This window comes from Rattus rattus, chromosome 4, assembly GCF_011064425.1.
Source record: "Rattus rattus isolate New Zealand chromosome 4, Rrattus_CSIRO_v1, whole genome shotgun sequence".
Lineage (NCBI taxonomy): Eukaryota > Metazoa > Chordata > Mammalia > Rodentia > Muridae > Rattus > Rattus rattus.
In genome coordinates this window covers 139,969,845-140,546,560 of record NC_046157.1, presented here as the reverse complement: position 1 = coordinate 140,546,560, position 576,716 = coordinate 139,969,845, and the positions used below count along the sequence as shown (strand labels likewise).

Sequence of the window (576,716 nt, the reverse complement as noted above, 5' to 3'; positions counted from 1 at the left end):
AGCATGAATTAAATCATAAATCCTAGTAATTTGTGTTTGTAAGACGAATAACATTTAGGCAATTTCAGGCAGCATGCTAGGACCTTGCTATATACTGTCATGTTTCTCTTTATAGTCATCCAACAGTATAAGTATTCACCATTTCATCATTGAAAAATCTGAAATTCAGAAGAATTAATTTCTTCAAGTCACCTAGATAATAAAAAAAATGAATTGAACTACAACCATGTCTGGAAGATTCACCTCATTTCCTATATTGTTCAGCCTCCTGGAAGTCTCTTCATTTCCTGAATATTGCACTTAATTTGCATTGACCCTCCACATTACAGAAAGAGCATGCAGTGGCTGATTGAGTGTTCTACTCTTATTGATTTTGAGAATTATTTTTTAGTATTTTAGACTATCTAAAACCATGATGTTACCATTTGAGTCATGATAGAATCCAGAAAAAGGGCTAATATTTTGTGGACAAAATTAAATGATAGGACAAGTAATTTAAATCTATTGTTCTTCATAAGGAAACCAAACAATATTCAGCTATTAGAAACAATGACTTCATGAAATTTATAGACAAATGGATGGAACTAGAAAATATCATCCTGAATGAGGTAACCCAATCACAGAAGAACACACATGATGTACACTCACTGATAAGTGGATATTAGCCCAAAAGTTTGGATTACCCAACATACAATCCACAGACCACATGAAACTCAAGAAGAAAGTATCACCAAAGTGCGGAAGCTTCAGACCAAGTGTGGAGCAAAAACTGAAGGAAAGGCCATCCAGACACTGCCACATATGGGGATCCATCGCACATGCAGTCACCAAACCCAGTCACTATTGGAGATGCCTAGAGGTGCATGCTGACAGGAGCCTGGTAGAGCTGTCTCCTGAGAGGCACTGCCAGAGCCTAACAAATACAGAGACAGAAGCTCACAGCCAACCATTGGACTGATAACAGGGTCCCCTGTGGAGTAGTTAGAGAAAGGACTGAGGTAGCTGAGGGGATTTGCAACCCCACAGGAAGAACAATATCAACAAACAGACCCCCCAGAGATGCCAGGGACTAAATCACCAACCACAGAGTACACATGGATGGACCCATGACTCCAGTCGCATATGCAGTAGAGGATGGGCCTTGTGGGGCATCAATGGGAGAAGAAGCCCTTTAGTGAAGATTAAATGCCCCAGTGTAGGGAAATGCCAGGGCCAGGAAGCAGAAGGGAGTGGGTGGGTGGGTGAGGGCGTGCCCTCATGGAGGCAGAGGTGGGGGATGGCATAGGAGGGGTTTTCCCAAGAGGAAACCAGGAAAAGGCAGAACACTTGATATATAAATAACAAAATTATCCAAAAAGGAAAAAAAAGAAAAAAAAAAGAAAACCAAAGAAAAAGAAAATAGATTAAGAGGGAAGTTGTTAGATTAAGAGGATAGTTGCTTTTTTGTTGTTGTTTTTATTTATTTTTATTTTTTACTTCTAAGCTTGCCCTGAATGTTCTTAGACTGTGGGCTTATTTTGTTTATATTCTATGCCCCAAAACATGTGTTCTTCCATTCTCAAAATGTTTCCTACATTATATAAGAGCATGACTTTTGAAACCACCAATTGAGGACAACTTGTTTTACCCTGTGGGCTGCTTATTGCATGAAGTGCTCCAGTAAATAAAACACAGACCTGCCATTCATGAACTTGAAACTTTTACAAAATAAGTCATGAGATAATTAAACATCTATTTGCCACACTTACATTTCCCAAGCATTAAGGCCAATCAGTCAAAAGCTGAAGAAGATTTCTCTTTCGGTTGGCTATTATGAGTTATATATTCATAATAGTTTTAAATGTTTTCTTAATGCTATTAACTAAATTCTGAACTTTGAGTAACACAATTTATAATATGTAGGTGATTAGCTTAACTTAGGTTTTTCTGAGAATCTACCTATCTTTAGTGGTGCATTTAAAATGGCTTCATTGTTCAGGACAAGCAATGTTGAACATTGAACTTTTGGATGTTCTTATGAAGCCAATCCCCATGTCCTAACATAAGGGTCTTAACTGAGAAAAGACCTCACTGGATAATGCTTAAAATAAAAAGGTTAGTTGATTTTATATGTGGAATAAAAAATAATAAGGGATAATAAGATGTGATCTGAATGCTCATATGGTCTGAAGCCTTTTCATGTTCTATGAGCTCTTCATTATCAGCATTTTCTTGAACACCACAATTGGTATTTGCTAGAAAAAAAAGACCTTTGATAGGTATTGGTTCAGTGAATTCTTAGGATAGCTTTAAAAATATCAGGCTGAGCCTGATGTAATGAGATTGAATATGTCAAACAAATTTCTAAGTCTTACAGTTCATAGCTGAATGGACATGGATTCATTGGCTCTACTGTCTGGATTCTGCCCTCTAAATGCCAGCATATGCCTCAGTTCAGATTTAAAAATATGAAACTGTTCCTGTGTTTTACTATTCTTTGGGCATGTTGTCTCAAGTCTTTAATCCAAGCACTCACATCGGGGAAGCGGAAAAGTGTGATTTCGAGGCCAGCCAGATATATGTAGAGTTCCAGGATAACCAGAAATACATAAAGAGGCCAGTCTCTTAGAATTAATAATTAATTAATTCTATTATAACTGTTCAAGGCATTTTCAGCTGTTCTCAGAATTTAAGATCATAAAATATGATCCATCTCTACAAAAGTCTATTTGGATTGGCCACTTGATTTCATTGGATAATTATTTTAATAACAAGTTTGATGAATTTCTCAGTAGTGAGTTAAGCGATGATTTTAGCGTACCTTATAAAAGTAAGTTTAGCCTGCCCTTTGGTGAGCTCACAAGACAGTTGAGTTTTGACCACTCCCATGGCTCCTAACTCTTTCACATCAGTGATACTTTTTTGTTTTTTGACCAAGTTGTTTATTGCTCGCTCTGCCCATGTATCATTTCAAAACAAGTCTTGAGAAAAAGTACAGCTTTCCTGATATATTTTTCTTCCTCATTGCCTCTACTTACCCAACCAAGCTTTGGCATTATGGTATATTAGTTTTCTAATTGTTCTGGTTTTGCTCTGAAAAATATAGCAGATCTGTATTTAAAATTTAAAAAGAAACAAACAAACAAACAAACAAAAGAGACAACAGAGTCCACAATTCTAGCGACTGATGGAGCTTCAGTACACATTCATGAAAATTTCCTTCCAGTCTTCATGTGCCAAAAATTTCCAAGGGACTAACTTGCTATTAGGATACAGGTCTTTAAAACAGAAGATAAATCGTCAAGCTTCACTTCTGACTCCAGACGAAGAGGGACCAGTAAGGGCCTCAGTGGGTTTGCACTGGGAAAACCCATATAATGTCATTCTCCAAGCAACCATAGAAGAGCTGTTTACAGACTAACATCATGATGGAGAGACATCCTTGGACAGATGGGGGAAGGGCAGCTAGCCCTGGTGAGGTCACTGATAGATAAGGTCAGGACTTTCTAGGAGGGAAGAAGCAAAGAGCTGACCCAGCTGGAGGAAAGGAAAGTCTAGCCCTGGCAGAGGTAACTGGGCTTTCCCTAGAAATCTGGGCTCCAAAAAGTTACTTGGTAGTCTGGTGTCCCCAAGGGGCTATGGAAGGTACAAGATAAGCCATTCACCATGTGGCTAATACTGATTATTTCTGACCCTTTGACTTGAGGCCTTTTGTTTGATTCTGATTAATAATAAATAACATTTCTTGAGTAGGAGTTCATCACCCACTTATCAGTTTTCTGAGGTTATCTCATTTAGTCCTTACACAATCAGTTACTGTTAGAATCTCTGTCTTACAGATAAGGATTTGAAGGCCATGAGAAGTCAGTGGCTTTCACGAGGCCATGTGGTTACCCATGAATAGAATTTCTAGTCCAGGGAGCATCTTATTCCAGTTTCTGTTTAGTGCTGTGAATGAGTGGTTCGCTGGGAGCTTATGATAGCAATCTAACCTCTTAAGAAAGGACAGTATTGGCAGAGGTCAGGGTGGGGAGGTGGGGGGATTGTTCTGGGGATACTCAGATGATCATAATGTTCTTTCTCTGACCTGCAAGGCTGCTCTCAGTAAATCTCCTAACTTTGAAGAATTCTGGGTGTTTTTGGGTCAGTATTATTTTTTTATTTAAGCTGGAACTGGATTTCAATTTTATTCAAATAGAACACAAAAATACTTAGTTACAACTTCTCAGTTGTCACTAATGCAGCAGGAATTACAGTTTGACATGAAGAATGCTATTCCTTTGAGAAGCACAAGGTTTTAAGTTAATTCCCATTAGCAGCTTAATTTTACATCAAATCTCAAGGGCATGTACACTGCCATGATTTCAGAAATGGGCGGGATGTTTGCATTTTGCTTCCTAAGAGGCTTTATTAAGACACACTGCATTTGCCAACCCGTTCATCTAAAGTTTATAATTTAGGGGATTTTAGTATACTCTCAGATATGTGTAACCATTATGATAGCCAAATGTAGAAATTTCCATCCCTTAACATAATAAAAAACCCTTCACAGGACCCTTAACAGCCCAGTACACTACTAACCTTCTATTCTCTCCACAACAGTGCCTCCTCAGAGCCACTAATATACTTTCCTTTGCTATAGATTTTCTTCTTCTGTACATTCATAGGTATGGACTAGAAATGCCGTCTTTCAGTTACTGTTGTGTTTAAGGCTCAACCAAGTCATATCAGGTATTCAACTGGTTTTTCATAGGTTATTTTTTCCAAGAATATTCAGCCTTAAAGCCCAGAGTTTGGTCACCCTGTCAATCCTTGAAAATAACATTGGATGGCATTGGCATTTCAAAGGCCTTTTATGGCTTGGAGTTTTACCCAGAGTTGTAGACTACTTGCAAAGCTCCAAGAACAAGTTGTACAGATACATGTCCTTGTCCTCGTCAGCACCTTTTCATCCAGTGAAAATGACTTGGTTTGCTTTTGTGTCACCACAGTGAATTCTGTCCTTGCAATCTCACAAAGTAATTTTATTGAAAAGGAAAGTTATCAACAACTTTGAATTCAAATAAAAAGAAAGACACAAAGCAAATAGGAAAGGACATGGTGGGTATATTTATGGAAGATTTATAATTTTAGAATCCCTGAAATGTAGGATGATGTCATCATGAGGTGTAGGCAGGTACAAGATAGAACGAGGCCTGTCATTGGATGAGAAGGAAGGATGGGCGGGAGAAAAGTTTGAGAGAGAGGAGACGGGAGCAAGAGGGAGAAGCCACAAGAAAGAACACCCAACCCAATAACCTCTGATCCAATTAATAAGATATATTTGCCCTCCTAAATGTACAAAGCCCTGTACACATTCATCCCTTAAGAATATTCATAACAACCTATAAATGTGCAGAGAGGAATCTTAACATCAGCCTCCATGCTTTCTCTGTGGCTTCTCCCTCGCTCTCCAGTCTCCTCCTCTCTCTCAAACTCTCCTCCCACCCGTCTTTCCTTCTCATCCAATGACAGGCCTCGTTCTATCTTGTACCTGCCTACACCTGCGTGATGACATCATCCTACACATCAGTTCACTTCTGCAATACTAAGGATAAATAGCATTCATTATATGAACTGCTTTTGAGGTCTTATGCTTATATCAAATCAAATATAATTATTTGATTAAAAGTGATATGAAAGTTAATATAATTTAAAATGTTTTTATTCTGTTTTTATTCTCATTTTTCTGTTTATAAGTAAAGAGATTAACTATTGTCAAGTCATTACTTCATCCATTGCAGTTTTGTGAATAATTATACCAATATTTGATCATAGGCTGATAAATCCAGAATGAATTTTATGTTAAAAAGTTCAAAGAATTAGCTTCTTCAGAAACACTTTGGAATGAGATAAAAATTGCAAAATAGAATAAATTGGCACTTTTAACTTGAACATTTCAAGTCTATGCATTGTACTTGAGCAATATCTCATCAAAGTGATTTAATAACAGCTCGTTAAATTGTCTTATTGTAGCAATAAATGAGTCTCTTGCAGATTTATTATTTATTATTATTATTAGTTTCAGAAATTCTCATATATAACCTTATAGTGACTACCATGAGCTGAGCCACAAAGTGTTTGGACTCTCATGTATTTTGGTTCAGGTAGTAACCATAGAATTATCTAAATGATTCTATGATTCCTCTTCTAACCGTACTGTTTCGTTGTTCGCTTGCTTGCTTGATGTTTGCATTACATCATTTTAATTTCGTTGGTCTGTTCTTTAACAGCTGTGAAATTATATTTTGTATCTGTCCAAATAATTGCATTCTCGGGTAAATATTTTTATAAGTAAACTGTATGATAAAACACAAAGACATTTTAGACTATCATTTTTGGTTCTAGGTTAGCTTCTTTTTAATATGAATAAAATTTAAACTGTTACAGTAACTTTTCCTATAAATCCAATGTTAATCCTGATGGCCATTTTGAATATGTTGAGACACTCTCAGGAGATTCAGAATGCACACCTCTGGGTGTATCTTTGAGGATGTTTCCATAGAAGATTAACTATGAAGGAAAAGTGTGCCCTGAATAGGGTTACCATTCTGTAGGCCAGGATACCAGATAGAACACAAGGAGGGGAAGGAGAACGCTCACTAATGTAGACCTTCTGTTTCTGTTTCACGGCGATATGAGTTGATCTTCTCTGCCCCACACCATCCCCATTATGGATGCTGAGAGCCATGAGTGAAAATAATTATTTTCCCCTTTAAATGTGTTTTGTTCAAGTGTTTTGTCACAGCAACAAAACATAGACACATTCATGAGAAGTTGACGCGCTAAGTTGGCAGAAGGAACGTGTGTGTCATCAGGTAGGGAGAGTGTGGAGTGAACCTTTTATTTCAGCCTGGCTTTGGAAGTGGCCCATGTTCTCTGTACAATGTCAAGGAGCTTTCGGGAATCTCTTGTGCTTCCTCTCCCTTTCCCTCCTTTTAGTTCCCATCTCTCATTCCCACCTCCAGTTACTCACTTCCCTTTCTACTTTCCTAACCAGATAATCAGTAAAGTAGCTGATATCCACAGCAAATATATTTTTAAGTCTTTTACCAAATACTTTATTTGGTTTAGAACTATCGTGTGGCAGCTCTAAATATCAATTTGATCAATGGCATGAGCCTAAGGTAGATCTGGAGGAACATAGAGATTACACATTATCGTCTTCAGAAATTCCTAGCTATATTAGATGTTCTGATGCATTAATCAGAACTGTGCTGGCTATTAGAATTCAGCAAAGGAATTACAAAGGAGTGAATGTCCATACCCTCAATGACCCTCAGCGATTTGTTGCTTATCCTCACATCAATAGCAGAAACACTACTCAATAGGCTGCTTACTTTGGATTTTGATTTCCCATTCCTTTGTGAATAGAAACAATATTCATGTCTTTAGTGTAAGCCCACAATGACTACAAAATCATCGGGTCAAATGAATACAAAATTTAAATGAAACTTTGTTTTAATTCAAAATGCCATCAACTACTGTTATTTGCTTTACTTATTAGAAGAGTAATAAAGTCCATCATTAACATCTGTCAGAGAAGGATGAGGTGGAAACTTGTGATATCACGATCCCACGTGCCCGGGAGTACACCTTCGGTTTTGTAACAGGTAGCACAGCACCTCCACACCACTTCGTCACAACTTCACATTTATCCGGAGCCATGCAGGGGAACAGATAACAGGTGTTCTTCTGCTCTGACACACTAGTTTCTTAGATTGGATTGGGTTTGATTTCAACTTTCTAGACATTAAATTCATCACTTTTGTTTTGTTGACTAGGACTTGAAGAACTTGCTGGAATCTTGATGATGCAAACCAGCAAAGCTGCTGAAGTTATGATGGGGGTTTACTCAAAAACCCCTTGAACTTTCATATGGGTCCCTACACACGTCATGAATGTTAGCATAACCTACAACTTTCTCCATCTCTCCTCTAGACATTATTTTTAACTTGTTTCTCACTTACCTAATCATATAATAAGTTATATGAATCACTTGTATTCAACAGTATTCAAAAGTATTTAACAGAGGCAACATCCAGGCAAAATCACAAAAGTCACTGTACTCTTCAACTAAGAAAATGGCCATTACCAGACTGATCCGCATTTATGATAAATATGTTCTTCCATTGATGCTCAGTGAGTCAGTCCAGGTTGCGTCTGTTTAGCTGGGGCCCTGGTGAGCTGATGTTTACCTTAGTGACCTGAGACTATCCCTTATACAATATGTTTAGCAAGGCACCAAGTATCAAACAGTGATGGCATTATTATAATTTAAAACTTATCCATAATTCTGTAAAGAGCTGAAGAGAGAGGAAACCAGATTCATATTGATCAGCAATAGTTGCTTGATAAGACATGCTGAAGGCTGGATCTCAGGCAGATGAAGGAAATAGTGAACAATGAATGCAAGATTATCATTGATGGCATCTTTGTCATGAATTGGGTTCATTAGAATTACTCTGTGGCTTTTATTCAGACCATTAACAGTACTTGACCTAATTGTAAATCAGACCATAAATACTAATGAGATGGTTGCTATTATTTCTCCTAAGTTTTTTTTTTGATATTTTATTGCACTACACAATGATGTATGCACAAATATAATTACATTGGTAGTGTTTTTGCTCGTACAGCCCATGGACATGAGACTAAACTCGTGTACACACAGAAGGCATACACAGTGCATGCATGTGTATGTGTAGTTAGTAGCTATGATTCATGATCCAGAATACCATACAAATTCTGTCTTATGAAGATTGAGTAAGAAATATTATTCATTAACATTTCAGGATGTATAGTCCTCCTGTAGAAAAACTAGACTTTTTTTTTTTAAATCAAGCATAATTAACTTGGTTTTGAGTTTCCCCAGGTATAAATTGATTCAGGTTACATTTATAAACCTGTATGCATTTCTTTCAGTGAATCATTATTATTTAAACCTGAATGTATTTTAGTTTTTAGATTTAAGACTTGATGTGGGATATGAAGAAAAGGTGGTAAAGTTTCACCCATTTCATTTTAATTCAAGTTATTATATGGACATTTTAAACGCAGACTTGCTGGAATTTAACAATTAGGATAGGGAGAAAAGTGGTGGGGTGTCTGTGCTTAATAAATATTTATGAAGTTTTAATTATTCAATATTACTATTAATTGATATTAATCTGTGGGAAGGGTATCCATGTTTGCCTACATGTACTTATTTTTAAACTACAGCTCTGTATGGAAACTAGTTTTGTTCCTTATGTGTTTCACAGATCTAAGATACAACTGTCTATCAAAATCCAGTCTATTAGTCCTGAAGCCAGGATTCCCATTCTAGCTTCTACAATTCCATAACCCGGGTATTTTTACATTATCTTAATATAATTCAGTTTATTTTTTCTTTCCTTTCACTTAAAAAAATGAATTTAGAAATCATAATACAGAGTACGGTGATTTTGACCAGTTTTGCAAAAGAACCTCTTGATACTTTAGCCCAGTGGTTCTCAATCTGTGGGTCGTGATCCCTTTGGGAGGGTCAAACTACCCTTTCACATGGGGTCTTCCCAGACCATAGGAAAACACAGATGTTTACATTATTGTTCAAAACAGTAGCAAAATTGTAGTTATGAAGTAGCAACAAAAATAAATTTATGGTTGAGAAGTCACCATGCCATGAGGAACTATACTAAAGGGTCACAGCATTAGGAAGGTTGAAAACCACTCCTATATCCAAATACACTAGAATAAAATCATAACATATGTCAGCTATGAATATGGCAAAAATTTAATAAAAATAAAGAATGTAAAATTCTTATCCTCCATTAATAAACTAGGAAAACTTTATGTCTATTTAATAATAGATACAAATGTATTACCTATATTGGCCTTATAAATTATTGTAGAGTTTGCAACTGCTCTATGAACTCAATCAATGCTAATATTAAACTAGCATGGCAGTTAAATATTCAACAATATTTGGCAACTCTTTTTGTATTTTAGAGTCATTCTGATTTCTTTAGGTGTCATACATGTTTGTTAAATATTTTAAGGACACGTAGGATGACAATCTGTTACCTTCTCTTGATCTCTGGACAGAAAACATTGAAAATTGATTTTGAATTGCAAGATCATATGAGAAAATTGAAATTTTGATTTTGAATTACAAGATCATATGAGATCAAGTTTTATTTTGTGGTTGGTAAAATGGCGCAGAGGATAAAATCTCTTATTATACAAAGTATGATGACCTGAATGGGAATCTAGAACTCATATAAAACATGCAGCATGGGGCTGGAGAGGTAGCTCAGCGGTTAAGAGCACTGACTGCTATTCCAAAGGTCCTGAGTTCGAATCCCAGCAACCACATAGTGGCTCACAACCATCTGTCATGGGATCCGATACCCTCTTCTGGTGTGTCTGAAGACAGCTACAGTGTACTCACATATAATAAATAAATAAATAAATAAAAGCATGGGGTTGGGGATTTAGCTCAGTGGTAGAGCGCTTGCCTAGCGAGCGCAAGGCCCTGGGTTCGGTCCCCAGCACCAAAAAAAAGAAAAAAAAAAAAAAAAAAAAAGCATGCAGCATGCTTCTGCAATCCCAGCATCCTATCCCGAGATAGGAAGCAGAGAGGAGAAACTCTCAGAGATCTCTCCCGTGGGAGGCAGACACAAGACAAACCCATCTTCAATAAGGTATGTGGGAACTACACCTCCATATGTGGGCTGAAGCATACACACATGCATATGCACACACATACACACACACACACACACACACCTCACCCACCTGATACACAAACACCCATACACAACTGCACACATTTCAAAGCAAAAATTATAGTTGCTTTGAAATTATGTAATAATTATACAAGGACTCTCTCCTTAAGAACTTTTAAATACTGTGACATATCCTACTATAGTATTATCCTATTATATATCTTAACAAAACAAACCACATCAGATTTTTATTTTTTGCTTCCTTTCTGTGCCTTCATATTTCTTCCTTTTTCAGTCTTTCCTCTAGCAATAATCACTACAGATCTGAGGCCAAGTCTCTAACACATGGCATCTAAGGGTGCTCGAGATGCAGATCATATCACTCTCAGTCAGTGTCTAGATTGCATAGGCTTTGTTAATCACATATATCCTGAGCATTTCACTGCCCATTCAACTGTCAGAACACAAACAAGGAGAAGGGAAGTAGATGAGATGGGATCCAAATTATTTTTGACACACTTGAAAGAAAAACACTATGGATAAATTTTAGGGAATTTTAGCCATAGGCTGATGGTAAAAGTTTTCCTTTCTGGGTGGGTGGGTGGGAAGCTGGCAGTCCTTGGGTTATTTTACACATTTAAATTAGGTTATTTATGCTCTACCAATTACTGAAGGTGGTTGTGAGCTTCCTATAATGTGCAGAATCTTAATTTACACTTTACCATCTGCCTGTGTCTTAAGGTTTTAAGAGATTTTGCTTCATAGTATCCTTATGTAAATGCAGTGCGTCTTTGGAAAGACATCCCCTGTGTGAAACGCAGCCAATGTGCACCGTATGGTCTCTAACTTAGACACAAGTCCTAGAAAAATTCAAGAGAGGGGAAATTATTATTCTTAAATGATTCTTTGTTTTATTTTCATAGTACAAAGCTTTGGATACATGTTAATCAGTTGACCAGAATTAAAAAAGAAAAACAACTCTGGAAAGAATGCAGTTGGAGGCACTGGATATTTCCACGCCATGTATCGGCTTAGCCTGAGTGCTTGCTTGAAATATGAATTAATCATGGCCACCAGATACAGTGTATGACTTGGAAGTCAAGTTCAGGCTTACTGTTGGCTATAGAAAACTACTGTAACATTTTGCTATTATTAGAATGCACCTCACCTCACTCAGGATAATTTTTTCTAGTTTCATCCATTTGCCTGCAAATTTCATGATATCATTTTTTAACAGTGGAGTAAAAATATTCCATTATGTAAATGAACCACATTTTCTGTATCTATTCTTCCACTGAGGGTCATCTAGGTTGTTTCTACTTTCTGGCGGTTATGAGTAAATCTGCAATGGATATGGTTGAGCAGGTGTCCTTGTGGTGGGATGGAGCGCCTGTTGAGTATATACCCAGGAGTGGTATAGCTGCTTCTTGTGGTAGATCCATTCCTAACTTTCTGATGAACTGCCATATTGCTTTCCAAGGTAGCTGTACACATTTGCCTTCCTTCCAGCAACAGAGAAGTGTTTGCCCTTCCTCCCCATCCTCGCCAGCATGAGCTGTCATTTGTGTTATTGATCTTAGCCAATCTCACACATGTAAGATGGACTCTTAAAGGAGTTTTCATTTTTATTTCCCTAATGGTTAAAGAGGTTGAACATTTCTTTTTTTTAACTTTATTTAATCTTTTTTTTTATTTACACTCCAAATTTTATCCCCATCCTGGTCCACCCTTTGATCGGTCCACATGCCATACTTCCACCCCCACCCATCTGCATGAGGATGTCCCCGCCCCCTCGCTCCACCCCCAACCCCCACACCACCAGACCCCTCCACTCCTTGGGTCCTCCAGTCTCTTAAGGGTTAGGTGCATCTTCTCTGCTGAACCCAGACCCAGCAGTCCTCTGCTGAATATGTACATATCAGCTAGGCCTCATATCAGCTGGTGCATTGCTGCCTGGTTGGTGATCCGGTGTCTGAGAGATCTCGGGTCCAGGTTAGTTGAAACAGCTGGTCCTCCTACAGGATCACTCTCCTCCTCAGCTTCTTCCAGCTTTTCCCTAATTCAACCACATAGGTCAGCAGCTTCTGTCCATTGGTTGGGTATAAATACCCTCTTTCGGAGGGCAGTCATGATAGGTCCCTTTTTGTGAGCACTCCATAGCCTCAGTAGTAGTGTCAGACCTTGGGGCCTCCCTGTGAGCTGGATCCCACTTTGGGCCTGTTGTGGGACCTCTTTTTCCTCAGGCTTTTCTCCGTTTTTGTCCCTGCAGTTCTTCTAGACAGGAACAAGTGTTTCTCAGTCATTTGCATTTCCTTTATTGAGAAGTCTCTTTAAGTCTGTACCCCAAATTTAAATTTGACTATTTAGTATTCTGATATCTAATTTCTTGAGTTCTTTATACATAGTAGATATTAGACCTCTGTTGGATGTGGAGTTGGTAAAACCATCATTCTGTCAGCTGCCTCTTTCTCCACTTGACTGTGTCCTTTGCCTTACTGAAGCTTCTCAATTTCATGAGGTCTCATTTATTAATTGTTGATCTTAGTGGCTGCGTTATCAGTGTTCTGATCAGGAAGTTGTTCCCTGTGCAGTGCATTCAAGGATGTTCCCCACTTTCTCTCCTATCAGTTTCTCCATGCCTGGTTTCATGTTGAGGTCTTTGATTCTGTTGGACTTGAGTTTTGTACAGGATGATAGGTACGGATCTGTTTGCATTCTTCTACATTCCAACATCCCATTTATTTAAAAAGATGAATTTTTCCAGTGTGTACTTCTGGCTTCTTTATCAAAACTCAGATGTCCATAGGTGTGCGGATTAATGTCTATGTCTTCAATTCAATTCCATTGATCAACATGCCTGTTTTTATCCCAATACTATGCAGGATTTGGTATGTGCATTTTTTAATTCTACACAAAAAATCAAATGATTATATTGTTACATGTTGTCTATGTTTTTCACAGATAGAAATAAAATTTTACTTCATGGAGTCAAATAAAGTGGATTCTCACTGACTAGCCCCTACTACCCATGTGGTTTCATCCACCTCATTTAGAACCATATCAAAAATGCCTATTAAAAAGAATGTTTGGCTGGTGAGGTGGGTCAGTGGGTCAGGGTCCTTTTTGCATGGCTACTTTGTAGGTTTTCTACATGAAGGTAGAAGGAAAGTGCTGACTCCCAAAAGTACCCTTGTGGTAAATCTTCCTAAGGCATCTCTACTAGGAAACAAGTTGTTCAGATTTGGTAGGGAAACAGGGAGTCCCATAAACCTTGCACTTATTATTTTAGTTTAGAAAACTCATATTCAAGGGTGATCAAGATGCCAGGTGGTCTTCCTAGGTGAGCATAGCATGGGTTCACTGTCCTTGCCCTGGTATTCAGAGGATGCCTCTCCTCTCTATTTTTTCCTAAGTCATTTTTTGTGAATCATTTTTTCTAACATAAAGCAAGTTTTTCAAATTATCTGCAATCTATCAGTTAACAAAGCCATCAGTCATTCAATGTTGCTATTACAGACCTTGTGTATCTATCTTTTATCTTTTATTTCCATGTTTTTAAAATCATGGCTCTTTTGTACAAATTGTGTTCTTGTGTTCTATGCTTCCTGGTGGCAAGATGGCTGCTGTAGCTTTGAATAGTACACTGTACTCCAGGACAGAAAAAAATGAGAAAGAGTAGCATACACTTTCCTCTCCTGTATTTCATTAACCTCGAGGTCCATTATTTACCTACTCTTCAACCAACCACTCCTAATGGAAACAGTAACAGAGATGGTAGACGGTGTTTTCCTAGAGCTTAGACTATGCGCTATCTCTTTCTTGCATTCTTCCCATTTCTGCTTGACCATTGAAAAAAGAAGCCCCTTTGCACTGGGTTAGTTCTGCATAACATTTCAAACATAGCAATCGATTAAAAAATATTATAATCTTAGGCCCTGCTGACTTGCACCATGCCAAATTGAACCCCTCCATTAATCAATCAACTGTTCATTGAAATCCTCTATAAAACCTATCGTTTTTCCTGGAAACCAATCTTAACTACATGGATGGTTAAAATGTGTGAATTATTGATACCTTCTGTTCCTTCAACCTTTGAAGAGAGCAATGCAGATTTAAATGTGTCAGAACACTTCTTGGAGCATATTGTTTCCTTCCTCCACTTCTCCTATCAATATTGCTGTCTGTTACCTTCGTGGTAACTCTTGCAGCTTGGATGCTCCTTCTAGTTATGATGGGACTATGAGGAATAGGGCAGCTGAGAGCTGTTTTACAAGAAGATTCGGCAGTCGCTTTGTAGTAATGGATACTGGAGTCTGAGAGCACATCCGTTCCAGTTTCTCCCTTGTTAAACATTGTAAAAGCAGCAGCTCCGGTTTGCTTAGTTTCGCATTATGGTCCTCTGGGAAGTGCGGTTTGTGCATCCTTTCAACGGATACTGAGCAAGGTTCAGCCGATCGTAAATGTCCATGCTGGCTGTTGGCTTCGCACACCTAAAGCAACTGGATGCACGTTAATAACAAAAGGTTACTTTCTGTTGGTTCAAAGATCAATTATTACTGATTCATTATAACACAAAGCCTCAACCGATTCGGGTTGTAGACCATCCCAGAATCTTTCAAAGGAAGAAGGAAGCAAACATTTTGCTAACCCCATTTTGTCAATTCTTGTGGCAGCTAAGTAAATTGGTTGTGGATTAGTACTTCAGCTGGTTTTACATTAGAAATATGATGTAGTCACTGTCTAGATAAGATATTTTGTAAAATTTTAAATTTGAAAATAGTCTCCTGGTTTATCATTTCAGACCATCAAGAGTACTTAAAATGCTGAACGGAAAGCCAGGGAGGTTTCTCAGTTGGTAGAGTGTCTGTTTCGCATGCAGGACCAGAGCTTATCCCCAGCGCCCATGGAAAGGCCGGGGCTGGTAGCAGGCACCTGTTAATTCCAGGCCCAGAAGGACATATAGACAATGGGATCCCTGAAACCCACTGGCTGCCAGTCTAACCCACTGGTGAGATCCAGGTTTAATAGGAGACTTTGTCTCAAAAAATAACGTGGAAAGATCAAGGAAGATGCCTGATGTCAACCTCTGGTGTGTTGTACTGCACACATGTACACACATGTACACATGCACACACATGCACAAACACATGTATACACCTTACTAATAGTACAGAATTTATCGAAACTATTCATAATGTGTTTTTTTTTATGAAAGACATGTTCAGGAAGTAACTATGCTCATGATTGAGGAAAACAAATGTACCTAACTTTATGAAGTAATAGTTACTCTAAAATTTAGTTTCACATATCCTGAGTGTTGTGTTTCATGTGTGTTATTTGGTCACATTAGACAACTTATTATAATCCTTAAAGAAATCAAAAGTTTATTCCTTCCCCCTCTCCAAAAAAGTAATTGGCTTCTCTAATTCCTAAGGCTATTATTGTTTTCTAGGGACTTAAAATAATACTTGTGAAATATTTGCTCCTCACGTGAACTAATTTCCTGGGTCATAATTATTCACACAACAGCCAGAATTAACCAGGTGTATCTAGATCCACAGTAAAGACTGTGAGTCTACTTTTCAAAAATAAAGAAGATCAGACACTGTCTTGGACTTGAACTGCAACAGCTGTGTAGTCAGAAGACATGGAACTAGCATTGGACTTGCCATGGATTAAGTCTTATTGAAAATACTTTCTGCTCATCCTAGTTTATATAGTGTATCTTCCCTCCATTTAATATAATTCGGATATCAAAAGTTTTACAGCTTACTTCTTCCAAACCAAATGCTAAGTTGTGTCTCCAACCTGCTTTGGGGTTTGTAGGAAACTGTAGGAAATGTTTCCAGTCACATTGAAGGGGCCATAATTTCTTATAGTCTTCTTCCTATTGTAGTCATTTCATCTTTCTTTTTATCTTACATCTGCTAACTTTTATTTTTAACTGAGATATAAAATATAAGAATTGTACATATTTGAGGGTACTATGTGATATTTTGATATTTGGATATACTATATAAACATCCAATAAAATCTACTGAGTAGAGAAATCGTGTTGGTACTTTCAAACCCTCAAGCTCCAAAGAGAAAAAGGACAAATTGATGGCATTTCTTCTCCCTCAATCTTTATTCTCATCGAATGTATTTATCAGCTTCTGCTATCAATTTCCATTTCATGGCTTCTAAAGGTAGCAAGGAAATACATCGTCTTTTCATAACAAAGCTTTTTGCTGCATTATGTACCCTGGAAAGCTCATTTCATTTCTTTGGCAAGGTAGGATTCATAACTACTTAAAGGCGATTTTGCTTAAACAATTTTCTTTGCACAGAAACTTCCAAAGCCCTGAAACATACTTGTAATTCCAAATTCAGGAGACTAAAGCAAGAAGATTTTGAGTTCGAGACCAACCTGGGCAATATATGAGATACTGCCTAGAATGCTGGATTATAGATGGTTGACAGATAGGAATTATTTTTGATAACTTAATTCTATGCAGAAATAATGTGTGTAGACTATATAATATCTGTTCTGTGGAGTTTTTAATGTTCTGGATTCTACTTAAATCACCATTACACATTAGGAATTTTCAGTCTAAGAAACCATCTATGTTTTTAACAAGTTTTGATGCACACAAAGGCTGGGCGGTTTTTTGTTTGTTTGTTTGGTTGGTTGGTTTTGGGGTTTGGGTTTGTTTTTTTTTTTTTTTTTTTTTTTTTGAGGATATAAATCATCTAGGGTTTCTAGGGAAACCAAATAATGGTGCTGTAAACTAAGCAAGAGGAGTGCCTGCTGAGAGTTCATGGGCATGCTGGGTTTTTTTTGAAACATCATATTATGTTTTCTTCATAATGAAGAGGAAGGAGAAATTTATTAAGTAGGGGCTTCTTACCTCCCTTAAAGCTCTACCAGTAGCAAACACCACAGCCCCATTTTAGAACTAAGATTCATAGCCAAGCATCACTCAGGAGCCACACTGCTAGTATAATTGAATGTTTTAATGTGAGTAAATAAATTTGTTGATATAATGAGTTATAGCTGCTTTGAAGCCTACAAGGCAGAAAGTTTATGCCCCAAAAGAAGTTTTGTGTGAGTGCTTTTTCAAGCAAAGATTCTAATATTTTATCCACCGTGAATTTGGGACAGGGACTTTTATAAGTAAAAATACCTGTAATAAAACAGGATTCAATCACAGCAACACCTAGTCTTCTTTACCACGGACTTGTTAAGCTCTCACTTGTTATGTACAAAAATGACTGCTGGGCTATTTGGAATTTTGTTGAAAATGACTTCCTGCAATCATGCACAGACTTCTATTTTAAACATTAAGGTGTAGAGCCTGACTTAGCATAGTGCCAGGAGCATAGCATATTTAACCAGTGCTGGAATTTGGCTTTAATACTGAGGTCTAGAGTCAGGAAAGCAATGTGCTGTCTCTAAGCCTTCTTATACTTGCGTGTCCCTGTTGTCATTTCCTATACAATTTCTTCTTTTAAGTTTTGTTACATGTGTGACAACAAAGACATATTTAAAAATTAAGTTAGTATGGAGAGAATTTAAGAACCCAGAAAATGTTGAGAATAGCCAGCATTTGAATTTTCACAGAATATCCTTTGTAGGCAGTGCATTCACGTCAATGTATCAATGACTGCTTTGAATGTTGTTGCTATGGATAAAACCACCATTTAATATTAATGGCAAACTTAATAAATAGCAATATTGTTGAGCAGTGCTAGAGTTCAAGAGGGGATTTCATGGCTATTTTTCTTGGCTGCTCTTAGTTCATGGCTGTCTCTATCACAATCCCTAATCTACAGTTTATCCCTTGGTGAGGCAAAGGAGAACATTACCACTGCCTGAGGATGAACATTAAATGGAAAGAGAGGGGTCTCATAGTACACATAGGTTCTCAGTGATCTGTCTCACAGAGGAAGTATGGTAAAAATAAGCAAACCAGCCCTGGTCTGTAGCGCTAGCCAGTCTTGGTACATAAAACCTCCTGCGTGGCCAAGTGCCAGCTTCTCATCGATCATACAGTTGGGAAGCCATGCATGCATTTGGTCTTGGAAGGGGATAAGAAACACTCCAAGAATAGAGATCACCCAGCAGGAATCGGGAATGTGCCCAAATCCTGAGCTTCTGAGTTCCTCTTTCCCAATGGAAACTGCAAAGAACGAAGACATTGCCAGAAATGTGTAGTCTTCTTCACATAATAAATTATATATACAATTTACTTCAATGGACAGCTGAACAGTTATAGTCAAATAGCCCTTGCTTTCAGGTTTTAAGTTTTTTTCTGTATGTTACCTCATTTACAGATGCATACCCCCCATATACTCCTTCTTGTTCCCTTTCTAATTCATGGCCTATTTTTATTACTTATTCTCACATATGCATATATGTAGATATATACTTCTAAATATATCCTCACCACTCTGTATAATGTTACCTGTGTATGTCTTTTCAGGGCTGATCATTTGGTATTGGATAACCAGTTGGTGTGCTCTTCCTTAGAAAAGACTATTTCTCCATTCTTTAGTTGCTTTTAGTTCTTTCTGTAGGGTTGAAGACTCTTTGGTGCCCCACTCCAGCTCTAAACCCTGTTCCCGTTAGCATGTCTGTTGTTGCTGTTGTCCTTGATCTGCTCAGTTGTATTGATGAGAATTTATGAGTTTATATGCTGACATTCATTGGGGGGGGGCAAAACCTCATAGGAAACTCTCTTATCTTCTCCCTTAACAAAGAAACTTTTCTTTGCAACAGAAGGAGACCATTCTGTTGCAAAGAAACAACCCATTAAGATACTATCAGTGTTTGTAAGGAAATAACTAGAAAATGGCAGGTAGGGAAGGGAGTTCTAAGTTCCTGTAACAATCATAGTTCTCTTGCTTTTTGTGATCTTATGTCAGTTTTTGCTTGTCTGTTTTACATGTTTCTATATTGCTCCTAGAATTCAACCATGCAGCTTCATTTTGTAAAATCAATGTGCTAGACATGGATTTCCTTCACTTTTTTAAGAGTCCATGTGTGTGAGCCAGGGATTCACCCCATAAAGGTCAAGGCATTTGACACTTAATAATGCAAAACTGACAACCAAACTTTGATCTCCAGAACTCACAAAAAGGTGGAAGAACCGAACAGAATATATACAGTTGTCTTCTGAATTTGCATGTTTGCCAACAACACACACCACTTACACAATAACAAGAGAGAAAAATAATTGTGAGTGCAAGTATCCTTTGAAAACCAGGGTACTAGCAAACATTTTCTGAGTTTATTTGTTCATGTTTTGGCATATACAGAAGGTATATGAGGTTAACATGAGGTTGCAGTCTTCATAGTCCTCCCATGAGGCTCAAGTAAAAATATTGCTTGAGCCCAGCAGCTGATAGACAGGCTACAACACACAGGAAGAACCAGTTCCTAAGCAAGGAACTCTCTTAGGTTGAATCTTCTCAGTACAGAGTGGGAAATGTTCTAATGAGGGCAGAAAACCAGGTATTTTGCTTTATAGAAAACATTGAGAGGATGAAAATACTCAAATGGAATTCTTCATGGATCTTTGTGGTTGGGCTAGAGGTACGGTTAATTAATGCTAAGAACACATAGGCCCACAAAGAAAGTATTAAGTAATGAAGAAGTATTAAAAATTACATTTTTAATAAAATGGAATCAAAATTAAAAACTTAATTTCTTAATAAGCTGACTTCTTTAATTATCCACTCAGTTACTTGTTGAGTTTAGAAAAAAATTCAAGGCCCAGTGCTTTAAAAAAAAATGCCATCTGACAATTAGTCTGTGGTATGATTTGAACACACTGTGAGGAAGTAGGCCCCTGCGGGCCCGCCAGGAAATGCAAGTAATACCAATCCTCTACTTCTCAAGTTGGGAAATCCCAGTCTTCCACTCCCGTCTTTCACAGAAGGATTAATTATGAAACACGGCCTTGTTCTCCACTTCTGTGGGGTGTGGCTAGCATGGCACCTGTCATTGTGTTAATGACTGTATTCCAATTGTCCTATTCAGGGTGACAGCTCTGGGCAAGGCAGGCTTCCCACGTAATAGTGTTGGGAGAACACCTTCAGCTATGTTTTGAAGATTTGTGCTTCTACTACTTACTAGTTTTCTTGTGTTAGGTATTCATTTCTCTGAGTTTTAACTTCATCATCTGTGAATATCAATTTCATAAATATTAGGCAAACCTTGTAAAGTGCTTAGCATGGTGTCTAGTACACAGTAGTGCTCCTACTCTCCCCGCTACTGCTTAGAAAGACAGACAGAAATCCAAGTTGGTGCCAAATTCCATTTGATGTACTTCAGCTCGTTTTTGTGAACACATACATGCACATGTGCACTTATACACAGACATCATGGCCTGGTTTACTTGTATTTCAGAATCAGAATTATACAACATTTGGATCAATAAAGGAGTGGTCAGAAACTTCTATTGAGGTCCCACAGGTAAAGAAATAGATATCTTTTAACTCTTCTAGTTTAAAGGGATGGGGAGATGGTTTAGTGGTTAGAAGCACTGACTGCTCTTCCAGAGGTTCTGAGTTAAATTCCCAGCAACCACATGGTGGCTCACAACCATGTGTAATGGGCTCCAATGCCCCCTTCTGGTGTGTCTAACTCTTCTACTTTAATAAACTGTTCTTTTGAACTACTAAAGATAATTTAACACTATTAAGGGGTAACATAAAATAATGATTGGGAAATCTAAGGTTCCCCTGTTTCATGGTAATTAAAAAGACATTTTTTTACAGAATCCACTTAGATTCATGTGAATTTTTGAATTCTATGGCTTCTGATTCTATCTGTGAGCTCAGACAATAGATTGTTGGCGGCATCTGGTTGGCTCATAATGACAACATTCTGGCTGCATGATGAAGACCAAAACCTTCAGAGCTGCATGTGAGTCCCATGACAAATGATGCTTGTCTTGCCTGTCTGGTAGGAGGAGCAGATTGATGACTTGTTTTCACAGGCAGAAAGGAACTGCAGGGAAATTATTCTTCCCTTTGTGGTGAAGCCTTTGCTTTCCTGCTTGGTTTATGGAGCGTAAGCTCACCATGATGGGGTCTCTGTGAGCACTCCCATCCAAGCAGAGCTACCATCCTACCCGCCTTCTGAGAAGTCTGAGAGGCTCACCTAAGCCCTCTGAGTAGGATACATGTGCCAAAAATCCACCCGCCATTTTGAAATGAGTTTGGATCCCCAAAAGGTACTAGGGACAGAATGTACCATGTTGTCTTAGGATCAGGACCTTTTATTAAGTAGCCAGATGTAGAATAATGTAGAGATGCTAGCTGAAAACATGACAGATGGCACAAGGCTAGACAGAATGTGGACACAGGGAGGAGCTCACATGTGGCCTCATGTGTTTTCATAGCTCATGTGAGAAACTCACTGAGGAGCTTAAAACATTGAGCTTGAAAGAATTCCCTTGGGATTCTAGTGGATTGTAACACAGTCTCGTGCATACCAATCGTATTCTCTACTGCCACTCCACAACTCTAATCTTGCATTCCTAACATTTTTATACACACTTATTGTTTGCTCTTTAGTATCTGAACATTTTTGCTCATAGTTTATGATACAGAATAGTTGATAAAATAATGTCATGATGTTCATGTGATTCCTATATTCACTTATTTTAACCTAGCAATGTGTCATGTTAGTGTTGTCCTTCTCTTACATCTACATTCAAGAACACAACCCTTCTCTCTCTCTCTCTCTCTCTCTCTCTCTCTCTCTCTCTCTCTCTCTCTCTCTCTCTCTCACACACACACACACACACACACACCTCTCATGTGCACATGCTCTCATTTTATTTGGAACCATTTGCAAGCAGACAGTCAACAGGCATCATGACACTTCAACTTTAAACTGTCTTTATCTTTAAAGGCTATGATCATCACATTACTACATCATTTTCAGAACTATAAATTAATATTTATTCAAAAATAACATCCTATTAAAGAACCCATATGTTTAATTTTCTTCATTTTCCTATAATTCATTGCTTTTTTAAAAGTGATCCAAAAATTAAATTAAACCTGCTATGTTTCTGAAGTGTCCTTTGATTTATCAGAGAGCCTCTAACTTTTCAAGCAATACACTGATAGTCGCAGAACTTCCAAGTGTCTTAGATCATGTCATATACTAAGGAACTTCTTGTTCATTCCGAAATTTTAAGCTCAAGGACCTCTAAGCTGCTAATTGTTTAAAGTATCTTCCCAATGCTACCTCATATGAGTTCACTAGTATACTGTGGAATGCAATGGGCACTTACATTTTGGTTCTCTACTTTGAACGTTCTTTCAATCCTTTAACAAGTGATATTTTGGAACAAAGACTTATATTATGGCTTAAAAAATATGAAATGATTAGGTGCCATGCCACTAGGACATTGTCCTGGGTTTTCAGAGAAACCTTCAGCTTACTTGGAGCAGGACTAGCACCCACATAAGCCTCTCTCTCAGTCATGAAAATAAGTAGCAGACACAGGACAGATATGACAGGGAAGGGGAGCAATAAATGGGTTTTCTCAGGGACAATGTGAATCCTTGTCTCATAGCTGCATAAGAGAAAAGAGAACCGACAAACACTTATGGAGCGAATTCTGACCTTCCCCTAGGTGCCCCAAGTTGGAAAGAAAAACCTTTTATGTTGTGGTCAGAATGGAACCCCTTTAAAGACAAAACTTATATCTGATGAATGATGAATATCAAATGTTTTACCTCTGAATTTTCCCCTTTTTTCATTAATTTTGTAGGATCCTTAAAAATATGTGATTTTGAGAATTTAATATTGTTTTAATTCCGTACGATCTTTCTCGTTATGGGTACAGTCCTTTTTCACAGTGAGGGTGCTCATGTCATTACATCTTTGAAGTATCTCTCTCTCTCTCTCTCTCTCTCTCTCTCGCGCTCTCTCTCTCTCTCTCTCTCTCTCTCTCTGTGTGTGTGTGTGTGTGTGTGTGTGTGTGTGCAAGGTCTTTTTCTATTATGCTTCCTGTAATTTAACAGCAAATAAAACCCTACCTCCTGTCTACAATTTCATTTCTAATTCAAACTATAAATATCACTTGTTTCAACTTCCAGGCTCTCCTGAATGTGCTGCATAATTTTCTACTCTCTAATTAAAACTCCCTTTTAATATTCCCTCTGTAACCACAGGTAATGGAGAATTGGACAAGAAAGAAAAGAGCAAACAAGTGCTGCTTAGCATTTCATTAATTTCAGGGAAGCAAAGTAAAGCAGTACAAATGTCTAGGAATCAAAAGATCTTTTAAGTATGCCAGGAACTTGTCTGTCTGTCTGTCTGTCTGTCTGTCTGTCTTTCTTTATCTTTCTCTCCTTCCTTCCTTCCTTCCTTCCTTCCTTCCTTCCTTCCTTTCTTTATTTCCCCAATAATGATGGCAAAAGTTGGGTGAGAATAGAACAGGGAGGATACACACACAGAACCAATGGGTTTAAAGGGCCCATTTTCATATGAAGCCAGGCTAGAAATGAAAAGGATTAAAGAGCTTGTGGTTGTGCAACCTGTATATGTTTGGCCTTTACTTTTCTATTTTCTTTTGGTGTCACATTCAGACCAGAGAGAAGGTATCAAATGCCTCTTGTGTGCTCCAGCATGCTAGGGTGAGCAGGGAAGGTGATTGAATTTGGTAGTGTGCTTTTTCAGGAATTTCTTATTTTCTAATATAGTGCAGAAAGGCTGCTTCCAAAATAATTCAGTAAGCACAGAAAATGTCTAGGCTCACAGAAATACTCAGATCATATGGTTCGGGTCAAGAAGCTGTTAATTTACTCATGGTTTGCTCTAGGAAAAATAATCTAATTTGCATATCAATTCACTCACCTCAAAATATGGAGATCATAATTCAACCTTCCTTATATGATCATATTAATAATTTATCTAATATAGTTTATATATTACTAAGCATTCAGCAAGCTCTTTTATTATGCTAAATAGAAATGTTAAAAATTCCTTATCGATGTTTAAAAAATTTAGAGCACATCAGCCAACTTCAATAAGTACATCAAAGACCCTGTCTTTAAACTGTATTTTCTAACTCTATTTTGTTACTTTATTTAAATCCTTTCTTTTATAGGCATAATGTATTTATTAAATGACTTTCATGTCTCTGTTACCCACTTCACCAAGTCAACATAAGGCACACAGAAGTAGAAGTGGCTAGCCTTGCTTCTGAGGGTTGGAGGCACAGGAAATACAATGGGAATACAGTATAGCACTGATAGAAAATACAGTTCTCTCTTCAAAGGCTACCCAAGATATTAATTCTAGCACCATGGATGGATGAGTGACCATGCCCATGTACCCAGTTTCAGGGTTCTCAAATACTATATTATAGTGTGGGAGTGGTTACATGATATTTCTGTTACAGAATTACAGTATTTCTAAAAATTTTTACATGGTGACCCATAGGTAGGTGGTTACAGTAAGTGGGGAATACTCTGCTATAGATTTTAGATGTTGTCTGATCACATTGTTAGCTTTTGGATTGGTGGGAACTAATGTTTTATTAAGAACACACTTTTAGATTTTGATAGTCACATGATGTTAGGTTAGATGCAGATGTGTGTAATGGATGGCTTCGGAAGGGTTAAAAATAGTCCTAAACAAATTAGCATCATCTACAACGTTTAACTCTTCATACTCTTGATGCTCAGTTATTTGGCCTTGTAGAATCATTAACATGAGTGTAACTGCCCCTCCTTTTCTGTTTCCTCCCTTCTTATTTTTTTCCTTCTGAGAAATTCTATTGACAGTAGTACTTGTCTTCAAGTGGTTCATTCTGGTTGCAAGGGCCATTATTTAGATAAAGAAACGTCATATGTCAAGAGGCAGTGGCTATACGAACCTGAGAAAATCAAGGAAGTCCTTGACTTTAGTTATGGCAGATGAGCCAATGTTCTGCAAATGAAAAAAACTGAAATGGATTTTTTCAAAGTAGAAATTATTCCCAGAACCATCAAATAACTCAACTTAGTAACTGAACTGTTTCCAGAGATAATGCTTTACCTCTAAAGCAAAGCATGAGCATGCACATGATCCTGGATATTGTAGTTTGGAGTTGAGCATATGGCCCAAGGCTCCAATCAACATGTATTTACTTATCCTCAGCATTTGTAATTTAAAATGATGGAACATCATTTGCCTTTTTCATCTGAAACATTGGAGTCACAAAGGGACCCCCAACTGCATGTATCTGCCTTGAGCTTAGGAGAACAGAAGCTGGAGTGATTCTAGATCATGTTGGTTACCAGAACACTGAAGAATTTTTTACTTGACTCCTACATATCCCTAACCATAGAACAGATTAAATATTTTGAGAGGAGATTTTTATCATTTAATAAAACAGTAAATAATAAATGGTAATTGTTCACAACCCTAGAAAATTAAGTCCAAGTACTTAACAAATTGTTTTAGACATTAAATTGGTCCATAGCTGCCAGGTTAATCATATTATGCATATTACTGGTAAGAGCTCATCTATCCTCAGAACTTTCAACATAAAGACTGGTATCCCAGTCAGTAGTCTCTGCAAGGTCTTTAACCATTTCTTGCTATGGGAATCGTGTAGATTACATGTAGAATATCTGAGGGAGTATAGTAGTGGAATGTAGTTATAGAAGCACATGAGCTGACTTCATCTTAATTCATCAGTAATTCCATCTACCTGTCTCCCAATTTCCTCATCTATTACATAAATGTAACAGTAGTGACCAGATCACAAAGTTGTTTCAAGTTAATTAATTTTTAGTGGCTCCAAATTGCCCTGTGGCTAGTTCCTATAAAGCTCTTTGTAAAGCTTCACACTATTCTTCATGGAGACCCATTTGCAATCCACTCTCTTTGGGAATTAAAGGTTGCCATTGCTACTGTTTCTCCATCTCACCCCCCCACCCCCCACCCCCGCAAATAATTCTCGAGCTCTTAGCGAAGTCCTCAGATCTCCCTAAGAGGAAATTAAGCACAGTGCTGGGATTTCCCTCACTGGGGTTATCTCTCACTTGATCAAACCCAATCTACATCAACATCCATCTGGATATCTCCCCATGGGCACCAAGGCTGTGCTTCTTGCAAATCCCCCATGGAAGGTTGTGTTCCTCCACTTTGATAAAACTCTGACGGATCAAGTCGTGTTGCACATTCATCTTTATAATTTTGCATAAATAAGTTTCTGTGACTACTGTTCATAGTATTAGGCTGAAAACACTGCGTGATAAAACTGGCAGGAGTGGATAGAGAGAGTAGAGATTCTATGAACTATAGTCATAGGTTCTCTTAAAAGCATATGTCATAAATAGAGCTCTGGAGTCTTGGTACTCTGACCTTTCTCCACTGTCACCGTGAAATGAAGGTCAGGCTTATCATCACATTTCCCTTGTTTGGTCTGCCTCTCCTAGAGTTTATCTATTATAACTGATTGAAGTTAATACTGAAAAGGTAGTGAGGAAAGAACAATGCGTAGAGAAATAAGTAGAACCTCAAAAAACGCTGTGACCCTTAAGAATAAATCTCTGATTTTAAAAGAACCTTCAACTGAGGAATATATTAACAGAATTCACTACCTCTTCATAGAAATTCATATTCACATAAATTATGATGCCAAGGCATAGGATTTGAAATCCCTGATAGTTTCCCATAAGAGGCAGACATCTTTACATTTGTTTGAAGAAAGACCTTACCCTGTTTATTTTGTTTATCAACTGTAGTCCATGAACTCATGGCACCAGAATCGCCTGATGGTTAAAAAGTACACCAGACAGGTGAGCCTCTTCTGGACTCCTCCATGAAATCCCACAGAGCTGAGGCCCAGACTCTGGTTTTAGTGCATCTCTGTTGAGTCAGATAAAACGATGCTATGAACCCTGTCTACAGCTCCACACTGTCCCCTTTAGGTGGGGCTGGGGATGCATGCCCAGGCCTTACTTTACAGCCTGCTGTTGTTCTGAACTGTGGGTGCAAAGGCTTGAGTGTGGTACAGTCCACATATTTTTGCCCTATGGTCATAGACACATGAAAATCTGTTTTGCTTTTTTTTTCTTTTAAAGTCCTTTTTATCTCTGATCACAGCTTCCTTCGTCCTCCCCCAACAGACAGGACCTCGTTGTGCATGTCATTGTGTTTATACCTTCCTGCCTGCTCCCTGCTTCTAAGCTTGTAACAGTTGCCAGTCTCCAGGACTCCTTCAATCCTCTTTGAGTTGTCAGCGCTGCTTGCTGTGGGTCCTTCAGTTGTCTCCAGCTCCTGCCAATGTAGTCACCATAATCTGCTTGAGGCAGACTCGCCACTTGCTGTTTCACTGTGAAGGCCTTGTGCATGCTCTCACCTTGTAATCTCTTAATAAATCTGGGCTTTGAAGACATGCTCACTGATGGCGTTTTCAAGCTTGCTGGGAAACAAGTATTCAAGGAAACCACAATTCGGTGAGAAATGACCTTAAATTATGTTATGGAGCGAATTGTATCTGGGTTTCCTTCAATCATGTTACTCAAGCCATGGTTTAGGAGTCTTTAAAAGTATTCTTATGTACTTTTGATCCAAATGTTGATTTTCTTTTATTCACATTGGGCATGCAATTATACTGCCTTTCTCTCTGGAGCCACTAGAATTTTGCAAATTAACCTAAGTTACTAAGAAAGTACAATAGACAGTAACAAATCTGCCTTTACTAATACAAAACTTGTACCTCTTGCTAGAAGTCATTATGTCACAATGAAATATCCACTCAATTCATAGCTCACTGTGATGGATTCTGAAGTATTGGTTTCAGGGGCTCAAGAATAAAATACTGTGCTTGAACCAACTCTTATCTAGTACAGACATCAGGAAAGAAAATCACTTTAACTGAGTGTGTGAGTCTCTGTGTTTTTCATCCTACCTGTGATAGAAACTTATTCACTTGACTTCCAAGCCATAGGGATACGAAGGGTGACATTCTCTCTTTCCACGATAATCCTCATGGTAGGACTAAGTTAATTTACGCTGTTGAAGAGAGAACGAAAACCATTAGCATATCATCAATATATGTGCATCCAAAGTAGAGGGCCCACCATCCACATAAAATATCCTGTCAAGACTCGCTGAATCTAGCAAATTCCGGACGAATGATGGGGGCAGGTGTTTGGCAAATATTGATGCTATACAAGATTTATAATGCTGTGTCGAAGGAAGCGCACAACTTCCTTTGGACGGTGTCTGTTTAAAGGACCCAGCTGGGCATCCAGAAGTGCCAGCCACTGAATATGACCTCTCAGGTGGCTCAGGCTGCTTCACCTGTCAGCCTGCTGAACTGGTTTATAAACGAAGCTCTGTGTGCTGGCCGAGCATCTGCCCGTCCAGTTCTTCCCTACAGACCTCATTTGCTCGCTCTTTATTTTCTGGTCTGAGGACTTTAACTCTACTAACAGTGACACTCAGAGTAGGATGCAGTACTTCCAGGCTCTTTGAACATCTTACACACACACACACACACACACACACACACACACACCACACACACACCACTTAATTTTTTCTGTTATTTCCCTTTTATTCTCCTTAACCCCCCTTTTAACTGAATATCATGCAAATTTCTCAATATTTTCATTTTTGCCTTGTTTGTACATTTCAGTTTTAATTTTCTTTTAAAAATATAAATTATTCTTTGACAATTTCATATATACATGTAATCTATCTCTCTATTTTATTTCCTGTATATGCATTTCATCTGTATACACATACACACACATGCACACATACACACATATATATATATATACATATATATATAAAACATGTACGATGTGTGCAGTTGTACATGAACATGTATATGTGTGTACATGTATGTATGTATAGGCCTAAACTTGATGTCTGGTGTCTTCCTTGATTTCCATCCTAATTACACAGACAGACTCTCACTGAACCCAGAGGCTGCTTGTACCAGCTGGTCTAAGTAGCCAGCTTGCCCAGTGATCCCGATTTTTGCTCCTGAGTGCTGAGATTACAGGTGAACACTGTGCCTGCCAGGCTTTCACTTGTGTTCCAAGAATCCATCTCCATTCCTTACTCTAGAGCAGCAAGTGTTGAATCGACAGAGCTCTCTCTGAAGCCTATCCATGCATTTCTCTCTCTCTCCAAAAAAAAAAAAAATTGGCATGAATCAGTATCGGACTGTATGTTTGTATACTATGTGTGTGCTGGGTGCCCATGGAAGACAGAGGAAGAGGGAATTGGATGCCCTGGGACTAGAGTTGTAGATAGAGCCATCATGTGGGTCCTGGAACTCAAACTCATCCTATGGAAATGCAGCCAGTGCTCTGAACCACTGAGTCATACATCCAGCCCTGTATGGCTGTATTAGCCTTGGCCTAATCAACAAATCATGCAATTATTGAATACAAGACAAGAAGATTATAAATGGCTTTTGTACTTTAAAAAGCCTGACCATTGAAGCATGGTGAGCTTTCTTATATGTATTCACGGGTTTTTGGTACTTTAGTAGGAAGTACCTTTAGCCTGGACGTGTGATCCCTTCCCCCCTTTCTCTTGATTTCTTTAGTTTCTATCTTGAAAAATTATAAATTCAATACTAAAGAACAATGGCTATGATTATACATTTTTGCACACTTCTCATATTTTTCCCCATGTCAACATCCCCAATTTAATTATTGCACACTAATTTTAAAAGCATCTCTCCGATATTATAGAAAGAGAATATGAAATCTCAATTAGTATGAAACTATAGCCGTGTGCTGGCTAGTCCTAGATAAGCTTCATACAAGCTAAAGTCACCTAGAAGGAATGAGCACTGTTGAGAAAGCCTCCATCAGATTGGCTTGTGGGCAAGTTTGTGGTCTATTTGATTGATTGATGATGAAAGAGGTAGGGCCTCGCCCACTCTGGGTGGGGCCACCCTCAGACTGGTGATCCTGGATATTAGAAGACAGACAGATGAGCAAGCCATGAAGAACAAACCAGGAAGCCGCAACAATATTTCTCTGTGGCAGTGGTTCTCAGCCTGTGTCAAAATCCCTTTGGCAAACCTCTATCTACAAAACTATTTACATTATGATTCATAACAGTGGCAAAATTACAGTTGTGAAGTAGCAACAAAAATAATTTTATGGGTGAGGGTCACCACAATCTGAGGAATTATATTATACGGTCTCAGCATTAGGAAGATTGAGAACCACTGCTATATGCCCTCTGCGTAAGTTCCTGCACCCTGAGTTCCTTTGATGATAATGGACTAGAAGCTTCAAGATGAAATAAATGTTTTCCTCCCCGAGTTGATTTTGGTCATGATGTTTTACCACAGCATTAGAAACATTAACTAAGACAACCTATAACTTACTCTCATGCATTTAAAAAATTATTCATTAAATAAATATATGTTATTAGAAACCATGCTATATGTGCTATGATACTTATTAACTCTCAACGAATACAGTGTGGTGTGTGCAGATTTTTTTCTTTTGTGTGATGCTAGGGCTTGGGTCACACCAATGAAAGACAACCCCATGATCAATAAATACACTTGGAATCCAGACATGTTATCAACTTCCAGAATGTTTTCAGAATAGTCTGTTTACTTTGAAGTCAAAGAATGCCTCCTTCAGATGGAATGGTGACCTCACAGGGAATGCTACCTCTCCAGTTGTGTGTGCTCAGTGTCGGTGTGGCAAGGAGTCAGAAGACTAAAGAATTTTCCTCAAAGCTTAGAAAGCAGTAAGCAACAAAAGTCCTCTAGTGGTTTTCAAAAAGAAATAAGGAATTTAGGTCTAATGTCATGTACTATTTAATTTTGCACTGTGCGGCTTTGGAACAGTTGAGTATGGACAATCATTCACATTTCTGTTGGATTGCAATGACTCATGGGTGGAGACATTTGATAAAAAGGAAGGTTCATTTCCTATATCCCTCAAGATCATCCAAGAAATTCATGAGATGTGAAGAAGACTGTACTTGACTCACTACTAAATGAAAATTTAGTTGGTTAAAATTTTTCTACATTAATTTTTCTCCAGGACTTGTTCATTTTTCTTGCAAAGATGATTTTTCTATGGCATGGCTGTAACTCTGGGGGTAAAGAAACTAGGCTACCCTATTTTGTAAGTTACTGAGCAATTGAGGAAGATTTAGTAGTTGAAATTAAAGATTCACAAGCAGATAAGAAAAAGCAAAAATAAGCAGTGTAATTAAAAATGAACAAACAAACAAAAATCCCTGAAACATAATAAGTGTATTAAAGTGGTCATCAATGCACCAAGGATGAAAGCCCAATACACATATTTTAAAGTTATTTAAGACCGAATGAAAGGAACACACCACAAGTGTTTGGTTCATTACTCCTGAAACTGTTTGAGCTGAGAGTGAAAGATTTTCGGAGAAGAAACTCATATTTCTGAATTTTAATATTCAACCCGATTAATGCAACTTAAATAATACTTATGTAATGAACATTTATTATGTATTTTTGGTTACCACATTTAGTCCTATGTACTTGAGATATTAGTGAATAAAGCAGGCAGGCTTCTGTCTTCATGAAGTTTACAAGTAGATTGAGGCAGACAGAAATAATAAACAGCAAGTAAATAGTATGTTATAGGAGAATTTGGTAGGTATTATTCAAAGTAGGACAAAGGACACTGGAAACTATAGATATATATATATATATATATATATATATATATATATATATATTTGTGTCTGTAGTCTTTATACACACACACACACAAACACACACACACACACATTGTGGAGAAAGGCATATCTGAGGAAATATTAGGAAGATGATAAGAGAATGGAGGTATTTCCACAAAAGTCTGTTACCCCAGTTTTAAATGCAAATGCTTTTATCTGATACAGAATATGTATTTTGTAAAGTGACATTGATAGGATGCTTTCTGATTCTGCTCTTAACACTGCCCATGGTATTGGATGGTACTTAAGGATGCACTACAATGGGGACAGCAACTGTCTTTGGATATTAGTTTTATTACTGTTGTCTATACTTATTAGGTACAGATAACTTTGAGCAAGATGTTTAAAAACAAGTAGGCTACAAACTACCAGACAGCAAAACTTCTTAAAACAACATGATGTTTATTTCAATATATATCAAGCATAGACCTTATGTTGTCTATAAGTTTGCTGTTGTAACCTCTGAAAATGGTTTTCTATTCCCTTGGTCCAGAATGCCTTACAAAATCATGCAAATCAAGAGGTTCAAATTGCCAAGTTCACTCTCAGGACATCCTGAAATGCCACAGGCCATCAAGGGTATGCTTATCAGAAAAATCACTCAGTACTAGAAAGATGTCACTTCAAAGATCAAACGAGTCATTTCTGGATATGAATGTAGATTGGTGTACCCAGGTTGAACATTAGGGTTCAGGCTTGGGGTTGAGGGTCCAAAAACAATACTAAATCTTTGGTGTTTATGTTTAAAAATGCTGAGAGTGCTGATCACGGGGGTTTGGACATGCATTCTCTAGTCACTGAGTAACCAAATGAACAAAGCACCTAAAATTGAACTTCCAGAGCTCATGGTTGGATCAACCTACATGTGTGATCCCTCCCCTTGTCGTATGTGATCTAAAGTATTTTCAAAGTATTTTTGTCCTAACATAACCTTCATTAACTATATAATAATTTCTTAATTTAAAATTTCAAACATAGTATATTTTAATACCAACAGAAGACAATCCTGCTCTTTCTGGTCATTTAAGAGCTTGTGGCCTCTTGCTAAGTGCTTTGCAGAATTCAAAGGGAATAGGAGAAAATCTATATTTTAAATAAGCGTAAATTATACAGTAGAAATCAAAATACTGACTTTATGGAAATGTAAGTAAAATATGCTATTCACATAGAATGCTTAGTATAAACAATAGGGAGAGCAATATGGACCACAAAGATGACTTTTCTTGTCTTTGAATTAATTCATCTGTTAATGTTATTTTCACATTGACCAATTAAAAATCTTTTCCGTATATAAGAATTGTATAGACATCATTCTCATTACAGCCTCACTGCTCCACTCCTCCTCCTCCCTTGTTTTATACCACTCCCGTTCAAACTCATGACCTTTTCTTCTTTAATTGTTATTGTATTAGGAGGGAGAGAGGAAGGGAGGCAGGGAGGGGGAGAGAGAGAGAGAGAGAGAATGAGAATTGACTAATAATTGATAAGTTGATAAGTTTAGGACTAGCTACTTGGGATTGGGCAACCAACCAGGGGATCATCCTTAGAGAAAAATGATGCTCCCTCTCTCAGCCATCATTAGTTGTCTGTAGCCCTTTATCTAGGGCCTCAGGAAATTTACCCCAGCCATACTGGCATGCCAACTGGTACCATTACTAGACACATCTTGTTGAGGAAACCATACTTTTAAGACCTCGTGCATTCAGCTGCTTTGTCCTATCCAGAAGGAGGAGATCATATAACACTATAACTCAGCAGGTCATCTGGCAATGACAGTCTTTCCAGCCTCTTCTGGAATGTTCCGCGAGCCTTGGGTAGAGCGTTGCAGGGTAGATTACCAGTTATGACTGAGCACCCCACAGACATTTATTCTCTATGTTCTGATCAGCCCTGGATCTGTATGATGCTGCATTCCAATGGGACAGGAAACTCCTTTGAGAATTCCTGAGAACTACACTAATCTATGGGTGTGAGGACAAGGATTTATAATGCGTTTAGAAATCAGATTCATTTAAGGAAATAGCAGGAATAGACTCTCCTCAAGGGTCTATGACTCTCCTGCCACGGGTAGTTGGCTCGAGCTACACAGTACCAGGCGTTAATTTCTTCCTATTAAGCAGCCCTTAAGTCTAATTAGACAGCTGTTGGTTAGCCCCAAAATAAAAATGTTGTTGTTATTGCACCATTGGGAATATCTTGCCAGGCCAGTCACTTTGTGATTCATAGGCTGTGGAAAATCACCCCTAAAATCTCTAGTGAAAAAGATTTTGATTGACACCTCTCCATCCTTACAGACACACACACACACACACACACACACACACATGTTGGCATGAACACGTGTACACACACACACATACACACAATACACCTGGACTCTCAGTTTTTCACCTTCATTGTTTTAGATAACCCCAGAGAGTGATATTCTCATATCTATGAGAAAGCTGGGGACTCTGGCTCAATTTGATATTCCACTTTCATAGTTGTAAAAACACCAATGCCAATAATGTCAGAGGTCCCAGACCCCGGTGGTTAGGCTGGTTAAACAAGATAGATCTGTGAAAGGCAGTTGATCCATCTGATTATCAGACTGCCAAGAGAAGAAATGCTGTTGATACAATCACCCAAGGAAACCAGGCTGATGCCTCTATGTGGAAATTTGGATGCAGGCCTCAGGACTCAGCCTTCTCCTCTATGAAACAAAGGGTGTCCAGGGTGAGGCTGGGCGATTTCTGAGGATGCAGATATGGATTAGATCAATCCCATAGAAATGAAAATTTTTTGAATATTTATGAAAGCAAAATTAGCTCATGATCAAAAATGGGGAGAAACATGGCAGAAGGAAATGAAAATCCATCTTAATTGAACCGAAAGCACAACATAAATCTGTCAAGAGACAGAGTTTTCTAGAAGGAGAAGCAGGAACTGTATTCTTTTGTCTCCAGATTTTCTCCAATGTACTCTTGTTCTCTCTTCCTGGCATCTCCCCCTCCCTCCAGCCCCCACCCCCTTACTTTTAGTTTCCGGTTACCATGGTGATACTTCCTCTCAGCAACCTTCTTTGCAGCTGGCCCTTTTGATACGCAGAGAATTTACTCCATTTATTGGTTCAGGGTTCTGACAATGCTTTACCAATTCATTTACTACCATTTTCCCCAGGATGATACAGGTGAAGAATTATTCTACAGTTAAGTCCCCTACATAAAGTGCCCTGGATGACAGGGATATTCAATTGTTAATTTCAGTTGCTAACGTGAAGCAGAGACAGATTGTGCCAAACACTGAATTCCCTGTAATGGCCTTCACCTCAGGGACTGCAAAGTCCCAGCCCTCACACTGGTTGCCACCTCCTTTTGTATGGAACCAGAATAAAATGATTGCACACAGATATCACATGGCTAGCTTAAAGAGAAACAGTGCCAAGCGTGTATTTATCATATTTACAAAGCCTTTGAATTTTCCGTAGGAAAATACATACTAGTATATGCATTTCTTTAATAAATACCTTATTTGGGACATAAATAACAATATATGAGAGTTTTAAAATATTGTTTTCATCTATCAATGACAAAACCTCAAGGAATATTTAATACCCTTCATATAGATAATAAAAATTCCAATTAATGATCTTTTACTTATCCAGTTTTTTATAGCTTAATTTGCCTGTAATCCTATATTCTTAAAATGGGTCTCTCTAAGCCTGTCCCGCCCCCCCGTGTGTGTGTGTGTGTGTGTGTGTGTGTGTGTGTGTGTGTGTGTGTGTGTAACACAAAGGAGACCAGATGATGACATTCATAGGCTTATAGACTCGAGTCCTGGGGACACATTTGGATGGAGGCAATTAAAATGCCTGTCAGGCATTTGGTACCAGAAGTCCCCGTGGCAAACCGCTAAATCCTAAGCCAGAGGCAGCATCCTTTTGTCAGTGAATGATGGCGGAGCTGAGGGGCTTGTCATCATTCTCGAAAATTCTAAGCCTAGTGAGCTCTCTCTCCCTCTCCTACTTGCCTTATTTTCCTTTCAGCCACTGCGGGGACTTTTTCTAATTTGCAGCTTCCCTTTCCCCGGCACACACAGACAGGAGCTGGTGGCTTTCAGACTGCGTCTGTCTGGAGCTAGAGACACAGAGCAGAGGGAGTGTTCTTGAAGGAGGGTTCTGCAGCAGCTCTTCCAGACCCGATTCAACGGGCATTGCTGCATATCTACCGGTAATGCTTTCGGGCTTTTATAATTTATTTTATTTTTAATCCACTTCTTCAAAGGATCTGCTTTATGTGGCCGGGGATTACTGTGTTTTAAATACGTTATTGAGCTTAAAATCCAAGCGCTGCATTTGTTGTGCATCAGACTCCGAGGCGTAAATTTATTATCCGGATATAAAGGATGAATGGACTCATTGGTGAGTTATGATTTTTGATATTTATCTGACAAACCTATACGTATATATGCGTTTTCTTTTGTTTCTCTAGATTCTTCAGCGGGGCTCTAACAGAGGGAGCGCTGATTGGGAAGCATTCAGTCAGAAAATTAAAAGGTACTGCATGATTTATTTGGATGTTTAAATGAAGGGAAATTGAGAAAGAACTGGAATGCTTTTATTTAGGTTTTTCCCTCCTGGCTGGTCTTTTATCCCAGAGTGGATCGTCTGATCTTTGTCTATAAGATGTAGGAGTTCTTATGCAGATTTCACCAGCAGACAAGGCTATTTTGCATAGAAAGTAGCTATAAAATATATGCCTTTTGTGTATGTTGCAAAGTATTAAGAAATATCAGCATACCTAGCTCATCTGTAATGTTTGGACTTTTGTCATTGTGACAGTTAACAAAATGTCTGAAATATGTGTATCACAAAGAAAATATTTTTTGAACTTAAGAGAGATATAATAAAAATTGTTTTATCTGAAGGTTTCATATCGGTCCATGCTTCTTAAAAATATTGTAAGTAAAAGGTTCACCCTTTGTAGATGGGAAGAGCTTTGGAAACCGAAGCCCAGGGATGACTCAGTGTTGTTAAATTTGGTGAATAAAATATTGTCATTTCTTTACAATATCTTTAGTATACAGCAGGAAATATATTTAAAGTCAGAGATGGTTAATTCTTAAAAGAGCCTAGCATCATATGCTTTATTCAGAATTAACAGCATAAAAAAAATCCTCTCTTTTGCTATGAAAGCAGTTGAATCTATTGATCCGGGCCTCATGCCTTACATGAAAAATAATAATTTTAAAACTTAGCATCAGGATGTATATTGATTGGAAAGGACAGTGGTGATTACTGCCTGCTCTTTAATTCTTTGACATTATCTCTGACTTTAACATATATTCTTTCCCACGAATCCTATATAGCAGTCATTTACCTAAAAAAGAAAGAAAGAAAATGGAAGACATTTTCTGCCTTCCCGAGACACGACAAATGCCACCCTTTAAACCTTTACGTGGCATCTCTATAGAATTCTCCTTCAAGACTGTCAGTTCAAAATATTTCATACCAAAGGTTTAGCTTTCCAAAAACTATACTAAAAAAAAAAATGGCCGAGACAACCACCATAAGGACGAAAGATCCTAACTGTGTGAGGGTACACTATGAGTCGGAGTATTTACAGCAGCAGTTAAGGGAGACTAGTGCACTGTCCTTGGTTAATTTTCTCTGCAATGTGTATTGACGAGTAAATTTATTCATTCCACAAGCCCTGCTGAAGAGCTGTCTTCTGTGGGTAGTTCCAGTACAAGAAGGGATGCATGAACCTGTCCGCAGGCTTCCAGAGCGTAGGCTGAACCATGCATGATTTTGAACGGGAGAAGGAATTTTTTTTAAATAAATTAGAGTGCTCTCCGAAGAGATGCCATGTTATTTCAGGTATGGCATATGTTCTAGAGGACTAGTCTTAAAGACAAGTGAAATGATTACGCATTTTCCTTGTCTCAGAGATTCTTCAGGAGAATTATGTATGTGAGCCTCAAAAAAGACTCATCCCCACCCCCACCCCCTCGCATGCTGTAAAACTATAGATTATTCTTTTTAGAGGCTTCGCTTAGAGTAAATGAAAATACTTTGTTATGTTTGATGCAAATTGTCTATTTCTTATTTTTTTTATCTAACCAAGTCCCTGCAGAGCACATACACACACACACACACACACACACACACACACACACACACACACACCGCATGGTATGATTCCTAGCTCTCAGATGTACTCGGAATCTTGTCATATTTATTTTGAGCTTAGGAGATCTGTGCTAATTTAAAAAGATGAAATTATCACTGTCCTATCCAACAAGAAGGCTGCAGTGCACTGCCAACATGAACTGCTCAGCTCCATCGCAATTGTCTAGGCATTGAAGAGGTTACGTATGACCACCAAGAGGCCTGAATCGCCTCCTTCCCCATGGCCATTTTGAAAACATCTATGGTGTATGCCGATGGACTTTCTGTAGAACAAACCTGTTTGTTAAAATAGCTGTTAGTGAGTCAAATCCAAACAGGTTTGACTGCAAGCGATGTAAGGCCGGTCCAGTGCATGGCATGACTAATCAATATTGTCTGAACAGTTGTTAGCTCTTTTCCTACATTTTCTTTCAGTCATATTTTAGCACACAAAATAGTGGCTGAACTACAACAGTTTCTGTTAATATGCATATAATTACTTAATTTGTAAATGAATAAAATTTGGATGTGTGTGTCCTGTTAATAATTATTGTTTTTAGCGATGGTGTTTGAGTCCAGAACTTTTTTGAGCTACATCTCCAGTCCCTAGCTAGAATTATTAGATAAATTATTTTGGTAGAAAAGCAGAGCTATGTGTGAAAATTTCTTAAGATTATATGGAAAATTATTTTTCTGGATATTAGTTAAAGGGGAAATGTTTTTCAGTTTCACCAGAAGGAGAGGAAAAGGCAAACTGCAGCCAGGCTTTGCTTATGAGCACCTCCCACACAGTATTCCAGACTCCTCTCTGCTGACTACACTTGGGTCTCCTGCCAAGCTTCTGCGGTAGCAGAGGGCCAGAGGATTTGATCTCTTGATTTCTCTGTAAGGGCCACACTAGGGATGATATCATATGAGCAAGAGAACACTGAAAACTAGATTACATAAGCAGGGGTGGTGGCTCTAATGAAATCCAAGATTTCAGGTGGCTGAGGCAGGAGGATTGCCAGTTCCAGGTCATAGTGTGTCTAGGACAATAGAACCTGATTTGATAAGCAAAAATAAAACAGGGTTAGGGGACAGGGATTTTGATTCCCCATTGCTAAGGACTCTGTAAAGAAACTTTTAAAATCATAATAGTTGTGGCGAGTGCAGTTTATTGCTGGTTCTTGCGTGTGCTGATTAAAACTATAACTTGTTACTGGCAACTGTCTCCCTGACACCATCTTAAGCTCTTAACACTTGATGTCTGGTTTAACTGTCGCTGCAATCCTCAGACATAGATATAGTCTCCATTTTACAGATGACTGAACTGAGGCTCCGACAGTATAATTTCTGATTCTGGCCTGAAGCCCTCATAGACATTCATAAAGATTAATCATTTCCGGAAGATTTTTTTGTGTGCAGTTATTTTCTTAATACTTTGCTTAATATATAATACAAGGCTACAGTATTATCAAAGCTATACTTTGCAGATTCTCATTTCCATGTATTAGAAGTATGTGTCCGAATCATTGCATCATTCAAGTTCTCATATATTAAATATATATAATACTCATGTTTTCATCTATTTTACATAATATATTTAATTAGAAATGCTTACTTCAAAGAAAGCTGGCAGATCAACACAGAGGTTTTTAAGCATTTTCTTATCGTTATCATGGAGTTTTGTATGATCTGTATACGAACATTTGAGAATTCAACGGTGAAATACCACAACCCCTATCATATTTTGTAAAGGCTGATGTTTGAAGTCGTCACAAAAGTCTCACTAGCTGACATAATGTATACTATTGTGTCATGGATGTTGGGAAAATATCCAAACTCAAGGACAAGTGACCCCTAAAAATCACCAGAGAACTAACAGATACATGGTTTGTATTTAAGATCCTCTCCTTGTGAAAAAGCAGCTCCTGTAGAATAGTCCCTAAGGTCAGCGGGTGCAGGAGAGCAGGACAGAGAAGCACGTCAATCCTCTTGTCCCATTCCAAAGGTGTCATTTCCTCAGGGGCTTCATTGTATGGAGTATATGGAGGATGAGGCATTAGGGGTGGAACCCAGGAAGGATGGAAGTAGACAAGGAGGAGTCTGCATTGGCAGGGCTTCAAGAAAAGCAAACATTAAAATAAGTAGTGAAGAGAATGGCCAAGCCTGGGAAGCAGAGAAGGACCTCAGAAGTTCTAGAACGTAGGTCAGATCAAGGAGACTCTTGGAAACAAAGAGGGGAAGGGTGTTGGATACTATGATGCTGTACCATATGAGATTATTATTCCCCCTTTTGAACTGCGAAATAAAAATGTCATATAGACGGACTTGACAGAGTGGAAGATACTTTTAAAGAACATGTTGACTTTTTACTTCCTGCTTTGTCTTTGTGTGGTTTCATTCTTATTCCTTTGGATGATAGTTTTTTAAACAGAGGATAACTGCCCAAACTATTTTCAGGTTCCTTATCTTGCAGCTCAGTTTAAGACTGTTGAAATGAGCGTGTTGTACAAAGCATCATTGTCGGTGCTGCCATACAGATAAAAAGGGGTCCAAAGAACATTGGTTGTAGCTATGGAAAAAGATCATGGACGTGAGAGATGCTTCTGAGCCCCAGATTGCATTCAGATACATCAGCGGGATGACTGTTGGGAGAAGTAAAAGACAGACAGGTGACTCAAAGATGCCTTCAAAGTTCAAATTTGATAAAGAACTGATGTAGAGAAATGTGTCTGAGTTCTCTTTCTGCTGAACCTTGCATTTACAGAAGACACAGAGCTAAGGGAGTAGGTCTAAAAGCTAATAAATGCTAAGGGAGTGGAAGAGGGTGTGTTAAAAGATGAAGATGAGTGGGTGGGGCATGGGGGGTTAACCTGAGGGTGCTCTGGGGTAGGAGAGTGCAAGATGGAGAGAGAAAGGTCTGGAGGCTGTGGGTGATGTTACCAAGGAAGCAGTGAGAGCAGAAACAGAGAGGAGAGGATGAGCGGCACCCTCACTGCAGATGCAGACTAAGACAGGAATTGATGATGGGGAAGGAATAATTAGAAGACAAACAAAAGTAACAAAGAAGTGTAGAGTGAATGTGTTAGAAAACAAAATTAATACTTGCATCCCTGAGAATAATTTGGGAATAAAATTTTCAATCTACATCTTATAAATCTACATTTTATATCAGAAAAGGAATGATGCTCTCCTATAATCTTAAAATGTATAGATTGTGGTGAATCCTTGATAAACATTTTATTCCCCTTTCTTTCATTTTATTGCATTTAAATTTATGGAATTGGAACCAGGGGGTGGATAATTGAATTTTGTCTTTTCTCCATTTATCATTATCTTAAGAACTTTATATTTTCCTCACTTGAATAATTTTCTGACACACAGACATTGATTACCTTTATTAACCAATCTTTCCACAATCATCATGACGCTGCAGCAGAATCACCCCTACAGCTCAAGTGACTTCCAAATGATGTTACCAAAAACCAAAGTCACATTCCATAATCCTAAATCCTTGACCAGGTATTATATGGAGGTTTCAAAATGTGCCTCTAGTTTGTCCCATGAAACAGTGTATGAGCCTCTGTTAATACCAGCAAGTTTGTGGTAGACACTTTCGTTGTAACACTGCTGTTGATCAATTAGACTCACTTTATGGGTGAAGGGACAGAAACCCTGAGGTACATATTCTAGTTCTGAATCTAAGTATGTTGCAAGCCAGTCAAATTATGTGATAGACACAGGAACTTATAAACAATATGAAAATATGCTTAATGAGCTAAGGACTCAGAGGAAAGCAAGATAAAATCAGAGGGAGGCAAGGAAGCCGTATTAGAACTCAGTGGGCTTTGGTGCTTGTTAACATGAGACTGTTCAAGAAAAGGGTTAGGCAGATCGAGAGGAATAGCTGCATGTACAAGTAGAAAAAGAATATAGAAAAAGGTGCTAATAATATGGGAATCATGACAGAAACAAGTAGTTGGGGCTGGGTAGGAAGACATTGCAGATTAGAGTAAAATAAAGTGGGGTGTTTCTTGTCATAAAGAAATAATGTCAAGACTTGGAAATAATGTCTAGACTTTCTTCTAACCTGGAAGGCAAATTCACCCACTCAGACAATTAATATTTTTTGCACTCTAGACTCCATGTTCTTTTCCTGGACTATTCAGTTTCCTTCTAGGGGAAGAAATAGCCAGTGGGCTAACTAGTAAAACTCAAATATTGCTGCCATGGCTACTTTGGAGAGCACGGGTTCTATGAGGGAAAGAAGAGATGCTAAGAGAACAGCCTCTGAAACTGGAAAAGCAGAAGTGAAGAGAAGGGGAGGGTCTGAGGTTCTGTATTTGGACAAGAATCAAGTTACAAGGTTGCTATAACTGCATTCTTATTTATGAGACGTTAGAAGGCAAATACTCATCTCCTCAAGAACAGAAATTATCAGAGCCACGGCCACAAACCAGTCCAGTGTGAGCCCTTGCTTTTGTGTAATAAGACTCCATACTCCTCAGCCTCTCTGAGGTAAGGAGAATTGCCCGCCATCACTCTTGAGCTTTTGTCATTATGGCCCATTGTTTTGTGAACAATCCATTAAACCAGCCATAATATGCTGGTAGCATTTCATTCTTCCTGCCCGTGGTCTCTGCTTATTACAACATAATGAATTCTTGTGGTTCACGTTTGGGAATGCCATTCTATATAACCCTGGGCCAGTCTCTGAGCTGCAGTTCTCTATTCCTGGATTCCTAATTTATCTGAATTTCTTCTCTGCTCAACTTCTCAACCTGTGGCACGTGACCCCTTTGGGGATTGAAGAACTCTTTCACAGTACTTTGCATATCAGATATCCTGCATGTGATATTTCATTTACATTATCAAAATTACAGTATGAAATAGCAACAAAATAATTTTATGGTTCGGGGTGGGAGTTACAGGATCAGGAAGGTCACTGGCCTTGCAGGTCAGCCCAGTGTCTCCTTAGCCAGTTCCATTATCATCCTTCTCATGGCAAAACGTCCAGAGTCTGCATCCTATCTTTTTCCACCCACATCATTTTGTTTGTTTGTTTGTTTGTTTGTTTATTTATTTATTTATTTATTTATTTATTTATTTATTTATTTGCTTTGCATCAGGGTTACTGCCCCCTTCCTTGGATTCCCCCCCATAGCCAGTCCCTCTTTACCCTTCCCCTTCTCGTCTGAGAGGGTGAAGCACCCTACTGCAGGTATCTCACATCCCTGCCACATCAAGTCTCTACAGGCTACGCGTATCCTCTCACAAGGCAGCCCTGCCAGGGAAACACATTCCACAGACAAGCAACAGCTTTAGGGACAGCTCCCTCTCCAGTTGCTGGGGGAACACATGAATCTGAGCTGCACATGTGCTGAATGTACTACCCACATCTTAACGCAAGCTTCGGTGGGTCTTATAAGGGCCACATAGAACTCTTAAGATTAGTTTCTGGTATGTGGAACAGTCAGAGGGTGGAACAGGAGGGGCTATAAAATTATTAAATAAAAATTTTAAAAAATTAAAAAAATAGTTTCTAATTTAAGGAAAGAGCCCCTCACTAGTACTCCATAAAATAATTTCTCAACAGTGGAGCGTTTCGTGGGTTGAATAGTACTCCTTTGAATAGTTCTTTCGGTTGTTATAGGAAGATGGCTAAGTATTTATGGCTATGGGACTAGAGACATAAGGCTCAGTAGGTCAAAGTACCCAGTGCTCTTGAAGATGACCCACTTTTGTTCAAGCCCCACATAGCAACTCACAATCACCTGTAACTCCAGTTCCAGGTAATCAGCTCCTTCCTCTGGGCTCCCTAATAGTCTGTACACAGGATGCATGAAAACTTATTCAGGCAAGACCCATGCACATAAACTATGCAAATCTTTTTAAAGACACCTCTGATGCTCTGGCAGAAGGAACCTTAGCTTCCTTCTTGCTGGGTTACAATGGAGTTTTCCCTTTAAGCATCAGGAATCCAGGAACAGTGATTTCATTGAGTCCTTTCACACAATATAAAAAATCTTTAACATATCTAAACTAAACAAGCCATCTAATAAATAAGACTTGTTCACATAAAAAGGAAGCACAGTGTAAGTGTGTCTGCTGAACGTCAGTAGCACTTTTCCTTATTAGTAATTGACATTTTTTTCACAGACTTAATTTTATTTCTAACCATGCCTTCACTAGGTTTCTAGACTTAGCACTTCTCTTTGGCAATTTGCTAAATGCTTAAGCAGCCTGATTGGAACAAATAATACCCTAGAATCTTGAGTTTAAAAATTACAGTGAAATAGCAAGTTAAATTCAAATGAAGAGAAGTCAACAAATTGATCACATTTTTTTCCCAAGAGTTCTCAGGAAAGATACTTGAAAAAAGATGGAGTCTTAGGCACCTTTGTACCTGTTCTGTCCACACAAAATGCTCTTGGACATTAGCCAAGGGGAAGCAGAGAGAATGAGGGGAGTGTGTGTGTGTGTGTGTGTGTGTGTGTGTGTGTGTTGTGTATGTGTGAGTGTGTGTGTGGACTGTGTGTGTGGTTGTGTGTGTGTGTGTGTGTGTGTGTGTGTGTGGTTGTATATTTGTGTATCCCAGTTAGTCTTTCTATATGGACAGTAGTGGTGGCCTTTGAAGCTAAAACTGGAATTGTTTTTCAGGATTTGAATTGAAAGGCCTTTGTCAGTCTTAAATGATTAAACATTTTAAAGTGGCAGGGTATCACCTCTGATCTCTCTCTCTCTCTCTCTCTCTCTCTCTCTCTCTCTCTCTCTCTCTCTCTCACACACACACACACACACACACACACACACACACACACATGTACACTCACAGGTATATCCTCAAGTATGAATCAATTGTCTTTCCTCATGGATTCTGTTTGAGTCTGATTCATATGGTTTGAATTAACCTTTTTAAAAATTCCCTCTCAGTGTTAATGACCCTGGATTATGACCACTAAAGAAGACGGATGTACATTGATCTCCATCTGGCATTAGTTAAAACAAAACTAGTCCATTTAACACATTATAACCAATATATTTTTATAACATGTAGGAGCTGAAGAAATAGTGGTTTGCGGTTTTTTCTTTTCTTTTCTTTTCTTTCTTTTTTTTTTTTTGAAAAGATCTTGTTCTTGTTCCGTATCCAAGATGAACAATATATATATATATATATATATATATATTCTTATTTTATGCAAGTTTTAGAAATCTCTAGCTAATCAGAAGCACTTGTGACTCAACACAGGAAAAAAAGATACAATCTGTAGACATTAATGCTTCTTCCCACACTGTGTCTAAGTGCTTCGGGTTAGCATACACTTTAGTGTACTTAGAGGTGAATTTGAGATATTGCAGACTCGGAAAAATGAAAGCTTAATTAGGCTACCTAGTCTCAAAGAGTGGGTGTAGAAATCGCTCTAATAATTGACAAGATTATGTTGGTAGTTAAGAAATATGGGAAGTAATAATAAAAATGTGAAGAAAAAAAGCGTTCAGGAAGAACTCGTGATCCCATCCAAGTCACTGAACTGTTCAGAATGTTGTACTTTTCATTTCCAAGACAGTGGATGGTCCAAAAGAGAAGAACAATAAATGCTACATGATGATCAATAATACATATGAATTGTATGTTTATATGTACAATTCTGCTCTCTATGGTATACTCATGAAACACCAGCTTATACATTGTTGGAGCAATGTATTAGGATTTCAAGGAGAAAAAAGAAATAACCCTCTGAACCATATTTTAAGTAGTGCACAATGTTTTCTGATGTGCAGTATCCCGTGGCTTACAGCAATCTGTGGAGGTAGAGAGGTGGACTGTCCTGTCCTGCTGATAGACCTATTGTAGATGAGGAACTCATAGTTCGATGCGTCCAACATACGCTTGTATACTCTACTAGGAAATGAATCCCTGGGGGTGTGTATATTTGCTTGGAACCAAATGCTGAATTTTTCATTACTTGGACACCCAAACTCTGCTCTGTGTGTGTGTAGGGGGCATAAATATATTGACTTGACTGTAAAATAAAGTAAAAAATCTCTACACTAAATGCATTACCATCTCACCCCCAAAGTCCCTGCTTTAGTAAAAGTTCACACATCCAGATGACATAACAGTAGATATTCAATCTGAAACTTTCACAGGAACCAGAGGAAACCAGTTGGAGCTGAGGAAGCAAAGGAGAAATGTATTTGGATATCAGGGAAACGTGCTCACCGTGCATATGTAGTCCTATAGAATAATTTTTAAAACACAAAAACAAAAATTGTTTTAGAACACAGACCGTGGAGTTGAGGAGACCTGGCCTGCATCCCCATTAATCCTGTCACTCACCGGCTGTCTTTAGGAGTGTTGTTGGACCTCACAGACCTCACTGTGCTCACCGGTTCTCCTACCTGAGGCATCTACTGTGGTACTTAAGTCCATCAAAGTGAAGAAGATCTTAGGAAGAGCTAGTATCACTCAATTTCAGGAAGCATTACTACAAGCAAATTTAAACAATAAAAATAAGAATAGTATGGTGGAAGTATAGAAGTTGAAGAATTATTGAGTAGAAATTAAATGCAAAAAGAAAAATTATGAGTCATAGCAGCCTTTAAGGCGTCATACTGAAGGTATTTGTGGATGAGAAAAATAAATGCTTTCCCTAAATTATTAAAACATGATTATCTCTAATGATAATCAATCAATAAATAAATAAATTTATTGACAGCTGAGCAAACATGACAGACAGTGTAAAATACATCAGCGGGACTCCAGGGACATGTGTGTTTATGAGTTTGTGTGTGACCCCTGTTTTTTCTCAGTTTGCAGTGGATCGTGTGACATAAGATAATTGACCTTCAGGACCTATGCAAAGGAACATAAATAGAATATGTTTATCACTTTAAAATAGGTATTTTAAAGGTACAATTTTTATTTGAATGTGAGAATATGTCTGCCTGCCAAGGGCAAAAGTGGGTGTCAGATCCTCTGGAGTGGGAGTTTGAGAAGATTGTGAGCTCCTCAACTTGGGTACTGAGAACCAATCTTGGGTCCTGCCACCAAAGAGCTCTTAATTCTTGAGCCATTTCTTTCCAGCAGCTTGTAGCCACTCCTAAAAGAAAAGGGAATGAGACTATAAGCATCTGTGCTTCAAGCATTAGAGATCCACTTCACTACTGGTAAGCCCTGTTAACAACCTGTGCACCCAACATTTCAAAGTATATCTGGACAGTGTGCTAATCTAAAGCAAACTCCTTCAATTTCCTCTTGTTCCAAGAGGCTGGTACACTTGGTTTAGTCCTTACCCTATGGTTAACATAGTTCTGATTATTTTCACTCAGGATACCTGCTCTTTTATTCCTTTACTGTAACAAGAGGGCCACTCTTGGGTGGGTTTCCAGAACACGCAGCCATTGAAAATAGAAGTTCCAGCCTTCTTGGAAAGGATGTGTAGCTATATGACTAATTTCTGAAGTTAGATGTGGAATTTACAGCAGCTACTTAAAAAGATGGAGTACGGCATTCGTCACTCTTTTGTCATGCCTGCTAGTGGGGATACAGATTTAGTAGCTGGAGCGTCAACACACAGTTTCAATTAGAGATAATCTTGTAAGCAAAAGTCAGTTTTAGTTACTGTTCATTAGAGTTTTCCCATCATTTACAGCCTAACTTCTTCATATTTAATAGCTTTGAACCTTCTATTTGCTTTTGAAGACTTTCACGCATTATTACTACTTACCTGAATAGCTTTCATCTTAAAAGTATTATTATTAGTTGACCATGGTAAGCATTTCCCTAAAATTTCATCCTTTGTAAGGCAGAAGCAGGAGGCTGTTAGGCACCAGGTCTGACAGAACTGTATCAAGAGACACCATCTCAAAACAAAATACATCGAATGAAACAAAAATTAAGTCTGATTTCTAAACTGTACAAATTCAGTCATTCACTATGTCTTATCACTTCTAAATTTCAAGCATGCTTCAAATTCATCTGCTTCTTTCTTCCCACAAGGATGGGGCCAGAAACCTTTCTATACATCCCTCAAACTTACTCTAAGATCAAAAATCTGCACACGGCTGCAGGCCATCTATGATCAGCCTCTGCTGATGACAGATCCATTAGAGTTTATAACCCTGGAGATGGTCCACTTTTCTTTCATTCATGTGTTTTTTCCTCACCTTCCCTACTCCAGGCCTTCTCCTTTATGCAACTCTAACCCTACTCACTGGCCAGATTTCAGATTCTATGACTTGGCTTTTTCAAATCTTTTCTATCATGTTTGCACCTTGGAGCACTCTCACATCTGAACCTGTCTCCCGTTATCAGATTAACATGTGTCTTCTCCATGAGCATGGGACCTTCATGATAGTTCATCTTGCTCCTCACTAGATTCCCCAACTAGATTCCAGAGCGTGGCTCGGAAAACCTTGATGACTTACAAGACTTACTAACTTACTAATATCTTCTTTCTTCTCCTCAAAGTCACCTTTAACATCTCAACCAAAGTTCTACTTCTCACAATCCAACCTTTTTTTCATTCTATCACAGCCCTGTATATGCCCTTGCCTTCTAATTAGACACCTCTTCCTGTGACCCGCTGAGAGCCTTATATATGTGTTGACAGTATCGTAGGTGATCGTTACGGATAGGTCCTAGAAAGTACCAACTCTTAGAAAAGAGTTCTGTTGTAGTCATTCCACACATTTAAAAATCTGTTTACTGTAATCACCTTTATCTTGCCAAAATAGGTATCTCTGGAAGCTGAAGTAAAGAAACTACCCTTTTTATAAGCAGAATACAGGCCAAAAATAACAGGCTTGAACAAGTGCAGTGAAGTACCCTTGAATTCAGATCCAGAGAAAACCGCTTATGAGCTGGGAGATGCTGGGAACCTATCAGGCCTCCACTGTGGGAAAGAGGAATAGTATTGCCAACCATAATAAAATATCGAGAGAGTACATACAGATAATAATCCCATCAATTATGATTATTATATTCCAAGTTTGTATTTTAGGCAATGCATAGATTATTGTTGTGTTGTTGTTGTTGTTTGTGCTGTTTGTAAGCTGAATGGTAAAGTTCCAACATTTCGTTGAACAAAGTTCAGACCTGTGTTAGGGACTTTGAAGCACTGAGACTTTTCTAGTTGTTCTCCTTTCTGCCCACTCCACCCAAGAAAAAAAATGACAGATGGAAAGCACCAAGAGGCAAGATGGGGTTATATATGGTCCAAGGTCATCAGCACGGCCTGGGAACTGCATTCATGCTAAATTGCACCACCTGAGGCCACTTGAGTATCAGTCAGATAGATCACTGAATGGAGTGTTAAGAGTTCAGCTGTCCCCATGAGGCTTATCTGTAGGGGAGATTCTGCTGAGCCGCCTCTGCTCTTTCACAGTCCAGATGACCAGCTGCTCTCAATCCTCCCAGCGGGCTTAACAGGATCTGTCTTTGCTACAGAATGCTTCCAACCATCTTCTGCAAGAATGTGCTTCAGGTAGCTTTTCTCCTGCTAGAACCAGTTATTCCCAACACTCCACATTATCCACTGCCTCAAAGAAAGACAATGACTGAGGAACTCTTTGCCTGATCTTTGTCTCTTGTCTCATAAATTCTTTATCATTCCATGTTGTAGAATAAAATGTGGCAGATTTCCTTGTGATGCCAGGACACCTAGGGTGAGCACAGAGCCAGGAGCCAGGACTCTGAGTGACCATGAATGTAGCAGCCAGACTTTGTTTCACATGGGATACTTACTTCACAGTTTCAGTATGGTGTTGTCTTAGTTAGGATACCATTGTGAAAGACACCATGAGCAAGGCAAGTGTTATAAAGGACAACATTTAATAGGGGCTGGCTTACAGGTTCAGAGATTCAGTACGTTATCATCAAGGCAGAAGGCATGGCAGCATCCAAGCAGGCATGGCACTGGAGGAGCTGAGAGCTCTACATCTTGGCATAAGGGCAAATAGAAGACTAACTCCCAGGCATCTAGGAGAAGGGTCTTAAAGCCCACCACTGCTGTGACAGACTTCCTCCAACAAGTCCACAGCTACTCCAATAAGGTCACACCTCCTAAGAGTGCTATTCTCTGGGCCAACTTTATTCAAACCACCACAGATGTCATCTCATCACTGGAAATCAGGCTTGTGATTATGTAGCTTTGTCTACTGATTAGAGTTGCCCTTTCATCACAGGCTTAGATTCTTATGTAGTGTTTGATGTGTAGGCGTATCGAATTACATACATCTCTATCTATTATGTATTCATGTAAGCAAATGTAGAACTAAGCATGATTTATTAAAAAGGTAATAGTTCACCTTCGTTCAGGATTAGTTCTGCCAATGACAGTTGTAGGCTCTCCACACAGAACTTCAATAATAGTTACCTTATAGGTTCATGAGAAATTAAAGCTTATGAAAGTTGTCAGACTTATAAACATAGGCAGTAAATGTAACTAGTATAATCATTCTTATTTTCTAGCAAACACTAGCCATAGTTATAGGTGGTTCATTAGTTTTCCAATACCTCTCCTTTTCCATCATAAAAATGCAGGGTTTCACATCTTTGAACATTTTGTAAAGTGTTTCATTGTTTTCTACATCTTACAAGGGAAAGAACTCTCCAAACACATTTTATACTGTGAGCCTATGAATTTTGTACAGGCCAAGTTGGAGCCTCATGAAAGACTGTACTGAACAGTGAGCGCCTCTTTCTTTAGAAGGTCTAATCTCTTTGATATTTACTGGGTCATGGTTTTTACTGTAAATGACTTCATATCAAGTAGTATTTGACAAGCTTGAGACATCTGTCTGCAAGTCATCAACCTCCTTAGCAGGATTCCTGGTGCCCTCACCAGGAATCACTTATGAACCTAGCACCTATTTCTAGATAGCAGGGCAAGCTAGAAATTCATCTCATGAGTCATTAAATTCATGAAATTAACCATGTTGACCCAAACAGACAGCATTTCACATTGATGCAAACCACATTGGAAGTTATTTCAGTTTTGCCATAGTCAGATTATACTATGGTTCTTTGGAGACCCCTAGATCTCCTTGACCCTTTCAGGTTTGAAGAGAGCTGGCTTATGTTCTTCTCTGAGCTCCTTAAGAGATCTGCATGCTGTTTCCATGTATGCTTTTGTTAGAAGAAAGCATTAGTCACCAATGTTAGTAACAAGTTACATATTTATTTCTGTATCCATATTATTTTTGCTGACTCTTCCAAGCGATGGGATTCTGAGCCTGTAAGCTTCCATGAGATAGCCAAGGGAACAAGGTTTGCCTCAAGAAAAGCTTCTGAAATCAGATGCAATATTTAATCAGCAGATGTGGTGTCACAATTGACATGAAGAACTCTGTACCTTGCACACATAGAGTGTGAGTGAAAAGCAGACATGTACCAGCATTCTTCAGATCTGTTCTTAAAAACCAATGATAACTTTAGCCTCAACTTCTCTTTACAGACTTTACTCAATTTTTAATTGAGAGTTGGTAAGAAAAGTAAATAATTCTGCCTTGTTTGGCCCACCAAAAAATGGAACATAGAGCATGGTCCATCTTCTTTTAGGAGATGTGTTTTAGATGGGTATTGTTTGTGCATTTTGCACACAAAATGTGTGAAAAGAAGTCCTGATGCTGAGAAGAATTCATACAAACCAATAACAACCTCCACTCTGAAGTACTGTCAGTTACAGGAGTTTGGCCTGTACTCCTGGAGAGAAAAATAGCTGGTTTAGTCAGACTGACTGTGCAAACAAGACGTGGGGCCAGGATTTGGCTTATTGAAAACTAACGTACAATGTAGGTTCTAAAATGAGTAGATGTCAGTAGGTCAAGGGCACCAATCGTTGCTAAACAGAGCTTTCCTACATGCAACATGCCTTCCCATAGTCACCATGTCATTTGATGTCCATACTTGAGGAAGATGGAACTCAATGCAAAGAATCAGTAGAATGTGCATACACATAGAACAGTGTTCTTTGTATCTTTTTTAAGGAGGAAGGGGGAAGCAAGTATCGAGTAAACACAGAAATCGGTATTTTCAAAGCTTACTGCATGGTTAAGCAACTCTTGTTTTTTTAATGAGTGTTTCATCTGCATGCATGTCTGCACTGTGTGTGTGCCTGCTGCTTGCAAGGTCAGAAAAGAGCAGTAGGTCCCCTGGTATTAGGATAGTCAGGAGCTACAAGAACAACCAATACGCTAAACCACTGAGCCATCTCTCTAAACCCACCCTCGAAGCAAATGTTAACATCCTAAAAGGAGTTTCATCAAATCTCTCATTCCTGCGTGCATATCTGTATCTTGTTCAACCACATAAGAGAATTCATGGCTTTGCATCTGCTTGATAGAGTCTCCGTGTTTGGACATGATACAACAAGACTCTTACGACTCTCTCAGTGTTGGTAAGAAAATGCACAACTGTTCTTAGCAGTCTTAGAGTTCATCTGAGAGCCAATGGCCATATGTGCAAACAGAAAGGAAGAGATTAGGAAAAGTTCACGTAATGCCAAGATAAAACCACAGATGGCCTGTTTTGGGTGGAGAGATGATTGTGCAATTTTAGTAACAGAGTGTAATAAATTCCTGTTAGATAAGCATTCTGGCTTATGGAACGGCAGGTTCTCATGGTCTTCTGGGTGTTTTGTTTTGCCTCCTTTGATGCCTTTACGAACAAGCTAGAGTCTGCCCAGCAGGACGGAGCAGTATCAATGAGAGAACTATAGATCACAGAAAAGAGGAACAGACACTTGCCCTTTTAGAAATCATACGTAGGCTGGTGAGCTGGCTCATCAGGTAAAAGTGCCTGTTGCCAATCCTGATACTTGAATTTGAGCTCCGGGACCAACATGATTGAAGAAGAGAATGGCTGTTGTCTTCTGGTGTCCACGTGTGTGTGGTCACAGGCTCCACACCCCCAAATTTAATTAAATTTTTGTTTTAAAAATCATACTTAGTGTTTCAAGAAGAGACTATAGTATTTGCCCATTCTGTACCCTTGAAACAAAAATACTGTGTAAATCCTTATCTTAATCTGCATTAATCTCCATAAGCTGATTTAGTAGTTTGGCTCTTGAGGTAACTAATGACAGTGCTATAGGAGTTCCATGAACTGTCTACAACATCAGAAATACAGGCAAAAAGAATGTTCCTGCTCTTCAGAAAACGATTAGCATCTTTTGGAATATGAATACCAGTAGGTAAGATATAATTTAAACTCAGAAAAGGGAGATCCTTTTGCATGTGATGTTCTTGCATTCTTATGGAAGGTTTTGTAAGATTTTACCAGTTGTGGTAGTCTGTATAGTGGAGAGTCATTAGAAATTTTCCGTCCTAGGCACACAGGCAGGCCTAGCATTCTGCACACAGCCTCCTGTCTGTGGAGAGTCCACTGTGAGGCGCTTTTATTACTTACACTAAAATAACAAATAATTATCTCGCTATAAAAGAAATACTGATAATTATAGTTTGCCAGGCATGTTGTAGAAACAGACAGGAAAGACAAAGTGTTAGTGTTGGCAAACCCCAGAACAGAATGCTTCTGCAGACTGGAATGAACTCCCATGGCTAATGGCCTTTCCATACAAATGCTACAAATTCCAGGAGCTGTTGAAAGACTTGATGGTTATGGTATGATCAGGGGATAAAGATTGTAAAGCCTCATTGAAAATTCCCACTGTATATAGTTCATGTGGCAGTTATATGGTTGGAGAACGGGAGGATGGAGGGAGGGAGGAAGGAAGGAAGGAAAGAATGAAACGACAAAAGAAAGAAATTTATGTTAACACTGTAGTCCTGTCCCTGTGCATACAAATCTTGTAAGAAATTAGCATCTATCCTTTTTAACTTGGGTACATGAAAGAAGTAGAAAACAAACTATACAAATCCTTTCCTCTGCTTGGTGACATCATTTTGAGTGTAAAAATAATAATAATGACATTTCATGGTTCAGATCATGTCTCTGAGTCATTCGAGTTTGCATCTGTGAACGTCCCTTCCTTTGTGGAGCTGAGTAACTGCATAATTAAGTTGTAGTTTAAAGCAACAATAATTGCAAAATGTCAAAAACTAACCCAAGTGTCATGTGCTAAAGGTCTGGTATTTGTATTTTAAAGATCCTCCACCATAAATTAATAGCACATGTGTTATGAAATTTACAATTTGATGATGTACTCCTACTAATCTCTAGCAGGAAGTATGTTTTAAGTTTAAATATAATTTGAAGTTGTTGTGTTTTAATGATGAGTAATAGCATATACCAGTTTGTACATGGTAATAACCAGTGCATCTTCATTGCACAATACACATGTCAAAAGTACATTCCTATATAAATGACATTCTACTTTCAAATAGGCTGAGGAACCATATAATCATTTATCATTTTCAAAGTTTTAATGTTCTGAATATTTAATTTTTGTTATAGAACCTTGAGATATATAATTAAATGCAAAGCAAACTAACTGTTCCATTGAGCACAGACCAAGATGATCAAAGAGCTATTTTTTTTAATAAAAGAAAATGATTCCACCGGGCATGATGAAACCTATAAATCCAGCACTTGGAAAAAGTGATAGGACTGTCGTGTTTGAGGCAAGACTAGGCTATGAAATAATTAAAGGACAGCATGAGATGTATAATGAGACCATGACTCAAGAACTGTCAAGGGCTAGACAAGTTTCTCCCTGGTAAGGTGCTTATCTAGCATGCACAAGGTCCTAGACTTCATTTATTTCAAACACACACACACACACAGAGAGAGAGACAGAGAGAGAGAGAGAGAGAGAGAGAGAGAGAGAGAGAGAGAGAGAGAACGACATAGGCAGACAGAGAGACAGAGATAGACCTACAGATAGACACACACATACACACATGGAAGATTTATCAATATATCTATAACAGACTTAGAAATATATATATATATAAGTGAACCTGTCCCTCTTAACTTAGCAACACACAGCTACCTCTGCTTGATGCTAGATCCTGAGTCTGGTACACTGTTATCTCTGAATCTCTCCTTTTAAGGCACCACATGAAAAAGGTGACTGCTTACACCTATTAGTTCCCATTCCCAGCTACTATCTTTTTATTCTTTTTCTTATTCACTCTCTCCTAGCATATGTACTTCAATTTTTCACCTGTCAAACTCTTTTTACAGTTGAATAGATGTTTCATTTCCCACCTGTGTTAGTCATCTCTCCACCACTATGACAAATACTTGAGATAAACAACTTTTAAAAATAGAAGTGCATTTGGGCTTACAGTATGAAAGGTTCCTGCTCACGTCAACACAGCATGTTGGTACCATGGAATAGGCTATCAGGAGAGCCAAGGTCCCAGTAGCATCTTAAATGCATTCCTATGATGGCTAGTACCTATTCTTAATCTGTCTTCACCACAGCAAAGATTCCTTCCTAATCCTGTCGTCCATCCATGACTTTAAGATCCTAAGTGGATAAAGAAGCATCAAATGTCTGACACAAAGATTAATTACCAAGCACATGCATTAGAGGATACTACTAGCCACATGTTTTCCCCAGAAATGTCTTCTTGATTAAAGTCTATGAAGATAAATTAAATTCTTTGTTACGTTTTTATGAGACTGTCCTCCTCTTAGTATTTAAACTCAATCTTCTCTAAGACTATTATGCCATATATACTATGATTCTTGTTCCAGATATATTTGATATGGTCATCTATTTCAATTCAAAATTAGTCTTTCGGGGGTTGGGGATTTAGCTCAGTGGTAGAGCGCTTGCCTAGGAAGCGCAAGGCCCTGGGTTCGGTCCCCAGCTCCGAAAAAAAGAACCAAAAAAAAAAAAAAAAAAAACAAAATTAGTCTTTGAAGATTTATCTCATTATAATACTATACTATTTTCCTTCTACTGTTCACCAGTATTTTCTTTTCTATTACTAAGGCTCCACTATCCAAATTGCATTGTGTTTTTGCAAAGCTTACCTTAAATGCTATACTCTTCATAAAACCTAATATTGGGCATAAATTCCCCTTTGATTCAGCAAAGTGCTGAACTCTATTTTCCTTATGTACTCTCACTGTATGTTTTGTGCTATAGATGTTACTCCAGACATGATTACATAAGCTTCTTGGAATCGGGGCAACTATTGTATGCATTTGTGGCAGGATCTAGCTGAACAGGGTATAATTCAGTGTTTGCTACATAGTAACCAGTAACCAATGAAGAAATTTTAAATTCATATTCTGAAAATCTTGTTCCATTATCAGAATATTTCCCCATAGCTCAGACATATTTGTTCTTTAAATAGCTCCCATGCCCCGAAGCAAATTATAATCTATTCATTTAAGTTTTCAAGTGGATATTAAGATCATAAATTAATACTGTCCACTGGAATGTTGTTTTGTTCTGTAGAAACAACTATAGAATTTTTTAAGTTTTTTACTTCATTTTTATTTTGTGATGTGCTATTAGTATTTTACCTGAATGTATGTGTCTGTACCATAAATGTCATCCTTGTGATGCCAGGAGATCCTGACAAACTGAAGTCACACATGGTTGTGACCTGCCAAGCGTGTGCTGGGAATTAGGCTCAGGTCATCTGGAAGAGGTGACAGTGCATTTTACCATTCAGCCATCTCTCCAACCCCAACTGCATTGAAATTTAATACACATCTAAATATTCACTTCTTGTTAGTATTCAGTTCATTGGCCTTTCAGTAGATTCAGTTGCACAACTATCTTCCCTTTCTAATTTTATAACATTTTTTCAGCCCCCAAAGAAACTCATAACCACTAACAGTCACTCAATTCTTCCCTACTGCTCTCCTAGAAAATGTCCAAGGGTCTATCTCTGTGGTTCATTTTTTTCTTTCAGACATTTCATAAACACTAAACTTTTTTTTCTTTTTGGGGAAAAACTCAGTTCAATGTTTTAGGGCTCATCCATGTCATGGCTATTAGTACTTTGTTTTTCATAAAAACTAAATAATAGTTCACTGAATGGCTATACCATGCCCTGTTAATCCATACACCAGTTGATATTTGGGCTGATGAATCATTTAAATTTTTTACAAATGCTAAAGATCTCCGTGCTTATTTAGTCTAACGGCCTCAGTTTTATGCCTGTGAGACTAAGCTCAAAGAGGTATGTTTAGACTTTTACTTAGTCAGTTGTTGGGACTTTTATTTTAGATGTTAGGAAGATGCCATATGATGCTTGCACACATATATTCTTCTGTTTGTTCTTCTGTACATTTACAAATACTAAATGGGGCTCCAAGTCCTAGTGAACTAGTTGTATAGAGGTAATTAGGATCATTATCTCCATGGAACAATCACATAAATTACCACAGGCTTAGAATCATGACAAGGGTGATAAAGCAGAGATTCAAACCTTGTCAGAATGGATACATCAAAATTAAGTAGGCAGCCGAAGTAGAAAAGAATGTACAACACCAAGGAGCTGGGCATGCAAAGGCCCTTTGGCTATAGGAATAGAACCTATCAGGATGACAGGTGGAAGGCTAAAGGGAGAGCAGGAGGTAGAAGGGGCATGGTGTGTGATGGGCTCGGAGAGATAGCAAAGCTAGATGAGGGGAGATGTACAAGGAATGAGTATTAGTCTTCCCCTAAGAATATTGGGCACTAAAAGCAAAATGAAAGTGCATATCCCCTCACAAACTTGCTTAATAGTGCTTGCTGTTGTACCCAACCTCACAGTAGAAATTGCAGCTTCTGACATTCTAATTTGGAGGCTGGAAAGAGGGACGAGGCATACTTACCGCCACTCCTGAAAGCCTGAATTTGATCCCTGGGATATACATAGTGAAAGATGAGGAATCCGTTCTAACAAATTGTCCTCTGATTTCCACACATATGCTGTGGCATGAACACTCTAACACATATGCATACACACACACACATACACACACACACACACACACACACACACACACACACTTCATTTTATCTGTTTACTGGAGTCCTTGTTATCTAAAATAGAGCCTTTTGTAACTTGGACACAATAAAACCACTGCATATTATAATTTTCCAACTCGATTTTGAAAAGAACTGCTCCTTCCAGCCCTCCTACAGAATAAGCAATCAAAGCTGCTTGAAAAGTAATAAATAGATCCATAAAGGTCACATTTTCCATTGTACAATGGCCATGTTTTAGACCTGTGAAATCTAAAGGGTATGGGCACATTTTTTTTCTAAATTGCAATTGGATAATACCCAATTCTTTAGCCCAAGTGATTTAGTGTGAAGTCCATTGCTCCCAGGCAGTATATGACTGGGACCCAGACCCTCGTGGACACGAAATTGAAGCTTTCATTAAATTATGTCAAAAACCATCACAAACAAAGAAATTTAAAACAGCATTTTTAGAGAAAAAAAGCTTCATGTGTTACTAGGCAAACAATATTCATGATTTAACAAAAATGCTTATTGATCTTTAAATAATGTAAACCTTTAAACTAACAATAGTTTTTTTAAAAAAAGTAATCCTTTATGTAACAACCATCACTATGCTACCATCTTGATGACAATATCTTCTTTTGAAAGAGATTTAGTGTCAGTCAAAATGATCAAGATTATCCAAAGCTTTATGGAGTTATTTTTCAAAGTATGTTCTATGGATCATAAATATGTTTAGGACAATACTGAATACTAATGAAAGATGAAGATTCCTGGACTTGTTCACACTTCTTCAATTAGCCTGATATTTTTTACAATGATTCTAAATGCTTATCATGCCTACCATATATGAAGGTTTTATACAAGAATAGTAAATCCAGAAGTCTTGTTTCAATATTTGATCAATCAGACTTCACACAACTCATTGGGTGCGATACTTTTACTCGTTCATTGAGATAATCATTGAAGATATGGATAGATAGATGGGAGGAAGCTGATGAGTAGGAAGATAATCAAGCCTTGTGTGAAGCCGTTTACCAGTTTACCTCTGTGTGGTCTTTTAAGTCACTGGAAGATAATTATTAAATATCCACTATTTCTTGGTACAGAAATAGTAAGACAAGGAAATTATGTAGGGGTCTAGGAGGCTGCAGATATTTGTGTACACTCTGCCATATAAACTCTTGCAACTGCCATGTGAGTTCCCCACAGCCTGAAGTATTCAGAAAGGTGGTGGAATTTTATCTGAGCCTGGAACAGCTGCCTTAAGTACCACTGAAACCCATGGTCACCAGCAAAGTTATAGTCCTAATATGAGGAAGTATATCCTGAGTCTCTTGTGAAATAACTGTCTGACACTTCTAAAAGAAGCTTCCAGAGGTAACATGCTATAGGCAAGAATGGCGTGAATGTGAGAAAATTGCTCCAAGATTCTATACTTTAAGAATAAGATATGAAGGAAAACCAAATATTACAGTATGTAAGGTAACCTCGGAACGTACTAACTCACATCACAAGAGAAAACAAGCAAAACAGAAACAACAAATTTTGGAATTGAAAAAGTAGATGTTTAGTTGCTTTAAAAGATGAGCTTTTACATGGTGATTGCCAAGTGGTGGTGGCTCTGTGATAGGTTCATGTCATGGATTGAGTTTCATTTTATGGAAGACTCCATTGGATGGTCATTTTATTAGCCTGTATTAATTATTATCTAATAATGTTCACTGTGGCGTTATCATGCAAGTGTGTTTTGGTGTTATTCATCCCTCACTATTCTCTCTTATTCTATGACATCATAATCGAGTCTTAATGGTGTTCAGAGTGTGACAGAAGTATAAATTTTGTAGTTATTGCATTAGCTGTTATTTCAAAATAGATTTGAATTTGCCAGAAAGATCAACGTCTTTAATGGTTTTAAGGTATCTTACTACAAAATACACTTTAAAATATCTTTATTGATTATTTCTTTGAGGGGAAAAGACTTTTAATCCAAATTACTTAATTTGCACATTTTTCTATGAAATTAAGAACCCCCAAAAATTGGCCTATTGAGACATAGTTTACCAATTGCCATATAATTGCATAAATACAATTCCAATTGATAAATACTCTGCTATTCAACAGGCAGCTATTGCAAGTAATTGGATGCATAAAATGAAAGACTAATTTATATTAATGCTAAATTTTTAGAAATCTTTATAAGATGTTATGGCCAGAACATAATGGGACATGAATGATAAATGTATGTTTTTAGACCTGGATCCTTTGAAGCATAGAAATGTCAAAACAAGTTTCAAAAGAAATAATATTTATAATAATTTATAACAATTTATAACAGACGTGACATATAAGAACGGGCATCCTTTAGGTGACTCATAAGACTGTGCGTGCCAGGTTTAGTTTTTGCCTTGAAGTTACAGTAGGATCCAATGGTTCTTGGGCTCTCTGTGTCTATTTTTAGTGAACTCAAAGAGTCCCATGTTACCAACTGAAGTTAATGAGTTCCCTCATTTGAGATTGCAGATATGAGGGAAACACAGATCTTACCTGTTGCCACAGGAGGAAGAAATCAAGACAGGTGAAAATAAGAGAGGTAGGGAGAAGGAGAATCAAGAAGGATTGAAGAGAGGCCTTTATGTATGGGGGGTGTGTGTGTGTGTCTGTCTGTCTGTCTGTCTGTCTGTGTGAGTACTATTGATCTTCATTATGAAAAGATCACTGAAAGAACAAGTCTCTGGGTATATCTGGTGGCTTATCTAGATTAGGTTAACAGAAGTGGGAATAACAATGCTTTGAGTCAGTTGTGGTTACCATAGGTCTCCATAGAAATGAGAAGAGTACTATAAGAGTACTTTAAAAGCTCATGGCAAGCATTCAGTTAAAGCTAACCAGATAGAGCCCCCCATATAGAAGAACAATGCCTGAGCCAAGGGATGTCACCAATAACTTCTGTCCTCTCTTTACCCTGTCTTTAGCTTCAGGAGTTTACCTTGACTTTCAGTCAAGACATAGAGCCAAAATATAAAATGTACATGAAATGACAACAACAAAATCATCAATAAACTTAAAGCTATAACCTTCAGAAGTTCTACTACATTCTCCCCTAAGGCAGACCACTCTACTGATGGTGAAATGGTGCAGGTTATGAATTGCATGACCCACCCCCCCATTGAGTGAAGAAGACTTCTGACATTCAAGGCCTCCAGCTAAGATAGAAGTCAAGAATGGTTGTTGGAGACCAGACGGGCCACTCCCATTCAACATGGAACTTTACAAACTAAAACGTAAGCTATTCAGGGCCATGGTTTTTTAAAGATTTGTTTGGTTTTGCCTAACCATTGTCTTAAAAGAGGCTCACAAAAGAAAAAAACATTCAAAGAGGGTAGGTGAAAACCCTTCTACCAATTAGAGTCGTATACTTACAAATACCAAAGGTAGCTGGTATGGTCCCCGGGGTAGCCAAGCAAGGAGTCATCAGAACTAGCTGAGCAGCTTGAGGACAACAGCCATTAGAGCAGCTGGAATCTTTATTGTCCCGTTGGCTCCCTGGCTGTTACTTTTTAGCTGAGACGTTAATCTTATTTTCATAATTTTTATAGACACATGTGCCTCGATTATAGACATTAAGTGGCCACTAGGAGCTTTAGATTAAAGCCTTGTGAACGCAGGCTGCCTGGGTAGGCAGGGTTGCCTGCACTCCCTGTGGTCCCTGTGTCTCCCTTTCCTCTGTCCCGCCTGTGTTAATTTCTATGTTCCTCCTTGCTGCTTTCCCACTGCCCTTCATCGCGGTGACATCTATTTACTTAACGCTAAGCCAATTAAACAAAGCACAATAATAGAACACCCCAGTGAAAAGAGCACAAAGGAGGGGAACTGAAAAGCTAGGAGCAGAATAATGAAAGAGTGAAAAACAGCCGAGAAGAGCTCCCCAGCTGACAATCTACCTCCTACTTTGCTTGCTATTTACGGGGAGGCAAAGTCTTTCTTTTTTATTTGTCTCTAACATCTCTATGCCAAGTTTCCACCCCTCATCCCTACCCCAACCTTTTTGGGAGGGGAAGAATCTTAATACATCCGTGTGCATCTTAATATTTCTAAGGTTACCGCTGTGAGCATTATTGTATGATACATATGGGAATATGTTTGTAGAATTTCCAGAACACTTGGGAGTCTGAGGTGTCTCATGACTGGGCTTTATGTTGATTGATTGTCTTAGTCAGTAAGTAATATTTCCACTCAAGAGGCCCGCATTTTTTCTAATGAGTATCACAGGCCATTTCTGTAGTAATAAAAATGTTGGCAGCCACTGTTAAAATAACTTGGGATGGCAAGTAGATATTTCAAATCAGAATTACAGAAGGAGCGGGTGCCAACTTCATCCCCACTGTTTTAATGAGTTGTCACGTACTGCCTCTTGAACAGGAAGTAGTCTGAGCTCAGCCTAAACTGTAAACTCTTCCTCCAGAGTGCAGTGACTTGGTGATACCCTCTCCTCATAGAGCTCTGACTTCTTTGGGACTAAAATGGATTTATCAGAATTTCAATTTTCTGGTTGGATAGCATAATCCCTTTAGTATGAGACATAGTCTCCCCCTTCCTCCTTCTCTTGTTTAATGTGTGCCTTTCTAAATAGTATGCAAGTCAACGATGTGGTATTCAGAACAAGAACACCGTGAAGCAGCTGGTCAGCTGAATTCTGCTTTCCTTACACAGCAGCTGGAACTTGATTGTTCATAGTGATCTCCAAATTGTCTGATGCTCTTGTCGCCCTGGTCTAGACAAATGCCTGCTTTATCAAATCCCCTTATGCTGCTGGAGATAGACAGATGGCTCCCAGCAGGTAAACTCTGGCGTATCAGTAAATGAAATGATTCCTTTCCTTGGCAAAAACCCTTCTCAAAGACATTGTCTCTTAAAGATCTAATGAAGGTATTGGGATGCTAAGCAAAACTAGAGCTTTGTTGAGGCTCATACCGCACAGACAGACCTGAAGGGAGGAGTTCTACTCTAGATAATGCCTGTCTTTTTAACAGAGAGCAGAGCAGTGCTAAATAGTAGTGACATCACACATGAAGACTGATGCAGATCCTTTACAATGTTCAACAACTTTTCAAAATCTTCTCTGACCACAAGTGTTTGTTTCACTTTTGCAAGAACTCTATAAAAAGTCTCATAATTAACTATGACAACATTGGAGAATCACACATTTAGAAGGTGTCGCATTTATAAAAAGATAAAGAGAGAGGGGTTATGGTTTCATGGATGTGTGGTAAGGTGTGGGGGAAGGGGTGCCTCGGCAGGCCCATGCTGAGACATCCCTTCCCCCTGAGTGACCAGCCACAAGAGGTATAGTATAGAATAAAGTTTATTTAGGGAATGGGAAGGAAGTTGAGAGGATAATAGAGGCAGAGAAAGGCAGAGAGAAAAAGAGAGAGCAGAGAAGTAGAGACCGGCCATGAGCACTGGGAGAGAAAGGGGGGTAAGGAATGGGGAGAGAGGGGGAAGGAAATGAAGAGATGGGAGCAAGAAATCAAGAGCAAAAGAGTGAGGAGGGGGCAAGCAGCCCCTTTTATAGTGAGTCAGCCATACCTGGCTGTGTTGCCCTGTAACTGTGGAGCAGAGCTTAGACAAAATGCTAACAGAAGGCCTACCCTGAATTAGGATGCACAGTCACTAAGTGATCAGCCGAAGTTTCAACACAGTTTGAAGTCTTTTAATTTCAAAGACTGAACTTAATTAATTTCTACTCAGATACATCAAGAAAATTAAACTACTGTCATTCATATTCACTAGATCTTTAGTTATGTACTTATAAATAAGAGAATTAAGCCAATGTGAGAATATCCTGTTGCTTATAACACAGGAGTACACTTACTCAACATTAACTATCACCAAGCACATTTTATGTTTTATACATTTCAATTGTTCATCCACTGAACAATTAGTTATTAAATAATCATTTTGTACCACCTAGGTCATACAAAGTAAGAAAACAGTGGTGCCTGCCTTCTACAGTGTAGATATTATAGGGAATGGAGTAGGGTGTTCATTAAACAAATAAATCTTATACATTTATGGCGATGATGTACTATGGTGCTTAGATTTTCCAGGTTCTCATGAGTGACGGTCACAGACAGGGTGACTGACCCTGTAGAAAGGTATTTTAATCATGGGTCTGAAGTTGAGAATTAGGGCTTAGTTTTCATGAAGACTATCCTACCGGCGTGTCTACCTTCACATTGATTGCTACAGAGGAACTAATACTGGAAATTTTGGGGGGTTCATTTTATATATTATTTTGTTTTTAATTTTTGAAGTTATAATATACTAACATTATTTCCCCCTCTCCCTTCCACCCTGCAAATCCTCCCATGTACACTCTGCCTTGTTCTCCTTCAAACTCCTGGCCTTTTTTTTTCTTCAATTTTACAAATGTGTGTGTATGCTCCATAATCTTAAATGTAGAAAGCAACCTGTCCATTCTGCTTGTTACTTGCATGTATGGTTTGAGAGGTGACCATTACATATGGATATGCAATTGGTGTGTTCTTCCCTAGAGAAGACTATTTTTTTTCAATCTCAGCATTCCTTCAGTGGCTATAGCTCTTTCTATAGGGTAAACTCAGAAGAAGATAAATATGTAAAGAGGTAGGATGGTAAAGGTATTTGAAACAGTCATAAGCACTGCTGGAGAGATGACTCAGCAGTTAAGAGCACTGCCTATTCTTCTAGAGGTCTTGAGTTCAATTGGCAGCAATGACATGGTGTCTCACAACCCTCTATAATGGAATCTAATATTTTCTTCTAGCATGCAAATGTACAGGCAGATAGAGCTATCATACATATTAAGTAAGAATAAATATATTTAAAAAAAAGAAAAACTCATAAGGAATTATACTATTGACTATCTTAAAATATCTGTATCATATTATGAATATACATACATAATTTAATGAAGTTTCCCATCTGAGCTGATAGTGCATAATGGTCCCCTTAAGAGCCATAGACATAACAAAATCCCCAACACCAAGCATGAAAAGCACTCATTTGTGTTGTTGATAGAATTCTGTAAGAAACTCCCAAAATACCATAAGCTGTTTCTATTGTCTCCAGAGGTTAAAGGTAAGCCCCTATTGCTGAAGATACCATGTACTTTGGACACAGGTCCCAGTAAACATGAGCTCAGCTAGTGTAACACTTGAGAGTAGTAGGTCCTTTCATAGTAAGCTTAATTCACGAGTTAAGATGCAAAATGTCTACAGTCACATAAAACTTCCCCAGGTATAGTGTTATTCAGATATCTGTCTTGGTAATTCAAAGAATGAAATTCGTGGGCTACAAAAGATGAGTTTTAGAAATAGATATTTTATTTTATTTTTTAATTTTTTATTTACATTTACATTCTAGACTTTATTCCCCTCCTGGTCCATGCTCCAACTGTTTTACATCTCATACCTCCTCCCGGTCTCCCAGCCACCATCTCCATGAGGATGTCCCCACCCGCTACCCCACCAGATGTCTAAACTTCCTGGGGCCTCCAATATGTTGAGGGTTAGGTACATCTTCTCTGACTGAAACCAGACCTGGGAATTCTCTGCCTCATCTCAGCTGGTGTATACTGCCTGGTTGGTGATCCAGTGTCTGAGAGATCTCAGGGGTTCAGATTAATTGAGACTGCTGGTCTCACTTATGAATATTGATGCAAAAATACTCAATAAAATTCTTGCAAAGCAACTCAAAGAATGCATCAAAACCATTATTCACCACGATCAAGTAGGCTTCATCCCAGGGATGCAAGGGTGGTTCAATATATGAAAATTCATCAATGTAATCCACCATATAAACAAACTCAAAGAAAGAATCACATGATCATCTCCTTAGATTCAGAAAAAGCATTTGACAAAATATAACACCCCTTATGTTAAAAGTATTAGAGAGGGGTTGGGGATTTGGCTCAGTGGTGCAGCGCTTGCCTAGGAGGCATAAGGCCCTGGGTTCAGTCCCCAGCTCCGAAAAAAAAGAAAAGAAAAAAAAAAGTATTAGAGAGACCAGGAATTAAAGGCCTATACCTACACATAATAAAAGCAATTTACTTTAAACCAACAGCCAATATCAAATTAAAATGGAGAGATACTTGAAGCAATCCCACTAAAATCAGGGACAAGACAAGGATGTCCACTCTCCCCATATCTTTTCAATATAATACTCAAAGTGCTAGCTAGAACAAAAAGACAACAAAAAGAGATCAAGGGATACAAATTGGCAAAGAAGAATTAAAGGTATCACTATTTGCAGATGATATGGTAGTAGTCATAAGCGACCCCAAAAATTCTACCAGAGAACTTCTCCAGCTGATAAACAACTTCAGCAAAGTGCCTGGATATAAAATTAACTCAAATAAATCAGTAGCCTTCATGTACTCAAAGGATAAACAGGCTGAGAAAGAAATTAGGGAAACAACTCCCTTCACAATAGCCACAGATAATATAAAGTATCTTGGAGTAACTCTAACCAAACAAGTCAAAGATCTGTATGATAAGAACTTCAAGTCTCTCAAGAAAGAAATCGAAGATCTCAGAAAATGGAGAGATTTCACATGCTTATGGATTGGCAGAATTAACATAATAAAAATGAACATCCTACCAAAGGCAATCTACAGATTCAATGCAATCCCCATCAAAACTTCAAAACGACTCTTCAAAGACATGATAAGAGCAATTCTCAGTTTCATCTGGAAAGGCAAAAAACCCAGAATAGCAAAACAATAAAAGAATGGCTGGGGGAATCACCATCCCTGACCTCAAGCTATATTACAGAGCAATAGTGATTAAAAACTGTATGGTATTGGTACAGAGACAGACAGGTTGGTCAGTGGAATAGAAATAAAGACTCAGAAATGAAACCACACACTTGATCTTTGACAGAGAAGCCAAAAATATACAATGGAAAAAAGAAAGCACCTTCAATAAATGGTGCTGGTGTAACTGGCTGTCTGTATGTAGAAAAGTGAAAATGGACCCATATTTGTCACCATGCATAAAGCTAACGTTCAAGTGGGGCAAGGACTTCAACATAAAACCAGATACACTTAATCTAATAGAAGAGAAAGTGGGAAAGAACCTTGAACTCATTGGCACAGGGGGAAATTTCCTAAGCAGAACTCTAATGGCCCACTCTCTAAGATCAAGATAAATGGGACCCATGAAACTGGAAACCTTCTGTAACACAAAGGACATAATCAATAAGACGAATTGGCAATGTACAGATTGGGAAAACAATCTTCACTAACCTCATATTGGATAGAGGGCTAATATCCAGAAATAAGTATTTTATAATACCAGTCAGGCGAAAAAAAATAGTAGAGCTCTCATATAGCAGAAATTCTCTGGGAGTAGTATATCATTGAGGGTCACTGTTTTATACTTAATAAGGCCTTACTGGATTGGAGGAATCAATGGTGAACTGGTCAATCCATTTCCCTCTCATAGAGAATCCAGGTACTTTTCAGTTTCAGTCACGTCCTCAAGTATGGTTCCCAGGAAAATGGTGCTTATTTAGGGGTAAGAGATTAGGAGTAACAAGAAACTCTTTCTGGCATCCCTGGGCTCTATCCAGGGCAAAATCAAACATGTTTTGCCTTAAATACTTCTGACAGTTGGGGACAATTGCAACTATGAAGATACTGAAAGAAACCAATAATGTATACAACTTTCAGTCAAGGAAAAAAGAAAGGATTCATTCTTAGGGTTTTCTGCCCTAAACTACATAGCCAAATAATATCCTCTGTTCTCATTAAAAGAAGGTTAGTATAAGGACAAAGGTGGTGGTCATAAGTCCTCTTGCAAGTTTCATGACTTCACTAGCAATCTAGTTGACTAGGTTTCCAGTACCAGGCATGATTTCCCTCTTATTGAGTGGGTATTTGAGTCCAATTAGAGAGCTTTTGGTTACTGCCAAGTCATGCATGCCACTACTGCATTCTTAGCTTTTTATGCCGTGTTGTCCATTATTTTGGTTTATAGGTGTACTGGCTAGTTTTGTGTGACAACTTGACATAAGCTGGAGTTATCACAGAAAAAGGAGCCTCAGTCGTGGAAATGCCTTCATGAGATCTAGCTGTAAGGCGTTTTCTCAATTAGTGATCAAGGGGGGAGGACCCAGCCCATTGTGGGTGGTGCCATTCCTGGACTGGTGATCTTAGGTTCTATAAGAAAGCAAGCTGAGCAAGCCAGGGGAAGCAAGCCAGTAAGTAACATCCCTCCATGGCCTCTCCATCAGCTCCTGCTTCCTGACCTGCTTGAATTCCAGTCCTAACTTCCTTTGGTAATAAAACAGCAACATGAAAGTGTGAGCTGAGTAAACCCTTTCTTCCCCAACTTGCTTCTTGGTTATGATGCTTGTGTAGGAATAGAAACCCTGACTAAGACAATAGGTAAAATAGCTAGATAGGGCTATTGGTTGCTTTGTTCCTTTGGAAATTGGCATGACACTACTGGTACCATGAAAGCTAGTCCTCAGGGAGAAAGCAGTCAGGTAAGTTCCAACTCAGGGATCTCTGGGCCTGGCATCTGAAGTACATGGTATATTCAACAATAGGAACTGAACTTCTACTTCCATAGAAATTGTGGTACATCTACACACTGGAGTACTACTCAGCTACCAAAAACAATGACTTCATGAAATTCTTAGGCAAATGGGTGGAACTAGAAAATATCATCTTGAGTGAGGTAACCCAATCCTGAAAGAACACACTACGGTATATACTCATTAATAAGTGGACATTAGGAAAAAAGCTTGGAATATCCATGATACAACTCACAAACCATATGAAACTCAAAAAGAAGCAAGACCAAAGTGTGGGTGCCTCAGTCCCACTTGGAAGGGGGAACAAAACAATTATGGGAGGTTTAGGGTAGAAGGGACTTGGGACAAAGAGAGGAGGGGAAAAGGAAAAGGGGCAGGATTAGGTATGGGAAGAGATTGGCCAGATGTCCAGAGGGTCAGGAAATTGAACAGAGGTGTATAGCAATGGAGAATGGGGAACTGATAGTAGCCACCAGAAAGTCCCAGATGTCAGAAAAGCAAGAGGCTCCCAGGTACCAACTGGGATGACATTAGCTGAAATACCCAACAAAGGGTTAAGAGAACCTGAAGAGACCATATCCAGAGGTTAGGCATTGCCCCCATTTGAGGGATGGGGCCACCCACCCTTCACAGAATTTTAACCCAGAATTGCTCCTGTCTAAAGGAAATACAGGGACAAAGAGTAGAGCAGAGACTAAAGGAAAGGCCATCCAGAGACTGTCTGCCCTCTGTCCCATATGCAGAGACTGTCCCATATACAGCCATCAAACATAGACACTTTCTAATAACAAGAAGTGCTTGTTGATAGGGGCCTGATATGGATCTCTCCTGAGAGGCTCTGCCATAGCCTTACCAATTCAGATATGGATGCTTGCAGCCAACCATCGGTCTGAGCACACGGACCCCAATGGAGGAGTTAGGGGAAAACTGAAGGAGCTGAAGGGGTTTGCAACCCCATAGGAAGAACAACATCAACCAACCAGAGCCCCCCAGAGTTGCCAGGTACTGAACCACCAACCAAAGAATACCCATGGCTCCAGTTGCATATGTAGCAAAGGATGGCCACATCAGTGAGAGGTCCTGTGAAGGCTCAATGTCCCATCATAGAGCAATGATAGGGTGATGAGGTGGGAGTGGGTGGGTGGGTAGGGGAACACTCTCATGAAGGCAGGGGAAGGGAGGTGGAATGGGGGTAGAGATTTCTGTTGGGAAACTGGGAAGGGGGATAACATTTGAAATGTAAATAAATTTTAAAAATCTATTAAAAATAAAGTAGCTAATAAAGGTGAAAAAGGAAATGTAAATAAGCAAAATAACCAATAAAAATAAATAAAATCCTGACCAACAACTCAAAAGAGAGCTTCTTATGTTTGGTGTTGGAAGTTCTGTTAGATAACTTTGGGCTCTAAGAGAGATTGTTGAAATCCCAAATGAGAAAATTTTTATACTATACTTGTATATTTATATAGAGACTTGTGTATGTTTTAGACAAGTAGTTAATAATATGATTCCTTATGACATTTTCAGGCATCTTTACTACTATTTTATGCTCCTCTCCCTTTCTTATATATTCATCCCCCGTTGCTCCCTAATTATAGCTTTTACAATAGACAGAGTCCATTGCAGAAAACTACCACCAATCAAAATGCAAAGGTTCAGTACCTAGTCCTAATGGCTACATCTATAAAAGAGCCCAGCACCTAAAGTTAAGGAAACCCTGTGGAAGAGTAGGCAGAAAGGTTCTAAGAGCAAGAGGAACAGGGAGTTCTGTGTAATGTCTCCTAGAAATGTCAGATGCTTTACCCATAAAATCTTAACAACATGACTACCTAAACATGAGCTAAACAAGAACGCATCAATAAACATGCTAAAGTGGATGAGGGGAAGACTGTGAGGCTTCAACCCTACGTAAAGAACAACAGGTAACAAAGACTGCTGAAACCAGGAGTGACACATCATCAGAGACAAACTGATGAGATGCCCGCATTATTTAAAGTGTATTGTGTGCTCATATGGCTTAATATGGTGTCCCTGGATATGGATTCATTTTCAACTCAATTAACCTGAAACATAATGCACATATTTCACAGACACAAGTGGCCACTACTAGACTTTCTCAGGGAAGATCAAACAAAACGTGTATCTAATAATGAATGGTTAGCCCTGAAAACATACATTCAAGTAACATAGAAATTGATCAGGGTATATGGGAATGTGTGTGTAGTATATGCATGTAACAACAAGTAATGTAAAAGAGAGAGCAGGGAGCAGTATGTGAAAAGGTGTGAAAGGAAGAGAGAAAAGGGGAAAATAATGCAATTTAATGAAAATAAAAGAAACACTAGAAAAAGAAGTCTTGACTACCAAATACACAAAGGCAGTTGGGCTTTTATAGGTAACAACATGAAAGTGACTCAAGTATCTTAGAAAATCCACCAAGACTGAGAGATTCTTGCTAAGTTTTCTTCATGGTATTAAGTAACCATCAAAAGTGGGACACAAAGAGTTTGATGCAGCATATAGGGTTATCAGCTATTTGCATGTGGTGGATTCTCTCTAAAGTGATTTCTCCTGGGCTTATAAGGACAGAGCTAACAACAAGGACTGGTTCAGAAGTGTTTAAAGAAACTGAAAGTTTAGTCAATATACTTCTGCATTCTCATGGATGAAAAGAATGAGCTCAGAAGCCTTGGTCTCTGTTGTCTGGTTGAAAATTCCACCCCATGACCTCAGATAGCTTTAATTACCTCCCTCAAGAGTTTTGTATGCAGTTCGTGTTGGAGGAGGTTAGGATCTCAGTATATGAATACTGAGCTGGGGAATCTGATTCAGTCCAAGGTAAAGTAATGCATTGTCAGAGACAAATTGATGAAATGTTAGCATTATTATCCATTGTGTGGTCATGTGGTGTAGTATTTTGATCCTGTACATGTATCATTTTAATTCAATTTCTATGAAAATTAATCCATATATTTCTAATATTAGTGTTCTCTAAGAATGAAATTAAATGGAAAAGACAAATATAAGAGTGGGGGTTTCAGTGAACTAGACTGTCGGGGAGGGCGGCAATGGGGGGAGGTGGGGAGGGGAACACCCATAAGGAAGGGGGGAGGAAGGATGTTTGCCGAAACCGGGAAAGGGAATAACACTAAAATGTACATAAGAAATACTCAAGTTAATAAAAAAAAAAAAAAGAGTGGGGGTTTCTTTCAGTTTCAAAGAGCTTTAGTTAACAATACAACATGTTGTATTCCAGGAGAGGCATAAAAAATGATACTCACCCCAGATAGATAACCAAAGACTTGCAAAGTCAACTTGGTGAACCAGAAGTATGGGCAACAGGTTGCTTTATAGGCACATGAACACCTCCAAAGCAGGTTCATCATCAAGATCCCATCCTACTATTGGTAATGGGTAATGCTCCAAGAAAAAACTGGAACCCTAGATTTATCTGCATGACTTGCAGGAAGCTCAAGTGGCCAAAAGGATCTTCTCCTTAGCTGTCTTTACTGCTTGTAAAACACTGGAGTGGGAGGGCTTGTATGTCTTTAAGTTTCATTGTCTTCCTGAAACCTTTGAGTTATTTCCTCAGGTGTTCAGGTTTTTGCTTGTATGTTTGTTTGTTTGTTTGTGATGTGTATATGTTTGTTGGAGAGGAGAGATGATATGTGAGTGCAGTGCTTAGAAGACCAGAAAATGGCACCCAATATCATGAAGCCACAGATGTAGGTGGTGGTTAGTCGCACTACTTGGGTGCTAGAAAATGAACTCAAGCCCCATTCAAGAGTACTCTTAACTATTGAACCATCTCTCCAGTCCTATTTGTGAGTCTCATTGGGCTTCCATTTAGAACATACCGAGCCTTAGAGCATGCTCTGAAGAACTAAAGGCTTTGATTTGGAGGACATTGACAAATAACAGCTATTACACATCAAAAATAAGAGTAATAGGAGTTTTTATAGTGGAGCCATAATGAATAGATATATTCTGTTCATCCTGGAGAATATTCAATTGAGAAATGAGCCTCAATTGGAGAGATGGGCAAACCTAGAAGAAAGGAAGAGGAAGAAAGAGAAAAGTAAGAGGAGGGAGACAGAAAGGGGAGTGAGAAAATGAATAGAGGAGACAAGAAGAGACAATGAGGAACCGTACTGAAAAAGAAGACAGACAGAGGTTTGCAGAAAGAGCAATGGGTAGATCTACAAAAGACCTAGTCCAGGAGGCGTTGAGCTTGACAGTAGATATTTGAAATAAAGTTGAAAGAACAAGATGTAATTTCTATATAGAAATCTATGAAACTGCGCCTAAAGACCTAGGTTTTGTCCTTTTGAAAGAGGAGCAGCAGCGAAATCATCAGACAAGATCCTGACCAGGTAAGTTTTATGGCTTATGTGTTAATCTGCTCCACTGCTTTAAGACTCTTCTCAGTTTCTTTTTATAATACAATATGCTGTCAACTTTTATTAATTATTTCTATACTTTATAAAAGGTTAAGGTATTGTCTATTCCCAAAAGAATAAAGGTGGCAACTATTGTTGAGGATGTGGAGAAAAAAGTCTTTGACACTATTGGTATGGATGCAAATTAGTGCAGCCATTATGGGAAACAGTATAGAGGATCCTCAAGAATAGAACTGTCCTATGATCCTACTCTAACATTACCAGATGTCTGTCAAAGGGCTTTCCTCACTGACATGTAGAATATAGGACTGTTCACACTAACCAAAATATAGAATCCACTATGCTCGTCATCTGATGAATAAAGAAGCTGAAATACACAGGCATAATGGAATTATTTCCATGCATAGAGAAAAATGAAATTCCATTATTTGTGATGACATGGATAAACCAAAGCAATGTTATGTTAAAGGAAATAATCCAGGCACATATGGATGGATATATGATGGTCTTACCTATGTAAAATCTAAAACTTGATCTCATGAAAGTATTGTAGTGATTTGTGGTTACAAGGGGCTGGGGAATGACAGGAAGTTACTGAGACATTAAAAAACAGACCACGAAATGTTAGTTAGGTAGAAAAGTTTGAGGATTTATTAAGAAACATGGTAGCATTAGTTAACAATAATGCATTGTATGCCCCCCAAAAAGAAACCTAAGAGTAGATTAGTGTTCTCACCAAAAAAATGGCAACATGAGTAATGTATGAATATGTGTGTATGTGAATGTGTGATTAGATTAGTCACTTAATTTATATAACAGCACATATTCCAATCATTTATTTTATATAATATAATAACTACACATAATTTTATCTTTAAAATAGACAAGTAAAATAAAATATCTGATACCCATATGAAAATTAGAAACAAATGAACAAATAGCTTTCTGTAAAGTAAGGAAGCATTATATTTCTTCAGATAAATTCTTATCCTAATAGAGTTAATACATTTTAATATCTTCAAAAAATTCTTATCCTAGGCAGAAAATTGCAATGAAGTACATAAATCAAGTAGAATGCTGACACGTGTGCCTCATTTCTGCTCAGGGTACTAAAAATCACAGTATCAATTCACATTTTATTATACACACACCCACAGTCAGAGTCCAAATATGTTAGCAATTTAGGAAATATGGAAGTTTTAAGTTTACTGGGAATTGAGATGTTCTATTCACAGAGCAGCCATTTATCCTCAACTGCTGACATATAAGCAAAGCCCCATTCATCCTACTTATGTGTGAGAAGATGTAGTTTATGTCTTTTCCTCACTGAAACACTATAGAACCAGTGTTGCACTCTCCAAATACTGCCTTGCCTATCTTGTGGACTTCCAAAAGCCTGTATGACACAAGGAGAAAGGTAGCCAGAGAGTGTGGTCTGTGCTTTAAAGAAAAGGGACTGGAAGAGTCCTATATTCATCAGAATTTATGCGAACTGAATATAAACCTCAATTCTTAGAGAGTTAAGATGGGCTTTTCTCACTAATCCAATCCTTGATACTTTACCTTGTACAATGTTATATTGATAAACTTTGGAGAAGCATAAATCACTTCTCCTAAGATAGCTGAACCCAGCTTTTAACAGTAGCCAGGAATGTCCAGTTTGAGAATAAGACCACACCATGCTTATTAGCCACTGTATCTAGAGTCTGTACTCAGAGGAAGACCATGTGTTTTGTGAACAAGGATTTTGCTAATAGTTCTTATTTCTTTCAAGTATATATTTGGCATAGCTTTCATTCCATGCAAACGTAATGTTTGAAAACAGCTTTCACAATAGTCCTAAGAGAGGTGTTTCTCAATCGTTGATAACGTTTTGGTTCAGCATGCTTTCTTGTATTTCCAGATGTCTAGGTAATAAGTGATTCTAAACATATTAGGAAATAGAAATGGTTTAGTAGGTCTTTGGACTACATAACAATGTTGACAGCTGCTTATCTATTTAAAAACTTCTTGAAATAGGAGAGGTTTTCCCTAGTAGACCAGCAGTCCAGTCCTCAATAGCTGAAAACCTTACACTTTTGACTAGTGCATTGAGTTACATGAACTGTTCAAAACCACATAGAGCAGACTGATAAATGGGTGGAAAACAGATCCCTTATTCAGCTGACCGAGCACCTAATGCTAGTTTTTGCCATTACGATAAGTTTTCAGCAACCCCACTCTGTACCCCAGCAACTTCAACCATCTCTGTTTTGATTGTCTGAAAAAGTCTATCACAACAGAGAATTAATCAACTAAGTGATACTTAGTATAGAAGGTGTTTCAAGGGCAAATGAAGGGTAAAACCTAACTTAAGATGGAAGATTTTATCAAGAGACACATCCTTGAGAAACAGCTCACTGTGGCGCTACCTCTTTATGATATTCTAATTTCTCATTCTAACTTCAATGTTATACTTGGCATATAAATCAAGCATAAGCCTATCAAATTAATTTAGGGAATTGAAGAAATGGTCAAGCTGGCACATTTTGTCCCACAAGCTTGAGGACCCAAGTTCAATCCCAAGCACCCATGTTTTTAAAAAATGGTGTATTCGTCACTTTTTTAACGTGATAAATGACTTAAAAGCGAACACGGTTTGTTTTGTCTTATGGAAGGTTTGAACCCATCACGCCATTATGACAGGAAAGGCATAGCAACAGGCAAAGAAGGACTAACTGAAGAAAGAATCTAGCTGAGTCAATGAGCTAGTTTCATGCTCAGGCCCAGTATCAGGAGCCAGAAGTTGAAGGACCACATTCTCATCCATATACAGGAAGGAGGGCAGGGGGAGAGAGGGAAGGAAGGAGGGAAACAGAGAGAGAGAGATTAGACTGTAAACTCTCATTGCCTACTCCAGAGGCTTCCTTCACCAAGACTTTACCTCCTAATGCATCCCAGACAGCATTATCATCTGGGATATTGTGGGGTACATCTCATCCAGACCATGTCACAAAGCTCAAGTGTGATTACAAGAGGCTCCTTGGAGCTTGCCAATGAGTCTAGCTGAATCCATGACCACCAGGTTCAGTGAGAGACCCTGTCCTAAAAATTACCCTTCAGATCAATTAAGAAAGACACTTGGACCACTAGCCACTATGTACTTGTGTACAAGGACAGACACATATGCACCCTTCTACATATGAGTGCACTCACAGGAAATTCACTTATATTAATGCCGACCAGGTGTTTACTTAGATTCCTTCTTAAATGTTGAACCCACTTTGACCTTTAATGCCAAGTAAAGCATGCACCCTCTTCTCCACCTTGGGCAGACTAGCTCTTAAGTAGAATTGTTTGCCTGTTGACTGTCAGGGCTTGTCAGCCATGATCCTCAACGATATTCCCATCCAATCCCTCACAGCTCCAGGAAAGTGGCAGAAGCAAATGCAATAGAAGTAATGGAGCAAAAGAGAGGCAGAGCTGCAGCAGAATGGATCTCAGTCTGTTCAAGAAACTGAGAATCCTGAACGATAAATGTGCTTAGTGTTTCCAGTAAATTGAAATCTGCCATGAATGAAATTATACTTCTGGGAAGAGACGTAAGCCTTTGTGCTTGAGATAGTCCTTTACCAGAGATGGAGACCCAAACCCACTCCCCTGTGTCTGTTAAGAGCTGGTTCACAGATAAAATGTTTAGCCACTCTCTATGTGTATTCGTGGAATGGCACTTAATCTATCACAGCCTATTTTATCATCTCTAAAGCAGGAATATAACAGTCAAAGGGAGATGTTGGGGAATAAATTAATTCTATGTTTGAAATGCTCCAAACACTGGCAAAAGGCAGTCAGTGTCTGCTAATACTGTTTTATGTTCCTCCTGTTGAATGTATCTGGTGTTAAAACTGACAAACAAGCATCGAAGACAAAAGCTGTGTCAATTTAACCATTTACCAATGGAGTCAAAGTGAACACTTAGATCTGTACAAGACTAGCTGAAAATTGACCATTCAATTTAATGTCCCTTTTAGAACAGTTCATAAGTTGCTTTTTTAAAACTAAATCCCACATAGCATTTACATGCCTCATAGAAAATAAAATCTAAAAAATGCCTTTTCTTTTGTATAATAAAACCCCACCAGAAGTAGAATTTACGGGGATACAGAGTATTATTTTCATGACTGGGGGCACTGAGTTTCTGAATAATCACTTCACTCTTTGTTCAGTAATTCCTCATTTCCTTTGGGATGAAGTTGGCTCTTTATAAGTTTAGGATTGAAATTTTATTTTCATGTGTGATTATCGAGTTCAGTTTTGGAAGGATTAAGAGGATAGTCTTTAGCGAAGCCAATATTGTTCACATTGTGACTATGCCCTTTCCTGTTGTCTGTTGCAACAACACCACTGCTCAAAAAGTAAACACACACCTGCTTAGTTCTGCCATTGCAGGATGAAAGCAGCCCTTGTCCTCCTGGGAATGAGTGCAAATGGCTGGGGACCAACAACACTGCACTTGGAGAAAGAGATGGTAGTAGGGTGCAGTGTCCTGTGAACTGCAACTTGCTGAATTTTGCTCTAGAGGATTCTTTTCATCTCCTTGCTAACAAGGGTAGAAGACAGACACATACACACATGCAACACACACACACACACACACACACACACACTCACACACACACGATATGTATTTAAACACACACATGCATGCACTGTTTTTGGAAAATAATAGCACTTTCAGAGATCGATGGAAGATACTGAATTTAAAGAGAATGACAATGATATTTTGTTTTTAACACTCATTTGTTAAATACTAGAAGGTTCTTTTATCTGAAAAAGATCATGAGCTCTGCTCTACCATTTTTGTTTTTGTTCTAAAACCAACCTAGAAGCTGGGAATAGTGGTGTGCTTCTTATCCCTGGACTCTAGAGGCAGAGACAGTCAGATCTCTGGGAGTTCCAGGCCAGCTCCTACATAGTGAGTTCTGGAAAAAGCAGGAAGCCAGGGTTATATAGATAGACCCTGTCTCAAATAAACAGACAAATAAGAAAACAAAAACTAAGAAAACAAGCAAAGGGAAAAACCATTCTAATCATTTATTTGTAATCTAACTTTTAAGCGGTCTTAAATTATTACATATACTATGCTACATAAATTTCTCCTCCCAGTGATTCTGTCATGGATGGACAATAGATAATAGATAGATAGATAGATAGATAGATGTATAAGAATGTTTGCTAAAATTTTTGCACACAACTTTTATCTCCAAGTTAATCCAGATACCTTTCAAAAGGAACAAAATTTTAGTAGTCATTCTTGCTATATTAATTACTGAACTATTATAGAAGGAAAAATTTTGTCATGTTTCTTTTCAGCGGTAGGACTTGCTTTATCACTATTTAGATGCTAGCCCTTCTCAGTTTAATTACCCACCAATAGACATACTTATCTTATATTGTGAGTGTTCAGAAGCCAAAGGAGCTAATAATGAAGAAACATTCAACACGATCAATATTTGTTGCTTTGACTCACTCTTGTCGCCTCCTGCATTTATGTGAATTTCCTCTTTAACGGTTCACAAAGGGACAGGGTAGATGTTTCAGTGGTAGAACACCTGTCTAACAAGCCTAAAGCCTCCCATTTGTTCTCTGGTACCACAATCAAAACAGAACATTCCAGAACAGACAAAGGAAGAACCAGTTCATGCTTATCTTCTGCTCGAATTTCCCTCTGGACTCTAAAGCTACACAGAGGCGATCTATTGGGGTCTCATGGCTTTTAATGACAGCATGTCTTCCTCGGTCTGGCATAGGGTATGTTCTACTGGAATGAACACATGCCCGTCCTGGGGGAAAGTCATAAATACACACAGCTTTACAAACCCAATGTGAAAGAGCTGGACTGGATGGATTTGCACACTGTACATTTTTGTAGTCTTGCCCACGGCGAGGGTGGCTGCACCTGGACACTTGTGAGATAGAAAAGAAGCCTGAAGCCGGCCAGTAATGCTGTTCATCTCCGGGAACCACTTTAGCGGAGAGTTTTCCATATGACCCTCGGTGGCATTTTTTTTTCCAGCAGAAGCCAGAGTGACTTTCAGGCTTTGGAATGTCAAAATAAATTTAGGACTCTATGGAGAAGATTTAATTAGTTATTTAAAAAAAAAATCCCTCTCCATCCTGTGCTTCATAAAATCAGTGCAGACTGGGCTAGAGGCCCAGTCTTTTTTAAAGCTCGCTGCATATAATTAACAATTATGAATATATTCTTTGGGGAAATTACACAATCTTCTACTATTTATTAGCTGAGAACAAGTCGTAATTGTACTCTTCCTTGGATATTACCCTTAAGAAACATTGTTAATGTGACATAAAAAGATATGAAAAGCATTCATAGTTTGTACATTCACTGCTCAGTGTCACATGCTTAAGATAGTGCCCAGCAGGTCACAAATGAATATTAGGAAATCAATCTTGCAGTTTCATAATTACCCAAATTCAAAAGAGAAAACTTGTAAGTTGTTTCTCATTGATATTATTAGTGTGCGTGGGTCAGAAATTAGCTCATGAATTTTCTTTTTATTTTAACAGAAAGAAGCCAGAACATACCACCAGCCCTTTGAGTATACAACATAACAAACGTCATTACTTTACAACTTCCTTGATTAGGTAAGGCCCCATTCTCTCTACCATAAAAAGTGACCCATCCTACGAAAAACACTTCACTTCTTTGCTAACCATAGTTCTTTGAATTTCTAATTAAGGGCCAATTTATGTTTTAAGGAAGGAATACCATTTTGATTTTCATAGCTAATAGACTGGGAAATATAAAATACCACGTAAGAGTTTTTGAACTGGCGAAATGAAAATATCTTGCTTTGAAATAAGGATTGAACCAAGCCCCTCTCGTCAGCTATGGCTAACTGTCACTGTATTTTCTCTGCTCCTATCACGTGCTAGGCATATGCCTGCATGAGTTTATGTAAATTAATTAATTTCCTTCCTTTCATCAGCTCTGTGGGCTAGGTAATAGATGATTTTACACAGGGGCCTGAGACAAAGGGACAAGAGGCAGAGCACACCAAAACTCTGCACGTGGGAGAAAGAGCCCAGTGGTGATTCAGGGATGGTTACCTGAGGAGGAAATGCCCAAGAAACAGATTCCCCTGCGTTTTACATAGATTCCCTCTGGGTTTACATAAGAAGGTGACATTTACTGCGGAAAGCACAGGTAATGTAAAGCAGGTGCAATTTTATTGTATATGTTCACCTGTCACATATCCAGTAATTGCATAAATAAATGCATGAACACTCTAGGCCAGTTTACAAACAGAAACTATGTTTTCCTTTTCTTTGCACTTTTTCACAGAGAAACATTAAAGGCACAATAAAATTACACAGAGATTACCAGGGAGTGATCACTCATTCCAGAAAATGCGTTTGAGTTTCAGTTTAACTCGGTCTTATTAAAGGTGTTGTACTATCTATAGCTGGCCACAACAATGTTTACTTTATTGCTTCCGTTAACTCATTAGTTTAGTTTTGAGTGAAAATTTTTATAATGATTTCATTGCAAAAGACTAACAACATGCAAATACCAAAGCACTGCACATCGATTAAACAGCTACTCACATGCAGCTATCTTAAGGGCTTTTTTTTTTTTTAGTAAACCATGACAGGAGAAAAAGCTCTCTGCTTTCTTCTCACGTCCCTGCTTTCTTCCGAGCGAGGGTTGGAATTATAAGGGTACATAGTGTCCTCTGTGTGTTCTACCACGTGTCAAACAAACACAGCATAGTTGCATTGATATTCCCAGTGTGCAGAGCTGGCGTCACTCTGCAGATGTGGCATTATAAGTCACCTTCACTCGGTTGTATTTAGATGCAGGCATACATGGAGGTCCGTTTGGCTCACAGTCCAGCTGTTACCATGGTTACTGCTTTACATATTAATCTCTGGTGCTTATTATTACATCTAAATATCTTACAGCACTTCAAAGATTCAGTGCTAACATAGCTTTAGCATGTCTTATGAAACGTGTGTGGAATTCGTGTATAAGGGAGCTCATGCTCTCTGTGGACGATGCCATGCCAAGCCCTTTTATGCTTTCTTTTTCCAGCTGGAAACACATCTTTTAATTGGCATATAAGGATTTTTTTTTTGCTACTCTACTGGGACCCATGATTTTCACAGTTCCACCAGGATATAATAATCGGCATAGTTTTATTTCTCCATAGGTGAAATTCTGACTATTCCTAAAGATTATATAAATGCTACAAATGAAATTTGAAATACTTAAAAGAAAAATACATTTTGGGAGGTCCGTATTATTTGCTTACATTTCCTTAAAAAATAATTACAGAAGGGGTTTTAATAAAAATTCTTTGTTTATTATTTTCTAACACTACACTTAATTCTAGTATTTGCTCATGTGGACATAGTTGTTTATCCCACAGCATTTTTGGGAATTTTTGTGTATATTGGAGGCTTTTGTTAAAAAAAATCAAGAGGAGATATTATTTATGAAAAATGATATCTTGGGAAACATGAGGGTTGATCCAGTGCTTCTGCAAAAGTAACTGTGCAGGCGTTTTTAGTTAGGTATGGTATTTAATAGCACATGATCACCTTTGACACCACTAATTCCTCCAAATGAAGGATTATACAGAACGGAGTAATCACAGTGAAAATGTCATAAATATCATCCTTTGACATTATTCACTAAAGGTGCTAAGTACTATATTGTGTCGACTTTGAAATGAAGTATTTCCAACATAACACATGCAATCTCAAATGCAAAGGTAGATCTTTGTCTCTGAAGTTTATTCTGTGATTCCTATGAGGTCAACAACTCCTTTCACACAAAGCTCACTGGATATTACGGTGCACTGTTAATCACGCTGAAAATCAGCTTTGCTAGCTTCAACCACCTGTTACAGACATATGGCTTGACCTCCTTAAGCCCCATAGAGGAGCATTATGGTACTTACCAATTGACCAAATAGTAGATGGCAGACACTTGTCATCATTTGCACCGCACCACATCATCTCAACATTGTTTCCTCCCTCTGATGGCAGAAACTAATCATGTTCTGACCTTTGTCACCAGCACCTAGGCCACCACCTCTCAGGTAAGCTCTCATTGGCTGGAGGGAAGACTGGGTATACAAGGGTTCCTGGGGAACATGGCAGACAGATGCTTTGTGCACAGAATACCCACAATGCACATCAGCAGTGGTTGGTGCCTCTTCAAGGCTTCGTTTATTTGTCTTAGCAGAACCTATGGCTTTTTCGGTGCTTAAGAACTTTCCTGGTTTCAACCCATAATTTTTCTGATTTTATAGTATTTTGTAAAAAAAAAAACAAAACTTTGTGGCTTCTTTTATCATCTCAGAGCTTAATTTATGATACAAAAAGTTCCAAAACAACATAGAAAAGTTAGGAACAAGCTAGACATATGGATAGAATGAGAATATTTGAAGTATAAAAAAATATGTATTGTTCTTGACGTCTTTTACCTAAGTAAATATTGTAATCCGACACAATTCAACATAACTTAGATTGCACATTCATCAGAACATTTATATCTTTTTTATTTATAGCTGGAGGGAGTTTATCTTTTAAGAACTGTTTTGCGAAAGTGGATGAGGTTTTTAGTTTAACAATATCCCGAGGAGCTGCACTTGATGACTATTTATACTGTTGGGAACACTTGGCAACAGAAAGGTAAACAGAATGGCCACAATGCGCCAACCAAGCGCTAACCAAAAGAGGATGGCCATCTGGTCTTCCTCCATCCTCTCTGAAAATGAGCGCCTCGGCCTGCACTGATCACCGCCTCATGAAGATTGTCTGTGCATTCTACACAGACAATTTACGAGATGCATTATGCACTCTAAAAATAACTTTGATTGGTACCTTTAGGATGTCTGATGGAGATTTGACAAAAACCTATTCTACTCTGTGCCAGGAGTTGTTAATCAACCTGGTGCCCAGGTCTTTTGGCTCTTATTGATCAAGAGCTAAGCCTGGGTGAAGTATTTAAAGAAGGATCGGTACTTAGTTATCTGGGGACAGGGAAAAGGAGATTTGCCCACATCCTCTGGCAAGAGTTAAAATAACTCTGACAGTCCTCCTACTTAACAGGCTGAGTCACTAGAACATTCTTCTGCTTCCTCAGCAGTCCTCAGCAGATTGTTTGGGCTGGAGTTCTGGAGGCAGAGGTGGGAACCACCTGCTATAAAAGACTGCTGTGATTAAGGATTGTCTTTTAACAGTTTGGCCAAACAGAAACAGGAAAAGAAAACATTTGGTACTGACAAGCACCTATTTGAATGTTTGGATACAAGAATAAGGGTCCAGGATAGCTGAGAAGGTTCAGTTGAGTGTAAGTGGGGGCCATCATACTTAGCAACTTGAAGTCCACTTCCAGGGCAGAAGCAGAAAATCAACTCCTGTAAGTTGCCCACTGACTTTCACGCACGCGATGAGGTACCTGAGTGCACACACACACAAATAAGTGAATGAACAGACAAATAAGTAAAACAATGGTAACCCAGTCATGCTTATTATCCAGCTAATTGGCACTGAGGATAAATCATTTAAAGAGGCAAGCTAGTTGCTGCTTTAACAAGCTAGTCCAGCTGGATATCTGTACTCAGAAGACACTTGCTGTCCAATTGTCTCAACCAATGTATATCTTGGGTTGTAATAAATTGGAATGCACTTTTGCTTAAACAGAAAGGTTCTTGTAGGCTCCTGATCAGGCTTTTAGTAGAATGCTTTGGTTTACCAAAGGGAAGCATGAAGAAATTTATTTTCACTCATCCTTCAGGTCTCAGGTCTAGGCCACTACCTGGCAGGGTCACACGGCAATACTGTCATTACATGGGAGAGTGGACATATGTATGTATCATCTGGTCTCTCTTCTACCTCTCATTAAATGACTAGTAAGTTTGTTAACATGGCCTCTGCCTATATAACCTTATCTAATTCTAACTATACCCACTGTTAAGACCTTGGAGTTTTTGTTGTTAGTTCCTTCTCTTAAAACCTCACAATGGGATAAAAATCTCAAAATATGAACTCCTGAGAAATGCAATCTATATCTAACCTATAGAATTCTTCATAATCCAAGGACAGATAAGGAAATGGACATCGTGTGAGTCTAAAGGTAATAGCTGCTGAATATAAACGATGGCCACAGTTCTCTCTGGGCCCTACAGCTTCACCTCTCTGTACAAGCTTTGACTACACATGGTTGTCAGTAAAGATAGGCTTTTCTTACTGCTTTTCACCCAGGTATGGGTCACCAGTTTGCTTCTCTTTCAGAGCCAGATTTATGCCATACTTCCTTATCAATTTTTAGACACCTCAACTTTAACGAAATAAGCTATGACCACTAAAATAGATTAGACAATATATACATGGTTGTCAGAATGCTAAACCTGTAGGTGGTGGAAAGAGGAGAGCTCACTGCAAAAAGACATGATGGTGCCCTAACACCTCCAAAGCAACTAAATACCTGGAAGAAATCTATTGGCTCTCTTCCCCTTAGCTCCTATGATATCCCCTTGTTTACATTGACAACTGGAATGCCCATTACTGTATTGAATGTCCCATACCCAATAGATGTTCCAAAGCTGTGCAAGGACTTGCAGGGTCCTGTGACGGTTTTGTCTGCCCTCTGCTTGCTACTTGGAAGAGAAGGTAGGGATTAAAGGGAGTACACACCAAGAAACCGAGTGAAAAGAGAGATGAAAAACCCAGAGATACCGGCAAATAGGCAAGTACCTTGAGGGAGTGTTTCCCAAGCTCTTAATATCTCATCTTCAACCCCACTCATTACTGCAAAGACAAAAGCCCCTGAGGATGTCCTCACTTAGCCCTCGTGATGAAGGATGGACTAGAGAGACTTAGCAGGAGGGCAGGAGGTGTGCACATATTTATAGCTGTGTGTATGTTCTCACACACACACACACACACACACACACACACACACACACATTTCAAAACACATAGTCGCGAAAAAGCCATGTTGCTATAAAACTTAGTACCCATGTGGCTGAGATTACAGTATATTCACCTCAAAGTCCCGTGGTAATTCAAACTAATTGTAATCTGGGACAGTATGTCTTCTGAGAAACTTTGCAGCCCACCCTTCAGCTATTGTCCCAGAGTTCTGGCTATATCCTCAGACACTTCATTGCTGTCCTCTGTAGCTGTGTGATCAGTTTGTATCCTTTTTGCAACCCAGGCTTCTAATGGTGGACACAGAACACAACAGAAAACCATCGCGCCTGTCATCCCAGTGCTTGGGAGGAGTTGGGATTGTCAGTTGCTCAATGCTGACCCGGCTGCCTTGTGTCAAAATCAAAACGAAGCATCCCCCTTCTCGCTGCTCACTGGAGCAATGTTTCAGTCCTCATTGTCTGACTTTAAGGCAGGGCACATAGTCTCAATGAAATGTACAAACTTTTCCAACCAGCCAACTTTTCACTAGAAAGGAAAAAATGTGCAGTTGTAGTCAACCAGGACCCAGACCCCTGGTTTTGCTTCATTGTCATCTGTAATCAATGGCTGGGAAGGCAGAGACCAAGAAGCAAAAGGCGAGTGGACCACATTTCTCAGTCATCTCAGCAAAAGAAAAGAGGGTGTGCGGGGGTGGGGGGCGCATACTGCCTACAGCTCAGAAGAAAGGAGAAAGTGGTTCTGTAAACTGCCGAGGTGCTAGTAGAAATTTGTGACTCATTACCTTTGTATACATGGGTCAAATAGCTTAAGTTGTGGCAAAAGCAGATGTCTGTCACACCATAGAAATATAATTATGAATCATAATTCCTACATCATGTTAAAGTAGTAAATGTAGTAGGCAATTTTATCTATCAAAGTTAATGCTTACAACAGTGCATGGATGTTTCTTTTAAAAATGGCCTTTATAAAAATAGTAATTTCAAAATCTATATTGCTCTTCATCCTCACCAAAAGAAGTCACGACAGGAACTCAAACAGCAGGATCCTGGAGGCAGGAGCTGATGCAGAAGCCATGGAGGAGTGCTGCTTGCTGGCTTGCTCCTCATGGCTTGCTCAGCCTGGTTTTCTATAAAACCCAGGACCATTAGCGAGGTCCCACCCACAATGCATTAGGCCCTCCCCTGTCAGCCTCTAAGAAAATTCCCTACAGCTGGATCTTACAGAGACATTCTCTCAACTGTGCTTCTTTCCCTCTTTTCAGATAACTATCTTGTGTCAAGTCGACATAAAACGATCCAGCACAGTCTTATTTCAGTGTTGTATAAAAGTAATTCTGTGACCTCAGTAGTGTATAAAATCGGCTTCTTTGCTAATTAATTCTTTCACAAAGTGTTACTTTCCTGCGACTGGAGAATGCTGGGGGTCATGATTAACTGCTACGGCTTCACACTCAGGGTGTCATCACTGGTTATTTCTTGACAAGTAATTTTTTTTCCCCTTTGAGAGTTGATGGCACTTTTACCACATACACCGAGGCACTAGAGAGCATCTAAAATAAACCCCAAGAGAGCTGGTGATTTGCTAAGTAGATGAGGGAAGACAAACTGTGAGAAGTTTGAGAGGCAATGAGTAAAAACCCCGTGGTTTGAAGGTGGAGGCAGATGCTTTCTGGGTGTGTCTGTCAAATCTTCCGAAATGATGTATCTAGCCGTGATAATTTCCTGTAATCGTTTCTACTCCCTTTGCTCCCACCTGCACTGATGCTTAATGAATGTCAAGGATTCCAGTTGTGCTCAGTAAAAATTACTCCAGAAGGCAGTTTGATTCGGAGGCAGTTGTAACCTCTGTAAGGGAAACTGAGAATTCACTGAATCAAATACTTCAGTGAGCGGGTGCCAGAGCCTGAGTCATTTCAGCTCACTGAGAGCAGAGCGTGAGGCCAGACCCAGTAGTAATCAACCCTGAATGAAGAGTGAAGGGCAAACCAGTACAAAGGAGCTTCTCACTGGCACAGCGCTGTAGCTCTCTGACTCCTGGCTACCAGAGAGCAGTGTTTAGGTAAGTCTCGATGGGTCGCTCCTTAGAGATATGTATTTACAATTGCCATGAGACTCAATTGGGAAATAAGAAGTTTCAAGGAATCTTTGTTGACAAACCAAGAGGAGTTTTCAAGTTCCAGTGTCAGATTCACACATGCCTATATAAAATGTCATGCACACATATAAAATGGATTGTTTGTGTTCAAAAAAATTCCTCTTAGAACAAAGCATAAAGACAAGCACATTTTTCAAGGAAAATAGCAAACTCGCATATATTTATTTAAATAATAGTCTTATGGTAGAACAGACTAACTATTTTATAACATAGAATATTTGTGAAAGTCTGGGGATAATGCACTAACTTATACACAGGTTCAAGATTCAATCCCTAGCCCTGCAAACAAAAGCAAAATAAAAACATTAGCTGAAATATTTATGCATAGAAAAAATGTGTTTACCTTTATTCTCTCCACTATAGTTTTCGATTATGGGAAGTCTATTCTTCAGCTAATGAGCCAGGCATCGACCGACCACCACTTTCTCCTAAGCTTCCTTAGCAGTCTGTCATCAGAATTCCCACCATGTCTCATGGGCTCACTAACTGCAGGGGGCCCCAACCTGAACTCTTAGTTCTCAACCATCACCGCCTTCGCTTCTTCATAGTAGCCATGTGATCGTTTAAGGATTATCACTACCCTGTAAGAAGTTCCCACTACATTTTAAAATAAATACAAATCCTTCACCAAATTGTCTATGAAAACAGTTCTTACAGCACTCTATCTTTGTCTAAGCAAAATGCACCAAGCACATTCTCACCCTATGGCATCTATGCCCAGAATACGCTCAGGTCCTTCATGAGCAGTTTTACCCAATAACGTTCTCCCTTGCTAAACAGAGCATCCTTACTGTCTTCGCATAGATAGCAAATCCATACAGCTTCTCCTCTGAGTTCACCACCCCAACAGATCCTTGCAAAAGAAGATTGTTTAGGCAGCTGGAGAGAAGGGTTGTCACACAAGCATGGGGACTTGAATTCATATATACAGCACCCATGAAAAAGCAGGCCTTTTCTGTCCAAGGTTTCTGTCACAAATCATATCGCTTAACCATCCTTACCTGTCAACTTCCTCTCCCCACTTCCTCTTGTCGTGAAAAACCTGACATTCTTCTACTTTTTCATAGCTAGGCAACTGATAAAATGTTAACATTGGTTGAGTTTAATAAAAAGTAAATTGAACATTTTGAGTCTGTTAAAAAATAACATATTTCTTTTTGTTCTTGTTACTTTCTAGAAAGTAAAGTATAAAGTATTTGTTACTTTCTAGAAGGGTATATTATTTTAATTTTACATATCTTTATTCTGTTTTGATGTGTTTATTGTCATGTTAGGTACTGATTCCAGGGCATTAAGCTTGAGTAGGCAATTACTCTACAATAGAACAACATCATAAACCCATCAGATGTGGTTCTAATAAATATTGTCACATCTGTGCCTACAATTAAATTGGATGTTACATATAAGATATGAATAGTTTGTGCAAAAAAACTAATTGCACTGTGTTTTTTTTTTACTTGAAAATATTTCATCTCACACCTTGAACTAATTATATACATTTCAGGCCTTTGGGGATTTAAGAATTTTTGGTCACATTCTGTCGCTTCAGAAGTTTGGCAGAATGCAAGTAGCCAGCCATAAAAATTGACCTTGTTTTTAGAATTCACTCCAGGGTACAAAGACATGTCTGTTGAAAGAGAGAAGTCAAGCTGTATGTGAAGGTTGACCCATTTGGATCTAACTTGAGTTGTGGGGGAATTCCAAATGATTGGGATTTTATATGCTTCCTTTCAGACCAGACTCACTGATGTAGTAAACAGGGCAAATTTCAACTTAGTTCTGAGTACCTGTGAGTCACACAGCCAGCAGCGAGCACGCCACAGCACATAGTCTGCCCCAAATCCACAACCAATGAGAAAGAAAAAAACTTGCTGTTTATATAGCTCAAACTTTACTTTTACATGGCTTGTACTTTACCTTTTTTGAAGACAGTATCTGATATAACTAGCTGGGTTTAAGTCCCCATCAATGTCACAGTTTTGTATCTACTTAAATGTATATAATTTTAGATAGTGTGTGTTTACGGTCATTTGTTTGGTAAAAGTGACTGGGAAGATTGCTATTTTTTTGGCCCCTATTCCTTCTCCAATACTGTATTTATTGTGATTGAATTCTTCAAACTTGTTTGTCTTCCTCAATTAACAGTGAACTGTTTATGGAAAGAGTCGATATCTGTTTTATTTTATTTTTATTGGCTATTTTATTTATTTACACTTCAAATGTTATCCACCTTCAAAAAAATTCTATCCTACCTCATTCCTCTGCTCTATGAGGGTGCCCACCAACCCAGCCCCTCCTACCTCAACAATGGGAAACAAGCCTTCCCAGGACCAAGGCCCTCTCCTCCCATTGATGCCAGACAATGCCATCCTCTGATACATATGCAACTGGAGCCATGAGTCCCCATAATTGTACTCTTTGGTTGGTGGTTTAGACCCTGGGAGCTCCAGGGGTTCTGGTTGGTTGATATTGTTGTTCTTCCTATGGGGATGCAAACCCCTTCATCTCCTTCAGTCCTTTCTCTAACTCTAACCTCCATTGGGGTCCCCATGCTCAGTCTGATGGTTAGCTGCAAGCATCCTCATCTGCATCAATAAGGTTCTAGCAGAGCCTCTCAGGAGACATCCATATCAGGCTCCTGTCAGCAAGTACTTCTTGACATCAGCAATAGTGACTGGGTTTGGTGGCTGCATATGTGATGGATCCCCAGGTGGGGCAGTCTCTGGGGCAATCTCTCGGTGGCCTTTCCTTTGGTCTCTGCTCCACTCGTCCCAATTTACTTTTAAACATTCTTGTCTCCATGAAGGTTTAATCTGCTCTCATACCTGAAAATTAAGTGATGTTCAAAATAACCTCATCAGACTTACACTGAACAACAATTTTTTAAAACTCCATTGCTCATTAAAAGCAAGATATTCTATAGTATATTTCAGTGAAGCAGAGATCTTCACAACATTGAACATGGCTTAAAATATTAATAAGGAAATACCATTCAATATATTATGAAAGATGGTATTTTATTCTCTTCTCATGAAAGCATCTCAATAATTTATGTAGTTAGATAATAAATAAAAATTAAGACATTGGTTATAAGGCAATTTTGTAACATACCTATTTGTTTATGTTAAATAGATATGTTAATTTGGAACATACCCTTTTCACAGATTATCCTAATTTAAGATTAGCCTTTTCTAATTAATACATCATTACTTTATTTCCTCATAAAGAATCCAACCCATTTCGATACCAATCAGACTGTCATAATTCATGCCTACCAGCCCTTTTCCCAAAGCAACAGTCCTAAGAGCATCTTCATGCTTAGTTATGTCTTCTTCTGGTTCCCATTTCACTGGGCTATTATTGGACCAGTCCCTCTAAATAATAAGGCTGAATAAGCCACACCCTTCTTCATTTTTCACAGATGCTGGAGGCCTTCTGGACTGTAGGGAACAATCTGTGCCTTGCATCTGTCCCATATTTAGTCATCAGCAGACAGGTGTGCTTGAACTTCCTTTGTGCTGGTGGACCAGGTACTATACATACAGAGATGAATTAAACACAGCCTTCCTTTCTGCAACTCACAGCCTTGTGAGGGAGACAGATGGGATAGTGAAGATCTTCTAACCTAGAGTGAAGAATAGTGTAAAGAGAGTGTTGGGAAGGTACCCATTGGACCATTGGAGTGTCTCTACATTCATTTTTCCTATCTTAAGTTTTCAAAAGTAAAGCAAATTTGGAGGGGGGGAGAGTGGGCATCCTAGTTCTCCTTTAAGTTTCCTGAGCTTTCTTCTGCTAAGTCCTATTCATGCTCTACATGCATATGCTGCCTCTCATGAGAGGTACTGTCAAAAATGTTGTCTATGTACCCCTAATCCCCGTCACCCACCTCCCTGACAACATATACCAAACTATATATTTTTGTTGGTTATTTTGTGACCTCCTATAACAATATCCTTTCAAATATGTTTCCAATTCCCAGACACACTAAGTCCTTTCCTTTTATGTTTTAAAGAATAAATTAATTGTTGGATGAATTAGAGTTGTGATCTTAGGCATCTTAGCATCGTACAGTCTACCCTCCCAGTGTACTAAACAGGAACTGATTTTGTAATGTTTATCACAGAATGGCATTCAGCATTTGCTTAATCACATGTATTTTCAAAGACTACATGAATTTCCAAACATGCACACAAACATATGCTATGACTGGTGGTGGTCTACATCTGGTCACATCTACTGAACATGGAATAGGATTGTCATCTTAACATGTTAGCATTTGGTAGTAGCAACATTCGGAGATAGCCAGTGCCTTCCCCTCATGTGGAGCTCAGATTTATAAAGCAAAAGGCTCCTTATCCCACGGTGATGTAACACTTATGGCCTATAAACATCCCTTGGAGTATCTGTAATTCTACACAATTTTCATCAGATGTGTACCCAGAGGAGATTTGATTTCACAGTATTTTGTTAGGTGATACTCAACAAAATCTGAAAGTCCTTGGATCACAACTGAGGCTGGGTATCTTTAGAACAGAATCATCCATTTCCAAAATCCAATTTATAATTTACTTCCTAAGCTTTGTTTCCTAGTTGTTAGATTTATGCTAATTTAAAAACATTAACTAGGTTATGATGATTGATCTTCAACATTATCAGTAATGACATAGAGATTAAATTTTATCTGTCCATTGCTTCAGTAGTTCACCATAGAGTTATGAAACTAACCTTCAGGTTTGATGCCATGTGTAAACTGACATATGTAGCAAGTAATAGAACCATGATTCTATCTCAGTTTTCAGTTGGGGACCTTTTACTTAACTCCCTGCTTCTCTATCATCTAAGTCCAAATCCTTAATTAGATACCATTAGTAGAGCTAGAGTTCTAGAGTATATCATTTAATAAGTACTTATTTCTAATAGGTACTTGATCTTTTGTGTGTATGGCCAAGATGTAGTGCACAGTTGTGGACTACATGTTGCATACCAAAGTCACATTACATCAGTCCTTTTTCAGTTTGGAGTGATAGGTCACATTGCATGGTGAGGCAGCATTTAGTGAGCATTTCCAGCCTGCCTGGGATTATGACTCACTTGTATCATACAGGTTTAACAATAACTTCACACTGGGAGGTTTTGTAGTCTGTGCCCATCATCATCAGAGTTAATGTCTCCTGCGCCCACTAACTTTCTTTATACTAATTTCTAATTAGCAGGGTGTGTGAAGAGGAGTGAGTCACCTGGTAAGATTGTGGGGTGTTCTACACTCAGCCCGAGAACAGCGGGAAGGACCCGAAACAAACACGGGCTTTTCAGCTTTGCTTTTTCATGCCGTTATGAAAATTACCTTCGATTCTACATGGAGGACAGAGGGTAGCAATTTGGAGTTTTTACACCGTTTATTACCAAACCCTTACGCTTAGAAACACACTCAGCATCCGCAAAGAAACATGATACTCTCAGTGATTAAACCAAGCATCTGTTGTGTGGTTCTGGGATGACTGATAGATAACTGATAAGAGTACAAAACATGGTTGAGCCTCCATGAAAAGAGAAGCAATATTCATTTGCTTAATTATGTTATGAAACTGGCTGTTTGATTCTTTTGTTCCTCTCTAGATAAGTAGCAGCACACAATTATATACCCTCTCTTTTAATTGAGCTTCATGCTTCATGATGATAGGGTGGAAGGTCTCAAAGGAAACGCCCTACAACTACCTGTGCCAAGGACACCATAGAAATCGAGACCTGCCTGTCTGACACACAATAAAATTTTCCTTTAGACTTGCCAAGCTGTTCCTTTTGCCAGTTTTTGACAGTATTTAATGATGCCTGCTAATAACTATAATTGGTGACTAAATGTTTTACGATCTATCCAAAGACAAATTAAATCCAGAGATTTAATCCAAAGACAAACAGTGAAGTTTGTGACTGTGTGGTATTCCTCGGAGAGAAGTTCTACTTCACTTCATCACTTTCAGCCTGCACATCTGAATTATCTAGGTACGGTCACAATTGTCCTCCACACATTACATCTAGAACCACCTCGCATTTGTCTCCAAAGCCATTGGAAAGAAAGCTAAGCGAGTATTCGTTAATAAACCATTAGTGAATGCTAAGAATTAGGCAAAATAAACACTCTAAGAGCAATTTGAATATTCCATAATCTGACCATCATTTTACAACATGAAATTGTTGCCTTATAAGAAAGGGACAATTTAAAAAAAAATTCCTTCAAAATATTTCTGCCTCTTTCAAGTAGAATTATATGCAAGGTAAAAATAAAATCACCTTTTTCCCTGTAAAGTAGAATAAAAGTGTTCTCTCTTGTGATTGGACTCTGTCAACTCATCGAAAAAGTCCTGGGCAAAAAATATAAAAGACACAATATAGTCACGTGACCTCCCAATATGCATGGCTTCGCCCTTTACTTCAGTCACTCTGAAGTGATGTTTCTAGTCTGTTTTTCTTGCCCCTTACTGCTCTTTCCTGAAGTAACTAACCTGTCTGAAAACAGTAGTCTTCAACCTTTATCAGTTACCAGTTAAAAGAATAATTTGCAAGCCCCACCCAAGAAACGCTGATTTAGTGTATGTATTTTAGAAGTAGCGTATTGAAAAGCAGTGTGTTGAGGATGCATTGGAATGGTTGATAACCTAAGAGCATTTCATTTTGATAATTTGAAGAGACCTTTTTGAGATGAAATACTTGGGGAGCATCTGACCTCTCTGCACTCTGTTATATCTACTTTGTCTTTCTTCTGTCTGTTCATTTGTTCCACTACACGTTTCTTATTTAGATAGAGTTAGGACTTGAGTTGTATCTCCTTCACCATCCTCCATGGCTCCAAAATGAAGTTCAAACTCACTCTTATCTCTTGAGCTGATGGGGGCCAAATATCCATCTCTGATGGAACCTTTCTTCTTGTGTCTGCCTCATGGTAGGCAGTTGATGGCTAACTCACTCAACACCCAACTAATATTTGAAACACACTCTGTGATCATTTGTAGGCTTTTATTGTAATGTATTGTATTTTACTGTAATGTATTGGTTCTGTGAATCTTACTTTAACTAACCTCTTTCATACTTGAAAAGGAGGGTAGGAGAAAACTTCAAATTCTTAAGTAGAAAGGTAGAAAAATGAGAAATAGCCTCCTTTTCCATAAAAATGTGTTGTGATTTGATTTTCTTGGAAAAAAATGAAGTCATTGGTAACCCAGAAAGATGTCAGAATTGTTTGGAGGTTTCTTTCTGTCACCTCTGCTTTCTTGTTTCTCTTCCTTAAAGAATAGAGGCGATTTGACAGCTGTATCCTGCTTTCTCATTTCTACATGCCCAGAGGGCCTGTGCACTAAGGAACTACTTCTTCATACACTTAAAAATATCTCCATTCCTTTTTCTAAAGAGCAGATAATACAGGACTCATCAAAGCATACACACAGTCTTTTTCATGTGTAGCACTCAGGCATTCTGATGATAGATGGAAGGATAGAAAGATGATCTGTAGTTCAAACCAGCTGATATGCACTGTATGTTCTACTGCATACATCTGACTTTATAAAGAATAAAGAAAACTAATGAAAGCCTGACAACCTGCCGTCACTAACATAAATCATTAGGCATTTGCCACTTTAAAGTTATCACTTGCCCATCAGCAATATTTGTGTGGAAACGATTAAAAGAATATTCCAAGAAAGATGAACAAAATATATCTTAAAATTAAAAATCACCTAGAAAGCATATTTTCCTGCTAAAGAATACTCACATATAATCTCTCTGAACAATCTAAAATATTACATTTTTATACATTCTTTTTCAGAGGAAGAGACTAATTGATTCTGTTTTGTTTCTAATACACTTTGTGCATATGACTAGAAGCTTAACATGCATCTTTCTCAAAAAAAATTCACCTTGAAGCAAAATATTAGAAGGTAATGTGACAATAATTATTTCCATATGATATAGCTCCTAGTTGATTTCAGAGAATATTTGATAAAGGTTACCAATCAGTCATAATAAAGAACGAATAGCAACAACTTAGAACTTGGAATGCTAGAGGAAACATTGAACTCCTGAGGAGGGCATGTGGGAAGGTTCAGATTTTCTGGTAGATTACAAACTATCAGAAATAAGCAAAATGTAAGATATTTAATTTCCAAACTTCAATACAAGTTATCTCACTGTGGAGATCCTTCCCACCTGAGTCAATCGTGTAACAAAACCCAATATCTAAACAGTAGTTTCTTATCTTTGGAGACAGACTTTTGGACTGCCTGTGGTCAGTTCTAATTTTTTCCTTGCAAACACAAAAACATGAACTCTTTTACACAACGAGACTGATATTCAAGACAACTCCTCAAGTTTCAGAAGAGGGTATTATAACTTTAAGCCTAAGAAATGGAAATATGTATTTAAATATAAGATAATATTGATATGGTAGAAATCCGTTAAGTGGAAGAAGGACTGGTAATGAGCAAACCTAACCATAAGCTACGAAATTACTCTCCAAGGGCATATATTAATTCATGAGTCAGATTTTTAAAGAGTCTAAGCAACTGAACATTGGAATACCAATGCCTTCAAGTCATGACTTAGATTCGTCTATAGTATTTATGTTTGCCATTGAGTTCTTTCCTTGCTACCCTAATTTGCTTTCTCTTGCTGTGATAAAGCACCGAGCAAAAGCAACTTGTGGTGGAAAGGCATTATTTCACCTTACAGCTTGTAGTCCTTCATCAAGGAGAGCAAAAGCAGGACTTAAAGGCAGGGGAGGCAGAAAACATGGAGGAGTCCTGCTCACTGGCTTCATTCACCTTTGTCGCTCTGCTCTCTTTCTCACACAGTGCAGGTCCACCTACCCTAAGGGTGGCACTGTTTACCATGAGCTTGACACTCCTCCTTCAATTCCCAATCAAGAAGATGTCCCACAGACATACGCACAGGACAGCTTTACAAAGACAGTTTCTCAACTAATGTCCCATCTCTGCGAGTCTGTCAAGTTGGCAGTCAAGATTTGCCATCGCAAGTTCACCCTTGTCAACATACCACAAAAATACAAATGTGACCCCAAAACTTTCATTAGAAATTTACATAAAATGATTCACCCTATGAGTGGTATTTTAATAATCAGTTGGGGTTATAAGTGGGCATGGTCTAATAGTGTCTCCTTTGACGTAAGAAGCTTTTCCCTCAAAGCAGCAACACCCATTTCCATTCATACTTCCTGCCTTAGTAGCGTCAGCACAGTGATGACTGATGCTTAATAGATGGTTAGGCTACATACACCTCAGAGGAACCTGCAGTTTGTCCTGTAGTCAGGAAACACTTTGTAGGCAAGGTCTTTGATTTACTTGTGACTACAGGATTAAGAGAAATCAGTGTGCTTAGGAAGCCCTACCTCCAAAATTAATTTTAATTCATTTTTTTAAATCTAAAAATTGAAATCATTAAACACTCAGGAACTTATTTCGTAAATGTTTGACCCCTTAAGAATAAATGATAGCAATCTTTAAGGTAGATGATCACTAATACGCACAACTGTTGGCTTAGTTATTGTTCTGTTAAAGATCAGAGGTTTTGTTCACTGAGAAATTTGTTCTGGTGTTCTGGGAATGAGGGATAAGCCGTAGTCAAATTTATCTGTGAGTTGTGAAATTTCATGCTGTTGTATTTCCTGTGACCATCAAAACTCCCAGAGCTACTGGAACTATCATTAAGTGGTTTTGTTTGTTCGTTTGGGGGGATTTTTAAAAGCAAAAGTGTGTACTGCTTCTACAAAAGACCCAAGTTTGGATCTCAACATCTATACTGTGTAGCTCACAACTACATTTAATTCTACTTCCCAAGGATCTGATGCTGTCTTCTAGACTATATGGCCACTGCATTTAGGTGTGCACACCCGTACAAAGACAAATGCATGTAAACCAGTGGTTCTAAACCTGTGCATCGTGACCCTTTAGGGACCACATACAAGATAGTCTACATATCAGATATTTGCATCACAATTTTTAACAATAACAAAATCACACTTATGAAATAGCAACAAAATAATGTTATGGTTTGGGTCAGCACAACATGAGGAATTATATTAATGGGTCACAGCATTAGGAAGGTTGAGAACCACTGATATGCACAGATCAGTGTTCGTTTGTTTCTACATTAAACTTTGTTTCTATGTCTTCTAAAGGATGAATAACTTTTTAAAAGATAAATAAAAATTTAACTCTCAGAGTTGAACATACACCACAAGCTTACTATTTCTCAGATCCTCTTAGATATACTAATATATATGATATCAGGAAACAGCTCCTGGCCAGTTGTGAAACTTTGTATGATTACATTATCCTGCAAGCACCCAGCAACAGAGGAAAGAAATCTGAGAAGGCTCACACTTGTGTGGTCTAGCACTTACCCCAGTTATCTGAGCACTTTATCTATGATTTAATTGTATGATTGACTTGAATAGTACATTTTAGGAGGTCAAAGTCATAGATGAAACTAGAGATGAACATTAAATGTAGTGTAGGGTGTTGGCTAGAACCCTGAAGCAGACAAACAAAAAATAGTATTGGGTGATTGTGTTGATCAGGGTTCTCTAGCATCACAGAACTTATGGAATGTCTCTATATATTAAAGGAATTTATTGTAATGTCTTATGGCTTGTAGTCCAACTAACCCAATAATAGGCAGCTACAAATGGGAAGTCCAAGAATAGTAGTTGCTCAGTCCCACAAGGCTAGTTGTTTAAGCTGGTCTTCTGCAGAAGTAGGTTCTAACAGATGTGCTGGCAACTAAGTGCAGGCAGTCAAAGAACCGTGAATCTTCCTACTTCCAGTACCCTTATGTAGGCCTCCAACAGAAGGTGTGGCCCAGATTAAAGATGTGTAACACCCACCATGTCTGAATCTAAAACTCAACTTGTCCCAGGCTGACCTTGAACTCAGAGATCTGCTTGCCCCAGTATCCTGGGATTGAAATTGTGTACTACCTTGCCTGGGCCTAAGCCATTCATGACCACCATGCCTCAAGATCTCCATGTCAAGATCCAGGTCAGAAACCTTTGACTTTCAGCCTCAAGATCTGGATCACAGGTGTGCCATCCATTCCTGGATTGTAGTTAATTCCAGAAGTAATCCTGTTGACAATTAGGAATAGCCATCACAATAACCTATACTATAGGTTCTAGCTAATAATTTATTAATGTTGTTTTATGGACTATAATAAGTGTTTATTCATGAAAGATGTTCAGAATTAGAAAAATTATAAGCCGAGCAGGTATCTGCTCAATACTTTACAGATCTAAAAGTATCATAAAATATAAAATATAAATCCTATTTGGTTTTCAAAAAGATATATTGGCAAAGCCCAGACTTCTTTATGGAAGGAGTTTTATCTGTATTGACAGTTTACTCTGCACATATACCAAATATATATATATATATATATATATATATATATATATAGAGAGAGAGAGAGAGAGAGAGAGAGAGAGAGAGAGTTCCACAGTAGAGTATGGAAATGTTGACCAGGAATAGTAAAAGAAATTGAGCCACACACAGAATACGATGCTCTGGAAGGCAAGTCTGTATTCAGAGGTGGCTCCTTGAACCTAACGTGAAGATACTGTGACAATTTAAAAGACACAGTGTTTGATTCTTATGTCAGGTACTTTGCGATTTGGCCGGTGCACAGTGCAGAATGGGATGGGGGTGAGCATTGCTGGATCACATTTATAAAATGCACCTACTTAGTTTCTTATATGTACATGGAGGCAGGGGGATTTATAGCTGGGGGGTCTGTCCTTACCGTCAGGTTCCAGTGTCAGACCTTTGCCATGCCCCTCAGGTGCTCCTTCAGTCCTTTGTCATAGCACAGGGCAGCTTTGTACGTCCCTCAGGTACTTGTCCAAGTATCCGAGCTCCTGTCGTTGCACCAGGAATTGCAACAAAACTAGCTTAAGTGGTTACACGTAATGACGAGCGGTACATTCAGTGCTGGCATGATTATAACCACAACAAAGCTAACTGCTAATGTTTCCTTTCCATTATTTCCTTTGATTTTGTAATCGGTCAAACAAGGAATTGTCGGAGAAAGCCTCTGGTACATGAAGTTCTTTGCCGTGGTAGGTGATGTAGAGACACTCGTGGTTTATTTATAAGTCCCTCAATGTTTTCAAAGCTAAGCTCTTTGTACGCTAAGTATGATTTTGTGGAAGACGAACAGAGTGCTTTTGGAAACAAATTTTGGAGGCACTTTGATGTTGTAATTAGCTAAGATGAATGGGCTTGTCTCACTCTCTTTGAGAGGAGGGGCAAAAGCACAGGAAACAAAGAAAGGCATTGAAATTCAGAAGCAGGGCCTGTGAGATACCTCAGCAAGTGCAAGTGCTTGTTACCCAGTGGTGCCAGCTTGACAATATGAGTTCAGTTCCCAAAACCCTCAAAAGGTGGAATGAGAGGACCAAACTCCATAAAGTTGTCCTCTGACATCCACATGTACAACCTGACACATGCAAGTGACTGCATATGAACAATAAGTAAATATAAAGTCAGAAACAATCAAGTGATTCTTGTAAACCTGCTTCCATGAATGACATTTTCACTTGTATGTGGGATCTCTAAACACCTGGTGGAAAGAAATAGATTCTCCCTAATCTTGCTTTGGTTTGCTTGGACGTCTTTGCAAGTGATTTTGGTTTCCATTAGAGACAGTCATTACGTATGTTGTCATCTGTTCTGTGGGGACAATAAGCCATCGATAAGACTACATCACTGGCAACCGTACTCCAAACTGAGGGGTGAATCACCCTGCCAGTTACCTCTCTAAATTTAGTAGCATCCGCATGTAAGAGAAGGTCACTCAGTATCTGCCATTCACATAAGGTTTAAAAAAATGCCTCCTGCCCAGCGAACCGTCCCTTGCTCTAACTCAGAGCTCCCGCACTAATGTCCATGACATCACATCTTCAGCTCTTGCTTCAGTAGTACGATGATGCCATTAAGCAGGGTACAGTTCCAACACCACATTTTGACTTTTTCCCTGCAAAATTTGTATTTATAGAAGGATGTCAGAGCCCCTTAAAATATAGGTAGGGTTAAAAATGTTTCTTGGAAAATTTGGTAAATAACTATCATCCATTGCATCAAAATACTTAGCATCCAATTGGCTTGATTTGCTTGCTTTTGAGACGGAAATGCTGACCATGTTCTCCTCTAGGCTCCCTTGAACTTGTTTTTAAAGGGTACTTGAATGATGTCTAAGAATATGGTATTTCCTCCAGCTCTTCCTCTTCCTACCCTCTTCTAACTTGGTTTTCCCACAGCAAATCATTCATTAGCTATCACTGAATATTCAAACTGTATGTCAAACATATTGGTTAAGACTTGTCCTAAAATATAATTGTTTTTAAAGAGAATATGTAATTTTATGGAACATTCCTGAAATGTTCTTAAAACAAACAAAAGCAATGTAAATATAAAAACTATTGTTTCAACAACATCTGTTAGATTTTTTTTTTTGTTTTGTCGGTTTTTAATTCTTTTGGTTTTTGTTTTTAAGAACAGTTATCAATACAGCAAGCCACTGACTGGGCCTCAAATTGTCTCCTCCTTGCTACTAATGCTCTCAGGTTTCCCCAAAGTGATAACTAATATGTATACATTCTGTCTGCAGGAGACAGTACAGAGATCTGAAGGATGGCTGACGAGAGGAAAGATGAAGGAAAGGCACCACACTGGACATCAGCCTCACTCACAGAGGCAGCTGCACACCCCCACTCGCCAGAGATGAAGGACCAGGGTAGCTCAGGGGAAGGGCTGAGCCGCAGCGCCAATGGATTTCCATACAGAGAGGAGGAGGAAGGCGCCTTTGGGGAGCACGGGTCACAGGGCACCTATTCAGATACCAAAGAGAACGGGATCAACGGAGAGCTGACCTCAGCTGACAGAGAAACAGCAGGTAACTGAGGGCCTCGAGGACATCTTTGTGCTTTGTAGTTGTGTTACTCTGACAGTGAATTCATCTACAGCAGCTGGGCCTTTCACTCTGTAAGGACTGGAGTCCCCGTCAGGAGAAATAGGCACCCTAGTACCGCAAGCACCAAACACTGTGGCAGTTAGCTTGACTCCCCCCAACTTGGTTGCAGACTTGGTCTCCCCCAACCCCCACTTCAGTTTTCACCACCCTAATCTTTATAGGCAAAACACTCAGTGTATGTCTATTTTGCTATTAACTGTCAGTATTTTAACCTACTACGGGAAAAAAATCTCAATGTTTTCTTCTTACGAGTGACATTGGGCCTGACTAAGTTCAACAGACTTCATAGCCTTCCGAGAAAACAGGGGAGAAGGAAAGAGAAGATAGGGGAGATGAACATGCATGTTCAAATATGGGGACACTTTCACAAGCCTCAGATTTCCAAAGCACAATACACAGAGGCTAAAAGAAAAATATAATACAGCTAATTCCATTTATTCTATATTTATGGATAATCTGCCTGCATATATGTTTGTATACCACATGCAGGCAGCACCTGCAGTAGCCAGAAGAGAACATTGGCTTCCCTGAGACTAGAGTTACACATGGTTGTGAGCCACCATTTGGTTCTGGGTATAAAACCTGAGTTTTCTGGAAGAGTGACCAGTGCTCTAAACTACTGAGCAACCTCTTCATCCCCAGTATCACTAACTATTAAGTGCTTGTTTTAAAAATATTAACATTGATACCACCCTAAATGACCCCATAAATATAGAGCTTTAATGACCTAGAAAAACGTTATTTTACAATATAGCATTCTTTTTCCTTTTTTCTGTAATTCAGAACTTCATGTATTTGAACTTACAGATCATAGCTTATTTTGTCAAAAGACTGGACATACTACAAGTAGTAAAATAAAGCACTGCCCCCTTCAAAGGCATCCCTTACCTACGTGAAGGTGGGTTTCTGTACCCCAACAATTAGACAGTGATGCTTATTCGCTATACACTCTGGTCAAAACACCTCATGTGTAAGGGGTGGGGCTATAGTTAATGTTATTCTTACATAGAATGCATGAGGTTCCTAGTACAAATTATAAGTGTGTGTAGGTGTGTATATGTGTGTGTGTATATGTGTGTGTGTGTGTATTGGTATATGTTTATGGGTGTATAAATATGCATGTATATACATATATATGTCTGATTTTTTAATAAGGAAGTAGTAGAGACATTTTAAATGACAGGAAAAAAGTATAAAATATATACTATAAATTTCTAATATATAGTTTAAATTTTGCCACCACATTAGTAGGTGGTATTTTAGTAGTATTGTTCTACATAGTAAGTGTTACATTAGCTTCCATACAAAATCTGGTGCCCATACTCTATAGCTCAGAGGTTCTCATGGCATATGATCTCTATGGAAATTAATTTGAATACAATTCACAGGATGTCAAGTGTGAAATGAGAAAAATGAAAAGGCAGAGTTGAAAGGGGCTTGCTTTTAACTTAGGACAAATCTTCCCGAATGTGTCCTGGAGTGCCAAACAAATTCACAGGAATATAGAAAGAGAATAAATGTTCAATGTAGTGCCGTACCTCAGTCTCTGTTAAACACTACACAAGCCATCAGCTTGTGGTAGTTCTGTGTGTTTCAACATTAGCACACACTGTATCCCTCTTAAAGATTCTCCACCATGCTGAGTCTTCTGCAGTTGCTCTGATGCAAAACCAGGGCCCTGCAGAATTTCCTGAGAATCAGAAAAAAGAGGTTGGCAGTAACTTGACTAACCCAGGAAATTAAGAAACTGTAGTGTTCCAAGAGGACATACATTTTATAAAAAATCATGATTAAAAGTGAAATAAAAATATGCTTCCTTCCATGGTTCCGGTGAGGGTTATACAAATACAACAAAATGTATAAAGGCAGTGCTACGAGGCATAGTATCTCTTAGTTACCATCGTGGGTTGCAGTGGTGGCAACACTCTTGAACAAGGACCATTTTGTCTCTAACTGAATACAATGTAACTTGCTGAGGGTGGGAATTTGCACTGACAGGTCTTTGATAGGTTTGAGGCATAAAGGATGAGGACAAGCTACCGCACCAGGGTTAGGGGGAAGGAAAGGGATAATGGCACAGACCAAGAATCTTTCCCATCCTGTGGACCCTGGTTTTACAGTTGCAGTGTTCAGTAAACATGTCCAATGATTGAACAAATAAACAAATGCAAAGACAGTCATTTTCAAATTAATTTGAAAACTCTAATCTCTTGATTTTGGAGGTCTTGCTTGCTGCTTTTTTTTTTTTTTTTTTTTTTTTTTTTTTTTTTTTTGAGGAAGGTATCACTCTGTAGCCCAGACTGGCCTTGAACCCACTGAATAGCCCAGATTTTCCTTAAAGTCAAGGTTATCCTCTAGCCTCAGCTTCCCTCATCTTGGAATGACAGTTATGAGCCACCATGCCTGTCTAGTTTTGTCTCCTGGATACTCAACACATGACTCTTATTGACTACCGTGGAGCAATACAACCTCTTTACATAGCATGCTTGTTCAAGCTACGGACAGCTTGTTTCATTTAATAGTCTATTTGTTTGGTGGTCTTAAAGAAGTATCTAACAGCAGCAGAAAGATCTACTTGTCAGGTCAATGTGTCCTTGCCAGCTTCCTTGAGAAAATGATATAAATTAAATCGAACTCACAGGTATTTCTTTCAAGTGGTAGCATCAGGAACATCCAGTGTTTTTTGTGGAAGCATCTCAACATGTGTTAAATTAGCCTTTCTTATGTTACCTTGGAAAAATGATTTCTAAGCATTCATATGTACGCTCACAGTGACAGAGGTGGTACATCCTCATCTGTGGGTTGCCATAGTGATGTTTTCAATCCAAACTATGGTGTGATTTTTTTAAACTAACTTCCTTCTAAAAATAACAGGCCAGTTATTGAATACCTAAGAAATGCCAGTGTAGAAAGCTCTCGGAAGAGCAAAATGTAAAACTGGCTTCCTTTTACTTATGAAGAATGCTCCAATGATGAGTTACTATGCAGTTAGCTTCTCTTAAAGCAAGTTTAGTAAAATGATAGCAGTTGTCATTGATGATTTATAGATAATGTATGTTGCAAGTCATCACCTGTATAAGCAAATCCTCTTAAATCTCAAATATGGCATTTTTTAAACGCTATGCTTTGAAGATGATGACCCAATCAGAATTAGCATTGTATTTGGAGGTGACCATTTCAAGGCCCAAGAAGCTCATTCTTTGTTTGTTTGTTTATATATACAGCAGCAGTATATCTCACTTCTTCCATAAAGCATAATTCTCAAAAACAAATTGTTCACATAGAGCAATCCTCAGCAGGGAGGAGGTCCACAGCTGTGCTTGTGGTGGCCTCAAAATTCTTAGTTGACTAAAAAATATTTCTTTGCTTTCTTCTTGGCTGGGTTGTCTCTTCCTTCCCAGAAGTTGGTTCCCTGAGCTTGTTTGTAATCACTGCAGTAAACAGCTTTACATGGACAAAGATGGAGCCTTCACATCTTCCCAGCCTGATCTCTCTCTCTCTCCCATCAGTGTGCTCCGCAGTTGGCAATGTCACTGGTTGTCATTTCATCTGACTTCCCGTTGTCTGTGGCTTTGGATCTTACTATTGCTGAGTACAATTATGAAATCATTTTATTATAATGTTTGCTAATTGTAAAAGCCAAATCTGTAAAGCGTGTCTTCACTCTGCATCCCTCACGTATTCTGAGCACCAGTATCTCTCTAGAGACAGAAAAGTCTCTGATTCCTCTTTGTTCCTCAAGGGATGCTTGCAAAACTGGAGTCTCTTCTCCTTATCTGTTCATCCATTGCCAAAAACAACTGTTAATTAAACAAATTTGAAAGAAATTGTGTTTGGACAGAATAATAGTGTTTTCCTGCTAGTCATTGTTTCTTAATGCAGTATATCAATTATTAACATAGAATTTGTGTACTATATCCATAATATAAGCAGTGTAGAGATGATTTAAGACATATGTGTGGATTGCAGAGGCCTTATGCAAACATTATAAGATTTTAAATAAGGACTCGAACTTCAGATTTTGATATCATAGGAATCCTAAAGCCATTCCTCCTCCTCCCTCAACCCTCAACTACAAGGACACAGAAGAACAACTGAAACCCATGCCACTTGGTTTCCTTCTGAATTGTCTTTTCTCCAAGAAGAGACAACATTTTTGTATATATTTTATCATTTATTGACTTTCTAAGCAGGCTGCCGACAGGCAAGGTTTCCAAGATTCCTTTAGATTAGAGGTTTTTTTGTTTTGTTTTTGTTGGTTTGTTGCCTGATAGAATTAATCTTATCAGTATCCCCTTTTGTCCATCCAGAAGATGGGTGGACCCTCCTCGGGTTTAGTTGTCACCCAAGACCATGTGCTACAGGGTCCAAGCTTCTTATTTTTGTAGAAGAGAGTCCCTCTGCAGCTGCCATCCATAGCAGGCAAAGTGCACATTTCTGTCGCAGAATTTATATTCACACTCCTGGAGCATGGCATAAAATCATAGCGTGATTCTCAGCTTCCTCCTAAGTGGAGATTGAAGGGAGGCCGAGAAGAAAAAGATATTTATAGATATCAAAGTATGCAAGTTTTTAAGAGCAGGCCTGAGTGACTTCAGCTGTCCTCGGGCATGGGGTTTGAACACTAATAGGAGAAAACAAGTGCCCAGATAAAGTGGCTCTTTTTTGCATATCTCTTGGGGTAAATATAAAAATGGAAGGACATTTCTTTACCTGCCTCCCAGCCATTCTCCACAATCCCTTTTTTTCCTGGCATGTCTATATTTCCAGCTGTCTTTTCCAGGTCTACCTCCTACCCAGAAAATGATATAGCCTTCTCTACATTTTAACACCCCTCTAACTCAAGCAGCCCCATAACAGACAGACCCAGACCCATAAAATTATTGTTGCAGAGACTACATGTGGAAGCTGGAAAACACATATTAGGGGCAGAGGTTGGCATCATTCTTATGCAAACAGCAAGGAGCTCTAGCTTCTTCCTGTTCCCCCTTTCCAACCTTGGAGAACTGAAACCTGATTCTTGCTACCCTCTCGTTCTACCTTCAATTCTAAATTGAGATCCCCCTTTAAAATACAACCTACTGAATATATACATTAATGTACACAGAGCAAAATAGCGCAGTGCCATTTCTTCAGCAAAATGACTAAAGCTATCCGCATAGGCCCCTGAGGCAAATAAACAAGCGGGCCTAACAATACAAGAGGTTGCAGATTTTCGGTCTTCTTGTTGCCATGCCAACCACTCATTGCTCTGGCTGCCATTTCCCTGAGCTCCGCAGAGAGAGGCGTGTGCAGAGCAGTTACTTAGCATTCAAGGGTGGATCTGCAGGAAAAACACACACACACAGGCTTGCTGCAAAGCGTCCGGCCTGGCAACACCGGTGGATGAGACCAGAAAATGGGAATCTTTTCAATGCTTTCCTCATGAAGGTTAGGCATTTGGGCTAAAAAGGGAGGAGAGAGATGTGGATCTTTTTTAATTAAGGCAGTTCCACGAGGTTTGTATCTGTTATGCTTGCTTTGTCCTGCATGGTCTCTAGCGGATGTAGCGGGTGTTGGGTGCGCACTTCTGACCTACTGTGTGGCTTGTTGTGTTGATCCTACTGGGTCTGAGCCTATCAGGGCCAGCTTCTGTGGACAGCGTCTTATAGATTGATGGCTTTGGCTCCTCGGGAGGAATGGGATTGTATATACCAGGTAACCCAAGCTAGAGCTGTCTATGCTTTACACAATGGAGGAAGAGATAAACACAGAGTAAAGTTTTTCATTTAAATGCAGTCATGTGATGGTTTGTCGACCTTTTTTGCTTCTCAGTCAAAGTCACAGCAGGATGACATTGCCTTAAACCAGTAATTCCAAATCAAAATATTGGAAAAATTGGTTTCTCGAGACTGTTCTGGTTAAACTCAATGACTCAACATATTGTAGGATTGCTTTGGAATTTTAAATGCCTACAAACTTTTGAGATGAGGTGAGCAAAGTTCTGTCTGAGGATATAAGGTGATACTTTAAAATCTGATTTATTTACACACAGTTAGTTCTGTCGTGTTCGTGAATGCCTCTCACCTAATGGGACCATCTCATTTGTCTTGGATTCTATTAGATAATGGAGCCACATCAAGAATGTTATTTTTAAAAGTATTTCATCAGTCCTGTTGGCTGATTGACACTTAAAAAACTATTCTACTGGATTTGAGTTATTGCCAAGACTATTGTGCTAAAAACAATTTGTGCCAATTTGATGTGTGTGCATAATTAAATGTAGACATAATTTAATTATATTTTATAATTTTCAAACTTTCCCCTATTCTATATTTCTTAATATAGAATATTAATATTAATATTTCTGTGATTTCTTTCATTGCTTTCCAATTTCTGAGGGTTCAAAAAAATCTCCGTTTAGAAAAAAATTCTTACCAGTTTATAAAATCTTTTTTATTTAAAATGAATGTCAGAAAATAATCAGCAATAGAAGTGACTGTTTTGAAATTCATTTTAGTCTTTGGCAAACCTTTGATTTGATAAATATTATTAAGGGCCTTTTGATGTTCTATTTCTACGTATTCTTTCCTTACAAGACATAAAAAAGAAGAAAGGGAGGAGAGAAAGAGAGAAGGGAAAAAGAGAGAGGTAGGGGGAGAAAGAGAAATGTGGTTATAATTTTAACAATAATTTTCAGGTACCTTCAGACTATATGTGTGATCAAGCAATAATGTATCATTTAACTTGTATAGTAATATATGTTTAATTAGCCATGCATCTATAAGTATATAGAGAGTATTTGACAATATTGCTAGTTTATATCGGAAAAGTATTTGTCACTGAATGGCAAGTACTGGGGCTTTGAGTGTGCTTTTGTTGCGTTCCTGAGTATCCGGGGACTACTTCGCAGTCAACACCCGCCCCCCTTCTACAAGCTACTGAGATACACTGATTTTCTGCTGAGGTGTGGGGAGCCTTCCTCCCTTCCTCCCTGTACCTTCATGCTTCATTTCTCCTGAGCATGTTACATAGAGCATTTGCACCTGCTCTTGGGGGAATATGGAAATTCATATCAAGAACAGATGAATAGAAAAGCTGGTGCTGCTTTACAAACCCTGGTGCTTTCAGCCGTATCTGACCAGACGTTGTGAATCCTGGGGGACAAAACTGAACCACATGCTGCCAGCTCACCATGCGGCAACTCTCAGCAAACGAGTTACGCCATTCAGCTACACTCATAAAAAATACAGTTCTTACCTAGTTAAGCTGCTGAACTGAGAGAGAGCGGGGGAAGGGGCATATGCATTGGGTTCTCCTTCAGATTTTAACAGCTCTAGAAATGCTAGGTGTTTGCCATAATACAAATATGAAAGTCAAGTGTCTGCTTTTAAAATTTGTTGCAAGAAGAACAAAATTTCACAAAGCATTATACTGGGATAAGGAGGAAGGATGAAAATGGCAGGACAATGCAGTTCTAGTACAGCAGCCTGAACATTAGGCTTGAGTCTAAACTGAACGTACAGATCAGGGCTGTACAGGCAAACGAAGACCTCCTTCCCTTATGGAGTCCTCCAACCTGAGTCTTCTGACTGGACTAAAAACATTGTTTTCCTATCACTGTTACATTGTATCCAGCCAAACTGTGATGGTTTTGTTCTATTTATTATAAGACACAGTGCTGGGAAACCTTTGGGAAGGGTCTTGGAAGTCTGTCTACCAGCAAGGGCAGAGAGCTGCTCTGATCCCATTCTCGGCTAACACTTTCCTAAACATGCAGGGACTATGCTTATACATTGCTAAGAGCATCCATCTACTGAGGTTACTTATTAACTAGTTATTATTCCAAGACCATAAATGTCTTCCTTGAACCTGTGCTTTGTTTTTTATCTCTTCCTTTGACATATCTTACTCTATCTCCTGGTATAGATACTATTAAATATTTTAATTAATGCAGAAAGAGCTTGAGAATCCATATATAAAGCTAAAAGGGGAAATCATGTAGACGACTTAGTGCTACAAAAAAGACCGCAGTGTGAGCGATGCATTTGTAAGACTGAACTGGAAAGATACACTGGGAATGTGAGAATAAACTGAGACGTGAGAGGAAGCTGGATGCATTGTAAAGATGGGAGAGCTGTTGGTTGCCGTAGAAGTAATTGAAAGGGATCTCTATAGTGCGCTGGTGAGGAAAGAAAGTGTTACCAGGCTTGACTTTCTCTAATGAGGATTGGAGGACTGGGAATGACAAGAATATGTAACACATCTAATCAGATAGCTCATGAATTAGAAATAATATTTAAAGTTATGATCAATAACTTTTGACAAACGTGAGCATCTAACAGATAAGAATCTTGCAGATGCTGACCAATTCTGTTTCATCCTTTCAAAATAAAACTCAATATAACATTGGCCTGGATTGAGGAAATGGTCCTCAAAATAGCTTGAGATTGGAACACAGACCTGTTTGTAGGATTGTTGTTGTTGTTGTTGTTGTTGTTATTGTCATTGGTGGTGGTGGTGGTGGTTGGTTGGTTGGTTTGGTTTGGTTTTTTGGGTTTTATTTGGTTTTTGTGGGTTTGGTTTGGTTTGGTTTGGTTTGGTTTGGTTTGGTTTGGTTTGGTCCAATCCTGTGGCTGTAAGATAAGGATTGATTTGCTGTTCTAAACCAGGAACACAGAAAGTCTCAATCCTGATAAATGGACAACCAGGGCTTTGACGCACACTGTTTGTTCTCTGTCATGGATTTAATTGTACTGTTCAAGGAGTATATCAACGCTGGTTTGAAAAGATATTAGCCTAATTTTGAAACTCACCCGAGCAAGCTATGATTGAACAAACAAACCATTTTTCATGTTTCATCTCTGAGTCGAAGAAATGACTTCCATATGGGAAGCATAGTAAACAATATTTCTATATTAAAATAGAAAACCTAGTATAGAAAACAAATTTTCTCTTGTAGACTGGACTGAGCAGTAAGCCTAGGACCTTGTTCATGCTAAGCAAGCACTCTACTGTGAGCCTTATACCTGGCCTAAGGAAAAAAATTCAATGGATGGTCTTACTTTGCTTTGCTGTTTAAGGGGAGAAGGGCATCCTGAGATCCATCCTTTTCTTTTCTTTCTGGATAATAATGTAAGCTGTATATACTATTTCCTTTATAGGCACCACAGAAGGTCAAATAATTAATTGAATATGGTTTTCCCTTGAAATATGTTGCATTTGAGTTCCCAAACTTGCCACCTTCCTTGAAAGATTGGCTATTGACTATTTTCAGCTTGAAAAGCAAAGATTTGAGACTACAACACTGGAAAGACTGAAATAGAGGTTGGAATGTTAGCTCACTGTAGTCTCACTGCCTGGATGAGTGAGACCTTGTGCTTAATCCCCAGTAGTGAAAAAAATCAAACCCCCAAGACTGTGGTTGCTGTTCGTGGTGTTCTTATGAAGTACAATATACATGCTAATATGTCAAAACTGGTTCTTCCTTTCTTTCTCCCCACCCCTCTTTAACTTATCATGAGGGCTATAGATACCAAATGAGCTATAAAAATTGAACTTTTCCACAGAAATATGAACAAAGCACTATGCTAACACAGGATCACAAATATTGGTCCTCAGACCATTTCCTACCTAATTCTTATAAGTCCTTATTTCAAAAAGAAACAAGTGACTGAATATGGAATCCAAAATGTAGCCACTATGAGAATTATATTTTAAGTGGGTAAGTTCATTAGTTGGGATAGCAGTCATTCCCTACCTCCATGCCATTACCTGCCTGCCTGTTGTTCTCTGTCATGGATTTAATTGTACTGTTAAAGGAGTATATCAATGCTGGTTTGAAAAGATATTAGTCTAATATTCAGGAAATATTCAGTGCTTAAAATTCTCAGTGGACCTCATTTAACTTGTACATCTGATCCAAGTACATTGGGAACTTGACTGTTGTTGGTATCAGAAGTCTCCTTTCTTGTTGCTACTTGTAAATTCGCATTTTATAGTCACTATCAGTTCACAAACTTGAATTTAGTATATTTTAGTGAGAAAATATATCTTCCACTGTATATTATGTTGAGAAAATATTGAATATTTCTTAACTGAGAGAAGATGTGCTGAGCCTTCTGGGCCTTCAATAACAATGCCTTCAGCTCTGCTGTGTGACAGAGAGAAAGCAGAAATTCTTTATAAGCACAAGACCTCACTTGTCACCAGATCTGAACAAAAATAAATAAACCAGTTGTGACAAAGTAGTTTACAAAGAATATTTTATTATAACTTTGACATAGTCTTAATTATGATATTGAGATGTCTCTTCCATTATGGTCTTTTCAGATAAGACACTAATTAGTGTAGTTTGGTATTAAAAACTTCTCTTTTTATGAGTTTGTTGAAACAAGTGATTTTACCCCTTTGCTCGATGTTACATCTCCCAATTATATAACAAACAGAAGCAGGGGAGAAGCAGAGCTTCTTAAACTTCTTGCAAGTTTTTTCCCTTATGTTTTCTTCTTACTCTTGAGGGATGAGAAGGAATGGGAGGTCCCCATAGATGTTGGGGATCAGTAGTTCTTCAGTGCAAATGGAATGGAAACAAGTCAGAAACCAGGCAGTCTTAGATAAATTCTTAGAAACAGGAACCAGTTAATTATCATTGAAATGGTTTCCATAAAATATCTGAGTTTCCATATCCTCAGGAAGTCCCATAAATCTCTTCTACAGGATTCTGATCCCCATACTAAATCAAGGTCTGTCTGTGATTCTTGAGTACAACATAAACTACAGTATCATCTTCCTACACAACTACTGTAAGCAAAATTCAGAAGTAATTAACATAAGCCTTCGATCACCTTTCTCACCTCTGTCTCCTTAGATTCTTCAGGGTGTCAGTGGGCACAGGCGCTTACATATGGTCTTCCCCCTCTTCCCCCTTGCCAAGCCCACTGCCTTTCCTACAGCATGCCTATCCTGATGACATCCTGTCTCATAGTCACTCTACTACTCCATCAAAGCACGGGCTCCAATCTCTTTCTGCCGGGTTCCTGTTCAAGGGATAAGTATAGTAATAGAGATAGAAATAAGTAACTGTTAATAGAGATTGAGAAAAGTAAGCAACATTGAAGCAACGTCATCACCGTGAAATTTTATTTTTGTATGGATATATTTTATGTGTAATTTCTAAGTTTATACAAGTATTTTTGGATTACTATTGTTTATTTCTAACATATCTTACATAATGAGCCATTATGGCTCACAATTAAAGGGATACGTTCCTCAGTCCAGAGCAAAGCTTAGTCATTACTTTAGAATATTTTTGACATGTAGAATTTTTAGAAATCTAGCAAAGGCTTTATTTTCATAATTATATCAAGCTCCAGTGGCAATAGTAGATTTTATGTTTCTTTTCCTACTTAAAACTGTACTCTTGGAAAATCATTCCACTTTCCTAACCATTAGTCATAACAGAATTCATTTAACAATCTTAAGTTATGCTTGTTTGGAAGGTTCCAGTGGAGAGATCCACTTTACGTTGTGATGTGGCTGAACTTTGAACCATATTATTAATTATAAAAGGATTGCTTGCGTGTATACTTCTTCTCTCATATTTAATCCCTAACAGAGAAAACGCTACAAGTTTTCAAAAGCCTGCAAAACACAGTACCAGTTTTAATAAGAATAACGTAGAACATTTAAATCCCTTATTTGGCATTACAAATCAATCCCTCAGTGGCTAAATGATTATATTTAATTTGTTGGGATTAAAGCTATTTGAAATTTTTAGGAAATAAATTCTTTATTAATTTTATATTTATCCAGTTAATTTAGATCAGAGAAATATTGTACTTGACTTAATTATCAAATGTCTAATATATGTTGCTACAAGTAGCAACACAAGTATATGTAAGTATGGTAATATAGAAATCAGCCCTCCAAGCTTAAAGCTAGAACATTTAAGTATAAAACTAGATTGGGATCATATTCACTTAATTATGAGTCGTTTGCTTGAATACTATTCCTTCTATTTCCATCTGGGTTACTAAATTTAGAAGTAAAATTTCCCAGTGTGTGCTGTTTCTATCCATGCTTGTCAAGTTACTTTTTGGCTCAATACTTTAGCATCCTTTGGATGAAGTAACTGGTCACTGGTATTTATCTTAGTTTGCCACAGTTTTCTCCTTAACCACTTTTGAAAGCCAGGCCAAGCCAGTCAAGTCTCTAAGGGCTTTGCTTGAGTATGTGATGGTGGAATCTAGGAAGATTATAGGTTTGAACACATAGGTTGAGGTTGAGAGAGCCTGGGACACGGAGCAACGGTTCACCAGTTACGAGTGCAATGTGTGCTGTTCTCACAGAGGACCTGAATCCAGCTCCCAGCACCTAATCAGATGACTCACAACTGACTCATTCCTGCTACAGGACATCCAATGCCTCTGGCCGCTGTGAACCCCTGCTATGATTTGCACATACCCACACACAGAAATATACACCTACATGTAATTTTCTCATACACATAATTCTACTTTTTAAAGAGAAGGGAACCTCTCCCTAGAATCATAATTCCTACTTGTTTAGACATGAATATCAAACAGGAGTGTCCACAGGAGAACTAATCAAAAATCTGTGGCCACTGAGGGAAAATTAGAAAGTAGAAAAACAAAATGTGCCCTTCAGTAAGATTACCCTATGTGTAAACAATTCAAAAACAGTGGGGCTCAGGGGTGCCATGTCTCATCTTTGTATGTTCCAGTAGTAGCCAAGCATCCTTACAGATGCTAAGTAAATTCCCTTAGAAAACAAACAAAAACAAAAACCCCCGAACTTCATACAACTGTGATTTCTTTTCTTGAATGTCTTTATAAGTTGACTTTACTTACAATGCATTTGCCCCTTAAATAATGTGGGAGCCTTGTTTCAGTCAGCATATCTTTAGAAGAAACGGCGGGGAGAAAGGGCTGCTGAGCAAAGATGTGTAGCTGTTGAGACGCTGTGCATTAGTAGAAGTCTGAATGCTTCTCTGCCAGCCTCCTTAATGAATGCAAAGATTCCAGGGAAACAAACAAACAAAATCCTCCAACAGTCTGCTCCCTAAATGCTTTCCTCACCAGCTAATTCAAGGAAATACTTTCAGAAGAGCCATTTACTCTCCAAATTAAGCAAGAAGAAGCAAGGAATTTTCCTTCCCCTCCCCCCTTCTTGATGAATTTATGGAGGCTGTTTGTTTAGCAGAGCCCTTCGAACTACACAGTGCTTTCCTTGTTGACTAGATTCCAGCAGCAGCAGCAGCAATTAACATTGGTTTCCTAGGCAACCATCTCATACCCAACTGAGAAAAACCTTCTTGACAGGAGCATTCTGTCTTAAATTGTTTTGTTTTCCCTTTCCACCGAGTTTTCGGTAGACTTATTTGTCATTTCTTTTAACACACCATTATCATACCCACGATGCTTCAAAGCAGAAACATTTAGTGGTTTTTATATCCATATGGTTGAATTTACTGTCGATGCATCTTGGTTCACTTTTAACAAGCTGCAAGAAATCGACCAAAAAAAATCTGTGTCCAGGCATAAGCTGAATTGCTTGAATTTTGTGCTCGCAGTCTAACTGGTGAACCGTTGCATGTTCGAGAAGGCCCAGCTGGTCCTGATTCAAATCCACAGGCTGCACATTCAATAACAATTATTGGGTCAACCAACAATGTTACATCTTCACTTAAGAATCAGCGTAGAATTTTCCAAGCTACTGAGATTGTCAACTCTATCAATTTTATTAATTAACTGGGCTTTAATATATTAATATCATGGCGACCTATGCATAAAGATGTGCTAAGCACAGATCCTGGGCCTGCCTTTAAATTTTAGCCATGATGAAGACTGGGAACAAAAAGGCCCTAAGAATGATGTAGTGTGAACGATCTGCGGGAGGAAACAAAGGGCTGGGAATGCTGAGCTGTGCAGTAGAACACGGGTGCAGGGTTAATTTACATACATTTCATAAGTGGCAAAAGCCTGATATATTGTCTAGTAGTCAGAGCTGGGCATTCAAGCAAGGAGGTATTTCAAATGTTTAACTAAGTGGTAAGATATTAATTACTTACCTCTATGTTCCTTGGACTATACCTTATTTGGATGTATTCCTTGGACTACCTAATAATCAACAATGTTACAACTTTATGAAAAGCTATAGGATAAATTATATTCAGGGAACTTACTCTTAGTTTGTAATCAGATCTACTCACTGGGTTCGTTCATTCATTTATTCTTTCTTTCTCTCTTTCTTCCTTCCATTCCTTTTTACAAATTTTTCTTACAAACTTTTCTTAACTATGTCCTGACAGTACAGCCAAGTCACTTTCATTATACATGGAAATTCTCTCATTGTCATATTGACATTAATGATAAAATAAAGATTATCACAAGGTTAACATTCAAGCACTAATCAAATACTGGTAACTTCTTAATAACTTACCCTGAAGGACAGTTGTCCCATAAATAGATAAAATTATGATAGATGGGTTGTCAAGTTAGTGGATAAGTACGCAGATAGATAGACGAATGGATAAATGAATAGAAGCATATATGTGTGTGTGATGTATGTGTATATGGTGTGTGTGTGTGTGTGTGTGTGTGTGTGTGTAGGATGAAGGAAAATATCATTCATAATTAAATGTATGAAAATAATATGCATATACATAAGACAAAATCATGATCTTTATAATTTTTTGTTTTTATTCTGATGTTATGATTGTCATGCTTCATCTTTTGTGTTTCTTTGCTCCATTTATTCTTAATCTCCCCTGAACTTACCCAAACCCTCAGTGAGTTTGCTCCTGTCCCAGGAGCCAGGCAATGGCGATGCAGAGTCTGCCCAGGAGAGCTCTTGATTGCATTTCCTCTGGGAAAAGCCATCTCTTACTCTGTAGGGAAAACTACAGTCACTGTCTTGTTGATAAATTCCTTTGCTTCTTTGAAGGAAGATGTAAATTTGCTGGACCAAATGAAACTCCCAGAACTGCTGTTCAAGGTCATATATTACCAAATACACTATAAAGTTTTAAATAGAAGGTATATTATTTTCTATTTGAAAATTATTGCTATTAATATTCCAAACAACTCATTTGGTTGTTCAGTTAAACCAGTATAAAATTACTTCTTCCAATATTATCATATTATTATTTTAAAAGCATATATTTTAATCAAAAATGGGTGCTGGGAATTGAACCCAAGATCTTAAGCAAGTACCACTCTATCTTTAGCTCCTGGTAAATTCTTTTTTTTTTTAAGTCATTTGTGCTTTTTCTGAATTGTTCCTCTAATAATTTATTTTTAATTTCCTTTGCGTCCCAATCACAGCCCCCCCTCCTCCCAGTCTACCCTTACAGATCCCTATCTCATTGTTGTTTCCTTCCCTTCTGCTCAGATAAGGGGGAGCCTCCCTTGGGTACCATGCCACCCTGGGACATCTGGTCCCGAGACTAGGAATATCCTCTCCCACTGAGGCCCATATGGGAAAAGGCCCAATCAGGTATTCCCATATGGGAAGGGTATCCAATGGCAGGAAACAGAGACCAAGACAGCCCTCATTTTACTTGTTCGGGGTCCCACATGAGAACCAACTCCTGACACTATTCATAATGCTCTTTTATGCTTGCAGACAGGAACCTAGCATAACTGTCCCCTGATAAATTCCTTAAAAAGTAAACGTTTGTTAAAGCTTTCTAAGAAGATGTTAAAATTATTTTCTGACAATTAGGATTAAACATATACAAAAAAATCAAATCCTCTCTTTCTTATGTTCAATTGTGAACCAAAATTACATTCCCAAATTAGTTTTCTCTCCACCAAAAATAATGAAATTAAAATTTCCTATGATTTCTTTTCCAAAATAAACTGAAACCAAATTACTGCTCGCCAATGAAACATGATTCTGAGGATATAGCGTGCTTTGGGTAGGGAGAATGTGACTACCCTGGAGGAGGCATGCCTTGAGTTCTCACCTCACTCACTGTCTCTTCTTAGACTGTTTTAAAACCCCTTTATACTAAAATGGCCACAGTATTATTTCTTGGCTATTTTCTATGAATACATTCTTTATGCATTAAGTTCCACTGTTATAAACAAAGTAATTCTTGGTTGATACCAACATGTAGTCCTACACAAAAGACTGAAACACTGTTGCATTGCTCAGCTGTAATTTTATCACATAAGTTAATGGTACTTGTGCTCTTTTATTATTTTCCCAAATAAAGAGAGCTTTAATTAGTATTTTAAAAATTTTAGACTAGGAAAGTTAATTAACACTCAAGTACTTGGAATTCTAAATTAATGATACTTTTGTAAAAATGTCAAATTCTTCCAAAGTACATGAAGTAATTATGCATCTGTAAAGTTGGTGACTATAATGTATGGATTACCTCTAATTTATGTATATAATATAAACAAAAACTTTTGTGTTCATTTTCTGCTCTTTCACTAAATAAGTAAATAAATTGTGTTAAGTATCCATCCAGTCTAGCAAATAACTCAGTAACAAAGGCTTCAAGAATTGTGTGCCTAGCAAAAGAAATCACCCAGGACTGTGGTTATTTTCCATGTAGGTAAGTGACATATTTTAGCACAGTGCCCTGTGAGCTATGCTAAATGCCACAGGAGGACATTAAGTTGTACATTAGTGCTAACAGACCCATGAATGATCCAGAAGACAGGGTTCCATGCTGTTCCAATGTCTACTGTGTCTGTTCTACCTCTAGTTTTATTCCCAATTTCCTGTAAAACATTGGGATCTGACAAGAAACGTTCCCAACTGATGAGTTTTAAACAGTAGATTTTCTTTGGATAATTAGTGTGTCTGTGAATTCTATAATCCTAAAATTACTTTTTACTACTGTTGAGCAGTTCTTGAAGCTACCTGATTGGACTCCTGGTCATCATATGTTCTTTCATTGCTGTTTGTTTGCAGAGGAAGTGTCTGCAAGGATAGTTCAAGTAGTCACAGCTGAAGCTGTAGCAGTCCTGAAAGGTGAACAAGAGAAGGAGGCCCAACACAAGGACCAGCCTGCAGCTCTGCCTTTAGGTAAATGAGAAGAGCCTAACACAGGGCAAGCATTTGCTGCCCCTTCTCACACATAAAGTATACATGAAGAGATATATTCTACTTTGTTCACACTTTATCTATGTGGTATTTACCTGTCACCTCTACTAGAAGCAAGAGGACAAGTTGAGCCCTCAGTAGTTTCACTGGGATGTTTTGGTAGGTTTTAGGGTGAAACACCTGGTGTTAGATGTGATGACCCTCCCTTTATTTATTAAATAGGGATTTTATGACTCCGTTCACATAAAGAAAGTGAACTGAAACTTCAGTTACAAATGACAGTCTCTCCTCATGGGTTCATGAACACAAATCCAGTAGCTAGAGCTTTGATAGAGTCATCAGTGGTGTGAATCGCATACGCGAGACTGACCTTGTGGTTTGAGAATTGACCACCATAGCTCATCTAAGGGCACTTCAAATAGCCTTGCCATTTCCCATAGTCAAAAATGCCCTTCAATGCCACGGTGGTGTGTAACACATAATCACTGAGAAGGTTACTCAGCCAAAGTTTGCTGCCATGCACAGACAGATAGTTTGATCTAGAACTTAAATATAGATATATAAGTGGATACATAAATAGATAGATACATACATGATAGATAGGTCATAGATGCAATCATAAATTACATATTCATAGATAATTGTTTGAAAGATGCATAGCTAAGTGGTAGACACAGATACATGGATGACTAGATAAACTGATACATAGATACATATACAAATTACAGATAGAGAATGTATAGATCATAGATAGGTGAAGTAGATAAACAGACATCTATATGTCTACAAGAAAATAAATAGAAGAAGACTTTCTAGGATAAAGTGTATTTATTTCATAAATACATATGCCTAGCATGTCAAATCCTAAAAATGTTTTCCAATTTTATAGTTCAATGTATCCTTAACATTTGTTTTCCTGATTAAGAGTTCTTGAAATGTCTACTAAAAATAAACAATAAGAATATCTTTTCTTTCCTCGATTAAGAGCTTAGAATATGTGTCAGTATGCGTCAGTCTGGGTGTCTTGATTATCAAGGACTTTCTCGTGAGTAGAAATGGGGAAAAAAATCCTAACTTAAAACATTAACCTTTAATCTAGCATTCACTCCTGTTCTATTACTCTGCAATAAAGCTCAAGTTTTAAAATTTAAGTCTTAACAATATGAGGAACAAATCCCAAAAAGTCAAGGAGCTAAACACTGTTGTCACAAAGCCACCTCTATTAAATTAACCACTGTATTGTAAAACGTCACATAATCTATAAAATCGATTCAGCTACTGGCATTAATTGAGATTTTTTTCCTTTGATGTCCCTTCCCTGCATAGGTAGATCATGAGGAAGGTAAGTGTCAGGAGGACATCAGAGGTGGTTCAGATCCTTTCCCACCATACTAATTCACTAGGACACCAAAGCCAAAAGGTGGTCCAACTCCCACTGTCTGGGTAGAGCTTGTCTGATGACCACCATAATCTATACCACCCTCATTTTTCATTTCTGAACATAAAAGAGAAAGGAGATTTCAACTTAAACTTGGGGTAAATGTAATTAAAAATGGTTGAAAGATATTATACTGATGAATGATCAATATAATATCTTTTTTTAGACCTAGCGGAACGTTCAAAGATTGTTGCTAATTGGACAATTCTAACTAAACCAATATGCTTCCCTAGATGTATTTTAGTGTGATATCGCATTGCTAAATGAAACACGTTATTAATTTTACAACCACAACTTGTGACAGAATTTGTTTTCATGTGTGTCTAACTCATTTTTATAGAGAAAATGGCTTTTAAAACACAGAATGTTTATCTTCTAAGTTGTTAACATGTAAATCAGGTAAAGAGTTTCACGGGAGCCTGTTTATGGAATGGAGAACCACTGGACAGACAGAATTAATTGTTCTATCTTGTTTCTCCATTTTTGACCTGTAGCAGCTGAAGAAACAGTTAATCTGCCACCTTCCCCACCACCATCGCCAGCATCAGAACAAACAGCTGCACTGGAAGAAGGTAAGGTCTTGTTTGGCCTTGCAGGGTTGAGTCTTTCAAAAAGCGTAAATAATAAACTCCAGTCCACAGCCCGGGATGCTGATGCCAGGTAATAATGTCGACCACAGCTGGTAGTGCTTCAGATAATCAAGAAGAAAATGAGCACATGTCTGAACACAGAATCATTTCTCTGCATTAAAAAAAAATAGGAATATGGTGAATAGGAACATAGACTGTGTGAAGAAAACTTTGTGTTCAAGTTGCTAGAACAACTATAAGCAGTTAACTTATTGTGGATGTGTTGGGCAGACGTGATACAATCCCCTTATGACTGAAAAGAAATAGCAAACATAACTGCTGTGACAGCGGGAGTCAGTACTTTCTTAGGAAGTATCAGAAGCTATGTATTCCACTCACTGTTACATTACTGAGAACTTCCCCAAGCCCTGCCCCACAGGAAACTCTCAACACATATTAATGATTACAGCACAAAGCTTTATGAATGAACGGATATGGAGAGCAGGGAACCAGAAGCCAGCCCAGCCGTGAGCGTGGCCGCTTCCCCACTGAGACCTGCTACCCTCCATGAATACATTCATGCACTGCCAGCATCTTAGCTCTCATTGACAATCAAAGGGATGCTCTGGAGAACATTCATTCAGAATTTGAGATGAAAGGCGCTAGAGTACACTGCTGCGGTCTTTTCCTGAGACTTGGAGTGCACATGGAGGCTAAGTAAGAGGAACACTGGTGGCTTACTCTCAGTTTTCAGATACCAAGACTGTTTCGTTTCCATTTTCCCTCCATTTACTCTTTTGTTGTTGTCACTTCATACCATCAGCATGTAAACGATGCATAATATTGATCACTAAATATTTATCATTTTTTAATTTGTAATCTGATTCTCTTCAGTATTCCCTAAATACAGGAAACTAAATTTCTCAGCTACATATTGTTAACTCCGAGATGAGTTTTTTTTCTAGGCACAGATTTATAAAAACTGCCTTTTCTCTTTAACGAGCCTTTTTTAAATTGCGACTACCCTCCTCCTGACTTGATATTTGAAATAACATTAAACAAGCAAAATCATTATATGAGAAGAAAAAGGATTTGGCAAGTGTAAAATTAGTGTTTAACACCTATTAGTTATCTCCTTAAATGTGATTTATAATCTCACTCATACATCTGAAAGATTCTGTTTGGACTTGTGTCTGTCTGGTCATCTGGGCCATATTTACTGAACACCTACAGTGAGTGTCCCAGAAAGTTTTGAACTCTGAGCAAATACTTGAGACCAAAGCCTACATAATCCTTGCTTTCAAAGGGATAACTGCTCAGAGAACAGGAATGCAGTAAATAGGATTACAAATATTTCAACTGGATTATCTCCAGGAACAATAAGGACAGTAGCCTCTAGAAAGAAAAGCAAGGGAATCCTTCTTTTACGGTATGGCTAGTTCCAAAATAAGAGAAAACACTGTTAGCTCCCAGATGAGAAAGGTAGCACAGAGGAGGCAAGATATGCAATTGGATGCTGACGAAAAGATGCCATGTACCAGGACAGGAGACCATGACTAACATGAAGAAAGAAAGGGAAAAACAATTAAGTAAATGGAGAGAGGATGGTAACCAGTTTGGGCCAAGGGCCTAGATTTTATTCTAGATGCAGTAAGAAGCTGTGTGTGACAACTGTATACCTCTCAGGTCATTCACAATGTTTCTGAGCTCCTACTTAGAGTGGCTATTATTCTGAGCCTATTAGAGTGGCTGAGAATCCTTTACTGTAGGAAGAATTATTGACCCCTCTTGCTCGATGGGAGTTGTAGCAGTAAAGGAAGTAGATTCTTCCCACCCAACTGGGGATCCACCTATAATGTTCTCCTTCCAAAAACACAATGAAGAAGACATGGACTCACTTTCATCAATTGTCAGCTTTCCAGGATGTAAAGAATTGCCTCCCCCAAATTGTCCCTCTACAATCAGGGAAGACACTAGCTCCCTTCTCATCACAAACAGTTCAGAATTACTTTCCACCATCTTTTGTATTTTCCATTTATTTTTTCAAAAGAGACATTAAAGTACATAAAGATCTAATGATAGCTCGTCATTTTTGATGATGATGATATATATATATATATAAATATATATATATAATGTGTGAAAGATGTGATCACAGTGAAGTTTTGTTGATCCTTTTTCTCAAACCACAAAAAAAATTAATGGTCAACCAGTAACATATTTTTTTTAAAAAAAAATGGTTTAAAAACAAGCTAGTGACAAGCCACAAGAAAAGAAGAAACTGATTTCTTAATCAAGTTTTCAACAAGTTTTTAAAGACTCAGCCTGATGTGCTACTCATGGCAGGTGTGCTAGGAGAGGAAACAGGTGGACCTCACTGCTTGTCTATGATATTATTTTCCTTCCTGAACAAAGACTGTCACAGAAGCTTTGAAGACACAAGGACAGCCACAGTCTGACCCTGCATAGAAATAGAGGAGAATGTTTACATTCAAGTTGAATAAATGGGTGGCACATACTCCCTTCTTAAATATCAGATATTTTTTAAAACAAATTCCCTTCCCAAAGGAAAAGCTTACACTGAAAATAATTTGACATTCATCACTTTACAAACGTCCATTTATTGTAATTAATGTAATATTAGTATTCCCAGAACATGTGCCTATTGGGGGAAGAAAAGAGAGTTTATTGAAAGAAGAATTTGACAAAAATCTCACATAGGAAGAAGACCAGGGTGCTACTATGCAGGGCTCTATTAGTTAGAATATCTTCTCACTAACTGTTCCCCTTCCTTGATCTGGCCATAACAATTGTCATTTGACCTGAGATGTTACATGGTGGAAGCCTGTACAAATACAAGAATATACTCTAAACCAGGGGTCCTTTTGCCTTGTCAGGTTGGATCCAGAATTCTGGGTGTTATTTTCCATGGATACAGCAATATAATCATTGCTATCTGAAGATAGTTTCTCTCCATGTCACTTAGAGATGGGAGTTACCATTAGAAAATTGAGGAATCATTTGTCAAAGCTTGAAAAATGGAGAAAGGTTCAGAGATGGCGGAAAGCATTATACATGGGAGTCAGCTGCCCACTGCTTGACTGTGGGGCACCAATAATCATTAGTCCTTGATACCCCATGAAACATAGTTTCCCATAAATGTGACTGAGAATTAATTCCAAAATGGTCTGATCAACCACAGCTGAGTTTGGAATGACAAGTCGTATTTTTGCCCAATATAAAATTTTAAATATGTTAATAAAACCTTTAAATAAAAGCAAACTAGAGTGAAATTATTCCTCAGTTAAAACGGCTAAACTTCATTTCTGAAGTCTGTAGTTATGTAAAAGAGCAGTATTAAAAAGGCCAGGACTCACAAGGTCACCCTGTCCTTTTATATGTCACATTGTTAACAAGTAGATTATTTTACATGAAAACAGTTTCCAAAAGCATGTTTTCTTAAAGGACAAATACACTTGACTGTTACCCTAAGCCATGAAAGTAGCTGATACAGTGAGTACAAATTTCCTCTAAGTTTCTCAACTCCAAGTTAATATATCAAGTTAAGGTAAAGAAGAGAATTTGAAACTGAGTATATGGAAGACACAGTGCAAACATGTGTGTAGTTACATGTAGGGTCAGTATGATTGTTCATCTGGTAAACAGTACCTGCTCCCCAGCCTGACAACCTAAGTCTAACCCCTAGGACGCACACCATGGAAGGTGAGAACCAAGTTGTCCTCTGACCTCCATATGGATACCATAGTGTGCACCCCACTTATGTAACCTAGAGATATAAAGATATACATGTTTTGTCAGGGATATCATTTTTTTCATCTTTTGTTGGATATTTTCTTTATTTACATTTCAAATGTTATCCCCCTTCCTGGTTTCCCCTCCGGAAATACCATATCCCATCCCCCACCCCCGCCTCCATGAGGGTGCTCCCTCACCCACCCACCCAATCCCTCCCGGCTCCCCACCCTGGCATTTCCTTATACTGGGGCATTGAGCCTTCACAGGACCAAGGGCCCCTCCCATTGATGCCCGACAAGGCCATCCTCTGCTACATTTGTGGCTGGAGACATGGGTCACTCCATGTGTAAGGGATATCATTTTTTTGCATCTGGATAAATTACTTAGCTAGAATTTATATCTATTTATGAATCTGTGTCTTCCAACTAATTCCCTGAAGCTGTCTCCTTAGGCTTGTTGCTAGAGGACTGTGAAGGTCCATTGTCTACAGATAGGAGGTCTATTAGAAGCTACTGTTCTCATGTCAATTTTTATAAAACGTCTCTCAACTACATACTCTATTCCTTATCCATGCATTCATTTATTTGTTTTTCATTATTTAGCCATCCCTAATGGTATCCAAAAGCATCTGCCATATTGCAGTTCCTCTCTCTAACAAATGAGATTCCAGTGTCTTTTGTCCTCCTGCTTAGAGACTCGTAAACTATTCATACTTAGCCATTTCCCACCCCACCCTCAACTCCCCCCATCCAAACCCCTGCACACCACTTCCTGACTTAGCTCTGGAGTTTGCTCCCAAGCTCTGAGCAGAAACTTGGAGTTCTTAGAGCACACACAGTCCTAGGAGAGGTGTGGACTTGGCCAAGTGTCCCTTTTGAGACTGCCTTAATCTGAAGATAGAGACTAAGGGGAAATGGTCTTTGCACTGGAGCCAAAAAAGCCCGTAAAACCCCACAGATGTTTCTGCCATTCTAGGATCAGAATAAGTGTTCATAAAAGAAAACTGTTGCTTCTTTTGAGTTATTACAGACTTCTGAGCTGTTTTTATGCCTTGGCACTTAAAATGGGACAATGATGACCACAGAAGCCAAATGTTCCAGTAAAGTTGAAACATCCTCGAGGAACCATCGCCTCCTCACTACCTGCCCTCAGTTCTCAATGTTGGTGTTTGTGTTGTAGTCTTCTTTGCTTCCCAGAAAGCAAACGGCGAAAAGCAGGGAAATGCATATCCCCCTTTTACTTAATTGATGGCCCATGACATTGGTTGAGCAGCTTAGACATTTTATAAGTAATTTTCATTCATAAAAAAACAGGGTAGAGGGAGGTGTCCCACTGGGAAACACGTGACTAACAGGGACACATCACAAGCCCAGAACTACCATCTAGTCTCTGATGCACATCAGACCCTGAAAAACTATCTGCTCAGCTGCTACTAAGAATAGCAGGCATCATTTTGGGGTTCTCTCCCATGGTATACTAAATACCATGGCTGAGAAGTTTCTGAGCCTCCAGCTAGAAACAACTTCCCTGGAACTATCAATAACTTGTTGGCTGATTAATAACTGACATGCTGAGGAATTAGAAGCATTCTGTCTATAGAGTATTATGATGATATACTCATGTTTTCAAACCTATTTCCAGTTGCCTTTGCATTTGCAGAGTTTTGCAACACAGTGCCATAAAACCGCATGTTTAAAGTTGAAAGTTTACACAGAGAGATACTATAGGTTTTGTTTCTGTTGTTGAAGGTGACAAACTTTAACTTAGGTCTAGAGATAAGTAATGGTAATTAGTGACTACACTAGGAACCTGGACTGAGAGACAGCATCTATATCAAAAGCTAAATGGGGTTAATTCAAAACATTCCTAACTCTCGTTGACCCATAGGAAAGTACAAGTGCTCCTAGAGAGAATAATCTACAATGTGACCTTAAAGAAATGTATTACTTTCTGGTTGAAATCATTAACTGAAACTTAGAATAACAAAATTGCTAAGTATTTGTACATGAGTAGATAATCAAAGTTTCACTCAGAAGCCCTTTTCCCAATAATTGATCAGACCATGATATGCTGACAATGTTTCTCTTTCTTAATTTCTATTGTATTGGTGCATGACTTAGAATTCACCTTCAGGAAGGAGGTTCTTTCCAAGACTGCATTTGTTTTTTTGACACTTTGTTTCTGTTCCAATATTTCCTTGGTTATTCTGAATTACTAGAGGGGAATGTGCAGATATTTCAATTTCTCAGCAGGGCTCTGGTGTTTTTTTTATTGTCTTAGATCAATGGCAAAATTTCCTAAGTGGTAGTTTAAATTAAGTACCCAGCAAAGGATGCACCATTCACTACCTTCCATCATCCATCAGCCTGGTCCGCCTCAGCCCCTTCCATCCACCTGTGCTGCTTTGGTGACCCTCTGTGTCCTGTAGGTGTCTGTCTCGTCTGTCTGATCTCACGTCTGTCTTGTCCAGTTCTCCCTGCAGTTTCTTCCTGTGTATCTGTTTGTAGATGAAGGGGCTGAGGATCAAGTGGGTCCTCTACACAGGTTCCCCAGCCATGAACCTGCCACCAGCGGGGAGAGGCGTAGGCTTCTAGCCCCTTCCATCTCCGTGTCTGTGCCCGATGATGAGCCTTACGGTTCCGATGAGGAGTACTATGAGCATCCGTTGTTCAGCTCAGAGTGGACTAGTGTGCCCCCCAGTGTCACAGCACAGAGCGCACAGGCCCACTTAGGCCAGGAGAAAGGTGAACAGGAGCATGGTGCCCTTTTGCTCCTCCTCGCCAGCCTGCAGCTCTGTCCACATACATCACCATGTTCGGTGTGCTTTTGTGTGGGGGTGGGGGTGGGGCATAAGCCTGTTTTGTCCACATGAAAGTGAAGTCCCTATATAAAGAGTCACCCACCGAAATGCCTCAAAATTGATATAAAACACATTTGTAACATGAAACAAACAAGCATTTCCTTTTCTTTTTTTCATTATTGTTCCTATGAGAGGGAAGGGAGGAGAAAAGGGAACAAGAAATAAAAAAAAATCAATTAAACAAGGATGCCTCTTTGTTCCTTTCAAATGCATTATTAGGTAAGAACATTATTACCTAAACTGAAGAAAATGACCTTAATATTATTTGATTCCCCCACCTTGGATATAGATTATTACTAGGGCCAGCATTAAATGAAAGTCACTGTTTTACTTCTATATTCATACACTTGATCTTTAAAACAATAAAGGATAAAGAACCTACTTAGAGCAGAAAAATGCTATGGGTTATGTCTACCCATCAATAAGTCAGAACCTGTGGAGGCTTCCAAGATATCTGTATCTCAACTCACCTCAGCAGAGCTGGAGGGATGAAGGATTTGACCCAGAGCCTTTGTTCCATAAAGCTGTGCTACCTGTGTATAATTGGCTATCCTGAAAGTGATATTAAGTGATGGTGAGCCTCTATTTGTTCAATTCCAACATGACACACACACACACACACACACACACACACACACACACACACAAATGAAAGTACAACTAAAAAATTTTTGGCTTAGACAGAAATGTTTTCAGGTGAAGCCAGTGACTTGTTAGGTACAGAAGAGCTCCTTTTCATGTAGGACAATGGACAATGTGTGGTGATAGAACATGGGACAGGCAATTCCAAGGCAACAAGGAATCCACTTGCAGCTCACCAGCCACATGCATGAGGACAGCGAACTCCAACAGCTCTGACACCCTAAGAAATGTACCCAGCATTACATGAAACTAAGACCTTTCAACAGTGTGACCTGTAAGGAAAAAAATGCTCTGGGAAGTTTCTAATTAACAGATAGGTAAATAGGACACAAACAGACCTAATTCCAAATTTAAAATGTTAAGGCCTAAAATATTACATGGATTTGAAAACTTGTAAATTAACTTGGCTATATTTCATTAGTAAGCTGGTCTTGGTGCAGTTAGATATGCTTAAAGTTCTTCTAACTAGAATCAAAATATGTGCACCATAAACGAATTCCTAAATAATAAGGAATTGGAATTTTTAAAATGTCTCTTACAAATTTAAATTACAGACACATAAATATCTGCATGGTAAATGCATGGATAGATGAGGTAGTTCTCCCATCTTTCAAAGTGTTAGTATTTCTTAAAAAAGAAAATTTCTTCCCTGTCCATCTGTACTGTTTCCCACAGGGCCTTTTGCACAACATCCAATTGTTTTAGGGAAGTACCATAAGAACCTTCCCACTCCTAAAACAGCTTCCTTTCATTTATTAAAGGGCAAAGTGGATTTACTTATTTTTATGAACATTTGAATTGTATATGAGAAGCAAATGGATAAAATAATTCATGGCCTTCAGAAGCTTGCTGTTTGCATTTAAAGGCTGACTTTTTTGTGTGTTATTTATATTTTCTGGGGGATATTTTTGGCACTCTGGATGCCTCTCAGTCATCTTTCCTTAGTAGCTTTATTTTGAATTGCATAGTAAGATTGTATTGCTGATATGGACACTTTCTCTTAGTAACTGTACACGAACTATTACTAAGTAGTATGAAAACAATGTTTATGAGGACACTTTCTCTTAGTAACTGTACACGAACTATTACTAAGTAGTATGGAAACAATTGTATATGAAGGAAAATATTTTTGTAAATGATAGTTTTGAAGTTAAAAGTTATTTTTACTTCCAATAGTTATTTTCCTGAGTCTCACATAATTCAATGGAGGCAACATAAGTTGATTTTTATAGCCCTTCCTTAGAAATATTATATCCAGAGTACGCTGATGTACTCTGTAATAAATGTAAAGCAATTGAGTAGGTATCACTTTGAGGCTAAGCCTGTTTTATACCTAAAATTGTTTCGCAAAGATTATACATTTTTAAACAAAGCAGTCGGGAATTCTTCTGTAGGGACTTCCTCCATTGGAGAAAATGGCCCCTGTCTAACCAATCAGAAGGCTTTTCTCAGCACAGCAGTACATCTTTCTTCTCACCATCATCTATTGGAGCAAACCACCATCTCTAATAACCAGTAACCCATGACCATTGCTCATGATACTACCATTCTCACTAAGGATAATCGAACCACAAAACCCTTTCAGCTCTCGAGTTTTAAAATGTGGAGTACAGCCTTTTAATCAGAGTTTTTAAAGGCCTTTCTATCAGCATATTATGCATCATAGTTTCCCAGCAAGTACATAATGTGTCTGTCGTTCGGTTATTAATTTGCTCATCCAGATGGGAAAGGAAAATATGCCTAATGCGGCGGAGAGTTTATACAAATGGAGCTGAAAGTGTTCCATGAATAATATTTCTGTCCTTTTGTGTGCTGTTCTGTGGTCATGACGTCAACATCTTTTTCATTCCCAAGAAGAAGAAACTCTGGAGGGTGCGATGGCTGAGGAAATGGAGCCTGCTGCCCTTCCTGGGAGAGAGTGTGGGGCTGCTAAATCCTCAGACAACCCTCAGGGCCTCAGTGAGGGCCGAGTGGAATCTAGCGCAGAGGCGCAGATAGTTCCAGAAGACAGTGCCCTGGCAGGGGCTCCTGATGAGAAAAGTGTTAAAGAGGTCACGGAGGTGGCTCCAGAAGTAGAAATCCCTTCCTCTGCCAAGGAAGGTGTGTGTCTGTCAGGATTTGCATGTGTGCTGCAAATGCTGCGCTGCCGTGGATCTCACTAAGCGAATGCCTTTCCAACGCTGGTCCTCCCGCTGGGTCTTCTCATGATCATAAGACCACCATTTCAGGCTTCAAGAGCAGAGAGTGTTGCTTGCACAGTGCTGTGAGAGCTTGGTTGTCCCCTGCTGCTGCTGGTTGTCCTTTGCCATGATACAATACGCTTTGCTGCAGGCTGATGATGCTGTGTGAACTCTTCTTGGTTTATCCCCTCCCTCCTCATCGCCAGTGTTTGCCAGTCACATTGCTAATACATGTATTATTTTGTTTTTACGTTTTGGGACAGCAATCCATATGCTTTTCTTTTCAAACCCTAGAGCTGGATTTTCGCGCAAACGGGCTTAAATGATAGGATCGCTTTTGTTTGCAGCCACAGAGTGCTTTGTTTTTATGCTTCAACAAATGCTGGTTTGGTTTCCTTCAGAGACCCTGTTGGTGCACCTCTTGTCATTGTCTCTCCAGGGCAGCCAACCCTTTTATCATGCCTGTATCGCTTAAGTTTTCATTCATCTAGCCTTCATTACAAGTTTACAATATTTTGTTGCTCTCATTACAACAGGACACACAAGTCTATCAGATCATAATAAGCCCATCTCCAAGAGAGTCACTGTCAAATGTCTCCTAGCTCTAGTGACCTCAGGAAATGATTTAAAATATAACTGGGATGCCAGAATCTCTTGGATTGGCATATCAATAAAATCAAGAGCATGCCATTTATTTGATGTAAAGATTATCTGGGCCAGTACTAGCCAATATGTTACTACCTAGCTATGTCCAGGGAATGAAATCAGGACCCTGGGGAGAAGGATTTTATAATAGCTGACTATTGAAAAATGTCTTTCTCTTGTGCCTTCCCATTGTAATCTAGAAGCCATGCTGGGATTAAAATTTTAGATTAAGTATAAACTGGCTCATCAATTCTTAGATCATGTATATAAAATCAGCATCAAATGTTTACTTTAATCTCTGCTATTTTCTATAATATTTATGGCCGTAACTTTTAGTTTTTCCATATGGATCCTTCTAATTTTTCATCACATACCTAAAACTGCAAATATTTGTATCATTATGCATTTATTGGCATTTACCCTACGGCCTTCCAGTGTATTTTCAAGTGAGAAAATTTACACTATTCAGTAAATACCTTTCATATACATATTCTAGTGTCCTATTTGTCTAGTTCCTTGATGTGGATTAATTTCAACTTTTATTAATGGAATGAAGATGATTCTTCATTTTCCAGGTAATTATGCACTATATACTGTTTAGAAGAGACCAAATAAGCAAAAAGAATAAGTACCCTGAGGCAAACTCTTTCTATAATTCATTTAGAACAAGACTTCCCTCAGTGCTAGGACATAGAGATTCCAGTCCTGACATTTCCATGCTCATTTCTCAGTGGGCAGCATGCTTGCATGGTCCATAGCTTCCCTCTTCCCCTCCCATTCATTTCCTATCTGTAAATATGATTTTAAGCTAAGTGCCTGAAAGCTGTTGCCTATTATCTGATTTGAAAATCAACTCGATTACTTCAGATTTACTTACAGCCTCGAAGATGGAATTCCCTGAGCAGCAGAAATTGCCTTCCTCATTCGCTGAGCCTTTAGACAAGGAGGAAAAGGAGTTTAAGATGCAAAGTAAGCCTGGTGAAGACTTTGAACACGCTGCCTTAGTTCCTCAGCCGGACACAAGTAAAACTCTCCAGGATAAAAAGGATCCCCAAGACATGGAAGGAGAAAAGTCGCCTGCCAGTCCATTTGCGCAGACTTTTGGTACCAACCTTGAAGACGTAAAACAGATCACAGAACCAAGCATAACAGTACCTAGCATTGGCCTCTCTGCAGAGCCCCTAGCTCCAAAAGATCAGAAAGACTGGTTCATCGAAATGCCCGTGGAATCAAAGAAGGATGAATGGGGTTTAGCTGCCCCAATATCTCCTGGCCCCTTGACACCCATGAGGGAAAAAGATGTGCTGGAGGATATCCCAAGATGGGAAGGAAAGCAGTTTGACTCTCCCATGCCTAGCCCCTTCCACGGTGGAAGTTTCACTCTTCCCTTAGATACTGTGAAAGATGAGAGAGTCACAGAAGGGTCACAACCCTTTGCCCCTGTCTTCTTCCAATCAGATGACAAAATGTCTCTGCAGGACACCAGTGGTTCAGCTACTTCCAAAGAGAGTTCTAAAGACGAGGAGCCACAGAAAGATAAAGCAGACAAAGTGGCAGATGTTCCTGTCGCAGAAGCTACCACTGCACTGGGAGATGTTCATAGTCCAGCTGTGGAAGGCTTTGTCGGGGAGAACATTTCAGGAGAAGAAAAGGGTACCACAGATCAAGAGAAAAAAGAGACTTCGACACCCAGTGTACAGGAACCTACACTCACTGAAACTGAACCACAGACAAAGCTTGAAGAGACATCAAAGGTTTCCATCGAAGAAACGGCGGCAAAAGAAGAGGAATCCTTGAAATTAAAAGATGATAAAGCAGGTGTAATCCAGACTTCCACCGAGCATTCTTTCTCCAAGGAAGACCAGAAAGGTGAGGAACAGACAATCGAAGCATTAAAACAAGACTCCTTCCCTATAAGTCTAGAACAGGCAGTTACAGATGCAGCCATGGCCACCAAGACCTTGGAAAAGGTTACGTCTGAGCCAGAGCCAGTAAGCGAAAAGAGAGAAATCCAGGGACTTTTTGAAGAGGATATAGCTGACAAGAGTAAACTTGAAGGCGCTGGGTCTGCAACAATAGCCGAGGTTGAGATGCCATTTTATGAAGATAAATCAGGGATGTCCAAGTACTTTGAAACATCTGCATTGAGAGAAGATGTGACCAGAAGCACTGGGTTGGGCAGTGATTACTACGAGCTGAGTGACTCAAGAGGAAATGCCCAGGAATCTCTTGATACTGTATCTCCCAAGAACCAACAAGATGAAAAGGAACTTCTGGCAAAAGCTTCCCAGCCTAGTCCTCCAGCACAGGAAGCAGGGTACAGCACTCTTGCCCAGAGTTATACATCTGATCATCCATCTGAGTTACCTGAAGAACCAAGTTCTCCTCAAGAAAGAATGTTCACTATTGACCCCAAAGTTTATGGGGAGAAAAGGGACCTTCATAGTAAGAACAAAGACGATCTGACACTTAGTCGAAGCTTGGGGCTGGGCGGAAGGTCTGCAATAGAACAGAGAAGCATGTCCATTAACTTGCCTATGTCTTGCCTTGATTCCATTGCCCTTGGGTTTAACTTTGGCCGGGGCCATGATCTTTCCCCTCTGGCTTCTGATATTCTAACCAACACTAGCGGAAGCATGGATGAAGGAGATGATTACCTGCCCCCCACCACACCTGCAGTGGAGAAGATTCCTTGCTTTCCAATAGAGAGCAAAGAGGAAGAAGATAAGACAGAGCAAGCAAAAGTGACTGGAGGGCAAACTACCCAAGTTGAAACATCCTCCGAGTCACCCTTCCCAGCCAAAGAATATTACAAAAATGGCACTGTCATGGCCCCTGACCTGCCTGAGATGCTAGATCTAGCAGGAACCAGGTCCAGATTAGCTTCTGTGAGTGCAGATGCTGAGGTTGCCAGGAGGAAATCAGTCCCATCAGAGGCTGTGGTTGCAGAGAGCAGTACTGGTTTGCCACCTGTTGCTGATGACAGCCAACCCGTAAAACCAGACAGTCAACTTGAAGACATGGGGTACTGTGTGTTCAACAAGTACACAGTCCCTCTCCCATCACCAGTTCAAGACAGTGAGAATTTGTCAGGAGAGAGTGGTTCGTTTTATGAAGGAACCGATGACAAAGTCCGTAGAGATTTGGCCACTGACCTTTCACTAATTGAGGTAAAACTTGCAGCTGCTGGAAGAGTCAAAGATGAATTCACTGCTGAGAAAGAGGCATCTCCACCCTCTTCTGCTGACAAATCAGGACTGAGTAGGGAGTTTGACCAAGACAGGAAAGCTAACGACAAGCTGGATACTGTCCTAGAAAAGAGCGAAGAGCATGTTGATTCAAAAGAACATGCCAAGGAGTCAGAAGAGGTTGGGGATAAAGTAGAGCTCTTCGGATTAGGTGTAACCTATGAGCAAACCTCCGCCAAAGAACTGATAACAACTAAAGAAACATCACCTGAGAGAGCAGAGAAAGGTCTCAGTTCCGTGCCAGAGGTAGCTGAGGTAGAAACAACCACAAAAGCTGACCAAGGTCTAGATGTTGCTGCCAAGAAAGATGATCAGAGTCAGTTAGATATAAAAGTCAGTGGCTTTGGACAGACGGCTTCTGGGATGAGTGTAGATGCTGGGAAAGCCATAGAGCTTAAGTTCGAGGTTGATCAGCAGCTGACTCTCTCATCCGAAGCACCTCAGGAAACAGATTCATTCATGGGTATTGAGTCCAGCCACGTGAAGGATGGTGCCAAAGTCAGTGAAACAGAAGTCAAAGAGAAGGTGGCAAAGCCTGACTTGGTGCATCAGGAGGCTGTGGACAAAGAAGAGTCCTATGAGTCTAGTGGTGAGCATGAAAGCCTCACCATGGAGTCCCTGAAGCCTGATGATGGCAAGAAAGAAACATCTCCAGAGACATCACTGATACAAGATGAAGTTGCCCTCAAACTGTCTGTAGAAATCCCTTGCCCACCTCCAGTTTCCGAAGCTGATTCATCCACTGATGAGAAGGCGGAGGTCCAGATGGAATTTATTCAGCTGCCAAAGGAAGAGAGCACAGAGACTCCGGATATACCTGCCATACCTTCTGATGTCACCCAGCCAGAGCCTGAAGCAGTTGTGTCCGAACCAGCAGAGGTTCGAGGTGAGGAAATAGAGATCGAAGCTGAGGGAGAATATGACAAACTGCTCTTCCGCTCAGACACCCTCCAGATCACCGACCTGCTTGTTCCAGGAGGTAGGGAGGAGTTTGTGGAGACCTGCCCAGGGGAGCACAAAGGTGTGGTTGAGTCCGTGGTAACCATCGAGGATGATTTCATCACTGTAGTACAAACCACGACTGATGAGGGAGAGTTGGGATCCCACAGTGTGCGCTTTGCAGCTCCAGTTCAGCCTGAGGAAGAAAGGAGACCATACCCTCATGATGAAGAGCTTGAAGTACTGATGGCAGCAGAAGCCCAGGCCGAGCCCAAGGATGGCTCTCCAGATGCTCCAGCTACCCCTGAGAAAGAAGAGGTTCCATTCTCAGAATATAAAACAGAAACCTACGACGATTACAAAGATGAGACCACCATTGATGACTCCATTATGGATGCCGACAGCCTGTGGGTGGACACTCAAGGTGTGCTTCTTTTTCAATCTTCTCCCAAATAAGACCCAGTAGCCTAGTGGGAAGTTTGGTTTTTACTTTAAACATTTAAAAATATATATATATATAAGTCACTGTTTACTTTACATTGTGTTAAGTATGTGAAGGGTTTTGTACATCTCTCACTAATGTTCTCACTCTTCTTGTTGCCATGGTTTGCTTTGATTCGCAGATGATGATAGAAGCATCTTGACAGAGCAGTTAGAAACTATTCCTAAAGAGGAGAGAGCTGAGAAGGAAGCCCGGAGACCGTCTCTCGAGAAACATAGAAAAGAAAAACCTTTTAAAACTGGGAGAGGCAGAATTTCCACTCCTGAAAGAAAAGTAGCTAAAAAGGAACCTAGCACGGTCTCCAGGGATGAAGTGAGAAGGAAAAAAGGTTCATTTAACAATCACTTCTTTTAAAATGTGTGGGTTTTTTTATTTAAATTAATTTGTTATTGCTCTTTTGACAAAGCAACTTGCCTAACTGGTTACTTATAAAAGTCTTGTTCAGTTTTTGTTCCAAGTGTTTATTTTCTTTCCTGATGGTATGCTTTTTTTGTGTGTTTTCTTATTCATAGCAGTTTATAAGAAGGCTGAACTTGCTAAAAAATCAGAAGTTCAGGCCCACTCTCCTTCCAGGAAACTCATTTTAAAACCTGCTATCAAATACACTAGACCAACTCATCTCTCCTGTGTTAAGCGGAAAACCACAGGTGACTGTTCAATTCTGCAATGTGGCTGGCAAACATAGATGTGTATTTTGTTTTAAGTCTCATTACTGTAGAAGCTTCTTCATTTTGTTTTACTTCCAAATCTCAGCAATCATGAACAGTTTCGCTATTAAGTGTCTTGTATCATTATTTTTTTTTCCTCCCTGCAGAAGAGGTCATGGTCATCTGTTTCTTTGTCATGCTCAGACATAGCAGTGATTGTATCTTGGCATTGTGCTCTATTGTCACGTTCTGGGGATCCCTCTTTTCATTCTGTGTGTTTGGTTAGACGGTGGCGATGAATTTAACCGTGGTATGCATTTTCATTATTTTGCTTATTTATCTCCTCCATGCTTAAATCCATGTATATCTGTCCTATTTTCTCTATTTTTACTGCCAAATCTGTTACTGGTGTTGACTTTACTGAGACAATGTATACTGACTTAGACTTTGGAAATGAGAAGCCCTTTGGAGTAAGACTAATTTTCAAGATTATTTTTCTTTAGATGGAAAAGAAGAAGAAAGAAAGTGATGTGTGTCCTATCAGATTTTATTCGCCATGTTCAAAGTGAACACCTTTTCAATCTCCCGTGTTTCATCTTTGAGATTTTTCTTAAAGATGTTCATTCAAACTGTCAAATGTTCTAATCTAATTCAATGTGCAGAATTCTCAACTGAAGATTCACTCTTTTAAGAATGAGTTAAATAAGCCATAAACGTGAGGCAAGTGATCTGTAGGTTGATCTCCAGTGTGGGTCCAGCCTGGACTATACTGAGAGACCTGGGCAACATATGAGGGGGGAAGAGACATTTCTGTTTGGCCTTCTGCTTATTTCTGTCTCTCCCAAATATACACACCCATAGGCTTAGGAATCTAGGAGAAGAAAAGAATAAAGCATGGGAGAAATCATCAGGAAATGAGCTTTAGCAATGGCTTTATTTTTTATAAACACTCCTCTTACAGAGGACCTGAAATTGGTTCCCAGTACCCACATGTCAGTCCACAACATCTATAACTCTAATTCCAAAGGATTCAACCCCATCTTCTGGCCTCTGTGTGCACAGTACATATCTTGTACACTTATATTCAGACAAAACACCCATACACATAAAATAAAAATAAATCATAATAAAATCTATATAGCTCTCTACAATGCAATTTTATTTTGAAATTTCACTGTAGAGTACTAGGGTATTTACTTTGTGTACCAAATTATGCTATGATAATCTTAATTTTAAATGTTTTAGTATCTATGTGGATATTCTTATAGTCTACAAAATATCAGAAAGACATCTGCTTCTTTTAATTATTCATTGCAAATGGCTTCATACAAAGTTTTGGGTCACTTTAAAGATTAGCAGTGATATTAACCTTACTGAGAAAAAAAATCAAGAGTAATTAATCTTCTAGAACAACTACCAAAAGTCGCTACTTTTTTCGTTTGTTTGGATTTTATATTTAGGGCTTGGGTTTTAGGGTGCTTTTTGAAACAAAGTATTTGTACATAGCCTAGGTCAGCCTTGAATTCATGATCCTCCTGCCTTAGCCTCCCCAATGTTTGGATTGCAAGCATACAATAGCATGCTTGGCCAAAATTTCAAGTAGTGTGTGTTTGTGACCTACATATAGGAACCATATGGCATTCTTTATGCAAGAACAATACCCTAGCCAAGATCTGAATTTGGAAGATTCTTCTATAAGCAAACCTTGAGAAAGATTCAGGGCACAGAGCACTTCCAAGTTAGAAGTCAGGAGTTAGCATACGACTCCAAATGTTGTATCTTGATTAGCTAAGTAGGTCATGTTTTCAGGAATTCTACTTTACTCAGACAAATGCTTTGAGAACTGTATTCTCTTGGCTTCAACATTGAGAAATATGTGTTCTACCTGAGAAGATAAAGATGCTGTCAGAGTTGTGCAGTGTCAGAGGTAATAGAAAATAGTTCGTAAATCATTCATGTGACATGCTCGCATGTCATTGGCACTCACTCTACCAGACTGAAAGCCAGCCCCCCTCCTTACATTCACTCTTTAAAGGATTTTTAAAATTTCAGACTGACTGGAGTCTCCCCTTATTCTAGTCAAGTACCAAGAGAAGCCAGCAGGAAAGCCATACAAAAAGCAGATGCCATTGAATTAAAGCAAACTACACATGTGCATTGCAGGAACTTTAGCTATGTCATAGAAGGAGTTCAGGCTTCATTTTCACTGCTATGCTAGGATCTGAGAAGTCCTTCTAGCCAGCCCTGATACAATAGACGCACTGTGGGCAGCCATTGTCTTGATATAACAACTCACATAGTATAGGACCTTTTTATCAGAACTATTCAGAGGGCTTAGAAGGATTTTTTCCCATGAACATTTTTCTACCATAAATAAATAAATAAATAAATAAATAAATAAATAAATAAATAAATAAATAAATAAATGTAAACATACAAGCTAGAGTATTTTACTTCTGAGGGCATCAGTCAAATACACTGCTATTTTTAAACACAAAGGATTATCAATTCAGGTAAGTCATCCACACAAAATGTAGGGTGGGATGGAATTTTATATTGAGAGCGGAAGCAAACAACAGCATCGCGAGAAACAGCAGTAACAGATGCAGTAACTGTGTCATACAGGAAGTGCATGCGTACAACACATTTCGTACTTACTGAACTTGAAGTCTCTCATTCCTTGTCCCTGAGAAGCTGTTCTCGTTCCCTTCTTATGGTACGGTTTGACTTCAGACACGAATGTCAATCATAATGCAAAGTGAAGACGTGCAGAGGCAAAGGGTTTGCTGGTCATGGCAGCCTGGGAGGTAAAATGCAGAAGGATCTGTCTGTAGGTTAGCCAGAGACTTCCAGAAGAGGAGGGTTGAGATTTCTGTATCATTCCAACCCCAAAAACAATCAGACTCCTTTCCTTTACCTAGGCAGCATTTGCTTTGATGTTCTGTGACTTTTGATCAAAAGACTCTATGTGTATATGGTAGATACTCAGAAGTACCTTGGTGACCCGCAGGAAAATAAGTGTGCACTGTGCTCCCCTGCACTTCCGCAGACAAAGTCTGTGTTAATTTGCAGAGACTAGAGTTGGAGCCACTTAAGGTATTATTGTTACCCAAGTTCCTTTGACGACTGAATTTGAGCCTCCAAAGCAAGAGAGTTATACTTTGCATTAGTCTCGTGACAGGGAAGAACACCCAAATATCAGAAAATGCGTTTATGTGAGTTTGGGGCACTAAGTTGTGGTTTTCTTTTCCTTTCAACAGCAACAAGTGGTGAATCAGCTCAGGCTCCCAGTGCATTTAAACAGGCGAAGGACAAAGTCACTGTGAGTAAAGTTCACTCTTCTCCTTTACTCTACTTCTTGTATTCGTGCAATGTCTTACAAAGTTTAGGGATTATGTAAGCAATTGTATTTATTTTTAAATGTCCACTTTGAACTGTTTGTAGCATCCAAGCCAAAACTGACATCATCTAGAATGATGGGCGATGGTAGTTAGGGAGGACACAGCTAGATTTGCTCACTGTTACCAAGATAAGATACAGAAAACTGCTCAGCGAGTTGGCAAAAAATGGGGAGGAAAAACCACTTACATTTTTTTATAGAACATACTCTAGCTTTTATAATTAATATACCAGTTTACATTTTCATTATAAGTCTAAAGGAAGCTATGTAGGTGAGCGAGAAGTAATATTAACTAGAATTCATTTTGCTAGAGATGGCTACAGTTACCATTTTGATTTTTTTTAATATTTGGTATGCCTTTATGAAAGATCATTTTGACATTCTGAAGCATAGTACTAATGAAACTCATACTGTTGGGGAGATACAGACATGAAAATTTACATTGATCCTGAAGTGTCCTGAGAAATGAAGGCAATGAGTTGTGGTCACAGTGACACCTCTTTGCACACAAGAAGCAGCACTGTCGACCTAGGTCTTAGAGCAGCTCTGAGACTCCATTATGGTCCATCCAAGATGCGTGCTGGAGCCGATTAAGGCTATGCAGCCTTCCAGTGCAACCTTTTTCTATTCTCTCATTTTTTATTGGATATTTTCTTTATCTACATTTCAAATATTATCCATCTTCCTCGTTTCCTCTCCGGAAACCTCTGCTTCTATGAGGGCGCTACCCCACCCACCCACTCCCCCACTCCCCACAACCCCCCCACCCACCCACCCCCCTCCCCACCCTGGCTTTTCCCTACACTGGCGTATTCAGCCTTCACGGGACCAAGGGCCTCTCCTCCCGCTGATGCTTGACAAGGCCATCCTCTGCTACATATGAGGCTGGAACCATGGATCCCTCCATGTGTGTTCTTTGGTTGGTGGTTTAGTCCCTGGGAGCTCTGGGGTGTCTGGTTAGTTGATGTTGTTCTTCCGATGAGGTTGCAAAACCCTTCAGCTACCTCAGTCCTTTTTCTAACTCCTCCATTGGGGATCCCATTCTCAGTCCAATGGCTGGATGTGAGCATCTACCTCTGTATTTGTCAGGCTCTAGCAGAGCATCTTAGGAGACAGCTATATCAGGCTCCTGTCAGCATGCACCTCTTAGCATCCCCAATAGTGACTGGGTTTGATGACTGCATGCGTGATAGATCCTCATGTGTGGCAGTCTCTGGATGGCCTTTCCTTCAATCTCTGCTCCACACTTTGTCTCCATATTTCCTCCTATTGTTCTCCCTCCTAAGAAGGACTGAAGCATCCACACTAATCTTTCTTCTTCTTGAGCTTCATGTGGTCTGTAGAACACTCTTCCATTGTTGGTGGGATTGCAAGTTGGAACAACCACACTGGAAATAAGTCTGTCGCTCAGAAAATTGGACATTGAACTACCTGAGGACCCAGCTATACCACTCCTGGGCATACACCCAAAACATGCTCCAACATATAAAAAGGACACATGCTCCACTATGTTCATAGCAGCCTTATTTATAATAGCCAGAAGCTGGAAAGAACCCAGATGTCCCTCAACGGAGGAATAGATACAGAAAATGTGGTACATCTACACAACGGAGCACTACTCAGCTATTAAAAACAATGACTTCATAAAATCATTGGAAATGGATGGAACTAGAAGGTATCATCCTGAGTGAGGTACCCAATCACAAAAAAAAGCACACATGGTATGCACTCACTGACAAGTGGATATTAGCCCATATTAGCCAATGGTATCTCGGAATACCATTTTGATTTTTTAAGTCTTTATTTTTCTCCCTCCTTATAGGTTTAGTAAGAAAAAAAAGAAAATACTGTGTATACATTTTTCATTTAATAGAGAGGATTCTTAATGACCGTTTTAATAACATGACATTCCATTAGGTGATAGTGATATTTGGACCTCTACTGTCTATTTCTCACTTTTTTTAAAAAGAAAAGAAAAACTATTATTTTATTATATCTGAATCCTGAATATTTTTCTCCATGTCATCTTTTATTCTTGTATCTTAATTTTCTAAAACTTTCTGCATAATAATTTGAGAAAATTAAACAGAGTAATTTTCCCTCTTTATAGGTTTAGTAACAACAAAAGAAAACACTATATGTTGATTTTTAATTTAATAGCAATCATTATTAATAACCATTTTAATAACAACATGACATTCCACTACATTTTAAAAAGACAAAAGCCAACATGAAGTATTTTTGCTGTTTTATTATTGGAAGAAAAGCAATTAAGGTCTACTAATGAAATCCTAAATTTACAATGAACAATTTGAATGATTTCAATAAGTAGCTTATGGGACAATTTTGGTAACTCTACAACCCTATATTTTATTTTAAATCATAGTTCTTAGCTTAGCCAATATGGTAACACTTTATGGTTTTACTTTCCTATTAATATAGGCAATGTTTTGTTTCCAGTATTCACCAAATTTTTTATAATCATCTCAAACTGAGGGTCTTTGATAAGGAGGAAAAAGTCAGTGCTTACATGAGTACTTATAAATTAGACAGACGTGTTAATAAATAGTAAGCAATATTGCCTTAGTAAATATGGAACTGCATTTTGAGTATTCTGTGATAGTTATATTTGGATCTCTACTATTTATGACTAGTTTTTGAAAAAAAATAGTATTTCATCATGTCTCAGTCCTGAGTATTTTTAGGTATGTGATCTTTTATTCCTGTATCTTAGTTTTCTAAAACTTCCCATATCATAATGTGGTTGAGAAAGTTAAACATAGTAACTTTACAAAACAGTATTGTACCTAGATACAGGCGTCATTCAGTATTCACTAAATAGGATTAATTATTAGTCGATATTATTTTTAAGATATAAGAAATTTCAATCACAGATACAGAAAATGAGTCTGAAAATGTCCTCTTTAGGAAAAGTTTCAAGTGGACACACTTAACCTGAACAGATGCTATCTATATACGATGTTGGAAATTAGACTAGTGCTTGCCCTTCCAGATCTACCTCATGTTTCTGGAGAAAGGTTACTCTCCTGTGTCTACTTTGGATTTATCGTTTGTTTCCACCTCCTAACACCTAATGCACTTTGTTAAAATTTCCCAAAGCCTTCATTCCTTCTCGTTCGATTTACTGCTAGTTCCTCAGTCTACCTCAGAGTTTTCAGTTGCTATTCATTGTTAAGCTCACCAATCCCTTCCTTTACTTCATGTAGGTTTTCAGTGATAGTATACGTCTCGTTCTCAGTTGGAGGCAGCTTAGTTATTTCATTCTTCTTTCCTGGTTGCATTATTGAAATTCATTCTTTTATGGTGAAATAATGACTTGTGCTCACTCAATTACACTTCCCACTCAAGTTTCTGGTCCCATAGAGGAGGGAGGAAAATGAACATTTGGGCAAGCTTATCTCTCCACAGAAGGGTCTGTACAGTTACAGCTTATAATGAAAACCTCAGTTTTATCCTCTATTGTATAACAGGCAAATCAAGTTAATTATTTGAATTGATCTCTTTTGCTTTGCTCTCCCTGTCTCTGTGTTTCTAACAGTGTCTCCCATGTGACATGTGGCATGCACTATAACCTCTATCAGAATATCATGAATCCAACGCACCTTTTCTTGTATGCAATCTCCCCAGGGTTTATCTTACCTGTAAATTAAATCCTGGGAACCTTTTATTGGTAATCTCTTTAGTGCTGATCTTGCCCTCTTAGAATTCCTAAAATCATATGACTGTTGTGTATCCATAAGAATCATATTAAGTCAATACAACACAATATAATATAATACAATACAACACAACACAACACATCACAATACAATACAATAGTTTGGTCAGTTATGCTCTGCTCCTAAAACAATATCATATAACAATCCTTATTATATATCTGATTAAGTCAATGCAGATAATCTAAAAATATATTTTCTTAATCTTTAAAGTAATATTTTTCATGACTGGGCCTTAAGTATACATTGTTCCAAGATTTAAAAACATGGTCAAGATGTGGATGGTGTGACCATCATAAAGGCTACACTTATTAGAAGAGCAGTTCCTATAGGCAACACTTTCTAACTGCAGCATGGTCTGGATTACTACAAATTGTGTGAAGACCTCATACATAAAATCCATAAAGAATATTATCTATTCTTTTTAAAGAAGAGCTGTATATACAACCTTGAGGCAATCCAGAATTTACTGTTTGCCATCATTTGTTTACCCAAGTCATAGAAAGATTTGCTTGTTACAATTATATTAGTCCCAGCTCTACACAAACTTTTAGACCCATTTTTTAAATTGTCAACACATCCTTGAAATGTAGAATTCATGATGGTAGAGACTCTCATTTTAATCCCTGAGATGAGTGATTTTACTCACAAAACTATATATTAGCAGTTTGTAATTGGTTTGAGCGTTATGCCAGTGGTCAGTCACCTCCCAGAAAAGGAACCTCTCATACAGCTATTTCTTCTGACTTTACAAAGCCACAAATAAATAAATAACTTGCTTCCAAAGTGAATTCACTGAAAATAATATACATTATGAATGTATATCTGTGTGCATAAGATGTGTAGTGGGAGTTGCTTTTACAAACTTTATATAGCTGACTCCTCAGAATAGCCATCTGTTTGGAGAGACAGGAATACCTTGAAATGTTTCTATTTTCTGAACAACTATTCAGAAACATAGGCTACCTTGTCTTTTCAGGGATTGCCATGCCTCTTTTGATAGTCCAGACTTCAGAACCAAAATCTAGAATGGTCTTCAGCCAAGAAAGATTTTGATAGCAATGTGCTTCTTCCTAAAAAAAAATAAAGATAATAATTATAATAATAATAATAAGGATAATAATAGTCTTAAATATCACTGTTTTACATTGTTTCCACTTTGAGTCCTATCATTCATCTCTTTAAGTCAAGTTTCTGAATTACTGACTCCTGTACCGTATAATGTGACCATGTACCACACTTTGGTCTTAGAATTTCACAAACCCAGTTTGTCTATGTCTAACCAATACTGTTTGTTCCCCCATTCTTCTCTCTACCCATCCTTCCACTGACTCATTGCTATTCAACAATTGCTTACTGTGTGCATACTGTGGGTGGAGTATAAACAGCTGAGACATTTGAAAGGAAAGAAGTAAACAATATGGCCGCCTTACTAGATTAGACACGTAACAGGACAGATGCTTAGCACTGATCTGGCATTTACACGTAGCTGACATTTTTTTTAATTATTCTTGACTGAAAATCACCTGAAAAAATGCTATTCAGTGAGCATCCCCTTTCTCACAGATTCATGTCACAGGTTATATTCTGATGTCTTCATACATTTAGTAATTTTTCTTTTACTTTACAGCTTCATGGACTGTGTACTTGTTTCTGTTTTCTTTCATGGCTAGAGCTTTACTTTTGCTAAAGATTCATCCTCCACATACAGTACAAATCCCCCCACGATACAGCCCAGCCTACCCTAGCATGACTAAAGAGGCTGCATGTTCTGACAGTTTTTTAATACACCACACCTCACACACCATTTGCCTTACTCAGAATTAGGAAACAAGATGAGAAGAAGGGTAACAAATGGTGCAGAAAGGAAGAAAATCAGGGAGAATGTTATATGCCATGACTGAGAAAAATCTACGAGAGGAAAGATATAAAATTTTGAAGTCTATGATTGCCTTAACAATAAACTATATTAATAACAAATGCAACTAAAAAACTTGGATGGATGGTCTCCATATTAAAAGGAAATGCAAAGGATCTAGATCCTGTTCATTGTTAATTTTCTGTTTATTTATTTTATGAAATATTAACTAAAGTCCAACAAAACAAAATGTGTTGCATTGTGGCATGTACCATATACAACATATGCAATGGATAATGTATAGTCTAATAATAGCAAGTCATATTCTGTATGACACTAGGACACCCCATCAGTCACATCAGGTTTCACCACCATCTCTGCCACAGGAAAACTGTGGGAATTGAAAAAAATTACATTAAATCATTGAGCCCAATCCCTCAGTTTTAAAATGTACTTAATAGGGCTGAGAGATGGCTCAGAGGTTAAGAGCACTGACTGTTCTTCCAAAGGTCCTGAGTTCAATTCCCAGCAACCACATGGTGATTCACAAGCATCTGCAGTGGGATCCGATGCCCTCTTCTGGTGTGTCTGAAGACAGGGACAGTATACTCATACACATGAAATAAATAAATACTTTTCAAAAATGTGCATAATATTTCGTTGCAGTGAGAATGAAATAGTAACGTGATATAGTAGACTGAGAGTTACCGCCACATATCTTGAGAATAGGTAGCTATATTTGTGAATGTAACATGACATTGCAAAGCTCCCTTCCAGTTCATTCTAATAAATCATCATGCTAATGAAGCTTTTGTTCAAATTAGCGATTTATGAAGAAAAGTTTTGTAAATTCATTCCATCTACATTCTTGTCTAAAAACTAAAAATCACAATTCATTTTTGGTAATGTCACTTCAAGATTTAAAAAACTCAGAACAACTCAGAAACTATAAATTTGAAGTAATGAAATAGAAAGTTTTAATAGTATATTAAAGTCGGTGGTGTATCAAAAAAGAACTTGCCAGGAAAAATGGCCAGAGCACTGTTGTATAATTAAAGTGAACCTATTATTTTTGCTTTCCCTAATCAGGATGGAATAACCAAGAGCCCAGAAAAACGTTCTTCCCTCCCAAGACCTTCCTCCATCCTCCCTCCTCGCAGGGGTGTATCAGGAGACAGGGAGGACAACTCCTTCTCTCTGAACACCTCCATCTCTTCAGCACGACGGACCACCAGTAGGTCATCCTACTTTGTTTCCCTTTAATCCTTTAAATGAAAAAGAAGCTCACTTAAGTTTGTAGTGTTTAAATTAAAATGAGCCTGTATTTAAAAGATATTATCTTTGCTGATAAAAATTAGAAAATCTAGATTGTAGATTGTTCCAAAATAATGCTTTCTGTCAAAACAGTTAATGGAAGAAGTGGCAACAGATGTCTTCATATCTACAGAGTTCAAGAGAGGCTTTTTCAGAAGGATGGTTCTCTCTTCATTCAAACTTAAAACAACAATTCTGAAAAGAAATTCATAGAGAAAATCACCCATTAAATTTCTTTATACATCTCTACACTGTTAACTCTTGCTAGAATAGCGCATCTTAAAATCTAAATGGAAAACCCAAGGCTTGGGAGAAAATTCAGTAGGGAAAGGACTCCTACAAAATCACAAGCACCTGCTTTGGGCTCTGTAGCACTAGCATAAAACTGGGCACAGTGCCGGACATCTGTGACCACAACCCTGAGCAGGCAAGCTCATCCCTGAACTCAGTGGCCAGAAAACTTAGGCAATCCATGAGACCCCTATTCAATGGAAAACAGCAAAGACACTTGATATTGACCTTGAGCTTCTACCCACACAACATATTCATACACATACACACAGAGAAAAAAATGAGAATTCTACTTCATTTCTTAAAAAAAGAAATGTTATGCCAAATTACCTTTAACGCGATGTGGCCCGTACATTATCTTTGATGCCTTTTGTTTACCAGCCCATAATGGAGTGATGCTTAATTACAGCGATCTGTGTGGTCTGTGTAATGTTGAGTTATACACTGTAGATTACAATGCTGCTGAGAGTATCTAGCGAATCCTGTATCAGATTGTTATCCTTTTCTATACAATGAAAATGGCTACCATGTGTCGCAATATCAGATACAAGGTCTTTAAGGCATCTTTTCTACCTGATTAACAGTTCTTGTGGTCATTTGTTAGCAGCTTCAAACCAAGGACAAAAACTAACCTAACAGACTGAAAAATAGCATGTGGAATGCTGCACAGCTAATACCTGGTTGGATTTGGTCTTCAGCCCATTGTTGACTTCACCATTCTCCTTAACACCTTAACCTTGATTTGGAAGAAACTGGATGCCCTATAAATGCTCTATAAAACTACATGGAAAATCAGATCTCTGTAATCGAGGAACTACTATAGGATGATGGAAACTGCCACTACTGTTATATTGTAGCTGATTTTCATTCAACATTTACTCACAGAGATTTAATAACAATCTCCCTAGTAAGATGTAACTATCATACCTGACCCTTAGTGGTTTATCTACAGTGAAAACGTTATTGTCATCACGGCACTTGTGCTTAGCATTGTTTAATTGGGGGAAATATTTGCATCCTTTGAAGGCTTGCTAGGAGGGCTTTGACAACTCAAAACTCTTTTTCCAAAGCAAGTAACTTGTTGGAATAAATTAACAGGGAGGACATTTAAGAGTCAGTAATGTCCTGGCATTTATGTAACCTTTGAAAAGAATTTGAGGGAAACAATACTATGCAGGAATCTTGTGAACTCTGAGAGAATTAAGCATATGTAATTCTGGATACAATAGAGGCAGGGAGCTTGGTTCACTTAACTCAAGGTACAATAAAGCCCCTTGCTAAATGTGTCAGTTTGAAACTTTCTGAGATCTCAATCCAAACTGAGAGATTAACAAGCTAAAACTATGGGAAGTAAATGCACAGTGTGTATTTACTGTGTCATGTGTACATCTAAGTCTCAGAATGGATGTATTTGCAGGGAGAAATGAATGATCCATGTACCATTCAGGAGTCTTCCCACAATCAGGGATCCATATAATACCAAAAAGATGTATGCTATATCTAACTCCAGGTCATTCATATGCCTCAATAATCATACAAACAGAAGAATAGTTTCCAATAAGAACTATGAGACCAAATAGGAAAAAGATACAAGTTTTAAATTTGTATATTAACTTATATCCAAAAATACCACCAGTTTATGAACCTAAAGAAAGGAGAGGAGGTTCTGAACATTATTGTGGCCTTTCATAAGAGTTCTGAATGCATTTGAATTAAGTATTATATGAGTACTAATTTTGTGTGGCAAGAAGAGTACCTTGAGAACTTTCTAATGCTCTGATGTGATTTTCCTTCCTTTCCTCTTGCGTGCTGTGTGTGTGTGTGTGTGTGTGTGTGTGTGTGTGTGTGTGTGTGTGTGTGTGTGTGTGTGTGTGTGTGTACAAACCTTGCCTGTTTATTACCATAGGGTCAGAACCAATTCGCAGAGCAGGAAAAAGCGGCACCTCAACACCTACTACCCCTGGATCTACTGCAATCACCCCTGGCACTCCTCCAAGCTACTCTTCACGTACCCCAGGCACCCCTGGAACCCCGAGCTATCCCAGGACACCAGGAACCCCCAAATCTGGCATCTTGGTGCCCAGTGAGAAGAAAGTTGCCATCATTCGCACCCTCCCAAGTCCCCAGCTACTCCCAAGCAGCTTCGGCTCATTAACCAACCTCTGCCGGACCTGAAGAACGTCAAGTCCAAAATCGGGTCAACCGACAACATCAAATACCAGCCCAAGGGGGGTCAGGTAAGAGCTCCGTGAACACACCCTTGATAGCAGACGATCCATCCCACTCATGGTTAAGATGCTTTGTGTGCATTATAACCTGACAGCCTTGTGCACAGGAATCGGAGATGTTACAGGGTCATGGGTCACCGTTCGTTGCTGAGTCTGGATCTTGTGGAGAATCAAGCTTAGGAAATCTATTTTAAATCATTTGATACGTCATTTCCTCCTGGTCATTGCTGGTTGGCTAAACCATATGTGCGGGGATCCTTTAGCTGATTTCTGGAGTGGGTCTTTACAGCATGGTAGATATGGATATATTAAAGTTAGCTGTGTGGCAACTTTAATATAAATGAGGCAAATACCGTTCAATATGTCTCAGAATATTAACATGGTATGGGATGGTTCAACTTCATAGGGCTTTTTAAATTATTCTTGAAATAAAGGACAAATGACAACATGTACCTTTTGAATGCTCATTGCATTCCAGATTCCTCTGACTCTTGGTGCTTTTTCTGTCACTTCTCTACTTGTCGCCTATGATTTCTGACTCTGACCCCTGACATCCTTCCTTGATGCCAAGGAAATTCTATCTTAGGAGGCTTCAGAGAAAGCTCTTGCTGAAGTGTGAAGTCTTCCGGCATTCCTGCCCACCGTCAATACCAAAATTTCTTGCTACTGCATCCTTAGCGTCAACTTTCAGTGGTTTTCACATTGCAAGTCTGTTCTCGGAAGCCCAAGGGCTTAAGAAAAGTTTACTGATAAATCATGCGGGGAGAGGGTAATGAGACCCTTTAAGAACAGCTGTAGTAGTGCGCTGACAGATACATTTTCACAGGAAGCTGCTGCAAAAATACGAGGTGTAAGAAAGATTTAAAGCCAGAATATAACTGAAATTCTAACAAATTTAATCTGTCATTTACAAAGAAAAAAGAACAAAAATAATCTCATTATTCTTAAATTCATCAGTTTTCCCCATTTAATAAAGAAAACCTTTGGGATTATTTATAAATACCCATCTATTGCATATTTAGTATTATACATAAATAATTTGGAAGAGTACCTAAAGTAAAATCACTTTAACATCTCATTAGCCTTAAATGGAAAGTTCTTTGCTATGACTTTTAAAAGAGAGATGTCTAAAATGGATTAACCTGTTTTACTGCAAAGTCCAGTTGGCCTTCTTTAACTAATGCCTCTGCCTCAGCTCTCAACATGCTGAGACTACAGGAGAGATTCCCTTGTCATAAAAATCCCCGTGTCCTCAGACTGTCTTTCACTAAATGTGGCTTTTATGTGTCCTGAAGGATCTTGATTTTTAAATCAATTATCTATCTCTTGATTCACAAAGAAAGATTAGTAATTTCTATAGCAACCTACAGAAACGAAAGAAAATTTAATAAGTATAAAAAAGGCATTGATACCATTTCATAAAATTTGTATAGTATGCGATTTCCCTTGAGAGTTCCCTAACAATACCCAAACCTTCTTGTGGTTTTAGCCATTGATTTGCAAGACTCTATAAGATTAAATCGATACAAAAATATGAGGACATTCATTTTTTTCTCTTTTAGTTTATTTGTGTCTCTAGACTCACTACAGGTTGATTTTTGCAAAAGCTGGTAATTCATAAAGTTGGTTTAAAAACATCTTATTCCTTAGAGATTATCTGAAGAGCTAATTAAGACATAGTAACCAAAATCACATCAAGAACTAAAATAGCTCTAAAATCGTGGTGTTGTTTTAAACATCTTCTTTCTCTGAGCCAGTGCTAGCTTGATGCAGTCACCCTATCTCAGCCCCAGACAACTCAGAAAAAAACCCGCAATAGAGAAATGACTCGGTGACTTTCGGTGCAGAAGCAAGAGGTATTTCTTCATGATGAAAGATGAAAGGCAAAGAGAAAATATTTGCTCCATAATTTGTAGTGGACAGAATAAATTAATTATATTGACAAATTGTGCTATCTTTGTAGAAAATATCTACGGCCTCACATTGTAGCATTTTCTGCCTGAAAGACCCCCTTAGAGTGCATCTTCTCAAACACGAGGGGTGCGGAAAGCCTCTTTTGTGTGTGCAAGTTCATTGGAGAGTTTCAATAGAGGTTTCTGTTATTCCTTTATAGAATGAGTGGGAAATAGTTTATATTAGGATGTCAGAGAAATTAACAGGCTGTTTTGTTAAAGACCTGCATTATCTGATTGAACGTCTGTAAATGCACACCACTGGGACAAGCCTAAGCCATGGGCATGCTACTTTCAGTTATAGATGTATTGTCTTTGAATTTTTGAGTGGGCGGCCACTCAAAACCATCAAACCAGAACCATCAAAGACAGGGCCGTCCTGTGACTTGTGTAGAATCTAGCTTTATAATAGTGGCATGTGGGAATCTGTATGCGCATCAGTTGTTGCAATTGGAACATTAAGTTGCTTTCTGTATTTATGACTTTTGTACCTGTGTCTCTTATCTTTTATGTTAAAGTCTAGTTTCTGTCACCAGGGAAGCTCAACACAGTTCACTGAGGCAAGCCTGGAGGAATAGACACATTAGTAGAATATATGTTGAGCTCTACAGAAAGTAATGTAGTTAGTCCTTGCAGCTCAAACATGGACTCCTTCTATCTCTACCGAGAGGGGAGAAAACAACCACAATCATTAATTTGCTGAAGAGAATGAGCTTGACTCTTTAACTCAAGCTACACTACACCTCTCTTGTGAAATATTTTAAATTGAAACTATCTGTAGCAAGGTTAGTGATCTCAATTTACTCTAAATTTTAAGTTAATATTTGCCTTTTAAGAATTAGATTAGCGGGGTTGGGAATTTAGCTCAGTGGCAGAGCACTTGCCTAGCAAGCTCAAGGCCCTGCGTTCGGTCCCCAGCTTCGAAAAAAAAAAAAAAAAGAATTAGATTAGCAAACATGTAGCTTAACAAAATTTATGCAACTTGATGAACGCTTCGGTTTTACCTTTTCTGTGAATCAGGTTTTATAGGAAAGCTTTGATTTCTATGGAAATAGGTCTGTATGTGTTGAGACATTTCTTATATTTCTCCATCAACTAGGGAAAAAAATCAACAGAAATAGCTTTTTAAATTATAGAATTTTTAAGTCCTAGAACAGCCAAAATGATACTGACAAAGCCATGCTTTTGGTTTATTTAGGAAATCATAAAATCATCAAATAATTAAATATTAGCATCAAAAAGATCTATATAGCCCAACCTTGATATCCACTCTTACAGTAAGTGCATAGGAATCAATGTTTAGCTTCTAATGATAGCAGTGAGACTAAATGCTTAAAATGAAATTTACGAAATAAATTTAGAAATACCTTTTATCCCCACAAACTAGTAAAATATTTCATGCAAATTCTATTTCATTTCCAAAATTATGTAAAATTCTATTACTAGGAGCAACTTTATATAATTTCCCTTCTGAAATTATTTTACATTTGAGGTTTTAGATGCAATCAATGGTCACCACAGTTTTAAGAGCAACTTTGTCTACAGCTTATGTAAAACTCTTAGAATGCGGTACATTTAATGGTAGCTGTAAATCCTGTACTAAGCCTACAGATTTTATATTGAAAGTTTTGTTATGCCCCAGAGAACAACCTAGCCAGCATGTCTTCTGAATTTAAATGTTGACAAGAGTTCCTTGCCTTGGGCTCCTGGTGATAGCTGCCAATGATATTTCTCTGCAAGGGGCAAGCTATCTTGTCCATGTTAGAGAGGCACTGTGATTTAAACCTTGCCCAGCTAAAAATAGGATTCTATGCCCTTTAATAAATTTGAGGTTCTTTTCTGTAAACACTTAAAGGTTTGTTAATGCTCTCAAGAAGACTGTACATTTAAACTGAAGTTTTTTAGATTTTGGATAGAAGATCAAGTATACCTTAAAGATATAGAAATGTGATTTTTTTTAATCTATGCGGAAGTATTCAAAAGAAACAAACTAGGACAGCAGTGACCATGGCAAAACTAAATCGTTCTTTCTATATTTATTTTGTTTGTCCTTCAAAGCATGCCAGTTCAAAAGACATATGAAAGAAATTATAAGAGTTATGACTGTTTCAGTATGTTACAACACAATAATGTCTTTCCAGGTCCTGATTTGCTGTGGTTTTTAGGATGACTGTTTGACTTCCTGAATAAAGAAAATAAAACATTGGCCTCAAGTCTTGAGGCTGCAGGAAAGCTGAGATGATGTCAGGATGACCTAACATATGTCAGCTCTGGTTTTCTTACCTTGGCAATTGGAAAGAATGCTTCCACATGGCCACTAATGGCTAATGGTCGCTCAGGAGCAGTTGTAAGAAGTGGCCTTCAGAAGCCCAGGGCACAGTGAAAGCAGATCCAGGAGTTCTTTGTTGATCTCGATAAGGAACCAGGAATTCATTCTTGAATGAGTATCCTGACTTGGAACTGTCAGGCAGACCAAGCCTGGGCCTCTCTCATGCAGTGTATGTTAGCAGAGGGGTCAGGAGGCAGTTAGTAAATGATGGGTGACACCATAGAGCTGACAAGAGCTCTGGCATACCCTCTGAGGCCCTGGGCTAACCTACACTGTGCTGAACCACTGAGCAAGCCAGAGCCCCTGTGTTGTCAGCCTCCCCATCACGGATAATCCAAGTATTTTTTTTTCATTCTTCCTGATTTAGTTATATCTGTAGAGCTAGGATACATAAAGCTATGGAGCACTTGGCCTTTGAGGGTCCAGGGAAATAGGGACCCATACTTCAGGACATTGCTACAGTGAGTTGCAGTGTAGGCTCTTCTACATGGCCATGAGTGGAAGGGAGTTGAGAGCCTCTATAGTACCCCTCCCCATTCTAGTTCTCTCTGCCCAGTATCTGGAAAGAAAAATGTTACCTCCAATTCCTTTTAGGTTAGGATTTTAAACAAGAAGATCGATTTTAGCAAAGTTCAGTCAAGATGTGGTTCCAAGGATAACATCAAACATTCTGCTGGGGGCGGAAATGTAAGTAGAAGCTTCCCTGAGGAAGCTGCCTTGACTGTGTGGAGCCTCCTGCACAGCCGGCGCCCTCTTCCCTCCCTCGAATTTCTCATGACGCACTACTTTCTAAACATTTGTCAGCTCGGGTAATGGCTTGCTGCCTTGGTGATGGGTGTACCATCCTTCTCTGTCAAATCCGTTGAGAAGGCAAAGCTTGCTACCTGTGCCATGGCAAACCCTCTTCACCTGCTAACCATTTCCTGGCCTTTGCAGTCACCAGAGTATTTCTGTTTCTATTCCTCTGAAAAACTGAGCCACTATTCATTATTCATGAAAGCTAGGATATCTTTTCAAATAACACAAAATTGGCAAAGCAAGACCTCATCTATAATTCAAAGTGAAAAGACTGTAGTTCCAGCATGCATTCTATCCTGATGGGATTTTTTTTCCTGTCTCTTCCATTTAGTGTAAATAATATCTTATAAAAAGAAATGAGTACTGAATTCATGCTTGTTCCGTGTTGGTTGAGGCAGAGTTGAAGCAGTCAGTTAAACTCGAAGAAAGCATGGCTCCTCATAAAATAAGGATAATTTCAACAGGTGAATCAAACTGACTCTATTTTCCTGCCATCTAAACGTTAGGCTCTGATCATCTGTGACCCAAGTAATGTACAGGGTGTCAAACCCTAAATCTTCAGGAGTCTAAGAAGACCCTGTCTTCTCACTCTTCAGATAGGCAGAAATGGATTTAAGCACTGAAAAGAAAATATTAGTCCCTTCTATAAAGAGAAGTCACCCAATAAGCAATGTAGACTGAGAAAAGTACTCTGCTGTGGGAATCCCACAATAGGGTTTGCTGGGCTCCTTTATGGATGCTGGTCCATACCTTGGGATTGGTATCTACACTGAGTTGGTTGCTCTCCCGAGTATAAGTGTACATAACATCATGTGCTCTTTCCTAGAAGATGCTCTGGTCCAGCTTATTCCCTTGAGAGTAACAGAAGATGTACCATGATGCCTTACATGGCAAATGCCTCTAGTTCCAATTCATTAGTAAGAATAAGTTCAGATAGCTTCAGCTCTTATACTAGGGTAAAGTAGGAGCTTCAGACCTGCTTTTAACTTTCCTTAAGAGAGGAATCATTTGTTTTATTGTGCATATCCCTGAGGAATTCTTACATTCTTCTGCTATCGTTGGACAATGAGCCACTACAATAGGCAATAGAAAACTCTGCTTCAAACACAGACAGATGAAATATTTTAGTGAAACATAAGAGCAAGTAAAATCATTTTCTAACCCAGTGTGCAAGAAAAATTCTACTTAGCCAAGATAAGAGAACAGTTTAGGAAAGCTCACTTTGAATTTTCTTCTGTCTTCATGGTAGACTTGTTACTATGAGCAGTGTTACTCACTTCTACATAAAAATCACTTTATAAATAATAACCCATCCTCCTCTTGCTTCTTTGCTGTGGAAAAATTTAACATGGTGGGGCTTTTTTCTCAAAAGGTGCTTGCCATATTAATATAAATGTTCCCATGCTCTTACAATGTTATCTATTTTCTACTAATAAAACTTCTATTCCAGGGTTTTCACCTATTTGGGTTCTTTCCAGCTTGGAATAAATGGAACAGATGGCAGTGTGTGTGTGTGTGTGTGTGTGTGTGTGTGTGTGTGTGTGTGTGTGTGTGTGTGTGTGTGTGTGATTGTGTGTTTGAATGTAGTGTTACTTACATGTTACAAGTGTGGGTACAAGTCCAGATTTGTGTGTAAGCTTTGGGGAGAGGGGTGGAGCGTCTGTGTCTAAGCCATCTTAAGCTCATTTTCTGTGATTCCACAGGTACAAATTGTTACTAAGAAGATAGACTTAAGCCATGTGACTTCCAAATGTGGCTCTCTAAAGAACATCCGTCACAGGCCAGGTAAAAAAACATACTTGGAGTAATATAAAAACATTAATTGGATTGAAGAAGTAGACAGTTCTTTATATTTTTTGTAAAAAATTTGACTGAAAAAATTTCAAACTCTTGATACCCCGTGCTTTTAGTAATAGAAAATTAAGTTTAAACTGTCTAAGCATCTTCCTTTGGGATCAATGAACTTAATTACCTGGAAGAGACCATGTGTATAGAGCAGGCACAGACATTGGGACTCTATCAAAATATGTAGACTACAATACTCACCAAGTCTTACAGATATGAACAGTGACCAAAGACAGTATTTCTAAGTGTTTTTCCTAAGATTGTGTTTTCTTCATTATGTAAAATGGGATTGAGTATCAGAGCTGAGGAAAGTCCTTTATCTGATTCATTTCTTCAAATCTTTCTTGAGTAAATATGCACTGGGAATCCTCAGCAAAATGCAATATGCCCCCAGCTTACTTGACATTAGACCCGCTTATCTTTTTAGGGTATCTCATAGGATAGTACTTTGAAGTAGAAATTAAATTTCCACTCGCCACAGCCAGCCCCTTCTTTCAAGAGTATGAATATTACATGAGTCATTATCACAAATAGTTTATTTGTGCTAAATTCCACCTCCAGACATACATCATAATGGATAACTGTCAGATGTGCTTGAGAAAAATTTGACATTGTACAATTTATAACATACCGAACGGTATGTTATATACATATACATACAGAATGGTAATATAATTGCCCTCATTTGAAATAATTCAGCCATATGTTTGGCATCTTAACATATAAACTAAATGTAGATTAGTAGATTAATCACCATCTCTCATGATGTCAAAATGATAAATAACAATAATTGAGTTGAGAATTCAGGAGAGGGAATTATTAGGACTCTTTGAATTGGCTACAAAGATAGATAGAGCAAGTCTCAGAGTGAACAACTACATTAGAAATACGTAGAAGTAAGTCTGCCCTGTGCCAAATGATAGGACAGATCAAGATGATTGAATCTTTGTATATGGAATCTGCATTTCTGGGTACAGAACTGCCCCCAATGGACCTATCTTGCCTGTTCATGAGCAGCAGGGGCACGTCCTTCTGTTCAGATCTTCAAATTTCCCATTCTATAGCTGGCCTACCACTGCACAATTGACTTGTACTGTTCTGTTTATACCATAGCTAAGGTATTTTGCCACATTGCCATTTTTCTTGCAGAATACAAAAGAAAATACTGGTTTCTTTGATTCTGGACAGATGGAATTAGTCAAATTCACCTGGAGTTTGGATGCTCAGAAACCGTCATAGAGATAAGAAATATTCTGTATATGAATTGCTGGACATAAAAGACTATTGTCACAGACTCCCACTTATTTCTAAATCCGGTTCCTCTATTATAGCTAAATAGGATGACTAAATTCATAAAGGAAGTGTCAGCGTGGTGATACTTGACAATAGCAATCTTTTCACAAAGTTGCTGTGGGAATGTGCAGTGTCTACTGTGAAAGCAAAGAAAACAGTTCAAACACCGAAAGGCACAAACTAAAATGCCTACACATTACTTTAAAGCCTGATGGAGATTATAGTTTTTCATAATTGCAGCTCATTATGGCTGCCAAAGTATTTTAAATACAGAAGCATATATCTCTAAATTCAACTGGGCTTGTCTAAATGTTACATAAGACTGTCTAGGGGGAAAGCAACAGAACCAACCCAGGCAAGCTTCCCTTACTGGGTACACTTTGTGTCTGTATCATGTTATTTTTCTTTCCTTTGAAGAAAACTTCAGTAACATTTTAACCAAACTATGTTGACATAACGTACACTCAAAAAAAGATATTTTAAGGGAATAATTTCTACCGAAGGCTATCAAAAGTGCAACAATAAGTAATTGATATCCTCAGTTGAAAGTCCCAGCATTCTCCAGCCCCTAACCAGGACAATTGCATTTATATGAATCGCTATCAATAAAGCTAATCCCATCACAACCAGCAAGTACGAACCACAGGCTGGGTTAAAACAGGAAAAACAATCCTTTAGGAAATGATACATATTTAGAAACATCTCCCATACATGTGAATTACATCATAGTCCATACATGCTAGATTTCAGGAGGAAAAATATGAAAGTTTCTGAAGATGTATTTCAGTACCTCCTAATTTCAAGAAGTCTCTGGTCAAGCAGATGGGCATTAACATAATGTCTAGAGTTAGCACACTAGAGTTAGATGTCACAAGCTTAAGAGACATGAGATTCTCTCTTCATGAGACTTCTTTCTTTATGCTCATCTGTCAGAGAGGATGCTATGATCAGGAAAGTTTCCCCAATGCCAGCTGACCCTTGTGATTTCCCCAAATATGGGAAACTCAACTGAATAAGATGTGATAATAAGAAACTGACCCCTAAAAATTTACAGAGATACATAAGCATCAAGAATTACAAACTGAAAAGGTGTTTTCCATGTTCATTTTTAGAGATCCTTTTAAGCATTTTTTAAAAGCAAAATCCCATGGAAATATAAGATTAAAAGATCAAGATCTAAGTCTTCCAGATGAATGTGTGCGGTTGAAATCAAGCTCCCTACAAAAGTGAAACAAATCTCTTAGGTGCAGATATATTTGAAGGATCCTAGTCTGTCTTTTTAAGTGAAAGATATCAGCACTCAGCCATGGTTACAAGCAGGCTGAAAGACAATGGATAAATACTAGTTGGTACTACTACTACTACTACTACTACTACTACTACTACTACTACTACCAGTACTACCAGTACTACTACTACTTAATGATGTAGAAGAAACTTGTGTTTGGAAGTCAGAGAGAGGTATGCAGGGATGGAGAAAAGAATTCTTTTAAAGGGTTGTTATGACTTCAGAACCATCAGCCAATTTCACACCTGAGATTGTTTGCATTATAGGAAATGATATTATAATTGCATTATAGGAAATGATATTATAATTGCATTATAGGAAATGGTATGATCAAAATCCTGTCTCAGTGTTATCTGCACAGTGGTAGGATCAGGTTAGCATCTGTACAGGAACCTATTCAAAGCCGTAGCCTAGCATTCCATATTAAAGGGTAGCCTGTAAAACTAGTAATAAAATACTCACCTCATTTCATCGGCAAAGTTGTTGATGTTGAAAATTTACAAGTGAAAGAAGTATTCTTGCTCATTCTTTATGGAGGATTGGTTCCAAGATTCCATGTAGATACTCAGATCCTTAGGTCTCTTACATAAAGTGCTGCATATTCTCCCTTCTATATAGTTTAAATCACCTCATTATTATTTATAGCCTCTAACACTATCTAAATGCCCTGTAAATCTTGATAATGATAAGAAAAATGTCCTGCAGACATTCAATATCGATGCAATTTGTTTTCACAAATTTTCAACCCCATACAACAGAATCTGCAGATACAGAGAGGCAACTGAATATCGTCTGTTACACACTGCCCCACTTTGCTGTGTTGCTGGATGAACACAAGAGCTAAAAACAACTTAGGGGGACCACAGGATCATGTCAGCTTGCACTTTTAGGTCACAGTCTATCATGAGGGAAAGAAAGGCAGGGACCTAAACAGAACTGACACAGACAGTGCTGCTTCCTGGGTTGTTCTCTATCTTGCCTCCTGACTCATACTCATGTAGCCTTCTCACAGTCCAAGCCCCCTTGCTCAGGGGTGGTGCCACCCACAGTAGGCGGGGCCCTCCCACATCAATCAGTGAACAAGACAGTTTCTAACAGACCGGTCTGATCTGGACAAGCCATCAATTAGGATTCTCTCAGGTGACTCTGGGTGTGTCGAGTTCACAGCTAAAACTCTCTAGGACATGCACCATCACAGCTTAAAACTTTTTTAGATAAGTGATTTGTTCCCATGAAGATGGGTTAAGAACAGTTTCATTTCCACTTAATTTGTTCTAGTAAAAAGTAAAAGGTTAAAAGTCCAAAGGTTAAGAAAGAATGCGATAGGATATTTTCATTACTGTGTTATTTGTAGAGGTTGTATTATAACAAGGAAACCACTCTGGTTTCTAAGATAGACACAGATTTGAAAAAAAAAGTAATGCATAATACATGAAGTAACATTTATAACAGTATAGGAAAGATGCCATTGTCCTGGATCATAAGGCAAAATGAAGTAGACTGAAAATTCTAACAGATTCCTCCCATGTCTGTTTAGGACAGGAGAATATTCCTTCTCTGGCATTCTATATGGCGTATCCTTGTGTGAGCGTAGTTTTTTATATATATAAGATTCCATTTCAGCAAGGCATTTAAAAAAGGCTTTCTCCTCCTGAAGGTGGTGGACGCGTGAAGATTGAGAGTGTAAAGCTGGATTTCAAGGAGAAGGCCCAAGCTAAAGTTGGCTCACTTGACAATGCTCACCATGTACCTGGAGGTGGTAACGTGAAGGTGAGATGAGGCCATGAACCAGTCCTGTGTTTGTGCAAGCATATTTCATATGAACTATTCTTTTAAAGTTATTTTTTTGTTTTTGAGGTTATAATATACATAATATAATACATTATTGCATCATTTCCTCCTCCCTTTTCCTCTCTCTAAAATCTTCTTTCTCTTTCATGGCCATGTTTTTAATTAGTTGTTACACACACACACACACACATTTGTGTAGAGATATGTTACTAACTAGAGAGCCTGCAACTACTTTAGTAAATCCAAAGACAGTCCCTAACTACATTCCTGAAATGGCTTGATCAAAACGGTCTCTGGTTAAAGAACTTCAAAAACGGGAAGGAGGGGGTGCTTTCGTTGATTCATTACACCATGTTCTTATCAGCGTGGGCTAGAGCTGGCGACTGGTGAAGATGCTTGGGCTAATGAGGACCAATGTTTCTCCTAAACAGATTGACAGCCAAAAGTTGAACTTCCGAGAGCATGCAAAGGCCCGCGTCGACCACGGGGCTGAGATCATCACACAGTCGCCAAGCAGGTCAAGCGTGGCGTCTCCCCGGCGACTCAGCAATGTCTCCTCTTCTGGAAGCATCAACCTGCTCGAATCCCCTCAGCTGGCCACTTTGGCTGAGGACGTCACTGCGGCGCTCGCTAAGCAGGGCTTGTGAATCCTTCTCATCTAGCACTGAAGTACCATTTAGGCATGAGCTCTTGGCAGGAGTGGGCTCTGAGCAGGTGTCATATTCATTCTTTACAAACCATAGATAAATAATCTCATCCCCCAACTGTAGTAATTGTTACAATTTTATATAAAAAAAAAGAATAGTATATGCAGAAAATGACCTGAATTCCATCCGCAACAAGAACACATGGCTTTACATGGATACAATTGGACAATTATTTTCGCTCTGCTCTGTTTTGCATGGAGTATTATTATTATTATTATTATTATTTTTAAAATTTCATTTTTACCTTTCATGTGCCTGAAGGCTATCCAATACATTCTGAAAGGCCTTGTTAAAAATCCAAGCTGCTCATTTCCCTATTCTGTTTATGGTTGGAAAGATTAAAAACTATCCATTGTCGCTTACTACAGGTTCAAGGAAATCAAAGAGTCTGAGTGCAGGAAGGAAAGAGCATGTAAGAGACACATTTTTTAAAGTGTTATTTTGTATAAATGGGAAGAAAGATGCAACTAAGTTATTGATGTTTGGGACCTGGATGATTATATCAGAGTATGCCATTCCAATAAATTATTTAACTAAAAGCTAGATTAAAGCATTTGAGCGGTGTTTGAAGAAGTGGTGTCAAAGTGCGTCTCTTAGGATTGATGCACTTTCGTTAGGATGGGCTCGAGTCTGATTAGAATGTCAGTTGATTGGCTAGATTTGTGTCCACACAATCAGTTTCATGCCCCCATTCCATCTGTTTGATACAGTATTATAGATATAAATATATATATATTTCTCTGTGGCCATTTGTGATACTTCCTCATATACTTGAATATGATACTTCTTTATTCACAGTATCTGTGTCTCCTGCACCCTTTGGTGTTGCAATTTTAGGTATGTGAAAGTAGATGTTAGCAGGGTTCTCTCCCTATTTAAAAATACATTTTAAAAAGACAAAGAGTTTGAGCATGAAGTTGCTTTCTGTAACAACTCAAAGCTGTAACCCTGTTTTAGTGCCAGAATCAAGTCCTTCCTGTGATGCTAGAACATTTTATTTTTCTTTGCTTCCACCAACATGGAGTTTGTGGAGTGGGTCCAGTTATGCATAAAGGGGTTTACAGATTGTTGGTCTATGGATTTATCTCATGTTTAATTACTGAATAGTTTGGGTTTTATCCCTCTAATTATTCATGAAACCAATCCCTTACTATTCATTTCTTCTCTTTCTCTTTTCCTTTTTCCATTTGCTAAAGTTGAAAGTAGGAAAAATAGTTTTGGATATCTTTTCTTGTTCTCCAAATAGTATCTATTCATTAAATAATTCTCTGATAGAAGATATTTGGCTTCCTTCTCCCAAAGACCTCTTCAAAAATGAGAAATACAACATATTAAGAATATATATACATATATATATATATATATATATATATATATATATTCTTTGAGACACAGATATCTAAATCCATCTCTCCAGGATTCTACATGAACATGGAACATGGTATGATTTATTCACGAGTAAATACTAATTTCTTTATTTTATATACAATCTCAACATCACAATTCATTAATTTCATTTACAAATCATACTAAGTGAATAATCAAGAGTCAATGGCCCAAAAGAAGACAAAGCATTATCAAACCAAGTGGACTTTTTCCTTAACATTTAATTTGTTCTTTTTCTTGCTCAGGATTGGTAGACTGAATCTGAAGGGTTAAATGTAAAAAGTTGGCTAGGTGTTTTATGTCTCTGAAACAAGCCAAGCCCTGTATATAAAGGAGACGGTGAACATGAATAAGACAGAGAGGTACAGGAGAGTCTAAGACAGAAGGCAAGTGGATGCGAAGGCAGAGGAAACAGGTGGCAGTTTAGTGATCCATTGAGTATTATGGCCAATGTGACAGCCACATGGAAAGCTTAGCATCAAACGAAGACATTCTTCACAGCTAGTAGGTACACACACACACACACACACACACACACACACACACACACACACACACACGTCTTTGTAAATTTTTTTTAATATAGAACTTTAAAACTACCATGTAATGGTTGCTTTCACTCTGGACAACCCATTCCTTACCTACTCTTGAATGCACAAGAAATGGAAGGAGTGTCTGTGTGTGGAGAAGGCCAGTCCTACAGTTTTGGTAGACAAGGATTAAAGTTATCTAGAAAAAAAAGAGTTAATAGATGATCCGTGTGGTTTTAAATTATGTAGGAAGTAATTTCAACCCAGTTTATTATAAAAATTAAGGCTAAGCAAAGGTTTTTCTAAGTGTTCAAGTTCAGTTTCTTAAGATGCGTATTCAAAATAAAATTATGTAAGCCCCAAGTTAATAGATCTAGCACTAAAATATCATTTTTCTAATGTTAATACAATTACAATGGATACAAGTCCTTGTTCTATGTGAAAATGTGATTCGCACATGAATGTAAAGTCAACATGAGAAGGACCTGAATTTTTTGTACCAGACAGAGACAGAGAAATGCACAGGCTAAAATTCATTTCCTTATGAGAATGTGGGATGGATCCCACCTTACCTACTTAAGATAATGACTCAAATTAAGCTTTTTGGACACCACTTTTGTGGGGATACACATACGCTGATCTAGAAATGAAAGGCGCACAGCTACATTTCTAGATCTACTAATGCCAGTTTCTCTTTGGCTTCAGCCTTTGAGAACCTGTTCAAGAATACGTAAGTATCCAGAGCTCTGAAGAGTTCGAAGGCCAACTTTTTCAGTGAACTCACACACTCTGGGTCTCCTGCAACTGACAATTGGGTACCTTGCAACAATGCAGGAAGGATCCGAGTTTATGATGAGTTTCAAAGGCCGTGTTCACTTAGGAACTGACTCTCTCTGGATCTGCCTGCTGCGTTCCAGCAGGATGACGGGCTGAAATCCCACCCATAGGGAAGACACCTGTGCAATTCCAGCTCAGTTTGGCTGAAGGTAGCTAAAGAAGAAGGTCCAGTAAATGGAAGAATAGACCACAGTTGACCTTCTCCACACACACACGCACACACACACGCACGCACGCACACACACAGAAGTGGGGTAGAAGAGAGATCAGCAACAAAATGTAGCATTATATCAGTAGTAGTAAAGAAATAATATAAATGTGAATGATTCTGACTTAGCTGCATTTATAGTTTTCTTCTCATTTTTCATGCCACAGGGGGGAAAAAAAGAAATGATTTGTAGTAGAAGTAGCAAGGCAAAAGTAGATTTATCATTTGGAAAGGCAAATTTCAGGCATTTCTTCAAGACTGATGTGCTAAAATTAATACTGTTGTTGTGTTTTTACACCTAGAAGTTTTAGCCTGGACATGTAGATTGAGGCCAAGTCCCTATGTAGGAAAAAGTTTTTTTTTTCAAAACCCCTAAAAAAAATGCCAATCATGAAAGTCCACTTCAACTTTAGCAAAAAAAAATTCAACAAAAAGTATACTCTGTATGCTGGGATCCCAAGGTTCCAACACACCATCTTTGGGGGGGTTCTTTCTTCTGATAATTCTAGAGCCTGTTACCATAGAAAGGTATTTCTTCAATGGCTGGTTGTAGTTAGTTCATGTTTTTCAATCAATTTGCAAATGTATTTGTTGCTGTATAGTGATTGTTTTGCAAAATAAAATTGCTTGTCACCTAACTACAAATTTCAGATTTTTTTTAAAAACATCGTTTCTTCATCTCTGGAGGGAAATATAAGAGTGTGTGTGTGTGTGTGTGTGTGTGTGTGTGTGTGTGTGTGTTAAGTATATGTGCACACAAATCATTTGATCCAATCAAAGAAAAACTGAGGTTAAAAGGCCACAATTATGTATCAGTTTCCTATCATGTGTTTGGTCCCTCTAGAAGGCAATTCTATATCACCCAATCTACTTGATAAAAAATGTTTTGGGGTTTTGTTTGTTTGTTTTTGGTGCTAGGCATCAATGCCAGGACAGTGTATATATCAGAGAAATAGTCTACCACTGAGCTACATCTCCAGTGGAAATGCAGTTTTCTATTCTAAAAGAACAGTGTGAGTGAGACCCAAGTCTTGTACAAAGTCTTACAAAATTAGCATCTGAAAAATGGGTTGACAAAAATAAATTTAAAAAAACTGAATTTCCCACCTCAAAACTCAACTCATCCATTGTCCCCTCTCAATGGCACTCCAGGGTGTTCCTGAGTAAAGTATGACTCATCAGAATGTGAAAACACACACCCCTGGATGGGGACTTAAGATAAGACACTCGGTATATGAACTTACACATAGAACTACACAGAACAAGACAGTCATGAACAGAAAAGCCCGTGTTATGCAAATGAGCCAAAAATCCTGTGCTCGGGTACTTTATAGCCCAGCGTGGTGCATTGCAGGCCTGCTCGACTGGCTCCCGTCTCCTCTGTCTCCTCTTTTGGAAGCTCATCCATAATAAATTCCCATTGTGCTTGTCACTGTCTTCAGTTTCTTGTTCCAGGACATAAGAACCTAGAACTGATGGTGGGTGCCCATGGGACCCCAGTGTCAGCTGACATCATTAGCAGGATGCTGTCTGTTCCCAGTACTAGAAACTTAAAATGGCGTAAGCACAGGTTCAGTTTCTTGGTTCAGTTAAGTACCTAGACAAGTCACCTGCCTGCCGTGTGCTGGGGAACACAAGAAAATATCTAGTTACCCCAGTGTGCTCCAATGACAGGCCATAGTATGAATTCACCAAAGTCCAACCTAGTGGGACCAGTAAGTTTATTGACCTTTCTTAGTAAGCACAGGAGTTCCATTCAGAAGCATAGGTGACTGCACATATAACCAAGTCATCTCAAAGTATGCCCCAGGATGGATGCTGACCTCATAGAAACGACATCGTGAAGACTCCTTTAGCCTTTTACCTTATTTTTAATATATATTAGCATCTTCTAAGATCACTTGTAGCTGGTTGAGAGAGTAATTCCTCTGGAATCCCAGAGAAGGCTCTCCTGACCCTCCTTGGTAGGGGTCAATAGCTCCATTACCATAGATCTGGCTAGTTCTGCTATATTTGCCATGGCTAAGGGTCAAAGTCCTAGAAAGGCCTCTGGTTATGATGGGAGGAAAATCAACCAAACAGTGTTAGGGTTCAAGAACCGTTGAAGGAAGACCCTATACTCATAGTATACAAGAACAAAGAGTGCTTACTCCGCAGAAACAACCAGCATGCTGGCTTCACCACCACATTGAAATGGCTATGACTCCAGACAAGGTACACAGGCCTTCTTATAGGGAACTGGAGGAAATCTCTAATGTGATTGGTAAGAGCCAAAGCCCTGACATTAAAACAATTCGATTGGCTACTGTGTTAGGGTTAAGTAATCTGGAACTTCACTGGTGGGTGTTGAGATGCCCAAGGTGGAGTGCATCATAAATGATTAACCACAGAATGGGCTGCCCAGCACAAATGGCTTATCCTGAGATCAGGTATCTCCCATTCGTCTGGCTATCTTTAGGCTGTTCCTTGGGTGGGAGATTTTTATTGTCTTGTTCTTGGACTTGTGGTCTACTGCTGGAGCAGATGGCTTATGGCCTAGTTCTATGGTCTGCTCCTGGAGCGAGTGATCTATGGCCTAGCTTCTGAGTGAAGACGAAATTGAAATGAATGGACCCCTTCAATGGTACTGTCTCAGGTATGGCTGGAACCAGACACCCAAAAAGTTGGTCAAGAAGCTCCCTTCTTCCTAGCTTTGGATCTAGTCATTCAAAAACATCACCAAGAAAATTTCCTCTTCAACTTCTAGGCCTCTTTCTTCTGTGTTGCCTTTCATGTCAATTAGGAAACCCTTCTATGACAGGCACCAGAAACTCCAGATCCCACAACCTGTTAACAAAAATCTCAGTCCTGTTAGTATTGCCCACAATTCTAAAATCCATGCAACTATTTGGATCTCCTGCCTCATTATGTCATCACCATTTAGGCTTTCCCTTGCATTTACCAACCTTAAAACACCTCCTTAGACCCTAAACCATTTTCTTAGATCCTCATAATTTAAGCGTCTACATCCTCAGACCTTACATAACCTTTACGATTTTTTCCTATCTAATTATTTATCATGAATGAGACACAGGTGGTTGATCACTGGGAACAGAGAGTTTCTTATCTTTTAGTGTGATGTCTGTAAGCAGAGCAAGCCCGTTTGCTTTTCGAATAGTTTTAACTAGCTAATGAATTGACGAATAAACTTACATGGTGGTAAATTGCCTCGGATAAGGAGCTAGTTGCCTGTTGTTCTCTAGCTGTCAAGCTATAGTTAGCTTAGCTGTCAATATGATCAGAGATCTGAGAAGGATAAATTATTATCTAAATGCCACATATTAATTAAAATGACAAGTTATTCTATATTCTACCACCTAGACAATTCTCGCAGGTTCTTGTGGTCTCCATGGTAACGTGAGCAGAGGCAGTCTGGCCATCAGAACCAGAAGATGAGAAGCTGCTTTTCTGTGGAAGAGAAGCATGGGAAAGATGACCTTGCTTTGTCTTAGACATCATGAGACGATTAGCTCTTCAGGTGTCTTCTTCCACAGTTCAGGCCAGACCCTGGTAGTGGGCAAGGTATTAGGGCAGACTTTTACAGTGGTTGACATACCACAATCTAGGTAGAGTCCTTTGTCACTGTGCCCATATTTTCTTGGAGATGTCACTGTTTGGATTTGGTAGTCTCTGTCCTAGTAAATTTAAACATTTAATGTCATATTCAGCACTCTCTGACAGATTTGATGGCTAGTACTTATTAAATATATCTGAGTTGAACAACCTTATCTGTTTCTAAACTGTTCCTTGCAAAAATAAAACAGGCGACTAATAAAGCTTAATCTTGTAATTAATTGAATCAATTATTCATATGACTTCAAATATAATTCTGAAAATATTAAAGCATTTGATCAATATAAGGTTACTGTCAACTTGCGTTTATTAATTATGGTAGCTTTTATGAGAATAGAATTGTTCTATTTTTTGATTTTGAGTTGAAAATCTTCTAGTATCAAAATAAAACTTTTCAATCCAAAAATGTAGTCCATAAAGAGATTGGAAACTTTTTAAACTTTTGATGGTGAATCATTGTAGAGCATTAATGTAAACGTTACCCATCTGATTTAGTTTATAAAAAAGTATAGCTTATAAATATATAAAGCTACATATAGCTTAATAACATTAACAAAAACAAGTCTAAACATAGTTTTAAGGCAGCAATTTTTAATCTTTTTAATGTTTTAAACATCCAAATTTTTAAAAAAAGAAATTTAAAATCTCTCAATTGTGTTTTTAGTAATACCAAAATAAAACACCTCCTTAAGAGTAAAGATATAGAGCAATGGTGTAGACAATTTATCAAGATAGAACAGAAATCAAACAAAAATATTTCAGTGTAAAAGTATCTTTGGAGACCTCCTTCCCAGGTCTGTTCATGTCACGTGTTGCTGCCCTTAGAGAAGATGGTGGTGAAGCCATGACTCTCCATATGGCTGCCAGCCATGTGGCTGCCCTTAACCAAGATGGCAGTGAAGCTATGACTACACCTTCTCCAGCCCTTAGCAAAAATAGTGACTAGCCATGTGTTGCTCATATCCCAGAATGGAATGTCACATGGTTTAAGATTACTTAAGAACAAACTTTCAATCACTAACCCTAAGTTATGAGTCTTAACTATATCTAATAATTTATAACTCAAAAATCCTGTTTTTGACCCTGGACTTTAAAAACCTGCCTGGATCTGAAAAGAGTGAGTGATAACTCATTTTCAGAGCTAGAAATAAAGCAGAATAGTGTAAAACAACTTCAAAACTATCCATATTTAAATAATATTTGAAATCCTATTATCTTAGATCCTGTGGCCAGAAAACCAAGAGGCACATTGAGCCTATGTGGCTGGTGACAGGAGAAAGAACAGCATTCATTCACACAAGTAAGACCAGTCAGAAAGAGGCATAGAGTGGCCGTGTACTAGCAAAAACATATGTAGTTATACATACATTTTAAATTAGTGCTTGGTAATCTGAATAGACCTTAACCTTAAAATTTCATCATTGTATAAAGAATATTTTATATATTATATATTATAAATATATAATTATATATAAATATTTTAAACCAGAGTTGAATCACATGTACATACAGTATGTTGCAACAATATAACTTTGAATTTCTATCATCATCATAAAAATCCATACCAACTTAAAATATAAGACTTGTTCCTTTCTTAGTCTAAAAGGAAACATAATAATAAGCAAAGTTAATTAAGATCAAGAAGTTTTATAATTGCTGTTTCCTAACCCATGATCATCTTAAGATAACGAAGTCGCATGGCAGGTTGTCACCTATGTGATCAACATGGTTGCTAATATTTAATAGATTTTTTCTAGTAGATCTATTTTTACATACTTTTTAAATGAGAGTTGCATCCAAATTGCACATATACAATAAACAAGAGTTGAATTTAAGTTACATATAAACATATATATGTATGTATGTAATTACATACATATATAAGTAATTAAGAAGAGTTGAATAAAGCCAAATATTGTTGCAGATTATATATATTTTAACCCATACCCAGTGAGCAATTTATAAATCCTTAGATAAGAATTTAGAGCACAAACTTAATATATAATTTGCTGAGAGCAGAATTCAAAGGAATATTTTTAAGAGGTGGGAAGTAGAATTTTAAATGTAGAACAGAGTAAGTTTACATATAAGATAGTTGAGAGTTATTTGTCTGTAGTGGTGACAATCTGGATATCAGGTATGTCGATTTGTAATTGAAATATGAGTCCATTAAAGGAGAACAAGTGCCTGCAGGCCAGCTTCAGAAAGCCAAGAGGAGAAATAGGGAAGGGGGCATGTGAATCCATGTGGGCAGGCTAAGATCTAGAATCATGAAATAGGACTCTTGCTAGAATTTGGAATCAAAATCATAGATAAATGATCCACACAAGCAGGTGTGTCCTACTCTCCCCTGACCTGTTGTAACTTACAGACAAGATGTGGGGAAGGAGGCCAGTCAGGAAGAAACAAGGCTTGGAGAAAATAAAAATAGCAAGTGGATAATCTCCATTTACTGGATCTCTGGCAATAAGTGTATGCAGTTCCCATGGGTTAGGAGAGGAGTCCAAGGCATCCAAGACACAGGTAGGACTAGAATTAGTCACTACAAGCTGGCCAGACAGGTTGTCACAAGGCTGGGCAGAAACCAGGGCAAGATGCTTGAATAAGCACAGTTCAGTGAGAACTAGGATTTATGAGGAAAGGAACTATGCCAGAGAAGAGTTAAGCCTCTCACAAGGGAAAAGTGTGGCCACAGGTGGAGAACGCAGCAATCTGTTGGTATTGAATGCAGAAATCTAGCTATCAGGTTGCAGAAAAGTGAGCCTGCTAGCAGACTGGGGATAGGGTCCTGGCATGTAAGACTTCAACACATCGCAGAAGAGAGCACAAGCACCCAAAAGTCCATCTGAGTTACAGCACCAAATGTTATAAAATATAGTACAGGGCAGGGCACGGCAGGGCATACGCCAAGGTGTCCTGCTGAGAAATCACACCATGCAACAGACCCTTGGAGAAAGGGGGAAATGAGGACCTGGAGAAAGAATAGAGGCATGCAGACAGAAGGGAGCAGAGCCATGAGATCAGAGAAGCTGGGACAAAGGACAGAAAGGGAGAGAGAAGGGCCAGTAGGAAACATGAGAACAGGGAGAGAAAGAGAAAGAGTGGGAGATAGGGGGAAAGAGGAAGAGAGAGAGAAGAGAACTGAGTGAGAAATAGTCTTTTTAAATGCTGTCAGGCCACAGCTGGCAGGATCAGGTGATGGTCTAAGCCATTCCTAGGTACCTGGGAGGAGCCCAGCACAATCACCTGTAAGCTGACATAATTATTGGCTGACAGTTTTACTTTCATATTATTGTAGGCATTATGCTGCAGGTATCTAGTTTGTAAACCTGACCTAGGCCCCTTATCTTTCCCTACAAATTTCTCCTCATTCAGAGAAAATGAAGTTCAAAAGAACCAGGCCCATAATCTTATAGACAACCTGGTTAAATCAGACTAGAATTCTCAAGTACAGGAAAAACAATAGCCAATAGATTCTATCCCCTGCTTCAAGGAAAAAACAAACAAAACAAAACTTAAAGTAGTATAGTATATTCTTCTGACTACAGAAACTGATAATGTATATGTTATAATAAAACACCTAAGTGTAAATGTAAATGTCACTTTTCTGTCCTCAGATAAATGGATGAGATGAGAGTCATACCCAAAAAGGTCACATATCAGATATCCTGCATATCAGATATTTACTTGATTATTAATAACAGTAGCACAATTATAGTTATGATGTAGCGATGAAATAATTTTGTGGTCAGGGGTCATCACAACATGAAAAACTGTGTTAAAGGGTCAGAGCATTAGGAAGGTTGAGAACCACTGCTAAAGAAGATGATATATAACCTGGAGTAAATTATATGTTGAGGTCTTCCCATCTCCATCACAACTGTAGCCATTTTGTTCCATGCCTGCCAGATATTTCCTATTGTTGCTGTAACATGCCTGCAAGTCATGAACACAGAAAAATAACCTGACTCAGAAAAAGGTCGTGCTGATCACATATTCTGTTAGGTTCTATATGTTCTGAGGTTTGTTAATCTTAAGAAATTCCATAAAAATTTACCTAGGACCCATCAAATTAAATGTCAATATGAAGTGTAATGTCTAAAATACCTTGAATCAGAAATGACCCCTGGGCAGTACTTCCTGTACCTGCATATGAGTTCACTTTGACTTTTGTGGGGCTTTGTACTTTATAAGCTGGCCCTGAGAAATATTCAGGGCTGAATTTCCATTGCTGTGGCTCAGCCCCCAAATTCTGAGCTAAGGTCCTAATTTGTCAGTATTGGGGTGTACATTCAATAAAACATCCCTATCCAACTGAGATCAGTGATTGTGTGGTTTGTGGGGTGACTTTTAGACCTCAATAGTATACACTAGAGTTCTTTGCAACCATGTTTTCTGCACCTCTGAAAGGGCAGTTCCCCATAGGTAGATAACCTGGAAATCTTGATGCAAATATTCTCCTACTGCAAAGCCTCTCATCCAGGGGATACAATATTTGTCAGCATTGCTAGTGGTAAAAAGCACAAGAACTTCTCTATGCTTTTACCTTTCACCCTGCCCTGACAATTGCTATGAGTGAACCCCACTTTCTTCCCTTATTGGATCATCAGCCCATCCATTACTGGCTAATACATGGCTGTTAGCTCAGACACTAGCTTCTAAGAGAATGCAAGTAGATTTATTTGCTTATATAATAATAAATGCAAATAAAAAGTTTCCAAAAGTCCGAACAGGCCTTGGTAAGTAATAAAGCAGTGTCACCTTAATGAAATTTGAGGGCTTTACAGAAAAAATGTCAAATCTGCTTCTCTGCATGTCCAGTTAGACTTAGCTCTCTAGTCACAAAAATGATCATAAAAATTCTTGCTTATATCCTGTGTTCTAGTCAATTAGACTTTCAGAACAACGTGTAATTCTCAAAAGAAAATTACTGAATTTATTGTAATTATTATTGAAGGGTAATGGATGGGAAGTTGAAGGTTTCAAGTGTTCTGCTTCAGAGGCAGTCAGGAACACTGCAGTCTATTAATTTTGGTTATGTAATTTATTGATATTTCTTCTCCAGATAGAGTTCAGTAAGTTATTCAGTCATGGAACCATCTGTATTTAGTTGACTTAAAATTACTTTCTATTTTGAGTCCGATTTTTACATATGCCTGTCCATCCCCATACTACAAATAGCCTATATTTTACAAAATACACATTCTAAAATTAAGTTAATTTTTAATTTCTTGGTTAGTGAAATATTTCTGTCAACTCACATATGAAAATGGAGGGGTAAGTTTCCAAGCTCTTAGCTCTTGTGTAGAATTTATTATTCTTGCCTATAACAGGTCTCAGGTGCTAAGGCACACTATTCAAGCAGCACATTCATAACCATACACTGTGCAGAGCAGAAAACATCCTGCTGGAGATGGATAATTTACTCTCACTTGGGAGTTTTAGGTTACTGTATTAACAGAGCTGGGAATCGTAGCACACACCTGTAATCCTAGCACGAGGGCACTTGAAATGAAGGTTGTACCAGGTTCAAGGCAGCATGGGTTAAATAGTGAATTCCAAGAGAACATGGGCTTCAAAAATGAGACCTTGTCTTAAAAATAGTACTTAACAAAAATTCCTAAAAGTTGTTGAGTCAAAGAAAGATATTCATATTTATGAGAATTTTTTTACACCTGCAGCCATATTATTTCTGAAAACTAGGTACTAGTTTTATCACTACAATCAGAAGATACTGCCCTACATGGGTTTTTTTGAATTGAGTTTTACATTTGTTTTATCAACATTTTACATTTCAATTTAAATAGGCCTTGTAATCATTGATGAAAGAATATTTTCTCATAAAATTCTCAAGGGGTAAAAAAATTTGAGGCAAGCAATATGTTGTAGCACTTTACTGTAGCTGCAATAAATATCATTTCAAAGAGCAGCTAGAGAGGGGAGGGTTCCTTTGTCCTACTGGATACATTGCAGCATAAAGATAAACAGGCAAGAACTCAAGGCAGAAACTGAAGCAGAGACCACTGAGGAACACTGTTTACTGGCTTTCTTCCCATGGCTTGCTCAGCTTGCTTTGTTATACAACCCAGTGTGCTGTTCAGTGACAGCACAGCCCAAAGAAGGTTGGGTTCTCTTACATACCTTAGAAATTAAGAAAATGCCCCCCAGACATGCCTACAGGTCAACTCAGTCATAGAGGCAACTCATTGACTGATTCCCACCCTGAAACTATATATGACACAGATTCAGTCACAGGTCTATACCTGTGATGTTCTCTATTGTTCTTTTATAAGCCAAATAGCATATGCTATAGCTACAGTATCTTCTACAGCTATACTGTACTGTAGATGTTGTGTGTTCCTGCAAACACAGCTTCTCTGTTCACTCACTTGACCTATCATGATATAAAGCAACAGACAACACATAAGTGAACGAGTGTGGCTGTGTTCCAATATCAGTTTCCTCATGGAAACAAAAATCTCAAGTTCACATGAGGTTTACATTTCAAGGTTTTATTCTTTAAAAAAATTATTTCTAAAGAGACAAAGAATCTAAAGATCATAGGTTCACAGGATTATAGGCTCACAGGCTCACAGGAGGGATAAGTTTCAGTCAGAGACAGCAAGACCAACTAACATCAGCTATAACCAGATGGTGAGAGGCAAGCACAAGAACCTAAGCAACAGAAACCAAGTCTACTTGGCATCATCAGAACACAGTTCTCCCAACATAGCAAATACTGGATATCCCAACATACTGGAAAAGCAAGATTTGGATTTAAAATCACATCTCATATGAAGATAGAGGACTTTAAGGACATAAATAACTCCCTTAAAGAAATACAAGACAACACAGGTAAACAAGTAGAAGTCCTTACACAGGAAACACAAAAATCCCTTAAAGAATTACAGGAAAACATAACTGAACAGGTAAAGGAATTGAATAAAACCATCCAGGATCTAAAAATAGAAATAGAAACAAACAAACAAAAAAAAGAAATCATAAAAGGAGATAACCCTGGTGATAGAAAACCTAAGAAAGAGATCAAGAGTCATAGACGCAAGCATCGCCAACAAAGTACAAGAGATTGAAGAGAGAATTGCAGGGGCATAAAATACTATAGAAAAAATTGACACAGTAGTCAAAAAATTGCAAAATGCAAAAAAAAAGCTCCTAACTCAAAACATTCAGGAAATCCAGGACCCAATGAGAAGACCAAACTTAGGGATAATAGATATAGAAGAGAGAGAAGATTTGCAACTTAAAGGGCCAGTAAATACCTTCAACAAAATTATAGAACAAAATTTTCCTAACCTAAAATAAGAGATACCCATGAACATACAGGAAAACTACAGAACTCTGAATAGATTGGACCAGAAAAGAAATTCATCCCTTCACATAATAGTCAAAACATCAAACACACAAAACAAAGAAAGAATGTTAAAAGCAGTAAGGGAAAAAGGTCAAGTAACATATAAATGCAGACCTATCAGAATTACACCACACTTCTCAACAGAGATTATGAAAGCTAGAAGATCCTGGACAGATGTCATACAGACCCTAAGAGAACAATAATGCCAGGAAATGATACTATATCCAGCAAAACTCTCAATTACCATAGATGGAGAAATCAAGATTTTTCATGACAAAACCAAATTTACACATTATCTTTCCACAAATCCAACCCTACAAAGGATAATAGATGGAAAACTCCAACACAAGGAGGGAAACTATACCCTAGAAAAAGCAAGAACATAATCTTGCAACAAACCCAAAGGCACACAAACATAGTTCCACCTCTAATAACAAATATAGCAGGAAACAATCACTATTCCTTAATATCTCTTAACACCAATGGACTCAATTTCCCAATAAAAAGACATAGACTAGAAGACTGGATATGGAAAGAGGATCCAGCATTTTGCTACATACAAGAAACACACCTCAGTGACAAAGACAGACACTACTTCAGAGTAGAAGCCTGGGGAAAAAATTACAAGCAAATAATCCCAAGAAACAAGCTGGAGTAGCCATTCTAATATCAAATAAAATCGACTTTCAACCAAAAGATATGAAAAAATGTAAGGAAGGACACTTCATAATGATCAAAGGAAATAGCTACCAAGATGAATTCTGAACATCTATGCTCCAAATTCAAGGGCACCCACATTCATAAAAGAAACTTTACTAAAACTCAAAGCAAGCATTGTACCTCATACAATCACAATAATAGTGGGAAACTTCAACATAACACTCTCATCAATGGACGGATCATGGAAACATAAACTAAACAGAGGCACAGTGAAATTAATAGAAGTTATGAATCAAATTTATTTAACAAACATCTATAGAACATTTCATTCTAAAAACAAGAGAATATACCTTCTTCTCAGCACCTCATAGTACCATCTCAATATAATTAATTGGTCACAAAACAGGCCTCAATAGATACAAGGAGATTAAAATAGTGCATGGTATTATTTTATCAGATCACCATAGACTAAGACTGGTCTTCAGTAAGAACAAAAACAACAGAAATCCCACATACACATGGAAGCTGAACTCAATGACAACTTGGTCAAGGAAGAAATAAGAAAGAAATGAAAAACTTTTTAGAATTTAATGAAAATGAAGGCACAGCATACCAAAACTTATGGGATGTGATGAAAGCAGTGCTAAGAGGAAAACTCATAGCTCTGAGTGCCTCCAAAAAGAAACTGGAGAGAGCATACACTAACAGCTTGACAACATACCTAAAAGCTCTAGAACAAAAAGAAGCAAATACTCCCAAGAGGAATAGATGACAGGAAATAATCAAATTGAAAAGGAGTAGATGACAGGAGATAATCAAACTCGGGTCTGAAATCAACCAAGTAGAAACAAAAAGAACTATACAAAAAATCAACAAAACCAGGAGCTGATCTTTGAGAAAATAAACACGATAGATAAATCTTTAGCCAGGCTAACCAAAGGGCATAGAGACAGTATCCAAATTAGCAAAATCAGAAATGTAAAGGGAGACATAACAACAGAAACTGAGGAAATCCAAAAAAAAATCATCAGATCTTACTACAAAATCCTATGTTCAACAAAACTGAAAAATCTGGAGGAAATGGACAATTTTCTAGACAGATACCAGGTACCAAAGTTAAATCAAGATCAGATAAACCATCTAAACAGTCCCTATACTCCCTAAAGAAATAGAAACACTCATTAAAAGTCTCCCAACCAAAAAAAATCTCAGGACAAGACGGGTTTAGTGCAGAATTCTTTCAGATCTTCAAAGAAGACCTAATATCAATACTGTCCAAACTATTCCACAAAAATAGAAACAATTCATTCTTTGAAGTCACAATTATGCTTATACCTAAACCACACAAAGACCCTCCAAAGAAAGAGAACTTTAGACCAATTTCCCTCATGAATATAGATGCAAAAATACTCAATAAAATTCTCACAAACCAAATCCAAGAACACATAAAAATGATCATTTACCATGATCAAGTAGGCTTTGTTCCAGGGATGCAATGATGGTTCAATATACAGAAATCCATCAATGTAATCTACTATATAAACAAACTCAAGGGAAAAAAACACATGATCATTTTATTAGATGCTGAGAAAGCATTTGACAAAATTCAACACCCCTTTATGATAAATATCCTGGAAAGATCAGGAATTCAAGGCCTATACCCAAATATAGTAAAAGCAATATACAGCAAACCAGTAGCTAACATTAAACTTGAAGAAATCCTACCAAAATCAGGGACTAGACAGGCTGCCCATTCTCTCCCTACTTATTCAGTGTAGGACTGCAAGTTCTAGCAAGAGCAATCATACAACAAAAGGAGGTCAAAGGGATACAAATTGGAAAGGAAGAAGTCAAAAATCCCTATTGGCAAATGGTATAATAGTATGATTAATTGACCCCAAAGTTTTACCAGAGAACTCCTACAGCTGGTAAATAACTTCAGCAAAGGAGCTAGATATAAAACTAACCCAAAGAAATCAGTAGTCTCCCTCTACTCAAAGGATAAACAGGTTGAGAAAGAAATTAGAGAAATGACACCCTTCACAATAGCCACAAATAATATAAAATACCTTGGTGTGACTCTAACCAAGCAACTGAAAAAGATCGGTATGACAAGAACTTTAATTTTCTGAAGAAAGAAATTGAAGAGGATCTCAGAAAACGGAAAGAGCTCTCTTATGGGTTGGCAGGATTAATATATTAAAAATGGCCATCTTGCTGAAAGCAATCTACAGATTCAATGCAATCCCCATCAAAATTCCAATTCAAGTCTTTATAGAATTAGAAAGAGCAATTTGCAAATTCATTTGGAAAAGCAAAAAGTCCAGGATAGCAAAAACTATTCTCAACAATAAAAGAACTTCAGGGGAATCAGCATCCCTAAACTCCAATTGCATTATAGAGCAATCATGATAAAAAACATTAAAATAAATGGCATGATATTGGTACAGAGACAGGCAGGGAGCAATGGAATAGCATTGAAGACCCAGAAAGGAACCCACACTTGATCTTTGACAAAGGAGCTAAAACTATCCAATGGGAGGGGGGCAGCATTTTTAACAAATGGTGCTGGTTCCACTAGAGGTCAGCAGGTAGAAGAATACAAATTGACCCATTCTTATCTCCTTGAACAAAGCTCAAATCCAAGTAGATCAAAGACCTCTACATAAAACCAGATACACTAATACAATAGCAACCAATAGATTGGGAAAATGTCTTTACCAATCCTACATCGAATAGAGTGCTAATATCTAATATATACATAGAACTCAAGAAGTTAGACTCCAGAGAATCAAATAATCCTATTAAAATTGGGGTACAAACCTAAACAAAGAATTCTCAACTGAGGAATACCGAATGGCTGAGAAGCACTTAATAAAATGTTCAATATTCTTAGTCATCAGAGAAATGCAAATCAAAACAACCCTGAGATACCACCTCACACCTGTCAGAATGGCTAAAATCAAGAACTCAGGTGACAGTAGATGCTGGTGAGGATGTGGAGAAAGAGGAACACTCCTCCATTGCTGGTGAGATTTCAAGCTGGTACAACCACTCTGGAAATCAGTCTGAAGGTTTCTCAGAAAATTTAACATAGTACTACCTGAGGACCCAGCTATACCACTCCTGGACATACACTCAAAAGATCCTCCAACATATAACAAGGATATATGCTCTACTGTGTTCATAGTAGTCTTATTTGTAATAGCCAGAAGCTGGAAAGAACCAAGATGCCCTTCAACAGAAGAATGGATATGAAAAATGTAGTACATTTATACAATAGAGTACTACTCAGCTAGTAAAAAGAATTACTACATGAAATTCTTAGTCAAATGAAATAAACTAGAAAATATCATCCTGAGTGAGGTAACCCAGTCACAAAAGAACACACATGGTATGCACTCACTGATAAGTGGATATTAGCCCCAAAGTTTGGTATACCCAAGAAAAAATTCACAGATCATATGAAGTCCAAGAAGAAGGAAGACAAAAATATAAATGCTTCATTCTTTCTTAGAAGGGAGAACAGAATACTCATGGGAGGAAATACAGGTACAAAGAGTAGAGCAGGGACTGAAAAAAAAGGTCATCCAGAGGCTGCCTCACCTGGGGATCCATCTCATCTGCAGCCACCAAACCCAGTCACTATTGCTGACCAAGAAGTACTTGCTGACAGGAGCTTGATATGGATGTCTCCTGCGAGGCTCTGCCAGAGCCCTACTGATACAGATGAAGATGGTTGCAGCTGACCATTGGACAGAGCAAGGGGACCCTAATGGAGGAGTTAGAGAAAAGACTGAAGGAACTGGAGGGGTTTGCAACACCATAGGAAGAACAACAATATCAACCAATATCGCAATTGATGCATTGAGTACCATTCCCTCTGTACAGAAACCCATATGTGGGCCCATAGAATCTGAAGTAGGGAAATGAGAATAAATACATCCATACATAAGATTGTGAGAAATAAAAAAAGAAAAAGGCATGTAAATTTAAAATAACAAAACTACTTATCCATGTAAGTATTGAGCATATTTTAAAAACATGTATAAGGAAGGTGAACTGGTTTTTGTTTTGTCTGGAATAATATTTTTATTAATTCTTCAAGAAATTTAGATAATACTTTTGTTCATATTCAACTTCTTCCCACAGTCCTCCTATATTCTAATGTGTGCCCAAAAGACAGTTATTACAGATCATGACATTTGTAGTATTTCATGATCAAACATTGATTAAAGACTTGAAAATAAAGATGAATAAATAGTGTGTCTTGGTGGGGGCATCTTTTTAAAGTTTTTGTGTAGTGAGAATATTGGTTTCTTGAAAAATTCAGTTATGTTATGTGAATAAGTTTTTGTTTTAATCCCAGGTGTGGGGTAAGAGGCTGCTTCACAGCAGGTGATTATGATTTGCCTTGTGCACTTGCAAGGTGTGATTTTTGCCAGTTGCAGATAGTTTAATTCTGGGCACTCTGGAGAGGGTATAATTGGGAGAGCTTCTAGAGGATGCTTTCTCTCCCCTCCACAAACACCCGCCCTCGCCCTGTTGCTGGTCCCTGCTAGTTTATGCTGCTCTGTTTCCTTGATGTATTGCTGATCGGCTGGAAATATTTTGCCAATGAAAATTAGATTTAACCCTAGGAGCCTGAAGCCACTAATCAACAGCAAATAGTCTAAAGAGCTTTAGACCACTTTTCCCTCTAAACTTTCTTTTCTTTTCTACCTAGTGTTGGGAGGTTGGATGGGATTAGGGTTATATGAGGGTAGTAGAGGTATAAGAACCCAATAAAATAGCTACATAAATGTACCAACATTCTTGTGGTCATCTTTCTTGGCTATTCTTTCCTCTTATAATACTTAGTATTGTTTATTTTCTTAAAATCCATAGCAATAATTTCACACTAAAGTAAATAAAAGTTAGATAATTGTTTGTGTCCTCAATATATTCAACTTTTTATCCTTTTTATTGATTATTTATTTACATTTCAAATGTTAATCCCGACCTAGTTTTCCCTCCACAAACCCCCTATTCCATCCCTCCCCCCTGCCTCTATGAGGGTTCACCCCCATTTACCCTCCCATTCCCATCTCCACCACCCTAGCATTCCCCTACGATGGGGCATGGAGCTTTCACAGGACCAAAAGAGTCAATTGAATAGTGTGTGGCTTTGCTTCCCACTTGCACAGGTAATCACCTGCAAGGCTCTATAGAAACATCTAGAAGTGTGCCTCTCCTACCAAAGAGTCCAGGTGATCAAGGATGATCCTTGTATATTAGCATTCTTTAAGGTTCTATCTGAAAGTATTAGTCCAGAATTGATAACCACTAGTTAAAAAAATAAACACACAAAAATCACCCAACGTGATATTAGAGACCCAGTCAATCAGATTAGTAAGGGTGTAGTTCAAGTCAGGATGGATAAAGGGATGTTGATCCAGGTGCTCCACACTCAGGACTAAGAAACCTCCACATAAAACCAGAAACACTGGAACTAATAGAAGAGAAAGTGGGGAATAACCTAGAACACATGGGCACCGAGAAAAATTTCCTGAACAGAACACCAATAGCTTATACTCTAAGATCAACAAGTGACAAATGGGACCTCATAAACTTGAAAAGACTTTGTAAGGCAAAGGACACTGTCAATAGGACATAATGGCAATCAAGAGTGGGAAAATATCTTTACCAATCCTACATCTGATAGAGGGCTAATATACAAAATATACCAAGAACTCAAGAAGTTAGACTCCAGGGAACTAAATAACCTTATTAAAAATGGGGGACAAACCTAAACAAAGAATTCTCAACTGAGGAGTATCAAATGGTCGAGAAACACCTAAAGAAATGTTCAACATCTTTAGTCATAAGGGAAATGAAAATCAAAACAACCCTGAGATTCCACCTCACACCAGTCAGAACAGCTAAGATAAAAACAAACAAACAAACAAAAAAAACAAAAACAAAAACAAAAAACCCTCAGGTAACAGCAGATGGTGGTGAGAATGTGGAGAAAGAGGAACACTCCTCCATTGTTGGTGAGATTGCAAGTTGGTATAACCACTCTGGAAATCAGTCTGGCAGTTTCTCAGAAAATTGGACATTGAACTACCTAAGGACCCAGCTATACCATTCCTGGGCATATACCCAAAAGATGCTCTAACATATGGAGACATGCTCCACTATATTCATAGCAGCCTTATTTATAATAGCCAGAAGCTGGAAAGAACCCAGATGTCCTTCAATGGAGAAATGGATACAGACAATGTGATAAATTTACACAATGGAATATTCCTCAACTATTAAAAACAATGACTTCATTAAATTCTTAGGCAAATGGATGGAACTAGAAAATATCACCCTGAGTGAGGTAACCCAGTCACAAAATAACACACATGATATGCACTTACTGATAAGTGGATATTAGCCCCAAAGCTCCAAATTCCCAATATACAATCCACAGACCACAAGAAGCTAAACCAGAAAGAAGATCAAAGTGTGGATGCTTCAGACCTTCTTAGAAGGGGGAACAAAATATTCACAAGAGGAAATACAGAGACAAAGAGTAGAGCAGAGATTGAAGAAAAGGTTATCCAGAGACTACCCAACTTGGGGATCCATCCTATATGCAACCACCAAACCCAGACAATATGGCTGATGACAAGAATAGCTTGTTGAACAGGAACCTGATATAGCTGTCTCCTCGGAGGCTCTGCCAGAGTCTTACCAATGCAGATATGGATGCTTGCTGCCAACCATTGGACTGACAATAGGGTCCCCAGTGGAGGAGTTAGAGAAAGGGCTGAAGGAGCTGAAGAGGTTTGCAACTCCATAAGAAAAACAACAATATCAACCAACAAGAACCCCCAGAGTTCCCGGGGACTAAACCACCAAAGAGTACACACTGCTCCAGTTGCATATGTAGCAGGGGATGGCCTTATCTGGCATCAATGGAAAGAGAGGCCCTTGGTCCCGTGAAGAGGCAATGGCCAGTGTAGGAGAATGCCAGGGCAGGAGGCAAGAGTGGGTGTGGGGAGGGGGGAGCACTCTCATAGAAGCTGAAGGAGGGGGAGGGTTGAGGGTATAGGGAGTTTATGGAGGGGAAACTGGGAAAGGGGATATCATTTGAAATGTAATAAAATATCCAATAAAAAAGAAAAGAAAAAAAGAAAAAATGAATCTCAATACAAAGAGAGGGGTTTGGAACTATTTATATTATCTTGATTTTATTAGTAAGAGTGATGATGCTAAAAGTAAAGTAGAAGATTCCAAATCTATTCCTTATATTTAGTTATATTAACAATGCTTGTGAATCGAAGCTCACTTTGTTACTGTAATTTTTTTACATCTACAAAAACGTAGATATTTATTTTACCTCAATAGTTGTTATTTGTTTTCCTTTTTAAAGGAAAGACTTTCATGTCTGGTATGTGTGAATAAGTGGCGAAAGCTTCTCGGTTGGCTTCCTCAGAAGGAATATCTTCATTCAGTTCCACTGTTGCGTTCTCTGAAAGCAGAACCCAGAAGCAGCTTGAGGAAACAGGAGCAGAAAGAAAACGCCTCTCTCTCTCTCTCTCTCTCTCTCTCTCTCTCTCTCTCTCTCTCCTCCTCTCTCTCTCTCTCCCCCCCCTTTCCTCCCCCTTCCCTTCCCTCCCTCTCTCCCCTATCTACCTCTCTTCTCTCTTTCTCTCCTTCCCACTCCCCCTCCCCTTTTCTCTCTTAGGTGTTGCTGAGTTAGAAGTGAAGAGTTTTAAGGTCTGCACCCCTCCCCCCGTAGCTGTAGCCATTTTGTACCATGCAAGGCAGCCGTTTCATATTGTTGCTGTAATATGCCTTCCAGTCATACCCTGTTATGTTTTGTATGTTCTGAGCTTTGTTAATCTTAAGAAATCTGACAACTGTAAGCTCCATTTAGGACCAGTCAGAATAAAGGTCAGAACTCTTTTCTCTAATTAGCCAAAATATCTTGATTCAGAGCCAACCACCAGAAAGCACTTCCTGAACCTGCACATGAGCGCTTCGTGGTTTTGTTTTTCTTTTTTCTTTATAAACCTGCCCTGAGAAATGCTTCGGATCGAAGCCTCAGTCCCCAATTTCTGAGCTAGAGCCCTGATGGATCAGTATTAGGGTGATTTCAATAAACCTTCCTTGTCTGACTGAAATCTGTGTTCCTGGGGGTTGTAGAGCAACTCTTGGACCCCAACGGAATCTGCCATCTTGGGAAAGGACATGGGAGACATGAGGTGCAGCCACACTGGTTCCCCGCAGGCTGTTATATAAGGAACCTCAAGGTCAATGGCTCCCTTCACTAATTAAAGCCTTTCTGAGATTTGACCCAGTTACACACAATGAATGGACAGTATTAATATAACTTTTTTTTTATTTTGCTTTGTTTTATGTGTGTAAATGTTTTTGCCTACCTGTATACCTGTACACCATGTGCATGCTTGGAGAAGTGGGTGTTGGATCTGATGGACCAGAGTTTAGATGGTTGTGAGCAACCGTGTGGGTGCTGGGAAATGAAACTAGATCCTCTGAAGAAACAGCCAGTGCTTTTGAGAGGTAGGCCATCTCTCGAGATTCCATCAGTATAATTCTTATGATCTCATAAGCAGTATTCTTTTCTAAATCCAAAATGTCCCTCAAGAGAAGAGGTTTAGGTCCCAGGAAAGCACGATTGTGTCCGTCTCTTAACTGACTCTGGAATAAAGGAAAATTTTTAAAAATATTTTTACAGATTAACAGGAAAATTTTAATTGAAGCAGTTTTCAAGGAACTATTTGGTATTTCCACTTTGATAGATTGAAGTAGCCTTTATTCAAGGATAGGGCAATGTGAAAATGTCTTTGTCCTCACAACATGACAGTCACTGTGTACAATAATGAAGGCTGAGGACTGAAAATATGTCCAGTTACAAAATCAGTAAATGAAAATGAGGGTTTGTGAAAATGGTCTTGGTGGTTAATAGAGTACTTTCTGCTCTTGCAAGGAGCCAGAGTTCAGAACTGAGCACAGTTGCCTGTAACTCCAGCTCAAAGGCATGCATGCTCTTCCTCTAGCTTCTATGAGTATCTGTACTCATGTGCACAAACACAAAAACACAAACACACATACACACACACGAACACACATACGTACACGTTAACAAAATAAAATAAATCTTTAAAAATAAATAAATGAAAGGGAACAAATAATTTAGTTAATATGTCTTCCAGCCCTGAAAAATTATCATACAACTTAAACCCCAAAATATCTACACAATGGAGCACTACTCAGCTATCAAAAACAATGACTTCATGAAATTCATAGGCAAATGGATTGAACTGGAAAATATCACCCTGAGTGAGGTAACCCAATCACAGAAAAACACACATGGTATGCACTCACTGATAAGTGAATATTAGGCCAAAGGCTGGAATTACCCAAGATACAATCCACAGACTACATGAAGCTCAAGAAGAAGGACGACCAAAGTGCGGATGCTTCACTCCTTCTTAAAAGGAGGGGATATGGAGGCAAAGTTTGGAGCAGAGACTGAAAGAAAGGGCATTTAAAGCCTGTCCCACATGGGTATACAGCTCATATATATATAGCCACCAATATTAGATAAGATTGATGAAACTAAGAAGTGCATGCTGACAGGAGCTGAATATAGCTGTCTCCTGAGAGGCACAGCCAGAGCATGTCAAATACAGAGGTGAATGCTAGCAGCAAACCATTGAACTGAGAAAGGGATCACCATTGGAGGAATTAGAGAAAGGATTGAAAGAGCTGAAGGGGCTTGTAATCCCATAAGAACAAGAATACCAACCAACCAGAGCTCCCAGGGACTAAACCACTACCCAAAGTCTACACATGGACTGTCCCATGGCTTCAGCTGCATATGTAGCAGAAGATGGCCTTGTTGGGCACAATGGAAGGTGAAGCCATTGGTCCTGCCAACACTGGATCCCCCAGTGTAGGGAAGTGTCTCGGGGTTGGGGGGAGAGGGAAGGGGCTGGATGGGGAAAGGAACACCCTTATAGAAGAAGGGGAGTTGGATGTCATAGGGGGCTTATATCCGGGAAACTGGGAAAAGGACTAATATTTAAAATGTAAATAAAAAATATCCAATAAAAGAAAAAATAAGAGTGGTTATGGTAAAAATAAAGAAAACTTATTATGAAACTATTCTTATTTTTTTTCCAGAGCTGAGGACTGAACCCAGGGCCTTGCACTTGCTAGGCAATCACTCTACCACTGAGCTAAATCCCCAACCCAGAAACTATTCTTTATATTTAATTATATTTGCAACGATTTAAGTATGACTTTACAAACTAATTTTATTTTGATTACACAATGCACTCTTTTTTTTATTTTGCATTGTTAAATCTCTGTAGAGGAAAAAGATTTTGTACTCTTGAAACAGAACTGTAAGACAACTGATAGAAATCAGCAGCTTGTCAAAATTCCTCTAGTGAAATCATTAAAATTAAAGCCAGTACCGAGATCCGTCCTAGACTGGGTCTAGCCACTCATGTTTAACAATTTAAAATAAATAGTTTCTAAGTGGTGTCCTGAGCTAGCAGCCACCCTGTGCTCTTCAGGTCCCAGTTTGTCTTACTGAGTCACCTCTGCCTATGCCCTCTGGAAGGATGTGTTGACTAATAAGCCCCGTGAGATGTGACTTATATAACCTGGCTCTCACAGTCTCGTCTTCCGTGCTTATTCACTTTCCCCAGTCACTCAGCACAGAAGCATTGTGAATTATAGTATTAAGTCAAAAATGACATCAAAGGCTGAGCTGTAGGAGAATTTGTTGGAATGGCCCAAGGCTATGCCATCAGTTCAGAATCATAAACTAATGATTTCATAGAACAGACAGCGTTGCAGGTACTTCAGCTCTTTTTGTGGTTTTCTGATATGTCTCCTTGTTAAAAGTTGTGGAAGCTATATTGCTTCCTCTCAAATCTGTAGCCATGTTGCTCAAAACCATTAGGCAGAGAGAGAAACGTTATTATCTAGGTTGAAAAAGATCCATAGCTTCTACCAGATTCTCCTGTTGTACAAGCTCCAAGAGAAGTGAGCAGTAAAAATCTGACTACCCTAAGACGCCCCGCTTAAGAAAGGCACACGTATATGCTTCTTCCGGTGGAGGGTCCAAGCCCCCAGCTGTCAGCCTGCATGTGCCACCTCCATGTGAGATGTCTTGGGTATGCAGCCCATTCACGTTTTCAAAAACCAACAGCCCAATACCACCTTACTATCAAGGCAGGAGAAATTCCAAATGAGAACCATTCTGCTCAGACCTCCCAGTCTCCTGATTCACATATCATGAGCACAGTAAAAATGGATGATTTTTGCTGCTCATATTTGGCCTAATCACTTGTTATGTAACAGCAGAAAACATACTAATGTATTCTGTCCTCACCACAGCCCACAGAATGAATACTCCTCTTAGTCTTTGCAATTTTGTAGCTTTCTATAAAGCCAGGTCTCATTATAATAATTCCACGTAAAAATATTATTGTACTTTGTGCCTATTCAGCCTCCCATCACCCTTTATTGAGACCCTTTATTCAGTTTTGTCACCCACAATGGTCCTCCTGTTTCTGTCTGTGTGTATATGTGCGTGTGTGTGTGTGTGTGTGTGTGTGTGTGTGTGTGTGTGTGTTCTACACAGAAACAAAATGATACTTGTGGTCTCGACCATTTCACTTTAATGATGACCCTAGATCCATACAAATAATGTAGCTTTCTTCTTCTTTGTAGATGAATTATGTATCAGCATTAGATTTTTTTTCTTTTTTCATTTTTATATGACAAAACTAACTCCTAGAGATGCTTTGTGGTAGTCTCAACATGGCCTGGCTGGTAGAATCAGACTGTGAGATGTTACCTGGTGGTGTTGCCATCCTACCACTGGTACCTTGGACTCTACCTGCTCTATTTTTGCCTCACGCTCCCCCACTTTGACGATGCTCCCCAATAGGAAGTAGCAAGCACACCATCACTTCAAGCGGTGCTTCTGAAAAGCTGGGACAAAGGTGGTATAAAAACATAATGCCATTCAGTTCTTAGCTACATGAAATATGTGGTACTGTTTTGCAAATTTAATCTTTAAAAAAAAGCTAACAGTATAATGCTGAAATCTGAAAATTTTTATTTCACTGAGCATTAAGTAAATAAACCTTTTATACATTGATATGCAGAGCAAGATTCAGACATGTTACATGCTAAATATTTCATTTTGGAAATACATCAGAAGTATGCGTGTTGAGATAAGTCTTTCTACCTAAGAACATAGCAATTTTTTCAATTTCTTAGACCTTTAGTTTATATTTTTTAACAAATAAACTCCGGCCTACAATTTAAAGCTGAAAATATGGTATATTCAGACCATAATGAACTATAGAATGCAAAACAGAGAAATGTAGTAGAAATTTTAGCACATAGTAGGAAGGAATATTTGAATCATGGTAATAAGCAATTCCACAGAAGAAGATTGTACTGGGTCTGGTACCCAGACGAGGATGCTGAAGTCAGCAGCACCCTATCCCGAAAGAGTCCGTGTGTATGGAGTAGAGGGGCAGGAGGAGATGAACGGAATGAAGGCAGACCTTGGAACGCCCTGTAGCATGCAGTAAGGAGGCAGGAAGAGGCGAGCTCATGGGTGCAAGACACATAAGGTAAATCTACTTCTCCCTCCTGGTGATAGATTTTAACCCCACACTCTAGGGCTACAGTATCAGTGTAATTATTTTTGCACACTTCTGACTCTTACGCACATGACATGGCCACCATGCTCCACTTTCAAATTTTCAGGTATTGCCATTGACTTAATGAGGAGGCAGGAGTGGGGTCCTTTACCACACTGTTTCCATGGATTACAATGAACACCTTTTAAATTATTATTACCATCTCTCATACACTTGCATTAAAGCTTTCCAAACTGGGTTTACTGAAGCAATCTTTTCTGAAAACTCAGCCAATGGTTCTTTTCTATTCAGCTTCTCTGCCAAGAATGTTTATTTTTGTACACATCTAGCAACTTGGCATCTGGTTAATGTCAAAACACACTCTCTTCTATGAGATAGACTAACTAGCCTTCAGGGCTGATATATATTAAAACTGCTGCTCCAATTTCCTCCTACATGATTCTGAAACTTCAGTAATTTCTTAACTCTTTCAATCCAAGGCTATCCCTGACTTGAGATAACTTATGGAAAAGTGCTACACTAAATACACCTCCCACACTGAGATATTAATAACTCTCATGGATACAGAGATCCATCATTTGCTATGGTGAATGCTATTGATCAGAAAACTGGTTCTTGACTTTCTCCCAACATTGGTTAACTGAATTGAGAAGTATTGGAAAATGTCGAAAGGATTCCACATAGACAATACATCTGGAGATAGCATGGTGCTTCCTGAAAGGTAAAAGAGTTGAGGTGTGGGCTCAGTGGCTGTCTGGGGAAGAAACCATAATGGTAATATTGACTCCCCAATAAGATGTTGTTTTGGTAACTGATATTGACAGTGCTTGTTACAGATTTCTCTCCTGTTCCTCATGACTCACTACCTCAAGTGCACTCAGGAATGGAAAATGACTTTAACTCTTCTTTAACTTCTACCACCAACAGTGCAATCCCACTTGCGCTTGAGCTGGTTTCATGAGTGTGACTCAGAGTATTTCCTCAAACACCCCAACGACCCAACACTTCACTCTGCTAGACAGGTGGAGCAGAGCTTTGAAGTCAGTATGTACAGTTTCACTTCATCTCATAACGTCATGTAACCCAGTTTTTCCATGGATTCTTTGAATATTGATTTTTTTATCATACTGCACTGTTTCACTGAACATAAACCTGAATGCATAACATATACTTGAAAACTCTACCTCATCATCCAACTCATTGTTAGAAAATGACTATCAATCAGCTCAGCTGACATAAGTCATCAAGCCTGAATGCTCATTGACTTCTTTTCTTGATAACCTCTGCTATTCTTACTTTATAATTTCCAATCACAGGAATTGCTTTCTTCCCAGGAAGAAAAATCTAAATGCATACTAGACATTATATCCTTCAGAAGTTGCTTATTAATTATCCTTGTCACAGATTTTTTTCCTTCTCCCAACAATACTCTATCTAATAACCTTCTTGCTCATAAACATCATGTCATAATACTCTCAATACAGCAACACCGTACTCACACATAAAATAAATAAACCTTAAAATAAAAAGACAATTTGCCCTTTTCCTTTCTCCTCCCCATTCTTTAGTGATGGTCTCACCAGTGGATCATTTTGCTGTGGCTGGCTGTAACCTCATTATGTAGAACAAAGACTGGTCTTAAACTTGTGACAATCCTCCTGTTTCTAGCCCCTGGGTGATGAAGTGCGAGGCATATACCACCACAACCTACAAAGTTCCCCACAAAATTAATCAGTTTTGTTATAGAATCCAGAAGTTAGGCTTTTAGAAAATAGAACCAAACTCGTTGAAAAAATCTAGTCTGCAAACAACCTACATGAAGTACTTGTCACAACTTAATTTACAATCATCAGGAGTGAAAGCAGCTGAAATGCTGGTCTGGAGGAGGCACCAGGTCCTAGTGCTCACAGAAAAACACTAGGAAAACTGGGAATGTTAAACCCAGGGGTTTATCTCTTCAAAGGGAGAGATGTATGTACTATTTTCTATCCCGAAGTCTGAGAATGAATGTGGCTAATGGTCTAATAACCTCGAGGTGACCAGGGCATGCCTGATCCCCTCATCTTGATCTTGTTTGTCTCGGTCACTCTATAGCTCTGTCCTCCCTCAGACAGATCCTTAAAATGATGTTTACGTTGATCCCATTTCCCCCATTAATCTGCAGAACATTTCTATATGGAAGACGTCACTTGTACTTTACAAGAGATTCAGTGTAGTCGTGTCCTAAGCTTTTTTATGTACATGGGATTGAGTTAATTCTCCTCAGAAAACTTTTTTCCAAATTGTGCTGTGCTTAAATATGCCTAGAATAAACTGCTCGAGGTCAAACTATTAATAGCTTGAACCAACTCCAGCTACAGAGTTGTGTTGAACTGAACTGCGGTCTTCTCTATCCTGGATAGAGAATGGTGGTTGCAGAGACTGTATATCCTCCATTGTCACAACGGGATCATGTTTAGTGAGACAAGAAAATGAACTATCAAGCGACTAAGGTTTGAGAAAATTTAAACAGATCCAGCTACACACACACACACACACACACACACACACACACACACACACACACACACACAAATGTGAAACAGCCTGTCTGAAAAAGCCACATGTTGTGTGATATCATGAGGACAGCAAAGCTCTTCGGGGAGTAAAAACATCTATGGTTGCTAGGGGTGAGAGGAGGGAAGGAAAGATAGATAAATGGATAGGCTGAGCATGGGAGAATATGAGCCAATGAAATTGTATTATATGCTACAGTAATGATGGATGTGTGCCATTATTGGACAAAACATATAACCATACTATACAATCAGCACTATTATAAACTATGCATTTAGAATGGACTGGCATTAGTTAGAAAATAATAAAGATTGCACCACAATAATATAAAATGTTAATAGTAGAAAAACAACTGTGGATGGAGGGCAAAATAGAATATGGAAATTTGGCAGTATCTTTCAGTTTTTTTATTAGCTTGAAACTTCTCTAAAATACAAAGCGTATTAACATCGTTAAAATCAGAAGGTTTGTATAAATCATTTTACATCAGCAATCAAAGTAGAGTTTCATTAAATTTCTAGGAGAAAATATGAGTGAACAGAAACATACGGGAATCTTTGAGGCTACTTTCGAATTCTGCTAGTAGACATTATTTTAGCCTAAGTTGTCTATTTGACAGCAGCCTTTCTGATCATATACTAAAGCTAATATCGCCCAGGTTTCCGAATCAAGTCCATCTTTTATATCCCATATATCACCCTGAATCTCATCTACTATCATGTTTCAGTGACTTCCTATATAATACTAACCAAAAAATTGGTCTTTCTACAATGTTGTCTGAAGTCCACATGCACCTGTGTAGCTCACTCCTGGCTGTGATCACTGGAATTTACAGTAACTCACCAACACCCCCACAACCACCACCACAGACTCAGGAACATGCCTTGTTGTTTTTCTTTCTTTTTAAATGAAATCTCTATCTGTTCAGTTGTGGAAACTTGACAATTTGGTTGGTATTTTCTGATGGCAGCATAGTCAATAGACTATTAATATCCTGTCATCATTAGAGATCTTGGGACGGCTTTTCATTTTTATAGGGTACAGATCTAGCACATAGTGGGTTACAGCCAATACCATCTAGTTCAAACCTTAAGTGTTTTGCCACTGCTGGTCCCCCATACCCACCCCGTGCCCACTTGCCCATCATATCCTATTATGTCTGTTTTGTAATCTTGTGTCAGGACACTGACCTGGGCTCTCAAAGAACACTTTTCTAGTTCCCCTCTTTACCCTTTTCACATCGACTACACACAAAGGATGTTGTCATTTCACTGGCAGGAAGTTTCCTTTCCAACAACCGATACCTGCCTGGATTTTCTTCCTGTTGTCTGCGCATAACTGAACCTGTGCTCATGTTTGGTAGAAACTCTTCTCTACATATGGGTGTCTTCCCTTAAACACTGGGAGCCTTTTGTGAACAGGAATCAACATAAATATAGTTCCCGGTAAAATATACATTATAAATATTCATCAAATACATTTTATCTGGTCTCTATCTTAGTATGTTTTAAGATCTATATTTGCTAGGTGTGCATTTTTATAATCCTGGCACTGAAAGACTGAGATGGGAGTCAGGGGGTAGCTGAGTGTTTGAGGGAAGGTTGGGCTCCCTAGCAAGACACTATCCAAAGTAAAATACTTATTTGTAAATCCTGATTAAAAGAGATCTCCAGTAAGAAAACAAAAAGTTTATTTCTGGGTCTTTAAGATCACTATGTATCATAAATTTTTCTTCATATGGGTTATAGATGTTGTTAACAGAGAATGTCATGTCCTATCTCTTAAGATAAAGACCTAAGATCTGACTGGTCCTTTCAAGTTGTACACTCATCTCTGTTCAAATAACATTGGCTATGTTGTGTTGTTATTGTTTTATGTTGTTTGTTTTGTTTTGATTGTTTGCAAGTAGATAAATCTATAACATTGGTTTTGTAGTCGGGCTGCGTCATCCAACCTCACCTCACCTCCACTTGCCTCAGTGTTAGATAATACTTGTTAAAGGAACACAGCTATAAATTGTGTGGACCTTTGATACATGGAAGGAAAATGGCAGCTACCACCAGCGTGATCAAGATCACCAAAGTGCATTTAGCAACCTGTAATAAACCATACTTCACGTGATTCAATTTCCATCTAGCTGAAACCCACATCTGGGTATTTTGTCCCACCCTGCTTTGGTAAATCAAGCCGGGTAGACTTCTTCGCAGCTATGAGTATAAAACAAATTCTCACATAGGAAAACTTGTGTTTCCTCCCACTTACCAAGCCTGCCTCCTGCCCTGATTTCATTTTCTAGCGATTTCCCCCCTGCCTTCTTCCTGCTAAACCCGAGATGGACTGCTGACCTCTTTGCAAGAGGTGCGAATGATGCCAGAGTTAGTGACTGCTCTGCGGCTCTCCAAAGCTCCTCCTCCCCAGAGGTCGACAGTCCTTTGGACACAGAGGTTGGGAAGCAGGACAGGGGACATTGCTGGGGTGCACTCCGAGAGGAGCAAACAGAACCCTGGGTGCCGAAGAGGCCGCGTGGGGGACCGGCGTGCCCGTGCCATGCGGAGCGTGGACTCCCGCGGCCACCCCGCAGCTGCAGCCCCGGCCCCCGGCTCTGCTCCGCGGCTGGGCTGCCCGGCGCGGGCCGCTGTCCACAGTGGGAGGTGCTGAAAGCAGGGCGCGGGGGCGGCGGGCCGGCCGGCTGCTCCGAGCGCCCCCCTCCGCGCCGCGCCGCTCCTCCGGCCCTCCCCTCCTCCATCAGCCATGTTCCGCGCGCGGGGAGGGCTGGGGGAAGGGGCGAGAGCCGGGGGCCGGCGGCGAGGAGAGCCGCCTCTGCCTCGGGGAAGGAGGGGATGAGAGCTGGGGGGAGCAGCGCGACGAGGAGGCGGCGGCGGCCGGCGAGGAACCCGCGCTGGGTTCTGCGGTAGGACTCCCCGGAGCCACCATCATGGTGAAGAGGAAGAGCTCCGAGGGCCAGGAGCAGGACGGCGGCCGCGGCATCCCTCTGCCTATCCAGACCTTCCTGTGGCGGCAAACCAGGTGAGGGGCGCCGGGCAGGGGGTGGCGCTCGGGGGGGTCGCCGGGTCGTCGCCACCGCAACCAACCCTGCCACTGAGGCCGCGCCGCAGCCTGCAGCTAGCAACGTCTCTGGGGTGGAAAGACAGCCCTCTGCACCCACTTAAAAGCACGCATGAAAAATATAGATAGATCTCACTGAAGTTTGACAACAAGCAGATTGGCAGTTTTCTAATAAATATATACATTATTGAGGGGGTAGGGGTGGGAGGGCAGATAGCCTGGGCAGAGGGGGCGGGGAGCTAGGAAGGTAATTGGGACTGGTTCCGCTTGCGCCTCCAATTCCCCCTCCATCTCCTGCTCTAATCCCTGCCTGGTGACCTGTTGTTTTCTAGCTCTAGCGTGTTTGGTTTGTCTGCTGTGCCCACTTGTTAACCATGTTTGCTTGGATTCAGCCAGCCCCGTCTTCAGGATTGAAGCCTCTGGGCAAAATGATTTTTGATAGATTTCTTTCACCTGGCCAGGCCTGACACCACTGCCAATAAACAGCAAAGGACTTTCTTGTTATTTTAGAAATTGAGTACATTTAAAAATTAAGATGCTGAGAATTATGATCCACATCCGAGCTCAATTTTTTTTCAGTTTTAGAGATAACCGCATGCACGGGGAAATGCACCGCTTCTGACCATGGGTGATTTGGAATCCAATTAAGTAAAAGTCTTCAAAAAAAAGAGTGGCATGGGGAATTATGAAAATCCAAATCTTTCTCGTGTATGTAATTAATGTGTAAAGGCAAATGTTGTCAGCTATCCAACATCTGCTCATCAACAAGCTATATGGAAGCATGAAGTCTGAGTTTCTTAGCTCCATGCCCTATTCATTGAAAAAAATATATACCATAGAGATGCCTTAAAAATAGTTTTGCTCATGTTTATAACAAAAACCTTTACTAATTTTTCAGTGCATTTTTGAGGCCTAAACTGGGGAAGCAATATGAAGCCTCTTGTGTGGTACGTGATCCTCAACATTTAATGATTATTTCCATATTCTCTCTGTGTGATAATTTACCCCAAGGAAAGACTGAATCATATTAACTCCACAAGTAAATTCAATTGACAAATATCAGTGAGCATTTACCATGTACCAGACAGAGTTCTGTACTGTTGGGGTAGGGCAAAGACATAAACAGAGCACAGAGTTTACATGCTACCACGAGGCAGAAAGATCACAGACGAATATGTACATAAAATACTTAGGATAGATTGTGAGAAACACCGTGGAGAAAAGTAACAAAGTTTATCAGCAGGGCTGAGGGAGGGGAGTTATTTTAGAGGCAGTGAGTGGATAAGGCTTAATTGTTAACCTGATGCTTGGACAAAGACACAAGGTATGAAGGAACATATCCCATCTAGAGAGGAGAGCCAAGAGAACCACAAAGGACCTTAGCATCAAGTGAGAATAACTGTGATTCAAGTGTGAATAAGCCACCGTAATGGGAGTGATTGACAAGGCAGTAAGAGAGAAGGTGGAGAGAGAAGAACTAGGCCCAGGAGGGCATTTTAGGGAAGATTAAAAATCAAAATAGTTATTCAACAAAATAGAGACTATTACATGTGGGTTATTCGTTCAATGAATGACTGTGGAGTACTTAAATAACTCAATGAGCAATTCTGTACTCTTATGTCTTGCATACATTCTGCAGGTCTGAAAGTGAGTGATCTAAAATCATCATGAAAATAGGCTGTAAATATTTCTACAGAACTTGTTCTGAGGTTGTAAAGGGATCCCATAGCCTTCCAAGATCTATTTTGCGAACTCAGAAAATAAGACACGAAATCACGAAGGAAAAGGGAAATGGATTTTAACAGATCCACAGATGACTTTAGAGCCTGTTTAGTGTAGTGGGGAAGTGTGAAGCTGTCCATTTCCATGCTGCCAAGCGAATTTGTAAGTAGCTGTATGGAAGATCCTCTAGTATGGACTTCTGAAGTATCAGATTCAGGAACCGTGGTGCAAACCAACCGGAGAGTCAGCACATGTGCACACATGCACAGGAACATGGAGGCATTGGCTTTATAGCGTTGTCACAGGATACTTTCAAACAGGTCTTTCTTGTAAGAATCGTCAGTGGAATTTCTTGTATCTGAGTCATTACAATAGCACTTTAAGCCCATCCTTAAATCACGCTGACACTCTAGGTTAAAATAGCCAAGACTTTTTCTCTGTTCTTGGTAAAGGTATGTCTGATGTTTTGAAAGTGCTCACAGAATATCAAATAGTTATGTTTCACACATGGATAAGTAGATAAATGGGGAATGGGGAAATCGATATTAATAAAGGACAGAACTCTGGAGTTTCATAACTTATTAAAGGTTACATTAGCATTTAAGAAGAAATGACATTAACTATTCAGATCCTTGAGATTACGAGATCAGGCAATTCATCCTCTTCAACGTATCTGTGTATATGTTATAAAAGTTAGGGGTTTTATTGATGTTGTTGTTGTTGCCGTTTTAAATAAGAAAAGAAATAGTTCTCATTAGATAATCCCTGAAACAAGTCAATTTTGCCAAATATCTTGATAGTTATAAGAATATGGTAGAATATGCAGGGTTTATATTACAACCCTCTATAAGACAATTGCACAAGTGTATTGATCAGTTAGAACACTGTGCATGAATAAGTCCTTCTAAATTAAATATGTTTTGACTTTGTTCTAGTAGCAGGTCAGTACCAAAAACAAAACAACGCAAAATTTATACAGGTCAAACTTGTTTCTTGTAGTTTTCTTTTGTCTCTGAATATGTATTTGACAAGGATAGACAATTTATTGAAACACAAGGCAAAGCTGGCACATTTGATGCTGTTCCCCTCCTCTCCCTACCTGGTTTCGTTAAGGAATCCTTTGATGCACTGCTGTTTTAAAAATGAAATTAGTCTGTGGCCCCAAATCATATTTCTTGAACCAGTCTCCCCAAATCATATTTCTTGAACTTATCTCCTATCACAGTTAACACCTGTTGAGCACATTGACATAAGTTCCTTTTCTCAAGATACTTACATGAAACACATTTCGATTTGGTCTAGAGCTGTGGCAGCCGCTTTGAATACTCTAGCAACATTTTTATAAAATATAAATATATTAAATTCTAAATACTGTAATTTTATGTATGTATGCTTATGTATATACAATATAGTATATAAAATAAATGTCATCTTATAAATATATAAGATATAATATACCTTAACAACAAATGGGTTGCTATGTGAAGAAGTATATTTTAACAGATATAAAAGAAGAGATCATTTCAGAGTGCAGGCCATATACATTGGGTCCAAAGCTACAAATTGACAGCTGACGATGACTTATGGTTGACTCACTGCAGGTTTAGTGTATGCCTGGCAAGAATAGGAGTGCTCCCTAAAAATTGAGGTCTATAACTATCTTTTAGGATATGCAGTGTTCTAGCGTTGATTTTTTTTAATAGTTTCCAATTCTTCATTTTGTATGCTTTTTACAAATTGAAATCTACAGTCCTTTGAGCGAGTGTTGGTGGAAAACAAACTTCATGGCCTGTCCCCGGCCCTCTCTGAAGCCATCCAGAGCATTTCCAGATGGGAGCTAGTGCAGGCTGCTCTCCCTCATGTTCTCCACTGCACCGCAACCCTGCTATCAAACAGGAACAAACTAGGTGGGTGTTCTAGTTGTCCTTTATGTGCAATGTGTACAAGAACATGTGCCATGTAGTTACTACCATCCAGGCACTGTGCATATGTTATCTCACACAATCATAGAATTTCCTTATCACCCTAGCCATTTACAAAAGGGAGCAGGCTTCTTGGTTTTTAACTTTGTATATGTGATTGTACTCTTTGCTTAGACATTAACATAACAGCAGGAACATCAGGTTGCTAAATATTCTGACACAGTCTGTGATTTATAATTTATTTTCAATTTTTAATGCAACTGTGTTCATGGCTTGGCATATACTCCTAAGGCCCTGGTTCTCGACCTTCCTAATGCTAGGATCCCTTAATACAGTTCCTCATGCTGTAGTGACCAAAAATTATTGTTGTTGTTACTTTATAACTGTAATATTGCTGCTGTTATGAATATTAATGTAAATATGTTTGGAGATAAGAGATTTGCCAAGTGGGTCGTGACCCAGAGTTGAAAGCACTGTCATAAGGCATTTCAGTGTGCACTCTGTCCTCTCTCTCTCTCTCTCCCTCCCCCCCCTCTCTCTCTCTTTCTCTCTCTCTCTCTCTCTGTGTGTGTGTGTGTGTGTGTGTGTGTGTGTGTGTGCGTGTGGTGTGTAAATGATTATCTTCCACGTTCTTTTCCTCATCTAGTGGTATGTGCTGGCCATCTCTCCTACATTAGAGGACTCACCTTTCATCTTTATTCTCTCCCTGCGTTTGTGTTTCTTCTTTGATGTTACAGGTACCTTTCCAGGTCAGAGCTAAAATAGAATACGTTTTATCTTCACTGTCTATGCTTTTCACCATGATAAGACAGGCCATTTGGGGAAAACATTTGAGAATCTAACTGATGAAATATGGTAGCATGCTATTCTGCAGAGGCCTTAGCCAGTAAGAAAGCTCCCCAAATGGCAATGAGCCTTATAAATACTATTTACTAAAAGTTTGGAAGAATGCTAGAGAGAATAGATTCTTCCGGACAAAAGAGTCATCTCCACTATTCTGGGCATGAAATTTACCTCTACCTGGCTGTGTGGTTGTCCCATGCAGGCCACCAGGATAAGCTGGGTGTTGCTGAGACCAAACTCCTTCATACCCTGCACTGGATGCTTCTGGAGGCCCCACAGGACTGCAACAATGACCAGTTCGGGGGTACAGACCGAGGCTCCAGCTGGGCTGGCAGCAGTAGCGCCTTCATCCACCAGATTGAAAACCAGGGCTCTCCTGGGCAGCCATGCCGAAGCAGCTCCCATGATGAGGAAGAAAACAACAGAAGGAAGATCTTCCAGAACTCCATGGCTACCGTGGAGCTCTTTGTGTTTCTGTTTGCTCCTCTGGTGCACAGGATAAAGGTGAGTAGGAAGCTAACATTACACATGGCATGCGATAGAAATGACGCAGAGCGAGCATCAAGGATAATTCCATATTTGTTTGCCTATGTCTTTGAAGGATCTTGCAGCAGCATGGGAACTTTTACTTCTACCTTAACCACTGAATATTACTTAAGAAACGCAAGCCTCCATATGTACTTTATCTACTCAAAAATCTTCAGTGTTTACGTATACCGGACGACTGTGCTACCCAAATTAAACTCGTTAATTTACATTCACTACGATCTATGGCTTAAGTTCTTTTCTTGGTTTATCAGCTGTTAGTCTCTCCTGGCCACCTCAGGATGAAGCTCTGGGAGATCCAGGGACCATTCCATGAAAATACCCTTGCTATTTGTTCTGCATGCCTTTCCTTCCTCTCTTCCTCCCGGGCTCCTTTCAAATTGAGCTTCAATGTCATTATTTCTGTGAAACTTTTTCTTGGGTCTTCTCCATGTAGACACAGTCACCAGCGTCTCTCTATTTCCATAGGCTTTTGCAGCTACCTGTATTCTAATATGTATTCAGATCAGAAGCTTCAGTTTTTATATGCTAAGGTCTTTGACAGGGATATAAAGCAATTGAAATTTAATTTTAAAATATTTTAAATGCATAAAATAGAAAGCACAGGGTTGTCTATTCTAGCCAGTATGGTAACTTTCAAGATGTATGAGTTTGGTTATATCATTTTTTTTCTCATATGTCATCTGCTTAAAATCAAAGATAACTTCAACACTGTTAAATATGTGCAAGGACACACATATCAAATTCCATTTTTGTACCCAAATAAGAGATTGGAAGTTATTCATATGCTTATCTGTTCTTCATTATTATAACCCTAATGAAAAGATATGCTAGTCAGAAATGAATATGTAAAGGTGGATGGGAACATTCACAGTTACTATGAAGTACTGATGAGTCTCAACTTCAGTTTTCTTAAGACTTTCCTCATCTAGTATTATGTGCTGGTATCTCTCCTACGTTAGAGGACTCACCTTTCATCCTTAGTCTCTCCTTTTCTAAAGCTGTTCAGTCAAATTGTTTTAAAATCTTTAACTTTCTACTACTAAGAGTCGTTGATAAGATTCACTGAAGGGAAAGCCTGTTAACTGAGGTTACCCATCTTGCTTATACGACCTGTCAGTCCTGACCCCCAGCTCATCTCTTCAGCCCCATTTCCCTGTGTGTTCACTAACCTTCAGGATTACTGCAGTCACATCTCAGACACCATAAACTCATTCTTATGCTCAGGTCTCTGAACTATTTTTCTTTTTATTTTCTTGCAACACAGAACTCTACCTTCACATTCTCATGGGCCCAAGTATTTTTCGTCAACTGTAATCTCATCACTACCAGATGTCAACACATAAAGAGAGTTCTAGTATTCCTCCCTGTGCTTTTCCTTAGCAACGGTCACTACCAGGAATTATTACACATTGAGAACATTTTTAATGGCTACTACTGTCACTTGAACAGAGACTCTAAGTGAAGGGATGCTGGGATGCTGTTTTTCTTGGGATACAACTATATTTCTAGTGTCCGGATAAGTGCATAGCTCTCAATAAGTGGGGTTTTTTTTTTGTTGGTTTGTTTTTGTTTTGTTTTGTTTTGTTTGACTATTTCACGGAGAAAATCCAAGATGTTACCAGAAGCTAATTCAAAACCAAAAGCAAACAAAAACAACAAAAAATAACAACAAGAAAACAAAAATCCCACAGCTATTATATGTGGATACATGGTCCTTAAAGATGAAGAGGACAAGGGAAATAGTTCCCTAAAAACAGCTCATAGAGATGTCCAAGTGTCAATAAATAGCATCTGAATTGGAGAAATAGGTGTGTCCACAATGGCTGTAGTGTTATTTGGAAGACGTGCCTGAGAATTCAAGTCTTGAAAACAAATCATGCTATGTTATGAATTAAGTGCCTGGCAACACCACGCCATGAGACATTAGGTAATTTATTTTTTACATCTATGTTTTATCAAGTATAAGTTATACATAAGAACAAATTAGAGAGCATTCTGGGGAGTAAACAAGTTACAGTATTCTATTTAAAACACAGAAAGCCATTAACAAGGCATTGTTGTTTGAATGTTAATGTTTTGCTGTAACTAGTGTTCTGTACTAATGGAAGAGAGGTACTAAGTGCTCTTTAAGTAGATATGACAGAGTAGGAAGGAGCCCTGGAAACCCTCCAAATTCTAGCAAGGGCCTGAGAGTGGAGCACTTCCTAAGGGATCAATATATAAGGACAGTATGTGGTGACAGAAACATTGTAAATAACTATTAGCTATATTGCTAAAATAATTCTATTATCATTTTTATTGTTGTTTCCTAGATACTATAAAAATATAGTTATTGAATCAATAAATATGCCTTTGAGGCATTCCGTGTTTGAGAGCGAGTTTTTCTAAGTCACTGGAGATAAAAGATCTATAAATTAGTATTCCCTGGCATTAACATTGTTGGCATTTGGGGCACAATAATCCTGTCATTGGATACTACCCCATGAATTGCGGAATGTTTAATACTATCTTGGTCATCCATCTGCCACGTGTCAATCACATCCTGTCTTCCCTGAATTGTGACAGCCACAAATAACTCCAGAGGTCACCAAATTTCCCCAGGTCTGTGACTGAGACCAGCACCCTAGATTTCTCATCTGCCTACTAGCTATAGGGCTGTGTTGAGACCTATTTTCTCCCATAACCTTCCTGAACCTTCTGACACTTGGCAGTACTATTCAGCCCTTTATTCTTCAAACTCCAATCCAGATCAAGACCAGAGGCCATCTCCTCACTCTGTCTCCAAAGGCTATGAATGTGGGGCTGTGGTTTTTTGTTGGTTGGTTCTTGGGTTTTAGTTTTTGTTTTGTTTTCCCCATGGCCTTCCTTCTTTACTCTTCTCTATTTCAGTAATATTTAGAAACATATAATATTGTTGTAATTAGCATGTTTACTGTCGTATCTTCCTACCTCTCTCTCTTACTAGTTTGTGAATGGTTTGAAGGTAGAAATTACAGTTGCACCTATGGAAACTAACACGGCATCTGTATTTAGAAGATAGTATTTATTGAATGAATTCATAAATTATCATTACTCATCTTTCAGACATAGTCACCGCCTATTTTTCTATTCTTTTAACTTATAATTTACCCAAATATTTCATCTAAAATTGTTAATCTAAATATTCTGTCAAATATATTTTAATTTTATACTAAATTTAATCAGTGAAAACAAAATGCGTTTGTTAAAGTATAGTGTCTTTCATTGGCACTTATTTTTTGAATATTTCTTGGGTTCCTACTATATATAAGGCACTATTTAAAGGCTTGGAGAAATAGTGGAAGATAAATCCAAATGAAAGGCTTCAAATGCATTTGAACAAAACCCATATGTAAAGTATACAATCTTTTAAAAATGCTAGTTGCTGAGTTAATATAAGTGCTTAATAATATAGGAATGAAACCTCAGTGGAATAGACAAAAAAACACTCAAAATTTGGAGAATCAGATTCCGCCCATGTTTAATCTGTTTTTCCCCTCAGGAACCTCTAAATCTTCCTTCTTAGCTATTTAAATGATCTTTCAAAAGTGTTTTCCAGGGACCTAATTTCTGAAGAACCTGAAAGAGAGAAATTAGAGTGGTAGGGCCTTTGCGTTCTGTCAACTTGAGAATACTTTGACAGTAACCCACTAACATAAGAGGTCGATCCAGGTATGGCAGGTATTAAAAACTGAAGAGTGAATTGGAGTAGAAATATGTCCACTTAACCAATGGCAACACATGGGTGTTCAGGAGGAAGTCCTCAGAGGAAGGTCTAGCTTATCTTCAGAAATTACTGCTTTTATTCGGTTGGATATATGGCAAACATAACATGTTGGCAACAACTGTCTGTTGAGTGCTGAGTGTCACGCTGATATGCTGGATGTCAAAGATTAGGATTTTAGCAAAAGACTTGAGTATTTCCCAATGCCATTTCCATTAGCATTTTTAAGTTGCTTTCTCTGCCCACCTCATCCTCTTCCCTATCCTCACTCTTGTTAATATTATAATTTGGGGGTTTTTTGACTCACGATGTAAAAAACTAAGCTGGCCTTGATTTCCTAGGTAACCATGCATGACCTTGAAATTCTCATTCTCCTGCCTCCACTTCTTAACCTGTTAGGAATGCAGGTGTGTGCCATCCTCGTGGTTCCCATTAGGATTTTGTTCATGTTGAGATTATGTATAAGAAACATGAAAAGGGATGGTATTCAGAATTAAGACATCATTAAAACCAGGTCAACCAAGATTTGGCTCCTTGTATTTTTGAAGACATAACTGGAAGACTTTATCTAATGGTGATTCTCTACATGCTAGATGCTATGTCTGCCATCTATTTCAAAGGACAGCAGCCATCAGACCTTTCTAGTTGCTCTCTTAATTATCTACTGTTTAATGCCCAGTGGTAGCTCAACCATAGCAGACCTGCTTTCAACTACCCACCCTCTGCTCCATTTCATTCTGCTCATCTTTGTAAATGGCAGATCCCAAGTGTCATCCTTTCTCATCCTCTACTGCCAATCAATTAGTAAGTTCTGTAGCAGTGTCTTCAAAATGCTTTCAGCATTATAATTTTTTTCTCTCTGCTAGCATTCCAATCTAATCATCTCTCATATTAGTGATAGCAGTAACCCAGCAAATGCTCTCTTATTTCAAATTTGCCCCCTCTCAGACTATTCCTAATGACTTGTTTGAACTTACTAAGCATAGATCCTCTGCTATGCGAACATTCTGGTGCTTCCTCTCTTCCCCATGTCTGCTGAAGCCTCTGTCCTATCAGGCAACACTTTCTCTCACACTTGATGACTTTTCTGGTTGCTTATTTTTCCATTCTTCTCTCAGTCTCTTTATTCTAGGAATATAGTTCATTATTTTGATTTTTGACACAGAGGTAAACTTAGGAACCTTGCATCCATGGAATACTTTTTGTTGTGATACCTATGTGGAAACTTAGTCATGTCAATTAGGTATTTACTATGAGTGCACCTTCTTCTGCTCTCCATGACTGCCTGTTTTAGGAAGTCAGCACCTTTCCTGCTATATCTCTCTATCTACTTTTTTGCCTGTGTACCATGAGCAAGGGTTTCTGTGTGCTTTATTCCCTGATATACACAAGCAGCTAAAATAGCACCAGGTTCATAATGCATACTCTACAAATATTTGAAATTAAATACGGAATGAGTTTCAACAAGTACTTTGTAAACTGCCATGGGACTCAAGAGGTTTTTTCCTCTGTGGGCACATATGTTGCTAATGAATCTAGGACTCTTCTCTAGGGGAGATTCTTTTCCCCTGGGAGATGCAATACACAATTCCCAGAAAAGAATTAGGGACAGACCAAAGTAACAAGTGCACCAAAGTCAAACTTGATGAACCAATGGACTTTTATTAGGGTTCCTAGCAGGAGTGTGAGTTAGGGGTCACTTACAGGCATAGGATTGACTCCAAAGCAGCTTCATCACCAAAAATATCCACCCCAACATGGGTGATGATTCAGGAAAGGTGTGAGTCCGATGCTCTCTGTTTAACTTGTGCATGAACAGACAGGTCTGAGAAACTTCTTAGCAGCTCTGGGTTAGAGTTTATGGTTGCTTCTACCAATGTGGAGAGGGACCTTTTGAGAAATTTGCAAGTTCCTGCTTTCTCAGACATACCATGGTTTGTTTGTCCCTGGAGTCTCATGAGTCTCCTTTACCTTCCTTGGTGGCATTCAAAGGAATCTGTTGTGTCAACAGACTTCAACCTAGTCTTTAGCTTTGTAAAAGAGTGAGTGTGCTGGCTAGTTTTAAATGTCAGCTTTCTATAATCTAAAGGTACCTAAGGGAAAACCATCAACTGAAGAATTTTCTGGATTAAGTCAACTTTTGTTCTTGTCTATCAGGGAATTGTTCTGATGGTTCAATGATGAAGGAAGACCCAGCCTATCATGGGCAGCACCATAATCCAGGAAGGGCATCCTGAATTATGTAGGAGGAAGCAAGCAAGCAAGGATGTGTTCGTTCTCTTTGGTTTTGACTGTGGATAGGATGTGGGTAGATACTTCTGGTTCCTTCCCTGAAACTCCCTTGATAATGGATTGCAATGTGGATTTGTAAGCCAGATAACTTTTTTCTCTCCTAAATTGATTTTGGTTTGATTACTTGTAATGTAACACAAGAAAATGAAATGTAGATACCAAGACTCTAACAACACACACACACACACACACACACACACACACACACACACACACATACATGCACACACACACGTACACATGCACACACACACACACACACACACATACACACGCACATACACACACGCACACATACATATAAATGCTCATAGATGCCCTTGGAAACCAACAGAGGTATCACAAATCCTGGAACTGGGTTGGGCTGGTTGTGAGCTGCCTGGTGATGGTCCTGGAGACTGAACCTCGGTCTTCTGGAAGAGCAGCAAGTGCTTTTAAGCACTGAGCCATCTCTTCGGCCCTTCATCTGGAAATTTTATCAATACCCTTCAGCTGAAGCTTTCTTGCTATTCAGTGAATTTGATTCTTCATTTATTGAATCACTTTTATTCTTCTATCTTTCCAGTCCCTGGTCTCAGTATGAGAGTGAGATGAGACTTGCACCTCCCCTGTGTTTTAAAACTTCCCAAAGTGGTTTCAACAACACAAGTTAGGGTTGGAAAGTACTGTCTGTCTTCAATAAGTTTCTGGGTCTCAGATGTGTTCACATTCCCTGCTTGCGCGTTCACTTTTTATTTAATGATCTGAGATATGTAAGATGTGATCTGTGACACGTTTGAATCTCTACCAAATGAGGTTGCATTTTCAAATACTTAGGCTCTCAATTCGATACAATAATGAAGGACAGAATGTGTTTCTGAAAGAAGCTTTCAATTACAAATAAACTGGACAGGCGTGGGTTGTAAAACCTAACGCATTCAGTACATATTTATTGAGTATCTTTGTGCACACAGATCCCCATCTGTGTTAAGTGCTGTGACAATGCTGGGAGCTGCAGGAAAGGGGGATTCGTCAACTAGCCTGTGCCTTGAAGATTTTTAAGAGAATATTACAATATCACTCACGATAAAGATTCAAAATATATCTACCCAATTCTGTGAAATAAAGAAAGAGAGAGGCACTGGAGAAGAGGAGGTCAAAGTAGCCAGACTGTGAGGATATTGCCTTCTGAAGGGAGAATAAAGACACTTCCATAATTAAGAGGAACGACACTGTATCCAAGCATGAAGGGAGTTGCCAAGACTATGGAAATAAACAGATCTCCCTCACTGCAAACAAAACAGTGGTTTATGTGTTCCAGGCTTTTTCCAAAGCTCCATTTGATTAATCTCTCATTTTCCATAAAGCAGGTCACTGTAATTTCCATCTCTATTGTAGTATTAGCAGGACTATTGTTTGCCTAGAAACACTCATCGGAGTATTTGTCAGGGCAAGTCCTTCTGAAAATGATCTGTAGAAGATGACTAATCTGACACAAACCAATTACTGAACATAGGTCTTCACTGTCCCCAGGAATCCGATCTCACCTTCCGCCTGGCCAGTGGGTTGGTTATATGGCAGCCCATGTGGGAACACAGACAGCCTGAAGTCTCCGGCTTTACTGCCCTGGTAAAGCCCATAAGGAGCATCATTACAGGTTCGTGACTCCAGTACCCAGTGGGCAGCATGGGTAGACTCCCTCTCTGTGGGGAGAGTGGTAGAATGGCTTGCCTTTAAGAGGATAATGAGAAACAGTTTTCTCTGGAAAGTTATGCGGGTGGCTCAGATAACGTGAGACACATATCTTTGGGTCATGTGACTTTGGGAAAGTCATTTAACTATCTTGTGCTTTTGTTTCCTCATCTGGATACTGGGAATTAAAATATTAATAGTGTTTATAGAAATATTGTGAAGACTAAATTACGTATTATGGATGGATGTATCAGCTAGAAAAATGCCTGATATATAGTAAGAGATCACTATTATTGCCATTATTATTGAATCAAGTATAATCGATGAAGTAGGTTGTCTTCAGAGGTCTCTTCATAATGTTCTATTGCTGTCAAAGCATTTTACTTGAGGAATTGGACTTGTGTAGCAAACTAGTCCTGTGATTGAACTGAATTGTAGAAAGAGCCCAGCATGATAAATTTATAAGTACACAATAGGTTCACCCTTCACTCTAAGCACATATATATACAGCTATATATACAACTTATATAATATGTATAATTCTATTAATGTAAAATCGAGATGCTATTCTACCTTACCTGGCTTCTTAATAAATGCAAATGAGAAAGGGAATAAGAGATTTGTTGGGAGTAAATGCTTAATAAATTCTATTCTACTCTGTCAATAGAATAGACAGTCTTACTTTTAATGTTAATAATAACAGTCAAAAATAAATTACATGGAAAATCTAAGGAAACAAATGCTGTAATCATACATATATGGAGATGTTTTATTTTAGTTTGTAACTTTTAAACTCAAACAGTGGAGGGTTAAGTATGTAAAAGGACTCTAAAGGTGGAAAGAAACTATAAACACATTCACCCATTCTTTCTCCTCTAGAACCTAACATGATTTTCCAAGTACTTGATATGTTAAGGAATTATTGTAACCATCAAGTTCCTTATTAGTCATGCATTTAAAAAATTCTCATTTTAACAAATTCAAAGAAAACTTTTTACAGAATAAAAAGTATACAAATCTTAATATATATATGTATCTATATATCAGTAACTTTTGAAAGATAGATTAAAGAGTAATATCATCGTTTTAAATATCAAGCTACTAAATACATAAAGGTGCTATAGCTGTAATTCTGCTTTAGATTCTATGTGTGGGATGAGATAAATTAGTATGGATTCAAACAATGGACACAGAATGTAGGATGAATGTAAGATTACCTTAAACAACTAAAAGTAATAGAAATAAAGCTGAGAGTAAAATATGAATAGGTATAACCAATTGTTAGTAAAGTGCCATAACTTTGTGATAAGTTAATTAAAGAAATTTAATTTATTGAAGTTTTGCTATAGTTTTGCTATAAAATGGGATAGTCCTTTACAGCTAAAGGTCTGACTTCTGAACCTTGACCCTGGAAACACTTACATGCTTAGCAAGTTCTCTACCACCAATTTACAATGCTAACCCTGTCTCTCCCACTTTGATAAATATGCAGATAGTTATTTAACACATTTTCAAGATTTCTAAGAAACTAAACCTCCATGAGAGTCCCTGGATTCATCATTCACTTCCCTGTCCTTTGGCTTCTGGAAGATACTTGTTGTTGGTTCCTTTCTACTGTGCCTGATGCCCGGGACTTGAAATGGTGCCCAGCATCTGAAGGGAATTCAGACATGACCTAGACCACATGGCTAGAAAGAATAATTCCATAGGGAGACCTTGGAATAACTTGGATTTCAGTACCCAGTCATAGCAGACACTGCTACCACAGTTACCCAGTGTTTCTAAGCCAAAACAAAGATGTGGTCTACTTGAGTCTTACCGCAGGATCAGCCTCACCTAGTGCCTGAAACACAGATGCGGGGACCACAAAATCTGGTTCGGGACTTTCCAATAAATGTCAAGTTAAACTTCTTCTTGCCAGAGTTTTTCATCTATAAATCAGCATGATGAAACAGCAGTAGAATAGGGTCACCAAAAAGATTAAATTTGTTAACAAATTTCAACTAGTCAGGACAGGCCTTGGTATACAGTAAGGATTGGGTAGCCCATACCCACTTTTATTATTACCAACTCCTAAACTTCAACCTCATAAGTCAGAATAAAGAGACGAATATATTCACTGAAAACTCAGAGATGCTTGTCTTTACTGGTCATTTGATTTCAGTTACATCACACAAGATTCGATGTTTGATATTTTCTTTCAAGGTGATAATGTCACATGAAACTGGAAAATGATGAGAGCATATGAGATAAAATGAGCTTGAAATCTTATGAAATCTGTGCTGAATTTTTTTCCATCATCTTTGTAGCCAAAAGGAGCTCTCCAATCAACAGTCAGAGTCAGACCTGCGAATCACCAAATCAAGACACAAGGCAGCAAGGAGAGGTTAGTTTGTTATAATCCTGAGAAGAGGGACTCTGAGCAGGACATTGTAAGGGCTCGGACTTTAGGTTTAGACTCATACCATGACGACATTCCAGCCCTCTCCTCCATCCTGAACATGCAGTGTTGTTCAGTCTGATGTCTTCTGTCAGTCAAGTGTGAAAAATAAATTTTAAGCATCGTCCAATAGTCTAGGTGTTGAAACAAAACAGTGTATGAGTATTTTATCTCACCACCAGTTTATAGTCAATAGGGCTTTACCTTGATGGCTAGCATGTAACAAAACATATTAGCTGTCATTCATCTTGCATCAAATAAAGTGTCATTTGATCTTCCTTCGCTCTCCATGTAATCTGTGCAAAGTAAAAGCATGGTGCCTTCTATTAAAGTTGGGTTCCATTTCTGACATTTTACTCTCAGGAATAGCACGATCTTCCACTCTACTCCCTCCCCCCAAGCTAGGGTCTTTGGTGTAGCTCTTAGGCACATGTGGCTACCAATCCCTTGAAATATGGCTACAGTGAATTGAGAGTTTTAAACAAAGAGGCCATTTTGAAAATATTGCATGAAAAAGGATACACCAATGATTTTATATCAATTATATGTTGAAATGAGTTTAGAATTTTAATATGTTACTAAAATTAATTTCAAACATCCCGTGTGTGTGTGTGTGTGTGTGTGTGTGTGTGTGTGTGTGTGTGTGTGTGTGTGTGTGTGCGCGCGCGCGCACGTGTCCGTGTACCAGAGAACAACCTCAGTTGTTATTCTTCAGGTGCTGTTTTCTGGTTTTTCTCTACTTTCACCTCCCCCTCTTCCTCTTTCTCCCCTCCTTCTCCCTCCTCCTCCTCTTCCTCCTCCCCCTCTCCCTCCTCATCCTCTCCCTCCTTCTCCTCTTTCTCTCCCTCCTCCTCCTCGCCCTCCCCCTTCCTCCTCCTCCTCCTCCTTTTCTTTTTTTGAGATGAAAATGTATCTATAATCTTCAAAGATCATTGGTCTTAGTCCTTGTGACATATACATAGGCAGTCTATGCAAATTCTACACAGAAACAGAAAGATCTGACATACTCCTCCTCCTTTTTTATAGAAAATATTTAAATTCCACCCCAAGGCCTCTACCCTGCTCCTCAGGCTGTCTGGCTTGCAAGCTCCAGGTCCTGTCTCTGTTCTCCTGGAAATCTTAAGTGATTGCCCGGGGTTCTGGGGATTGAACTCAGATCCTCATGCTTACAAGGCAAGGACTTTACTGATCAATCTCCCCAGCCCTCTTTTACTATTCTTAAAGTTAGTGATGAGGCTGTTCACAATTTGCATTATATTATTTGATTCAACATGCTTTTCTAACGTATACATTTCAGTCTTTACACTGTAAATTCTTGATTTGAAGGTTCCGGTTCATCAGATTTTTGTTTTTATTTTAGTGATGCTGGGTTGGAGCTAAAATGTTCACACATGATAGGCAAGCATCCTATCATTAAGTGACTAAAACACAGCCCCAGTCTTCTAACTTGTTTTCCGTTTCCCTAATCACCACAAACACATGAAGCATACTGATGCTAACTGGTTCTTTGATAAACTTCCGGAGGCTTCTTTCAGGAGATTTCTAGCCATGTTTTTCTTTCTATAAAGTGAATGTGGATTGTGTCTTATTTTGTGTGTGTAGGTAGAATACATACGGGCTAAACCCTGCGGCAAATGCCTGAGGGTCTTTGTACTTAAGAAGTTAATCCACGATACCTATAAAAATATTTCACATTACCTGAGCAAAACTACATGTGTCAGCCACATGGAATTAAAATGTTACTCAGTAAAATGAATCACTGAGTGTATGCTTGCAGCCTAGATAAAGGTCCCCGCAGACAACTGAAAATCGTGTTGCGCCTATTTTTGATGAATGATGGGAAAGCTTCCACCCTCAGATTGATTCCTGCTAAACTGGCAATAGGTCGAGCACCACAGCCCTGTGTTGACCCAGTTGGTCCTGGCACGTCTTTCCTGAATTTGGGGGTTCACGACTCTACTGTACATGCTGGACATAGAGATGAAAAAGAAAAGAATGAAGGGCAAGATGAAATAAAACAAAGTACTGAATCTTAATGCTCGGAAAGACACTGGTGCTTTCCCTAAATCTATTCCCATTGCCTTTTAGACAAAGGCAAATCTCTAGTTCTGTGATCGCTTTTGCAGCAAAGAAAACCTTCAATATGTATGACTCTGTGTGTGAAGGAGGTAAGTCTAGAGACTGTGCTCAAAGCAGGGAAAGGAACTAATCTACTGTCTCACCTCCGAAAGGGACTTGAGGTGGTCAGTGAAGCACTGCAGGCGGATTCCATCTCACCTAAGGCCACCATCTCTGTCTGCCGTCAGGGAAATTCCTTCGATGGAAGCCTGTCCTCCCAAACCTCCCAGGAAAGAGGCCCATCACATTCAAGGTACTTTACTGGAACGCTAGATCGACAAGGAAACGTAGCCCAGTTACCAGTTCTACTTATTTTTACAGTCTTCATTCTTTAAAATATGGATGTGTGTATTTTCTATGTGTATGGCTTAACCAAGATATAAATTATTTCCAAATACATGCTATGAATGTCCCTCATTTCCCCATTTTAACAAATTAGGCTAGAAGTAGGAAACATGTCAGTTTTAATGCGATGCCTGTGTTAAATACCCAAGTGCAGAAATCCCAATGAAGGTATAAGAAGATTACACTGCAGCCGTGATTAAGGCTCTGCTGTAGTGGATAAGGGTACTTTTCAACAGTAAATCCCTGTGTTGAAATGGGTGTCGCTAAAACGCTTTGAAATTATCAACTGTACTCCTAAACCTTCCAACTCTTCCCTGTTATTTTGTGAACATATCAAATTTACCTTCTTTTTTTCCTTTTTTTTAATTGGATATTTTCTTTATTTACATTTCAAATGTTATCCCCTTTCCTGGTTTCCCCTCTACAAACTTCCTATCCCATTTCCCCTGTTTCTATGAGGGTGCTCACCCACCCACCCACTCCTTCCCTACCTCCCTGTCCTGGTATTCCCCTACACTGGGGAATTGAGCATTTACAGGACCAAGGGCCCCTCCTCCCATTGATGCCTAACAAGGCCATTTTCTGCTACATATGTGGCTGGAGCCATTGGTCACTCCAATTGTACTCTCTGGTTGGTGGCTTAGTCCCCGGGAGCTCTGGGGGGATCTGCTTGGTTGATGTTGTTCTTCCCGTGGGGTTGCAAACTCTTTCAGCTCCTCAGTCCTTTCTCTAACTCCTCCATTGGGATCCCATTCTCAGTCCAATGGTTGGCTGCGAGCATCCGCATCTGTTTTTGTCAGGCTCTGGCAGAGCCTCTCAGGAGGCAGCTATATCAGGCTCCTGTCAGCATGCACTTCTTGGCATCTGCAATAGCATCGGGGTTTGGTGACTGCAAATACCTTCTACAAGAACCAAGCTAGTCTATATCTTCCAACTCCCTAATGGAATTATGGGAATCCAGATTCACAAGGAAAACCCTTTCACCTAATGAGCCATAATTCACAAGACAGTCTGTATTTCTTTTTTCCAGTGAAAGTATCATTTAGGTGATAGTGCTTTAAATTAAGGTTTTAAATATCCTTTAATTGAGTTAAAATTTCTATGCCATAAAAATCAAACCTCTTAAAGTTAATATCTTAATCATTTCTCAATATATTTGCCAAGTTGTGCAATTGTCACCAAAATCCATTTTAGAACATTTCTGTCATTTATGCTTGTGGTGAACCCCACTCCCACACAGACTTCAGAAAGTCTCTGATCTACTTTCTGTGGTTGGTTTGCATTTCTCAGCCCTGCGTACAAATGGGATGGATTAGTTGGTGTCTCCCATCTGCCATCTTTGAGTTAGTGTAATGTTTTCGGGGGATCTTTATTTGCAGGATTGCATTCATCAATGCTTTGTTCCCCTTTATTGCTGAATACCATTAGCTTGTACAAAGATATCAACGTTTCCGTACTCATCATCAGGTGCCTACTTTGTTACCATGTTTTATGTATTGTGAATAGCATTGCTGTGGCCCTTCACTTAAATCTTTTATGAACATGGGTCCCTGTCCCATTGGTGGACAGCCATGAGTAGAATTGCTGAGTTGTGTAACAAATTTATGCCCAAATTTGAAAAGAAACGACTTTTTCTGGAAAAAAAAATGGTGGCACTATTTTACATTCCCCCAGCAATATTTAAATCTTTGTACCCCCAGGAACATTTTTTTTATTGTTTTTCTGTTTTTATTATAATCATCTTAGTGGTTTCCTACTGTGGCTTTCATTTACTTTCCCCTAATGGCTAAGGACCCTAAGGATGCCTTCATATGCATATGAGCTATTCAGAGGTACTCTTTTATTAAAAGGCAATTCAGACTTTCCCCACATTTTAATGGAAGCATCTAAATGTTCACTTTTAAGAATTTTTAAACATATTCTGCATACAAATATCTTATCAGGAAAAAAATGATTCACAGGTGTGTCCTTCTAGTAATCTCACTTGTCTTTTCCTTTGATAGTTTTTAAATGATTTATCTGTACATGGCCCTAGGCCAGATTGTATAGGTATATTTACTTTTGAATTCTTTCTTACACTTACTAAAAACAAAAGAGCCATGTAGAAGAACATTGACGTCTTTGTGTTCATAGGTTTAGTACATATGCATTTATCCATTGGTTTCTATTTCAGTAGGCAGCCCAACCATGACCCAGGCATCTTCCTTAAAAGTTCCAGAGGAACATCTCAGTTAAGGTCTAGATTCATCCTCTAGCTCTTTAGAGCAACTAGCCAAAATACCTGAGGTTCACCCCAATCCAAGCCACCGTATATCAACCTTCTTAATGCCCCCACACCCTTTCTCATTGTTATTTAATTCAAATCCTTACTAATTTCCTATTTAGATTTCTGCAACTGTGTCTAGTGTTGTATGCATGGTCTTTTTATTCACTGCATGTGCACTGTAGGAACCATACTGCTCCCAACTGCACATGACCTAAATAGACAAATGATATGTAACCAGATGTGGTAACATAGGCACAAGACATACCTGCGGTGTGCATGGCTGCAGATGGAGATGAGGTGGGACGCACTGGCTTGTAGCGGTTCTGATGTTGAGCAGTAAGTGTGGGAGGCTCTCCGAGAGAATGCAGTCCACTCCTGGCCGTGGCAATTGGCTTCTCCTTATGAGCTGGTTCTATCCTCAAAATCAGTTTTCTCTTTGCAAGAAAGGCAACACATGTTCACAGCTAATTTCCTGCAATTAACATTTGGGAGATAGGGCTTGTGAGCCTACTTTCAATTTTTAATGTTTCCAGAAGTATTTTTTGTTAATGTAATGCCATTTAAGTTTTTGTAGGTTCAGTGTGAAACTTACTAGGATCCAGTGGAATAGACATAATCCACATTTGGATATCCAATCTCTGTCTTAGGCTTCTGTGAAAGAATAATCATCTAATTTTCTTATAAGGCATTATATATGCATGTATAAAAATAATTATAGACTGATAATGTCATATGAGGATAATAAACTATGATATTATGCAATAGATAATGTAAAATTAAATAGTGGATACCATATATATTATATTATATAATAGATAACAGATGAGGATAATAGACTATTATATATGTATATATGTATATGCATATGCAAATATGTAGAAATAAATGTGTGTGTTATATAAATATACAATAAATATAAACATATATATATTTGAAGCACACTATAAAGGTTTGTAGAGGGCCTTTGTCAGATTCAATAGTATTCTGAAATATGACTTAGATTATTTTGAAGTCTTAACGAGTGAGTCTATATCTTCACTCTTGGCTTGATATAGATTCTGTTTATTCAGTAGTTCCCTGGATTTTATTTTTGCATTCAGCTATTATCTGTTCTCTGTAAAATCTGGGAAATTCTAATATTATCATGTCTCATATTATACATCTTTAATAATTCTTTTTTAATTTCTCTCGCCTCTATTTTGGTTTACTATAGCTAGCAAAAAGAAATCAGACGGTCTTTTAGACCTTATTAGGACATCTCTTTCATTGGGTCACCTAGTTTGTTGGGCACTTTTGTATAACTTCCATACCAAGCAAACTCAGTCCTACTTATACGTAGCAAAAACCTTCATCCCCTAGTTCCAGCAGCTTCCTTTACTCCCTCTGAAGCCTACCAGCAGGTTTCTCAAAGTTCAAAAGTTGTCTGTACAAACTGTGGAGAAAACTTGTATTAAAAAAACAATCATATTCCTCATTTCTTTTTAAGGGTTATTCCTATTTCAGGGTTCTACAGCCATTCTCTGAGTTTAAGGTTTTATCTGGTACCAAAGTCTGTTTGGTTAGCCTCAGTTCCTCAGCTTTGAGGTGTCCCTTTAAGGCCACTCATAACATGGACACTGGCTTCTCTTCAAACAAATTATGCAAGACAGAGAACACCGATATAGGTGATCTTATTCAACGCACTCTGAAAGTTACAGACTGTCCCTTCTATTGTGTAGTCCAGTATCCAACCATGGTAAAGTATGGGAGGAAGAGAACATTGGGAACTATCTTATAGGCCAGCTGCAACAAACGGTATTGATGATAATGTCACTATCATCTTATCCACTATACATTTTATTTTAATTTTTCATCAGTTGTTGAATATGTCTCTTCCACAAGTTTTTTTTATTCCAAAGTGTTTAATTTGATTTAATCTAAGAAGTAGTCTCTCATTTGTTTGAAGTATACACTGAAGCCAGATACTTTTAAAAAGTCATAAAAACCAGAATGCAAGCAAATCTTGAGGTTATAAAATATTCATATTATATTTTTTGCATAGTTTTCTTGACCATTAGAGAGTGTAAGTATAAGCAGAAAATGAAGTTCTTTTCCGTGAAATTCAAACTATATTGATTCTAATCTGATTAAGTATAAAAACAAAGCTCTCTAAATTCCCATCTTCTTATTTGTGAAAGGATGTTTTCTGACATTAGTATACTTGAGCCATCTCTCTATCATTTATCTGCCCACCTATGTGTAATCTGTCCATCTATATGTATTTCTTTATGTAAACACACACACACACACACATTTTCATAGCACAAAACACCCACATTATGTGAGTTAGACATGAACCAGTGGCACTCTGGAAAAAATGAGTTGTCTTCTCTCTGCCTAGAGACAGTGGCTGGTTACCATGGAAATTATGCACAAGTTAGACTGCTTAGCAAATGCTTGTGTTAATGTATCTCCATTGGAGGAGTTCTTGTGTTTATTGAGCTTGAAGAAAGAGCCTTAATAACAAAGCCGTGCAAATATCCTAGCAACGAAAGCTGTCTACCTACATCAAGCCAATCCAGTTCACTGGGGCTTTTGCTCTGACCTTGACTGAACTCAGCATTATTCTTTCCTGCACGCTGCAATCAGTGAACAAGTAGCTAGTTTTTAAAATTAATGTAAGATTACATCTTTAATTACCATGTGCATAGGCATAATTCATGCTTCATTAAATGCTGCAGAGGGTCCAGACTGATTCCCACATTTCTCTGCTATCACAGACTGTTACTCCCAGATTAGTCACTTGTATTCAGTTCTACTGTCGTCTTTCAGTACTTGTTAATGATAACCTGGTTTCCCAAATCTGTACTTGGTTGGGAATAGATTAAAGCAGTCTGACTTTTGTGAAAGGCTTTTCTCATCATAGTTCCTTATTGTGTACAAATAACTATAGAAACACTTAAATATATTTACAAAATTATATTTATAATTCTACATTGATACTCAAAATATTGAGAAATAAAAAGTACTCCTCCATGTGGCCATTAGGTAAATAAATGCCATTAATTTCCCTGTGAGCCTCTCCTCAATTTTCCATGTATTTCATTTATAAGTAAAATTATATTCATATTCAGTCATGAAATTTTCATATTTTCCTACTCTCTCAAGGTTTAATTTAGGGAAAATGGCTTTTAATTTCCACTGACCAGTTAATTGCATATTACAATGCTGTTCTAGATAATATACTTTATCATTTTTACTTTTTAATGACCATTCCAACCAGCAGAACTCACACTTCAAGTTACATAATATAGTAACTGAAAGAAAATGTAAAGGTGCATGAGGTTCTAACTACTTGCCACTGAATTGCCTCTTAGTTGTTGTTGTTGTTGTTGTTGTTTTCAGGAGGTCTTGTGGGATGGTCATTTTTGGGTACCTGTGAATTATTTCCATGGGATAGAAAACCAATTGTATTTCCAGGAAAAGGGACCAGCTCAGACAAGAAAGTGAGGTGAGAGTTGGAGAGCTAGGGGCCACTGAGGGTATGTGGCAGCTGAGACCAGAGCCAGAGAATAAGAAAGTAGCAGAGATCCCTAGAGTCTTGGCATGAAAGAAACAGTTACAGACCTGGGCAAGAGGAGGTACCAAAATGGCAACCAGAAAGACTGGAAGTAGAGATCCCAGGGTACCAAATAGAAAATAACAGTTACAGATAGATCCTGAGGTAACTGATGCAGTGAACACATTGACTATGAATCAGAGAAACACTAACCACAGAGAGGGGAAAGGGCAAGCATTATTAGAAGACGTAAACATCGCATATTAAGAAGTTGAGGAGAGGCCATAGATGTGGGAGTTCACCCAGGGTCTCTAGGTTTGATCTTTCTTATAGGTTCCTGGGAACCTATCATCTCCAGACTTCTCCTTGATTGGTTTTGCATGGTTTCCTTCCTTAGATAGTCTCTTTTCTCCCTGTTGAATATTTTTGTAAAGGAACAATCTCTTGGGGTGGGGGTAGAGGTGAAGGTGGGGCAAACGTGGGAGCAAGAAACAGCCCTTTTTAAAGAGGCCATACCTGTTTCCCAGGTCAGCCCACGTTCCCCTTAGCATCCTTCAGTTTCAAATAGAGTTTACTCCAAATCAAACAGATAAAATGTGAATCTGTGATTACCCTAGCTAGGGATATGTTTTTAGTCTCAAAGTTATTCATATCCATGGAGTCTTGCTGTTCTGCAGCACATCATCCAATCAATGAACTGGCAAACTCTGCTAGAAGAAGGAAAAAAGGATGAAAAAAGAGGAAAAGGAGGGGAAGGAGAAGAAGGGGAGGAAGAGGAGGAGAAAAAGAGGAGAAAGAGAAGGAAAGGAAGAAGGGGAGGCAGAGGAGGAGGAGGGGAAGGGGAAGAAGAAAGAGAAGGAGAAGAAGAGTAGGAGGAGGAAGGAGGAGAGGAGGGGGAGGAGGAGGGGGAGGAGGAGGAATTATCCACAAGTTACTAGCTTCAGTAGACTAAACTCAGTGTGTAGAGAAAGACAAATCAGTGTCTTGATACATGACATTGTCAATACAGAATCCCAATAGTGGTGTTTACATCTAGTAGTTATTTTGACTGTTGGTCTAGTAGATAAGAAATCATCCTTTACATGTTTATCTAGGACAACTGTTCTACAAATCCAAAATTATGAAAGGATTTAAGGAATACTGGAACATCTGGACAAAACTTCTTGGGCCTGACCCTTAGAAATTTTAGTTTAGGAAATTTTAGGGGCAACCCTGATGTCTTTTTTCTTAACATCTTCCCTCTTTTATGTGTTCCTTGGGGACTTTCATGGTCCACTGGAACCTCATAGGGATAATGTCCCAGGGATTTGGAAAATTTAGAGATTACCTAATCTAAAATCTATAAAATTCGAGAACTCTAAGGTACGATGTCGAAGGAGACAGTTTATGATAACTATAGCTACTCTAGGGTGGGAGTAATTCTTCTGACCTGCTGATATCTGCCTTCATCACGGAAGATTAGTCAAGAAAATAACGGCTTTCACTGACTCGTATAAATTAGAGGACTGTCACGAAGGCTTGGGGACCTAAAATTACACAGCTGGTATCCAGCAGGCCTCCCATTTTTCTCTTCTTTGCAGATCTAACATGGGAAAGAATTCTTGTTAACTTAGGTGTAAATGACAGGCTTAGGGGAATAAGTTCCATCATGATTCCTTAAGGAAAAGAAATGGGCTTCGGGGAGGGGAGAATACTGAAAATAAGTCTCTAAGAAAACGTCTAGAAATGAAAGTCAAGGTTATTGCTTTCCCTCCAGCTGGTGCTGAGGGTATAACCAGTCAAGGTTCCGAATGTAGTAAAACACCCAGTGAAAAACTGAAAAGAGTATGAAAGAGGTCCTTTACCTTGAATTAATTAATTTTAGTTGAAATTCAGTACACTAACAGCTGGTACACCAGGGCCTGCATAATAGAAAATAAGACTGGAATAGATAGCATGGAATAGCACACCTGTTGTCCCAGCACTCAAGAGACTGACACAAGAAGATCGTGAGTTCAAGTCCAGGCTGGGCTACTTAGTGAGTTGGAAGGCAGCCTGAACTACATGAGACATTATCTCAAAAACAAAACAACTGTAACAATAAGAAGGAGGAGGAGGCATGGGAGGAAAATGAAACATACAGAAAATGAATCCCAATACACATCAGACAGACTTTGTTCGACACTGTATAGATTTTCAATTTCATTTGAAGAATGAATGTTCCAGGTATAGAGAACAAAAGAAACAAGGAGATTTGAAGGATGTGATGGCGATTCTCTTGGTGAGTTGTGTGGGCCACTAGCACTTGAATGGTGTCTACAGGTAAACCTGACGAGGAATAGTTGGAAAAAGAATCTATAGGACTCTACAATGGATTTCAAATTGGCCTGTGGATGACGATCAGACAATTGGTAGCTTCCCAATCCAATGTGTGTGAAAATTCAGGGTATTATAGAAAGCATATTCAATATGATTTCCACCCCAGTTAGTATTTTAGTGGGTAGCATCCAAAGTGCTTGACTTTTTTTATTTAGTTGCTTACTTTCTAGTTAAACTACTCAGAATATTCAACTACAGGACAGCTCTAAGGGCTGGTGAGATGGCTCAGCAGTTAAGAACACTTGTATCCTAGACTGACAACCTAAGTATATCTCTCTAACCTGCCTGGTAGGAGAGAACTGATGGCCACAAATTGTCTTCTCATCTGCACACCTGCAATGGTACAAGCACCAGCATTCATGCATTCACGCATGCGCATACACATGTTGCTACTCAGTACAGTAGAGGATGTTAGTTACGATAGTAAGAACAACAATGTGGCAGGCACTTTGATAAGGGAGTAGTAGAAAGGGATGTGAAAATCATAAACAGGGTACCAGATATGACCTGGGCTTTTATTTTTTAGAAATATTTCCATAATGTTCAGTTGTGTGTGTGTGTGTGTGTGTGTGTGTGTGTGTGTGTGTTGTGATTCTTGATGAAACTGTGAAGTAGAACAAATGTTCCACCAAACACACAAATCTCTACTCCATGTTATTTGCTCTCAATAGCAGGCTAACTCTATGCCTCACATTGGTAATTTTAACCACTGGTAAGTTATGGATCTTATGTCCAGGACATGCTGATAATCTTTGCACTTGGGAAGCGGTGTTAGGGGAATCAAGAGATTCAGACCAGACTGTGCTTCATAGGGAGACCTGTCTCAGACAAACAGGCAGACAATGAAATCCCCAAAATATGTGCCTTGGAAGTTCATGAACCTTACCCCCTACTCTCAGTGGCTGCATTCTTTTTTTCAAGAAGCTACTTTTTGGTGTGGGGTAGGGTTGTCAAACCTTCCTTTCTGCATCATCTAACTCAGAAGAAAATGGTGCTTGAAGACTAAACTTCCAGTTTAGATCCAAGGTGACTTCAGCTCCCAGAAACCTGACTTAATTTGGTCATTCACTTTCTGTTATACTTACTGTGCTTTATGTTCTGCCAGAAAGACTTTTGCACCTATGGCTGTCCTAATTTGGGCTGCTGTGACGTAGCCAGAGTGATTTCTAGACAGGAGACATGTATTGCTGACAATCCCGGAGGCTGCATGTCTAAGATCATGGCATCAGGGTGGTTGCATTTGGATTCAGACTGCTGACTTCTGATGTTCCCATGTGATAGGAAGACAGCAAGAGAGCACTCAGAAATCCTTTTCCTACACGGTGTTATACCTAGAAGCGAAGACTTGTGGCTCAGTTATGCCCACCCCTAATTTCTAGCACATTGGGATTTCAAATATTAGTTTTGAGAGACAAAACCATTAATTCTAATGCTCCTAAGATATCTATATAATGTATTAATATAAGCAATTTTAAAAATATTCTTTAGTAAGCTGATTATTAGTTAATGAGCATATCGTGCATTTAAATGAAATAATAGCATTCCAGAACTTTGAGAATTTTTAAGTTACTTATACATAGTTATATAACAAGAATTTTCAGTATTCATTTTCATAATGGTAAGACAGTTTGTTTAGAACATTTCTGTTTATTTAATTCTATTACATAATACTTTCACTATTAAACTTAAATAGCTCCATACAGTAAATATAAAAGCCATCATCCTGATTTTATTTTCGTCAAACCTTATAGTTCAAGAAACATCATGACTCGAATCCCATCCATGCCTTTGTCTTTGTCTATCATTGTTGCCTACTTCCCAAGTTACTGATCAACTGCACCACCAACATAGGATGCTCAAACCCAACTCATGATTCTTTTATAAATCAATACCTTTGTGGGTGTGGTTCCCTTTAACTTAAAATACCAGTTTGTTTTCCTGAGCCAACTTTACTTTTAAATTGCTAATTTCTTACAATCCTTCAAAACTCTCAATGTGTCTACTTTCAAGAAATGCTTAATAAAAGTAGAGAGGACTAGTCCGGGTAGATGGTCTGTAGAGTGAGCCCTGTAGGAGATGAGTGAATGAACAAAAAAGTGGATTTACTGGATTGTGTTGTCCTTGGAAGGCCTGCTGTCCCTGTAATCATCTTCTCTCTATCACTGGGAGCAGGGCCTCTCTTGTGATACCACCGTGCCAGAGGTCACGCTATGCCACCTACTTCGATGTTGCCGTTCTCCGCTGTCTTCTCCAGCCCCACTGGTCTGAGGAAGGCACTCAGTGGTCCCTGATGTACTATCTACAAAGGCTTCGACACATGCTGGAAGAGAAACCAGAAAAGGCCCCAGATCCAGATATTCCTCTCCTGCCTAGGCCCAGAAGTAGCTCAATGGTGGCAGCAGCTCCCTCGCTAGTGAACACCCACAAGACTCAAGTAAGACGAACCTGGTCCATTGTCACTTGCGCTATCAATGTCAGCATTTTCTGTTTATCTCCTGGCTTCAAGCTCTAATGGTTTCCCTGCCTTAAATTGTTGGTGACTAGTTCCTTGCAATTCTCCTTCCCTTTGGTTGCATGGCTAGAACCTTTGGCAGCTCTTCAGCTCTCTTGTCACTATTGGCAGAAGTGTCCATTCTGTGCATGTTAATTTAATATGAGCCTTTGTTTATCCAAAACATTGAAAATCATGTCTCCTGGAAAACCAGGAAACCAGTTAGAATAGTGTTCTGACATACAACCTGGTAATGACTAATATCATAAAATATAGGGCATTGGCATTTTACAGAATGTGACTCAACTTTTTTGCATAACTCAAAATCTTAAGAGTCTCAAAACCACCATCAGGAACATTACCTTTTGATACACAGGCTTACCATTTATTATGGCTACTGAGAGAAGTAATCTGAATATATCCGGATTTGGTAACTTTCCTATGACGGTTGCATTCTGACCAGTGATGCCCACAGGTCAATCAAGCACTTGTTCTTCTCATCTTTCTCATCAGATCCATGTTATGAAAATACAGAGGAATGATTCACTTGCAGGGCATTCAGCCATTTGATTAAACTTGAGTGGGTTGGTCTGAAAATGTTTTCTAGCACATTCTAAATATAAACACTGCTTTGGTAGTAGATGTCCTGTCACAATGAACACCCCCTTTAGTAAGTTATTAACTAGAAAACTCTCAGCTCAGGAAGATCTCAGTCAGTATGGAGGAGAAAATGATCAAAATGTATCATATAAAATGTTTTAATTATATATATATATATATATATATATATATATATATAACTAAATTCCCTATTTTCTTAGTATTTTGGATCCAGGGCTACATGGCCTCACTGTTAAAATTTGCAAACAGAAGTTAAAATTAATATGAAATATGTCTTTCAAAGCAGAATTTGGATCAATTATGGAAGTTAAAAAGTTTATAGCTCTCAAAGCAGCAGGGATAGCTCATTGAAAAGATAACACTTCAATAAAATAAGTACTTGGATGGCCTGAGTCATTATGTTTGTTGTTTATTAAGGATCTCACCATGAAGTGTAATGAAGAAGAAAAATCTCTGAGCCCCGAGGCTTTTTCCAAAGTCTCCTTGACCAATCTCCGAAGATCTGCAGTCCCAGATCTGTCTTCAGACCTGGGCATGAACATTTTAAGAAGGTGAGTATGCATTTTGATATGTCAGTGATTTAGTAAGCCAGAGGAGCATGCTGTCTCTTGATCCGCCACAGGGCACAGGGTAGAAAAGGAAGGGAATACTAGCTCCTAAGTGTAACAGTGACTCACAGCATGACTCTGTAACCAAATGTGTGTGTGTGTGTGTGTGTGTGTGTGTGTGTGTGCCTATGTGGTACATGTGTCTGTATGTGTGTATATGTGTGTATGTATGTGTAATCATGTTTAAGTGTGTGTATGTATCTGCTTATATATATATACATATGTGTGTGTGTGTGTGTGTGTGTGTAATCATGTGTATGTGTGTGTATGTGTGTATGTATGTGTCGTATTCTCGATGTTCCCCACAGTCATCATGAAGACCCCCATGATGCAATGTGCTTCAGTGGTAGCAAGTGTGTGCTGGTGCTAGTTTTCATTCCCATATTTCCATTTCATTTATCGAATACTTTATACAAGTAGTTTTTACCTAATCCACTGAGACCCTATTCTTTGAATTTTTCAGAACAGAAGTGTTAGGCAGTTTGCTAAAATTTAACCCCAACCTCAAAGACAAGACTTCTATCTAAACATTCACATTCTTCTGGACCAGCCATTCCATCATCTCTCTTTCATCATTGTATGGAGTCAATCAACTAGGAGATGATGTGTGCTCATTTAAATATAGCAGCTTTGTTTTCCCTTTTTCAAAATGATTTAATTATGTCAATGAAGAACATAAACATAAGTATTTACTTATCATTTCAACTTATTGCTAATAAGTAATGATAATGAGTGTGTCTCCCTCATTAACAATACAACAGTAGGCACTGACCATCATTTTTCTAACAACATTGACAATTATAGATAAAAAGGAGAGATTTTCCTATTTTGGCTGCACATAGGTATTTTGGAATAGCTTTATAAATCTAAGGGCTGAGGCCTGAGCCCAGAATAATGTAATCAAAATTGCCGAAAGCTAGATTCAGATATGGGTATATTTCTAAAGCCTTTTAATTTCTAAATATTTCTAAAGGCATTCTAAATTCTGACTCACCCTTGACCTTGATCTGGCTTGTTATGAATAATAGATTTGTACCCATGTCTGTTGCACCTCATCTCTGACTGTCCTTGTGAACAGTGACCTTGCTAACTAGAATGATGAACCTCAAACTTGGAAGGTAGAATAGAAAGGAGACAGGTCCAAGGGGTGGTTCAAGGCACTGCCCCTGTACACCAGTGGTTCTCCACCTTCAGTGTGTATCAGGGATCAGGGGCACCTTCGGGGCTTGTTAATCTTAAAAGTTAGATATTTCTGAGGGTGAAGCTGCAAGTTTGAGCTTCTATCAAGTTCCAAAAGGATGCTGCTGCTCACGGCTCAGGGTCTTCTCTTTGAGAACCAGTGCTCAAACTCATTCTGACTTCCAGAATGTGTTGTATTTTGCTTGGTTTCTCTCACTCTATTAAGATCCCTGTGACATTTTCCCCATCTATTGGATGGCGCCTAATAATGGCCTGGGAGTCCTTTTCCTCGAAAATACCTGCATTTACTCTTACAGCTCTTTTGCCTTGTGTCTGCTGTTATCTCTCCTCATTGCAGTTCAAAAGTCGCAAAGAAGACCGAGAGAGGAAAGGCTCCATTCCATTCCACCACACGGGGAAGAGGAGACCTAGACGAATGGGTGTACCATTCCTGCTGCATGAGGACCACCTAGATGTCTCACCCACCCGCAGCACATTCTCGTTTGGCAGTTTCTCTGGGCTTGGAGAAGATAGGAGAGGCATTGAAAAAGGAGGCTGGCAAACTACCATCTTAGGTGACTACAAAGCTCTTCCCAGTAGGGTAGAGCCCAAGTGACCTACCTATCTGTGAACCTGGATCTCAGGATCCCTTCCGAGTCTAGATCTATCCTAATCAATTCATTTGGCCCAAATGCGAGTGCTCTTATATTGAAATAAAGCAGGGTTTTCACAACCAAAGAAGTGCAGATAATTTAATTAACTATGCAAGAAGCCTCTATGATTATCCAGTAAAGGATATATTACTCAGATCATTATACATGCAGAAACATGGTCATAGAGGATTCTGTATATTAATTTTCATTTTCTCATCTAAAGACAGACTTTTACTTGACTCTGTTATTTAATAAAATAAGGAAAGCAAAGGAAATAAGCACCCCCACCCTCCCCACACACACACCCTGGATAGTAAGCTAAGAAAGGAATCTTAAAATCAGAAGCTGACAGCCAGCGAACCACAACAGATGGTCACTGACATTTGTCTTAGATTGGGGCTGACCCTATCACAGGCAATTTCATCAATCATTTTGACCTTGACTGTTCCCAAGTCAAGTGTAATTCTTCCTATTTTAGTTGAGCTTCTCTCTCTCATTCACTCCCTCTCACTTTATTGCTCTCCTTTAGAGAGGGAAACAAATCTCAACTGATAATCTTCTAGATTTTAAAAGTCTCCTGTGATGCTCTCCTCCAACTCAGGGAAGCTGACCCGGCGGGGCAGCTCAGATGCAGCCACTGAGATGGAAAGCCTGAGCGCCAGGCACTCCCACTCCCACCACACCCTGGTGAGCGAGCTGCCAGACCACTCCAACAGCCACGGAGAGAACACTGTCAAGGAAGGTGGGTCCTGCAGCGGTCGTGGGCAAGAGGCAGGATGGGGAAGGAGTGCAGATTTCTTTCATGGTTTCCCATTCTTACATTTGTACTCATGTGTCCCAGTTAGGGTTTCTATTACTTTGATGAAACACCGTAACTGTCCTAGGGTCTCTATTCCTGCACGAACATCATGACCAATAAGCAAGTTGGGGAAGAAAGGGTTTATTCAGCTTACACTTCCATGTTGCTGTTCAGCACCAAAGGAAGTCAGGACTGGAACTCAAGCAGGTCAGGAAGCAGTCACATTGCTTCCCCTGCCTTGCTCAGCTTGCTTTCTTATAGAACCCAGGACTACTGGCCCAGGGATGGTACCACCCACAGTGATCCCTCCCACCCTCGATCACTAATTAAGAAAACGCCCCACAGCTGGATCTCATGGAGGCATTTCATTTCTCTATGATAACTCCACCTTGTGTCAAGTTGACACACAAAACCAGCCAGTACCATGACCAAAAGCAACTTGGGGAGGAAAGGATTTATTTGGCTTATGCTCACTGTTTATTATAACATGAAGTCAGAACAGGAACTGGAATGGGACAGGAACCCGAAGGCAGGAACTTGGAGGCAGGACTTTATGCAGAGGCCATGGATGCAAAGTGCTGTTTACTGCCTTGATCTTCAGGGCTTACTTAGCTGCTTTCCTTAAAGGATTCTGGACTACCAGCCCAAGGATGGCCTTACTCACAGTGGGCTGGGTCCTCCCCATCAGTCACTAATTAAGAAAGTGCCCTACAGGCTTGCCTGCAGCCTGATCTATGGAGGCATTTTCTTGACTGAGGTCCCCTCTTCTGACAAGTTGACATACAGCCCCATAGCTCACCATGTTAATTGTTCTCCGCATCATTATATCTTCAAAACCCAGCACTCGTTCATTTCTATGGCTCAGAAACCAACTTGTTAGCTATGCTTCGCACCGCTTCAGCAGCAGGGGCTGTTTGACACTACTTGATGAGCACCATCCCTCCAGGGGGAGAGCAAGGACAAAACACTCATACATATTCTAAAAGATCGTAAGCCCGAAGGCTGGGAAATGTCTACTTTCATTGCTTGCCCACCTCCATGCTATACCTTCAAGGCAGGCAGTGCCTACAAGTCAGTGGATATGAAGTCAAACCTCTGTAAGGCCACTAGATTATTTTTCTGACAGTCTCTGGTTCATCCTGGAGGCTTCTGTGGAGCAAACACGTGTCTCTGGGTGGTACCCATACAAGTTCTTACTCTCTGCTCAGAACAGAATTCTTTATTCTTTTCACTATTGTTATGCTCTTATAAGAGCATAAACTTTATCCCTTCATCCCTTTGGTCCCCAAACTGTATTAGAAGTATTCAATGGCACCTATTATTTGTCATTACAAATTGATGTCCCATTACTCTGGAACACAAAAAGATTTTTTTCCTTGACTTTTTCCCAATACTTTAGATTAAATATTTTTAGAGTTGCATTTTTGTCGATCATTTGATAATTTCGTGTATGTATTCAATGTGTTCTGATTATGCTCCCCGCCCCCACCCCAGGCCTCTCATCTCTTTCCGGTCCGTATGAACACTCCCAGCCCACTCTCCTCACTTCCATCCCTGGGATCAGTGTCTTTCTCAGGTTATTGATGATTAGTTTAACAAAATGAAGTCTGTTTATCAGGTATAGACTCATAAAATAAAGATCTCAAATAAAACAGTTTATATCAGTGAACTATTACGTTAAAATCTATGTAATGTTACCAACTTAAGTGATCCTTAATAAAATTTAAATTCAAGCTTTAGTCTTTTTTTTTTAATCTTTATTAGCTTGAGTATTTCTTATTTACATTTCGATTGTTATTCCCTTCCCCGGTTTCCGAGCCAACATCCCCCTAACTTCTCCCCCTTCCCTTCTATATGGGCTTCCCCTCCCCATCCTCCCCCCATTACCGCCCTCCCCCCAACAATCTAGTTCACTGGGGGTTCAGTCTTAGCAGGACCCAGGGCTTCCCCTTCCACTGGTGCTCTTACTAGGATATTCATTGCTACCTATGATGTCAGAGCCCAGGGTCAGTCCATGTATAGTCTTTGGGTAGTGGCTTAGTCCCTGGAAGCTCTGGTTGCTTGGCATTGTTGTTCATAAGGGGTCTCGAGCCCCTTCATGTCGAGCTTTAGTCTTAAGGAGAACACTTGTGATCACAGTTCCCTATAACCTTTACTCTCTGTCAGATATCACATTGCTTCCATGGCATTTCATGCAACTTGAGAATAGCTTTGAGACAGTAAAACAGTTATCTTTGAAAGTGGTGATTGTGGTCACATGCAAGATATAGCATGGCAGTCAATTGATGTACCGGGTCCACACAAGGGAAACTGAGATCTTGCTCCATCTTCCCAGTGCGATCTCAGATCTCCACCATCACAGTTGCGACCTTCAACACCACACTAGCGTCGTTCAATGTAGGCTATGCGGACTTCTTCAGTGAACACATGAGGAAGCTCTGCAGCCAGGTGCCTATCCCAGAGATGCCACACGAACCCCTGGCATGCGCCAACCTGCCCCGAAGCCTCACAGACTCCTGCATAAACTACAGCTACCTGGAGGACACAGAACATATCGATGGCACCAACAACTTTGTCCACAAGAACGGCATGCTGGATCTTTCTGTAAGGGGTAGTACTTTTCCTTATGAAGACTAGACAGACTTTTAAGCATAATTTTTACATGATTGAGTAATGTGGGCATGTGGATATCTTAGAAATATTTGCTGAATCTGAAAATGAAGAAGCTATCCATATAAAAATCCCACAAGGCTAGCGACCCTCTTAAATGTACTTTTTGGTTTTCTCCAAATATTACATTAGATTTGATATTATCTCGGAATGTTTTTAACCTTCCTAAAGCCTTAGTGAATTTGAATATACATTCGTAAATAAATTTAAGTGTGTGTTCTGCTACGCCTCTGGGTTTTCTTCCTACAATAAAAATGAGAAGTTCTTTTATTTTTCTTTAGTTACATAATCACCAGGACTATGAACCTCCTGTGAGGCCAGGGGGGGAAATGAATAGAAATCCTTGAAAGATTTAAGCTAGCGTTCTCAGGAATGCCTGTTTTGAGCATAGTCATTAGCCCATGAAAGGGTTGTTATATTTTACAATTATATTTCACCAACATTTTTATTACACCCTATGGAACGGGGCTCAGCAAATAATTCAAGATATTAAAATCAATACAGAATTATAATCTAAACATGCAAATATTGTGCATTTAAAATTGAAGGTTAAATAATGATACAATCCTGAGGGAGTCTCTCGTCCTGTGGAATAAGTGTATAGAAGGCGTAGTTCTTCATTATTTGTGGGAAGTGAAATGCAGAGGATTAAAATGTTTGGTATTTAAAAAGTCAGTTAAGTGTTCATCTGGGAAAATGATTGTTTTTGCACTGACTCAATGAGCTTCATTACTTCCATGAGCAATCTCTTTGGTAGCAATATTGGAAGACTTAATTGAGCTACTAGATGTCTTGAATTCATCTGCCTGAATTATTTATAACCATTTCTAGTAGTTTATCATTCAACCCAATAAAATGGATTAAACGGAATAAGAAAGAGACCTTTGGAAAGGGGATTGTGGGTACTGAATTGCCCTATGGTCTACCTTTGTGTTCTGCAGGTGGTTCTGAAGGCCGTTTATCTCGTTCTTAACCATGACATCAGCTCTCGAATCTGTGATGTGGCACTGAACATTGTGGAATGCTTGCTCCAACTCGGTGTAGTTCCCTGTGTAGAAAAAAACAGGAAGAAGAGCGAAAATAAAGAAAATGAGTCTGTGGAAAAGAGACCGAGTGAGGGGGCCTTCCAGTTCAAAGGCATGTCTTCAAGTTCCACCAGCGGATTTGGGGCCCCTTCTGCTGGTGGAGCTGGAGATGGTGGAGGAGAAGAAGGAGGAGGTGGAGATGGAGGAGGAGGAGGTGGTGGTGGAGGAGGAGACGGAGGAGGAGGAGGAGGCGGTGGAGGTGGCCCTTATGAGAAGAATGAGAAGAACCAAGAAAAGGTATGGTGGGATTACATGCTATATCCTTAGCCATTCTTTTCAATTTGTATGTGCACGTGAACATTCAGGCATGTGAGTGTGTAAATGTGTGTATAGGGGTGTGTGTGATTTTGTTTTTTGTTTTCTCCAGGTATTTATTGATTAGAATAACAACTCACTAGAGTCTGAAAGCAATGATGGTATGGATCTCTCAATGAAGTAATTAGCAGGCGTGAGTGGGCACTATGACAGGCTGAACATACAGCATACATATAACAGTAACTACATGCTGTATAGATTTGTGGGACTCCAAATACATATTCAGCTATGCAGTACTCTGCTACATAAGATAACAGCAATATTTGAAAGAAAGGAAATAACTCTTCTGTAGCAAGATGCAAAGAGTAAATATGTACTTTTTCCTGTTCTGGATGCTGGGAGGTGCTTGACCTAAGTGCTCGATCATGTTCTCTTGGGTATCTCATCGTGTACCTGGTTCTAAATCCAAAAGCTGAGGCCAAGCTTGCAATGTCAGGACTGTTTTCTTTTTATTGTTATTGTGGGCTGTTGCTTGTGTTGCTGTGGTTGTGTGGTTGGTTGTTTCTGTTTGTTGTTGTTGTTTGTTTGGAGAAATTTTATTTCTGGGAGATAACATCTCAAGCCTACTATGTTATCATTATTCACAGTGTGCCTCCAGGGATAGCCTCTTTCTCAAACTTTGCAGAGAAAAGAGAGTGTGCTCAGATTCTATTACAAAACATATAGATTGATCAACAGATACTTCTTTTATTTATAGCGACTGGAAAGCCCAAGGTTCCAGTGCCTGTAGGAGTCTAGAAGCCTCTTCTTTTGGTCTAAAAGGTGACTTTGTGCAAGTGCAAAGAAATACTAAGAGGCCTAGTTTCTCCATGAACTTAGTTCCAGTGGCTCTGGACACCAGTGTCTAACCTTATTTAATTCAAATCACCTCAAGTTCAGTCTCTGAATACCAACAGATGGAGAGTCTGAGCTTTGGTGTCTGAGTGTTGAGAAACACAGATGTCTAGGTGTCTGGCGTTTGGCAGTGTTATTTTGACACAGGTTTGGTGTGGAAACAGCTACCTGGCCTCAGGTCTTTCCTGTCTCAATGTGCCATGCCCTTGAGGCTTTCTTCTTCTGATTGGGTGTTCCTGAATTTCATTCTTGCTGTTTATCATCATGCCTTCCGATCTGTGGGTTCATCAAGAATTTCTTTTCTTTTGTTTAGATACAAATCATTGCAGTTCAAATTCATATACCTTACACTGATTTCAATTGGCAGTTTTAGCTGTGAATTGAAGTTCATAAGTTGAAGTAAACCAGAGAAGTCTTTGACAGGTTACAATCTGCATATCACACTGAGTTTACAAGCAAAAAATTATGCTATAAAGAGTTCTGTATTTTGTTACATAAACTATGGATTGTCTGCTTTTCTGCATAAAGTTTTATAATATATAAAAATGAATGGCACTGTACTTTCTTAGACTACTTTTCTACCTCTAGCACACAGGTGCATATTTACTGTTAATCTTCTATTTCTTCATCTTACAATTTACTTATATCTTCCTAATATTTATGAACACTGATCCACAAATCTACTACAATATTCTTGGATTCTCACTCTCATTTAGAACGGTCTTAGTCTTGTGTTATGTCTAGGTAATATCTTAAATACTATCTTAACTATATTAATTGTATAAATTATTAACTATTGTAACTAGGTGATTATGATAATAATTATTACATAAAATTTATAGCTTGCTATTACAAATGTAATTTTACTCAAAATTACCACGTGTGGAATACCTTAAGGTCAGATTTTATGATCTCAAAAAAGCTAAGATATAAATATTATGTGGGTACTTATCAAACTGCAATTAGACTTTATGATCTACAAAAGTCTATTGTACATTAAAACCATCTGTTATTTTCAGTGGAATGGGGCTTAACTGCTTTTGGCAATCTGGTAATCACCAGAAACACAGGAAATCAAGAGAGAAAGAAAACACTATTTTACATTTCTTTATTGGCCAGTAGCCTATAATAAGACCTTAAAGTATCATTTAATAATTCGGATTTCTGCCTGTAGCCTGGTCCAGATTTCTTTATGTCTCTGGTGAAAGGACATCCAAAGTCCTAAAGAAATAAAGCTTAGATGGATGTGGACAAAGAGTTTTCAGAACTAGAAACGCTTTTAAAGAGCATATGATAATTTTAAAACAAGTCTAAGTCAGCCTTCCAAAGAACCCTTGTCAGGGTGAGATGTTCCAAGGGGCTACTGCATAAGGCTGCAGTGTTCCTGCATTACCCAGAGGCGGTCAAGGGAGAAGACTGGTGAGGACAGAATCTCACTTGTCACTCAAGATCCTAGTCTGCATTAAGTGGCTCTGAGGGACAGCAGTGCCATCCGCATAAAGATGATACTTTGCTTTTTCTCTTACTGTGGACATAATATGTTGTGACCTTCCTCATAACATCTACGAGATGCATCTCTATGAGACCAGTATTATTATGATTCCATTTCTAAAAAGCACGGGTTTTAAATATTAATAGCTGCCCTACGATTACATAGCTATTAATTATTGAAGCTGCAATTTGGATCCAAACTAAAAATCATTTTTTTCTTAGCAAATACATAATTACAGAATGTTCTTTGGATTCAGGATGATTCTTCAAAGCCTAGGGATGCAAAGTGACTTCCAACCCCCTTACTTCTTTGTGCCCAGACTAGCCACTGGAGAAAGAGTGCCTTCAGGCAAACAAGGTGGTGTTGGATGATTAATAGAGACAGCTTTGCCCCCTGGGGAGGCCATCAGTTGAGGCAGGTTAGCCACCACCATTGCTATCAGCTTAGAGAAGAAATGTTTCATTCCTGAAATGTGGCTGTGTGAGCCCCATACACATCTGCTAACCAGAATTTACAGATGTGGAAAGCTTGACCAGTCAGACAATGTAAAGAAGGAGAAACTCCAGCATATCATGGTAAGGTGCATGATAATGTTTTTAGAAGCTTCTAGCATTTTCACAGCCTACCCACATTCCAGTATTCTTTCTACATTTGTCAACCTGATAGTGTGACTGGTTGCAGAGTAATTCCTTTCTTTTATTTCATTTAGTCTGTACTATATAGTCTGCATGCCTATGAGATAGGGAGGGCAGCTATCCGCACCCTCACGTTACAGCAGAAAAGTCAACCACAAAGAGACTAGTTAATTTGGGCAACTGCCCTCCATCACCAAAAGTAACTAGGAATCAAGAACTAGAATTCTGTCTCTGTGGTGCACATGCTAATGGCTGAACATAGCCAGAAGGAGCATGAAAACTTCTGCTATGCAAAGATAACAGCCCTCCCATTGTGGACTCAGTATCATTCCTCATTAACACTTGTTTGTCTATAGAAAGAATTCAGGTTCCCTTTGAGGGATTCCTGTTTTCCACTCACAAAAAGCAAAAAGGACAAAAGATAACAATTTCATAATTTATCTCAAGAGGGCTTCCTAGTGAGTCTCAAGAGGAGAGTCAAGCTGAGTGTTAAGGTTTAAACATTCCACTTTGTTTGTACTTATTACATATATTGCAATATGATAGCGCTATACTCAGGAGTTTTTCCTAAAAAAAAAAAAATTAACCTTATTACCATAAGATTCCCAAGTTCCTGACTTAGATCAGTTCCAGCCATCTAGTAATTCTCTTGCTGGGAGTGTTATCAGATACCTGATACCTGATAAAGGTAGGTTTTAAGAAAGTCTCTTCATGTTTGTTGTTGGTTATCCTACTGACTCTTCTTTTCTTTTTCTTTTATTGGATATATGTTTTATTTACATTTTAAATGTTATTCCCTTTCCAGTTTCAACTCCAGAAACCCGCTATCCCATCCCCTTGCTTCTATGAGGGTGCTCCCTCACCCACTCACCCACTCCCTCCCACCTCCCTGCCCTGACATTCCCCTACACTGGGGCATTGAGCCTTGATAGGACCAAGGGCTTCTCCACCCACTGATGCCCCTACAAGGCCATCATCTGCTACATGTGTGGCTGGAACCATAGGTCCATCCCTGTGTACTCTTGGGATGGTGGTTTAGTCCCTGGGTGCTCTGGGGTATCTGGTTGATATTGTTGTACTTGTAAAAATGGCCATCTTGCCAAAAGCAGTCTACAGACTCAACGCAACCCCCATCAAAATCCCAAGTTAAGAGTTAGAAAGAGCAATTTGCAAATTCATTTGGAATAACAAAAAAAAAAAACAGGATATTGAAAACTATTTTCAACAATAAAAGAACTTCTGGGGGAATCAGCATCTGTAACCTCCAAACACATTGTACAGCCATAGTGATAAAAACTGTATTGGTACAGAGACAGTCAGGTAGACCAGTGGAATAGAACTGAATATCTAGAAATGAACCCACACACCTATGGTCTCTTGATCTTTGACAAAGGAACTAAAACCACTGACTCTTTCTAGGTTGTTCATCTGATAGTTTATCAAGGATACCAAAGTGTGTATTTTAATAAACACATTCGAATCCTGCATCATCAGAAGGCATTCAAAATGCAGTTTCTTTGTTAGTTCATTTCTAAGTTTTAGAAAAGTGAGTTTGGTGAGCCCTTGAAAATCTTATTTTCTACATTGCTATAACACATATTAATTTTGTAAAATAGAATTCTGATACCAAAGTGAGCTAGGTGGCAAAGTGAACAGGCTTGTCTTTCTCTCTCAATCTTGGTTACTAGGATGAAAATATCCCTGTAAGCAACCATAGGCTTGCTCTCACTATGCTCATCAAAATAGTCAAGTCATTGGGATGCGCCTATGGTTGCGGAGAAGGACATCGAGGGCTCTCTGGAGATCGTCTGAGACACCAGGTATTCCGAGAGAATGTAAGAGAATTAAAGTAGATTCCATTTCCTCTCTTTCCCCCTCTTTCTCTCTCCCTCTCCCGTTCCTCTTTCTAAATGAGGAACAAGTCCTTTGACAATGAGGGTCAATGTTCCCTGAAAATAGTGTATTTCATAGGTGATTAATACTGTCTTGGGACAAGAGGATTCCCTTAAGACATCTAAAACTGTGACTTAGGAAAACTGGTCTGGCTCCTGCCTCTTGTAGACCATTTGGGAAAAGAGTGCAGAATCACAATATCTAGATAGAAGTTTGAAAGAACTCTGTGCAGATGAATATATTTAGATGAATATATTTGCACATCTGATTATCCGTGCAGATGCTCCTTTGGTCAGCTGGGTAACACAGAAGAATTTTATATTAGGGGAGCAGGTCAAAGTCATTGCTATTCTTACTGAGAAATGGAAAGTGGCCCTTATTGGGACAAAACAGGACTGTAAAAGTAGCCAGGCATCTGGCTGCTCTGCCTGAGAATGACCCTCAACTTCTGTGTGTTTGAGATCATGTTCCCTTGAGCTGTATGAAACTTGAAACTCTGCACATGGGCTTGCCACTGAACTGAGTACCAGAAAGTGGTTTGTTGCAGCTTGCTTTCAATTGCATCTTCCCACTGTTACCTTTCCTTCTGACTTGAGCAATAACCCACTTCTAACAGTCCTGGTCTGGAATAGTTACCTCAATTCTAAATTGGAGTTGAAAATATGAGAAAAATACTCTTTTCAGATTTTGATGAAAATTCGAGCACAAGTTTTTTTTGGCACACCTTGGCAGAGTTTGAGGATCATGTCAAAATCAGAAACCAACCCATTTTCTCTGGTGCTGATTTTGTCATGAAATGTTCATACAGTATTAGCATGCTAGATTTCTTGCTTAATGTATCATCTGCCATCCATTGATTTATCATTTATCTTTCTTTTATATTCAATTATGTTATAGTATTTTGGTTTATTGTATGGATATGGGAGGTATATTCACAATGGTTAACTCTTAAATTCCCCAACTCAGACATTTTGACCAAGATCTAGATTTTGAGGCCAATATTTTTTTAAAAAATCAATAAACAATAATAAATCAATAAAATCTTCCATCACATCAGTCCTTACACACACATATTTTTAATTTTGTTACAAAAAATAAAAACTGTCAGGGTTAACAAAAACATACTCCCCCTCATATAGATGACTAATTTTATGGACTTCAGACTGAAATATAAAAAAAAGCATCTTTCTGGAGGTGTAAATTGGCTTTGAGAACTATATCCTGTTTTTCTGAATTTACAGAAAGCAGGATCAGTTGGGTCAGAAGAGAAGTTGCTATTATTGCATGGCCAAGAATATTTTATATTTCTGTGACACTGGTCAGTCAGCTTTTTGCTAGCATTTTCAATCTGATATCTTGGCCAATTGCTTTCCGATCATCCAGAATGTTTCTGTACTCATTGTAGGGATTACATACACAAGCTTGAGAAGCTTCCTCAGGGAAATGTCTTGGTTAAGAACTATATATTCTGGAATTTTCCTATGCAATCTTACTTGAAAAGTTAAGAGTATGTCTCACCTTTAGATCAGACAATCAGGTTGAGTGTGTGTGTGTGTGTTTGTGTGTGTGTGTGTGTGCATGTGTGTATATATGGATTTTTGAAAGAATTATTGAAGCTATATTCCCTAAGTGCCTAGTAGTTCTAACAGAAAATCCCATAATAATTATTAATTCTAATAATTTGTAATAGTCCTGTTATTGAAAAGAAATTAGTTAATTAATACATTTTTATTTCTTAAAATATAAAAATGTCTAAGGGCTCTGACATGTAATCCCTTAATACTTCTTAGGTTATTAATCTAGTGATTTAATGGTAGTCCCAAATTATTGAAAAAATAATTAATATTTTATATTTTTGAAAAAATAGGTTGTTTACTCTGAATAATAATTGTAAAGGTTTGAAAAATCTTAAATTTGATTAAATTTCCCATTAAACCCTTATCAGAATTGTAGATAGTCTTGTAGCCTCCAAAGCAGAGATATGAAACTATGCCTTTACAGTGTGCTTTATAGAGAGCCTGAAGTAACTTGTACTTCAGAGACTTAGGGTTTTTCTCCTTATAAATATGATGAAGATCTTCACAGATCACATATAAAATGATATTTAAATCAATGCAGATCATATTGTAATTACATGATGCTTTGTGAATATCATCTTACCAGTAAGCAACATCTATTATATAAAGATGGGGGATGAGCTCGTTTGAGATGTGGTAACTAAAATCTTCTCTGAAATAAAAATTCCTGATTTCAGTTTTTCTAAGACATGAGTAAAGGTAGAATGTAAAACTATTCCCCATGATACAGATGGAGAGAGGACAGCAAGATCATACTACAAAGCTTCCACAGTGAAGTCCAAGTTTCGTCCCCTTATACTATTTGTTTTTCCTTTTAAATATCCAAGTACCTTTCCTGGGTCATGACCACAGTAACACAGTAAAAGAGTAATAGTCACACAACTTAGATTTTTTTTCTGGATTACTAGTTAAAGTTCCTCAGTAGATTTCAATTCTCAGGGCAAGTCTCCCAGCTGTGGCTTCAAATGCCTATGCCATACTGAAAAGTTTTCCATCCTCACAGTGGTCTCTCCGAGTTGTATCTCCTTTTTTGGTCCTTTAGCCCTTTCCCTCAGCCTAGACACCTCTGTCATTCCCCCATTCCATTCTCATGTCTCTTTTGTTCATATAGCCACATAGCCTTCTTCAAGATGACAGTTCATCTCTAGTAGTGGGCATCTCAACTGCTTGTGAGGAGTAGATGGTATCTAAGTATAGTTTCTCAAGGTCGTCAGTGTCTAAAGTGTTAATGAGAGTATATCACAGGAGAACTAACTACACCTTAGTAGGCCAGACCCTGGCTTCTGGTATTGACTGTACCACAGAACTTACCATATCAGCTTGGGAAATCCTTGATCCCTTTCTGCCTGCTTTTCAGGTGTAAGAAAAGGGCAATCAGCAAGTAATAGTCAGAAGTGTGCCTTTTCATGGATGAAATGTGTGTTCCACAGCAAAGCATCATTCAAATGAGGTTTATCCTTTCATAGTAGAAGGCTAGCAGCCTCCTTGTGTTCCCATGAGACTATTCTGTCTGAAACTTCTGTCAGTGATTGTCACTTTGTTGCTTCTGATGGTGGAAATCATTCCTTCTTATTTTGCAAGGTGACAAAACTATTTACCATACCCTAGGGAATGTACTGTTATTTAGAGCAGAAGGACTGTGTCATGAGACCAAATTTTATTTAAACACCATACTTTCTTTCATATTCAAAAGCAGACAGTGCAAATGAATATAGTGTTTTATGCTTCGTACATGTTCCAAGGGCCCTTTCCATCTTGTAAGAGGTCATCGCGTAGCTGAGGCTTTAACTCAGTTGGTAGAGTGCTTGTCTAGCATCCATAAAGCCTGGAGTGTAATACACAGTAGCACACTCACAAGGTGTGATCACACATGAGCACATCTGTGATCCTAGCATCCAGGAGGCAGAGGCAGGAGGATTAGAAGTTCAAGGTCATCTGCAGCTATGTAAGCAGTCCAGGGCCAGACTCGGTTACTTGAGACGACACCTCAAAAAATTAATTAATAACTAATTAATCAAAAATGATGTAAACGTCCACTGTATTTCCACTCATTGCTCCTCTTGCTTGAGCTTTCCCCATTAAACCTCTCTAACTTCAATGTGCCTGGACATGAGAGCAACATGCTTCTTCCAGTTGCACAAAGCCTTTGAGGTTTCCTAAGAGTGGACCACAGATTCTTTGACCCATTTCAATTTTACTTCTTGAGTTATTTCCATGGGATCTTAAAATCTTGACCTTGGTGAAAAGACTGAGTATTCTGGGATCAGCACCTTGAGTCTCCCCACCGCCACCCCTGGGCCCCCAGGAGTGGTCGTTCTGAATGCAAGCTCCTTCGGATGGCTCAGTCAGTTCCTGCCCACTTCTTATTCAAACAACTAAGCCAAGCATGGGGAAGATCCCGCAACAATGAGAGGGAGTTGGGGCATGGGGGTGGGGGAGTCTGCCTCCTGGGTCTTTTGTCTTAGATTAATGGTGTCTGGAGCTTAAGCTGGTGCTTGTGACTTTTTCACTCTTCTCCCTTCATTGCAGGCCCAGAACTGCCTTACTAAGCTATACAAGCTAGATAAGATACAGTTCCGACAAACCATGAGGGACTATGTGAACAAGGACTCGCTCAATAATGTAGTGGACTTCTTGCATGCTTTGCTAGGATTTTGTATGGAGCCAGTCACTGACAGTAAGTAAAGCCACCCCTGGGTCGGAGGAGCAGCCACCCACCGTGTGGTGAAGCACATAGTGTTTCCCTGGCATACTCGACGTCTGGGGCTAGAACTTCAGAAGAAAGAGACTTTTTGTGCTCCTCTACACATGTGTGCATGTATGTATGTGGGGCTACATGTATTGAGGAATAAGACCAAGGAATGGTTGTACATTGTGTCCTCAAAAGGTAATGGATCTTACTGAACAGGACTTTGGTAGCTCTGACTCTTCCGTGACCTTCTGCATATGACAATGGAGACAGCAATCAGGAGCCTAGGAAATATAGTTACTAGTACGCTAAGTGTGAAATGAGTGCCTACATTATGGCTCTCATAGTCTTTGGCATTTTTTACCTAATAAACCAGGAAAGAATGTGATAGGCATAGACGTTGAAGTGACACAGTTGACACGTACCTAGAGATTTGGTTTATTTAAATTAGGCACATATATAGACTAGCAACTTGTTTATGGTTCCATGGCTTTAACAAAGGATGAAGGCTAAGGTACAGGATGAAACTAGAAAGTGCCAGTCACATTTGGATAAAGTGAACACCTTTGGGGCCTTCTAAATGCCAATGCTGTAAGGAACTGGAAGCCATGTTGTTTCAAATGCATACTTGGAATCGAGCTTTGAAGGCAACAACTTGTTAATATAGACTCAAGGCTCATAAGACAGTTGAATGACATTGACTAATTTATAGTAAAAACACATCCATGCGTTTAGAAGCAGTTTTTCTTGATTGCATCCTGTTCTTTATTATCTGGTTGTCACAGTAAGAGAAAATATTGCTCCCTTGAAGAACCCCTGGAATGACATATCCTATCAGAACCAGTTTACACTAACCACTTGGCAAACTTGAAAAGAATAGAGTGTGAATTATAGTTGAGATCTGAAAGAAAAATCCAGATTAAAAACTAAAATATCTCTCTCCTCTCAATCTCTTTCCCTCTTGCTTTCCCTCTCTCTCTCTCTCTCCCTCCATCCCTTCCTCTCACTCTCCCTTTCTCTTAAATCTATTTTGGATAAAATTTCTAAGCGTAGATTGCAATATTGCTTCCAGTATTATAAATCTGGAGATAAATCCTTATCAATTGGCATAGACAGTGAAAGGTTGGTAATTGAGCAAGATATGTTGACGTGTAACATGAGTCAGTGAATCAGACAGACAATACCTACCATCAGTCTGGGAGCTGTATGTTTCTTCGCACAGTCCACAGTTGGCTCACAGGTCATAGGGATTCCTCTTGCAAAGCCATAAGATATATATGTGTCCACTGCAGACCCCCACGGAAAAAAAACATCATGGTGGTTCACAATCATAGTAGTTCACAGCTTTCAGTCTCCAGCATTTTCCATTTTTTGTGTAAAGGAAATTTCTCTGAAGGAGACTGACAGAGTTTGCTCATCATATGTGCCCAGAACTTCTGGGAATAGGTGTTATTAAGACTTGGTTTCCTCCAGTCCTACTGGAGTCTTTTTGCAAGAGCCCCACCACTATTCCTGTACTGCACATCTCATACATGCCCCATCTTACATACTGGATAGTTTCTGCTACGAAGCCAGAGTTCCTCACCAAAGAGGCTCAAGTCACATTACTTATCAGTGGAGGAACCAATGAGTTGATCTCTCTCTCTCTCTCTCTCTCTCTCTCTCTCTCTCTCTCTCTCTCTCTCTCTCTTCCCTCTCTTTCTTTTCTTTACCCTTCCCTCCCTGCCTTCCTCCCTTTCTTTTTTAAGATTAATTAACCCAAATGTTCCTCTGCAAAGGCCATGTCAGAACAGAGACGGAAGTAGACGGATTGCTTTTGTAGTCTGCACAGTGATTTCTGCATCTGTACTTTCGAGCAGACCTTCACAGTGTCCTAGCTGCCAGACACTTGCTTCCTTACATCTTTCAGCTGTGTAGCTTGTGGCCTCTAATGCATGTCTTTGCATTCCAGACAAAGCTGGGTTTGGAAATAACTTCACCACAGTGGACAACAAATCCACAGCCCAAAACGTGGAAGGCATTATTGTCGGTGCCATGTTTAAGTCTCTCATCACACGCTGTGCCTCAACCACACACGAACTCCACAGCCCTGAGAATCTGGTGAGAACATTCCCCTTCCTCACAGGAGATCTCAGACTCAGACTGAGAGGAAACTCTCAGACTGTGACCTGGTAAAAGAGACACTGAAGTCTTAAAAGTTACACTATCCTTTCTCCCCACCAATGTCAGCCCTAACTCACCATGGAGCCACAATCCCCCTCCTACTTACAGAGTAACTTAACTTCCTCCTCTACCTACAGGCTGAGTAGAGACTGGTGAAAGGTTATAAAGTATTTTGAGCCTTTCAGAAAGAAGATGCTAAAACACAGCTGGTTGGTTCATAAAATAAAAAAGGATGGTACTCTAAGCATTTATTTGAAACTTATTTGTTTCTAAGAATTCATGTAGATATACTATTGAAATTTCTTTTATTGAACATTATAATCTTCATTTTTCTTTCATCATGTGCTAATTAATAAATAAAGTTACAAGTAGTGTGGGAAGAAAACTAGGTTATGAAATGCCCAAGGAGAAGAGGACGCCTTAAGATACACAGTGCAGACTATAGCTGACAAATTTGATGCAGATAGGTGAATTCAGGTCTCTGTGGGAACCAAAAGTTCATTCCTCCTCTGTCTGTAAGTTACTATGATTTCTATGCAGAAATGAGCCCATTTACATATATGGAGCTCTCTGTTGTTTTACTAAATGAAGGACATTATTTTATATTATTCTAAACTGTGAAGTGGCTTATTTCAGATAAACATAATTTTCACAAATCAAACAGAATTTACTTCTGCTGATGGTCAAAGGCAATTGAACAATTTTCTTGACCTTGAGTGTAACACAGACACTATTCATACACTCATCTTGGCCTGGCTAGAAGTGATTTTTAAAGTTTATTAAAATACATGTGATTTCTCACAAACCTTTATGTACAACTTCATACATAGAGGAATTATTATCAAAATAAATAGAGGTCAAACTAGAGGACAGCCATCCATTTGTAGCCCTTATTTCCCATAGTCCTCTCTGCTGAAGTGTAGGCCTGTGCGTACCCTGGTGAGAACAGAAACATTGCTTGTAGTTGGCTTTCTCTTCTGTGGGTGAGCAAATGAAGAGCAGAGCAAGGGCTCAGAGCTCTGCTCCCCACAGGCCAAAGTGGATGTTATCTCTCTGTTATCTTCAAGGGTCCTCCCCTCTGCCTTCCTGAAGCTCATGGGCATAATTGTCCCATGGCTCTGGATGTTTGAAAAACAAAAGTGTCAAGGTAATTTCTTTTAGGTTTCTGAATTCTGTTTTTTGCCACCAAGACAAAGAAAACAGTAACTACCCTTTTAAAGAAGAGAGGCAGGGATATAAAAGCTAAGAGCAAATCTTAGTATCTCAATAAAAAGTATGCATACATTTTTAAATATCACAAATATGCTAGCATTTGAGCCCCTCTGCATAGTCTTAGGTTCACGTTGATGTTCACACTCAACTTGGCTACAGCAGTATCATTTACTAAATATGTCCAGGAAAATCCATCATCCCTTGAACAATCAGACTGTGATAGAAGCATCTAAATGAATTACTTACCATTTTACCATAACAATCCAGACTATTTAGAGAAGCTGATCAGAGGATGAAATCCCCATTGTAAACAAAATTCTGGCTACCATTTTTTTCCAGGCCAAAAAAAAAAGTTCTGTTCAGAACTTATAATTAAAAGAAAAACTGTGAAAATAATTGTTTAAGAATATAGACTGATGTCTTATTAATGGTATGGCTGGCTCTCTGAATATTTTTTTCCACGTGGAGAGGTTTAGTGAGAGAAGTAGAGTAGAAGGGGGGAGAAGTAAAGGAGGCTGGCCATGAGCATATGGAGGGAAGGGGGAGGATGGAGAGAGAAGGGACAAAGGGAAGGGGACAAGAGAGCAGAGAAGAGAAGAGCAAAGAGCAAGAGAGAGCGAGAGCGACTCTCTGAATTTGAAACTGTGCTAGTCATTCTCCCCTGCCCTGAATATGAAGGGTGCCATTCTCCATAGGAGCAAAGAGAAGAAGAAACACCATCTTTTCATGACTTCAATGTTCACCTAAACCCAAACAATTAACTTCTCTCCTTAGGAAAACTGATCAGGCAGCTAGCTACCTTTTCCTGAGCCCAGCCCTCTTCTTGTCTTCAAACAGGGGCTGTACTGTGACATCCGCCAGCTGGTCCAGTTTATCAAGGAAGCTCATGGGAATGTCTTCAGGAGAGTGGCTCTTAGCGCTCTGCTTGACAGCGCTGAAAAGTTAGCGCCAGGGAAGAAGGCAGAGGAGAACGGACAGGAGTCTAAGCCTGCGGGTGGTAAAAGGTTGGAAGCTTCCGTTCTCTGAATATTAGTGTTTGCTAACTGTCGGAAGAATGTCAGCCTTTATCATACTGTGTGTTACCAGATATACTACAGAGTTGGGGGGAGGGGCGTTAAGGCTATCTTGTACAACTGGTATCACCAGTGTAGTTCAACTAAAGCTTTAAAACAAACGATTTTTATAGGTGGAATCTTTGGGGTAATTGGATTACAAACTTAGATGGATTAGTGGTTTTATAGACAAGATTTAAAAGAAACCCCTAACTACAAATTTTGTTTTATTCTAGTGCCTCTGTTTGCAATAGCAAAATATTGTTGAGAAATAAGTATGAGTCCAATAGCAAGCTATAAATTCTATAGGACTTGGACTCACGGTGAGAAAGGTTATTAATAGCAGGTGATTTTGCATTATCAGACAGTGGCGTCCTCTGTTGTGACTGGTGGAATGTGTCATTTCTATAGGTCAGAGGCAGGAAGCATTGCAGATAAAGGCCAGGTATCAGCACCTGAGGAATGTCGCAGCTTCATGTCCGGTCGCCCCTCACAGACCCCAGAACAGTAAGTAGAATAGAGTTCGTCTCCAGTGCAGAGAACGGGGCACATCACACTTTATTTTCCGAGCTATGTTTGGGTTTTTGTTTATTCGTTGGTTTCCGTGTTTAGCTTTTCATTAGTTTGCTTTCACTTCCTTGAAACATGGCTCTGCCCTGGTACTTCCATTCCCAATGCCATCGGTTGCTCCAGATGAGACCAAACAGCTACCTTTGTCCATACAGAAAGGATCTCCGATTGTATTTTCATCTTGCCTTTCCAGCGCCTCTGTATCTCAAACATAAAGCAACATATAAACATGAAAAGTAACGTGTACCTGGGGTGCCATATAAATTCTTGTTTAAAAAAATCACAATTTTAAAATAGATGAATGTGCTCAATGAACCTGCTCTAAAATTAAAATAAAAATTAGGGTACATTTCAAAAGTTCTGAATTTTAGCTAAGTGCAGACCCTACCCTACAGCACTTTGGCCTTAAATCAATTCCAGTGTCTCTTGTACAACTGTGTCACTAATGTAGTTCAACTAAAGCTTTAAAATAAACCATTTGTATAGATAATTGGGGCAATTGGGTTACAAAGATTGCCAATATGGGTGGATTAGTGTTTCTACAGATTATCATGGATGTGGTTTATCTCTGGTTTTCATACTTATGAAATTCAAGAGCATCTTCAAATTAATGCCTGGAGAAGTTGTGTGGATGACTACAGACATGACACTGTGTAGGCCCACATGAGGCTCATGTTACTCATTCTTCATTCATGAATCATTTATATACAAGTAGAATGATCTACATTTAAAATATCCATCATTGTAAGTATGCAGTTTTGCTTCCCAAGACCCTTATTCAATATTAAATTGCTGTATAAGCAATTCTGCAAAATATTCTAAGTATTAAAATATCTTCCCTTCATAACTATGTAAATTAAAGGTTAGAAGCCAGCATTCTTCTGTAAGGCAAAGGACACTGTGGTTAGGACAAAATGGCAACCAACAGATTGGGAAAAGATCTTTACCAATCCTACAACAGATAGAGGCCTTATATCCAAAATATACAAAGAACTGAAGAAGTTAGACAGCAGGGAGACAAATAACCCTATTAAAAATGGGGTTCAGAGCTAAACAAAGAATTCACAGCTGAGGAATGCCGAATGGCTGAGAAACACCTAAAGAAATGTTCAACATCGTTAGTCATAAGGAAATGCAAATCAAAACAACCCTGAGATTTCACCTCACACCAGTGAGAATGGCTAAGATCAAAAACTCAGGTGACAGCAAATGCTGGCGAGGATGTGGAGAAAGGGGAACACTCCTCCATTGTTGGTGGGGTTGCAGACTGCTACAACCATTCTGGAAATCAGTCTGGAGGTTCCTCAGAAAATTGGACATTGAACTGCCTGAGGATCCAGCTATACCTCTCCTGGGCATATACCCAAAAGATGCCCCAACATATAAAAAAGACACGTGCCCCACTATGTTCATCGCAGCCTTATTTATAATAGCCAGAAGCTGGAAAGAACCCAGATGCCCTTCAACAGAGGAATGGATACAGAAAATGTGGTACATCTACACAATGGAATATTACTCAGCTATCAAAAACAATGACTTTGTGAAATTCGTAGGCAAATGGTTGGAACTGGAAACTATCATCCTGAGTGAGCTAACCCAATCACAGAAAGACATACATGGTATGTACTCATTGATAAGTGGCTATTAGCCCAAATGCTTGAATTACCCTAGATGCCTAGAACAAATGAAACTCAAGACGGATGATCAAAATGTGAATGCAGATCGCTCCTGAGAGACACAGCCAGAATACAGCAAATACAGAGGCGTATGCCAGCAGGAAACCACTGAACTGAGAACAGGACCCCTGTTGAAGGAATCAGAGAAAGAACTGGAAGAGCTTGAAGGAGCTCGAGACCCCATATGTACAGCAATGCCAACCAACCAGAGCTTCCAGGGACTAAGCCACTACCCAAAGACTATACATGGACTGACCCTGGACTCTGACCTCGTAGGTTGCAATGAATATCCTAGTAAGAGCACCAGTGGAAGGGGAAGCCCTGGGTCCTGCTAAGACTGAACCCCTAGTGAACTAGACTGTTGGGGAGAGGGCAGCAATGGGGGGAGGGTTGGGAGGGGAACACCCATAAGGAAGGGGAGGGGGGAGGAGGATGTTTGCCCGGAAACCGGGAAAGGGAATAACACTCGAAATGTATATAAGAAATACTCAAGTTAATAATAATAATAATAAAAAAAAGAAGCCAGCATTCATCAAACATAGTACTAAGCAGATAAACTCTTCAAAACCATAAATGCCCACACAGTTCTTGTGTGCTCCAGAACCTTAGCCACTGTGCCTTTTAATAGTAAGTACGAAGACAGTCAAGGCAATGGGCCCAGTAACCAAGTGTATCTTCTAACTAACTCCAAGAGGGAACTTCACTCACTGTAGAAAATTAATACATATATTCATGGATAAATGACTGCAACCAAGGAGTGAATGATACACAATTATTAAAAGACAGAGCTGTCAGATTATTATTAAACCTTAATTTTAACATCTTTACTCAAAATTAAGTCGTAGTTTTTCCTTTAAGGAAACCCTCGAGGTTGGGGATTTAGCTCAGTGGTAGAGCGCTTGCCTAGCAAACGCAAGGCCCTGGGTTCGGTCCCCAGCTCCGAAAAAAAGGAAAAGGAAAAAGAAAAAAAGAGAGAGAGAAAAAAAAAAGGAAACCCTCAGAGCCATGGCAAGAATCCACATTTAGCTCTGAAGGGGACAGAATTAATTGTTAAAGCATGTTCCATGCTCAAATAATGAGAAGACTCATTAAAAGGCATTAGAGGGATCCAGGGTGGTGGTGGCGCTCACTTTTAATCCTAGTCCTAAGGAGGCAGAGGCCAATGAATCTCTGAGTGTGAGGCCACCCTGGTTACAGAGTGAGTTTCAGAATAGCCAGGGCTACACAAAGAAACCCTTTCTCTGGAGATTTTTTTTGAACTCCAAATGCTCTCTTTCTTCAGTGTTCTGTAGACAAATTGATTTCTTCCACATTTAGCATATGCGTGTTAATATGCCTTGCCATTAATATTTCTGCTTGGATTAGTGGCATGAATCATCAAACATGAAATTTTCCATCATTTAAGTGTGTCCAGAAAGTGAGTACATTAAGCATTCTTTGTTTAGCCTAGAGAAAGATGAGTCTCTTTATAGTCATAGTTCCTCCTTTACCCTTGGCTTTTCTGTTTCTCTCATCATCTTGTTGATGATGTGGCGGTTCCTCAGAGAGAGTAATAAATGACAGCTTTCCTGGATATCTTCCCTCTTCACTCTGCACTATCACAGGCTCTCACCATGATCCCTCTCCCTCCTTGGAGGATGAGGAGCGTGGCACACTGTGCTACCCTGAGTAACAGAGGAGTCAATTTTTTGAAATCCAGTTTAAACAGATAGCTCTTCATAAGCAAAATAACATAGTTTAGAACAGTGCTCCTCAACCTGTGGATTGCAACCTTTTGTGGGGTTGCATGTCTGATATCCTGTATATCAGATATTTACATTACAATTCCTAACATTAGCAAAATTACAGTCATAAAGTAGCAATGAAACAATTTTTTGGTTGGAGTTCCTCACAGCATGAGGAACTGTATCAAATAGTCACAACATTAGGAGGTTTACAAACCAATGGTTAAGAAGAAGAGCTCATAGGACTTCACAGAGACTGAAGCAACAGAGACCCTGTGTGGGTCTGACGTAGGTCTTCTGTGTCTATGGTATGGTCGTGTAGCTTAGTGTTCTTGTGGGACTCCTCGCAGCACGAGTAGGGACGGTTTACGACTCTTTTGCCTGTTCTTGGGACTCTTCCTTCTACCATGTCGCTCTATCCAGCACTGACATGAGGACATGTTCTTAGTCTTATTGTAACTTGTTATGCCATGTTTGGTTGGTTTCCCTGGGAGGCATAGAGGAGGGACACAGGAGAAGTGGATCTAGGAGAGAGGAGGTGGAGGGAAGGGGCTGGGAGGAGAGGAGGGGAGAGGAGAGGAGAGGAGAGGAGAGAAGAGGAGAGGAGGTGAGAGGAGGTGAGAGGAGGGAAGAGAGGGGGAGGAGAGGGAGGAGGGAGAGGAGAGGAGGGGAGAGGAGAGGAGAGGAGAGGGGAGGGGAGGGGAGGAGAGGAGGGGAGAGGAGAGGAGAGGGGAGGGGAGGGGAGGAGGTGAGAGGAGGTGAGAGGAGAGGAGGTGAGAGGAGAGGAGAGGAGAGGAGAGGAGGAAGGAAGGGAGGAGAAACTGCAGTAGGGATATAATATATGAGAGAAAAAATAAGTAAATTATATTTAAAAAGGAATGGCTTAAAATATTTAGCACGTTGAAACATTTGAGAGAGAAAATCTGAATATTCTCATCTATTGATAATATTGTGCAATAGCATCATATATTGGGTCAATGCAGGAGTCTACCTTAAAGTCTGTAACTAAAAGTTACACAATAACACTTAGATAAAAGTCATTGCAAAACTAGAACATCTCCTAGCATAGGTTCTTCCAGAACTACAAGAGGAGTACATGCTGGTCAAGATGGCAAATATGGGAAACACAGACAACTCTACGAGGGAAGCTGAAAAATCAAAATACTCCTGCTAAAGATAACCTTTGCAAATTGTTTATGGTTTCTACATTTCTGAACATGTATTGATTACATGTATAACTGTTAAAGATTATTACAGTATGTCATAAATAGTGCCTAAGTCAACCTTATTTTGAAATAAGATTTTTTCCAACTAAACCATTTTTACTTTGAGAGTAACAGGACAAAGGCAAGCTAAAGGCTTTAGATTTGGCCTTTGATAGCACTGGCTTGTCACAATCATCCTGAAACCTGACCTATACCAGGAAGGAATTCGGTCTATGAGGCTGTCATGGAAGGATTGTTCTTTATAAGTAAAGGCAACAATGATACAAACAGTCAAGAACTATCATCATATGGAAGTCCCACAATATATTCAGCTGACTTCCCAGACTTAGATATTAAAATTATATCCATTCTTCAGCACTGGCCACTAATATCTTCTCAGTCTTAATATGGCCTCATTTATCCATCTTTTCCTTGATATTACATCTTAGAAATTGAATTTCTCAGTGTAGGGAATTGGTATGAACTTCCAGAAATGTTATCTTTTTGCATGGAACATAAATGTTCCATAAATACCAAATACTTTACTTCTCCAATGATAGTAAGATGGGGCACTGCTTTCTCCTTCTAACCACCTTAATGTCTACTAATTTAGCGGGTGAAAGATGCAAACTTTTAGCCAATTGTCACTATTATTATTTTTTTTAAGTCCTGTATATTATTAGTCCTTTTTTCTCATTGAGAATCTTCTTTCTGGTTTTCTGACATTTCTTTTTACTTTTATTATTTAATATATATATATTATTTATACATATACATATACATATATGTATATATTTCATTTATGTACGTACACTGTCATTGTCTTCAGACACACCAGAAGAGGGCATCGGATCCCATTACAGATGGTTGTGAGCCACCATGTGGTTGCTGGGAATTGAACTCAGGACCTCTGGAAGAGCAGTCAGTGCTCTTAACCACTGAGCCATCTCCCCAGCCCTCTTTTTACTTTCAAACTTGTCCCCTTTCTTCAACTTAATTGACTGGCAAGATGATATATTCCCTAAGCATGGCAGTGAAATTTCAGTCTCATTTATTAATTTATGTAAATAATTTTGAGAGTTTATTGGGTGTCAATTATGATCATGTGCTGCTGGAGGGGTGGGGCATTTCACAGGAACCAGGAGCTTTTTCAAAAGTTAAATATTTACTTGCACCTTAAGTGCTCCTGCCATTACGGCTCATACTGCAGATGCACGTCTGCAACCATATTTAGTTGTTTTTATTAAAGTTGAAAAAATGACTACCTCCACTTGACAACTGAGACAAGGCTCTTCCCAAGAAGAAACCAGGTCAACAACCTTGGTTTCCCTCTTCCCACTCTGACTCCTAGCCTTATTGTACCCATTCCCTCAAAGATTATTCTGTACAATTTGCCTAAATACAATAGCTGGGAGTTGAGCGGTCACTGAGCTGTTCAGTGTTGTTTAGCCCTATACTCTATTTCTCTGCAGTGATGAACCAATGCAAGGGGGCAACCTGGGGCGGAAAGATTTCTGGCGCAAGATGTTCAAATCCCAAAGCGCAGCAAGTGACACCAGCAGCCAGTCTGAGCAAGACACCTCGGAGTGTACCACAGCCCACTCAGGGAACACCTCTGACCGGCGTGCCCGCTCACGATCTCGCAGAATCTCCCTGCGAAAGAAGTTGAAACTCCCCATAGGTAAAAGTATGTCTGTATTTATTTATGGATTCTCTTACTATCATGCCATCAAACCAATGAGTGATTGAGACAGAGATGACATGGGAGGGGACTGGGAAGAGACGCGCTCAAGCTGTGAGATCCACATGACTGCTTCATGCTTCCACTGGTTCATTTACTGTTCTGCAAGTGCAGATAGTTCCCAGATGGCAGCTGCGTGCCTTGGCTCTTGTGTGAAATGTATAGCTCATGGCTTTGCTGTATTTGAGTAGAAGCCACTACCATTAAAACAGATAATCACAAGAGTACATACTGTTGCAAATTAGAACACAACCTGACCTATTCAAAGGGATGGGGAGAACAGATGTTAAATACCCAGAGATTAAAAAAGGAGCAGCCTAAGGATGATGTGCAAAGATCACTTGGCTTGGGGGAACTGAAAAGAACCAGTGAAGTGAGAAAATGGTTCACTCACTGAGACAGAACAGGAAGCCAGACCATTAGCAAGTCAGGGTGGCCATTTCCCATGGCTCTTGTGTACCAGCCTGTCAGGGAGAAGAGAATAATGCACTGTATGAACCATTGCATTGGAGGGACTGTTAGTCAACAAGAGAATCAGACTGAAAGCTGGCCAGTGGCCCAGGCATAAACAAGTGAGCATTTCAATTGTGTATTATGCAGAAACAGGGAAACAGAGATTTAAGAACTGTTTAGGAGATAAAATGCACAGGTTTTCAAGAGAGATATGACACTTGCCTAGCATAGGTGATGGATCTTGGTTTCTTGCAGCAGAGGGAACCAGGACTATTTGTCCTGGACTTCTGTGCTAATGTAATTTTATAGTTCAACACTGAACATCTTGATTCAAAACACGTATAACGAAAGCAACTTCGTTTTGCTTCTTTTTATATCGGAGCCATGTAACTTTCATTGCTAGTTCAGGACATGCTGGCATTTCTGTTTCATTCATTTAAGAGCAAATGCTCAACTTTTCAAAATATCATTAACTAGGAAATTGGCTGAAGCGGTCCTCCCTCTCTGGCCTGGCCGATGGTGTAGAGGACCTCCTGGACATTAGCTCTGTGGATCGCCTGTCTTTCATCAGGCAAAGCTCCAAGGTAAACAGGACATTGCTCATGGAGTGAACATTGGGGTCACTGACTGAAAACTATTGGCATTGAAGAATGGTGAGCACATAGGAAGGGTTAAAGAAACTTTGGATTTGAACAAGTTCAGAAATTAGACAAGCAATAGACAGTAACATGTGTAAGTGGTAAGCCATAGTACAAATGAAAATAACGGAAGACATAGTAAATATCCACAGCTTCAACTATATCTACATTTGAAGAATAGAGCAGGTGTGATGAAAATTAAGGAGATACAATTGGAATTCTTAAGCATGTTCTTTTTGGTTTTTTTGTTTTTTTGTGAAAATATCAGAGACTTATTGGCGTCTACCTGCCTCCTCACTTCCTTTATGTGCTGTTATTTACATCATATTGAGTTGACTGATGTCAAGATTATGAAGAATGTCACTGCTTTAAGAGAGACATAGAGCCAGCCCTGGTGGTGTAGAGAGCTTAGTGGCAGAGCCCTAAGTTCAGGCCTAACCTGGGTTATACAATGAGTATGAGATTAGCCTGACTATCCTGGGCAATTTAATGAGTTTCTAATTCAGTAAAGCAAGTCAACAAGAAGGCTAAGGATATAGCTCTTGCTGCAGATCACTCGCCTAGGCGGGAGGGAGAGAGAGATGGGAAGGAAGGTCAGAAAGGAAAGAAGGGTAAGAGGGAGAGGGAATATTTATTATGCTGTAAATTGATTTGCAAATTTACCAAAGTCTACTCATTCTTTTCCTCTTTGGTCTGATTTTTCAATTGTGGTTGCATTCACTAAGGATGAATGTGGCTGTCCGCTTGGACTTGATCAAAATAAACAAACTGTGTTGTTCACTAAATTATTTTCACATTCAGCTTCTGATCTCTAGCCTGGTATTCCTTGCACCTACAGTTATAATGACATCTTTTTTGGGCCACGGGGATGTATTAAAAGTGCTAGACAGGGAAGCCAGAAGGACAAAGTCACTTTCACATTCTAAAAAACTATTTCAAACCAAGGGCTAACACAACCCAATGATTGGCTGCCGAATAGCTGATAGCTTTCTTTTCTCCCCAGGTCAAGTTCACCAGCGCTGTCAAACTCTCTGAAGGTGGACCAGGGAGTGGGATGGAGAATGGACGAGAAGAGGAGGAGAATTTCTTCAAGCGTCTTGGTAAAAGTCAATAGTCTAAGGATCCCATTGACCTTTTCTTTTTTTCATTTACTTAAACTCACTGGTCCGTTTCTTTTTTTGGAAAAATGACTTTTTAAAAAAATAGTCATTTTCTATTTGTATTGTCTTTCCCTTTGTTCTTTAAGTGTGTCTTTCATGGCTATCTATAGTCTCTTTATTATCAGTTTGGTTGAAGAGACATTTACAGAAACCTTACTGTGATTCTCACCCCCTCCTGGGTACTGAGTGTGCAGAGAATAAGACGCAGCCTTTTCTTGTTAGAATCTGTGAGTCACAGGACCTCCTATCCACCCACCGCTCAGCTTCAGAGTTCTGTTCAATGCATGGCTGACAGGTGGCCACCCTCCTTCTGCTGAGGGGGAGTGCGCAAGTTTACAAAGCAATTTGTTCCAGGGCTAGGCAGCTTTAATTGTTAGCAAATCTTTCTTTGTGATCTGAAAATACATTTGCCCATAAACTTAATGGTCTCTCCTAGTGATAACATCTGTAGCCACACATACACAGCTACACAGAATACCGTAACCTGTCTTATTCACTTCCTGTTCTGTCTTTTGATTTCTTTTGAGTAAATGTCTTTGAGTTTTTTTAGGTTTTATTCCGTGGAAGGTTCTCTCACTCTACCACATCCTGATTCTTTTCCCTATGTGTTCATGGTTAGATGATGAGTGTTATAAACTATAGAGCTTTAGCTCAAATGCAGCAGGCATTAATTGGTGTATAAGTAAGCTGTGGATATAGCAAATGCATGAACAGGAATGAAAATTATATTATCACTGTTCTTATCACATAACTGGTTTGCATTGGTCGGCTTTTGCTAGTTCATCTTCCTATCAAAGAATGTCAAGATAAGCTTTGGTGGAGTCGCTATCGAGTCTCCATTTTATAAGGTTTTTTTATTTATTGTATAGAATGCAGTTAGACTACTTACACAGAAAAAAATTAAAGGACAAACTCAAAACTAATTTGAATTCTAGAGTTTTCTTCATAACCCGACTGTGATGATCCATCTGAATAAATATGCATTTTCATGCTTTCATTCACATTGATCGTGTTTTTACCAAATAGGAAAATGATAAAGCTGCAGCCTCTGATGTTGTTCTAGCTGAGTATGTTTAATGAATAATGTGTGGGTCTAGCTTTTCAACAAACCATGCCATTAATTTTCTAATAATTCATGAATATTTCCCTATCTCCTACAAAAGCATTTTCAAATTTTATCAAAAGTGATCTCCTTGATATGTTTATGATTATATAAAAATATTATATAACTGTCACCTAGTTCATGTCGATGCATTCTTCATGAAGACATGATGTTTCTTGTGCTTACTTATGCCATAAACATCATCCTATCTACTTAACTGTCTCCTTTGCAATCCAGTGCAGACCTAGTCTAAGGTTTCAAGTTCCTCCTAGGCTGGACGCTTTGGTCTGTTGTAGGGCACTTGTCTACTACATGAGGATTAGGTTTGATCCTCAGTACTGAAGAAGTGGGAAAATCTGTGAAGGCTCTCCCTGACAACCCTGGTCTTTGGCAGCTTCAGCATTTCAGTCTGTTCCCACTCTGTCCATTTCCCATAGACTTTCAGAGACAATCTCTCTAGTGTCAGAACCAGCAGCAGCACAATGACAGTGTTTCTGCGTTTGCTTTTTTGAGAATGAAGCTAATGTGTGTCCTGAGGTATGAGCCATGCTAGCTCAACGTCACCTGGCTGGTGATGTGAACATAGCTCCCAGTTCTCTCTGTGCACTGGAGTGTTAATTTGATGTACCTGCAACATAAACCCAGGAGTGTGGGGTGGGAAGTGATCCTTCTTAATGAATGTTTTCCATAGGCTATGGATTTCCATATGCTATGGATTGAGTGTTTGCATCTGCCCAATGTTCATGTTATGTTGTGGTAACATTTGCAAATGGAACTTTGCAAAGGTGATTAGGTTTAGATGATATCATGAGAGTACCACCACCATGATTGGATTTTGGTGCTCTTGTAGAAACGAGAGATGAGATAAATAACTGTATGCTAATATAAGGACATAATCAAACCTGGAAGAACCGACTATACTTGAACCCAGTGTCAGACTAATAGGCCATACAGCTGTGAGGGGCAAATATTTATTGTTTAAAAGCTAGCTGGCCTGTTGTATTTTATAGAGCTGCCCTAATTGACCAGGGCACTATACTTTCCCACTTGTAGAATATTCTTTTTCATGCGAGAGATGAAAAATCTTTGGGTTGTTGTCATTTCCAATGATTTCCTTACACTCCCTTCTTCAACTCGAAGTCCATAATGTAGCCTCTTACGCATTTAAAATATGCCTATCTCCTTCACCATCTTAGATATGCATTAGCAAATATTGGAGTTTTTGGTGCATTTGGTGAATCTTGAATTTTTACATGTCCCGTCACCTACATTCAAGTCAAAGGGTATTCATAGCAAATATCTTAGCAGTGCAGGGGAGCGGGAAGGAGCGTGAGAGAGTTTTCAGGCTAACAGTACAGGAAACATACTGGCATGTCTTTGAAACATCGTTATGATCCTTTTCACTCTCTTCCTTTCACAATGGCACAACCCCTACAGGCTGCCACAGTTTCGACGACCACCTTTCTCCCAACCAAGATGGTGGAAAAAGTAAAAACGTGGTGAATCTGGGAGCAATCCGACAAGGCATGAAACGTTTTCAATTCCTGTTGAACTGCTGCGAGCCAGGGACAATTCCTGATGCATCCATCTTAGCTGCTGCCTTGGACCTAGTAAGTTACAGAGTTCTCTCGCCGTTATTTACCTTCATGCTAACCACAGAGGAAAGCATGAAATCCTAGTTCTAAGCCTAACAGTGGGTTCATATCTATTTAGCTTTATCAGAATTTGTTGCCAAAGGAGGAAGAAATATGGTAAGGTGAGAGAAGTCAATAAAAGATGAAAAATCTTAATAGTCATTGGGAGGTAGCATGTGTTACAGGATGATTATTACTATGTGAAAGTGCATTATAACTTCATGATGTCTGAGCTTAAAATTCCACCTGACAGTTTGTTAGCCCAACAACTTTAAAATGGAGGTTAATGCTAATACCGAACCTTCCTTCCAGGGCTAGTGTAAGGATTAAATGAGATTCTAAATGGAAAGCCCTTGTTCAGTGTCTGTAATGTGTAAGCACTCAGTACAGTAGTCTTATATTTCCATGTATTAGTTCATAGGGCTGTTTGTTTTTGAGACAGATTGTCGCTATATGTCTCTGGCTAGCCTCAAATTCACTGTGTAGACCAAGCTGGCCTCAAAGTCAGAGAACTGCCTGCTTTCTGCCTTCCCAAGTACTGAGATTAAAGCTGGTGTCACTTACAAAATACCTAGCATGTAATAACTAATTAAGGAATGTCCTCTAAGGTCTTCCTCTGTGCCAGGAATGGTACTAACAACTACAACGGTGCAGTAGTAAGGCTTTCTGTGAATAGTCGTCAATGCTTCAGTCTTCTCAGTGAGTGCTGCAGCCTAAGGCTGATGATTTGCATCTATAGCATTCCTAGTGCATTTCCACAGTTAACTCCTGGAACCAGGAGACCAACTTATAGCCCAATAGTAGAAAGGCCTTGCTTCTGTCTTCAGAGAATCTATTATGCTGATTCTTCTTAATATAAATTATGTGAAGCCACTTTAAGAATTTCAAAAGCTCTGACAGCTTAGATGACTTTGATCAAGGTCATATGCTAATTGGTGCTAAAACTGGGATCAGAGCAGAATCTTCTGTTCCATACAGGGCTATTATAGAAACACCATATGCTTTCTCTGTCAAACAATTATTTAAATAAATCAAAATCAGTACCAGGACACATTGAAAATATATGTACATAGCCTCCTATAATAAAGTCACTTGCACATGCTTTTTTTAAATAATTCAAAAAGCATCTGATTCTTTAAAGATATTTCTTATTGGAGGAATGCATAATAGATGCATACTAAGAAAACAACATATCTTCAATTTTAAGTATTCACATCACATTCATTCTCCAAGCTGGTTATTCTTAACATGTGACAACATTGATTCTTTTAGAAATAGGAAGAGAGTTGTGAAAAATTCTACCAAGAAAACAACAGCTATAGACAAAAGTTAGCATGTATATCAGAAAATTAATGGATATCCTGCAGAACTTATCTATAGAGCCTAAAGAACTCTACCTTAGTGAATGGTTCTTTACTGGTAAGGAGACTTGTCAGGCAGCATCTTTGATATCCATGGATGATAACCAGGCAGAGGAACCTCTCACCATTGCTCCCCATGTGGAAAACTCTTGGGATTTCTATGAAGATCTGAGGTCCTGAAGCAGCACAAAGCTTGTCACGGAAAGAATGCTCCAGAATTGAATTGGATCAAATTAATGTCTGCTTCTGCATCAAGATGATTGTAACTATGATATTGATAATCGATTTGATATTCAAATTTCCTAAGTGGTAGAGTTATATTTGCTCTCCAACTGTTGTACCTCTTAACTTTTAAAGAAACGTGGTACAGGAATTTCAAGCACAAATAGACTTTATGTGTTGTGGGAATGTGACTCCTATCTTTGGACTGATTTAAAACACATCAAATAGACTTTTTTTTTCATTTCCATAAATGTAAAGCTATGACTAGAGAGTTACCAGATCACTGGGCTCTCATTTCCTCCTTTCCCTGAAGAACTCACTCTAACAATGTTTGTTCTTCCTGATCTCATAAATTCCATGATAGGCTATAGAAACCAGTAGAGTGGAGCACATGAATAGTGTCTTTTAGCCTCTAAGCTCAGAAGCATTTTCTGATGTTGATGCCCACTGATGAGGTTGTCTTTGTGGGTTGGGGAGGAGGAACATTCTTCACCAATAATTATATATACTGGGAACAAATGCGCAGCCCTGGAGCAGTGAGCAGGTGGTATCAGGACGATTTTCATACCTGAGAGTCTTATTTTAATATAGACCAAGCATTGTGCCCAAGTTCAGAAGCCCAAATCCCAGATGTCAGAGTCAGTCAAAATTTAAAGAAGAAAAAGAATGCCCATCTTTAAGTAATGAGGGTGACCCATTGATTTGAATAAAAGTGTAAATGACAAAGAAGGTGATAGATGAGGAAGAGATGATGCAGAGGAGAAGAAAATGTTTGGTAGAATTGAGTAAAGCTTAATAACAGCAAGTTTCAATCTACGGACAGTTTATGAAGCACTTTCACATTATCTTACCTGTTGGCACCAGGCCAGGATATGGTCCCCAGACTCACTTGGAATTTGCTAGTAAATGCTGCCAAACAAACCAAGAGAAACCAACGCATAGGTGGATGTTGTGTGTTCTTGAATGAAAGTGGTACTCAGTGCTGGCTGTCATTTGTACTATTGTGGGTTTTCAGTATAGACTTAGGTTAGAAGTTCTTCAAGATTACTCTCACATTCATAGATTTCCCCTCTGTGTTTGGTTTCTCCCAGCATCTAATCCATCTGCTTCTTATTTTGAATGAATTCCTCTGTTTTATAATACCTTTATACTTTCTCTAATGCATTTGTAGTTTTGCTCATGTGTATGATATAAATATGAATATAAAAACACAGAGATATATAAAATATAGTTAGGTTAATAGATATCAACAGATATGAATAGATGATGGATATCAAGTTAGGTAGAGGTAAATAACAGATTATAGATAGATAGGTAGGTAGATAGATAGGTAGGTGGATAGATAGATAGATAGATAGATAGATAGATAGATAGATAGATACATACATACATGCATACATACATACATACACAGATACATAGATAGACATAGGCCAGTACACAGGGTGAAAGGGCAGATACACAGGTCAAGGCATAGTTATAAATTTTGATTATTTATCATTCAGTACTTAGGGCAGAAGTGGAAAAAAAGGACTGAGTTCAGAATTATAGTCCATTTTATCCTATCTCTCTTATATTATTTTATCCTGATGTTTGTAGATATGGTTTAAATTGAACTTTGTATTCAGTTTTTGCTTTTATTACTTCATTGATCATACAATTTAAATGTGATTTTTTTCAAGTTAGCATTTTTCTTCAGATTAAGAGACTACTAGTAGGTGAAGGAAATAGCAGCAACTTGCAGAGCCAAATCTAACAGCTGTGAAAGTTCATTTGTTTGCTTTAAATAATCTTGCTGTTATCACTACGAGCACATAATTCAAGGCTGTTGATTTAAGACCAGCATGGCTATTCCTCACAATCATTTTCTTTTTGTACAAATGTATCAAATACAACTGTTACTTTTTTTTAAGTTTACAAAAGGGATCCCTTTCACAGTAAGCTTACTGGATCTGCCAGCACAAGAGGAAAGAGAAGCAGTGAGGATAACGCATTTACTGTTTTCAGTTTCTCCTCATTTATTCAGTGACCCTGTAATGTGTGTAGATGGTGACTTCTAGTCTGGGGGTAATTTATTACCTTGAATACAACTAACAACGATTCCGATTGGCTTTAGTATCAATTTCCGTGATTATTAATACACCTGTGGGATTATAGAACTCTAGTTGGTGACTGGAGAAAATCAAATTCATGTTCAGTTATTTGGCCTTATTAATAAGTAAAATTTAAGAGAAAAAACCTCAAAGTCATATCCATGGCAGATCTCACAAAATAAGATGTGCCCAGTGATTTTAAGATTTCTACCCTCTTAATGATGTCCGCGTGCCAACCAGAACCACTGCTTTGTTATGCTGTTTTGTTTTGCTCTCTTTTACCTGATTTTGAAATTCGTTGATATGAAGTCATGTCTTCCCTTTTGTTCAATATTAGGTTTCGTCTAATGCAATTAGTGCTACTCACTTACACTAAAGAGTGGTTTTGTTAACTATAGAACAAGTTGTAAATCTGTCTTAGTTTAGCAAGGTATTTCTATCTTTTTTTCAGAGTTTTGGCAATTTTGGATGATGCTTCCATATGTGTCTTTGCACATGGGCCTTGATTCAGAATAGTTTTCTAGATATACAGAAGAATTCAATGCTGATTATAACTTTGCATTTGGTGTAAAACCCATATTCGTGGTAGGAAATCTCCACAGGTGCAATTGTATAATGAAAGTTCTTCCACCTGTGTTCTTACTTATGTTTTTATTTGTTTACATCGTTACTTTTACCAGTCTGGTGCCCCAGAGTGTCCGACTTTTTTTTTCAACATGAGGCTTAAGATGTTCTTACATAGATTTGATAAACAATTTAGTTTGTATCTTTGTCTATCCCTTTACTGTAGAATTATTTGCCTCCCCACCCCGTGTGTGTGTGTGTGTGTGTGTGTGTGTGTGTGTGTGTGTGTTTTGCGTGCACATTTGTGCTTGCAGGGGAGCATATATTCATATGTAAGTGTAAGCACATATGTGCCACCACATGTAGAAGTCAGAAGACAACACTGGTGTTGCTCCTTGCTTCCCATTTGAGGGAGGATCTGTTGTTCACAGGCTACCCCAGGCTAGCTGGCCCTCAAGCTCCAGTGATTTTTTTTGTCTCATGCCTCAGAAGCCCTGAGATTACATATAAATTGTACCACACCTAGGCTGATGTGCATTCTGGGATCAGACCTTAAATCCTTATGCTTACAATGTCCCCAAAGTTTTGCAAATTCCATTGCGGGTTTCTCCTTTTACTTCAATGTTTTTTGCAAACTCATGTTCTCTCTGTAAGTATGCCTCACCAGAAGGGATGCGGAGGTCAACTGGAATAGCTCTCTCAGGCACTGCGCTTTCTGTAAATGACTCTGTTTTGACCTCAACTTGAAGCTCCTTCTGCCAGAATTGTTGCAAGTCATAAGCTGAAATGTTCTTCCTGCCCTTCTAAGATATTATTTCATCCCTCTGCCTTAATATTCCTTATTGGCAATCAGTAACAGAGACCGACTCTATTCCAAGCACCTTTAATATCTTCTAGTCATTGTTGATAGTTTACAGTTTCACTAAAATGCTTTTGCCATATTTTTCTAGAGCAGTGGTTCTCAACTTTCCCATGTTTCAACACTTTAATGCAGTTCTTCATGTCGTGCTGACCTCAACCATAAATTTATCTTTGTTCCTACGTTATAACTGTAGTATTGCTACTGCCATGAATTATAATGTAAATATCTGGTGGCTTTGATGGTCTTAGGTGTTCCCTGTGAATGTGTCATTTGGCCCAAAGGGGTCATGACCCATAGACTGAGAACCGCTGATCTAGAAACTCATGAGGCCTCTAAATAATACACTTGGCATATTGTATTTATTCTGGAAAATTCTCAGGTGGTATCTCTTTAATATAAGGCACCTCATATTTCCTCTGATCTTTCCTTGCGGAAATTATAGATAAATGCTAGGTCTAATTTTATCCCCTGACCTTGACAGCCTCCTTTATCAATTCCATTTCTTTTCCTCTCAGTACTGTGTCCTAGAAAAAGGTTCAGATAGCATAAATTACCCAACTGTTTCTCTCTCAAGTGAGCCTGAGGCCATGGGTCTTTAATTTAATTTAATTATTATGTATGTGTATGGGCATTTTGCCTACATGTATGTCCATATACCATGCACATTCCTGGAGCCTGCAGATGTTGGATTCTCTAGGACTGGAGGTACAGATGGTCATGAGCTACAGTGCAGACTCTGGGAATCAAGCCAGGCACTCCAGAAGGGTAACCAGTTCTTTTAACTGCTGAGCAGTTCCTCCAGCCTCATTCCCACCATTCCTAGTGTAGGGTAAGGCTACCTGCCACAGGATATTCCCTAAGGTCTGGGGAAGTTGAGGTTCCACAACTTGGAGATCACTACTGGCATCTCCACCAGTAGATACTGGCACAGATACCAAAGATGCTGGTAAATGTTCTACTCATATAGTATGCCACCCATAAAAACAGTGATGATCTGACCCATAGGTTAGTGTTACAAAACAAAACCAAACTAACAAACAAAAACACTCAACTCATCTATGCTTCGCCTATCTTTTGGATTTTAAATTTCAAGAGCAATGCTTCATGTTTTTATTTGTAAAAGATAGTTTAGCACACTGTAAACAGTCATATTATATAGGCATATTCCTATAGTCACAACATTCAGGATACCTAGCCTGAGCTATCTAATGAGACCCCAAACAAGCAAGCAGAATTAATGTGACATGAAACTGTGTGGCCAGACCCCTACCAGTTGAGCCTAGATATTGAACTTGTGGACCAAGAACCATCAAGGCAAATGCTTGCTAACTTATCCCACCCCCCTCTATGTTTGTGCTTTTGCCTCTTCCTCTGCTGTCTTCCCGTCTCACCTTAGAAATACAAAGAAAAGCAAAATTAGAAATTTATATAGCATTTTAGGTGTTTTAAACCAAAGGAAGCTTAGTCCTTTGTATAAAAGACTCCCAGTCTATTGTATAAAATAAAAGACTTCATTTGTTCTTTAAAATACTGACCCAAAGCATGACCATGACTTGAGTAAATCTGAAAATGACTGGCCATCCAGACCTGAATGAATAATGATCGTGCCCACCCCACCCTGCCCACAGCTACTACTAAGTACATAGACGCAGCTTGTCAGGTAACGAGTCTATTACTGGGTGATCTCGGCCAGGGAGAGAATGCAATACCAGCAAAGTAATAAACATTGACTCAGAACCATATGCCCTCTGGCAAAAAAAGAAAAAAAAGGAAAAAAGATTCTAACACACACTGAGACCCACAAAAAATTTCTTATTCCCATTGGCTTTAAATAAACATATACCTCACACCAGCAAGCATTTTATATTTTATTGTAAGGCAATAAAAATTATGTGATGCCCCAGAGACCATCATAAAATATTTAGCTTTCAAAAATAGGTAGTTCCCATGTAGCACTGAGGTTTCTTCCCATTTAACGAGCTAAGGTATAGTCCCCAAAGGGAAGGAATGTATTGCAATTATGCCCTCCAATTAACTGTTGCGTCCTGGTAAATATATTTCTAGGTCCCCAGATAAAAGGCAGCCCAGCTGTTTGGTTTAGTATCTCAATTCTCTGTTTCACTTTCACAAAGGAAACATTCAATAGATATAACAATCCTAAAATCCACGGGAAATATAAGAACCAGAAACAGGAAAAGTGTCTGGTGCATGAAGTGTTCTAGTTGCAGAATGTTCAAGAAATTCAGGCTGCACAGTGACAATCTCACGACTTCATGTGACTCTAGCAAGACAGGTCTGTAACCTCTCCCTTCCTGTGCAATTTAATTAATTTTACAATATCTATTTAATTTATATTTGTTTTCCTTCTGTTTTTAAGCCTGTAAAATCACCCAGAGCCCTTCACCCCATGATTTTAGACTCTGCCCCATGTCCTTAAGTCTTTAAGGCTCGGAGCTTATTTCCCTTCCTCTGTAAACTCCAAAGCCTGTCCCCAGTGACACAGTTCTTCCTACAAAGCTGCACTCACTCCAGTAAAGCTACACCTAATGCCATTCCCTATGTCTGCAAATATGTGAGCCTATAGGGCCATTTCTATTCACACCATACAAGGGATAATAGTTATGCTTATTTGTGGATGTAAGGTTATATTATTAAATGCAGTTAGGAATTACACTGATCTAGTAAAATGGCAGTAGTGGGCTTTTTTCCTGGACCGCAGTAGCTCCAGGAAGCTGGGTACTAGGTTTCCAATACCAGCCACAATTTCCCTTTGGTTATTGAGGCTTTAAATGTCAAATTAGCCAGCTGTTGGTTACCACCAAAATATGAGAGTCACCGTTAGAAATATCTTGCCATGCTGGTCATTGTATTCATAGCGCCACAACACGTGCGTCGTGCATGCGTGTGTGTGTGTGTGTGTGTGTGTGTGTGTATGTGTGTGTGTGTATGTGTGTGTGTTTGTGTATGTGTGTGTGTTTGTGTGTGTGCATGTTTGTGTCTGTGTGTGTAGACATACATATAAATGCATATATAATGTAATTTGGCTAAATAGAAGATACTATAATTCCTTAATGTCTTTAAAAAACACCCTTAGAGTTATTTGTCCCTTTCTTCCTCCTTTCCTTTCTATAGCTCTCCCTAGTTAAATACCCCCAATTTTCCCATTTCCTCTGATTATCACTTATATCCTGCTTTTAGTCTCCATAAACCAGTTTTGGCATTCATTATAAACATGCTGTTAATGCTTGGTGGTCTCTTTTAGCCATGCAGTGTTCTCCTGATTCATTACCCCACTTCAGATTATCTTTATTATGTGAAATCAGCCATTTCCATTATGCCATAACTGATTGAACTGAACCATAAGAGTTAAGTTCCGTCAGAAGAGAACCATTGGCTTTTCTCAATACCTGGGAAGAGTCCTCTGTTCTGGGTATTCTATAGTCCTGCCTCACCAAATCTCTACTTTCCAAAACTATAATTGAAATACATCCATCACAGCCACATCCATGCTAAAATGCCTTAGATTTTGTTGCTGACATGTATTTATTCTTGTTGCTTAGCATCAAATGCGTAATAGTATCCCTAACTTTGTGTCTTAGCATCCCCCACAACTTCCTGCAAAGAAATGCTCACAAGGCTGGGCTTGGTGGAACACATCTTTAGTCCCGTTACTCAGGATACAGAGGCATCAAATCTCTGAATGCAAAGCCAGCCAATAGTGAGTTCCAGGATGGCCACTGCTCAGTAGAGAGAACCTCTCTCCAATAATAATAATAATAATAATAATAATAAAATAATAAAAATAAAAATAATAAACAACAAAAACAAAAACAAAACAAAAAAACAGAGTCAGGAATATGCACATACAATGATCAGGAAAGTGACCTAAGTCACACTATCGTGAGTAGGGAATTCTCCCATCTGTCAAGATCATGGTGGCTATTGTTACAGAGGCCAGTGTCTGAATCGTCCATTCATGTAAGCAGTGGCAGTTCTCAATGATAGTGGATTCTATAGCATGTGCCAAGTCCATCAGAATCAACCTTGCCCTTTGCATCAAGTTGTATTATAAAAAAAAATATATACCCTCAAATTAATCTGAATAGCATCTCCAAACTTCAAATTCCCAGAGCAAATAACTATATGCTGGTAATATCTGGGTTTTATCATGCTAAAGTTTAAAAGTGGAGAACTAAAAACTATAACTAAAACAATTTAAGCTTTCTATACCTCCTCACATGCATTCGTCCACCTGTCTTTCATAAGCCCACAGTTAGGAGTGTAGAAGGACTCTTGGCCCCATGCACCTAGACCAAGTTAGGTCTTACCATTAACCCCATTAAAGTCAGAGCTGACTGTATGGTGCTCAGCCAGTGGTGTTTTTCCTGTCATCTGACATTAAGCATTGAGTTCACATTGGTTCATACTGTGAATCTGTCACAATCTGACAGGCAAAAAATAAATTTTCAGTCGTGGTCATGATGGTTTGTGTATGCTCAGCCCAGGAAATGATACTATTAGGAGGTGTGGCCCTGTTGGAGTAGATGTGTCTCTGTGGGTGTGGACTGTAAGACCCTCATCCTAGCTCCCTGGAAGCCAATAGTTTGCTAGTGGCCTTCACATGAAGATGTAGAACTCTCAGCTCAGCCTACACCATGCCTACCCTGACACTGTCATGCTTCCACCTTGATGATACTGGACTGAACCGCTGAACCTATGAACCAACCCCAACTAAATGTTATTTTTATAAGAGTTGTCTTGGTCATGGTGTCTGTTCACAGCAGTAAAACCCTAACTATGACAGTTCCTTGCCCTCCTACCTAGCATCCATTTCTAGAAACAGATGTCTCAGCCCTTTTAAGATACAGCCAAGCATGTCTGACATACCCAGTAAATTCTTACACAGAAAGACTCGATCTTCAGACCATGAGGAATGGCACCAGAACACCCATGCCATTGAGTCAGACTCCTGGGAATGACAAATGAGAATCCCAACGACCTGTCTCCAAGTCTCAGCCTCTGTACACTTTCATCACTTGTCACTCGTGTATTAGAAACAGATTCTGAGCACAGTCTTCATCTAGTATTTTGTCTTTTTCACCTATATTAACCCTTTGTTTCCTGCCAACAAAATTTGCAAAATTAAATCCCCCTGTAAATATAGCTTTAACTAGAATTTCTATGATGCATTACCGTCATTATTTTTCTTTAAAAAAAATTTTTAAATTATGTCTATAGAATTCTTGATACCTGCACTTAAGGGACAGACAAGAGAGTTACAATTTACTTTAATCATCTATAAAAGCACTAAAACAAAAAAGATTTCTCCTTGGAGACAGTAAGTACCCAGAATCTTATAGGTGGAGAGTTGCCAGTTGGTGAAGGGAACTGATGGCCATATATCATGGGAACATTGAGAAGATATGAGATTTCATATTTGGGGGGTTGGGGATTTAGCTCAGTGGTAGAGCGCTTGCCTAGCAAGCGCAAGGCCCTGGGTTCGGTCCCCAGCTCCGGAAAAAAAAAAGAAAAAGAAAAAAAAGAAAAGAGATTTCATATTTGGAAAATGGCTGCTTGTTTGAGTTACTTAGACTGTACAGCATTTGAGATGGGAATAGACTGGGAGATGATTGGACATCTCAAACCAAGTCACAAAGATTGCACATCCTTTTTCATTCTGTGGAACTGTTATAAGTTTTGATGATAGAAAGAAAGTGGCATGTGCTTTTTTAAAGAAAAATGTATTTACTGATATTTTATTGTTAAACAGTTTCTACCTACATCCTCAAATTTTTCTAATAGTAAGGTCTCTGAATATAAATTGGGACAATGCAAATACAAAAAGAAAAAGTTAACATAGATGTGGATATGGAAGAACATTGGAATGTATACTGTGCGTTGCCTTCACAGTCCATGGTCTGGTAGCAAACATGGCTTATATTTCCTGACCATAGAGTCAAGTATATATTGTAATTTGTAATATATCAACTGTAACATAAATCTCTATAAATCAATGTCTATTTTAACATTATTGATTGAATTGTTTAGAAATCTGTTGCTTAAAACAATGAAAAAAAATTTTTCTTCAATCTGAAAATCTGCTGTCACTGATCCTCTTGAGTTACTAAGTAGCCCACAAGTGATGTCAGTATTGTGACAAAAAACAAAACAAAGCAAAAAAAAATCCCTGCACAAATAAAGATACAAGGTGATACTTTACACTTTTCTTATGACCTACTAATGACCTCCTCCTCTTCCTCCTCTTTTTCTTCTGCTCCTCCCCCTCTGCCCCTCCCCCTTGCCTCTTTGCACATACTTGTTAGCTTTTAAAGATTAAAGTATATAATTCACTTTTCCAGGGTATCAAAGCTACCACTTTTATTATTAAAACCACATCCTTGCATGACAAAAGGGAATCCTGCTTTTTATTTTCCCGAAAAAAAAAAAGTTCTGTTTCTCATTTATCAATTAAATAATTTCCTGTTTTCTTGAATAGTTTTAAGTAAATGATGTTTATTATGCAGAATTTAGTCTGTTGTGCAGGAAAAAAAGATTAATTCAGCAAAAGCTTGCTCTTCCTTTTCCTAATGCTCAAAGTGTGCAAAACAACCATTCTCCTCGTGAAACACAAGAAAGAGCCTTAGATGACAGTACAGGGTAATATAAAAACACCACGACTGAAGGAAGATTCATTCTACAAAAGGAGTGTTTGCTTATTCATGTTAAAAATTTAAGAGTGTGTGTGTGTGTGTGTGTGTGTGTGTGTGTGTGTGTGTGTGTATGTTGAAGCTTCTTGAAACTTTCAAGAAGTTTCATTCACTCATACACTCAAGTTGCCTGTTCTGGTTTATTTGCTATCATTTTATCTTACATAATTTTGTATTTTATTACTTTGTAGATGCCTGTCTGAGAGAGAGAGAGAGAGAGAGAGAGAGAGAGAGAGAGAGAGAGAGAGAAGAAAAAAACATGGATTTGGGTGGGTGGGGAGTTGGAGAAGACCTCAGAAGGAGATAGGGGAGAACCATGATCTGAATATATTATATGGAAAAATCTATTTAAATCTATTTTCAATAAAAAATTAATTACAAATATTTAGTGAAAGCATGGGATCAGCTGTGAACTGAGAAGATGAAAGTGGCCAGAGCTCTCTTAGGACAACTAACTCCTCAGTGTCCACAGTGCCTTGGAGATTTTATTTCCAGATTATTCGCTATTTTGTTCATACCATCCTGAGAAATGTGGCCAAGCCATGTCAAAATATCTGGGCTGACGTATGCCAAGAAACTCCTTCATTCCACCTGAGCTCTTTCTTATATATGTGTGTATATTTTTAATTTAATTTAATTTTTTACTTATTTACTTTGAATCCCCCTCACTGCCCCATTCTCACAGCCATTCCCCCATTCCCCCCATTCCTGCATCCCCTTCTCCTCTGAGTGGGTGAGGCCCTCCTGGGTATCCCCCTCCCCCTCCTAACCCTTGCACTTCAAGTCTCTGCAGGTCTAGGTGCTTCCTTTCCTGCTGAGGCCAGACAAGGCAGCCCAGCTAGAAGATACCCCACAAACAGACAACAGCTTTTGGGATAGCCCCCACTCTTCATTAATCCCATACTGTTCTTTCCTTAACCCTCTCAGGAAGCTCCTGTGGTGGCCAGAGCAGCTCTGTTCCTCGAATGCGCCCGTTTTGTCCACCGGTGCAACCGAGGCAACTGGCCCGAGTGGATGAAAGGGCATCACGTGAACATTACCAAGAAAGGCCTTTCCCGGGGCAGGTCTCCCATCGTGGGCAACAAGCGGAATCAGAAGCTTCAGTGGAATGCAGCCAAGCTCTTCTACCAGTGGGGAGATGTGAGCTCTCGTCTTTCTTCTGTAACACTTAGGGCATTTGAGTGAGATGAAGTTTCTTTGAATGAGTTTGCTTTACAGACAGTTATCTGTTATATTCCAAATACTAAATGATCACTTTGGGGAGAAAGCAATCATTTAATTTCCCCAATGAGTCTATAAGGCAAAGTATTACTCTATGGTTTTATAGTTAAGGACACCGAGGTTTAGGCAATAGTGTGCCATTGTACATGTAGTTGAAACAGTCACTCTTTCATCTCCCATGTTGCATTCCAAAGACGATTTTAATTGCTGAATTAAAAAATCATCTTTGTGGTCAAATCAGTACAAGCATGATTTTTTTTATTTTAAATTTTTTATGGTTTTCCTCTTTGGCAACTTTACATATGTACATCTGGCTCTGAACACTTCCACTTCCTGTTCTCTACTATTTCCTTCCACTCCTTCTTTCCCACTGAAACTCTTCTTTCTCCCAACTAGCCCTTGCTATTTTGGTGTGTTATTTCCCTTGACTCACTGAGTTTAATTGTGGGTGCTTGCATGACCCTGACTATAAGGAAGGTTATTTACTGGAACATGGACTACATAGCACAGGCTATACCCTTGAAGAAATGGTATCCCTCCTCGAGCCTACTTACTGCCCATTGTCACTTCCCTTTACTTTTCTGATAGATTTTTCCTCTTTCTTTGACATACATTCTATGTATATTTGCATGCGAATGACTAACTAAGAAATGAATGACTGTTTTAAGAGTTTTGATATCATGGACACTTACAATGCCAACTTCCTCACTACAGGAAGGGAGAAGGTGAATGATAAAAAGAAATTCAGGAAGATCAAGGTTTTTTTCTGCTAATTTTAAGCAGAAAGAAACACAAATGCATGTAAAGAGCTCAATACCCCTGTATCCTTACAGAATGCTTAAAGCTACAGGTTTAACTCCCCAAATGTCTCTGCTGAGTGTATCCATTAATGCCGCTGATTAGGGCTCTCCGAGTCTAGTCTTTTCTTGTCTCTTTTGCATACTAATTCAGAAGCCATGCCCTGTATCAAGTCCATGTGCTGGCTGCCTGCAAACATGAATGCATTAACCTTTCTATTTTATTACATTTTCCTTTAATTGTCTTATATAACCATCCTATATAAAAATCAAAGCAAAACAATACAATGTGAGGTATGTTTCATAAATATCAGTCATCTTTATTGATGCTAGTATTCATGATCAGTTCTTGGCACTGCCTTTTGGGGGATTCTGTTGTACGATTTATAGAAGACTTTCTTCCTATGTGGTGCCACCTCGTCTTGAGAATCCAGCAAGTTGAGTTACATAACTCCATTATATTTCTCCTACATTCTGCTGTGCTTCTGTAATATTAAACACAAGAGTCTACACAAGTCAAGACATATAAGCAAAAACTATATCATGAGACACAAAGATACCCAGAGCCATAGAGACACAAGGAAGAAAAATTCTTTACTAAATTCCTGCCACCATGTGCCTGGAATAACATTAATATTCATAATTCTTAGCTGAAGGCTCATTAGACTGGGAACCAAAGATACTGAACCTGAATTTTTTTTCATTTTCTTTCTTTCTTTTTTTAATTATTTATTTTATTTATTTATATCCCAAATATTGCCCCCTCCCAGCTCCCCTCCCTGAGTTTTTCACATCTCCCTCACCTCTGAAAGGTGGTCCTCCTTTATCCCTCCCCACAGTCATCTTCCTTCTCTGGGTTATCAAGTCTCTATAGAATTAGGTACATCTGCTCCCACTGAGGCCAGACAAGGCAGTCCTGGGGCCTCGGACTAGCCTGTGTGTGCTCTTTGGTTGGTGGCTTAGTCTCTGGGAGCTCCCAGGGGTCCCAGTTAGTTGACACTGTTAGTCTTCCTATAGGGTTGCCATCCCCTTCAGTTCCTTCACTCCTTCTCCTAACTCTTCCACAGGGGTCCCCAACCTTAGTCCAATGGTTGGCTGTAAGTATATACATTTGCTGCTGTAAGCTGCTGGTAGAGCCTCTCAGAGGACAGCCATGGTAGGCTCCTGCCTGCAAGTACAACTTAGCATCAGTAATAGTGTCAGGGTTTGGTGCCTGTCCATCAGATGGATCCCAAGTTGGGCCAATCACTGGATGCCTTCCCTTCAGCCTCTGCTCCATCTCTCTCTCTCTCTCTCTCTCTCTCCTCTCTCTCTCTCTCTCTCTCTCTCTCTCTCTCTCTCTCCTCTTTCCCTCTCCCCCCTCCTCTCTCCCCCCCTCCCTCCTTCTCCCTCTCCTCTCCCCCTTCCCTTCTCCCTCTCCCTCTCTCTCCCTCTCCCTCTCCCTCTCCCCATCTCTCTCCTTCTCCCTCTCCTTCTCCCTTCCCTCAACAGGAATAATTCTGGGTCAAAAATTTCGAAGGTGTGTTAAAGACCCCCATCCCTTCACTGGGGGTCCTGTCTATCAACAGGAGATGGTCTCTTCACGTTTCATCTCCTCAAATGTTGGACATTTGGGCTAAGGTTATCCCCATTAAGTCCTGGGAGCTCCTCATGTTCCAGGTCTCTGGGACTTTCTAGGGTTGCCTCTGCCCCCCATGTCCCTCAGCTGCATATTTCCATTCATTCTCCTGGACCTCTGGGCTCCTCTTCTGTCTCCCCTGATACCTGATCCTGCCATACTTCCCCCTCTTCCCTCTCCCCTCTCCCAACAAATTCCCTCCCTCCCACTGCCTCTCATGATTATTTTGTTCTCCCTTCTAAGTAGGATTGAAGCATCCTCACATGAGCCTTCCTTCTTGTTAAATTCCTTAAAGTCTGTGAGTTATATCATGAGTGTTCTGAAATTTTTGACTAATATTCACTTATCAATGAATACATGCCATGCATGTCCTTTGTGATCTGGGTTACCTCACTCAGGATGAAATTTTCTAGTTCCATCTATTTGCCTGAAAATTTTGTGATATCCTTTTTTATAGGGTTTATGCATATATTTTATGTATTCATACACACCAGAAGAGAGCATCAGATCCCATTACAGATGCTTGTGAGCCACCATGTGGTTGCTAGGAATTGACCTCAGGACGTCTGGAAGAGTAGTCAGTGCTCTTAACCACTGAGCCATCTTTCCAGCCCCACATGTCCTTGTTTTTAATAACTGAATAATATTCCACTGCGTAAAAGGACCACATTTTCTGTAGCCATTGAGAGATATCTGAGTTGCTTCCAGCTTCTTCTTCTTCTTCTTCTTCTTCTTCTTTTTTTTTTTCTTCTTCTTCTTTTTTTTTTTTTTTTTGGTTCTTTTTTTCGGAGCTGGGGACCAAACCCAGGGCCTTGCACTTCCTAGGCAAGCGCTCTACCACTGAGCTAAATCCCCAACTCCTGCTTTCCTAAACTTCTTTTCGTACTGAAACATTAACTTTGTGCTTGTTTTTTAAGTTCCCTGCATCTACATCTACTCAGTGTGGAATGATATGCTACCCTTTCACTAGAATATTAAAATAAGAATAACTAAGGCTGGATGATACCCCAATTACTGAAGTGCTTGCCAATGAAGATTTGAATTCAGTTTGCAGAACTCACACAAGAAAAAAACAAGCATGGTAGCACTTACTTAATTTCCCAGGACTGCAGAAGCAGATACAGAGAGGTCCCCAGAGCTTATTAGCCAGTCAGTCTAGCCTAACCAGTGAGCTCCATATCCATAAAAGACTCTATTTCACAAACACAAAAATGGTACTACCTATGGAACTATTCAGGAGTTTGACCTTCTCTGATGGTAATATTAAACGGGACATAAGAATGTATTTGGAGACTTTACAAGAATTCATAAATTATAAACACATTCACCCGATGTGCATAGTGTCTCTTTGAGAAAGATGTCTCTGGGCCTTGTTTTGATATAGTGAAAAAGAACTGTCATATAATACCAATTCCATGTTGGTCTTCAATATGATTAATAATCAATCCTATGTTGACTTTATGTGTCTTATAGGGTATTCCCCAAGATGATTCACCTCTTTATCCTTTCCTGTGTCTACAAAACAGACAGAATGTGTGAGGGCTGAACTGATCTGTTATTCCACCTATTATTTGCAACATAGAGTTGTATGTATCACCAGAAAACCTGAAACATAAAGCAGCATAATTATACCCTAAATGTTTTCAGTGAATAGCTATATTAAAAAAGAAATCTTAAAGGCATATGTCATACTGAACAAAACAGGATTGGTAATTAAGGTGGGGGTGGAGGTAGTGTGTGGGGATGGTAGTTTGTCTCTAAACAATTGTTACAGACTTGGCCTTTTTAAATAGTCTGTAAAACATGTTTACGGGATAGATATGATGTAATGCAATGTAAAAGCTCTGTAATACTGCTTGAGTTCAGGGATAGTGATTCCCCCTGAAGTCCTTTTATTGTTGAGGATAGTTTTAGCTACCCTGGGTTTTTTGTTATTCCAGATGAATTTGGAAATTGTTCTGTCTAACTCTCTGAAGAATTGGATTGGTATTCTGATGGGGATTGCATTGAATCTGTAGATCGCTTTTGGTAAAATGGCCATTTTTACTATATTAATCCTGCCAATCCATGAGCATGGGAGATCTTTCCATCTTCTGAGGTCTTCTTCAATTTCTTTCTTCAGAGTCTTGAAGTTCTTATTGTACAGATCTTTTACTTGCTTGGTTAAAGTCACACCGAGATACTTTATATTATTTGGGACTATTATGAAGGGTGTTGTTTCGCTAATTTCTTTCTTGGCTTGTTTCTCTTTTGTGTAGAGGCAGGCTACTATTTGAGTTAATTTTATACCCAGACACTTTGCTGAAGTTGTTTATCAGCTTTAGTAGTTCTCTGGTGGAACTTTTGGGATCACTTAAATATACTATCATATCATCTGCAAATAGTGATATTTTGACTTCTTCTTTTCCAATCTGTATCCCCTTGATCTCCTTTTGTTGTCTGATTGCTCTGGCTAGAACTTCAAGAAGTATATTGAATAAGTAGGGAGAGAGTGGGCAGCCTTGTCTAGTCCCTGATTTTAGTGGGATTGCTTCAAGTTTCTCTCCATTTAGTTTAATGTTAGCAACTGGTTTGCTGTATATGGCTTTTACTATGTTTAGGTATGGGCCTTTAATTCCTATTCTTTCCAGGACTTTTATCATGAAGTGGTGTTGAATTTTGTCAAATGCTTTCTCAGCATCTAATGAAATGATCATGTGGTTTTGTTCTTTCAGTTTGTTTATATAATGGATCACGTTGATGGTTTTCCATATATTAAACCATCCCTGCATGCCTGGGATGAAGCCTACTTAATCATGATGGATGATTGTTTTGATGTGTTCTTGGATTTGGTTTGGAAGAATTTTATTGAATATTTTTGCATCAATATTCAAAAGGGAAATTGTTCTGAAGTTCTCTTTCTTTGTTGGGTCTTTGTGTAGTTTAGGTATAAGAGTAATTGTGGCTTTATAGAAGGAATTCGGTAGTGCTCTGTCTATTTCAATTTTGTGGAATAGTTTGGACAGTATTGGTATGAGGTCTTCTGTGAAGGTCTGATAGAATTCTGCACTAAACCCATCTTGTCCTGGGCTCTGTTTGGTTGGGAGAACTTTAATGACTGCTTCTATTTCCTTAGGAGTTATGGGGTTGTTTAACTGGTTTATCTGTTCCTGATTTAACTTCGGTACCTGGTATCTGTCTAGGAAATTGTCCATTTCCTTCAGATTTTCAAGTTTTGTTGAATATAGGTTTTTGTAGTAAGATCTGATGATATTTTGAATTTCCTCTGAATCTGTAGTTATGTCTCCCTTTTCATTTCTGATTTTGATAATTTGGACACACTCTCTGTGTCTCTTGTTAGTCTGGCTAAGGGTTTATCTACCTTGTTGATTTTCTCAAAGAACCAACTTTTAGTTCTGTTGATTCTTTCTATGGTCCTTTTGGTTGACTTCAGCCCTGAGTTTGATTATTTCCTGCCTTCTACTCCTCCTGGGTGTATTTGCTCCGTTTTGTTCTAGAGCTTTTAGGTGTGCTGTCAAGCTGCTGATATATGCTCTCTCCTGTTTCTTTCTGCAGGCACTCAGATCTATGAGTTTTCCTCTTAGCACAGCTTTCATTGTGTCCCATAAGTTTGGGTATGTTGTGCCTTCATTTTCATTAAATTCTAAGAAGTCTTTAATTTCTTTCTTTATTTCTTCCTTGACCACGTAATCGTTGATTAGAGCATTGTTCAATTTCCATGTATATGTGGGCATTCTTCCCTTATTGTTATTGAAGACCAGCCTTAGCCCGTGGTGGTCTGATAGGACACATGGGATTATTTCTATCTTTCTGTATCTGTTGAGGCCTGTTTTGTGACCGATTATATGGTTGATTTTGGAGAAAGTACCATGAGGTGGTGAGAAGAAGGTATATCCTTTTGTTTTAGGATAGAATATTCTGTAAATATCTGTTAAGTCCATTTGGTTCATAACTTCTGTTAGTCTGTCTATGTCTCTGTTTAATTTCTGTTTCCATGAATTGTTCATTGATGAGAGTGGGGTGTTGAAATTTCCTACTATTATTGTGTGATGTGCAATGTGTGCTTTGAGCTTTAGTAAGGTTTCTTTTATGTATGTAGGTGCACTTTTATTTGGAGAATAGACAATTAGGATTGAGAGTGTAGCTAGGTGGATTTTTTCCTTTGATGAATATGAAGTGTCCTTTCTTATCTTTTCTGATGACTTTTGGTTGAAAGTTGACTTTATTCAATATTAGAATGGCTACTCCAGCTTGCTTCTTCAGACCATTTGATTGGAAAGTGTATTTCTAGCCTTTTACTCTGAGGTACTGTCTGTCTTTGCCTCTGAGGTATGTTTCTTGTAGGCAGCAAAATACTGGGTCCTCATTACATATCCAGTTCATTAATCTGTATCTTTTTATTGGGGAATTGATGTTGAGAGATATTAAGGAATAGTGATTGTTGCTTCCTGTTATATTCGTATTTGGATGTGAGATTATGTTTGTGTGCTTTTCTTCTCTTTGTTTTGTTGTAAAACAATTAGTTTCTTGCTTTTTCTAGGGTGTAGCTCGCCTCCTTGTGTTGGGCTTTACTATTTATTATCCTTCGTAGGACTGGATTTATAGAAAGATATTGTGGAAATTTGGTTTTGTCATGGAATATCTTGGTTTCTCCATCTATGTTAATTGAGAGTTTTGCTGGATACAGTAACCTGGGCTGGCATTTGTGTTCTCTTAGGATCTGTATGACATCTGTTCAAGATCTTCTGGCATTTATAGTCTCTGGTAAGAAGTCTGGTGTAATTCTTATAGGTCTGCCTTTATATGTTAGTTGACCTTTTTTCCTTACTGCTTTTAATATTCTTGATTTGTTTTGTGCATTTGGTGTTTTGACTATTATGTGACGGGAGGAGTTTCTTTTCTGGTCCAATCTATTTGGAGTTCTGTAGGCTTCTTGTATGTTTATGGGCATCTCTTTTTTTAGGCTAGTGAAGTTTTTTTCTATGATTTTGTTGAAGATATTTACTGGCCCTTTAAGTTGGGAGTCTTCACTCTCTTCTATACCTATTACCCTTAGGTTTGATATTCTCATTGTATCCTGGATTTTCTGTATGTTTTGGGCTAGGAGCTTTTTGCATTTTACATTATCTTTGACTGTTGTGTCGATGTTTTCTATGGAGTGTTCTGCTCCTGAGATTCTCTGTTCTATCTCTTGTATTCTGTTGGTGATGCTTGCATCTATGACTCCTGATCTCTTCCCTAGGTTTTCTATCTCCAGGGTTGTCTCTCTTTTTGCTTTCTTTATTGTTTCTGTTTCCACTTTTAACTCCTGGATGGTTTTGTTCATTTCCTTCTCCTGGTTTTTTTTTCCCCCCAGTGGTTCTTCAAGGGATTTTTGTGTTTCCTGTTTAAGGGTTTCTAGTTGTTTACTTATGTTGTCCTGTATTTCCTTAAGGGAGTTATTAATAACCTTCTTAAAGTCCTCCATCATCATGATAAAATGTGATTTTCAATCTAGATCTTGCTTTTCTGATGTGTTTGAATATCCAGTGTTTGCTTTGGTGGGAGAATTGGGCTCTGATGATGCCATGTAGTCTTGCTTTCTGTTGTTTGGGTTCCTATGCTTGCCTCTTGCCATCAGGTTGTCTCGGGTGTTAGCTTGTCTTTCTGTTTCTGACAGTGGCTTGACCGTCCTGTAGGCCCGTGTGTCAGGACTGCTGTAGACCTGTTTTCCTGTTTTCTTTCAGCCAGTTATGGGAACAGAGTGTTCTGCTCTCAGGTGTGTAGTCATTCCTCTCCACTGGCTTTCAGCTCTCCTTGTGGGCAGGAACCAGAAGGGTCCTGCCCCTACTTCTCCTAGGTCCCTGTGCGCAGGGGGCACAGATAGCACAAGGCTTTTTACTCTTGAATCAGGAATGTGGGCAGAGAGTAGTCTTCTCTTGTTTCCCAGGAGTGTCTGTCCCTCTGAAGATCTAGCTCTGCCCCCACCCCACGAATTTGGATGCAGGGAGCTGTTTGACCAGTTCAGTTCAGATCCAGGTGCAGTCTAGACTGTGGGGCTCCTGCAGCTTGACTGCCCCCATATTCCTGTGTCCAGAGGCACTATGCAGTTTCCTCTTGGGCCAGGGATGTGGGCAAAGTTGGGCAGCATCTTTCTCCATTTCCAACCAGCCAACACATCAGCTGCTCTAAGTCTGTAGTAAATCTTCTGAACCAGCAAAGGTGTCATTCAACATGTTCTTACCTCCCTAAAAGACCCAAGAGTGTAGGGAGTGTAAGGAGAAGGACAGGGGGCAAACATTCGAATTCAGGCCACAGCCTTCAGCTAGTGTCTTAACCTCTGTAACTTCCCTGTTTGTCAGTGATCTTCCTGTAAATGCATTCATAATTCATCAAGGCACATGTACGAACAGCACTGGTGCACTTGAACAGCTTATGTATATTAGTGTTTCATTCAAAAACCTTACAAACATCTCCCTTCATAAATATTTTATGAATGGAGGATGAAAGGAATTACATCTCCTTAAGACATCCTTCTAGGGGTTGGGGATTTGGCTCAGTGGTAGAGCGCTTACCTAGGAAGCACAAGGTCCTGGGTTTGGTCCCCAGCCCCGAAAATAAAAAAAAAAAAAGACATCCTTCTAGCTGTAGATGAGACATGGAACTTTAAACTGTTACTTAGGCAAGTTCAGGTTTGAGATATATATATATATATATAATTGGGTTTAAATTTAAATTATTTCATTACAATATTTCAGAAAAATTAATATAAAAAACCCACCTCTTTTGAGTCTCACTGTTCAGCTGGCTAGCTCCACTCCAAACTCATCACACATCATCCTCAGAACAAGGTCTTAGGTGCTGATGCCTATGGTCTTGTTTCATTTGTTTAAAACTTTCAGAGTTAGCAAGTACAGCTTGGGGGATATTGTGTTAATTTTTTATAGTACGTTCTTATTAGGATTTTTTGTTCCCTGGTCTGCAGTTTGTCACTTATTTCCAGGTCTCACAAAGACCTTTTTATTTCCAAAAGTTGAACAGAGTCCTGGTTTTGTTGTTGTTGTTTTTGTTTTGTTTTGTTTTGTTTTGTTTTTGAGAGGGTTCTGGATGCACTTTGCACATCTGTTCATGAGTATGGGTTTTTCTCCAGCAGTGAGTGTAATTCCTTGCTAAATATTTCATAAGTATGACACAGGGACATAGAAAAATGAGTTGGGATTTGTTTTTACTAATGCACAGAGCACAAGACTGACCTGCAAGAAGTGTTCATTTTACTTTATCCTTGAGACTCCTTCCCAAGGCTCTGACTCTCTCAATTTTACATATTCTGCAGTGTTTAGATACAAAAGGAACCAGATAGAGAGAGTGTATTCACCTCTTGTGGAAAATTCCTCTCCATAATTTGTGGAACAATGTGTTGTGATTCAGAAGACCAGAGAGCAAAAGTTTGATTCTGTGTATGCCATGTTAGAATCAATATTGTCAGTGTGCCAAGCTATTAAATGTCCCCATTTTAATGTGGTTTTTCAAATCTCTACCAGAAGAGCAGTTAACATTTCTTACTAATTTACTATCATGGGATGGGTAGAGGTCCATAAATGCCAAGAAGTGCATACATAAATGGTAATATAAATAAAACCACAGGAGTAGAATTCTTGCCAATTTCCAAACCCATTAGCATGGCACCAATACTCTTGTAAAAACCTATAATCAGATGCACTCCAAAGAGTGCATCTTTCTCTCTCTCTCTCTCTCTCTCTCTCTCTCTCTCTCTCTCTCTCTCCTCTCTCTCTCTCTCTCCTGCCCTAAACCTCTCTATTAAAATAATAGTACCTACATGTAAGATGGGATATTGCTCAGTGGGTGAGAGTATGCAAACATCGGAACCTGGCTTTAAATCCTTAGTACCCACAAAAAAGGTCCATTGTGGCCACTCCTACCTGTCACATGAGCAGTATGGGCGATAGACACAGGGGTCTTGGTAGGGCTTGATGAACACCATCCTGACTCATGATTCACTGAGAAATCCTGTCTCAAAAGAAGATGAACCATTACAGAACAGAACATGCAGTATCCTCCTCGGGACTCCAGACTTGCTTAAATGCATATAACTATATACTTAACAAAAACACACACACACACACACACACACACACACACACACACACACACACACACACACACAGAGAGAGAAACACACAGAGAGAGAGACAGACAGACAGACAGACAGGCAGGCAGACCACTGCTGGCTTGCTTCCTTACATCAGACCTACAAAATGAATGAACTTTGAATAAATAAATAATAATAATAATAATAATAAATATGGACACTTGTTTTATAAAAATGTTTGTATGTGCATATAAAAGTTACCATTCCATTGTTTTCAAATCTTTCGAGCAAATGGCCCTGGAGACATCTGTGTTCCTTCCATCTCTAGCTTCCCATATTGGCAAAGATGGTGGTGACAGCACATGGAATACAGAAAAGGGCTCTGTGAGAAATCATGCCCGCTCTCTGGGGACCGTGTGCTGTCTTGGAGTCTGACATCCTTCGTGGCATTCCTCTCCTTCCTTCTCCACTGTAGGCAATTGGCATCCGATTAAACGAGCTGTGCCATGGAGAGAGCGAGAGTCCTGCTAATCTACTCGGCCTTATCTATGATGAAGAGACCAAGAGAAGACTACGGAAGGAGGATGAGGAGGAAGACTTTTTAGATGACAGTAAGGAGACTCCCTTTACTACAAGAGCCCCTGCTTGTAAGAAACTCTGCTTTAGGAACACTTCTTTGTTCCTCTCTCATTCTCTCTCCACCTTCCTACATCTCCCACCAACCATTCCCCTTCACCTCATATGAGAGTGAATTGTGTACGTATGCCAGAGGAGGGTGGGGTGGTGGCGGAGCAAAAGTCAGGAAGAGAAGGCAAACAGACAAAGCACTTCAGATAATGTGGAAGGGACATTACCTTTTAGCCTCTGACTCTTATCCATAGTCATACTAAGCTTCTGGAGGAAAAGCAGTTGTAAAAATTACTTTCCAAGGTTTTGCTGCTTTGTCTCTCCCTCCCTCTCCCCTCCCTCCCTCCCTTCCTCTCTCAAATTCTCCCCCACTCTGAGATTTTATCTTGTTATGGCTTTGGGAAGTAAAAAAAATCATGTAAAATAGAATTGAAGAATAGATGCTTTCCAGGGGCTGCAGAGATGGTTCAGTCGGGAAATTGCTTGTTGCACAAGCCTGAGGACCTGAGTTTAGGTCCTCTAAAGCCCTATTAAAAAGCTGGACACAGCTGTGGGATCCCGTAACCTTAGCTCTGCAGAGATAGACAGGGAAGTCCATAAGCTCATTGGCCAGCTGGTCTTACTGAATGGATGAGCTTCGGATTCACTGAAAGAGCCTGCCTGAGAACAAAAAATTTTAGATGTGGAAAGGTTTTGGAGAAAGGCACTTGACATCAACCTCTGACCACCACATTCATGCACAAGCATACACATGTATCTGCATGCTCAAGTGCACACACCTGTACTAGGAAGTCTATCCACTGCAACACACACACACACACACACACGAGAGAGAGAGAGAGAGAGATGCATTCCAAAGAACTAAAATATAGACTAGTTTAATCAGAACATATTATAGTATTAATAATAAACTCAAAGTTTGCTTGAACTGTGACTGCCTGTGCTTCAACTATTTAGAGTTGTCATAGAATTAAAAACAAGACTATTCTGACTGGATCCTCTGCAGAATCACTTTGTCCATACACATGCTCTGTACCATACAAGCATACCCTGAGGGAGGGTACGTCATTCTATTGAGTGGAAATTCCAGTTTTCGCTGTGGAATCTGCATCTTTCCACAATGAAAGCAGTAACATCTTTCCATTTAATCTTTCCTCTTCATTTGCAATTCAAGTTCTCTGGTTATATTTTAAGGGTTATCCTGGGGTAATGCATACCAAATCTGCTCCAACCTTGTGCCCTGAAGTATGAAATGCTGGTTAGATGATAGCATTGAAAAAGACTAAACAATAATCCAGGAAATCTCTCACCATGTTCCTTTCATCTTTTGCACCAAGGATTTTGGTTTTTTTCCCCATTATTTTGTTTCCTGACTTTTGTAAAATCAGAGAAAACCTTGACATCTCTATTTGATAAAATACTGAATTCCTATATGGACACAGCAACCCAACGACAAAAGTTGACTCAGAATATAACCTAGTCTATTTTCTAATAACTTTGGTGTTTAATTTCACTCGTAGGCTAAATGCTAGAGAGTGACAATTCCAGCAGTCATGAAACCTAGGAAAGGCTTACCATTAATGCCAGCCAGCCAGAGGCTTATGCTGGAAACCACTCAGGGATCGCTGAGAATGGAAGGAGGTGAAAGAACGTTAAATGAGTGCACCCTCACAGACTGCAGTGCACAATCCACATCAAATTACAAGAGCTCCGTTAATTCATTTGTTATGTCTGGTACATCAGCATTTGTTTGAGTCATGTAGAGCTCCATCTTTGTTGTGACAGGATATTTCAGGTAATAATCAGGAAAGAGCCTAGACCACAGCCAAGGTTATTATCTATAGGAGAACCTCAGGAATGAACTAATAATTCCAGAAGTTTACATTGAGTAGCTGGTATCTGGTTATTTTTATTATTCACTTTGCTCATACATGATCATCCTGTGTAATCAGATTGGTCTTGATCTTGAAATCTTCCTGCCTCAAAATTTGAGTAGCTGATGTAGTTCATACAGACTTCTACTGCCCTGCCTAGTTTCAACAAACTTGTTTGTTTGATTTTTTTTGTAAATTTTGCACACGTAGGTAATTTTTAGAGCCCTATATCCTCTGTGGAATATAAGACTGATGTTTCTAATTATCAACTAATTATGAGGTTGTTATGTGTGATTTAGTTAACATTGCACTCCAAAGCTAAATATAATGCAAGCACATGTCTGTTTGGAAATTCCGCGCTAGCTTATCTCTTCTATTCCTAATGAGAGGCAGATTTTCCATCCATGTTTTAACTATGTAGAAAAAGCGATGGTTCTCAGGAGGGAAAAATAGGCCAGATGTCTTCAGAAGACTATAACATCTACCTTCTGTGTCAAAAAAAAAAAAGTCATGTGTACTATTCAGTCAGGAAATCTCATTATGCCCAGGAGACAATTTTAGGAAATTTTTAAATTATTGATATATAATAACATTGTGACAGTTTGATGACTTAATTTATTCAATTGATAACTATTTTCTTTCTTTTGTAAGAGGCAGAATGCTAGATTGTCTTGTTCTTTTCTGAAGATAAAGTTATTGGGATGTTTCTACAGGGTTCATGTTAAGACAGATCTTTCAACCAATCCTGGCACTTTTAAATCCTGTTATTCCCTTGGTCATTACCTATCTTTAGTCCATATTTGATTAGTTGGTCCATGGTGGATTGGGTAACTGACAAAGTGAAAAAGAAAAAATTTCTACAGAATGAAAGAGACCATCAGTTGCTTCTGGTATAACTGTATCATACTGTGACAGGAGAGCTTATATTAAAATGTATAGTACAAACTGGGCGTCATGGTGCACACCTCTAATCCCAGCACTTGGGAGGCAGGAGAAGGATCTATTTGAGTTTTAGGCCATCGTGGTCTGCAGAGCAAGTTGCAGTGTAGCCAAGGCTATGTAGAGAAACCCTGTTACAAACAAACAAAAATGTGTAGTATTATTGACCAGATGACACCTTTTCGTGTACCTGTGTTGCACAACTACCAATTGAACTAGAGATGAAAAAATGTTAAAGCTCTCAGAAGGCCCAAGAGTCATCCCTTCCTAAAGTGAGTTGGGAGGATGTGTGGGCTCCAATCCTAGCTGGTTACCCTATACGCAGTCAAGACTTGACTGAATACAAGACCAATTTCACTGTCTGTTTTCACCAAATGGTCTCTGGGGACATTGAAGCTGTGTTGTGTTACTCTTTAGTACTGTAAATAGAAACACTGACTTCTGCTTGTCTGATACTTTAATACTGAAGCACCCGTTACAGAACTGCAGAGTGGAAGAAGAGAGGTGGATGGCCATGCCCAAGTCATGCTGACAGGAGTAGGTAAATTGAGGTTGTGTAGAAAATATTCTCATGTGCAGTGTGATTCTACATGGATGTAGTTAGGTCCATCACACCATGACCCTCTATTTGTTATTGGTTTGTCTTCTCATGAAGAATCCTTTCTTTTCTTAGGTACTGTGAACCCCTCAAAATGTGGCTGTCCCTTTGCCTTGAAGATGGCAGCATGCCAACTTCTCCTGGAGATAACCACCTTCCTGAGGGAGACTTTTTCTTGCCTGCCTAGACCTCGCACTGAGCCCCTCGTGGTATGTTGAAGCAATGCGGTGGCAACAGCAGCCAGCCTACTCGAAAAGAAGGAACTGTAACTAGATTTCCTATATTCTCAGCATCTTTAAATGCTTGAAGATCGTAGGTGTTTTGTAATTTAAAACTTTAACCAAAGGCTTTTCAGACATAAAAACACAATCTATTTAATCCATCAAAATCATAGCTCCAAAGTTGGCCTAGAAATCAGAAAGTACTTTCAGGTACAGTGTTTGACAGTCCAGTGGTCACCACTAATTCTGATGGAAATATCCAAGAGCCCATGCTCCTTTACCCTACAAACAATGTGGATTTTATGACCAAGGTTATTCAGAAATCATTACCTGATTTTCTTTTGTACTAACAATTCCTCAGTTCATATAGAAGCTCATTTCTAAAGAGTTTTCTGGTTTATAGCATGGCAGGAATGACTTCAGTGTTTAGATTCTGAACATTTCCAAACCTGTCATTTTGATAGAATTTCTTGTGGATTATGTATGGCTCAACAGAAAAAATGGCATACCACACACACACACACACACACACACACACACACACACACCACATGTCGACACATAAAAATGCAGTCATGTGCCATGGACTATGTATTTCACCACACATATAAATACTACGCAAGGCCTGTAAATCTTCAGAGTATGGCTTAACAGGGCACACCTTGTTCTGCACTCTGTCACACCAACTTCCATTTCAGGGTGTTTACAACCCACCTCTCCTGCTGTTAAAACCAAAAGCATGAATAAGTCCGGTACCCTAATCCCAGGGCGGGTCCAGAGCTGGATAAAGGAGTCAGTGTTCTGCTACCGTGGAACACAGCCTCTGGCTTTAGTTTTCCAATACTCTAGAAGACCCTTTTCTCCACATCCTTAAACAAAAATGGGCATTTTCAAATTGGAAACATTTATGAATGGAATGCTTGTTTTCAAAAGAGAACTAGCCTCATTGGGACTGCAAAACTGTACAATTTGACTTCTGGAAATGGAAATCCCAGCTACTTCCCTCTGCGACATCGTATTGACTTGACATTTATTTTTCTGAGTTGTCATTTTCACTGATCTGTTGATAGTACTCTATAAAATCAAACCAAGACAATTTGATGAATGCACTCAGCTTAAAGTCAAGCATAGCAAAATATCCGACCTATAGACCTCCTCCAATATTGCTCCTTTCAACCTCCTGATTAATAACAGTCTTTGGAAAAGCATAGAGTACGTCTGATTGCACATTTTCAGAATAGCTGCAATTTTCATAAAAACATGTCTTGTTTAGCTCAGTCACTTTCGTCCTGCCCTTTAACTCTTAAAACCCTACCTCAGTGACTCTTGTTATCAAATTCTATTTCATGTCACCTATCATATACAGAGGACACACTTAATAACTGCTTCCCCTTGAAGAGCAGTTCCTGAACTGAAACCTGTCAGTCAAAATGAATCTTTCTATTTCCTCAACCAGCCTCCTCTGTTCAGCTTGAGCGCACAGACAGCAATGACAGCAGCCATCAAGAATCTCAGCACTAAGAGAATCACAAGCTAGGTCACACAGCAGGGTCTGTGACAAACAGAGACTCTGTAAGGAACTAGAAGAGTTGCAGGAAGCACAAAGAAAGGAACCTACAGAGTCTAAGTCTAGAACAGCAGCCTTCGGTCATTTAGTAACGAGGGAAGTGTGTCTTCTTCACCTCGAACTAGGTTTCTGGGGTTCATTGTTAACTGCATGAGAACTCTCACTGTTAAACAGAGGCCTGTATAGCTTTATTATTTCATTTTTGAGACTATAACACATTTACATTATTACTCCCTTCTCTTGCTCCCTCCAAATTCTTCCATAAAATTCTCTTGCTCTTTTTAAAATTCATAATCTATTTTTTCAATAATTGTTGTCATGGCAATGTATTTATATTTAAGTATCCATATATGTATGCATATACATATATATATTCATATATATATATGTATATATATATTCCTAAATACATAATTCCAACTTGCCAGTGTGTATAATGTTACTTGTGTGTATGTTTTCGGGATTGACCCTTTGATATTGGATGAACACACATTGGTGTGTGTTCTTCCCCAGGGAGGACTATTTCTCCTGTTTTCCATATTCCTTAGCTGCCTGTAATTCTGTGTGCAGGGTTGAGGACTCGTGAACTTTCCCCCTCTTGTTCTTACTTCTTTCTAAATGAGAGTAAGAAATTTCCCATTATGAAATTCCCCATACCGGCTCTGGCTCACGAATGTATTTTCCTAAACCTTAGCTGACTTCCCACACTTGTGTCCTAAGAAAGTGCATTCAAAGTTAACTTGAATGGCATCCTCTATTCACTTCTGTAAGTATACGTGTTTTCAGTAGTGCAGACATTATCTTCCATTTCTTCAGGTCAAAATCTAAGACAGGTATTTTTAGACTATATTCAAGATACAGACAATCTTTCTGTGGTAGAGGAAGAATCTACCTGCCTCCTAACTTTATTCCTTACCTTCTAGAAATTACTACACCCTTCTTGCATCCTCAGAGGCAGTAATATCTTATTGAAACTTTCCATATACACAGCCAGGGAGAAGTCCTCCACTTCTTAGAACACATGTGATTAAACTTGATCCACTTAGCTAATGGAGGGAGATAATCATAAAGTTCTTAGCTTTAATTTTACCTCCAAAGTTAATGTTGCAGTATAAAGCAACTTATTATCAAGCTCTGAGGATTTAAGGTTTAGATATTACTTGGTGACCATTATTCTATTTCTATTGTCTTGGAGTCTGATATCTAACTCCTTAGCTTGGAATACCCAAGAAGCAATTCACAGACCATATGAAGCTCAAGGAGAAGGAAGACGAAAATGTGGATGCTTCAGTCCTTCTTAGAAGGGGGCACAAAATACTCACAGGAGGAAATACAAGGACAAAGAGTGGAGTAGGCACTGAAGAATAGGTCATCCAAAGACTGTCCTACCTGAGGATTCATCTCATATGCAGCCACCAAACCCAGTCACTATTGCTGATGCCAAGAAGTGCTTGCTGACAGGAGCCTGATATGGATGTCTCCTGAGAGGATCTGCCAGTGCCTTACAGATACAGATGAGGATGCTTGCAGCTAACCATCAGACTGAGTACAGGGACCCCAGTGGAAGAGTTAGAGAAAAGACTGAGGGAGCTGAAAGGGTTTGCAATACCATAGGAAGAACAACAGTAGCAACCAACCAGACACCCCCCCAGGAGCTCCTAGGGACTAAACCACCAACGAATGAGTACACATGGAGGGATCCATGGCTTCAGCCACATATGTAGCAAAGGATGGCATTGTCTGGCATTAATAGGAGGATAAGCCCTTGGTCCTATGAAGGCTCGATTCCCCAATGTAGTGGAATACCAGGGCATTGAGGTGGGAGAGGGTAGGTGGGAACGGGAGCATCTTCATAGAAGCAGGGGGAGCGGGTATGGGAGGGGGGAACTAGGAAAGGGCATAACATCTGGCATGTAAATACATAGAATATATAATAAAATAAAATAAAGAATTCATCATTTCTGTTTGCTCATCTTTCATCTTAGTATTCTGAGTTCCTCAGAGAAATACTCATTTCTTATTTATATCACTATACCTAACATATTCATCCTCAATGCATGATTATGTAATTAACATATAAATGCCAAAGATACCTCCCAGACATTGGACCAAGAGTTAGAGGGTGAAGAAGCTAATTCAAAGTTCTGTATTTTTGGAAGATAAAACACATAAGGAGAAGCAATTAGTTAGGGAACAGTTACTTTCCTATTCAAGAATACCTTTTAAGACCACAATTTAAATTAAGCAATAAAATTCTTTTAAATATAATTGCATGTGATTCAGAATGAATAGTGGTTTGACACAATACCAGTGCAGTAGATGGAACATGAGGGCTCCAGCCCATTGTTGCAGCACTTAGGAAACCGAGGAGAGGCAGGAGGATCCTGAGATCAGCTTTGTGGCTTTAGAGCAAGACCCTGTCAAAGAGAGACAGACAGGAAGGGAGGGAGGAGGGAAGGAAAGAAAGAAGGAAGGAAGGAAGGAAGGAAGGAAGGAAGGAAGGAAGGAAGGAAGGAAGGAAGGGAGGAAGGAAGGAAGGAAGGAAGGAAGGTAAATAGATGATAGATAGATAGATAGATAGATAGATAGATAGATAGATAGATAGATAGATAGATAGATAGATAGATAGAGAACTTTTTTGTCTCAGGACATCCCAGCACTTGTATGCCCTTCTATGACATTTCAGGACTTGGAGAGCTGCAGGCTTCGTCTGGATCCTGAGTTGGACAGGCACAGATATGAGAGGAAGATCAGCTTCGCAGGAGTTCTAGATGAAAATGAAGACTCAAAAGACTCTCTGCACAGCAGCAGCCACACCATCAAATCAGACGCAGGTGCTGAAGAGAAGAAAGGTAGGGAGACGCCAGGGTCACTTCCTGTTTCTGGCTTTCTCGCAGGATATATGTAATCTGGAGTCTAAACGACAAAAATTGTATGCCCAAATTCTTGGCCCCACATAGTGCTAACTATGTGGGCTCTTCAGAGCCGGTGAGGAAGGAGACACCATTAGTTAGAAGTTGAACTTGTCAGCCAGAATACCTTGGGCTACAGTGCCAGCTCAGCAATTCTCCTTTGGCTACACTGAATGTGAGATGCCTTCAGCTTTAAGATGACCCTGTATTTTATTAGCCAATAAGATAGGGAAAACACCCAAATTCAACTACTCTGCAACACTCCCTTATCACTTGCTTGCCTTTTTTTTAATTGAAAGAGGACTTTGGGACAGTAAAATAAATGTATATAGTCAATGTTATTCTTATATATCCTTCTTGTGCAACTAAAAACAGTATAACTAAAATACACTGGTTAAAGCTTTATAACTTATGTCCAAAATTCTTAATTTCTTATCAGTTCTGAGTTGTCAATGTCCATGTTTTTCTATAGGATAATGTCATCTATAGCATCAGAATATTAATGAATATCAGTTCAGAAATGGATCAAAGATTAGTAAATATATAATCTATATAATGAAGAGATAATAAATAAATAAATAAATAAATAAAACAGAAAACCAACAGCAGCAAAGCAGAGCTGTCTATGCTAGTTATGGAAACAAGTTAGGAACTGTGTGACGCTCCCTTGTCCTCTTCAGGGATGTCAAACTTATACTCTGACTCACTTTGCCACCCCTCACTACTACTTGGCCTCAGTACTAGGAGGGAGTCCGCATGTATTGCTTCTGCCACTTACATAGTCACAGGCAAAAGCAAGAATAGTCATATTCCAGCTGCCACTTGACACTAGGAATTTTAAATTCAATTTCACATACATCAGACTGTGAAGAAAAAAGAGGAAGAGCCTATTAAGATGAGTCCCCTATGGCTTGGCCTTGTATGACCTTGTCTACATGACTTACCTTTAAAACCACAGTGCTCCTTCTAGTCAGCCAAATGACCAGCTTCTCATCGTGTCATTACAGCCTTAATTAGGACAGTGCAAGTAAAGCTTAGCATGAATGTGTAAAGCGAATGGAGGAACATGGCAAGTTACCATTGCCTTCCTCATTTTTCCTACATTATGAGCATTTAGATCAAAAATCAACACAGAAAATCCTAGCTGGAGCTGAAAAACGTCACTTTCAAGGAAGTCATGTAAGGATCCTCTAAAATGTCCGCTTCCCTATCTTGTTTTTATATTCTTTAAATTTTGTTGATTTTTGTAAAGAATTTTACATTTAAATCCATCTGTACATCTCTTCAGAGTGTTGACTGAGCACACTGACACCTTTCCCAGTGTCCTATAGACAATGAATGAGTGCATATTTGATGACCTTAATCAGTTAATAAGTACCATAGTGCTATATAAGGAAGACACAAAATATTTCAAGTCTTAAAAGAAAGGGGATGCAATGAGAAAGGTTTGAACAGTTCAACATCAGAATGTTGTCACGTTTTAAATACGAATATCATTATATCATCATATCCTGATGAATTTTGATGGATCAAGCCATGTTTCCAAGGAATAAATAGTTGATCAATTTATAGATACAAAGAAGTATCAAGTCAATGTGATTTCAAACATTTACTATGTCCAATGAAGGTAACACTCATTAATAAACATAGAGCAACAGTACTTTATTTTGTAAATCAGTCTTTAGGCACTCTAACTTATTGCCATAATTACCATTTATAGGAGTTGAATAAAAATTTCAAATACTCACCCAGCTAATCTTAAATCAAGGAAGCTCTACATCGTCTTAAAAAATAAAGTACTTGCTTAATTTAAGAACATGTCAACTTCATTATCACTTATATAATTGTCTTTACTATTCAAACTCTCACCTACTTAGTGATTTTTATCATACAATATACTTGTGTTAATATATAAATATCATCTCATAAATAAATGACAAAAAGCTATAACTATAAATAACATGAGAAAATAACCATAAAATGTTCTTAATTGGTTGGCAAAAGTCTCCCTCAGGATTTGTAAATATTCTGTAAGCTGTTTGAAAAACATATCAGCTATACAGCCGATATGAAAATGTGACAATGAGACACTGCTAACTGTGACGACTGTTTTTTTTAATGTCATACCATTGGTTTTTGTAGAAGAGAAAAAAGTCAGCTCCTGAAAGAAACAACTTAAGACCATTTAGGTTCTAACAAAGAAATGAGCATGAACTTATCCTCAAGAGCTGAAAATGCTTGTTCAGGATCTCTAAACAGAGTCTATGAAATACTTTTCCTCCTGCCTCAAAGACAAACTAAACCTAGTATTCCAAAATACAGAAACGTCTCCTCATTCAGCATCCAGCTACTGAGCAGCTGCTCTAGACAAGGAACTATTACAACTTCCCATTAACAAGAAAATATGTTTGTTCAAAAACAGATTGCTATTGGCATTACAGTTAATAACATGAAATTCCAGACTTTCAAGATATATAATAGAAAGTAAAACTAACTAAGGCAGTGTCAGTGATCTGGAATATAAGGATATATGGTCAGGGAAGGTTCTAGTAATGGACATTAAACTGAGAGACTTTCATTTGGGCATCTCAGTAATACAGAAGGCTGAAGACAGAGAGTTCCAAACAGAGGCAGCTCTGAGGCCATAGTTGATGATGTCAAGAAGAGTAAACTTGGAGCGTTTGAATGAGGACAGAAGGATCAACAGTTATTAGAGAACGCGTTTGGGAGGAGTAGAAGGAGGTAGATCAGAAAGGCAAGAAAGGGGCGGACAGAGTCTAGTCAATATGTTTAGAAATTTAATTCTGGCATTTGATTTTAAATGTGTTAGAGGTTGTTGATCCTTGTATGGGACTAGACATGAAGAAGCTGGGAGGAAGGAACAGTTAGAGGCAGTTTCGTGGACCAGAGTCCAGGTAGCAGGACTTGGAACTCTTGTGCTGTTTTAAGCATGGAGGCAGCAGGACTTGCTAATGGGTACAGTGTGCGAAGGGAGATATATTATCCACTAAATGACTGTTTCATCTCCAATCTAGTTTCTTATTGTTGTAGAGACGAAAGCTCCAATTCAGTAGCACAGTCTCAGGTGACATATTTCACAAATGACGTTAAGCCTGAATGCTCATCACTGTGTCCCTTTCAACTAATTGATGTCATAATTCTGAACCCTAATTTTTTCGGGGCTGCAGGAGGTCTCTAATTACCTTTTATGTATGAAAAAATCTCAGAATTAAGTCTCTGTCAGATCCCACTAACTTGAAGTTATTTAGTTGCATTTGTAGCCTGAAAGTGTCATAAACTCCAGCAAAAGGCATTATTACATACCTCTATTTAAAAATCTAAGAGTTATCACTGTAATCTTCTCTTTATTTCTCAATGATCATGAGATTGTAGTGATGGTCATTAAAAATAATTAACTATAAAGTCTAAATTGAGCCTAGAAATAATATTGAAAAATACAATTTGGTAACTCTTGTGTTACAATTAAACCACAACATAGTATTCTTTCTATAGCTTTTGTGACATTTATCCAACTGTGCTGGAAAAAATCCTTCCAGATGTGCAGTTCTATCCAGATGTGTTTAGGAAGCTCCAAGAAGGATGCACAAAACAGAACAGTGGTAACTCTAGGTCCTTCCAATCACAGGAGTAATCTAAAGACTAAACATTAAATCATTCTCCACGAATTCTTCTGACTCTCTTATATGGTATTAAAGGTATTTTAACTCACATTTTAAAGAATTCAAGTTTTATTATTGTCTCATGTAAGCATTTTGTTGTGGGAGAAACCGAGCCTAAAATACAAATTTCCTGATTTCAAAATAGAGTCATGCCTTGATTTAAATAGTGAGTAGAAAATATTGTTCAGATCTTAAGTGGGTAAAGCTAACCCCTTTCTTCTAATGGTTTTTGAGCTCTGAAAACTTGCTTTATCCTATTAGTATAAAATGAAGATTGACACTATTAAAACTTGAATGAAAGGAAATTTTTCAATTTTTATAAAGTGAGCATTTATAAAGTTTAAACATGCTTCTTTTACTACTTTATTCCCACCCTGGTGATTGTTTCGTCTAGAATACTGAGCATGCACAATGTTTTGCTTTGTTTACACTATAAGACAGCACAGGGCATGCAACATTTATACTCTTATATCATTAGCCCTTTGATTGAGAAGAGGATGCTATAAATGATTGAAAATAGAAGTATATCAAACACACACACACACACACACACACACACACACACACACACACACACACATTTTATTCTCCTAAGGAGAAAAATCCCTTAATGTGTTTGCTAAGGAGCAGAGTATACCCCACTGCTGACTGTCAGAGAGACGTGCATCTATGTGTTCAAATATTAATAGGTTACTCCAATGAAAAGGGTTCCAATGACAGTTTTCAGAGCTCTCTAAGTTCCACTTCATTGGGAAAACAAAAACAGAAATGTGTGGGTCTATTGTATCAAATAAAAACACCTTTAAAATCTGCGAGCAGATCTCGGTGATGGTGCTGTGTAAAGATACTCATGCTTGTGAACCCTGGGCCAGAATGAGAGCAGATCATTCCCAGCCAAGTGTGTACTTTGCCCAAGAAAGATACTGCGCCAGCCCTGCATGGCCACTCTGGTCTCATGCCTGTCCAAACCTGGTGACTGGGGGCTCGCAGCAATGTCTCCATCCAGAAATGCTGCTCAACCAAGCTCAGAGACAAACTGGGAAGAGTGTGGATCTAAACTGGCCGGGGAAAACTAAGCGGGGGAAGCCCTATTTTATTCTTTTAATACAGTTCCCAGCAGGAAGATCAGGATAGGAGGTTCTCGACTGCTCCAGATTAAAGGAACCCGCAGTTTCCAGGTGAAGAAGGGGGGTTCCTTGTCCAGCATTCGCCGAGTCGGCAGCTTAAAGAGCAGCAAGTTATCACGGCAGGACTCAGAGTCTGAGGCTGAGGAGCTGCAGCTGTCCCAGAGCAGGGACACTGTCACTGACCTAGGTAACATAGAAGAGTGGGGTGTGCAGGGACGTGGGGGGTAGGAAGCCAGGGCTCAAGTCCTGGAACAGCCAAGTCCATTTCATCCCATGTGACTAGAGCAAGAGCAGAGCCTTAGTTTAGATGACGCATTCTCTAGAGAACCCCACTCTGCTTTTGAGCAGGTGCACGTGGCACCTGGAAGTCCTGTCCAAGAGCAAACGGATTCCGCAGATGATCTGGGAATCTGAGACTCTCCATTTTGACTAAGCTTCCCTGTGAAGCTGATGCTGCCGCCTCAAGGTTGAGCTGTGAGCATACAACGTGCTCATTAGGGAATGGAAAAAACTGTTGGCAACGAAGGCAGCTTTAGAACTCCGGGTGTTTGTATAGCTAGCTACTCTACCCATTAGGACCTTCAAAGTCAAATGTCAAGGACTTTGATATTGTATTCTTCACTTGACAGTGAAAACACGAGGAAGGAGTGGCTCTTTAGACCTAATACCTAGGGGTCTTCAGTATTTCTCCTACTTTTCAGGATGTGTTCTCATCCACCATCTGGCAGGAAGAGTTGTTCATTGTTCTGTAAGGATGCTCTTGTTAAGTATGTTAAGTGTACAGGGGTGAGCTATAAATACCATCAAAGCACTAATGCCATAGGTTACAACTGTAGGCAATGAAGAGACTCCAGATCGTCCATGTGGTTGTCCAGTAGATGGACATCTTAATAGGCAAGGAGAAGACTAAGTACGTAGAGCTCGCAGGCTGCCTGTACAAGTTCAAGCACACTCTCCCTGCTGTTCATTCTCTATTTTCAAGGCAGCAGTAAGTGTGGATAAATGATCGATAAAGTCTGTCAAATGGAAGCTGAGTATCTAATCAAGGAAAGTTTAAAATAGAAAATGCTTCTACATCCACCCACCCTCGCCTTTAAAAATAGCTAATTTATGCATTAGTTAAGATTCAGCTTACTTTTTCGAGGAGATAAAGAGGGTTGGTGGGGGGGCTGATTTCTGTTGTTGCAGGACGAACATTATAACCTTACCATCAGTGTTCAGAATTATCTAAACTCATCAACCTCTCCTCACCAGTCAAGTCAAAGTAATCATACTAGAGATACAACTTTGCTATTTAAACAATCCATGAAGCTTTTAGATTTGATGGCAAGGCTCTGTGGGTAATAAACTGAATGGCGAGATTTCCTTTAGACCTTTCAGAGAGAGGACACAAGGATTGCTCCCAATTGGCTGTCATTGCTTTCAAATCCTTGGTCCCTCCAAGGCCCCCTCACAGAACTGAAAAGGCTCCCAAGCCAAGCCTGATGTCCACAACTGCAGTACAGATATAGCCAAAACCTTTTGGGGCATTATTTTATCACCCTGTGATGTCAGTGCAGGTCAGTTTGTGTCCCTGCTTAGCCACAACTGTGACATCTGGGCAGTCTGGAATGGATTTGGGCACATTGAATACGTACATGGCTCCTCCCAAGGACTTCACACTTTTTTCCCCCTCTGCTCTCATGTCCTAACATGGAAGCCACCTTAGCAGAGATCACCATTGTTTTTGGACTTGCTAGTTCAAGTGGTGGTTAAGGGAATGGTTCTTATTAATATCCTTCCAACAAAGTCCTATGCCCTGTAACCTGCTGGGCCATGGTAGAGTCTGCCCTTGGATTCAAAAGCATGGACAATGACACCATACTGACATGTACTCCAGGGAGACTGAACATTCAACTCTTTCTTGGTGTTCTTTTTTTAAAGAAGGGAGTCCTTGGAGTGCAAGCGAACCCAGCATTGAACCTGAGGGAATGAGCAATGCTGGCACAGAGGAAAATTACCACAGAAACATGTCGTGGCTTCATGTAAGTGTCCATCTAAACCTCCTTAAAACAAATTCATTTTAGCAGTAGGAAAGATTCCTGGCGAAACAGACTATCACCATGAGAGCACTTCCAACAGAAGGCATAGCCTCATATTTTAGCTGAGGCTCTCTACTCAGAGCGGAAATGTTAATTCTGCTGGATTGTATTTAAGAGTAACTAAGACTAAGGACTTTCGTTATGTGGTCAGTGTGTGGGTCACTATATGTCAGGAAAAACTATGAGGGACTGGGATAAGTTCATAGTCCAAATATCCTGAATGACACAGGCCAGACATCCTGGTCAATTTTAAACATATTACCATGAACTTGAGAACAATGCCACTGTCATTTTTGACTGTGTTAGAGATGAGCATTGGTGGAGAGTTGCTGAAAATACATAGTGCTCATGCACAAAATTGTAAAAAATATTAAATAAAAATTGTCAATGGGATTCTAGGTGAGAAGATCATGCCACAGATAGATAGCCAGGGTACAAAGGCAGGAAGCCCTCCCTTAAAACCTTTGGGCATAGGTTGGAGCAAAGCTTTGAAGAAGGCATGAAAAAGGAATGTGCTCCTTCCTCATAAACTGAAAGAATACTGCAGCTATGTGAACCTTCTGGTACTCCTCTGGGTCTTGTTTCTTAATATACTCCTATCTTTTCATGGAGAAGGCAGAAGAAAAATTACAGGTCACAGTGATAGATAATGTCATTATGTATGTTACAGAAACCCATAGGGTGGGCAGCCCCCAGGGAGAGAGCTGCTATTAACTACAGACTTTATTGATGAGATGTCAGGGCTGGCGGGTAATAACTGAATCTCTGTGGTGCAGGGAGTTGACAGTAGGCAAGGTTCTACATGTGTGCATGCAAGATGTGCTATACTTTCTGCTCAGGTTGTACCTAAGACTACTCTAAAACAAATTTTCTTAATTTAGAAACTTCAGAGGCTTCAGAGGATTCACTCTTTCCTCTGGAAGATAACAAAAACATTCCAATATTTTTTGTCCCCAGAGCAGTGAAATTGACAATATCTATTCTTTTTGTCAGTTGATTTCTGGGTGACTTCTTTACTATCCAGTCAGCAAATACCTAGAAAGGGATGGCTTTGTAGACACTCAATGTCTGCCTTCTCTCTGACCCTTTCTTTATTACGCAAGTCACCCTTTTTTTTTCCAGCAGAGGGGTTCATATCATTCAAGGGGGAGCTATGTACAACAGGGTGGGAATCTCAGTTTCTTTTGTTTGTCTGGTATTTGGGGGTACAGCTTTACCTCGGGCCTTCTACTTGTCTGCTGCAGTATGGTCTCTTTGGTGACTTGGACATCATTCTCGGAGTATGCACTGTCCATTCATGCAGCAGCCAATGGAAGATGTTGGTTCTGTTCTTTTATCACTGTCCATATTATTTCTTTAGAGAAGGATCTCTTACCTTTAGCCTGACCCATTTCAGCTGAGTCATCCAGCTGAATGACAGACAGTCAGGCTCTGCCTGTCTCTGCCTTCCCAATGCTGGGGTTATACACAGATGCAATCACACCCAGCTCTTCAAAGTCATCCTCATGGTGACACATATACTCACTCTTACACACTGAGGCATCATGTCAAGCCAGAAACTGATCTTATTTCTTTACCATGTGAAACCTTGAACCATGACAAATAGCTTCATTAAAGGGTCAGCTGAGAAGAGAGAAATCGTCATCACATGCAAAGTAGTCAGAGAGGGGCCATTCCTGCACCTTCACCATATGCTATTGGTGAGAAGCAAGTTGTTAGTCTAACTCACACCCAATGTGAGGAGCTTTCACAAAGCGTAAATACTAGAGTGTATAGATCACTAGAGATCATCTTAGAAATAGACCAAATAAAGAAATGTTAGTGACAGGATTTTAAAGATATAGATTACAGATTGCTAAAACAGTTGTTGCTGACATCAGAACTTACACATAAGAATTCTTTGAGGCAAAGTTTAGTGATATGCTCTGTGTGTGTGTGTGTGTGTGTGTGTGTGTGTGTGTGTGTGTGTGTGTATACTTGTAAAGCTTTCTTCGTGTTTCTCCTAATCACTAGATTCAGAATAACGAAAAACCTCTAGGGTTCTCATTTATGCTTCATGCTGCAGTAGAAAGCAGAATGTCCAAAGATACAGTGAACCTCAACATAGGACAATCTGCCAAGACACCATTTACATTTTTTGAAAACCTTGCAGGCTTAGCTATTGTTGAGTGAGTTGGACAGGGGTATATAGACACCTGTTAGTTTCATCTATGCCTCAGATAAACAAGCCCCGTTGGTCTTAAGTCAGCTCTTCCAGGTCAGCTCAGTTGGCCTCCTCTGCAAGTTGGTGCATTGTGATCTCATCCAGGATGGTGCACGGTCCTTTACTGTTTAGTTTCCTGGGTGACAGAAGCCTTCTCTATATATTCTTCTTTAGAGGAGGTTACTTTAAAGGGTGTACACCTGGGTTTGGTTCCTAGAACCCAAACCCAGGTCACAACCATCCAGAACTCCAGTTCCAGGAAATTCAACACCCTTTTCTGGCCTCCACAGGCACAAGACAGGCATGTGGTACACCTACAGACATGCAGACAAAACACTCATATACATACAATAAAATAAAACTTAAAACATGTTTAAGTTGTAAACTTGGAGTTGGGGGCATGGCTCACGGATAGAGTGATTGTCTAAGCATGCACAGTTTCCAGAGTTCTATCCCTAGCACCACCAAACAAGCAGAAGCCACAAGCCTGGGTGAAGAGATATAGCTCAGTGATGGGTATATACGTGCTCTGCATGTGCTAGGTCCTAAATCTGAGCACCAGAATTGCAACTTCAATTTGCAAATTTCAGTTGTAAATTCAGAGCCCTTCATTTCTATCTTAAAATAACCATATCCTTTAAATCAGCCAAGATCACTTCCAGAATTCTAATAGGAAATCTCAGGAGATATAGTTGAAATTATTTTTTAAAGAGAGAGCTAGAATGGCTTCAGAGTCAGAGTAGCAAGTGTGTGGACAGAGACAGAGAACCCATGGTTGAGTTAAAATGAGACTCTATTGTGGGGCTCAATTTCTAATACAAAATGACCATCCAGAGTGAAGGTGCAGAAGTGTTTCCAAGCACCACAGAGTACTGGGGGTAGTACGGGGTGCACCTGGGATTCAGGGTCAGTTAGAGAACTGTGGGATTGAACTCAGCACTGAGTCCTCCTCTGTCTGGCTACTATTGCAGTGTAAGAGCTTGGCTGAGGTTCTGGAAACTATTTGGAAGTGATATCCATCACACCCAATGTTTGAGTGTCTCTAAAAGATCCTTTTATCAATTATGGAGGGGGGGGTGGAACAAGGACAAGTAAGCGGAGACTAGCTATTCAACTCTGAGAGTTACCAAGTCACCGTTGTTTGCTCACTGATTAAGAGTTCATGCTCTGACTTCCTGACTTGCCCTCTTCTGTGCTTCTGATCCCCCATTGCCTAGTTAAAGCTGTGGGGGGTTTTGTTTTGTTTTGTTTTGTTTTGTTTTGTTTTTTCTTTTCCAGGTCATGATCTTACTATGCAATCAACAAAGTTTCATTTGCACACATGTGGACTATTGTCATCCACACTGCTACCTGCACCACAGCCGCTCCTGTGCCCGGCTGGTCAGAGCCATTAAACTGCTGTATGGGGACAGTGTGGACTCCCTGCGCGAGAGCAGCCACATCAGTAATGTGGCTCTGAGGGGCAAGAAACAGAAAGAGGTGAGTGCAGTCACCAGGTAATATACCATGGGCAGGAGAAAAGATGTATTTTCTAGGGATGTTCTTATCTGCCCTGGAAATAAAATATCAGGCAAAACCAAACATAGCAAACAACAGATCTGTGCGGCTGTAAGAAAAGGCAGAGGATATGTGCAAGACAGGCAGATGCTTCGTCTGTGCTTGGAAGTAAACAGGGAACATTTCCCCAGGCTTTGTCTTATAAATACAAATTCTAGTGAGACTGTGATGATGGGTAAATAACCTTAGGGAGAACAGCGTCTCCCTGGGATCTGTGAAGATGACCCCTCACGTGACAAGTAAGACTTTGCAGGTGTGGTTAGGGACTTTACAATGAGACCGTGTCCTAGATTGTCCATGTGGGCTCAATGTAGTCATATGTTCCATCATACAGGGAGAAAGGACTTCTGGGAGTTAGGGGCCATGAGCCCAGAACAAACTAGAAAACTCCAGACTCCGAGAAGTCAGGAAATACACTGGAGCCTTCCAATTGCTTTGAAATGTTTGACCTCCAGAACTGTAAAACTAACAAACCGGGGTTGTTCTGAGCCTTGGGTCGTTTGTTGGAGCAGCAATGGAGAACAAATAGAAGAATACATTATGAAGCAACATAATCCGTAAATGGCTCAACCAGCTACAGGTGAGCTGAACCATACTAGAAGGTCTTTCAAGACCCTATCACGTTTCCAAGCGTTCAGCTGCTTCTTCAGTCGAGCTGACAGAAGGTAATCTTGACTGCCTTCCTCCTGCCAAGGCAAACTCCAGTTACCCACCTGCCCCTGAACAGTGAGGCCAAAATAACTATTCCACTGAATGCCCTGACTTCCTCTACAGATGCTTTGTTTCCTAAATGCTTTTGCAAAGAAATTTTTATGTAATGCCTGCTCACCTCAACAAGCATTCTTTATGCACTGTCTATAGGCAAACTTATCAGAGCAGATAAGCTATTAACTGAAAATAAGCAGGAGGCAAGGATCTTTCTACTACAGAGTTTACAGCCCAGGTTTAGGCTTAGATTGGGCAATATTACATACTACAAGCAGTTCAATTGTGTAGCAATATTTAATACTTCACTGTTTACTAAGGAGTTTTAATATTAAAACTTTTTTAAAATTTTATTTTACAATTCCAGGTTACAGTCCATTCTAGCAAGAAAACTAAGGGGACAGGAACTTAAAACAGCTAGTCACCTTATACCCACAGCAGGACCACAGAAACATCAATGTATATATGCTCACTTGCTTGCTCAAGAGTTGATTTATCCAACTCTTATACAATTCAGAACCTCCTGCATAGGAAATGGTGCTGCCCCCAGTGGACTGGGTCTCTACACATTGATTAACAGGATTAAGACAATCACCCATAGATATGCCCATAAGCCAACCCAATATAGACAATCTCACATTAAGACTATGTCACCTGGTGAGTCTAAGTTATGACAAGGTGACTGTTGAAGCTTGCCATCTCTTCAGTGAAACTTTTTATCTTGTTAGTGTTAAGCACAGGATACATTTGGTAATCAATATTATTCTCTAAATTTTAACGGAATTTTACTTACACTTTTCTCATTTGTCTTTTATTTGACCATCCATCTACTTATCCATTCAACCGAAAGAACTTCAGGACCATGCTGAGACCATATCTTGTTCAGAGAGTAATAATGGACCAAGAAGGACTGAGAATGTAGCTCAGTTGACAGAGTACTTGCCCCAGCATGCATAAGTTCCTGAGTTGGATCTATAGTACATCATAAACTGTGTGGTAGTGCTTCACAGATGCAATCAGCACTCAGGAGATGGAAGTGGGAGGATGAGAAATTCAAGATATTCCTTGGTACATAGTGAGTCTGAGGCCAGCCTGGGATACATAAGACTGTCTCAGTATTAACAGTAATAGGTCAAAGAGGCAAAGAAGGCCCTTGTTTTCAAATGTCATATATAATCTTATCTGAGGGAAAGACACTAATCAAACAAACCTTCTAGATGGATGCAAAATTGCAGCAGTAGAAGCTGCAATGGACAGGCACGCTACTGGGAGCTGAGGTATAAGGCTGGGGATTTGGCAGGGGAAAATGATAACCTTTCTAATAAAGAAACGAGTCACTTTTGACAAAAGGATTTTTCAATATTAATTGAGTTCAGGACTTTCTGGCCAAAAAAGAGGTGAGTACATGAGACCATGGCTGCAGCCCAGAGGACTGTGGTACATAAGGAGGCTCCATGTGCAGAAAGAGATCATACCCAATAGGGCCACAGAGGCTTCAATGTTTTTTTTTGTTTGTTTGTTTGTTTGTTTTATTAACTTGAGTATTTCTTATTTACATTTCAACTGTTATTCCCTTTCCCGGTTTCCAGGCAATCATCCCCCTAATCCCTCCCCCTCCCCTTCTTTATGGGTGTTCTCCTCCCCATCCTCCCTCCATTGCCGCCCTCCCCCCAACAATCACGTTCACTGGGGGTTCAGTCTTAGCAGGACCAAGGGCTTCCCCTTCCACTGGTGCTCTTACTAGGATATTCATTGCTACCTATGAGGTCAGAGTCCAGAGTCCAGGGTCAGTCCATGTATAGTCTTTAGGTAGTGGCTTAGTCCCTGGAAGCTCTGGTTGCTTGGCAGTGTTGTTCATAAGGGGTCTCGAGCTTCAATGTTTTATTCTATCCTTTGAGTTCCAGGGATACTCTGCCACTGGACTATAAACCCTGAGATCTAAGAAGTCATCCATTTTGTATCCAACATGACATTCTAACAAACTACTTCCTTGTGATAGAGGAATAGTAAATATTGATTAAATTAGCAAGGTTATAGACTAGGATGGCTTGTGAGTATGACTACCTGCTGCTCACCTGTGGGTTGCCAGGAAGCTCTAAAAAAGGCATGTGACCATCTGTTGTGGACTTTGCTTTTGAAGGAGAACTAATAGTGTCTTGAAGCTTTACAGATTTTAAACTAGTCATCCAAGGAAAGAAATATATGTATATATATATTTATATACACACACACGCACGCACGCACACACATACACACACATACATATATTTTTATTGTGGCAATATATATATATATATATATATATATATATTTATATAGTGGCAAACATTGTATTTCCAAAATGGAAGATTTCCAAAATCTGCTCAAGCACATTTTCCCTCTTCATGATATTTTTGATTTACCTGTTGTGAATCTGTTGTACAAATGAACAGCGCCCCTACATCCAGAAACGGAATGAAAATGGAGAAAAGGCTGTAAGTCAGGAAGAAAGCAGGGGTCTGGTTAGAATCATCTGGGAGCAGCTGACATTTGATCTGTTTTTCCTCCTGAGCTGGTTCTTCAGGCAGAATGCATTTGTGCTGGCCAATATATTTTGTATCCCACCTAACAGATCTGTCTGAAAATCTTCACTTTCATGCTCAGGAATTCATTATACATTCTGTCACTTCGTTTCAGCACACTTCAAGCTGGAAGATTTTTTTTTCTGTCTATATGTTTTCATTCTTCTGTATTCATGATGACTTCACCACAGAATTCTACAACTTTTTTCTATACCTACTGAAAGCTAAGGAAGCCTTGGTTATTTTGTTCAGTTCTACGTGTTTAGAACTATAAGTAGAGTTGTTTCTTAGCCATTTGCTTCAGAACAACTGTAGTGATCAGGAGTAAACAAAGCAAGTTTTTCTTGTCAGTCAAACAAAAAACTGGGGTCAACGATGCATTCCCCACCAGAGAGAAAGGACCCAGTGTGGATAGATACTGTGAAGCCAATGCAAATGGCAAGGGGTTGACTGATTTCCCACAGAATGTTTTCCAAAACCACTCCCAATGCTACACTGAGACAAAGAGCAGATCATGTCTCAACAACTAGGCCAGAGGGAAACACAGCAACTTAACAGCAAACATGTATAATTTGTATGGCACTATGTATGAAGCACAAGGGATCTAGCTGCCTTTTGGAAAGAGTCACACGTCCATTGGAGTGCTGTTCTGTCTTATCCCATAAAGAAAGCATCCAGGAGAGCCTGACAAGGCGGGTCCTACTTCCCCAATTTTTCAGTGCATGTTATCTCCATCTTGAATGATGTTTCATGGCATGTACCTCCTCTTTTGTTATGTTTACTACCCATGGTTCTGTTTGCTTTTGTGATGTTTCCCCAAAGGGGTGGCAAGGGCAGCCCTCACCAGGAATGTGCTCTCAGCATAACTGCAGATGATAGCTCAGCCCAGGGCATACAATAAAGACTCTTGAATTACTCAATGAATAAGTAAAAACATTACTTTATAATTAAATATTAGTTCTCTGTAATCAATAATCAGCTAATACAAACAGCAGAATTCCATTCAGACAAATTCACTGAAGCCAGGGACAGAGAGGGAAACGGCCAATCCCCAAGGAATCTTTCACCAGAGCTGCCCTCTAACGGGTCATCTCTGCGTCTCTCTGCGTCTCTGCTGGTTAATCTGCCCTCTGGCCATCTCTTCTTGCTTTGCACAGATTATGTTTTAGGCTGAAAATTCAAAGGTGGTAACACTCTTTCTAGCACCTAAAAGTTCTCACTATAGGAGAGCAAGTACCCAGTCCTCTGTTTAAGCCAAATCCAATAAGTGAGAATTCCTTGGCTAGTCCACACAGATTTTGCATTGCAAGTATAATCTAGAGAAATCAAGTATGGCTGGTTTGTAAAGATACATTACTACACATATGATATATGCACATCGTGCACACACACACACACACACACACACACACACACAGAGAGAGAGAGAGAGAGAGAGAGAGAGAGAGAGAGAGAGAGAGAGCAGAAGTTGACCTTCCCCAGTATCCCTGAGAGATCTTATGCCTCTATGGCTGTCTGTTTTGACTCAGCTGCTGTGGTAGAATGGTAGAACCACATCAGTAGTGGATAAGGTCCTTGCTACATAAATTTTCCTGAAAACAACAAAATATCACTCCATACAGAGAGGAACCAGCAGACCTAAGGAAGGATTCCCAGCTTGGTGAATTGATGAGTTACTCCCAGCCAACTATACCACTAGGAAGTCTCCTGAGCAACAGGATTATCTTTCCTATAATCTCAGGGTGCTTCATGAGAGTCTTAGAGAACCTCAGGAGGGTCTACCCCCTTTCCTGGCGGGAACGTCAGCAGGCATCTCCTGCGTGTGATCACAGTTGGTCTGCTGCACAACAATACGTTCGTGTCCATTCTAGAGCAAGCAGCTGAACTACAGTCCTCGGTCAATGATGAGTTCTGTCCTTTGTCTCCGTTTACTCAGCTCCGATTTCTCACAGATTCTTGCTTGGTGTCTAACGCTGACCATTTATGTAGTCCAGTGAGATCCAAAACTGCAGAAACCACTTCTAGATGCCATGGGAAACAACCCTGCCTTCTATTTAAGGCCTAAATTTGATTTTTCTCTTGAGTTTCATTTAAAAGACAAAAAAACAAAACAAAACCAAAAATACCTTCTACAGTAGTTTTGTCTGAGTCTAGAGTCACACCATACCGGTGCTTCGGGACTCTCCACAGTACACCACGCCTCTCTTATACGTGTTTCCATCTCTTTTATCTGATTCTAATTAAGACATTCAAACACTGTGACAAGCATGTGGCCCTGATGGGAAAGCCACACTCTAGGTGTCATGGAACCACCATGCTTCCTCAGTACACGTGTAAGCATGTACTCTTCCCAGGGGAAGCCAACGAGCCAAAAGGAAACAGAACTTCGTGATGTGTGTCACATTGACTCTAATGCAAGTGCTCAGCATTTCGTTCCTTGAACTGGATACTGTTGTGTAATTTAATGGAAAAGAATTATTTATAAGTAACCATGAAAGGATACAGTGGCTAGCCAGAGGACAAAGGGATACACTTGTCAAAGTCTAAAACCATGACCCATCCCCCAAGAAAATACTTAGCATAAAAATCACAGTTAAATAACTGTTTAAAATTGTGTGCCTCACACAGAAAGCTATCGTGGTACTGTTAAGATGCATCAAGGGAGGAAGACTAAACAGAAGTAATTAGTGTTATTAAATTGGGAGTATGGGCATTTTCTGCTTTCTTCATAGTTTTTGTCTTTTCCAGATACTCTGATTTTCTTGTGCATTATTTGCTGAGTTAAAAAACACAGTACACAGGGATTTTTAAATACCACAAGTATTTTCAGAAGACACACTTCTACGTCTCTGTGTGAAGCCATTGCTATAAATGATTTTAAAGGTTTTCATGCCATATATATACATGCATATCTTCATATGCATATGTATACTATCTATACAGCATATTCTCCAAGTGTTTTATGTTCCCAAGCATGTACTTCCACAGTTTTTATTCTTTTTCTTTCAAAAATCACAGCTAGAGCTCTGATCTCTTCAATTTTTTTTAATGTAAGTTCATTTTAAAAGCTGGTCCCATACCAGCCCTAGAATAGATTCATTGTCTTGGGTTTTTTGGGGGGTTTTGTTTTTTTCTGTCAGAGTTTCAAGAGTTTCTTGGGTCCTGGGCATGCTTGTAGATTTGCATTTTCTTTCAAAATATCTTCATCTCACACTGTGAAGCTCTGCCAAAAATTCTTAAGAAGTTTAGCTTTTCCTTTGGCATAGAGGAAGAAAGTGTCTTGTTGGCATGACCCTGGTGAAACAAATGAGCTTTATTCTGTGTGAGTCCGAACAGGCTGGAATGCAGAAAAACAGGAAGGAATCAGAAGTCAGGATTAACAAAAAAGGAAGGACCCGTTCTTCTCTGTGCCAACCCTGCCAGGCTTTGTCACCTTGGGAGTAAGATGAAGGCATCGTCTCATCCTTGTTTGTGTAAATGAAACAGCCTGTTCTGGAGTGAGGTTGAAGGCATGGTTTGACAGAAGAGTTGTTATCTTCTTTATATTTTTTCTTTTTTTTTTTTTTAAGAAATGACTTTACCTGTACAATTTGTTTTGTTTTTGTATGATGGGTACTCTCAATTTACTCTTCCCCAAAGACCTTGTATGCTTTTCAGCATCTTAACACTTGAAATACTTCTCTTCTTCCCTGACCACGTGGTTCAATGTGTATCTTAGAATAGCGTGTGTTTTATGTACATTAGCATTTGTTTAAATTTGTTTGTTTTAACCACATGACACACCATAATCAAACCTGAAATGAAAATCAGAAACTTTTATCTTTCCCATGTTCGACTAGCTTTGCAATTTGGTCGGATCAGTCCACGTCTTTATCTTTGTTTCTTTAAAGATAAAGAAAATGTGTTTTAGTAATCATATCTAATCCCCCTTTTCTCAACAAAACCAATGCTTTTCAGAAAGTTTCAGTCTGTTGAAAAAATTAAAATTATACTTTCAATTAGAGAATAGTACCGTGAAGAGATTGGGGGATGTAAAGCACTATGGGTTTGTGACAGTACCTTCAATACACACTTCGCCTTCTCTTAGTGCTCAGATAAATCTTGCCTGAGGACACCTTCCCTGAAGAAGAGAGTTTCAGATGTCAACCTGGAAGGGAAAAAGGACTCTGGAATGCTGAAGTACATCAGGCTTCAGGTATTAGCTCACGGATCAGAAACACGCATTGGGCACTGACAGGAAAGATCCCCTGTAGACCCTGCTGATGAGACAAAATGCAAGGCTAGCACTGTGTTGCCATGAATGCCTGTACCCTTAACTGGTGTGCAAGGGAGAAAAATCCTTCTTACTGGACAGCCAGTTCTCACAGAATGAGACCTAGAAGTTTGGGTGGACTGTACCTCACCCACTCTGCTGTCTCCAATGAAGCTAATCTCCGTATAGCATGTAATGGATATCCTAAATCAGAGCAACTAGATTCATAAGCCCAGTCTGTTTCTCTGTCTCTGAGACTTGGACAAAGACTTTCATTTGATTTCTTCTCTGATGTCTCGTCTATGAAAAGAGGATTGTAGGAATATAACTATCTCAAAAGATTATTGTATGGATTAAATAAAATAGTGCATTGGCCTACTTATCCAGTTATCGGCACACTGTTCTGCTGCTCCTGCAAACTAAGCTTGAACTCATCCCTTTCCCTTCTGGGGAGGAAGGGCTTTTCATGATTTTCTAGACTTCTTACAGTGATGACTTATCTACCACTTTCATATATAACCTAAATTATCCGAAATAATGGATTAAGTAGGACTTTGTGAGTGGATCTGGGGCCATAGTCACAATGTATGATCTTATTATTTCAAAGAGAAATGTCATCCAAGTTCATGCTGCCTTCGGAAATTAACTTTATAAATTGATTCCTTACAAGTTACAGACCCCATGTGGTTTTCAGTGGCAATCTGCTAACACAGAGAAAGAAAACTTTAAAAATCTACCAGAACTTTGAGGCCAGATCCATGATTGTTGACTGTTTTCTGTAGAGAAAATAATTAACCATACCCCATGGTTAACTTTTTGAGTAATTATAAAATCGTTTTTGTGATGAAAATATTACAAGATCATTATTTCTGACTTGCATCAACTAATAAAGTATAAGGTCTGCATGCCATGTCACCTAAATCCACTCCTGTTTTAAGAAATAGTTTAAGGTTTCCCAGTGGAATCAAAGACGTGAGGTAGTTCTTGAGTTTCTAAAGGTGATTGTTGTCTTAAAAGATTTTGAACCATGATTTGCATCTCTCCCCCAGGTGATGAGCTTGTCACCTGCTCCCTTGTCTCTGCTCATCAAGGCAGCTCCAATTCTGACAGAGGAGATGTATGGAGACATCCAGCCGGCTGCCTGGGAGCTGCTTCTCAGTATGGATGAGCACATGGCTGGGGCAGCAGGTAAAGGAACTCTACCTGGGGCCTAGCTCCTGTGGCCTTTAGTGACTAGTGTTGAAGGGCAGAGAAAAGGGTACCTTCAGTTTTATCTCAGAATGATAGAAGTTTCTAGAACTCTAGGTAGAGGTGTGCATCTGAAGAATGTTCTCAGAGCATCCTTCAAATTGTACTGTGGGTTTATACAAGACCATCAGGTCTCTCTAGGGGCATTGGTGTTCTATGATTATAACAGAATTTTAGGTTGGTACACTTCAACTGGTAGAATGCTTGACTATTATACACAAATCCCTGGGTTGGGTCCTCAGTACCACATAAAGTTGGGCAAGGTGGCACATGCTTGTACCACCTCCACTCTGAATGAGAAGGCAAGAGGATGAAAAATTCAAAGTCATCCCTGGCTGCATAGTGAGTTCAAGATTTTCCAGGATTACATGAGACTCTTACTCAAAAAACAAGCAAATAAATAAAATGTATACAGCCATAGCTATTCTAGACATAATAGTCTAGACAAGATGACATGGATATTAAAATACATTTGGTGTGCTTAAAAATCTTAAGGGTATGAGTTTGACGATTCACAAAGAGCTATATTTGCTTATAGCATTAGACAGCTGAGTGGGACTCAGGTTGCTTCTAGACTATGTTATCACAGGTATGGACTTACCAATGTAACTGTAGACAATTGCTTGTTAAGCCAACAAGTTATATAAAACTGTTGTCCAACTTAATCTGACATCAGTTGTTTTTGAGAACCCATGACTTTTGTGGTAATGTATACCTATAGTTCCAATGTCCAGGAGGTAGAGTCAGGAGGATCTGGAGTTTGAGGTCATTTTGGGATGGATGATTATGCTTCATTCTAGCCTGAGATATATGATGAGACCCTGACAAAAGGAAACTCAAGGATTAAAGATGGTTCCCTGGCTGAGCACTTGCTTAGTGTGTACAAGGTTCTAGATTGTAAATAAAGAACTGGTGAAATTTATAATATTCACAAGGTATGCTAATGCATGTTCTATCTGAAACAGTGGCTGCCAAAGATCTCTTGATGAGATGTGTCTGTAAAATGAAGGAATAGAGATGGCCTTGAAGCACTGGCCTTCTCTGCCTTCAGAGGTTTTAGAGAAATAAACTGAACAGAACCCCTTACACATCCCAAAAACATTGGTGAGAAAAACAGAGTTTTCAACATTGGGAGCCATAAAAGCAAAGGAGATTTTTAAGAGGAAAGAATTGCTGTTTAAAACTCACATGTATGTGGGGTTGGGGATTTAGCTCAGTGGTAGAGCGCTTGCCTAGCAAGTGCAAGGCCCTGGGTTCGGTCCCCAGCTCCGAAAAAAAAAAAAAAGAAAGGAAAAAAAAAACAACTCACATGCACACACTATTGGGTTTGCTGGCAGTTTATAACTATTACAAAAGAACTATTTTGCTAAGTAGAACTCTTCAACAATGTAGAATATAAATGTGATGCTTAAAATTTGAGGCTGGGTGAAATACATTTAAAAATGAAGAATGGATTTTATATAGCCAGTAGGCTAAAAAGATTTTTCAAAAGCTAATGATCATGGTAACTAGCATTTATTTAGAGTTACATCACATTTTATTAATAAAATTTAATTTGTTTTTTTGTTTTGTTTTGTTGGGGGTTTTATCGATTGCTGTTGGTTTTGAGTCAGGGTTTTACTGTGAAGCTCAGGCTGACCTTTGACCTCCTCATCGTTTAGGATTTATGGATGTGTGCCCTTACACCTAGCACAAATAGCTCACAGTATAAATGAGCAAACTCAAGAGAGAGTTGAAGGAACTCGTGGAAGTTTGTCCCGCTCAGGGTCAGAGAGCCATAAAATCAAACCTTTAGAATGCACGTGGCCTTGCTTTATATCACTTTGCTAGAGAAAAATAGAACGCACCTCTCAACTGCAGTGCACTTCCCATTTCACAAAGCACTTTCCAGGCTGGAAAGATGCTCAGGCAGCTCCGAGAGGCTCAGACTCACAACAAGAAACAAGCGCTTTCCCACGCATCATTTTACCTTACTGGAAGAGCAAATGTGGAGTCAGGAATTATCATGTACTCATCATCATCCTTCCCAAACATTTTCTGGGGAAGAAATGGATGCTACATGGTTAAGAGGCTTGTCCAAGATCATGTAGCAATGAAGTGTCAGAGCCTGGACCCTACCTCAATTCATATACAACTGAGCATGGTTTAAGTCTCTAGGGAAGAGAGAGAGAATGTAGATCATGCCTTTCTCCCCACCAATGGCCTTTCTGTCTGAGCTACGGGGGTATTTCATTTCTCATTATTCACAAACCCTATAACTTAACCACCACCCAGATTTCCCTTATTAATATTTAGCTTTTGCCAAGTTTTAAGATTTTAAGTTTTCTGATTCATGAAACTACTTTTGGTGCTCAGTCTCTGGAAAGGGTAGATGTTCTAAAGAGAATCTACATCACTGACTTTGCTTTTCATATACCCGATAGACCTGAGGTTGTTTTAATGACTGTCTTTCTGCTCCATTCTATGGTCACTAGTCAAGAGACTCGCCATTTCCTAAACAGCACATTTCACTGGGCAACTTGTTTTGGTTGCTTTCTATGGCTCTGCTGGGAGCCAAAGGAAGGTTTTCTTAGAACGAGTACTCTGCTGAAATGTCACATGTCTCTGCTTTGGCACCAGCTACCAGATGTCACGGTTAAACATCATTTGCTGTTTAGTGTCTATTGTCTGGAAGATCGTTAGCTTTGAACTGCTGGTGGCCCACCTCCCTCACCTCTAGAGTGGTTCTAAGAAGATAGAAGGTCCTTATCCCTACAATCCCAGAAACAACACAACGTCTTAAGATATGCAGCTGATGAATTAACTGTTGGCTGTTTTCAGCCGCCATGTTCCTGTTGTGTGCTGTGAAGGTCCCTGATGCTGTGTCGGACATGTTGATGTCTGAGTTCCACCATGCAGAGACGGTCCAGAGGCTGAATGCCGTCCTCAAGTTCCACACGCTCTGGAGGTTCCGCTATCAGGTCTGGCCCAGGATGGAGGAGGGGGCGCAGCAGATCTTTAAGGTGAGAGACGCTATCTACATGGGAACTGCATCAGCACAGTCAACCCAGGGCTTGTTTCAATCCGTAAAACACAGACCCACAGTGCGCAGTCAAAGAATTCTTCTTCCCTCCATTTATCTCAGTAAACTTAACTTATATATAAATAGATTATATTTGAGTAAACAAATTAAAATATACAAGAATATAGAACAGGGAAATCAAGTCAGTAGCAGCCTCAGGGTCACCACCTGAGGTTGGGTTTTAACCATCCAAGCGTCTGGTTGTCTAGACATATGCAGATGTCTAGGGTAGAGTAGAGTGATCAGCACAACTCATGATCCTTTTGTTAAAACACATCGTGATGAGTTAACTGAGGTCCAAAGAGGATTGTCCTGTGTGCCATAACAGAGAAGTCTTAGAACCCAGCCTTGTCCTCTGATATTTCTTACTCCTCTAGAGAGCCACTCAGGCCCTTGAAACATACTAAGGCAGACTGTCTAATTCTACCTGGGGCTGACGTCAGCTCCTACTCCATCGTACTCACCTCACTCTTCTGGTGTCTACTAACAGATCCCGCCACCCAGTATAAACTTCACCCTGCCCTCACCTGTACTTGGAATGCCATCTGTCCCAATGTTTGACCCTCCGTGGGTCCCTCAGTGCAGCGGGAGTGTCCAGGACCCCATTAATGAAGACCAGTCTGTGAGTAACAGGCCCTTTCTCTCCCATTTCTTCACTGTGTGGGATGCATGAGACCATTTGGCCATTCTTGTCATGAGAGCATAATAACACAGAAAGCCACAATGACCCACTGTCTTGGAAATAGGAGAAACTAGCTTCTATCAAACTTTGTTTTTGATTTTGTTTTTTTGCTGTTGTTGTTTTGTTGTCAAAACATCAGACAAATGGGCATTTGTTCACTGGCAAAGGGAACATTTTTACTTCTGTTTGTTGTTAAATTAATTTAACTGCAGTGTGTGAGCTGCCCAGTGGTTAGATCCGTGGGTTCAACAGGAGTAGGAACTGAAGGCAGCAGTTTGTTTCTTATTCATTTGCTCATCTGATTGTTATCACAACATCAACATTGCTGCTCTTACTCAAGACCTTGGGTGTGACAGCACTTGTAGGCATCTCTACTACATGTAACATAGCTCAGAGACAGCTAAGTTTATTTACAGGAAAAACATAACATGTGCCTTTTGAAATGGATGATTCATCAAAACTACACCATTATCACCATTTAATAATATACCTCTAAATTAAGAATAATGGGGTTTTGACTCAAAAATGAAGCAAAAGCATCACAATTAAGGAAGGCATATGTGATGGACCCACTGCTTGGGAGGATTCTTCTGATCCTTGTCTTTATCTTTTGTCTGTGAAACAGTAGATTGGTTTTAATATTCTTCCCTTCATATTCTACATTCAACTTGGGTAATACTTTCCAAAGTCCTCCTTTCCATCCAATAACATTCTCCTACAAAATATTCCCAGTGTGATGCTGTACTTACTGATAAATCTTCTTTCCCTTGTGCTTAATAGTTGATTGATAAAATGTGGTAAAGCATCTAACTTATTTCAGAGTCACATCTCTTTCTTTTTCCCTTGCAAGTTCTGTCTATTTCATTAACACTGTGTGATGAACATACTTCATGTAAAGCCTGTTTAACAAAAGTTGTTCTTCATGTTGAAACAGTGAATATCATCTGAACATGTAAAATAGCATCGTTTCCAGAAGTTACATTCTTGAGACTTACAATAAAGCATAGGGGGAGAAGTCATCAACTTAGAAATTTAATAAAAATTTTAATACATATATTTTTTCATGAATCAGATCCTGGTAGCCTAATATTTCCTGAGGGAAAACTCCCGCCTTTAAGTGATTTTTAGGTCACTCTTTGTGCCTATGATCCTGCAAGAAGATTGACCATGCACTCGCTTTTGTGTCTCCACAGAAATCCTTCTCTGCCCGGGCAGTGTCCCGCTCCCATCAGAGGGCAGAGCACATCTTAAAGAACTTGCAGCAGGAGGAAGAGAAGAAACGCCTTGGTCGGGAGGCGAGCCTCATCACCGCCATCCCCATCACCCAGGAGGCTTGCTATGAGCCTACCTGCACACCCAACTCGGAGCCTGAGGAAGAAGGTGCCTTCATAGCTGCCATAGACTTCCTGAGGGATTATGCCACAGGGAAGGGACTACTTTTAGATAGACAAGGATGTTACTGTGTGACATGCTCTCCCCTATCTCTCCCTTACAAGGAAAGAAGAGATGCCGTGTTCTAAAGTTTAGAATTGTCCTATATCTAGAGAGCAGTAGCAACCTTGAACAAATCAGTCTGGTAACAGAGCAAGCATTGGTTGTGGTTCAGGAAAGCTGAATCCACAGTGCATAAGACAGCAAGTGTACTGAGTCCTACTTGAGGTAGTCCATCCATTGCTTTTAACCATCACCAGTGTAGATAGCTTTCTGCCGGTTACCAAATATTGATTCATGAACCAATCTAAGTTCATTGATTCTCTGTTCTAGTTTTGTGGGAAACTTTAGAAAGAATTTTTGCTTTCCCTAGAAGTTCTCGTTTTGTTTTCTAAGTGTGCAGTAAGGTGGGAAAACGTTATGTTCTGCAAGTAGCAGTACTTGATATAAGCACAAGTTTACTTTGGGGGTGATGATAAATCTGGGTTATCAAAACCAAAATTTACATTCCCTGTTCTGTTTGCTAGTAGAAGAAGTCGCCAATCTGACATCCCGACGGCTGTCCGTGAGTCCATCCTGCACCTCCAGCACCTCGCACAGGAATTATTCCTTCCGCAGAGGGTCAGTCTGGTCCGTACGTTCAGCAGTCAGTGCTGAAGGTGTGTCCCATTGCCATTGTGCTGTTCTTGATGACTACCTTGCTCTAAAACGTCCTCTAAGATCAGAAATGCCTTCTTTTACACGGTTCTAGATCCCGTTTGACAGTACTTCATTGAGGATTTTCACTTCTGTGTTCGGAAGGGATATAGGTCCACAGTGTTCATTTCTTGTGACGTCATCCTCTAGTTTCAGAATCAGAGAAAATACACAGCTGGGTGTACACACAGGCTTAAATTGCCATTTGAACACTGCTCGTGTTGATTGCCAAAAATGGATACATGTCGTTTTCATTTTCATATATATCAAAGTCCTTTTCACGTCTTTTGGGAATTATTTGACTGGTTACTTAGAATCAACACAATTACCACATATTTGTGAATTCCCCAAATTTCCTCCTGTTGCTGACACCTGATTTCCTCGCAGTGGAATGAGAAAGCACACCTTGTGTGAGTTAGCCCTTTAAACCTACTGTGGCCTCCTTACCGCTTACTCTGCTCTCTGCGGAGTAGCACGGTTTCTTTCTTCTGACACTTGGGTCTGTCTGGTTTGCAATGATGTTCAAGTCTGTGATTTCCTTGTGAACTCTGCTCAGCTGCTCTCTTATGAAAAATTATATAGTCTCCAGCGATTACTGTCAAACTGACTCCTGGGAGTCTCCCCCATCCCAGGCAATGTTATGATTCTTATACATAGATTGCATTTGAGCTAAGTTTGCTTATTCATGTTTTTCCCCATTCTACTAATTCTGCCACTTGCTTGGAAATTTTAATACATTTTCACTTAATGCAATTTAAATAAACTAAGATCTATGTCTGCCTTATTAAATGACAGAAATGTCATATGAGATAGTTTGTAACATTTATTTTCTATTATAATTACTTTTCATTTATATGAAGTGTATGAAAGGACAGAATATTCATAATGGCCCCTTTAAAACTCTTGCCTAACACGCACCGTCACACCTGAGCACCCCAGGGAGAGTTCCTGTTGATCGTCTTTGTTCCTGAATATGAACAGTATTTTCTTATTTCTTTGAGCATCTCATACATTTTTATTGAAAGTGAATAAAGATGTCTAACATGTATCTACCCATCCATTTATCATTTCAATACCCATATGCATTCGATAAGATGGTAGGGTTGACAAGAACTGAATAAAACCTTTACCTTCCAGCCCTCCACAGGACCCATCTAAAATCTGAAATAGTCACAGAACTTAGGATAGGAGACTCAAAGACCCATCATTCTTAATAGTTTATAAAAAGTGTTCATTTTGTATCAATAATAAAAGTGAGTTTGTCTTTATGTTAATATACTGTTAGGTAACTTTAGTATCACTCTTGACTTTTATTACTGCATGGCCCTTTCTTCTATTTGAAGAGATTTTCAATTTTAGTATTTACTGACTTATCAGACAATGGCAATAATATGACTGGGTTGCATCATTTTTATCCTAAATTCACATGCTTTATGCTACTCAATGTTCATGGTTATAAATCTCTCACACATGTTCATGACATGTGGCATCTATGAAAAATGCCTTAGGCCTCGTTTACAATTTTATTTTCTCTGATTTCATATTAAGACCTTATTTCCTATTTCAATTGACTGTGCATCTCTTTCACTACAACACAGGCTAATGACCGTGCTTGGGAAGATGTTTGATTTGGTTGGTTTATAATGGGGGAAGCACTACCTCTATAGTCACATGTATTTTTATTTTACCACCATTATAGACTGTATTGCAAAATAGAATTTGAACTGCAAATCGTTATTGCATTAGATTTTGTCTCTCCTTCCAGATGAAGAACATGCCACTGAACACACGCCAAACCACCATGTGCCTCAGCCTCCGCAGGCAGTGTTCCCAGCATGCATCTGTGCAGCAGTTCTTCCCATTGTTCATTTAATGGAGGATGGCGAGGTGCGGGAAGATGGCGTGGCAGGTATCATCTGGCCAGTCAAACTGTTCTATTCTTATGCTGCTCGTCTGATGGAAACAAGAGTTTTCTCCTGAACATACATACTGCTGACCATATGCTGGGTTGTTCACAGTATATGTTATAACTATAGATTTTTAACATAATATACTAATGCTATCACTCTCTCTGCCTCCTTCTCTTGCTTCCTTTTATTACTTTACTAAGAAATTTCTTTAAAATTAGTAGCTAGGTCCATGAAAATTTTTTTATTACCAGAAAAATATAACAGTACTTAGTTGACTATCAACAATTCAATAGTGATTTTGCCCAACTCAGAAACCTTAACTATTAATTCACTAGTGCTAAACCTTCATTCCTACTTGATTACCTCCCCAGATATGCCAGTAAAGAGAATTTTACAGCAGAAAGGATAAACTAGGAATAAAATGATATATTTACATTGGACAAAAAGTTCTCTTTTTGTGTTTCTTTCTTTGTCTTTTTCATGCTTAACTAGGAACTGGACCCAAGTTGTGCACATGATAACCAAGAGTTCATCCACTGAGCTCTATCTCCAATCCTCTTCTTTCTTAATTTTTTTTAGATCAAATCTCATAAAGCTTCCCAGGCTTGCTTTGAACTCACTTATAGCTAAGTGACTTGACTCGAACTTGCAATCATCCCTTCTCAGCACCCCCCCCCCAACAAGTAGCTGGAATTACAGGCCTGTGCAATCAGATTCAGCTAAGGTTAAAATTCTTCCAGTTATTAGCATGTATACTTCTAGAAAGAGAACAAGAGTTTTAATATTAAGATTCAATAGCATATTTTTAATCCCATCTCCCAAAGGAGCAAAATATCTAAGCAGTCTCTGGGCTGACAACAGACATGAATAACACTGTTACATAAAACAATACTTTCTTACATTTTGTTTACAAAACTGCAGAACCTATAGTAAATTAACTAGCGATGGTTAGCGAAGAAACGAGAAGAATGTCATGCTAACACCTCCCTAACAAAGCATGGAATCTGGGACAAGCATTGGAGTATTGTTTCACAATATGAATAAAAAGGCTGAAAACTATAAATCCCTTTGGCATGGAGTTGGTTTGTTAGTATAAACATTTGTAAATGACACTGTATATCATATATCACATATGATAATGAATATTTGAAAATAATTTGGATGCCCAAGCACAGGAGAACAATTAATCTTGTTGCCCTGTATGATAGTATTCTCAATGCTTTGGAAATCATAGTTGAGAAAATTGACTTAGTGTTCTGCATAATAATGCTACATCGAGTTAAAAACATTAGTTCATGTTTCTGAGATATATGTGTATGTATGTATGTACGTATGTATGTATGATTTGTATAAATATGGAAAACAGAACCCAGTTAGTAACTCTTTCTATATTGATGAACCTAACAGATTTTCTTTCTCTTCAATATTTTTCTTTATTTCCACATTGCCTTACTGAAGCAGTGAGATTTCTATTTAAGTCTTATAAGGATATTTTAGTAATTAGTTTTAACCTGGACACCTCATCTCTGAATTGTATGTAGAGCTCAGTTGTAGAACCTTTGCCTTGTCTATTTGAGCACAACAAACATAAACATGCACACACATACACACATGCATGAACATACACATACTCACATTCACACACACACACACATACACACACACACATTCACACACACACATACTCACACATTCACACACACATACACACACACACACATTTTAATTATTTTGACATATGCTTCAATACTAAAGGTTACTTTTTATATTTCTTATTCATGGCATTCATTTGTATAGCTCTTGATTTTAATTAGATGGCTAATTTCTGAAACAATAATTGGTTTTTTTAATTCAAAACATAGGCTAAATGATAAATGTGTGCTGCATTCTGAACTCTAAGCTTAGAAGCCAGCAGAACTGTGACCACTGCGCATGTGCTGTTGACCTCCACTCCTCTGCTTCCTTCCTCAAGGGATCCAGGGAAGCTTAGCCTGACCTATGTCATAATGAAGGAGCACTTTCTGAGTAGGATCAGATATTTATTCCCAGGAACCTAATTACTGCCACCTCAACCACTTTACCTCTCTGAAATGGATACTATTTAAAGTATCTGGATAATAAAAGTTCACCTTTAGTTCATTTGAATTTTAAATAAAGCATATTTTAAAACCTAAATAATTGCTTAAATTTTTCTAAAGAGGTTGGAGAGAGAGCTCGGCAGTTAAGAGTATTGGTTTGATTCCCAGCTCTAACATGGGTGATCACAACTTTCTGTAACTAGTTCCAAGGAGTCCAACAGCCTCTTCTGATATAATCTTTACAGGCACCAGGCACATATGTGTTGCACACACACACACGCAGCAAAACATTCATATACATATAATAAAATAAATCTGAAAATTGCTCAAATAAAGAGTAAATTTTAGAGCAGAATTTATACCAAAAGCAATGGATTTTGGCTCTAACTTTTAAAATAAAATTACATTGACAGGTTAGGTTGGTCTCCAAGTCAAGGACGAGTAGACCCTTTTGCAAAGGCGTTGCTTGCAGAATAACACCAATACCTAAAGACCAACCAGCTCCTTCTATAAGAAAGTCCTGTTTTCCTTTCCTTATATAGGAAACTACTCAATTAAAAGCGACAACTTTTCACTTCGCAATACAAAAAGTGTTCACAAGACATTTTTGTTCTATCATAAGCAAGTGAGCTTTATTGTATTTCACTCCTCAAAAAACAATACTGTCATTAATTCTTTGAAATTCTCATACATGTACACAATTTTAATCTTATGTACCCTTCTCTCTGCTTCCCTCAAACTCACTCTGGGACCCACCGACCCTTCCACAACTTGATGTTTTCTTCCTTCCTTCCTTCCTTCCTTCCTTCCTTCCTTCCTTCCTTCCTTCCTTCCTTTCTTCCCTTCCCTTCCCTTTCCTTTCCTTTCCTTCTTTTCTTTTCAGTTTTTAATTCTTTTTATGTGTATGGTGTTTCATTTGTCTGTGTACCACATGTGTGCCTGGTGCCTTTGGAGACCAAAAGAGGGCATAAGATACCTTAGTACTGGAGATACACTTGTGAGTCACCATGTGAGTGCTGGGAATTGAACTCAAGTCCTCTGAACAGAACCAGTCCTTTCCCGCCTGTGGTCATTTTGTTTATTTACATTTCAAATCTTGTCTCCCTTCCTGCTTTCCCCTCTGCAAATTCCCTATCCCATGCCCCTTCCCCCTGCCTCTATGAGGATGTTCCCTCACCTACGCACTCCCACCTCACTGCCCTAACATCCCCCTAAGGTGGGGCATCGAGCCTCCACAGGACCAAGGGCCTCCCTTCCACTGATGCCAGATAAGGCCACCCTCTGCTACATATGCAGCTGGAGCACTGTGAACTCTTTGGTTGGTGGTTTAGCCCCTGGGAGTTCTAGGGGCTCTGGTTGGTTGATATTGTTCTTCCCATGGGGTTGCAAACCCCTTCAGCTCCTTCAGTCTTTTCTCTAACTCTTCCCTTGGGGACCCCCATGCTCAGTCCAATGGTTGGCTGTGAGCCTCTGACTCTGCATTTGTCAGGTTCTGGCAGAGCCTCTCAGATGACAGCTACATCAGGCTCCTGTCAGCAAGCACTTCTTGGCATATACAGTAGTGTCTGGGTTTGGTGTTTGTGTGTAGGATGGATCCCCAGGTGGGGCAGTCTCTGATGGCCTTTCCTTCAGTCTCTGCTCCATTCTTTGTCCCTGCATTCTCTTTAGACAGAAACCATTCTGAGTTTTTGAGATGGGTGGGTGGCCCCATTCCTCAGCCTGGGCCGTGCCTATTCACTATGGTATGGTCCCAAAGGTTCTATTTCCCCTCTGTTGAGTATTTCGGCTAACTTTGAATCCTGGGAATCTCTTTCTTTCCTGGCATCTGGGACTTTCTAGTGGTTACCCACAGTTACCCATCCCCCACTGCTACACACCTCTGTTCAATTTCCTGACCCTCTATACTTCTTCCTGTCTCCTCCCACACCTGATCCTGCCCCCTTTTTCCTGCCCCTTCTCTCTCCCTCCCAGGTCTCTCCCTTCCTCTACCTCTGGTGATTAGAGAACCAATCTTTTTAACTGCCGAGTCATCCCCTTAGCCCTGATGTTCTCTCTTTTGATTGTTGTCATTATTAATCGCCCTTTTCATCTACTTACTGCTGACCACATGCAAGTGGTGTGGGTCTATCCTCTAATGTGAACTCAGGAGTCCTTCCAATCCTTACTGGGGTTTCGATGCCTTAGTCTTGTGCAGGCGACATCTGCTGTGACTTGATTCTGCACCCGCTATGTCATATTCAGAAGAAGCATTTTACAGTAATTCTCTCTGCTGGCTCCTGATGTTTTCCTACCACTCTTTCCCGTTTCCTGAGGCTTGGATGGGAGGCGGTTCATCCAGAACACCCACTGTATTTATAATGCTTGTTCTCAGGGGTTTGAATGGCTGAATCCTTGCAACCACTTATTCTCAGGACTTGCAGCAATCATGAGTCTCTGTCTTAAGCAATTCTCCCAACAAAAGGAGCTTCTCTGACCAAGGTTCAGAGCAGCACGAGTCTGTGGATATAAACATAAACATTGAGAAGGTAGTTTGGCAACACAACCATTTAGTAAAACACCAGAAGGTTTCCAGCACAGCGTATGTTCTCCCTAGTCATGGACTGTTGACCAAAGTACAATACCAGCCATGAAATCCATCCTGTGGAGCAGCCTTGATCAGACAGTGGTCAGTTTCCCTGATAACCGCCATGCTCCTATTGGATCATTGGTTACCACTTGTCTGGCAGGTCAGCAGTTAGATCCCTGAGACTCACATAATAGAACGTCGACTTCAGAAAAACCTTTGAAAGCAGAAAGAACTCATCAAAGCTTAGTAAATTGCTTGAAAACTTTTTCTTGTTAAAGGACTTATGGCCATTTCTTTTCTCTTCTAAAGTCAGTGCTGTGGCCCAGCAAGTCTTGTGGAACTGTCTCATTGAAGATCCATCAACAGTTCTTCGACATTTTCTGGAAAAACTGACCATCAGCAATAGACAAGTAAGTTCTTCCTTCTCAGTAGCCGTGAGTGTGCACTCCGCTGAAAGCAAGCCAGGAACTTTACAGAGCTGCCTGCACGGCCGGTGTCCTCTGAGATGCAGTCAGCAGACGCCTTTTAAGTTATGGCAAACAGGGTTGGGGATTTAGCTCAGTGGTAGAGTGCTTGCCTAGCAAGCGCAAGGCCCTGGGTTCGGTTCCCAGCTCCGAAAAAAAGAAAAAAGAAAAAAAAAGTTACGGCAAACAATATTAAAATTTTGCTATTTCAGTTCAGATTTCTCCAGTAATTGATTTTTCCAAGTGTGCATGGTATGTTGCTTGGTAGCCCAGTGACATTAAATATTTTCAGTATTTAGAGAAAGACTAAATGCAGCTTTACATTTTTAGGGTTAGACACATCTGTGGAATTCTAGTTGTTTGGTAGCCTGGAATGTAAGTGGGGTTATTCCAGTACGTTAGTGCTCCCCATCACCCAGAAAGCTAATTTACCACACTACCTGTAAGGTGTCAAATTAGTTTCATGGACTTTAAGAAAACAAACATGATTAATATGCTTTTTCTCCAGTTTCTATAGTGATGATCTTCACTAGAAGATTAAGTTTGGTTTCTGGGAAGCAAGGTTAACTGTTAGACATTTCTATTTATCTTCCTTTGCTCCCCTTTATCTCATTGATTGAAAACCTAGGTAACTAAATTTGGAAAGGCAATTAACCTAGTGTGTGGATTGCTCAGATTAGGTCTCCACATTCCAGTTCTACCTGGCAAGCATCATAAATACAACCAAGTACACAATCCTCACAGGCTTTACCTATAGACACTGTGCCAAGTTTTATTTTAAAATAAAATCACCTGCTGTTTGGTGATATTTATATATTATCCATAAAGGAAAGTTATTCCTGCTCGTTTAAATAGTAAGAATCACATGTACTATCAGTTTTTATGGGTAATTAATTTCTCCTCTGCCATGCTAAAGTGGTGGACATTAACAAATGGGCAAACATAAGGAAAATTACCCTCGCGTTTCAGGCAGTCAGGTTCTAATAGCATGGCTGCTGACTGGGTCTGTCTGTTCTTCTTCCAGGATGAGCTAATGTACATGCTGCGTAAACTGCTCTTAAATATTGGAGACTTCCCAGCTCAAACGTCACACATCCTGTTCAACTACCTGGTGAGTCTCAGCAGTTGACAGAATTTCCTGGTAGGAATCAGGAACACGAAGAAAGAGATGTGGAAATCCCCCTCCAATAAATTTCTAATAATTGTATAATTGAAGGATGGTCAGCGGAAGTTTCCACTTTTAGAGTGGGGAAAACCCTGCCTGGCACAATCTTTGGCATGTGGTGGATCCTCGATAAATTTATCGTCTTGGTTCTCCTTTTAGCATTAGGCAACATTTTTAGGTTAGTTTTTAGCCTCCCCATCCCCACCCACACCCCTTTTTTTTTTACTTTGCTCTTTAAAACATACGTGCATACTCTCTAGAAAGGCGTTGTAAGTGTAGGTTTCCACAGTAGCTCTTTATGCTTTATTTTGCCTGGACAACTTCTCTCTGACCCCTCTAAGATTTACATGTTTCTTCACATCCTTCTCTGTAAACTCCAAATGAATCTGCATGCAGTTTAGGGGCCGGAGCATGTTAACTACTCTGAAATTGTCCCTCAATCCAGGCAGATAACAAACAAATGTCTTTGTTGATGTTTTCTCCCTTTCTGTTAAGAGGGAAATATTCATACGCCTGTGCATCTATAGCAGCCTGACAAACTTAGCTTGCACTACAAATCTAGACCTGTAAGAAATATTTATGATCCCTTTATTTTGTCTGTGACTGATTTGGTCTTCTTTGTCAGTGTCCGTTTGTTGACTAGCCGGGGGGGCGGGGGGGAATAAGTGTCCAATCCCCATGAGAACCAGATTGGTCAAGTTTTCCTGTTGTGTCTTCTCTTGATTGGTGTCATTAGAAGTTTTCCAGAAGTCTGTGAGCAGAGACTGTGAATACTAGGATGATTTAATCTTAAAAGCAAAAGCCAAGGCAATGGGAACGAGAGTGGGGGAAGAATGTGACTTGGTTGTTGGTCCTTTGCTTCAGGTGGGACTCATCATGTACTTTGTGAGGACCCCGTGTGAGTGGGGGATGGATGCCATCTCTGCCACTCTGACCTTCCTGTGGGAGGTGGTCGGGTATGTGGAGGGCCTCTTCTTCAAGGATCTCAAGCAGACGATGAAGAAGGAGCAATGTGAGGTGAAGCTGCTGGTCACTGCTTCCATGCCAGGTGAATCCGTGTGTACACTTGTTCACGTATAAGTTTACTCCCTTTCAAAAGACGTGGGACTTTCTCGTTCACAAGAGAAATAGAGTTCCAGCCCCTGGCATTGAATGCCCTCAAGAATTTTTGTTTAGTAGCATCAGAAGAAATACAATAGCCCCTTCAAAAGTCAGAGCTTATGAGATGAAAAGGCAGACATCGGACCAGAGTGCCTGTGAATCAGGCCTTGAAGAGTAGCCAAGGTTAGAGATTTATTTAAGTGTGTAGCAGAGGGCACGTTTAACTGAAAGCCATTGTGAGTGAGGTTTTTGGCACTGCCATTTGAATGACATTGTTTGTGTGGCAAGGACCCTGGGCCTTTGTAAACCCAATAAGAGGAGGCTTTATGAAAAGCTGGAAGAAAGGGGGGAAAAACAGGAAAAGGGAGACTTAGAAAAGAATACAATGTGTGGCATAAACTCTAGACACAGTTAGTTCCTCTTTGTGCAGCACAGCAGGCTTGTCCCTAAGATGAAGGTTTTATCCCATGGTGGGTGGGGTGGGGGTGGGACAAAGACGTAAGATGAAACATGGATGGAAATAAAGAGAAAGACTATATTATATGCAGAGGAGAGAACACAGTTTCTGGCAGCATAGAAGCCCATGTTAAAATCAGCATTGCCCTTCATTAGATTTATAATTGGAATTAGCTGTGGGAAAAATAAAAGCATTTTTCATGCTTTCCTTTCCCTGTGACTGATCTATAAATGCAATTACAAACACAGTCATGGTGAAGGCATTAGTTTCCGTATATAAAATGCTTACTTGAGAGGCCTGGCTTGTGATAACCATCCAACAGGTGCTGTGGATTACTGCGCATTTGTACGCTGTGTAGAGTATACAAAAGAGCAATAGGCTTTTGTTTATTATCAAAAGTCATATTCTTAAACTCACATTCCTAAAAGCTTGGCAACAGCTAGTTTTATGGCAGCCTGAGCCAGATAAGACCCTATTTCCTGTTTCAAAAACAAACTACCTAAGTTGAAAAGGGCGCTGGTAACAATGGCAATGGAAATCAGTTTATTGATACTATGTTAATTTTGTTTTATGCCTTTAATATAAACTTACATGAAAGACTACGTTCATGGTTATATGTATTTTGAATAGGTACCAAAACCTTGGTAGTTCATGGGCAGAATGAATGTGATATCCCGACACAGCTGCCAGTCCACGAAGACACTCAATTCGAAGCCCTGCTGAAGGTAGGAAAGTTTTGCTTCGTTTTTGACAGAAATGATTTTAATGCATACCCGTGCCCCCACGGTAAACATGTTTTGGAATTAAAATAAGTGGCATTTTCTGTATTCAATGAGCACACCCAGTTCTTCACTCTCCAGTGCCTCTTCTCCTATGGAACACTTAAGTTCCCCCACTTGTAACTGACATTTTAACTCTGCATTAAAGCAGTCCAAACTGGGCAAATTCTGTCTCAAACAACAACAATGCTGCTTTGGGTGTTATTCCCAATTCCTCCGAAAGCTGCATTGTCTGGTTTAGGAATATTTGGTGCTACTATTTTCTTTATTTACTATGCCATGGTTTTTCCTCACAAAGTAAATTCAGTCTATCAACTGATATAATATCAAGTGGAATCTATATGCAGGAAATATATAGAAAAAAATCAGGTAGGAAAAGAAAGAATTCTCTTTTTCATTCTACTTTTATTGAAAATAGAATTTCTTATTTAAAATTTCAAACAGAACTTTTAACTTGAAATTAAAGATAAAAATATGTTCTCATATAATATATTCTGAACATCATTTCTCTCCTTCACCTCCTCCCAGATCCTCCTCACTTCACCCACCCAAATCTATAGCCTTTCTTTCTTCTCTTTTTACAAAGCAAACAAGCATCTAAAACAAACAACAAAGCAGACTATGACAAAACAAAAGAAAAAAGAATTAAAGACAAACCACAAGAAATGTGGATGCATAGACACGTACATTTGCACACACAGAAATCCCTTAAAAGCACGAGCATTTTCTAAGAGTTACGATTAACAATCCTCCTCAAAAGAATTAGTTAATCACTACTCCTGCATGCACGGCTTGGAATGTAAAGTAATCCGTAGGATACCAATCCTGACTCATCTGGAGTCCAAGTCTCCAGTAATCTTACCTTACTAGGTACGACTGGAACTCAGTTCTGAATCCTAATGTAAGTAGGAAAGAGTGCAGGCCATGACTTCTGTTTCAGACTTCTTCGAGGTCTCCAGTGAACATGCAAGGTCCTTGGAAGCTAGCAAGCTCTTAACACCACCCATTTGCATACTTTCATTGAATGGTGGATATCAAGAGTCTGACAATGTGTTCCCTCCATGGCTTCACTACAGCCAGTGTGACATAAATCATAGGACCTCCCTGGCCTGTTTCTTTTATCAGTAGTAGCATAGCAGTTTGATTATACAAGTTTTCTGCATGGAAAGCTCTGAAGCCAGTTCACAATGATCAGTGGATGCGTTATAGTTTGTAATATTCTTTACGCTGTTACGAAGCATGCTTTCCCTAATCCCACACGCCCAGTAGGTGCCACTGTCCCTTCATAGACTAGCACTTGGTCAGAATTAAAGCTGTGCCACTTTGGGCACTGTAAGAATGGATGATTTACAGTCCCAGTCTTTACTCTTACTTTTAGATAAATTTAGCACTATAGGTTCTCTTGCCCCTATAAGAATTACCTTGTGTCTTTCTAGCATACTGTATACCAAGTAATATACTCTTGATAAACACTTATAAAATGTGTTGCTATTGTTCTAGGAGTGTCTGGAGTTTTTCAACATCCCAGAGTCCCAGTCAACACATTATTTTCTCATGGATAAACGGTGGAACCTTATCCACTACAACAAGGTAAGTCTGCAGCCATGATGTCCAAGCTGTGTTGTGTCATGGCTTACACAACCCTTCCCAAGTGCAGCTTACTATTGGTAAAGCATCACTGATTCAGGTTATAAGCATGGTCACTTGGGTCTCTTTGGCTTCGGAGCAATTGGTTTACTTTTCTACCCCTGAGTGTCCTTATTTGTAAAGGGAAAGTGATAACAGTACACGTGCTGGGGTAGTCGTAATCCCTGAGGGAGATGCAGCTTAAGCAGTGAGCTACTTATCACAGTTGATATGGGTGAATACATATTTTTGTATGGTATTGGCAGCTTTTCTCTCTGCTGTACCAAATACCACATAGAAAGGAACTTAAGAGAGGGAAGTTTATTTTGCCTCATGGTTGAGAGAATACAGTCCATTGAGGGCAGAAATGCATGGTGATAGGACTGGTGGAGGCCCATCAGTTACATGGTATCTACAATCAGGAAGCAACCAAGAGTGTCTGTGTTCAACTCACTCTCATCTTTTCATTCAGTGCTGGTCCCCAGCCCATGAACTTAAGTTGACAGTGAAGACTGACCATGACATTTATACAGCAATGGCAACCGCATCCCTGTTTGGAATTTTAGCTATACCTTGACTTTCTTTCTCTTCTTTTAACCATGATCGAATGAAGAAAATAACACCTCAGGTGGTCTCCGGCATCACTTTAGATTAACCCCCTACCAAAGTAATGTATCTTCTGGCCTTGCACACAGTGCCGACAGTGGGTAACCTGACTGTGTGCCATCAGTGGGTAACCTGACTGTGTGCCATCAGTGGGTAACCTGACTGTGTGGCATCAGTGGGTAGCCCAACTGGGCAGAATGAGCTTTCCTGAGGAGGCAGCTTTGCCTTTTTAGGATTCTGTGGAAATGAGGAGTGTGAGGTAGCAAGAATAAAAACCATTAGAAAATAAATGAGTATTTTATCTACCTGAGTTTTGGATAAAGAAGAAATGAAAATAGAAATAACGAGTTTTGAACTGGTTTTTCTCTCTGTGTGTCACCCACCACAGACCTATGTTCGAGATATTTATCCCTTCCGGAGGTCCGTCTCTCCACAGCTGAACCTCGTACATATGCATCCTGAAAAGGGGCAGGAGCTCATTCAGAAGCAGGTGTTTAACCATGCCTTTATGCTGGGTCATGTTTGGGGGAGGATAATTGTAAATCCGCTATCAGCCTTGAGAGTTTGCAGTGCTATTGTGTTCCTCTCCTCAGATAATGAATGATGAAAAACCTTGCTTAAAAGATTGTGCCCTCAAAACTGCAAGTTTTCTACATTGGATCATGGTGTGTAATGTACTCAGAGAAACTCACATGGGTTAATATGGAGCATATAATAGGAATACTCTAACTTCTTAACTGGCTATTGAAAAATACATAAGTGACTTACAATGGTTTATGACTGGGAGGTGGAGACAGATCTGGAGTTCAAGTTCATCCTTAGCTACATAGCAATTTCAAGGCTGGCCTGGACTCCATGAGACCTTCTCTCAAATAAGGAAAGAATTAGGGACTGGGAAATGGCTGAGTGAGTGACATACTTGCTGTGCAAGCCTGAGGACGTGTCTAATCCCTAACACACATAAAAGTTACGAGTGTGTATCAGTAATCCCAGTCCTGGGGGAAAGGAGAGGACGGCGGTAGATCCGCAGGGCTCTCTGGCCAACTACCCTAAATGAAATCATGCGCTGTAGGTGTGGTGACAGCTAATCAGAAGTAAGATTGAGAGTGGTAGAGGAAGGCATACTTGTCTACACTCATGTACCATATGCACGCAAAGTGTAAATAGTATAGTTCATACATTACTGACACAGTAAAAATAAGGAGCCCAGATGAAAATAAGTAAAAACATGCTACCTCAAAATAGCACTGAACTAACAGCCAGCAATCTAGATTCCATCCCTCCTGGGGATCTAAGAATCTAGCATTTTTTAAATCAGGAAAAGACACAGCCAAGCAGTTGTTCTTACATCTAACACTGAAAAGCAGAATAGCATTCATATGCTTGATCTCAAATCAGACTCTGACCTTAGGAAACTCAGCAAACCGTGTGCAAAACATGACGATACACCATTCCAAAACTGATCATTTCCTTAGTATAATTTTAATGCTCACATATTTTATTAACCTTTATCTTTAAGTAAAGTATATAAAGAAGAATTTGAAGATAGCGATCAATTCAAATTTTATGCACGCATCAAAGATGCTACTTTCACATTAAAATATTGTTCGTGAGATAAATAAGGATGGCCAAGTTTAGAACACAAAAATAAACTTTTTAAGATGGCTACCATTAACTGCCTAAATTGCTTTTAAAAGAAAGAAGATGCTGTGTCTGTGGCCAAGAGAAAGGTGTTGGGTTAAAACTGAAAGGTCTTCACCATGAACAGTGCCAAAGACCACCTCACCAGAGTGACCTCAGGCTTCATTTTTGTCAGCAAGATAGTCAAAAAACATAGTGAACAATGCTACTTCATAGGCATGTGTTTGTGATTACCGTGTTTAAATCACCTTCAAAAAGTGCCATAAACAGGGCACTTTCTACTTCCTCTGCTCTGGGCTGAAATCTTGAGATACCTAAGTTCCCTGTGGAGATGAAGATATGGAAGCTTAAGGTCTGGGATAAGATAACAACTGTTCCTGACTCAGGAACTTCCTAATCCTAGCTCGTGGCCCAGTGACTATCAAGACAAAAGAAAGAAGAGACAAAGAGCCCAGAAACATGCCTTCCAAACTCTGGAACAAACGAGTTTTCTAGGAGCCATCAGCTTTCATATGAATAATGTATTCCTAGATTCTACTTTGTCTTTGGTTAAAAAAGAAAAACCCAGAACCACCAGGGAACAGCTTAAGGCATCTGTGGAGCAGCCATTGTAACTGACTGCCAGCTCCCATTAGAGAAAGGTTTCTGTGTTAGGATGCCCACACAGATGGGACAGTGTGTCGTTCTGGACTCTCTTGACAATCCCTTCCTTGTGCTTCTCTAGGCCATAGCATCCCTGAGCTCAGACAGCATCAGGGACTGAGAGTTCATTAAACACCGTTCTTCCTGGTAGAAACATCCCTTCCTCTTTCCAGCCCTCCCTGTTTCATTTTATCATCCAGGTTTGTTACTGAAGATCTTCAGTGACTCCACTCTTTCCAACTTCCTAATTCTGCTCTTTGCTCCTGCCAGGTGTTCACCCGGAAGCTGGAGGAAGTAGGGCGTGTTTTGTTCCTCATCTCCCTAACTCAGAAGATCCCCACAGCCCATAAGCAGTCACATGTCTCCATGCTCCAGGAGGACCTTCTTCGGCTGCCCTCCTTCCCTCGAAGTGCAATAGATGCTGAGTTTTCTCTCTTCAGTGACCCGCAAGGTACTACAGGGAAAGAGGCCATTGCTCTTGGTTTGATCTGACTACTGGACCCCAGTGGATCTCAAACCTGAGTATTTCTCTGAGTCTGCTGGAGGTTGTATTGAGACTCAGATGGAGTGCATAAGAAGATTAAAGGAAGCCAAGCTAATCCTGCATGACACAAGTGAGAACAATAGTTGCCTCTGGGTTAGGAAGAGGTAAAGGAACTGTTGGCAGAAGACATGAGGGAACTTTAGGAAAGGACAAAAATTAGTCCTTGGATTTTGTGTACCTGAGTATGCACTGCCAAAGACCAGCATCGGCTTGGAGAGGCTTCTGAGAGTAGGGGTGTCTGTGAGAGGCAAAAACAAATGACTCAAAGTCAAATTGTGGGTCCAAGTTGGTGGCCTAGATTCTGCTGAGATGGCTTTTCCAACTGCTTGCTCTTTCTCTCTCTCTCTCTCTCTCTCTCTCTCTCTCTCTCTCTCTCTCTCTCCTCACTCTCACTTCTCTCCGCCCCCCCCCGTCCCCCGCCCTTTGGGTTGGGTGTCTGTGTGTCTGTGGGGTGGTGAGTCTGTGTGTCTGTATGATGTGTATCTGTGGTGTGTGTGTGTGTGTGTGTGTGTGTGTGTGTGTGTGTGTGTGTGTGTTCTGCCTTCTCTAGATAGCTTTTCCTTGCTATTCTAAATACTCTCTGGTTGAGACAGCTCTCCTAGTAAAAGTTGTAAAATCTATCTATCTGGATAGCTCACGGCTTTTCTGACTAAAATCAGAAAAGCTGCTGCAAAAATTCTTGGATTTTTCTGACCAAGTCAGAAATCCGTTAGAAAAAAAATCTTAAAGAGCTGTTTTCACTCTCCAGAGATCTGCAGACAGCTCATCTCTCTCCAGAGAATATTCTAAAGAAGAACTGATATAGTGCTCTACCAGCTCCTCTCATGCAGACCGAAAGCCCAGTTTTTCATTTACATATCAGTCATTTATTTCCCTGCTAGTACTGGTTCCAGAAAATAGGTACATTATTACACCAACATTCCTTTTGATTATCCTATGAATCAGCCCCTTAATTCTTAGGAATCAGCAAATACACATTTTCCTTTAACAAGGGAAAAGATTGCTTGCCTTTGTTAAGCACAGTTGATAAAGTAGCTGGGTGGGACCCTGACCTTTCTACCACACCTGGGCCTGGACTTGCTGTTCCAGGCTGACCTTGAGCTCAGGAATCTGCCTGCCTTTGCCTCTTTCCTACCAGCTGCCTTGTTCCTTAGATTCACGAATCCCTCCATAATTTATTTGCATCCTTATATTTTTGTATAATTGAGAAATTATATATACTTTTTGAGAAATTATATTTTTAAACTCATGTTTTACAGTTCTTTCCCACAGCCTTACAGTCTGCCCTGAGGGTCCCAGCGGTCACTATTTTGCTGAGACTTAGCTACACCTTCAGCTGCTAGACTCCTGCTGTTTCTAACCTTCATCGAGTCATTAACATTAACAGGGAAGACATTCCTCAAAAGGAAAAAGGCCTCCATCGGCTTCAGAAAATCTCTACGTTATTACACAAGCAAGCCTTATACCCACAGCAGCCATCCACACTCATGAAAGCTCACATCCTGTCTCAGGGGCAGGGGCCGTGCTACTCTGTCCCCACTAAGGCCATACAGGGTTCAGCAATATACTATTGCAAAACTCACTGGATATGCCCATTTACATTCTTTGTATTTTAGTGTAACTTATACCTGAAGTGTGATAGAGTCAGAGAAATAGCAAGAGACCCAGATGAGAACCTCACATACATCACTGATTTGGGACAAGCAACTTCAATTACCTTGATGTACTTCAGAGTTCCTAATAAAGAGTTCTGGGCCCCTAACAAATTGAACCGGGGCTGTGTTAGTCTCTGTTCCCTGCCATTGGATCCTCTTCCCCACTACTTTGTTTGCCTGGTTGGGCCTCAGTGGGAGAGGATGTGCATGCACCTACTGGGACTAGATGCCCCAGGGTGAGGTGGTACCCAAGGGGGACTTCCCTTCTCTAAAGAGAAGTGGTAGGGTCACGGGGGGGCGGCATTTATAAGGGTGAAACTGGGATACAGATGTAAAGTGAATAAAAAAATAAAATTAAAAGGAAGGAAGGAAGGAAAGAAAGATGAGAGAGAGGGAGCGAGAGAAAGAGAGAGAGAGATGAGAGAGAGAGAGAGAGAGAGAGAGAGAGAGAGAGAGAGATCTTGTTAGTTCTGGTCTAAACAGTGATAAGAAAAGAAAAGCCAGGCACTGATTCCGGCCCTAACTATTGTCCAGCTGCAATAATATCTCTTTCAGCAATGCAGTTTATTTAGCAGGAAAGCACTGCAAATGCCTGTCCTGGCTTGCCTAGAGTGCAATCAAAGAAGTGTGCAGACCCTTAGAGATGGAGGAAGTGTGTCCATGCAAGCAGTGTTGTGCTGGGAAACCTTTTCCCACTTCTTCTGGAGCGGGAACGAACGAAATAAATGGGAAATAGCTGTGCCCTGGCGGTTGATCGTGGGCTTATGCTGACAGGGCTGGTGTGCGGCTAATTTTGTCTCCGCTGTTTGTGTTCTCACAGCTGGGAAGGAACTGTTTGGCCTTGACACGCTTCAGAAAAGCTTGTGGATCCAGCTCCTGGAGGAGATGTTCCTGGGCATGCCAAGCGAGTTTCCCTGGGGAGATGAAATCATGCTTTTTCTCAATGTGTTCAATGGGGCTCTGATTCTCCACCCAGAAGACAGCGCCCTACTCAGGCAGTACGCCGCCACTGTCATCAACACAGCTGTCCACTTCAACCACCTATTCTCTCTCAGTGGCTACCAGTGGATTCTCCCCACCATGCTGCAGGTGCCCGGAGTCTCCTGTCCCAGCCACAAAAGTAACCCAGCCCTGCTCAGACCAAGCAGTCCAACACTATCTGTAAAGAATCCTTTCCATCCCAAAGTTATTGCCTTTGTTACCACAGAAGGCACCCAGTGAAACCCCCACATAGATTTTCCAAGAGCTCACACAATTCAGTGCGGTCCAGAGATACTGCCCCAGAGTTCGGGATAGTCTTCCCATGTCGCATTGCATCGTAACTCCAAGAATCTGTGGCATCTGATTAGCAGCCTCAGAATCCTCAACAACTAGTAATTCACTCTCCAGGGTCCCATCAGACCTGAGAAATAAGAAACTCTGTGCGAGGGCCCGGCAGTGTGTTTTTACCAAGCCTTGTGGTAGTGCAAGTACTGTAGACAGTGAGGGACACTCTACCCTGCCCTTGAGCCAGCGGGGTGGCCGACTGCCATCTGTCGTGACCTCAGCTTGAATGGGAATTTCTAGTGCCAGAAATTTAGGTGCAAGGGATAGGAGGAGTTGAGTGTAGCAAGATTTTCTGTTTCTCATGTCCAGTGTGCACCTAGTTCTACTGAATATAAATCGGACAGGACCTGGGACTAATTCAAGATGCCTGTTTGGGGATCATTTTAATGACCATTATGAAAGTAGTGTACGTTTATACAAAATACAATCTGCTTCATCCAGTGATGGCAAGAAACTTATTTTTACCATATGACTGTCTGCCTCATTTTTAAGTAATACCATTTTTTTTACCCAACATAATTAAACTCACTGTAAAACTGAGACAATACAATTTAAACAAAACATCCAGATCACCTGCAACCCTTCTTCCCAGAAAACATTTCTATTCCCTGAATATCTACACACAGGCATCAAAATAAAACTACATTGTACTATATTCAAATGGATAGCTTTTTGTCAAGTAACCAAGACCATCATGTGAATTTCATTCAGCTGTTGAGCCTTAGAGCATCAACAGCTACACTTCCATCGTTTTGAGATTTTATTTTACCCTAGTGAGAATGGACAAAGCTCTCAAACAAACAGACAAACCCCCTAGAACAAATGAGGACAATGCTGGAGAGGATGTAGGGGAAAGGCAGCACTTACACAGTGCTGTGAAAGGCATAAGCTGGTGCCACCCCTGGAAATCAGAGTAAAGGTGACTAAGAGCTAAGCTAAACTCGGGTCTACCACATGATTCCCCTGTGCTCCTCTTGGCCACGCACCAAAGGATGCTGCAGCCTACTACAGAGATGCCTGCTGGTCCATGTTCTGTGTTCATCTATTCACAGCAGCCAGGAAGAAGTCTAGGTGTCCATCAACTGACGGGTAGATACTGAAAATCCGGTATATTTACACAACACATGTACCATAATGCACTTAACAAGCTACTACTTACGATTAACTTATTTCAAGTTTTTCACTATTACAACTAGTCAGAAGCAGGTATTTTTAGGTAAACCTTGCGTCTCCTTCGTTCATTTTAGTAAATGTCTAGTCATAAGCTTCCTGGGAAATTTTTCAGAAAAATATGTTTGTGGTTTATAGGAATTTTATGTCTATCATCCAGTTATCTCAAGAAAGCTGATGCTATGTTGTGCTCCATTCTGCCAGCGGGTAACATTAGCCCCTTTCTGTGTTTCCTATGGCTATGGTATAAGTAAACACCACTCTGGCACACTGAAGGCATTTTCCAACCATGGGGCTATTTCTCGATAGGTATACTCAGACTACGAAAGCAACCCCCAGCTGCGCCGAGCCATCGAATTTGCCTGCCACCAGTTCTACATTCTACACCGGAAGCCCTTCGTGCTCCAGCTGTTTGCCAGTGTGGCCCCTCTCCTGGAGTTCCCGGTGAGTAAGGCTTGAGTGATGAGTGAAAAGCCACCAAAGGGAACTTTTAAAGGCAACATCAGAAAGCCAGGCATCACTTGTGTTTGGGCAGAGGCAGGCAGGGATGTTCCAAAACTCCAGGATGAACAGGAAGGAAGAAGCTTAAAATGGGTGTGACTTACTGATGGCATTTACTAGAGCCCTCAAATTGCTCAGCAGAGTGTCAGATAACACAGTTATATAAGTTGAATTGCATATAGAAAATGTGATAAATATATGATATATGTCATTATATGTATATGTATTTGCACTTATAAATTTTGAATTTCCAGTTGGCTGTATGAGTACTAAAGTGGCTATCAATAGACTGAAAGTGGTTTCTCGTGTTTTGTTTTTATATAGGATGCTACCAATACTGGGTCCAGCAGCAAAGGTGTGTCTGCTCAGTGTCTGTTTGACTTGCTACAGTCTCTGGAAGGAGAAACCACAGATATATTGGACATTCTGGAGCTGGTTAAAGCTGAGAAGCCCCTTAAGTCACTGGGTAAATGTACCCCCCAAGCATTCTTTTTCCTATTGAAATTATTCAAATAAATGTATGTACATCTATAACCAATTATAACTATGCATAACTAAACTTATTATATAGTATATACAACTAAATCAAAAAGAAATAGAACAATGTTATACTTTGAGTGAGTAGACTTTTTTATTATTTTCTTGTCTTAAATTTCTTGAGAATCTACAGAATAAGGAATCCTCTGTTCTGAAAATCATAATAAAACTTTTCTCAGCAGACCCCTGCTCGAAAGTTGAATTTCATCAGTTCTAAGCAAACAGACTTCTCTAATGGCCCTTTGTGGTTATGTAATGTACAGAATTCGATATAATTCAAAGATAGAGCTTTTCATTCTACCTCAGGCAATTAAAAGTGCCTGAGTGGCTTCTGCTAGGTATGATTGTTACAACCTCCCTTATTTGTGAGCCACGTGTTTGAATGCAGGAAGCAGAATTGTGTTGTCCTCAGATAAGAAATGTATAGTTTAGTTTGCAGAATTCAGAAATGAAAAACTAGGAGATAAAAGACCAAAGGACGCAGCAGGAAAGACGAGGACTTTAGTGGTGATGCCAGCTGCTTCTCCTGGAGTCACGTACACTGCGTCTCTGCAGATTTCTGCTATGGAAGTGAAGACTTGACCTTCTCCATCAGTGAAGCCATCAAGCTCTGTGTCACTGTGGTGGCTCATGCCCCAGAGTCCTTCAGAAGGTGAGAGAACCGCGGCCTTCCTTTCTGCCCCTTGGGATGCTTGGTGTCGGAAAGAAATGAAACGGAGCAAAGAAGCTGGTGTTTGACATATCTTTCTGTAACATTCTGATGAGCAATCTCCTAAAATCCAAATTTAGAAAATTCTATCATAGCAGCAGTCCTGAAAATTACTGTAAATCTTCCTGGATTTGAAATCCCCAAATTTGGAATCCTGTACAGAGGCAAAGATGTTTACTCTTGTTAAAAAATATTTTTTCCACTTACATAATTACAAGCTGTTAGCGGATAAAATTTCATAATAGGCATTTAAACCATCTGTGAAAGCCCCCTCTGAGGACACAAAGGACAGTGACATGAATCTTCTGTTTTATTTTGACACACACTGGGAAGCAAATGATTCACACAGGAAGTGAGTCACCCCAGTTCCAGGAAGTTGGCTCTGGTCAGATACAAAAGTTTCATCTCCTTTTAACAACCCTGCTCTGTTGGCACAGAGGGGAGGGAGGAGCCAAGCTTAACTTTGCTCACTGTCTTTGTACATTTGCCCTTTAGATGGGCGTCTCCTCTCCCCTACACTGAATGAATAAAGAAGTGGACAGGATTTACAGCTTTTTTTTTTTCAAAAGAAATATCTGGGATAAATAAAAATGTAACCAGGAAGCCCTGGGTTTTTGTCATCTTTAATGAGAAATAGAAATTATGCAAAAGGTAGACAGGTATGTGACTGTGGCCTTTAAGAGAAGAAAATCTGCAGTGTACAGTGTGGTCTCGCTCCCCATTCCCTGTCCCTCCTGCAATGCCCAGCTCCAGGAAGCTTCCGGAATGAACACAAACATTCTGTTTTAGTTTGTATTCTATCCATCATCAGTTAGATGCCTCAGCTTCTCATTAACATTAAGACCTTGGTAAGCTACAACAAAATCCTTTATTTATTTCAGGAACTATTCTGATTTCTTGCCTCCTTTTTTGAGCCATCCTAGATGTATTAGGACCTAGAAGTGTCATAGCTTCAACTCCATACCCATCAAGTTCTGAAAATTGTCACATTCTTATGGTAGAGCTCTGGTTCTGTGCAGTGTCCCTTCAGAAAGCAGGACCCGGTGCTGAAAAAGACATGGCAGACATTCCTGGTGTTTTGATTCCATTCTCTTTAATCTGAGGTTTCTGACACATCTGTACTACGCCAAGTGTGCACCCTCTCCCGTGAGTCGTGTCCTCACACTCTACTTAGGACATATTGCCAGATTCCACCAAACAGCACCTATCGACTCTTGCTGAGAAACGGCTTAGGCTTCCAAAGGATCTAATGGTGTCTCAAAATTACTTCAGCTGAAAAGTTGCCCTCAACACATTCCCAAACAGAGGCTTTGCTGGAGAATGAAGCACGTCACTCTGAATGGTCGCTAGCACTGCCAATATTCTGCTCTTCTTTTGGCCACTCGCACAATGGCTAATTCTTCTTACCTAGCTCATGTGCTTCATTAAGAGAGGCTTCCTCACCTGTCACTGGGTGCTGAATTAATTAATGACAGTCAACACGTCCAGCAGCCTTCATTGCTTTTGCTTGGTGTTGCACAGGAAAGGGAAAAGAATTCCTCTGGTGGCGTTTCCATGCTTCTGGATGTCACACAGCCCAAATACGATGTGACCTGGCTTTCTTTCTGGTGCTTACAGCCTTCAGATGCTGATGGTCTTGGAGGCCTTAGTTCCATGCTACCTACAGAAGATGAAGAGGCAGACGTCACAGGTAGAGACCGTGCCTGCTGCCCGGGAGGAGATTGCTGCCACAGCCGCTCTGGCCACATCCCTGCAAGCACTTTTGTACAGTGTGGAGGTCCTCACCAGGTAATCTCAGAGGCAGATATCCACAGCCTGAAACAACACGTATCCATTGAAAAGATGAGGAAACTGGTTGTGGCTAAATATCTCTAAAACCTGGCCTTTGTCTATGACTTAGACAATCTCTTTGTAGAGACAGCTACTCAGGCCCTTATTGCTAAAAACTGTAAATACTACATAAATTACCTGTGTACTTAGTGCTAAGTATTCTGAACAGTGGCAGTAGCAATAATGATGACTTTCCTACGTGATCACTAAACACACAATTACTTATAACTCGATGGGCTTCTGTGGAGATTTTTTTTAGCCCAGTGGTAAACAAATCTTTAGCAAAGGGACATGTTAGTGAATGTGACGCTAGCATCCACATTTTAATTATCTGTTTGATTAGTTTTTAGTTTTTACATTTTCAGAATCAGACAAGGGAGTGGAGACAAGAGAGAGAATGAGTGTGAATGCACACACAATTCAGAGGACGTGTTGTGAGGATCAGTTCTCCTCTTCTATCGCGTGGGTCCCAGGAGCTGAACTCCCTTCGTCAGGCTTGGGGCAAAGCACCTTTGCTCACCAGGCCATCTTGCTCGGCCTATTTAAGTATTCTGAGATGTGCATTTGCAACTCTAACTAAGCATTCTTTTATTACTTTACTACTCATAAAGAGTAGGATTTTTCACTGTAATTTTAGAAACTACAAAGCAAATACACACTTCAGAAAATTACTCTATTCCAGAAGGAATACATTTGTCATAGAATAGGATCGAATAATGATGGGGTTGGGGGAGAGAGAGATCTAGGGAAGAACTCACATGGGCACCAGTTCAAGAAGCTGTCCTGTGACAAGATTCTTGGGTTAAATGAAAGGAGATGAGCTAGCCCAGTAGGAAGGGCATGCTGAGGGCTGTAGGTAGACAAAGGATGGCTGAGAGCAGAAAAGGCAAGAGCAGGGTACAAGGCATGTGGCTGCCTTTCTTGCCCATTCTCTCTAAATTAACTAAAGCTATAGATATCCTTCCTAGAGGTACTGAGGGGGACACCCTGGGTGTGTGTATTTGCTCCTCCATTCCATTCTGCTGTTCTGTGTGTCCAAATGCCAGCCTAAAGTTCTGCCTATGATTTCACTCCTGACCTTGCCCAAGGACCAATTCCCCCATCTCTCAAGTGGGTCCCAGGAATCAAACTCAGGTTGCCAGGCTTGGAGGCCAGCGTCTTCACCAACTGAGTCATCTCGCTGACCCTATTTAGTTATTTTCAGATGTAACATATGAATGACAGTGAGTGGGACTGTTGTCCATGAGTGGTGATGTATGGTCAGTTTCCAATGATGAACCATGCTGCCAACCTACACAAGCAGAATGGAGCCCCAAAATCTTGGGTGGCATAGAAAAGAGGAAAGAATTGCAGTCATATCATGTAGAAAAAATTTATTACAGTAGCATTTGGAAAAGGTCGGTTACTATTCTCGACTCTGTTTTAGGGAGACCTAGGAGAGAGATGTGAAACGAACAGGTTAAATTTCACCCTCAAATGCTCATCTTCACCAAAATGAATACACAGAAAAGGGTGGAGCAGAGAGCCAGGAAAAACTTGACAAACTTACGTTCCAGTGAGTAGTCCAGACACTTTGCTAATGGTTTCAGGAAAGCCTTGGAGAAGATGCTTCCAAAGACGGGAATGTAATTAATGTAGCCTATTCCTTCCACACCTGTCTCCTAAGTCTCCCTACAACAAAGGCGAGAACAGTGACCAACCTTTCCCAAATGCTACTGTAGTTATTTCTTTTCACATGATATGACCGCAACTTTTTTCTCCTTTCTATTACCTTTATAATGACAAAGGAATTAAACACATCAAAAATACAAATTTTACTTGCCAAAAAGTCCATGAAGAGTTATGGATAAAGCTTTGGGCATTTAAAGTCCTGTAGCTCGGTTGATAAGGGGCTTGTCGGGATAGAGTAAGCTGGATCCTCAGAATGGAGGCTCCAGAGTTTCCTCGACTCTCCCACCTGTGCCAGGCACACGCATGCTCACTTCTACAATCATAAGTAAGTACTGAAATAGAGTCTGTGCCTTTCAGTACTCCTCTGTATTTAAAACCCCTTTTGTAGAAAAGAGAGAGCCTTTTGGTTAGTAGTAACCACAACATAATTGATTTTATTTGCTTTGCTTTGAGACAATTCCTACTGTTTGCAGTGTCTCCCAACCACTCCAACCCCACATCCCTATCCCATCCTTCTGTCTTTCTCCTGCAAAGCCTCTTTCCCATGTTCTTGTCCATTTGTCTGGTTTGCTATTTTTTTTTTAAAGGAGAGTCCCCTTTCGTATCCATACTGCTAATTTTCTTATCCCATGAAAAGAGATATTTAACAGTTAAATTACATATATAGAGAGAGTTTCTATTCTATAATTCTATCAGAGAGTTAGGGAACCAAAACAAACTTTGTATCTCATCCTTCTATGAACAGCATCCAGGAAGGATCAGCTATTCTCAGAGGCTCAATGGAAGGAAATGTGGGCATCACTCAGCCTGAGTAACTCAGGGGAGAACCCACTCCCAGGCTCATTCAAGTTTTGCAGAACTTAGTTATATGTGGCTTTCCTCTGAGCAGTTTCTTCGCTGTCTCTCTACCAGGAGCAACTCTGCATTTAGAAGGCATCTTAATCATTTTCCATGGTCCCCTTAATCCTTTAACCTGGCAATAGGGCATTGAACCTTCATGCTTCAAATTTCTGTCTTCAGACAGAGGGGGGACAAAGACTGTTTTTAAATGCACCATTAGAGTAAAACTAGGCACAAAGTCCTTGCAACCATTTTCGAGTTCTAACTACCAAACCAAGGTATGGGACGTGGTGGCCTTCTGCCAGTATCGAAAGTTTACTTGCCATACCCAGCATTCAGATCTAGAATGGGCCATAAAGATTTCATCATCCAGATGCTCCAAGAATCTATGTCATCTTTCTGTGCCTCAGATATCTATATATAGGCAGAATTTTATTTGAAGCCAAAGGAAAGGCCCAAGTCGGTAAATGAAATCATTTGAATCTTACTAAACTTCTGACTTAAAGTAGGCATTTACTCACTTCCTAGAGAGAATTGGGTATAATTTTCACTGAAAGAGTGATCACACTAGGTGATAATTTCTCAGAAAGATAGCGTAGTTCTGGTGTGTATTTAAGTGCTTTTTATTGTTATCTCTGGTGCTGGACTGCCTGCCCCCTGAGGAGCTGCTGAGTGGTCTTTTTATGATCGACTGGCACTTAGTTTGTGCCCAAGTCCTATTTGAAGAGTCATGCTTTAAAACTGAGAACCAAGACTTAAAACTTAAAGCCTGGTATGTGTGAAGAACTGGGAAGGAGCCATGTCTTTTAATGGTCTCTCAGGACTGAAGTACCTAAAGCTGGACCTCCTATCCTTGTAAGATTCTCAAACATACTTAGGTGGACTTCCCAGCTTGAGAATTTCATAACTGTCTCCTCCTTTGTTGCTTTGTTCTGGAAACCACTGCAGGCCCATGACAGCACCACAGATGAGTAGGAGTGATCAAGGTCACAAGGGAACCACCACAGCCAACCATACCATGTCCTCTGGAGTTAACACCAGGTAACTCACTGTGCCCTCTGCTTCTGTGGCCTCTCTGATGCACTTCAGTGGCTGGGGGTGAGAGGAATCCTCAAAACAAAACAAAATAAAACAATCACAGCCTTAAGTGTAAAAATCTACAAAGGACACCTTCCAAGATAAGAAAAGAGGGTGAGAGTTTAGAGGTACAAGAAAATACCAGAACTACTTAGAAAATCGTCACAAACTCACACAGCCTTCATGAGGTAACGGTTGTGCTGGGTCTATTGGACTCCAAGATGGCCAGAGGCTTCACCAGGCCTTGGAGTAGAGAGACCCTCTCCTCCCCATCATGTTTAAAAGTAAGGCCCAGATTTCAAAGTTGGCTCGTTTTGGTTTTTTTTTTTTTTCCAATTCCCTCCTTTGGCTATATTCCATGAGTTTATATAAATCCTTACACTTCTTTATGCTCCTCATAGGACAATGAAACAAGTTTTATAGGAGCTATAATTGCTGTATTAGTGGTGACCCAATGAAAGAAGATAGTACTTGTGAGGGTTAGTATTGTGTGTGTGTGCATGTATCAAAGGGTGTCCCTCCAAAGGCATTGATATGAAAACTCTAGGAAACTCTGGCAATGAGTCCCCTTTCCCCTGAAGCTTATGCCAGTTGCTGTTCTGATTCACAGGTACCCAGAGCAAGGAGCCAAGCTGCACTTTATCAGGTACAAAAGGACTAGCTCCCGCTTCACTCCCCTTCTGACACACTGAGATGATTTCTTTAGACGTGGGTACCGATTCCACTCAGCTCCTACATCGGATGCATGATGTTACCGTTTCCACGTAAATCCTCAGGAAACTGCTCTGGGAAAGCCACCGCAGTGTGTCTGAAATGATAAATTTTCTTCATCTCCCAAAGGAGCTTCTGCGGAGCTCTGCCTACCAATTCCTTAACTCAGTGGGAAGCATATTTCTCTGTCGTGTGACACCCTGCACACCCTGCATTCATAGTAACCAAGTGCCCATGTTTTCTGAGTCCTGGTTAATTATTCATAAATCCATAGGGAAAACCTCCATTTACTAGAGGAAGGGCAAGGCCTTCCCAGAGAAGAATTAGATGAACGAATTAGTCGAGAAGAATTCAGAAGACCCCGGGAATCTCTGCTGAACATTTGCACAGAGTTCTATAAGCATTGCGGGCCAAGGCTGAAGATCCTTCAAAACCTTGCTGGGGAACCACGGGTCACTGCCCTGGAGCTGTTGGATGTGAAGTCCCACATGAGGTACCCATACACATGTTCCACCTCTGCCTGGGAGTGTGATGCTCAGAGCCTAAGCCATGTGCCTGTGCCTGTGTGCTGGACTGAGGTGTGTGTGTGGGGGGGTGTGGGTGGCTGGGGTTTTGGGGTGGGAGTGGGAAGGCTTCCTCCAAGAAAAGGAATGAGATATTTAGAATAATTTTTTTTCCTGTAACTTGGGTACATACCATTTAGATCCTTCTGGTAAACATTTTATCTATTAAAGGGATCTCAGAAATTGGCAATGATTTTAAAATGGGAATTCAGTTTATAATTTACTGTTCGATAGATTTTAAAATGCGATCCCAGAGGACCCAGTAGCTTATTTCTAGCAGTTTTTAAAGGATCATAAGAATTCCTTCAAAGTAAAAGTTCATGGTTAACAAAAGACTGACTTTGAATGTTTAATCCATCTACAACACTAAATGTATGGTTCTCCCCAAGCCCTCCAGGCACCACATTGTAATTTGCCAGAACACACCAATTTCCTGAACAGTAACTGCTTTGTTTTTTTGTTTTTTTCTTAAATTGATCTTCTGAAAGGAATTTAGTAAGTGTTGGGTGAAGTTACAGAGGAGGGCAGAAGCATGACCTGAACATAAGCTCTTTCCCTGTCAACCTCTTGCCTTTCCTGAGGTGTGGGTACACGCCCATCCATGCCGGAGAGCTCCAGCCCTCCCTACTGTGCAGTGGTGGGGAAGAGGTTATTTCACACTGATGACTGCAGCTCCTACACAGAAGACTGCAGTGTTTCAAGGACCTGTTGTTGCCTTGGCAACTGAGGACTCTATCCCTAATTCACCTGAGTAATTCTGTGAATAGACAAACATTGCATTCAGAAACAAGCATTTTGTGAGTGTCTGTCTGTCTGTGTCTATCTCTGCATGTATCTGTGTGTCTATATGTGTGTGTGTCTATGTGTCTGTTTCTGCGTGTGTGTCTATGTGTATGTGTCTGTGTATGTCTGTACATGTGTATATGTGTCTCTCCATGTGTCTGTGTTCATCTGAGTGTGTGTGTTTAGGTGTCTGTCTCTATATGTGTGTGTCCTGTGTGTCTATATGTAAGTGTTTGTGTCTGACTCTATGTGTGTGTCTTTGTATGTATGTCGGTGTGTGTCTGTATCAGTATGCATGTGCATATGTGTCTGCGTAGTATTCATGTCTATGTGTGTCTACGTGTGTTTTGTTTCTCTGTATGTATCAGTGTTTGTGTATGTCTGTGTGTGTGTGTGTCAGTATGTGTGTCTGTGTGTGTATCCATGTGTATTTTTATATATGATTGTCTAATTCTGTGTGTACATCTGTATATATCTATGTATCAGTGCCTGTGTGTGAGTGTATTTGTGTGCATGTCTATATGTGTCTAGGGATTGTAGGACTGTTCTATAAGTCTTTGGATATGTAAGGGAAGGAAAACTAAGATTAGAGAGGCCTTGAGCGCCCTCTAGAGGCTAACACTAAAGTTAAGCAAGCCCTAAGTTACTACTTGGGACTTAGTGTAGATTTAAGGTACAATAGACATTAACACTAATGAAAGTTATCTACTATATTAGATATTAGGGCTTTAAAATAAATCCCTAATGTTCAAAGTTATCATAGTCCATTCCAAAAGGCAAAAAGAAAATAACACTGTTGCAAGTACTAAAAATCACTTGTATAATAACTGTTTATTATTTTCAGGCAACATTTAAACTACATGATACAAAGAGATAGAATACACTAAGTAGAAATTGGAAAAAGGTAGTGCCACCTGTAAATATTTTTGTTTGTGATGAGATTGACACAAAAATTAGTATGAAATCATATTAGATTTATTTGTGAACCATAAATTTGATATTGACCTTCTGGAGTCTTTTTTTTAAAAAAAAAAAGATTTATTTATTCATTATATATAAGTACACTGTAGCTGTCTTCAGACACATCAGAAGAGGGCATCAGATCTCATTACAGACGATTGTGAGCCACCATGTGGTTGCTGGGATTTGAACTCAGGACCTCTGTAAGAGCAGTCAGTGCTCTTAACCACTGAGCCATCTCTTCAGCCAGCCTGACTTTCTGGAGTCTTAAAGTAATTAGCAAAATATGATATGCTATAAAACCATAACATTAATAGAATAGAAAAGTCATTGTTTGGTGAAATAATAATTATTAAAAATAATGCTGTCCATGGTGTTAACCCCAGTGATCAGTGAGTTAAGAAACAGAAGGATCAAAGTTCAAGGCTAGTTTTGTCTTCACAGTTCCGGGACAATCTTGGCTACACAAGGAGATCCTAGTCTTACTACAAACAAGCAAATAAGTAAAACAAAGGACAAGCAATGTCTCCCAGTTGCTATTTGTTGAAAAGAAAGAGAGTGATACAATGAACAGGGTCATCCACAATTCCTTTCTAATGGATAAGGGGCCAGCTCTGGGTGGCCGTGTAGATATTATTTATGTCATATGTGATTTGTCACAAGCCAGCTTTCTGGAGCTAGGATAGTGAGAGAGGAGTGGGTTACTCAGATACTATATAACCGAATGTCCCCTATTAATGTACAACCGAACAACAAGCTTTTGAGGAAACACAAGTGTATGCTTCTTTGACTGAATACAGAGGTTCTGTGTTACGCTGCGAGGGGGACAGATCCAAATACAGTGACCGGTGCCTACGTATATTAACGTTTCTTGTCATTTCAGTGTGTGTGTGTGTGTGTGTGTGTGTGTGTGTGTGTGTGTGTGTGTGTGTTAAGTCAAACTAATCATAAATTTTGGAGTTGTGAGTCATATTTACAAGTTTAAGAGTGAATAGTACCCAATCAGAGAAAACTTGGCTGTAAAAGGGGAAATGGGACTTATATATTCCAAATAACATGGAAGATGTTTGCTCAAATAGTTTGGATCAGTCTAAAGAGCTAAGAAACAGTGTTGAGGGAGTCTATACTCTGCACTTGCACAATATCTGACTAATTTCAGGATTCTCAGTGAAAATATTCTCGGTTAGTTAGACTCTCTGGCCAAAAGGAATTTCTTGCCATGTCCTTGTCCTTCCTCTCTCTCCCTCCCCCACCTCAGTCATCCTTGCCTCCTTGCTCCTGCTCTGCCTTTTGTCCCATGCTCTTCGTCTTCCCCTCCCTTCTCAATGAGAAGAACTCTTGAGTTACCATCCAAAAAGGCCCAGAGTAACGATTATCTTCTTAAAACAGGAATAAGATTGCAAATACATGCTATCATGGAGGTAGGGTTGAAAACATATGAAAGGAAACTTTCTTGTAGGCTCACCACTAATCCATTTTTCATGACTAAAGTTTAAAGAAACTTACATATTAATCTCTAAGGTTTTTCCCCCCTCATTTCTGGCTCTATTATTCTCAAGCTAACAGTAGATGAATTGTTTTTAAAACATGTCCCAAAGCTATCTTTAAAGCACATCTTTTTTAGAGAACTAAATTCTAGTGATTATTCAACCACACAATATGCACTTAGTCATATTGATTCACTGTCTTCAATAAAATATGGCTTACAAGAGCCCAAGTTGCTCTAGACTGGTTACTGTTACAGTGGAGTGTCTGAGAATGTGCAGGGATAAGGTGAAGGTATCTAGAAGAGTCCATGTGGCTAAAACTGCCGTTATCTGAATATAAGCCATCTAAGAAAGAATCATCTTTGTGTGACACGCTTATGAGAGATGTAAGTAATACCAAGTGCTGACCATTTGAGGCATTTCTTTACGGCACCCACACACACACGGTTTCCACGCCCGTTAGGAGTGAAGCCGGTGCGTATGAAGGGATAGGAACTATTTCCTGGCTATGAAGGATTGCCATGAAGACGATCAACTGGACTTGTGCATTCATAATTAAGCCTAGCAAGAAGATACTAGAGACAATTTAGAGACCTAACATGACAGCAGCTTCTAAGAGTGCAGACCTCTGAGGGTAGAATGGCTTCCCTTGATAGTAACGAGTTCTTCCATGTGTGAAGCTAGTCCAATGGGATACATGTTAGGGCATCTAAGCATTGGAGGGGTAGGCAAAGGCTTAGATATTATTCCTGAAGTGGAGCCTAGAGGTCATACTGTAGAGCCTTTCAAGCTTTTATTTTGCCTCTCCTGGGCTATCAACTTTTCTCTTTATTAAAATGCTATAGTTAATATTTGAAAAAGGAAAAGTATAATATTCCCATTGTACTACTTCTAATTAATAGATCTCCACACGAGTTTGTGCTTGTTTTGTTTTGGTGTGTGTGTGTGTGTGTGTGTGTGTGTGTGTGTGTATACAGTGTGTGTACAATTACATTCTCTGGAAATTGAAGGTGTAGGAAATTGGCAGAGTTCCTGTTTAGCATACACAAAGTCCTGGGTTTTATTCCCAGCACCACAAACAACCAGGCATGATATCAGACATCTGTAATTCCAGCACTTGGGAGGATGAGGCAAAAGAATATAATATTCAAGCTCATTTTCTGTTACACAGCAAGTTCAAGGCTAATCCGGGTAGCATAAGACCTGTCACACACAAAAAGAAGCGGCATTCTTTAGATACATTTGAGCTGTCCTTAATCTTTCTAAGTTGTCTTCGTGTTTATTCTCTGAAATATCCCATGATTCTCCATAACTATACATGTGCACATATCATTAAATTGATATGTGTGAGAAGAACAGAAGAATTAAAGGATGTTGGGGAGAACGTTTTTAGTTAAGAAGTTGATATGTTGGGGTTGGGGATTTAGCTCAGTGGTAGAGCACTTGCCTAGCAAGCGCAAGGCCCTGGGTTCGGTCCCCAGCTCCGAAAAAAAAAGAATTAACAAAAAAAAAAAAAAAAGAAGTTGATACGTTGATTAGCATGACGCTGTGTATAAATAGCCCCACTAAGGTATGTTCTATTATTTCTAAAATCATTTTAGGCTGGCAGAAATTGCACACTCCCTTCTGAAGCTGGCACCATATGACACCCAGACAATGGAGAGCCGAGGCCTTCGACGCTACATCATGGAGATGCTTCCCATTACTGACTGGTCAGCAGAGGCTGTGAGGCCAGCTCTTATCCTCATTCTGAAGAGACTGGATAGAATGTTCAACAAAATCCACAAGATGCCCACCTTGAGGTGAGAAGGCTTCCTGCTCGGATATTACAGAGCACAGGGTTAGAAATTTGTCATTTTGAACACTGTAGGTCAATCAGTGGTTAATTAAGTTTTCAGGTGGTATTTATTCATAGATAATATACATTCCCCAATAACCATATTTGTTTTGAGGAAATCACGTTTCTTTAGGGATGTATGTGTTCATCTTGAGGAAGTATCTGTCCATTTCTCAGAGAGAAATTGGAACTCACAACTTAATCCCTTTTGAATTAAGACAGCAAATGCCTTCCAAATAGCCAGCACAACGGAAAAGAGAAGCATTAATCTGATACGAAAAGTGCTACATTTCATATAGTTATCAAGTTTGGGTAGGTTGCTAGAAATTCAGGTTTTTATAGATCTCGACCAAACTGCAACTTTAAAATCTCGGATAACAAACCCAGACATTCACCTTACTCAGTGGAGCATTAAATGAACACAGTCACAGCCTGGAGATGTCCTGGTGGCCTAAGAAATATCCATCCATCCCCTTCAAGTTTGCTGATGCCACTTCACTAGCCTACCTGGCGAGACACTACAATTCACAACCGATGAATGGAAACTTCAAATGCAGATGAATGAGAGAGCTCCAACCACCTTTTCAAATTAAAATCAATGCAACTTTGCCTCAGACTGTGGTACTTAAGGTTCAAGTTTTACGGACATTAGCCAGCACTCTGAATGTTTATGCCACCATGAGGACTCTCAGAAAAACAGAATTGAACAATATCAGGCTAGTGCCTAAGTGCTGGTTCTTCTATAATTTTGTACCATAGTGAAGGATGTCAAGACACTATATCAAGGTCACTTGTTTCAGTGGCATAGAGGTGCCTGGGTTTTTTGGTTTGGTTTGATTTGATTTTGGGTTGTTTTGGGGTTTTTCTTTTAGATTTATTTATTTATGGTATTATATGAATACACTGTATCAGATCCCATTACAAATGGTTGTGAGCCACCATGTGGTTGCTGGGAATTGAACTCAGGACCTCTGGAAGAGCAATCAGTGCTCTTAACTGCTGAGCCATCTCATCAGCACGAGATGCCTGTTCTTAAGCACGATTTCTTTAATAATCCCTTTAGAACATTTGCATCTATTGGTAAATGGCTGATCAAACATTTATAAAGTCTTACGAGTGTGTGTCAAAATAAATTCTTTCTCTTAAGTACTTTGACATCTAAGATATTAAAGATCTCCATAAAATGGCTCATTTGTCCTATAGATCAGCCAGTTATAAATGACACACCTCCCCAAAGGAACTTTTTGATTCATGCACACTTTTGATCAGCTATGGAAACTTTACCTGCAAATCAGGATGTCAAGACACTATTTGTTTGTTTCTATTCTCTTCATGTGACCTCCTTTCAACACACAAAGCATTGACTGAAACTGACCTGTGGACGACCTGGGTGCTTTTGGCATCCAGGATGTAAGTGTCTCCTCACTTGGGATACATCTCCAGTCTTTCATTGTACAGGATGCAGTTTCATAGCAAGTGTAGGCTTAGAAATAATTTTCAAATCAGCAAAGCCCAACCTGCATAATTTGGAGTCCTAGAGATTGAGACACTCACAGGCTGTATTAATCTGGTTGGATTGTGTGCTGTACCATCTGTAATAGCATAAAAATTAATCCAAGATTCTTTCCCAGGAAGCAACGAGAAATTTTTAGACTATTTTCCTCAAATTTCATCTTTTAACAGGACTTATACCATAAAAATCCCATTGATAGGGTGGTGTGAAAGTTGATGGTACCAAGAACTGTCTGATAAATAGATCTCAGAACTGCAGCTGGAAGTGGATTTATTCTGTTAGAAGATTTCTCACATCTCCTGAGTCGATAGTATAGGAACCCTCTCAAAAATCACGTCAGGGGCCTTAAAATATGACCCATTCATCATCTCTGTTTTTTCTTCAATAGATTTTGTCTCATTAGTCGGTGGGGCAGGATTGTGCCTCTGCTACGTTTTCAGTACCTTCTTCCCCTCCCAGTGTGCTCTGTACTTTTGGAACAGCATGGGTAAACGTCACCCCATGGGAAACACTCTGTTGTCTCAGACACATGTCCTGTCTTAGTTGATGTCCGGATCACTGTCTCGTTCACTTGTTTCAGATTGTCTCCAGAAGGGAGCCAGGTTGCTAATGGCTCCTATATTGTATTCCAGGCGACAGGTTGAATGGGAGCCTGCCAGCAGTTTGATTGAAGGGGTTTGTTTGACACTTCAGAGGCAGCCAATCATATCCTTCCTGCCTCACCTTAGGTCACTGATCAATGTCTGTGTCAATCTGGTGAGTAGCCAAGTGGCAATCTTATGAAACTTTGCACAGTTTAACTCTGCTATTGATTTCTCTAAACTGAAGATTTACAGGTCAGCTACTTTGTGCCCCTTACCTTCCTGTGAACACTGACGGCTCAGGTGACACTCAAAACCCTGAGGTACATTTCAAGGTGGTGCATGGGAGATACAGGGGCCCATCCCTGCCCAGGCGGGATGTTGGGGTGCTGCTTCCCATGCATTACTTTGACAATCACCTCAAAGTTGCGTTGAGAGTTGAGGGCTGCCAGTTGGAGAGTGGGGTGGTGGAGTCTGCACAATTGGCTAGGGGTTGACATAGTTTTGGAGGAGAAACACAAAAGAAGGCTATTCTTTTCTTCCTTTTTCTTTCTTTCTTTCTTTCTTTCTTTCTTTCTTTCTTTCTTTCTTTCTTTCTTTTTTTAAGGGCCAAATAACACCATGAGTTGGCCAGGCTAGGATTTATACAAAGAAAATTTATCTTCACTGTTTATGTAATATCTAGAGTCCGGTCCTCACAAGGTTTTGTACGATGTGTGAAAACCATGCTAGAGCATATCATCCAGTAGGATCAGCTGCTTAACTAGTTTGGCAACCAATGTGTAGTTGCAATGCCTAGTTTAGTGCACATAGAGCTGTGACCATCCTCATTGTTATCAGTATTTGCTCCACCAAGGATTGTTGACGGCACTGCCTTGAACCCACCAGTAAGTGTTCAGTCTCCCAATTATCCATCTCTCATTTCCTACATAGTTAGCTGTAAACAACATTCTACAAAACCTTGCCTGAATCCAGTATAATGACCGACCTGACTCCAGACATTACATGCCTCAGAGGGCACCGAGAAAGGAGAGACTGAGAATGACATGCCAGACCTCCAATTTGTTCCTATTATTAATAGCGAATGAGACTCCTTTACTGCAGTTGCATGAAATTGCAATGGTCAAGGCTAGTCATGTGCTCTGTTTGTATTTCAGGTGATGGGAGTGGTAGGACCTTCCAGTGTTGCTGATGGATTACCCCTTCTTCATCTCAGCCCTTATCTCTCACCACCTCTGCCCTTCAGCACAGCTGTTGTCCGGCTTGTAGCATTGCAGATACAGGTGTGACTGCCTTACCTGTTTGTCACGCTCATTAAGTTGCCAGTGGAGGCACCCCATCATCGTGGTGGTCTCTCTCTCTCTGCAAAGGCTGGGCAAAATCTGTGAAACCGAAGTGGGAACACCTCCAAACACTGATAGGTTTCGAGCTTCAGCCCTGAGCGTGGCCCTAAGTTGTGCTTCTGTAATTCTTCTTGAGATCTCAAAAATAGCAGAGTCATCTAGTCCTGGCACAGCCACAGAAACCACTGTGGTCGTGGAAGCTCTGTGCAAACTAATGGCATATAGGTAATCGGCTCACAATTATTAATCAAAAGAAGCAATAGTATTCAAAGTCTGGTTTAAGATTATTTTCAGAGAGAATTACAGTATAAAATTCTTTCACGTGTTACTACCAGACTTTGAATATCTGTATTTTCTTTAACAATTGTGGGTTGAATATTATTTTAAGTGCACATGCGCACATGCGCGCACACACACACACCACCATCCTACTTTAACAACAAAGGTACAAATTCCCTACTCCCCGTTTCTCTGTGTCACCCAGTTTCAAAGCTCTGTGATCAATGGAAAGAATACACTGGCTATCGATGGGTAATTTATAATGATAATTACAATTATCATTATAATCATACTGATCTGGCATTCATGGCTACTTACCATCTAGTAAATGGGTAGATGTTCAAAGAATGTAAGGATGGTGGCTACTGTGCAGAAGGGAAAAGACAACATCCTAACTTTTACCTTAATAATCTATTTCTAAAGATCACATATTTCTTCTTTTTATTGCTCCTGGGCTTGAAGAAGGCCCAGGTGTGTATTAAAGAATTTTTAAATAACTCCCAAGTGGAGAAAATGACAACTTGGCATTTTCCTTGGTAAACACATAGAGCAAAATTAGTTGAGGGGAATTAAACTTCTCCACCTACCGTTTAAGCCATTACTGTCTCTTTAGGAATGTAGCTCTGTTATGCGAAGCCAATGGTAAAGCATCAGTGTGGGTCAGACGCCATGTGGCACAAAGACTACACGTGAACTCATAGTTTGCAGGCGCAGCCAGCGGGGAGGCACCTTTGCCGACTCTGTAGAAACAAGTGCACCCAGCGGACACAGTGGTCAATTAATCTTTTCTTTTTCTATTATTGCTGCACAGGCTTTAAAAGAAGATTTTCCTTTAAGCCATGTGATCTCCCCATTCACCAATCAAGAGCGAAGGGAGGGGATGCTTTTAAATCTGCTCATCCCATTTGTGCTCACAGTAGGATCTGGAAGCAAAGGTCTGACTAACTTAACTAAAGGAAACGTATCGTTGTTGTCATGTTCTCTAACTACCAGCGTGTTGTTTCTTCTATCCTTTCTTTTCCCCAGGAAAGCCATCAGTTGAATTGCATCTAAGTGGTTTAAGTGGGCATTGGTTTGGGAAATAGTTTCATTTGGTTTAGCTGACCTGGGACAAGAATTTCTTTTAGAAAAAAAAAATAGTTCCTATTCAAAATGATTTTAATACAGTAGAGCGAAGAAGGACATTGTTTCGCTTATGTTAAGATGTTAATTAGTTCAAGTACAATGCACTGAGAAGGGATGGGTGCCTGGACACTGTTGTTAGCAGAGATCCTGTAGCTGCCAGCTATCAATAAGTTCTCTTTACTTTTCCTTCTTAAGGGGGCCTTTCTTCTAGGAAAAACCTATCTCAAATGTAAGCACGATCACTCTAAGTACTTGCCAATAGAAAAGAGAAAGAACTTTAAGCAGGGGATCTGGCTAGCAATACAAGTGCTTGGATGCCAGCTATGGTGACCCTCAGGTGCTGATAATGCTGTGCTGTATGTGGAAGACAGCATACGTGGTAGGAAATACCCACACTCCTAGGTGTTCTGCTTTTGAACTGGAAGAAGTTGCATTGGTCAGTGTCTAACATGGAAGGTCTGCCTTGTGATTGTTACTTTTCCCCCTTCCTCTCCCAAAATGCACTTCAGATAGCCCGTGGCTGGAGCAGCCTGAGGTACAGCTTCTGCTGCAGACTGTCATTAACGTGCTCCTGCCCCCTCGGATCATCAGCACATCCAGGAGCAAGAACTTCATGCTGGAGAGCTCTCCAGCTCACTGCTCTACCCCCGGGGACGCAGGCAAAGACTTGCGCAAGGAAGGGCTGGCTGAATCCACCAGCCAGGCGGCTTATTTGGGTAGGTCTTTTCTCCCCTGCCTCCTCTTTTTCTCTCCCCAAGGATGTATTTACTAAGATAGCATCTTGGCTCAGAAGGTACGTAAGCTACTTAAGCAAGAAACACTCTTGCATGGCTCTTTTACTTCAGTAAATACATGTCAAAAGGCAAAGAGTATTTTCTTTTTAATTGTTTTTTGAATTTTAATTTTATTTGGCATCCCAACTGCAGACCACAGTTTACCCTCCCTCCTCTCCCTCCAGCCCCTCTCCCACACCCTCCCGTCTTACTCTCCCCCATCCACTCCTCTTCTGTTTCTCTTCAGAAAAGGACCAGACTCAGTGGATATCAACTAATCAACTGGCCATGGCTTGTCAAGTTGCAGGAAGACTAGGGACCTCCTCTTCTATTAAGGCTAAACAAAGCAACCTGGTAGGGGGAAAGGGCCCCAAAGACAAGCAAGAGAGTCACAGACAGCACCTGCTCCCATCGTTAGGAGTCCCGCATGAAGATCAAACTGAACACTGTGAACATATGTGCCAAGAGCCTTACTCAGTCCCATGCAGGCTCCCTGGTTTGAGGTTCAGTCTCTGTGGGCCCCTGTGAGATCAGGTTGGTCGATTCCATGGGTTTTCTTGTGGTGTCCTTGACCCCTCTGACTTCTGAAGTCCTTCTTCAGCAGGACTCCCTGAGCTTTGCCTAATGTTGGGCTGTGGGTCTCTGCATCTGTTTCCATCAGTTGTCATCCTCTCTGATGACAGTTCGGCTAGTCATCAATCTGTGAATATAGCAGAATATCATTAGGAATCCATTGACTTTTGTTTTGTTTTGCCAGTCATGTTTGGTTCTATCCTAGGTCTCTGGGCAGCCAACCTCTGGCTTCTGGCCATCCAGGTAGTTATCAGGAATAGGCTCCTGCTCATGGCATGGATCTCAAGTTGACCAGTGCTTGGTTGGCCACTCCCACAATTTCTGTGCCACCTTTACCCCAGCAAATCTTGTAGGCAGGACAAATTATAGGTCAAAGGTTTTGTGACTGGGATGGTGTCCCAATTCCTCCACTGGAAGTCTTGCCTGTTACAGGAGATGGCTGGTTTAGAATCACTGAAATTTAACAACTGCTCTGAGGTAGTATATACTGTCATTCTCATTGGTCTGTCAACTATATACTTAAAGCCCTTGGGGTTGACATCCTGAGATGTAGGACATGGTGATGTTTTGGGATGGTATTTCCTCAGCCAGCTTTCTCTTTCTTCCCTGGCAATGTCTTTACATTTCTGTCTTGATTTTTAATTATGTGAGGACAATTCTCTCTTCCTACAAGCTTCTAATTCCTCTCCCCACTTCCATTCCTACTTACCCATTGCCCCATTCCTGCCTTTAAGGCTCACCTTCCTGTGGAGTAATAGAGAGCTACTCATTGCCCCTGAAAGAAGTAGACCGGTGGGAAAGACCACACTTGGATTGGCAGCAAGCATAAGGAACACTGACAATTGGAAACCACAAACGAGGACCATCTCACCTGGCATATTTTCAGCTCACCACAGTGAATGTTGGTGGGAGAGTATGAACCAAGCACAAAGTCACTAATCAAACAGGTCCCTGGAGTTTGGAGTGTTGTAAGAAATTAGCACTCACTGTGGCAGGGTTGGGGGTGTGTGTGTGTGTACACAAAGCCTGCCCAGAAGGGTGCCCTGAAGTCCAGTATAAGCAAAGGCAAAAGAAGTCAGGCTCAAACAAACTTCAGGCCCAGGAGAGAAACACATGTGATGTTAGGGAACACAGAAACAGAAGTCAATAGGGGAGGGGAGCTTATTATGTGAGACGAGGAATAAAAAACTTACAAAAATTTCTCATTCCATTCAACTTCCCATTCAACTTTTAAACAAAGGTATTGGTATTATTTTCTTCCTTGATCAAGCCAGTTTACCTGGTTTTTTTTTCAATTGTTTTAGCTGGGGTTGGAGTTATATTATAAGCAATATGCTGAGGATTCCGTTGAACCACTGGGGCAAAGCCTATGGGGCATACATAGAGCATTAGTAATGCACATACCTCTAATGCCCTTTTAGTTCAGTAGACAATCCATCTTATCCCAGTTTTTTTCCAAAATGGAAATTTCCAGTGCACTTAACAAAATTGTGTTCTAATCCATGTCTACATACCTTTGCTCAGGCATGTATGTTAAGTTTCTAGAAGCCTAGAGTATAACAGATTAGCAGATTTTCCCATGTCCCAGAGCAGTGGCTGTGGACAGTGTCCCTCTAAGGCACAGACCCTCAGGCTTCTCTTCTCTTTCCTTGCTATGAAGCTCTCAAGGTTATTCTCGTCTGCTTCGAGAGGCAGCTGGGAAGTCAGTGGTACTGGCTGAGCCTGCAGGTGAAGGAGATGGCTCTGAGGAAAGTGGGTGGCCTGGCCCTGTGGGACTTCCTGGACTTCATCGTGCGCACCCGGATACCCATCTTCGTTCTCTTGCGCCCTTTCATCCAATGCAAGGTGTGGAGCGCTGTTCCCGCAAGAACATGCAGTTTTCCATTAAGGCAGGAGTGCTGGCTGGGTGGGTGCGCAGGTGCGTGGGTGCGTGGGTGGGTGTGTGGAATACACAGGACACATACACGTCGCTGCGATCAGTTAGCGGGGGCTATTAACTCCATGTTTAGTGAGGAAACAGCCTCAAACAAGTCTCCAGAGGTATTTCACATCCAAAGCACCTTCTCCCCTAGTAAAGTCTTCCAAACATATTTCCAGCCCATTCATCACCCCTGTCCCTTTCGAAAAAGGAGAAAAAAAAATGGCGCTATGGAATATTCTGGAGAATGTGTTCCCATGACAGTAGCATTATTTGAAATCTACTATTAAAGAAACATGGGGGAAATGGGAGAGTTAAGGTTTCTTTTTCCTTCCATTATTTATCTACCCTTTTATTCTTCTCATGCCCCGATTTCTTAGGGGTAGAGACCCTAAACAATTGGATTGTGTGAGCAATGCCCCTTTCTACTCATTGCCTTCTGTTCTTCCTGTATCTATTAGGTCAGTAGGCATCATACATGGGGAAACGGGGTCCTGAGCATGCAATACTTTCCTTTTAGTTACTGGCCCAGCCAGCAGAAAATCATGAAGAGCTTTCTGCCCGACAACACATCTCCGACCAGCTGGAGCGGCGCTTCATTCCCCGCCCTTTGTGCAAGAGCTCGCTCATTGCGGAGTTCAACAGTGAACTGAAAATTCTGAAAGAGGCAGTCCACAGTGGATCAGGTAAATACACACGGTGTCCTTTGAACCTGACGCATGGGCTCCACGATCTACAGAATCCTCAGCCTAGCTCACTGCTCTTTGGGGGAACCATGTATATCTGAACTATGTTAATACTTCAGTAGATTTGATCATGCTTTTCAGGTCTAACAATAAAACAAATATCAAATGGCTGTCTTGGGAATTTAGCTACATTCTTTTCCTGAATGTTTGTATGTTTGTTTATATATATATATATATTAGTGGTTAAGCTCTTAAATATTTAATAAGAGGAAAATGTTCTTACATTCTTTTGTTCCCTTTTTGATAGAAAAATTCACTCTATCAAGCATCTGTTATAATTTCACAGGTGTTAATTCCTTTAATCCACACAAATGTCTGCAATATGTGTTATTCAAAGCCCAATTTGAAAGGAAGTTGACACAGAGGGTTAAATAGATTATATACAGAGAAACGAAGCTGGTAGGTGACTTTACACTAGATTAGTGTTCTGGATTCTTAACCTTTCACAAATTAGAATGGGGAGGAGCTAAGTGGAGTTCACAAGTGGAAAGCATTTCAAACCCCCACCCAACCCCCACCCCAGCTAGAGTCTATGCTGCTACTCTGCAGTTCCATGAACAGTGAGGAAATTAAATCACTGTTTACCATTAGAGGGCAGTCATCACCCATAAGTAAAAGTATGAGAAGTTTTGCTTTCTAAAGTTGTTTACAATATGTTCAAACCACAAGCACTTAAAAGTGCAACATTGGTGATATTCACACACTGCCATTCAGATATTCCACCGACTCTGGTGAGATTGTCAGTCACAAGGCTTTCTAATGCTTTCTAATGCTGTTGTTTGCAGAAATGGAGACTGAAGGACTTGGCTGTGTGCCCTTGATTTTGATTTTTGGTTCATAACAATACCCCCATTTCCTTATTATTCCAATATACTGATGGGGGCAATGCACATGCCACAGTGAAACCAAGGTGTTGAAATCCCCATTTCAAGTCAAAACTGGTTGGTATCCTATTAGCTTAAGCAAGCAGAAATAAATATACAAAGAAAAAAAACTGCAGAAGACTTTCCTTTTGTTTGATAAAGATTTCAGGCCTTCAGAAGGAAGCTATTCACATAGAGTACACCAGTACTGATTTCTTTTTGTTTTTATATAGATATAGATATAGATATAGATATATTCAAAGAGAACTTCAAAGCAAACAGTTGTTTATCAGGACCTTAACCCACATTTTCTTTGGTCTCTCAACCCTCAGCCTACCAAGGAAAGACATCGATCAGCACCGTAGGCACATCCACCTCTGCCTACCGCCTGAGCCTGGCCACCATGTCTCGCTCCAACACAGGCACAGGCACTGTCTGGGAGCAGGACAGTGAACCGTCCCAACAGGCTTCACAGGACACCCTCAGTCGGACGGACGAGGAGGATGAGGAAAGTAGGTCACAGCACAGAACAACGAGCAACTGGGCCTGCCTGGCCATGCTAGCAAAGGCCTAGGAAAGATGTCTGCAAAGCCATTTCTGGGATTGCCCCTCCTCCCAGTCCTTTTTTTAAAGGGGCTTTAAAATGAAGTTGATATCCTTGGACATTCAGGGGGAAAGTATGTATCTGACCTTTCCTTAGAAATCTCATTTAAACTCTCCTGGGCAGCCTGGCTAGAGGAATGGCCAGCTCTCACAAGGTTCCATTTGTCAAAGAATAGTGGTCAGAGTGTGCATGTGGTATTCAGAAAACACCAGCTGTCTCTAGCAGCCTGGATGGAATTAAGAGGGTGCCTGGGGGAAAACAACTTACATTTGCTCTTAGAGACTCTCCTGCAATGCATTTATCCCAGGAATTTCTAAGCTGTGTGCTAAAAATTTACTGTTGCAAAAAGACAGCAGATCTATAAAGACTACACATGTGTGCTTAAGCAAGATAGGATTTAAAGGCAAAGGAATTCCTGGCGAATTTCCATTAAACGTCTCCATCATATCAGCGGCTTCTTAAACCACATTGACTATGTTCCACTTGTGTTTTTAGATGCTCTTACATGATGCTTATTGAACAGTTGAACCTTTAAATTTGAGAATGATATCCAAGAGCTCCTCTACACCAAACAGAACCCACAAAAGGCCCCTCTCTGTACTGAAGTAGGAGAAATGGAAGCTGAACTTAGAATTGTAATTAACTAAGATGAACAAGAGTATTTTAATGTTTCCCTACAGTGAGGTATAGATGGAAGAAGAAATACATGCTTTGTCAAAACATTTTTTATTAATGTTTGCAGATTTAATTTTGGGGCTAGTTGTGTGAAGTAGTATTCATATTATAAACATCTTATAAATAGACACCTGGTGACTACTCATGGACATTCAACCAGACTGGTGCAGTATAAGAGACTAAGATAAGAAGCTTACTTTTTAAATTTTTTTTCTTTAGTTTTATTTGAGACAAAAGTATCATGAGACCCAAGCTGGCCTTCCATCCCCAATATTGCTGACAGCCTTATATATCTGATCCTCCTGTCTCCGCCACTGACTGCTAAGATTACAAGCATGGTCATTTGTGACACAGCACACTGGATCCCTGCCATTCTAATTTAGAAGAGTCCATCTTGTTTTATCTGATAGTGCTAGGGACTGGTGGTGCTGGGGACTGAACTCAGGAGTTCATCCTTACAAGACACTGGCAAGTACTCTACCATTGACTATACTCTAATAGCAAAAATGAGCAGTTTAATAAGTTAGCTCTAGTACCTGTATGAAACTTAAAGTATAGTCTACTTTTCTTTAGTGCATGAAATGATATCTACCAAGACCTTTTTAATGATGGGAAATGATGACCCCTATGATTCCTAAGACTAACTCTATGTTCAGGTAATTTTGTGAATAAGTGGTTGGCCGAGACAGTAGGAAGGAGTTATGGAAGAAAAGTAGAGAAGATTTAAACAGAGATATCCTTGGGTGAGACTCAATATTCATATAGTGGTGGTGGTGGGGTCAGAAGGCATGTAGACTTTTGCTAGTACCTCTCTCAGATGTCACAGTTATCTCAGTGAAGTTAAGATTACCAATAAATGGTTGTGACGTGGGTGAGCATTAGTTTATATGGCGAATTCATGAAAGCAAGATTAACCGTTTTAATAGAAACTGGTTTTCTGGCCACAGAAGCATGTATTAAGGCCTATCAGGTATAGGACAAGAAACCATGAGAAAGCTGTTCTCTGTCCTCTATGATATTAGAAGGAATCTTGTAGAGAAGGTGACATTTACAAACAGCACTTAAAAGGATGAATAGGGGAAAACACAGGATTAATGAGCAAATAAATGATACAGATGTTAAAAGACACGAGTTCAAGTGACAACGAGAATCTAGGAAAGGCTTTGGTAGAAATAGTTCAGTGCATTCTAGCATGCTTTCCATATCCACCACAAACACACCACAAATGGAGTATGTCAAGACTCAGCTCAAGTCATTGTATAAAGAATTAAAATTTATAGCACTTTTCAAATTTATAATTTTACTTGAAAAGTATATTAGAAATGTAATTTAGAATATTCTAAATAGCGTCAGATGATCTTACATGATAACATACATTTGAAAAGCCCACAAAATTTGTTTATTGAAGTTTCTGTGGTTTAGTAACAAGCTATGCCAGATCATTTAGCATAAGGTCAACCTGACACAAATCTGTACTAAAGCTAGTTTTCATATGGATTTGGGCATATTAGTTTCTGCTTCTATTGGGGAAATGGCCTCTTTGAATTTTAAAATTTAGATTAAAATAAGCACTCATTTCAGGATGTTTCAGTTTTCAAACATTTTTCCTAAAATATTTGAAATACTCTTTCCTATAACAGGCTAGAAATCGTTGAATGAACCGAATAGTTTTTGAATGTCAAAATAATGTAATTGACTCATTCAAAACTAAACTCCAATTAAACTATGCCTGTAATAGTCTTCAAATGCATATGTACAGCACAGCTCTTCTAGAATCTTTAATTTGAAGGTACACGGTTTATTTTGATAGAAGAAGTTTGAGTATGTTTTGTGAAGGCTGCACTAGGTGAGGAGGTAGGAAATGTGTAGACATGAAGAGTTATCATGTAAGTATTTATATGCCCAAAGATGGCTATAATTTTTTCACCTTAGATACAGCCCTGAGGTTGTAGCCAAGACAGGGAAGGAACCCAGGTATAGCTTTGGATGGAGTTATCTGACAGGCGCCATGGTTTGGTAACCCTTGATCTCTTCCCCACTTTTAGATGACTCTGTCAGCATGCCCAGTGTGGTAAGTGAACAGGAAGCTTGTCTCCTGAGCACCATTGGAAGGAGGCGGTTCTCCAGCCACGTCTCCAGCACGTCTGCACCTCAGGCTGAGGTGGGCATGCTACCCAGCCAAAGGTAAAGGGCTATGAGTTTCTTATAGTCTGCACTTGGGGGGCAAATACATTCACATTATCCTATAAAGGCATAAGGAGAAGGAACCATGGGTTATGTTTCTAGAGAAGCTATACAACAAAGCTTTTTCAAGTAGGTTCCCATGGGTAATAGTTGTAGATTTCTTAGCCAGACTTCGAAATAAGACCGCACCTTCAGGCCCAAGTATTGGCTTTCACTGAGACATTCATAAGTAGAAATATGATCCCTTTATTCTGGTAATGGCATCCTTATATGTTAGGTTTATCATCAGGGAAGGGTATTTGGCAAGAGTAGAGTATTTTATTAGATAATCTGGGGATTTAGCCTTCTGCACTACCTTTCATGCAGTTCAACTGCATGAAGGGATGCTTCGCTAAGCAGAAAATATACCGCTCACACTGTGTGGACCATGGGCAAGCCATACAGCTCAGGGTTTCCCCAGCTATGAGCTGATGTAAGCTAAAATGATGTGAAGTGGAACTCTTACATCAATAACTCTAAGAGTCAATGATGAAACCACTTAAAGCATTTTCTTTTAATGTTATCTGCCATAAAAGACTGTAATTTTAAAAAATCCATTCAGGGGTTCTTAGTCATTTAAACATTTTATACTTGGGGAAAACAATAATGCATGTATCAAAACTTAAATTTATATTTAAATAAACATTCTTATTTGATTTTTACATATTTTAAATAAAATTATAATAGAAAATATCAACATAAAAGTTCATCTATTTTAACAAGTAATATTTTCATTTCAGATAATTGGCGATGACTGATTTTAAGAGTGTTATTTTGTAAGGTTGGGGTTCAACACAGAGCTTTGCATACTGACCTGTATCCCCAACCACTGTCGTTTATTTTTAGGACCCATAGACTCATAGTAGCATAATTCACACATAGACTATAATACTAATAGGGATATATGATTGTGTTCAAATAAAGATGATTTATATACAGTAGTAACTATATCATACCCAAACCACTCACTAAATAGCTCACATAATCTAGCATTTGATAATCCCCTTTAAGCAGAAATGATTTTATGAACAATGTGTCCAACAAAAGGTAACATAAACAGGTAATGTTGGTATCATTAAATTATTCTTAGTTGTTAATTACCCACATGTTCATATTAGGAATAAAACTAGAATAGAAATCTTAATCAGAAAGGTTTTGAGCTATTCAGAATAAGTCAAACTACTATTTCTTTCTGTGTGCATAATAAGAGATCAATTTATTTTCAGGGAGAAATTTTATCTAGTATAAATGTATACCAGAAGTTAAAACAAACAAAAAGGCAAAGATACTTCAACAAATCATTTTGATATTGAATTACATTTTGGAAAATTGGAGAAGGGAACACTGTCTTTGTCCATTACAACAAAATAGTGACTCTCTTCCTGGGGACACAGACTAGTTTTACAGTCAGTTCTTTGGGAATAGTCCCCTTAATTTTGTAGATGCTTAACTCTGTGCAACTTAGTACATATATATTAAATGCCTTATGGTTGCTTAGGTCAGTACTAGGTCTGAAAGTCAATAAAATATAGCACAGCTTGCATTCACAAATATCAGTTCAGCTGCATCCAAATATGTGGATAAACTATCATTTGCTTCCCAAATGACAGGTTTCTGTGACAGTTACAATTCAGTCACTAGAGAATAGAGACTAGAGAGGTAAATGTGAGTTCCTTGTAAGTTGTTAAAGATACCTTCAGTTTGTTTACTGACATTCTCATTGCCAAATTAGCAGGGGAAGTTGGGCTCTTTCTTTGCTTTCCTTAATGGCATTAGTTTCCAGACTTTGGTTGTGGACATTCCTGGTAAGTGGTTTCTGTGTGGTAATGGTAGGGAGTACGAGAAAATGTGGGATCTGTGTCTGTAAGATAAGTGAAAAATAATAACCACCTAGCCAAATGCCTACCAAAGAAATCATAGATGCATCTTCTACAGATCTACTCGGCCATGCGTTTCCGAGCTCATGTGTCCATTTGGAGCTCATTTTAGCTCTTAACCAATAAACAGACCACTCCTCTGAGAGTCGTACCCATCCGAAGTCTTTCCTTCCCCCATTGCCTTGAGTCGTATGTCTTGACAAACCCAGCACAAGGTGAAATGGTTGACTGTCTCCTTTTCCTTCCTTGTTCTGTTAATATTTTCAGTTCTTGGAAACAGAAAATTGCATGCCCCCCTTTTCCTGGTTTTTTTTTCTCTTTTTGTTTTTTTCTTTTTGCATTTTCTTTCCCTAAATGCTTCATCTCCCTACCCCTCCTGCAGTGAACCTAATGTCCTCGAGGACCCCCAGGGCCTGGCCGCCGAGGGCAGCCTCTCTAGGTACAGTGTCAAAGCTACCTGTCTATTGGTGTCTGTGCTGGGAAACTAGCCCTGTCGCCTCCGTCTCTGTCTCCTCAGTCTTCTAATGCCCGTCTCAGTATCTCTTTCCATCCCTTGCCCTTTGTCGTTCATGAACTCACGAGCCTGGAAGTCAAAGGTGTAGCAAACCCTCCTTCTTTACAGGTTCAGAGATCACAAATAGTCTAAAAACCTCAATTAGCAACAACAGAATTCTCTAGGAGGCAGGTCTAATGGATGTCTGAAATGTTTGCAGTACAAGGGTTCAGTGGTAAAGCACGTTTAACAACGTGTGCCACGCTCTGGGTCCAATACCCAGCATCTCCCCCAAAGTTTGTTATACCACACATTCAGTTTCTCCCATCTAATCATTCCTGTCCACACTGATATTCATTGAGAATTGCTTTTGGGGGGCCTTTTTAGAACTCCCTCTCAGGGAGCCCCTGTACTCAACCATGTCATATTTTCTAGCTAATACCTCAGGGTGAGAAAGCAGCAATGCTGTGAGGACAGCAATGTCACTGCAGTTCGTGTGGTTGCTTCTCTTTGCTACATGCTGCTGGACTTGTCCCTACTGTAGCCTGTTCAAGCACACATAAAGAATATTGCTTCTAGCGCAAAGACGACTTAAAACCTTGCCAGGAGAGACTAAACGCAAACTTTTCTTGCTAAGTAGTAAGAGAAGAAATACAATGGAAACATTGTTTCTAGACTATTTGCTTAAGCCTTCAGAAATGGGTACTGCACCTTTAACACTCAGATAAACCACGTCAAACATTCCTAATCTTGTGCTGTTGATTGACACCTCTCAACTAATCCTCATTAGGGGCAATGCTTCTTGTCCATCACTAGAGTGTCTCTGTCCCATGTCAAGAGAAAGCAGTCCCAGGGCTGCATTCTAGAGTGAGTACAATATCCTTGTGTTTATTGCTTTATCTCAAAGATGAGGAAATGTTGAGAGGCCGTTCCTGTGAGAGGTCTTTTGTTTTCTTTGCATCTTGTTTGGATTTCACATTTTCTTCTCCAACTGAAAATGGGAAATTTAGTCCATCATCAGGTCTAATTTTTTTTTAAATTGGATCCATAACTCATGACATTCATTTGTGTTTGCGAGCCCTTGCTTGGACAGATTCATCTCTTATTGGTAAATGTAGAAGCGCCACACAGTCCAACCTTAATTAGCAGTTGTACGACCAAGCAGCGTGAGAAACAAGGGCCTGGGCAAGGTTTTCCTTAACTGTTCATAGTGTCTGCAGAGATTTCAACAAGCCTAGGAGGGGCAGCAATGCATTTAAAGAGTTAACTGTTCAGTGCTTGAAACTGCATAAGGAAAACCTCAATTTCAGAAGGCAGGGACAGGGGCTAATTCAGAGTAGAAAGTATTAGTCAGGCTTCAATTTCGAGAGCTTTGTGCTGAGAGCTTTCTGATGAGGCCAGATTCTGCTTCCACTAACTTAAGCCACCGTCCAGTGTGGGCAAGAGGAGACGGGAGCAGAGTTTGTTTTTATTAATTCTCCAAAGGACTTGGCCTTCTCTAGCGAGCTCAGGATTCCAATGACTGGAGCTATTGAGCCAATTCATAGTCTGTGCTACATCCAGTGCCAAGAGAGGAGACTCAGTGTTTGTGCTAGGTTCGAGGACAAGTTCAGAGGCAGAGTTAAGAGAGCTCATCTTAGAGGAATTAATCATGACAGCATTTTGATGAGCACCTTAAATCAGCTGTTATTGGTCTGTTGTTGTTGCTGTTGCTATTTCCTTCTGGTCCTTGGTGTTAGTCACCAAGCCAGCCATAGTCAGTAAGAAACGTGAACAAATTGATGTGGATTCTGAACCAATTTCATTAATGTTGCGGCATCCCACCAGTCAGTAGCGCATCCACCTCTGCTATATGCTGCAAGGCTTGTGTCAGCAAGCTCTCTTTGGAGGAGAGGAAGTCTGGGCACTTACTAAAAGGGAAATGTTATGAAATGGCACGATTTATACAGTTTGTCGGCAGGCTTTCTTACTTTTCTGCACAAGAATTCTTTAGGTATATGATTAGAATCCAAAACTAGAGAGGCGGTCGCCATGGGAATTACATGGAATACACACTCTGATATTTAGGATCTGAGATACACTCAGAGTTATCCTAAAGAAAGTAACTGAAACTAACTGAGAAGCAGAGCAGAAGGGGCGAACAATAAACCCTGTCACGCCCACTCCTTTATTGTGGGGCTTAACTTTTATAGGACTTTGCTTCTGACAGGCGACTTGCTTCAGACAAAAAAGGCAAGTTGGACTGAGTAGGCTGAGTGAGGAGAAGACCAAGATAACCAGATAAGTGGATGGGAACTAAAAAAAAAATGTACAAACCAACTTGAAACTTCTACAATTTTTTCCTAAACTGCCCTAATATATTCCCTTTAAAGACCCAGCCACCAAATTGCCTATCAGAAACATTGTTTTCTATCTGGTTCTATTTCTTAAAACTTCCATTGGAAATTAATAATCTAAATCAAAATTTCATAGAAAAAATTTCTTTTCTGCAGAACCCTGCCCTAGATGGTTTAAAAACTCATCGTAGAGAGAGATCCCTCAAGCATGCATAGGGGCACGTTTTACCTCTGGAACAAGAGAGAGCTAGAGAAGTTGAAGTCCTGAGGGCTGGATGTTTATAGTTGAGGACCAGATTTTGTTTATCCATGTAAGGATGGTTTAAAAACAGGAGTTGATGGTAAACTCTTAGTTTAAGAAGAAATTACCGTGCCATTTTATTCTCATAAAAGTTAATGACAGTGAAAATTAAGACTGCAGCCAAGTGTGAACAAGACTGCAGTGTAGATGGGATAGCGACCCATGCCCACCTCCTGCTCATATGCGGCCATAACAACATGAACCTTGCCAGGTCCTCTTCAAGTACAAGGAAGACTCCACCAGCCTGCAGGGCAGCTGAAAAGGCAGGGCCAAGACATGTGCTGTGACACACAGATGTGCTCTTTGCCATTGCTAAGTCCCTTCTCCCAAGATGTCTGAAACCCAGTTATTCCCCTGCAGTCTGATCTGAGCTTCCAGTCTGTAAATTCTGTAGCACTTAGAATATATTTTCTTGGGTGCTTTGAAGGCTACATAAACTTTAAACAGTGATTGTACTGCAAAGGGAAGGAGTAAGTTTTGGTCTTCTGTTTGCGCCCCTGCTGTCTGCCTTGGCTCCTTTACCGATGACTCGATGAGCTCCCACCACGAGGCCATCACTCAGGATAAATGGCTCTGCCCATGTGTCTTATGTCCCACCTCTAGAGTTCAGCTATAATCAAATTAAGGCTGAAATCAAAAGTACAGAAAGAAGCAAGAAGCACACCAATCTAATATCCTGGTAGTGTTATCATCCGTTGCCTCTGCTTACTTAACTTTTCATTTATGTGATATACTATAATACATAGTTTACTTTTTTTCAAAGCCAACTTTTTTTTTTTTTTTTGGAGCTGGGGACCGAACCCAGGACCTTGCGTTTGCTAGGCAAGCGCTCTACCACTGAGCTAAATCCCCAACCCCATAGTTTACTTTTTATAATTTAGTTACCCTTGCATTGCCGAATGGCTCCTTGTTTATATAACTCTTATTTAAAGAAATACTACCAGGCATATTAGGAAACACACACATATGTACACTCTTCAATCTAGACCATCACGCTGTAACAGTCGAAAGAGGTAATCTTTGTAAGAATCATTTTCCTAATATTACTTAAATTTTCCTACCTTATACATGATTTCTTTGTCTTATAAATGACTAATTTTTGAAGACTGTTTAAATCACGACTCTACTATGCCCTGCTTGAATTTTCTTTTCTAAAATCTGGATCTTACTATCATTTACCAAACTGATTTTCAGCAACTCAAAAACACAGGGAGAAGGGAAGCATGCCAACATGTGCCTGTCATGGAGCCCTAGCCCTTGAGACCCTGCAGCAGGTAGATGGCACATCCCAGATGCCAGCTGGGGTAACAGATGGAGGCCCTGCTTCTCTACAACAAAAGATTGCTTACTTATATGATACAAGATGTTACTTTAAGTCTGGAAAGTTTGGGCTGGGTGGTGCAGGCAGCAGCGCTCCCCTTTAATCCAAGCACTCTAGAGGCAGAGGGATCTCTTGAGTTTGAGGCAAGACTGGTCTACAAAGCTAATTCCGTGTCTTCCCTGGCTAGGGACACACACACACACACACACACACACACACACACACACACACACACACACACCTGTTTCTAAATACATGTATACATTTTTATTAGATTTGATACTTACTGTTTCACCCTGCTCAGTCAAGACAAAAGATCAGCTGCCGCTCTCACAGTCAAAGCTCTCGAGAGTTTCGATCCTGTATAGGATAAAGCTTTTAGCATTTGATCCACTGCTCTGACAAACCTTGACCTCATCTCGGCTTCTCAGTTATTTTTCGTAACTATTGTATATGAAATAGATATTTCAGTTATTCCAAGGAATTCAGTAGGCTACTGAAGTACTTGTAAACGTCTCAGAGTATTCAATAAAATAGAGTAGCTCCCTGGTGGGGAAACTAATTTTGATTATTCCATTTCTGGCAGACTCTGAATGGAACTATCTCCAAAATTTAAAACAGAAAACAGAACATAATACAGAAAGGTTCTTAGCACAAATAACTGAAACATTATCTTATATGAAGAACAGAATCTAAATTGAAGCTAATTGTTATATATATAGTTCCAGTTCAAAAAAACTCCAAAGAAAGAAATTTTTCATACATTACATTCATTGTTAGCTTTTTAGCTGTTTATTGTTTATATGACTTAGTTCTTTGATGTGGCAAATACAAATGTCAGCATCATATTTCTATAGGAAGTATAAGTTATTGTCTGAGATGTGTTCTAGAAACATCCTCTATAGTTTCATCTATGCTGTATATACACATTTTTATATTATTTACATAAAGAGCTGATTATACTAGAGAAACCTGATAGATTTCTCAGCTATAAGCCTCTCTTTGCATAGAGAAATGTTGGTGCTCATGGTCTTCCTCATGGAATAACTAACCATCATAAAATTATTGTTATGTTGTGGCATTTAACTCTCCAAGTAATGTTTTTTTTTCTTTTCTTGCACCATTTTTTTCCTCACAATCTCAGATTACTAAATAAAGATGAGACAAGAGGACTGCCTCCTAGTCATTTTCTCTGTCCAACTATTTTCAAAATGTATTACCTAGTTTCTTTTAGTATCCTAGAAGCAATAAACTCATTGCGAACAGCAAACGTAAAACAAGAAAGCATGCTATACATGTCGTGCTATACATGCTATACATATATACATGCTATACAAACCATTTCACATCAACTAACTTCTTTTCTCTACCTTAATGGGAGGTAGTTGGTAAGTATCAACCTCCCTTTATGGCCAAGGGAACTGAGGTAACATCTAGATGTCAATGAAGAATCCATTCCAATGGTAGCTTTGCTTGGTATTGGAAGAAATGTGTTTCCACTCGTGTGCATATATATGCTTTCCAACATAACAGACACGTTAAAATGGATAATTAATAAGGAGATGTCATTTCAGACATGCCAGCAACATAGTCTGAACTGCTTCTAACGTGCTGCACTATTTCTTTAGTGTAGATGCCTTCATACATGCTACAAAGTCACAAAGACAAGGCCCATCAATCTTTGAGCTTGATCTTTAGGGAAGCAAAGAAAATTTAAAACCTCTTTCTTTGGTATTCTTTGCAGAATTTTGTGTTGCATGCATGAGTCAGATGGTGTGATCAGATCCCTATTCTATAGAAAGTTTGGCAGACCTTATTGAGAATCACTGCGTTTATGGGGGTTGGGGATTTAGCTCAGTGGTAGAGCGCTTGCCTAGCAAGCGCAAGGCCCTGGGTTCGATCCCCAGCTCCGAAAAAAAAAAAAAAAAAAAAAAGGAGAATCACTGCGTTTTCTTCTAGTGAAAACATGAGTTGGACTTTAAATGAACGGTAGCTTTGGCTACACCAACTGTGATTATTAGCCAGTCGTCAGTATAGGAGAAGCACTAAATGCCCATCTTGCTGCTAATTTCGTTCACTAAAAGTGCAACGAGGTATTTATATAGCACATGATAAAAATAGGAATGTGTAGATATAACCTTTTTATTCTGGACAGTTGCTGACTGGGTTCCTCTATGGGATGTTTTACCCTAGCAAGATCTGTAGATGACTCTCCTTTCGAAAAGGCAAAGACATTATCAATTAATCACATTGACATCAACCACAGAATTAAAACATCATCTGGGCACAGTGTTATCTCTCTTTTCATTCTCTTTTCCATTGGAGATATCTATAATACATGCATGGAGAATGAAAAGGGATCCTGGCCCACCTCTGTATGTTCAGATTCACCCAACACTAAAGTAGTAGACCCTGCCAGAAGTCATTTTCGCTTATAAGAGACACACATACACAGTAAATTTGGGGGGAGCAGACGACTTCTTTTTATCAACTGCACAGCTCGCCGGAGTGCAGCTGAGTTGTCCTGATAGTTTACTTTGCCAGCCTTTTAAACCTAAAATGATTTTCAAGTGCATTTAAATTCTCTGCACGTGTGACAATTGATCTGCCGAGCTGTCACAGAGACTTCAGGCTGCAAGCATGTGTTGAATGTGTCCCTTCACCCAAATGGATTCTGTGTCTGATGTGTTCAATATCTGTCCATCTTATTTTCATTTAAATTGGAAGTTTTGAAACAGGTGTTCCCATCCATGTGACAGAGTTGTTTGTGTGTATTTGTTGCCAGCGTTTCCATTCCCCTTGGGAAAAAAAATTGAGATTAGAATATGACATGCTAAGCCTTTTGATGGCCCCCCCAAACCAGGGGTGTTGTTGAAGCAACGTCCTGCTGAATGATGATAGACACAGCATCAGTGATTGAAAACACAATCTCAATTTTGAGAGCTTGGGGCTATACAAGGCCTTGTCCTCCTTTCCAAGCCTTTGAAAAAGCCCTACCCCAGGGACTCTTCCCAACCATCCTTCAAAGATAATGGTATCTTTGAAGTGACTGTTCCATATAAGTAGTTTTGGTTAACACTCATCAAAAAATGGTCCTCTGCACTGTCTCCAGGGAAGACTAATGCTGTTGATGCTTGGCAGGGTGGCAAGTATACAGAGTGAACCTGGCCAGCAGAACATCCTCCTGCAGCAGCCACTGGGGAGGAAGAGGGGCCTGAGGCAGGTAAGACGGCCCTGGAATGCTTAGAGAGTCATCCTGTAAGGCAGAAGAGCCATGTGCTTGCTAATGTTTATTAAGATTACACTTGGCCTTCTAGCCAGAAATAAGCAGTGTACAGCAACCGTCGAGCATGGTAAGTGTGGGGCAAGCTGGGCACTCGAGGATTCTGTTTCAAATATGAAGCTGTTATTGTGCAAAGCTGACTTTTTGGTGAGGGATGCCGGGCATGTCATGGGTCTTCTTGTTCTCCATTCGGCAAGCTTCTTCCCCAGTCAACCTCACCAGCAGAGCCTTTGTGTACTGTTCCACAGTTCACTGGACATCCGCTTTACAGAAAGACAAAGGCAGGTCCTTCCTCACTCCGAGACTGGGGATTTAGTTTAATGCTGAGGCAGATCGTCTTCTTTTCAGCTGGGTACTGTGGTGCATACCCACATCCCTAGCACTTAGGAGGCTGAGGGAGGAGGGTTGGGAGTTAGTGCCAGCCTGGGTCACATGGAGTTAGAGGTAGTAGAGGACATATTTCCTTAGATGAGACCCCTCCTCCGTACCTCAGTGGTCTCTCCTTCCATCCACCCCTCATACCTCATCTCTTCTCAGCTCCCATTTCTCCATTTCCAGATAGGGTTCCACTATGTAGTACAAGATGCGGTCACAGGCAATCCTCCTGCCTCACTTTCCCGAGTACTGGCATTCCAAGTACAGCCAGCAGTCCTGGCTTACACATTATTTTGTAAATAAAACTCCGACGGAACTCTGCCCAGTGCATCCGTGGTGCTCTTGACGCTAATGTTTGCTAGGTTTAGGTTTCCTAGTATATATTTCTGAGAGTTGAGCAAAAGTCAGGCACTGAGCATTATTTTTCGTTTCTTATCCACTGAAATTCTCAATTTTGGCATTTTACATCCATTAATGTTCCTAGGCTACAGGAAGGAACGGTTAGGACAGCTGAGTTAGAATCACCTGACCACTGTGTCTGTTGTTCCCAGACAGTTGGACTTTCTTGCCAATTTTATTTTATCTATTTTCTTCAGCTGAGACGCCCTCTCCTGTCAAGGCAGAAGACTCAAACTGAACCCAGAAACCGTCATGGAGCCCGATTGTCCACCACTCGCAGGAGCATTCAACCTAAAACAAAGCCATCTGGTGAGGGAGTCCTCTTGAGTCCTTTCTGATGCAGAAGGGACTGGATCCAGCAGAAACCGAGTGTTGCCATAGGCTCACCTTTAGGGAGGTCTTAGGATAAGTTTCCCAGGAAACCTTACTACTTTTTTTCCCTCATCGTTCCCAACCTTTCCCCATTCCCAGTGAACATAGATAAATGGGACAACCCAGGGTAAATTGTTAATATTCTGAACTTGAATATAAAACAAAAGGTTGTAGTTTTTCTACTCAATCCAAGAACTAGCATATTCTGTGTCTGACTAAAGACAGAGGCACAGAGAATAACTCATTGGGCCTTTTAGTTGTAGGATCATCCCTAGGAGGGTCATTATGATAAGTTAACCTTTGCAAATCATAGTTTAGAACACCCATGTAGAAATGATTTTCTCCCTTCACTCCTATTCTATATAAAGTAAAATCAAAATACATAAAATGATCCTATTGGATCTCCCTTACTGCAAACCAGCAATGTCTTTATGAGGAATCTCTGGTTTACGCCATTATTAAGCATCAGCAGTCAATCCTCTCCTACCTATTGGTTTGCCTCTTACTTACAGTTGATCAGAAGCGATCTGTGACATTCATTGAGGCTCAGCCAGAGCCAACAGCTGCCCCAACAGATATGCTTCCTGCCACTGGCCAACCACAGAGCTGCGGCCCAGGCCGGGCTAGGAAGCCAGAAGGAACAGAGAAGCCAGTGCTCACATCCTCTCCCGCCATTGTCATTGCAGATCTTCATAGCCTATCTCCCAAGCAGGTGAGGGCACTGTGGAGACAGGCAAGCCGTATTCCCTTAATCCTTATCTGCAGGAAACATGTAGAGATCACATTTCTTCCAAATCATTAAGTTTGTTTCTGTAACACCTTATTGCCCAAACAGATACTATTTTTGACATGGTGGAAAAGAAAATCTAAATAAAGTGTTTGGTCAACAACATATCAATAATTAAGAAAACCAAGAGGAGTCTTAGTGCAAAACATAAAAAGAAATTATTTATCATCTGGAATAATCAGCGACAACAGAAATTTGATCTGTAGTTGAAGTATTTTTCAATCACAGCAAATGAAGTTACTAGCATCATCGATGAAGCCTTTAGATAGTTTTCTGTGTCCTGAAGATCAGATGGACTTAAAGCCTCTTCCTCATTGTTTTATAATTACTTTCTTTGGCTTATATAAATAAATTTCCATAGGTATCATATTCTAATATGATACTTACAAAAAACTAAATGGTAATATCAATATACACATTCACATAGGCTTTTATAGTTAAAAAGAAGTGCAATACATCATTTGAGTTGGTTCATTTTTATAGTAAGCATGGTTCCACCAACCTCCCCAAAAAATAAATACTATGTCAAAGGGTAGAAAACCAATGCTTTGAAATCTGGAAGGGTCCTCATAGATCCTACCTATGGCATAGGCTGGAATTCATCTTTGATTTCTTGTCCAATTAGAGCCATACAGAACTTTTTATGTTCCTTCCTGGTACCCATCTACTTGTCCATGATGCTATGATCCTTCTGATCACAGAGTGAGCCCCTTCTTGCTGAAGAAGGAGAACAAAAGGAGGACACGGAAGTACAAGGTGCTGCAGCACACAGCCCCCTCTCTACTCAACTGTCAGACCCTGATGACTTCACTGGCCTTGAAACCTCCAGCCTCTTGCAGCATGGAGACACTGTCCTTCATATCAGTGAAGAAAATGGCATGGAGAATCCCCTGCTGTCCAGCCAGTTCCCTTTCACTCCTCCTGAGCTAGCGGAGACAGACTCAGCACTAGACGAGTCCCATGTTTAGTTCTATATTGCAGGAGCTCTGCGCTCGACAGAAGATTGCTGACAAGAGAATGCTTCTGATGAAAATTATTACGTCTAAAACAGCACTTTATAGTCCGTGAGTGGCATTAAGTCTGAGTGCATTTTACCGCCAAAACTCCTAATGTTTCAGAAACATCTTAAAAACCAATAGCTAAAAGTCTTTATTTGTACAAAGACCATAGCAGGGAAGAACAATGGGAAGCGCTGTCTCGCTGCACACTGTGTATAGCTTGTGTATAGCTTGCTTTGAGCAGCTAGGAACCTATACTATTACAGACAGTTGAGAATATTTAACGTTACTGCCCTCGTAATTCTAAAAGGGAATACACGCTCTTAAGATACTCACATTATACATCTCACGACAGTGTTTATTTTTGTAGTTTCAAAGTTTTACATTAAGTGGCTATATGCATAGAAATTTATATAGAAACAATCAGAAAGAAAAATGATTAGATTAGAGGAACTAAACTATAAACCCCGCAGCCATTTTTGTTTGGGTCAATAATATAGCCGGTTATTTTAAAAAACAAACAAACGAACTATTTTTAGAGATGTGGACTTTTAAAAATTTATTTTTAACTGTCCTTTTCACTATATCCTATAAATCAAAATTCTGATGCTGCATCTCATTCCATTTCATATCTACTGTATTAGACAGAGAATATTCTAGAATCTCAGATATGATTCTGAATTAATAACATAGACAGCTACATAATTATAAAAAGCTAAATGTAAATAGCGTTGCTTGAAAGAGATGGCATTCCTACTTCTATCCCTGACGACGTCAACATTCAGATTAGGCCCTGTTGGGAAAGAGGCTTGCTTTCCTTCACAGTCCTTGTGCCTGCCCCTGAGGGCATATTTTCATACATTAAAGTTAAGTTGTTAGAACTAGATCAGAAAATAACTTTTTCTCAGTTGTCAAATATTCTATGATCCTTAGGAGATCTCAGTTAATGAGGGAAAGTCAGAGTAATCAATTTCTTTATAGACTCAGACAGCTTGTATATATTACAAATAGGGCTTTAACTTGAAGTGCAGTTACTTCAAAAAATAAATAAAATAAAATTTGAAAGGCTTGTTAGGCCAGTACTTAGTGGATTATTGAAGGGCTTGGGCATCATACAGTTCATAAATGGTTTTCAAAGGTTTAGCAGTTTATGTCAGAGAAATGTAACTACTAAACATTGAAAGATCTCATAACATACCTGCATTGGTGTGTGTGTGCGTGTGTGTGTGTGTGTGTGTGTGTGTGTGTGTGTGTGTGTGTGTGTGTTAGTCTTCAAATAGAAGTGAAACAGAGATTTTGATTATGTTGAGATGAGTTTAAAATATATTCTATATGCTTAAATGTTGACTATGTTGGCTATGAAATGTATACTATAAAGAAGATACCTATAAACCCATACAAATCATAAAGGAAATGATTATTATGTTAGAATTATTTATTAAATAAGCACAGTGACTTATAAAATCAATGTATTTTGGGGCTATGATCCCATTCCCCATGAGAATGGAAGTTAATCTATTAAGTTAACTAGAATAAAACTTAAAATCCCCCAGGTCAGAAAATCAGGGCAGTACCACCTTCTCGGCCTTTTGGCTGAGAAAGAGTGTGGGAAATCCAGGAGACAGACAAACCTTTTGTGTCATACCACCTTCACATCCTTTTTACTTAACGCTCAATTTGTTTCTAAGTGCAGAAGTAGATATGTAAGTGGTTTTCTGGTTCTAAGCTGACATATTTTGCCTGTTACAAACTATGCTGCTCAATTAGCATTAGAGGCCTTATGTTTGGTAATTACAAGTGTCTGAGTTATGTGCGTCTATGTGTCTGTGCTTTGTTCTCTCTTTTGGATTTGTGACTCAAAATCTCTATGATGTCAGATATTTAAGAAGTATAGAGGTCAAAGAATTGTTAAATACTCAATAATAACCCTAAATACCTTTATATATTTTAAATGTGTTGGGCTGTTTGCGAAATGATTTTACTGGTCTGTCTGCCTTTTAACCTGACTCCTTCACTGTCAGGTATGGAAGTCTGTTATTAACTTTTTCAATAAGCTAAGTAATGTTTTATCTTAGAAAAAACGATGTGTCCACTCTGAGAACTGGGGACTTACAGAGTGGGAATGCTCTCGTCTTGGGACTTTTGAGATTTCTCATCTATTCCATTTAATGTGTCCTTAAATGTGTTGAATGTAATGTGTTGAATGTTTTTGTGTAGTAACTAAATTATATGTATGTGCATAAGACTGTCACAAGATGTATTCTCAGGAATACTGTTACCTGGAGTTTGAAGGAATAACTTAAAGAAAACAGTTAAAAGTTCAAGTTAATTGACAATCTTTTGTAATATTCAAAATGTGACTAAGAACTAATTATCACTTTTGATCAATTTATTAGTAAAATTAGATCATATCCTAATCTGTGATGCTAAATAATAATTATCTCATTCAGAGGAAAGATATAACAGGCACTCACTTTCCAGGTATTAAAAATTACATCCAAATTAAAATTGCTTCTTTGGAAAGTAACTTTATAGAGAATCCTTGGAGTAAAAATACATCGTCCACCATAGTGGGTACCCATGTGTACTATTCAGATTAAAGCAGTTTAAATCCTGGATACAGAATTTTCTAGAACAAACATTTTACTTTCATTTGCAGCATTCAGTGTTTTCTATAATTCTATTAAATCATTTGATTCTCCTGACAAGAGAAGTGTGTTACTGAGTGCCTTGGAACAAGCCACTGAGAGCAACAGTGTCCAAGGGCACAACTGGGCACATGGCAGTGCTGGAGGCATCCGTGGGTTTTCCGCTTCGAGCCTCCAAGAGTAACTTAAGACAGGATGGCATCTCTCTTTTAGCATCTGTTCTTTCAGTCAGTGAAGAACTTTCTCCACTTCGCTGCCCACCTCCTAGAGTTTCCGAGGAAATAATAGTGTGTGTATAGAGATCCATAAGGAAGAAAGGGTCATGAATGAGTAGAATTATAGAACAAACCATGAATTAATTTCCTTCCTTGAGTTACACAGGATACCTTACCAGAGAACTCTCCAGAATTTGCTGCTGTCACATAGAGTCCCACTTTTGCTCTGTGACCTCACACTACCAATCCATGGCCTTGTGTCTCAGCAGTGAGTAATCTGTCCCACTTCCTCACTTACTTTTGTGGGTCTCAACTGCAGCATTTCAGAAGCAAACTTTGATTTGACACTCAGGAGAATAAAAACAAGTAGAGGGCAGAATGTATTTGGAAAAGTTTATGATAAATTTACTTATATTATTTAAGGATCATTTAAGATCATAAATCTACGTACCTCCATGATATTTTTAATAGTCACTGTGACCATGGGATTAAAGTCCTTTATTAGCCATTTTGTAGGTAAAATACAGCCAACTTCCTTCAGATGACTATAAAGTCTGTTATGAATACTGAATGACCAAAGAGCATGGAAAAATGCATCTGAATAAATACTGAGATGTTTATGAAAGATATTTATGAGAGCTGATGATTTGTGTTTGAATATGCACATATAATAAAATAAATCTAAAATTATTTAATGTGCTCTAATTTCATTTTTCGACATTGGGAATGGGCTAGCTCATTCAGGATTGTTTTTGAAGGCCTGGACTGTGCCTCCCTTTATCTCTTGTTCCTCACACCTATATCTGGTCTAAAGTCACTACCGGGTAAACACCCCCAGTTCCTCTACCTCCACATTTGATACCTACCTTCTCCTGTTTCTCATTCTCTATTTTTTCAAAATAAAGCAGAATGCAGATATGGAAGACATCGAGCCAACTTGACTTCACAGCCCAAATTATGACCTGCTGGAATGCTGGTATATCCCCAAGTCAGAACATTAAAGACTATTGTCCTCTGAGTGCGTCTCCCTTGGAAACCATGACATCTAAATTACCTCCATTCTTTTAATAATACTATGAGATCCCCAATCCTTGTTCCTTAGGAATTGCTGTTGTTCCATCCATGTGTATCTTCATGTCCCTTTTCATTTCTTCCTGACCCAGTCAGTTTGTTTGACATTAAGACACTTAATTCATTTCAAGAATTATGGTTGAATAACAATTCTATCAAACTGGTACTGCAGAAATTCCTACACTGAGTACTTACCAGTCACCAATCAGCAGCAGCTTGACTAGGGAACTTCTCAGAAGAGAGGACTATAAGAGATGGAGGGTGGGGAAGGTTCTGTGAAATGCTGCAACTAATGATTGCACAAGCAACTGTGGCTCCCTGCACAAAACCTACAGACACACGAAGTTATTTAAGTAGGAGAGGGATTAATTGGGAAGAAGGGGTCAGGAGGTGTGTCAGGGGACTAAGAGAGGGTAATGGGATTGTATATGATCACAATCATATATGTATGAAATTTAAAAAAGTCAAAACAAATTCCTACATTGTTGGCGGTAGTCTAGCTGACTAGCCCGTTGCCTTCTTACATTATACTCAATAACTATTTTTCCTTCCAAAAGGAAAAGAAGCCATTATTCTGAGAAGCAGAAAACCCTGGGAAATCCAAGACAGGAGGCATAAGCTCTGCACCTGGCTCCTCCCCTAACCAGCCATCTGACAGCCCCACCCCCAGGAGGAGGCGGGACTTCCTCGCCGTAGGGCAGCTGCTTCCGGCAGAGTCCGGAAGACAGTGCGAGGTGGGAGGGGGCGGAGCCAGTGCGGCGCGCCCAATCGAGACGAAGTCTTGGCTGGCCCGGGCTCTCGTGGGCTCACTCGCTCTAGGGAACCGGCACCATGGCGTCGGGCTGCAAGATCGGCCCGTCCATCCTCAACAGCGACCTGGCCAACCTGGGGGCCGAGTGCCTGCGCATGCTGGACTCGGGGGCCGACTACCTGCACCTGGATGTAATGGACGGGTAACTCCGCGGGGCTCGGGGCGGGCTGGCCGCGCGGGTCGCGTCGCTGCACCTCAGCGAGCGCCTGTTGGGTGCACGGCGCCCCTGTGCGACGGGCTGCCTCGCCAAGCGCGCTGCTGAGGGCACCGAGCCGGCCTTGGCTGACTTCGGGGCCCAGTCCCCGGTCCTTCCCCGCGCCCCTGTAACCTGTGGTGATAGGACTCAGGAGCCACCTCCAGTGTTCAGGACATCTCTGTCAGGAATTCGTAGAGAAACTGAGGCCCAACGGGACAGGCAGGACTTGCTCAAACTCAGATAACTAGTTCTTGACCAAGCTGGGAGACGGACTCGTCAAAGGTTATGAGCTTGACACCTAGATGGGCTTCCTAAGTTCGACCGCTTGCCGACTTCTCTCAGACAAGCCGCTCCAGCCTTCATTGGGATTCGGTTTCAGTGTGAGGAAAATGGAAGTGTTAGTAATAGAACGCTTCCGCGTCTTTGGGAACTTGAAAAGAGCAAGTCCAGTGCCTGACATGTAACAGATTTTCTGCAGTTGTTAGTTGTATCAAATAACCATTCGAATCCTGATTTTCCTGTCTATTTTCTCTTCAGGCACTCTGCTGTTCAGGGAGGTCAGGGTTTTTTTTTTTTTGGTTTTTGGGGGTTTTTGTAAGTAATTTTAAGTACTGTAGTTATAGCTTCCAATGCTTAGAATCAGGGTACAAGTTTGCTAAGTTGGTTCTAAAGTGAGGAAACAAACGTAGACCCAAAGGAGACTTGCTCAAGATTACAGAAGATTGTGACAGACTTGGAACTTGAATCTTCTTGGCTTTTGGACTAGCATTTCCCACCGGAAGTTCTCGTAGAATTATAAAAACCTTGGGGTGAGATAGAAAAATAAATTTATTTCAAATAAGCAAAATCTGTTTGCCCTCAGTCACATTGACAAATATGTGTTATTTACAAACAAGTCATTAGTTTGTTTTCTTGTTGGGGGTGTTGCTGTTGGTTCTGTTTTCGAGACAAGGCCTATGTAAATGTAACTGGTCTCAAACTCCATGTCTTGCCTCAGCTTCCTAAACGCTGGAATTACAGGCACGGCTCACCACACTCGGTCACATCAATTTCTTTTTAAAGTCACTGGCCTTTTCTCCAAAACAATTTTGTCTCCTTTTTTTTGTTCTCTGTGGTTAAATCTCCTGTTTTTCTTAACACTTGAAAGCCCTTGACTGAATAGAATGTATACCACAGAGATGGTGTTTGATTTTGGTGCCTGAGAGAATAGGGGTCTCAGCATGGAATAGACTACATGTATAAGTGAGTCGACTTGAAGCAGAATGGAGACCATGTCTATCACTTTGCTAATAGGAATGTTGGTGGTAGCAGTACTTAGAAGCAGTTAGCATTCTGTTCTGGTACTTTTTTTTTTTTTTTTTTTTTTTTTTGGTTTTTGAGAAAGGGTATCTCTGTGTCCTGGAATTCACACTGTAGACCAGATTTGCCTCAAACTTAAAGAGATGCACCTGTCTCTGCTTCTGCCTCCTAAGTGCTGGAATCAAAGGTGTGCCTGGCTTTTTAACCTTATTTTTAAAAGTCTTTAGTTTTTGAGATTCTGTACAACTAAATCATTCTGCCTTCCCTTTCCTCCCACCAAACCATACACCTCCTTGCTCTCTTTCAAATCTATCTTTTTAAATTAATTATTACATACATATGTAAAAATACATACATGCATATATCCCTAAATACATAAATGTTACCTGCTCCGTCTGTATAATGCCATTTGTGTGTATATTTTTAGAGCTGGCCATTTGGTATTGGATAAGACTGTCGCCTGCTTTCAGTATTCCTGGTTCTTTGTGTAGGTAGGGCCAGGGCCCTGTGGACTGTCCAGGTACTTTTTGCAGTTATGTGTTAGTCAGTGAAGAGTAAGGTACAATTCCATGTCTCATTTTATCTCTCTCCTGAGGTACTGTAAACTTCCCAAGAGCGGGATCTGTCTTTCCTTGGTAAGAGAAGTAAAGCCTGTTATCATTGCTTAGTAATAGTAGAAAGCATCCCTGAGAGTCACCTTTGCTCCCCCTCCCCATGGCAGACAAGTTTAGGAAATAAGATGATTTTTTTTTTCTTTTAAATCATTCTACTTTTACCGAGATGCCTTGGGCTTAGAAAACCTAAATTGTTCATGTACAATTTTTATGTCTTTATATCTATACCTATTTTCTTTCTCTCTCTCTCTCTCTCTCTCTCTCTCTCTCTCTCTCTCTCTCTCTATCTCTCTCTCTTTTTTTTTTTTTTATTTTCTGGAAAAACATTTTGAGAAAAGCACAAAACACACCATGGCAGGATGCTAGCTAGAATGTGTTGACCCCAACCATGGGAGCAGAGCACATGGCGATTTCTAAATTTAGCATTGGGATTTTAAGTTGGAGAGATTTTACATGAATTTTGAATTTCTGGCTGTTGTGGGTGGGACATGATCGAGATATCAAAGATTTGGTCACCATGTTCTGTATTCTGCTAAGGCCTTGATTGTCTGGAATTGAGTGAGGTGAACATCTTTAACCAGTTAGTTTTTCATTGTGTCCTGGGCCGTACCCTCTCTAGCCTGTCTCAGCTGCCCAATTTTGCCTCTTAACAATGTCTGCCAACTGGCACCAGCCAATGACTCTACAGTTCCTCATCCACAGGAAGATTGTTCTCTAGTTCTTGTCTTGGTGCATTTTGTACCGACCTTAATCCTCTTACAGTTTGTTGATTTGTCTGCAGTAAACTGCTTTCCAGTTATAACTAAAGTTTAGGGATGCTGATGGAACCTGATAAGAGAGGAAACTTAGATTCCTTCATTATATTAGCTATTGGTTATCCCCGGCAAGTCCCTAGATTTCAGGAAGGAGGACCCCTTTGTTGCATTTTCCTCTTTCAGGCTTTACTCCGAAGGACTGAATTTGAGGGGGTTGTAGGGAATGTCAGAGTGAAATCATGATGAAGCTGACTTTTCTGGTGATTCCTTTTCTTTAGAGTAAATTAATTTAGGATTTTTTAGTCTGGTAAGAAATCTGAGGCATTTGATAAAAATTCATGTTCTTGGGTTTTTGGAACCTTAATAGCCCCTATAAAGAGGTTGGAAATCCTTTGATAATGCATGTTGTCCAGCAATTCTGAAACACCTGATGTCGTGCCTAGGCTTTTACCACTTTTGGTTGTGGCTTAGCCACAAGCCTTTAGTTTCTTCTAAAAATATTGGTGCATATTGGGCTCTTGGTGAATTTAGTGAACCCAGTTCATTGAATTCATCACCAGGATCACAAATTGTTCACATAACTTGGAGTCGGTAATTTTTTTATGTTATTCTTGTGTTTCTCAAGTAAATTTGTATTTATTAGGTTCTCAGCTTCTCAGCCTGTACTGTTTGTCACTGTGTTTGTTTTAATAATAAATGAAACCTAAATTTGAGCAAACTAATTTCCAAGGCCACACAATAAATTAAAAGAGCAGTATATGCAATTCAAGGCTTTGTGTGAAGTTGTAGAATGATCTCTTGGGTTGCTGCCGCCTACCAGTCCCTTATTTCTGGTGTAATTAACATCAGTGCATGATGACTCCCTGACAGTGATGGCCCTTGGGCAGGCAGTGGAATAATTTTCTAAATATTAGAGACTGAACCTCCAAGGATCAGTTGGTTAGAGAACTTAGCAATGGTCCACTTGTTCTGTCCCTCTCAGCTTTATCCTGAGAAGTGAGTTCCTGCTTCCTCCCCAGGACTATTGTTCCAGTGTCGCACTGGCAGGAGAGTGCTGAGACTGGACTTTGTAGCCTCATTGCCTGTGTTAACTCCTGCTGCCAACACTTACTGATTGTATGACACTGGGCTGTGTTCCTTTGCTTGTAAAATACAGGTGCCACCTGTCTCATGGTTTCTAAATACTTAAAGTTCAATGTATAGGAAGTATTTAGAAAAAGCCTTAACCATGGCTGATTCTCTTTTCCTCCCTGTTGCACCGAATCAGTTGTTGACAGACCCTTTTCCCCCTATCTTTGCAATTTTTATTGATTCTTAGCATTAACACCTGCCTTCCTTCTTGCAACTTATTGCCCAGTCCATCTTCCTGCTTTATGGTATGGATTTTGCCCTGCTACCCCACTTGATATTTACAGTGCAATAAACTCCGAACACCTGCCTGTAGCATTGGACACCCTTAGTCTGATGGAGCCTATCTTGTTTTGGTCAACACCCTTGCCCCTTTGACCTAAACTTGCTTATTTCTGCCTTCTTTTGCTTTTTGGCTTTTCTGGTCCTTCCGATATCAATGTTTCATAAGTCCTGTGATCTAATATTTCAGAATTCTACAGAATACTTAAAATGTTTGTTTGAATCTTTCTTTCGTTATTTTCTTTCTTCACATTTCTGTGGGTGTTACTTAGCTTTCCTCACAGCCTACATTTCAGGCCATAGCACTGTAGTTTATTTCTCGTTGATGTAGCGTTGAGTGTGAGTGCCTGCCCATGCACTGCTGGGACGTTGTCTTCTTCCGTTCCACAGCTCTGTTCATGAGGAGCTCGATCAGCCGCTTATGAGGGCAGGAAAGGGTGCACATTGAATTTTTCCCATTCAAATGCTTGGACCGTAATTGTCTCAGATTTGGGGTTTTGTTTGCATTTCAGAATATTTGTATGTACCTAATACTTACGGAGCTTAAAGGTTAAGTGCTTTGGGGTTGGTGTCAGGCTGACTTAATTTGAATTCTGTTCCACAGATTATGAACCAGATGATTGAAGGGTGTTAGTTACCATGTTCTTCAAAAGATATAAATCGTATCTATGTTTACTAGTCTGAGGTATGAAGAAAGATATCACACCTAAGGGGTTGGAGATTTGGCTCAGTGGTAGAGTGCTTGCAAGCGCAAGGCCCTGGGTTCGGTCCCCAGCCCCGAAAAAAAAAAAAAAAAAGACATCGCTCCTAAGCTCTCAATACACTGTGACTAACTCCAATAAGCATTGTTACTCTTCTAATGGTTATTGTTCAAAGGGGTTTAAATAAACTAAATTGATGGCCTGTGGTTGAAGTGGATGAGAGGCTAAGATTCAGGACACCTGTGGCAGGATCCTGTATTAACCGGTGTGTCCCTGAGTACGTCAGGAACTTGGTCATCTCTCCATTTCATCAAGAACTTCGTCATCTTCCCATTTCTGCTTGCCATGGGTTATGAACTACAGACCTGTCATTATGAAGAGATATGTGACAGCACCCATTAATAGTAAACTTGAGGGGTGGGGATTTAGCTCAGTGGTAGAGCGCTTGCCTAGGAAGCGCAAGGCCCTGGGTTCGGTCCCCAGCTCCGAAAAAAAAGAACCAAAAAAAAAAAAAAAAACTTGATAATACCTGGTTATTTTTGTTTAATTTGTCTCATACTAAAAGTGTTAAGGATTATTTGGAAAAAATACAGTTCTAAACGTTCCTTTGTTCTCTTGTCGGAATTCAGATCGAAAAATGCAGAAGTCAGACTGGAAATGTTTTTGGAGTAAGATTTTCTTTTTGTCTTGCAGGCATTTTGTTCCCAACATCACTTTTGGTCACCCTGTGGTTGAAAGCCTCCGAAAGCAGCTGGGCCAGGACCCTTTCTTTGGTAAGTGGGTTGTTATACCCTTTAAAACTAATTCCATTGCTTAAATAAAGGACAGGGGTTGGTTGGTCAGGTTTTGTTTTTTTGGGTTTTTTTTGGAGATGGGGACTGAACCCAGGGCCTTGCGCTTGCTAAGCAAGCGCTCTACCACTGAGCCAAATCCCCAACCCCACGGTTGGTCAGGTTTATCTTGTACTCTTTTCTCCAGGGCCTTGACGCTGATTCTCCCAGGAAAAACTATGTGAGGGTCTCCCATCAGGTCAGCCCTAGGGTTGGTTGTCCTCTCCTCCAAGGGGCCTTTCTAAGCACCAAGTCCAAGTTAACGCTTCTCTACTGTCCAGTGAGGCAGATCGACTTTTACCCACCATGCAGTCTGTTCTTAAACCTTACTTTAGTTTATCAGAGTGGAAGAACTCATCTTGTGATTTTCTACTATTATCATTCATTTGATTGGATGTCTTTTGGCTGAGTGTGTGTGTGTGCACGCGCGCGCAGTGTCCTTAGGCCAGAGGATGGCATTGGGTTCCCTAGAATAGGAGCCACAGTGTAGGTGCAAGGTAGAAGAGCAGCCTGTCCTCTTAAGTACTGAGTCACCTCTCCATCCCCACACACACAATTGTACTTAGTGTAACTACCAGTTGAATTTATGATTCAACTAAGTGGTCCCTCAGCCACTTTGCTTCTTTCAAATGCAGGCATTCGCAGATAGGTTCTTTCAATGTCATAGGAAGGCTGAAGTTTTTGTCATCAGTTTGTGGTTTCTTTTTAGATCACTCCAAATTAGAAGGTATTTGAGCTGGAACAGATCCAAGTTCATGTTTTCTATAACTTGTATAATTAAATGAATCTTAAGTTTTTTGCCTGAAGAGCAATTTTATGAAGGATTCTAGCTGTACTGTTCTGCGTGGTAGCTCTTAACCCATATTTAGCTACTTCAATTAAAATAAAAATTTACTTTCTAATTTACAATATTCACATTACAAGTCCTCGGCAGCCACATTGTCTTCTGACTATTATTGGCAGTGCAGCCACAGGACATTCCTACTAAGGCAGACCATTCTGAGTGCGGGCTCTAGTAAGTGTGTCCCTGCTGAGTGTGGGCCTTAGCAAGTGTGTCCATGCTGAATGTGGGCCTTAGTAAGTGTGTCCATGCTGAGTGTGGGCCTTAGTAAGTGTGTCCCTGCTGAGTGTGGGCCTTAGTAAGTGTGTCCATGCTGAGTGTGGGCCTTAGTAAGTGTGTCCGTGCTGAGTGTGGGCCTTAGTAAGTGTGTCCGTGCTGAGTGTGGGCCTTAGCAAGTGTGTCCGTGCTGAGTGTTAGGTGTGTCCTTAGTAAGTGTGTCCCTGCTGAGTGTGGGCCTTAGTAAGTGTGTCCCTGCTGAGTGTGGGCCTTAGTAAGTGTGTCCATGCTGAGTGTGGGCCTTAGTAAGTGTGTCCCTGCTGAGTGTGGGCCTTAGTAAGTGTGTCCCTGCTGAGTGTGGGCCTTAGTAAGTGTGTCCCTGCTGAGTGTGGGCCTTAGTAAGTGTGTCCCTGCTGAGTGTGGGCCTTAGTAAGTGTGTCTGCTGAGTGTGGGCCTTAGCAAGTGTGTCCCTGCTGAGTGTGGGCCTTAGCAAGTGTGTCCCTGCTTAGTGTGGGCCTTAGTAAGTGCGTCTATGCTGAGTGTGGGCCTTAGCAAGTGTGCCCAACCTTTTGACAAGCAGCATACTGTTACCTGCAAAATTCACATCTGAGAATTATGCAGTTGAGTTATAAAAGCTAAACAAAACCTAAAATCTCATAAAGTACATTTGCAGTTTTGCGCTGGTCTTAATCATAGCCATCCCTCACCTACTGAGGCTGAAAAGATTCATCTGTTTTGAGAGAACCAAAGAAAATGTGAATTATTACTTCATGTTTGCCAACGTGTTCATCTTTTTAAATTCCATGTAGTAGAATATAGTCTTGTGTTAAACATTATTGTTTTGGAAAGGAGTTTTCAAAGTAAGAATCTTCTTGAATATGCTAGTATTGTGTGCTGTGACGTTAAAATTACATGTTACACGGAGTATGAGAAATGATTAAATCACTCTGTTCCCACATTCCACTGCTGTCTTTTCGTGTTTTTCTTATTAGTCTTTCCTCTTCTATTCTGACTCATAGGCTCACTTCTCAGTATTTTTTATCTTTTATCATCAGTCTGTCCTGATGCAATGCCACCCTCATATCCAACCCACTTTTTCTTCCTGGATTTAGGTGAGTATGTATGATGTATGTGTATATAAATTTGCTAATTAGTATTTCAGGGAAATTTTCCAAAATAAAGATGAATACACTGCACTAATATTTGGGGATTGAGCCCTTTATTTTTTATAGCTAAGCAGTCTGACTTGGTTGTTATGTCTTGGTTTTAGATAATTGACACATTGCCGCATTTTAACAAGTAGACCAGAGCTAGAGGTACAGTTCCACAGTTAAGATCAGATCTTATCTGACAGGGGACCAGGGTTCCCAGCACCCACATTGATGGCTCACAACCACTTAACTCCCTTTTCTGGCCTCTGCAAGCATCTGCACTTATGTGCACATACCCACACAGACATTCATATTTGAAAGTAAAATCTTTAAAAATAAACAAATAGTTCATAAGTTGTATGTACTACCTATAAGGTTCTAGATTTTTGTTGTTGTAACTGGAGGTCAACTGAGGCCTTGCACATGCCAATTCCAACCATAGCCTTTTACTATTTTTAAAAATTTGTGTGTGTGTGTGTATATGTGTGTGTGTGTGTGTGTGTGTGTGTGTGTGTGTGTGTTAGGAGGTGTGAGTGTGTATGTGCTCATGTGTGCACCTGTGTGCATGCATGGAAGTGTATGTGCAACACAGTGACACGGTGTGCTTGTGGAGGGGAGGTCAGGACAGCTTTTGAGAATTAGCTCCCGCCTTCCACCCATTGAAGCAGGGTCTGTCTCACTGCATGCTCTACCTAGCTGGTCTGAGAGCTTCCTTGATATTCTCCTCTCTCTACCTCCCATCTCATCATAGGGATGCTAGGACTATAAATGAGACTACACTGCTGTGTCCATTTTTCATATGGGTTCCAGGGATCCAACTCAGGTTGTCAGGCTTGCATGACTAACACTTTTATGGCCATCTCCTTAGTTGTACTTTTAGTTTTGAGGCAGGGTCTCCCTAAGTTTCCCTTGTAAACTTAGAATTTACTCTGTATCCAGGCTTCCCTTGAACTTGGAATTCTCCTGCCTTAGCTTCTGGAGATACTTGTAAACAGCTCTGTATCAGCATATTTTGAAAGCTCTGAACTATTTATTCAGTCTTAGCTTTGAGCTCAAAAGACATCTAAGAAGTAAAGTAACAAGAAAAAGCCTTTATTATCTAAGGCAGTGGTCTGTAGTACTGAGAGTCATGGACTTTCTCTTTAGCTCATTTATGAGGTCAAAGGCATTTTCCTAATACTAAGACACTGTCTGTCACTGTCCATACTGGCTCTGCAAATCAGCGGTGACTTAGTTCTTTGGTGACTTAGTGGAACCCAGTCAGGGATGCGGTGGCATTGTATTCCTCTGGTGGAGACTGTTTCACTGCTGTGTACGCTGCTGCGTGTTTACAGTACATATCATTATTGATCATCACAGGACTGAGTAGGAAGAGCAGAGTACTTCTGCTGTACTTTAGGAGACACGTCCCCTGTCCGGACAGCTTGCACCATTGCTTGAGCCAACTGGTTGCCTTTTTCAATCACCAGTTTTCTCTTGTAAAAGACAAAAATGACAGCTAAATTGTTCATTTTAGGAAATGGCAGATTTTGTTTTTAACTAACAAAGTCACTTTGTACTTCCAATTTTTCTCATACTTGTTGCCAAAGAGCTTGTAAATAGTATGCTGTCTTCTGTGCTCTGTCATACCTAGACATGCCCCTTACCTTATCATAGGGCTGGGTAACAATACCTACATTGTATGTTGAAAACATTGTTAAGTCAAAGCTGCATGTGACATGACTAACCTCTAAAACATCATACTTGAGCTCTGCCTATGTCAAATGTACCAATAGTAGTTAGCCTACAATTTAGAAAAACTCATCTATGTTATTATCAAGGGTTGACTACCAGTTGTGATTTATCTCCTGCATCAAGAAGATACCGCCCTTACACTTTATAATACACCAAGAACAGGGTGTTTGTGGGTTTGTTTGTTTTTTGAGTGGCGGGCAAGATTTCATATACTTCCCCTTGAACCCTTGATCCTCCTTACTCTACCTCCAGAGTGCTCTGGGACTATGTGCAAGACGTGCCTGATACAAAGCAAGGTTTCTTAAACTTTCTCCACCCTTGACCCCTTTTTCCTGAGGAATTTTTACACAGCTCTGGGTATACAGATATATAAAATGAGCATATAAACCATTTATTTACTAGTAATGAATCATAAAGTAATTGATTTCAAAACAATTTTTTGGCGTATGTATGATTTTTACCATTTATTAAAGATTAATATAAATCACATCCTAACAAAATGATATACTTATTTTTAAATAAGGAATATCTTGGCTGAATATTTGCAAATGTAGGAAAAAGCATCATTTTCTTACACATCTGTGTTAAAGCTTAACATAATTAAACACAGTGAATACTAAGCAACAACTTGTGATAAAATAGAATAAGACAATGTACTGTAATGATGTGAATGCATTCTCTGTCAAATTTTCTTACTGCATTATTGCAAGGATTACAGTATTGCATTATTGTTTAAAGGAAGAATCTAGGACTTGTCTCAGTTGTCACCATCAACTTGCTGTGTTGCTGATAGCAAGAAAAATTAAGGGTTAACAAGATAACCTAAAGGAAAAAATAATTGTTCTGTAAACTTAACCTGAGTTATATCCCTTTTCCCATCCCAACATCCATCAGCTGTCCTCTGACCTCCACATGCATACTATAGCATGCACACACCTGTACTTATTCACATCACACATACACACACACACACACACACACACACACACACACACACACACACACACACACCCTTTTCTAGAAATAGGGTAACTTGATCATGAGCACTGTGATACCAGGACATTGGATGTAATTTCTTCAGCCAGCTGCCAAGTGCTGAACCGGGAGTAATATATAGTGACCATACATGAGTCAAAGGGGGGAATCAAAGAGCAAGCTGGTGTGGTGTGCACAATATAAAACTTACCATGTGTTTATTTCTGGAACTTTTTAATTTTTGTGAAAATAATTTATGTGTGTTGGTGTTTTGCCTGCAGTTATGTCATGATCCACTTGCATGCTTTGGGCTAGTGGAGGGGATAAGTGGGTCTCGGATCCTCTGAGACTGGAGTTACAGTTTCAAGCTGCCATATAACTGAATGGAGCCCCAGTATTCTGGAAGAGCAGCCAGTGCTCTTAACTCCTGAGCCATCTCTCCAGCCTCTCTGTTTAATATTTTAAACCACACTTGACACCAGAAAACCTCCAAAATGAAGCTGTGCAAAGTAAACTGTCAAAAAGTCTGCAGTAAGCTCTCTTTAATAACCTGTGTGCTGATTAGTACTGTGAAATGTCTTAATTCAAATATCTAACACACATAACACCTGTATATCTAGCCAGGATAAACTAGAGCGTGCTAGACTCTGTTCCAGGAATGCTGATCTTACATGAAGTTTTCATCTATTATCATGTTTTTGTTAGTTTAGAAATATATACTGCTGGTGTTATCATCTAGCTCTTTTCCAAAGCTTTTGCATTTTATAATATTAGTTTCATTCTGAAGTATTAGAATTTATTTTTAAAAAAAATCTTAGCAACCCCAAAAAAGTAATTCCTCTGACAAAAAAAAAAAAAAAAAAAAAAAGGCTCATTACTCTCCACACTGTCCTGTACAGAATTGGTCACAGGGTGGTTTTTGTGGTCTTTACTCTTTGAAGCATCCTTTTCCTCATGAAACACATTCTGTTTCTGTAAATATTGCTTTTCTTTCCTTGGAGGAGGTGATAAGAGTCTAGTCATACCCAAGCTGTATGAATAACAGCTTGTGCTGAGCCCCTCTGTTCTAACTATCCCTAGGCCTGGTCTGAGAGCTTCTAACCTCTATATAATCTAATCTTCTAAGCTGACTGAATCAATCTGGCTTTTCTTGGCTTCTGACTGAATTGCTCTGCCTGGCCTCATACTAATTTTGACCATACGTTCTACTCCTCTGGCTCCGTCTCATTCTTTGGCTAGTTCTGTCTTCTCTTGTGTCTACCTTGCTCTCCCTCCACCATCTCTGTAAAACTGCCGTACATACACACCACCTACCACACCATCAGTTTTTCCTTTCCTGCAGCTCTTATGTAGCCTCTTTGTCCGCCGTTCTCATGTGTGTTGGGTGTATCCCATCTCTGACTTAATTCTAGTGAATGTCCCTCTGATTTGTCACTTTGTCTGACCCTCAATAAATGTCACTTTTCAACATGGCTGCTTTCTTCAACTAAAACTTACCTTCATTGTGGAAGATTAAAGGTGTGTACTTAAGGGTTTATCTGTATTTCTGTAATCCAGAGTGTGTCTGTAATCTGCTGGGATCATATGATCCCTTGCCAGAATAGCCATGTTGCTGGATTAAAATTAGAAACTTTAAGAAGAGTATGCCTATGTCTAAGTACATCAAGCTTTAGGCTGCCAACTTCCCTCCCAGCTTGCCTTCTCTCTGTCACTCAGTGAATTAACCGCAGTGCCAAATCCTTGGCAGTGTCTGCATTTTCCTTTCACCTTTTAGATAGATGGCTGGGCCTCCAGAACATGACTTTCTCCTGGCTTCCTGTCACAGTAGCCCTGTGATTGAACCTTGTCACTACACTGAAACCTTTGTTTTCCCCATCTCATCAGCACCCTGCAGAGTTGTCCTCCCTACCTGCTGGTATTTTCCTCAACATCATGTGCTCTTAGTGAGGCCCAGTCTCAGTTGTGCTGGCATTAGCTGTTCAACCTAACTCGTATTTTATCTCCTTTTGCACACAGTCTCACTAAGAATGACCCCAAAGGCAGTAAAGAAACTGCTCGATTTCTAGGACCTAGAGCATCCATTCATGGTGCTCTAACAGTTCAATAAAAGTCACCTGAAAGAACACATGGAAAGAATCGCATGTAGCTTTCTGGAAGAGAACAAGGCTATATAGGTAGTGTAACTTCTTTAAACCTTTGAAAGTAGCATTTTCTGGACTTAGGTCTCAGTTTTCTGATTTCATTTCTTTTCACATATAGCAGATGTGCTTTTTTTTTGTGGAAAAACTATTTCATAAGTGAACATAACCAATCTATCTCTAGGATAAAGACAATACCAGAGTATAACTGATCATTTTTGTAATGCCAGAAAAATTTATATACATAATGATAAAATAAACAAATCTGTAGGCTGAGTATATCATCCTATTAGCTGGGTATATTTCTCTCAGTAATGTATAGGAGACGTCTTTTTTTCCTAGATATGCACATGATGGTTTCTAGGCCAGAACAGTGGGTAAAACCAATGGCTGTGGCAGGTGCCAATCAATACACCTTTCATCTTGAGGCAACTGAGAATCCAGGGGCTTTGATTAAAGACATCCGGGAGAATGGGATGAAGGTAAGTCGATGATAGGAGCCTTATTTTATACTAGTTACTGTCAGAGCTGGTAAAATGGGTGGGGAAAAAAGAAAGAGGTCTGGACATGGGCAACTGGTTTTTAAGAAAGAAAGGTAAAAATATAAAGTTGGGTAGGTAGGGAGGATCTTGAAGGAGTTGAGGATATGAACAAATATATTGTAAGAATAATTTTTAATAACAGAAAATAAGATGGCAGAAAAAAATCTAAGTTACAAAAACAAAATAAAAAACTTATTATACTCTGGATAATTTCCATATTTTGTTTTGTAAGTTGCTTTCAAAAAAAAAAAAAACTAAGCCACTATAATACAATAGGAAAATAATGTGATTTAGCATTGTTTGTTACAGGTTGGCCTTGCCATCAAACCAGGAACTACAGTCGAATATTTGGCCCCATGGGCTAATCAAATAGATATGGCCTTGGTAATGACCGTAGAACCTGGGTTTGGAGGGCAGAAATTCATGGAAGATATGATGCCCAAGGTAAAAGAAATATTCTATTTTGGGGTGAGGTTTTTGCTATAGCTGTGTATTCAGTAGGCATAACTGCAATATTGAGACATGGCCTGTTTTGGAAATGAGGGGGCAGAGATGCCTTCAGATACTGTAATATAGCATGATAGGTTTTAAAATATAAATTAGTATTTTAACCATATTGCAAAAGTTTTAAACTTATTTTTGTGACCTTGGGTCACTTGAGAGTTTTTATTGCAGTCTTTGTAAAGCTATCACAAATTGAATGTTGTTTGCTAAACTGCTTTTACAGACATAATATGCTCAGTCTATTGAAGTGATGCCCAGTAATGTTTGGATGTGGTTGTGGACAGGCTTAGCCATTTTACTGCTAGCTAGTGTCAGCTCTGATGCTTTGTGTGCTTGCTTTCCCCTGCATGTCCACTGTAGGAGTCACTGTTTCTTCATGTATGTCTAGGTTCACTGGTTGAGGACCCAGTTCCCAACTTTGGATATAGAGGTCGATGGTGGAGTAGGTCCTGACACTGTTCAGAAGTGTGCGGAGGTGAGACTGCTCCTCAGCTGTGCCTCGGACAGTTCCCATAGCTGACGTCTGCAGGGCAGTCTATCACCAAAGGATACTCAAAATTGATTTTGTCTTGGGAAAATATTTTTTGTTCAAATGTAGGATTAGAAAATAAAGAACAAGTGATTTCTTAACACAAATTGTTAATAGTAAATCCTGGTCTCCAGAAGGAGTACGTTGCCCTTAGCAAAACGTGTAAGCTCTTTTAAAAGATAACTTCTCAACTGGAGGAAGATAAATTCTTTATATGTAAGAGTCTTAGCTGCCTGTTTGTGTGTTGTAAAAGTGACTAGATCTAGTTTTGTTGAAAGTTAAGGCCCAGTTGGCACTTATCAAGTTTAGTCTGTTTGTCTAGGGAGCTCTCCTCGCTCAGGTCTGCTCCTGAGTGTCACTGTTAGGTGGCAGCCTTCCTGACCGTAAGGCAAACGGCTCATTTTTGTTCAGATTCTACTGTAATGGCCATGCTCTTCTGCCTGACGCAAACAACAAAAAGCTTGGCAGTTACTAAGAAAGTAGACAAATGAGGGAGGAACAGGAGAAATTTGAGTTTTAACTTCAAGGCCAGCTTAGGCTACATAGCAAGACCTTAACAAAAAAAGAAAAAAAAGGCTTGGCAGTAATGAGGGTTTTTTTTTGTTTGTTTGTTTGTTTGTTCGTTTTTTTAGAAAAAACTTTTCTGTTGGGCTATTCCTGCTCAAACTAAGAGTCAATGTTAATCAATAGTCCTATAGATTCTAATTTCTGAAGAGAGTATTTTTGATGGAACATTGTACTATCAGGTGACTGGGTCTTGTTGGAGAATTTTTCCTCAGCTTGTAATTTTCCAGCTTCCAACAGAGACTTTCACAACAGAATGGTTTTCCCTCAGCTCAGATCCCAGACCCTAAATTTGGAGTTATCTCATTTGAGGTTTTGGGGGTATATGTAACACCTAGCCCCTCCCATTTCTTTGCCTCCACATTTAAAAATGCCACCCAGAACTCTAAGCCATACTAGAATCTAAGAATGCATTGAGATATATTTTTACATTCTTTCTGATACAAAATGGCAAGGCACTAATGTTTGTGGTGTTTCATGGATAGCTTCTACTTTTTACAGTGTCTCCTTTCAGGCTTTCTAGAAACAAACAGAATGTTTCCTTAGTGTCTGGGGCATTGATATGCATAGGAAAGACCTGAATGGTATGAGGACCTAGAGTTTCAAGCTTTACCTAAGTTGCAGAGGTACCATGTGCAGCTTAGGGCTTAACTAGCCCAATAGTCCAGTGACTTGGTAGACTTCCTTACAAATGATAGTGTGCTTTCATTTAAGTTTTCCGTTAACTCAGTGACTTGTGAGTGCTACAGTCAGCTTCTGGAAAATTGCTGACGGAAGCAAGGGTGGAAATGCTAATCCGGGACTTAGGTTTCCATTTCTTCCCTGCTAACGCATTGCTGTGTACTTCTTGCAGGCAGGAGCTAACATGATTGTGTCTGGCAGTGCCATTATGAGAAGTGATGATCCCAGAGCTGTTATCAACTTACTAAGAAACGTTTGCTCAGAAGCGGCTCAGAAACGTTCCCTTGATCGATGAAGCCACAAGGAACCCAGTTTCTGCCCATGAACCCTGTTTTTTACTGGAAACGAGGAATATTGACTACCAATCACATTGCAATTGAAGCAATGCTGCATTCCAGTGATTCAAGTCAATTGTGCAGGATGGTCAAGAGGTTAGAAATAACTACCTTTTTAGAGATGCCATTTAGAAATTAACGTGGTGAAAAATATTCACATTTATACTGGGAGAATGATTTTTGTAAAGAGTGAAAATTTGATTTGTTAAGATTACAGATAGAAATGTGTCTTAATGCCTAAAGAGGAAAATTAGCTACTATGAAAAACATTTTTCTGTATTTTTACAAAGAATGTTCTGTTGATTCCCTGGTTTATCCCTAAAGCAAATGACATCCATATTTTCTCTAGTTCATGTCATTTGTGATTTGTTTATATGCCTGAGAATATGAATGGAATGAGATGAAAATTAGAAGGCTTGGTGGGATAGCATGTCATGGTCTGGTATTTGAATTATTTTTTCTTTTTATCTTATACTTGGTTTATTAAAAACTATAAAAATAATGTATAAAGCCTAGGGTTTCTGAAATGCAAGCGCAGACTTATCAAGGTGTCACCTTTGTCACAGCAGGCTACTCTGTAATTCCTTCCTGCTGCCTCACTCACCCACCATTCTTAGGGGTATGAAATAGAACCATACAGTTTCTCTTGGAAGTGCCACTGGGTTGAATACCAATAGAACAGAATATCCTATTCTAGCTCTTTAATGAAATCACCCATCTTGTTTTCACTATAAACTCTTATATATATTGAATGGAATCATAACTATTGTGCATTTGAGATTTAAAAGGGTAACATGGTTTTGGAAGGCCTGTACCTAGACTATAGAGGATGCTCAACATAAAATGGCAAGCATCATGTCTGTTTTGAGTTATTAGCACTTTTGTATAATCAGATTAACTGCTAAATTGCCCTATAATTGTTGGAACAGGTATTCTTTTCCTATTAGAAAAGTAAGGCTCCACAGTAGCCTGGTCCATAGAAAACCTGGTATAGCAGAAGCAGTTTCTGGTGGGCACTGCTGCTCTGACTACAGACAGAGCTCCTGAGATGTTAGAGAAGAGGAAGTTTACTTCTCTTACTTTCAGTGTAACTGTATCCTCCAGCAGAATCAGTAAGTCAAGAATACTTGGGAAGTACAGATTTTGACCCCAAGGATGGATGGATATATAAAACATTTCTAACAAAGAAGAAGGGAGCTAAGAGATGACAGATATTAATACTTGTTTCTATTTTAGCTTACCAAAGGTTTGTTCATTTAATCAAATCACACAATACAAGGCATATAGAAATAACTTTAATTAAAAAAAACTATGTAGAAGGTTATAATATCAGTCATGACAAAGATTTGAATTTATTTGCTGGGACAACTTGTATTTTTCTGGCTTTTGTTCTTTTTCTTTAAAAATAAATGTACAGTAAAACTATAAGCAAAAGTTTGTAAGTATTGAATTTAAATGGTTCCCCCCTCCCCCTTCTGCAGGGATCAGTTGCATTTCCAATCCTCAACAACACCTTAAGTATCTAATCCCACAGAGTGCAAGCTCCGTGGCCAGGATTCTCAGTAGTATGGGAACTACAAATCAAGTAACCTTTCTTTGCATAACAAAAAGTGGTTGATACAAATTGTACTTAACTTTCATCTAGGAAAAAAAATGGTATGGCTTCAAAAAGAATTTTCCTTAATGTACACTCCTCAGTATTCTATATTAAAGTCTTGGTCTTGGAAAACTTGAATCCTTGATCTAGGATGCCTGTAAGAGTAGGTATTTATGTAAGCTATAGTAAGGAAAAAACAAATTAGAAGCTTCTGGCTGTATATTAGCTAGACTTACAACCATATTATGATTTGTATGCTGTTTTATATTTTAAATTGCTATCTTGAAGTACATAAAGCAAGTAAAACTCAGAGTGAATTTCCAACGACAATAGTTTTTAAACGTATCAATATATTAAACTCTTAAGTTGCTTCTCTTAATTTTGTTAGGAGTAAGCAGAAAGCCTGTGGTTAGTCCAGGAGAGAACAATGATTTCAAATAAATGAATGTTGCGTTATCTGATATAAGAATCTCCATAAATAACTTATATTGGTTAAACAATGTTTAGAATAAAAGAAAACACAACTCGCTCCCCACAGTCAAAGCTTTCAGGTGTCTGTCATCAGTGAGCACCTGTGTTAGGTATTCATGGCAACTTATTGCATAGAGTAGTTCATACATGCAGTTTTAAGACTACATATGTGTGTATCATATGTGTATACATTCTGTATACACACTCGTATATTTTCATATGTTATTGCAGCAATTCTAGTGAACTGCCATGAGAATAGAAACAAAGAAGGAGGGCTCTTATGTCAACAAATGCCCGAGGTGTGACTTGGCGTGGATTGCAGCAGGTAGTGTCTTAGTGCTTATGATTTGTATTATTGGCAAGCACAAGTCACTAGCATTTGTGTGGGTGAGAAGTAGCTACTTCTGTGAGTCAGGAAGGAAAAGGGACTCCGGCCTATCCCCTGAACGGTGAAATACGGGTACATGCGGCACTCCCTCCTGTGGAACTGTGACCAGAGGAGGTGGAGATCCAGAAGAGAGGGTATAGGGTTTTTTTCCTCTTTACCTTTCAGTTACATACTTTTCTTAATATGTTCCCTGTCACCTATTTCTTTTAACATTAGTGACTCCTATACCAAAGATTTTATATTCTTCCATTCCATCTAACTGCACTTTTGGAGGGTGGCCATTCTCGGGTGTAGTGCTACAGAAGGCTTCATCACGGCAGGCTGTGCTTGCCCCCTCAGTCAGATCCTTTCTTTCATCTTGGCATAATAAAGCTGCTGTATCCTCATCCTTCAGTGGAAAAGCTCGCCGCTCCCACCGCAAAGGCTGAAAGGGTAAACATTTTCAGTTAAGTTTCACCTAATTTAATTATTTGTTAATTAATCTCTAATGTCAGTTTTTATATAATTATTTTTCTAGTATATAAGTTCAGGTTTTTGTTTTCCTCTCACGTCCAAATGGATATACTGAGAATTTCCTGACTTTAAGAATTACTTCTTGATTTTGCCTTTGCTAGGAAAGAGAACACTCGTCTCTGTTCAGTGTAAGAATACCTGAGCACAGCCCCTATAGCGGTTTCTTATATTCGCTGTACTTCATTTCTACCTCACTGTTATTACAGATACACATTGATTTTTTTTTTCTTCCTGGATTTTAATTTCTATAGTTCCCCTCTATTTTTGATCTAGCTATTTTTCAATACCTGCAAATGGGGAAAGATGCGCGAACTTTGTATAGTGCTAGGATACACTTTTCTAAAGTAGGACTGGATTTGTGTGGAAACAAACCCATTAGAAGCAGAAAAACAGAAACGGTGCTTACTGTGCACTGTGTATGAGTCTCCAATGGAAAGATTTGCTCTTTAAAGCAAGTTTGATGAAATCCCCGTTCCCTAACAGGTAAGTACGTAGATAGATGAAAGTTGTTACTGATATGCTATGCCTCCAAAAAATAAAAAAATATAAAATAAAAAGAAATTGTTAATATAATGGAACTAGAGGGTTTCCTGGACATACTAGACTGAACATCTCACTGAATTTGGTCTGTAATGATGCACTTTACATAAATAATTTCTAACATAAGTGAAATAAAGTTAAAAGGCAATTAAAAGAAAATGCAGTCATATAACGCAGGCTTACCTTGACTTCTTGACCATCATTTAAAGAAAGGGAGTCCTGAGTACACAGACTGTGGCTTTCTGCTGGGAGCTCAAAAGGACTTTCTGCAGCACCCTGCTGAACACTGCCAAGTTCACGTGAGTGTTCCTTCAGAACCAAGTCCTGCCCTTCCACATTTTTACTGTAGGCTCTAGCCGGGAAATAAATGAATGCAGGGCATCACTAGGTCAGTACAGCTTTTTTCTCAACATTTCTACCCAGGTCATCTGGTGATCTTCCCAGTGTTGACTTTAGGAACGGTTTTGTCCAAGGTGTGGGCAGTGCTTCATTGTCGCTAAGCACTCTCTCACCTTTGTTACTTCATTTTTAAAAGACAAAGGCCATGCACCTGACCTTTACAGTTCTGAACTCTCAAGTTATCCTGTAATTATTTTTATATCATATATGAAATCCTCGTCACATTTTTCCTCTGTATTTCTGGGAAGTTGTGTTTCTAGGATGGGCAAAAGAACAGCAATTCTGGAGTCTCATATTAGGAGAACGCTTTCAACAAACATTTACAGGACTTTAATGTTATTTAGCTAATCGAAAAATGTAAGTTAAGAGACAACTACATTTTGCATGAACTTGCTTTTTTAATTGTGGATAAATTTAATATATATTAATATATTTAAAAATATTTATATATTTTAATATATTAAAAGTAATGAAATGTAACTGCAAAAACACTAAAGGTATTCCCCAATAGATAATTACTGTTATATTCTCCCTGAAAGTCTACCTATGGGCTGGTTTCTGGTTTTTAAAACAGGATTTGGTTCTACAGCAAATGCTCTAACTCATTGTCCTCCTGTCTCAGACTCCTGAGTGTGGAACACTGGGCATACGCCTATATCCAATATTTATATTTTTAAAAGTTTCATGAACTATTTGCCTTTTATACTAAAATAAAATTTCTCAAAGACTTTGCATAGTATTATTTTTGAGTGTTTGCTAAAATGAATTACATAAGCTCCCACACTAGTGCTGTTCACCATCTAAAGGGCATGGAGACAGCTGGCTTTGAGGCTTTGGAGAAGAGGTCCGTCCCCACTGTGCAATCTCTGCCATTTATACTGCCCTGTCTGGGAAGCCCCTGCCTGCCTCAGCCTCCTGACTGCTGGCATGTACCATCATTCCTGTATACAATGGCATACTTAGAGAGAAGGTTCCAGTACTTGCTAGGTAAGTAATATAAATGATGATACTGTGGCTAGGAGCATGAAGCTCGTATATAATTTCCCAGATATTTTTAGTGTATGTTTGCATATTCAGATGCCACTTTACACAATAGCTGGCACTGTATCTTCTGTTTTCCTTCTTAGTGGTCTTCCTCAAGCTTTGTGGCTAGCTTCTGTTCATTCTTCATATATTATGGTTTTCATGTTTTAAACTTAAAATACTTGCCTGTTATTTCTTCTGTGCCATTTGCTTTGCTCCCAGAGTGACCACCTAGCTTGCTCTCTCTCTTCGTATTTTCTGTGTCTTAGGGAGAAGACTTCATCAGAAAGATCTTCTATCTGGTAAGATTTGGAAACAGAAGAGGTTCAAATAGTCTCTGTGAGCATGATGCTGTTTAAGCAGCCTGTTCTTGGCCTGTGTTTAATATGTACCTAGATCATAGATGGTTCACAGTGCTCTCCATTTGCCACAGCGTATAGAATTGTTTTGCTTGGGCTGTTGTTGTTTAGGGACAGGAGCTTGCTGTGCAGCTCAAGCTAGCTTTTGAATATGCACTCTTCCTACCGTAACCTCTGGAACACAGAGATTGTAGGCATGTGCTATCTTGCCCAATCTATAAGAAAGCAGTGTTACACTTTATTTATTCCATTGAGTAATTATGGATTATCTTTTATGAAGTACACAGTGTTCTGAGAACATGTTAATGTCAAAAAAAAGTAAAACTGATTAAGGTAAGTCAGTATTCAGTTACTGATTTATCTGGGGTTTTAATTGGGTAACTCTGGGGAATTTCTTTTTCCTGGCAGTGATCATTCTGACTTAGCAAGAGTTCAACGAAAAGCAGTGTTCATGAACAGTAAGATTATACGGTAGCTGAAAAACAAGACCATTGGGCATAGGAGCACTGTTAATTAATAGAAACTATATGTGCTTTCTATCTACTTCTAATTTTCATCTAAAGATAGAATCAGCTGTTATATAGTATTTTCCCTCTAACTGTTCTTTTTCATTAGTTCTTTGAAGTTTTGAGTTTTATGCAGTGGGTTTTGATTCCTGCCATTATTCTTAATGTAATGTAATCTATACAAGTTCAGAATCCTTTACCAATAATTTCAGTATCTAAGAATCTGAAAAAGCAGCTTTTCATGCAGTTCACAGCCTGATCTGAAATGCTGTGACAACATTTATTCTTGACGTTTTGTCTCATTAGCTATATATATTTTACTACAGAAGCATTACTATTTAATTATTGCTAGGTCTACCCTTGACTCTTGGCATTAGCACTATAATTGTACATTGACTCTTGGCATTAGCACTATATTTGTACATTGCCCCTCGTATGGGTTGGTTTAGGAGATACACTAAGCTATATTTCTTCTGTAGTCAATTTACAAAGAAACTGTTTATTAAAAAAAATTACTATCCTTTTTTAAAAAAATTCTTTAAAAAATCATGATTCATTTTTTAAATGTTTAAATGTTAAATGATTAAAGCTTTATAATATAGAAGGTGCAGTTATCCCATTACACATGAGGCAGCTTACCTCTTCTTTGTTTAAGTTATGTTCATCAAGGGGCTGAAGAACAACCATCCTCCAGCTGTTGAAAATACAAAAGCACTTCAAACAGCTGTCATCCAAATACATCCATTTTATTTCCTATATACAGCTAAATGCACTAGGCTTGCATTTCCTCGAGACTTCCATAATTCAAATGGTTGCATTTTAATAGCTTGTCATTTTAAAGAGAAAAAATATTTTTTATAAAAAGGAAATAGAAGATTAATCCTTATACCTTCCAGTGACTAGTCCCTTGTGTATAGCTGCATTTTCTAATTATGTGCTGGCTTTGAATGAACTCAGCGGTAAACTCATAAACTGGCTTTACCAAAAGGAGGAGAAATGTAACCTGATTGATAGTGTTTTCCAGTTTTCTTTGGTAAGGAAGTGTGTGTCATGCCCCCTTTGGAATTAGTTACTAGCTGCTTAACAACTAGCTCACAGAACTTTCCTGTGTAGGTTGAAAAGGTTGCTATGGAACACTATCACTACAACAATAGTCCTCACTGTGGAAAATGCCAGTTCTGTATATATGTAACTCTAGTACCCAATAGAGTACCAGGCTTATTCCTCAGACTAACTGTGAAGTAGGAAATGAACTACAGAAATAAATGGAGATAGATCGATGGCAATGTCTATAGCTGGTACCCAGCTCTGTGTTCATCTCCAACTTTTTCTATTCCCTAGTGCCATATTTATGTCTGTAAGAGACTGCTTTTGTTGTTGCTATAAAACATGGCTGCCTTCATTGTAAATGGATGCGTATCTTCTCTAGCTCAGCTTTCTTGTATATACTATTCCAAACCTCCATGCCTGGCTAGGCCTTCCATACTTGTGTCCGTGTAGACACTTTTACCCTCATGGATTGTTTTTATTACTGAATTATAAAGAAATCAGAAATTAATTTTGTTCACAAACATTACTGTCTTAACAGTGTGAGTACATATGCAAATATAGTTGTTTTAATTCTTTGCAACCAATTATATCTCTTTCATAAAAGGTAAGGACTGTATGTTGTAGTTTTTACACTGCTAAAGTCCATGCTAGTAAATATATACAATAAATGAAATCAACTTTATCTCTACACCATAGATAAAACCTGCTTTAAATGCTAACATCAGTTGGTTTAACATAAAGTCTACTTTAACCATTTTCCTTTTGTGCAAATAGGGAAGGGGGGTTATTTGCTCTTAGTTATAACTTGACTCTGAATTTAACTTTACTAAAGGAAGAAGAAAGGAAACATGTAAGTATACGTACCGTGGAGTAAGTATTTCTTTATACTGGAGTTTCTCTAATTTGGCTGGTGCTACTAATGACATGGGAATCACAATGTTATCTATATCGTAAGAGCTCTCACTTCTTAACCTCCGTCGTGCAGTATTCTGCAACACAGAATTGTACTAATTTACAATAACGCTTTAGTTATTGTGGTGATAATACGTCTGGCATGGATTAGCAAAATAATCCTACAGGCTTTTTACCAGCTTGTTTTCTTTAGAATTCTATAAAGCTATTTTAGAATTTACTGTACACAATTTAAAAGCAACTTACTTGTGAGGATGAATTCTGGGTTCTTGATGTAACATTGGGATTAGAGACAGCAGTAAAATTGCAGTGAGATCCTGGTTCTGAACGTTGGAAAGCAAATTCTTCAAATCTAGTCCTTTCTCCTGCTGTGGAAAGAACCCTTCAGAATGTCACATGTTAAAAATAACCATGTGTATTAGAATTATTTTCCAAAATAAGGGAGAGGTGATTGAACCTTATTTGTTTTTATTTGCTTACTTTTAAAGACATAATCAGAAAACAAAAGAAAATAAAACAAGCATCTTAGCTATATTCTTCTACTAAATATTCCTATATTTTAGGGCCTCAATGTTTTCTGCCTAACGTGTATTATATGATTGTTCCTTGAGCAGTCTTTTCTTCTGTCTTTTCCTTATCCTTGTGTTTAGACATCCTATGGATTAGAGTATCAAGATTGACCTTCAGTTTCTTGTCTTTTTTCCTTATTTTTGACTGTCTTATTTTGTGTGAGATTTGCTCAGGTTGATTATCTGAGTTATTTTTATGAATTTTATTTAATCAATTTTAGTAGTAATTTCAAAAGATTCTGGGGTTTTAGTATTTATTTGATATAGCATCTTATAACTTTCATTAATGAAATTCATTTCTCTCTATTCCTTTGATATCTGCTCTTATTGGTATGTATGTTTCTGTCAAGTTCTGCTTTTGTTCCTACTTGTCAGTATAGTTGTAGTTCACTCATTGAGTGCTCTCATCTGTACTACTCCACTATGAATTGTCGAAAAATATTTTCTTCATAATACAAGATATAATAGGACCACCTCCATATTTACATTTCTTCAGTTGTAAAAAATATTCTCTGTGGTATTTTCTTCACATCAAAATCTACATATAGAAATTAGTAATTGCCTTCCAGTTTTCTTTTGTCCTAGAAGAATTCTTTATCAGAGCAATGTCTTGTTAGGGGGCTGCCTACTCTTATTTTATTCATTTTCTTTTAGTGATCCCCTATCTATTAAATTTGATTATATCATGCATTTTTATTTAGCTAATCTATATTTCACAGTCTGTTATTAAAAGATAATCATTTTCCCCATGTGATCCTTGTCTGCTCTTAAGTGACAAAATCTCTAGATGAATTTGAGAGCTTGTACCTTTTGTGCCTCATATGTTTGATCAGATCGTACTGATTATAGGTCCATTTTGAAAGTGAAACTAGATACTCTAGGATATAAAGATAAATGTTGATTCATTGTATAAAATTACAAATTGGTACATTTTGAATGCAATTATTTTCTAATTTATTAAGTTTGTCCATGTTACTGAAATATTTCACCTGGGAAAGACTTGACTAATGAGTATGATATTATACTCACTAGAACAGTGAGCAGGAACCAAATGTACACAGATTACTTTCTCTTCAAAATATATTTTGCTGTTTTTAATAACTACAGTAACTGTCATCTCCAAAGTCCCTACAACAAATCAACTTAATATTATTAGAACAGCTCTGATTTTCAAGTGTTAGATCTTGTTCATCTTGTAAATGTAAATGGAGAGACTCCTAAGGAGAACTGAAGTTTGTTGGTTGAATCCTGAACACTTTCTCAAAATTTAAGACATTTAGTAATGTTCATAAGTTCCTGTCAGAGAGCCTTATACTATCTTAGTCTGAGCTTACTCTAACCTTGAAGACTCAATTCAGTACAGGTGACAATTCACAGAAGGCAAGTAACCAAAAACTAGGTAAGAAATAATTAGTTGTCATAAAGTGGACAGATACCCAGCTTAAAAATTCCAAATTAAGCCCATGAATATACTCATGGGGACACAGGTGTTTTAGGTAGGTAGTAACTAGTCTGGATTATAAATTCAACAAGACAAGGGTTCTTTGAAGAATATTTTTTCTTTATTTTCAATATTTAAACTAATGGTCACATCTTCAATTTAACCTACCTAATGCTGTTTCACTTAAATGTCTTTTTTTCCTTCCCTGTAATAGTTGGGCAGATGATTGTGACCTTATTTGAGGCTTACATACAGGTGAATATCCATTTCTCCATTGATTCAGAGAAGTACCTTGTACTAAAACAAATGGGGAAAAAAAGAGGCTGTGTGAAGTTTTTGTCCTTTAACAGAGACAGTAAACATGCTAATGTTTCTATTTAAAATGTTGAAATTCTTAATTTATTTGTTCAAAATTACATGGAGTGAAATAAAAACTCAATTAGCAAGAGGGGTGGCTCTTAAAGAAATAATAAATGAAATAGTAGCATTCCCCAAAAGTATTCTCATGAAATGTCCAATTTCCATTTTTATGTTTACTTATTTGTAAGTGGATAAAAAGAAGGTTCTATGTTTTCAATGTCTTCAAAATCATTGAGCATTGGTTCATTCAGCTCTGTGAATCTTGGATGAATACTGAAGTTATCCTTAAATCTGTGAACACTTCAGTACCCAGTGAGCTTCAACATGGTCATGAGATATGGACTCTGAAAGCAAGAACTTTATTTCATCCAACTGTGATGAGTACCACTGTTAATTAACTTTAAAAACCTGAATTTTAAATAATTTTAAATCAATATCTCTGCTTCAGTTTCTTCAATATATTTGTAATAGCAACTCTCTTGAGAATATGAAGATTCAATATATTAATTACTGAAATAGGTGTTTCTCCTGGAAAATGTGCCATAAATGTTAGCTTTGTTATCATGAGTGCTGTGCATCTGAACCTCTAGCTCAATCAAGTATTGGTCTAGTGAGTATATTGGTTCCTTTGGGAAACAGGATAAAGGTTTGCAAATGTTGAATGGAATAGAAAAAGTATAAGACTCAAATGTCAGTGTACGCTAAGGGCAAAAGAGAAGTCACAGCTAACATTTGTCATGAATCCAGTCACAAATGGTCGATCACCCTACAAGAAGCAGTCGGATCCTTTGTACATAGGCATATGCATAGGTGCACATGTTTGTCAGCAAAAGCAGAATACGAATCAGAGTTGATGAAGAATCTGCCAACCGTCCTGTGGACTTCAGCAGAAGTGCAAGGGAAAAGGATTGCCACGCAAATGTGATCTAAAGTGTGTTTTCTTAGACCTACAGGAAAAGAAAAGTGGCCACACAAAGCTGATGGGGAACAGCTGGTGCATTGTGAAAGGCAAGGCAGAGCTCACTCAGCTAGGCCAGCTTCAGAGGTCCTCTGTCACTCGGGTAACAAGATCTAGCTTTCCACAGAGAAATGATAGTTAAGGTAAGGTCCCCATCTTATGGCCCACTTAAAATATTCTGTCTTTCCAACTTCAACCTGAAAACAGAGTTGAATCCAGATCTGCTTTGCTCACTAACTGTAAATAGTAGAACAGTCCTGGCCATAAATACCAACTTCAAATGTGAGTATACAAACTCTTGAATCTTCAGTCCTGACACCATAAATAACAAACTAGACCTGAACAAGCCACCTTAAGAAATAGTTTCTGGTGTGTTCCCTACCTATAGATTAATAATTGGTCTCTTAAAAAACGAGAAAGAAACACGACCTGGAAGCCTCTCCAGAGAAATCTCAGAAATGTAAAATATAATTGTTCAAATTTTAACTTAATGAATTGAGCGATGTAGTGAAATAACCGTAGCTAGAGAATCAAAATTTGGGCTGGAAAAGCTTGTCCAGTTGAAAGAACAGAATGAAGAAAAGAAAATGAAGTATGAAAGAACAGAGTAAATGAAGAAGAACATTTGAAGAAACAACTGTGAATTTTCCCTGAATTGCTTACATTAATTCTTTAGATTTCAAAGAATTCACTTGAATGCTAAACAGCAGATTTTTTTTTAAAAAAAATCTGTTGTAAGTCATGATAGTACAGACAGATAAATATACCCTAAAAGTTACAAGAAAGGAATTTAAAAGAATAGTAAAGGAATAAGGATTAGTGAAACTGGAAATAAGAAAATAATGACCAGGAAAACTATCAAAATTCTAAAGACATTAAAATTTCCTTCCATCCAACAAAAGGAAAGATGTCAGAAGAAAATGTCAAGAATCATCTTCGTGTACCTAGACAGCATGACAGTGGACAGGAAGTTTACGTCAGTGGTATACTTTTACTGGCAGGTGGGTATTTTGAGTGAGTCCCATCTAACTTGCCCTTTAATTATCTTCATTACCTTTTAGGTCATAGTGAGGGGAAAGCGGACAGAATAGCCTGTATAAAGGTTGGGAACAGCTTGGTGAAAACAGCAGGGCCAGTCTCTCTTGTTGTAGCTGAAGGGTCTCCCATTACTCCCCTAACATGACTTGAAAGGATAAAGGTAACAGTTTGGAATCTAAATATCATTGACTATAATGATTGAAGGGAAATACTAACTAGGCTTTCAGTCTAAATAGGTTATAGTGTTGGAGTTAGTGTAGACATAAAGAGATCTCAAAACAAGCTGCATGAAGGAGCCTGAGCTCTATGGTTTTGGATTGCTCGAGGTCATGCTTCTCTTATAGGTTATGTTTTACTTAGGTCACACTTCTCTTACTCCTTGCAGCTATTCACTCTAAACACATAAAGTTAGACAACTCTGACATACTCTTAATTCACAAAAATCCTGAAACAATACAAAAAGTTTCCATATGCCCTTTACTCATGTACTCAGAGCCTCTTCTGCATGATAGTAAGGTCTTTACATATCCACTCAGTTGTCAAGAATCAGGAAATATTACTGGCTAATGTATAGATTGATTCACCAGTTATTCATGTAATCTAATGAGCTTTAATCATGTGATACATTCCTTAGGTCTTCTCCCTTACTCATACCCTGTAACAGTTGGATAAAAAACAGACCTTTCTATTGGCTTTGCTGCCATCTGCTCTTGGTTGGACTAATCATGTATTTACTTAACTTCACATTTTGACTTTGCCCACTTCCTCGTCTGTAGTCAACGTGACTGTGTAATAGGACAGGGAAAAGTGCTTTAGTAAGCCAAAGACCTGTCTGCTTATCTCACACATTTACTCAGAGGAATACTATGCTATTTGTAGAGACTTGGAAGCACCACATTGTCTTATGTCACCACAGTATGTGTTTATTTCAGTTACTTAAAGTCTTGAGTAGCATATGTCAACATGTATATGACAACTTACTAGATGATTGTGCCAGTATCTGAATCACCTGAGATATGGAGTCTGAGATATGGACCCTGAAATACAGTCTTGGGTCCCATACCAAACTTCTTGAATCTGCATTAAATATTGTTAGTCTGCATTCTAACAATATTCCTCAAGTAATGTACTTGCATGTTGAGTTTTAAGAACACTGGTCTGGAACCTTCATCTTTGTGTAAATTCCAGAATGGCCATCAATATCTTTATCTTTCTGGAATTCTCTATTTCTCATCTCCCATAACCTTTCTGCCTTAACACCTATTATAGATTGTTATGTGTCTCTAATTCTGTAAGAGTTATCCTTGTCTTTGCAGTGTGTGTGTGTGTGTGTGTGTGTGTGTGTGTGTGTGTGTGTGTGTGTGTGTGTGTGTGTAATTTCTGGTGCTTTATCTATGATTTTCAGCATTCAATAGTATCTTAGCACAAAGATCTTCCCTATATGGAACTCTACTTTTCTTTTAGGCATAGGAAAATTTCTAATGCTCATTTGAGTTGAGAGTGGTAGGGAATAAGAATAGGGGAAAAGAGACAGATAACACACAAAAGAATATTGCATTGGTTTGCCTAGTAGAATAGCAACATGAAACTCAGGTATTCCAACTCATACGTTTAAATGTGGCATATGGCATATCACTACATTATTGCTAGGTTCAATATCAATTATTGCCTAACATTTTATACTGCATCACCACCATTAGAAGAAACAAAATTGCCTTCTCGAATGTGTGTGTTCATTTGTGCATATTCCCTTTCACTCAAAAATATGTACATTTTATAATTATGCATGTCAAACATGAAATCATAATTTACACTAGGACATGTATAAGTATTGTTATCTCATATCTTCTTCATTATTGTTCAGTGTGATGTAACATTTCTCTGACCATTTAGGTATTCTGTAGCTGCTGCACGTCAGTTGTTACTATCAAAAGCAACTACTATTACAGTCTTCACAATACCATCTTTCTGGATTTTAAAAAAGAATTTATTCTCAATGAGTAGAAGTATGCCCTATATAAGTGCCTGAATATAATCTATATTTTATAATACTACTTCTCTCACCTTAAGCATAGGGAATTTCTCCTTGCTCTAGGCATTTTGAATTTTTTATTAACTTTAAAACACAGAGACTCTTTAATAATGATCTCTCATGAATTCTGCCTGTGTCAATACTTGGTGCTATTTTAAATATTCAAGAGTATTGTTTTTATTGTAGTAATAAAAATTTAAAATATTTCAACTTATCAATAGTTTGACAGTCACAAACTGTAAATGTTATATTTTCATTTTATATAATTATCACCAGCCATACCTAGTTTTTCTGATTCTATACTAGGAGTCACCTCAAATTTGCTTTAATTTGCTAGATGAGAACTAATCTTAGTTGGTTAGTATTGAATTATACAGAGTAGAAATAAAAGGCTGTTGTTACTCAGTGCACAGCCTTTGGCCACTCATTCTGCTCTCCAGCTGTACACTGTGTGATTTGTAATCAAGAATAATACCTGCCTTTTGTTTAAAGGACCTAATATAATTTCAAGTGCCTTTGGATACTGTTGACATATAAGACTACATGTCAAGCATTCGTTTTTCTTGTCATTGGTCTTAAGATTTATATGTATGATTGTTTTGTCTGCATGTATGTATGCCGTCTACATGCCTGGTACATATGGAGGACAGAGAGGGCATAAGGTTCCTCTGGAACTGGACTTAGAAATGGTTGTAATCTACCATGTGGGTGTTGGGAACTGAACTCAGGTCCTCTGCAAGAACACATGCTCTTAACTGCTAAGCCATCTCCAGCCCCTTGTCATTTATGTGTATAGATTGAACCTCCTTTCTGCACTTTTTGTCTGTCTGTGTCTGTGGGCCATGGGCCTTTTGTTTATGTGAACTGAATTCCTTTCATTCAGTACCATCATACTCTAATGATTACAGCTATAAGGCATTCTGGTACATGACACCTTTTGGTCTTTTCAAAATTATATTTGCTGTCTTTCAACATTTTCTCTGATATAAACTTCAGAATGATTTTGTTTAAAGAGAATATTTCAGCCAGGCCTGATAGCACACACCAAGAACCCCAGAATTTAAGAGGCTGACACAAGGTGACCAAGAGGTGAGTGAGGACAGCAGACCTGTCTCACCCTGTCCCACTATGGCCTAGAATAAATAAATATTGTAGTCCAGGCCTCCCTAATTCTAGCAATCCTTCTGTCTGCCTCCTGAGTGCTGGGATTGTACAAAAAAAGTTCTTAATAAATGTAACTTCAAATACTTTCTTGCCAAGGGTCGTACATGCCTTTCATCTTAGTACTGGGAAGGCAGAGGAAGGCAGATCTCTTGAGTTCATTCCAGGACAGCCAGTGCAAACAGGGAAACCCTGTCCCAAAAATCAAAAGAAAAACTACAAAACCCTTTTGTAATTCTAATTAAAATTCTTTGTATACAGTGAAACACAGGAGGCAGACATTTAAGTCAGGAAGTGTCTTCTAACCAGAATAGTTTATTTCCCTCCATATGGAAACATCTTTCTTATCTCTGCAAAACTGCAAATTATTTCAAGTTTTCTTAATGTAAACCCTTCTTCTAGAGACATTGCCATTGAATGAAGACTTTGTTCCTTCACATATTCTGTGTAATTACTACTGCAATTTATAAAAGCTGGTGAGGATTTTTTTGGTGGTTTTCTCCCTTTGCCTTCCAGTGGTCTAAACTGAATAATTCAGGGCCTTCGAACACTGTGCAACCCACAGTCTCCCTCCGCAGCCCTAAAATGGCTGGATTTTATAATAAAACCCACTTAACATCTATTTATTTTCTTCTGGAGTTTTGTAGGTAGATATGTTTTACCTGGAAATAATTTGTTTGCTTTCTTTTGATACTAAATATACAGCTTTGCAGACAGTCAGAATATGCTGATATATGATTTCACATTGCTTCTAAGCATAGACAATGTCTTCATTCCTTTTCAGAGCAGTCATAAACAGTTTAATATAATTTCATTTTTATTTTTTATCTAAAATTATTAAAGCCAACTAAAATTAATTGTGATTTATGTTATGAAATAAGTGTGCAAAATTTTTTACTCAGAAAAAAATATATATTAGAATGGTTCTCAGATTTCTTGATCATTTCATGATTATACTCTTCCTCATATAAGGAAGATAAAATCTATGCTACTGTGTGGTTTTTGACATGTCTCTGTGGTTGAACTACATATTTCAATTATGTTTGTTTTCCCCTCTTCAGTGCTCTTGATGAGCTGTGCAGTATATTAAGATCACCAAGTCTACTACATAACTCTAACTTACATTGCACTGAATATCCGAACTAATAAAAAGCATTGGGATCCTTAATTTTACCATATAAGAAGAATGTTTTCTATGTGTCAATTCTTTATAACTTTCATTCATTCATCGTTATTCATTTCCTTCCTCCCACTTTTTTTCAAATTCTATCCTCTCCTTCCCTGACTCATGTCCTGGGACCAAGAGCCTCAAAGAGTAGGCAATCAAACATACTTCTCTGTGTATATGTGTGACTTATGGAAAAGTATTAAAAATTAGGATTTGCATTTATTCTTTTGTTAAATTTTATTTACTTAGAATGCAAAAAAAATGTAGACAATGTAAAAATATGTACAAATGCACAGTTTGTGAATGGGACATACCAGGTGGTGGTGATATGATACAGTCACCTACAAATTTATTTTCAGCAAGCTCTCCTTTTATGTCAGTCTTCTTGAATAAGGTCTCAAAATGAAGGTGAAGGGGAATTTCTGAAAAAAACAAAGGTAAAAATTATTATTGGTAAATACCACTTTCCATAGTCTAATACTACTAATTTTTTTTTAATAAAAAGCATATACGCTTAGGGGGAAAAAGTTTACACAATAAGGACTTTGAGAAGTAGAAGCATCATAGTACTTTTCCAAGAAGGTTAGTAAACGTGTTTAGAATGTTACTAATTAGATATAGTTAGTAAACAAGAAACTAGCATATGAACAATTCTAAGATCTTCCTTTAGTATGTAAGAGTAATCAGTATAAATGTGACAGTCTTCTGAGAAAAATGACAGAAATCACAAGATTTTTCCAAGAATATTTAAAACTATGAAAATTATTTTTATATGGTGCTAGCTGTTACACAGGAAACACCTCTGTAAGTGGAATGCATGAAATATCAAGTTTCACACTCTTATGAGTATAACTAAAGCTACTTGTATAAACAGTAACTCCACTAAGAAGTTCTCTTCCTTCAGTGACGTATGGAAATTGTGTTGAAAGTGCTGGTGTATTTTATACTCAAAGAAAAGCCAAGGTACAGATAAGGTGTGCTTTATATTCAATTACATAGTTTATTGTGTGAGAGAGGGGTGAGTTTGTACAAGTGACGCACCATCGGCATGTGGGAGTCAGGACACCTCGTGGAAGTTGGTTTTTCCTTCTGCCATGTGGGTCCTGGGATTGAACTAGGGTTGTCAGACTGTGGTAAGTGTCTTTTTTTGCCTTTTGAGCCACCTCACATCAAACTTCTTATGAATGGAGAGGTTTTTTCATTCATCAATGTAAAAGCTAGGCCAATGAGATAGCTTAGTGTGACAGCATGGTGGGTAGAGAGAACTGACTCCAGAAAATTGATCTCTCACTTGTATATGCAACAAGGCATGTGTATACCACATAACATACAAACACATAAAAAATGAATAAAAATTTTATCGAATATGAAGATAAAATCATTTTTAAAAGCATGAATTAACAGACTGCTTTCCCCTGAGAAGCATTTTTTTAGGGAGCTTTTATTAAAACCTATTGAATGTTTTGCCAGCAATATGCAGAATTAGTTATGAACACATATCAGGAGAGACTAAAAACGTGTCTGGATTGTACGCAGTGAGATGAACTGCTTTCTCAACAGTTGTGATTTATTTACTTATTAGTTTTGAGACAATGTCTCACTGTACAACCCTGGCTGGCTTGAAGCTTGCTATTTGCATCAGGTTAGCTTCAAATTCACAGAAATCTGCCTATAATCTGTGTCCCTAGTTCTGAGATTAAAGGGCTGCATCACCTTGCCTTGCTCAGGACTTTAATGACAAGTCCATGTATACGTACAAAAAATACAATCAAAATGTCTAAGTATCATGAATTTGATGCAAAAATGAGAATAGAAGTTAAATACTGTGCTTTAAAACACTGTTTAAGTTTTTGTCTTCTAGTTGCCTCAACATAACCTTGTTTCTCTAAAGACTTACCATACACTAACAGAAATACTTTCTGTTCTACCAGTGTTGGAAACAGAACAGAACTGGAGAAGGCCTGTGTCATTATTCCTATGTACCTTCCTAAAGTACCCTTTGGACTTTTAGCAAAGTATTTTGTTTATATTTGTATATATTTTATATTCATATACAGTATTACAACTAGAATATAAGTACCATGAGGGATTTATTTATACTTCTAGCACCTACTTAGTATCAAATATAGAGTAGGTATTAATTTAAGATTTTTGCCTAATACAAGAAGCTTTAATTTGTAGATATAAAGAAGGAGCTGAGCTTACTAGACTAGGATGCTTTAGAACTGAGGGATATATATATATACATATATATACATATATATATTGATATCATTTCAGAGTTACAATTTAGAATGAGACTATCACATCTCTCAAAGTTAAATCAAGAGAAAAGCAAATTACTTAATAATAAATCAACATAAAGGGTAATAGGCACGTGAGTCTAGTGATCAGTTACCTCAGCTCCTGGCTCCAATGTTCAATAGCTGAGTTATCTTGGATGGAAAAACCTCTCCAAGCTCAGTATGCTCGTGTGTAAGATGAAAAGGACAACATAATGTGCTCTCATGGGGTTATGAGAACTAAACAAAATATCCAGTGTGTTTAGTACACATAAATAGTTCCAGGGCTACAAAGTGGGCCCCATCTCAACAATCTCCCCCTCTGCAAAAATAAACCAAAAACATCTTTCAGACATTGCCTGTTCTTCTAAGATTGGATTTCATTATAGAAAACACTCAAATCTGTATGAGTAGCTTACCTGATGGCAATGACAAAACAGGATGGAAAGAGGGGTCTAGTTTTGAAACATGTTCTCTTGACAGGTGAGACTTGGAACTCTGCTCCCAGTTTTCCCAACTTAAAGGTGATCCCATGTAAGGCATCTGTGTGGTATTTAAAAATGCTTCTTTTGAAGGTAAAGTCTGCAAGAAAAAAAATGTAAGATTTTCATGTAATACTTTAAAAGGACAGTTGAAATTTAATACAGTATATATGAGGAACAGCCTGGCTTAGTAAGTCACCTTGATGTAGAATGAAATGTATCGGCTGCACATCTGGAGTGGTGTGGCTGGAAAAACCTGGGTCTTTCAAACTAAAGAATAATAGTCAAGAAAATAAGTCTTTTCATCATCACAGTGAAACACAGTAAAGAGAAAAGGAGTCCATAAAAATTAATGACTATTCCTTTGTCCATATTCAGTTCCTTCTACAAAAGCTTTACTAATCTTGGGCTGGAGAGGTGGCTCAGCAGTAAAGACCACTTGCTACTTTTCCTGAGGACCCAGGTTAAGTTCCAGCACCCACAGAGGGCAGATCAAGCTCCAAAGGATCTAATACCATTTAGCCTCCTTGAACACCTGCATACACGTTACACACTTACACTTTTTAAAAGCTTCACACATTTTTGTCACAAGTTTTCAGTTAACATTTTTATTATTTCCATTACAAAAGATTTAACCTGTTTTTATTTTAATTTAGATTTTTATTGCATATGAGTGTTTTGCTTGAATGTGAGTGTATAGTGCCTAGGAAGCCCAGAAGAGGGTGATGGATGCTCAAAACTGGTATTATGTGGGATTGTGAGCTGCCATGTCTGTGTTGGGAACTGAACTCAGGTCCTCTGCAAGAACAAGCACTCTTAACTGCTGAGCAATATGTCCATCCCTATTGAAGGTTTTTAAAAATGAAATTAACTGTTATATATTCAGCTTCTGTGCACAACTGTGCCCAGCTTTCTTATTTCACCGGTGTCTTTATAGTTTCCTTTAGTCTTCAGTAGGAGATGAAAATCCAAATGTACTGTCCTCATGTGATTCTAGCTTAGATGTTTCAGTTAATTCTGAACTCTTTGTCACTTGGAAATGTTAGCCATGCTGAATGGGTTCAGTTTCATTAATAAATAGAAAACTGACCAAAGGAGAAACTCTTGTTTTCCAACTGGTTATAACAGGAATAGCATTAATTTATAACAATTTCAAATGATGTATGTGGGGCTGGAGAGATAGTTCAGTAGCTAAAGAAGCTAAGCAAGGATAAGAATCTGATTGTATCCAGTATGCATGTAAAATTCGAGGTATGGCAGGAAACTCAGTGCTGAAAGTAGAGACAGGAAGATTCTGGAGACTTGATAGCCAATCTAACCAATTGATAAAGTCTACTTTCAGTAAGAAACCTTTACTCAAAAGATAAAGTAGAGCTCTTTACTCACTGTGGTCTAAAAGCTTAGTCTACTTCCCACTCTTTGTATGAGACTACTTCTCCTAGATTAGTGTTGCTACCACCCTTTGTCAAAGAAGGCTCTCTGAACAACAAACAGAGACCACCAGAGAAAACCACAACTGTAACCAATGTAAACATCAACACATCATAGGATCTGCAAAGTAGTCAGCCCTGAAACCTCATGCACACAACAAAAATGGGCTCAGCAGCAGGTTTTATATATCTGAAGTTCTAGGAAAAGTAGTTGGGAAGGGTTGAAGTAAAGGGAGGAGAGAAGGTGATATAAAACAATTTGAATTTAAAAAGATAGGAAGACATTGAACATCAACATCTTATCCACCTGTACATGTACATGTGCACACCACATGCACACATACACATACCACCACATATAATAAAACTTGAAAGATGATCTAGTTATAGGAGTTTTTTTGGTTATTTGTTTACCAGGATATATTCTCAGTTTGCCAAAATGTCTTAATTGTGGGGTTGTTTTTTCTGAGCCTTTTGAAATCACTACATTTTCCCAGGTAAATTGTACTAACATATTTATAAAGGTGAAGTCTACCTTGGATTATTTTGAAGAGTCTCAGTAGGGGTTTGGAAAATTGACTTTTTCAGAGACTCAGCAATTGGCTTTTTGAGTTCATATATGTTTGTTTTATATTTCACTGATACTGATCCCTGCCTTACTTTCTTTAGGATTAATCAAGTACCTCCGTTAACTTATTCTTTCATATTTTTCTTTCTGTTATTTGTGTGTGGTATACAAGGATGTGCATGTTCATGTCTGTGTGCATTTGTGAGTGTAGGTGCACTCACCATGTGTACATGGGAAGAGGCCAGAGGTTGAGGTCAAGTTGTCTTCCCCATTGCTCTCCACTTTACTTGTTTATTTTGAGACAGTGTTATTCAACCTGATGCTGACCAGCAAGACCGAAGCTTCTCTTTTCTCCCAGACATACTTGGCTTGTTATGTTGGTGCAGGTTTTCATAGTGTGTGACCGTAGTCTCCCTGAGCTGCTATAAGTAATGCAAGCTAGATGGCCCATAAATAATAGAAAGTTCTAGAGGCAAGAACGTCTTAGTTGACAGTGTTGACAAAGTCTGTCTGTTGATGGCCTCCATTTCTTCTTCATAGATGTATTTTACCTGGAACCTCACATGGCAGATGTGGGGGGCTAGCTCTCTGGAACTGAGACAGTCAGGTCACTAGTGGCCCTGATTCTAAATGTCACATGGAGGGTGAAATTTATATATATCAGTTTGGGGAGATAAATTCTATGGAACTCCCCAATAGCTCTCAAGGAAAAGTTATGTCTTGATCAGTTACAAAATACATTAATTCTTTCTCCCAAAATTTTAACTCATTCCATGTATCAACTCAAAAGTCCAGCATTTCATATAAATATATACATCAAGTACAAGAAAGAGTCAAGATTCAATTCAGCTCAATTAACCCTTCCATAAATCCCTGTCTAGCTATGAACCCAACACATTATATACTTCAAAAATAAACAGAGAGGAACAGGACAGATATTCTCATATATCCACCTAAAAGAAGAAAATACTTGTGCAGAAACAAATCAGCTTCAAAATATAAGAAACAACATTAAGACACCCTGAAAGAATTGAAAAGAAAAACAGATAGTATACAAATTTGTACTTATTGTTAGGAGATCTGAAAAGTAAACTGTGTAAGGATATAAATGTCTTAGTCGGTACTACTAACTCAGTGAAGCTAATCAGAGCACCTAACTTTCATCTGTACATTGAATACTCACATGTATAGTAATTTTACACTGACCCATAAAACAAATCTCAGTAAATTTAAAGGCCTGACTATAGTGCTGGAGAGATGGCTCTTGAGGTTAAGAGCACTTAATTGCTCTTGCAGAGGACCTAGCTCTGGTTTATTTCCTAGCATGGACTTGATAGTTCACAAGCATACGTGAGTTCAGTTTCAGAGGTCAGCACCCTCTTCTGACCTCTACAGGCGCATGTACGTGATACACACACACATGCAGACGAAACACTCAAACACAGAAAGAAAAATAAATCTAAAAGGCCTAACTGAAATCATACAGAATGTTTTTTAATCACAACACAAATTTGAAATAATTTTGTCATATTTGGAAACTAATTATAAATATAGGATCAAAGAAAAATCTTGAGTCAGAAAATACAAAGAAGCTAAAAAAGAAAAGGAATTAAGCCTCAAGTAGGCAATATGAGCCATGCCAATCTGACTCTCCCATTAGATTGCCTAAATTAAACGCACTAACTATTAATGCAGATAGTGGAGTATTTCTGATGGCAATGTAAAATGCTGACCAAAAATCATGCAAAAAGATGTACAATAATACATTTGCAGCTTTTATTAATATAGTGCCAACTCAGCAGGAACCCAAATAACCAACAGCAGATAAATTATAGTCACACAATGTAAAGTAATTGTTTTATGATCTCTGTCCTCTGTAGTCCCTTCCTGTTTCCTCTCATGCCCCTTGAAATCATTTCATTGTATTTTTATCTTGATTTTTATTCTCTTTAATACAACACACTTAAGATTAAAATATTTAAATCTCTATATGGAATTGATCTATTCTCCTTCTAGTTCTATTTGTCTATACTGGAGCCATTGCTGAGGACATATTACTGTAAGCCACAGCATTCATTCACCCTCTTCCCTTTTTAAATGTACACTAAGCTATTCATAAATTTTTGTTATCATATATAAGAATAAGTTACTGAGTTTCCAAAGTGTCTTGCTAAGTTTTACTGAGATTACCTTCAATTTAGGTAATATGTCTGCTATTTAGGATGATGTTTTAAATATTACAAAATACTGCAGATTCCATGCAGGAAATGCTGCTGTGGGCAAATGAGCTCCTGGAGACAGTCTTGTTCTGCTGTAATGGGGGTGCTCTAGTGAAGCCCAAGAGATGTTGTTCCAGGATTGCTTCTTGCTGAAGTGCCTTTTCATGTTTGTCACTGCCACACTCATTTATTTGGCTTGGTATGAGTAGACACCTGGAGACCCTCAATGCCTATAGCCTAGTGTGATTACTTTCTAGGTGACAGCTTATCCTATTAGGCAAATTTCCACAGATCAACATGAAGATGAATGACACATTAATGACTTATAGAATTCATGGTCTGATTCAAATAATTTTTAGGAAGAAAGTGTTAGACTCAAGAGTAGAATGGACTCCTTCCTAAGAATAATTGTAAGGGATACAGTGAGCTTTCATAAATTGTACTAAGAAGAAAAATAAGCTTGGGACAGATTGTGTTCAAGGAAGAACATTCACTGTAGGTCAAGTCCAAGGATATAGACACAGGTGTACATTGTGATTAAAGCAAGGCCATGTGAAACTGCTGCTTTGAACTGATAATGAGCTTATGGGATGAAACACTGCTTTGAACTTGATACTATCAACATCCTTCTGTAGCTTCCTTTTGTATAACATTTTATCTGTGAGGTAATTTTATAAAGAACTTTTGTCTAAGAAGATGCTGTTGGTGCTCTGTGCCATCCACCCAATGGATATATGTCTATCTGTTTGTGTGTACATACATACATATGTAGGTATATGTGTATGTATATAAATATGCATGTATACTTGTGAAATTGATGAAACAGGTAGTCAGTCCTGGCTAGAATGTGTATGTATGTGTATGCATGTCCTTTCTCGCCAACCACCTTAAGAGTTAAAAGAGCTCAGAGTTTCTCACTGGGCATTCCTGCTGCCCCAGATAATTAAGTTTTGTTCTGTCAGTAGTGCTGATCCTGTATATTGCCCACTACTGTAAGCATGTGAAGGGAGCACAGAGGGGGCGTTAGCACCAACCCTAATCACTGACATCATACCTCAACTCTGGTGTCAAAGCTGGTCTTTGTCATAAAACTTTCATGTTTCTATGGAAAGAGTTATGTGATCTTAGAAAATTTACAGTCTCCTTTTAGGGACATAAACTTGCTTTTTAAAATATGTATTTAAATGGTTCTTATATGGTAAACGGTTTTAGTTTTAATAATTTGTTGATGTGATTATACTAATATAGAATTAACATCATAATCATCATAGCTTAGTTTCAGTCCTAAATTCAGGGTAATTGTTCGCTGAGAACATCTACTGTCTTGTAGCACCTGAAGTAATCAGTTTCAGTGGCAGCACCATTCTTATTCATTGTGGGACATATGTTGTTTTGATAACTTTGTGTTCTCTTTAGAAGCCTAAGATCTTGTATTTTTCATAAATTTCATGAGAATCTGTTTAGGTGTAGGTTATTACATATTTTAGTTAATAATACTGAATAGTTGATGGACTTTTTAAAAATATGTGCCTTTTTCCCCAGGTGTCAGAAATATATGTGTTTTGTGTTCTAGGAAATTCCCTTGGCCTTATATTCTAATCCTTAGAAAGACAGATTAATCCCAACAATTTTACTTTTAATTTCTAAAGATTTGATTTTGTTTTATGATTATTTATTACAACAATCTGTTCTGGAAATTGATCTGTTTCCACCAGGGTCATCTTTTAGGTCATTTCTTTCTTTGCTCCAGAACCCTCTATCACCTCTTTTTTCCAAAAAGCAGTATCCATTAACATTTACATTTTGTCTTTTTCCCAACCGAGTGTTGGCTGCATGCAAGTTGGAACCCTTACATCTTCTTCGCTATAGCATCTCCACTGTCTAAGCACTGCAAGGCACGAAGTAGGTAATGTTGCTTACTACAAGAGAGGAGAAGGGAAGGAGGACATATCAAGTACACTATTGCAAAAATCTAAATACTGTACTGACATACATGGAAGCCTGTTTCCCTAATACAAGTCCTTCCTGAAAGACATTTTATGGAAGTTCTTATCTACCAGCTTTAATGAGTTGGAAGGTTGTATTTTGCAAGGCTCATTCATATTAATTAGGGCTGTGCTGCTCTATTATAAAGGGAGAATGGAAACATATTTGTTCTGCAAATTTCTCCAAAACAAGAAATATTGGGCAAAACAAAAATAGTAAAAATAAACCAAGAAGTAGGAGAAGAAAATGTAACATTATACTGGGCAAACATAACAAAGAATGCCATTCCTTACTGGCTTGAAAGAACTAATGCATAACACAAAGACTGAGTCCAAGGTAAACACAAAACTAAGGACTACACTAGGTTAAAAATATGATACAGAATTTGTGTTCTGAAGACAATGGAACACTTTCTGTTCACAGCCCAGCAGAGTGTATACAGCTGTGAATAACATGCGTGAAGGAGAGAGTCAGACTTGGTTCATGTCCTACCATGTCCTAATTCTTGATGCTAGTATGCTGTTCTTAGCTTGTGTGAGACCTTTTATGAAAGGAATTCAGTGTTACCATAATTGGAAGTAACTTTCTATTTCTTCTCTTCCAAAACTTTTATCATACCAAGTTAGCTAAGACAACTCATTCATTCTACAAAATGTTTCTGTTTCAAATTTTTTTCCTCATGATCCAAGTCTCCATTACACCGTTTATTCTGATAGTTCGTTGTTTTTCTAGTCTCTTCGGAGCTATTGCAAACTGACCCTTTCTAAGGCTCTGTAGTAATCGTTGACAAATAGTCCTCATATTTCACTTCCACAAAACAAAGATCATCACTGATTCCCCAATATTACTTGAATTCATTGGCTTTTTATCATCCTCATTCACACTTGAATACTTATGTGGCAGAGATTGGGTTGTATACCATTTTAATATCATTTAGTCTCAACATGATTCTTTATGGTAGCCATACAGTTTCTCCTCTTTGATTTCTTAAATGAGGTCACCTATGTTTTCCAAAGCAGACCTCATTTGGAAGGTTGCTTAGTGGAAATGGACACAAATTCTTTCCATTCTTAAAAGTATAACCTCTTATGAAAAGATTTCTATTTCAACAAGGCTAGAGAGATGGCTGCAGTTAGGAGGACTTTCTACTCTTTCAGAGGATCAGATTTGGGGTTGCAGCATCCATGTAAGGTTAGATTTATATGTATCTGTAACTTCAGGTCTTGTATCTCACCCCTCTGGCTTCCATAGGCACCTGCATTCATTTGTCTATGTACACACTTATAACCTACTTACATTTGAAAAGTCTAAATATCTTCTTTAAAAGATGTTTCTCCATCCTTTTGACTCTGGGATGGACAAGTGATTTACTTTGTCCTTCAAAATGCAGTGGAAATGATATTTGTGGATTGTATCTTCCTTCATGTTGTCTTGTGGGCATTGTTCTTAGGTGTCATGAAAGGAAGCCATTTTAACTCTTGGAATATGAGAAGTCAGAAGGTGAATGAATGGAACTGAAGCAGACAATTTTCAGTATTATCTGCCAGAAGAATGACTGAGGATAGCTTCTTACAGCAGAAAACCAACAATACCCTAGTAAGAAGTACAACAGGCTCAAGGTATAGCTCAGTGGCAGAGTGTTTGGTTAGCATGAGGCAAACCTGGGTTCAATTACCAGTGCTGCCACAAAAAAACAAGTGAACAACTTGGATTTCAGTCCACTGTATTTTACAGAACACATACATGGAGTAACCTAGTAAAATTTGGTACCAGAGAGATTGAACTGCAATTCTATAAGGCATATTTTCTCACAGAAGTAATTGTATGCATGTAATAAATTTAATTTCTTCACAACAATATCAACCAACCAGACAACCTCCTACCCCCATCCAAGAGTACATCCAAACCACCATCCAAAGAGTACACAGGGATGGACCAATGGCTTGAGCCACATATGAAGCAAAGAATGGCCTTGTTGGGCATCAATGGGATAAGAGGTCCTTGGTCTTGCCAAGGCTTGATACCCCAGTGTAGGGAAGCAGGACGGAGTGGGTGGCTAAGAAGGGGAGCACCCTTATAGAGCAGGGGGAAAGGGTAGTAGGTTTCTGGGGGTGGAAACTGGGAAGAGGGAAAACATTTAAATGTAAATTTTTTAAAAATCCAAAAAAAGAAAAAAATGCCATCAAGAAACCTCCAAAAATTGAATTTCTTCAACTCACGAATTCCTTTACCACAATTACTTATTATCTAAAGAAGATGCTCTATGGGGTAAGTAGATGTGACACCCAGGTGAGGAAGAGCTGGTTTGTAAGCAGTAGATTGCTATTACTTAAATATAGTTGTCACCTCCTTTTCTTCATTTAATCGGACACCTAAAACACTCAAATTCACCTATGTCCTATATCAATATAATTCATTATTTGTTTCCTACAGATTATCCTCTCTTCCTCAAGGTACAAGAGATTATCTGAGACACTAGGTTGAAACGTAATTTGTCTATGTGCCTTATTTCTCCAACAGGAATATAAAATATAAAATCATATTACTTTGAACTTTTTCTGACTTTTTAACCAAAGGATGAACATACCTGCATTTATTTTAGATGTTATCCAAAAATATTTTACTTAAATATTTTAATTAAAATATGAAGTACCCTTTAATCATATGAACCAAGTTCATAAACCTAATAATTTTATACCTTAGAAAGGAAATGAAAACATTAAAATAAAAATCTTAGTATATTACTAAACTACTGCTTGTACTTCTGAATTATTTTATTAAACCACCCAGCATATAACTAGATAAGCTGTGAAGTATCAATGATGAGATAGTCTAGTGAATGCCTTAGAAACACTACTTTACCTTTGCAATAAGGTTTATTAAGGAATTTTAGTGAATAAATACAGAGAATGAGAATCGTTTTGTATAATAAATATTTGTATTCATTCTTAATTTTAAGATTTATTCCAATTTTTAAATTTTAGGTCTACTAGAACTGTTTTTGTTTTTATGACTTGGCTTGTGAGTTATATGCTAAAACTTATGATTAATGAAAATTTTTTTCTCAAATGGTTTCTTAGTATCCCATAGTTTTCTTAAGGCTTTTTACTTTTTAGATAAGAGTACCTCCTCAAAGTGCAAATATAATTCTTCATAGCAACACTGCAAGTGATAAACCAACTAAAAGGTTACCTTCTAATAAAAGAAAGTTGGTTACATTTACATAGAAGCAAGAGAAGAAAAGAAAAATAAGAGAATAGTCTAGGCAAGGAGGAACCTTCCATTTGTGTATGCATGTGTGATTATAATACTCAAAGACAATGAGGCCATCAACTCGAGAGTGATGCGGGTACTCATGTTAGAGAAATGAAAGAGAAAAGAAATAAAAGTAATTAAATTTTAATTTAAAATACATTAAATTTAAAATGTCTTTTAAAAATGTAAACGTGTTTTAAAGGGGGTAGAAAATAACACAAGAGATGACAACACAAATCTACAAAGTTTAGGTAAAAATCCTGACCAGGTCACATTCCCTATATCATAGTGTAATGATTTATGACTTGTGCTGTGAATATATAAGAATTTTTAGGGAAAGAGTAATCATTCCTGTCCTTACACCTAGTATGAAAGAAGAGAATATAAACAAACTACAGGAACGTGGCCTTTCTCCAACCTCCTAGCCATATTCTCAGCCGACTGGCTTGACTTTGGCCAATGACACATGATAAAGCTCAGATCTACTGTTTCAATAAGTTCCCTGATTTATTGGTTTCAACATTTAGGTGGATTAAATAAAATCTTAAAATAATCCTGATATCTTAATTTAAATGGAATGTGTTATAATTAGAATATGAGGTAAACTATCTGTAACCTAATCATCTACCTCCTGTTTGTTTTTAATCAACATACAAACAAGATTCTCTTATAACATTTCCATATATGCTTAGTTTGGATGATTCTCCCCTCCCCCACAACTAAATCCTTTACACCCTTCCCATTCCCAGTTTTCTTCCTTCCATGTCCACATCAAATGTTATATTAGCTTCTTACTGTATTCTTGCAAAGCCTTTTTTGTTTTTTTTTCTTTTCATGAACATGCATACACATATATAAACATTTAAAGCCAGTTTCATGTATGAGAGAGATTTAACAAGTGGTATTTTTGTAAAGAATATTGAGAATTTTACCTTAAAGTCTAGAACTTTCTGTTTTTTTCCCCACTGTTACAGAGAACTCCCTTTGCCAGAAATTAGATAGGGTGGTTCCCTGGTACCTACTCCTGAACTGCCAACTATGTAGGACAGAAGGTTGCATGGCAGTAATAAAGTAATACCAAGGATCTAGACAACATTATGGTCAGATAATCATTCTTATTTTGAATAGTAATTGTAATTGGATATTAAGTTAATGTTATTAAATATATTTGTATGTTAAGAATTGTAGTATTTTTCTGGAGAATATTTTTATATCTCACCCATGCCTACCAATGTATTTTCCTAGCTCTAAAGACATATCTGTACTGTAGACATGTCAATAGTTTTTAATTACATTTTACCAAATGTAAAAACAGATTCTCCGGGAGTACACTAATGCATCATCATGAGAAATAAGCAGACAATAGATAATATGATCTACCTAGAGACTCAAGTTTCTAATTTGAAAACTCTATGGAGTTTTAACAATGGTTAACCTGGTCTCTCTCATTACAAAAGAGCAGGCTTCTTAGAGATATCAAAATAAATGCAATAAGATAAAACAAAAACCATCACATATTGGACAAAGCAAACCAAGGAAGGAAAAGAGCCCAGAAGGCACCAGAATCAGACCCACTTTTCACACACTCAGAAATTTCTACCTCAAAATACTAAACTGAAAAGCTATATGCTTAGATGACTTGGTGCAAGATGCTGCTTGTATATTTAAAAAAAGTTCTATCAGTTTTTGTGTATGCACATGAGCACGTGAGTGCATGTATAAACCACACACACTGTCAGAGGATAGAGGACACTGTAAGTACATTTATCCATTGAGTCATAACTGGTCCCTGACTGTTTCTAAGCAGAATGCTCAAAGTACCTAATGGTTTCTTGAAGTGGCATGAAGGTGAACTACAGGTTACTGATAAAACTGTGTGTCCTTAGTGTCAGGACCTGACTTCAGTACCACATACAAGAGCTCATATTCCCAGGACTTGGAAGGCAGATGTGGGACTGTTACAAGTTCAAAAACAAAGAACTACTTTATAGACTTTAATCAACAAACCTGCAATGTGTCTACTTGTACTTCAGAACTTGTCTATGTCATACATTTCTGCAAACTGCAGTTTCTTTTCTGTCTAGCTGTGTCTGTTGGATATTTATAGGGCAAATAAACAATAACTTTATTCATAAAATTAAACTTAATACAGAGGAGCTATACTTGCAAACTGCACACAGAAGTCATACCTAAAGCCTCATTACAGGTTCCTGTACATGTGGCTGCTGAGACCTCATATTGACTCTGACACCATAAATGGCACAATACTAGTTGTCTTGGGGAAAAGGTTAAGTGGTTTAGAAATGTCATTCATTGGGATCCAGAGGATGGAGTGTAGTAGTTTCAAATGATAACCCCTGTGAATCATGTCTCTTAGTATGAGTTATCCTATAAAGTCTCTTGAATCCCACATTCACTTCGTTCACTCAGTAAATTAACTATTTGCATTTTGGAAGACCTGGGCGGTTTAAGAATTTGCCTATTCTAAAGAAATTGTCCTGAGATGAGCTCCTCTCTCACCCCTAATCAGGGAAGCTTCTTGGTGGAGCTAGAAACTAACACAAATGCCCACAACTGGACAATATGCAGAAAATAAAGGACTTTGGAGCTCACTCCCAAATAGGGTGTCTTCATCAAAGCCCCCCTGCCTCGAGGCTCAAGGATCAATTCAAAAAAGGAGGTAGAAAGATTTTAAGAGCCAGAGGTGATGGGTGACTCAAAAGAAATAGTGTCTTGCATACACAGCAGGACTAACACTCATGAATTCGTGTACAAGACCTTCAAGGGCTCATGCCAGGTGTCCAGTACTGAGAGGGGAAGTTGAAACCAGGTTCCAACTTTAACCAAGAAGCTATTTGTAACTGACAGCTGCTGGCAAAGGGAAAAAGTCTCCAATGCACTGTCACTAGGTTTATCTAAGACACCCCAGGGCAGACTGCACACAGGGAGTAATTGGCCACCAAAAACCTAACGCCATGGTTTGTTTGGAGGTTTTATATGGACTTCTTTTGTTGTTTATTTTGGCATTTTTGTCATATTTTTTGTTTTTATTTTCTGTGATAGAAATAGAATGTGATAGAGGAAGAAGAAAGTTGAGTGAGTAGGTTGGTGGGGAAGATCTGTGAGTAGTTAAGGGAAGAGAAAAAACATGATCAAAATATATTCTATGGGAAAAAAAGTTTTAGTTTTAAAAAAGAAAAATGATGTGGAAGGCCGGGGGAGACGGATCAAAGGTTAAGAGTACATAGAGCTCTTCCAGAGGATCTGAGTTCAGTTCCCATCATCTATAACAAATGACTCGCAACCAAGTATACCTCCATCTCCAGAGTAACTAAACGTCCTTTGTCTCCATGGACACCTGCACTCATGTGCACATACCTATGCACAGACACATAGCTACATACAGACACAAACACACAAGAAAGAAAGCAATCCTCTGGAGAACAAGTGGAAAAGCCCCAAAACAACATGGACATGAAAAGAGGCATAGCAACCAGCACAGTTTAGATTTCATGTGATTTATCCAATTATCACTATACTGAGAGACCTTAGGTAAGTAAGCATAAATAATCACCACTCAGGTAATGAAATCAGGTCCAGACTCATGAAGGCTAATAGTAACAGTTTAAATCTCTGTGCTCTTGATTAGTCTGTTAAGTAACAGTTAACAAGAAGGATGAGCCATTCTGAAAGTGTGCCATGGGACATAGATCCATATCTATGAAAAGGTAAATATGACATTTCACCAGTTTATAGACCTGATCACGACGGTCAAGAAGATATGAAGGTGTGACCACAATACTAGATCATCACAGTGCCCTTTTCAGGCAACCAGATCACTCCCTCAATGTTTATTACCACAAATACATTCTGCCAGCACCCTTTCCTGCTTTCTAGCTGTTACATGGTACACCATGTATGCACAAGCCAACTCAAGCTAAATCTCTATATGTTTCTCTGTGTTCTTTTCCCTGCTTTCCTCTTGGTATGTTTTTCTACAGAACTCAAAACCTATGAAAATACCTGAGTCACTTTGTATACATATATATTTATTACTAATTAAGTTTATAAGTCACTGGATCTCAAAAATTAATGTATGCAGTGGTGTCTTTAGTTTTAGTTGTATTTCTTTTGGGAGTAATGGCTTTTCGACTTTATTGGTGACTTACTGGGATATGCTAGCTTTTGAAAGCTATTCAAGTCTCTTACATTTTTACTGACAAATGTTTTATTTGATAAAATAGAACATAATACTAGCCATTTTAACCATTATTGCCTATAATTCTCTTTATGCCAAATTTTCATTAGTTTATTTCTTGGAAAATACATTTATATGTAAAATATAGATTATATATTCATCCTTGATTTGAAACCTTTTGATATATATCCATGTACATTAAATATATATATGCATATAGCCAGGCATGGTGGCACATGCCTTTAATCCCAGCACTTAGTAGAAAGAGGTACATAGACCCGTCTGGTTTACATAGCAAGTTCCAGGACAAGATAAAGGCCATGTGTCAAAAACAAAAAATCCTAGCATGCATACGTGAGTGTGATATGGGTATAATAGTTTTCACTTGGTGTATACGCTCAGACTTAATGCCTTTGTTGAAAATAAAGCATGAAAGGCCAAGTTAACTTAGTGATATATTTATCTTGTTTAAGAAATCACCTAGCAAGCTGGAGAAATGATTTAGCACTAACCACTCTTCCAGAGGTCCTGAGTTCAATTTCCAGCAACATGGTGGCTCATGACCATCTGTAATAGGATCTAATGCTCTCTTCTGGTGTGTCTGAAGACAAGTACAGTATAGTCATATAAATAAAATAAATCTTTGTAAAAAAGAAGGAAATGACTGGAGAGATGGCTCAGAGGTTAAGAGCACTGCTAACTGCTCTTCCAGAGGTCCTGAGTTCAATTCCCAGCAACCACATGGTGGCTCACAACTATCTGTAATGGGATCTGATGCCCTCTTCTGGTGTGTCTGAAGAGAGCAACAGTGTAGTCACATACATTAAATAAATAAATCTTCAAAAAAAAAAGGGGGGGGGAGAGAAATAAAGAAATCGCCTAGCCATGAAGATATTTTCCCTTTTCTTCAAGCATGTTCTTTAACATTAAAACCCATCATTCTCCTTTCTCTGACTTGAAGAATAATTCAAAATATACAACACAATATTATTATCAGTCCATTTCCTGCTTGAAAATTTAGGAGGTCCTAAAATCTTTCATTTTGCATCATCTCTGTCCTTTTCAGTGTGAGCTGGCAATGTTCCTGATGATACACAATTCTTCAAAACACCACGAGCCTCCTATATATTTTATAGAGATTCATGTCCCTAGACCAAAAAGTTCTCTCAAGATTCTGAACTGTTAGCCCTATCTCTTGAGATACATGGCTTCTGCTGGGATGATTTTTGCTCACAGATGACTTTACTCACAAATCTAAAACCCATTATATTTGGCAAATGTTTTTCCATACCTTTGGCTCACACCACAGCATATTGTATAACTTTTCCCCAACTGAACATGAGAATTTTACAGTTATTAAGTTCTAGTTCCTTTTTACCTACAGTTCCTTACTTGGCTACCTTTTTCTCTTGTAGTTTACCAGAAGCAACTAGTAGAAACCAAATCACAACTCTTCCCAACTTGTTTGCAAATTTCTTTTAGTAACTATCCAGCTTCACAGCTCCAGCCTCCATGCTGAAGTGGGCCTGCCAGATGATAGCCTAGCTGAGATGAGGGAGGCTCCAGTATAGTGAGAGACGGTCTCAAGGAAACAAGGTGGGGAGCAATAGAAGATGTATTGTTCTGGCCTCTGTAAGCATGTCTACCCTCATATTCATGTGCACCACACACACACACACACACACACACACACACACACACACACACACACACACACAATCTACATTTTTCTAGTAACATTCTATTAGCAGCACATACTTTCTAAGATGTCAGTACTTTATCCTCTGTACAGATATTATCTGCAAAGGATATCTAGACTTTTATGTATTTGTTAAGGTAGCATATACTCTTAGAGCTGCTATAACAAGATGCTATAAACTAAGGTTGAAAATTCAACCTCCATTTTCTTAAGGTTATAGCATCCCAGCTGTCAGCAGAGCAATACTCTCACCATCCAGGACTTGTGTTGTCCTTGACTTATGGTAGCATAATTCCATAGTGCTTTCTCATTTTCATAATGCCGTCAACCCTTTGTTTTCCAAATTCTAGTTTCTTTTCTCTTATAAGAACACTTACCACTAGATTTAGGGTTCATCTTAAGTCCAAAATGATTTTGGTATTAAGTTCCTTAAATAAATATGCAAAGACCCTATTACTAAATAAATGGATAGCATATGCATGTCATAGTAAAGTAAAACAACTGAATAGCTTAGCTTTAGTATCTGCAGGGTTTTCTTGTTTTGTCTTTTTTTTAAGACCTAAAGAAAGAATAGTTGTGTGTATTCTTCATGGTTACGGCTAGTTTTTAATGATCTTTGACTCTAGATCAGTGGTTCTCAACCTGTGGGGTTGCTACCCCAACAGGGGTTGCATATCAGATATTTACATCAAAAATCATAACAGAACCAAATTATAATTGTGAAGTACAAATGAAATGATTTTATGATTGGGGTCACCACAATGTAAGGAACTTATTAAAAGGCTGCAGTATTCTTTGAACTCACTTTTACGTGCACATGTCATTTATCATATAAGCATTCCTCTGTGTCCAGTTTTACCAGTTTTAAAAAGCACCAGTTGTATTGGATTAGAGCCATCATGATCACCTCTGCAACAAATCTATTTCCAAGTTAGGTCACATCTTGAAGTATTGAAGGATTAGAACATCAACAAAAGTGAATTGTTGGGGTCACAATTTAACTATAGTTTATTCTCTTAGGTACCAGGTATCAGGACATGGGCATCTTTTGGTATAAAAATCTTAATATTAGTTGTTTAAATGTTTTATTCCCATCTCTGCTCCCATAGTTTTTTGTTTAAAGTCAACTATCCTATCCTTGTACTTTTATTCTTATACAGTAAAGATGCTCACCCCCACCCCAGCCTTTTCCAAGATTTGTCTGTGGCGAGAAAGGGAGGGAGAAAAGGAGGGAGGGAGGGGGAGGGGAGACAGAGACAGAAACAGAGAGACAGACACACAGAGAGACAGAAAGACAAAGAGAAAGAGTCAGGCTAATATTTTCCTGCTTTTTTACTTGTTTGATTAGTTGCTATTAATTTTGGAAATTTCTCATTATTTCAAATATTTCTTTCTTTAGTCCCATTTTTTTAGATATCTTAGTACATATCTGAAACACACCATCTAAAATTACCTCAGTTCTGACATGTTCTGTTTCATTTTTAAAATTTTTTTTCTGTTGGAATTGTTCTGGAAGTTTCAATAGTCTCTGCTATGTGTGTTGATCTTTCCTTGGCCATGTCCACTCATCAGTAGCAAACAAACTACAGTGTTTTAAACTTGTAGCGTAAGTCTTTGGTTCCTCATGGATTTTCATCTATTTGCATTGCTTTTTTTTTTTTTTTTTTTGGTTCTTTTTTTTTTCGGAGCTGGGGACCCAACCCAGGGCCTTGTGCTTCCCAGGCAAGCGCCTACCACTGAGCTAAATCCCCAACCCCATTTTTTTACTTATGTACTAAAGACCCTAACATAACACTCTTAATTAAGATTTTCCATATGACAAAATATGACCTTTTCTCATACTTGAGGTTAGGTTTAATAATTGCTCTGTCTCTTCAGTATCTATTTTTAATATGCCTTGGAGATTGTTTTGTAAATATTGAACATGATTTACTATGCAATAGGAGGTAAGTAAACCTTTTATTACTGTATTATATAAATTAAAATAATTGCTATTGCTATAGGTACCAGATAATTCAGAATATCATTTTACTAATATAAATTGGAAAAATATGAGTTTTATTATGACATTCCTATGTAATGAGATGTTCTTTGATCTTATCTGTTCCCTTTACCCTCTCCTGTTCCCATTCCTGTCTCTTACTGATCCCCTTTCTCTTCCCAAATAGTCATAGTTTTTCTCAAGGTATTTTTTAATAAAAAAAATTTAAAAATCTACATTCTAGATATGAGAGAAAACATGAGACAGAATTATTTTTCTGGGCCTATTTGTTTATTTGTGTAGCTTTTACTTAACATGATAATGTCTAGTTCCATCCTTTTTCCTGCAAATGATATAATTTGTTTCATTATGACTGAATAATTCACTCTGTCTGTGTGTGTGTGTGTGTGTGTGTGTGTGTGTGTGTGTGTGTGTGTGTGTGTGCGTGTGTGTTCATTAACACCTGTGGAAAGACAATCACTGGGGTAAGCAGAAATAAAATTAATTTTCTTACCAGTATGCTGACTTCAGATATATGCCTAGGAGTGGTATAGTGGAACGTGAGATTATTCTAATTTTAGTTTTCTGAATAATCTCTTTACTGATTTTCTTGGTGGTGGCATTAATTTATATTCCACTAATGATGTATATAAGCTGCTTATTCAGGAATTTCTATTCCTGGCTATCCTGATAAATGCCATTCTGACTAAGGTGAGATGGGAATCTGTCTAGTTCTGGTTTGCATTATCCTGATGGCTGAGGATGCTGAGCATTTTCCTACATGTTTATTGGCCATTTATACATCTTGTAAGAACTAACCAATTCATTCACCCATTCACTGCTTAGACAGTAGAAGGCTTGATGTTCAGTTTTATGAGTTCTTTATATATATTCAAAATCATTTGTTCTTGTAACAAGGCCTAATCATGGCCACGTGTGAATCACTTTTTACAGTATCATTTGTTGAAATTGTATTTTCCGTAAGTTTTGTTTTGAGCTACTCTTGAAATAAGATAGCTGTAGCTCTATGGGTTTATTTCTTGGTCTTCTCTGCCTTCCCAGTGGTTTAAATTGAGGTTTTGTTCCAATACATAGATGAGTCTTTCTTAGCATAGCTGTAGTTGATGCCTCCAGCATCAGTTCTTTTTGTTTGGAATTGCTTTGGCTACTCAGGATCTGTTTAGTTATAAAATTGTTTTTCCTGTAAAGAATGTTGAGGATTGCATTGGATCTATAAAGAACTTGGGTAGAATACATATTTTCACAGTATTAACCCTGCTGACTTATTGGCATGTTTTCCCATCTTCTCTAGTCTTCCTGGGTTTCTTTCATCAGTTTTTTACACTTTTTTTTTTGTAGATCTCCTTCACTTCTATAGTTAGAGTTGTTCCTTATTATATTTGGAGCTGATTTCCTTTTCAGCATTATTATTAACTGTGTATTAAAAACGAACTACATTTTGATTTTATATCTATGTGCTGGAAATGTTTAGCAGACCTAAAAGTCTTATGGAGGAGATTTAATGAAGGTCTTTTAAGTATAACATCAAACTATTTGCATATAAGATTAATTGAATATTTTTGTTATATGCATATCATTTTCTAATGCTTTACTCTTATCATCTAGACAAGAATTCCCATGATGTATTATATAAGAATGGGGAGAGTGAATCCTTTATCTTGATTTTGATTTTAGGAAAAATGCTTTTACTTTTCCCCATTTTGTATTCTTTAGGCTATACATTTGTTATGCTATGTGTGTGCCATGTGTGTGTCTGTTGTATGCCACAAACAGGCTGTTTTCATTTCAGAAACTTAGGAATGGTTTAACATAAGCAAATTAATAAATACAACACATAGATATACAAAGGGACATAAATCACATGACTGCCTCACTGTTCCAATAGATAAAGAGCCCTTGACCAAGTTCAACATTTTTTAAATAAAATCCTTGCAATTGGGAATAGAAAGAACATAATCATAGATGGATGGATGGATGGATGGATGGATGGATAGGATGGATGGATGGATGGAGATAGATAGCTTAGATGACATCATGCCATGCTTTTCTAGCTTCTCAGGCATTTGTTGAGAGGAAGGTCTACTCTTACTGGGATGGAAATGCCTTTATAAGCACACAGGAGTGCTCTTGTAGTAGCTGTTGTGTTGCATTTGGCCTTCTATTTTCACTTTGACTCTTGCTGTTTTACCCTCCATGTGTTTTCCGTGTGCACTAAAACTCACCAATATTCTTTCTGTGTTCTGTTGTTTGCATTTAACTCTAATGTGACATAGAGAGCTTCTATTCTTGCCATATTTATTAGGGATTCTTAGTGCCTCCAGGGCCTGTTTGACTGTATCATTGGGTTTGAGAAGTTTTCTGTTACTTTGTAATTGATGATGCATTCGTTATAAATATTTTAGGTTCAAACATATATTTTTGTTTTTTTTTTTTTTTTTTGTTCAGAGTCACAGGCATCGGTTTTGTTTTGTTTTTTGTTTTTTAAACTGATCTCTAAATGTACTCTTGACTGTTTTTAATCCCTGGTTTGTTTTTTGTTTCTTCTGCTTTGACCTACTCTCTGTGTGATAGATTCCACTGGTGGTGGTGGTGGAGATGGTGGTGGTGGTGGTGGTGGTGGTGGTGGTGGTGGTGGTGGTGGTGGTGGTGGTGGTGGTGGTTACTGTTATTAATTTGTTTCTTGTTTGGCTTCACTTTAAGCGATTTAAATCCATGTTGGAGACCTTTTATATCTAGGTACTGAATTGAAGTCCACACTTCAGTCACCTGATTTTTCCAACCTTCCTCTCTGAAGTCACTGGTCATTTTACAGTAGGCTTTTGAATTTCTTCTCTTACATTGCAACTATTTCAGCATCTTTGGTTTTGCCTACTGAAAAGTTATGAACTTTTAGCTAAAGAGCCATATTGCTAAATTTGTTCATTTTTGGGGGGTTTTATATTGTGACTTAGACATCTCTTGAGATGTATATGTATTTTTCTTTTATCTATTCATAACTTTTGAGAGGGTAGTTTTCTCTTGGGCTTTTGGTCCACAGTACTCTTTGAAGGAGAGGAAGCAGAGATTAATAACAAAACTATTTGTCCAGAAAACAGTTGTTAAAATGTAAAATGCAAATGCCTACTTAACCTACATCCTTAATAAGGTTATAAACGGTCTTACATTGTAATTGTAAAAGAGGGGAGTTTAAGTTATTAATGCCAAAGCTAGTACTAATAGTAAGTAGAAAAATTGGAGAGTTTGGAAAGGAGTAAGAGAGAAAATGAGGAAAGAGAATAGTAAAATCATCAAGACTATAACAGAGGGAGGAACAAAGCAATCACAAGATCAGGCTGAGCAGAACAAAACCAAGAAAAATAAACAATTAAAAAGAAGAAATAGAAAAGGGTTGGGGATTTAGCTCAGTGGTAGAGCGCTTGGCTAGCAAGCCCAAGGCCCTGGGTTCGGTCCTCAGCTCCAGAAGAAAAAAAAAAAAAAAGAAGAAGAAGAAATAGAAAAGCAATATAACCTTCAATATTTCCTCCCTACTTAGATTTAGATACTTCTGGGTTGTCTTTTTAACAGTCTAAGTTTTCCAATTCCTGGTTCTCTTCTAGATCCCTTCAGATTCCTCCTTGGTCAAAAGCTGTACCTGTTCTTGTACTGGAGTTCTTTCGCTTGGTAGTAAAGTGTGTGAAAAAGGAAGTGTTCTTAATCTTCTGATTGAATTGAATTGCATCTTTTACTGTATCCTTATACTAAAAACTTACATCCTTAAACTATGAATTTAACCAGTGTTTCCTATTTAAACACAAACACATCCACTTCTCTTCAGTGAGAGATTACTCATAATAAAAATAGGAAAGATGTTCTCTTTTCCCTGAAGAATCCTTGTTACAGATAATGCCTAAGCCTAAGCCTTTGACATTGTCTTCCCCCTTACCTGATAGAGCCATTAGCCATCCCCTCTCATCTTGAAGCTTTAAAATGGGCGAGTCCAGGCAGAAATGGAGGTTCACTCAAGACTGGACCATTACTAGTGTACATTATTTGTGGACCATATGGCTTCTGCGTCTGAATTTGGCTGTGACTCTGATTTTCCTGTCTCTCAATAGTTCAGAGTAGCAATTAGCCTGATAATCTCAAATCTCTGATAGATCCATGAAAAGGAACTAGATTTTAATTTTAAGTTGCTTACTGTTTTAATCTAAAGATAGGAGTGATACTGTTTACTATCTTTGTATACTGGAACTGAAACCATAATTCCTGAAAATGTCTTTTAATATCTAGCAATCAAACAGAAGAACTGATGATTACCTAAGTACTTCCTACATCCTGTTGACTAAAGAAGAACTCTTAAGCCCGCTTCATTGCATTGGTCCTCCTCAATGCACTGCCTAGCATCAGCCAGGACAGAAATGTACTTACAGATTGGTACCCTCAGTTCTCCAAAGGGTGACACAGAACTGATACCATTCTAGATCCACAGGAGTTAACTTGTTAGTCACTACCCTTTAGTATTTCAGTGGGTGCTTCCTAGAGTATTTCTTACATAATAAGAAAACAGTTATCACATTCAGAAAATCCAACTCTGGCTTTGTTTATTTGCTGCAATGCTGGGGACAAAGACAGAGTGTAGTTTATGGATGGTAGGCAGATGTTCTACCACTGAGCTATATCCCCAACCTGATAAGTATTTTTATGTAATTTATGAACCAGATTTCAGTTGTCTCATTGTTCCAAGAATACTGTCCCTCTGACAATATTCTGTTCTGGATCACACCTTAATTTTTTGTCATATTTCTCAATATTACAATCAAGAACAATTCTGAATGACATGGCATTAAGAACTTTTAAGTACATCAAGCCAGTTCTTTCTTAGTTTGTCTAAACAATAGTCATGTTTAAGTTGGAATTATACACCCCTGCATACTGTATCTTTCTAATAGGCAACTCTGGCTTTTATAACTTGGGTGAAATATTTTCTGATTGTCTAAAATAATGTATAAACCTCTGACAACAGGCAAGAATGGTTGTTGTATTTTTAAGTCTACACAGATATCCTATTCTACAGTCTCCTCAACTCTGATCCCAGGATTATCAACCTCTCACTATTCTTGCCAGTCATTCTTTGTTTTATCATCCATTCTGTATTAATAACACCCTGCACTATGTACCTGCCAGTCTATATTTTCTATGTGTCATCAATGTGAAATCAAGGTGCATGTCCTTTTGTTTTGTGTTGTCTTGTGCTGTTCTGCTGTGAGACACTGTCTATCTAGGCCATAATGACTTGGAGTTCACTGTGTGACCCAGGATGATGCTGAACTTTTCATCTCTTGCCTCTACTTCCCAAATGTCGAGATTACAGGTATATGTCAATATACCCAGTTTTATGAACTCCTGCCTCAAACCTCGGGGCTTTATGAATGCTTACCAAACACTCTTACATAGCATTCATAAAGCTTGGGTTCAACTTCCAGCAGAGCACTCCAGAGGTGGAAACAGGAGGAGCAGTTCAATCATGCTTAGTTTACTAAACCATACATTAAGGCCAACATACATACGATCCTGTTTCAGAAGGGAAAAGGAGGAAGAAGGGAAGGGAGGAATCTGGGAAGAAAACAACAAAAGCAGAAAGAAAGAAAGAAAGAGAGAGGGAGAGAAGAGAGAAGAGAGAAAGAAAGAAAGGGAAGGGAGAGGAGAGGAGGGAGAGGAGAGGAGAGGAGAGGAGAGGAGAGGAGAAATTATGTATTTTGATACTCAAATATTCCCAGATATGGCCAGAAGCTTATTCAAGCTAGCTCCTGAATACTCGAAGAGGACAGAGGACTCCATATATTTTTCTAATGCCTCTGTGGTTTTGGTAATCCACACTAACCTTATACCTTTTATTCACCTGTGCAAATATTTCTAATACAGATATATAGTACATTTCAGTATTACCCTTACCTGTATATTTTAGAAATCACTTTGACATTTAATTTTCTTAAAAAATTACTTTAATTTACTTACAAAACAGAAGCATACTTTAATTTACTTACAAAACAGCAACATACATTTGTTTGTTTTTAAGTCAGGGGTGCAGTTTATACCTCAGTATAGAATGCAAGTTTAGCATGCAGGGGGCCATGTTAAATCTCCAGCAGCAAAGAAAACAATTATTTTTTTAAAAAATAGAATAAGAGAAACTTCAGAATACTGTTTTGTTTTAAAAAAAAGTAAATCCTAATTTTATTATCAGTATCTGTTATTATCTAATTTATAAACTGTATCGGTCTATGTAATTATTCTAAATATCTATGTATAACTCATATCCAGTTGTACTAAAAAAATACTGGTAGTGAAATCTTTGTTCGTGATTTCCCAAATGCAGCCTTACCTCAGGAGTCCAGTAAAAAGTGGGACTCAATCTGTAGAGTTTTCTTTTATGGAAACTTTGAAGGGGCCTTGTTCGGGCAGCTGTACTCATGATAGCCAAGGATGGAGATTTCAATCTTGTCCTGTCTTTTCTCCTTTTCTTACTGTGCTTCTGATTAAGTAACCAGCTACTGGAGGAAGAGAGCTCATCTAAATTCTCTGAAGCACTGAAATGTACGAAATAATTGGAGATGGGGGTAAAATAAAATGAACAAAACACAGAAAGCTAAATGTAAATTTTATGGTTTATTATGATACAAGAGGGTTCAGTTTTAGCCAATTTTACGATAACAATAGTTAAAATAATTGACATTAATGGATAATTACATAGTAAAAATATAGAAATAATTTGAATTTTCTGCTGCAAAATATACATCTTCAAAACTAAAACTTTGCTTAGTATAAAATCAATGATCCTTATAAATCAATAATTCACATCCAACACAGTTTTAACAATTTATGCCAATTTCTTTTTGCATGTGGGAGAAGTACATCAAAAACAAAGGCTTAAAAGTACCAAGGACTCATCCTTGCTTCTAAATAAGTACGTTTACCACTCAGTGAGTTCACATACAGCTTATCCTATTACAGTTTACATACAGACATAACAACTATAAAGTGAAAGAAGCTATACATGGAAAATAGTTTCATAATTACACTTTATATGAATTTTAACACTATATTTAAGGTTTTGTGAACTGAAGTTTCTGGAGATTTTACAAACTTGACTGACAGGTTACAACTTCATAATTATGTTGGAATGTTAAAGAGCAAGAGAAAATTATGGTGGTGTATCTTTAGTCCCTTAACGGCCATTTGTTACCCATCTCTAAATCTGATCTGGTTTGATTTGAATAGCAGTAAAAAAACCTTCTGAATATATTAATAACTAAGTTTTTGCCAGACTACAGGGTCCACCAATGCAAAAAAAAAAAAAAAGTCAAGGACAGCACCTGAAAACACGCAGCAGGCACCCTTATGTTGCTGTGACTGGCCTACCGGAATCTCCAACCCTGCATATGGTAGAGGTTCTTTGATGTAGGAGTTTCTTTTGTTTATAAAAGTTTTTGAAAGTGTTTCCACAGTGGAATATATCATTCAGGGCAATCTGAATCTGTTTAAAGGTATTAGGAATTTTGGAGTGCAGTTTTATGTTGACACATATAACTTCACTTATATTGCATACTATATATTATAATAATATCGTAATATGGAATATATAGTAATATATTTATGTACTAATATAAAGTAAGCTTTTCACATACAACAGGTTCCAATTTCAATGTATGCAGATCAACACAGGTGACTTAACAGTCTAACATTAACAAGCGAGTTGGAGATGGGCTAGGTAGACTGAATAAAGTGGCGAACTGCCTACTGGGTAAATAAAGGGTGATACAGTTGTAGTGGGTTATGGCAGAGCATTAGCTGACCATTCAACAACTGCTGGGACAACTGCAAACTGTCCTTTGCTTCTTTATAATTGCATCTCCATATCATTAGCCTTGCAGATTGGCTTGCTTCTATCACATATCTGACATAATACTACATCTAAAGAACCACATAAAGGACAGAAAAGCTGGGTTAACCCTACTCCAGGATACACATGCACATACAACTTCCTTGGATTCCTTCCTTTCCTCTACCCTAACTCACTAAGACTCCTCCGTTCATTTTAAGTTTTGGCATAAGAGGAGCTATTGGAGATATGAGATATACTTCTTAAAGATTTATTTATTTTATATATGGGGTACACTGTAGCTGTCTTCAGACACATTGGAAGAGGATATCAGATCCATTACAGATGGTTGTGAGCCACCATGTGGTTGCTGGGAATTGAACTCAGGACCTCTGGAAGAGCAGTCAGTGTTCTTAGCCCCGAGATATACTTTCTGAGTAGCCAGCTATTACTGCTTTACCATACAACTCAGACTTGTAACAAATTTGCTCCAAATTCTTTACTATTTCTTTAATGGTGATAAGCACCTGGAAACATTGAGTACAGGTCTCCATGGTCCTTTTACCTTTGATATATCCATAACCTCCACTTGGAAATAACAATACTATGAAATAACTATATGTGATGTTAGCAATTGATATATAAGTTCTAATAATGCTGTTTGGCATGTGGTTCTTCTGTGAGCTAGAACCTGTTGTGGAAGCACAAGAACCTGAGTTTGGGTCCCTAGTGCCGTTGTAAAACCCAAGCACAGCAGTACTGTGCTACTATGTTTTATGCATAGCCTCAACAGTGAAGCTGGGGACAGGATTAGATGGAACCTAGAACTCAGCAGAATGGATTCACTTCAGGTTCGTGAGAAGTGCTTGAGGAAGACACCCAACACTACATGCAGGAACATAAAACAAGACCGTATATCATACCCCAATACATTCATACTCACACACATACCTACACAAAAGATACTGTTTTCTACAACAGCATTATTGCTTTTGAATCATATTACAGCTACCATAAAAATATTCTTCTAGAGTGAATGAAACAAAAAAATCAAGAAAGCTTGTACAAGTAATCGGAAAACAAAAAGTTACAAAGAAACCTGAATAGTCTATATCAATGGAAACAAAAACAAGAATTAAAAAGGGAAAATGGTAACTAATACAAATATTTCAGTGATATCCATAGCAATTAGTAATAACAGAAAAACTGTCACCTACATTCTTTTGCCAGTCTCAAATGACACAGGTTAGTAATGCTAGGTACTCAAGAAGCCTCGGCAATGAACTGAACTATAAGTTTAGGCCTGCCTGGGATATAGAATAAGCAAAAGACCAGCCTAGACAACTTAATAAGACCCTACATTAAAATATAAAAGGTACAGATAATTATTTTTAAGTATAAAGCCCAATAAGTTAGTGTCAAGACTATCAAACACTTGATCTAGTTCCAGAAGTTTAAAAAGTAAAAAAAAAAAAAAAGTATCCACACTTGGGAGGTAGAGACAGACTCTCTGAGTTCGAGGCCAACCTGGTCTCCAGAGTGAGTTCCAGGATAGCCAGCCAAAACTACACAGAGAAACCCGTCTTAAAAAAATGAAAAGGGGGAAGAGGAAGAGCCTAGGATGTTTATCAGTTACAACACTTGCTTAGAATGTGTAAGACACAGTACAAAATAAATAAACTCTCTCTCTTTTAATTTTGTATTATGGTTTCAAACATTTTTAAACATGGCTACTGAGAAAAAACGACTTAGGAGACTTAACTATCCTGAGAAATTAATCATGAAAAGATTAACTTAATAGTGGCTCCTCACCAGGACTCCTCCCAGTTATACTGCTGTTGCCCAGTGTCGTGGAGATCCTGCCACAACAGTTTACACATGATGTAGACCTTAGGGTGGGCAAACTCAGTCCTAGCCTGGCTGGTAGCTGAGCTGGCCAGTGTCCCTGCTCTCACTTATCTGCAGCAGGCAAGAGCCAGACATCTAGAACTAGACCAGTGTCTCATTACAAACAACATTTGAAAGTGCAGATGTTTAGATAGAGAGAGATTCTGTGGGACACGCTGTAATACTACAGCTTCCACAAGATGTTTTCAATACTTTGTGTTGTTTTGTGTGTGTGGTTTTTACTTGGGGGAGGAGGTTACAAGGGCAGAGGGAAGATATGAGGGGACAGAGATGAATAGCACTGGGGTGCATGATATGAAACTCACAAATCAGTAAAAAGTTATTTAGCTGGAGGAAGCTGACGAGGAGGGCAACCCTATAAGAGGACTAGCACTCTCAATTAACTTGGACCCTGAGATCTCTCAGACACTGGATCACCAACCAGGCACAGCATACGCCAGCTGATATGAGGCCCCCAATACATACTACCGCAAAAGATGCATCTAACCTTCAAGAGACTGGAGGCCCCAGGGAATTTAGAGGTCTGGCAGTGGGGGTGGGGTAGGGATATCCTCAGGGAGATTAGGGGGATCTGAGAAGAGGTATGGAATGTGGAATAGTCAGAGGGTGGACCAGGAAGGAAATAAAATCTTGTGTGTAAAAATAAAAATGAATAAATTTTAAAAAACAAGATTATCTTAAGAATGAAATGTTGAATGTGACTAGGAACTTCATGACAATAATAAAATATGCTGTGTATTTGAGAAGTAGAGTTAGAAGGTTCAGAAACTCAAGAACAAGGTACCAAAATATAAAAAGAGTATCACAGAAATATACAAAACTGTTTAGTGTTAAAATAGCAGTCTCCACTTAAAATATTTCTGGAGTGAACAATCATGTCAGAAATAATTTAGCAGAGTTAGCAAAACATTGAGAAAATTAATTCTAGAAATAGGTGGATTTCTATGTTCCATGGAGAAAAAAAGAAACAGATTATTATAGTTATTTCTCCCTGAATATTACCTTCAAATGAGACCTTTTATTTCTTTTTGTAGTTGTTTGTGAGAAAAGCTTTTACTATATAAACCAAAGCTGGCCTCAAACTTACTATTCCCCATGGTGAGGAACAACAGGCATGCACTACATTGCTTGCCTAAAGAGTATGTCTTAAACCACTTGGACTTGAGCTTTATACACTGAATGTAATAGAAGAGAAAGTAGGAAAGAGCCTTGAATTCATTGGCATGGGGAAGGAGAAATTTCCTAAACAACTCCAATGGCTCAGGGTCTAAGATCAAAAATTGATAAATGGGACCTCATGAAACTGAAAAGCTTCTGTAAGGCAAAGGACATAATAGTCAATAGGACAAATCAGCAACCTACAAATTGAGAAAAATCTTCATGAACCCCACATCTGAAAGAGGGCTAATACCCAAAATATATAAAGAACTCAAGAAGCTAACCTTAAAAAAACCAAAACAACCCAGTCAAAGAAAAATGAGTGTAGAATTCACAACAGAGTACTCTCAAATGGCTGAGAAGCACTTAAAGAAATGTTCAAAGTCCTTAATAATCAGGGAAATGCAATTAAAAAAAAAAAACCCTGAGATTCTACCTTACACCAGTCAGAATGACTAAGATAAAAAATTCAGGTGACAACACATGCTGGTATGTGGAGAAAGAGGAACAATCCTTCATTGCTGGTGGGCTTGCAAACTGGAACAACCACTCTGGAAATCAGTCTTAGGTTCCTCAGAAAATTGGAAAAAGATCTATCCAAACACCCAGATATACTACTCTTGGTCATATACCCAAAAGATACCCCACCATGCCACAGGGGCACGTGCTCCACTATTTCCATAGTAGCCTTATGTGTGATAGCCATATCTGGAAACAACCCAAATGTCCCACAATGGAAGAATGGATACAGAAAATGTGGTTCATTTATACAATGAAATATTACTCAGCTATTAAGAACAAGGACATTGCCTTCTGATTTCTGCCTGTTCCTGGAGCTCGACTAGGCCCACAGCTCTCTGTACCCAAATCCCATGGGGAAGGAAGCTGGACTCTCAGAAGTGTGGACAATCCTGAGAGCTCAGGGGAGACCACCACTGCTGCTCACATCCCTAGCCCAAGAGGAACCCGCCTGGAGACCTCCAGACACAGGAACCAACATGTCTCTGCATGCACCCAAAGCTGAAAGCCAGTCACCAGGACCGCTGACACACCTGAGAGCAGAAGAACCACCTGGAGACCTCTAGACACAGGAACCAACCGAGGAACAGTCTGGAACAGGATCCTTCTGGTTTCTGCCTGTGCCCAAAGCTAACCCTGGTGACACAGCTCTCTGTACCAGATCCTGCTAGAAGAAAGCTGGTCTCCAGGAGTGCTGACACACAGGCTTTACAGGAGGGTAAAGCAACTGTCAGAGACAGCAAGGCCAGCTAACAGCAGAGACAATCAGATGGCGATGGGCAAGGACGAGAAGCTAAGCAACAGAAACCAAGACTCCTTGGCATCATAAGAGCCCAGTTCTCCCAACAAAGAAAATACTGGATATCAAAACACAATGGAAAAGCAACAATTGGATTTAAAATCACATCTCATGATGATGATAGAGGACTTTAAAAAGGAAATAAATAACTCCCTTAAAGAATACAGGACAACATAGGACCCTTAAAGAGGATATACAAAAATCCCTTAAAGAATTACAGGAAAACACAACCAAACAGGTAAAGGATAAAATGGAAATAGAAACAATAAAGAAATCACAAAGGCAGACAACCCTGGAGATAGAAAACTTAGGAAAGAGATCAGGAGTCATAGATGCAAGCACCACCAACAGAATACAAGATGTAGAAGAGAGAATCTCAGGGGCAGAAGATACCATAGAAAACATGGACACAACAATCAAAGAAACTTACAAGACAAAAAGCTCCTAACACAAAATACCCAGGAATCCAGGACACAATGAGAAGATCAAACCTAAGGATAATAGGTATAGATGAGAGGGAAGATTCCCAACTAACAGGGCCAGTAATATCTTTGACAAAATTATAGAAGAAAATATCCCCAACCTAAAGAAAGAGATGCCCATGAACATACAAGAAGCCTAGAGAACTCCAAATAGATTGGACCAGAAAAGAAATTTCTCCCAACACATAATAATCAAAACAACAAATGCACAAAGAAAAAAAAAATTAAAAGCACTAAGGGAAAAAGGTCAAGTAACATATAAAGGCAGACCTCTCAGAATTACACCAGACTTCTCACCAGAGACTATGAAAGCCAGAAGATCCTAGGCAGATGTCATATAGACCCTAAGAGGACACAAATGCCAGCCTAGGTTATTATATCCAGGAAAACTCAATTACCACAGATAGAGAAACCAAGATACTCCATGAAAAAAACAAATTTACACAGTATCTTTCCACAATCCAGCCCTACAAAGGATAATAGCTGGAAATTCCAACACAAGGAGGGAAAAAGCAAGAAAGTAATCTTCTTGGGAGAAAATAAGAGAGCCACACAAACATAATTCTACCTCTAATAACAAAAATAGCAGGAAACAACAATCATTATTCCTTAATATTTCTTGAAATCAATTGGAGACTCAATTCCCCAATAAAAAGACATAGACTAACAGAATGGGTAAGTAAAGAGGACCCAGCATTTTGCTGCATACAGGAAACACACTTCAGGGTCAAAGACAGACACTACCTCAATGTAAAAGGCTGAAAAACAATTTTCCAAGCAAATGGTCCCAAGAAACAAGATAGAGTAGCTATTCTAATATTGAATAAATTTGACTTTCAACCAAAAGTTTTCAGAAAAGATAAGGAAGGACACTTCATATTCATAAATGGAAAAATCCACCAAGATGAACTCTCACTCCTGAATATCTATGTTCCAAATGTAAGGGTACCCACATTCATAAAAGAAACCTTACTTTAATACAGTTTAACTCAATGAGCTTTAACTCAAGCCACAAATTGCAACTCACACAATAATACAAGGACACTTCAACACCCCATTCTCATCAATGGACAAATTAGGGAAACAGAAACAGGGAAACAGAAACACAGAGAAACAAACAAGCTATGAACCAAATAGATTTAACAGATATCTATAAAACATTTCATCCTACAGCAAAAGAATATACCTTCTTCTTAGCAGCTCATGGTACCTTCTCCAAAACTGACCATACAATCTGTCATAAAACAGGCCTCAACAGATACAAGAAGATAGAAATAATCCCATGCATCGTATCAGATCACCATAGACTAAGGCTGGTCTTCAATAACAACAAAAACAACAGAGAGCCCACATACACATGGAAGTTGAACATCACTCAATGATAATTTGGTCAAGGAAGAAATAAAGAAATTAAATACGTTTTAGAATTTAATGAAAATGAAGACACAACATACCCAAATTTATGGGACACAATGAATGCAATACTAAGAGGAAAACTCAAAGCTCTCAGTGGCTCCAAAAAGAAACAAGAGAGACCATATGTTAGCAGCTTGACAGCACACTTAAAAGCTCTAGAAAAAAAGAAGCAAATACACCCAAGAGGAGTAGAAGGCAGGAAATAATCAAACTCAGGCTGAAATCAACCAAATAGAAACAAAAAGAACTATACAAAACCAGGAGCTGGTTCTTTGAGAAAATCAAAAAGATAGATAAACTCTTAGCCAGACTAACAGAGACAGGATCCAAATCAACAAAATCAGAAATGAAAAGGGAGACATAACAACAGAATCTGAAGAAATTAAAAAAATCATAAGATCCTTCTACAAAAGCCTATATTCAACAAAACTGGAAAATATGGAGGAAACGAACAATTTTCTAGACAGATACCAGGTACCAAATTTAAATCAGTAGCTGATACATCTAAATAGTCCCATAACTCCTAAAGAAATAGAAGCAGTTATTGAAAGTTTCCTGACCAAAAAAAGCCCAGGACCAGAGGGTTTAATGCAGAAATCTATCCTACTTTCATAGAAGACCTCATAACCAATACTGTCCAAACCATTCCACAAAATAGAAACAGAAGGAACACTACCCAATTCATCTAGCCACAATTACGCTTATACTTAAACCACATAAAGACCCAACAAAGAAAGAGAACTTGAGACCAATTTCCCTTATGAATATCAATGCAAAAATACTCAGTAAAATTCTCTCAAACCAAATCCAAGAACACATCAAAATGATCATCATGATCAAGTAGGCTTCATCCCAGGGATGCAGGGATGGTTCAATATACAGAAATCTATCAATGTAATCCACTACATAACTAAACTCAAAAAAACCATATGATCATCTCATTAGACACTGAGAAAACATTTGACAAAATTCAGCACCCCTTCATGTTAAAAGTCTAGGAAAGATCAGGAATTCAAGGTCCATTCAAGAAAGCCATCATGGGGGATCAGAGGGAGAGAAGGACCTGGGTGGGAAGGAAAGGGAGAGGGGAAAAGAACAAGATCAAGTATTGGAGGGGGAACAGGAGTGAAGCCCTGAGGGCCATCAGAATGGAAATATGCAACCATGGGAGGTGGGGGACTCTTTAGAATGTATCAGTGACCTGGTAGGTGAGAAACTCTGAGGACTCAAGGGAGGGACCTTAGATGTAATGCCCAACAGTGGGGAGAGGGAACTTGTGGACTCTACCTCCAGTAGAAAGACTGGGCATCAGGTGAAGGGATGGGGTTGCCATCCCACAGTCAAAAACTGTGATCCAGAATTGTTCCTGTCTAAAAGAACTGCAGGGATAAAAATGGAGGACGCTGAGGGAAAGGAGGTCCAATGACTGGCCCAAATTGGGCTCCATCTCAAGAGGAGGCTACAAGGCCTGTCGCTACTGATGCTATGGTGTGCTTACAGACAGGAGCCTAGCACAGCTGCAGAGAAGCCCAATAAGCAGCTGATGGAGACAGAAGCAATAAATTACACCCAATCAATGGACTGAAATCTTAGGGACCCCTGTGGTTGAATTAGGGAAATGCTGGAAGAAGCTGAGGAGGAGGTTAACCCCTTAAGAAGACCAGCAGTCTCAACTAACCAGGACCGCTGGGATATCTCAGACACTGTGTCACCAACCAAGCAGCATATACTAGCTGGTACAAGTTCCCCCGCCTCCCGCCACCCCCCCCCCAACACATATACAGCAGAGGATTGCCTGGTTTGGCCTCATCAAGAAAAGATGCACCTAACCCTAGAGAGACTTGTGGCCCCAGGTAGTAGAGAGACCTGGCTGGGTGGTATAGGGAGTAGGAGAGTGGGGGGTGGGGACATTCTCTTGGAGATGGGGAAGGAAGAATGGGCTGAGGAACTGTAGGAGGACAGACCAGGAGGAGGATAGCAACTGGACTATAAAAAAAGATTAAAGATAATTAAAAAGAAAAACTGCATGCGTAACAATGAATAGCCTAGTAAGAGCACCAGTGGAAGGGGAAGCCCTTGGTCCTGCCAAGACTGAACCCCCAGAGAAAGTGATTCTTGGGGGGAGGGCGGTAATGGGGGGAGGATGGGGAGGGGAACACCCACAGAGAATGGGAGGGAGAGGGGTTAGGGGGATGTTGGCCCGGAAACTGAGAAGGGGAATAAAAATTGAAATGTAAATAATAAATACTCAAGTTAATAAAGATGAAAAAAAAAAGGACATCTTAAAAGCATGACAACAAAACAAATACTCAGAGCAGAAAACCAGTGATTGCCAGACAAACATTATTTCTTATCTCTGTTCAGAAAAAGCTAGGGTTTTCTATCTTAAAGAATATTTGGAAATAATACACACAAAGAAAAGGGGGGGTTAAGGAAATAGGGAGCCAGCTTCACAAGCATTAGATAAGGAGTCTGTATTGCTCAGAAACCTTGTGAGGAGTTTGGTGTAACGTGCTATAAGCCCAGCAATAGCATGACAACAGAACACAGGCCTGTCCTTGCAAACTAGGTCAACCTAGTAAAGATTCCGTTCTCAAAAGGTGGGAGGTACCAGAAAGCCAACCCGAGTTGTCCTCTGACATCTATAGACATCCTGGCCACATGGACACATGGGTACCCACATGTACCACCACAAAAAATAAAAGACACTTCAAACCCTGCCTTCTAAATGAAGTATTGTTTTCATTAACATTTTGCTGTATATTCCTCAAATATTTTTCTAGGAAATCACTGTATAATAATTTTTTATTCTCATTTTGCCAATTAATGGTGTAAAACAAAACTATTCTCATATAATTACATAATTTCTAGACATAATTTTAATAGTATACCAGTAATTTCCCCTGGATAAAGATATATTTTACACTTACATCATTAGAAATGAAAAGGAAAAGAAGCCATTTTATAAATGAAGATAACTCCTACTGGCACTACTCTCTAAGAACACAGCAGGGAAGGGTTATTTCCCCGTTGGCATCATACATCTCACTAATGTGATTACTGTTATCCATCAGCATCCAATGTTCTATAGAAAGCACTGACTCAGGAAACACTACTATCAAACAACACTCTTATAATTGAGAAACAACTACTGAAAACATCCCTATGGTAAAATTATTACTTTATATTGTGATTGTTTTGACAACAAACCTTGGCTTTTAACTTATGACACACAATTAGAAGGAATGGTTGAATTTACATGAGATAATTACCATTAGTGAAAATAAACAGTATGGCAATAATTCACTAGGATTTAATTTCATACCCCATTATGGAACTCATTAAGATTAAAAAATAAACCACAAAATTTGGACCTTATTTCAGATAGAAATTTATGTTCTCAGAGATAATATCCAAGGATCTCTTTAGAGCATCGTATGTTCATTTCAGAATAACAGTTCTAAAAATGTATAACCACCTCACTGACAGAATGTAATGCTCCAATTTTTTTTGGAGACTTAATCATACTTATTTGGTTCTTAGTGCCATGATTAAAGGTAAAAACAATAATTACAATTATGCTACTCTCAGATGATGCCCTTAAATAAATGAGTTAGGAATCAATGAGTAACAAATGTACAGATACCATCCCCAGAAAGCAACAGTGAATTTGAAGACAACATGAGAAAAGGTCATCAAGTACATATAAAAGTGATCTAAAGTGTTTTAAAATATATCATAAATAGTAAGCTTTATTTGACCCCAAAAATTATCCTAAAAGAATGGCTAAACTTTTAAAATTCTTCCATAATATGCAAAATTATGATATGTGCTGTAAAGCTAGAATGAGTAGACTTTTAGGTGACTGGAACACTTTACTTGTGAGATTCCTTATATAACTTCAGCTACAGAGAATGCAGCTAAAACTCACAGAAGTCCTCCATGAACCAAAAGAGGTTTCAAGGTCTGCAGCCCAGCTTGCTTACTCACATTTGAGAAGCATTCTCTCTCTTTAGAATTTCTTACTACGGTATAGATATTTCTTCTGCTTTGAATTTCTCATTTTCTTTGAGATTTTTCTTTTGAAGTATGTATATGTGTGTATACATATGTGTTTGAATGCTTATGGAGAGAAGAAAAGGATCTCAAGTATATGAGTCACAGGCATTTATGAGCTACTCCACATGTGTGTTAAAATCAGGAAACCTAATCCCCATGATAGGCGAGCAAGCTCTGGTAAATGCTAAGCCATCTCTCCAGTACCACTTTTTGTATGCTCTAATCCAGAGGCAAACTAGATGGGAAGCAAAACTGAAGGAGGTAGGCATGAGAGCCACAGGATACTGATGTGACTATTTCAGAATTAAAATAATCTCAATCTCTCTCAATCTCTCAACCTCTCAACCTCTCTCTCTCTCTCTCTCTCTCTCTCTCTCTCTCTCTCTCTCTCTCTCTCTCTCTCTCTTTAAATTTGGATACAAGGTCTACTACATCCCAGAGGAATATCATAACCCTGATCCTCCTGCCCCAACTTGCTCAGTGCTACAATAGCAAATGTGACCTCTACATCCAGTTTATCTCACACTGGGAAAGGAACCTAGAACCTCAAGCAGGCTACATTGTATCAACTGAGGTATATGGATAGCCTACCCCCAACACTTTTCAATTATGTCAATTATCTGTAAGAACGTGCAAAGCGTATTGGCATGGTCTGCATCCTGGGTCTACCCACTGTCTACATGCTGATAAACAGGCTGGCATTGAGGGAGCAGGGGGAGCTAGAACCTCTAATAGTAAGAGGGGTTCTTGAGTCGCAAGAGTTATGGCCTTAAGAAGGGTTCTTGAGAACCCAGACTCTTTGTCTTCCTTTTTGTTTCCTGGTTCCTGATGAGTAGGGTGTTTTGTTCTCCCAAATATGCTTGCCATGGTGTGTTGCCTCATTGCCAGCCTCCAACTGACAGTGAACCTCTAAAACTGCAAGCCAAGATAAGCACACCCTAGGTCAAAGCTTATCATCTCAGGTATTTTTCCTAGACTAAAGATGACCAACAAATGTTTCAAACATTCAGTGTTAATTCCTGTTCATAATATGTCACTTGCTGATCGAGGTGTTCAAACTAAAACAACAAAAGTCGCAATAAGACAAACCAAAGAAACCCTACTATTCTTAAGCTTATATAAAATCCAAAACAGAAGACAAAAAATAAGTATGTAAAAACATTAACAAAACAAATGTCAATTGTTAGCTGATATTCATGATAACTCATGAAATAACTTGACTGTTCTCATGTATTTTCTTCTAGTAGTAGTAACTGTACTTCATGCTAAGCAAATGTGCTACAACTGACCCTTATCTCCAGCTCTTGCCATGCTGGTGAGCTTTGCAGGTGGGTAGGATGAAAGAAGTGCAATCTCATGCTTATTTGACTATGCTCTTCCAGTAATATAAAAAAATATGCAAGGTTATGATGCTACTAGCTAGTTAAACTGGCATTAGCTGAACTTTTTAACTCCAAGTTTTGTGTTTGGTTTCGGTCTTCTCTTTACCGATGTGGATATATGTGACTGTATCTTGGGACAGTATGTGAACATATTAATATTAGTACAGGTGCCTGTGGAGTCCAGAAGAGACTAGCAGAGTCCATGGAGCTGCAATTACAGGATATTGAGAGCCATTCCGTTTAGATGCTGGGGACCAACTTCAGATCCTATGTGAGAGCAGTTTGTGCTCTCGCCCACTGAGCCATCTCAGTCTGTTTTTTAAGACACGGTCTCACTGTATAAGTCATTCCGGCCTTGAACTACAATCCTCTTGCCTCAGCCTCCCAAATGCTAGGATTGGAGGGAGGCTACCATGCCTTTCTGACTCCAAAATAACATTTTTAGGAATCAAAATTTTCTTTAGAACATTTTATCAGCATTTAAAATTATGTATTCATCTGAATGATTAAGGTAGCATCATTTATTTCCTCAACTGCCGTCTACTCTACCACAAGGGCAGAGCCCAGATCCAGTTTTGTTCAAGATTATATACCAGTGCATAGTTACATACTACTGCCATATTAGCATCAAATATTTGTAGATTATATGTGAAACATATATACATATGTATTCAGTAATATAGTCATGGCAATAAGTATAGTTTAGATAAGCAAAATAACATAGAAAATGTACTAGCCTGAAAAAAGATTCATTCATCATTTTATGAGCATCAACTTGTAATTGACTTTCATTGTGAACCCCCAAACCAGGATTCTTGTAAATGAGAATTCTTGCTGTCCTGTACAACCAACAAGTCTTTCATTCCAAGTAAAGCCTCAATGATACAAAGAATGACACTCAAAAAGTAAGTAAAACCAGTGGAAAATTATTTTAATAATAGAGCCAGGGATAAATGACAGCACAAAGAAAACTAGAGAGATATTTTAAAATATACTTTCAAAATAATCAGAAAAATTAAAGAAAATTTTTACTTAAGACCTATTTCACCAATGTCATTTGAGAACAGAGTAGCTACTTAATATGATTTCTATCAGGATAGGCATTTCCCTCTTTGCTATATCAGAAAGCTTTCAATATAACTAATATGATTACTGATATAAAAATCAATGTAAAATTATGGTGATGTGTGCTCACCTAGATCTAGGGTCTTTTTTTTAAAGTTACAATGAACTGGAGATCAAGGGAAAAGATACAAAACAGAAGTAATATCAATAAGGCAGTACATCTGCAGCTAAATACATCACTGATGTGAGTTTTAGAAGCATTAAAATCCTAGAAATACACTTCCTCAAGGAAAGGTTTTATAACTGCATTAATTCTATGAACTTTTTTGTCTAAAACTGTACCTATGAACTACTGATTATACTCTTGTAGTCCTTAAGTAGAAGAAAAATGGCTGTATTAAGTATAGATCAACAAAATCAAAATAAAATAAGCCAAATTCAGAAACGAAACTATTCAAGTAACACCTACCTTCTGGAAATGCCATTAGCCAGACATTTGTGGCTACAGGATTTAGAAGAGAGGGGTGATGAAGTTGGAGACAAGTTGAGAGGGGCAATCAAACTGTTAATGATCTCAGTCAACTGTGCACTCTACAAAGAAACAGTTAACACTTTAGTATGGCTAAGCATCATTAAGACCCTGTGTTGCTGTCCTGAGAGTCCTTATATGCTCTACTATATTGTATTTACTGATTTGCATATACTGAAGCATTCTTGCATACTAAAATGAAGCCTATTTAGCCATAGTGCTTGTTTGGTTTTTTTTGTTTTTTTTTTTTTTGTTTTTTTTTTTTTTGTTTTTTTTTTATGTGTTCCCATTGGTCTACTTTCTCCAAGAAGACCTCACATCTATGGGTTAATCTGCTCAGAATCTAAATGACCCCGATCACCTCTCAAGGGTTGGGATTATGACCTAGAAACTAATGCTGAATACATGTGACTTTTGGAGGAACATTTGATATCTAAACCTTGCCAAACAGTTTAAGGAGCAAAAATGTATCTAAAGTTATTTCATAACGCAGGGACTCTACTTACCTGTTTCTCTATGTTTCGAAGAAGTAGTGTAGGGCTGCTTGGTGACATCTCAAAATCATGTTCTGGTAAAGGCTCTTCACTCCTCTGGGAAACCTGAGAATTCACTGAAGTGTTTAATGAAACTGCTTGGTTTGAAAACTGTATTTGTTTTTTCAAAATGTCTTTTGGAAGCTGACATTCTTCTAAGATCACTATCCCCTAGGGGGTAAAAAACAGTAAAAGTGATCACATCCTACTATCCTCATAGGAAACATAAGATGTAGAACTGAAAATATAGTTTATATGTCTTTAAAAACTGGCTGACTGGGAAGGGAGAGGTGGCTCAGTAGTAAAGAACGTGTACTATTTATTCTTTCAGAGGAACTAGTTTGGATCCCAGCACCTGTGTGTGCAGTCTCCAACTCCACAACTAGCTCCAGGGCATCCAACAGACTCTTCTGGCCTATGTGTGTGGCACACATGTGCACACACACACATACACACAAATGAAAAAAATAAAAACACCTTATTTTATATCCTGTGTGATTAGACTCTAAGGAAAGATGGTAGAATGGAAACTGCCTCTGTGTGTCTATACCATTCCAAGATTTAAAAAAAATAAGTAAAAGTAAGTAGATAACTAAAAGGCCATAATCCAAAGAGAAAAAAGGGGAAAGAGTTTTGGAAATCCACAAAAAAAAAAAAAAAAAAAAAAAGTAGTAACAACACTAAAAATAACAGAGAAACAAGTAATAGTCTGAAACAAAGAAAGACAAACCAAACAGTTTCACCTACCCACCTGCAGAGGGAAGGAAAAAGGAAAAGGGGGCTATATCAAAAGGTACAGCTGGGGACTGAATGTACAGGGGTATTCAAATAACCAGAAAAGATACCCCAAACCAGAAGAGAGATCCAAGCCAATAGTGAACATAGAAAGACAGAATCAAAAACCTAATAACTCCAAAACAATAACAACCACCAAATCTACTAAACTCAAAACTTAAAAGATAAAATTTTAGATTAAGACCTAAAAAATGATCAATGACCTGAAAGAGGCCTCAAACAGATAAACGAAGTAAGGAAATCAACATTACCTACAGAGAAAAGATAGCAACATAAAGACGTCAGGAGAAAATTAATAGAGGAGAGGAGAAAATCAAGGCAATGATTGATATTTTTGAGAAAAGAAAGAAATGTTGGAAATAAAAGCACATAAAAGCAAATACATGAGAATTATAAAAGCAAGCAGTACTACACACAGTAATGGTTTGCGATTCCACCTATGTCTTCTATTGTTATTTAAGAGATCAGTATTTAAAAGAATCATTAATTTTGTTTTGTTGCAAAACAGACATAAACCTTGGATACTGGAAGAAAATTTTTAATCTTGTTGAAGTTGTACTATTATAAACTCAAATTAGAATGCTGAAATTTCGTAAAATTAGAAGCAATCTCAAGAAGTAACCACAAAGAAAATAACTATAGTATATACACAAAATAACTACATTTTAGTGTAAATCCAGGCATGGTGCTGCTACAAATCTTTTAACTCACAATACTTGGGAGACAGATACAAAAGAATGTCTGTAAATTCAAGGCCTACCTGATCTACATATCAACTTCCAGATCAGCCAATAAGGTACAAAATACGATTAAAATAAATAAACAAACAAACAAACAAACAAACAAATACAGTAGTATAAGAAATGAGTTACAAAAAAAGTTTAACAACATTCAGAAAACAAACAGTAAGATGTCCAAAGTAGATACTTATAATTAATTACTTTGATTATAAATGGATTAAATTCACCAACTAGAAGTCAGTAATTAGCACAAATGGATGAAAACATGTATAAATGTGAACCTGTCTAGTCTAAATCCAATGATATGATAAACTGAATTTGATAGAAAAACATATTCCTGGCTAATAGCAACCAAAGCAGACATGCCTAGAACTATCCAACAGCACCATATGCATTGTACATTTTCCACAAAAGGCCATATGTTGAGCCACAGAAGTTAAAGCTCAAAATAAGAATAAAAATTTTTTTGAAAATTCAATACAAATATGGAAAGAAGTAAAACTATCCATTTTGCAGGTGATATATGATACTATATATTAGAGATCCTAAAAAGTCTATCAGCAACTTTCTAGAAACAATAAACTTCAACAACATGTCAGGATACAGATCAACTTGCACAAAATACAAGAACAAACAAACATACAAGGAAGATGACCATGGACACACTCTCATTCACAATAGCCTCAGAGAATTTATAGGAGTAAGCCAAGCCAAGGAAATGAAGAACTTCTATAATTAAAACTTTAAACCTCTGGGGAAAAGAAGAGATAGACATTAGAAAATGGGAAGAACTAACATTGTGAAAATGACAGTTCTGCAAAAATATATTTATAGATTTAGTTTACTCCAAATCAAAATCCCAATTTCATTCCTCACAGAAACAGAAAAGGGCATTCTAAACTTCGTATGGAATCACAAAGATCCCAACTAGCCAAAACAATTCCAAGCAAAAAAGAGCAATGCTACAGGGATTACAACTCCAGGCTTGAGATAAATTACAGAGCCACAGTAAAAACAACATATTGGCATACAAAAAAAAGGGAGGGCCAATGGAACAAAAATTCAAAGACCCAAACATGAGCACATCTAACTTCAGCCACTTAATAGTTGACAAAAAGACCAAAAACACATACTGGAAGAAAGAAAAGAAATCGTCTCTTCAAATAGTTCTGAGGAAATTGGATGACCACAAGCAGAAGAATGAAATTAGACCCATTTTTTTATCACCTTGCATGAAAACTCTAAGTGCATCAAAGACCAAACCTGAAATCCCAAACTCTGAAACTACTAGAAGAAAACATAGGCAGGGCCCTACGTGATTAGGTGTAGGAAAGCACTTCCTGAATAGGGCTCCATTTTCCTCAAGAAGCAAGGCATCAATTGTAAAGTGAGATTTCACGAAAGTAAAAAGCCTCTGCACAGCTAAAGAAACAGCCAGGTGAAGAGGAAGACCACAGAATGGGAGAGAATTTTCACTAGCTATACATCTGACTAGGGTTTAATATCCAGAACATAAAAGAACTTAAAAAAATAGAGAGTCAAGAAAAGTTTACCCATTCAAAAATGGGCCTGGGACATGGAGAGTTTTTAAAAGAAGGAAAAAATTACTAAGAAATATCTCAAAAACTGTTCATCATCCATAGCAATTAGGGAAGTCTAAATAAAAAAAAAAAAAAAACTGGGATTTCATCTGATCCCAATGAAAGAGGCAAGGATCAACAAAAAAACCCACATCAAATGCTGGAAGAGATGAGGGGAAAGGACTCTTATTTACTGCTGAGGGTATTGCAAATGGGTACAGGTACTGTTGAAATCGGTGTAGAGGACTGTCAAAGGGTTAAAAATAAATCTACTGTATGACCAGCTATAGCACCCCTTGGCATATGCCCAAAGGACTCAGCATCCTCCTCCACAGACATTTGTCTGGCTGTGTTCACTGCTGTTCTATTCATGATGGCTAGGAAATGGAAATAAAACATAAACCAAACACTGGAAGATAGACTCCTTGATTCTAAAATGACTAGAATAATCAAAATAGTATAATAGTAGTCTAAATGTACAGACATATAGAGCAATAGAACAAAGAACAGAGAAATAAAATATTTGCATATATGGTCAAATGAGTTTTGAGAATGGTGTCAAAACCTTTCAACAGAGAAAGCAAAGTCTGAATTTTCAACTAATGGGCCAGGGAAAACTGGAGATTTACATGCAAAAGAACTAACTCTAAATACCAAAATTAACTCAAAATAGACCAAATAACTCACTAGAAGACTCTTGAAGAAAACATAACACCAAAGGCACAGATAAAAATAGAATAGATAAAAGAGACTGCATAAAAATAACATAAATAAAGTAAAAAGACAGCAAACAAAAGAGGAAAGATATGAGATATTCCAGAGACTATATACAAATAACCAATAAACTAAAAATATGTTAAATATCATTAATATTAAGGAAATATAAACCAATTGAAAAGAGATTCCATTGACATTCAGTATTATTATCATTTAAAAAAAGGGCAAAAAACCAAAATGTTGGCCACAACTTAGAGATACTGGAACTACCGTATACTATAGTTCATTAACAATTAAAAATAGAATTGTCATACAATCCTATAGTTTCATTTCTGGATGTATAACCAAAAGAATTAAATGAGTGCCTTTTTTTTTTTTTTTTTTTTTTTTGGTTTTGGTTTGTTTTGGGTTTGTTTCTCAAAAAGGGTCACACAGTCATTAAGCCCTGACTGGCTTGGAACTCATTGTGTAGGGAGGGAGACCTTGAACTCAAGTCCATTTGCCTCCCTTTCACATGTGCTGTGACTAAAGGCATACATTCTGTTTCACTGAAAAAAGGACTCTGAAGAGATCAATGTTTCCCTTTATTCCTAGCATGCAGGCAACATACACATCTGTCACTGGATCAATGGATACACAAAGTGTGATAAATACACAACTATTCAGCTTTCAGAAAGGAAATTCAAGAATGCACTTCAATGTCCACAAAATGGAAGGATCAAGGGCTATAAGATAGCCAGTCACAAATAAGCTGGGTATTATTATGTTTCCCCTGTAAACAGACATAGTTATTAAGATTTTTGACATGGAAAACTGGGTAGTCATCGTTTAATGGGTATAGTTTCCAGTCCTAAAGAGACCAGGCAAGCAGTGATGCACGCCTTTAATCCCAGCACTCTGAAGGCAGAGGCAGGCAGAGCTCTATAAATTCAGGCCAGCCTGATCTACAAAGTGACTTCCAAGACAGCCAGGGCTACACAAAGAGGAAAAAGAGGAAAAAAAGAAAAGGAATAGAAAGAAAATGTATGCCTGATATTACTAAAATACTTAATACTATTACCTTGTACACATAAAAATGAATACAATGAAAAATTGTGTTATATATACATTTGACAAAATTTTTTAAATGTATATCATTTCTATTAGTTGAAATTCAATTGTTTAAAAGTATTATCAAATGATCTTTATATATATATGTATATATACGTATATATAATGTATATATATATGCTTAAGAAAAGCAATATTAATTCTAAGAAATTAATGTTTGGCCCATTTATACACAGCCACCCAAACTAGGTAATATTGATGAAGCCAAGAAGTGCATGCTGACAGGAGCCTATATTAATATAGCTGTCTCCTGAGAGGCTCAGGCAGAGCATGTCAAAAACAGAGGTGAATGCTAGCAGCAAACCACTGAACTGAGAACGGGACCCCCATTGGAAGAATTAGAGAAAGGAATGAAGGAGTTGAAGGGGCTTGCAACCCCGTAAGAACAACAATGCCAACCAGCCAGAGCTCCCAGGGACTAAACCATTATCCAAAGACTACACATGGACTGACCCAGGGCTCCAGCTGCATAGGTAGCAGAGAATTGACTTGATGGGGCACCAATGGGAGGAGAAGCCCTTGGTCCTGCCAAGGCTGGACTCCCCAGTGCAGGGGAATGTCAGTGAGGGTGGGGAGGGAGGATGTGGAGGGGAAATACCCTCATAGAAGAAGGGCAGGGGGATGGGATAGGGGGTTATGGCCAGGAAACAGGGAAAGGGAATAACATTTGAAATGTAAATAAAAAATATCCAATAAAAAATAAAAAATAATAAAAATTTTAAAAATAAATTAATGTTTGAAAATCTTAACTAGCTACTTTCATGAAACAATAATTATTTTATGTGAAGACATTATACAGGCAACAATTTTAACAAAAATAAAGCAGCACTGACAATACCTTGGAGGCACGAATCTGCCTGTGAATATCTGTTAGCTGCTGGATTTTGTATTCCAGCTCTGAAATCTGAGCTTGAAGCCAAGTCCATCGGCTGCCAACCTGCGCTCTGTCTATAAGCCACTTCCATTCAGTACTGGAGTTGCTGAGAACAAAACAAACACTGTTAGTCAAAGCACAAAGTCAGTCAGATTTTCAGAATGCTAAATAACTTCCTTGATGAGTTTCATAAAATGTAATTTCTTTTAGAAGACATGTACACTACATCAAGGAAATGGCAGATTGATTTCTTCTCAAAGGAAATTTGATTCCTTACCTTTCTCCTACACAAATGCTTGGCTTTTGTCAATATGATGTACCCAACAGTAGGATAATCCCTCTGTAATTTAATATGCTACTAATGCTAAGGGCTTTCATGGGGAATGAACCAGTTCAGGAAAGAAAGCAAGGATGACAACTCCAACATCCCGTAACATCTGTTCCGTACGCATTTTACATGTAAAAGTGGATGTCAAGAACAAGAGAACCCATGTGAAGTATACCTAAATTCATTTAATGAGCTCTAGTGTGCTTTACTACGTAATGCTTACTTGGTACAATATAAGTATCATATTACTAATTACCTAAAACTCAAAATTAAACACATTGACAATAATTTACAAAAACTTAATCCTCTGCTGCATTTCTTTCTCTTAATGCCCTCCCTCCCTCCCTCTCTTTCTTTCTTTCTTTTAAAAGTATCTCAATGCATACCTTGGCTGGCCTGGACCCAGGCTGAGCCCCAAACTCATAGAACTATACTGCCTCTGACTCCCAAATTCTGGATTAAAGTCCTGTACCACCATGATCAGACTTTACATTTCAAATAATTATTTTGAATGCATGTCTTCAGTTGCTTTTTAAGATAAACATCTTGTTAAAAAACTTAATGACTGTGCTGTGGCAAGGACCTTCCCCTAATGAATAAAGATTTCAGAGGACCAATCACTGGGCAAGGAGTAGGCGAGACAGGTCAGAGGTGGGAAGAGAGGAGAAGAGGAACTTGGGCCTTTTGGGGCAGAGAGAGCTGGCATAGAAGATGTAAGGAATTAGAAGTCCCCCATTAGATTGCCGATCTGCCATCAGAGGATTTAATTAGTTATGGCTTACTAATTAGGATATTAGTAGTTGTGCCCAGAGATTGAGTTACCTGTTGATTCTAAACTAAATTTGAGTGGTGTTTTCCTTCACCCAGGACTCAACTGGGTTCAAGAGAAATGTACAGGACATGTGGAATTTGGATGTGTGGGGCTGGCCTGGTAGCGACCCACCAAGGGAACTTAGAGAGTTGGGTGGAGACACTTTGAGAGCTCTGGGCCAGAGAGTCTGCTGAGTCTGGCTGGGAATGTGAGCAGAGTCCACAACAAGAGAGCGGCGAGATTGGCGGTGTCTACATGGGGCTAGTAACAAAGGCAACGAGACCACTGGGGCCAAAGAGCAACCGGTGCTGGTATGGGATGGTGCATCCCTTTATTATTTTTGTTTCCTGTTCCTCTGTTTCCCGCTACACTATGCTCCACAATACAAAGAACAAAGAATTTATAAAGACCTCTACTTTCATGTATGTTGAAGCCTATTAGTTCTTCTTTTAGCAGAACTCTCTAAGAAGCTGTAGTTTTTGAGACTACAAATGAATTATTTCATGAAAAAAGTATAAATGGATAAGCTAGAAAAATAATTGCAATTATACATGGTATGGCAGGAAAAGAAGAGTGGAGAATAAGGGAAGGAAGGAAATTAACAGACTGCCAAGGGGAAAATATCACCAAAAATTGAAAATATAACTCAACTATGTAATAGAAATATATATGAATATTTTAAAAATATCTGAAAGGTATATTTTCAAGATCATAGAATGTATACCACAATGATCTATAATAATAATCACAGGTGATAACAAATCAATATAGGTTCATAAATGATGGTAATTGGTATGGATGTGAATTTGTGGAGATAGGAATTCTGATATTTACTGTCTTCCTGTGAAGCCAAAAATACTCTAAAAATTTAAAAAATGTATAATGGAAACAAAACAAATCAAACAAAATAGGTCAGGCATGTAGCACATGCCTTTTATCCCAGCAGTTAGGGGACAGAGGCAGGCTGATAACTCTGAGTTCAAGGGCACCCTGGTCTACATAGTGAGTTGCAAAACAACCAGAGCTACATAGGGAAACTCTGTCTTTAAAACAATAATAATAACTTTATGATGGAATGTTCATATAAACTCAGCCAGAACAGATACTGAAGAGACAATTTTCTTTCAGATAAGTAAGGCAATTATTCTAACTTTGCTATATAGAATTTCGTAAATATAATAGGACATTATATCAGTGTTTCTAAAAAGCCATTTCTAAAAGATTTTAATTGTTGTAATATGAATGATGACACCATATGCAGCAGTGTTTCTCTAGACATATTTACATTTTCAGTTTATAGTCAAAATTATAATTTTGTACTTTTAAAAAAAGTAAGAGTACATACATATTTAAAATTCATTTTATAGAGTTAATATTTCTTAGTACTAAATGCCTATCATGAAGTTTAGAGAGTAAAGCAAGAGCCATACCAAACACAACTTTGTACAGGTGAGATTAATAATTTAGTGCACAATGGAAGTGACTAGAAAGTACTAACAAAATTATTTCCTCAAGCAGTGCTGCTACTAAAGCCACGAGACATGACAAGAAACAAGGAAGATATCACTGGTGTACAAATTGTAGCCTCCAAATCCCTCACATGCTACCACTGTTTCACAGAGCCTTCTCTTTACTGAGGTTGGAGCCACGTGACTACTACTGACCAACAGGCTCTGAGGAAAACCATCATTTCATCTACCCGAGGACCTTCAAATCCACTGGTGCAGATAGAAAAGCTATGAAACCACACTAGAGAGTGGGGGACATCCCAAAGCATAAACCACGGTAGATTTCTTCTATGTTAAAGCAGTGAGATTATGAGCTTAACCTATTACTTATTAGTCATAATCTATTTTGACTAAAACAATCTGAAAATAGTTTGGACCGACAAGAGAAGATAAATAAGATGAAGTGGGTAAAGTTCATTTAAAATTTAAAATTAGAGAAGATCATTATGGCAGAGTCCATAAGGGAAGCAAAGGACATTTTTCAACTTCTTTCATTACATGTTGCTTCAGTTAGCAAATTTTCTTGTTAACATTCAATTGACTTGAATATGAAGTTGATGACATACAAAATATAAAAAAAATTCATTTCTTAATATAATACTTATGGGAAAGATACTGTCACTGAAGTTAATACCAAAACTCATTTTTATTTTTACAAATTGTATCAAGTTATAGCAACAGACATTGCAATAATAGATTAAATTTAAATGAACCAAATCATGCTGAAGTTTTGTGATGCATGGAATGAATTTGTTATAATGGATAATTTATCCCACCCTATACTAGGAATAATTAAAAGGCTATTTGCTGAATGTAAAGGGGGTGAACAAGCCTTTTCACCCAAGAGTTCCTTTGCTTAGAAACACGTTTTTCACCTGACTAAGACAGATGCAGATACTCACAGCCAACTACTGGACTGAATCTAGGGACCCCATCACCTGACTAAGACAGATGCAGATACTCACAGCCAACTACTGGACTGAATCTAGGGACCCCAATAGAAGAGTTAGGGGAAGGGCTGAAGGAGCTGAAGGGGATTGAAACCCTACAGAAAGAACAACAATATCAACTAACCAGACCCCACCTCCTAGAGCTCCCAGGGACTAAGCCACCAACCAAAGAGTACACATGGAGGGACCCATGGCTCTAGCTGCAGATGTAGCAGATGATTGCCTTATCTGGCATCAGTGGGAGGGGAGGTGCTTGGTCCTGTGGAGTGGAGGCTTGATGACCCAGCAAAGAGGCATGCTAAAGGGGTGAGGTGGGGGTGGGTAGGTGGGTGGGGGAGCACCCTCTCAGATGCAAAGGAGTGGGGCATGGGTGGGGGGGTTCATGGAAGGGAAATAACAATTGAAATATAAACAAAATGATTAATTAAAAAAAAACATGTTTTCTTAAAAATATTGTTGCAAACATTACAGACCACAGGTAAGTTTATAGTGGACTTTTTTGACAACAGTTGTTGAATTTAAAATCAAAACATGGTCTAATATAAACAACATATATAATCAATGATGTAACTACAGAGTAAACCAATCTGAATATAAATTAGATATGTTAGAGAACCTATACGATTTGAGTCATATGTAATTGTTATGTAAGTTTGGGCTGCTAAACCTCTAAGGACAATGGCTCTCTGCATCTCAGAGGTGTGCAAGACTGAGCAGAGTACCGGCTGCTGGCCCTTGTTGGGATTCCTATCTCTAACAAAGAGCAAGGCAAGGGCATCTGTGCCTGGACGCCACTTGGGCTGTGTAAAAGCAGTACGTCTTCCAAAGGGTGGCCTATGCTTTACATTTCCATCCTGGCTTGCTTGTACTCCACACTTAACTTGTTGGTGGAAATACTACAAGCTTCTTTTATTATGGAGGTATTTGCCTATATGTATGCATGCATATGTATGCATGGATACTGCATCCATACCCAGTGCCATAGGAACCCAGTTCATGAACCTCAGAACTGGACTTACAAAGGTGGATGCTGAGGAAAAAATATGCTCTTAACCCACCATACCAACTCTTCAGTTCTGGCCTTAATACTTGAACTTAGAGTCTAGATTTTGGATTTGAAGTATAGTTTCTGAACAAAGAGCTTTCCAGTATTACCAAAGCTTAAAGAAAGACATATTTAATGTAATCTTTCTTTTAATACAGGTTTTGTTAGCTCATAATACACATAATACAGCAAATTAATGACTAAACATCAAGAGAGAATGTCTATTTGTAAGAAATAACCGTGTTTAAAAAAAAAAAAAAGATTTGCCCTAGAAAAATAAACTGGTCAACCTTCTCAACTGGTATTTGCTCACCTAGGAAAATCTTTCTACCCTAGAATGGGGTTCCTTAGGATCAGAGGTTAGTGAACGTTTTCTGTGAAGACACACATAGATAATAAATGCTTTAGGTTTTGTATCCACAGGATCTCTGTAACTGTTCAACTCTGCCTTTGAAATATGAGAGTAGCTTTGGCCATACACACCCCAAGGTGGCTGTGTTCCAATATAACTATTTTCAAGACAGGAACTGAATCCCATTTGGTCCATGGGTATGTTTGCCAACACCTGCTGAAGATTACTTTCTCATATGCACCTCCTGCTTTCCAAAGGATTATGCGGAGTTCCGTTCATAACATGCCTGTGCAAAAATCATGTCCACATTTAACTGGGCTATCTTACTGGTGTAACTCCTTTATCAAATCTAACTTACTAGAAATATTTCATTACCAGTCTACACATGGCTAAATAGACAAATGACAGATAGCCTAAAGTATGTGTGTCTGTGTAACAGTGCGTTCTAAGTAGGTTTTGTTTTGTTTTGAGGCCCGGCCTATGTAGCTCAGGCTGTTACGTTGTCAGTTACAAGTGGGTTTAATACTCAAATTACTTTTGGTATTTATTTAAATTGAGTGTTAAATTTCTTTCTTTCATAATGTGGGTGCTCATGATTAAAATAGTTGCCAAATTCTATTTGATATTTATTTTGGATTTTTGGTGGCTACAGTGAAAGGAGCTGTATTTCTGCTGCTTCCTTATATTTTTGTCTAGTGTCATAATCAAGTTAATGCTGGCCTCAGAGTGAACTGGGATATATTTTTCTCTTTTACCCTATCAAGGAGTTTTTATAGGATTGCAATTATTTGTACATCCATTTCAAAAATAATCAGTGAAAATATCTAGGCCAGAAATTATACCTGGAAAGATTATCAATTTAATGTTTTCTAAATGATATAACATCTATCATGTTTTCTGTTTCTCCTTTAGCAATATTCAATAAATTTTGTTATAAATCATAAGACTATTTCCGTAGAATACAGTCCTTCTGCTGCCTGTGGAAAAGATTTTCTTGGCTCCTCTAGCATGGCTGCCTAAGCACATAATCACCTCTGACCCTAATTCTTATTTGTCCTTTAAAAAAAAAAAAAAAAAGACTATTTGGTCCAAAGATTTTTTGAATCATCATAATGTTACCTTATTGTTTTAATAATACCTATAATATCTTTATTTCTGGTTTTGGTCTTTTTTTTCTAATAGCCTAGATATATTTATCAACTCTGTCTGAACAAAGACAACTTGTGGCTTGTTAGTCCTTGATTTCTACAGTTTTTTCTCTTTTTATTTTATATTTCATTTGCTATAGGTTTTATACCACAGACCAAAGATTTTTATACCATTCTTTCCTACATATACATTCAGAGCCAAACATATTCCTGTCATGCTGAACAAGGAACTGTATTGAAGACATGACATCTGATCGAGACATATTTTCCAATGTGTTATTAATACATCCAAAGGATGAAAATGTAATTTCCAAGATGCCATTGTTCTATTGAGTGAAAAGAAGATTTCTGGTGTCCAGTCTACTATACCTACTTTTGAAATGTCTTTGGTCATAATCACTGAAGATGTTGGAGAAATTGTAAATATACTACATTTGAATGGGGTAGAAATTGCATTTCAAGTTGTAGCAATCAAAGCTCCTGGGTTACAGACAATAGAAACAGCTTAAAGATGTAGCATAGCCTAAAGATTTGTCCATTCTCCTCTCTGGGCACTAGTTTTTATGGTACCAAAAGGCAACATACTAGCTTCCAAAGGAGAGAGGCAATGAACAATCCTGCCCAGCCGTGACTCTATGGTGCACAATGACTAGCATAATACAATAACCCTAAAGGCGAAGTAGTTACGCACATACTTAGGCATTAACTGACAGCTTTATAATTGTACTTAAGACCCAAGAGGGAGACCAAGCATGCCTGATACTAGAAATCTAGTCAACTACCCAGGCCTAGTGAAACTATGGATCTTAGAGGAGAACCTACAACCACTTTACTGAACCAGCATAATCTGTCACTACATTCTAAATACTTGTCCTCATACCCACAAATGAATGTAATCCTCGCCCCTCAGCAAGGAAACTTTAAAACAGATGGACATTATTACAGAAAACCACAACATATCAAAATGGAATCCCATCCCAATAAATACATCTACAAAACAACTCCTGCCCCTAAGGCTCAGGGAACATTGCAGGAAAAGTTGGAAAAACTGTCAGAACATATCAACAGGGAGTTTGTGGAGGTTGTCTCTCCTAGTCATTTCAGAAGGTAAACCCATGAAATCTCACCAACAGACGGCCTAATATGATCAGAATAAGGACACACTAACTGGTTATTCAATGCAAAATGGTCAGCAAAAACATACGAGGAACGTTATTATACAAACTAAGTGGGTTACATTTAAGAATACATATGTTCATGTAAGAATACATACATTTGGGAGGGGGAGGGGTTAGGGGGATGTTGGCCCAGAAACCAGGAAGGGGAATAACAATCAAAATATAAATAAGAAATACTCAAGTTAATAAAGATGGGGGAAAAATTAAAAAAATATTTTTACAATATAAAAAAAAGAATACATACATTCATGTGACAATAATTATTGAAAAAAGGAGATTGAATTAGAAGAAAAGTGGGAAGGGGTATGTGTTAAGGTTTCAATGGAGGAAAGGGAAGAGGGAAATGATTTAATTATAATCTCAAAAAACTAAAATAATTTAAAAAGAAATTGTAAACATTGCTATTGTTGGTTCAATGTTTGGAGAAGAGGGGTTGAAACTAAATCTTGATCATATGACAAAGTTCAAATCGAAAAGCTAAATGAATAACTGGCTACACTAGCTGATGGAGTGGCTGTGCTGAAGCTTGGAGAACAAGTGATGTTGAAGTGAATGACAAGTTACGGATGCTCCCTATCTTACAAGAGCAGCTGCAGAAGGTGGTCCTGTTTGGGGCTTGGGGAGAGCTCTGCTTGGACTCCTAAAGAGTATTCTAGTAAATATCAGAACATTGGTTGAAATTAAAAGAACAGTTAAAGTTCCTGTAATGACTACTGCTAAGAACACAGGTATTGAAGGATCTTTGGGACTTGAGAAAATTGTGACGTTCCTTAGGCATCAGTTATGACAGTATGCTTGGAGATTTGTGACCACGTAATCATGGCTCTACCAAAGGTTGAGAGAACTGCTTTACTAAATTCTGCTGAGGCAGCTTCTCTGTTAACTACAGCAGGCTGTAGACAGAAATTCCCAAAGAAGGAACAGACACAATGGATAACATGGTTAAAATGGATGTAATAGGTGGGATGCAAGGGGCACATTCCATGCCTGGAATAGGACTCTGCCCTATAAATGAGCTGCGACCTGAAGCTCACGGCAGAGCTGAACAATAACCTCAGACAAGTCTGTTGAAGGAAAGGCTATCTGATGCTTAATCTGTCTAATCACCAATTACTGATTTTAGTCAGCATTACACAATAGTTTATTGTTATCATTGCCCATGCCTATGGATTATTCATTTTTATTTTTGAAGAAAGAACATTTGTAATCCTGGGTACAAAAAAAAATGTTTTAAGTGCATTCATACTGACTTTTGTCAGTTTTTACTTACTGGTAGAGGCCATTCATCTTTGTTAATAAAAAAATCACTTCATTGAGTAGATAACTCATTACTTTGATTTTTTTTCAACATTTCCACTATCATTACATTGGTTTCTGAAATCATACCTTCTAATGAAAAGTAGCAATATTTTATTTAGTGAATTCTAAATAGCCATTCTCTTGCTAAGATAAAAAATAGGTTTCTATTTTGGATACTGAGAGTTCAGTGGTAATTTTATCTTCAATTTCTCATGATTTATGACTTCATTAAATATGTTCAAAACAGATATTTTACTCACATCATCTCTGTCATTTCAAGATCTGTGTCTAGTGTTACTTACCCTTCTGTGTATATGTACATATACATCTATCTAGCAATTGGCCATACAAACATTCAAACACAAACAGCAGATTGTTGAGTGTGCTCCCTCTCTAGAAAATACTTTTGTTTTTGTGAGTTATTTCATTACTGGCTTATTTAACTGCATCAACTTCCTCTTTCCTTAAAGCTTTGTTCAAGCCAAGTATATAGTAAACATGACACTAAGACAATTCATTAAATTGATGATTAAAAAAACAGAAAATTAACAAAGCTTAATTACAAGCAAAGGAGAAGTTCAGCTTTGGTTATTTTCATATGTAACTTATAAGATAGGGAAAAAATGGAACATTGAAAACTCGATTAGCAAAGCTGCCACAAGACTAATAGAAACTAAACCTGGGGTCCACTGTTAAGAATGGAGTGCAACACCCAATAATGGTTTAATATGAAGGCATACAATCATAAAAGATATGAGAATACATTCTCAGACAGCAAAGTGAGATTCTATAGAAAAAAAAAGGAAAAGACTGTTACCTCACAAAGCAAAACTAGGGTTCCTCTAGGACCTTGCTCTACTGCTATAGCAGGTTTTGGTATTGTAAAGGCCAGGAACTATTGTGCACATCCACATTTTTCTTTTTAACCAATTACATATGATGTTGATGGAAGCCAGAGGTAGACATCAGGTCTGTCCTTATTTTTAAAGACAGGGCTTCATACTGGTTGAACTGGAGTTCACCCATTGAATACACTCAGTGCCCAGCTATCCCAGGATCTCCCTCTCTCCATACCCCAGGACTGGTATTATAGGAATACACAGCTACATCCAGCTTTCTACTCATGAGCTGGACATAAAAACTCAGATCTCGGTACTTTCATAGCAAGTATTTTAACCCACTGGCCTTTACCCAGGAGCTCTCCTATAAGTGTTATTGAAGCTCTCTCGTCCTTACTGCATCACCTAAGAAACAGAAGGTCTAAGTATGTTTGCCAATTTGTAGCTCATCCCATTGATGAACCACATCTTAGCACAACAGAGGACTATTCTACTCCATTGTATGATTCTAGCTTGTCATCTTTGAGAGAATGGTATATTTTATATAAGAGAAAGGCAAATAAGGGACAATGGAAGGCCAAAGATAACCAAATAGACTGTGTATCTGTAGTCCCGCTCCCAATGTCTAGTCATTTTTTTCTTTTCTGTGGTTTTTGAAAGAGAGCCATCTATATTGTATAACATCTATAGTATCTTATCAGAATCACTTTATAGCCCAGGTTACCCTCAGGTTTATAATCCCCCTGCCTCAATACGCAGAATGCTTGGATTATAACAGCACTCAGCTCTGAGCCCTGAAAAGAACAGCTGGAGACTGCATTCCCAGTCTAAATTCTACTGAGTCTAAGTTTAAAAGTCTGACGCTAAGAGGTAAGCCAAAATAGTTGGCATCTGCTGGAGCCTGCCTTTAAATCTAATTGAGTGGCTCCTTAAAAAAAATACTTGGGTGTGGAAATAAAGGAAGTGCTAGTGAGTCAGTGCAAGGGAAACAGAGCTAACAGGTCATAGCACGCCTAATTGTTAACTGTTAAGTGAGAAGAAAAGAAGCCCTTCTTATGTGATATGTGGAGGTCCCCCAGCTACGACAGCGTAGTATATCTTAATAAAGCCCTCCTTCAAAGAAGTGTTTACTGTCAGCCAGACATGCTGGCTCATGACCCAACCCTAACACTAGTGATCTGTAGGCAGGATAGTGGGTCCAAGGCCAGCATGGGCTACATGGTGAGATTCTGCCCTAATAACCACAAAAATATAAAAGGTGAAGCTTAAAAACCTTGGCATAATGACAAACAAAATTAAGGCGTGAAGGTATTAAAGAGTTTCAAATAACAAAGAGTGGCACAAATTAAGATATTATTTAAATTTGACAAGGCAGAACTCAGTGCATAAACCGTCTAAACAGAGCTTTCTAGCATGACTTTAAAAGAATTCATCCATTAATAAGAAATTTTAGTTCTACTCTCCTTCTCCCATTCTCAAGTTCTATGAAGAGAGAAAATGGGGTATACATTCATGTACACTGTTGCTACCACCCTTTTTCTCTATGGTAAGTACAATTCTTGTGTGATTTAGAAAATTGACAACTATTAACATAGAGAAACAAAAACATAAATTTTTAAAGCAGACGAAAGCATACTGGCAAAGGAAAATATAATTCAATAAATATCCTGTACATATACACCCATGTATACATATTTCTTTTGTTCAAAAAGTAGACAATCAGGCTGGAGGGAAGGCTCAGCAGTTAAGAGTTCTGACTGTGCTCTTCCAAAGGTCCTGAGATCAATTCCCAGCAACCACATGACAAACCATCTGTAATAAGATCTGATGCCCAATTCTGATGTGTCTAAAGACAGCTACAGTGTACTCATATACATAAAATAAATAATATTTTTAAGTAGACAATTATACAGTTTGAACCCTACCTAAAGGTCTAGTTGAATGGACAGTGGAGTTAAAATCTCAACAAAAAGTTCTCAGTTTCAAATTTAAAACAGAGCTCAGAGGAGGGCTACAGAGATGGCTCAGTGGTTAAGAGCACTGATTTTTCCAAAGGTCCCTGAGTTCAATTCCCAGCAACCACATGGTGGTTTACAACCATCTATAAAGGGATCTGATGCCCTCCTCTGGTGTGTCTGAAAACAGCTACAGTGTACTCATAAATAAATAAATCTTAAAAAAAAAACAAAACAAAACAACTAGCTCAGAGGAAACCTATCTTTTCTAAGGCACTACATATGTAGACTTAATCAGAGTTCTTCTAAACACTACAATGGCTCTGGAAAGAGGGTAAAAGACTATTAAAACTGCATCAGCAGCAAGAAAAACGGACAGAAGCCAAAATAAAACTATCTTTGTTCTTCAAAAAAGAGAACTACAAATTAACCAAAACTAAGTAGAGGCATTTCTGTAATACCACCATACATTATACATTCTCAATAACCTTATATTCTGCAAAATAGAGGAACTTCTTTGAAAATACTTACTGCCAGGCCACAAAAACCCATGGAACTTTAAAATCTGATCCTTAACAGTAATGGTTAGAAGATAGTTTCACTGATGTTTGTGCCTAAAATTAAGCAGGCCATCCTTTAAAGGCATGTTTCTTCTTCTGTTGCCAGTCCTTGAAGACAGCCAGTACTAATACAGCCCAGTTTACTTAATGATATTTAAAATGTCATCTAGAAATAGACTCCATTATTCAATTGATTTTGTAGCAAGGAAAATAGTAGAGTGTATTCAACTGAATCAGCCACCTGAGACCTTTTAATGAAGCAGGAGGGAATTTCTACAGAATTTTCAACATTTTGTTTAGATATTTATATGCTGCTAAGGCTTTCTCTTTATTTGGGACACGGCTTGACCCTAAATATGTTAAAAAGTATTAACATGATTGAAGTGGTTTGGAAATAGTGCAAATTAAACACTGCATTATAGTCACATCATTCTATATAACAAATGTGCATAAAAGCCACACAGTTTAAAAACAACAGCTTTTTAAAGTCATAAATATCAATATTGTAAACAATCTTTAAAGAGTTTACATGTACAAATTCAACTACTGCACTTTCTTGGTGCTAAGACACCACCAATTAAAGATACATAACTAAAATAACAAAAACCTACTTTGGAGAAACATGTTAATTTTCTCATGAATACATCCCAATTTCAGAAACACTGACATGGAGCCAAGCATGGTAGCACACGCCTTAACCCCAGCTCTCAGGAGGCAGAGAAGGAACCCACCTCTGTGAGTCGGTCACACCAGCCTGGTCTACAGAGCTAGCTCCAGGCCAGCCAGAGCTACATGATAAGACCTTGTCTCAGACAAGCCAACAAAAATGTTGGCTATTATCAAAAATACACACTGGAAATCTGAAAAATATTATATTGAAAGTACATATAAATTCCACTAGCTCTGTTTTCTAAGAAAGAAAATTTAATTTTAAAAAAGTTTTAATGATATCATTTTTATTAAAATTTCATTTATCAAAATAGTAACTTCAGGGCTTAGATTTTTCTAAGACAATTTAAAACTATAATGGATATTTTTTAAAAAATTTAATTTACTGAGAGAAAAAATAAAAATTGTACATGATTATTGTATAGTTTTCCTGTATAAATCAATGTGATTTAAATGAAGTTAATTATATATCATTTGACATACTTCTATTTTAATTGAGAACTTTACATCTACCCTTAGCAACTTTCAAGGACACAACATAGTCTATAAAATAGCATATTGACAAAAGAGCTCCAGAACTTACTTCAAGTGGAAACAGTCACTGTTGCCAACATCCACCTCTCTCCCCACCTCATCCTGAGGACTCTGGTAAGCACGAATCTACTGTTATTCTTCCGTGTTATGACTGTATGAGATCAGACATTCATTTTTCAATTATTGACTTCTATGCTCAATTACTTGACAAGTGATGTATTTCACTTTTTTCAAAGGCTGAATAACATTCCATTACATACTTGATTGTGAATGAAGATTACCATGGCAATGCAGTAATGATTCAATTTACTGCCTTTGTTTCTTTAGGAAATATCCAGAGTAGGATTGCTGGAGTATACAAGATAGTTCTGGTTTTAGCTGAAGAAATTTTTTTCTATACAAGCTGTTCTAATTTATATTGTCAACAATATGCAAAGGTTTTCTTTCATCTGTATTCTCTCCAGCACTTGTAAACTTTATGATAACCATACTACTACATGTAAGTATTCTCATTGTAGTTTTAGTTGGTATGTTTCTGATGATTAGTAATGTCTATTTGCATGTTTTTCATTTGAAGGTAGAGAAAAGTCTAGCCAGATCCTTTGATGATTTTTAATTGTTTTCTTGTCACTGTTTGTCTGGCTTGAATATGTTCTTTGATTATTAACATATTAAATGTATGATTGGCAATTTTCCATTCTTTAGGCTGTTTCTTTTTTTGTGCCTCAGTTTTCAATTCAATGCAATCCCATTTGCCTATGTTTGCATTTGTTGTCGGCTTTAAGACCAAATCCAGGAAATCTTTGCCAGAACTATATACCAAGTTTTTTCTCTCCACTTTCTCCTAGTCTTACAACTTTGTTTAGGCCTTTAATACATCTTGAACTATGTGGGAACCTGGACTGGTATAAGGAGTCAGTTCAATCTTCTGCATGTAGATGTGCCGTCTCCCCAGCATTTGAGTGATTGTCTCTTTCCATTTGTGTGCTCTTGGCCGTTTTCTCCAAGATGAATTGAACACAAATGAGTTAAACTCATTCTGGGCTCTCAAGTCCTCTCCTTAGTTATATCTACTTTCATTGCTAGCACCAAACTGTTCAGACAACTTTAATATATTTTGAAATGAAATAGATACTTACTCCAACTCCTCCCACCTTAACCTTCAGAGAGAACAGAATAAGATTACAGGCATTTGCCACAATGCCTATAATTACAGTATTTCCACTTGTCTACTTTGACATCTTCATCGATGTTTTATAGTTTTTAGAATATATGCTTTCCACTGTCTTTATCAAGCTGATCCTAAATCATTTTCATGCTACTGTAAAAAGAATTTTTATTCTTGATTACATTTTCAGTTTTGGTGTATAGAAACAGTTCTGGTTTCTATACATTGATTTTATATCTAGCAAGCTTACTGATTTCATATTCAGCCAATTTTCAGGATACCTGTTTTTCCCATAAGATCGTAACATTTTTTAAACAACCTATTTAACATCTTCCTTTTCCATTTGTATAGCCTTTCTGCTGATTTGGCTGAGAATTCCAGTATTGGAGGAAGCAGATTGAATTTCGATGTCTACTCAGATTTCCTTGAAGCCTGATAGCAATGTTGTGTCCTTTAAGAGGTATTCACTGGGAAGTGACTAGTTCTGTTCCATCTCAGGCTTGATGTCCTTAGTAAGAGTCTGTGGACTTGTTCACTCCCAGTACCTTGTGAGAAACTAGATAGAAGATAATGTCAAGTATGAAGGCATTTCCAAGAATTGAGTGTGCAAGTTCTTCAACCTGAAAACTCCCTATCTTCCAGAACTACAAGTCATGTTTCTGTGATTCATAATTTCTGGTCTGAATAATAAGTATCCTTGTCTTGTTCCCTATACTTAAAAGGAAGACTTTCAAGTTTGCTATTACTAAGAGATTAACTCTGAATCTTGTAAGATACATTCCTTTTATACTAACCTTGTTGGTAATTTTAACCAAGAAAGAATGTTGAACTGAATTTTTTCCATTTATTGAGATGATCGTGTAAACTCTTGTACTGTTTACGTGATCTAATCATTGAGATGCATATTAATTCGTACTTTCAACCAAGGAATAAATTCCACTAGATAATGGTGCAACGTTATTTAAATTCATGAATTAAAACCTTTAACTGAGTTATTTTTGTTGAAGACTGAATTTCTATTCTTTATGGATACTGGCCTATCTGACTCTTTCAGCCTTCCTCTCTGGCTTTGCTAGGATGGTACTATTGGCTTTATAAAGTGAATCAGGAAGCAGTCCATACTATCCAATTCTTAGGAAAGAATCAGAATTGTTATTCGTTCTCTCAATGTTTCACAGAATCCAACAATGAGGCCATCACAGATTCTTACCTTTGTGTGTGTGTTTGTGGTTTTTCAAGACAGTTTTTCTCTGTGCAGCTCTGGCTGTCCAGGAACTCAGTCTATAGACCAGGCTAGCCTTCAACTCAGAGCTGAGATTAAAGGTATGCACCACCACCACCTGAAAGGTTCTTGCTTTTTGCTAACAGATATTTGTTGCTATCTCCTTGTTCAACATTGGCAGGTTTAATTTCTGTTTAATTTTTTTATTATGTTGGTATTGTGTATGTATTATGTATTTTTCTAGATTGTCCAGTTTGTTGGAGTACAAATATTCCTAGTAGAACACTATAATCATCTATATTTGTTTGATTACCTCTATTATCTTATTCCTGATAAGTCTATATTATTATTGAAGTTATTGATTTTGTTTATATTTGCAAAAATTTGGTTTCACTGTTATTTTCATTGCTTTCTTGTTCTCTACTGATTTTTTTTCTATGCCAGTCTCTTTCCACTGAGTGCTTCATTCTTGTCTACTTTCCTTATTCTTAATATGATTTCACATAGTTCTTCTCATTATGTAGGTTTTTCTATTTGCTTCCTTATTAACAACAGCTTTTGCAACATTATGTTGACATGCTGTTTTCCACTTTAACTTCTCTTGAGATATTTTACATTTTCTCTTTAAAGTTACTCATTGATCCATTGGCTTTTCTAGGAAACTTTAATTTCTATATATATTTGTTAATTTCCCCAAACTTTTTACTCACTTCTCGTTTCATTTCATTTTCAAGTGTAAAAGTTTCCTGAAGGAGATTTGTTGCTTGGCTGGCTTTATTCTGTTGTGCTTTAAAGGTGTGACTTCAGGTCTGTGCATGCCATGTGAAGAAGTGGAGACCCAAGACAACGTGCAGAGGCAGGAGTCTGTTCTCTCTCTCACTGTGAGCTCCCAAGACTGAACTCAGGTTGTGAGGCTTCCAAGGCAAGCACTCTTACCCAGTAAAGCCATCTCATTGGCCCCACAGATACAATTTCAATCAGATACAATTTGTTAAGATTTGTGTCCTATCTATAATGTGTTCTAAGGAACGTTACACGAGCAACTCAAAGAGCCTCTACTCTACTGCTCTGGAATGATGTCCTATATGTTCCAAAGTGTAGCCCAAGTCTAGTGTTGGTTTTTAGATAGCCTATTGGATGATTAAACTGTTGCCGAATGTGATTATTAAAACCTATTGTTAATGAGTTACATGTTTTGTCAGATATATTCAAATTTGCTTCATAAGGACAGGTATGGGAGTGCACACCAGGACTTGGGAGATAAATGCAGGATACTGAATTCAAGGCCAGTTATATGCTAAATTCCACACCAGCTTGTGCTACATAGGGAGATCTGGTCTCATTTTTTTCCCTCTAAATTACTTACCACAATGTTGGGTTATTTATAATCTCATATCATCTGATAAACTACTTACCAATTTAAAATAACCTTTGTTTTACAGTGTTTCATTTGTTTTTTTTTCTTCTATAAGTATACCTTACTCCTGTTCTCTTCTTGTTTCTATATGCATAGGCTGTCTTTTTTTATTTAACTTCCTGAACTCTATGTCTCCTTTTAAAGCTGAGATATCCTACTAGAGAGCATATAGTTGGGCCTTTGTTTTTCTCCAATCCATTCAGCAATTCAAAAAACTGGACATAGTACTACCTTAGGACCCAGCTATACCACTTCTGGGAATACACCCAAAAGCTCCAACCTATAACAAGGACACATGCTCCATTATATTCATAGAAGCCTTATTTATAATAGCCAGAAGTTGGAAAGAACCCAGATGCCCTTCAACAGAGGAATGGATACAGAAAATGTGGTGCATCTACACAATGGAGTACTACTCGGCTATCAAAAACAATGACTTCATGAAATGCTTAGGCAAATGGGTGGAACTAGAAAATATCATCCTGAGTGAGGTAACCCAATCACAGAAAAACACACATGGTTTGCACTCACTGATAAGTGGATATTAGCCCAAAAGCTTGAAATATGTAAGAAAAAATTCACAGATCACATGAAGCTCAAGAAGAAGGAAGACCAAAACGTGGATGTTTCGTTCCTTCTTAGAAGGGAAAACGAAATACTTACAGGAGGAAATACAGGGACAAGAGTGGAGCAGGGACTCAAGAAAAGGTCATCCAAAGACTGTCCCACCTGGGGATCCATCCCATATGTGGCCACCAAACCCAATCACTATTACTGATGCCAAGAAGTGCTTGCTGACAAGAACCAGAAATGGGTGTCTCCTGAGAGGCTCTGCCAGAACCTTACTGATACAGATAACCATTGGACTGAACAAGGGAACCCCAATGGAGGAGTTAGAGAAAAGACTGAAGGAGCTGAAGGGGATTGCAACACCATAGGAAAAACAACCGTATCAACCAACCAGACCCCACTAGAGCTCCCAGGGACTACATCACCAACCAATGAATATACCTGGAGGGACCATGACTCCAGCCACATATGAGAATGGCATTGTCCAGCATCAATAGGAGGAAAAGCCTTTGGTCCTGTGAAGGCTCATTTCCCCAATGTAGGGGAATGCCAGGGTGTTGAGGGAGTAGGCAGATGGGAGTAGGAGCATCCTCATAGAAGCAAGGGGAGGGGAAAGGGGTATGAGAGAGGGGAGAATGGGGATAACATTTGAAATGTAAATACATAAAATATCCAAAAAAAATAAATTATAAAAAGAATTTTATCTTTTCATTCAAAATACTGAATTAACTATTAATAGGTGAGGATTTCTTAGTGCCACTTTTATTATTGCTATTTTTAAGATGTTTGTTCCTTTCTTCTTCAGGATCTAGTGATTTTCTGTTATTCTTTGACTCCTTAATCCTTTCTGTAGTCAATATATGGTATTATATATTGGTATAATAAATAATATGTGGTAGCCTTGAGACATGAAAACGATTCAGCTATGAGTCTTCTTTAAGCTGGCAGCAAATATACTAAAGTGAAGTAGCTGACACTCAGTACCCTGTAAAGAAAAGAGGTCCATTTAGCTGATGGTTTGGATGGAAGTCAGAGACTGACAACCCCTTCAGTTTGGCTTCTGGTGAAGAATTCCTGGCTATAATATGCCAAATGGCGTCATTATGGAAGTGAAGTCAGGTATCATATGGTGAGATTCAAAGCCAGAGAAACAAGTGAGGGGCTACACTTAAAGCAATCCGCCTAGGAACCACCTTAGGGCATCATTATGATGACCTCCTAGTAAGATCCCCTCTCAAAGCTCACACATTCTCTCAACATTGCTATACTAGGAACATATGTCTTCTTTGGGGAACATACTCAAATCCCATGTAAACCTCAAATTGCATACAAAAACTTTTACTCCTCTCCCATTTCATGACTTGCTGTAACTATTACACTTTTACATTCTGTAACCACTATAAACTCATATTACTATTACTTCAAGAAATCTTTTAGCCTTCACAATAAAGATTTAAGTTATTTATACATCACTATTACAAGAACATTCAAGTAAATCAGTCTTCTGACTTGACTACTTACTTTTACCACCAACTTTATTTTCCTGTTTGGTTATTAACTTCCTTTCAGCTTGAAAATTCCATTTGTGATTTCATATATATACATATATACATATATGTATATATATGTATGTATATATATACACACACACACACACACACACACATATGGTCTACCTGTGGTAAACTTCTCAGCTTGTTATTCTGCCTTCATTTCCGAAGAATAGCTTTGCTGGGGTAAAGTATTCTTGGCTATAAGTTTATTTTTCTTTGAATAGTTTGTCATTTCATACTTCTCAGCTTTGAAAAGCTTTGTGGACTTGGATGACAGCCTCCTGGGAGTTCTCTTCTACATGCAGATCTTTGGCCGCGTGACCCTGCCAGTGATTTTTTAAATTAAATGTTTTTCATTCATTTAGTATGTATCATGTCTGGGTGTTCTCATGCCACAAGATAAGTATGGTGGTCAGTTCTTTCTAGAACAAACACTCCATGAACCAGTGTGGTCCTTTTTACCTGCAAAGCTGTCTTGTCAGCCTGCCGGCAGTAGCTTCTATCTTGATGTAGTGCTTTTACAAGTGGAAACTCTTGGTTCTCCTGTACTTGACATACGTTTTCTAAGATACAATTAGTTTTCAGTCATTATTTCCTTAAAAACTTTCCCTACCTTTTCTTTAATTACTGACTACAGACTAGCGCTACTGGGAAAACCCATCAAGTATTCTAGGCTTTCTTCTTTAAAGTTTCTTCTCTAACTGGATTTTTCCAGGCAATCTTTCAAGGTCTCTTCTGTTTGAGCACATTGCCTGACGCCCTCTGTTGCACTTTTCATTTCTTTCACTGTGTTTCTCAGTTCAAAACTGTTCCGTTCTTTAATTCAGTCTCTCCCTCCTGTACTGAAATATCATTTGTCTGATTTTATTGTCCATATTCTCTCATAGATTGCTAAGCTTCCCTAAAGCAATTCTTTTCGAGGCAGTTAATTCATATTCGGTGAGGCCAGTTACTGAAAAACTATTGTGCCTCTTTGATGGTATACATATACTATTTCTAGAATTGTTTTTATGCTTCTTGTTTTGCATACACATTCAGTAGATGTGTTCTTCTCTTTAAGACTCGGCATCCATGGGGGCAACACTGTCTGCAGCAAGGTGAAGTGCAGCAGCGCTGCTTCAGTCAGGGCAGGCAGGATATTCAGGTTACCTGAGGCCAGAGTGGCAAAGACTACACAAGTTCTCAACATCTCAAGTTGGGTGTCCCTGAAGTAGCAAAGGCTGCTGTGCTCTTCAATAGGAAGATGGACAGGGGTCTTCTTTATGGTCTCTTTTCGACCTGAAAGTCCTGGTTGATCTCTCTTTTGGAACTGGATCTGCCATACAGATGTATTTTCAGGAATGGTGTCCAGGATGTGTGAAGCATGACATCTATAAAGTAGCCACAGATTGGAGGTATGATCATGGCCATATGTTGGAGTGATGGTTTAAGCGAAATGGGACAGCAACAACTACCTCCCATGGTTATTGACAGAACTAAATGAGATGTCACATATAATTAACTAGCAAAAAAGCAGCCTGAAAGATAAATCCTGCATAGTTACTGCCCTAGTTGCCACATCCAAGCAAATTTCAGTTATAGTGACATCATAACACCAAGAGACAGGGATGATCACTTTGCTTCCCATTTTACTCATTATAAAAACAAATGTACTACTTCTATATTGAGTAATAAAAACAACTTTGTTTCTAATTCTATAATAATGATCCATTTTGGGGAATTTGAAAAAATGGCAGACTATTTTTAAGCAAAATGTCACGGTTATAGTCAGGAAGTTGTATCAATTAAGGAACATTATTAAACCCTAAGAAATGTCAAACTATGTTTCATGTGACTATTTAAATTCAAGTCAAATTAAATTGAAAACTCAGTTCTTTTTAGCAGATCATCAGATACTGCAGATGAAATAATCCATGTTTTCTATTTACTTTGTTATAGTTCCATGTGAATAGAGATTATGCATTGAAGTACTATTATATTCTCTCATTAAACAAAACCCTAGCCCTTCAAAGGCATGCTTATAATCCCAGCAGTTAGGAAGCACAAGCAAGATTATAAAGAGTTCAAGGCCATCTTTGGCTACACAATGAGTTCAAATCAGGCCTGGGCTGTCTAAGACCAGACTCTACCTTCTATGAAGTAACATAACACTTTACATGTACTCACAAATTCACAAAGCCAGTGAGGATCGTCCCATGAAATTTCTTAAGGGTTCAGGCTTTAATCACATTCAAGAATAGGAAAAAATGCTTACTTATGCCTAATTAGTATTACTATTCCCATGTATAAATTTTCCACAAATTGTAAAGTAACTTACGTTTAAATAGTATGTGCAGTATTCCATATCCATAGATACCGTAACATCTGCAGATTCAACCAATCACAAATTATAACCACTGAGACCTCAATAGATATATGATACCTATCATATACCAAACATACAGAACATTTCTATCATCTCTGATACTGCTTCCATATGAACAGGTAGAGGGTTTTTCCCTTGCTATTCCTGATACAATGCAGTCTAACAATTATTTGCACGGCATTTACATCGTTTTAAGTATAATTAATCATAGATGGTCTGAAGTACACAAGAGAATGTCATAGGTCCACATACTATGCCATCTTATAAAATAGAATAAAACAAAGTCTGTGAATTGAAGTATTTACAGAAGATCCTGAGGCTGACACTTGGCATAGCTGAGTCACACATAAGACTTAAGAAATAAAACATTTTACGGTACCATTATCTCAGATTTCAAGTCCTTTTATAGAGCTATTGCAATAAAAACATTATAGGACTGTCATAAACAGATACATTGAGCCAAGTGTAATGCACACCTTTACTGCCAGCATTGAGAGGGAGAGGAAGGTAGATCTGTGTGAATTAGAGGGCAGTATGGTCTACATAGTGAGCTCAGAAAACTAGTCTGTCTGTCTCTCTCTCTCTCTTTCTCTCTCTCTCTCTCTCTCTCTCTCTCTCACACACACACACACACACACACACACACACACACACACACACACACATTGGTGAACAGAACTGAAAAGCCAGCTATAATTCCACATACAGACATCTGATTTTTGACAAAGAAACCAAAAATATACACTGAAGAAAGGACATCTTCAAGAAATGGTGTTGGCCAAACTGGATAGCTGCATTTACAAGAATAAAAATGGATCATACTATCATCCTGCACAAAACTCAACTCTAAATGGATCTAAGACCTCAAAGTAAGACCAGATACCCTGAACCTGACAAAAAGAGAAACATTACAGAAGAGGAAGTGGGCAACAGTCTTGGACTAAAATTGGCACAGATTTTCTGAACAGGCTGCCAATGGCACAGGCCTTAAGAACAACAATGGGACCTCATAAAGCTAAAAAGCTTCAGTACTGAGCAATGGACACCATCATTCAAGAAAAGTAGCAGCCTACGGAAGGGGGAGAGAATCTTTAACCAATTATAATCTGCTAAATGATTAGTTTCACACACACACACACACACACACACACACACACACACACACACACACACACACACATATATATATATATATATATATATATATATATATATATATATAGAGAGAGAGAGAGAGAGAGAGAGAGAGAGAGAAACACTGAACATCAGAAAAATAACCCAATGAAAAACTGGGGTTCATACCAAAGAGTTCTCACAAGAGGAACTATAATGACTGAAAAAAACACTATTAAAAATGTTCAACATCCTTAGCCATCAAGGAAGTACAAATTAAAACTACTTATCCCAGTCAGAATGGCCATGATCAATAACAAACGGCAGCATGTGCTGGCAAGAATGTAGGGAAAAGGGCACATTTAATCCCTGCTGATAGAGATGCAAATTGATATAGCCATTACAAAAATCAGAGTGGTAGTTCCTCCAGAAGCTAGAAATAGATCTTCCACAAGATCTAGGCACACCACTCTTGGGAATGTGCTCATCCACGCTCTTTATAGCAGAAACTGGAAATAGTCTAGATATTCAGCAAGTGATGAATGGGTAATAATTTGTGTGGTAATAAATTTATTCAGTTTTTAAGGAAAAAGTGGTGAAATTTTCAGATAAATTGATGCAGCTAACAGCCACCACTGGGGTAATCTAGGCCAAAAAGACAAATATTCCATGTTTTCTCTTATATCTAGATGTCAGCTTTTGTGTTTTAGATATGTTTCAATATGAATAACCACAGAGCCAAACCCCAAGATATGTTTCAGTGAAGAAGAGGGTTGGGAAGCTTAAGCTCAGTGGTAGAGCGAGCCGCTTGCCTAGCAAGCACAAGGCCCTGGGTTCGGGTCCCCAGCTCAAAAAAAAAAAAAAAAAAAAAAAAGAAAAGAAACTAGTGAAGAACCAGGGAAGAGGAGGAGATCTTCAAACTAAGGACTAACTAGAGTCTAGTGTTATAAAGGGCCAAAATAGGAGGATTAAATTGAGGAAGAAAGGCAGGGTAAAGGTGGGAATATGGAGAAAGACAACACTGAAGGCCTTTTAAAAAGCCACATAGAAACATTGTAGAGGTTTCCAAACATACATATATGAGAGGAATTTAAACAAAGTCAACATATAATGGAAGAGAATGCCCCAACCAGGCATAACACCAAGTAAAACCTCCAATGCCAGGAATGGGTTACACCTTTTAAATCATTGGCCAAAGGAGCCTCACAGATAGGTCCCCTCCCCAGTAAAACATTACAGGCTGTTGCCAACGCTATTGGTTACTCTCCATTAACATGATGGTTTAAGGCATTACTGCTGAAGATACATGTATATCATCAAACTTGTAGGAATCAAGCTGGCATACAACGAGAAGCTTCACCCCTACTTACTGACTCATGGTGCAGGAAGGGACTTTGCATGCTACTGGAGGAGAAAAGTTATGATCAATCGCATCTGGCTACAAACTTTGCTTCATACAACAAACCTGAAAGACATCCTGGTGCAGTGGTGGCATAACATGGAACCCAAACATGACACTGCTAAAGTGGCCAAGAACCTGAGACTAGATAGGTGACAGGTCTAGGTGAAAACCTATTATTCCGTTAAAAGAACATAGCGATGAAATGACTCCTATAATCTGCTATACCTAGGGCAGATCATCACTCAGTCCTCCATAGGAAAGCTTCCTCTTACAGTCAATGGTAGCCAATAAATAGATGCACAACTGGACAATGTGGACACAGTGAGATACTTTCGAGCACTCAGCCCTAAGTGGGATGTCTTTGTCAGAACACTTCCCTTAAGGCTCAGAGATCTATGTGGAAGCCGAGACAGATTATGGTGGATGATTCTAAAGAAAACGGTTCTTCCTAGAGACACACCTCACAGAGACTGTGACGGTACACACAAGACTCCACAGATCAGACAAAGTCCCAGCACTGAGGACAAGATACAACGTCCCACTCTAACCAAGAACCTATCTGCAAGGGATTAATAGTTTCTGGAAAGCAGGACACCATGGTGTTGACGTGTGTGTGTGTGTGTGTGTGTGTGTGTGTGTGTGTGTGTGTGTGTGTGTGTGTGTGCACGCAAGTGTGTGCGCGGCCCCCCATGCTTTTTGGGTTGTTTTGATAAATTTTTGTCTTCTTTTTTTCAGGCTTTTTTTTGTTTTTGGTTTAATTGTTGTTTCTTCTGTTTTCTTTATTTTTTTTGAGAGAAAGACAGACCATGAAGTTGGGTGATAAAGAGTGGGGAAGATCTGGGAAGGTCCTGAGGGAAGAAAAATGTTAAAATATATTGTATGGAAAAAAGAAGGAAAACATTTTTAAAATTCACTAGTGTTTTGTAACTTAAAGATAATGGCAGTATAATTTTAGAAAACATACTTTCTTATGACATATCTTGAAACCAATAGAATTGCTACGTATGGAGAATAGGAGAAAATCCAGTAATTGTACACTTACACTGCCACATTTTTTCTAATGGTATATTCATCCAACTCGTCATCTGAGCTGCTATCGGTGGCATCAGAATCCAGACCCTCTTCAACATGAGACAACAGCCCTGTAGCAGACAGTGCAAATCTTTGGATTTCTGCAGCTGTACATTGAGAAAAGCCATTGTTTGTGTCATCCCAGAACTTATTCTCTGAAGCCAAGATGTTGAGTTCTGGCTTAATTTCAGTGTGTTCAAGTAAACTATTACTCAAGACTGTTGTGGGTTCATGAAAGATCTTCATTGTGGGCAGCTGATGTTTCATAGAAAATTTCATCTGTTGACCATAGTGCTTAACAACATGCTTCGCCAGGAGCATCTGCAAGTGTTTCTGAGTTCTTCTAGCCTGGCTAAGTAAACTTTTCTGTTTACTCACACAGTGAAGTAAACGAGCATTCACTTCTTCCTCTTTCTCAGCAGCGGAGGAACTAGCAGGCACATCTGAGTGACTAGGTCCAATTTTCTTTTGAGTACATTGCAATAAACCCTTTTTAATCTTAGTATCAGTGAATTTATCCAAAAGTGCATTCTTTTGGTACCATTTACAGTTTTGCAGATGTATTTTATCTACATTAGCGTCTTTGGTGAGATTTGAATCCAAAACAATTTGTATATCTTTCATGCACTGGCTTGTGGTATCTGAGAGTTCCTTTTTGATGACCTCATTCTCAGAATGAGAATGGCAGATCTTACTGAGCTGAACGCTGCTGCCATTACACAGGGCGTTTTTCAGCTTGCAGCAGTTGGACTCCATTACTTTCTTTTGGTTATAATTCTCATTATACTTATTTAGTGTTGAATTAGAACTCATTAAAAGAACTGTCTGAAAATGTTTTGAAGCCTGAGGGGAGGTAAAATGTTTTAAATTCACAAAATTAGTATTTAGCGTCGGTTCAGGAGTCGGAAATCCCAGCATCTGAGAGAAGGCGTCTCCTCCCTTAAGCTTTTCATCTACAGTTCTCGGACTTTCCATGCACAGCATCTTGTCAGATTCCATGGTATTTGGCAAAGATGAAAAGCAGATACCCTTTGTTGTTGCCTCCTTCAGAGCTGGGGTCATGGCGAATCCTGGAGATAATTACTGGAAGCCTAAAATTACATAAAAAATACATGATCAAACGTCTAGGAACCAAAAGCCTAATGCTTACACTTTTGCCAAGGGCAACTTTTATGTTTGATGTTTCTGATTAAAATGAGCAAGGCCCCAAAGAGTTCCTTTATCTCTCCACTTCCCACATTATCTCAATAATAAGCTGTTATTCTCCACTCTGGTGGTGAGCCTAATAGTCATAATTCCAATTAAAGTTGCACAGTACTACACCAGAGAAATACTCAGTGGGATAGCACTTTTACAGAGAGCCCATGTAAGATCCGGGTTTTATCTACAGCAGCACCAAAAAAGAAAAAATGCTCTTGGACACTGTCCTAGTAAGGGTTGATAACAAATACATGTGCAAGGACATCTCACAACCACATCGTCGACAGTGTTTAGTGACAGTCAAGGAGAAAACTCACAACTTTGAATCTCCTAATCAAACTTGAAGATGTGATTCAATCTCACAATTACAGGAGATTCTTTATAAAACAACAGCACTTTCTAAAATGAAGTTCCACCTGGAATGTTTTTCAACTTGAACAGTAATAACTACAGTAACATATGCTCAACAGACTGTTGATATGTACACCTAAGTGAATGCAAAACATGAGTTCAGAGTCGTTAAAAGTAATGGGGCAGTCAGAAACTGCATGATCTAAGGCATGTTCCTAAAAATCTATCTACAATATTTCTCCACTCTCACAAACACACGCTTATTAATTATCACTGTGGAATGTATTCCTCCTACCTAATAAGTAGGGAAAACCACGTCAGATAACCAGTAAAGATCACTTCAAACTTCAAAAGAATGAAGCCCTGACAACATATGTGCTGACAATACTGAAAAAGGCAATCCAGTACCACTAAGTCTTTCCATCAGCAAACTTAACGGAAAACTTTACAGAAATAACTAATTTAAATTTGTAATGATACTTAAGACACTGGAACTATTACACTCCATAACTTTTTCAACACACATGGCACATTGTTAATATTATGTGCACCGAGATGTTGGCTATAACTGAATGTTTTTCATTTTTATTTTCCCCAAAACTTTCAGAAAGAAGACTTTTCACAACGAAGAAAAAGTATAAAAATTTATTTGTTAGAAAAGAAAAAAAAAAAAAAAACGCACAGAGGATTAACAGCAAACACCCAAGTAGACAGTATCTACAACACATAAAAGAGGTCTGAATACATAGGATAAAGTTTTTAAAGCTACAAATATGTAAAGGACACAGTAATAGCACATGTAGATAATAATGTCTAAATGGCCATTTACATCTCCTTGATCACAGTGGTAAGAAATGTCTATCAACAAAGCAAAAGTCCAAGTGTCCATACACCAAACTGACAAAATGATTCAACTCTGAAATAGCACTTATGGTGAAAAAATAAGCAAGCAAAATTCCTCACATCTACTGAGGCCACAAACTGGTTGAATAATTTGTACATAATGTAGAAAATATACTTATCACAGCTATATGAGAAATGGTTCTAATAGCAAAACACTAATCCAAAACAATTCAGACATAAAACAAAAGAGGAAAGATTAATAAAACACATTGGAATAATCTATTGAAGAGTATCAATATGGGAAGACTTTTAAAACTAATGGAAAGAAGAAAAATGAACAGTGTAGGTATGCACATGCATGCACACACACGCACACGCGCACACACACACACACACACGTTAGTTTTATATCATAAAAATATAGCACAAACATAAAAGCATATCATCTATACGAATGTAAGTGCTTATATACTTAATAAAAAGTGAACTAGAAAAATACCTACCATACCCATAACAGTAGTTACATCAAGTTCCATGAAAGAGAAGTAAGAGTAATGGTTTAAGAGGCTTTTCATTTTCATTATAAATTTTATGACTTGGGAAAAAAGGAGCAAATGTAAACTGACCAAATGTTAGTTAATGGTTAACTAGGTGATAAAATGCAGATGTTTGTGTATATACACATTGTGTGTTTATAGACACACACACATTTTATAATCTCTCAATATCAAATGTGTTTAGAGTCTGCCTTCAAACTTGAATTATCCCAAAATACACTTCTGTGTAACTAAGCAATGATTTCTAGTATGATAGACTCGTGTTCATACTAAATATTAAAAGAGAAATTAAAATAACAAGACTTTTGTTTGAAATTCACTCCGCTTTTAATGGAAATAGAAAAATAATTACAGAACATCAGGGACATAATGTAGAGCTGGCTCAGTGGTTAAGAGCACTTGCTCTCGACAGGAACTGTTTTCTGTTCCCAGCACCCACGCTGGCCAATTCACTGGCCTTGAATTCCAGCTCCAGGGGATCTAAAGCCCTTCTTCTGGCGTCTGACAGTGCCCCCACACATCTCTCTCTCTCTCTCTCTCTCTCTCTCTCTCTCTCTCTCTCTCTCACACACACACACACACACACACACACACACACACAAACACATGAATATATGTATATGAATATTCATGTGTGTGAAGATTAAAAAAACATTGGGGCAGAAAATCTAAATCCTTCAAGATTTAAATGATAATTTGATCAAGTAATTTACATCTACCTTCCTATGTAGTAATCAAGAAAGACCTACAATAACATTTCTATCTCTTACCCCAGTCACATTTCTCGCAAACGTTTAAACAAGATGTTAAGGATATAATCAGAGTGGTTTGCAGCAGAGACCGTAAAGTAAAGTATCCTGAGGCAAGAGTCCTGGGTGAAGATGAGGGAGAGCTCCAAGGAAGCCGAGTAGGGCCGTTAAGGAATAGAACAGAGAGAAGGAAATGCAAAGATTAAAGTGGCTAAGGACCATCTGTGGTACAAAATGATAGACAACCTTGTGACAGCTCTGCACTCTACTACCAAAACGGCCCTAATACAGAATCAAACAAAAACAACAACAAAAGCAAACACACCCAAATGGTCCTAAGAATCATCTATTGCTATCTATAAGGGCAAAATCTTGCTTCCTGAGTATAGACTGAGTGGTACACTCCAGGTGACTAAATCTAGCAGAAATAATAGACTATGACTTCTTAGATTAAGATAATGATGAGACTGAAACTCCCCTCTTACTGCCCTTTCCCCCTTAGTAAAGAAGCTCACTGCTCGTCTGGGAGCTGGCTGACCATATGGCAAAGAGATGACACCCACAGGTGGCTTGTGAGTAATCAGATTCTTCCCCAGTCAAGCCGGAGAGGACCGAGGCACCTGCTAACCTGATTAAAGCTGATGAGAGACCTCAAGAGAGCCAAGACAAAGAAGCTGCAAAATAAGGTTTTAGAAAACTAGAGAGCTTCTGTTACCCAGGAACAGATAACTACCTTTTTAAGTCATTTTTATATTTGAGATTATAACATGACTGTATCTTATAGTGTCATAAAGACTTTTAGATTATAGTCTTCTAGCTAAAATACAACCCCTATTTAAAATGCCCATGAGGTTCTTCTGTGCACTATTCCCAAATGTATCCTTATTTGAAAACAAAAAACCAAAGCAGAAATAAGTCTCTGTAATGTATAACTAAAAGAAACTCATGAAAATATTTGTATCTCTCTTAAATAGAAAGGCATTCACTTGTATGCATTATGGTTTTAGTATAACATGTAAGTGATTTACTTTAATTCTTTAAATTTTATACACATACATGATATAATTGTCTGAATATTTTCCAATTGACAATAATTCCAAAATACCACTTTTGCCTATTTGCATAGTTTCATAAAGTATTGTCATAACTTATTTAATTATTAGCTCTTACAAACTCTAGTAATGCTTAGCCTGCTACTTTCCTATTATATGAAAAAACAATGTGACCAGCAGACACACTATAAATATCTGCTGACTAAATGAGCAGTCAGCTCTGTATTTACAATGAAATCTAAAATTACCATTTTCATGGCCTACAGAGTTCTACATTATCAGGTCTCTTGCCTGTTTCATCTTCTACAGTTTTCTCCATGGATTAAGACACTCCAGGAACACTGGGCTTCGTGTTAACCAACTGAGAGTACTTGTTATTTTCTAAGTATGAAAACAGCTCTGATTAGATGAATCACCGCCTTCATTCACCTTGCTGAGCTAAGGTCTCCATTAAAGCCCGACCCTGGCCAATGGATTTAAAACAGCTCTGCTCCTCCTATGACTGCCTTACTGTTCTCCACATGGCACTACACCCTCAGACGCTCTTTACACTCTGGGAAGGAATACAGTTTAGGGCAGGGTTTTGTTTTTTCAATTTTATTTTATGTTATGTGTGCTTTACTTGCATGTATGCCTGTGTACCATGTGTGTGTAGCGCCTGTGGACGCCAGAAGAGGGTGTCTGATCCCTGTCAGCTGCCATGCAGACACTAGGAAATGAGCGTGGGTCCTTTGGAAGATCAGTGAACATTATTAACCACTAGGCCATCACTCTATCCTCTAAAGGCAAGTTTAGCCTATGTGCTAAACTCCCACACTAAAATACTGCTTGGCTAATGTACCTGTACTGTATTTGTTACACAAGTTCATGAACTAGTGGTTCAACTCTATGCAGTAGAACCTTGCCTTGACTTCCTGACAAGCCTGTCTGTCTCTGATTGATCATTCTGTCTCTCCAGCCTAAACCCAGGGATTACACAGACACACTACCATAACCATCGCAGGTCATCAAATACATTTGAAGCACATTTTCAAATGTGTTTCAGGACTGATATAGTGATAACCAGTAAAAATATCTATTACTATTTTAACAGTGACTGCACAATTACAGCACTATACAAACAGGATAATGTGACCCAATCAAGTATGGCATATTTCATGAACTCAAGGCAGGTTCAACATTTTTTTAACCAATCACTGAAATTCCCCAAATTAAAGTTTAAAAAAAAACAAACAGGATCTCATATAGTAAAAGCATTTCACAGAATGTAAAATCACTTATAAAGAAAAAAAACTGAAATTTAGGATAAAGGAAAGAAATTCCTTAACCCAGCAAAAATCATGAAAGTCTACAGTTTATATCTTGATAGTGTCTTTCCCCAAGACTGAGAATGAAGAAAATATTCTCATCATCCATTTTTAGTGTCATTCTAGAAGAGCTATTATGTACCTATGTCAAGAAAGGAAGGGCAAACATTAAAAAATAAACCTCGCCATCAACACATCATTATTTCTACATAGAAAATCTCAAGGAATCTACAAAAAACCAAAAAAGTTCTAGAACATTCATCCTAACAAGCATTGAGTCAGGCTACAGACACAGTCAAAATATTAAACCATTTGTACTTCCTAACCACAGATGTGAAAAGCCAGACCAGACATAGAAAAATTGAAAACAGTAATAACTCCAATGTTTCCTGGATGGCTAATCTTGGTTGTCACCCTAACTACATCTGAGGGCAATTAAAACCTAAGACGGGCACACCTGTGAAGGATTTTCTTGATTCTATCATTTGAGGTGGGAAGACCCACCCTAAATCAGGGCATGCTTCTGGTTGCAGCCTACATAAAAGGACCTGGAAGAAGCTTTGGCATTTTGCTTGCTTTGCCCTCATTCTGGCGGAAAGCTCATCTTCCCTGCTGTTGCTGAGTAATTCTTTTGCTGGTACTAGAACGGACTTTGTCCTGATTCCAACACAGCCAGGACACAACACCAGCTGAGACGTCCAACCTTATGGACTGAAAAGCTAATGCATTCTTGGCCGGTCCATTGGGAGACCACTGTTCACATAGCTAGAACACAACCTGTAAGTCACTCTGATAAGTTCCTTTTCTTTTCAGTCTATTGGCTCTGTTCATGTAGAGAACTCTAATGCACCTCCCAAAAGAACAATTCTAATAACGCCTCCAAACGTACTTAGATAAATTAGCACATCTCCACGATAAAGATTGGTATGCACCAGGGCCCTGAGTTCCACTTCTAGTCATAACAAAACAAATTTGACAAAATGTGCATGATCCATACACTGAGAAATCACTGATATAAAACACAAACAATACCCAGATGACTTCCATAAATACATTGCACTCATGGGAGCTACTCCCCAACATTGCTATGATCTTACTCTCTTCGAAATGACTTGTGAAATTAAACATAATTTCAACCAAATTTTGGAAGAATTTCTATTGACACGGACAAACTGACAAAAATGATTTACAGTCAAAAGAACTAAAATAGCCAAAAATAATTCTGAAAAAGAACAAATTTGAAGAACTCACACTGTGTACTGACATTTGGTTAAGGACAATGCTTTACCAGCTAAGGATAAGCAAACAGAAAACAGGAAAGAAAACAGATCAGAAATATGCCACTACACACATGCGATATTTTGGGAAGCTCACAATTTGCTGTAGAGAAAAAAATGAATCTCAACACATACCTCATACCATTTATGAAAATGGTTAGACCCATGTAAAAGCTAGAACTCTTAAAAACATCTAAGGGAAAAGAGAAAGAAAATTTTTGAAATATTTTATTACTCGATTTTTTTAAGATATGAAACCAAAAGAAAAAAATTAACCAAACTTTCTCAAAGCTAAGTAAGCACTAAATACAACAACCTTTTGATTATCTGCCTATCTACTGCTCTATCAATCTATTTATTTGCTTATTCATTTTGAAGATATAGTCTCACTATGTATCTATGGTTAGCCAGGAACTCTGTAAGTAGACCAGGCTAGCCTCGAATTTACAGAGAAATGCCTGCCTCTGCCTTTTAAGTTCTAGGATTAAAAACATGTGAAACCAAACCCAGCCAATTAAATATTTAAAACAGTAGTTGTAAATAAGTGAGTTGTCATTAATTCATGTTAACTCTGAATGATGGCTCCAATCATTATACAAACTTTAATTTATTCTTAGTTGAATATACTTCATTAACATACAAAATAGATAATTGAGTAAAGGCAAAAATACACAAAGCCTTGTCACTTTAAAAGCACACAATAATGAACAATTCTGTAAATTTACCTCATGTTCACTCTTCAGTTCAATACAATCACGATTACCTTGTAGAACTTAAATGTGTATCCTGTGCTTTGGAAGTCAACTTTAGAAAGGCAGTAAGACACTAACTACAAATTAAACCATCTGCTCTTCACTAAGAATATTACAATTAGCTACACCACACACCTTTTTCATAATGGTTATGAAAGATAGCTAGAAAACTATCATTTAAAAATGAAAATTAAATGTACAAATCACAGACTTTAGTCAAATTGCTTTATTAAAAGCAGAAAAAAAAATAAAACAGTCACTAAGTCATAAAATAATTGTCTGCCTTAGGTAGAAGCTTGAGTCTTTATCTCCATGTAATATATATATTCATTCTAAAATTCAACAATTCATTTGAAACTTTCATAGGTAAACATGTCTGATACTATCCTAAATACTAGAAAGATGCAGCAAACAAGGCAGGAGTTCTACCCTCACATAGTGTATAGAGGAACATGCTAGAGAGAGAAGGGAGGGAGAGTGAGAGAATTTATTTTAAGTATAAAGATATTTTGTATTTAAAATATATTTTTAAAAAAGCTACATTCATGTGAAAAATGGCTATAAAATGTGTTGATTTCAATTCTGTTTGAATAACTGGTCACCCATTAGTGGAACTGTTTGGGAAGGATTAGGAAGTGTGCCATTGGGAACAAGTTTTAAGGTTTCAAAAGCCTTTGCTATCCCAAGTGGGATCTGTCTATATTTTGCTTGTGGACAGAGATGTGAGCTCCTAGCAACCGCTCAGTTTCTGCTTCTTGCTGCCATGCTCCCACTGCGGAACACCAAGGAGGTCAGAAACTCAAATACTCTGGAACCAGGAGCTCCAAATTAAATTCTTTTATAACTTGCCTACGTCATGGTGTCTTATCACAGCAACAGAAAAGTAACTAAGACAATGAGTAGATCAAATATCTAGTAAATAAAGGTTTTATAAGTGTTTATCACATCTGAAGTCTAGAGCATGTTTATCCTGGCACAGCAAAAATTTGGATGTGTGGTTGAAGGTAGACTTCTCAAGGCTTCCCGGTGACATCCGCTCTAAGATCTCCAACAATGACAAGCCAAGAAGCACCTAGGATGGATGCCTTCCCTCAAAATATAAGTACAGGAAGTTTAGTGCAAGAATAAGCTTGGTGCACTTATGGGGAAGACATAGTAAACTATGCCTATGACTGCACAAAGAATAGAAAAATCAAGGCCAGAGTAGTAGATATAGCCAGACCACTGACTTTATACTTAGGCTGAAGCAGAGTTATTAGAAATTTATATGAGGAAATAACTTGATTTGATTGATTTGGAAGGAAGGAAGGGGAGGGAGAGTGGGAGGAAGGAGGAGGAGAAAGAAGCAGGCACGCACGTTCACTCACTCTGGCTGTCCTATAGAAAAGACTGTGAATGCAGAGGAACCAGTTACTGAATCAATGCGAGCCAAACTGGTTGCTTGGAGGTATTAATAAGAATGAGGAAAAGTCGATTTAAATATATTCCAAAGTAGAGTCAACAAAACTTTTGATGACCAATGTTTTGCTGGGCTTAAGAGGAAAAAAGAAACCAAAAAATAACCCTTGGCTTCAGCTTAAGTATAAAGTCAGTGGTCTGGCTATATCTACTACTCTGGCCTTGATTTTTCTATTCTTTCTGCAGCCATCATGTTCTAGGCAGTTTACTTTTTTTTTTTTCTCAGCAAATGCATGGTCAGTGGTGATATTTTTGAAACAGACTTGGGAACCTTCTTTTTTTTAAGTACTGGGGCATTTTATGTTTGAAGTATGCATCAGCCACCCAAGTGGAGTCAGACAAACAAGTGTAGAGTTCACGTGAGAGGTCATAATTAGAGACAGGACTTGGAGAAGTCATGCATATAAATAGTATTTAAAGCCAAGGACCAGGAGTTTACCTAGGCAGAGGGTAGAAACAAGGGAAAGGAGCCAGAACCAAGACTAGGGAGTGTAGTAGTGTTTATATGAAAGGGAGGACAGGCCCCAAAGGACAATGAAAATATCTTTAGTAAGAAACATCAAAATTTAGCAGTACAATCAAGACAACCAACTACTCAAAAGTATACAATACAAGGGCAAGCAAGCACAGGAAAAGTTACCAGGTATATTACCTTCTAAGAAAGCTGTTGAAAAGCTTCCTGGGTCTTGTTTTCGGTTGTGTACAGTTAACTCTAAATTAAAGACCATCAAGCTCCAGTCTGCTCTAGCTTTCCGCCGCCACATGCTTCTCTCATGGTTTATGTGCAAGCATGGTTTATGTAATAAACTTAATGTGTCTGAACAAAGCTCTCAATAAAAAAGACATAGCAAAAGAAAAGTCCAAATTGAAAAAAACAAAAGGAGACTGAAGAAAAAAATTAAAAGCAAAAAAGCCAGCATAACAAAAATGTGAAATGCTGAACACTATGGGATAGTTATAGAAAGGGAAAATGTATGTAATGGAAACAATAAAAGAAAAGAAACCACAGAAGTAATAAATATGACTAATAATTTCCCCAATTTATGTGAGACACCAAACCCCATATTTAGAGAAAATCCAGCAGAACGAACATCAAATCAATTCATATAATTTATGTTCCTTAATAAATTAAACACTGTGTTCAAGTATTACATGAAATTGTTACTGTGTAATAGTATGTTCATAACAAGTAATATATTTAAAATTATATACTAAAATTTCTTATCACATTTGCATGTATGTGTGGTGCAGTTATCAAACCTGATCTCACGAGTACTAGGAAAGCTCTCTATGACTTATAGCTATACCAACAAGCCTTAGTTTTAGAGACAGGTTCTTACATGTAGCACTGAATGGCCTCAAATTCATGGTTTTCCTGCATCAACCTGCATAGTTTACCTAGTTGGCCTCCAACTCACAGAGAGCCTCCTACCCTCACTCTCTAGTGCTGGGATTAAAGGCACGCACCACCACCTGACTTTTTTTTAATAGAATTTTCTGAATAAGGCTGTATGTAATCTTTATATGTAGAAAATCTTCAAAAGTCCAGTTTCTTTACCACAGTCTTAATGTAGCAAGAGCCTCATTTCAAATGCTCAAGTGTGTGTGATGAGGGTAAATCATAGTTGCATAAATAACCAGGAATCAACCATTATCCGCAAATTTTCAATCCACAAATTTATCTTACCAAATATATGTAGGCACCTGCAGTAGTGGCAACATAGAGAAAACAAATTCCAACAATTATCTAAAAAGTACGCTGATCACTTTCTAACTACAGGCATAATAGGGTGGAGAGATTTAATCCTAGGTAAATCTAAAAATGTCTAATACAAAAAAACTGCATTCTATAATTCCAGATATGACTACTATTGGTAAGGAATATTTATTTTGAGTACACCCTAGATACTCAAGTATAATGTCACACTTTCCTAAAAAGTTTAGTCTAATGACCTCAAAGAGGGAAAACTGTTTTGGAAAAATAAAACTTTCTCTTGTGAAAGACACACACTAAGGTATCAAACTAATAGGATTTTTAAAGTAAATACTATAAGCTTTGAAAGAAGTGTTTGAAAGAGAGCAACTACACAGTCTTGATTCTCTGCTAGGGAAAGAGTATTTGATAATCCAAAATCCAATTCTATTTCATTTCACAAGTTTTTCAGCTTCTATTTCAGTTTAAATTCTTTTAAAAAAAATTTATTAATACCTTGGCAGACAGAAATTTTATGGTTCTGTGAATGACATTACAAAAACTTATCACAAAACCATTATAAACACTCTGTCAAGTAAATAACCTTTCAACAAACAACCCGGATCCAAATAACTGCTCTTTGAAAACCCAGAAGTCACAGAAGACTTCTACAGATGAGAAAAAACTCATAACTTACATAAGAAACACGTCACAGCCATGCTTTACTTCTTTTAGTGCATCCTAACTTCATCGTTATAGAACCAAATCCATCCATGAAAAAGAGCGAACTGGATTGCACTTAGTCTACATCATAAATCCTAAAATTTTAGTCTACAATGTAATCCAAAGAACATTCACTGAGATTGAGTTTAATGATTCGAAAATTGTACTATTACAAATGCAAGGCTTTGCCTTGTCTCCAGGATGTTTTTATTAGTTGCTTAAGCTGTACTTTTAAGATTCATAGCATATTTATATCTAGGAGTCTAGCATGAACTAAATGTAATCCAACCTCTGGAGATCATGAAACATAGCAAAAGCACTTATCCTTCAAAACCTGCATTTCCATAGTGAGATAACTTTCAAGGCAATTACTATTGAGTTGGTTCACTCAGTCAGGAATCAAACCTTTACAGCTAATAAGTAACTTATATTTTTTTTTCTTTTTTTCGGAGCTGGGGACCGAACCCAGGGCCTTGCGCTTGCTAGGCAAGTGCTCTACCGCTGAGCTAAATCCCCAACCCCAGTAACTTATATTTCAAATGATTCTGGACGTTTCCTGAAAGAAAATTACAATCTAGCCCTTTAAATACTACCCAGTCCTAATACCTTCAAACTTGAATCTGATAATCCAGATAAGAACCACTGTTCCTCCTATAAAATGAATATTAAAATCTGACTTCCTACCCCTTATATTGCTTCAAATTTTTGTTATGCTCTATATTCTAGAATGCATGCAAACATTCCATATTGTCTTTGGAAAATATTCTCTCCAGCTTTACTCCCAAACATTAAATTTACTTTTAACTGTAATTTTAATTTTGATAAATCCTATTCTCTTACATACAGAGTATAAGGTGCACATTCACCTATTTAAAAAACAAAAACAAACAACCAAAAAAAAAAAAAAAACAAAACCCTACCAAAAGTACTTGAAAGCGCCAAAGCTTATTTCCACATATATGACGTAACTATTTCATGAAGTTGGCCCAAGCTAATAAAGAAAAGTAACTAACCAAATGGAGCTTTGTTTTGTTTTGTTTTGTTTTTTTGTTTTTGTCTTTACATTTAGTTAGCATGTGGCGGGGTGATCAGAGGACAATTAGTGGAAGTGGGCGGTTCTCTCCTTCCACTACTTATGTTGCAGGGATCCAGCCCAGTCAGACTGGCAAACACCAATACTAAATGAGCCATCTCACTGGGCCAAGTTGGGCTTTTAAACATTGCTAAAAATGTAAGAGAATTCAATTTTTCTAACTTGTTCATATAAAAGCAAAGATGCAATGTAAAACACTAAGGAGCATGAGTTCATAGCGGCTGAATTTTTATCTCACAGAACTATGAGAACGGGGCTGAAGGGACGGCTCACGCATTAATAGTACATATCGACCCCAACACCCAGTAGGTCAGCCAGTCACCTGTACCTCTATCCCCAGGAGACCCCACACCCTCTTCAGCTTACCAGACACTGCACTCACACAAACCCACACACTCAGATAGTCGCACCATTTTTTTAAAAAATGTTTTAAAGTAACAAAGAAATAGGAATTAATGAAAGCCCAAATGCAAAATATAGCGTATTTCCAGATTTCTTTATGTGCTTCTTTTAGAGGAATTCTCTGTCACAGAAAACTCTGCAGTACTTTGGCACGGGCTGAATATAGCTAGCTCAACACTCTGTAGTCTATGATGTTTATAAGAGCTTCTTCCACTTTGAAAACTATGCCTAAAAAGGAACTCTCTTTGAAGACTAAAGGAATTTAATTAAAGATAAAGCCACTTGGGTGGCCACATAACAGATCAAACAGCTCATACTTGAAGCAGAATTATTACTATTCTGCTGTAAGTGCATGACTCATAAGAATGTAAATGAAGTTTTCCCTATGTACATCAATTTGAATGCAGAAATTTACATTTAAAAGTGCATTATCACACATTTGCTCATGCTATTCATTTGGGGAATTTAACGTCACACAGCTCAACACTGATTAAAGATCTACTACCAAGTACGGTTTTCAGTTTTGTTTTTTTAAACTTCTAAAGACATACCTAAGAATTCTGGGTCTTATAGAGCTTAAAAGAGAACTTGAAACATTGCAAAATTCATGAATGATCTACAATATTAACAAATTTTAAATGTTACAAATAGCTGAACTTTTGTATCAATATAGAAATGAGTGGTTTTGAAGAAATAAAAATAACATTTAGTATGCAAATTTTCCTTTGTGGCCAAGTAAAATCCCAACATGAAAGAGAAACTAAAAGATAAGTTACAGGGTAGGTAGTGTTGACTACATTGACTTCCAAGCTGACCCAGGTCAAATAGGAACATTCTGTCTTCAAAAGAAAAAGAATCCATTATGAATTATCCTCAAGTTTCATTATACATTGTCAACTGGCAAGTATGGTATCATTTTTACTAACATGTTTGCGTTTTTATCTTTCATGACTAGGCAAGAAAAAAAATCTGTGAAATGTTCATTTAGTGCAACATTTCAGAGAAAATGGAGAAAAATTTAGAAAATTATATAGCTTTTCTCTTTCTAAGATACTGCATAAAGTATGAAAGATAATATTCTAGTTATTTTGTATGAGTTTTCTATTATAGTACTGTAATGAAGTAAAGGTTTTAAGAACAGATAGAACACACACACATTAGTTATAAACTGGTTGCTAATTTCCCACTGTCATTTGCACTACAAAGCGGCATCATTCTTTGCTGTAACAGTTTGATAAACTCTGCCAACACCAACCTTAAAGACAGTCCTAAACCTAAAGGAAGCAACTTTCTACTCCTTCAACTGACACCTAATATAGTAAAGACAGTCATAAAGGTAAAGGAACAAGACATGTCTAAACCCAAGAAAGACATCATGAAAGCAAGAATGGCTTGCTGCATGTAGCGTTTCTAAGATAAAGGAACGCCATAGGCAGTAACAAGTGGGCTGTTAAGAACAGTCAGGGACAATTCACAGAACTGTAAACACCATCCCCTTCTTATTTGTCTAAAACAGAGTCTACAAGATAAATTACAATGACCAGGATTTGAAATGTTCACAGTAGCTCCTTGGAAGAGTGATAAGTGAGTAAAGAGGACCCAAGTGGATAAGCGACGATACAAGCAAAAAAAGTAGATGGGACATTTTGGGTGTGCCATGCTAAGACAATGGGAAGTTACTTACTGGAACATTTAATAGAAAACTATTAAGACCAGTGAGGCCTGAAGGAACAAGTACTCAAACAGCTCAATCAGTTACTACATTAACAACTATGTACCCCTAAAAAAAAAAAAAAAAAAAAAAAAAAAAAAAGACAAGACAGATAAGACAATTTCCTAACTGCTCATCGTTTTTAAAAAAAAAAAAAAAAAAAGAAAGTTAAAATATTAGCACCCAATTGGCAAGTCTGTATTGTACATCCACTATGAAGCCATTTTCTCTCAAGTACCTAACAGTAAGTTAGGAAATGCACTAAGATACCACATACATGCCCACGGAGAAGTGGTAGTGGGGAAGCAGAATGCGAATTAAAACAAGATTTTCCCCATCAAGCCAAACCTGGGTGATAAACACGGATATGATAGGAGATACATTCATACCTCTATGAGTATGATAACACATGCTCAAAATTGAGGTGTCATAAGAGCATAAAAACTTTTAAAAGCGGCTCAGAATCAGTAACTCCTCTCCTACAAATCTAAGGGGGAAGGGGAGTATACTATTTCAAAGATTTATGTAATAACTTACACAAAATATTAGAAAAACCCAAACATCTACCAATAGGAAAAACTTAAAATATACTTAAACGATGAAACGTTAGTTATTAAAACAGTTATCATTTTCAAAGAATATTAATGTTTTTTAATAATATTTAATGTTTCTGCTTTTAAATTAACTGAAAACGTCTGACCTCCGGTTTTAGGTTAAATTACACATAGATGATAGAAAAAGAGAAATACAAAGCTTTCCAGGCAATTTTATAATAACGTGTAAGAAAAGTAGCAGCTGTTATTTGGAAAGATACCTATTACCAAGATCTTGTAAAAGTGTGCTATTACTGGCCAAGATTACAAGTTTCACCTTTAAGAAAATTATTCTAGAAAGGTTGAGAAATGGGGGGAGTAACAATTTCTGTAGATCAAAACTATAAAGAAGTGATGGCAGACCTTGACAGTGAGTGATCTTTAAAAACGTGAAGAGAAACTTAATCATAAAGTTAGGCACTGGCTCCTATGTCAGTTCTAAAGGGTCCTGGACTACACAGCAAGTCCAGAGGCCAACCTGGTTAAATGGCCAGAAACTAAACAAAAAGTGCAACAGATCTGACGAAAATCAAATATATCTTATTTCACGGCTTATTCTTAAAATTCCGAAAATATGCTGGCTTTGTTTAAAACTGAAGTTTTGTTATACCACCACATTACGTGGTGATTTTCGCTCACTAACACAAAGCACGTGATCTTCATTACGCTTTTTTAAGGCAGGGACTGTATTACGAAATGGTTTTCCAGAGGAAACAGATGTATCAGCAAGGCTGTGACTTGCCCAAGGAAACAGCTAGTTAACTTTCTGGAAACCGCAGAAATCAACCACCGGCATTATTAAACAATCTGCGTTCCACACCTGCGCTTTTTTTCTTCCTCCACTGTCGAATTATTTTTAGAGCTACTTCTACCCTCAAATCCTGCCTGTTTTGCTAGCTGTGCTCAGTAACAGTTTCGGGAAAGTTATGTTACTAACTTGCCCGGTCCAATCAGGATCTAAAAACCTTTCTACAGACACAAAGTTAAACTATTAAAGGCGGTGACCGCCAATCTTTTTTAGTCTCTCCAGCAGTTAGTGCGTCCAAGTTGGAGGGAATCAAAGCCAGAAGGCGACTCCCACAACTCCAATCTCCCGGGAACCCGCGAAGGGAACACCAGGGACAGGGAACCGCGACCGCGCCTTCTGCGGGTGCACCGAGGACGCCCGCGCAGCGCTTGCCCCTTGCAAGGTCCAGCCCAACAACTCCTTCCCCGATTCCAGACCACACAACACCGTCGTCCTGCATTTATTTCTTCCTACCAAACACTACTTTTCTTTTGCAAAGCCAGTCCTCTCCTCTCTTGGGCACGAGCTGCAACATGAACCTGTTACCTTTCAGTAAACCACAACAACCCCTTCCCCACCCCAAACAATTCTAAAGGTCAAACCCATAACGGCCCAAAATAAGAAGAAATAAATGTCGCCGCTAGCCAGTCAAGCTCCGAGTTATGGAAAGCTCCCCACCGAGCTCCCCACACCCGCCGGAGAGGCGCGGCAGCTCCAGGATTGGGGGCGGGGGAGGCAGGGGGCGTGCCCAAGAAAAACCACGTGTTCCGACTTCTGCGCACGCGCCGGCCAAAACAAAAGGGAGGCCTACCAAGCCCCGCCCCTCCCCACGTGACTCGCGTCCAGGCCCGCCCCCTGCCCCGCCCTCCCCTCCCCGCCGTATCTGCCAAGGCTGTTAGGTTTAGCCGTTTAAATTTGGCTGCGGTCCGACCCTGCCCCAAAGCACGGTCCTGTGCCGGGGCCCGCAGTCCAACGGCCAGCAGGATTCGGGGTGCAAAGGGGACTGCCCGGCGGACGCCGAGCCCGCGAGTCCACCCGGCGGTCTTCTCCGCTCTTCCCGCCCCGCGCCGCCGCCGTGCCCCGCCGAGGAGACCCACCCCCCTCAGCCCGCCGCAGCGACGCCGGCCACTCGCCTGCTGGGGCGCCCTGGCTGCCCTCCGCCGCCGCACCTTCGGTCCGGCCGTGGTGGGGGCCGCCGAGGCGATCTCTAGCTGTCCGCCCGCCTCCCCCCACCCGGGGCGCCGCCGACTCGTCTCCAGAGCGCGCCCCGCTCCCGCCCCGGCTGACGCCGCCGCCGCGGTTTAACAGTCCGCCCGCTGCCCGCAGCTCTGGGCGCTCGGGGGACGGAACCCTAGGGCGGAGGGAGGGGAGTGGGGGAGGGCGGGGCCCGGCGCCGGCCAATGGCAGCGGGGGAGGGGCGCGCCATGCAAATGAGACGGGCGGCGGGGAAACCCCGGCGGGGGCGGGGCCCGCGGAAGCGGCTGGGAGCGTTCTGAAAGCGGCCTGAGCGCGATGGCCGAACTCTGCTGGCTCCGAGTGCGTTCCGCCCCGCCGCTGCCCCGCGCTCTCTCCACCCCGGTGCCAGCCCGCAAAAGTCACTCCGCCGGCCGTGCTGCGGGGCGCTGCGGTTTCTCTAAGTCTGTGACAGAAAAATAAGACCCGGAAACTCCGGGCTCGCAGGGCCGTCCGGGCCAGGTCGAGGGCTGCTAACCCTCGACCCTCCAAGCTTTTGCTTGTATTGGTTCCAGAAGCTCGGATCCCAAGTCACACACCCTGTCGGACCTCTGCAGGACCTTAAAAATAGGTGGCAGACCTGCCTTGGATACATTTGAGTTAGTTTAGGATTAAGGAGCGCTGCAGTTAACTCTCGTCTGCGGTAGCGCAGACCAGCGGGATTTTATATAGAAACAGTTGACTAGAGACAAAAACATCTCTGCGAGTCTTGCACCTGGCCCAGCTCGCAGCTCACCACCCTTAAGCGCACGCGGGCATTTCCCCAGGCTAGAACTTGATGCTTAAGAAAAAAAAAAAAAGATAACCTAAATATAGCTCCTTAGATAATAGATTAGACGCTTTGCTAAGCAGATTTTCACTAGAATGCTTTAGGAAGTGGCAAGGCACTAGAAATTTTAGATCGATATATCATTTCTACCTTATGTATTTGGAAGGGCTTACAGTGTAGGGCTATAGCAGACGTGTATAGAATTGAAGTCATAAAGAAGCAATACTTAAGACATTACCAGAATTGAAAGTCAACTGCTCTTTCTTTTTCTAGTACATGAATACATAGCTGAAATAACTTTTATGAACTTGCCTTCAGTGGGAAAAAGTTATAAAAATTACTCAGAACCATAATTGCTCAATAGGGGTCAAGGATGGCATTCCAGAAAATAGATTTGCCTTGATTCAATTAAAAATCATGGACTAACAATGAGTTGGAGGAAAAAAAATTAGACATCTACTGGGTATTTGTCATATTCAAAGGGATGAGTAAAACACTTAAAAAATGTAGTAGGGTCTGGAGTGATGGTACAAACCTTTAATCCCAGGCAGGGGTGGACTAGCCTAGTCTACATGGTTAGTTCGAGGATAGCCAGAGCGACATACTGAGACCCCTGTCTAAAACCAAAAACAAAATAGCCATTTGAGAAGTCAAAAATGATCCAGCAGTTCTAAGATCCTGTATTCACCTGGGCATTCAGTTTAAAGGCTTCACACACACACACACACACACACACACACACACACACACACACACACACACATACACACACACACAAAGGAGGAAAGCACCAATAACTCAGAAAACAGTACCCTTAAGTGGAGGTGATATGCACCCACTATTGGAGTAGAAAACAACACTGTCTCCTACATTGTTAAATCATAGACAAGAGAGGACCTTTGCCTAGCATGCATGAGGGAAGCCTGGGAGGCCCTGCATTCTTTCTATATCTAGCATAGTAATGAGTGATGAGGAATTCAAATTTAAAGCTGAGGTAATTATAGAGCCTAAAGGTTACTTTGTTCCTGTGCAGTAATTGTTTATTACCAAAGCAAAATTCAAATGTGTAAGTTAGCCAAATGTGTACTAAAAAACATATCTGTGATATTCATACTCATAAACGAGATAAAGCATCAGAGTGCCTGTATTTGCAAAGTATAGTAAGCTTTGCAAAATACATAGAAATCCACAACAAGCTTTTAATTATGCTATCTGATTTGTTCACCAAACAGGGTAGGAAATAGGTCGTTTTACAACACTCGGGATAATTCTTGGGTCTTGTAGCTAGCCTCAGTCTGCCAGACTGTGTAGACCTTACATAGATATTCCAAGCTATAAAACCATCATATATGTAACAGTTTCCTCTTCCTTTAATATTCAATTTCATGATACTTCAAAAGTAATAAGAAGAGAATGTTTAATGCGATGGCCTGGAAATGGATTTTAAAAAAAAAAAAAAAAAAAAAAAAAAGCACAAAGAAGAAATCTCTGATTTCTGTAGCCTGCAGTTTGTATTTATGAAATGGCACTGCACAGAGGATATTTTAGCTCAATTACTCACTAAGCACATTGTTCCTTAACACTGAACACTATTCTAAAGCATGTTTTCTGCTCCATGTAATATTAAGTGTGCCACTTTTCCAGAGACCTTGGAATACCTTAAGTTCTAAAAATTGATATTCTAAGTCATTTGTCAAATATTTTCCCATTTTACTTAGCAAAATCCTGAAAGAATTCGTGTACTCTTAAAAATCAAGTATCTATTATTTTAAAGGTACATTAAAAGAAATCTGGTTTCTAAGAAAAAAATAGATTATTGGTTAATAAAAGGGGGCAGAGAGGGCAGAGAGAGACAGAGACAGAGAGACAGAGGCAGAGAGAGGTAAAAATCCAGCAACATCAAGGAGAAGAGAAGGGCACAGTTCTTGCTGACATAATTATGGCCTGACCGGAAGCCCGCGAAAGCACCCAGGTAAGCAGTATTGCCACGATTTCATGAGATAAAGCCGGCACTGGCATCCACTCAGTCACTTCTTCCACTCAGGAAACACTGCTGCAGCACTTAAGATCCAGCTGACACCATGATAAATGCTAGAGATAGAGATCAACGCAGGCTTCAAGCAACTCTCGGCCAAGAGTGGATTACAAACACAGCCTTTGGTGTCACCCTTCCTTCTCCGCTCCCCATTTCTTCCCAGCACTTCAGCATCCAGCATAACACAGATTTTATTTTCCTCTCCCTGGCCTAGAATATAAATAAGGCCCATGAGTTCAGGCCATTTTGCTCAATGCTGAATCCAAGCACAATCCCCAGAGCTTAGGACATGGCTCAGAACAAAGGTTGAATGGAAGAACATTTAATTCTTACATTCTGCACTTCTCTATTCATTTCCTGGGGGTTTTGTTTTGCCTTTTTATAAATTAAGCTCAGTGGCATTCAAGGATGGAATACTGACTGTATTTAAACACAGTCTTGACGGGATCCAAAGCCAGTCTTCTTGCTCAACTCAGAAAGCATCTGGAAGTTTATACTGTTCTGTATATTTCTGTACCAGAAATGACAGTCTTCCACTGTCCCCGTGTACATCTGTATATTCATGATTAAATCAGAAGGTGTAGGACCTAGGGCAGTGCAGTTAACAGTAGAAGGAAATAGTAAGTTTTAACTAACCTCTAACTATAGACCAAAGGATTGGGGATCTGCAACAAACGACATGAAATGCTGCCGAGTACAAGGAAGGCAAAACCAGCCTGCAAAAGCAGGAAAATAAAAAATGGCGCCTTTTGATTATTAACTACATCACCTTTATAACAGACTCTAAACTGGAAGCAACCCTAAGGTGTACTATCTGTAAAAGGATAAACAACTGTGGCATGTCCACATACTCTATTATGGACGCTACTGTGAAATAACCATAAGTTCGCTGTGAAGATTTGTTCGTACTTTTGATCTTATGCCCCCTCCAACCAGATCCTTGGAGTCTATTTTTTTAATTTAAATGAGGTTACAAAATAATTGGTTCCATTACAACATTTTCAGCCATGGGTGAATCTTAAACAGAATACTGAATGAAAGAAACCAGACACAAAAGAGAGTAAATATTGCATGATCCCATTTATGTAAGGCTCTAGGAAAACACGTCTGACTTGTGGTGACAGAAAGCAGATCGACAGTTGCTGAGCAGAGCTGAGGAGAACCAACTGGGGTCAGTAAGACTGGGTATGGGAAATATCAATCATGTTAGAAATCAAGTGAGTGCAAAATTCATCCAGTTGAATATGGCAACACATTAATAAATTGTCCTTCAGTAGACAGGGACTCCTTGATGAAGGCAGGCATGAAGGGGTTTCTGGCCCATATAAATTGAAAGCCACTCTGTATTAGGAAATGATAGATTGTGTACATCAGAAATCCCGACAAGATAATGGATGCAGCTAAGTGGTAGAGCACGTGCTTGGTGTGTACCAACCCTGTGTGCAGTGCTTAGAATCAAAACCAACGGTTTAAAACCAAGAGTCTTCTTGCTTGATGGGTAGCAGTACTGGGGATTAAACCAAGAACGCCAAGCATTCTAGGTAAGTGTTCTGCTACTTGAGCTCCCTCTCACCCCCTTTCCTCTCATCCCCTTTTCTTTCAGTGTTGTCTTTTTTAAAGATTTATTTATTAGATATAAGTACACTGTAGCTGTCTTCAGACACACCAGAAGAGAGCATCAGATCCCATTACAGATGGTTGTGAGCCACCATGTGGTTGCTGGGATTTGAACTCAGGACCCCTGGAAGAGCAGTCAGTGTGCTTAACCATTGAGTCATCTTTCCAGCCCTCAGTGTTGTTTTATTATTGTATTTTATTTGAGATGGGCTCTAAGTTTCCCAGGATGGTCTTGAACTCACAGTGTCCCCCAGGCAGACTAAGTTAAGCTGCACAAACATCTTTGAATCTGCTCTCTTTCTTCCTCCCCTTCTCAAGGTTTGGGAGCCCACCCTTCATGATTTAAGCTAAATTTGTTCTGGGCTTTGGTTCTGGCAAGAGGTAATATCCTATGTAAATATGCTACTGTAAAATGGAAATAACTTACCTTGCAACATGGTTAACTAAATTTGCAGTGGGTTTAGCTTAAAGGGAAATACTTAGGAAAGAGTATAATTTTTTTTGAATAATAATACAGTTTCCAGAGGGATTCCATGAAATAAAAGGGGAAAAAAAAGCTGATAGCATCTTCTGGCTGGAAAGCATGCACTGAGGAGATAGGGTGGATTGGGGAATGAGATGCAGCCCCAGTGCAGGGACTCCAGGATGTAGGGGGATGCTGTCATGCCACACAGAACAGGGATATCATTAGTGAGTCATGACAATATCCCTCAGAACTACCCGACATCTGGTATTTATTCTTAAATAAATATACAATTTACATATAGAATATACAATTGGTTCAGCTGATAACTGTCAACGATTGATGATGCATGCGGTCCATTAAACACTGCCCTGTACTTCTTAATGTGTCTGACATGTTCCATAATGGATAAGAAAACAGGAACAATTTTGCAAGGGCTTCCCCATCCCCTTTAACTGTTTTAAGACAGGCCTTTATGTCTTCCAGGCTGGCCTTGAACTAGCTATGCGCCCAGCCTAGCCCTTAACTCCTGTCCTTCCTACCCACAGCTTCCAAGTAGGCTGAGCCTTAAAACTGCTATTATTGATTCAAGAATAAACTACCTATACATTAAAAATGACTACAGTTAACTCAAGTCCATTCTAATTTCCAAAATTCAGCCAGGTATGATAGTGTATGCCTTTAATCACAGGACCTGAGAGGCAGAGGCACACATGTTTGTGAGTTTGAGTGTTCTACATAGCCAGTTACAGGACAGCCAAGTCTATACAGGAAAAAAAAAATACACCTTTAAATAAATTCCAAAACTCCTATGCTCTTAATAATTCTAAAATGAATCATTACCATTAGAAGTTGCTACAACACACATTATCTTCAAAAGGAATAAAAGAATCAAGATTGTATTGTGCCTCTTACTTATAAATTATAACTCAAGATGTAGCATCTGTGTACATACAACTTGTACATAGCCCTTCAAAAAACAACTTGGCATTTTATAAGAACTGTATTTAACTGTCAGGAATGATGGCAAACACATGTAATCCCAGCGCACAGGAGGCCGAGGGAGGATTGTGGCCTCGATGCCTGCATGGGCAGCACAGCTGTCTATTGTGATCTCATAACAACTGCATCAAAGTAGGGATTAAAAACATCTGGGCCAGGTGTGGTAGGATATGTCTATAATCCTAGCCCTCTGCAGGCTGAGACAGGAGGACCACAAGTTCAAAGTCTGCTTGGGTTACACAGTAAGACTGTTTACAAACAAACGGATAAACAAAAACCCTAAGGAGCTACCAGCAATTAATGGCAGCTGGAGGAGGAGTCATTTTCCTTTAGGGATATAGCGGCTGCTCAGGTTGCCCATGCTCTGATGGATGGCCCTGCACCCATGCTATGCAGATAGCTCTAATTGGACCCAGTGGTAATGAAGAAGGTAAGTGGTGGAGGAGGGGCAGTATTTGGGAGAAGGGACATCTGGATTAGACACAAAGATACATTGTATACCAATTGAAAAAGTCAAGAGTAGATACTAAATATTCAGAGAGAGAGTAAAAGGGAGCCAACTTAATCAGCTCACAGCACCTGAGGGATCCGTGTCAACTTTTCGACTTTTTTCTTCTTTTAAAGACCAGGTCTCACACCAGTCCAGTTAACTGAAACTTGCTATGTAAACCAGGCTGGCTCTGCCTCCCTCGGTGCTCAGACTACAGGCCTGCCCCACCACACCCAGCTACACAACTTTTAAGACTACGTCTCTCTAGGACAACGGCTGAGCAAGGATGGTAGCCAGGGTGATTGGGTTATTTCTGTCCAGTTCCAGAACACCTTAATAGGCAGTCAACTCTATAGCTTCCTTTTGGAAGCCAGGCAAGATTTGTTCAGTACACTTCCTGGTTACAGGCTGTGTTCACCCTGCTCGGTACGAATCTCTCTCTCTTCCAAGCATCACCCTTGCTGCTTCTCAGTAGCTCTCTTGCAGGCCTGTATGAAGCTCAATAGATCCACAGAGCAACCAAAAATGCTATGGAAATTCTTGTCTAGCACTTGATCAATACAAAGAGAGTGGAAACAATTAGAAAAGCAGTTTTAATTACCAATAAAATAACAAATCACTGGTTGATGTTAAGGCATTCCGTAAAAGGATATTTTATGCACGTGTCACAATATGTGAATTCCTTGATCATCTCCAGGATCACTGGAAGAAACAACATGTGTGTCTCATGAGCTGCTACAGGAAGACGTGTGTTGCCTTGCTTGTTAAGTTATCTGGGAAAAAATATTGTGCCCAAATCTAACTAATCCTCTACATCTTTCAGTTTACAGAAACTAGGGAAGTTGGAAGAATCAATAGAAACCATTTTCAAAGATTAATGAGGAAAATCAATAATGGTAGGTGGTCTGCAAAATAAATGAATAAATTTTGTTTCCTAACAAATCAACTTTATAAAGGAGTGAAAAAAAATGAAGCCTAACTCATTTTGTTATCAATATTGTCCTGTTAAAACAACAACAAAAAATGTAACAGACATACTGAAAAGAAGGTACTGTACAAAAATTACAAAACCAAGAAAAAAAATCACTTCCCTTGTGAACTGGCACAACAATTCTCAAGTTATCAAAGAATATGTAAAAAGAATAAACCTGTATAGCCTAGTACAGTCAAACTCAAGAACATAAGGATGGCTCAATACTTAGAATTCAGTGCACCCCAGAAGTATAGTTCGTGCCCCCAAACCCACGCTGACATTCTGCTGTCAATCCAACAATATGGTGAGATGAAACCAGGACATGCTGGGCTGCTGTTCTTATAAAGGGCTTGAGAGGTCCGGTTAGTTTGTTAGTTCACTCTTATACCTTCTGCTATATGAGAATGCAGTGTTAATCCCCATCTGAGGTCATGGTGTTCAAGGTACCATTTGAAAGCAAAGACCAGACATGGATATCTTAATCTTGGACCTCCCAGCCAACAGTGTCAACTATGAGAATTTAACTTCTACGACCCCACACCTTGTTCCTGTTCACTGTTGTCGGGAGAAGTCCTATCATTTAAAAAAAAAAAATGGTGATGGAGGAATCAAGAGCTGGAAGATAATACAAATTAGAAAAAGAAGAGCAACTATTGGTTCCTCGATAACACTGTTTTTAGTAAAAATAAAAGTCGGTGAGCCACCAGGGTAAGTGCGGGAACTGGTTCTGACCAATTTTTATTTTTACCACAACATAACATTATATAGGAAATTCAAAGAAATTACAAAGTAACTCCTAAGACTTAAGTTCAACAAGCTATAGGATACAAGATAGACAATTCTGTTGGTAATAACTATAAACCAGAATTAAACAGCAATGCAATTTGCCATTGCTCCAAGGAGTTTACCATGCAAGCATAACTGAACAAGTACGTGACACTAAAGTCCAAAGGCAGCTGACCAAAGAAGGTCTGAATGAACACACCCCTTATTCATGTCCTGGAAGATCCCAGCAGATGACACTTCCCTTCACCCTGATGTGGAGACCTAACTCAGCCCAAACAAAAGCACCACGAGACTATGTGTACAGATATAGATAAAATCATTTAAAAATGAATATGGAGTTTAAAAAGAGTTAAGAGGAGTCAAAGCCTAAGAGGAGTCAAAGCGATTTTGAAAAAGAACAAAGCTAGGGAAATTCCACCATCTAATTTTAAAACTTTCTAAAAGCTACTAAACTCAGGATAGCAGCGAAGGAACTGCAGTCATAGATCAATGCAACAGGACAGGGCCCAGAAACAGACCCAGATAAACACGGTCTCCTGGTTTCTAACCAAGGCACAAAAAGCAGTTTGTGATTAAAGGTGCTCTTTCAACAGCTAACACTAGAACACTTAGACGCAGTGTTCTAAAGATAAAGCTCATACCTTATATAAAGTCATGACATGAGCATTGATCGAAATGAATAAAACAAAATATATAATTCTAAGGAAAAAAATGTAACGGCCTAGGTCTTCAGTAAAGAATTCGTTGACAAGATAGCAAATATAGACAGCATGAAAGGAAAAGAATGATCAGAATTCAAACATTAAGAACTTCAATGCGAATAAATGAGACAGCTAGCAGCAAGTCACACATCTGATAGAGGTTCATCTCCAGGGAACAGCCTGAGCCCATGCTCGGAAACCCTGCCTGTTCCCACACGAGCCACATACGCCAGGCTTGAGCGGCAGCTGGATCAGCACAAAGTCCTGTGATTCCCCGGGAATTGAACAAGGGAGGCTTGTGAGGTGCGACTGGGCGAGTTCTCCAGGGCTTGCCTCTGTACCAAGGAGACCATTGAAACAGTTTCTCGTTGTCCCATTAGTGCTTGTAGGATAGGAGGCTTCCCTACACAAGTGCTTAGCTCAACAGGGAATGTTCTTCAGCCACCCGGTCATCTGGTCCCATGTGGTTCAGTTCACTCTGCATTCTGGACACTTGAAAGCTGGTGCTTTTAGCTTTTACACCGGCAACCATCTGAATCCAAAAATACCCACAAAACAAAAAATGGGCAGACTTGAGACAACTCATCAAAAGAAACAGGTGGAAGGTAAGCATAAGAAAATCTGTTCTGAGCTTGAAGGGGCTCGAGACCCCTTATGAACAACAATGCCAAGCAACCGGAGCTTCCAGGGACTAAGCCACTACCCAAAGACTATACATGGACTGACCCTGGGCTCCAACCTCATAGGTAGCAATGAATAGCCTAGTAAGGGCACCAGTGGAAGGGGAAGCCCTTGGTCCTGCCAAGACTGAACCCCCAGTGAACAGGATTGTTGGAGGAAGGGCGGTAATGGGGGAAGATGAGGAGGGGAACACCAATAGAGAAGGGGGGGGAGGGTTAGGGATGTTGGCCCGAAACCAGGAAAGGGAATAACAATCAAAATGGTAATAAGAAATACCCAAATTAATAAAGATGGAGGAAAAAAGCTTTAAAAAATGAAAAAAAAAAAAAAGAAAAAGAAAAAAATCTGTTCTGACATTAGTAGGACATTAAGGAAATGCTAAATTAAAACCATGAGACATCAAGGGTTTGGCAAGATGGTTCAGTGATTAGCAACACCTGTTTCTCTTGCAGAGAAACCAGGTTTGGTTCCTGGTACCCAAATGGCAGCTGCAAACCACACCGTCTGTAACTCCAGTTCTAGGAAACTGAATACTCTCTTCTGGTCTCCATGCCTACCAGGCACATATATGGTAGACAGACATATACGCAGACAAAACACCCACGTACATAATATAAAAATTAATAAAAAATTTCAATGAGACATCAGTATATGCCTTTTCTAACAGCTAATATAAAAAGGTTATTATTAAAAGCAATTGGAACTTTTTTGTTGTTGTTGTTTGTTTGTTTGTTTGTTTGTTTTTTCCGGAGCTGGGGATCGAACCCAGGGCCTTGCGCTTCCTAGGCAAGCGCTCTACCACTGAGTTAAATCCCCAACCCCACAATTGGAACTCTTATGTGGATAGTTGGAAGGTAAATGGTACAGCTATCTAGAAAAACAGTTTGTAGTGTTCTTTAAAGCTAAACATACACGTAATTCAGCAAATCCCTGCTGGGAATTTAACCACAGCAAGAAGCTAGATTTAACTTTAACCTAAACCAAGATCTCCTCGCAAAGGGGAATGAATAATACATAAACTGTGGTAACCCACATGGAGATATGGCTTGGCACCAGAGAGGGAAAAGCTATTGATTCATGCAAAATGGATGAATCTTAAACTCGGTTTTCTAAGACAAAAAAAGACAATCTTAAAAGGTTGCATGCTGTATAATTCCCACTTATATGACTGTCTCAAAATGACAGAACTGCAGTGACAAAGAGCAGATCAGTGGGTGCCAGGGTTTAAAGGGGTGGGTAGCTATGACTATAAAGACCACTCGGACATTTAGGGGGATGTGAATCTGTTCTGTACCCTGGTTGGAGTTACAGCTGCATGAACCTGCAAGAAATGAAACCATAAATCTTTATATGCTAAAATTCTGGGGCTGCAAAGGGCAACTTTAAAGTATATACACCAAAAAAGAAAAGGATGTGTGTGTGTGTGTGTGTACACATATACATATTGAGATAAGGGGAGAAATTAGATAAGGCCTAATACAACTCTAATACAAGAACTTTAAGGGCCAATACATCCATATGGAATCTTTGTTTTTCTTGGTGTGTGTATGTGTGCGCACGTGTGTGCACATGCCTGGGTGTGTTACATGCATGGATGTGCCAGTACAGACCAGAGAACATGTTGAATCCCCTGAAGCTGGAGTACAGGCGGTTGTGAACCGTATGACTTGGATGCCGGGAATGTAACTCTAGTCTCTAGAGAGCAATACGTGTTCTTAACCACCAAGCCATTTCTTCAGTTCCCAAATAGAACTTGGAGGTCTTGCTTGGATCCTAATTTAAACAACCAAACCAAAAAGGTATTTTTTTGGTATAATCAGGGGAAATTTATATGACCCAAGGATCATATTTTAAGTTTCTGCAGAATGGTAATGGAATTCTGGCTAGACGCAGAAACAAAATGTTTTCATCTGTTACATATGAAATACATACGTATTCTGGAGCATGTGTATGTATGACATAACATTAAATGTAGGACTTGCCTCGAAAGATGTTGAGGGGAAAATGTCTGTGACAACCAGCTATACTGTGCTCCACGTTTAGTTTATTTGTAGCTCTCCATAATTCTGTCTTGAAAGCAACAGCTTTAAAAAGAATAGTATTTTTCAGCATTTGTTATAAAGCAGTACACAGGCCCGCAGTTGGTTTCAACCTCAATGTCAGATCTTTCCAATGACTCCAAATAAATAAACACTGGGTGTGCCAAAAATAACACTGACATGGAAAAAAAAAATCTAGAAATCCTACACTTTCAGCAATAAACTCCTCAGATTACTAGGTTAGTAAAGATTTGCAGTTAGATTTTAAAATTGCGAGTCAAAGCAGTTTCCAATGGCACCGTCCGGAAATAAGGGGAAAAGGAATTTTAAAGCAGTAATTTTGATCCTAAAAATCTTAGCGTCAAAGCAATTTCAAGCCTTTAAATTCTCATTAGTATTTACATAGTGATGCTTTCTTCTGCCTGCCCAGCTCGCTCTTTTGAGCACTGTTACTATTTATCATTTCTCCAACACTCCACTGCATGAGATTCGCATGATAAATTCTCTCCCCGGGGAGCTCTACCCGAGGCCACCCAAACAAAGCACAAAGAATAGCTGATGCAAAGCTGCAGAGCACATTCTCAGTTCTTCTTAAAATTAGGTTCTAAATTCTAAATGCTAAATGAAACATAACCATTCAAAGCCCAGGTCTGTCAACCTCTACACTCAAGACTTAAATAGACCGAAGGGGAAAGCAGAGCTCTAGCAAATCCTTTTAAAGTTCCTGTTGGTCTGAGGGAGGTGCAAACTGCAAATGTAATATTTAATAAGAATTTACTCTAGGGACTGCAAAGATGGCTCAGTGGCTGAGTGTTTGCTGTTCTGGAGGAGAGCCTGAGTTCAGTTCCAGCACCTGTCTTGGGCAACTCAGAGGAGCTAGCCTTTGAGTTAGCTCCAGGGGATCTAATACTCTATTCTGGTCTCTGTTGGCACCCGCAGGGACATGAACATATTCACAGGCATATAGACATAGTTAGAAATACATTATTTTTTAAAATGAGTTTGAGCCTGGCATACTGGCACAGGCCTTCAATCCCCGCATGAAGGGGAGGGGAGGCAGAGGCAGGCGGGTGGCTATGAGTTCTAGGCCAACCTGATCCACATAGCTTTTCTAGAGCAGCCAAGGCTACACAAGGCAAGCTTTCTCAAAGGATAAATAACAGTTCTGAACCCTTTTTATGCTGATAAATGTAATTAAAAGGAGTTAATCCAGCCAGCCACTATGTCAAGCTCTAGAACCCAAAGTGGTACGTTATGAGGAAAGGAATATCAAAAAGGTCCCATCTCCCGTCTGCTATACACATTTGTAGGAAAACAGAAATGTTTAACATTTTGAAGTTAAGCAAGAATGCATTTTCATTTTAAAATTTTACCCCTATGGGCCAGAAAAATCAAACTACTGGAATGTCCATTAATAAACTATTGATTTTATTTTTCATAAAAATTACTGAAGTCTTAGATATGATTTCCCCCTACTCTTATTTTAAATGTTTGTTTCTCTGTTTAGATGGAATTTTCAACTCTATATACTGGTTTGTAATCAAGCTATTCCAAGCTTGCTTTCCAACATTTTTATCAGCTTAGTTTACAGAAGATGCACAGTATTTATTAAACATAAATACGGCACACTGGTGAAAAAATAAAAGCCTTGGCTTCGATATCTAATTTAAAGATGACAGACTACTGAGTTCTATTCAAATTGAGCTGGAATGGGATCTGCTGAAAGTCCACGTGTCTTCCTGAGAACCTATGCGGTCCCCACCAGAACACGTTCTCCTTCTTCAGTGCCTTACACGTGCTACACATTTTGTTTTAAGTTGTACTTTATTTTTAATTGATACACAATTGCCTATATGGGCATTAATACAGTACAGTTTTTTTTAAAGGGTTTTATTCATTAATTAAAAACATGGGGTTGTTGGTAACATGGTAGAAACCAATGTTCTGGGGGAATATGGGGCAAAAAGTAGCTGAAATGGCCTTATATAAGTTACAATTATTTTTCCTTTCCAAAGTCTTATAAGTATTTTTAATGTTATAAGATTATAAAATTATTCCTGCCCTATTAAGAATGAAAACAATTTATGCTCTTCAGGATTTGAAAGACAAGTAAGACATTAAAAGGCTCCCCAGTTAGAAAATTAATATTCACCGTAGATGCATAAAAAAGGTCACACCTTTCATGGCGTAACTTTAGACTCTTCACTCAAAAACTTCTCTTTCCCTGTGTCAATCTTTATAATTCTTTTATTTCTTTCTCTGTAACAATCATACATAAAACCAGCTTTACTATCCCCCCCGCTTCCAGGTTCCACTTTATCTCAAGTATATTTGAATCCGGATTAGCTGTATGTAGTAGGATTTCAGGACATAGGCAGATGTCTAGCTGTCACTGACGATCTGTCTTGCGATCAGCTCTTTCATGATTTCGTTGGTACCACCGTAGATCGGCTGAACTCGAGCATCCACGTAGGCTCTAGATAAATTAGGAGATGGTTTAAGTCACATAACAATGGTAGAAATTTCAAATCCTTTCTTTGCAGATAACTGTTATTTAAAGAACTCTAAATAGGAGACTCTTATTAATAACAGATTTTCGTGTACAGCATTCATGCTAGGTTGATACATTAGAAGCCGCTGAGACAGTACAATTCAAACCCACACGCACTGACATAGCTTTGTAAAGCTGACCATATATAACAAGCGGCAACTGAAAACGTCTGCATTCAGGAATGCATGGAGCGTCTTAGTGTATTCTCTTTTAGTCTCCCCAGAAAATTGAAATCCACTGACCTTAGAGGGGAAGAATAATAAATTACTTATTTCCAGACATTCCTTTTTATTTCATCACTACCAACACTACCTAATGTTTTAAAAAGTTACTCCCCACCCCCCAAAAAAAGTTAACAAGTAGCTCATTCTGGGGGAAATGATTAATAACCACTCTGGCCTCGGCTAGGATTCAAATCCTCCGGGGCTGAGCCCTCAGTGACACACAGACATTAACACTTAGCCAGGGCTTCACTCTTCTGTCTTCTGGAGCTGGGAGAGAAGTCTGACTAACACAGGAACTGAGCTCAGGGTCTTGATAGGGGAGAGCTCCCCTACTGGGCGTGCCCAGCCCAAGGACTCGCTTTGACAGCTATGGGAGTAGCCACGCAACCATGTATCCGTTTTCACCCTTTCCTTTTTCCCTTTACCTCTCTAGAACCCAGAGGGTAAATATGACTGCTCTGTAAGTTAAAAAAGAAAAAACAGAGAGAGGTTGATGCAGTTGCTAATTAATGATCACCATTTGCTGGTGACATAACAGATAACCACCAGGCTGGAACAAGAATGTAGGTGTCTCGCCTCTTTGGCAAGCAAACTTTTATTAGGTCACAATACTCTCATTGTCCCAGTCCTGGGCAGCCAGTTATAGAGCTCCAGACTCTTCATGGAAGGAAACTCTACAGGCCTTTCTCAAATATAAAAGTGGGGCTTAATTACTTAATTTCTAAGATAAAATGTGTTAGTTTCCCAGAATATGACTACCTTTGAGCGTACATGTCTCCATATTAATCAGGGTACCGTGCAGATAAGTGGGCCCTCACTGAATATTTAACTATTCGATGAGCTGCATCATATAGGGGATGAGGACTCTCAGTAATTTTTGAAATATATAAACCCTACTCCCAGGCCCAGGAAGATTTTGCTCCTCTGTACTCGCACCTTTTGAGGACTTTCCTGGCATTCCAGCCTACCGGGACAATCCCAATGCTTCAGACATTTTTGAGCTGGGCTGGGCATTTATTTTTCACATTAAAGGAGTTCTACCAGGGTATGTAATGACAGACCAGCAGAGCTTTCATAAGTTACTAATTAAATTTACTCTACCAACATTAACAGAGGAAAGCAGCAGGGAAATATTTAACTGCAGTGACGTTCTCTGTCTCGGCCTCTCCGCCTAGAATGGCTGAGAGATCTCCAGGGGTCTAAAGCTAAAACTAACGAATACAACTAAGATCAGCTCACATGCCAAGAGTTAACGATCTAAAAGTGTAATGCCGTTTCAAACCCTCTAAAGCTCCAGACTGAATCGATTCTCTATCGCTTCCCTCCCCTGTCCCATCCCCACACTAATGACGTAGCTAAATCTGGAGCGGGTAAAAGAATCAAAAGTTGGATGATTTCTTTAAATCAAAGTCTGTACACTATAGCCACATCCTGTCTAAGAGTAACTGGCTTTTGTGATAGCAGGATTTCCTATATCTTTGGGGACAGAAAGAGCTGTCTAGATAAAGGTTCACATACTCTTTGAACTGGCAACCCAGCCAAAAAAGGCAATTATAACTTAAAAGAGTTCAAGTCTCCTGAGCTGGAAGCAGAATAATTATCAATCCACAAGTTTCCTTGCTACTGATTTAAAAGCAAGGGACTCTGAGAAAACAAACACCCCTGTTTATGCTACACTCTAACCTGATCCCCAGGGTAGTGGCCCCTGCTCCAGTCAGCCTGCCTTCCTTAGAACATAAACTAAGCCCTGCATGCCTACATTCTCAGCAGCAGTTGTTACAAGAGCTTACACACACAGAGATATAAACATCCATTATCATTACGCTTCCAAAGCCCTCTTATAAGATGGATGAGTACTTCAAAAAAAAAAATATGTGCAGGAAAAATTCCACTGACGGTAACCTTTGAGCTAGCATAATTCAAAACTCAAATCTGTACTTCAGGACTACACAGGCTTTTAAAAGGAAGTCTGCTTGTGAGCAAGTGAGGGCTGCAGGAGGGAGCTCTGGAAGTCTAAGTCAAATGAGTTATTTGAAAAAAAAATCAATTTCACGCTTACATTCTCTCAAAAGGAGAAAAACCCTTGATTGACGTTGAGTTTTATGAAACTGTAAATTATAGACACCCAGTGGGTAAAGCTCTCATGTTGTGTGGTACATATAGTGTTAGCAGGTTGTACCCACACAGGAGCTTCTGGTCTTAATGAGACGGCAGGAAAGAAAAAAAACAAACAAACAAAAAAAACCAGCTCATGTTCCTCAAAAAGGATCAGGAGTGCACGGAATGGCCCTAGCGAGGCTTGTTGGCATGAGGAATTCAAACGTGTCGGGCTAACAGTGTTTATGTCCTTGACACTTTTTCTAAGTACACAAAGCACCCAGGTAACAGGCAAGTCTTTGGAAGCATTCCTCCTCGCACATTATAAGTGTTTGTCGAAAACTTCCTTCGGCAATTTTCATGAGCTGAATGTACTGTTAAGTAAGAGGAATAGATTTTCTAAGGTTATAAGAAACACGTGAGGTGGACGCAAGAGTCTGAGAAGGGACGATGAAGAAGGGAGACGTATGAAGACACTCCAGCTGTAGCGGCCACTGTTTGATCTGAGGATGTCTAACTCCATAAAAGGAAGCATCATAAAAATTCCATTCAGAAAAAAAAAAAACCCTTATTTTTCAAGCAAAATAAATAATTAAAGCGTGATATGTTAACTCTTCTACTATGCAAGTGGATCACTCAGTATTGCTATCTCTGTTTCTTTTGAGAAGCGAGGGATAGTGGTCAGTGGCAAATGCTTGCCTAACATGTGCACAGCCATAAATTCAATTCCGACGATGGCCAGTTCTGATTATCAACTTGACAACATCTGCAAACATCCGAGGCACAAGCTTCCAGGTGTAATAACAGAGTTACCTAGAGTAGCTTAGCCTGGGGGCACGCCTGTAAGATTCTAGTGTGGGTTAACTGAGGTAGGAGACTCACTCCAAAGTTAGATGGCACTGTTCCTCAGGCTTGGGTCCTGGGCTGCATAAAAAGGCAGCTGCATCCTTCATGCTCTGCTTCGGAACTGCAGGGCTAACCTACAAGCTCCTGCAGCCAGAACATCCCCACCGTGATGGGCTTGACCCTCCAACAGCCAAAGGAAACCCGCTTCTCACTTCAGTCGCTTTTGTCACACAGTACAAACAAAGTAATGCAGTGTGTGTGTGTGTGTGTGTGTGTGTGTGTGTGTGTGTGTGTGTGTGCGTGTGTGTGTGTGTGTGTGTGGGGGGGGTTATGAAAAAATTAAGGAATTAATTTTTAAAAATGGTTTTTTTCAAGCAAAACATATTTAACAGTATGTTGAACTCTCTATTTTCTTTAAAAATAAAATCATGAGAAGCTTATAAAATAAAGTCGCTTCTATTTGCATAATATATTAATTGAAAATTCAGATTTTTTAGATCTACTTTGCTTGTAGATCTGACATATAAATTACAGTAAAGAAATTTCCCTTTCTCCATATATCCTGAAGAAAAGCATCAACGTAAGGAGATGGAAGAGGAGAAAGAAAGGCTTGTGGATTTGGGTGGGTGAGGAGGTGGGGAGGACCTAGGAAGAGTCAGGACAGAGAAAACCATAATCAGAGCATAGTGTATGAAAAAAATCCATTTTTAATTTAAAAAAATCACATAAAATATAATTAAGAAAGGAAGGAGGAAGAAAGAAACAAAGAAAGAGAAAGACAGAAAGACAGACAGACTGATCAAGCATCACAGGCTGGATATGGTGGCGCACGCACACACACACATCATTAACCCCTGTATTGAAGCAGAGGCAGGTAGATCTTTGTGAGTCTTAGGCAGCCTGGTCAGACAGGGTTATATAGTAAAACCCCAAACTCAAGTGACAGCACATGCTGGCGAGGATGTAGAGCTAGGGGAACACTCCTCTGTTGCTGGTGGCAGTGCAAACTAGCATAACCACTTTGTAAATCAATTGGGCATTTTCTTAGAAATTTAGGAATAGTTCTACCTGAAGACCCAGCTATACCACTCCTGGACATATACAAAAAGGGCCCCACTATACAACGAGGACACATGCTCCACTATGTTCATAGCAGCTTTATTCATAGTAGCCAGAAGCTAGAAAGAAACCTAGATGTCCCTCAAGAGAAGAAAGGATAAAGAAAATGTGGTACATCTACACAATGGACCACTACTCAACCATTAAAATAAAGTCATCGTGAAATCTGCAGGCAAATAGATGGAACTAGAAAATATCATCCTGAGTGTGGTAATACAGACCCAGAAAGACAGGAGCCTAGCATAAGTGTCTCCTGAGAGGGTTCATCCAGCATCGAATAGAAACAGGTGCAGAGGCCCACAGCCAAACATTAGGCAGAGCTTAAGAAGTCATGTGCAAGAGTCAGGGACAGGATTAAGCAAGCTGGAGGGGTCAAGAACACCACAAGAAGAATCAAGTAACCTGGGCCCATGGGTGCTCACAGAGCCTGAACCACCAACCAAAGCGCATGCATGGGCTGGACCTAGGCCTACACATTTGTAGCAGACATGAAGCTTGATCTTTATGTGGATCCCCTAACACTGAAGGGGGGCTGTCTCTGACTCTGTTGCCTGCCATTGGATCCCCTTCCCCTGGCTGGACTACCTGCTTGGACCTCAGGGGGAGAGAATATGGTTAATCCTACTGCAACCTGATGTCCCAGGGTGGAGTACCTAGGGGTGTGGAGGGGTCTGCCCCTTCTCCTCAGAGAGTAGGTGTTAATGGGGGGAGGGATTTCTCAGGGTGGGACTGGGAGAAAAGGAAGGGGGGGGCCGTAACTGGAATGTAAAATAAATAAATAAATAAATAAATGGAAAAAAGATCCCATCTCAAAAAAAAAAAAAAGAAAGAAAGAAAGGGGGGGAGGGAGGGGGGGGGAAGGGAAGAAAAGGGAAGGGAAGGGAAGGGAAGGGAAGGGAAGGGAAGGGAAGGGAAAGAAAAGGAAAGGGAAGGAAAGGAAAGGAAAGGAAAGGAAAGGAAAGGAAAGGAAAGGAAAGGAAAGGAAAGGAAAGAAAGGAAAGGAAAGGAAAGGAAAGAAAAGAGGAAAGAGAAGGTTTATAGATGCGCCATACTTACTTTGCAATCGGGTACTCCCACATGTAGCCCCAGCCTCCATGGAGTTGAACACATTGATAAGCTACAGTGTTTTGTAATTCAGATGCCCTAAATGATCAAAACAATAAGCAGAGAAAGAAAGGCAGTTCAGTTGGTGGATTACTTACAAATCCTTAGGTTCAAACCTCTCACAGAACTGAGGTGGCAATGCATGCAGATAGCCCAACACTTAGGAGACAGCGGCAGAAGGAAGAGGAGTTCAAGGCCAGTCTCTGCTACACAGTGACTAGGAGGCCAGCCTTGACACCTGAAACCTGGCCGTAAAAAAGCTTTCTCTGGCTGAAGACATGGCTCAGCGGTTAAGAGCACTGACTGTTCTTCCAGAGGGCCTGAGTTCAATTCCCAGCAACCACATGGTGGCTCACAACCATCTGTAATGGGATCTGATTCCCTCCTCTGGTGTGTCTGAAGACAGCTACAGTGTGCTCACATACATAAATATTTTAAAAAACGCTTTCTCACCACTCAACAATTTAAACTATCTTTTAATATTCAGCACCATTATATCCATAGCCTGGTATGTTTAAGAACATAAGCTATGTAAAATGTTCTTCCTAAAACACCTTTTTCTGTAAGCCAAAGAACTTTCATGAATGTAAAACGCACCTCCTCCGTGCACCAAAGTGCAGGTTCCTGTTAATTTAACATTCCTTTTTAATCTCCTCATCTGATCATTATAACATCATTACACAAAGCACCCTTCTGTGTATTCCCTTGTATAGTCATGACTGAGCTGAACTGGAGTTAATAAATAACAATGGGAATTTTTCTAGGCTGCTTCTGGGCTAGTGAGATGAGTGGTTTTTTTCTTTTTTAAGGAAAACCAATCCCATTCCACGTCTGATTTGAAGCATACTTGCATCTTAAAACACTTAAAGCCTTTACAGGGGTCCTGTGCTCTCCAGGTCATCTTTAACCCATTGTTAATCACCCTTAATTCAATCGTAAATCCGTCTAAACCCAATAGGACTTGATTGACAGTCAATACTTCAGAGTTCCTCTTAGATCTGCAAAACACCTCACATTCTATCCAATGTAGACACTTCACGGATAACATAAAGTTGCCGTTAGAGAATTAATTCAGTTGGACTTACTGATTGGACCGGAACTCGCTGCAAGCCTCCCAACTTTCATCCTTCTATTCTTTCTGCCTCACTTTGCTGCCACTCTTCAGATAATTTAAAATTAAACTCTTTACTGAGTGAGGTATTCACTGATCCTACTTCGGGCTCTTAATATTTTACTCTTAATAACAAGTTAAGAGTTACATACCAACTCGAGTCATTTTTAGGATATTATAAACAGACCCAGTGGGACTTTCCAAAAAAAATTTTTTTTAATTTTTACTGCTATTTGTCCCTTACAGACTGCTTGCTTTAATGCCTTCGAGGTGGAGTTTAAAGGTTGGTGGAATTCCACAGTAATCTGAACCAACACCACACTTTAATTATAATAACGGGCATACCAATATTTCGCCATGGAAGCGGAGGCGGAGTCCAGACGTTTGGTTTCATGCAGCTGTAGGCAGCTGTCCACAAAAGCTCTGGTGACACATATGTTCGTCTTCAATTCTGCTAGTTTGTGCTGCACCGTCTTGAGATGAAGGGGGGGAAAGCACGTTAAAAAGTTCAGGTTTCCACTCGGCACCTCAACTGGTTACATACGAAGAAGATTTTAAAGCAAAACCAAAGTGAAACTGTGGGGGGTTTCACATGAACTGAAATGAAAAACCCAAAACCCAACCCCCTGAATCTTAGCAAATGATATAAAAGCAGGTAAATACCTGTTGTGGTTTAAGGACACTGCTTAAAGAACATCATGATTTAATGTGTGAGCACCATCTCGTGGTAGGAGCTGTCAAAACAGCAAGTTTTCTCTGGAGGTTAAACAGGGTTTACTCTGCATCAATGAAAGTAAGGCTATGCATTTCCCTACTGTGTCTCTGCCTTAAAGTAACAGAACAGGATAGAGGGACGAGATGGATTTATCTAAGCACATACACATCATCAAATATTCATTATGCTAATGATCACAGTACTATGACTAGGCAGAGATCCTACTCCAGTAACCTCTAACCTCGCCCATCCCTCAGAAGAGTGTCTCACGTAGCTCCAGCTAGCTCAAAGTGGTCCTATTCGTTAAGTGCTAATAACCACGTATCTGTCCTCTCCTGCTGCAGCCAACAGTGAGCTTGGACATCGTTCCATTTACACCATTCTCTATTACTCCTGATTGGCCTCCCTCTGTCAAGTTCTATTTCACTGATTGGTGGCTCTCACACCCTGAGCTTTGAGTGTGCGTCTGTTTGCTGGCATCAGCTCTTGGACCCTCCTTCAGGAAACAGGCATGGACTTGAGTAGAGTCTCCAAATGCAAATAGGGCTATTCTAACTGAGGTCTGCGACCCATCCATGGCCAGCTGCCACTAACTTCCTTAAGAAAATTACAACAGAGACAATTTCCATCATTCGTCTATGGGGCGCACAAGACACCCATTTTGGCCCACAGCGGGCACACATGTGGAGCCCGGTCACCCTAGGACTGCACTATACACACAGCCATGAACTTATGCACTTCTGCTGGGTCCACAGGAGGGCTTGAGTTCTTAAAGGAGGTTGTGGAAATAGTTTCTCAGGGAATGCTAGATCGTCTTTTATACTCGTGGCTATGGCTCAAAGCATAAAACTGAAGTTTCAATGTGACTGGTGCAAGGCTGGGAACAATTTTGGCTTTTTCCACTGCCAGAAAATCAAAGAATGGGAATAGACAAGTGGTGGGCCCGAGTGGGAGTAAGGTGTGTCTGATGGAGTAGTAACTTTGAAGGACAGATACCTCGTGGGCACAGTAACTACTGTGCTGATGAAAGCCCAAGTATCAAGCTGGGTGATGCACACTTTAATCCCAGCACTGAGGAGGCGAAGGCAGGCAGACCTTGTGAGCTCCAGGCAAGCCTTGTCTACAAAGCCAGTTCCGGCAAAGCCAAGGCTACACAAAGAAACCCTGTCTGTGGGGGAGGGGGGAATGTCTTGTGGTTTTGCTCCACTCTCTTCCAGAAAGTGTAACTGGCATCTAATGATCCCAACACCAAGCAGTGGTGAGACTGGAAACACCCAAGATCCACCTGAGCGTCCTGGTCTCTGATTTGGAGGATGCTGGCACGTCCATTTTTTTTTTTCTATATCCTTTTCTACTGGATCTATATTTCCTTTGGCCAAATCTCTACCTCTTCATCAGTATAAAGTTCCTCACTCCACCTTACACATTCAAGTTTACAAAGAGAAAACTATGAAGGAGATTGGTTAACTAATTTTTCTATAGACATAGAAAACCCTGGACTCTGACTTCTAAGTCTTAATTCCAGGACTTAACATTTCATGAGGGGAAAAATCTCAGGATAGGGCAAGGATATCAGACAATTCTCAAGAATTGTTGCCCGTATGATATTACATGACCTGTGAGGATTTATGCACTATTAGAATATGAAAAGATCAAGATCTCTCTCATAGGAAAGCTATTCTATACAAATATTTGGTGCTTCTAGAAGCTGAAGTTAAAAGCTAAAATTCAGGCCAGGATGGGCTCACTTAAAATTCTTACTTCAGCACATCCAGTAGGTCCAGAGGTCTAAAAATAACCAATGCAGTCATGATTTACTGTCTGGAGATAAAGAGATTAAATATTTACATATTCTTGGCACTGGACTGGGGACCAGGGAACAGAACTGGCCTTTGTGCTTCACCAGAGACAGCGCCATGCTTTCTGAAACCATCACCCGACACTGGTAGCATGCTTTTCGTGAATGAGCGACATGCTCACAAAAGCATCTTTAATGGTTACCAGTATTTGCGAGCAGTAAAAACTGCAGTTCAAATTTAGAGAGAATCTTAGCCATCCACAGTGTCACTGGAGAAGCAGAGGTAGGGAGTCAGGAGTTCAAGGCCAGTCTGTACTCTATGAGCCCTTCTCTGTCTGTCTCTGTTTCTGTCTCTCTCTCATACACACACACACACACACACACACACACACACACACAGAGAGAGAGAGAGAGAGAGAGAGAGAGAGAGAGAGAGCGAGCGATATCTTTGTAAGTGACTAAGTAAACTTTCTAAAATCTCTCTCAACGTTGTGAATGAGGGCTGGGTAGATGCTGAGCAGGTAAAGGTACTTTCTGACAAGCCTGATGACTTGAAGTTCATAAGACCTATGAGTGGATGGAGAACCAACTCTCATAAGTGTTGCCATGGGTGTGCATACCCCCCACACACACACATCCATAGAGGGGTGGAGAGAGAAAGGAATGACACTTAACTTAAAACTTTAGCACTTGCATGCCTTGGAATGGTTAGCAAGCCAAGTAGTCATTAAAGCAAATCCATGAATTGTTATTAGCATATGTTATGATTTAGCTATATAAAAAAAAACCCACCCTCCATCTACTCTACCTAATCTTACTGTTAATTAATATTGTACTCAAGGTCTTAGGAACTACACAGTTTCTGTTTGAACACATTGAAGGAAAAGACATTCTTTTCCTTCTCCTATTTCTTTCCGAAACAGCTTGTGTCTCTAAAATGAACAGTATGTACATAGAAAATGACTAAGCACTCTAGTTAGAAAAGAACACCATTCCATCTTCACTTCAAAGCCCACAGATGAACAGTGGCCACAGACAAAGAAACAGAACCTTCCACTTTAACATTGGTATGAGTAAAATGCAGGCTCTAGCCAGGCACAGTGGTACAAGTCTTTAACCCCAGCACTTGGGAAACAGATGCAAGTGGATCTCTTAGAGTTCAAGGACAGCCAGTGTACAAAGCAAATTCAGGTCAGCCAGGGCTGCGGTGAGACAGTAAGACCCTGTCTCAAAGACAAGACAGCAATACCGAATGTACATTCTGTGGCTGGAGAGATAGCTCTGCAGTTAAGCACACGGATTGTTCTTCCAGAGGTGCTGAGTTCAATTCCCAGCACCACATGGTAGCTTACAAACATCCATAACTCCATTCTAGAGGATCTGATGCCCTGTTCTGACTTCCATGGACACAGGACATACATGCAGACAAACACCCATACATATAAAATTTTTTTTAAAGGCTATAAGTTCTAGATATAGAACATCTATGTAATTTTGGTTAGGTTACTTAACCTCTCTGCCTTAACTATCTATAAATAAAGTTAATTGTAATAACTACTATATATAGCTATAAAAATAAAACTGCATTAAATGCAGAGTCTGAGACATGGGAAGTACTTAATAAATAATATTCATTACATCATCATCATTATCTGAATTGTACTATTTTATCAGCTATTTCAGGGTAAATCATGAGGTATCACCATGGAGTATACCTATAAATTCTACTTCATTATTATAGTGATACCTATAGTCTAAAAAGTAAACGAGTTTGTGACATGTATCCATGTGGGCAAAAAAGCTGAAATGTTCGAGTCAAGAATTATAAAAAGAAAGGAAATCTAATTATGTTACAGTGGCCCTTAGCAAAGTATACTGTGATATGTACAGGTCGGTCATCTATTTCAGCTGAACGGTGTAGCCAGCTCTAGAATAAACAGTATTAGTCATCTGTATCTTCTCTGCGTGCATGCCTAACTTGAACGATGAAAGAATTACTCAAACTTGTTAAAGAAAATTGTCAGAGATCTGAAAATATGCTTACTAGGAAACAATGCTGCTTTGCATAAAAATATAAACCTGTGTTGGGGGATGGTTTGGGGCCCTGGGTATTCAGACGTTATTTATGCCAGGCGTTTGGTTACAGAGTAGAAGACGGTGTGGGCAAGCATCTCTGGTCTCAATGCTATGTAAAGATTGTTCTTAATCACTACTGATTGGTTAATAAAGAGTTGACCAGCCAATTAGCTGGGCAGAAGAGAAGAGGGCAGGACTTACTTCCCATTCCAGGCTGGGAGTCCCAGAGAGAGACAGGAGAATAGAGAGTAGTGAGGGAACCACAGAGGAAGGTGTGGAGAAACCATGTGGAGAGACCAGGAAGATTCACTGTGCAGTCACAATGAGAGAGCAGCCATGAGAACACACATGGACCAGGGCGAGCCACGGCAAGACCCAGATACAGGTAAAGGACCACTGGTTGGCTAGTAGCAGTCCAATCAGGTTGGAACAGCTCAGAACCTGCCCAGTTTATAAAAATACCAGTTCTTGGGGCTGGAGAGATGGTTCAGCAGTTAAGAGCACTGACTGCTCTTCCAGAGGTCTTGAGTTCGATTCTTAGATGGTGGCTCACAACCATCTGTAATGGGATCTGATGCCCTCCTCCGGTGTGGCTGAAGACTGCTATATTGTATTCAGATACATAAAGTAAATAAATCTTACAAAATAAAAACCCCAGTTCTTTGTGTCTTTGTTTGGGAGCTGAAAGGGGCTCGAGCAGAGAGTAGACATGCCCTGCAGTTACTTGGGAGCCAAAGGGGTTAAGAAAAACTCCTCGAAAGAATTTATAGCTACAAAGCTCCGAACCTGGAGGGAGCTGGCGAGATGGCTCAGTGAGGAGCTGCTGCGTAAGCAAGAGGACCCAGGCTAAGATTCCCAGCAGCCACATAAAAGCCAGGTGTGGTAGTGTTTTCTTGTAAACCTCCCCCACAGGGGAACGCAGAAACAGGTGGGCTGCAGAGTTGACTGGCTCGTCAAAATAGTACCAGATTATTCTCTTACCCTGTCTCAAAAATGAGCTAGAAAGGAATAGAAGAAAATACTCAGTCAACTTCTGGCCTCCAGACATGTGTCCACAAGTATGCCCTCCTACACACATTCATGCATATACCATATACAAGCACATGCACACACACACGCGCGCACACACACACACACACATACATACATACATACACACACACACACACACCCCTACACATCTACAGACACCTTACATATACTTTCCGAAGGCTGAGACCCTTTTATGTATTTCCTCATGTTGTGGTGACCCCCAGCCATAAAATGCTTTTGTTTCTATTTCCTAACTATAATATTTGACAATTATGAATCATAATATAAATAAATGACACGCAGGTTATCTGATATGTAAAAGCCCAAAAGGGACGAGCCCCACAGGTTGAGAACCACTGACTAGACAATTTATTACTGCCACCTACTGCAAGTCTTTTGAATTACTTTTGTTTTGTAGGAAGGTAACACATAACACATGCCTTGAAAAACAGGCATACGATTACTTTTCTTTTTGCTGTGAAAATGAGGTACAGTCCTCAAGGTGAACCATTTTGAGTAATAGGCCACTAAACAACGCCACTATTGTGTGAACCCAGTATGCCCACATTACCTAAATGGTACGGGTCACATGCTTGACAAAGCGTCCTGATGCACAAGAAACAGTGAGCATAAGACATCTAAGGATTCTGCAACACAATCTATTAGCTTAAGGTGGCCTTCCTTCAGTGAAAGAACGCAGCCGATGACAATGAGTGCAGCAGAGTCCTAAGTAATAAATGTATTATCAACTACTATATGCTGCCTAATGCATGCACTACGTGTCTGCACGATGACTGCATGTACTGGCATTTCCACGATCATGCTCTAGCCTCTGTGTTATGAGTGTTCCATCAATTCATATACGCAGTCCATCACTGATGACTACACTGTTATACAGCAATGGCTACATTTTAAATTATGTGCATTTATTTCTTGTATGTGTGTGAATGCACGCGCGCACGTGTACATATGTATGTGTGTGGACACAATCATACCGGTACCTGAGTTGAGGTCACAATATTCAGGAGTCAGTTCTGTCCTTCTACCATGTGGGTTCTGGAACTCAAACTCAGGTTGTCTGGCTTAGCGACAAGTACTTTTACCCACTGAGCTATCTAACCAGCCCCCTCACCGCATTTTAAACAAACTCTTCTCTTTTATGGAACAACAGTATAGATCGATTGCTCCTTCCTTTATTGTTAATGTCCAATCACATGCTTTGTGAATCATTCAGGCAACCTGGGTAGCACATTTTTAAACATCTATTATTTGTGTGTGCATGCACGCATGTTTGTGTCTGCACATGCCTATGGAGTCAGTATTCTGTTACTTTATATGATCCTCACAGCAATCAAAACCAGGTAGGTACTAAAGTCATTCATAAATAGAAAAAATATTTCTACTTGTGAATAAACACAAATCTTACAAACTTCAAGAATTCCTAATATTGACTCAGCACTGTTTTGCATATCAAACACATTTTTAAAATTTACAAATGGGAAATCTTTCTTCCAGAGCACAACTTGCCTAGGAGCTATGTTAGGAGAGAAGCTGCACTTGCTACAAGGTTGTTTCTGCAACACTCACAATGTCCCACTTCTACCTTTCCCTTAACATGGTGACTGCATGGAAACTAGGAGTCTACACTTGGATACCATGCCCTCCTACTGAAGTCCTTCCCTCTTGGCTTCTGTGATGAGTGAGCCTCTCCTGATCTGCCTTCTCACAGATCTTCCTTTCTGTGTAGCCTCAAGTCTTCCAGTGTTCTCAGGACTCTGTCCTGGCCCCTCTTCTTATATTAGCATTTCCATCCCTTTCTGCATATCATCCACTTTATGTTTCTAGTACCCCCTGCACCAAAATAATGCTTAGTCATCATTTTGCCCTGACCCAACTGAGCTGACTAACTCCATAAACACCCAGCTGTAAGGACAAACGTACCTGGATGTGTGCGACTGTTTTTCCAAAAGCTTTTCTTTGTCTCACATAGTTCCTGGTTTCTTCAAACATGAACTCACAGGCAGAAATTGCCAAATCAGCAATTAAAAGCCTTTCCTAGAACCCCAAGATTAAATAGTAAGCATTATTATGTGAACCATTTTCACAGCACTTCCTATAAATAATCTTCATAACAAACTTCTAAAGATTGACTTTTAACTCACCTCTTAGCTCTACGAAAAAGCTCCCACAGACATCTGTGATGATTGAAACAAATCTAAGAACAGCACTAAGGTGCTTTGCTTGTAACCACACTGTCTACCTCAGAGATGCCATTAACTCCATGGTTGGTTGGTTTTCCTCATTGCATCTACTAGAGAACAGGTGTGGAGCTCAACATCCTCAAATACACAGTTCAAATTCTACCAACTAGTGTAAAATAGCGTTAGTCACGGGATTTCACCATGCTGGCAATTTCTGAAGTCTACCTAACCACTGGAGCCACTAGCTTTCTTCAATTTCAGGCTTAGCTTGCACCATAGCTGCTGCCAGGCGAAAAGGCAAATGCACACTTATAGCAATAGGCGTGCGTGAACGATTAGGCAAATTCTGGTCACAAAGCATGAAATCTGAAGACTGCGACGTGAAGAACCTTTCTCTTAAAAACCTTCTCACCTTTGACTCACAGTTGTTTACGACCTGCCAAATGTTCTTGGTGATGTTTCTTTACAAAGAGCTAAAAGTTCTTCACTTAAGTCGAGGTCATTCTGAGGAACCACAGAAACAGAATACCTATTGTCCTTACTTCTGTTTGGTTGGGTCCCGCTGAGTTCAATTATCTACTTATCTGGTTTGTAACAGTGATACTTCTTTATGTGCAACTTTAAATTACTTTAAATATGATCTTTGTGGCGCAACCTTGACAAGTGTGGATCTATTTAGACGGCTCTGTAGTCTGTTTTTGTTCGGTATGAAACCGGAAGTATCAAACCGGAAGTATCTAACCGGAAGTATCTAACTGGAAACGGCATCCTTAGGCATTTAATACCTGTGGGAGCTCTTGCATGAGGTAGTAGAAGCCTTTATTCTCTTCCCCAAGTAGGGCACTAGCTGGCAATCGGACATCTTCAAAGAATAGTTCTGCTGTGTCCTAAGAAACATGAATCAAGCAGAGAATGAGTGCTTTCACTTCCCAGTAACCCAGTAACGAAGAAGAACCAAAAACACAAACTGGAGTGGACCTGGAGACTAAACGTTAAGTATAAGTGATGAGTCAGGGAGTTTTATTTAAATCCGGCTCATTCCACAATGGTGGCTTTCTCGATGCAATACACAGTCATTCAGGTTCTCTAGGTCCTGGGAAGTTACACTTTCTAACACACATTAAGCAAAACATGTTCTCTGGTAATATATACCAAAATAATGTCATTACTTCGCAACCTTCTAAATTTCACAAACAGGTGGTTTATTCTAATAAACCATTTCTAAAGCAGATATACAAAACACCCTGATTCCTTCCCATAGCTGAGTATGACAGCGACAGTGACATGACTGAGGACAAGTCTTCCTTGTCATTTGTGAAAACAATACCCTGCATTTGGCTCAGGAAGACGCCATGAGTAACTCTGTATAAATCTACTTTCTGACTGAGAGTAAACACAGTTAAGTTACCAGAGTCTGATTCAAACCACAGCTTACCTGGGCTTTCAATCCCATCTTATGTAGCTTCTTGCCCTTAATAAATCCTTTCATTCCATTCTCCACCAAAAAGAGGCTAATGCCATGAGCGGGCGATCGAGCTTCACGATTGGTGACGGCCACTACGATCACGAGATCACTTAACCAGCCATTAGTGATGAACACCTGCAGACACATCCAGACGCACTGTGATACCCGGTGTGCAAGCTTATACTCAGGGAGCACACACAAGAAGACTAGAACAGGTAGCAGAAGTGTCCCTGCCCCCCACTCCCAAAACACAGAGCAGCCTCTGCACAGTGGCAGTTAATGAAGAGCAGGGGGGCGGGGGTCGCTAAGGCTTCAATACTGAAATATCTACAGTTTTTTCCACTACTCATAAAATACATAGTAATAGGAAACGAATAGATCATGTCTTTAGAATAAAGCTAAATTGCCCATCCACTTGGTAAGCTGTGATTTTAGTGGGGAGCTACAGAGAGGAAAAGGGAATTTGCTTTAAATGGCACTATACTCTTACACGGATTGGATTTTGAAAAGATTTTTTGTTGTTCATTTTTATACAGATTGGCTACTTCTTTCAAATCTGCCTCTAAGTAAGGAAAGCATTATGGTTAAGTGTATGTGTGTGTGTGGAGGGGGGAGCAGTTCGGGGTGTGTGTGGAAGGGAGTTGTGGGGCAGAACGACAAGCTAAACGGGAAATAGGGCCGGTGATCCAAAGCACTCCATAACTGACACTTCATTGTGCAGTTTGCCTGGGGCCATCTCAACTGTCAGGGCTTAGTCATCCTCAAGTCACCCCCTGAGAACCCAGTGCTCTCTCTTCCCCATTTTTATGAGACGGGATCTCACTAAGCAGATGGCCTGAACCTGTTCTATAGCCCAGGCTGCCCTGGAGTTTAAAGTCCTTCTGTTTCAGCCTCTAGAGTACAGGGGTGTACCTCCATGCCCAGCTAAGCCACATTGCCTGATACAATCTAGACCTGCTGGATTCCACAAAGTGATTCACGAGCAGAGCGTATCCGTCCCACCCCATACTCCTCCCCAACAATGAATGTCAACATAACTTCTACTTTACCCAATGCTTTGATAAACGATGCTGTCGTCTGCTTCCCAGTCTGCTTGGCGCCACTTTTACTGTTTGAGTGTGCTTACTTCCTTTTCTACTATTGCCACTAACTCTCCTCCCAGTCCTCCTCAGGGCTTGCACAAGGATCTAAGACAGCTCTCACTGCAACTCCATCATCCACCAGGTGCTCAGAGGGGCTGCTCTAAACGGCAGTATGATCACGCCAAGACCACACTCCAACATCTTAGAATGGCTAGCTTCAAGGTACATTCCAACCCTTAGATCAGGCCTCACAAAACACATGGTAACTCACACCCCCTGCCTCTGCTCTCATCCTATTTTGCCTCCGTTTCCTGGCCTCCAGTAAGCTCTACTAAAGCACTTGTCTCACATATTCCAAAGCCTTCCAGATCCATGTGTCTTTGATAATCATATTTCCTCCCCCATGGAGACTCTTAACTCTAGCAGCACAAATCCTATGCATCTCGAACTAAGCTCAAGTATCACGTCATCTAAAATTCTTCCCAGTCTTCCAAACTGAGTTAAGAACTCCTAATGTACCGTCAATGCCAGGCTTAGACAAGCTGTTTTGTTTATGTGACACCAAAACCAGGACTTACCTATACAAGGCACATATGGTACCACTGAGTCCACATACTACAACACTTAGGTAACTGCTTCCTAAAGTTGATTTGAACAACACCATTGATTCAAGATAGTCTATAAAAGGAATTTTTCTAGGATACAATATATACTATCTTCAATTCTTAAGAGATTAACAATGCCCACTGGCATGTCAAAGAATGAGAAGTTCTCCACATTTCTCCAAATTTCGTTGACGCTACCACTATATAGGAATTACTGATGTCAGAGAACAAACTGTTACTAGACACTGACAATGTAAATTTGAAAATCAGACTTTCAGGAACCTGACAGTACCTCAATATTATTTGACTTTGTAAAAATAAAAACATTAGCTTAAAGAAGGTGGAAACATTTTTTTAAAATTGTACAAAGTTAACACGACTTAGTTGTATATCCTTGTAATGCCAGCACTTAGGCAGATAACAAAGGAGGGTTATGAGTTCAAGGCTATCCTGGCCTCTACAGCAAGATCCTGTCTCAAACAAAGAAACAGGCCAAATAATAACAACCAAACAATAAATCCCATCCACAAACAGCCTTTGTATTAAAAAAAAAAAAACCTCTCATATTTTTAAAGATTTATTTATTTATTATATATAAGTACACTGTAGCTGTCTTCAGACACACCAGTAGAGGGCATCAGATCTCTTTACAGATGGTTGTGAGCCACCATGTGGTTGCTGGGATTTGAACTCAGGACCTCTGGAAGAGCAGTCAGTGCTCTTCACCGCTGAGCCATCTCTCCAGCCCAAAACATCTCTCCTTAACACTTAGTCAACTGCAACATCTCTCCTCAGGGATACGTTTGCTCTTAAGCCACCTGCACCCACCTGAAGAGCTCTCCAAAGCCATCAGTAAGCTGATTCTTAGAAGAACTGGAGGGTCCTTGAATCCTGTCATCCACACTTTCAGTACTTAAGGCCTCTTGAAACTTTCTGATACTTGTTTGGAACTTTTTTCCCAAATCTTTCTTTTTTTCAGTTTATTGTGTGCATATGATCCATTTTGCCTGTAGGTATCTGTGGATATGCATGCAGTACCCATTGGGGGCCACAAGAGGGCACCAGATTCCCTGAAAGTGGACTTAACAGCCAATTATAAGGCACCATGTGGGTACTAGCAATGGAACCTAGGTTCTCCAGAAGAACTGCCAATATTCTTAACTGTTGAGCCATCTCTCCAGCTCCCTCTTATTCTTTTTCTTTTTAAATAAAATGTACTTATTTCTTTCTATACACATGTGTAAGATACCCTCTTCTATCACTCTCCACCATGTTCTTTTAAGGTAGGGTCTGTCCTTGAATTTTTCACCTGCCAGTAGCCGGCAGGTCCCACTGCTCCTCTTATCTCTGTGCCCTTCAGTGCTGGGGTTAAAGGTGTTCATGGAACAATACCTTCTTTTGTGGTTGGTGTAACCTAAGTTCCAGCCCTCAGGCTCACAAGCACTTGGCCACCCTCACCCAATCTTTCATCAGAGTAAAGCTCACCATTTGTCCCACTTTGTAGCAACAAAAACCTTTTTTTCATTTTTGTCTGTCAAGAGTCATTTTGAAGCTAAAAGCATCTTTGCAGTATTTGTGGAGGGCCAAGCAACATGAAACAAAGGAGGGTAGCTACAGATTCGGCCATATAAAATCTGTAAATGGCTTACTGTCCTGAGACCTCTAAAGCAAGCCTGTGTTAGTTCCTGGACTGATCACACCACCAGACAGACAGCTGCTGATGTAGTCTGAGGCACTGGTACCCACGCCTGCTTTTCTACACACCTTGCTTCCGTTGAGAATCCAATCACTCCCAGACCTCTTGGCATTTGTTCTTACTCCTTGTAAGTCACTATAATGGGAAACAAAGGTTGATCAGTGAGTAGAAAATATCAAATTATGCAAAAGTTATTATGTACATGTATTAAAAACCGTAATATAGAAATATTCACAAAGTTACACTTAAAATATATGTAATATATTTTAAATTTCATGGAAGTCCAACTGTATTTAAGAACTCTCAACTAGACAGTGATGATATTTCAAGGCTTCCTATCTTCCTATAATTAGGAAACACCATGTACTTAAATGCAGTTACTCATGTTGATTCCCAACACTACCAGAAATGTAGGATTTTAAAAACAGGGGCTGAAGAAATGGCTCATTAGTTAAGAACCCTTGCTGCTCTTACACAGGATAGAAGTTCAGCTCCCCAGAACACATATGGTGTCTCACAGCCATCTATAAGCCCAGTCACAATGTGTTCTTCTTACCTCCATAGGTACCTGTCATAAACGTGGTACACATACATACGAGTATGCAAAACAGTTATTCACATAAATCTAAAAAGTTAAATGTTTTTCAAATGCCACCTTCCTAACAAAACAACTCTAAAAAAAGTGTATGTTTCTAGAGATTTCTATTTAAAATATAAAAAGGGGCTGGAGAGACAGTTCAGTGGTGAAGAACACTTACTGTTCTTCCAAATGACCCAAAGGTTGCCATAATTAACTCGAAATCACCTGTAACAATAGCTATCAGGGGACAGAATACCTTCTTCTTTCTAACCTCTGTGGGAACCTAAATTCATACATACACGGCCACCCACACACATATAATACATATTAAAAAGTAATAAGCTTCCAGTCTCCATCTACACATGGGAGCTAAGGCTGTCCTACAGCCCTCCATACCTAAATCCTGCCCGGACAGAGCTGGTTCCCAGCAGTGCTGTACTCCTAAGTTCACATGTTCACAGGCCCACAGGATGGACAAGCTCCAGTCAGAGAAAGCAAGAAAAACTAACACCAGGGATAATCAGATGGCAAGAGGCAAGCGCAAGAACCTAAGCAACAGAAACCAAGGCTACTTGGCACCATCAGAACCCAGTCCTCCCACCCCAGAAAGTCCTGGATAACCCAACATACTGGAAAAGCAAGATTTGGATGTAAAATCACATCTCATGATGATGATAGAGGACTTTAACAGGGATATAAATAACTCCCTTAAAGAAATAAAGGACAACACAGATAAACAGGTAGAAACCCTTAAAGAGGAAACACAAAAATCCCTTAAAGAATTACAGGAAAACACAACTATACAGATGAAGGAATTGAACAAAACCATTCAGAATCTAAAAATGGAAATAGAAACATTAAAGAAAACACAAAGGTAGACAATCCTGGAGATAGAAAACCTAGAAAACAGATCAGAAGTCACAAGACACCAACAGAATACAAGAGATAAAAAAAACAAAAAAACAAACAAACAAAAAAAAACCAAAACACTCAGGTGCAGAAGATACCATAGAAAATATTGACACAATAGTAAAAAAAAATGAAAATGCAAAAAGTTCCTAACCCAAAACATCCAGGAAATCCAGGACACAATGAGAAGATCAAACCTAAGGATAATAGGTATAGAAGAGAGCAAAGACTCCCAATTTAAAGGGCCAGTAAATATCTTCAACAAAATTATAGAAGAAAACATCCCTAACCTAAAGAAAGAGATGTCCATGAACATACAAGAAGCCTACAGAACTACAAATAGATTGGACCAGAAAAGAAATTCCTCCTGTCGCATAATAGTCAAAACACCAAATGTACAATGCAAAGAAAGAATATTAAAAGCAGTAAGGGAAGAAGGTCAAGTAACATATAAAGGCAGACCTATTCAGAATTACACCAGACTTCTCATCAGAGACTATGAAAGCCAAAAGATCCTGGGCAAATGTTATACAGACCTTAAGAGAACACAAATGCCAACCCAGACTACTATCTCCAGGAAAACTCTCAATTAACATCATTGGAGAAACCAAGATATTCTATGACAAAACCAAATTTACACAATATCTTTCCACAATCCAGCCCTACAAAGGAAAATAGATGGGAAACTCCAACACGAGGATGGAAACTACAGCCTAGACAAAGCAAGAAGGTGATCTTGCAACAAAGTCAAAAGAAGATAGCAACACAAACATTAATTCCCCTGTAACATCAAAAATAACAGGAAGCAAAAATCACTATTCTTTAATATCTCTTAACATCAATGGACTCAATTCCCCAATAAAAAGACATAGACTAACAGACTGGATATGTAAAGAGGACCCAGCATTTTGCTGCATACAGGAAACACACCTCAGAGACACAGACAGACACTACCTCAGAGTAAAAGGATGGAAAAAATTTTCCAAGCAAATGGTCCCAAGAAACAAGTAGGACTAGTCATTCTAATATGGAATAAAATTGCCTTCAACCAAAAGTTATCAAAAAAGATAAGGAAGCTTTTCCCCCCAGCGCGGCCGACTCTGCAGGTCTGCGTGGAGCCGAGTTTGCCGGTCTCTGTTCCACAGGATGGAGTTCGTGAAAGTTGTCAAGAATAGGCCTACTTTAAAAGATACCAAGTGAGATTTAGAAGGCGGCGAGAGGGTAAAACTGACTACTACGCAGGAAACGATTAGTGATCCAGGACGAAAATAAGTACAACACACCGAAATACAGGATGATAGTTCGTGTAACAAACAGAGACATCATCTGCCAGGTTGCATATGCCCGTATAGAAGGGGATATGATCGTCTGTGCAGCATATGCACATGAACTTTCAAAATACGGTGTGAAAGTTGGTCTGACAAACTATGCTGCAGCCTATTGCACTGGCCTGCTGCTGGCCCGCAGGCTTCTGAATAGGTTTGGCATGGACAAGTGGAGGTGAATGGAGATGAATACAATGTGGAAAGCATTGACGGTCAGCCTGGTGACTTCACTTGCTATTTGGATACGGGTCTTGCCCGAACTACAACTGGCAATAAAGTTTTTGGCGCCCTGAAGGGAGCTGTGGATGGAGACTTGTCTACCCTTCATAGTACCAAACGATTCCCTGGCTATGACTCTGAAAGCAAGGAGTTCAATGCAGAGGTGCACCGGAAGCACACCATGGGTCAGAATGTGGCAGACTACATGCGCTACCTGGTGGAGGAAGATGAAGATGCATATAAGAAACAGTTCTCTCAGTACATCAAGAGCAACGCGACTCCAGTCATGATGGAGGAGATGTATAAGAAAGCTCACGCTGCTATCCGAGAGAATCCAGTCTATGAGAAGAAGCCCAAGAGAGAAGTGAAGAAGAAGAGGCGGAATCGTCCCAAAATGTCTCTTGCCCAGAAGAAAGACAGGGTTGCTCAAAAGAAGGCAGCTTCCTCAGAGCTCAGGAACGGGCTGCTGAAAGCTAAAGCCATTTTCTATGAAGATTTTTTCATAAAGACAATAAACATTGACCAAAGCAGAAAAAAAAAAAAAAGATAAGGAAGGACACTTCATATTTGTCAAAGAAAAAAAAATCTACCAAAATGAACTCTAAATTCTGAACATCTATGCCCCAAATGTAAGGGCATCCACATTCATTAAAAAACAAAAAAACAAAAAAACAAAAACTTTACTAAAGCTCAAAGCACACATTGTAACTCACACAATAATAGTAGGAAATTTCAACACCCCATTCTCATCAAGGGCCAGATCATGGAAACAGAAACTAAACAGAGACACAGTGAAACTAACAGAAGTTATGAACCAAATGGACTTAACAGATATGAATAAAACATTTCACCCTAAAACAAATAATGTATCTTCTTCCCAGTACGTCATGGTACCTTCTCCAAAACTGACTATATAATTGGTCATAAAATAGGTCTCAACAAATGCAAGAGAACTGAAATAATCCCATGCATCATATCAGATCACCACAGACTAAGGCTGCTCTTCAATAGCAGCAAAAACAACAGGAAACCCACATATACATGGAAGCTGAACAACTATCTACTCAATGATAACTTTGTCAGGGAAGAAATAAAGAAAGAATTTAAAGACATTTTAGAATTTAATGAAAATGTAGGCACAACATACCCAAACATTTGGGACACAATGAAAGCTGTGCTAAGAGGAAAACTCATAGCTCTGAGTGCCTCCAAAAAGAAACAGGAGAGAGCATACACTAGCAGCTTGACAGCACACCTGAAAGCTCTAGAACAAAAAGAAGCAAATTCACCCAAGAGGAGGAGAAGGCAGGAAATAATCAAACTCAGGGCTGAAATCAACCAAGTAGAAACAAAAACAAATATATGAAGAATCAACAACTCTAGAGCTGGTTCTTTGAGAAAATCAACATGATAGATAAAGCCTTAGCCAGACTGACCAGAGGGCACAGAGAGTGTATCCAAATTAACAAAATCAGAAATGAAAAGGGAGACAAAACAACAGAAACCGAGGAAATTTTAAAAAATTATCAGACAGAAGCCTATTTTCAACAAAAGTGGAACATTTGGATGAAAAGAACAATTTTCTAGACAGATACCAGGTACCAAAGTTAATTTAGGATCAGATAAACCATCTAAACCCCTAGATAAACCATCTAGGGGTTCCATAACCCCTAAGAAATAGAAGCAGTCATCAAAAGTCTCCTAAACATAAAAAGCCCAAGTCCAGAATTCCATCAGACCTTCAAAGAAGACGTAATACCAATACTCTTCGAACTATTCTACAAAATAGAAACAGGAGGAACACTACCCAATTCATCTAGCCACAATTACACTTATACCTAAACCACAAAAAAGACCCACCAAAGGAAGAGAACTTCAGACCAATTTCCCTTATGAATATCGATGTAAAAATACTCAATAAAAATTTTGCAAACCTAATCCAAGAACACATCAAAACAAGCATCCATCATGATCAAGTCGGCTTCATCCCAGGGATGCAGGGATGGTTCAGAATATGGAAATCCATCAATATAATTCACTATAGAAAGAAACTCAAAAGAAAAAAACCACATGATCATCTCATTAGATGCTGAGAAAGCATTTGACAAAATTCAACACCCCTTCATGATAAAAATCTTGGAAATATCAGGAATTCAAGGGCCATACCAAAACACAGTAAAAGCAATATACGGCCAACAAGTAGCCAACATCAAACTAAATAGCGAGAAACTTGAAGCAATCCCACTAAAATCAGGGACTTGACAAGGCTGCCCATTCTCTCCTTACCTGTTCAATATAGTACCCGAAGTCCTAGCTAGAGCAATTAGACAACAGAAGAAGGTCAAAGGGATATAATTTGGAAAGGAAGAAGTCAAAATATTACTATTTGCAGATGATTATGATCATATACTTAAGTGACCCAAAAAATTTACCAGAGAACTCCTAAACCTGATAAACAACTTCAGTAAAGTGGCTGGATATAAAATTAACTCAAACAAATCAGTAGCCTTCTTCTACTCAATTGAGAAAGAAATGAGGGAAACAATATCCTTCACAATAGTCACAAATAGTATAAAATACTTTGTGACTCAAGTCAAGCAAGTTAAAGATCTGTATGACAAGAACTTCAATTCCCTGAAGAAAGAAAGAAATTGAAGGTCTCAGAAGATGGAAAGATCTCCCATGCTCATGGATTGGCAGGATTAATATAGTAAAAATGGTCATCTTGCTGAAAGCAATCTACAGATTCAATGCAATCCCCATCAAAATTCCCACTCAATTCTTCATAGAGTTAGAAAGAGCAACTTGCAAATTCATTTGGAATAACCAAAAACCCAAGATAGCGAAAACTATTCTCAACAATAAAAGAACTTCTGGGGAATCACTATCCCTGACCTCAAGCTGTATTAAAACTGCATGGTATTGGTACAGTGACAGGCAGGTAGGTCAATGAAATAGAATTGAAGACCCAGAAATAAACCCACACACCTATGGTCACTTGATCTTTGACAAAGGAGCTAAAATCATCAGATGGAAAAAAAGACAGCATTTTCAAAACAATTTATCTTCTGAATCAGTATTCTTAAAATACACTCTTCCAGTGTTTCTCGATGGATATAAGCATACATATTAATAATGTATTTCTTGGGGGCTGGAGAGATGGCTCAGCGGTTAAGAGCACCCGACTGCTCTCCCAGAGGTCCTGAGTTCCATTCCCAGCAACCACATGGTGGCTCACAACCATCTGTAAAGAGATCCGATGCCCTCTTCTGGTGTATCTAAAGACAGCTACAGTGTACTTATATACAATAAATGAATAAATCTTAAAAAAAAGAATAATGTATTTCTTATAAAATTAGAACTATGCATGATTTTGATCTTATTATCTAGTCGTTTCTGTAAGATAATTTTTTGTTTGTTTGTTTTGGTTTTGGTTTTGAAACTGGGTCTCTCTATTATGTAGCTCTGGCTGTCCTGGAACTTGCTTTTACACCAGGCTGTCCTTGAACTCAGAGATTCACCTGCCTCTCGTTTAAAGGTATACATCACACCCAGCTCTGTAAGATACCGTTTACTTATATAAGGGCTTTTTCTAAATTACATGCTTTATTTAGTGTAGTGTAGTGTATGTTTGCGTGAGCACAGGCACGAAAACATGCCACAGCATGTGTGTAGGTCAGAGGCCAATATACAGGAATTACGTGGAGTTTTCTTCCACACATGTGTCCTGGGAGATCAAATGGGTTTCCCGGCTCGGTGGCAGGCACCTTTACGCACTGAGTCATCTCAGCAGTCCGAGCACTGCTTTCAAATTTTCATTAATACTCTACATTGAATAGCATAGTATATAATTAATTCACATTGCTCCATGGCCCTTAAGAAATACTTTCTAAGGGGTTGGGGATTTAGCTCAGTGGTAGAGCGCTTGCCTAGGAAGCGCAAGGCCTTGGGTTCGGTCCCCAGCTCCGAAAAAAAAGAATAAAAAAAAAAGAAATACTTTCTATACTAGGCTAAATAATATCCCCCACCACCCCAGAGATACCAGGTCCTAATCCCTGATACCTATATTATGTGTGTGTGTCTTAATGTGTGTGCATGAGTGTGTTATTGTGGGCATGTGTGTGTGTGATCATGTGTATGTGCGTGTGTGAGCACGCGTGCACGCATACACACACCATGTGCACACACCACACACATCGAGCACACCATGCTGAGCCCACTTCCTCCTTCCCTCTTCACACCCACTACTTCAGGTTGAGTCGCCTCACTGGTCCAGCAACGGCAACCTCTCTGTGGAGGCCAAATCCAAGTTAAGAATGTAGCGGTCAACCCATCTCTGATATAAGGCAAAACAAACTGTCCCATCTTTTCTGTTCTTTTCCTCTCATACGTGTGTCCTAGTTTCTCAACATTTTGAAATTCTTCTCCATTCAAAATGTCTGTTTTTACACACTCTCTTCCTTTTATACAGCCTCCAACACCCGTGTCCAAGGCTCCAGATAAGCATGTTTAACACAGCCCACTTAAAAGACAATATATTATGCTAAAGACTAACCTCATACTGTGTTTCCATTACAGTATGCGGATATCTTGAACCCAGCATGTGTTCCAAATGCTTTGCCGTTATTTGTGTACAGAAACACCTTGTTTTCTCACTGGAGTTTCACACTGTGGACTACTTACAAAGCTTACCTGTCACCTAGAACCCACAGAGGCTGGGGGGATTTGTCCAGGACCCTATCCCAGATACCAAAACCTATATATCAACTGCATACAACCTACATAATTTTCCTACATACTTTACATTTTAATTTTCAGATTATTGACAAAATCCAGGCCAGTGGAAATGCTATGTAGAATAGTTGCTATACTATGTTTTCTAGGAAATAATGACAAGAAAGATGCATACACTTCCAGTACAGATGCAATTATTTTTCCAAATATTTTCAATTGAAGATTGTGCAAATCCACAAATACAAAGCCCACATTTATAGTGAGTTGTGCAAAATACCTAGCAAATGTTTGCTATCAGGACACTGCTTCTAAGAATTGAGAACCAGCTAACTGTGGACTTACCTTCCAGCCCCAGGCTCTGTCATGGCTATGGCACCAATACACTTGCCCGCCGTCATCTGGGGGATAAACTGCTCGATCTGTTCTTTTGTGCCGTAATTTGCAATATAGGGCATGACAATATCTGAATGGAGGCTGAAACCAGGGCCTGTGCAATTTGAGTATGCTCTTAGAACAAAAACAGAAGGAAAATGAAACCATGAAATAGCTACTGGGTTGTTTTAAGTTTAATTTTCAATTTTACCAACATAGTGAAGAGTTATTGAAGGTCACTGTCCTAGGTGGTAATAGCCTATTTTCTCTTAAGCTCATGACCCTCCCCATGCCATTAAAGGTTTTTAATGACCTTTCATTGTGAGCTCAAACACAGTAATGGTGCCTTAGCCAGGTACTCAACTCACGAACTGAGAGCTAAAATACTGATCACCTGCAGTCTTACCCTGACAGAGCAACTGTCTTATTATGGAGAGCACCTTGGTGATAATTGAACGTACATGCAGTCATTCTGTGAATCTTTGACTCCACTGTTTTCCTGGTCATCATTTTGATTAAGTCCTACTGCTTACAATTTTTTAAAAATTCTGTTATTAAGTAGATGTAAAACATTCCAAATCATTTATGTTGCAAAACTGAATTCTCCTCCTTCTGTACTACATCTAAATTGCTTCACAATTTAGGGGATTATGATCAACCATGATATTCCCTTTTTCTTAATAAGCTATTGTCTTACATTAAATCCCCCCCCGAATGACACCCATGCAGAAACACATTCATTCATCTTTCATATACACTGAAATCCCAGAAATATCCATTTTTCCTATTGCAACAAATGTGAATGAATGTGTTGCTTTCCCAACCATCTTGCCCTTATTGGGGACCAGGATTTGTCATCTTCACAAATTTTGTAGATATGCAAAATAATAATTCCAGCTCAACATAATTTACAGTGAGGAAGAGCTTTTTCATTAAATAAAATCTAAGTGCATTTCCCTTCTGATGAACTGTTGCTAAATAATCTTCGGCATTTTAGCTGAAATATTTATATATTCTTTAACATAAATTTTGGCGTACTTCAATGGAATATTTTTTCAATCTGCTGTGACCTTTAAAAGGAGGGAGGGATAAACTCACTGGAAATGAAGAATGAAGTTATCTTTTTAACTCTTTTTTTGTTTCTTTTTAAGTCAGCTTCTTGTTATATAGCTCTGGCTGGCCTAGAACTGACTATGTAAACCTATGCTAGCCTTGAACTCTTGGCAATCCTCCTGCTTCTGACTCCTACATGCTAGGATTCACCTGGCCTGTCAACAGCATCTATTTCTACAACATAAATGGATTTTAAGAACATGGATCATCTTCCCACATCCCAAACTTAGTACACACATGGTGCCATCCCCATATTCTACACTGAATTTTCAGTCTTCCAAGAACTTTAGCAAGTGTTTTCATTATCACTTCAGAAAGGACAACTCACAAAACAAGACTCCACTCTAAATGTCTCCATACTTACTGCTCTTCCCAAGTAACCGCTGTTGACATCAAGTCCCCACCAATGCCGCCATGTTTCTCTGCAATGTTGATGCCAAGCAGGCCTTGCTTGCCAGCTTTTTCCCAGAGCTCTCTACTCACTTCTCCAGCTTTCTCCCATCTGCAGATAACAAATGTAGTCAGACAAACTTCCCAAAAATTATGTAAATGGCCCCACTAGGAACTAGAGACTTGTACAGGAATATGTCCTTAATTTAAGGTAACTGACGGCACTAGCCACAGGCCTTTCCATGTGTATCTGACTCTTGTGTTATTTCTTCTTTTTTCTTCCTTATCTTTGCCATCTTCTGTCCCTTCCTGCTCTGCAGACTAGACCTATAATTTATATCCACTGTTATCATGGTTAGGTGATGCTCTAGGGTACAAATTTAGTTGTGTCACATAGTCATGAAAATTTCCTTAATAGGATTTCCAAAGATTTTTCACATAGTTCCTTAAAATGCTATATTTAAACTAGGTATGGTGTCTCACACCCTTGATCCCAGCACTGGGAAGCAGAGGCAGAGAGATCTTTGTAAATTTGAGGCTAGCCTGGTCTACACAGAAAGTCCCAGGCCAGCCAGTCGCATATACACTTTGTCTCAAAAGAATATAAAATCCATAAAAGCTGTTCTTAAATAATATATAAAATCAATCTATAATGTAATATAAATTTTGAAACACAACAAAATTCTATGTTAATACAAATCAATTTTTTTGTTCAATAATAAAAGGATTAGTCAAGAGATACTGGGGACTAAAGAGATGGCTCAGTAGTTAAGAGCACTTGGAATTGAGGGCCTGGGCTCAATTCCTAGCATGCACACAATGGTTCATAACCATCCTTAACTACAGTTTCAGAATGCACAGGATACACAGACATCCTTTTAAGCAAAACATTCATATATGTAAAAATAAATAAATCTGTAAGACATTTTAAAAATGACCTTAATGGTAAAAATATGTAGAAGTGGCCAATGACCTACCAAGTTTCATTATGCTGACCTTTTTAATATTTGCATACTTTAATTCATTTTTAACATGGAAAAAGAAAGACTGAAGTGGACCAAAAATTTACTACTTAACCATAGGTTATTGTGCTAGGTCTTGCATGGCCACAGAGGGGTGGAACAGAGCTAGTGGGATGTTAGTCTCCACAAGTGCTGACAGTTGCATTATGCCTAAGGCTTGCTTGCATTACAATGTGCATATTTTTCATGTTCCACAGAATACTCTCCCTGCCAAGGCTAATGACTCCATAATAATTAGAAACAGCACAAGTCCAGGAAGCAGAATGTGTCTAATTAATGTTCCTTAACAAAATAGTCATTCTGTGACCTTCAGGACTGCCCTTAAGGCTGTCAGAAAGAACTCTGAAAACATGAATTCAAGAATATATAAATAGGAATTCTCAACTATGCAAAATATAAGGATGCAATATGAATTGTAAGAGGGCTTCATGGACCTAAAAGAACAGAGGCAACTGCACTAATGAGTTAGTAAAGGGAAAGGAATAGTTAAAAACCAAGGCTCATGGTTCAAGTAATAAAGGAGCACCAGGAAGTAAGGGAGTAGTGATCTCAGGGTAGGATTCCACTCACCTAAGCTTATTGTTTGTGTGTACAAAGGCAGGCAGATCTCTTAAGGTCTGTCTACACAGCAAGTTCCGGAGCAGCGAAGCTTAGGAAGTTAAGAAGTAGGAAAACAAAAAGCTAACTTTCTCACATGAAAATAGCCTTTAATATTTAGATTCTGTGCCTAGGGAACTGCATAGGACTTGCTATGTTAAAAAATGTACCTGTTGTCTTTTTCAAAGAATGAAGGTCAGAAGATGTTGATTCATGGGATAATCAAAAGGAAACCAGGGGTAAATGATTACATTGATACGCAAATAAAAGATGGGCTTTGGTCTGTAAGATCTGAGCTATCTAGAGTTAACACAGCTCTTTAAGCATCTTTCTAGCAGGTTTTCTGAGTTTGGTAGAAAAACCCGTGAGCTAGATAGAGAGCTGTCTAGAGAGTCACCCTGATCAGACCACAGGGCTGTCAGCTCGCACCCATCACTGAGTCATTTTTCCCTGCTCCCCAAACATCCCTTCTTCAGGACCCTCTCTCAAGCTGAAACTGGTCCTCTGCAATTTTTCTTTCTTTTGTTTCTGAGCACGTGTGTGTGTGTGTGTGTGTGTGTGTGTGTGTGTGTGTGTGTGTGTGTTGTTTCTTAGGTTCCTTTGAAAAATCTGCAAACTTATGAAATCTCAACTGACACATTTTAAAAGGTTGAATGTGGTGGTGAAGGACCCTAGTTCTTACTCAAGTGTAAGAGCTATTAAGAGGCTTAACTTGGTAGAAAGTAGGTAGGTTATGGAGTTCCTGTCAAGGACCCTAAGGGCTTTCAACAGTTTTACACCCACTGCCTCAGGTCAAGATTAGACTTCCACCTTGAGTCAAGGCTAGGTCAAGTTCCATTCTCCACCCACAGTTCTTGGGAGGAGCAGGGACATTCTTGAAAAACAGCAGAATGTAATGAGGGTAACCTGACCCTCTGGCCCCAGATTAGAGTTCGAATGCATGTTATATGCTTGCTAGCCAATAGATTCAAAGGTCAATATGCTTAGCCAATAACTGTATGTAACCTTGCTGATATAACTTGTACCCCTAAAATATATAAAAACTGCTTGTTATAGCCATTTGGGGTTGCTTTCTAGTCACTCGCCAAGAGGGACTGATTAAAGGTCAACCTTGACACACCAGAAAATAAACCTCTTGCATTTGCATCGAACTCCCTTCTTACGTCTCACTTGGGGGTCGCCAGGTAGTGAAGACTCACTTCGAGTCTTATAGTGGCACAAGCTTGTAGATACTTGGGCAACTGAGGAGAAAATGCTTGTGCCTAAGAATTCAAGACCAGTCTGAGGAACGCAGTGATATACGATGTCTGAATAAAATAAAATTAATAATAGCAATAGTAAAATACTTGCAAAACCTAGAAATCCTACCTACAATCTCAAGGATATTACAGAGAAGAACAGTGAATGGGTGAAGGAGGCACTTTTTGTATTGTGTACATGATGTTTCAGTCCTTCTGTCTGTTATGTTAATAGCAGGCAGGGAGGGCACTTACTCTGCGTGGTAAGGAATCACTTCTTCTTGAAAAAACTTCCTTACACTCTCCCGGAAAATGTCATGCTCTGAGGAAAAGATTCTTCTGATTCCAATATCAGTTAATTTTTTAGCAGAAGGAGTTTCTAGACGTGCTTCTGCTCCAGAATGAGAACATCTTAAAGAGACATAAATTAAGAAAATTAAATCAATCATTATTATTCATATACAAATTAATGCCTGCAAACAACATGGAGCCCTGAGATAGGCTTCCCAGACCCTGTCTCAGAACCCTCCCCAGCCCTCCCACCACAACACTTTGTGATAATTCAACTGTCTCCTTTTGGAAATCTGTAAGGTGGATAATATCTAGATTTAACCGCAGGCGTGAGTTGAGGTGAAATACAGTGTTACTGAAAATCAAATTGTATAATAGAAAAATAATAGTAAATTTTCATGTCATGTACAATTTCTAAAACAATGTGAACTCTCCCAAAGTATCATATTCAGAATCAACTGCAAATTTCAGTAGCACAGGACATGAACTGTATAAATATCACTGCTACATTGGAGTGTCAATCAAAATGCCCAACAAGACTGGATTCGTATAGAATTCTTTAGGACCTTCAGCTGACACTTCCCTTTGCCTGCCTTCCTTCTCCTTCTTCCTGTCCTGAGGAAACATAAAATGACTTTTTATCATCCCCCTCAACTTTATTCAGGGCTTTGTTTTGTTTCTACTGCGGTTCCCCTTAGAAGGACATTCCTTCATACAGCTTCAAACTCATCCTGAATAAAAACTTTTTTTTTTAAAGAAATTTTTGAAAGCAAAAATGTGGGATTTTAGGAACTGGGTTAATCCATTCTCCCTGGTAGTCTTGTCCTTCACACTGATGCTCACAATGATTCTCATGCCTGACACTAGGTTCAGGTCCAGGCATTCAGCATGACTTGAATATAAAACCCATCAGCACTGGGTAGGTGGCCAAAGAGCTCTAGAGAGCAAATGAAGGGCTTAAATGTTGGACCTTCCTGGACCCCTGCAGTGTTTGTTCCCCGCTGAACCTTGCTGATGCATATGGAAGCCTTTTGTTTCTAACAAAGGAACATCCGGACCTTTCTGTTTGGCCTGGGTTACACTGGGCGGTACACCTGGGCAGTAACATCCTTAATTCAATTCCCGTGTTTTGTTCCTGAGGACATAAGCCTGTTTTTCAACTATGCTTCTAGGAATTTTCCACTCAGTGGAGTGGGGAATTTATTCTGTGAAACTCAGTAAAGCTTTGGCATTCTCAGAACACGAATGACCCGAGTATGTGCTTTTTTTTTTTTTTTTTTTTTTTCTTAAACTTCACAGACCTACCCCAGTTCTTGGTACCATGGAGATGCAGGTGCCATCACTTAAAGATCTTCCAGTCTGAGTTAGCAATCAGTAATTCTGTTTAGCAGAGATCAAGCCATTTTTCACCTGAGGTCGGCCACCGTGCTGATGAAGGTCTAAGGCTTGATCCGTCACAACAACTTAGTAGCAAACCTGGCCAGGATGATGTCTACCTAGTCACCAATAGAAGAGATGTTCTGGGAGTCTGTAGCTATCAAATGGGCCTGAGGACCAATGCATCTGCATACTGTGATAGACACAAACCTCTTCCTGTTTAAGGCCAGGATGAGATCTCTGTCATAGGACACAATGGACAAAGATGTCCACTGGCTGCCCTCAACTCCATCGCTGCTGCAGGCCTAGTAAGTCAGTCCTGGTTTTCACTGCTCAGATGCTGGGCCTCTAAAAACTTAGAACATACTAAAATATGGAGAAAGCTTATTTCTGCTTTGTGTTGAGTTCTAACGTAGGTTTCTCTCTTCCTTGCATGGACCCTGTTTTTATTTTAGTACTTCTTTTTCTATTTCTTAGTCATACAAGGTCATGATAAAGGTCATGGAGAAGCTAGGGTTGGAAAGATCACATCTCAGTACGACAAAGGCTATATTGTCATAATATAATATTGTAGGTTTGTCATAACCTACAGCCAGCATCATGCTAGGAAAACTCAAACCATTCCTATTGATTTGGGAACAAGACAGGGTGACTCTACTCCTATTGAATGCACTGCTTAAAAATTTAGCCAGAGCAATAAGACAAGAAAACAAAATATGATGTGAAAAGGAAGAGAAGTCTAAGTATCTCTGTTTGCAGATGATATAAACTTAAGAGACTCTAAAAGACTCCACCAAAACCACTCTTAGAACTAATAAACACTTTCACCAAAGTAGCAGGATACAAAATATGCATAAAATTCAGAAGTTTCCTATATGCCAATAACAAGCATACTGAAAAAGAAAGCATGGAAGCAATCCAAGTCACAGTAGACAGACAGACAGACAGACAGACAGACACAAACTCTCTCTCTCTATCTCTCTCTCCGTCCCTCCCTCCCCCCCTCCTTCTCTCTCCCCTAGGAATAAATTTAACCAAGGAAATAAAGACTTCAACAATGTAAACGTTAAGATGCTGAAGAATGAAATAAAGGACCATACTAGAAGATGGAAGGACCTCCTGTGTTCACAGTCCAGAAGAATTAATATTAGGAAAATGGACAGCCTGTCAAAGGCAATGCAGCCCCAACAAAAGTTCCTGGGCTATTCTTCAAAGATATTAAAAAAAATGTTAAAATGTATGTGGAGGTACAAAACACCAAGGATGGCTAAAGCAATCCAGAACAAAGAATAGTGCTGGAGGTATTACCTCACCTGGTTCTAAGTTATACTACAGACAGCCATCACAACAGACACAGCATAGTAATGACAACAGGACACACACAACAGACACAGCACAGTAATGACAACAGGACACACACAACAGACACAGCATAGTAATGACAACAGGACACACACAACAGACACAGCACAGTAATGACAACAGGACACACACAACAGACACAGCATAGTAATGACAACAGGACACACACAACAGACGCAGCACAGTAATGACAACAGGACACACACAACAGACACAGCACAGTAATGACAACAGGACACACACAACAGACACAGCATAGTAATGACAACAGGACACACACAACAGACACAGCACAGTAATGACAACAGGACACACACAACAGACACAGCACAGTAATGACAACAGGACACACACAACAGACGCAGCACAGTAATGACAACAGGACACACACAACAGACACAGCATAGTAATGACAACAGGACACACACAACAGACGCAGCACAGTAATGACAACAGGACACACACAACAGACACAGCACAGTAATGACAACAGGACACACACAACAGACACAGCACAGTAATGACAACAGGACACACACAACAGACACAGCACAGTAATGACAACAGGACACACACAACAGACACAGCATAGTAATGACAACAGGACACACACACACACACACACACACACACACATACACACAAACGCACGCAACAACGGAACAAGGGACACAAATATAAGTGCTTACAACCCCAGGTCCCTGATCTCTGATAAAGATGGCAGAAGTATATACTGAGGAAAAGAGATGAATGGAAGATGAAAATATGGTGCTATATTAGGTCATTTTCTTTTGCTGTGATAAAATACATAGCTATAGAAGAAAGGATTTGTTTGGGCTTACAGTTACAGAGGAATAAGGGTCTGACTGCCATCACACTGGAAGGCATGGCTGAGGCAGGAAGCAGGGAGCTCACAAACACTAGGAAGAGAAAGCAAACTGGAAAGGACAACAGGCCGATCCTAGTGATTACTTCCTACAGCAAGGCCACACCTCCTTAACCTCACCAGAGGCACCAAACTGCTGACTAAACTTTTAAGGTCTGGGAGAACCGGGCACAAGACCTGCAGGTGGTTTCTCAGATGGCAACAAAGTTTACTTTATCCCTAATAACTGAAATGACTGCTTCCAATTTATTGCTACAAGGTAAGCATTTTAAAGTGCATGTTTGTCCATACAGATATTCCTATATTGCTTCGTGTACAAACAAAGCTGAGGTTAGGATAGCAGGCTTCTGAGATTCACGTGGAATTGTTTATCACTGTAAATAGAGAACTTGTGTGTAAATCTGTCTGGGTCTTAAAATGTTACACTGTTAATATGCTAAGAAAAAAGTGGAGTATTTCTAAGTACAGAGAAAGAAATGCATAAATAAACGCTTTCCTGCTTAGTTAAAAGTGCTAAAGGGAACATTCATAGGACAGAAATAAAAAAAATCCACTGTGTGTGGAGGGGGATTACAGGCCTGTGTTACCACTTTAAAGCCTCATTTACATAAAAAACAAAACAAAAAGTCAGAAAGGAAATGAAATGACCTATTAGCACACTCAGGCCCTGGCAGCTGGATGTAAGTATAGGTTCTTGGGCTTAGCCTAAGGCCTCTATAAATGCTGACTCAGACTGTGTTTCAGCAGGACAGTTGGCCATTATGCTCATAAATGTTTAAGAAACCTGTGATGATAAAACGATGGCTCCTGACTCATTGATCCCCTTTGGGGTTCTCTAATTTTAAGAGCGTGAGGAAGACCAGATACAAAAGTCAGACCACCACTTCCTCAGAACAGAAAAGCATTCCTATCCTTGGAACTTTCCCAAGTCTCCCGGATGGATAAGCACTACCACAGCACTTTATTGTATTCGCAACAATGTGCTAATTAGCTCATTTAAATGTCCTGTCACCATAATTACCGAAGCTTTACACTTCCAGTCTGCTTTATCCAATGAATGGATTTTAGACAGGTAAAACTTTTGATCTCAGCATAAACACCCTCTAATAGTCTCTAAAGCTCTCGGGAGCTGCCCATTAATCCCTCTACATTTAATTAGTTTAAGGATTTGGTAATAAATCTACATCTAATTTATCAGATGGGGCCCTCGCCTGGACGCCTGAGTCCGGATGACTGTTGTTGCTCTGGTCTTCTGGTCCCCGCCTCCACGCACACCGAGTCCCAAGTTCACTGTCAGGTGGCAGTCCCCAGTCTCTGTTCCAACTCGGCTAAAGGTCGCAGCTACTCGGTGGCTGCGCGCCTAGGGGGATGATCGCCCCTGCTACGGCTGGGCAGCTCTTTCAAAGTCAGTTCCCCGGACAAACTGTAGGACGCGGGGCGGGGGCCCGGGTCCGGAGCAAGCATTCGGAGGGAGCCTTGTCTTTGGGGGCGCGACGGACTATAGTGGGGACGCCCCGAGTTCTCCATGCCACAGCGAGAAGCCCCAGGTTCCGGAGAGAGGGCTCGGTCTCTTCTTCCGGCCGCGTCGCTCCGGCTCGGCCGTAGCGCGTCACGCCCCATCCCCAGAGCCCTGCCACTCTGGCTGCCCATACCCCAGGCTGGACCCGCACTCACCGGGCGGAGGGCGGCGGGAGTGTCGCCGAGCGGGCGCTCAGGACACGAAGGGAGCGGAGGAGCAGGCGCGCAGCCATGGCGGGACGGACGGAGGCGGACGGGACTGGCGGGCTCCCTTGTCCGTGCAGGCGGATGGCCGAGCGGCGGGCGGCGGGACAGTGGGGCGGGCCTCGGGGACAGCCAACTGCGGGCCTGCAGGGCGGTGCCGCCAGCTCGGGCGCGGTCTGCGTCGGGCTCTGCCTGCCCCATGCGCCCTCCCCGCTCCGCTACGGAGCCGAGCAAGGATTCCCCCAACCGAGAGTCGCCTTGGAGCAGCGCAACGCGCCCCAACGTCCCGCACTGAAAGATGCATGAAAGTCATTTTCTAACTTTGGAAAGCTCACTTCCTATAGATAACTGTACTCACTGTAAAGGATTGCGCGGTTTTGTTTTGTTTTTTGTAATGACAATATTTATTGTCTTTTAAATAGTACAGATAAGACCGTTGCTTTTAAAAACTATGTCACTGTTTTATACCTATTTTACAAGTTTAGCCCCCAATATTCATAGTTACAATTCTTTGTTTTTCCTCCATCTTTATTAACTTGGGTATTATTTACCTTTCAATTGTTATTTCCATCCCCAGTTTCCAGGCCAACATCCCCCTATCCCCTCACCCTCCCCTTCTATATGGGTGTTCCCCTCCCAACCCTCCCCCCATTGCCGACCTCCCCCCAACAATCACGTTCACTGGGGGTTCAGTCTTGGCAGGGCCAAGGGATTACCCTTCCACTGGTGCTCTTACTAGGCTATTCATTGCTACCTATGAGGTCAGAGTCCAGGGTCAGTCCATGTATAGTCTTTGGGTAGTGGCTTAGTTACTGGAAGCTCTGGTTGGTTGGCATTGTTGTTCATATGGTGTCTTGGGCCCCTTCAAGCTCTTTCAGTCCTTTCTAAGATTCCTTCAACGGGGATCCCGTTCTCAGTTCAGTGGTTTGCTGCTGGCATTCGCCTATGTATTTGCCGAATCCTGGCTGTGTCTCTCAGGACGTTTTTTTTTTTCCCTTTTCTTGCAAAAGTTTGTAGCTACTCTCTGAAAAAAGGAAGGAAGAAGGAAGGAAAGAAGGAAGGAAGGAAGGAATTGATACCGAAATAACAATTGGTTCAATTCTCAATAGTACTTGAACTCTCATATGGCTGCTTTCTTTGTTGTTGTTGTTTTGTTTTGTTTTGGTTCAACGAAATATGTGGTGTTTGAGTTTATGAATTTGACAGTTTGTAATGGGGAATGCCTGAAAGGTTTTGAACTCCAAAGAATGTGCACATTAGATTTCTAAGGAGGTAAAGGGGCCTGTCTAAGTCAAGAACAACAGTCACCGAATCTGAAATAACGAAATAGTGAAAGTGAAAGACATTTTTGTGCTAGCAATCCACTACTGACAGCCAACACAGCACCAACAATCTGGAAAACATTAAGCTTTTTTTTTTTTTTTAATATTTTAGATTATATTTCCTTAGGGGGAGAGAGAGAGAGAGAGAGAGAGAGAGAGAGAGAGAGAGAGTTTGTATGTGTCTGTGTCGAGCACTCATGTGGAGTCCAGAAGTTCCTATCAGATGCTTTCATCAGTTACCCTCCAGGTTTATTACTGAACACGGAGTTTATAGATTTGTCTAGCCTGTCTGGCAGTGATGAACTTGTCTCTCTGCTTCCCCTAGGGCTATGTTACAAACTCACTCAGGAGAATCCAGCCAATACCTGGGAGAAGGGTGTTAAACTCAGGCGTTCATGCTTGCACAGCAGGCACTTTAACCATAAGGACACTCTCCCCAGCCCCCTCAGGTTTTTAGGCCCCAAAGTGTGTAAACCACTAATTCCTACCCCGGCCCCCACCCACGCTTCCCTAAGATTGCTGTGTCTAATGAAATAGCACTTTAACTCCCAAATGCTAGCTGTTTTTATTCTCTACCTCGGCATGCATCCTCGTCTACCTTTCTGAGAGATGCTCATAATGGTCTTTTACAACCAAACACTCACACATCATGCCTCTCTCCCTATTCGGTGAATTAAAGCTAATAGTGTCGAGTTAAGGTGTTTTTGAGATAGAACCATGGAGGGTTGTCTTAGTTAGGGTTTTATTGCTGCGAATAGGCACCATGACCAAAGCAACACTTCCAAAAGAACTATTTAATTGGGGCTGGCTTATAGGATCCGAGGTTCAGTCCATTATCATCCAGGCAGGCATGGTGCTGGAGGAGCTGAGAGTTCTACATTTGCATCCAAAGGCAGTTAGGAGAAGACTGACCTCCAGACAGCTAAGACAAGGGTCTCAAAGCCCAGGCCTACAGTGACACACTTACTTCAACAGGGCCACACCTCCAAATTGTGCCACTCTGTGGGACAAGTGTGTTCAGACTGAAAGAATAAAAAATATAGCCAAAAAGTCAGAAGTTTAAAAATGCAACCTCACCCCTAAGAAGCCCTAAATACCTCAAATTCCAGACCCTGCCCTCTACCTGTAAGTAAGTAAGTAAGTAAGGTCACATTTCTTGAGCCTGCTCTCCTAGGAACTAGATAAAAGGACTTAAGATAAGGTCCTTAGATATGCGATTCCAGACCTAGTAAAGATAACAGAAAGCTTCTTCCAGAAACTAGCTGACCATAAAGTTAGACTAAAATCCTAGAGAACAACCTTGAGAAGCAGGAAGCTTCTAGGAACTAGCGGACCATAAAGTTAAGCAATCTTGAGAGACAGGAAGCTTCTCGTGATTTTCCATTGACGCCATCCCTGCCCCCTTGGGTTGTGGCTTCTTCCTTTAAATACCCTTTCTCCCAGACTTTCGGGGTCGAACTCCTCTGCCCCTGTGTGGGATATGAGTCTTGACCCCAGTGCACTGGTTCCTATTGATAAACCTCATGTGATTACAGCAAGGATGGTCTTGTGTGAGTTCTTGGGTGGTTGCGTCATCCTGAGACATGAGTGAGGGTCTCCCCACTCCGGGGGTCTTTCAAAACCACCACAAGAATTTATCTGGGATTTTTTTGAGCCTTAAAGATACTCTTCAAATCTAATTAGGCTGCTCCCCATCTTTCTAGTCTGTTAGCAGGGCCAAATAACATTTCTGTTAGAGGCTAAGAATTACTACAAAGTCCTTAGGAAAACCTTCAGATTTCACAAGTATTTATCAACTTATACAGAGATCTTTTTATTATAATACCATTTGCATAAATAGATGAAAAAATCAGTGATTATTTTTCTTGCATTTTTGTTGTGGTTTGCCCTGGAGTAATCTGTATTTTGATGCTAATTCCAGTGCCCCAAGGACAGCTGCCTAGTCACAGTACTCAGAAATCTGGTGACTCCACCAAAACCTCCCCATTGAATTTGTAAAATACAGTGAGGGGCAGGTACAGGATAGAAGGAGGCCTGTCATTGGAGGAGAAGGAAGAATGGGTGGGAGAGAAGTTTGAAGGAAGAGGAGGAGACTGGACCGAGAAGAGGAGAGAGAGGGGGGAGAAGCCTGGATGGTGGAGGCTGACGTTAAGATTCCACGCTGTACATTTACAGGTTGTTATTAATGTTCCTAAGGGATGGATGGTACTGGGCTTTGTATTGAAAGACCCTCAGAGAGAATCTTCCCTCGGGAAGGAGATCCCCAAGCCCAATGACCAGGCCGAGACCACTGGATGCAATCAGCAAGAGGGTTTATTGTCCAGATACACCGGTACCTGCGGGCGTCTCAGTCAGCTCGGGAGGACTGGCACGCCCAGCAGAACCAGGGACGGGTTTTTATAGGGTTCTGGGGAGCAGAAGCAGGCATACAGAAGCAGATGCATGGTTACAGGGACTTGATTGGTGGATTCAAATGAGGCGCGGATGCATGGTTACACCCAATTGGCTATTTCAAACATATTCAAATGAGGTTAAAACACAGCAAAAGAGTACCTGCAGGCTGGGGCGTCCGGAATGTCAGGGGCCAGGGGCTTATCCCTTCCTGCCAGATGGCCTATGAGTCAGTTCCGATACCTCGGGCTGGTTCTGCATTCCTTCTTCCTTATCTTTGTCGTCTGTCAGTTTTAACGGCGGGGCAGGCCCCACAGGGCCTGGGCGTGCCTGGGCTTGCCCGGGCCTGTTTCAGCTCTGAGTCTGTGGATCTTAAAACTTACTTTTTACTTTTATAGTTGTGGACCTTAAGCTCGTACAATTTTCCTTTTAAGGGGGGGTCTTTCAGTATGTTTAGGTGGGCAATTATATCTTACCAATTGGTCAAAGAGTATTGTGTTGTGTGTTCTTTTATGTGACGGTTTGAGTGTAGGAAAGTGTGCGGCGGCAGGAGACACTGGGCCGCCGAGGAGTTGGAATGTGTTTCTGCCAAGATATCTAGCAGATATCTTGGGGCACTGCGGTGCTGGACCAAGCGAGATAAAAGACGCCAATACGTTTTTTTATTTTTATATTTTTACAACAACACATTTCCACAACATTTGAATGACAGATGAGCCCTTTTCCATGTGATAATACTAACTGATTTAGAAACATAACCCACTACCTTAAGGCAAGCTACCCATATCACTGTCAGCTTCTAACTTTGCTATTTTTGCAGTTTTATCTTAGATAAACTCTTATTACTTTTTATTTTTCAAAATTAAATAAGCCCAACATCAATTATTTGCATCTAAATTACACACATGGACAAAAGCTAATAATATATAAACTATCTCTCACTTACCTTTTCCTCGGATGCTCAAATATTAACATTTTGACCAATTTGCCACATTATATAGCGGTTTCTCTGAAGCATTTGAAAAATAATTGTATATATCATGCCCCCTTCTCCCTCCTCTTATTTTCCAAGAGTAAGGAATTACCATATTACTCGTTGTAGAGATATAAAGTATAGACACTTAACATTAAGGTAAAATTCTGGTGTGTTTGTTGAGACACAATCTTACTTTGTGTGGTTCTGGCTAACCTGGAACTCACTGTATATACCAGGCTGACCTTGAACTCATACAGAACTGCTTGCCTCTGCCTTTCAAGCACTGAGACAAAAGGTGTGTGCCCCATACCTAGCTTAGGTAAAATTCTTTTGGCTGTTGCGGTTTTAAAAGATTTATTTATTTACTTTACATATGAGTACACTATCACTCTCTTCAAACACACCAGAAGAGGGCATGGGATCCCATTTCAGATGGTTGTGAGCACAATGTAGATGCTCAGAATTGAACTCAGGACCTCTGGAAGAGCAGCCAATGCTCTTAACCGCTGGGCCATCTCTCCAGCCCTTTGGTAAAATTTTTTAAACATTTACAGTCTTTTTTCCAATTTCAGCCAATCTCCAATAATATCGTTTCATTACACCGGGCTTTGACACAGACCCCATGCAGGCTTGTTGTTTGTCTCCGGGTGCTGGGAGTGGACCTGTGGGTCTTGTGTGCACTTGGCAGGCACTCTTACCAAGAGCCACAGGTCCTAGCTTCAGGACAGTTTCCTTATCAAGTCACCGCCAGCCAATTGGAGCAGTTTGATTTTGCCTTTGTCTGTTCTTTCTTTCTTTGTTTAGTTTTTTAGTTTCATTTTTACTTTTGACTTTCTTTGTCCTTCCTTTTCTAGGAGTAATTTGATCTAGTTGGGGGTGCTGTTTGTTTGTTTGTTTTGTCTTCTTTTTTTCAAGTTTCCTAGTGGCAGAATTAATGCAAATGATGTGTGTCCTTGTTCTGTTATTATGTTCAGGCTAAGGCCAACCTGAGCCGCATTGCTTTAAGATCCTGTTCGTCTGGTTTCTTTATCATGAAGTTACTGTTTTCTCTTATAAAATAAAAACAAATAAGTGCAAGTACTGTGTGTGTGTGTGTGTGTGTGTGTGTGTGTGTACTCATTCCTGGGAGTCGGACTTAGGCCTTACACATATAAGTAGCAAACCAGCTCCTAAGTGTAGAATCATCTGTATTCAAATTATATAAAAGGTTGAACAACAACCAGGATTTCACAAACCCTGTAGAGCCATTTATATTTCCCTTGTAGGAATATGGCACACATTGCTTGAGAGTTCTATAGGCATGCCTTTTTAGAGGGCATGAAACAGGGCTTGTTTGTATTGGCCAGAGGACTGTCACAAACTTCTGCACATTTAAGCAATCCCCCTGCCTTAGTATCTGAGTAAATAGGGCTACTGACATTTGTCACCATGCCCAAGGAAGGGCATGCTTTTAGTAATAAAACATCAATGTCAGCCAGAGCCTTACGTCAATGAACATGCCTAAACATGAGCATTAAAAGATGAGGAAAAAGATGAGATCTGGAGAGTGTAATGAAATCAGGAAAGCTCGCCAGAAGGAAGAAGGGAAAAAATGAGTAAAGGAACCTGTCTAACTGGAAAGTTTATGTTGGAAAGTAAGAAATCCAGGCCAAGAGGGAGACAATCTCTGGGCAAGAAGTTCTCAGTTTGGAGATCCAGTGGATCCGTGCTTGCAAAGGGTCAGGCTCACAGACGTGCTATGGTCATTGGCAGTCAATGACTGGCATTTTTATGTGTACTAAATATCAAACCAAGTAGTTTACATTTGGTGCGATAGGAAGTGAAGAATGCTTATGTCTGAGGAGGGCAAAAATAATTCATTCGTTCATTCTTTCATTCCATAAATATTGAATTTCTTCTACCCACAAACGTTTAACCTTGTATAAAATATGTGTTTTCAAAGGGTGCGGTTGAATAGCTATGAAAGTAGGAGTAACAGGGGCTGGAGAGATGGCTCAGTGATTAAGAGCACTGACTGCTCTTCCAGAGGATTGGGGTTCAATTTATGGCATCCACATAGTGGCTAACACCTTCTGTAACTCCAGTTTGATGGAATCTGAGGTGTTCCATGGGCACTAAACACACAAGTGGTGCACAGACATACATGCATATAAGATAATTACTATTTTTTAATGAGAAAGAGAACATTATATCTTTCAAGAGTGAGATGAAAACAGAAAACTGATGGCATAAAGAAAACGAGCTGAGCCGTGGTGACCCCGAGTCACTCTTTGTTCGCTTTGGTTTTTGGCATAGAAAATGCATAGGAGAGAACATTCTAGACTGCAGCTGAAAAATCTCCTCTTCAGTTTCTTAATCTCTCTGTGTCTCTGTTTCCTTATTTGTAACATGGGGATATTAATAGCATCCACCTCATAGCCTTGTTGTGAAGCTAAAACAAGACAAAATATGTACAGCATTCATTCCGGGCATGGTAGGAGACCAGTACACAGTAATGTCGTGACTCTGTCTCCTCACCTAAATCTAAGAGGAGGGCATGGTCTGCCCAGGTTGCCAGGGAAACAAAACCTTACCCTTCCTCTCACTCATTCGGGAAGTGTTTGCAGCAGCTGATCCTCCTGGTCCTCTATTTTTCACTGGACAGGTTGGGTCGTCCCTTGAATTGTTTCTAGGCCCCAAGGAGGAGAGCATGGGATACCAAACTCTCCTTCATTTCCTGCTCTTGCTCTTGTTCCGGTTCATGTTCTTGTTCACTGGAGAAAAAACTTGTTAGCTAATGCCAAAGCCTCCTTTAGCAACACTATTTAGGGAACTCCTGGCCTCACTACCATTTAACCCCGAGTTCATAAACGACACAAGGGATTTTTAAAGTTGATGTTAAAATAGGCTAAAGGACAAGAGAATTTCATTTGTCTACAGTCTAAAACCAAGTCCTATTTCTGGCTTGATGTTCTGATCTGGTACAAACAACCGTTGACAATGTCAGAACATTCATTCCTCAAGGGACATTATAATGTCTAGGCCATAATGCAGGGGTTAACCCAGTGCTTGGAATCTATGGAAGTCACTTAGCTAGTTATGAAAATAAATAAGACAGCCTCACTGTCTAACAGGTCACACATTAAGAGAGCAGGAAATCTCAGAAATATGGAGCCAATAAATGGGCTAAAGTGCAGAGGTATCTGATTAAAAGAGAAGCAAGGGAGGAGTAAAGAGAATACAGCTCAGCTGGAATCTTCCCAAAGTACGGAAACTGCTGCAGCTCACCTGGATGTTCTGAGGCCGCATTAAATACAGGTTGGTTAGACAGGTACTATACTCAGTGTTCTGACCTGTATACGTCTGAATGGTTAGTAGACTAACACTCCCTGAAAAAAGGCGAGCCTGAGATGGCCACCAGTCCAGTTCTATGCAGACCTGGGTGAGTTTCCAGGGCAGGATTAAACTAGAGACAAGGCAAACCCTGCCTGGGCCCATGGGCCCTAGGTAGGAATGAGCCCCAGATGACCACCAGTCTGGCGCCATGGGACTCAAACAGAGAGCTAGCCTGAGATGACCACCAGTCTGCTGCTTCACATGGGGGGAAGATCATGATCAAGATAACCCCATAATGTATGGGTGGGGCATAGCACTCTTGAGACCACCTCTGAGATTACTCCAGACATTCAAAGACCCATTAAGAGGGGCAAGTAAGTGGTGGAGAAATGAAGAGAAAGAGAAACAGAAGGATGTGGGCACAAAGAGAGGCAGAACTGGAATCTTGAGGATACTGAAGAACAGCCTGATGTGAGTAGCTGGTGATCCCACCAAGGGCCATGGTGGGTCTTAGCCTGTGCTGCCATCAGGGACCATGTCTGGATCCTTGACCCTGCAGCAATGGGGGTCTGTTACCACCAAAGGCCAGGCAGTCATCCCTGGTCTGGGCTGCTGCCCAGGGACATATTGATGCCTGAGGCTGTGCAGATCCGGCCCCACCTCTCATCTGGGCACCACAGGAGAGCTGGCCCTGAAGGCATGAGAGTTGGAGAACTAACTGCCCACAGCCAGCTGCAATACTCTGGAGAGCAGCCAGGACATCACCCAGGAAGCACAGTAGAGTTAGCTGTAGGAGTTGCAGGTGAGCTGTCCTGAGGGTATGAGCATGGGAGAGCTGGCCCTGCCTCTTGTCTCTCATGCAGTGACATGGGGGAGGGAGAGATCCCTCTTCCTCAACCCTTGTTACCTATGTCAGGCAGGAGAGCTGGCCCCAAGGTCATCATGGCAGGATAATAGGCCCAGCACTTTGCCTGCTGAAATACTAGGGAGACCAGGTCCTGCACCTCACCTGGGCAGCACAGTAGAGCTGGCCCTGATGGCATGGGTGCAGGTGAGCCAGCCACAGGGGCATGAGGGTGGGAGACTTGGCTCTGATTCTTTCTGGCAGTGGCATTGGATGGGCAGCTGGACCAAAGTAGGAGTAGTCCCTGTGGTGTGGATGCTGAAGAGCTGGTAGGCTAACCAGCTCAAATACCTCTTAAGTCCAGATGCAGGGCCTTGAATTGGTCCACCCCAATATCTACCCCATTAATTAACTGCTAAAATGCATGAAGCCCTGGTCCTACAGAACCAAAACTACAGGATCTCCATGACACAAGGCAACAACAACAGGATATTCAAGAACAGTCCCAGTGAGGATCCAGTATTGATGGTGTAGCAGAAGCTAGACCAGTGAGCCCTTGCAATGAACATTTGCAAGCGAAGAAGTATGGACAAAAGGGTATCCTACAGTGGGACACAGTGTGACATACTACAGCTTCTACAATGGGATTTTGTTTTTCTCTGTCATAGGGGAGAGGTTGCATGGGTGGAGGGCAGGTTTTGGGTGAAGGGGAGATGAGTGGGATTGGGATTTCTAATGTGAAATTCACAAAGAACTAATAACAAGTTAAAATCATAGGGAAGATTTTCACATAATAGAGGTAAAGCAATTAGTATAGAGATTGAATTAAAATAAGCACTTGTGGCTAATATTACCAAATAGAAATAACCATACTTTAGCTAAAAGAAAAATAACCATTTTAATCCAAGAGCATTGTTTTACTTTTAAAATCAGCCACCCTGTCTATCCTCGTCTCTATGTGTAATAGTCTTTTTCAATCCCGTTTCTCTCAAATTTGTTTTCAACCCAGAGATTAAATTCTCCTGCTTAAAGAGTTATCAGCATTTCTCCTATTTATTGATTTAGACTTTGACTTCTCCTCTCCTCCACGTCCTCAAAGCCAAACACCACATTGCCAATAGATTTCACTGCTATTTTGGTCATGGACAGAGGATTGTACTGGTTTATGGAGATAGCTCTGAGTCCCTAATCTTTAACCTCAGAAAAATCTTTCCCATAGGTCTTTGAATTTAAGTAAAATGTTTTGTTTCTCAAAACTATTTGGCCCAACATTTTTATGTTGGGAATTGACTCTGCCAGTTTGACCTACTATAAAGAAAATACTATGGCTTAGAGGACTTAATGTTTTTTTTTAAATTAGAATATATAGATAATAAACAATAGTCAATTGTTTGTCTTAATTCTAGAAGTCACAAACTAGAAGATGGAGGTGTTGGCAGATTCAATGTTTCTTGAGACCCAGTTTTCTCAGTAATTTGATGTGGTGGAGGGGAGAGGATGCCTCTGGACTCCTTTGTACAGATGTTGTCTTAGCCATGGTGCTAAGACACCACAACCAGAACAACTCTTATGAAAGAAAGGTTTTAATTAGGGGCTTACAGTTTTAAAGGTATGGTACAATACCATCATGATGTGGAACATGGTGGCTTTAGGACATGCATGTGGTGAAGCAGGAGCTGAGAGCTATATCCTGATCCATGGATGAGGAGGGAGAAATGTACTGGGCCTGGCATGGGCTTTTGAAGCATTTAAGCCCACCCCTCAGTGGCCACAAACTCCTAATCTTCTAATCCTTCTCAAATAGTTCTACTCCCTGATGACCAAGCATTCAAATCTATGAGCCTAGGTTCTTATTCAAACCACCACAGGTGTTAATTCTATTCATGAAGGCTCTGCTCTTTGATATTTCTCACTTCCCAAAGCCTACAACTCCTATGACCCTCAGAGTATTAAGATTTTACTCCATGTGAATATATTTGTGTGTGTGTGTGTGTGTGTGTGTGTGTGTGTGTGTGTGTGTGTGTGTGTCTGTGTCTGTGTGAGTGTGTGTGGTGTAGCATAAATACTCAGGGAATTGCGTGGACCCATCTTTGCTTTCTTGGGTGAATTGTTACATGTTCTGGGTCTGCCTATAGATTTTTTTCCCTGCTCTGTTTTTCTACTTGTCTATTCATATAAGCAACATAAGTTTATCAGGAGCCAGTCTATGTACCAGTCAGTGAAGCTGTACCTTGTTTGTGGGGACAGACTAGAACAGAAATACAGGTCAGCCGTTGATGATGTAATGAAGATTAGTCTTTTGTCTATTCATAAGTGAATGACTCTGTGTTTGCACTTTGATCTTGAGAAGATTAATGGAAGAGAAAGGAAGCAGGGTGAGAGGGAAGGGAGAATGGGAATCAGAAGTGTGAAAAATGTGTATTAAATACACAGTTCCTAAGAAACACTAAATAGGCTCAATCTACTCTCACAATCTATTCTCACATCAGCAGCAGACATGTACTTCAGCTTTCAACTGCAAAATGGAATATCAGAAAGGATTGTCATGAAAATAACAACTGTAAACTGCCTGGCTCATGATAAACTCTATTATTCTCATTCTCTCTCTCTCTCTCTCTCTCTCTCTCTCTCTCTCTCTCTCTCTCTCTCTCCTCTCTCTCTCTCCTCCCTCTCCCCCTCTCCTCTCTCCTCTCTCTCTCTCTCTCTCTCTCTCTCTCTCTCTCTCTCTCTCTCTCTCTCTCTCTCTCTCTCACACACACACACACACACCAGGGTTTCTCTATGTAATCCTGACTGTCCTGAAACTTTCTATATAGACCTAGACCTAGCTGGACTTGAACTCACAGAAAATCATGTACCTTTGCCTCCCAAGTGCTTGCATTAAAGACTTGTACCAACACACCCAGTTAAACTCTTATTCTTAAAATATTTTCTCCTTGACTTCCCTACCTGTTTGGGAAAGATTCTCTTCTCTTAATTACAGGTCTCCCTGTTTTTCTTTCTTTCTATACATTTGCTTTCACTTGGCGGTGGGTGGTGTTGTCCTGGTGCACATACAGAGTTGAGAGGACAACTTGTGGGAGTTGGTTTTAAACTCAGGACATCACCCTTGGCAGCCACTGCCTCTCTCTGCTGAGCTGTCTTGCCAGCTCATCTATCTGCCTGGTTTTCCAAAGTGAAATTTTCACAACAGAGCCTGGGTTTAGGGTTGGGGCTTGGGAATGTTGAGTACAAGGAATGTGTCACTATTCTGGAAATTTAGTTAGAAAACACCCACCTCTGCCTGAGTATCCAAGCCCAAACCTTCCTGGGCCTGAGTACTTAATGGCTTTTGCACAGAGTTGAAGAAAGACCATGAAAACCATGACACTTTGGTGCTGAAGTCTGGCATAAGAGGAGAAGGTGAGTGGAGTCTTTCAGACAACTACCCTGACGCAAATGCTTAAGAGTCCTGTGCAAACTTAGTTGCCAGTGCTTTCAAAGCCAGGGCAAACTTAGTTGCCAGTGCTTTCAAAGGGACAGAGCCAAAGCTTGCAGAATCCAGAAGTATTCTGTCCTTGTTGGCTGTGCAAGGTCGTGTCAGATTTGAGGACTCTGGCTGCTTGCCTGAAGCCTTCTCATTCTATCTAAGTCTGTGCTTCAGGCGATTGGAGGCCACAGACGTGCTAAACCTACTACTAGGCAGAAAGCAACAGGAAATTCCAAGTGTTCCCCCAGAGTCCTCTTTCTGAGCACCCAAAGGAGACAACAAGCTGAGTTATCACTTACTCAAAATTCCTGGGAGCAGAATTGTCTTAAATTTGGGAATATTGAATATACCTTTTGAGATATCTTGGGAGTAGGACATAAGTCTAAGCATAGAATTCACTTATTTTTTTTTATAGAACTATGAGTAGGCAGTTAATTTTATGCAATTTTCCAGTGCATCTTTCTTTTGACTAGAACCTATCAAGAGATCAAATGAGGAATTTGTTGCTTGTTCTACCTTGCTGGTATTCAAAGAGTGTTGCAACATTCAGGGTGGTCGAATCAGCAAACTCAGCCTGTTTTAATTTTCTTGTCTCTGCAGAGAGAGAGATAACTCTAAATTATAGCTTCAACGTCTGTCCAGCTACTTGTAGAGAGAGGGCCTTGTCTGTGATATAATGTGCTGCCTTTGCTGCTGAAGAACATTCTGGAACAATATTAACCTCGTTAGCAAATGTCCAAAGGGCTAATAAACAGCATTTCATTCCCTCTGTTTAAAAGTAATTATAATATCTTTTGGGATATTCAACAGAGTATCTTCATGATCCACTATACTAGTCATGAATCTGAAGGTATTTGTACTAAAAGTTTTACTAAATTAAACAAGAACAGTATAAGTTTCTGAAAAATTTATATTTCTACAAATAATACTGTACGTCCTAACATTCTCTCTCTCTCTCTCTCTCTCTCTCTCTCTCTCTCTCTCTCTCTCTCTCTCTCTCTCTCTCTCTCCCTCTCTCTCAAATACGTATACATATATGTATTTACAATATAATACATATGTATTATTGCTATCTTCCAAAAATCATACCTGGCCCCATAAGCAGCCAATCCAGGTTCCCTGGACAGAATTAGTATTGGGTGGGAGTAATAAACTGGATTTCTCCTATCAGGATAGTACAACCCAGGCACATGTTTTACTCAAGGTGACCGCTGCTATGAACGAACCTTCACTTATTGGGCCACATATGGCTTTTGGCAGACAGCAGTAACTGTGTAAAAGTTTGTGGTGGTGTGAAAGCTATCCCATTTCCCAGTACACACAGATGGGAAGCAAAGGTACAAGAAAAGGGAATTTCAAAACTGTGTCACTTATGTATGCATTTACCAAACATACAATTGTCAGCAAGCTCAAAGCAATTCACATAAGATTTAAAAACAAACGAGGAAACAGACAAACAGCTCTTTGTCCTCTTAATAACTGTTCCTGATCTTTGGTTTATTTGCGGCTGACTCAAAGATATTCCACAATCAGAATTCTGTTGTTCTGAGTGTGCTGCATAAGCAGCTATGTGTTTGTGCATGTACATGTAGGCCACACAGAGAGTGTCGGGTAAACTTGCTCTCAATGAATGATATTTCCTTTTTCCTTCATTTATTTTTTTTTGTCATTGTTGAGTGTATTGGTTAGTTTTATGTCAACCTGATGAAAGCTAGAGTCATCAGAGAGGAGGGAGCCACAACTAAGAAAATGCTTCCAGGGGTTGGGGATTTAGCTCAGGGGTAGAGCGCTTGCCTAGGAAGCGCAAGGCCCTGGGTTCGGTCCCCAGCCCCGGAAAAAAAAAAAAAAAAAAAGAAAATGCTTCCATATGATCAGGCTATAGGCAAGCTTGTAGGACAGTTTTTAAATTAGTGGTTGATAAGGGAAGGGCCAACACACTCTGAGTGGTGCCATCCCTGGGATGGTGGTTCTGGGTTTTATAAGAAGTAAAGCTGAGCAAGCCCTGGTGACCAAGCCGGTAAGCAGCATCCTCCATAGCCTCTGTCTTAGCTCCTGCCTCCGTGTTTCTGTTCTTCCTTTGATAATGAACTGTGATATTGAAGTATAAGTCAAATAATTCTTTCCTCCCCAAGTTGCTTTGGTCATGGCATTTCATCACAGCAATAGTAACCCTAAGACATCAAGGCAGAGTTTTATTATCTATCCCAGGTTAGCTTTACACTTACTCCACAACTCAAACTAGCTTCAAGTCAGGCAATTTGCCCACCTCACCTTACATGTGCATGTTTATAGGCATGAGTCATCATGCTTGACTAGTCCTCACATTTCTTTTTTTCTCATCTTTATTAACTTGAGTATTTCTTATTTACATTTCGATTGTTATTCCCTTCCCGATTTCCAAACCAACATCCCCCTAACCCTTACGCCTCCCCTTCTATATGGGTGATCCCCTCCCTACCCTCCCCCCCATTACAGCCCTCCCCCCAACAATCATGTTCACTTGGCGTTCAGTCTTGGCAGGACCCAGGGCTTCCCCTTCCACTGGTGCTCTTACTAGGATATTCATTGCTACCTATGAGGTTGGAGCGCAGGTTCAGTCCATGTATAGTCTTTGGGTAGTGGCTTGGCCCCTGGAAGCTCTGGTTGGTTGGTATTGTTGTTCATATGGGGTCTCAAGCCCCTTCAAGCTCTTTCAGTCCTTTCTCTGATTCCTTCAACGTGGAATTGAATTCTGAGTTCTGAATTCAGCGGTCTAATGATGGCATTTGCCTATGTATTTGCTGTATCCTGGCTGTGTCTCTCAGGAGCGATCTACATCCAGTTCCTGTCAGCCTGCACTTCTTTGCTTCATCCATCTTGTCTAGTTTAGTGGCTGTATATGTATGGGCCACATGTGGGGCAGGCTCTGAATGGGTGTTCCTTCTGCCTCTATTCTAAACTTTGCCTCCCTATTCCCTCACAAGGGTATTCTTGTTCCCCTTTTAAAGAAGGAGTGAAGAATTCGCATTTTGGTCATCCTTCTTGAGTTTCACTTGTTCTGTGCATCTAGGGTAATTTGAGCATTTGGGCTAATATCCACTTATCAATGAGTGCATACCATGTGTGTTTTTCTGTGATTGGGTTACCTCACTCAGGATGATATTTTCCAGTTCCATCCATTTGCCTACGAATTTCATAAAGTCATTGTTTTTGATAGCTGAGTTATATTCCACTGTGTAGATGTACCACATTTTCTGTATCCATTCCTCTGTTGAAGGGCATCTGGGTTCTTTCCAGCTTCTGGCTATTATAAATAAGGCTGCTATGAACATAGTGGAGCATGTGTCTTTGTTATATGTTGGGGCATCTTTTGGGTATATGCCCAAGAGAGGTATAGCTGGATCCTCAGGCAGTTCAATGTCCAATTTTCTGAGAAACCTCCAGACTGATTTCCAGAATGGTTGTACCAGTCTGCAATCCCACCAACAATGGAGGAGTGTTCCTCTTTCTCCGCATCCTCGCCAGCATCTGCTGTCACCTGAGTTTTTGATCTTAGCCATTCTCACTGGTGTGAGGTGAAATCTCAGGGCTGTTTTGATTTGCATTTCCCTTATGACTAAAGATGTTGAACATTTCTTTAGGTGTTTCTCAGCCATTTGGTATTCCTCAGCTGTGAATTCTTTGTTTAGCTCTGAACCCCATCTTTTAATAAGGTTATTTGTCTCCCTGCGGTCTAACTTTTTGAGTTCTTTGTATATTTTGGATATAAGCCCTCTATCAGTTGTATAATTGGTAAAAAATCTTTTCCCAATCTGTTGGTTGCCATTTTGTCCTAACAACAGTGCCCTTTGCCTTACAGAAGCTTTTTTATGAGATCCCATTTGTTGATTCTTGATCTTAGAGCATAAGCCATTGGTGTTTTGTTCAGGAAATTTTCTCCAGTGTTCATGTGTTTGAGATGCTTCCCCACTTTTTCTTCTATTAGTTTGAGTGTATCTGATTTGATGTGGAGGTCCTTGATCCACTTGGACTTAAGCTTTGTACAGGGTGATAAGCATGGATCGATCTGCATTCTTCTACATGCCAACCTCCAGTTGAACCAGCACCATTTGCTGAAAATGCTATCTTTTTTCCATTGGATGGTTTTGGCTCCTTTGTCAAAAATCAAGTGCCCATAGGTGTGTGGGTTCATTTCTGGGTCTTCAATTCTGTTCCATTGGTCTATCTGTCTGTCTCTGTACCAATACCATGCAGTTTTTATCACTATTGCTCTGTAATACTGCTTGAGTTCAGGGATAGTGATTCCCCCTGAAGTCCTTTTATTGTTGAGGATAGTTTTAGTTATCCTGGGTTTTTTGTTATTCCAGATGAATTTGCAAATTGTTCTGTCTAACTCTCTGAAGAACTGGATTGGTGTTTTGATGGAGATTGCATTGAATCTGTAGATCGCTTTTGGTAAAATGGCCATTTTTACTATATTAATCCTGCCAATCCATGAGCATGGGAGATCTTTCCATCTTCTGAGCTCTTCTTCAATTTCTTTCTTCAGAGGCTTGAAGTTCTTATCATACAGATCTTTCACTTGCTTGGTTTAAGTCACACCGAGGTACTTTATATTATTTGGGACTATTATGAAGGGTGTTGTTTCGCTAATTTCTTTCTTGGCTTGTTTCTCTTTTGTGTAGAGGAAGGCTACTGATTTATTTGAGTTAATTTTATACTCAGCCATTTTGCTGAAGGTATTTATCAGGTTTAGTAGTTCTCTGGTGGAATTTTTGGAATCAATTAAATATACTATGATATCATCTGCAAATAGTGATATTTTGACTTCTTCTTTTCCAATCTGTATCCCTTTGATCTCCTTTTGTTGTCTGATTGCTGTGGCTAGAACTTCAAGAACTATATTGAATAAGTAGGGAGAGAGTGGGCAGCCTTGTCTAGTCCCTGATTTCAGTGGGATTCTTCAAGTTTCTCTCCATTTAGTTTAAAGTTAGCTACTGCCTTACTGTATATGGCTTTTACTATGTTTATGTATGGACCTTGGATTCCTTTTCTTTTCAGGACTTTTATCATGAAGGGGTGTTGAGTTTTGTCAAATGCTTTCTCAGCATCTAATGAAATGATCATGTGGTTTTTATCTTTCAGTTTGTTTATGTAGTGGATTATGTTGATGGTTTTTCATATATTAAACCATCCCTGCATGCCTGGGATGAAGCCTACTTGATCATGGTGGATGATTGTTTTGATGTGCTCTTGGATTCAGTTTGCCAGAATTTTATTGAGTATTTTTGCATCGATATTCATAAGGGAGATTGGTCTGAAGTTCTCTTTCTTTGTTGGGTCTTTGTGTGATTTAGGTATAAGAGTAATTGTGGCTTCATAGAAGGAATTCGGTAGTGCTCCATCTGTTTCAATTTTGTGGAATAGTTTGGATAATATTGGTACGAGGTCTTCTATGAAGGTCTGATAGAATTCTGCACTGAACCCATCTGGACCTGGGCTCTTTTTGGTTGGGAGACCTTTAATGACTGCTTCTATTTCTTTAGGAGTTATGGGGTTGTTTAAATGGTTTATCCGTTCCTGATTTAACTTCAATAACTGGTATCTGTCTAGGAAATTGTCCATTTCCTCCAGATTTTCAAGTTTTTTTGAATATAGGCTTTTGTAGTAGGATCTGATGATTTTTTGAATTTCCTCTGATTCTGTAGTTATGTCTCCCTTTTCATTTCTGATTTTCTTAATTTGTACACACTCTCTGTGTCCCCTCATTAGTCTGGCTAAAGGTTTATCTATCTTGTTGATTTTCTCAAAGAACCAACTTTTGTTGGGGTGTTGATTCTTTGTATGGTCCTTTTGTTTCTACTTGGTTGATTTCAGCTCTGAATTTGATTATTTCCTGCCTTCTACTCCTCCTGGGTGTATTTGCTTCTTTTTGTTCTAGAGCTTTTAGGTGTGCTGTCAAGCTGGTGACATATGCTCTCTCCTGTTTCTTTCTGCAGGCACTCAGAGCTATGAGTTTTCCTCTTAGCACAGCTTTCATTGTGTCCCGTAAGTTTGGGTATGTTGTACCTTCATTTTCATTAAATTCTAAGAAGTCTTTAATTTCTTTCTTTATTTCTTCCTTGACCAGGTTATCGTTGAGTAGAGCATTGTTCAACTTCCATGTTTATGTGGGCATTCTTCCCTTATTGTTATTGAAGACCAGCTTTAGCCCGTGGTGATCTGATAGGACACATGGGATTATTTCTATCTTTCTGTATCTGTTGAGGCCTGTTTTATGAACAATTATATGGTCAATTTTGGAGAAAGTACCATGAGGTGGTGAGAAGATGGTATATTCTTTTGTTTTAGGATAGAGTGTTTTATAAGTATCTGTTAAGTCCATTTGCTTCATGACTTCTCTTAGTCTGTCTATGTCTAAGATCTAGATCTTGCTTTTCTGGTGTGTTTGGATATTCAGTGTTTGCTTTGGTGGGAGAATTGGGCTCCGATGATGCCATGTAGTCTTGCTTCCTGTTGCTTGGCTTCCTGCGCTTGCCTCTCGCCATCAGGTTGTCTCTGGTGTTACCTTTTTCTGCTATTTCTGACAGTGGCTAGACCGTCCTATAGGCCCATGTGTCAGGAGTGCTGTAGACCTGTGTTGTTTTCCTGTTCTCTTTCAGCCAGTTATGGGAACAGAGTGTTCTGCTTTCAGGCGTGTAGTCTTTCCTGTCTACTGGTCTTCAGCTGTTCCTGTGGGCGTGTGTCCTGAGTCCACCAGGCAGGTCGTTTGGAGCAGAAAAGTTGGTCTTACCTGTGGTCCCACAGCTGAAGTTGCTCCTGGGGGGCTGCCTTTGAGCTCTCCATGAGGGCCCCATTTTTTAATAGGGTTATTTGTCTCCCTGCAGTCTAACTTCATGAGTTCTTTGTATATTTTGGATATAAGCCCTCTATCAGTTGTAGGATTAGTAAAGATCTTTTCCCAATCTGTTGGTTGTCGTTTTGTCCTAACAACAGTGTCCTTTGCCTTACAGAAGTCTTGTAGTTTTATGAGATCCCATTTGTCAATTCTTGATCTTAGAGCATAAGCCATTGGTGTTTTGTTCTGGAAATTTCCTCCAGTGCCCAGGCATACTTTTAAAGTTAGTACCTTGGACTCATTACACTTTACTCCCTGTGTATGATGGGAAGGTGATTCTCAGTTTCCTGCTTCTGCCTTGGTAGATTCTTATTCCTCAAGAGTTGTATGCCAAAATAAAACTCTTCTGTAAGGTGCTCCTGTTCAGGGTGTTTTATCACAGCAGTAATATTATCTATCTGTCTATCTATCTATCTATCTATCTATCTATCTATCTATCTATCTATCTATCTATCATGTCTGTCTATCATCTGTTTATCTATCTATCTATCTATCTATCTATCTATCTATCTATCTATCTATCTATCTATCTATCTATCTATCTATCTATCATGTCTGTCTATCATCTGTTTATCTATCTATCTATCTATCTATCTATCTATCTATCTATCTATCTTGTGTGCGTATTATTCACTTTACATCCTACTCACTGCCCCCCTTCCTTTTCACCCCTTCCCACAATCCTCCTCAAATCCCTTCCCCCTTCTTTTCTGAGAGGGCCCCCTGAATATCCTCCAACCCCTGTACACCAAGACTCTTTAAGCTAGGTGCATCCTCTCCTACTGAGGCGTTATTAGGCAACCCAGCTAAAAAAATATCTCTCATGTACAGGCAACAGCTTTTGAGATAGTCCCTGCTCCCGTTGTTTGGGACCCACATAAAGACCAAGCTGCTTAACTGCTACATATGTGTGGGGAGGCCTAGGTTCAGCCTATGTATGTTCTTTGGTTGGTGGTTCAGTCACTGAGAGCCCCAAGGGTCCAGGTTAGTTGACTCTGTTGGTTTTCTTGTGGGGTTCCTATTCCCTTTGGGGCCCACAATCCTTCCCCTTCCTCTTCCATAAGTCTCTCCAAGCTTCATCCGCTGTTTGGCTGCGGGTGTCTTCATCTGTCTGAGTCAGCTTCTGGGTGGAGCCTCTCAGAAGACAGCCATGTCTGCAAGCATAACAGAGTATCATTAATAGTGTCAGGGATTGGTGCTTGCCCATGGGATGGGTCTCAAGTTGGGCCAGTTATTGGTTGGCCCTTCCCTCAGTCTCTGCTCCGTTCCCCTTTCCTGCATTTCTTTTAGACAGGACACATTTTGGGTCAAAAGTTTTGCCCCTATCACTCCACTGGGAGTCCTGCCTGGCTACAGGAAGTGGTCTCTTCACCTATCATTTATCAGTCATCTATCTGTCTATCTATCCAGTTGTGTGTATTTTTGCATTTGTGAGGTTGTTGTGTTTATGTTGTGTGCATGCACATGTGTTCACATGCATGTGCAGGTCAGAAGGCAATCTTGGGTATCATTCCACACCTATTTTTATTATTGCGGAAATATTTTTTATTGACTAAGTTGCTTATTCATTTTATTTCCTGATCACAGCCTCCTCTCCCTCCTCTCCTCCCAGTCCCCCACTCTCACTTTTCCTCCCCCATCACCTTTCCTTCCTTTCTCCCCAGAAAGGGGGAGGCCTCTGATGGGCATTAACCAGCCCTGGTATATCAAGCTGCAGCAAGAATAGATGCATCCTCTTCCAGTGAGGCTAGACAAGGCAGCCCAGTTAGAGGAAAGGCAGCCAAAGGCAGGTAATGTAATCAGAGACAGCCCCTGACCCCATTTTAGGAGTCCCACGTGGAGACCCAGCTGCACAGCTACTCCATATGTGCATAAGACCTAGGTTTGTCCCATTCATGCTCTCTGGTTGGCAAGTACCATACGCGCTGAGCCATTCCAAAGGCCCCAGTTCTTGATTTATAAGATTGCACAAATGCTTAATATAGTTCAAAACTTTTCTTCTTAAAGGCTCTGGAAATCTTTAGCTAGGTGGGATGGCGTACCTTTAATCCCAGCACTCAGAAGACAGAGGCAGTGAATATCTATAAGTTGGAGGACAGCCTAGTCTACATAGAGAGTTCCAGGACAGCCAGAGCTATATACAGAGACCCTGTCTCAAAAAAAAAAGTCTCTGACAGACTGCAACAAGGTAACCATTGAAGAAGTTCTAGAAGCATTTCATCTCATGTCAATATAGATCAATATAGCTATTGATTAGGTACACAAGACAATGAAAGGCCTTTTCTTACTTTTAATAAAAAAAAGTATTGGATATTTGGAAATCAGAGTCTTATCTTCAGAGTTCTGAAGAGATGTGGGCAAAAAACATAAAAGGAGACTAAATTTCATTTGATAGGGTATGGGTGGTGCTACAGAGAGCCTTGAAACCATGTTGCCATGGGACATAGTTGGGCAGATGAGCCAGCCTGGCACAGGTAAACAACCTTGGCTGAGACAGGAAGAAGTGTGCTGAATTTTACACATATAAACTGCTAGTGAGGATTGAATCCATTAGGACCCCAAACTCAGTTATTCCTTATTAGTTTTCTACCATGGGATTTTGCTGAGTCAGCCATAGTACCATTAAGCAGATCATATGTTGTTCTTAGGAACACTAATTGAGGGCTGGAGAGAGGGTTCAGGGGTTAAGAGCACTGGTAGCTCTTGCAGAAGAACAGGATTCGATTTTCAGCCCTGACGTGTAGGCTCAAAGCCATCTGTAACTCCAGTTCCAGGAAATCCGATGCCCTCTTCTGGTCTCCATGGACACCGCAAACATGTGGTACACAGAATTTATGCATGGAAACTATTCATACACATAACATAAAATAAATACTAAAATATTCAAAGGAATACAAAGAACCTATGCATTTATTAAAAAGAAAAAATGAGGCAAGCTTTATGAGACAAAGACCATTCCCAAGTGCCAGTGAGTTCATTTTGTGTTGGTGATCTCCTGCTGGATATGGGGCGTGGCCTTCAGAGTGCTTTCTACACCCAGTGAGACTGTTAGCAAGAATGAATTTTTCATTTGTCAGCAGTCATCAAATGGAGATAGCTTCTAGGTTAGGAACAGTGACTTGTGTCCACTTCTGCTCCCAACATTGGGATCCCACCTGGCCTAGACCTATGCGGGGACTGTGCAGGCTGCCAGTCTCCTTGAGTTTATAAGTGCAGAGGTCTTTATATATTTAGAAGCCATTGTTTTCTTGGTATCCTGTGGGGTTGTGGGTCCTGGGTCCGCTCCGCCACAGGGTGCAGCCACTTGAGGAGGTGGGACACAGGGAGTGACTGCCATTACCCCACACGGTCACTGGGCAGGTGTTGGGCCATAGGGAAGACCCAGGACACCACTCTGGGGGATGGGAGAGCTGGTTCTCAGGCTCTCAGACATCCAGGCACCTCTGAGAGCTTTGGCAGAGTTGAGAATGGAGTGGAGGCCTGCAGGCTGGGTCTAGCCCAGGGCTGGCAAGGAGAGAGGCTTAGACAGTGGCTCTGTAGGCAAAGGCCTTCTCCATGGCTTCCCAGGGTGGATCCTGATGAAAAGAGACAATCTATGGTTCTAAATTATTTATTTATTGCCATGGTGGAAAGTGGATGAGTAAAACCATACCCCACTTCTCAGGGTGGGCCTGAGATTAAATACCTTTTGCAGAGAGGCATGTCTGGAAAGGGAAGCTTATTAGCTAAACCCTCCAGGCCTCTATGTACCTCATTAAAATGGAGATCTCTGTCTTGAGCCTATGTGACCAAGGTTATGTCTTTTTTTCTATTGTCATGGTCTGACATGTTAGGGCTACATGTGGAGGGACCTGGGGCATTGTCCTTATGTGACCAATGGTTGCAAATCTATGGGGGACTACAGCTAGTGACAGGGGCCTGGTTCTGAGCATCAGGCAAAGCTCTTACTGTCCTTTCAGAATCTCCGGGGCTTCTCGCCTTAGCTCAGCCTAGGACCAGGCTACCTCTCACCTGCCCCACAGTGTCCTCCACCCATTTTGGCTCATTCAGTCTTTTTTCCTCTTCTTCCACAGGGTTACTCAAGTTCTAAGAGGAGGGATTTGATGGAGACACTCCACTTAGGGCTCAATGTTTCGAGGTCTTTCACTCTCTGCGCACTGTCTAGCTGTGGTTTCTGCATTTGTTCCAACCTACTGCAGGAGGAAGCGTGTCTGATGACAGCGGAGCCAGTCACTGATCTATGGTTATTAAGACAGATTAAGAGTGTTATTAAGACATTCACTGCCATTTCCCTTAGAACAGTAGTGTCAGGATTACTACCGCTGTCAAACGCCATTACCAAAAGAAAGGATTTATTTCACTCATGTTTCCACACCACTGTTTATCACTGAAGGAAGTCAGGAAAGAAACTAAGACAGGGGAGGAACCTAGAGGCAGGAGCCAATGCAGAAGCCAAAGGTGGGTGCTGAGTACTCTCATGGCTTCCTCACACTGTTTTCTTTCTGTCTTTTATTTCAGTTTAATTTCTTATTATTCTTTCATATATTACATTCTGACTTCAGTTTCTCCTCTATGCCTTCCCCCCAGTCTCTCTTCCTCACCTCCCCTCACTCCTAGGTCCACTCCCCCACCATGTCCCCTTAGAAAATAGCAGGCCTCCCAGGACAACAACCAACCATGGCATAACAAGCTACTATAAGATGATAAGATTATACTATAAGAACAGACACATACCGTCAATCAAGGCTGGATGGGGCAACCGAATAGGAGGAGTCCCACAAGCAGGCAAAAGAGCAAGAGACACCCTGCTGCTAACACACACACACACACACACACACACACACACACACACACACACACCCACACACACACACACACCACACACACACACACACACACACACACACACACAGAGAGAGAGAGAGAGAGAGACAGAGACAGAGACACACACAGACACAGAGACAGAGAGAGACAGACACACACACACACACACACACAGAGAGAGAGAGAGAGAGAGAGAGAGAGAGAGACAGAGAGAGAGAGAGAGAGAGAGAGAGAGAGAGAGAGAGAGAGAGAGAGAGAGAAAGGAATCCCACAAGAACACCAAGCTATTCAGTCATAACATGTATGCAGAGGATCTAAATCAGACCCCTACAGGCTCCCTGATCTCTGTCAGCCCCCTGTGAGTCCCTGTCAGTTGATTCTGTGGGCCATGTTCTTGTGGTGTCCTTGATCCCACTGATGTTCTGATTCCCCTTTCCCTCTCTCCACAGGACTCCCCAGACTCTGCCTAATGTTTGGCCATGGAATTCTGCATCTGCTCCCATCAGTTGCTAGAAGAAGTCTCTCTGGTATCTGTTTATCCTGCTGTCTTATAAAACCTATGACCACCAACTCAGTGATGATATCACCCACAAGGGCCTGAGTCCTTCCTTATCAATCACTAAATTGGAAAGGAAGAAGTCAAAGTATCTTCATTTGTAGATGATACAGTAGTATATATAAATAACTCAACTCCACTAGGAAACTCCTATAGTTGATAAACACTTTTAGCAAATATTATAAAATATCTTGGCATGGCTCTAATCAAGCAATGAAAGATTTATATGATAAGAACTTGAAGATATTAAAGATGGAAAGATCTCCCATGCTCAGGGATTGACGTAGGCAGTTGGTCTGGTGCTGCTAATATTTAAAGCTAAATACTCACTCCCAAGATCCGGTTGCCCCCGCCTACATATACACAAGCAGATCTTCATGTACACCAAATGGTGCTATGTAAACCTCGATCCCCAATTTAACTGGTAAATAAAAGGCTAGAGACTGTGATTGGACAGTAGAGGGATAAAGATGGGACTTGATAATCAGATAAGGGGTCTTAGGAGAGATCAAAGGGAAAAGAAGAAAAGACATGGAGAGGGGAGAAAGCCACCGTCAGAGGAGATGGACCATGAGCATGTGGCCAGGAGAAGCAGCAAGTGACAAGGGACACATGACTGGGATGTAAGTTAGAATAGCCCCAACACCTGCCTAATCTGGGCTTATGGCTTATAAATAAAATACCCAGTTGGTGTGTGTTTAGTATGGGCTAGCAACATTTAATGATTTCTATTATAGATTGGTAGGATTAATATAGTAAAAATGGCCACCCTACCAAAAGCAATCTACAGATTCATGCAATCCCCATCAAAATTCTTCACAGATCTTGAAAGGACAATTTTTGGTTTCATATCACACACACACACACACACACACACACACACACACACACACACACACACCAAAACAAAACAGATAATATTTTCTGTGCCTTTGACCTGGGTT

The 576,716-nt window shown here is 39.2% G+C and overlaps 5 protein-coding genes, 1 non-coding gene and 2 pseudogenes across 28 annotated transcripts in view; 6 read left to right on the top strand and 2 right to left on the bottom strand.

Annotated features, from left to right (window-relative positions):
* Map2 (microtubule associated protein 2) overlaps positions 1-164,508 on the top strand; it is a 258,927-nt gene extending 94,419 nt beyond the window's left edge. Inside the window, 14 exon segments of the mRNA XM_032901293.1 lie at positions 36,915-36,979; positions 101,223-101,507; positions 118,518-118,631; positions 120,582-120,659; positions 131,607-135,350; positions 135,550-135,756; positions 135,941-136,075; positions 139,336-139,397; positions 146,160-146,304; positions 148,582-148,782; positions 148,785-148,912; positions 155,686-155,767; positions 160,066-160,178; positions 160,631-164,508. Coding sequence (XP_032757184.1) covers positions 101,246-101,507; positions 118,518-118,631; positions 120,582-120,659; positions 131,607-135,350; positions 135,550-135,756; positions 135,941-136,075; positions 139,336-139,397; positions 146,160-146,304; positions 148,582-148,782; positions 148,785-148,912; positions 155,686-155,767; positions 160,066-160,178; positions 160,631-160,846 — 5,487 coding nt within the window. The 5' untranslated portion in view covers positions 36,915-36,979; positions 101,223-101,245 and the 3' untranslated portion in view covers positions 160,847-164,508.
* LOC116899929 lies at positions 158,039-158,164 on the top strand (annotated as a pseudogene).
* A 29,058-nt stretch (positions 164,509-193,566) lies between the features above and the next one.
* Unc80 (unc-80 homolog, NALCN channel complex subunit) lies at positions 193,567-375,608 on the top strand. Its single transcript, XM_032901292.1, is given in 65 exon segments — positions 193,567-193,789; positions 194,727-194,775; positions 197,301-197,457; positions 198,518-198,819; positions 206,411-206,534; positions 208,879-208,955; positions 211,241-211,380; positions 221,807-222,068; positions 223,164-223,301; positions 224,892-225,108; positions 225,788-225,928; positions 228,321-228,589; positions 229,597-229,977; positions 234,705-234,851; positions 239,016-239,163; positions 241,127-241,275; positions 243,388-243,554; positions 244,014-244,109; positions 250,250-250,458; positions 251,449-251,555; positions 252,613-252,709; positions 255,309-255,481; positions 268,242-268,454; positions 279,515-279,650; positions 283,153-283,286; positions 287,552-287,717; positions 292,568-292,771; positions 294,508-294,608; positions 298,147-298,347; positions 305,779-305,886; positions 306,993-307,131; positions 310,012-310,193; positions 310,743-310,874; positions 312,128-312,314; positions 312,893-313,024; positions 314,827-314,970; positions 319,925-320,025; positions 321,104-321,190; positions 322,109-322,292; positions 323,433-323,527; positions 325,082-325,171; positions 326,202-326,303; positions 328,367-328,547; positions 331,116-331,384; positions 333,101-333,235; positions 333,617-333,758; positions 334,385-334,481; positions 336,156-336,326; positions 339,828-339,920; positions 340,567-340,602; positions 340,942-341,160; positions 346,062-346,262; positions 348,443-348,566; positions 349,549-349,674; positions 350,825-350,948; positions 351,648-351,854; positions 354,145-354,329; positions 354,923-355,088; positions 356,344-356,523; positions 359,336-359,474; positions 361,773-361,829; positions 368,983-369,064; positions 370,096-370,207; positions 370,783-370,982; positions 371,759-375,608. Coding segments are annotated over 65 exon segments (9,993 nt in total). The 5' UTR covers positions 193,567-193,697; the 3' UTR covers positions 372,026-375,608.
* Positions 375,609-376,475: 867 nt separating this feature from the next.
* Rpe (ribulose-5-phosphate-3-epimerase) lies at positions 376,476-396,320 on the top strand. Of its 11 annotated transcripts, none has more exons than XM_032901280.1 (7): positions 376,704-376,942; positions 382,469-382,548; positions 384,682-384,774; positions 390,003-390,142; positions 390,497-390,646; positions 391,095-391,181; positions 392,653-396,320. In XM_032901280.1, exons 1-7 carry the CDS (start codon positions 376,821-376,823, stop codon positions 392,773-392,775), a joined length of 795 nt encoding a protein of 264 aa, XP_032757171.1. In that variant the 5' UTR covers positions 376,704-376,820; the 3' UTR covers positions 392,776-396,320. The 11 variants fall into 11 exon arrangements, with proteins under 11 accessions (XP_032757175.1, XP_032757171.1, XP_032757173.1 ...); XM_032901282.1 differs by having other exon boundaries at positions 376,715-376,942; positions 384,718-384,774; XM_032901283.1 differs by having other exon boundaries at positions 376,733-376,942; positions 384,718-384,774; positions 390,512-390,646.
* Positions 394,098-499,852, bottom strand: Kansl1l (KAT8 regulatory NSL complex subunit 1 like). 13 transcript variants are annotated; one of them, XM_032901265.1, is made up of 15 exons: positions 499,684-499,852; positions 481,974-483,093; positions 456,910-457,051; positions 451,103-451,300; positions 450,537-450,658; positions 435,783-435,987; positions 412,002-412,164; positions 409,615-409,722; positions 402,752-402,880; positions 400,820-400,941; positions 400,526-400,668; positions 399,251-399,305; positions 397,933-398,045; positions 396,508-396,676; positions 394,098-395,695 (listed from the first exon to the last, which is right to left on the bottom strand). In XM_032901265.1, the coding sequence occupies exons 2-15, from the start codon at positions 483,062-483,064 to the stop codon at positions 395,465-395,467; spliced, it is 2,991 nt and encodes a 996-aa protein (XP_032757156.1). In that variant the 5' UTR covers positions 483,065-483,093; positions 499,684-499,852; the 3' UTR covers positions 394,098-395,464. The 13 variants fall into 13 exon arrangements, with proteins under 13 accessions (XP_032757156.1, XP_032757160.1, XP_032757163.1 ...); XM_032901269.1 differs by having other exon boundaries at positions 400,820-400,938; XM_032901272.1 differs by having other exon boundaries at positions 451,103-451,195.
* Positions 499,853-513,558: 13,706 nt separating this feature from the next.
* Positions 513,559-551,316, bottom strand: Acadl (acyl-CoA dehydrogenase long chain). The gene is made up of 11 exons (XM_032901264.1): positions 551,151-551,316; positions 545,816-545,971; positions 542,678-542,815; positions 541,171-541,335; positions 533,130-533,196; positions 529,649-529,813; positions 528,999-529,100; positions 527,954-528,067; positions 520,737-520,864; positions 519,233-519,319; positions 513,559-513,815 (listed from the first exon to the last, which is right to left on the bottom strand). Exons 1-11 carry the CDS (start codon positions 551,225-551,227, stop codon positions 513,722-513,724), a joined length of 1,293 nt encoding a protein of 430 aa, XP_032757155.1. The 5' UTR covers positions 551,228-551,316; the 3' UTR covers positions 513,559-513,721.
* On the top strand, positions 535,685-536,623 carry LOC116899467 (annotated as a pseudogene).
* Positions 544,626-544,688, top strand: LOC116899799. Its single transcript, XR_004387801.1, has one exon. It is a non-coding gene; the product is annotated as a U7 small nuclear RNA (small nuclear RNA).
* Positions 551,317-576,716: the final 25,400 nt, after the last annotated feature.

Coding starts and splice junctions, on each gene's coding strand:
- Rpe (XM_032901280.1), top strand. CDS start 376,821: ATGGCGTCGGGCTGCAAGATCGGCCCGTCCATCCTCAACAGCGACCTG. Junction 376,943..382,468: donor CACCTGGATGTAATGGACGG/GTAACTCCGCGG, acceptor TTTGTCTTGCAG/GCATTTTGTTCCCAACATCA. Junction 391,182..392,652: donor CTGTTCAGAAGTGTGCGGAG/GTGAGACTGCTC, acceptor TACTTCTTGCAG/GCAGGAGCTAACATGATTGT.
- Kansl1l (XM_032901265.1), bottom strand. CDS start 483,064: ATGACCCCAGCTCTGAAGGAGGCAACAACAAAGGGTATCTGCTTTTCA. Junction 450,659..451,102: donor TTCGAAACATAGAGAAACAG/GTAAGTAGAGTC, acceptor GTTTCTTTGTAG/AGTGCACAGTTGACTGAGAT. Junction 400,942..402,751: donor TTTAAGTGAAACAGCATTAG/GTAGGTTAAATT, acceptor TTCTTTCCACAG/CAGGAGAAAGGACTAGATTT.
- Acadl (XM_032901264.1), bottom strand. CDS start 551,227: ATGGCTGCGCGCCTGCTCCTCCGCTCCCTTCGTGTCCTGAGCGCCCGC. Junction 529,101..529,648: donor AGATGGGATTGAAAGCCCAG/GTAAGCTGTGGT, acceptor CATGTTTCTTAG/GACACAGCAGAACTATTCTT. Junction 513,816..519,232: donor TGGGAGTACCCGATTGCAAA/GTAAGTATGGCG, acceptor TAATTTATCTAG/AGCCTACGTGGATGCTCGAG.